The sequence below is a fragment of the Neltuma alba genome, unplaced genomic scaffold, assembly GCF_004799145.2.
Source record: "Neltuma alba isolate B1F8T4 unplaced genomic scaffold, ASM479914v2 tig00002374_pilon, whole genome shotgun sequence".
NCBI lineage: Eukaryota > Viridiplantae > Streptophyta > Magnoliopsida > Fabales > Fabaceae > Neltuma > Neltuma alba.
The window spans coordinates 312050-862725 of record NW_021632837.1 but is presented as its reverse complement, the minus strand read 5'-3'; the positions used below and the strand labels follow the sequence as shown (position 1 = coordinate 862725).

At 37.8% G+C, this 550676-nt stretch overlaps 75 protein-coding genes, 3 long non-coding RNA genes, 1 other non-coding gene and 5 pseudogenes across 118 annotated transcripts in view; 44 read left to right on the top strand and 40 right to left on the bottom strand.

The window, feature by feature from the left end:
- LOC114723278 (outer envelope pore protein 21, chloroplastic) overlaps positions 1-642 on the bottom strand; it is a 1972-nt gene extending 1330 nt beyond the window's left edge. Inside the window, exons 1-3 of the mRNA XM_028909463.1 lie at positions 462-642; positions 212-286; positions 1-78 (exon numbers count right to left, since the gene is read on the bottom strand). The exon at positions 1-78 is cut by the window's left edge and continues 75 nt beyond it. Coding sequence (XP_028765296.1) covers positions 1-78; positions 212-286; positions 462-554 — 246 coding nt within the window. The 5' untranslated portion in view covers positions 555-642. The remainder of the gene's footprint in view (positions 79-211; positions 287-461) is intronic.
- Positions 643-2186: 1544 nt separating this feature from the next.
- Positions 2187-3842, bottom strand: LOC114723256 (peptidyl-prolyl cis-trans isomerase FKBP18, chloroplastic). Its single transcript, XM_028909435.1, has 6 exons — positions 3573-3842; positions 3229-3299; positions 3053-3139; positions 2820-2969; positions 2675-2734; positions 2187-2569 (listed from the first exon to the last, which is right to left on the bottom strand). The coding sequence occupies exons 1-6, from the start codon at positions 3835-3837 to the stop codon at positions 2510-2512; spliced, it is 693 nt and encodes a 230-aa protein (XP_028765268.1). The 5' UTR covers positions 3838-3842; the 3' UTR covers positions 2187-2509.
- A 1377-nt stretch (positions 3843-5219) lies between these two features.
- Positions 5220-10343, top strand: LOC114723265 (uncharacterized). 2 transcript variants are annotated; one of them, XM_028909451.1, is made up of 5 exons: positions 5220-5355; positions 6397-6529; positions 8938-9031; positions 9450-9536; positions 9833-10343. In XM_028909451.1, the coding sequence occupies exons 1-5, from the start codon at positions 5295-5297 to the stop codon at positions 9962-9964; spliced, it is 507 nt and encodes a 168-aa protein (XP_028765284.1). In that variant the 5' UTR covers positions 5220-5294; the 3' UTR covers positions 9965-10343. The 2 variants fall into 2 exon arrangements, with proteins under 2 accessions (XP_028765284.1, XP_028765277.1); XM_028909444.1 differs by having other exon boundaries at positions 8935-9031.
- Positions 10344-11922: 1579 nt separating this feature from the next.
- Positions 11923-14203, top strand: LOC114723248 (glyceraldehyde-3-phosphate dehydrogenase B, chloroplastic). The gene is made up of 7 exons (XM_028909424.1): positions 11923-12088; positions 12171-12284; positions 12447-12608; positions 12696-12863; positions 12996-13156; positions 13240-13301; positions 13403-14203. Exons 1-7 carry the CDS (start codon positions 11987-11989, stop codon positions 13996-13998), a joined length of 1365 nt encoding a protein of 454 aa, XP_028765257.1. The 5' UTR covers positions 11923-11986; the 3' UTR covers positions 13999-14203.
- A 690-nt stretch (positions 14204-14893) lies between these two features.
- On the top strand, positions 14894-18168 carry LOC114723281 (F-box/kelch-repeat protein At5g42350-like). Its single transcript, XM_028909477.1, is given in 8 exon segments — positions 14894-15075; positions 15591-15946; positions 15948-16626; positions 17012-17451; positions 17454-17507; positions 17509-17628; positions 17630-17755; positions 17757-18168. Coding segments are annotated over 7 exon segments (1740 nt in total). The 5' UTR covers positions 14894-15075; positions 15591-15676; the 3' UTR covers positions 17808-18168.
- Positions 18169-21043: 2875 nt separating this feature from the next.
- LOC114723461 (U-box domain-containing protein 44-like) lies at positions 21044-25897 on the bottom strand (annotated as a pseudogene).
- Positions 25898-28922: 3025 nt separating this feature from the next.
- On the top strand, positions 28923-42354 carry LOC114723228 (Fanconi anemia group J protein homolog). 3 transcript variants are annotated; one of them, XM_028909398.1, is made up of 29 exons: positions 28923-29372; positions 29885-29966; positions 30652-30727; positions 31588-31652; positions 31740-31784; positions 31883-31983; positions 32107-32248; positions 33406-33467; positions 33544-33617; positions 33715-33785; positions 34530-34617; positions 34687-34759; positions 34844-34939; positions 35082-35190; positions 35529-35622; positions 35709-35792; positions 35872-36028; positions 36233-36429; positions 37128-37172; positions 37516-37544; positions 37648-37769; positions 37940-37987; positions 38516-38640; positions 38725-38966; positions 39735-40650; positions 40805-40876; positions 41294-41395; positions 41483-41587; positions 41709-42354. In XM_028909398.1, exons 1-28 carry the CDS (start codon positions 29024-29026, stop codon positions 41495-41497), a joined length of 3681 nt encoding a protein of 1226 aa, XP_028765231.1. In that variant the 5' UTR covers positions 28923-29023; the 3' UTR covers positions 41498-41587; positions 41709-42354. The 3 variants fall into 3 exon arrangements, with proteins under 3 accessions (XP_028765231.1, XP_028765238.1, XP_028765245.1); XM_028909405.1 differs by having other exon boundaries at positions 41680-42354; XM_028909412.1 differs by lacking the exons at positions 28923-29372; positions 29885-29966 and adding an exon at positions 30298-30361.
- A 3513-nt stretch (positions 42355-45867) lies between these two features.
- LOC114723100 (uncharacterized) lies at positions 45868-50159 on the top strand. 2 transcript variants are annotated; one of them, XM_028909262.1, is made up of 9 exons: positions 45868-46323; positions 46911-46947; positions 47035-47113; positions 47195-47240; positions 47319-47366; positions 47921-47989; positions 48086-48431; positions 48550-48698; positions 49025-50159. In XM_028909262.1, exons 1-9 carry the CDS (start codon positions 45904-45906, stop codon positions 49847-49849), a joined length of 2019 nt encoding a protein of 672 aa, XP_028765095.1. In that variant the 5' UTR covers positions 45868-45903; the 3' UTR covers positions 49850-50159. The 2 variants fall into 2 exon arrangements, with proteins under 2 accessions (XP_028765095.1, XP_028765087.1); XM_028909254.1 differs by having other exon boundaries at positions 47319-47417.
- A 3289-nt stretch (positions 50160-53448) lies between these two features.
- On the top strand, positions 53449-57207 carry LOC114722972 (probable serine/threonine-protein kinase PBL21). Of its 3 annotated transcripts, none has more exons than XM_028909112.1 (7): positions 53449-53532; positions 53627-53883; positions 53980-54015; positions 54086-54276; positions 54466-54655; positions 55590-55981; positions 56303-57207. In XM_028909112.1, the coding sequence occupies exons 2-7, from the start codon at positions 53796-53798 to the stop codon at positions 56606-56608; spliced, it is 1203 nt and encodes a 400-aa protein (XP_028764945.1). In that variant the 5' UTR covers positions 53449-53532; positions 53627-53795; the 3' UTR covers positions 56609-57207. The 3 variants fall into 3 exon arrangements, with proteins under 3 accessions (XP_028764945.1, XP_028764955.1, XP_028764936.1); XM_028909122.1 differs by lacking the exon at positions 53449-53532 and having other exon boundaries at positions 53551-53883; positions 56303-56630; positions 56715-57207; XM_028909103.1 differs by lacking the exon at positions 53449-53532 and having other exon boundaries at positions 53551-53883; positions 56303-56644; positions 56715-57207.
- A 10482-nt stretch (positions 57208-67689) lies between these two features.
- On the top strand, positions 67690-81842 carry LOC114723041 (NPC intracellular cholesterol transporter 1). 2 transcript variants are annotated; one of them, XM_028909187.1, is made up of 39 exons: positions 67690-67887; positions 68580-68659; positions 68932-69031; positions 69222-69329; positions 69460-69576; positions 69825-69975; positions 70183-70430; positions 70552-70740; positions 70879-70955; positions 71032-71149; positions 71896-71979; positions 72511-72606; positions 72682-72783; positions 72914-72982; positions 73636-73731; positions 73823-73930; positions 74377-74490; positions 74644-74727; positions 74859-74987; positions 75372-75570; positions 75674-75817; positions 75936-75979; positions 76413-76496; positions 76604-76672; positions 76753-76829; positions 77503-77572; positions 77823-77972; positions 78332-78397; positions 78509-78653; positions 78780-78844; positions 78921-78986; positions 79168-79261; positions 79429-79465; positions 79618-79675; positions 79777-79887; positions 80119-80186; positions 80385-80451; positions 80539-80607; positions 81286-81842. In XM_028909187.1, the coding sequence occupies exons 1-39, from the start codon at positions 67843-67845 to the stop codon at positions 81364-81366; spliced, it is 3879 nt and encodes a 1292-aa protein (XP_028765020.1). In that variant the 5' UTR covers positions 67690-67842; the 3' UTR covers positions 81367-81842. The 2 variants fall into 2 exon arrangements, with proteins under 2 accessions (XP_028765020.1, XP_028765015.1); XM_028909182.1 differs by having other exon boundaries at positions 70552-70743.
- A 2959-nt stretch (positions 81843-84801) lies between these two features.
- On the bottom strand, positions 84802-87860 carry LOC114723451 (catalase isozyme 1-like; annotated as a pseudogene).
- Positions 87861-90628: 2768 nt separating this feature from the next.
- Positions 90629-94641, bottom strand: LOC114723439 (U-box domain-containing protein 15). Its single transcript, XM_028909629.1, has 4 exons — positions 94324-94641; positions 94109-94225; positions 92014-92439; positions 90629-91818 (listed from the first exon to the last, which is right to left on the bottom strand). Exons 1-4 carry the CDS (start codon positions 94639-94641, stop codon positions 90766-90768), a joined length of 1914 nt encoding a protein of 637 aa, XP_028765462.1. The 3' UTR covers positions 90629-90765.
- Positions 94642-97120: 2479 nt separating this feature from the next.
- Positions 97121-104969, top strand: LOC114723084 (BTB/POZ domain-containing protein At2g30600). The gene is given in 14 exon segments (XM_028909231.1): positions 97121-97276; positions 97278-97363; positions 97365-97914; positions 98375-98698; positions 99288-99518; positions 99849-100010; positions 100505-100717; positions 100810-100857; positions 100958-101016; positions 101114-101246; positions 101356-101430; positions 101508-101588; positions 104306-104374; positions 104481-104969. Coding segments are annotated over 14 exon segments (2406 nt in total). The 3' UTR covers positions 104700-104969.
- Positions 104970-106281: 1312 nt separating this feature from the next.
- Positions 106282-114847, top strand: LOC114723054 (1,4-alpha-glucan-branching enzyme 1, chloroplastic/amyloplastic). 5 transcript variants are annotated; one of them, XM_028909198.1, is made up of 15 exons: positions 106284-106709; positions 106834-107060; positions 107879-107998; positions 108667-108877; positions 109359-109428; positions 109520-109789; positions 110067-110973; positions 111171-111287; positions 111668-111730; positions 111914-112021; positions 112304-112405; positions 113152-113219; positions 113310-113391; positions 113542-113658; positions 114163-114847. In XM_028909198.1, exons 2-15 carry the CDS (start codon positions 106983-106985, stop codon positions 114517-114519), a joined length of 2670 nt encoding a protein of 889 aa, XP_028765031.1. In that variant the 5' UTR covers positions 106284-106709; positions 106834-106982; the 3' UTR covers positions 114520-114847. The 5 variants fall into 5 exon arrangements, with proteins under 5 accessions (XP_028765046.1, XP_028765031.1, XP_028765034.1 ...); XM_028909201.1 differs by having other exon boundaries at positions 106284-107060; positions 108678-108877; XM_028909206.1 differs by lacking the exons at positions 106284-106709; positions 106834-107060 and adding an exon at positions 107666-107765 and having other exon boundaries at positions 108678-108877.
- LOC114723094 (uncharacterized) lies at positions 114568-116394 on the bottom strand. The gene is made up of 2 exons (XM_028909242.1): positions 116144-116394; positions 114568-116049 (listed from the first exon to the last, which is right to left on the bottom strand). Exons 1-2 carry the CDS (start codon positions 116262-116264, stop codon positions 115535-115537), a joined length of 636 nt encoding a protein of 211 aa, XP_028765075.1. The 5' UTR covers positions 116265-116394; the 3' UTR covers positions 114568-115534.
- A 1919-nt stretch (positions 116395-118313) lies between these two features.
- Positions 118314-125404, top strand: LOC114724333 (O-fucosyltransferase 16). Its single transcript, XM_028910677.1, has 10 exons — positions 118314-118715; positions 118818-118868; positions 118995-119085; positions 119255-119331; positions 120340-120428; positions 120556-120739; positions 122155-122336; positions 123695-123797; positions 124084-124415; positions 124507-125404. Exons 1-10 carry the CDS (start codon positions 118548-118550, stop codon positions 124931-124933), a joined length of 1704 nt encoding a protein of 567 aa, XP_028766510.1. The 5' UTR covers positions 118314-118547; the 3' UTR covers positions 124934-125404.
- A 385-nt stretch (positions 125405-125789) lies between these two features.
- On the bottom strand, positions 125790-132025 carry LOC114724355 (uncharacterized; annotated as a pseudogene).
- On the top strand, positions 130491-130732 carry LOC114724373 (uncharacterized). The gene is made up of 2 exons (XR_003738304.1): positions 130491-130566; positions 130653-130732. It is a non-coding gene; the product is annotated as an uncharacterized LOC114724373 (long non-coding RNA).
- Positions 132026-138878: 6853 nt separating the features above from the next.
- Positions 138879-139998, top strand: LOC114724363 (uncharacterized). Its single transcript, XM_028910706.1, has one exon. The coding sequence runs from the start codon at positions 138987-138989 to the stop codon at positions 139896-139898; it is 912 nt and encodes a 303-aa protein (XP_028766539.1). The 5' UTR covers positions 138879-138986; the 3' UTR covers positions 139899-139998.
- A 2483-nt stretch (positions 139999-142481) lies between these two features.
- Positions 142482-153790, top strand: LOC114724344 (serine/threonine-protein kinase BSK1). The gene is made up of 10 exons (XM_028910687.1): positions 142482-142493; positions 149031-149560; positions 149667-149802; positions 150662-150795; positions 150971-151076; positions 151848-151933; positions 152369-152557; positions 152829-152993; positions 153088-153201; positions 153291-153790. The coding sequence occupies exons 2-10, from the start codon at positions 149228-149230 to the stop codon at positions 153543-153545; spliced, it is 1518 nt and encodes a 505-aa protein (XP_028766520.1). The 5' UTR covers positions 142482-142493; positions 149031-149227; the 3' UTR covers positions 153546-153790.
- On the top strand, positions 144377-147536 carry LOC114724326 (nitrate regulatory gene2 protein). Its single transcript, XM_028910664.1, has 4 exons — positions 144377-145417; positions 145516-145709; positions 146199-146425; positions 146656-147536. Exons 1-4 carry the CDS (start codon positions 144508-144510, stop codon positions 147380-147382), a joined length of 2058 nt encoding a protein of 685 aa, XP_028766497.1. The 5' UTR covers positions 144377-144507; the 3' UTR covers positions 147383-147536.
- A 2028-nt stretch (positions 153791-155818) lies between the features above and the next one.
- On the top strand, positions 155819-158489 carry LOC114724480 (4-coumarate--CoA ligase-like 5). Its single transcript, XM_028910838.1, has 5 exons — positions 155819-157025; positions 157407-157552; positions 157746-157813; positions 157912-158014; positions 158094-158489. Exons 1-5 carry the CDS (start codon positions 155819-155821, stop codon positions 158205-158207), a joined length of 1638 nt encoding a protein of 545 aa, XP_028766671.1. The 3' UTR covers positions 158208-158489.
- Positions 158490-160500: 2011 nt separating this feature from the next.
- LOC114723481 (4-coumarate--CoA ligase-like 5) lies at positions 160501-171384 on the top strand. 2 transcript variants are annotated; one of them, XM_028909666.1, is made up of 6 exons: positions 160501-160508; positions 168268-169484; positions 169859-170004; positions 170204-170271; positions 170370-170472; positions 170552-171013. In XM_028909666.1, the coding sequence occupies exons 2-6, from the start codon at positions 168278-168280 to the stop codon at positions 170663-170665; spliced, it is 1638 nt and encodes a 545-aa protein (XP_028765499.1). In that variant the 5' UTR covers positions 160501-160508; positions 168268-168277; the 3' UTR covers positions 170666-171013. The 2 variants fall into 2 exon arrangements, with proteins under 2 accessions (XP_028765499.1, XP_028765505.1); XM_028909672.1 differs by lacking the exon at positions 160501-160508 and adding an exon at positions 171214-171384 and having other exon boundaries at positions 168202-169484; positions 170552-170703.
- Positions 160675-162682, top strand: LOC114723496 (lysine histidine transporter-like 8). Its single transcript, XM_028909683.1, has 4 exons — positions 160675-161131; positions 161213-161349; positions 161452-161864; positions 161945-162682. The coding sequence occupies exons 1-4, from the start codon at positions 160947-160949 to the stop codon at positions 162572-162574; spliced, it is 1365 nt and encodes a 454-aa protein (XP_028765516.1). The 5' UTR covers positions 160675-160946; the 3' UTR covers positions 162575-162682.
- A 1515-nt stretch (positions 171385-172899) lies between the features above and the next one.
- Positions 172900-175607, bottom strand: LOC114723518 (uncharacterized). The gene is made up of 2 exons (XM_028909699.1): positions 175276-175607; positions 172900-173605 (listed from the first exon to the last, which is right to left on the bottom strand). The coding sequence occupies exons 1-2, from the start codon at positions 175389-175391 to the stop codon at positions 173398-173400; spliced, it is 324 nt and encodes a 107-aa protein (XP_028765532.1). The 5' UTR covers positions 175392-175607; the 3' UTR covers positions 172900-173397.
- Positions 175608-178534: 2927 nt separating this feature from the next.
- LOC114723506 (phosphoprotein ECPP44-like) lies at positions 178535-179634 on the top strand (annotated as a pseudogene).
- Positions 179635-181323: 1689 nt separating this feature from the next.
- LOC114723216 (alcohol dehydrogenase-like 7) lies at positions 181324-184809 on the bottom strand. Its single transcript, XM_028909389.1, has 10 exons — positions 184734-184809; positions 184528-184664; positions 184387-184433; positions 183979-184304; positions 183356-183438; positions 182952-183027; positions 182760-182824; positions 182142-182237; positions 181789-181953; positions 181324-181576 (listed from the first exon to the last, which is right to left on the bottom strand). Exons 1-10 carry the CDS (start codon positions 184783-184785, stop codon positions 181460-181462), a joined length of 1164 nt encoding a protein of 387 aa, XP_028765222.1. The 5' UTR covers positions 184786-184809; the 3' UTR covers positions 181324-181459.
- Positions 184810-187458: 2649 nt separating this feature from the next.
- LOC114724072 (large proline-rich protein BAG6) lies at positions 187459-197705 on the top strand. 4 transcript variants are annotated; one of them, XM_028910366.1, is made up of 19 exons: positions 187461-187614; positions 188522-188579; positions 188762-188965; positions 189111-189228; positions 190020-190124; positions 190231-190343; positions 190431-190514; positions 191087-191272; positions 191360-191429; positions 191506-191660; positions 192683-192847; positions 192933-193004; positions 194178-194298; positions 194366-194686; positions 194766-194917; positions 195009-195236; positions 195935-196528; positions 196869-197024; positions 197139-197705. In XM_028910366.1, the coding sequence occupies exons 3-19, from the start codon at positions 188837-188839 to the stop codon at positions 197202-197204; spliced, it is 2835 nt and encodes a 944-aa protein (XP_028766199.1). In that variant the 5' UTR covers positions 187461-187614; positions 188522-188579; positions 188762-188836; the 3' UTR covers positions 197205-197705. The 4 variants fall into 4 exon arrangements, with proteins under 4 accessions (XP_028766183.1, XP_028766199.1, XP_028766207.1 ...); XM_028910350.1 differs by lacking the exon at positions 188522-188579 and having other exon boundaries at positions 187459-187614; positions 190020-190127; positions 190228-190343; XM_028910374.1 differs by lacking the exons at positions 187461-187614; positions 188522-188579 and adding an exon at positions 187624-187775 and having other exon boundaries at positions 191105-191272.
- Positions 197706-200884: 3179 nt separating this feature from the next.
- LOC114724095 (L-ascorbate oxidase homolog) lies at positions 200885-207175 on the top strand. The gene is made up of 8 exons (XM_028910387.1): positions 200885-201165; positions 201286-201395; positions 202169-202439; positions 204994-205096; positions 205335-205680; positions 205821-206186; positions 206398-206476; positions 206588-207175. Exons 1-8 carry the CDS (start codon positions 201031-201033, stop codon positions 206798-206800), a joined length of 1623 nt encoding a protein of 540 aa, XP_028766220.1. The 5' UTR covers positions 200885-201030; the 3' UTR covers positions 206801-207175.
- Positions 207176-209524: 2349 nt separating this feature from the next.
- LOC114724103 (T-complex protein 1 subunit beta) lies at positions 209525-215845 on the top strand. Its single transcript, XM_028910399.1, has 12 exons — positions 209525-209676; positions 209896-209924; positions 210014-210070; positions 210181-210246; positions 210347-210458; positions 210578-210706; positions 211479-211550; positions 212030-212145; positions 212822-212898; positions 213164-213649; positions 214184-214499; positions 215302-215845. The coding sequence occupies exons 2-12, from the start codon at positions 209919-209921 to the stop codon at positions 215446-215448; spliced, it is 1584 nt and encodes a 527-aa protein (XP_028766232.1). The 5' UTR covers positions 209525-209676; positions 209896-209918; the 3' UTR covers positions 215449-215845.
- A 1734-nt stretch (positions 215846-217579) lies between these two features.
- Positions 217580-221430, top strand: LOC114724441 (enoyl-CoA hydratase 2, peroxisomal). The gene is made up of 11 exons (XM_028910792.1): positions 217580-217776; positions 218087-218109; positions 218244-218349; positions 218571-218638; positions 218769-218841; positions 219134-219173; positions 219331-219403; positions 219472-219622; positions 220261-220331; positions 220730-220903; positions 220980-221430. Exons 1-11 carry the CDS (start codon positions 217720-217722, stop codon positions 221065-221067), a joined length of 924 nt encoding a protein of 307 aa, XP_028766625.1. The 5' UTR covers positions 217580-217719; the 3' UTR covers positions 221068-221430.
- A 1643-nt stretch (positions 221431-223073) lies between these two features.
- Positions 223074-230117, top strand: LOC114723156 (putative tRNA pseudouridine synthase Pus10). 2 transcript variants are annotated; one of them, XM_028909323.1, is made up of 15 exons: positions 223074-223297; positions 223753-224135; positions 224288-224408; positions 224585-224702; positions 225551-225708; positions 225983-226054; positions 226235-226303; positions 226383-226463; positions 226551-226670; positions 226756-226830; positions 226945-227025; positions 229121-229194; positions 229291-229351; positions 229612-229667; positions 229757-230117. In XM_028909323.1, exons 1-15 carry the CDS (start codon positions 223124-223126, stop codon positions 229839-229841), a joined length of 1728 nt encoding a protein of 575 aa, XP_028765156.1. In that variant the 5' UTR covers positions 223074-223123; the 3' UTR covers positions 229842-230117. The 2 variants fall into 2 exon arrangements, with proteins under 2 accessions (XP_028765156.1, XP_028765148.1); XM_028909315.1 differs by having other exon boundaries at positions 225512-225708.
- Positions 230118-230308: 191 nt separating this feature from the next.
- LOC114723605 (prolyl endopeptidase) lies at positions 230309-235080 on the bottom strand. The gene is made up of 12 exons (XM_028909803.1): positions 234737-235080; positions 234283-234502; positions 233971-234171; positions 233818-233888; positions 233325-233487; positions 232321-232914; positions 231769-232149; positions 231534-231609; positions 231392-231455; positions 231075-231210; positions 230844-230957; positions 230309-230757 (listed from the first exon to the last, which is right to left on the bottom strand). The coding sequence occupies exons 1-12, from the start codon at positions 235066-235068 to the stop codon at positions 230692-230694; spliced, it is 2418 nt and encodes an 805-aa protein (XP_028765636.1). The 5' UTR covers positions 235069-235080; the 3' UTR covers positions 230309-230691.
- Positions 235081-238040: 2960 nt separating this feature from the next.
- LOC114723613 (rop guanine nucleotide exchange factor 1-like) lies at positions 238041-241031 on the top strand. Its single transcript, XM_028909814.1, is given in 6 exon segments — positions 238041-238348; positions 238530-238646; positions 238763-239313; positions 239977-240330; positions 240634-240643; positions 240646-241031. Coding segments are annotated over 6 exon segments (1380 nt in total). The 5' UTR covers positions 238041-238182; the 3' UTR covers positions 240828-241031.
- Positions 241032-254188: 13157 nt separating this feature from the next.
- LOC114723429 (uncharacterized) lies at positions 254189-255012 on the bottom strand. The gene is made up of 2 exons (XM_028909619.1): positions 254549-255012; positions 254189-254378 (listed from the first exon to the last, which is right to left on the bottom strand). Exons 1-2 carry the CDS (start codon positions 255010-255012, stop codon positions 254189-254191), a joined length of 654 nt encoding a protein of 217 aa, XP_028765452.1.
- Positions 255013-258269: 3257 nt separating this feature from the next.
- LOC114723846 (high mobility group B protein 9) lies at positions 258270-260814 on the top strand. Its single transcript, XM_028910087.1, has 7 exons — positions 258270-258634; positions 258749-258925; positions 259126-259204; positions 259335-259500; positions 259693-259791; positions 260039-260409; positions 260491-260814. Exons 2-7 carry the CDS (start codon positions 258774-258776, stop codon positions 260596-260598), a joined length of 975 nt encoding a protein of 324 aa, XP_028765920.1. The 5' UTR covers positions 258270-258634; positions 258749-258773; the 3' UTR covers positions 260599-260814.
- A 3651-nt stretch (positions 260815-264465) lies between these two features.
- Positions 264466-268595, top strand: LOC114723821 (serine/threonine-protein kinase STY46-like). 2 transcript variants are annotated; one of them, XM_028910072.1, is made up of 13 exons: positions 264466-264573; positions 264750-264804; positions 265204-265330; positions 265597-265647; positions 265937-266106; positions 266181-266288; positions 266469-266542; positions 266777-266952; positions 267089-267184; positions 267676-267756; positions 267859-267912; positions 268065-268199; positions 268294-268595. In XM_028910072.1, exons 2-13 carry the CDS (start codon positions 264758-264760, stop codon positions 268336-268338), a joined length of 1164 nt encoding a protein of 387 aa, XP_028765905.1. In that variant the 5' UTR covers positions 264466-264573; positions 264750-264757; the 3' UTR covers positions 268339-268595. The 2 variants fall into 2 exon arrangements, with proteins under 2 accessions (XP_028765905.1, XP_028765899.1); XM_028910066.1 differs by lacking the exon at positions 264466-264573 and having other exon boundaries at positions 264704-264804.
- A 1814-nt stretch (positions 268596-270409) lies between these two features.
- LOC114723854 (glutathione S-transferase) lies at positions 270410-271586 on the top strand. The gene is made up of 3 exons (XM_028910097.1): positions 270410-270685; positions 270773-270821; positions 270903-271586. Exons 1-3 carry the CDS (start codon positions 270533-270535, stop codon positions 271355-271357), a joined length of 657 nt encoding a protein of 218 aa, XP_028765930.1. The 5' UTR covers positions 270410-270532; the 3' UTR covers positions 271358-271586.
- A 2150-nt stretch (positions 271587-273736) lies between these two features.
- On the bottom strand, positions 273737-274202 carry LOC114723864 (uncharacterized). The gene is made up of 2 exons (XR_003738276.1): positions 274039-274202; positions 273737-273930 (listed from the first exon to the last, which is right to left on the bottom strand). It is a non-coding gene; the product is annotated as an uncharacterized LOC114723864 (long non-coding RNA).
- A 528-nt stretch (positions 274203-274730) lies between these two features.
- Positions 274731-276239, top strand: LOC114723836 (24-methylenesterol C-methyltransferase 2). The gene has a single exon (XM_028910082.1). It carries the CDS (start codon positions 274921-274923, stop codon positions 276004-276006), a length of 1086 nt encoding a protein of 361 aa, XP_028765915.1. The 5' UTR covers positions 274731-274920; the 3' UTR covers positions 276007-276239.
- A 1789-nt stretch (positions 276240-278028) lies between these two features.
- LOC114722945 (thioredoxin-like protein CDSP32, chloroplastic) lies at positions 278029-279203 on the top strand. The gene has a single exon (XM_028909069.1). It carries the CDS (start codon positions 278149-278151, stop codon positions 279043-279045), a length of 897 nt encoding a protein of 298 aa, XP_028764902.1. The 5' UTR covers positions 278029-278148; the 3' UTR covers positions 279046-279203.
- A 1451-nt stretch (positions 279204-280654) lies between these two features.
- On the bottom strand, positions 280655-281729 carry LOC114724240 (uncharacterized protein At1g76070). Its single transcript, XM_028910562.1, has one exon. The coding sequence runs from the start codon at positions 281675-281677 to the stop codon at positions 280847-280849; it is 831 nt and encodes a 276-aa protein (XP_028766395.1). The 5' UTR covers positions 281678-281729; the 3' UTR covers positions 280655-280846.
- An 832-nt stretch (positions 281730-282561) lies between these two features.
- Positions 282562-285271, top strand: LOC114724232 (probable prolyl 4-hydroxylase 3). The gene is made up of 7 exons (XM_028910552.1): positions 282562-282937; positions 283047-283131; positions 284131-284228; positions 284348-284445; positions 284648-284777; positions 284896-285083; positions 285171-285271. The coding sequence occupies exons 1-7, from the start codon at positions 282747-282749 to the stop codon at positions 285242-285244; spliced, it is 864 nt and encodes a 287-aa protein (XP_028766385.1). The 5' UTR covers positions 282562-282746; the 3' UTR covers positions 285245-285271.
- A 2828-nt stretch (positions 285272-288099) lies between these two features.
- LOC114724198 (calcium-dependent protein kinase 29-like) lies at positions 288100-293472 on the bottom strand. Of its 2 annotated transcripts, XM_028910520.1 has the most exons (9): positions 292672-293472; positions 291294-291908; positions 289987-290130; positions 289689-289841; positions 289437-289552; positions 289015-289182; positions 288742-288869; positions 288475-288574; positions 288100-288392 (listed from the first exon to the last, which is right to left on the bottom strand). In XM_028910520.1, exons 1-9 carry the CDS (start codon positions 293438-293440, stop codon positions 288339-288341), a joined length of 2247 nt encoding a protein of 748 aa, XP_028766353.1. In that variant the 5' UTR covers positions 293441-293472; the 3' UTR covers positions 288100-288338. The 2 variants fall into 2 exon arrangements, with proteins under 2 accessions (XP_028766353.1, XP_028766347.1); XM_028910514.1 differs by lacking the exon at positions 291294-291908 and having other exon boundaries at positions 292777-293472.
- An 851-nt stretch (positions 293473-294323) lies between these two features.
- Positions 294324-298428, bottom strand: LOC114724213 (probable nucleoredoxin 2). Its single transcript, XM_028910530.1, has 4 exons — positions 298408-298428; positions 298147-298333; positions 295752-296246; positions 294324-295238 (listed from the first exon to the last, which is right to left on the bottom strand). The coding sequence occupies exons 1-4, from the start codon at positions 298422-298424 to the stop codon at positions 294630-294632; spliced, it is 1308 nt and encodes a 435-aa protein (XP_028766363.1). The 5' UTR covers positions 298425-298428; the 3' UTR covers positions 294324-294629.
- Positions 298429-301419: 2991 nt separating this feature from the next.
- Positions 301420-302895, top strand: LOC114724257 (uncharacterized). The gene is made up of 2 exons (XR_003738299.1): positions 301420-301540; positions 302666-302895. It is a non-coding gene; the product is annotated as an uncharacterized LOC114724257 (long non-coding RNA).
- Positions 302896-304672: 1777 nt separating this feature from the next.
- Positions 304673-310035, bottom strand: LOC114724251 (calcium-dependent protein kinase 29-like; annotated as a pseudogene).
- A 1154-nt stretch (positions 310036-311189) lies between these two features.
- LOC114724221 (probable nucleoredoxin 2) lies at positions 311190-312856 on the bottom strand. The gene is made up of 3 exons (XM_028910541.1): positions 312735-312856; positions 312143-312637; positions 311190-311820 (listed from the first exon to the last, which is right to left on the bottom strand). Exons 1-3 carry the CDS (start codon positions 312750-312752, stop codon positions 311212-311214), a joined length of 1122 nt encoding a protein of 373 aa, XP_028766374.1. The 5' UTR covers positions 312753-312856; the 3' UTR covers positions 311190-311211.
- Positions 312857-318678: 5822 nt separating this feature from the next.
- Positions 318679-319065, top strand: LOC114723300 (E3 ubiquitin-protein ligase ATL23-like). Its single transcript, XM_028909496.1, has one exon. It carries the CDS (start codon positions 318679-318681, stop codon positions 319063-319065), a length of 387 nt encoding a protein of 128 aa, XP_028765329.1.
- Positions 319066-322471: 3406 nt separating this feature from the next.
- On the top strand, positions 322472-326323 carry LOC114723200 (probable 26S proteasome non-ATPase regulatory subunit 3). Of its 3 annotated transcripts, none has more exons than XM_028909360.1 (9): positions 322472-322552; positions 322653-322799; positions 322919-323109; positions 323864-324001; positions 324086-324222; positions 324350-324404; positions 324476-324586; positions 324761-325000; positions 325638-326323. In XM_028909360.1, exons 2-9 carry the CDS (start codon positions 322721-322723, stop codon positions 326148-326150), a joined length of 1464 nt encoding a protein of 487 aa, XP_028765193.1. In that variant the 5' UTR covers positions 322472-322552; positions 322653-322720; the 3' UTR covers positions 326151-326323. The 3 variants fall into 3 exon arrangements, with proteins under 3 accessions (XP_028765193.1, XP_028765210.1, XP_028765201.1); XM_028909377.1 differs by having other exon boundaries at positions 322529-322548; XM_028909368.1 differs by having other exon boundaries at positions 322536-322557.
- Positions 326324-328617: 2294 nt separating this feature from the next.
- LOC114724418 (peroxidase 64-like) lies at positions 328618-330103 on the top strand. Of its 3 annotated transcripts, none has more exons than XM_028910776.1 (4): positions 328618-328831; positions 328937-329125; positions 329242-329404; positions 329519-330103. In XM_028910776.1, exons 1-4 carry the CDS (start codon positions 328634-328636, stop codon positions 329911-329913), a joined length of 945 nt encoding a protein of 314 aa, XP_028766609.1. In that variant the 5' UTR covers positions 328618-328633; the 3' UTR covers positions 329914-330103. The 3 variants fall into 3 exon arrangements, with proteins under 3 accessions (XP_028766609.1, XP_028766616.1, XP_028766603.1); XM_028910783.1 differs by having other exon boundaries at positions 329242-329412; XM_028910770.1 differs by having other exon boundaries at positions 329242-329457; positions 329560-330103.
- Positions 330104-331995: 1892 nt separating this feature from the next.
- On the bottom strand, positions 331996-333709 carry LOC114724050 (probable cinnamyl alcohol dehydrogenase 6). The gene is made up of 5 exons (XM_028910321.1): positions 333517-333709; positions 333305-333418; positions 332990-333217; positions 332445-332887; positions 331996-332351 (listed from the first exon to the last, which is right to left on the bottom strand). Exons 1-5 carry the CDS (start codon positions 333609-333611, stop codon positions 332149-332151), a joined length of 1083 nt encoding a protein of 360 aa, XP_028766154.1. The 5' UTR covers positions 333612-333709; the 3' UTR covers positions 331996-332148.
- A 1953-nt stretch (positions 333710-335662) lies between these two features.
- Positions 335663-340483, top strand: LOC114724032 (la-related protein 1C). Of its 3 annotated transcripts, none has more exons than XR_003738288.1 (6): positions 335663-336342; positions 336599-337166; positions 337244-337388; positions 337467-337557; positions 338834-339331; positions 339869-340132. XR_003738288.1 is itself a non-coding variant. In XM_028910308.1 (6 exons), exons 1-6 carry the CDS (start codon positions 335866-335868, stop codon positions 340127-340129), a joined length of 1614 nt encoding a protein of 537 aa, XP_028766141.1. In that variant the 5' UTR covers positions 335667-335865; the 3' UTR covers positions 340130-340483. The 3 variants fall into 3 exon arrangements, 1 of the variants encoding a protein (XP_028766141.1); XR_003738289.1 differs by lacking the exon at positions 339869-340132 and having other exon boundaries at positions 338834-338935; positions 339260-339327; XM_028910308.1 differs by having other exon boundaries at positions 335667-336342; positions 339260-339331; positions 339869-340483.
- A 7553-nt stretch (positions 340484-348036) lies between these two features.
- LOC114723143 (GDSL esterase/lipase EXL3-like) lies at positions 348037-350437 on the bottom strand. The gene is made up of 5 exons (XM_028909296.1): positions 350114-350437; positions 349182-349312; positions 348818-349051; positions 348463-348718; positions 348037-348367 (listed from the first exon to the last, which is right to left on the bottom strand). Exons 1-5 carry the CDS (start codon positions 350400-350402, stop codon positions 348177-348179), a joined length of 1101 nt encoding a protein of 366 aa, XP_028765129.1. The 5' UTR covers positions 350403-350437; the 3' UTR covers positions 348037-348176.
- A 5594-nt stretch (positions 350438-356031) lies between these two features.
- On the bottom strand, positions 356032-362807 carry LOC114723132 (protein FREE1-like). Its single transcript, XM_028909288.1, has 10 exons — positions 361745-362807; positions 360716-360802; positions 360486-360617; positions 358319-358450; positions 357882-357947; positions 357660-357770; positions 356892-356981; positions 356716-356746; positions 356466-356536; positions 356032-356350 (listed from the first exon to the last, which is right to left on the bottom strand). The coding sequence occupies exons 1-10, from the start codon at positions 362663-362665 to the stop codon at positions 356273-356275; spliced, it is 1719 nt and encodes a 572-aa protein (XP_028765121.1). The 5' UTR covers positions 362666-362807; the 3' UTR covers positions 356032-356272.
- Positions 362808-364358: 1551 nt separating this feature from the next.
- LOC114723418 (uncharacterized) lies at positions 364359-365362 on the bottom strand. Its single transcript, XM_028909613.1, has 3 exons — positions 365066-365362; positions 364496-364877; positions 364359-364405 (listed from the first exon to the last, which is right to left on the bottom strand). The coding sequence occupies exons 1-3, from the start codon at positions 365360-365362 to the stop codon at positions 364359-364361; spliced, it is 726 nt and encodes a 241-aa protein (XP_028765446.1).
- A 3186-nt stretch (positions 365363-368548) lies between these two features.
- On the bottom strand, positions 368549-371617 carry LOC114723151 (prostaglandin E synthase 2). Its single transcript, XM_028909302.1, has 5 exons — positions 371371-371617; positions 371183-371258; positions 370874-370968; positions 369312-369479; positions 368549-369224 (listed from the first exon to the last, which is right to left on the bottom strand). Exons 1-5 carry the CDS (start codon positions 371384-371386, stop codon positions 369058-369060), a joined length of 522 nt encoding a protein of 173 aa, XP_028765135.1. The 5' UTR covers positions 371387-371617; the 3' UTR covers positions 368549-369057.
- Positions 371618-372925: 1308 nt separating this feature from the next.
- LOC114723115 (vacuolar protein sorting-associated protein 35B) lies at positions 372926-380448 on the top strand. Of its 2 annotated transcripts, XM_028909273.1 has the most exons (22): positions 372927-373136; positions 373217-373313; positions 373403-373526; positions 373833-374018; positions 374365-374452; positions 374641-374697; positions 374780-374869; positions 374950-375072; positions 375785-375859; positions 375927-375986; positions 376480-376596; positions 376707-376946; positions 377019-377084; positions 377239-377328; positions 377650-377739; positions 378277-378366; positions 378541-378609; positions 378977-379057; positions 379155-379262; positions 379515-379618; positions 379796-379909; positions 379991-380448. In XM_028909273.1, exons 1-22 carry the CDS (start codon positions 373044-373046, stop codon positions 380196-380198), a joined length of 2370 nt encoding a protein of 789 aa, XP_028765106.1. In that variant the 5' UTR covers positions 372927-373043; the 3' UTR covers positions 380199-380448. The 2 variants fall into 2 exon arrangements, with proteins under 2 accessions (XP_028765114.1, XP_028765106.1); XM_028909281.1 differs by lacking the exon at positions 378977-379057 and having other exon boundaries at positions 372926-373136.
- A 569-nt stretch (positions 380449-381017) lies between these two features.
- Positions 381018-384871, bottom strand: LOC114724150 (uncharacterized). Of its 2 annotated transcripts, XM_028910467.1 has the most exons (3): positions 383721-384871; positions 382369-382410; positions 381018-382245 (listed from the first exon to the last, which is right to left on the bottom strand). In XM_028910467.1, exon 1 carries the CDS (start codon positions 384464-384466, stop codon positions 383807-383809), a length of 660 nt encoding a protein of 219 aa, XP_028766300.1. In that variant the 5' UTR covers positions 384467-384871; the 3' UTR covers positions 381018-382245; positions 382369-382410; positions 383721-383806. The 2 variants fall into 2 exon arrangements, with proteins under 2 accessions (XP_028766300.1, XP_028766293.1); XM_028910460.1 differs by lacking the exon at positions 382369-382410.
- Positions 381139-381672, bottom strand: LOC114723408 (uncharacterized). The gene has a single exon (XM_028909601.1). The coding sequence runs from the start codon at positions 381670-381672 to the stop codon at positions 381139-381141; it is 534 nt and encodes a 177-aa protein (XP_028765434.1).
- Positions 384872-390648: 5777 nt separating the features above from the next.
- LOC114724112 (kinesin-like protein KIN-6) lies at positions 390649-398644 on the top strand. Of its 5 annotated transcripts, none has more exons than XM_028910424.1 (21): positions 390649-391293; positions 391392-391591; positions 392037-392160; positions 392249-392343; positions 392715-392841; positions 393348-393413; positions 393507-393569; positions 393781-393831; positions 393967-394049; positions 394129-394264; positions 394851-394896; positions 395004-395155; positions 395306-395449; positions 396204-396283; positions 396396-396471; positions 396771-396932; positions 397152-397258; positions 397383-397452; positions 397748-397896; positions 398004-398082; positions 398277-398644. In XM_028910424.1, the coding sequence occupies exons 1-21, from the start codon at positions 390730-390732 to the stop codon at positions 398373-398375; spliced, it is 2673 nt and encodes an 890-aa protein (XP_028766257.1). In that variant the 5' UTR covers positions 390649-390729; the 3' UTR covers positions 398376-398644. The 5 variants fall into 5 exon arrangements, with proteins under 5 accessions (XP_028766257.1, XP_028766248.1, XP_028766241.1 ...); XM_028910415.1 differs by having other exon boundaries at positions 392031-392160; positions 396207-396283; XM_028910408.1 differs by having other exon boundaries at positions 392031-392160.
- A 4018-nt stretch (positions 398645-402662) lies between these two features.
- LOC114724166 (uncharacterized) lies at positions 402663-403598 on the bottom strand. The gene has a single exon (XM_028910476.1). It carries the CDS (start codon positions 403252-403254, stop codon positions 402907-402909), a length of 348 nt encoding a protein of 115 aa, XP_028766309.1. The 5' UTR covers positions 403255-403598; the 3' UTR covers positions 402663-402906.
- A 3717-nt stretch (positions 403599-407315) lies between these two features.
- Positions 407316-412771, top strand: LOC114724141 (endoplasmin homolog). Its single transcript, XM_028910449.1, has 15 exons — positions 407316-407443; positions 407644-407764; positions 407853-408006; positions 408106-408186; positions 408391-408502; positions 408588-408714; positions 408820-408958; positions 409480-409600; positions 409740-409942; positions 410062-410277; positions 410377-410542; positions 410976-411114; positions 411228-411378; positions 411514-411918; positions 412271-412771. The coding sequence occupies exons 1-15, from the start codon at positions 407377-407379 to the stop codon at positions 412535-412537; spliced, it is 2469 nt and encodes an 822-aa protein (XP_028766282.1). The 5' UTR covers positions 407316-407376; the 3' UTR covers positions 412538-412771.
- A 1045-nt stretch (positions 412772-413816) lies between these two features.
- LOC114723398 (thaumatin-like protein 1) lies at positions 413817-415745 on the bottom strand. The gene is made up of 3 exons (XM_028909595.1): positions 415577-415745; positions 414435-415164; positions 413817-414012 (listed from the first exon to the last, which is right to left on the bottom strand). The coding sequence occupies exons 1-3, from the start codon at positions 415743-415745 to the stop codon at positions 413817-413819; spliced, it is 1095 nt and encodes a 364-aa protein (XP_028765428.1).
- Positions 415746-416641: 896 nt separating this feature from the next.
- On the top strand, positions 416642-416725 carry TRNAL-CAA (transfer RNA leucine (anticodon CAA)). The gene has a single exon. It is a non-coding gene; the product is annotated as a tRNA-Leu (tRNA).
- Positions 416726-417684: 959 nt separating this feature from the next.
- LOC114724300 (thaumatin-like protein 1b) lies at positions 417685-419237 on the bottom strand. Its single transcript, XM_028910634.1, has 3 exons — positions 419163-419237; positions 418351-419044; positions 417685-418254 (listed from the first exon to the last, which is right to left on the bottom strand). Exons 1-3 carry the CDS (start codon positions 419218-419220, stop codon positions 418065-418067), a joined length of 942 nt encoding a protein of 313 aa, XP_028766467.1. The 5' UTR covers positions 419221-419237; the 3' UTR covers positions 417685-418064.
- A 4264-nt stretch (positions 419238-423501) lies between these two features.
- Positions 423502-428127, bottom strand: LOC114724284 (uncharacterized). 3 transcript variants are annotated; one of them, XM_028910605.1, is made up of 12 exons: positions 427866-428127; positions 426940-427253; positions 426712-426804; positions 426536-426626; positions 426172-426265; positions 425773-425870; positions 425488-425557; positions 424754-424857; positions 424541-424657; positions 424360-424436; positions 424173-424217; positions 423502-424094 (listed from the first exon to the last, which is right to left on the bottom strand). In XM_028910605.1, exons 1-12 carry the CDS (start codon positions 428106-428108, stop codon positions 423605-423607), a joined length of 1836 nt encoding a protein of 611 aa, XP_028766438.1. In that variant the 5' UTR covers positions 428109-428127; the 3' UTR covers positions 423502-423604. The 3 variants fall into 3 exon arrangements, with proteins under 3 accessions (XP_028766438.1, XP_028766447.1, XP_028766456.1); XM_028910614.1 differs by having other exon boundaries at positions 423502-424091; XM_028910623.1 differs by having other exon boundaries at positions 425821-425870.
- Positions 428128-431380: 3253 nt separating this feature from the next.
- Positions 431381-432011, bottom strand: LOC114723653 (peptidyl-prolyl cis-trans isomerase-like). Its single transcript, XM_028909871.1, has one exon. The coding sequence runs from the start codon at positions 431990-431992 to the stop codon at positions 431474-431476; it is 519 nt and encodes a 172-aa protein (XP_028765704.1). The 5' UTR covers positions 431993-432011; the 3' UTR covers positions 431381-431473.
- A 1632-nt stretch (positions 432012-433643) lies between these two features.
- LOC114723631 (uncharacterized) lies at positions 433644-435587 on the bottom strand. Its single transcript, XM_028909837.1, has 4 exons — positions 435040-435587; positions 434709-434771; positions 434510-434584; positions 433644-434297 (listed from the first exon to the last, which is right to left on the bottom strand). The coding sequence occupies exons 1-4, from the start codon at positions 435391-435393 to the stop codon at positions 433902-433904; spliced, it is 888 nt and encodes a 295-aa protein (XP_028765670.1). The 5' UTR covers positions 435394-435587; the 3' UTR covers positions 433644-433901.
- Positions 435588-439473: 3886 nt separating this feature from the next.
- LOC114723641 (protein IWS1 homolog A) lies at positions 439474-443091 on the bottom strand. 2 transcript variants are annotated; one of them, XM_028909847.1, is made up of 4 exons: positions 442693-443091; positions 442377-442577; positions 442208-442278; positions 439474-439908 (listed from the first exon to the last, which is right to left on the bottom strand). In XM_028909847.1, exons 1-4 carry the CDS (start codon positions 442990-442992, stop codon positions 439602-439604), a joined length of 879 nt encoding a protein of 292 aa, XP_028765680.1. In that variant the 5' UTR covers positions 442993-443091; the 3' UTR covers positions 439474-439601. The 2 variants fall into 2 exon arrangements, with proteins under 2 accessions (XP_028765680.1, XP_028765690.1); XM_028909857.1 differs by having other exon boundaries at positions 442377-442499.
- A 3972-nt stretch (positions 443092-447063) lies between these two features.
- LOC114723660 (snakin-2-like) lies at positions 447064-447803 on the top strand. The gene is made up of 2 exons (XM_028909883.1): positions 447064-447219; positions 447309-447803. The coding sequence occupies exons 1-2, from the start codon at positions 447090-447092 to the stop codon at positions 447488-447490; spliced, it is 312 nt and encodes a 103-aa protein (XP_028765716.1). The 5' UTR covers positions 447064-447089; the 3' UTR covers positions 447491-447803.
- Positions 447804-448980: 1177 nt separating this feature from the next.
- Positions 448981-451887, bottom strand: LOC114723620 (hexokinase-2, chloroplastic-like). Its single transcript, XM_028909825.1, has 9 exons — positions 451431-451887; positions 451171-451321; positions 450896-451078; positions 450372-450446; positions 450146-450301; positions 449971-450066; positions 449755-449885; positions 449520-449601; positions 448981-449435 (listed from the first exon to the last, which is right to left on the bottom strand). Exons 1-9 carry the CDS (start codon positions 451706-451708, stop codon positions 449097-449099), a joined length of 1491 nt encoding a protein of 496 aa, XP_028765658.1. The 5' UTR covers positions 451709-451887; the 3' UTR covers positions 448981-449096.
- Positions 451888-453453: 1566 nt separating this feature from the next.
- On the top strand, positions 453454-455426 carry LOC114722967 (WEB family protein At1g75720-like). The gene is made up of 2 exons (XM_028909091.1): positions 453454-453684; positions 454779-455426. Exons 1-2 carry the CDS (start codon positions 453544-453546, stop codon positions 455235-455237), a joined length of 600 nt encoding a protein of 199 aa, XP_028764924.1. The 5' UTR covers positions 453454-453543; the 3' UTR covers positions 455238-455426.
- A 3892-nt stretch (positions 455427-459318) lies between these two features.
- LOC114723880 (uncharacterized) lies at positions 459319-461963 on the bottom strand. The gene is made up of 3 exons (XM_028910121.1): positions 461388-461963; positions 461132-461232; positions 459319-460292 (listed from the first exon to the last, which is right to left on the bottom strand). The coding sequence occupies exons 1-3, from the start codon at positions 461855-461857 to the stop codon at positions 459634-459636; spliced, it is 1230 nt and encodes a 409-aa protein (XP_028765954.1). The 5' UTR covers positions 461858-461963; the 3' UTR covers positions 459319-459633.
- Positions 461964-466967: 5004 nt separating this feature from the next.
- On the top strand, positions 466968-470915 carry LOC114723871 (endoglucanase 10). The gene is given in 7 exon segments (XM_028910111.1): positions 466968-467553; positions 468118-468401; positions 468903-469281; positions 469284-469339; positions 469677-469824; positions 470027-470193; positions 470284-470915. Coding segments are annotated over 7 exon segments (1557 nt in total). The 5' UTR covers positions 466968-467363; the 3' UTR covers positions 470617-470915.
- Positions 470916-471948: 1033 nt separating this feature from the next.
- LOC114723885 (probable cytokinin riboside 5'-monophosphate phosphoribohydrolase LOGL10) lies at positions 471949-473939 on the bottom strand. Its single transcript, XM_028910132.1, has 7 exons — positions 473782-473939; positions 473529-473626; positions 473401-473431; positions 473174-473273; positions 472895-472965; positions 472574-472717; positions 471949-472359 (listed from the first exon to the last, which is right to left on the bottom strand). Exons 1-7 carry the CDS (start codon positions 473878-473880, stop codon positions 472264-472266), a joined length of 639 nt encoding a protein of 212 aa, XP_028765965.1. The 5' UTR covers positions 473881-473939; the 3' UTR covers positions 471949-472263.
- A 7450-nt stretch (positions 473940-481389) lies between these two features.
- On the top strand, positions 481390-481868 carry LOC114724470 (auxin-responsive protein SAUR50). Its single transcript, XM_028910829.1, has one exon. The coding sequence runs from the start codon at positions 481554-481556 to the stop codon at positions 481866-481868; it is 315 nt and encodes a 104-aa protein (XP_028766662.1). The 5' UTR covers positions 481390-481553.
- A 3510-nt stretch (positions 481869-485378) lies between these two features.
- LOC114724263 (filament-like plant protein 4) lies at positions 485379-491763 on the bottom strand. The gene is given in 16 exon segments (XM_028910585.1): positions 485379-485456; positions 485459-485548; positions 485551-485875; positions 486087-486129; positions 486347-486496; positions 487060-487112; positions 487115-487400; positions 487402-487540; positions 487543-487587; positions 487590-488780; positions 488783-488836; positions 488839-489348; positions 489473-489692; positions 490184-490288; positions 490504-490670; positions 491581-491763. Coding segments are annotated over 14 exon segments (3237 nt in total). The 5' UTR covers positions 490504-490670; positions 491581-491763; the 3' UTR covers positions 485379-485430.
- Positions 491764-502686: 10923 nt separating this feature from the next.
- Positions 502687-503665, bottom strand: LOC114724409 (auxin-induced protein 6B). The gene has a single exon (XM_028910758.1). The coding sequence runs from the start codon at positions 503595-503597 to the stop codon at positions 503145-503147; it is 453 nt and encodes a 150-aa protein (XP_028766591.1). The 5' UTR covers positions 503598-503665; the 3' UTR covers positions 502687-503144.
- A 16906-nt stretch (positions 503666-520571) lies between these two features.
- On the top strand, positions 520572-527331 carry LOC114724452 (auxin response factor 5). 3 transcript variants are annotated; one of them, XM_028910818.1, is made up of 16 exons: positions 520572-520954; positions 521173-521492; positions 521663-521824; positions 522032-522144; positions 522922-523020; positions 523115-523171; positions 523285-523437; positions 523516-523600; positions 523684-523774; positions 524057-524221; positions 524338-524460; positions 524871-524946; positions 525084-525219; positions 525295-526568; positions 526653-526843; positions 526967-527331. In XM_028910818.1, the coding sequence occupies exons 3-16, from the start codon at positions 521722-521724 to the stop codon at positions 527103-527105; spliced, it is 2805 nt and encodes a 934-aa protein (XP_028766651.1). In that variant the 5' UTR covers positions 520572-520954; positions 521173-521492; positions 521663-521721; the 3' UTR covers positions 527106-527331. The 3 variants fall into 3 exon arrangements, with proteins under 3 accessions (XP_028766651.1, XP_028766634.1, XP_028766643.1); XM_028910801.1 differs by having other exon boundaries at positions 520573-520954; positions 525289-526568; XM_028910810.1 differs by having other exon boundaries at positions 520573-520954; positions 521589-521824; positions 525289-526568.
- Positions 527332-528842: 1511 nt separating this feature from the next.
- On the bottom strand, positions 528843-529586 carry LOC114724273 (uncharacterized). The gene has a single exon (XM_028910598.1). The coding sequence runs from the start codon at positions 529458-529460 to the stop codon at positions 528903-528905; it is 558 nt and encodes a 185-aa protein (XP_028766431.1). The 5' UTR covers positions 529461-529586; the 3' UTR covers positions 528843-528902.
- Positions 529587-533667: 4081 nt separating this feature from the next.
- Positions 533668-535897, bottom strand: LOC114723031 (uncharacterized). The gene is made up of 2 exons (XM_028909175.1): positions 535449-535897; positions 533668-533940 (listed from the first exon to the last, which is right to left on the bottom strand). The coding sequence occupies exons 1-2, from the start codon at positions 535803-535805 to the stop codon at positions 533911-533913; spliced, it is 387 nt and encodes a 128-aa protein (XP_028765008.1). The 5' UTR covers positions 535806-535897; the 3' UTR covers positions 533668-533910.
- A 713-nt stretch (positions 535898-536610) lies between these two features.
- LOC114723024 (zinc finger CCCH domain-containing protein 6) lies at positions 536611-540349 on the bottom strand. The gene is made up of 4 exons (XM_028909168.1): positions 540045-540349; positions 538093-538302; positions 537812-537936; positions 536611-537716 (listed from the first exon to the last, which is right to left on the bottom strand). The coding sequence occupies exons 1-4, from the start codon at positions 540111-540113 to the stop codon at positions 536846-536848; spliced, it is 1275 nt and encodes a 424-aa protein (XP_028765001.1). The 5' UTR covers positions 540114-540349; the 3' UTR covers positions 536611-536845.
- Positions 540350-543292: 2943 nt separating this feature from the next.
- On the bottom strand, positions 543293-549663 carry LOC114722985 (protein IQ-DOMAIN 32). 5 transcript variants are annotated; one of them, XM_028909159.1, is made up of 6 exons: positions 549249-549662; positions 547494-547844; positions 547195-547392; positions 546394-546474; positions 544650-546309; positions 543293-543794 (listed from the first exon to the last, which is right to left on the bottom strand). In XM_028909159.1, the coding sequence occupies exons 1-6, from the start codon at positions 549330-549332 to the stop codon at positions 543775-543777; spliced, it is 2394 nt and encodes a 797-aa protein (XP_028764992.1). In that variant the 5' UTR covers positions 549333-549662; the 3' UTR covers positions 543293-543774. The 5 variants fall into 5 exon arrangements, with proteins under 5 accessions (XP_028764992.1, XP_028764986.1, XP_028764976.1 ...); XM_028909153.1 differs by having other exon boundaries at positions 544632-546309; positions 549249-549661; XM_028909143.1 differs by lacking the exon at positions 543293-543794 and having other exon boundaries at positions 544564-546309; positions 549249-549392; positions 549479-549663.
- Between the last annotated feature and the right edge of the window lie 1013 nt (positions 549664-550676).

Here is a 550676-nt window from a genome sequence, read left to right as displayed (position 1 = left end):
TGTTTTCTTTCCACGCACGCTGTACCATAACTTGTCATATTTATCGTACAGCAATCCTACACCAAGGGTTGCTGATAACTACAATTGATTGCCAAAAGTATCAGTGGGAAGAACAAAGCATCCACAAAAAGCGGGAAAGAATGACGAAGGGGGAAAATGAGGAGTAATATATACTAGTGTAAACATATAACCCAAAAAAATTCAGGCATACATCAGGGTAAATATGTTTTATCCAGGCACTAAAATAACATGGACGTCCGAATTTAGTATCCAGCCCTCCATGCACCTGACATAAAAAAGAATGCAAGCAACAGGGTAAGGCAGAGAATTCCATACACTTGGGAGCAGTCCTATTACAAGGAACTAAAAAGTGTTTTTTTTTTAAAAAAAAAAAATTCCATCCTCTATATTCGAGAACGCGTGCAAACGGGAAAGAAGTAGAGAGGAGACGAAAGCGAAACCTGCAAGTGGGTATTGGAGTCAATGGGGAAAGCTTGCTTGGCGTGGATTCTTAAGGTTTTGGAATCGGCCCCATATCTGAGAGAAGTCTCCATGGTCGAAGCGAAGGAAACGAACCCTTCAATTTACGCGACGGATGAATAGATAACCCTAAGTAGTCCCCCCTAGAAGAGGAGAAGAAGCACTTTTGTGGCTGTTGCTTGCGGTTGCTAGTACTTGCTTCGCTCCGCCTATCCACCGCTACCCAACGGCCTAGGCTCCCTCTGATGTATGGGCCGCCTCATCAGCCCAAGAATGATACCACGTTTTTTATTTATTTAATACTACCTCCCCTTTTTTTATATGAAAATTAGTTGATTAATTTAAATAGATTAAAAAAATTAGTTAAGTTAATTATTTATAATACTATTTCGGTATTTAATATAAGAGCTTGTTTAAATTTTATTTTGATTCTAAATATAGGACCCTAATTCACTTTGTGTCTCGTATTTATCAATTTTTTTCAATATAGTTCTTATAATAATTATAATTCTAGCCAGTATACTTGATTAGCAAAGATATTTTTAAAAAATATAATACATATTCATTACAAATAAATAACTTAATTAATTTCATTAATTTACTCAAATTAGTCAATTGGCTCTTACATTAATGACCAGAGATAGTAAATAAGTATTGTCTCTCTTAAAATATTCTTGCTAGAACTATCATTTGATGAAATATTTAATATATACAACTACTACAATAGCTATTTTAAATAAATAAATAAATATGAAAGACAAAATAGATTAGTTTCTTATATTTAAGATCAAATTGAGAGCCAACATAGCTCTTATATATATACTAATTATAAGACCCAATTGACTTATTTGAGGAGATTAAGGAAGTAAGTTAAGTTGGTTATTTATAATAAATAAGTGTTGTTATTCCTAAAATATCCTTGCTAATTAAGTATATTGGCTAAAACTATCATTATTAGAAGGATTATCTTGGAAAAAATACATAATATAAGAGAGAAAATGGATTGGGTCTTATAATTAGGACCAAATAAAAAGTCAAATTGTGTCTTATAATAAGGACCGGAGGAGTATTAAGGATTGAAGTAGTATTCATTTATAATTAAAGTATTTCTTATTATTCCGCCACACCCGTGAGAATCTTATTATTCATTGGAGAGAGATTTTTAAGTGCAAGATAGCATATGCTTAAAAAAAAATTAATACTAGTGCATGAAAAAACTATGAAAATAAAGCGATGAGATAAATTAACTCCAAAAATTCCTTGAAAGCAAAACTACACCAAAATTCATTTTAGGATATAAGTGTTACTGAAAAATATTTTAAAGTATGCATCATAAGCTTAAATTTGAAGGTCCAACTTAATCATCACTTCAAGAGCTCGGAAAAAGTTAAAAAATGCATTGTTTTTAAAAATATAAGGGTAAAATTTCTATTTAAAAAAATACAGTTCTTAAAAATTTAAGAGCAAAATTGCAGGGCAAGTTATTTTAGAATAACAAGTACTATTAAAAAAAATATATGCAACCCTGGTATGAAACATATAAAATTATATTATTAATATGACTCATAATAAATCAGACAATTATATATGGTATAGATATAATTAAAAGAAGGGCTACATATCGATCAGATTAAGCTCTTCAAATGCACGTATCCATATGTCATATTTTTAAAATATTAATATTTAGTAATATTTAATTATAAATCTTGAAACAAAACGTACAGCAACAAATAGCTGTTGGCTTGTTGCACATATTTCCGAAACCAAGATGATCCCGTAACAATCACAAAAGTAACAAAGCATGATGGCCCGCAGTTCTCTGACAGATGCATGGGCCTAAGGACAAATGTCAAACAACAATAGCAATCACAATTACAATCGTGATCCCCAGAGAATGGAGGCTCATGTTTTCAGACACTCTCTCCGATCAACTTCCCACGAGAAGGAGGGGGCAAAAGCGTCGGTGCATCACAAGGGCAGAGACTAATCAAGATGTCTATCAAAGTTATTTCGGGGAATCAAATCGATATCACTTTTCAGTCGGCACTACTTGCAAAAGTTCAATATTGAGTTGAAACGTAGCTCCGGGCTGCAATAACAGTAACGAATGTAATCAAAGGTTGATGCCGTGATAACAGCAGTCAATAATACACAATTAACAGAGTAGAGATGGACAAAGAAACGAGGGCTTCACCGGAATCTCATTCATTCCCTTTTGGCCGTATCCCTTGTCCGGAGTAACAATCACAGTTCGCTGCAAGCATTCAAACAGAACACGTTCAAATATAATTGACAGGTGTATCGGTGGCAACAAGATAATTAAGGATTGTCCGCAACACCTTTCCGCCCGTTCGCATCCCTTCCGTGACGGAATACAAAGCAGGTGGAGGCTTCGGTGCTGCTTGTGCCGAGAATAGACCATTTGGGTTGTCTACAAACTCGCGTTTCCGTTCCTTTCCGGGCGGAGATCCCACCGCAAACTCGTAAGGCTTTTAATAGCACAAATAATGCGTTAGCGCATTTGGCTCGCCCCACTGAAACCCCGCGCAACACCGAGTTAAAAGAACTGAACCTGAGCTATAATACGATTCCCAGCTAGAAGTTTAGATTCTCTGCTCGATACAGCTGTAATTCCACGATAAATGCAGTCAAAGTGTACCTGTCAGAAGAAGCCTATAGTCAATTAAGAGGCGGAAAAAAGAAGAAGAAAGAACACCAAAATTATTACAGCATGTTCCCCATCCTGACCCGAACAGTTGATCCTTTCTCAGCTATTGGACCCTTTCCCGCAATCAAATCATAGTATTTCAATCCATCAGCTGAATGAAACATCACAAACATCAAACATTAGCGGAAAAGATCGCAGTGACGAACGCACTTTCCAGATCTACAAAAATAAAAGCAGATTGAAACTCAGTCAACATAAAAAGGGAGGGGAAGGGACTGGTGATGAGTATTGAATTGCACATCAGGAACAGCCAATCCATCTCAATCATGTGGCCACCAGAAACATATAGAACCCTGGTCGGTGGGGAACTATCAAAGAATGACGAAAAAATGAAAAGAAAGAGAAATGAATGGCTGAACTTAACGGGAAGTCAGATAGTCTTGAATGGGGATGGTGGAGTTGAAACGTCTGTCACGGGCGAGGACAGGAGGAGGAGAGAGGCATGGGAAGGGGAAAGGGAGGGCAGAAATGAGAAGCGCGGTGGATGATCTTCTGGAGAATTGGCGAGAGTTGTCGGGGAGGAGTGGAAGCACGGGAGCCGCATATTCAGAGTAGGTGCGTTTTATGATGGAGAAGCTGCAACTGCAGGAGGAGCACCAAGTCGCCATCCTCATCCGCTCGCTTTTCATGGACGCCCACCGCCATCCGGCTTTTCAACCCCTCAAATCCCATCCATTTCTGTTTTGGGAAAATTATACTATAAGACCCAGATAAAATTAATATTTAGCCAAAAGGCAATAAAATTGTAATTATTTAAAAGGATTTTACTAAATTCCTCGCAGCCAAACTCCCCTACATTCTCTCTTTTCCGTTCTTTCTCGTCGGAGCATAAGCATCCTCCCTTCTAAATTCCATCCTTCTCTAACTATTACTATCTTCTTGTTATTTTTCTCAATTGATTGGTTATTGTCTTGGTTTGGTAGAGTATCATATGGTCTAATATCTAAAGTCGGGAAAATTATGAACACTTTCTTTATAGTCTTTCTGACCTCCATGGGGTGGCCCCGCAAATGTTTTCGAATGTTGAAGGGCAACATTAAACTATAGAAGTTTGAAATATCATGTGCTCATACGAGCTACCTGTCTAGGAAAACTACACATATAAAAGAATGGATCGACACAAAGTTGGATTCCACGCGTTAAATAAGCTGTGTCATCATGATTCGTGGAAGTATCTTTGCGATGCTGCATAGATGGATGCTTGCAGCTGATGCAGATCAATAGACATTTTTAATAAGTAATTACATGGGAGAAGATGGTTGCATCGTGTGCAATGGCCAACCTGAAAGCATGCCACAATAACTGGTCAAAACTTTTTGATAATCTCGTATATTGTGCAACCGCACACACGCCAAAGATATAAAATAGGAAAAATTGTAATGAGGTCCCAAGTAAGGAAAACAACTGAAAAACAAATTCTAGAGGTTGTCATTTACACTTTAGGACTTGTCATTATAGGCTGTTCAAGTTGTTATTGGGATTTTTTAATAATTATTTCTCTTCTATAAAACTTAATTGTAATTCTCCCTATAAAATACGGGATATTTGAATGGAATCAAAATCATAATTTTAAAAGTGTTTTTATGATATATGAAATAAATATACGAAGGATTTTATCTAAATTTACAGAAAAGTGCTTTTTAAAAACACTTCTGAGATGGTGTTTGGGTAAGAACAAATCCATGGTTTCAGAAGTGCTTTTACGATATACGAAGTAAATATGTGGAGGAATTTGTCTCGATTTGTAAAAAAAATACTTCTAAAAAGTACTTCTGGATTAACCAAAGACCTCGTGGTACTTCTCAAATACGGAATTTTTTTTCTAACCACAAGCGGCAGTCATGGGACAGAGCTGCTGATGTGTTTCAAACAAATAAAAAGTATGAGCTCAGCAATTAAGTCTATCCGCCACCTACCCGCTGTGACTGTTGCAATTGCCGCTTAGGTTTCATCCATACCCAAACGACAACCTTAAAAAAAAAAAAAAATCTGGGCCGCTCTTTACCCCCCCCCCCAGGCGCTAATCGTCTCTCAACCTATCCTAGTTTCTTTCCCCAGTTCCCCTTTATCTTTTCCGGTTTCGACAATGGCTTCTGTTTCGGGCTCCGTCCTTCTAAGAAAAAGTTCTCCAATTCATCATGCATTCGGTAACATCTCTCACCATTAGTTACTTGTTCGAGGATTTCATTTCCATATTCGGTCCCCATCTCCTGTCTGCTGTTTTCATGGCTTTATTGGATGATCAAAAATTTTATTTCGGGCACATTACCCTGATTTCGTTGCCACTTGAACCGTCTAAGAACATGGATGTTTTACTCCGCAAAATTACGAAAGAATTATGCATTTGAAACCGCTCCGCCATCCCTCTCTCGATGTATGCTGAGTTCGAGTTACTAGCATTAAAAGTTGCTCAATTTATTCCTTTTAGCGACATTGTTCAGATCGGAAAAGTGTTCTTCTCTCTTTTAGGACCATCTACTCTTTTTCTGTATATCAATGCCCTTGGGACCTCCCAGGGGTTGGTTTCTAAACATTCGGTTTAATACCGTCCGAGGCTGTGTGATAAGTGAATGTCATATTCCCGCTCAGTTGGGTTCATACACAAAGGGCCGAGGGAAAGAGGGGATGGGCGAAGACACTCAAGTCGACCTGATTATGGGCAAAACGTCCTGATTTTCGCCCTTTTTAACATCCCAAAGGCGCAGTTTAGCAAATTTCTATGCAAAATAAAATCGTGAGCCACAATTGAGTCTACAATCAAGTTCGTAGAGATGTTGACTACTACTAATACTGAGAAAACCGGTGGTAGTATTAAATACCAATATTTTTTCAGTATGTCACAAAGATAGACGACTAACAATAGTGGTTGATATCATCATCTGATTATAAATCTTTCAAGTCAGAGTATCTCGTTTCCTTCAAGTGATTCCATGTGTTTTAGATTGAATGGAGCACTACCCTCTGGACAAGTAAATATTTCCTACAAGACCAACTTAAAAAGTTTTCCTCCTGAAAAAAAAAAATCGGGGTCTGAGTGTTTGTTTAAATCAAAGCTAGCATATGAAATTACGAATAGCTCTTTGTCAATTTTTACGCCCTCCCTTTTTCAGTTTTCGCTTGTGCTTTCCTTTTATCGAGAAAGCTTGTTTTCTGCTAACTTATTCTAATATTGGCAAAACTTTTGCCAGAATCACGCTTAAATGAGCTGGATTACTGTCGAGCAAAGATAAAACCTTCCGGATTGTCTTTGAATTTAAATCATCCCGGGAGGCTGCAGCTATCGTTAACCAGAAGGCCTGTGAAAATTCAAGCTGCTTATAGGTATTCTTTCTGATTTGACTCATATGGTTCAGCACTTTGTAGTTTGTTTTTGAATGAATTAATAGTTGATAAGGGTTTAAAATCTTAATTATTTACTCCCTCAGTTCTTAGTACAAGACACCTTCTAAAATCCATCCATGCATTCAATACCGTGTCTCAACATTTGAAGTGTTGATATTTGAAAAGTGCGGAAATTGTGCCCTTTATTTGTCCAACGCTCATCAAAATGACCCTACTTCAAATTCCCTCAGGGCACTATATATATATATATCATGTAGGAAGTCTATGTGTCAGTATATGTGCTTCTTTGGTCTTAACACTCATTCTTTGATGCATAAGCATCAGAAGCTGGAATTGAGAAATAGGTAGTGCTTGTTAGTTGATTGGAGGGGCATAAAGACCGGAAAATTGCAAAGAAACTCCATAATGTGTTATCTGCCTAACAATGGCACCCATTGCATATTTGGCTTCCGATAGAGCCCTCTAGTCTAATGAGCTTGTTGCAAATCAGGAAAACCACAAATAGGCTACAAAAGACGTGCAACTGATATTATTCGTATTACTGAATAATAAAGTCAGATTACAAAGGAAATAAACAAGTAATAACACAAAATACACAGCATAAAACACAGAATATAAGCCACTGGACTTTCGAGAGGCCAGTACTCTCCCAAAGACACTTTCCCTCCCCAAAATATTGGACTCCCCTCTCTCTGGACCAAAGGGATGATTTAAAGACCCAAAAAGTGACTCTTACAGTCCCCAACTTAGCCCTCTCCTAGACTTTGACTACAGCAACCTGAATACTTGATAGCTGCCCTGCTCTATTTCTTTCTCCGAAGTAGCAGGAATCTCCAAGTCAAAGTTCTGACCAGCAGAAAGTGGTTTTCCTTTTTCATTCATCTCCTTAAGTTTCCTTTTGCATATCTGGCCAACAAAAGCAATTCTATCAGTTTTATTTTCTTACTTTTCTATATTGATTAGTAATAGTGAGTCCACAGCTTGCTTTCCTGTGCCCTTGTGGTTTCCGGCTATCCTTCTAAACCTTAAGGCGCGAGTTCGAGCGCTGGCATCCAAAAAAAAAAAAAAAAGTAATAGTGAGTCCACATTACATGCTCATCGAATCGATGAGCATGAGGTTCCCAACTACTAAATGTGTTTTTCTGATAAATGAGAAAAATCTTAACCATTGATCTCACTCTAATCTCAGCCGTAGGTTGTTCCAAATATTTTTATTCTCTAAAAGCTTGCACAGTTTGAGGGGTTCAGTGGGTTTTTATGTGCGAGCGGATGGAAGAGCTTAATGTAATAATAGAACGAAGCTGGATAGTGCTTCCATTTGAAACTATTGTTCTTTACTTCATTATTTTGCTGCTTCCATATTTTTTGATTGCTACCATTTGAACAATGAATGTATGATGAGGTATTTAAATCCGCGAATACCACTTCAAATAATATTTGCTCAAAAGCTGCCATTTTTTCTACTGTTGTCTGTTCTTTTTTCTTTGATCTGATTACGGATTAATTGATCCTATCTTATCAATTTATTCAAGTGCTACTCATTTTATAATCTTCATACTGCTTCTCTTCATTATACCCTTCCCTGAGATTCAATTGACTTGTAGCTAAATATTGTCTCGCCTTAGTTAGTTCTTTTACTTGGAAAACTAAATATGGAAAAGAAGCCACAATTGGGGCAAAGGGGCTGGAAGTGGCAGGAGATGAGGCTGGTTTTAGTGGCGAACCAGCAGCAAAAGAGACCATGCCGGAGCCATCAGCAGCGGCGGATGCATCTGGTGGGACTTGTGTTGCCATTATGTCAATTCCGTTTAGTGGTGACATGATGATGTCTGGAGGAGCGTCAGACTCAGACTTGGCCCATGCAGGTGGCCCTGGGGGAAGATGGTTGTTAGGAATCACTGGCGCTGGTCTTCCTTACAAACATGGGGCTTGACCTTGGTCTGAATTTGGCACATAAAAACAGGAAAACCCACTGAATCCCTCCCCAGCGCCCTTGTGCAATTTTTAGAAAGGAAGTACTTGGAACGACCGACAACTGAGATCAGATTGAGACCAACGGTTAAGATTCTTCTCAGTTATTGGAATGATGAGTTTAGTAGCTGAGCATCACGTGCTCATCGAATCGATGAGCATGCAATGTGGACTTGAGAATCGATCATGGTGTTTCATTATTTCAGCCACAACACATGCATGCTAGGTTTGAAAAGCATGCTGCATTCAAATTTTCAATATAAAATAATTATATTCTGAAGAACACAGGAAATAACACTCAGAACAACAACAAAATCCTTAATTTGAAAGAATAATCACTATGGTGGTTTCTAATGTTTTCAGCTTATTGTGTGGTATACTGTTAACCTGGGTCACTTCCGTTCTGTAATTAGTAGTGATGGAAGGCCGAGCAGTGCTAGCATTTTCGTTGGTGGATTTATCTTGGGAGGACTCATCGTTGGCACATTGGGCTGTGTGTATGCACCTCAGGTGGTATTCGTTGCTCCCTTTCGGGTCTCAATTTTCAGATTTGATTTATTCCTAAAGTCTCACTGTCTCAACACAGATTTCCAGGTGTAATTAGATAGATCATCATCCCTCTCTCGCATATTTAAAACATTATGACATTTAATTGAGGGTAGGAATGGAAAGAAAAATCAAGTGATCAACATAATGTCTGTATATTTGAATTGGAATTACTTATCCCCTCTTACTATCAAGTCAATAGAAATTAATAATCTGCAGTACAAACATAAGTTATTGGCTGTATTGACCTTTAAAATTTTTAACATAGCAGGATACTATCATTTTATTTTAAATATTTATGCTGTGGACGGATTTTTTTTTGGAGGAAAAAAAAAAAGATCTGCTTGATTGTTAGTTAATTTTTTTTTTCCCCTTTTCACAGATCAGCAAAGCACTAGCTGGTGCTGACCGAAAGGAATTAATGAGAAAATTGCCAAAATTCATATATGATGAAGAAAAGGCTTTAGAGGTAAGTCGTTAATAGGTTCTCTTGATTCCATTCCTCATGTTTGTCTGAACTCTGAAGACTGTTAAGGGCACATGTCGTAGTAGATCATGCAAGGATGCACAAGTATAGTTATTAAATTCTTATAGACTAGCATAATGCCTGTCATCTGAAAACTGGTATTTTATCTACATGTTGACTCTTATATTTGAATTTTGTTAGCAAATATTTGATGAAAATTTTCCAGTCATTGCTACTTTGAGGTTCATTATGTTATAAATATTTCATTTCACTCACAGTTTGCTTCTCTTGAGTTACAGAAAACTCGAAAAGTACTGGCTGAGAAAATTGCACAACTGAACGATGCCATTGATGATGTTTCTGCCCAGCTACGATCAGAGGAGGCCCCAAATGGGGTGGCTGTGAACTCTGAAATTGAAACTGCTACATGAGACGGTTGTTTTGCCCTGCTATGGTGCAATTGGCTATCACTCTCTTCACTAGAAGATATCTTGTTTCAAAAAATGTATCCGAATTTCTTGTGATATCTTTTAATTTCTTCTCAGTAATAAATTTAGCTGTTATTTTTAACATTTTATTGGCAGCTTGTGGCTCGGGTAAAACAGTCTTGCCCTTCACATGCCTGTGGCCGTTCTTCTGGAGATCAATGCATGCAGCATGACCGCTTTCAGGATCTCAGTTGTGTTATTTTGTTTAGAAGTTGACATGATGAGCTGATTGTATTATAAATATGAACCAGCAAATGTATTAGTAGACTGACTCTGGATTTCTATAAATAATGGATTGTATTTATCCTGGGATTATATTCAAGTTATCATACGTGCATCGAAAGGGAGCATCATAGAATCTTCAGGTTCCGAATGAAATAAACGAATAATCTTAATATGCACGAGGCACGAAACACAAATAATCCGAAGAAGCTGGAAGGACTTGAGACACAAAATAAAAATGAAACATGCGTATAATTCTTATAACTGTATTATTAGATCATTAAATTAAAACATAATAATTTTATTATTTTTTAATAATATTATGTGTTATTTATTTATAATAGATGGCTTGCCTATGATTTTACGGGTAAAAATTCCATTTATAGTAAAGTCTAGTTATTTTTAGGTTACATTAAACGCCGAAGATGTGCATTCTATTTTAGCCTAATACTACTTTCGGTAGCTAATTTAAATAGATTAAGAAAGTTAATTAAGTTATTTGTTTATAATAAATAAGTGTTATATTTCTTAAAATATTTTTACCAATCAAGTATATTAGCTACAACTAACATTATTACAAAGACTAGTTTAAAAATAAATAAATAAATATAAGAGACAATAAATTGGGGTCTTATACTTAGGATTCAAATAAAAGTTAAACTAATTTTTATATTAAGAAAAATATATAAAAAAAATCATTTGAGTTTTTAGATTTTTTATACCATACAATGATAGGTACCTTTGCCCCCCCGCCCCCCGGGTTCCTGTTCAATGTTCGTTGTCTGCTTGTTTCCTCCGCTCCAATATTCGGTTCTTAACCATACACTAACAACAAACTGTGAGAGGTAAAATTCAGGCAAACTCTTTCAACTATCAGCGATGCCCGTGCGATGAGTGCGCAGAACCCCTCGAAATTCACCAGATAATGCTTTCATCTATCAATCCAGACGAAGTGACTGTTTAGATTAGCAGTGAATAATTGTGATTTTAAATAATTATAAATTTTATAAGTAATATTGATATTGGTTAATCGTAATTCTGTTTGAATATGTTTCTTTTATAAATAACTTCTAAGAATTATGATTATTTTTGGTTTCATTTATTAAAATCACTTATTGATGAATAATTGCCAAAAAACATGAATTTAATAAATATTATCAAATATAATTATTTGGGGGGAGATTTTAGGAAGAGTGTGAGAGGATAAATTAAAAAAAATTCAGTTGATAAAAATTAATCAAAATTTTTCAAACACATAAATTGCTTCTTGGTATTTATTCTAAAAGTACAGTAAAAGAATAAATTTACGATTTGCAGAGATTTTATAAAAATAATCCAAATAAGATAAATATGCTTCATAATCACTTGTTTAGATTTAAACAAACTAATTTGATCACTCCTTACCTAACCAAACAGTCACGAATACAGAGTAAATACGTGGTGGATGGAACATTCGTAGGTCGCAATTTGTGGGTATGAGAGGAGGAGATTTTACTACTATTATTATTGGAGTATTTTGAATATAAAGCAGAGAGGGACAGTGTTTGAAAAATAAAAAAGAAAGGAGGGGTGGACAATCTGTGGCTCAAATTGTGAATTGGGACTTGTCTGTCCAAACGTGATCTTATCAGCTTATTCACCACTCATTCGCGCGAGCAGCAGCCATAGTTTTGATAAACGAAAGGAGAAAAAATAATGTGATATATTTACAGAGGAAGCCGTTGGGAAGGTATCGTTGCAGCCATGGCCACCAACGCAGCTCTTGCTTCTACCAGAATCCCCACCAACGCCAGGCTTCTTCCATCCAAGGCCTCTCACTTTTTCGCTTCTCAGTGTGCCCCCAAGGTGCTCCCACCTCCTGTACATGACTACGACTCATGCTCTTTATACGCACAGCCCTCTCACTGGGCTTCTTTTGTTTGTGCAGCGACTTGAAGTGGCTGAATTCTCTGGCCTTAGATCCACCTCATGCCTCGCCTTTGCTAGCAATGCCCCTTCCTCTTCCTTTTTTGATGTGGTTGCTGCTCAACTTACTCCCCAGGTGTTCTCGCCCTCCATTGTTCTTTCATTTCTTTGCGAAATCAGTTTTAGTTTTAGACAGAGGTTGCGGCAAGGGTTCCTCTCATGAATTTTTCATTTTCTTGGCTGGACGATAGTTCATATTGATTGATTATGGATTTGACTTGGGGAATTGGAAAAACAGAAGGGGGAACCGTGCGAGGGAAGGGCAGAAACAGTGGCGAAATTGAAGGTAGCAATCAATGGTTTTGGACGCATTGGGAGGAACTTCCTCCGCTGCTGGCATGGCCGGAAAGACTCGCCTCTCGATGTCGTCGTGGTCAACGACAGCGGGGGTGTGAAGAACGTAAGTTGTTGTTGGTTGGAATGAATTGGGTTCTGTGATACTGACCACGCAGCCACAACCTTGACGCATGTATGCCTATGTATGCAGGCTTCGCATTTGCTCAAGTATGATTCAATGCTGGGAACGTTCAAAGCTGATGTGAAAATACTTAACGATGAAACCATCACCGTGGATGGGAAGCCCATCAAGGTTGTGTCCAGCAGGGATCCTCTCAAGCTTCCTTGGGCTGAGCTTGGAATTGACATTGTCATTGAGGTATCACCTTTGCTGATGCTGGCTCCTCAACCTTGGGGGAGGCTGAGTGAGTTTTGTGTGTGTGTGTGTGTGTATGTGTAATAATAATAATAAACGCCTGGACCTGGAATATCTTCAATCTTGGGTTTGCAGGGAACGGGTGTGTTTGTGGATGGGCCTGGCGCTGGGAAACACATCCAAGCGGGGGCCAAGAAAGTGATCATCACGGCGCCTGCTAAAGGGGCTGATATTCCCACGTATGTCGTCGGGGTCAATGAACAGGATTACTCTCACGATGTCGCTGACATCATAAGGTTGGTCTCGCAATGCTCAACTTCGGGATGTACTCCTCATTTTTCACTCATCCACCGCCTTTCTTGTTTCTGATGTAATGCAGCAACGCATCCTGCACCACAAACTGTCTTGCTCCTTTCGTGAAGGTTTTGGACGAAGAGTTCGGTGAGCCTAATTAATTAGAAAGAGTAAAATTGTTGTTTGGAGGGGGGGGGGGATGAATTAGAAATGAAGACGTGATAGAGTACTTTGTGTTGGCAATGCAGGCATAGTGAAGGGAACCATGACAACGACACACTCGTACACAGGAGACCAGAGGCTATTGGATGCATCCCACAGGGACTTGAGAAGAGCAAGGGCGGCAGCACTGAACATAGTGCCGACGAGCACGGGAGCAGCGAAGGCGGTGTCGCTGGTGCTGCCAAAGCTGAAGGGGAAGCTGAACGGAATAGCACTGAGAGTGCCGACGCCGAATGTATCAGTGGTGGACCTGGTCATAAACGTAGAGAAGAAGGGCTTGTCAGCGGAAGACGTGAATGGGGCCTTCAGGAGAGCAGCGGAGGGGCCTCTGAAAGGCATATTGGAGGTGTGTGATGTACCGCTCGTGTCTGTGGACTTCCGCTGCACCGATGTTTCTTCCACCATTGACTCCTCCCTGACCATGGTCATGGGGGATGATATGGTCAAGGTGGTCGCTTGGTACGACAACGAGTGGGGCTACAGCCAGAGAGTTGTGGATTTGGCACATCTGGTGGCAGCCAAGTGGCCAGGCGCCGCCGCCTCTGCCGCTAGTGGAGACCCCTTGGAAGATTTCTGCAAGACAAGCCCCGCCGATGAGGAATGCAAGGTCTATGAAGCTTAAAACTATGTCAACAATAGCTGGATGCTGATTATTAGGGCATCCGACGCTCTTTTCTTTTGCGTTCTGTTGGTTTCTACGCATGTATCATGTCCGCGTACCCCCCCCCCCCACCACAAATGCCTATTTCTCAAGTCCAAACTACGTACACCCGCTTCTTCCTACTTCTCAGTCCGAACAAATATCATAAGGAGCTTTTCAATACGAAGCCAATAGCTTCAACGGCTCCGTGCTGCCGTTTGCCCATTTCCTTAATTCGGAAAGGCTAGGACCCACCCACCGCGACCCGACCCCACACTTGAAGCAACGGGGCTTCATTCGTCCATTACGGTTTAAACTCCTTTTCTACAAGCCCAAACTCCATGGGAAGTTCCTCAAAATTTTGCTTGTTTGCCAATTAAATTTAATAATTTATGTTTATAAATAGAGGGTAAAATTTAAAAAAAATTAAATTACTTATAAATTCTCTATATTTAATTTCTTTTATATGGTCAGGCGTAAAAACGAAGTTCTTTATATGGATCTATGTCGAATTTTCCTTTCCTTTAATACATAATAAATATGGTATTACTTTTTTTGAAAGGGCAATCTCATTGAACACTACTCCCTTGGGTTCGTAATGTAAAATGGTGCAGGATAATTATTGTAATTTTTTCACCTTCACTCCTACTCAATATAGGAGAGAGATGATAGATAATAAAAATACAACATTAAAGACAATTTTATATTTTTCAAGAGTAAAACAAAAAAATTCTATCATTTTAAAACACAATTAATAATAGTGACTAAACTTACCGGAGGAATATAAATGAACCTCAGCCATAAAGCCATTCGTATAAATACCAGTTAAATAAAGAAAATAATTACAAACGCTGGGTCGCTTTTTAGTCAGTGGTCTGACTCGCTTTACTAAATTCCAGCCCCGATCAACCAAACCACAGAATCGTTGTTTATTGGCACAGATTTTAAGCGAAGAAAACTTGTACGTCTGTTTATCAAAGATCTCTCCTTTGTTTCTCTCGTCTCAGATTCAATCGACCTTGATTTTGCGAGTACCGCTTCCGGATTCCTTAGTGCAATGTAAGTTTTTGTTTCTCCTACGTAGCTTTTCTTTTGCGTCTCAGTGAGAGGAGCGAAGTACATGATTGCGGGTTCAACAGGATATTGAGCACTTGTACGTTCATTCATTAACCGACAATTTAATCCAGAGACTCTCCATTTTTGTACGAAGCATCAATTGGAAAATTCTCCTCTGATTTGCGGATATGTGTGACTGTTCCCAGGTTTTTGCAATTAGTCTCTGTGAATTTCTTAAGCTTTATTTGAAGCATGAATGAGTTGTTTTCTTTTCTGTCTCAAAATCATGTTGATGAAATTTTGCAAGATGTCTTTATGTTCCCCGTTGAATTGCTGAGGGAATCCGAGTGATCTTTGGATCGCTAATTTGCTGTAACCTGAGTGTATTCTATCATGGCAATGGCTTCAAAACAAATGTCAATTGCTCCTTTTTTTCAAATCTGCTTCATGTTTATGTTTCTACTCTTTCGACGCTTCTCCAGTCTAACTTGTGTTTTCTTTCTCTTGATGAGTCACAGAAGGCGAGCTTGTGCACAAATCTAAATGCAAATAAAAACGTAATGATGGGGCTGTCGCATTTGCTTGTACATCATCTGTGAGCATAATGTTTTCTGAGAGATCGGCAGCTGATGAATCTCTTCGTCAAGATTTTGAGAGTTTGAGCGTTTCAAAACGTCTTGTGAGGAGTGTCAGCCAGAAGTTGAGGAAAAAGAGTAACAAAGGGGGAGGGGAAGAAGATGATACTGGAAAGGGAGTCTCTTTAAGATGTCTTACTCTGTATAGTCGAGGTGGGGGCTGCAAGGTAGGTGCAGATACGAGTGACGAATTTGGGGATTCAAACAGTAGAAGGAGGTCTAGTGCCAGTGAAGAAGGCAAAGGGATACAAACCAATTTGCGGTCCTGAAGAAACTACTGTGGATTGCTTCTCATATGGGGTGAAGGAGAAGTTTTGGAGGAAACACAACGGAAAGAATTCTGGACTTGAGGAGTCTGTCGGTAATAGTAGAATGCATATCTTTCTTCCAGATGACATTCTTGAAATGTGCTTGGTCCGGCTTCCTTTGATGAGTCTCATGAATGCCCGCCTTGTGTGCAAGAAATGGAGATCCTTGACAACCACTCCTAGGTTCCTTCAGATGAGACGGGAGGGTTCATACCAAAATCCATGGTTATTCCTTTTTGGCGCTGTTAAAGATGGCCTTTGCTCTGGTGAGATACATGCATTGGATGTGTCTCTGAATCAGTGGCATAGGATAGATGCTGATTTTCTCAAGGGAAGGTTCATGTTTTCTGTTGCCAGTATACAGGATGACATATTCATTGTTGGAGGATGTTCAAGTTTGACCAACTTTGGGAAGGTGGATAGGAGCTCATTTAAAACACACAAAGGGGTAGCAATGTTTAGTCCCTTGACAAGATCATGGCGTAAAATATCATCAATGAAATATGCTAGATCAATTCCTATACTAGGAGTGTCTGAGGTCAGTATAGATTTTTCTACTTGTCATGTTCATCAGAGTTGGCAGGATAGACGTATTCCAAGATCCCGGATAGGTGGGATTTCAGATGTCTATGAGGATCCTCATAAGCTTTCGTTGAGGCGTCAATGCAGAACTGCTGCCAATGAGAATGATGCTTTGCTTTTCTCAAGTCGAAAATCATACAAGGTCATTAGACAAAGAAATGATCATTCAAGTTCAAAAGGCAGTAAAAGATTTGTATTGATAGCTGTAGGAGGTCTGGGATCTTGGGATGAGCCTTTGGATTCTGGAGAAATCTATGATTCTGGGTCAAATAAATGGACTGAAATCCAGAGATTGCCTTCAGATTTTGGGTGTTGCTTTGTTCTGGAGTTGTTTGTGGGGGAATGTTTTAGATTTTTCTACTTGTCATGTTCATCAGAGTTGGCAGGATAGACGTATTCCAAGATCCCGGATAGGTGGGATTTCAGATGTCTATGAGGATCCTCATAAGCTTTCGTTGAGGCGTCAATGCAGAACTGCTGCCAATGAGAATGATGCTTTGCTTTTCTCAAGTCGAAAATCATACAAGGTCATTAGACAAAGAAATGATCATTCAAGTTCAAAAGGCAGTAAAAGATTTGTATTGATAGCTGTAGGAGGTCTGGGATCTTGGGATGAGCCTTTGGATTCTGGAGAAATCTATGATTCTGGGTCAAATAAATGGACTGAAATCCAGAGATTGCCTTCAGATTTTGGTGTTGCTTGTTCTGGAGTTGTTTTGTGGGGAATGTTTTATGTCTATTCTGAGACTGACAAACTTGCAGCATATAACATAGAACGTGGTTTCTGGATTGCAATTCAAACGTCTCCATTCCCACCTCGTGTACATGAATATTACCCTAAGCTCGTATCATGTAACGCGGCAGGCTTTTTGTGCTATCCGTGTCCTGGTGTGAAGGGGACGGTGAAATTTGGTCGGCGAAACAAGGCTGTTAGAAAATTATGGGAATTAGATCTCATGTATCTCACCTGGACGGAAATCTCAGTGCATCCAGATGGCCCAATGGACTGGAATGCGGTTTTTGTGGGAAGCAAAAAACCTGATTTTTGGGGTTGAAATGTTCAAAATATTTGGTCAGGTGTTGGATTTCCTTCACTGTATGCGATGTGGTCTGATAAGGCAAACTGGCCATATTTCGAGGAAGCATGTTACCCATGAAACTGGATGCTTCTTCATGCTTGACTAAATCACTGGCAGTGCTCCATCTTTGAAGTCATTTGTGGGCTTATGCGAAACAGTGGGACATTATTCTTCCCCTCAGATGTTTTTAGGATCCGATCTAATCAGTTCCTCCTACTTTTTATGTTCTGCATGAAATTGTATACGGTCAGGTCTTCAGCAAGTCTCGGTTTCAGTGTTGCTTATGTACTCTTTCTTTTTAATTCGTTTCACAGCACCACTCATAATGCTGCATCCCTGCCCAGCTTCTATTATTCCTGTTCTGGGAATAGTCATTGTGGATTGATTTTTGCCATTCTGCATGCCCTTATCTCTGTCGTGCTTACTCTGAATAATCTTGAATTTTGCAAATTAATACTACTTCCGGTCCTTAATATAAGACCTTATTTGATTTTTATTTTGATCCTAATTATAAGATCTTAATATACTTTGTTTCTCATATTTATCTTTTTTTTTAAAGATAGTTATTCTAATAATAGTAGTTCTAATCAATAGACTTGATTAGTAAGGATATTTTAGAAAAAAATAACACATATTTATTACAAATAATTAATTTAATTTATTTTTCTTAATCTACTCAAATTAATTAATTAGCTCTTATAATTATGACCGAAGTTAGTATATCAATATGTTAATGCATCTGTTAAGTGTTAGATTTACCCAAATGAGGGGTATAAACTTGATTTGTTAGATTTTGCACTAATTTGCAGAAGTTTATTGATCACCCGTGAAAACATGACAATGAATGATATACACACATACGTATGTGTATATACTAATTCGCACTAATTTGTTAGAGTTTAATTGTATATATATATATATATATATATTTATATGTATATAAGAGTCAAAGCTTAATTACATTGTAATAATTTTTGTTAGAGAAAATTAAAGTTTCACTTCATAACACAACCTCCAGATTTTAATGCAACACAATTTAGTTGCTATAATTTTGATTCAGTTCAAACTCATTTTTTGAATTTTAACTTTGTTACAACTTAGTACTATAGTTTAATCATTTAAAATATTTGTAGTTCTTAAGTTAAAAAAAAAGTTTACTTTGGCACTTATAATTTTTATTTTCTAAAATTTAGGGATCAATATTTTAACTGAGTCAAAATTATAAAAATTAAGTTGTATTAAAACAAAATTTAAGAATAGGAATTCAGCGGAATCGACCCTCCAAAGGCTTGGTGATGGTTCAAGTCCAAAACAAAAAAAAAAACTTGGGGATGGTTGATGCGGAGGCCTATTTCGAAGGGAGGATGGAAGCTGGATGAAGGGATTCACAAAAAAGTTAGGAAAATGCCCAGCAATTAGAGCAGAATTGTGGAGAGCTCTGACGGCTTTGCGAATTGTGAGTGAGAGCAATATAAGGTATTTAATCCTTGAAAGTGATTCGTCCTCAATGATCTGCATGTTGCAGCAATTGCAAGATGGAGAAGTTTTTGTTTTAATTCAGAAAGAGCTGAGTAATTTTTCTGGTTTACAGTTTAGAGGTTGTTTGGCAATCCTCAAAAGTGCTTCTTAAAATATTTTTTCCGCAAAACGAGACAAATTTTTTCATATATTTACTTCATGAATCGTAAAAACACTTTTAAAACCATAGTTTGGTTTCCATCCAAACACCCTCTTAATCATGCTTTTAGGGAGGGTAATATTTGTGTACATTCCCGTGTGGGCGTGCTAACTTGAGTACTGTATAGGATGAGGAGTTTGCTGTTTTTAATATGCATTTGGATAATGATACGGTGGGGAGTCTCTCCCACGAATGATAATGAAATAAGATGATGGCTTGTTGCCCCGTATTTCTCTAACGAAAAAAAGGTTGAATTAAAAAAGACAGGGATTAGATGATTTTTTTTCAATTGTTTGGGATAATTATGAATACGTTATTCTGGGAGCGATCAGTTTTAGTGTTAAATTATTATTATTCTCTGGTATTATTATGTGCCTGAGTCTGTGGAGAATTTGAAAGCAGTTATCACTCGTGGATTATTATTTATCAAACTCTAGTCTTATTTTTTCAGTTGACAGACCAGATTAGCGCTTAATTAATACTAAAACTGTTTTAGTTGTTATTAAAAAAATGTTAAATTTTTTTTTTAAAATTAATTTGTTTTAACCCCTTCGTCTGAGGACTTTGTCATAACACCCATTGAAAAATGACTTTTCAGAAGACCATAGCCCGTTCAGTATTTTGCATTCTTGAAATTTTGGAAGAAGCATAAAGGCAAATTTTTATAACCATTTTTTGACGAGGCTTTAAGAGAACGATGTTAATGGGTTGATAATCTTTCATCAACCGCCACCACTTTGCTGTAAAAAGGTGGTGGATGATGTGATGAAACTCACCGGTGTGTGTGTGTGTGTGTTCGACTTCAATCGTAATCTTTTTTAATGTACAAAAACATTCTCATTAGAAAAAACGGAAATAGAAGGTAGAAGTATGACAGAGAAGCTTTAAAAATGCTCCGTATATCAACATAAAAATATGAAACAACATATGGATTTGAAAATTTCAGATCAAAACCAACAATATACATATCGGGAACTGAATATAAAATTTTTTTTTTTTAAAAAAAACATTGGTATGTTGAAGGCATGCGCAAAGGATGGAGCTAAACGTCTGGATTTCATCTTTGCGAAGGTTAAGATATCTGAATTTAAGGTGGCAAGGGCAGAAACTGTGTACTAAATGGCTTGTCCAACCCCCCCCCCCCCCGCCCCCAAAAAAAAAAGGGAGAAAAAATGGAAAACACACGTTTGGCGAAAAGAAGAATGTTTTGGTCTGTGTGACATTGAAGTTCATGAAAACAGTAAAGCCAAACTAAGCAGCACCAGACCTGGGCAAAAAGAGTGGATGCTGTTGGAGAACTCGAATATAGGTACAGTGTTCAAGGATGACAGCAACACAGCCAAAGCACGATAACAGTGACGCGAGACTCCAAAATGGGAATGCTGTGGAAGGAGCTTGAGGTAGGGTTGAGAATGGCACGCGATAGTCTTTACATCTTGTTCCATAGAAGTCATTAGACTTCCACTTCCTTTCTTGTTCCATCATATCAGCCTTTGCAAATAAACCTTTAGGACATCAAACCCTCCAAGGAATGCAGTCCCTAGTATACAACAGGATCCTCCACTTATTATACAAAATTCAAGGAATGAGTCTCATAATTAGACTCGTGAATAGCGATACACACACAGTGTATTGATATTGATGTATTGATTTTTTTCCAGGAAAAAATAAAGCAAGAAGAGGTGTATGGCATCACAAACCCTTTATCTTTTCCACATGATTACACTCACAGTACATGTAACTAATTGAAAATAGCTATAGAAACACATAACCACAAACAAATAAACATCTTTTGGTACCTTCTAAAAGAATGGGTAATTCGTGTAAGACAACTTCAATTGCATTTAAAGGCAACGCCGATAATAATAACAACCAATAATACAATAGACTCAAAAAGTGCTCAGGCACAGATCCTCTCCCAAACTAAACCTTGTGCAGTCGTGAAGGGATGGTGGGAAGAGAGAGTGAGCGAGGAAGAAGGGCAAGTCCCACTTGAGAGGTAATCACCCTCATTTCTCTCTCTCCAACTGCATGTACATTGTCAAAGACAACCCTATCCCAACTTTAAAAGTAAAAGTTACATACAGATCTTTGAAGTGAGAGGCATAGGGAACTGGAATGGGTCCGTGCCTATCCCATGTTCGGAAAAATCCCTGAAAAGTTTGGAATCTTGTCCACATGCTTAAGAGCACGCTCAGCAATCTGTCGAGTTCGATAGTCACCATGCTGGAAAGCGTCAACAAGTGCAGTACCCACATTTTGATCACCAGAAACTTCATAGGCTATGTCATCAGTTCGCAACAATCTCTCAACTGCCCAAACTGCCCTCCTCCTCAGGTTTTCTGTCCGTTTCTCAAGTAACACTTCAAGTATAGGCTTAATTCCCTCTGCCTCAAAAAGCACCATCACCCCTTGTTCAATATCAACTCTCATCGTCTAACAAAGTAGATAAAGCTGCCAGTGCTGCTTCAACCACGTTCACATTTGTGTGGTCCAGGAGAGCTACTAACTTACGTACTGCCTGCCCTTCAATTAGACAAAATGTTTCTTTTAATGAACATAACCCTCGGTGGAGCCTACACAACCCTGTTATGACAGGCTGTATATAGCATCAGGCTCATCAGCCAATACATAGGTAAGCCTTGCAAGAATCTTCACAAGCCCTTCAAGAAATGGGTCACAAAGCGACTGCCTCTGATCTCTCCCTGCCTAATGGCAATCACTCTAGAGTAGACCAGCTGAAAGGCACCTTCATCTAGCATCTGTCTCGTGAGCCCCAAATCCCTCTCAGGCAGATCAGCTAGCAGGCCAACAGCTGCAGCCTGCTCTTCACTAATTCCTGTATTGTCTGATATGACTTTAATTAGACTGCCCAGTTGTCCAACTGAACCGCGTAATGCATCAGCTAACTCCTGGCCCATGAGGGGAGACAAATTCTGAAGGAGTTTTATAGACGCTAAACGAAGTGGATTAGGACCCACTGCAAAAAGGTCATTGACAAGAGGTGAAAGTATTCAGCCTCTATCAAAAACCTTCGCACTTGGGTCACAGGATGATATCTGATTAAGAGCTTTCAGCGAAGCTTCCCTAGACTGCATATTACCACTTTTCATTATATTGATCAGAGATGAACCCACGGTTTTGGCCACAAGGACCTTTACATCATTATTCAAAACCAGCTCACCAAGGTATCCAGCCATGGCCAGTTTGGTATCAGGTGGACCTGCAACATTCCAACAAGAAAGTCATATTATCTCTTGATACTTAACAGGGGCCTAAAGAATTATTCCGGCGCTTGACAATGCTACCCTCCAACATTTAAGGATGATAGAGCTAAAAATTAATTAAAACTAACTGGAACACACTTGAATATCCCCACAACACATTTTAATCATAATCACCATTCTGCAATATTTCCTAATTGGAAATAAACATTCTCCATAAGAATAATAAATGCTAATTATCATAAATCTTACAACAGATATGTTCATTTTGAGCAGTAAAATAGGCCACGGCTTGATTATGACGTTGGCACATAAACTTTAAATTTTAATAGTTCACCTTCCTAAGCTATCCTAAAAAATGAAAATGTTACATATTAGTCAAATCTGGCATCTAAAAGCTGCATGATTGTCTTACATTATGTTTCCGCCACCTTCCCAACTTCTCTCAAATACAATTTTTGGATCTGCATTTCCCCTGAATTCCCAATTTCTAAGATACTAGTTTTAACTAAAATATACAGTTTTTAATGTTATGATAGTGTGGGGGTAGACTGTCATGCTGTCATGTTAAAGTTTGCATATCAAATTGTATTTAGGCTATAATTCCCCTTGGTTAATTAAAACTAACTGGAACACACTTGAATATCCCCACAACACATTTTTAATCATAATCACCATTCTGCAATATTTCCTAATTGGAAATAAACATTCTCCATAAGAAAAATAAATGCTAATTATCATAAATCTTACAACAGATATGTTCATTTTGAGCAGTAAAATAGGCCACGGCTTGATTATGACGTTGGCACATAAACTTAAAATTTTAATAGTTCACCTTCCTAAGCTATCCTAAAAAATGAAAATGTTACATATTAGTCAAATCTGGCATCTAAAAGCTGCATGATTGTCTTACATTATGTTTCCGCCACCTTCCCAACTTCTCTCAAATACAATTTTTGGATCTGCATTTCCCCTGAATTCCCAATTTCTAAGATACTAGTTTTAACTAAAATATACAGTTTTTAATGTTATGATAGTGTGGGGGTAGACTGTCATGCTGTCATGTTAAAGTTTGCATATCAAATTGTATTTAGGCTATAATTCCCTTGGGAATGGGGGGAAAAATACCCATAACAAGGAAAAAAATATCCTTATCGATCCTCAATATGAGACTAACATGACATGCACCTCTCACAAAAAAAGTAACCATATACATATTAGGATACCCATTCTGAGAAAATCATTCAAGCCCATACCCATCAAAACAACTCTTACAAAGAAAAGAAAGCTCCAGCATACCACCTTTAAAATAATGCATGATAGATCAGCAGAAAAATAACAAGAATGATGCATAAGTGGGCCCCAGAATAAGGGTATAAGTTGAGAAAAAAAAAATCTTGGGGAACATGAGCACCTTCAAGCAGTTGTGTCAGAAGAGGCTGCAGTCTACCATTTTCAGCCATCTGTCGCACATTATTCTCACACTTTTCCAGATTCTCCAATGTTTTTTCAGCCTTCTCAACTGTCAAAATATCTTCTGATTTGCTGCTGGTCATTCCAACTAATATAAGAATAGCCCCATTGATTGAACCTATCTTCTCGCACAGAGTTTCTGATTTTGAAAGCTCATAAAGCAAAGAGACAGCTTCCTCTCTTTCTTTAGAGAGCTCATGAGAAAGGAATTTTACAATTGTACGCACAGTGTCCCCTTCAGCCAACAATTCCTTTGGAGCAAAGAAAAGACGTTACCAAGCAGCCTCAGCAATCACACTGATGATATCAAACTACAAATGAAAAAGAAAAGATAACCAGCAAACCTGTGACAACCTTATTCTCATTGTCTTCCTCCACGACAATTCTAAGGGCTCCCAAAGCTGTACAACGAACCTTACGGCTACTGCTCTTCAACATGTCAACAATCATAGGTATAAGCCCCGCACTGCGGACCATATGCTTATTAGACCGACTTCTTTGGCAGATGTGTTGGATATAATGTAAAGCCTGTAATGTATCATTTTCAGGGCTACCCATATTCAATGACCTCCGAGCCATGTCCAGCTGTGCTGCATCATTCCTTGCAGTCCACTCTTCAATGGGTGTTACGCAAAGCAATACTGGGATTTAGTTCTGTGCTTTTTAGTTCTCTCAGAGTCAAAGGGCAAACTAGTTTGCGCCCACTCACGGTGCAATGCTTGAACCATTTTTCAATTGCTTCACGTTCAAAAGTCTGTCCAGTTTCTAACGTGACAGGATCACGCATAACTTGCTTTGTTAGTGGACATACAAAAGCATCATAAATAGGCTCAATATGCAGCCTCTCAAAATGATAGCTCTCATCTGACTGGCTGCCAGGGTCATTACTTCCATCCCAGCTTGCAGCCATCATATCAAGCAGCCTATTGCAACAAGGAAGATCACATAAGACAATTTCTGGAAGTTATCATTAGTGATAGTTTATGAGCATCATAGTAGTAGCATCAATATCACGGAGAAACATTGATGTCAACAAAATCATGCAATAGCTAAGAAAAAAGTTTTGAAACTATGACCCCACCCATTGAAATGCTTAGAATACGGATGTCAATCTTGAGCTCGTTATAGAATAGAGCCAGACATCCGAATTAGAATTTCTGATAAATTAGTGTCAGAACTCAGAAGCTTTTTTTTTTGGGGGGGGGGGGGGGAATAAAAATCGTTGAATTGTTAACCAGATGAAGTCAGAGTCCATTTAAATGCCGTGAATTTTCCACTACGATGAAAAGTGAGACCATGACAAATGAGACAAAATTCGTCAATGCTTCAGTGTTAATATTTACGTATTGTAGTTTAGAAATCTCCCAGTGTTATAAACAAATCGATCCAACTTTTTTTTCAATTGAATTATCTTAATAACTGAGTGCTCTTCCAAGTAATTCAGACTAAATCCAAATTCATTTAGAGCAGGTACTGAGCTCCGTCTTAGTCAATAATATACTGAAATGATGATTACCGACCAAAGTAACGAATTAAGGAAGAGTCTCTTGGAGGAACTATAAAATTGACCACGAGTAGCAGAGAACGAGGAGAAGAAATAAAACCTTAATATTGATATTGAAAACAACACAGAGCTTACGAAGAAGTGTACCTTTCCCAACTTGTAAGAAACAGCAGGGGTCCTTTGGAAAACCCTACTTTTGATTTCACAATTAAACACAGATACCAAAATGGAATTCTGGAGGAAAGTTGATCACACTGCAAATATCTTCCTGTCCCATGGTAAACAGTGGTGATTAGAAGACAGGAGAAGGACGGGGAGATGGGGTTGAGGGCTTGCAACTGATAAAACGAGAAAGGACCAACGGAACAAGAAGTAGTCGCGAAAGCTTCCTTCAAAATAGATGAAAAATAAAATCCGCTAGAGAGAGGGTTGACTCATTGCTAATAGTCCTCGAGTTAGAGAGAGAGACGGTGGAACCACGTCATCACCCGCCATTGACCCCACCAGGCTTTCCAAATCCAGGTTGGCTGGACAGCTTCTAATCATGGCGGCAGAGCAAGGAAGCTATGAGAAAGTAAAGGAAAGTTTATAAAAAAATTCAAAATATTTGACGATATTATTTATTCATTTTTTTTATAGGCGACGAGATTATTTATTCATTGTCGTCTTTATTTTGGTATTTTTTGCTATAACAAAAACGATACCATTTGTCCTATTTTGCTTTTTATACTCCTTTTGATCTAGTTATTTATCGGAAAAGTTTTATTTTAAACATTTTCAAAGCAGAATCAAGTTTTGTTTTAAGTTTCAGCCAACTCTTCTTTGTTAAAAGGTTGGTATTTTTATAATATTGTTCATTCACAGAAAAAGATCATTTTTAAAATGCCACCTTATCCCCCTTGCCTCGCGGCCAGCTGTCAGGGTTTTCCCGGAGGCTGGTCATTGAAGCTAACGACTACTCCTACTTTTTTTTAGCCACAGTTAGCTTACGAAATGCAGGTGGTTTTTGGATTACCGAAAAACCTCTTTTAAAATTTTCTTTTAAATCGAGATAAATTCTTTCATATATTTATTTTATAAACGGTAAAAATATTTTTAAATCATAGTTTTGTTTTCACCCAAACACCCCGTGGTAGATTAATACTACTCCCAATTCTTAATACAAGAGTTAGTTGATTAATTTGAACAAATTAAAAAAAAATTAGTTAAGTTAATTATTTGTAATAAATAATTGTTGTATTTCCTAAAATAATCTTGTTAATCAAGTGTATTGGTTAAAACTATTATTATTATTAAGACTATTTTATGAAAAAATAGGTAAATATGAGAGACAAAGTGGATTGAGGTCTTTTATTTATTATTAAAATAAAAATAAAACAAGCTATATATTAAGGATTAGAGGTGGTAAAAAGTCGTACATGGCAATCTTGAAAAAATGAATTGTATTCTTCTAGTCCTTAATATTATTGAGCTGATTTTGATCCTAAATGAAAAAATTTATTTCACATGTTTATTAGGTTTTTTTTTCTAAATTATCACTATTTATATTTCCTCAACTATAGTCAGGTAAGATAGGGAGGAAAGACATTAAAAAAGATAATTATGATATTTTAAAAAAAAACATATCATATTTTTTATAATTAACTAACTTATCTAACTTTATTAATATAATCAAATTAGTTAAACAGGTTTTATATTAAATTGATTAAATATCTAGTAAATGAATGTCTACTACACTTCCTTGACTTTTTACAGCAATAATGCATTTTTTTTTCTAAAAACTATAATTGGATGTTTCGGGACATTTGCATTATTTCATTAACTATTCATTGTTTTCTGTGAGTTATTTAGTACGCTTCATAAGCCAAACTTGCTCAGAGAAATCACAGCTGTTAACAGAGATTGTTGGAGTTCCTGTGATCTACAGTGATGAGGTGACATCAATCATCAATCATCAATTTTAATAACTAATTTATTCAACATTCAACAAATTGGGTTACATTGGGTTAAGTATATCTTCAAGGTCATTGAGGTAGTCAGTCATTACAAAAAAGGAAAATAATTGAAATTAAATGCGTAATAATAATTTTTAATTGAAATATCGATACCCTAAACATACTGTACATATTCATAAAATCATATTGTCAAATATCATTATTTGAAAAAAAAAAATCACATTAGCAGAAACCATTGGGGAAAACGGAATAACCTCCATAAGCAACCAATAAAAAAAATTCATTATTTTTTAAATGTATTGGTGATTTTCAAAGTATACGATAGATTGTTTAATTGTGTTTCGTCTTAGTGTCTCATTTTCACCTCAGTTAAAGTTTTTCAGATAAGACGAAAGTAGAACGGAACAAAATTATTTTGGAACGGAATATATTATTTTTGTTTTAAATTGTCATAAATTTATTGTATTCATCATTATAATAGTATTTTGGTAATGATATTTATCATACATTATTTTTATTTGTTTATAAGTTGTTTTGTATGAGTTACATGATATTATTTGTAGTGAACACTTTAAATTTGTTTATCTTTTGTATTTTTTTCTTTACTATTGTTTCCTCATTTTTATTTATTCTCTTCATATAGTTTTTATGATAAAAAAAAGATGAGATGTCCATGTCACTTTCTATTTATGTCCTGATTGGGACAAGACGCTACTAAGATAAGATGGGAGGAAAAAGCTGTTTCGTCCCAATTATCAGAACGGGACAAGGGTAGTCCTGTTCTGTCTCATAAACACTAATAATATATGAATGAAACTTATTGGGATACTATTAATATTAATTTTGATATTAATACCCAATAATTTATATTATATATGCTAATGCCTAATACCGACTATGAGGATAGCATGACTTTATGTTATTTTTCATTATGATAACGTATGGGGACTTTTTGAATTCTTGGGCAGAATATTAAAGTAGCTTAGAAAGTTTGGGGAGTTTTTGTTTTAATATATTATATAGAATGATCTCAATCATTTTAAGACTAAATAATTGAAAATATTTTTCGTTAAATTTTATCAAAATTAAATTTTTTTATGAAGTTGTTCAAAGACTAAAACTAAAACTATACATTAACAAACTTAAAATTTATAAGTTGAATACACCACATTGATTTATAAATAATTTTTTAATTATAATTTAAAAAATAATAGATAAGTATCTCAGGAAAGTCTTCACTCGTGTAAACCATGTTTACAAGGCTGATTTCAGCACGATCCAAAATAGTGCGTTAAGTACTTAAGTTTATACGGAAATCTTGCCGCCTTCCTTTTTTTGAAAAAAAAAAAATCTTACCGCCTTCTGCAAATTCACCAAGCTCAGATTCCCTCCAAAAAAAATGCCCCGGGGTAACAGGGCACTTTGTCACGATTCACGAGTTAGCTTCCCAGGAATATCATATCTGATTCTGATACTCATGTACTCTGCCGAACTCCTCAGCTAAAGCCTAGAGATGGTCTCTGCAAAACCGATGAGTGCCAAGAACCCTAAAAATGTGTATCACATCGGAGGCCTTCAAGTGGAATTTCCTTACCAGCCATACGGTTCCCAGTTTGCATTCATGGGTAGAGTCATCTCTACCCTTAACCGGGCTCAGAGAGAAGGACATTGTCACGCATTGCTTGAGTCTCCAACTGGTACTGGGAAGTCTCTTTCGCTTCTCTGTTCGTCTCTCGCTTGGCAGCAGAACTACAAGTCAAATAAACATCACACAAATCTCTCTCACCTGAAGCCCGCTCCAGAAGCAACGACAGACCCTCTTGTTTACGGTGGTGGATTTGTTCCCGATGAGGTTTCTCCGAGTAAGGGGCTTCCTGCTGACTGTACTAAGAACTGATGCATAATCATCACCGTCATCATCATTTAAGTTTCTATAGGTCTTAAGAAGACAGAGGGAGATCAATTGTATAGCGTATCTCGGCATTTTTACTGATATCTATCAATATATCTCAGCCGTTCAACTTTGCAAGAAATAAGGAAAATTGTTTGATATCGTGGTAAAAAGATATAGTATAAAAAATTCTCTGGATTTTTTTTTTTCACGATGAATTTCCAAATGATGTTCATTGAAGCAAGATATTTCTTCCACGTTTTTGTACTGATATAGTCATGGGGGTTTCACAATCAGAGCATTGACCTGCCCCAAATTAACGTATTAGGGCTCGTCTGCTATGCCTATGAAGATCAAATTATTATATTAACGTTCAGGGTGCCACATGCTTGTGATTTACACACTTTATTCCTATATCTGTCAATCCGATGTTTTATTTCTTTGGTATACTATTGTCCTCAAGCAATGCTTACTTGATTTCAGCATCAGAAAATATGGAGCTACCAGAGACTGAGGCTAACAAGATGCAGAAGAAAAAGGCTGCTCCCACTATATATTATGCTTCGTAAGTTTAACTATTGTATTACCAATTGAATAATTTGCATAAGTAATTATTTGTAAATGTTTAAGAAAATTATGAATAGATGGTTATTTTAGACTTTGCTTCATTCATTTATGCTATCAGTAATTCTAAAACATTAGCAAACGGTTCACTCCTACGAAGCAATGGTACATGCACATGTAGCTTACAAAATTTTAAGATACTTGTGCATTACATGCCCGTAAAATTTTAGGACACTACTGTGTCATATAAAATACCTTAGAAAGTGTTCATACACACACGCACATTTATAACTGTGCCATGCTTGTTCACAGCGGAAGTCACAGTTATTTAGGACAATTAAGAGGATGACAAATCACTTGAAAGACATGAGAATACCAGAAAGCAACCAACATTAGGTACCGGTTATTCCTGAACTAAAGTTAGCCAATGGCAAAGCATATTAATATAAATTGGAAGATGCCAAAAGAGACAATTATTGCTACATGTTGGTGGCAATTGCTAGCCAATCTTCATGCTTTTCGAAAGTTCACTGGCACTAGATGACACCTGAGTTTTAACTTTGTAAGAAGTTTTGACTTTTGAGTAGAATTGGCATATATTTAATTGATATCTTACTTATTCTCCCGTCAACCATCATCGTCATCATCACTTGACTAAATCTTTCGATGTCTCTTGTCTATATAAGGAGGACACACTCACAAATTTCTCAAGTAATTCGTGAATTGCGGAAAACATCTTATAGGGTGCCTATGGCTGTGCTGGTAGGTGAAATCCACTGCTTTGTATCTTTGTTTCTTTTTCCTTTTTAATCTAAACTGCCCTCAAGGGTAAGGTTTTCTGATAATTTATGGTTCTTATGAGTAATTTACTTTTATTTACTTAATTTTAAGAAACCAATGTACATTTTTATGGTTTGCCCCAGCAGCATTTTTTTGCACGCAATTACTCTCCACGCATACACTTCTGCCTAACTCTTATTTTATAAGGTTATATTTTCTTGTGTTTGATAATATGTTTTATATCAATTTTAAATTGATATAATAAGCTTCCATTCAATTCCCAATTTGAATGAAACGTGATCATGAACTATATATTGAGGGTTCCATTGCAAGAAATTTTTTTTGAAATAATCACCCTACAAGGTCAGTACCCCAACTAGTCATCTTTGGATTATGCAACTATGTGATCTTTTTTAAGTAAGGTATTAGTATAGTCATTTGGGTTTCACTGTGTTTTGTAAGGGTTGGCGTTTAGGGATTACACTGTTAGTAATTGGCATCTGATGGCTATGTAAAGGGGTAAAGGGCCAAATAGAGGTGTAAAGGGCTAAATAGAGGTGTAAAGGGGTGCCTTGAAAGTCAGTAATAGATTTCCTTATTTCTTTATCCATTTTGAAGGGCTGTATTGTTATGAAATAAATGACTGTTAGGGATTTTCTTTTGCTAGCTAGTTATTTAGTTGAATCTTATGGATATATAAAGGGGTGGGAAGAAGGGTATCTTGTAAGTTGATTATAGTGTCCTCATTCCTTTCTCCCGTTCTCTCTTTTACACCTCTTCTTAATTCTTACCATTTCTTAATTCTTATCACTTTGATAATTTGTTTTTGCTTTCTTTGACAGGCATCGCGGAAACATTACTGTACCAATAAACATATATTAGCCAAAGACAACATTGATGAAGAATGGTTGTTTTTCCCCAAGAATTTTTTACTTTATGAATTGCTGTTGACTTACTGATTTTCATACTGATATGTTTTATTAAACGATGCCAGTAAACTGCTTTTGAAAGATCAGGCAATAGGATGCCCAGAATTCAAGTGAGTATGTGCTTACCTACACATCCTTCCTAGTATTAATATACCATATCTCAATCTATAATGAAAGTAGCCGAAATCAGAAACTTGTAATTAAACAGAAATGCACATAAAGTCAAAAGTCACCCATCCCTACAAAGAGGAGGATGTCATGAGGTACATGATATAGAAGATCTCGTGAAAGTTGGACAAGCAGTGAAAGGTTAGGCTTCTTCTTATTGTATTCTTTTTAATATTTGTCTTTTTGGGGAAGATTTCATCGTTTTGTCTACTATATCACCTGTGTTATCTTAATACATGTCTCAAAGACATTTTATACTTTCAGGTTGCTCCTATTATGCAGCTCGCTCTATGTCAGATGATGCGCAATTGGTATTTTGTCCTTATAGTTATATTATCAATCCAGTCATTCGGGGAGCAATGGATGTAGATATAAAAGGAGCCATTGTGATTCTGGATGAAGCCCAGTGAGTTGTTTATCTTTTTATCTTTGGTTTGTCTTAGTTTTTCTTTCTGCTGGTAATCAGCGTTATTCCCTTCTCTGTTACAGATTTTATTTTATTCTCTATCTTGTATTCTCTATACCTAGGATCTTGACATTATGGCATATGCCTCATAATGATTGAGTGCTTGTATCTTTTTAATCTTCCGCTGCCTATGAATAAAATATACTTTCTATGGCACACAAAATATTCACATCTCTAAAGCTTAAACTTGTTGACTGAAGGTAAAAGGTCCATGAATAATTTTGTTATATTTTCTAAAATGCCCTCTTTCACAAATGCTTCCTAAGTATAAATTACTGATTGACAAAGCACAGGCCCAACATATCTTGCACTAAAACTTAATCTTTAGTTGAAGAATGTTGGGGTCAAAATCTTGATGGCTTTGTCATACAGGTTTTGATCCTATGTCAAAGGGTATTTCAATTCAGAAGTTTTACTTTTTAAGTGGAGGTCCATGAGTAATTTTATTATCATTAATAACTGCTTCCTAGAAAATGGAGCAATTTAGGAATCTCATAAAATTGAATTTCTTTTCCTTGTTTTAAATGTATGTAGCTGTTCAGGATATCTTTTACATAGCATCAGGTTCATGCTAGTCCATCCAGATAGGGAGACTGCATTCCTTTAACCTGAATGAATGACTTGTTTAGTTGTTTTAAAAATGGGCCGTTTCTCTTGTTTTGTAACTAGCTGTTGGAAATCACTCTCCTCTCTTTGTAGCTGGTGTTCGTGACAGGGCATTAATGACCCCAGCTTCTTTCTCTCTGGTTCTGGATGATGAAATCACACATTAATTTCTTCAGATCTGGTTGATGATCACACATTACTATGTGATATTTTCCCTGTTAATGCCTAATGGCTCATTTCCTTATTCAAATTGGTCAACTACTTATTTCCGATTCTGTATTTTTGTTTTTCCTTGCATCTTTCCTTTCCTTTTTTTCCTTTCTCTCAAACGTCCCTTAACTTTTATGAATGAGTAGCAGACTTCTTGTCTTCACTCTACATATTAATGGTTTATTTCTATTAAAGTACAGGCAAAAATATTCAGAACATTCTTTGTTGCCTTTTCTTGTTTTATGTGGGAATTTTTCTTCACTAGCCTCAATTGTTTGCAGTAATATAGAGGATATCACTCGCGATGCTGGTAGTGTTGACATTGAAGAGGATGTTTTGGATAGTATGTTCTAAACCTTGCAGCTTTTGTTTTGATTCTTGGTTAATATGATTCTAAATGGTTGTTATTATCTTGAAAGAGCTGCAAATGGAGCTTCAACAACTTTGCCCTTTCAATGCTCTGATATACCAACCTTTGTATGAAATGGTGCTGGTAATGAATTATGATGCTGAATTTGAACCAGAAACGTTTGACTTCTAAACATGCCCCCATTAGTTGTACACTTTTTATGAGAGGTACAATTTTGCAGGGTCTTACAAGCTGGATAGAACGTAGGAAAAATAAACTAGAAAAGCGTGATTTTCAGCACTATGTATCTTGGTAAGTCAGGGTTTTCTTCCTTTTTCACATCTCTATCCATTGTTTTTATTCATGCACCATAGACTGTATCCCAAATCCAAATACATTATATTATGTTCAGTAAATATGATATGATCAGCAAGATAATAAGAATAAATAGTTGTATTCAATAGTCGTATTCAATCATATCGATATGCTAATGTGTACAGCATAAGATACTTCACTTTTGCATGTCACAGTATGATTAATATGAATCTTTCTAACAGGAAGATATTATTGCTAACTTTGAACATGTTGAATGTTATATCATTTCTATTCTTCATGAGTAATGTATGTCTTTCTTTGGCCCTATCTAATCTGAGATTTTTAATATGTTCAGAAAATTAGCAATTAAGTATTTTTATTATTGTTTTGAGGTCTGTGGGGGTATTTCAAAAGTTTTTAATCACTTCATTGTGGTATATACTTTTAGTAGATGCCATTTCATGGATGCTGAAACATTTATGGCTCAAACTTTTGTTTTTGTTTCCCTATTTGATCTTTTATTTTAACTGACTGGACCATTTAGATGTATACTTTCTCCTGTTGTTTACTGGGTGAAAAATGATGAATTGATTGGAGTTCATACCTTCTATTTGATTTTTCTTTCCTTTTTCTATCTTACCTGAATTAATACTTCGAAAACTAGTGTCTTTACATCTCTAGCGACTTCTAGTCTACAAATTGTGTATGAGTTTTAACAATTTAGGTTGTTTGTATGTATAGTTGGACTGGGTCAAATGCTTTAACAGAACTGCAAGAAGCAAATATTTCACTTCAGTGCTTCCCTATCTTGCTAGAATGTGCTACCAAGGTATCTCATTTGTATTTGGGCTAATTTCTTTGCTTGTCTGTCACTTATCGAGCTAGTCTTTTGTTTAAGGCAATCAAAGTTGCTTCAGATTTGGAGTCAGATTTACCACGCTTAAGTGGCATGTCAGTGATAACCCTGGAAGGTGTGGAATTATGGTTGTGTATGGCATTGTTTTATTTGTAGAACATTATATCATTGATGATGTTCTATGGCAATCTTGTTTCAGGCCTATTCTCTTCACTAGCTTATTTCTTCTCAAGAAATGGTTCTCACATGCTGGATTACCAGCTTGCACTGCAGCGAAGTGTGAAGAAAGAAGCTGGTAAGTAGTTGAAACAAGCAGAGCCCTAGATAGTAACTCTTGCTCCTGATTTGGCAATAAAATGAACGGATAAATTGATTAATTGCATTATGTTTGGTGCTGCTAGGACAGCCCTGTAATCAGTGTTATATTACCATGTCAGGAAGATCTTTGGGAACTTGGACCCACACTTTGAGTTTATGGTGCTTGAATCCAGCAGTTGTGTTCAGTGACATTGCCAATCTTTCTTTATCAGTCATTTTGACTTCTGGGTATGTTCCCTGGGCCAAGTTTATGCAAAATTCAGGCTATAGTTCTTTATGTATTCCTCAGTTCTGCCCATGAATGCTTGTGGCTAAATAAATTTATTGGAACAGTCAAATCTCATAAGCAGCCTGTTTTCTGTTGTGATGTCCCAAAAGAAAGCACTACTGCTGGACCACACATTTATTTGTGTAAGCATGTATCAATTTGTACAAGACCCAGAATATGGACCAGATGTTGTAGGGCAGCGGGATCAGTTTCGCCTTGCATGTCTTTTTTCATTAACCCCTCTAATTAAGTAATTATTCCACTAAGTATTCTCACGCGCATTGGTTTGGTACTTTAGGACATTGTCACCAATGAACTCCTTTTCATCTGAGCTAGGAGTTCAGTTTGAAAGTAGTCTGGAAGCTCCGCATGTAATTAATGTTGACTCTCAGGTTCTATCTTTGCACTTTGTCAGTTGTCTTTGACCTTTTACTCTTGTAAGTGCTGCTTCAAGCAATGTTTGACCTCTTCAATACAGGTCTGGCCTGCTATAATTTGTACCGGTCCAGGTAATTATCCTCTGAATGCAAGTTATAAAACGGCAGATGGATATGCATTTCAGGTACTTGTTACAACTTTTTCTGTCCCAGCAGTTTTTCTTTGCCTATGTGAACAGACTATTATTGTACGTGTCTCTATAGGATGCAGTTGGGAGATCTTTAGAGGAAATCTTCAAAACTGTTCCAGGTGGTTGTCTTGTTTTCTTTCCAAGTTATAAATTAATGGAGAAATTGTGCAATCGATGGTCCGAAACAGGTCAATGGTCTCGTCTAAATGCAGAAAAGTCACTTTTTGTTGGTCAGTTATTCTTCTGCCTTTCTTAATACTCGTTGGAATTTAGTGAATAAGCAATGGGTTTATCTTAATATTGACAGATTCCTTATTCTCATCCTTTTGTGCAAAGCCAACATTGAGTGAACTTACTTTGGTATTTGAAATTGATTTTGTCTTTTGACGATGCTCTTGTTTCATTTTGGTTTTATATCTTGTGTGGGTATGCAGAACCTCGAGGAGGAAGCCAGGATGATTTTGAACTTGCTTTAAAAGGGTATTATGACTCAATTCATCTTCACACTACGGCTACACTGGGGAGGAAAAGAAGGGTTAAGAATGGTGGCTTTAGTCACTTACATGCAGTCAATTCTCCGAAAAATTCTAAGAAAGGAGGAGCTGCTTTACTTGGTGTTTGTCGAGGAAAGGTTTATTGCCATTGTACCTATCTCATGCTTAATATTCCTGATTTCTTATTTAAAATCCAAATAATGAAAATTGATCTTTCATTATGCTTAAGTAGTACTGAAATCAATTCAAATGGTTTTAAAAAGTCAATATACCTGGAGGAAAAAGTGCCTGCATTTTGGTCTATAATCAGATTACTACTATCTTATTGTATGCCATGGGAGCCAAGGTGTATTGTAAATGAACATATCTATAATATTATCTGTGTTGGTTAATTGACATAAAGCATGACAAATATATTTTAGGACTTTCCACACAAGTTGCAGAGAAGATATCAAATTCCTTCTCACCCATTTTGCAAGATAATTTGACAGCTTTTGTTTAGGCTCATACATGGTTGTTGATTAAGGTCATTTGTCATACAATTATGGTTTCACAACTTTTAAATTTTTACCTTTCAATGATGCATGAGCATGTTTGATACTAATGCTATTATATTCACAATAAAAGGTCGATACAACATGTTCACCAAAGAAAGTTCAATGCAAAATGATTTTGGCATAGATTTACTTAAACTACTAGAATTTCAGATTGGCTGTATCTTGGTCCAAGACAAACGAAAACAGATTGAGTTCATTATACAATTGAAACATATGTACACATGATGAAATTGATCTTATTATGTAACTATGTTCGGTCATCATTTTGCCTCCTGCAGGTTTCTGAGGGCATTGATTTTTCTGATGATAATGCTCGAGTGGTTGTATCCTTATTTCTACTCTAAAATGTCATAATTCTCTGTCTTGGTCAATCTAGATCTCCCTTCTGGCTGTTGGTGTTTATTTTGTGAGAATTAGAGATGATCATTCTCAGATGATTAGAAGAAGGATTTATTATTACTGCTGAAATGATCACCAAAAAAAGTAGTGGCTGAGATACGGGATTAAATTGTAGCTCTTCTATCGTTTTTCTTTCTTTCTTTTTTCCCCCAAACAAATTGTAGCTCTTATGAACCTTAGTCATGTCAATGAATTACATACATTGCAAATGCCAATATTGATCTACATTAATGTTTACTAAATATTGAATGTTCTTGACAATCTCAGATTATAGTTGGCATTCCATTTCCCAACATGTAAGACGTTTTTAATTAATAACATTTAATTTTTGCCAATGAAATTCTATTATGTGTTTATATCTGTTTTCTCATTGATTGCTTTGTTTTGACTTCTCACAAGAAATGATATTCAAGTGGCACTAAAGAAGAAATACAACGATACATACAAATCTTCCAAAAATCTTTTGAGTGGAAACGAGTGGTATTGCCATCAAGCATTTCGAGCTTTGAATCAAGCAGCAGGTGCATCATGGTCATTGAGTTGTTCCCATATTATGACCCAAGTTTATTCCTTAGCTCTGTTTTTTTTCCTTTCCATATTACCTTTTTTTTTTTTTTTTGCCTTTTATGCACTTTAACTTGTAGATATGAAAGTTCTCATTTATCAGCATGTTGTCTCTTACTTTCTGTAGGTCGTTGTATACGGCATAGGCTTGATTATGGAGCTGTCATATTATTGGGTAATTATTTTCATTGCTTAGGCTTTCTTTCTTATCCGGCGTCTCTTATATTTCTCCTTCTCTTTCATTGCCTTAATAAGGCATAAGGCAACCCAGGAAAATGATTGAAAACTTTACTTCTTTTCTGTTAGCTTGATCAGGAATGGATTCTTTTAAGTATTGTTTCGATTTTTATGGACAACATGTTTTATTTGAGGAAAAATTCGTGGACAACATAGTTTACTACTTATAACTTGATGCAAGCAGTTACGTGATGGAACCATTGTAATATAGTGAGAATTCCAAATGGCTCAGTTAATTGACATGTTTCATTGAAAAAGCAATTAGTGCTGGCAATCTGCATTTTTAGTTTAGACTTTAAAAAAAAAAAAAAAATTCTGCCCTTTCTTTTAGTTTTCTTTTTTTTCCTCAATGTCTTTGCTGCTGGTTATTCTTGAATTGTAGTTTATTAGAGATCTGTAACCTTAGCATTACAACATTCAGCTTGCTTTGATTCATTCAGTAATGCAATTGTTCTTGTGGAATTAGATGAACGTTTTCAGGATGAAAGAAATAGAGCATTCATTTCAAAGTGGTTAAGAAAAACATTGAGGATATATGACAATTTTGACTTGTCTTTGAAGGGATTGAAATCATTCTTTGAGAATGCCAAGGTATTTGGTGTATTTCTGACCCCTCACCCCCACCCTCACAAACAAAAAGGTGTTTTGTTAATGTGATTGACTTGCTTACTGCAGGAGCAGTTTGGCACAAATGTCACTCAAAATTTGAGCTTAAACCAGGAATGTGACGAAGCCAAGGATCATAATATGGGATTTATAAGAAAGAAAAATAAGAAACTTTTAAAGTCTGATAATGGTGGTGAGAGAACAATAGAAATGATCAAGGACGAGAGTCAGCCATCTGAGCAAAAGAATAGTGACGCATACAACTGTAAAGACTGTTTTGACCCAAAGGACTGCAAACAGTCAGTATCATGGTAATTGTATGCTTGTAATGTCATCATTATATTTACTACTTAACGATGGAATTCAAGCTACCAAATGATAAAGTGTCAGATTTGAGCACTCTTATACGTGTTTTTGACTTTGGGCACATCACAAGTGTGAGGTATTAATCTTCTTTTTAATACCATCATACTGTGATTGACTAAGTCTTTGGCTTATTATATTTTAAGCTGATATTTCTGATATCATCCTAAAAGATGTTGAGCTAAATCTAGATGAGTAAAACTAACCTTCATAAACACTCTGCTAATTCTATTATGTTTGTGGAGACTGCTGCTCTCTGCTCTTGCTCCCATTCGGCTATTTTGTCTGGGGAAGGTGCATCCACTGGCACTGATATCAAGAACAGGGATCAATATTTTAAGCATTAGTAGCTTCTTTCCGGTGACCAAATAATGAACTAGGCCACAAGTATGAACTTTGTTCTTTAATTTTAAAGTCTGATACTTGAGAGAGCATGCCGTTTAAGGGGTAATTTCTTTTCTTTTCCCACTTTTTGGGGTGAAGGGGGAATTTAAGGGTTTTTGATGTCTTGCAATATAAAAACTGTTTTTTTTTTTTTAAAGGCTGCATTTGTACTTCAAATTTAATTTTTTCTGCATGAATTCTTAGAGTGTGGAAATTGGAATTTCTTGTGCCATCAGAAATCAATTTGAATCTCAATAAAATAATAACCATTCTAGATGGCCAAATAGTGACAATATCATTACTAGTTGAGAGATTCTTTTCCCCCCTTGCAGCTTCACAGGGGTATTATCTGCGGCAGTTATACATGAAGAAGTCTCCCTTGTGAAGGAAACCCCTTGCATGGATGGCAGCATCATCCCTGCTTGCCCTGGTTATGGTTGTAAGGATGAACACTCTAGCTCCACCTTAATTGAGGCATCTTCTGAATTAAATGATCAGTCAATCCTTCCAATTTCTTCAAGTATTGGGAGTAAAGCTTCTTCAACAGCTCAGTGTTTAATATCAGTTACTCCTGAAAAAAATGTAACTGCAAACAGCTGTCATACTGTGGAAATAGAATCATCTTTAAATAGGAGTGTTAATTCTCACACCCAGAAAAGGAGAAAGTCCATGGACATACCGTTTATAAGCCTTATTGAGGAAAAAAATTACACCACCCCCTGTGCCAGCATCCCTTCAAGGCACAATGTAAGCTTGGTGAATGTCAGCGAGTTGACAAATAGAAACGAATCTGATTTTCAAAAAAAAGTTAAGTCAAATTCACTTCAATCGCAGACAAGGAATCTGACCTGTTCGTTGTCATTAGCTGATCCTCTTATGGAGAAAATGTTACAGATATTTTGCTCACTTTGCAGAAGCCCGTTGGGTCGGCCTGAGAATAATCTATATATTACATGTTCTTTGACCTTATCATCAAAAGTTCACTTAAGATCTCTTTTGAAACAGAGATTGAAAGGTTATAATGATGATGATTTAAGAAGTGTACCAGTTATTATAACTTGCATTTCATATGTTGATCAACGCATCTGCAATAGAGTTAATGGAAGTGTTCCAGAGCAGGGAATTTGGTGCCCAGAAGATGGGTGTGTTTTCAGGTCTATGTTTTGCCCCTTCTGCAGTAAACCCAACAATTTGCTTGGGGTACAGATCATGGCAACTGATGCATCAAATAATCATTTACTTGACAAGGTGTGTTTGTGCATAAATAAGCGTCCTTGTTGCAGATGTGCCTAAATCATATTCATTTTTACTCATTTCTTCTTTTTCTGACGAAATTGATCCAGCCCTTCCAGCTTTTCCATTACTCATCATCTTTTTTTTCCTCCTTGCATTTCTTCGTCAGATGTTGTTTTACTTTGATTTTTTGGAAGTTAAGAATCTTGAGGAATCAAGGAGTGAGGCTTCAAAGAAAGCGGTAAGCCCGGTTAATATGGCCTTTTACTGTTTCCATGGCACTAAATAGCTATTGCTAGGCGGTTTGTATTGGGTAGGAAGGTTCCTAGACAGTTGCATTGGGCATGAATAGAAAAGAAGACGCAACAGAGAACTAAACTACGCACGGGACAAAATATTATTTGCCTAATTGGTGTGCACCTTGAAATGCTTAAGGAAAAGGCATTGAACTTAGAATGTAATTTGTGATCCCACTCCATAGTCACCCCATAAGAACTAAAAATCCTGTCTTTTAGAATGAAGGGACAACTAACCTTTTTCTCTCTACTTCATTTCGAGTTATTTTTCACATAGGCTTCTAAGTGTTGACTAAAAGGAGAAACATCACCAAGAAGCTTTTTGGGGAATATATATGATAACGCATTCAGCAATGCTGTAGGATTTGCTGCCAAATAGAGGCTCTGGTGTGGATGAAATTGCTATCTTGAATTCTTTTGACAAATTTGAGGAGTCAAGAGTCTTGAAGACTGGAAAATCAAAGGTCAGATTTCAAATAAATTTACTGGCATTCAAGTCATAGGCACTCTGTCGTGTCAAAATTGACATTTATATTTGTAACATGCCGCAGAGATTGCCAAGATGAGGATTACTCCCAATGCAGAAGGCCAAGGTAGGAGCAAAAAATGAAAATTGAGCTGTGAATAATCAGATAGGAATTATGTGGACAAATGAGGTAAAGATGCCTTTTAAAAATTAAAAAGAAAAAATTGAATAGTTTTTGCTTGCAATTGATTTTACGCCACTTGGTTGCCTTTCATTATGTAGATTTCAGAATTTTTTGGACTGAGATGTAGATTTCAGAATTTGGAAGGCACCAGTCTGGGACTTGATCATTCTGTACTGAGTTAGATTTTACCCTCAGCTTTTTGAGGAAGTTAGAAGTAATGTCGTCCTCTTTAAGGGGACTGCTTCCGGTAAATTATTTAATGGGATCATCAACTTGCAATCTTACTTTGGCTGTCAAAGGCACTTGTATTATGGCTGCTGGTTAGGTTCAAAGATATAGAACTGTTCCCCCCCCCCCCCTCAAATACAAGATATAAAACTGTTATTTCTCCTTATTGGCATCAAATAGCAGATCATACAACCCCGTCACGTTTGGCCTTCCGTACAGCAAGTTCTGCTAGTCCCTGTCGAAAGAAATGTGGGGACTGAGCGTTAGGGGTTAACTGGTAATGGTAATTACAATTTTACAGTAGTAGGAACTGACCGCTGAAGCTGTCATTAAGTAGGCCTTGATCATGATTTGCACGAGCGGTTATCAGAACACCTAAAAACATGGTGAGCTCTGAATGGAAAATAGGCTAGTCTGCTTGCTTGTTTTTTAAGTTGGTTTTATTTTATGATATCTGACTACAGGTATACAGGGTAATGTAGCATGAAATATAACACGACGCAATAAAATGACTAGTACTGCTCAATACTAGAAGCATTAATAGATGTTTGATTGTTTCAATCGTCTGTGGCACCTTAGAAGCATAAAGCCTATGTCCGACGCCTCACCGCCAAGAGTGCAATAGCAACAATGCAGAAGGTTGATTTTGGTATAGAAGACTTCGATACTTCAACCAGCCACTTCATTTATATATTTGTCCTTGAAAAATCCGCAGCTTGCATTTCTGTTTTGTTCATCACTTGCTCAAATCCCGCATCACCAAACCAATACGAATGGGCAAATTTACTTGGCGATTCATGGTTTTTTTTTTTTTTGGGGTACTGAAGGAGGGCTAAATGCCCAAATTATAATATTCCAGAGCTAATTCCCCTACAATCATTGTACGCCAGAGTTGTGAAATTCTTTGGGCAAGCATAAAAAGGCAGACACGGATGAGAAATAGTGTGATGGATAATGAAAGGCTTGCCGACCATCCCCTTTGGCACTTGGGCTCTAAACCAATTGTGGACATTGGGCCGAAGAAACTCTCCTGCACTTGGAGGGGTGTTGGAGTCCGCAGTCCAGTGCTGCCTTAACACTTTAAAAACATGTAAAATAAGATGACAACGGTATTTGTATAGACTTTTTAAAAGAGATTTCATGGGGTTCCAGATTGGTATGTGAGAGTATTTTATCTTGGTTTACATAAAATATTTTTTAAAAATGCTTTTTAGGGTTTTCAAACACTACATTCGTAAAAAAAAGATCACAATGCATCCTAAAGTTTGAAAATGCTAACCAAGATCAAGGTCTCAAAAAAATATGGGATAGAATGCCTCTATTTAGAGGGTATTTGGGTAAAACTAAAATTATAGTTTTAAAATTGTTTTTATAATATGTGAAGTAAATATATAAAAGAATTTGTTTTGATTTGTAAAAAAACGTTTTTTAAAAGTATTTGGTCCTATATGTAGAAATTTATAAGAATTGAAAAATCATTAGTTAACTAACAGGGGTTGATTTTAATATAAAAGGCTAGTTTCTTATAACGTAGTGAATTAATGCTTGTATTCTTTTTTAAAGAGGTACTCATATTTTGTAATGTATTTATATTTAGTGTCTAATAGTATTTCAAACAGATTTGTTTTAATAAGAAGATACGTATTAAAAAAAAAAACAAAAGAAAGATCATTAGTTAATATAAAACTGTACATGTTATTTTACCCCAAAAAAACCTATACATATTAATTTTAAGAGATAGAAACCCATCAAAGGAATATTTGACACGAAAATTGTTAGCTCCATATAAATATTTGATAATTAAACACTTTGCACCTATAGTTTATTAAATGAAATTGGAGTGTATAGTTTTGCTTCGAACTAACTTTTCATCTTTTACAATGAAGACTTGTGGGGTTTTTTTTTTTAATCGAACTCTCAAGTTTCTGAAAATCATTATATTCCTTTGTCAGGAATTTGTATCCATGACGTTGAAAAATGAATAAAGAGCCTTAATCTTCAATTAATCTTTTTAGTTCTTGAAGTTCTTAATTGTCATCATTTTTCTAAAATGCACCAATGTGTCATTTTTCCATTTTCTTTTCATTTTTTGTCTTAACCTTGATAATGTCTTGAACCATAGAGAGTTCTTTTAAAACATTTCACTAAAGGACCTAATTTAATATGAACTACGAGACTCGTTGATTAGTGTTATAGTGGATTAATTTTTTTTTAATGGTTATAGAGGATTAATAATAAGCAGTTGAGAGGTAATTTTCTGACACATGAGCAAGATGATTTTTTTTTTTTTGGTCAAGTAGGGAAAAGGTTTTGTAAATCGACATATATACGTGCCCGCGTGCATGAAAATATGAATAGAGACTAGAGAGTTTATCAGTTATCTTGCCATTAATCGTGTTTTAATTTTTGGCCAAAAAATTGTTTTAATTTTAAGTATTTTTCAGATCATTTATTTTTTATATTATTGTATAACGTGCATGAAAATTAATGTTTTATAATTTATATTTAGAGTTTATATTATCTGCTATTAATTCAATTTCCTTCCTTACAAAAATGTCTCTTTTAGAACTCGAACTCGAGATCCAAAGGGATCTAGCGGTGCAAGAACCAATTTTTCGTTAATATTTAATTTATTTTTATGCTATATAAATAGAAATGCATTTGTGGTGCATTAATTAATAAATGAGTTAAAATTAGTGTGAAACTATCCTATTATATATATGCCCATTGCATCATAACTTCTATTATATTAATTAATAATTAATATGCTCTATCAATCGAATGCGTGAAGAAAGATCCTTGAAAGTTATTTATCTACTAATCGTAGACACATTAAATATGACACCAAAAAAATTATAACAAATATTGTACTCGATATCTGATAAAATAAAAACATTACTAAAATACAATGACTTCCCTTCTATTTTATTAAAATTGTAGAGAACTCCCCTTTATTTTTAAAACACAGACTTTAATTCAATTTTTTAACACTGCTAAAAGTGTTTTGTTATAACTTCTAAAATACTTGATTTTATTTGCTGAAGCTATGGCTAAAAATTTAAAATTATTTATTTGGCCTCATAATCTAATGGTTTACCTCTTTTCCATTTGGGAAAAAAAAAGTAATCAAGTTTGATAATATAGAAGTGAATTTTTTATAAAATATTATAATTAATAAACATAAATTATCTTAAAATTACTAAAATCTAAATTAAAACTTATCCTCCATTATACAAAATTCCTAGTTCATTAAAATATTTTCCTTACATGCATGCTTATTTAGCCAACACACACATATATATAAATTAAAAAAAATACTAAACAAATAAATTTGTACAATTAAAAATTTAAAAGTATACTTTTCTGGCCTCATTTATAAGGCAGGGAGAGAATATATTTTTTGATCTTATTTATAAAAACTGAAAAAAAAAATTTGTATGAATTTATAATTTTATCTTTCACTTATTATTATGTTGATTTTGTTTACATGATATATAATATATATTAAAAATAAGAATAAAGTTGAAAAGTTATTGATTTTTAAATAAAAATTAATAAAATTTAAGGTTTTTTTTAATTTGTGTGAAATATGTTATAAGTGATTGATAAATAGGATTAGGGGATTATATATAAAAGTAGTTTTTTGGTAACCTAAATGATTTATGTTCAAAATTTATATTAAAGAGGGACATTTTGATTTAGGATATGATTTGACTGTTAATTAATAAATAAGTGGATAGAAATATAATCTTATATGGGGGAATTGTGTTATGTAGTTTTTAATTTTAAGTGAGATTTGTACGTAGTTTTTGCAAGATGACAATGTATTTAAGCAATTAAATGGGCGTCCCACATTAAAAATTTATGCTCCTATCTAGTTAGTTTGTACACTTTTAAGAAAGTATTTAATATTAGTTAATTTGTCTTCCTTTTATACTTTATAAATATAGGAAAATGAAATTCATTCCCGGATGGTCACGTGATTTTCACGCGCAAACTGCGATGTCCACATTTTATTTTAATTTCAATTTCAATTCGAGATGAAAAAGGGGAAAAAGGAGGGGGTGTTTGGAGTGCGAGAAAAGAGGAGGAAAATGGGCGAGGTATCTGAAACGATGACGAAGAGGAAGAAGAAGGGACGCCCATCTCTATTAGATCTTCAAAAGCGCACTCTTAAAAAACAACAGCAACATCAACAACAGCAATTGCAACTACAGAACCCGAAATTAATCAATTCACATTCTGACCTAAACCGTCGTCCCACCCGCCGAAACTCCGTTCTTGGTTTAAGGCATGCGACTGAAGAGGGGATTGCTGACGATGACGACGACGACGAGCGCAAAGAGAAAAAGCATAAGCTCTTGGTTGGTTTGAATTCTCATCATCATTATTCGGCATTATCACCGGTTAGTCCGGAGCCGTACGGCACTAACTGGAATGAGGACGGTCACGATCCCGAGGATCCTCGCAAGAGACGCAGGATCAATGTCACATATCAAGGATCAGATGAAACGGTGATCGTCTTGCATTCACCTCTTAAATTAATCCCCTTTAACACCGTCGATTTCGTTTCACGGGATTTTCCTGGAATGACTTTTACAATATGAGATTTGTTTCGTTCGGAATTTCGTGCTCTTATAAAATTTTTACGGTCTCCTCGTCGATTTGGGAGGGAGTGGATGTGTTTGACTGGTCAAGTTTCGGTATTATTTAAGGTGCTTTTGTTTTGGGAAAATTTGGGTGGGGCTCTCTCTCTCTCTCTCTCTCTTCTTTTCCCCTAATTTAAATCTTCATTATTTATGTATTCCTTATTGGTCGTACTAAATTGAGCAGTCGTCGACCCATGGAATGCACAGATATGCCCAAAAAGCTTCAGTTTGTCTTATCTATTGGTATACTCAGTATTTTTCTTTTTTAAATTCTCCTTTTTCTTCTGCCCACATGTACTCCAGCTGCTGCTTGGAGCTTTTTACTGTTGCTTTTCCCATTGAATTTCGATTCTCATCCCGAGAAACTTATAATAAGTTTTAAAGAAAATCGCGTACATCCATTGCCATTTTAAAGATATTTTCTGGTATTTGATAATGGACTAATTTTGCAGAGTGAAAAGGTTCCGAAAGCGACGGACAGTAAGCATGGTATGAGCCTATCAATCATTTCCCAATTGCTGCTGCAAAGGCTTGGTGGGGAATATTAATGGTGATTTTAATAATATGTGTTGACAGGTTCGCAGGGGGAGTCCGGCCCCACTACACCTTTGCCAGACAAAAAGCTCTTGGTGTTTATACTTGATAGGCTTCAAAAGTGCGTGTCTTGGTGTTTATTGTCTTGGCTTCTTCTCTCTGTCGCGATTGATTAATTCGACTATATCCTACTGTATTGCAGAAAAGATACCCACGGAGTGTTCTCAGAACCTGTGGATCCAGAAGAGGTGCATCTTTTGGAATAATATTTGAGTGCTTTAGTTTCCATTACTTACGCTTATAATGAAGCATCTTTATTGCTACAGCTTCCTGATTATCATGATATCATTGAACACCCGATGGATTTTGCAACGGTGAGGAAGAAATTGGATGGCGGAGTTTATAACAATTTAGATCAATTTGAGGTTGGTGGTATGGTGGAACGATTTTGTTTTCTTTTCCTCCCAGTGATTACTTTCTGGTTCCCTGAATGATGAATGATATTTTTTCCCCTCTATTTCTGTTTATGTCTTTATGACGTTTGTGCTGACTCAACGGGCATGATTAAAGAATTGCTGGTCACTCTTATGAAGCCTAATTAATTCATTGAATATGCTCTAACTGTGGCGTGCATTTTTCTACTTTCCGTTTTTGCTTGATCTTATATCAGATGCATTATTTCCTCTGATGAGAACATCATCATTAAAACAAAAGAACAATCGTTTAAGGATATAGGGGCAGAAAATATACATTTACTATTCTTCATGACTAGCTATTGCTTTTCCATCACACAGGTAGTTTGTCATTTATAAGCAAATGCTGTCTTCCATAAGTTAATTGTCACTTTTTGCCTTTACATTTTAGTATGTGGTGTAGATTCTATCTAGTCTTAGAGGAATTTGAACACGCTGCTTCTTCATTCTTGCAGAAAGATGTATTCTTGATATGTTCAAATGCAATGCAATATAATGCACCAGATACTATTTATCACCGGCAGGTTTGGGGAAGTCTGAAGCTGTAGTGTAGTATTTTCTTCCCTATCCGTATATTTGCCATTTGTTTGTTGTGACTTGAAGACTGAATCTTTTCTCAGGCCCGAGCAATGCAAGAGTTGGCCAGGAAGGACTTTGCTAATCTGAGGCAGGATAGTGATGATAGTGAACCACAGCCCAAAATTGTGAGAAGAGGTAGGCCGCCAGGCAAGAATTCAAGAAAGTCGTTGGGAATGTCTCCCTCTGAGTGCGTCGCTCCTGATTCTTCCTCAGATGTAACACTTGCTTCGGGAGGAGATAATGGCAGTGGCGGCCCTAACAGTTATAATTTGAGAAAAGGAACAGGTAAGTTCCAGCCTGCAGATTCATTAGCCAGGACTTCACATAACACCTTAAACAGTACGGGATATACTAATTGGTTGTCTGAATGGGAGAATGAATTTCCAGGTCAGGGTCTATTCCTTTAACTTTTGCCCCCTCCCTTTCAGTTTGGATACAGAAAATAAGAGCTGTACATGGCTCATTTATTGTAAATCTTGCTTCTTTTTCATTATTTTCCTTGCAGCTTCTGTTTTAAAAGCTGTTTTAAGATATGGAAAGAAGCAATTCATGGTTGACGAGACCAGGCGTGAAACGTACAAGCATCTAGTGGCTACTGAGGATGAACCTCCAGTACTGGCTACAATTGAAGAAGAATTCAAAAAACTAATCGCGGTACAAACTTATTTTATTTTTCATTTTTAAAAAAAAAAAAAATCATTTGCCCCAACCAGATGCTGGAAATCTGTAAACCATTGCTAAGTTTTCACAGATGCAGATAGTAGTGCTAGGTTACGCCTTTGTTCATAATTCTGTTTTACCATAGAAGGATGATACTTTAAATACCTTGTGTACCCTCCAATTGCTTTTACTTTTCAATTCATAACAACCATCTTTACTTGTTGAAATGGTTAAAGATTATTTACCATTTTATTTAGACGGCTTTTGTCTCGGTGATAAAGTTTAGCCCTTCTTTTTCTTGTCTTTGTAATTTAAATCAGGTGGGTTTAACTGTGAAGCATAGCTATACGAGAAGCCTGGCCCATTTTGCTGCTGATCTTGGTCCAGTTGTTTGGAAGATTGCTGCAAGGAAAATCAGCAGTGTTTTACCAGGAGGACAAGAATTTGGTCCTGGATGGGTAGGAGAAGATGAGGTGTCACAGAGCCAACAGTTTGCAATTTATGACCAGGATAGATCTTTAGACGCTTTTGTGCCAGACAATCGTTCAAGTAGATTTCTTCCTCCATCTGGCTCGTTTTCTGGTGGATATAAATCATGCTTACAAAGTGGAGACGTGAAATCAATTAGAGGATTGAATTTTCAAAATGAGCTTAATTCAGTTAACAGTGTTGATTCTGGCATTGAATATGTGGTTCCTTCATGGATTAAGCAGGATTCTGTTGTTCGCTCTGACGATGTAATAGGTTCAAATGACCGGCTAGGTCCTAATTTTTCACCTCAAATGAGGATGGTAAACCTTTCTGACTTAACCGGGCTGCCAAGTTCGGGTGATGGTTCTCGAATGATTGACAAGGGTATAACTGGCAACTTTGCTGCCTGCTTGATGCCTTCAGAGATGAGTTCACCCGCAAAGACCCAAATCTCAAACGACTTTGGTCAATCAGATTCCAGTAATATGTTGGCGGAGGAATCTGGCTCTGATTTTCAAAAAGGGCTCGCTGTCAAACCATTGATAATTCCTGTGAAACACAATTCTTTGTCAATTGCTGATGATTTAAATAGGAAGATTGGAGCAACAAATGCATCTAGTTCCAGTGTGGATACTGGTTCTCATCTGCAGCCCAATTTGGCACTCCAGCTTTGATGGTGGATTATTTATTCTCACTTGTTCCATCAAAGTTTTGGAGCTTAATGAAACAGAATGAAAGATTGGACCATTTTAAACATTTGACTTAGAATGGGGAGTGGCTTTGAGGCGGTGGTTGTAATTGGTGGTTGTACCGCAAATTCAGTTTCCTATTTGTATAGTTACGGCATTGAACACTAGAGCATCATTTTCACGCTATTGAAATGAATTTATGGTCTCCCAAGATTATCACGGAAGTTTCTTAGTTTTTGGTAGATGTAGTGTGAATTGTGGATCACTGAGCAATGCGAGTTCGCTTTGTGTAGCAGATCCTTGGGAGATGGGAATTTCTTTTGTAAAAAATATATAAGTTCACGTTCCTCATTATTATTATTCTATCTGGGGCATGATAGGAGAGAAAAATATGTAGTTGGAGAATATTAGATCAGAAAGCATTCAACATGAAATGGCATAATTAATGTTGTGGGTTCGATCTGTATGTTCACGCCAAGTGAAAGGGAAAAAAATGACGACGTGAGAACTATTTTCATGAGTTTTATGATAGTCAAATTTTGATTGACTTGTTGTAAACTGCCGAGGTGTTGCAAGGTTTTTTTTTGGTTACAAAGGAGGGCAGAGCCCGAAACACTAAAAGTTAGCCAACCAGGGGACTGAATCCCATACACTCAGTAGCAACTAACGAACGCAAACTAGGAGGACACGAATCTAAGAGCGAGGAGCTGGATAAGCCTTCTTTAGCTAGGAAATCTGCAACTCTGTTCACTTCCCTATTGATGAATCTAATTTCCAGCTCATCAGTCTTCCCAGGTGTTGCAAGTTTGAATGCTCTGATGGAGCCACCGCGACTAGCAACGGGCCTTACAGTGGACAGCTTCACCAATGTTGCATCACTGGGGAACGTTTTCTAAAAGCCAGACTATGAATCCTAAAGAACATCGCTTTCAATATGTGATAGCTCGGGACTTGATTTGTACAAGCATTTTTAATCTTCGTATACATCAAATGCCTCCGCGTACAACAACTCGCGTTTGTGATTGTCATGTTTAAATGGCATGCTCCACAAATCACCTAGAGAATGAAGGGGCGCAAACGTAGATCCACAGGTTATTATCAATTATAAATTTTATTAGTTAAAACTGCCTCTTAAACTGAAGAGAATTTTAAAAAAAAAGAAAAAAGAAAAAGGGCCATTATAGTCGTCTATTGGGAAAAAGCGGGTGAAAGTTTTTGTGTTGTCCAAAAATTTCTGGGAGTGATATTGTGTCCATTGACATCTCCACTTCTCCACATCGAAATTGGGATTGGCATGCTGCACGTCTAAGGAAATTTTGTAACAGGGAAAAATGACGCCTGACAACTTGAAAACACACACGTATTAACACTTTGACTATAAATTTTAAAAATGATTCCTTGTTTGATAAATAAGATATAATTTATGGACAGAGAACATAGTGACTTACTACTTCCGGTCCTAATTATAAGAGCCAGTTGACTAATTTGAGAAAATTAAGAAAAAAAATTAAGTTAGTTATTTGTAATAAATAGATGTTGTCTTTCCTAAAATATCCTTACTAATCAAGTATGTTGGTCAAAACTATAATTATCAGAAGGACTATTTGGAAAAAATTGAGTAAATATGAGAGACAAAATAGATTGGGGTCTTATATTTAGGACCAACACAAAAGTCAAACGGATCTTATATTAAGGACCAGAGGTAGTGTAAAATAAAGGACGTTCAAGTTTACAAGATTTTTTTCCTGGTGCTTTCATAATTTTACCCTTGCATCATTTGCAATTTTCAAGTTTCAACTAAACTTCCAGATTATGAAAATCATCACACGAGAACTGAAAAATGTTATTCTTCTAATTCTATTTATAAGTCACTTCCAACATATTTCATACAGACAAAAGAAAAATCTTAAATTTTATTAACTTTAATTTAAAATTTAATAACTTTTTAACTTTATTTCTATTTAATATACATTATACTTCATCTAAACAAAGTCAATGCAACAATAAATTAAGGGTAAAACTATACATTCATACAAAAAATTCTTTCAGTGAGAAGCAAGAGTGAATTGTTTGATCTGGGATGTAAATGGAGACATAGGGTGTGTTTGGTTGGAAAGAAGGGTAGGGGAGAGAAAATGAATCCCTCCCCTCATTTGGTTAGAAATTTTGAAGGGAAGGAAAACTGAAATCTCTCCTCCCCTCCCTTTCATATCCCCATTCTGGCTTCCTTCCAAATTGGGGTTTTTTGGAAGGGAGCCAAAATGTTAGACCATTTTGCCCTCATATTTTTGTGATATTTCATTGATGCCTATAAAATATTTATTATAATATTTATTTTAGACAAAAATATATTATCATAAGAAAAAATAAAATAAATATTATTATAATTAAAAATATATTATACTCCTCTGGTCTTTAATATAGGACCCAATTGCTGAGTTGGTTTTGGTCCTAAATATAAGACCCATTTATCATATTTATCAATTTTTTTAAATTACCCCATGGATACTCTATCAACCATAATCAAGTAGAAGATAGAGAGGGGTATTAAGAAAGATGATTATGGTATTTTAGGAAAAACGTGTCACAATTTTTATAATTAACTAACTTACCTAACTTTCTTAATCTAATCAAATTAGTTAAATGGGTCCTATATTAAAGACCGGAGGAGTAATAAAAATTAATTTAAAATAAAAAAATTATTGCAATGAAAAATTATATTATTACAAAGTGAATTAATTTTCACAAATATATTATGTTATTAATTAAAATATATTTTAAAGTTGGGAAAAAAATAGAGAGGGAAAATTTTCTTTTTTTCCTGAGCATATAAAATTTATTAATTTGATTATTTAAATTATATTATTATATTTATTAAAATAAAAAATTACTGTACTAATTTTGAAATACACATATTAATATGATAAGACTGAATATTTATTGAATTATATAATTTGAAATAAGATGTAAATGAAGTTATATAATATATAAATAAAAATATAAACTAATATATAAAGGTAAAATGATAAATTGATTGTTATTATCTCTCCCCTCCCTCTCTTGAGTCAGATAAGGGATCATTCAATATCCTTTTCTTTTTTTTTTTAATCAAATCAAATAAGATAACATTAAAACTTTTTTATCCTCCCTCATACCAAATAGGCCTGTAAAAAAAGAGAGAGGGTAGTGTCACGCTTATCACCCTTAAAAATAAAAATAAAAAATAAAAGTATGCACATTAGGAAAAGCCAGGCCAGCCCAAGCTAGGCATTTAGTGGGAATGTAAAGGGGCCCAAGCAGCCCGGGGGCAAAATGATAAAATGACAAAACCATCCTTTCTGATGCCGGGACCGTAACGTTTAAATACACAAAAGGGTTGGAAGATGGACAGCGACCCCCGATAATCATGCTCTCACATTGATTCCGTTCATTTTATTTTTATGATATCTTCTGGCTCTTTTTTAATGGTGAGATAATAAATTATTAAGCATCAATTAAATTTCCCACTGGTGTGTATTAGTCAGAACTAAGAACTCTCCTTGAGAAGCCGCAATCATCATCATCATTTATTATTATAGTCGAGTCTGTTCCGCTCAGCATGCCGCTAAATGGGTTTTGCGTCCAAATTTGGCGTTAGCCATTTACAAAATGCAGATTCGTCTTCACGCGTGAATTCCATTCCCCCGATTTTTATTACACCACAAATTAGGAAGCCGCCAGATTGGGTTGTTTGTGAATTGGGAAAAGATTTTTTTTTTGTAGGGAATTTTTGGACTAATTTTGGGAGGAGTGAGCCGTTGTTGATCTGGAGGTGCAAGACGGGAGAGCCAAAATCCTCTCTGAGTCTGTCTGAGAAGAGTTTCATCTCCGTCTTCATCTTCATCTTCTTTCAAATATTATTATTTGAAAGCAAGAGCCGTATGATTGGGAGATGAGCTGCTTCTCTTGCATTAGTCATCGCCGTTCAGATGCCAGCAGAATCCAAATTGATAATGCTCCTCGATCTACCTCTTCTTCCGGTCTCATTCATTTCCCCTCTCCTTTATTCTTCCATTTCCCAGACTTTTTTTTTTTTTTTTTTGCCTATTGTTTTAATAGGCATCCGGGTTTTGCAGGGACTGGGCGCTCCAAATCTCATGCCCATAGTGGCGGTAAGGGTTTTCTTTTATTTATAACCCACCCGTTGGCTTGTGGATCTTGTTGATTATGTAATGTCTGCAGACGATAGAAGCAAGGGAGGATCCTATGATGGGAAGGGGAAGAATGGCGTCGCCGGCAGCCCAAAAAGCAGTGCTGCCCGTAGTTTCACTTTCCGTGAACTTGCAGCGGCAACCAGGGGCTTCAAGCCAGTGAATTTGATTGGGGAAGGAGGTTTTGGAAGGGTTTACAAAGGTCGTCTTGATACAGGCCAGGCATGCCACGCTTCCATCTCTTTTTCCTTCATCACCTCCTCACAGGCCTCCTAGCAGTTTTCCTTTTCAAAACCCTTTTTTTTTTTTTTAACTTCTGATTTTCTAATGTGTCTGACTCCGATCTTTTGAATATTCCATGTTGTTGCTGGGGCTTGCAGATTATTTTTATGGCTTATTTTCTATTTGCAGCTTGTTGCTGTCAAACAGTTAAATCACGATGGTCATCAAGGTTTTCAGGAATTCATAGTGGAGGTTCTCATGTTAAGCCTGCTACACCATTCTAATCTTGTCACCTTGTTTGGTTACTGCACCGACGGAGATCAAAGGCTTTTGGTTTATGAATATATGCCTATGGGTAGCCTGGAAGATCATCTTTTTGGTAATCTTATTACTTTCTTTTCTTCTTTCTTTTGTTTCTGCACCTCTTGTCATTTGGAGGTTCTAATTCCAATCTTCTGTATGGCTACGTGATTGAATGTTTGACATGTCCTATGAAGGATTTTGTTAAAACTTAAGCACGTAGGGGTTGCTTTCCTTTGATATTTTGCCATACCTGGTTGGTACTTTCCTTTTTGCTGTTCATTAATTCAGCCGTTATGTTTAATATGTGTTGTTGTTAGTAATTTACGCAACTATGCTCCTTGATTACAAAAACCCAATATTTTCTGATGAAAATATTAGATCATTAGTTTATCCTCGCGAGGTCATTTTCATTTGAATTTGAGGATGTATAACATGTCCTTATGCCTTTGTTTGTGGGGAATGTGTTTCTTTTACGTGTAACTCTTGCCAATTTGACGTTCCGCGTGAAATTTCTTGTTATTTTAATACTAATAATAGGACTACAAATGTGAATGACAACCATATTTTGGGCCTATTCAAAGACAATGATGCCAGTACATCTAGACCAAGATAGAAAGAAACAACTGCATCGTTCATTTTCTAACTTGTGTCGTGTCAAATGGTTGCTGATTTGTTCACTGAAGGGAATGGTTTGAACTTTGATGTTTCTGCACCTCCGCAACAGAGTATCAAAATTTTTTCTATTCGGGTTTTTGCATCACTGAACTGATGATTCTAAATTTTTAGAAACTGAATTTCTCCACTTTGTTTTGAAGCAACTTTAAGATGTATGGTAACGTGAAAACATTCATCCTTTTTGCTTACCCTTTCTCCCTCTTTCTGCTGGTTTTGTTAGATATATCTTCTATAATGTTTATGGAAAACAGGCACATCAGTTTGAATAGTCTGCATACACTATTAGGAAATTATCAGATACTGCCCAGAATTAGTGTGCATTTCTGTTTTTTCAGATATAAAACCAAACCAAGAGCTGCTAAGTTGGAATGATCGGATGAAGATTGCTGTTGGAGCTGCACGAGGGCTTGAGTACCTTCATTGTAAAGCAAATCCTCCTGTTATCTATCGGGACTTGAAATCTGCAAACATATTATTAGACAATGACTTCAACCCAAAACTCTCAGATTTTGGGCTTGCTAAACTTGGTCCTGTTGGAGACAATACTCATGTTTCAACCAGAGTGATGGGAACATATGGCTACTGTGCCCCAGAATATGCCATGAGTGGCAAACTGACTCTTAAATCTGATATCTATAGCTTTGGTGTGGTTTTGATGGAGTTGATTACTGGACGAAGGGCAATAGATGTCAGTAAGAAGCCGGGGGAGCAAAACTTAGTTGCATGGGTAAATGTTTGGTCTTTTAAAAGATAGGTTCTCCCCTTCTTGGAGGAGACGTGGAAGTTTTAAATTAATTCTTTCTTCTGAAATCTTTTCTCTGGTATAGATAACGTGTTTTTGAATTGTAATCAATGTTAGTAGGTAGAAAATGGAGTGTTTTTCCTTTAAAATGCCTGCTATCTCCACGATTCCCTTTTTTCCACAGGGATTCTGTGGCATGGCAATACATGTTTTAAGCTTTCTGTATGGTTGTATCTATATTCCCCTTCCTTACGTGGAAAATTTCAATTTCTGAAACTTTTTTTTCCCAACTCTGGTTGCTTGCAGTCTCGACAGTTTCTCAGGGACCGGAGCAAGTTTGTACAGCTGGTTGATCCTCGTCTTGACGGACAATTCCCCTTGCGCTGTTTGCATCATGCGATTGCTATCACTGCAATGTGTCTGCAAGAGCAACCGAATTTCCGCCCACTTATTGGTGATATTGTTGTTGCACTGGAATACTTGCACTCGCAGAGTAAAGCCTCAGAAGTCCTTAAAGGTGGGGAGCAATGTCTGCCACGTCGATCGCCATCGCAACTGGACCAATATTGTTTGGAGGAATCAAATTCAAGACTGAGGTCAACTTCCGCCTAAGATTTTGAGTAGATATTTCCATGTCAGTCCAAAACTGTAAGCAGCCGTCTTCCATACTTTGAATTGTATTGATATTACTTCAAGTAGTGAAAAATTATTCTTGCAGATTGCTTAACCGTAATGGGCATGGAAGCTGTTCTTGTATAGGCTTAAAATTCATGAGGCAGCTATCACTTACATCGCGCCATTCCAACCAAGCCCCTATCTGATTTGTGCGTGTGAAAATGTCTGAGACGAGTTTGTGGATTATAGCGTACTACTTTCCCTCCCCAACCCTAACCATCGTCACTCTCGCATGCGATTATTTTCCGGACACTAAATTCAAGTCAGGCAGTCTTTAAGTGTCTTCTGGCAATTGTCAAAGCACTGATAAGAAGTGGAAGCTTAGTGGGCAAAAAAAAGGGGGGGGGGAGCTGATTATGTTTATCTTTTATTTAATGCGAGTAACCTTTGTCGAGATGCATAATGGTTCCCACTTCTTTTTTTTAATATTTTTTTTGCCAACGATGCTTCTGACAATCTATACATGGAGGTAAATTCTATTACTTTTTTGTAAAAATGAAATCTGAGATAAAAGTAAGAAAAGTGCTTAGCATGTACAAGGAGATGGTATGCTGTTTGTATCATCTGGTTCGATTCTGGGTGGGTTGGGAACATCTTGTAGGGGAGCTTGGATTAGTCATAGATCATGTAGGATGAGCAACGCTGCTGCATAATAGTTAATGATGGCGGAATAAAATTAAAATAAATCGGATCAATAGGTCGTCGGATCGCTTAGGACTAGTTTGTTTATTTCCTTTTTGGTCAAGTGTTTGGTTCAAATCTGTGAGGCTAAATTATTAGTAATCAGGACTTCATTCCCACGTATGATCTATTTGTCTTGGTCTAAATCTGCACTGCCATGGAAAGGTTATTAACCAGATTTCATAGAACGGGGGCTCCTTCGGAAAAGCCTAGTCATTTCCTATTCCTGCTCGCCCGGATCTTGATGTGGACGACCATACCCTTTTCCCTCCTGGAGTCAACTGCCACGAACGATGTTTGTTTCTGTCGTCCCCACTTGGTGCGTCAACATCGTCTTCTATAGCATTTTTTTCTTTTGCTTTGACCTCGCTGAACTCGACCTTGCTGTCTTCAACTTTTGTCGTCCTCTCCTCCGACATCCTTAGATGGCGGTATGATTTTGAACCTGTTTCTGCTTTTGGTTGGATTTTGGCTGTTGTTGGGCGGTGGGACCTGAGAGGTAGAAGCAGGAGAGGGTGACTGACGATGGGCTAGATGGCGGTGGTCGAGTATTTTTAGTCCATGTGTTTCCATGTTTGTGTGATTTAATACAATTACATAAAAATGAATTATTTTATTCTTTTTAGGGGGTGTTTGGCAATCTCCAAACCATGGTTTTAAAAGCAATTTTCCGCAAAACGAGGTAAATTCCTTCACATATTTATTTCGTAAACCGTAAAAGCACTTCTGAAACTATGGTTTGGTTTATATCTAAACACTCTCTTAATAGCAAGTCAAATAGATTTACAGTTATCAATACTTCATATGATTTCATTTTTATTACTTCTATAGACCATACAAGCCCTTCAAGAAAATTTTAGGCCATATTCTGAAAAATAATGAACAGAGGGGCATGGTTACCTCTGGCAGCTCAATTTTCATGATTACATATAGTTATATTCTGGGATTGATTAAGTGGTCTGGTTGTTTTCCAGATACACCCGTGGTTTTTCACTTTAAAATAATCAGGCAACATAAAGTCATGATAGCCACTGAATATACACTTTTCATGAAAAGGTTTTTAATATTTGGAAGAAGTATTCTTCAATGAAAGATGATCTTTCTGATTATGTTTGGATTAATGTTAATTTAAGTACATTTTATTCCAACCGGCTTTGTGTCAACTGGGTAAAAATTACTTAGTATAATTTGATTTGCTTTTGGTTCGGGTTTTTTGTTGGGGGAAAAAAAGTCATTGTAGAATTACTGCTATCCGTGGAAGTCTCCAAACTTGGTCCGTGAGAAAATTACTTGTAGTTTACTGGTTTTTCTTTTTCTTTTTTTTTTTCATTATAGAATTGCTGATAGTTTCTGAGTTTCATATTTACTAGTCTTCTGTTTCTTTATTGCTTCTTTGTTTTTCGGTTATATTTTGGGCACATATGGGAACCATCCGGTACGGATGAAGCTGAGTTAGGTGATGTTGATGTACAATACCTTAATGGAGAAGTTTTTGAGCTGAACAATGGTTTTGTAGTTTTCAGCACTCAACAAGGCGATGCATGTTCAAGTATAGTGGAAACGAGCAAACGTAGACTGTTACTTTGTTTGCCTCTGTTTTAGGTCCAAAAAAGATGGTGAGAGAGATAGAGCTAAAAAGCTGAGCGCTTATGATTCATAGCCCCTCTATCTGTATCGCTCCCTGTCTCATTCCTAAGAGAAAAAAGCACAGGAGTCTCTGAATCTAAGAGAATTGCGGCAAATGGAACAACACTTAACATTTACTCCTTCAATGTCTCGACATTCGCGCATGATATGAACTCTATAAAAACGCAGTGAAATGCGTAAAATATTCAAAGTTTTGCAAATAGCACTCCAGGTCCTTCTGTTTCACTGAAACATGGCAAAGATATAATAAGAGCCTATAACAGAAATCAATAACAATGTATGTTAAGATTTGGAGGCATGGGTGCTCACCTGGTATGAGTTTGAGAGAAAGGAACAACGATTTGACATGCAAATCCTTAACTAATGACAATGGGGAACAAGCAGAAAATCTTGACTGCTACATGCCCATTTGTAATCTGAACTTATAACAGAGATCATTTGTCATGCACCACATAATTTTTTTACTGAGCTCCCCTCCCCGAGAGGTAACGTCCTATCCATAACATGTGAAGAATACCGCCAAACATGTTATATATATAGATATATATATGTATGTGTGTATGTATAATATCTATAATATCTTGGACTTCAAATATATTTTACAATTTGACAATTTGAAATATTTCAAGAGGGAAAATATAAATACTACATTGCAAACATGTCATTCCATATTTTGACATAATTACACGGTCAAACACAAAACCCAACAGGTCATAACATAATATTCATGTTCAAACATGTCAAGGATTTGAGTGCTGAAATACGAGTACAAATGCAAAAGGGCAGCCAGGAGAACCACCTGTTCGGGAGTAGGTTTGAGATGGGTGTATCCTAATTATTAATTAAAGGCAGCGATGAAGAAGTAGCTAACATGACGCTCTATATATGTGCAGGAGCACCCGAGGCGCTTGCATGGGACACATGGCTTAAGATCAGACCGCCATAGGATGGGAGCAGCTCGAGGCCTGGCCTTCCGGCGCGCCTCCGAGAAGCCTGTTATATATCGGGACTTCAAGTCCTCCAACATATTGCTGGAGCCTGGAGGGGGTCTATTATACATCCCACTTCTCCACTTGTTGACTACTTTTCCTTCATTCATCCGTCTCCCGTCCATTCCTGTGTTTAATTAATCAGATGGGAATTGCCCCGTCATCGCACACAACCACCCCCAGGGTCATGGGCACTTACGGTTGTGCATATAGCCACGGGTAACACCACCACCATTCTCTGTCTCGTCAATTTATGAATATGCGGAGTTGTTAACAGGTCATCTGCACGTGAAAAGCGAGGTGCCGGGGAGTTTGAAATTGTGACTGTGAGCACAATTTCAAAGCCATGAACTGGGCCACGACTGTGAGTCCGATCCTAAAAAGCGACCCTCCCTTGTGAGCACTCCTGAGAAGGCCTATGGCCATGGCTCCCCGCATCATCCCAAGCCCATCAAGCCCGCTTCTGTTCACCAGCCCAACACCTGACCTGACTGCTGTGAGATGTGATCCCGCTACCGTGCTCCATTGCCACACCTACACTTGAAATGGAATTTTGGGCGAGCTGGGTTGTTGTGGCACTTGGTTCATTAATATCGAATGGGATGGGGTAGTTGGCGGGTGGCCATTATTGGGGTCGTCACTTCCATAATATGCTCACTAAATGACTAATGGATGCACTCTTTTACTGCCTTGTGCTGTAAAGTCAACTGGTTGCATTTATGTTTATGATCTTCTACCTATCACGCTTTCATTTTCGTTCTCCCTCTTCAGGACGAAACGTTACTTGCGGGGTCCCCGCCCCGTTATTGTTGTTGAGCTGAACGGTCACAGATTTGTTCAGCTTCTCTCTCGATTTTTGTCCCAAAAAAAAAAAAAGAGTTATCATGTGTAAGTGGGTTTTAGGGAGATGATCATTCCACATGGCGCACGCTTCGTTTGAAGGACTTCATGGTTTCGTCTGAAAAGACAAGTTTCGTTCCGCTGTCTAATTATTAGCGCCTCCCCTCACGCCAACCCACTGTCTTCAGTCCGCACTTGTTCCTCTTCTTTCTCGCTTTCATTAATTAATGTTTTACTCATTTTCTTCTTCTGCTTCGTTCCCTTCCCTTATTACTAGTATCATATTTCAAGGCTTTGTTAGGAACCAGATGCCTCGTTGCTTTTAGAAGTGCACACTAAATGCTCATAGCCGGTGGGTTCCCGAGAATACACGGTGCGCAACTTCACATTACTCACCTTCTTTGAAGTGCGCATGATCCTCCACAAAACCGTTCACTTTTATGGGCTGTTTTGTAATTGTCACCCAAAAATCCTCAACAAAGCTCAACTACTTTTAGTACGTTAAAATGGGAAAGCAAACCAAACTTTTTTCCTTTTGCCAGCAGAACCTAACCAGAAAACTTCCTTCGCCAACAAACCAAACCAAACCTCTCATCATCCGAATGAAGTATATGTTACTATGTTTTCCCGTTGTCTGAACACAGAATTAACGGATCACTTTATTGTGAATAAGTGGGAATTAAGAAAGAGTTAATTTTTCTGTTCGGAGAATTAAAAAAATTTCTCTCGCTTATTTCACCAAAAGTTTTAATTTATTAAGAAGTTAGGCCTCATACTTTCTATTTAGCTAGTGATGGTTGCAACTTACTAAGTAGAGCCTAACAAAATTATACTGTTATACTTCTTCGTTCTTAAATATAAAACCCACTTTTTAGTATAATTTATATTATAAAGTGAGTTTTATACTTAGAATTAAAAAATTAATATTTATTATATATTTGTAAACTCATACTTCATAATTAAAAAGATTTTTTTGTCGCTGGCATTGAAAAAATAATATTATATTTATTTTTAAAAAGTATTCATCTAATTTTAAATATGAGAGCTAATTAGAAAATTGATTTTGATTCTCAATTCCTCATATTTATTATTTTTTAACTAATTTATCCAGCTTATAAAACAATATATAGTTTAATGGTACATATGAATGTTTTAAAAAAAAATCATATCACATTTTTTGGAACTAAATAATTTATTTAAATTAATTAAGTACTTCTTTAGTCATCAATATAAGACCTATTTAACTAATTTAATTAGATTAAGAAAGTTAGGCAAGTTAGTTAATTATAAAAAATATGACATGTTTTTCTTAAAACACCATAATTATCTTTCTTAATATCTTCCCTCCCCCTTCTACTTGATTATGGTTGGAGAAGTATCCATAGAGATAAATTCAGGAAAAATTGATAAATATGAGAAATAGGTCTTATATTTAGGATCAAAATTAACTTAACAATTAGGTCTTATATTAAATATTGGACGAGTATGTCTCTTGTATTATCTCCAAATATAAATATAATATCTAATTTGCAGTGCAATTAACTACAAACTAGATCTGCGAAAAGAATAGTTTAGAGTTTAGACTTTCTTTGAAAAAATGGAACAAGGCATAAATTTTCTAGAATGCTTGGTAATTTGGGCAAAGCAAACGGGATGGAAGATCGACATTTGTCAGTAAACAAAATTATTGAGCTGTTTCTCTAATACCCTGTTAGATACTCACCTGTTAATTTAATAGCATTTATATTATGTGATAATGTAAATAAATTTAAAATGCATGGGGAGTTAAAATGCATGGGGAGTATAAAATCATAGAAAATTTAGAAAGAATTAAAAAATTGTATAGAACTCGATCTGGGTGTTAAAAAATATTTAAAAAATGAAAAGAATGACTGAAGCCCAACTATTTACATTATGAATAATGCATTTATCAAAAAATATTTAATAGGGATATTGATCGTATTGCTAAGTATTTCGATCTGGCAACCAGTATACTTCGATTATTGAATTCAATTGAAGTCACGGTTAAAACCAGAAATCAATTTCATTGGGTAACGTATAACTGCTGGTAATTTTTATTTTAGGTGTTTGGTTAATCCTAAAAGTACTTTTTGAAAATATTTTTTTTGTAAATTAAAGTAAACTTTTCTATATATTTATTTTTGTATATATGTTGAGAGTGGCAGAAACGGACGCATGAAAAAGCCAGCAGTGCATGCATGCACATACACACACGCATATATATATACAGGAAAGAGAGGCTGATGACGGAGAACGAAAGTGGGGAGGGGTGGGATGAGGAGCAACGCAATGATGGGGACGTATGGGCGGAGGTGTTTAAGTTCTAGATAATAAATAATATTATAACTTTTTAATTTATTTTTGAATATAAAATTCATTTAACTAATTTAATTATATTAAAAAAAACTAGACGAGTTAATTTATTATAAAAAATATAACACGTTTTTTAAAAATATTATAATCATCTTTTTTAATATCTTCCCTCCTTTTCTACGTGATTATGACTAAGAAGAGTATCAATAGAGGTAATTTAGAAAAAAATTAATAAATATAAAAAAATATGCCTTACTAATATTAACTCAATAATTAGGCTCTATATTAAATATAGGAAGAGTATCTGCACCACTCCCATGTTAGAATACTTAGACGCACACATATACGGGATATATATTATTTTATCAAGGCTGAAAAACAATTTGAATAGTCAAATTTATTAAATCTGTTATGAATTAATATTAAAAAGCATTAGAGATACATACAGTCATTATATTAATATTATCTAAACATTGGATGCATTATTACCAATTTTGCTTCTGGTTAATTGCATTATCTTTATTTTTTCATGACGATTTCTCTCAATTTTGTTCGCTCTCTCTCTCTCTCTCTCTTAACTACCCTCATATAAATAAAAACATGGTTAAAGCACATAATTGGGTTAGTTGAATGTTATAAAGAGGATGGGGGGTAGGAGTAGCATCCGGAAAACAAAACAGTAACAGGTTATAAATATTTAGACGGATGAGTTGATGGGATATAGTGGGATGACACTGCAATCGCAGATGCTGGATGGAGGGACCCAGCAGGCAGAATATTGTGTGTGAGATGGATGCCATCATGAACGCGGCACACGGCAACCCCGGCTCATCATTTCCGCCACCTCTTCATCATTTCATATTCATCATCACAATCATCATCTCCCTCCCTCCCATGGGTCCCGGCCGCATGCCTCTTCCTCCTCATTCTCATACGCTCCTCCTACTATTATCACACTCCCCTCCATCCATCCTTCCTCCCCCTCCCCAACTCTGCAGCGTAAAACCAACCAAACGGCGCGCTTTTCTCCTTTATTATCACCAGTGTAATTAATTGATACGACACTCAACACCCTCCCTCCCTATTCATGTTCCACGTTTCATCTCCTCTCTGGGCTCATTGATTTATTGTTTGGTAAATTGTTTTTCAAGTGTGTATATTAATGGGACAAACCTAATAAATTCGAAGCCGCATACAAGATGACGTGCGGGTCTCTTTCGTTTTCATAAAACATTTGGAAAGGAAAACGTACGCGTTAGGGGCTTGGGAGTCCCGTGTTACGTATGTAGTAGCACAGTGCATACCTATAAACGCATCCTGCAGCTTCTCGTTGCCCCCGCCCCCACTCAGCTGTATCCTCAATTATCAAAAAGGGCTGGTTGGTATTGCGTGAGGACTACATCTTCCTCTCATTATTTCTCACACGTTCCTACCTATCAACTTACTCCATCCAAACTTGGATTATTTAACTTTCACACCTGTTTTAATTAACTTGTTACTTATCTATCGTGCACGCAACGTTGATTATTAATATTTCTTCATTACCTCCCCAGTTAATTTACCCATGCATGCACGTAACATCCAGCCAATTCAATCAATACTTACCACGCGCGCTACCACTGCCGCTCCCGGTTGATGGGTTCATAAATTCAAATGCGTCCAGACCTGGGCTACTCCTTTTCAAATTTGTTACCGTGACTTACACATTACATGCATGGTTCCAGAATTCATATGCGTGTGTATATATATTTAAAACGTATGCAGTGCCTTGCTTAATTAGGCCTGTCCTGTCCTGTCCTGTTAGAGATGCAAATATTACTGAGGATTGCACATCCTGCTCCCACTCCCCTGAGCCTCACTCCTCATTCAGCTACATCGCATGCAAATGCCTCATAAATCGGATACCATTCATCGACTTAATACTATGGTCTATTTACCGACTTAATCAGGTGAGAGGAATTTTTTTCAGGGAAGGTATTTTAGAATTTCATCTCTTAATTATATATACATATTAAAAATAGTATATAAGTTTTTAGAGAAATGCTAAATACACTTTAAAATTCACTTTTTTTTCCGCTTCCTCTTCAACTCCAATTAAAAAAAAAACTTCCATCACACCAAATAGGGATATATATATATTCAGGAACGTGACATAAAATTTTTGTAATAATAAATAACCAAGTCGACCATTTTTTTAAAAAGTTGATTAGCTAATTTTTATATTTAAATTTAGAAGAAATACCTCCCGAGCCTCATTAGTCATTCCTCATTCAAGTACATCGCATACATGCACAAACTTAATTATGGGTCCCCTCTGCCATTTACCGGCTCGAATTCCGGTAGAGAAGACCGAGGGTGGACACGGTCAATAAATAATAACCGATTGATCTTCCTAGTTCCCACCACGGAGGCGCGCACACCCACGGAGAGGGAGGGAGGGAGGGAGAGGCTGGAATTCCCAAAAAGTAGGGTCGTGTGCGCTGTGCGACAGCCAGCCGTTTGGAGCGGAGTAAAATCTTTTTTTTTTTTTAAAAAAAACTTTTGGATTACTCCTCTGGTCTTTAATATAAGACTTATTTAATTAATTTAATTAGATTAAAAAGGTTAGATAAATTAGTTAATTATAAAAAATATGACATGTTTTTTTGTAAAATACCATAATCATCTTTTTTAATATCCTCCCTTCATGTCCTACTTGATTATGGTTGAGAAAGTATCCATATGAATAATTTAGAAAAAAATTAATAAATATGACAAATAGGTCTCATATTTAAAATCAAGATCAACTCAACAATTAAATCTTATATTAAGGATTAGAAAAGTACTCATTGTTTCCCATTATGAGACAAGGATGATGATTTTTTTTTCCCACCTACGTGATCATATTTATCCAAGAAAAGGCTCATGCGGGGTAAATTTATGTTAAAAAACTGCTCCTTATTTTAATGTGGATATTAAATATGCGACATAAAGAATTATTTATTGGGAGACTAATATGAGAATATACTCATTTTTGTTATTATTATAAATTTTAAATAAATAATTAAAATCAATTAGAAACAATAAATAACAAAAATATATTTTTGTTTTCAAATATACCTTTATAATAAATAAAAAAAGAGATAAAAAGAAAATACGTGAGAAAATATGACAAAAGAAAGTATGTCAAGTGAAAGAGAATACATAATTAAGTCCGATTAAAAAATCAAGAATAAAATAAATATATATTAAATATTAAGACAAATTTAAGTGAATTTTATAAAATGGACGCACCTCTTTTAAAATTTGAAATTTATAAATAAAACTGGAATGAGTATTAAATTAAAGAAACTGGTTGAATCAACATCATGTGTATAGGTTGGCAAGAAGATATTTAAATTTAAGTCACATCTATCGATTAGGTTTGATATTTAAAATAAGAGAAATGATATATATGAACATTATATCACATCTGTTAGGATTAATAATTTATTAAAATTTCTTCCTTTGTTCAAATAAATGAAGTAATTTTCACATTAAGGATGATGGAGTATAATATAGTGTGTTGACATCATGTCAATCAACAAACAAAAAAACAAGCCGGAACAACTAAAAACCAAACATATAGGAAGAATTCAGCCTGCTTTTATCTTAAACTACCTTTAATTCTTATTATAAGAATTTATTTAATTTTTAACTTGATTCTAAATATAATATTCCAATTTACTTTATTTTTCATAGTTATCCATTTTTTCTAAAGTAATTCTTATATTTTGTACATTTTAAAAGTTTCATCAAATAATAATTTTAAGTAATACGCTTAATTAGTAAAGATATTCTAAAAAAGACAATATATATTTATTACAAATAACTAACTTAATTAATTTTTTTAAATTAATTAATTAATTAAATCTTATATTAAAGGTTAGAAATTTTATTATTAAACTAACCGTTAATAATCAGTTTTTAAGATTCGCGCGTGAAAACGTGGGTGTCCATCCTCATGCCTGTGTTTGCCGCGGCTCGGTCCAGTCCCTTCCATTTTCCCCCTCCGCTCCCTCCTTTTCACGGATGCCGCGGAATCACATCGTCCCATCCCACCTTGTCAAAATAGAATGTGAACTCTGCTATGGTGGTCAACCCAATAATTGTGCTTGTCGCCCGTGACCTAAATTACTCCACCACCTTCCTTTCCCTAAAACGATTAAACATGTTAAAGCAATTCAAAATATGGAAAAGTTCAAATTCACTTTTTGCCGAAAAGAAAAATAATTCCAAATCAAATTCTTAAATCACTAATTTTTCTCGCCCTGATTCTTTTGTTATAAAATTGTAGTGTGATTAATAAAATTTTATAGTTCTATTGGTTTTTTTAATAAACATCCGAGTTCCGACCACAGACAGGGCTCCTAACTTGTTTGGCCAGAACTTACTATGTAGTAAGTAGTTAAAGAGAAGATGCGGGGTTTGACTCCTGTAGGAAGAGAGGGGTATACATTTTTTATTGTATAGCAGTAGTAGCAGTTAATCCGAGTGGGAGTGTATGTCTCCTTGCACTATCTGTTTCACACAACCGCAAACGGTTTCCTGGTGTCTCTGCTCTGGCGCACACTCACTCGGATAAGAAACCAACAAAGCACTTAGATTTTGGTGTTCATCCGCTCGCAGCGACGCTGAGAATCGCTCTCGAGCTCTACTACAATGGATCTTCGCCTACGCTTTCTTACTTTCATTTTTCTCTTCCAGGCAATGACTCTATCTCTCTCTCTCTCTTCTCTACTTTTCTTCTCCTCATTCTTTCCATATACTACACCATTCATTCTTTATGCTCTCCTCTGAAACGCTTGATGTTCAATTCTTTCCTTTTTGCTTCTTTACCCAGAAAATGGACCCAAACTCCAAATTGCTGTCATTACTTATATTATTTCTCAGAAAAACTGTGACTTTTTATTCGTTTTCGGTTGGGGGGGGGGGAGAGATTGTCTCCCTGCGAGGCGCGGAAACAATCCCAGATATTTTGATTTCCCAAGAGTGAAACCGGAGCATGTTTGAGAAACCACTCTGCCTCCGACTTCAAGCTTCAACATTTTGGAAAGTGATTTATTGATTTTATCCCGATATTGGAAACTACTAGCTGATTAAAAAGTTGTCTCATAGATCAGTGGCAGGCCATATATACCCGATTCTTGTTTTTAGGTGTAAGAGATGTATCACTGGCATCGCCCTGTTAGAAATGTACGGCGCTTTAATTTCTAAGTGGAGAGTGCAGATGGTGAGGGGGAGACCTATTTACGGAAGTAACCTGGTCCGTTTCAGCTGGCTCAGGCTACGTCTATGTCCCACTGTTGGCTTGCTGAATTCAAGTTCTTGAATGCGAGGGAACATAACCTTCCGTCCGCCTCTGGTTCGACTGCTAACTATTTTTCACTTACATGCAGGTTTTTTTAATTTTATCTGTCGCTGAAGCTGAAAGTGTGTCTGCTAGGCTTCTACTGACTTCCAATGAAACCAGACTTGGGTAAGGCTCATTTTTATGCTTGAGCGGAAAATATTTAGCATGAGTATTTCGTGTTTTGCAACATATTCCTCCGTCTGTGCTGGCTTTTAAGATTAATATGTCAGAAATCTGTAAATTCACATTTTAGGCCCATCATATTGCGGTAAATCAAACAACCGAGTGATTAGAAGATTCTTTGTCTGTGTTTGCACTGCATGCAGGAAGAAGTTGGATATCTTAACGTTGTTCGTTATCTGTAAAACAGAGATTTAGATTTTTATCTTTTCATACAGGGAAAGGCATTCAGAGGAATATTGTGCTATGTATGACATATGTGGACAACGTAGTGATGGAAAAGTATTGAACTGTCCATTTGGTTCCCCGGCTGTGAAGGTATATCTAACGGAATCGATCATCCTCCGGAACTAATAACCTTGTTCTTTGTTTCTAATTTCTGTCCCACCACATAATGTATGATTTTTAACCTTTATTACTGTTCTCATTATCATAATAGATGCATCCGTTGTCACAGCTCAAAAAAATTTCAAACTTATCTTGATATTTTGAATTTTATACTTCTCAGCCAGGTGATCTGCTTTCCTCCAAGATCCAAAGTTTGTGTCCAACAATTACTGGGAATGTTTGTTGTACAGAACATCAGTTTGACACTTTACGGACTCAAGTCCAACAGGTAAATCCTGTGATCAAGCTTTTATTATTATTGATGCAGATTGTATCCAAGGTTTCATTGTTATTATTTCATAATTAGCAGCCATGCTAAAATCTTTCACATATGCTGGATATACTGTACTCTCTGGCAGGCAATTCCTTTTCTTGTAGGCTGTCCATCGTGCTTAAGAAACTTTTTGAATTTATTCTGTGAGCTTACTTGTTCTCCAAATCAGAGTCTATTTATCAACGTGACTTCAGTTTCCAAGGTAAGACCATGCATTTCCTTTATTTCTGCTACCTTTTTATATAATTGCAACCTATGTATTGATCCCAATGGGGTTAGTTTGGATAAACAAGGGTAACAAAATGTATTGGAGTCTTATATTTAGAATCAAATTTAATCTCCTATTGGCCCTAATGTTGAGGACCGGAGGTGGTATCAAAGATGGCGGCACACTACTGAAATTATTTTAGAATGCAATTATTACTCTGACCCCACTCTTACAATTTTCAGGCTGGTGATAATTTGACAGTGGATGGGATTGATTATTATATAACTGATGCTTTTGGGGAGGGGTTGTATGAATCCTGCAAAGAAGTGAAATTTGGTACTATGAATTCTCGTGCTATACAATATATTGGGGCTGGTGCCAAAAATTTTAAAGGCAAGTACTATTGAAGTTCTAACCGAACAGTGTTCAGTTTTTCCCCATTCTTATAATCTTGAAACATAGAGATAAAACATTAGTTTTGTGATAATCTTTGTGACAATGATTATGGTGACGGTATTTTCATCCTTTTAGGGATTGCTTGGATAAAATTAGTCACTTTGCTGTAACCTGTAATGCTTATACTGAAATTGCTTTTGACAGAGTGGTTTGCATTTATTGGTAGAAAGGCACCTCTTGGTGTTCCGGGTTCACCGTATGCAATTACATTTCAGTCAAATGCTACTGCATCATCTGGCATGAGACTTATGAATGTATCAACTTATTCATGTGGTGATATTTCTCTTGGCTGTTCTTGTGGTGATTGTCCCTCATCTTCAGCATGCTCCAACATAGCTCCTCCTACCGTCCAGAAGACGGATTCATGCTCCATAAGAATTGGATCAATAACAGTGAGAGAGCATTTTGAATTTTTCTGCATGCATTTGTTTTCCGCTTTCTATGGAAGAAAAATACAGATTTAAGTCTATCTGTTGTTCTTCACTAACATGGTCCTCCTTTTGACACCTGTAGGTGAAGTGTGTTGACTTGATTTTAGCAATTTTATACATCATCCTGGTTTCTGTGTTCTTGGGTTGGGGATTATATTATCGGATAAGAGAAAGGAAGCCATCTCCTGCTACAAAATCTGCTTCTAATGTTGTTAGTGGCAGTATGCTGCATTCTCTTGATATGGAGAAGGACGAAAACCTTCCAATGCAGGTAGTTGTACCAGTTAAAATGATATTTATACAGTGAGGCATCTTTGAGAACTATCTTCCTAATTTTCATTTTGACTCCCTTTTTCTTGCATGATTTTCCAATCATTGAAACTTGTTGATTGATATTGATGATTACAAGATGCTTGAAAATGCTTCACAAATCAGACATGGTGTCCAACTCTCAGCTGTGCAAGGTTACATGTCAAATTTTTTCAGGTCATTGCCTATACTATCAATGTGCTTATCAGCTTATATTGAACATTTCTGACCTTGTTTTTACAAATGTGATCAGGAAATATGGATCATACGTTGCTAGAAATCCAATTATGGTTTTGTCTTCATCACTGGCTATAGTTTTTCTACTTTGTCTAGGTCTAATCCGGTTCAAGGTTGAGACACGACCTGAAAAAGTATGTATGACGTAAAGCTTTTAAGTTCTCTGCTTAATTGCATATAAGTTACGAACGTTCTTTCTGATATTCAATTCAAGTTTTAATCACTGCATGTCTGACATACATGTCGGGAGTGTGTGTCCAACTCATGTTAGACACAACAAAACTCTTTTTTGAAATGTCTTTGCCTCATAGTTATCATTCTATATATTCAGTTCAAAAAATTTTCCTGTTCTTTGTAATTTTTAACTAACTATTTTTTTTTTTTTTACCTAATCTGTTTCACTCTGATGATTTCCTTTCTGTTTTTGATTTATTGTTGTTTTTGGTTTCTGGAGACTCTTTAGATATGGTTTCTTTTGTGTGATAGCGTGGATGATTTTTGCCACATATTTTAAATTTGATGTCCACTTTTGTTTAGGATGCCTAATCGTTCTTTATGAATGGATTCGTGGTTAAAAAGGCTGTTGACACAAGAATCTACATGTTAGAACAGGGAAATATTTTTGGTTATAAAAAATCTAATTATTGTATGGAGAGGCAATGCTGCATTTACTTCTTTTACTAAAAAAGAACCATTGGAAATTTTGAAATCAAATGGAATGAAAATTATTTACACGAGAATGGTAAAATTATTGAGGTTTTATAGATTATTATTGACAAAAGTATGAGAATGACAAAGTTGTTACCCATTACTTGTCTCATTTTGATATGATATGTTATATTGATTTGGAGTTTTTCATTTAACTTTGTCCATTTTTCAGCTGTGGGTAGGACCTGGGAGTAAAGCTGCACAAGAGAAACAGTTTTTTGACAGCCATCTTGCTCCATTTTACAGAATTGAACAGGTTCTTACTATGGGCCATTTCTTTTTTCCCCTTTTTGATAGATCAGCTTATCTAGTGAATTAGCATGCTTGTGTTCAACACATGATATATTAAGTAGTTCAATGGCTAGATTATTGAGCAGTGCAACACTCAACATCTGATTGTGTTATGAATGTTTTTCATACTCTATTATTTGGTTAGTCCTTCCCTTGTATTATTATTATTCAGCTAATTTTTCCCTCCTCCTGTGTAAGAGACATACGTTTTAGATAAAATGCATCTAATGACAAAATTGATGGCATAAAATTACTTTCTTCGAAAAAGAATTTGACCCAGGATACCTTCCTTTTCAAAGTGGCATAAAGATATTTAGTCTTACAGATGTACTCCTCGAAGAATTTGTCATTTTCCTTTCAGCCTGGAGCTGATATTGTACGGCCTTCCTCACTTCTAGTCTGCATCTTACAAGATTTATAAAGATATAATCATATAATATATGATTAATTATTCTTTGTGGATTTAATGAATGACAATGGCCTACACCTTTTTCAGCTCATTCTGGCAACAGTTCCAGATCAAGAGAATGGTACATCATCAAGCATTGTCTCAGAGGACAACATTAAGTTCCTTTTTGAAATACAAAAAAAGGTATGCATTCTGCTTAATAATACTAGTGAAAACATAACCTTGATTGTCATATTGGATTGAAAATGTTGCTCTCAGGTTGATGCTGTCCATGCCAATTATTCTGGCATGACAGTGGCCCTGCAAGACATCTGCATGAAGCCACTGGACCAGAATTGTGCTACTCAAAGTGTCTTGCAGGTACATTCATTAGTTTACTGCCAGAAAACTCCGGGCTTTTGTGATTATTATTGTAGCAAATGCACATGGTATTAGTAACTTCTGATCAGAACGTTATACCATTTCTTTTCAATTTTCCTGCTGCTTGCAGTACTTCAAAATGGACCCAGGAAATTTTGATAAGTATGGGGGAGTTGAACATCTGTACTACTGCTTTGAGGTAACAATTGCCAAATTCTATCTTAAAGTTGATTATAGGCATTGATATTTTTTTAGCATTTTTCAAGTTAACATGCTGAACAGTTTCCAAAATATTTCTGCCCGGCAGTGCAATTTTGTTTCATGATAAATGAACTCACTTTCTGTGTGCTTATGCTCTTCATGGTTTGAAGAATGGAAAGTTGGAACCTTTCCTACTACTTAGAGAACCTTAATAAATGCATTTATTACAGCTAATATAATACACAGCAAAACTTTTCTCTTGAAACCTTGAATTTCTGGTTCACTAGTAATGGCGCATTGTCAAGGATACTATTTTTATTAAAAGCTTCCTCAGAGCTATATGGGGTTGATATCTATAGCCTGCAGGAGTTGGAGGAGAGATGCAGGTTCTGGAGTATTTCTTATAGTTATAATTAACATCACATTGCATCCAATCTCTCTTAAAAAGATTTTTAATTTGCTTTTTTTTTTTTTTAAGTATGTCGTGGAAATCTTTATGCCTCATTTTCTGTTTCCCATTATCCGGAGACACACACATCTGAAAGCAGCATCTCTCATATGCATAGCTACATTTATGTTAATAATTAAAATTACCTTGTTACCAAAAAGATTTTACCAGAGTGGCTGATTTTGTAAAATTGTATTCTTCAGCATTATTCCTCAGCAGACCAGTGTATGAGTGCATTTAAAGGTCCTCTTGATCCAAGCACTGTATTAGGAGGCTTCTCTGGGAACAATTATTCTGAGGTGCTTTCTCTACTTTCCTAGTTTATGAAATGTGAATGCAACTAAATTTTACAGAGCATGAATTAACTATGTTATGTTTTATTCAAGATAGGCATCTGCTTTTGTTATAACTTATCCGGTGAATAATGCTATTAATGAAGAAGGGAATGCAACTGCAAAGGCAGTCGCTTGGGAGAAGGCCTTTATACAGTTGGTCAAGGTTTGCACTTTATACTTGCTCGATCTTGCTGAGTAATCAGTTAGGTTATAGCTATTCTGACACCTATCTGGTTGTTACTTCTGATTTGGCTTGTGCATAAGTTTTGTGCTCCTTTTTCACTTGTCTTTTGGAGCTACTCAGGTCCTGATTTCTAGCTATAGTGGCCAACTTAAATCTAAAGCATGAAATGGGTCTAGACTAGAGCTATCTGACAATAACTAATTTGCATCTCCCAATGAAATCTGGGGTGCTTGGGATTTGCATAACTTTCTAATACTAATAAGCATAAGATGTTTTAGAAGTATTTTTTGCATTTTTTTTCTTGATGTGATTTATTTTTGCTTGTTATGCGGCTTTCTTTAATTGAGTTGCTGTGGTTAATTGCTTAGTTCCTGGTGGCCTATTTTTCTCCCTTATTTCATTACTTCATGTTTTGTTTTTGATAGGATGAGCTGCTGCCAATGGTTCAATCTAAAAACCTGACAATTGCTTTTTCATCTGAAAGCTCCATTGAGGCAGAATTAAAAAGAGAAAGCACTGCTGATGCCATAACTATACTGGTAAAGTCTCCCGAATCTTGTTTTTTGTGAATGGTTAATACTTGTTTACCCCATATCCTTAATGAGAAAATCTTCGAGTTTTTTATGATTATTTTGAGACTTGTAGTACTTTTATGTTAGTAAATGTAAACCTTGTCCCTCATTTTTTTGCAGATAAGCTATATTGTGATGTTTGCGTATATATCTCTTACTTTGGGGGATACACCACGTTCTTCTTCCTTCTACATTTCATCTAAGGTGCTGCCCCAACCTTAGTGTGAACCCTCTTCCTTTTTTACCCCTTCTCTAATATCTGATCTTGATGAGTTCGCTGTATCAAAATATCTTTTCTGTAATTCATGAATAATTGTATTAGTTATGGATTGCAGGTATTGCTTGGTCTTTCAGGAGTAATGGTTGTTATGCTGTCTGTCCTTGGATCAGTTGGATTTTTTAGTGCCATTGGTGTAAAATCGACACTGATCATCATGGAAGTTATCCCCTTTCTTGTTCTCGCTGTAAGTGTTCTGCTTCTGTAGCTATCAGATGCTGGTACTAATGATAAATTAATTTTCTTTTGAGTAAAATGATAAATTAATTCTGACTCGCTAGAACTTGGTAAACAACATTGAAGCAAGAGCATCTAGGCAGGAAGAGTTTTAGGATGAACTTTTTTATGGTAATTAGGGAAACTGACTGAGAAGGTGAGACAGACTTGATTAATAAGAACCTGTCCCCTCGCTTTTGTTCCCTTGCTGGTATATTTTTCTTAATTTAATGACAAAATAATGTAGTATAAGTAGTCCACTGCTTCTAATGAAGACAAATATAAGTAATCTACCTATGGATTATTAATTATGCTTACCATTCTTTGGCTTTTCAATATTTATCTTTTTTATTAGGTTGGGGTGGATAATATGTGCATACTAGTTCATGCTGTGAAAAGGCAACAACTGGAGTTGCCTTTAGAAGGACGAATAAGCAATGCCCTTGTGGAAGTTGGACCATCCATAACATTAGCTAGTCTATCTGAGGTTTTAGCATTTGCAGTTGGAACTTTTATTCCCATGCCTGCATGCCGGGTATTCTCCATGTTTGCTGGTAAACTCTTCGTTCTGTGTACTATCAAAATTTTGTGGTGGTCTCAGCCACTCCTTTTACGTTGATGCTGATTTTGAACTTTCCCTTGTTTTCTTTTTCGCAGCATTGGCTGTTCTTTTGGACTTCCTTCTACAAGTTACTGCCTTTGTTGCTCTGATAGTTCTTGACTTTTTACGAGCTGAGGATAGGAGAGTTGATTGTTTCCCATGCATTAAAGTATCTTCATTGCATGCTGATACTGATAAAGGTTGTTACTAAGATTTTAAAATTTAGGGCTCCTAGCGACACATCTATATTTTGTGGTCACATCTTTTTCATTTTATTTCAAGCTATTTTTGTTGACATATGTTAATTTGTAACTTTAGGCATTGAACAAAGAAAACCTGGCATATTGGCTCGATATATGAAGGTAATTGGCATTTGCTAAACCATTATCCTCTATATGTGTGTGAGAGAGAACTGTTATTATGTTTTACTTGCACTTCAAAGGAACATAACCAAAACGCTAAACTGCTGAATCACAATTTTGTCAAGCACCATGCCTGAAGTATTCAACCTAGAATACTGTAATTTGTTATGTTGTGAAAAGAAAGATTTGTAATTGGGATGCTAGATCTTGCTGTTGATAGGATTCTAATTCTAATTTTTTGGAAGTTTGCTTATCAAAAGGCTTTACCGTTTAAGTTTGTGTGGTCACTTTTGCATGTTTCTCATTGTAATTATCTCACATCCAACTACTAGTTCACTATGTGATTTTTTTTTTTGGAACTTTCCCTACTTTTACTGGCCTCCTGAGGTTTTTTCACATTTCTTAGCTCTATTTTTTGTTTTTGGCTTTTCAGGAGGTCCATGCTCCCATTCTGAGTATTTGGGGAGTAAAAATAGTAGTCATTGCTATTTTTTTGGCATTTGCATTGGCTAGCATTGTAAGTTTCTGGTTTTGTTTCTATTGTCTTATCTAAGATCAATTAAATTTTTCTTGTTCGTGTTCATAGTTATTATTTTCTAACTTGTCATGGTCCAAACCACGTAGGCATTATGCACCAGAATTCAACCTGGTTTGGAGCAGAAGATTGTTCTACCCCGAGACTCTTATCTTCAGGTTTAATATTGTCACTGCCTCATGCCTCATGCCCTCTATTTCATATTCAAGTGGTGAAGATCTATATTCTTCTCCTGCAGGGATATTTCAATAATGTTTCAGAATATCTCAGAATTGGACCACCTTTGTATTTTGTTGTAAAGAACTATAATTACAGGTATTTCTGAATCAAGCTTTTTTGTGGTCCCACCTGTGTTGTAAAGTATGTATATTTATCTATTTATATTGTAAAGTATGTACGTATCTATTTTATCTGTACGTCAGTTAGACGTACAAGCATGGGTAGATATCTTAAACTGATATATTATTTACTGAACTTCCCTATTTAGTCACGGTACAGTTTGCCATCACCTAAAGATACTGGCCATCATTGCAGTTTGATTCCACAAAAGTTAGTCCACATGACTCTGAAAATAGAAAATTTTCCCCATATTAGACATAAAAAGAGTTGGGTCCTACTTATCATGTGGGTCTCATGTGGGTTCCACTCTATATCCCTCTTCTCATTTGAACAATAGAGGAAATTCAGCCCAAAGGACTTCAGCAGGAATCATAATAGTTTTTAGTTTCCTACACCTGGCATAGGTCTTCCATTCTCAATCACGTCCTCCTTGGTTGTGAAGTTGGATGGATCCAGAGTTGTTTCACTTTATCATTGTTTGTAGACCTATTTGGATTGTTTATTGTGTTCTATGCATTGATCTGCTAATTTTTGTGCGTCTTAATTTCTTAAAATATGTTGTGCGCATGTTTCTGAAAGGAAATCTTACAGTTGCAACCCTTTTCTTATATATCTGATGTTAAAGATGATTCACTCTTTTTACTCACAGCTCAGAATCAAGGCATACGAATCAGTTGTGCTCCATTAGTCAGTGCGATTCAGACTCTCTTTTGAATGAGGTATACCATTAGTTTATCTGGCGCTGATTGATTTATTGTGGTTCAGCATTCGACTTTATGAATTAGCTCTTAACAATTAAACAAATATTTTACTTCTTATGTCAGTTCTGCTTAAATTGAACCTGCGAGCCTAGCTATCCAAATGCCTGTTTGTATTGATTGATTCTTTGGGTTGTTTTTATCCTCCCTTCTCTTTTCTTCTTTTGGGATCTTGAATACTCATTGGTAGCATTTTGTATTCACCTCATAGATTGCAAGGGCGTCCCTAATACCAGAATCAAGTTATATTGCCAAGCCAGCCGCTTCATGGCTTGATGATTTTCTTGTGTGGATATCTCCGGAAGCATTTGGATGCTGCAGGAAGTTTACAAATGGGAGTTATTGCCCTCCTGATGATCAGGTCAATTTTGTTATGAAAGAAATTTTCCTCAGTTACTTTATCTTATCTTTAGGTGCAGAATATGGGTACTGTCTTTCTATATGGTTCTGAAATGATCAGACTTTTGGTCTCACTATTGGAGTATTAATATGGATTTTCTTTATAACTTGGCAATCCATTCCTCTTCAATATTTCATGTATTGAAGAATGATTAATTGATTATTTTATTGTAACAATTTAAATAAATATCATGATATTCTTTATTGGTGGATATACGTACAAGAGTCAAGATAAATATGGAGAGTAAAGGTCAACTGAAATGGAGAAGCAGATAGAAATTTTTTTGTTAGCTGACTTGCGTAAATTAATTTTGTCTCCAGCCTCCTTGCTGTACTCCTGACGAAGGTTCTTGTCGGGCAGTTGGAGCATGCAAAGATTGCACTACGGTAATCAGCATGTTCTGCATTGGACAAAAGTCTGATGGTCTTATAGTATGAGCTAGAATGGTTTGTTGATTCCCTTGTGATCTTTTAATCACAACTATGTGAATCGTGCAGTGTTTTCGTCACTCAGAACTTCATAATGATCGCCCTTCTACGGCACAATTTAAAGAGAAACTACCATGGTTTCTTAGTGCTCTTCCATCTGCTGACTGTGCAAAAGGTGGTCATGGGGCTTATAGCAGCAGTGTTGACTTGAAAGGTTTGTTGGGTTATGCAAGTTTTTTTCTTTCAAATGCAGGCATGAATAGTATCTCTATCAGTGCATGTTCTAGTTTGTTTGGCTTTGCAGTGTTATCAATAAGTTGATAATGTTTTTGGTTGCTAGACTATGATGGTGGCATTATCCAAGCATCATCATTCCGTACATATCATACTCCACTCAGTAAACAGGTAGCAATACTATCTTATTTGGCCTGTGATTTCATAGCATAAGCCAGCCAAAGATTTAACAGTAAAAATGTTATAGGTTGACTACGTTAATTCCTTAAGAGCTGCTCGTGAGTTCAGTTCAAAAGTTTCTGATGCTTTAAAGGTAATTGTTCTTAGGAGTTCACTTTACCCCCTCCTATTAAAGGAATTTAATTCTTGCTCATCCCGTGGCATATGGGAATATTAATACCTTGAAATTGCTGCAATAAAAATGAAAGGTGTAGTAGTAGATTTAAGTGTATTTGATTTAAGTTTGCCCGGACTAACAACTTTTTCTGCTGCAGATTGAGATCTTCCCATATTCGGTGTTTTACATGTTTTTTGAGCAATACCTTGATATATGGAAGACTGCACTAATCAACCTTGCTATAGCTATTGGTTAGTATTGGCATTAAGAAACTAAGATATGTTCTCATTCTCTGATATCATTGATGGGGTCCAATTAAGATACAATGAATATTGCCAAACATGCGCAGAGTATTTGTTTGCAATTGAAATACAATGAATTTGCAAAATATTGATTGTGTGTTTTATCGATGTAACAGGTGCAGTATTTGTTGTATGCTTGGTTATCACTTGCAGGTGAATATTAATTTATTTTAGCCCTTGCTTTTAAATGTAGCTTTTGACTTTTTAAATTTGTCAAAGAAATTGTCGAGGATTATTTTTTTATTAACTAATGATATCTTCATCTTATTCACTTATTTTTGTCTGTGCTTTGAACTTTAATATAGTTTATGGAGTTCAGCAATCATTTTGTTGGTGTTGGCGATGATTGTTGTTGATCTTATGGTATGTTCCATTAATTTTAAGCGTCTTATGCTTCTTCTCTTCTCTTAAGAGGAAAATTCTCTCGGTCTGCAGTTCATTTACTTACAAGTTGTGCTTCGTAGGGTGTGATGGCAATATTGGACATCCAGTTGAATGCGGTCTCAGTTGTCAACCTTGTCATGTCAGTGGGCATTGCTGTCGAGTTTTGTGTGCATATTACTCACACCTTTGCTGTCAGTACCACTCTGCAATTCATTTTTGCAAATTTGATTTACCCACATGTTTTAATTTAAAATTTGAAGTCCATGATCTCTTCCTATTCCCTTCTTGATTTAGGTGCAAATAGTGAGCGATTGTTTTTCTTATCTTTCTGTTATAGTCTTTTCATCGAAGTGAGAATGACATGTTGCTCAGGTCCTCTCAAATTTAACGGTTTTCTGATGTTATTGCACGATCTTTTACAGGTAACAGGTGGAGACAGAGAAAAACGTGCTAAGGAGGCTCTGGGTACAATGGGAGCTTCAGTTTTCAGGTGACATACTGGCAGGAATCTGTTTTCATATTTCCTGACTTTTCTTCAAAACGCAAACAAATGCTGTTTTCAGCACCAATTTCACGTCCAGTGAAAAAGGAAATCCATGTGCTACATCAGAATCGCCATGCCTATCCAGTTTTACTCTGATCTGCACGTTATTTTCTCTTAATTCGGTTCATTTCTTTGCGATTGCAGTGGGATTACTCTGACAAAGCTGGTTGGAGTTCTTGTTCTTTGTTTCTCAAGGACTGAAGTTTTTGTGGTATTTTTGATAAAATCATCCTTTGTTTTTTGTCAGTAGGAAGTATATGTAAGAGCCCTTGTTATAATTCGCCTGTGTGTTTTGCAGGTATATTATTTTCAAATGTACCTGGCATTAGTACTACTTGGTTTCTTGCACGGACTAGTTTTCTTGCCGGTCAGTCATCCTTGTTGATTTGTTGTTTGTCTTGTTTTATATTTTAGTTAGTCAAAATGGACCAAGTTAAAGAACAAAAAGCATCAGAATACCAGCCGGTGAGCTCTGATGCTCTATAGATTTTCTGCAGTAACATGTGCCAGATGGGGTCTGGGTGATGTTCATTTTTCTAACTCGTGGGTAACAACCTCTTGGAGCAATTTACCCGCCAATAACCCTCATGCGTCGAAATAAAAACTGGAAGACAAATGTTCTGCTTTTCTTTTTCTTTTTGCTCTAGAAAATCTTGAGAATTTAAAAATGATGTGTACACTTCTTTTTGAATAAAAAAACTGTATACTTCCTTCAAAGAAGAACTACGAGAACAAGTTTACACCAGTCATTACAAGCTTTAGGCTCTTTTTCATCACCCCCACGTTTTGACAAGGAGGTGGGGGTTCATTGGGAAAGGAGTCTCATTCACTACTCTCAAATGTCCCTTGTAATGCCTTAACCTCACAAAGGTTTCTTTTCTTTTGTCTATTGGTCATTAGATTCTACGTAAAAATAGTAGTCCCCTACATCACAACATTATGAATGCTTTCCCATGCTTGTATACGTGTTGATTTCACTTATGAACTCTTGGAGCTGAAGCTAAAAACAATTCTCCATTGATTTTGTTTTGTTTGGGAATAATAGGTGGTATTGAGCATCTTTGGTCCACCGTCAAGAAGCGTGCAAATTGAACAGGGGGAAGATCGGTCATCAACTTCTTCATAACTTGTGGACATGAAGCCAAAAGCGTCATCGGGTCGCCCTCACTAATATACCAAATAGTTAGGAAGCATCCACAATGTATAGAATGACTTGAGGGAAAAATGAAACAGTGAAGTACAGGAAGAAATAGAGAAAAGAACACCAAATTTTGTGGCACTAGCATTAGTGTTGGATAATATTGATGAGAGAGAATCAGAATTCATGGGTTGTGGATTAGAGAACAAAAAGCATCTATTTGCTACTACGTGATATCTAACGATCGCACCAGGATGATCGCCAATGTTGATGATATTATTTGGCACCTGATCCATTGGCAACCAGAAGCCGAAAACACGATCCAGCTTTGATTCTAGTGGATCATTCCTATTCAAATGGTCTTGTAGCATCTTTTTTTTTTTTTTTTCAAGTGACTAGTCTTGTAGCATCTTTGATTCAAAAGAAAAATGTTCATTTCAAACGCATTGGCTTTCCTTTCTGTATTTGGCTTCTCTTTTGCCCATGTTAATATTACGTTAGGGAGCTGCCCTCGTTCAAAGGCTAGATACCACAACCGCCATTGTGCCTTGAATACTAAATTATTGTTTACACTTTGGTTGGATTTCAAGTAAGATTGCGTGTAATTCCCTGCAAAGTCTGTCTTCCTATTCTTTGTCATAACTATGAAAAGCTCATGTGACGTTCTCATTTTGTCACATGGCAAGTGGGGATTTCAACTTTGAAGGTATACAATAGGTTTACGACATATGAGAGAGAATCAGAAAGAAGACATCATTTGCCTTTATAGGCTAGTTATCAACCCAAAATCCAAAGCCTAGCCTCAGTTAGACTCCTCCCCAACACCGGCAACAAACTTGAATGAAGCTTTTTTATTTTTGGAAAATTAACCTTTTGTCCTTATAATTTTCACTCATTTATAACTCAATTCTTATATTTTGATTCGGTGTAACTAAGTCCCTATAGTTTTGATTTAATTGCAACCATATAAAATGGAGAAAACTATAGGGACTGAGTTGCAGTGAGTTAAACTTTAAAAATCAAGTTAAACCGAGTCAAAACTACAAGGGTCGAATTATATCAAGTCAAAGTATAAGAATTAAGTTACAAACATGTCAAAACTATAAGGATCAAAAGATTAATTTTCTCTTTATTTTTTTTAATGTGCGCGAAGAAGGAAAAAGAATATGTGACAGTTGGAATCTTTTTTCTTATTTAATAAAGTTATTTTGGCCAATCTTTACCCCCCAAAAAAAAGATATTTTGGTCAATATATACTAATTTATCTTTGATTAGATGTAAAAATTATATTGATATGAAGTTATCCTAAATATATTCAAATTAACTACCATTACATTCCATTCACTGTGGTTATTAAATTAAATTCTCACTCATTGGTGAATCAAAGAGTCCTTACTCTTAAAAATGTGGTATTCCAATTTCAAACACACAAAGATCACAGAAAGATTGGAAACATTTGTGAAGTATGCCGTCTTGTTTAGAGTCTAATAATTATGCACGCAGCAGCTATTGGTGATGCCATTGAAGCTCAAGCAGCCACAACAACAATATAACAAGTAAAACTAATACTATTTTCGGTCATCTATATAAGACATAGTTGACTAATTTGAGGAGATTAAAAAAGTTAAATAAATTATTTTGAAATATTATATTTATTATTTTTTTTCAAATTAATTCGTTCAACTTATGAACTAATATATAGTCTAATTATACATATAAATGATTTAGAGATATCATGTAACATATATTATAATTAAGTAATATTTTAACTTTTTTTATTTTCTCAAATTAGTTAATTGAATTTTATATTAAGAATCAGATGTGATAATGAGCCTGTTTGGCGACTAAAAGTTACTTGTTCAAGCCCATAAGAACGTTTAGTATGTCAACACCTCTTTGGTTGAGGTTTTAGCCCATCCTACTCATAGGCTAGAAGTTAGATTTAGAAGCACGATTGCCTTAAATTTAAAAAAAAAAAACTACTTATAGGCTCATCCTACTTATAACTTATTTTTATTCAATCATAATGCAAATGATTTTTTACCCTGTCTAACTTTTATAAAATCCAATCAAAATATAAATCACATTATTCAATTTAATTTTTACCTAAATTTTTTAAAAGTCAAATTAAAAATAAATTACTTTGCTGTTACAAATCCAAACGATTCAATATTATTCGGAGCGTCGGCATCAGCCAAAGCCTTCAAGGGCCTCCAATCCCCATGAGTGTTTCGTGCCGAGACCAGCACTTTGAGAAGCCCATCCGTTAAGTAAGCTGGCCATGCCAAACCTTGGATCAGGTTCCTGCTAACTTGGTCAAAGATAAAGTTCCTCGTGCGTCTCTCTCAGGACTGTCGAACTTATCTGAGTCCACTCCGGAACCATTTCTAGATAAATTTCCACATACATCGCGTGTCGACCTTAGTAAAGTCCTTTCACTCCTACTCGCCTGTGAACTCTTCTTACAGAGATTTCCGATCCTTTTGTGAGATATAGAGCGAGCAAGGGAGATTATTAGTCGTTGGATTCCTATCAATTGGAACGTACATTTGTAGCGCTTTGAACCTCGATATAAATAAGTGCGCTTCTCCATGATGGGAGATGGAGGACCTGGATTGGCAGTGGTCCGAACTACAATCTTACCACTTTAGAAGCTTTAGTTAATTGATTTTTGGAGAGCACGATTAATTGGACCCATTCTTATTGTTTGAATGCTCCCAAGACCTTCCTGAAATTCGATAAACAAAGATGATTGCCTTCCCTATTCATTCCCATTAGTGCACAAAGCAGGCCGTGAAGAGTCGAAGAGTATACGACTAGCACGAAATCAGATCCACAAAAACCAGAGGAGGGTAGAACTTTCAGCACGGCTGCGGGCGTCAAAACGCCATCTCTCATGAATCATTCACCGAAACAAAGGTCTACAATTCATGTCAGTGAGCTTCCAATTGTTATGACTCGGACTGTCCCACTTACTTGTATGTTATTTTTGGCCTTTCATATTCCAAGTATTCATGTCCAGTGGCTGCCAAATACCACGGTTTTAATTACAGCGTAGTTATTCGTTCCTTAGTCCAATATTTGCGGGGCATGCGCTTCTTATCTTCCCGTTGCTTGGCCAGAACAATCGAATTCCTAATCAATACAACCAACAGGGTCTAAAACCCACGCATCAATGCAGGAGCTTGGACAGAACTACCTACAACTTCCCAAGCTGAGAGTACAATTAAATGAAAAGTACAGGAAATGAAATAGAGAATCGGCACTTACAAACAATTTATTAAGTTGTCATACTAGTTTTGTACATATCAACATTACAACACGGCATTGCAATAAGGGGATCGATAATTAAACCCTTCAAATGACCTCGCGGCCACGTCCTTATCACATTCCTTACTCATCTACAAACCCACAAACATTGGGGTTTGGACCAAACTTAGATGCTTGGCTTCAAATTCAAATGAGATGTTATCTTTTAACCAAGGGGGCGATCGGCCTGTGTACCAACACCAGTGCAAACATCATTTCACAGATTTAACTCTGCGATTCTTACCTCAAAAATAATCATATGCAAAACGACTCACCTGAGGCCAGTATGATATCCGGATGCTGTGGATCTCATGGGTGACAAGTGGGTCTCATAAAGCTTCATACCATCTGTAGACAAATGTGTCTTGCCTGAAAAAAGGTCAGAAAATAGAAGACAGAATCAAATGTCGGATAATAGCAAACATATTTGTATGGATTATATATGCACTCTATAGCAGGAACCTATCAGGTGCCCAGGATCGGTATCTTTCCCTTGGTTGCTTGAAGTTGCTCTCCCTCACAATTATGCGCTGCATTAAACAATGAAGTCATTCACACATTCTTGCTTCCCAGGAATTAGAATTTTTCACCGCCTTACAAGCACAAACTTTAAACGCTTATGATTTTATCCTAAAATAAGTAGGTACAATGTAAATTGAAGCTCACAACTAGTTGATTCAATACCAACAATGTGGTCCACATTTACCCACTGCGAATGACCAAACCTAACCTTTTCACGCTTTCCTGTGCAAATAGTAGGAGGAATGGGGAACATTTTTGCATGATGAACAGGGTCATATCTTGATGGAAGTAATTGACCTATAAATCACCAGCATTGTGGTCATTATGATGAAATATGTGGGGAAAAAAAAGAGTAAGTTTCCTTTTTTACAAGAAAAGCTATGTCCTAATAAACATGAATATGAATAATAATCCAACGGCATCAAATGATTGATAAGGTTGCCGATATTTTATTCAGGATAAGAAAATAACAAAATGATGCCTTTTAGTTTACCTCCTCGTCCCTGTGCATGAAATTCATAAAACCCTCATGGTGATTGTTGTGAAGAGCAGCCTTGGGAGTATTTGCCGGAAGTTGCAGATAGTTTGGTCCAAGTCTCTGTCACTGAGTATCAACATAGGAGAAGATGCGAGTTTGGAGCAACTTATCACCTGAATAGCATATGCCAAGTACCACTATAGCACGACAAAACGCACGTTGCTCATTCTCAGCAAAGAAGTTATCAATGTTCTTGCCTGAAAAAAAGGTCAGAAAACAGAAGACAAAATCAAATGTCAGATAATAGCATATATATTTATATGGATTATATATGCAGTCTACAGCACAAACCTATCAGTTGCCCAGGATCAAGATTCAAGAGCAGCCTTGGGAGCATTTGCCGGAAGTTGCAATCGTTTGGTCCAAGTCTATGTCACTGAATATCAGCATAGGAGAAGATACGAGGTTGGAGCAACTTATCATCTGAATAGCATATGCCAGGTACTACTATAGCAGGGCAAAACGCAAGTTGCTCATTCTCAGCCAAAAAGTTATTAGTGTTCTTATTCAGGACCAAGCGACCAACTGGCTGTAGGGGCAAAATGTCCTCTGGCCAGGTCTTAGTTACGTCCAGTGGATCAAAATCAAATCTGTCTTCATGGTTAGGATCAATTGTCTGGATGTAGAGTTTCCACTCGGGATAGTTTCCACCTGCACTTGAATCATAGAGATCTTGAGTGGCATGACTATGGTTGGATCATCCAACCTTAATGGCCTCTTCCTCCAATAGGCACTTGACACCACATCCAGGTTTCCAGTGAAATTCCGCATAATGTGCTTTCCCAGCCTTGTTGATCAAAGTATATGTGTTGAAACCCGAACCTTTCATATGCCTGTAATCTTGTGGGACACCCACATCATCAAATCAGAAGGTAAACATGTGAAGACTTTCCAGATAATAGGAGAAGAAGTCAAGGATCCTCCAATTCTCCTAGATATGAGACTTGGGATTGGGTTTAAGAGCATGGACCATATCAGGAAACTTCATTCCATCACGGATAAAGAAGACGGGAAAGTTGTTTCCCACTAGATCAAAGTTACTCTAAGTTTATAAAATAAGAATAGGGATTATGTATATATGGAGAACTGGCAGTATTAATCAAAATGGGCAACTTCACTTTACATATATAACATAGTAATCATATTTAGTCACTGGATGATAATTTTAACTTCTATTGGACCCCCATATTCTTACCTTGTAATATTTCACAGCAAAACCTCAAGGATCGCTCAGAGTTTTTGGGCCAACACGCTCATGGATAACGGCTGAGAAACGGACAATGACAGGTGTCTAAACTCCAGGGGCTCGGAGAAAATCTGCACATGTCAGGTGAGAAATATCATGGGCGACTTAAAAAAAAAAAAAAAACCTTTGCTCAGCTCCCTTAGCATGGACAACACGTTCTGGGATCCGCTCCCTGTCAAAATTTGCAAGCTTCTCCACCAAGTGGTATTCCTCTAGGAAAATTGGACCCCAAAAGGGATTTTAAAATATCATTTCTAATTATAAGGTATAGTTAGCCAAAGATACTGCCTTTACTCCACAACCTCCCCTCACCCACTGCAAGTACCCTTATGCTATCATCAAGACATTCCTCCCCTAGGATTAATTTGGGAGAAAGTGACTTGAGGCATTTCTATTCTTTGCTTACAGTGACTATATTTGGCATAGATAAGAGTGAAAAGGAAGGCGAAACATTTTATAAATTAGAAGTAATCAAAAGCCCATGTATGCCTGATATTCCAGAACCACAAGACAATAGTCATTTATAATTTGCCATATCAACAATAAAATTCCTTCGATACCATTATCTATCACGATTGTTCTTGACTGGCAATAAATTTGAAGTCCTTCAAAAACGAATTCTTTCGAGGCAGAGCTTAAAAAAAGTTCAATTAAAAAGAACACATTCAAAAGAATTCTTGAAATTAAGGAGCAATTTATAGAAAACTTCTGTACCACGTCCCTATACCCACTTGATCATTGTTTCCCGTCATGCCGATAGTATTAATCACGCAAATATATTGATCCAACTGTTAGAGATGACTTGTTATTCCAAACTGGAGCACCGGAATTGGTAGTCCAGAAAGGAGAATTGAAGGCACTTGATGGTCAATACTACACGAAGTAGAACAAGAAACAAATCAGTAACATAGTATCCTGCATTTGCCAATTTTTACGCCAAAAACAGCAATACTCGCTTGATTAATGTGGCAAGGGAAACGTAGATTGACGTCACTGATTTCTCAATCAAAGGACAACCAAGATAAAGTAAACTTCGAAACATAAGAGATGGGTTAAATTGAAGAAGGATTTTATAACAAAAAAGAAGCAGTAAAGATTTGAGAATTACAAAGAAAAGGAAAAGGTAGATTGACGAAGGGTTGTTTGGAAATCTTGAAAAAGTTTTTACATAAACAAAGACAAAACTCCTTTCATCTTTTTAAAAATCCAAACACCCCAAAATCAAGTTAAAATCAATGTCAGAAAATAAAAGGAGAGCAATAGAGATTAACGATGTTGCATGAATCTATTCAAAGACAGAATAATGATCAATAAGAGAATTCAAGACGTCGTGTTGATTCACAGGGGTCCATGCCTCCATGGCGATGGCGCGATGGAGCTGTAGAGAGTAAGAAACAGCAGAGAAAAATGGTGATTTCGTGGTGTAATCAGGGACTAAGCGCTTCAGTTTCCGAATATTTAAAAAAAAAAAAGGCTTGCTCTTCCCTGTAATTTCTTCCATTTCCTTAATTTTCATCCCCATCTTCATCTCCCATTTTCTTTTGTTCTTATCATTTCCTCCTCTTTTTTGGGATGAAATCCCTATCTTAAACTCAAAAAATCTGAGAATCAGGCGACGGAAAGGTATAGAAGGCGTTTGTTTGATTGTTTGTTTCTTTTTAGGTTCTGTTGGCCAAAGACAAATCCCCTTCCATGGAACAGAAAGTAGACCATGTCTGGTTCGCTCGTTCGTTCAGTCGATTGATCAGGAAACAAAATTTATATCATTTCAATAAAAATGGCGACTCAGACTTTTTAACCGAGGCGCTTGTATTTCTTTCCAGCTCTTTTCCTCCCTCTAAATGTAGCAAAAGGCATCTTTGTTTGTTTGTGTCGTTTTATTTTGGGTTCACTTGTTGCCTGCCTTGTTTTTGCATGTCAAAGAAGCAGGGACAAACGTTGGAGGGTGGGACTCAAATCACAATCATTCAGTATAGGCCCCATGGAAGAGTGGGAAAAAAAGGCTGGTGTTGGATTAGGCGATTTCGACAAATTAGGCGAGTTCTCTTGTAGGTCGAAGTGATGGATTGTGTCACCCGTTCCAGAACATTCTTGGTCATGCTGAAAAAAATTGTACAGGGAGTTGGGACATTTCTTTAAATTTTCTCAAGCATAAACAAGGGAGAAGCATAAAATGTAAAAGAGAATGTAGCAGTAAATAATAATAATAATAATAAAAGAAAATAGAATATTAATTAGAAATAAAATTGGTAAAAACTCATTGAATAGCTCTTAAATATGATTTTATGAAAAAAAACAATTAAATCAATTCAAATTTCATGATGAGGGGATGTTTGATTAAAGAAGTGTGTGGAAACCCAAAAGCATTTTACATAAATTGAAATAAATTTTTTTTACATGGTCATTTTATATACTACTATTTCTGATCCTCAATATAAGACCTTATTTGACTATTTTTATCCTAAATATAAGACCTTAATTCACTTTGTCTCTCATATTTGTGTATTTTTTCCCAAAGTAATCCTTCTAATAATGGTAGTTCTAGTCAAAATACTTGATTAGTAAAGATATTTTAGGAAAAACAACATCTATTTGTTACAATAACTAACTTAACTTTCTTATTTAATCTTCTCAAATTAGTTAATTAACGTTTGTAATTAAGACCTAGTATAAAATTATTTTTAAAACTATGATTTACCACCATGGCAACACCTAATCTTGGATTCCACGGGGACATCCTACAACTCCGCCCTATCAGTATTGTGCTGGGGCCTGGCCTTGGTCCTGTTATCGTGAATTGGGCCGAGTTTAGTTTCCGCGATTGCTCATATTCCTTTATATCCTAATATTTGGTTCCATGGGGTCTCTTATGGGGAGTTGCGGTTTGGCATCTGTGGCTTTGGATGAATAGCTGTGTATTCAATGTTGATTTTCAAAAGCCTGTGCGAGCGAAACTAGATCTTTTATTCAATTGAATGATTTTAATTCAGCCAGTAATGAAAAAACCCCTATCAACCGAGGCCCATGGTTCCCTCCTCCTAATAAATGGTTCAAAGTTAATGTTGATGGTGCTATATCTTCTTGTAATGAGAAAGCAGGATGTGGGAAGTAAGTAGAGACCACGCTGGTATGTGGATTGTGGGTTTTTCTTACCAGATTGGATTGAGTTAAGCCTTTGCTGCTGAGGAATTTGCAATTTTAAAAGGGCTTAAGTTGGCTTGGGACTTTGGTTTCAAAAGAGTTATATTGGAAAAATCTTATTTGATTTATTGCACGGTAACCACCTGGACAACTCGTGCAGCTTACCTTTCTTGCAGATCACTGATATGATGAAGCTGAATTGGGACTTAAGTCTAACTTTTGTTCCAAGAGACCATAATAAGCTTGCGGATGCTCTGGCCACGTCTGGTTTATCAAAAACTGTTTTCATGGATTGCTGCCCTCCTCATCTAAGGGTGTTGTGTGACAAAGATATTATGGGACTCAGTCCCCATGTGATGTAATTTACTTTTTGGGATTCAGCCCTCTTTATAACCAAAAAAGAAAATTTAGTTCTTGATTGATGGGTGACGATTTTAATTAGTTCCTACCACAGCTGGGGTCTTGATTGAGAATTCTGAGAACCGCCTTGAGAAATATAAACGACATAATGTACTGTTCAACGAAGATAACCAAGAAGGAATTCGACTACACTCTTCAACTCTGCTTGTTATATTACAGTAAGTGAATGATATTTATCATGACGAATACAGGAGCATACCTAAAAGAAAAATCAAATATGCTCGCTCTTGCTCATGAGGTGTAAGAGCGCATCTACTTTTCTCTTGGCTCGAGCTGTTCCACTTTCTTTGATCTCAATCAAGTGCTCATATACACCAAACTGAAGGGCTGCAAGAATAAGGTTAGAATTATTGGAACCCAACTCAAGAAGAACAGACAATGCGCACTCCTTATTCCTGGGAGTTCCTTGTCTGATGAACTCAACCAGAGTTTGGATGAAGGGGAGCTGTCCCAGCTCTTGTCGTCCCTCTGGGTTGGATGCCAGAAGTAAGAGGATGGAGAGGGCCTCATCAATCATTCCCAAGTTTGTATCCTTGAGCAATTGCTGTAAAGGAGCCAGAATGCCTGCCTCAATGGCCCTTCCCTTGTTTGAGTGGTTCAGAGATAACCCAAACAGAGCTGTAATAGCATCCTTTTTCCCTCTAATTGTCCCATTCCTCAATAATTCTACCAGAGGGGGAATGCCATTTGATAGGCCCACAATTTCTTTATTCTCATCCAGCATTGACAAGCTAAATAGAGCTGCTGCAGAATTTTCTTTGGCCTCAATACTTCCACTACGCAATACTTCTATAATAGCTGGAATTGCCCCTTCTCTGCAAATCAGTATCTTGTTGCCCTCGTCAATTGATAGATTTAAAAGCGCCGTCACCGCATCCTCCTGTATTTTTGAATCTGGATAGGACAAGAGTTGCACCAACGGCGGTATTCCTCCATTCTCTGCCACCAAAACCCTGTTCTCAGAATTCTCCTTTGATATCATACGTATCTTTTTCACTGCTTTTCTCTGCACTTCTAAGTGGACAGATGATAGGTCCCCAACCAGAGCTGCTATTTCCCCTTTCGGATCCGCTACGCAACTTTCTTCGCTCGAACAAGGTTCTTTCTTTGGGAGTTTAAAGTTGTTTTCCTCACACCAAACGGAAATCAAATTTTTCAGAGCATAATTTGGTGCCAATGACAGGTGGGCCAAAGGTTCTCGAGTCTTGGGGCAAGTATCACGATTAGACTCGAACCACTTCTCTATGCTTTCCCTTTCATATGTCTTTAGCAAGAATTGGATAAAAGAAGGAAAAATTAGTTCTTAAAACAAGCATCAACTATCAGACACAAAAAAATTCTCACTTCCAGAAACTGAATAAAACAACTACGGCTCAAGAAGAATATCCGAATCTGCAAACTCAACTTTTTCCCTCAGCAAAATATCAAGAGTTATTTGAATAAACAATTGTCTGGTTACCTGGCCGCTGGCGATGATGACAGGATCTGTCATAATTTCTAGGGTGATTGGGCAGAGAAATTCATGAGGGATGACCAAAGATGTGCACTTGTCAAGCACTCTGGGCATGACAGGCTCATCAGGAATGTTGGGGTCTTCCATGCCGGCAACTTGTTTGAATTTCTTAAGAAGGTCAATGATTTGCTGGGTGCTGTCTGCATTTTTGCCTTTTCTTTCTCGGACAAGGTTCCTTACAGCAAGAGTTTCTATATTAAGTTCCTCAACGGTGTGAAGCTCGAGCTTTTGCCCAAGCCTCTCGATGATAGCGCTGTCAGCATTTCGGTGGTCGTCTTTGGAAAAAACCACAATCATGTCCATTGCGAGTTCTATGTCTTGCGTATCCGTTCGCCTCTTTGCCCGCCTGAGTTGCACGCACATTAGCTCAAGCTGAATCACAGTATCAACTTATCTCAACATTTCTGAGGAACATGAACATGAATCTTTTGCAAGCTAAGTAACGCAAGCTGTTTTGCCGATTAGTAAATACACATTTTATATATATACTCTTCTAGTTCCATTTAGAAGGCAATTCCAACATATTTTACACAGACTAAGAAAAACTTTAAATTGCATTAAATCTTCATTAAAATATACTACCTTTGGTTCTAATTATAAGAGTCAGTTGACTAATTTGAGAGATTAAGCAAGTAAGTTAAATTAGTTATTTCTAATAAATAGGTATTGTTTTTTCCTAAAATATCCTTACTAATCAATTTTATTGGTTAGAACTATCATTATTAAAGGGACTACTTTGGGAAAAAATGCATAAATATAAGAGATAATATGGATTGGGGTCTTATAATTAGGACCAAAATAAAAATCAAACAAGGTCTTATATTAAAGACCGGAGGTAGTAGTAATTTTTCAACTTTACCCCTGTTTAATATATACACCTTTCAAAAAAAAAAACTATCTACACTATAATAAATGAAGTACAATATAGTACATTCATAGTAAAAATTTAATAAAATGACTTAGAAATAGGACTAAAGAAGTATATATACACTCACGGCTTAGCTCATAATAATATTAAATATGTAAGGATTCCGAAAATTAAAATGTGACTTTACAAAATTGTTTTTGATAAAAATCAATATTTTCAAAAACATGAATTATAATTTTTATAAAATTCATTCATTATGAGTATTTTATATTTTTTTCAAAACAAAAATTATATTTAGCCTAAGACCAAACTTAAGACAATACTTAAGTCAAGTTCTTTGTTAAGTCACATGACCATTCGTATTACTTTTAAAATATTAGCATTTAATTGTAAAATCACATAACAAAAATTAAGACATATGACCATTTAGATTTCACCGGAAATGGAACTTTGGGACCTAACCTTTTTAGGTTAAGTGAATTTTGTTACATTTTATTTATGAAAAAATTTCTTATAAGTCTTAGCTAAGAAAATTAAATACAAGTGTGCTCTGTGAATATTTTTCTTTTTGTCTATGGCGGAAGAGGAAAAAGATAGGAGTTCCATTGAGATAATTCGGCAAGAGGTTAAACGATTTCTATATGAAACCTCTTGGACAGATTTCCTGATGAAGCCGGAGAAATAGGTGGTGAGGAATTTTTTAAGGAAAAATAATAACGCGGGTTCATGTATTTTATATTATATACTATCTTTGGTGTTAAATATAAGAACTAGTTAAATAATTTGAATATATTAAGAAAATAAGTTATGTTAGTTATTTGTAATAAATATATATTGCTTTTCGTAAAATATCCTTACCAATCAAATTTATTGGCTAAAACTACTATTATTAGAAGAATTATCTTGAAAAAAAAAGATTAATATGAGAGATAAAGTGAATTGAGATCTTATATTTAGAACAAAATAAAAATCAAACGAAATCTTATATTAAGAAGAGGAAGTAGTATTAGTGAATGTATATGGACGTCTGGACTGGATGGTTTGGATCTGTGCCATCCTATGGAATAGGAGAAATTAACAAGGCCAAGCATTTACGAGACTGCAGCAGAAATTCCTTCCAGTTTAACTCAGAATTCGTTCCAAGTAAAGATCAAGATGGAAAAAAGAAACTACCTGTTCTTTTAGTTCATCTGATATTTCTAATTCTGTTCCAGGAAAATCATCAAATACTCGACTTAATTTTTCATATGTTGATCGAAAATTGGACATAACTGCTTCGCTCTCCAGTACCTGAAAGGAGCATAGGTCAGAATAGATGAGAAGCGAAAACACCTTAGAACCCACTTGTGTTTCTTAAGAAAACCTCGAGAATTTTTGGGGACCCTAACCAGGTGAATCTTGCTCCCCTCGCTACACATTTTCAGCAATTTCTTCGCAAAAACGAGAGCATCCTTCAAATGTTTTAACCATGTTATGCCCTTCTCTGGAATGTGAGGGCCCAGATCCCGTATTTCTTCTATGAGTGGCAACAAAATTTTCATCCGCCTCGCAAGATTATGACATTCTTTCCTGTGAGTCTTCCGGTATTCTCCAAACTGAGCTACTGATTCAATAACTCTCTGAATTTCTTCCACCACATTGGACTTGTCCAACTCATTATCCCCCTCTAATGTTTCACCTCCTTCTTCTTCTCCACCCAGCGCCATGAAGCCGTGTCTTAATATATATATATATATATATATATATAAGGAAAAAAAAATCTAGGGGAATATACGATAGCTAGTTTCAAGCACTGGAACAATAATTCACGAGAAATTACCAGAGTCGATGTTCAAGAAATGAACCCTAGCCTTAGTTTGCATTGAGTCCGGCAATGTGTGTTGGGGAGGCCAATTTCACGGGCTTTGCGGGCTAGTTTCCGTTAAGTTCGTTTTAAAAGAAAGCATCTCGCGAATTGTGAGCCACGCCACTCTCTCTCTGTCTCTTATTGTCTCCACTCTAATTCTCATTAGTAATTATATGTCTCCTCAAATTCGTGTGGGGTGTGTATGCAACTTTCTCAAACTCGCGGCAATATGAAATATTGAATTTGATTCTAACAAACCTAATCGTACTTTTGGCCATTGTATACTTTAATTAAAAGCCAATCTCACACACTCCCACAAATCATTTAATTTGATTTTGAGTGAAATTGTACATGATGATTTTACAAACATCACAAATCGCCGACGTATGTGAAAAGGAAATGAGCCAGTAGCACTCACGAAAATCAGGGAGCTCCGTCAATATTAACGCTTAAAAATAAAATTTTGCATATTCAGTTGAATTTTATCACCCGGCTGATCAAAACACATTTAATTTTGTAAAATTTAGGTGTGTTTAACGTCAAATAAGAAATAATTAAATTAAATTTACTAATAAAAAGTTCTGAACGAGTTTGGGATTGATTGATTGATTAATAATAAAAATAATGAAATTTCATGTCATGTCTTGAGGGGCAATGGAAGGAGCTTGGTTCATAATTAGCAAAAATGTCTAATTGGATATTTAGTCCGTCACTCAAACGTGAAAGCAAGACTAAAGACGTCAATTACCGCTGATGGAGATTGCAGGCAGTAGGGAGAGTACAAGGTGAGATGTAATACTTGTGGAGGAGGAGGGGAGATTTTTTTTTTTTTTTTTTTGGGTACGGATGTGGAGGAGGGAGACGAGTGTGTGTGGTTTTGGTAAATCTACTATCGTTACCAGGGAATGGGCCTGTCTTACGTCGAGAGACATGCAAGCACATTTATTAATTCTATTTTTTTGTACCAAAAAAAAGATGCCATTTTTTCAATTTTTTAAATCCAACTTATTACAATTTTTCTTCCCTTCTAATAAGTCCTTATTTTATATGCATATTCATGGTTATTTTATGAGTTTTAAGGCAATTTTATGGCTTAAACCATGATTATTTTGTTTAACTGAGTGCTTATAACATTTTAAGAATTATAACTTAGTTGTTATTAATTGATAATAATTAAGTGATTTTAATTCCTCAATATTTTTTTTGTCCTTATGATATTTCATTAGTTGAATTATTTTCTTTCAGGTGATAATTATGCTAGAAAAGAAAAAAGAGTTTTCGAGATAACCAAAATTTCATGGATTTTTCATTACACAGGAGTTGCAACTTCTTTTTCATTTTACCTCCACTTATTCCTAAATACTCTTTCAACTAAAGAGAAATTATACGCAAGTCTCATAGAAGACAATTAATCTAAAAAATCTTTGAAAATCTCAAATGCTTTCTAAGCCCCCAGATCTCAGAGTAAAAAATTAAAATTGTGAATTACCTAATGCCCTCACCGAATGACAACATGCACAGTTACAGTTACAACCTACACAGCAGTCAATCACAACTTATATTTGAGCCATTCACAAGATGCACAGAAACCAATCACAACCCACACTCAACCGAATGACAACATATAATCACAATCCACGCAGCAGCAATCACACAACTTTTTCCATTAGTAAAGGTAAGTAGTTAAGGTAAGTAGGTAGTTTCACAATTTCAATTTTTGAAATGAAGTCTCCGGCGACTTGGAAAATATTTGAGAATTTTAAGAAATTTTTCAGAATTAATTGTCTTCTGTAGGATCTGTCTGTATTTTTCTCTTCAACTAACCCTAAATTAATCTCCTATTCCAAACGTCTTACTCGTGATAGATATTTAGCAGGTTTCACATCGTCCTATCGTTGCCAATTTTGCCCGGTGATTATCAGATTTTTTTTTTCCCGGTTCTGGCCAAGTTGGAGGACTTCCAGTGATCTCTGGTTAAACTGGGGATAGCGATGTGTCATTTGTCTCCATATGTTTTACCAAAAATGATTGTCTGATTTGGTACCGTATATATCGCATTAATATCACGTTGGAATGAATGCAAATTGAATTTCCTTATCTCCACTTGATGGATAATTGGGTCTATAGGCATATATTAGTCATCCAATTATTCCCACCGCCCCTTCCGTGTGTTTGAGTTTCGGTGGCCTGATCCAAAATTTGCTCATTTTCCACAGAATTTAGGAGGTGCGGTCCGTCTAAGCGAGCAAGTTATTCTGAACTTCTGAGACTTCCGGTTCCAGAGAGTTTTTCTTTTCTTTTCTTTTCTTTTTTTCTTGTCAAAATTTCTGCTCTTAGAGATGATTGAAAAGAAGGAGGATTTTCTCATTGTGGCGCCATTTGAGTGCGCATGGCGAAAGGATTTGAAATTCCGAGAACCAGGTCGGGGTTGCGTGGGTTTTCGAAGCTTTTGCGCCAACGATATCACATTGGTTTTCCGGGAGAATGTCGGAAGCCCGGCACTACCATTACAAAAGGGATAGCAGTCCTCACTATACCGTCATTTTGGGTAGCCATAGGAATAGAAGGCTGAGATTGAGGTTGATGGAAAAACCGTTGTGATGTGGCTGGTTCTGGACTTTGTTGCTCTTCATCGTTCCAGAGTTATTGGATCAGCATCTACGATGGGTTGATCAGCATCGGCAAAGGAAAATACCCTTTCCAGAATATTGTGTTTCAGTGGTTGGATTCTAATCCTAACTATAATGTTCAGTATATTGGGCTCTGCAGCTGGGATAAGCACGTTGGATATAGAAATGTTAATGTGTTGTCGTTAACACATAATCACATGTCCCAGTGGAAGCACGTGAGTTTTGGTGAATATGAAGTTGTGGAGGAGGGTGACGAGGAGTTGGGGGACAAACCGATGGATTATGACAATTGGGGGCTGAAAAATTTTCTGGAGAGCTGGGAATTGTCTGACGTTTTATTCATTGTTGGTGCAGAGGAAAGACCTGTACCTGCTCATAAAGCCATTTTATCAGCATGTGGGGATTTTCCTATAACCTCATCATTCTCTGTTATTTCGCTGTCCACGGTTACTTACCCAGTTTTTCATGCACTGCTTCAGTACATCTACGCTGGCTGGACTGAGGTACACAATTTTCCCTTTTAGTTATCTCTGTATTCCCTAATATTGAATATGGAGATTGTTTTTCTTGATTATCTAGCATGTAACTTCCGAAGCGCAGTTATCTATGCGTATTTTCCCCCTCGCTCTACTGATCTGTCTTCACCTCTAAGAACTAACATATGCAATATACCTAACTCCATTGCATGCCTAGTCAACCACTTGCTCAACGTGAAGAAATAAACCTCGAAAGCTTTTGCTAGTATTGAACATTCTTCCCTTAATTCCAGTAAATACAAAGGAGTAGTAGCATGTGGGAGAGATAGAAAGCACATATGGGTAACCAGACCTCCAAAATTAGCAGTACGCACGCGCGAACACACTTATAAGCAACAATTAGCTTTAACTGATAATTCTATTATTCATATGAAACTTGTCCTTCTATGTAATTTTATCGAGCTCATTCTGTCTTTGTATCGCGCAGATTCCTCCGGAACAACTTGTTTCCTTGAGGGCTCTAAGTTTACAGTTTGAAGTGATGCCACTGGTTAAACAATGTGAAGAGGCTATGGAGCGGTTTAGGCTAAACCAAAAGTTCGTCTCGGGGAAGAATGTGGAGCTATCATTTCCAAGTGCTAGGCCTCATTGTTGTTCAACTTTGCCCTCACTTCCTGTCAGTAGTCAGAGACTAAAGCAATTGCAATTAACTGGCCAGTACAGTGACGTAAACGTATATATTGAGGGTTATGGGCGTGTCGCCGAAGCACATAAAATTGTTCTCAGTTTATGGAGTATCCCATTTGCCAAGGTGAGCCAACTTCATTTGAAATGATTTATTTCCCTTTGAAAGCATATAGTTTGAGTTTTGGATTTAGTGTCTTTTCACCGTTAAGCTTCTACTTATTTTTAGGGAGTATATTCTTGGAGGAAATGAATTGTATGAAATGAATTCAGTTGTCAGCAGTAGTATATATCCAATGAAGATGAAAGTTCTCCTCTTGTTCATGACAAAAAATTACTTTTTGCAATGGATAACATCTAAAATAAGGGTATTTATTTTGTTTAAGTGAAATGTAACTGTCATCATGACATTGAGCTGAAGTTTCCGACATTATGGTTAATACTTCTTTTTTTTTTTAAATATCTTGTTAATTTCGTACAGTGAAGGTTTGCCTAGAAAAACCTCCATCTATGGCATTGACACCCAACATTCTGGCTTTATAGTTGCAATGTGATTTAGAACAGTGTCCATAGAAAAGTGTTTTTCATGTACAGTTGTAAATGATTTAAATTAAATTTATACGTATGCATAGAAAAATTAGTGTGTTTAGTTTTTGTACCTTTTGACTTTGGTGGTAGGAGCCATTTCTTAAAGATCTTGCTATGTATCTTTTTAGATGTTCACAAACGGAATGAGTGAAAGTATGTCATCAGAGATCACTTTCAGGGATGTGCCACCAGAAGCTTTTAAAGCTATGTTTGACTTCTTATACAGTGGGAAACTAAATGATGAAGTCAATATAGATTCTGGTTCTTTGTTGCTGGAGCTGCTTTTATTGGCTGACCAATTTGGAGTGACTCTTCTTCACCAGGATTGCTGTAAAATGCTTCTAGAATGCCTGTCAGAGGTAGTTTGGTAAACTTGACTTGTATGTCAGTCACTATTAGAATGTTCGAAACATAATTCTGACGATCTTATTATATTATGCCACTTGAATTTGGTCGGAGAAGAGAGTTGCGGTTTCGGACTTCTGAAAACAAAAGAAGAGATCCATTTTATAATGAATTATAAGATATTGATACTTCTCATCTACATATTATATGCAGGGATGGAGTCTCTTGGGTGAAGGTCATACAACAGTTTTTCTATTTTGCACACGTTTTATGGAGGAGGAAGCAGACAATTTTGGCAAAATAATTTTATAGCCTTAGAATCTAACTGTTGAACTTTGTTGCAGGACTCATTATGTCCACTCCTTCAAGTGGTTTCTTCGATCCCATCATGTAGACATATTAAAGAAACATGTCAGAGGAAATTCGCCATGAACTTTGACTACTGTAGTAGCGCGAGTGCCGACTTTGTCTTGTTAGATGATACAACTTTCAGCAATATAATTCAGGTAAGTTCACGTTAAGTAGCTCTATTTATTGAAGCACAAGGATTGAGATAGCTGCATATTAAGTATGATCTGAGGGTGTCTACACATCAATTATGAACAATTAAAGCTGGAAAATCCTCTGCAAGAGTAGTGTTACTTAGCCAAAGCAGTGGCTTGGAATGCTAGTCAAAATTAACAATTGTTGGACGAATGTGTTTCGTGGAAGCCATAAGTTACATGGATTTGGAATTAATGAAATGAATAAGGGTTCAGCGGATACCTGCAACTGCATTATGAATTGGACCATGTATTGTTTTGATATTAGAACCATAGGCATTATTTCCCACGTTTGTAAAGCTAATTTTTTCAAGTAATAGCTAAAACTTCAAATCCACCAGACAATACGTTGGACATGATTTACTTTGCGTCAACAAGTTTTTCAGCCCAGTAAGCTCTCCCTGTAATATACTGTCAACTTGATTTAACATTTCGTTGTTTATATCTGAGTTTTGCAGCATCCAGATTTGACTGTTACATCTGAAGAGAAAGTTCTCAATGCAATCCTAATGTTTGGCATGAAAACTCAAGAACTAGTTGCATGGGAAGTGGTGGATGAGTTAATGATTAATTCAAAACCTGAACTTCTTTTTGGTGAGAGGCTTCAGTTAGTTCATGACTTGTTGCCATTTGTGAGATTTCCGCTACTTCCATATTCGTTGCTTAAAAAGGTGAATAGACTTGGGATACAAACGTTTGTTTGGATGGTTTGCACAAATGGGATTTGCTTGCTCTAAACAATGCCATTGTATTTCTTGTGCAGTTGCAGAGTAGCAACATTAGCAGACACATTCTTGCGTTTCAAAATCTTGTAAGCTTGTTGTCTTCTCCCAGTGAATTGTTTCAGGCCATGTTTAACGGCCTTTTAGAATATAGTTTCTTAGTTATTTTTTCTACTCTTTTGTTTACAGGTTAATGAGGCTCTTAATTTTGCTGAAGATGGACTGGCAAGGCCCGAAGATAAAGAGAAGTAAGTTCATAAAAATTTATATGTAGATTGAATCCCCACTTTTTTATTATGAATATCATATGTAGGAGAAGTTAGCTTATATTTGGTCTCTTTTTAGTGTTAGATTCCTTCACAGACGATCTAGTTACAAGGAGCTTCAGTACATATGTGATGGGGACAGCAATGGAGTCTTGTATTTTGCAGGCACATCATATGGAGAACACCAGTGGGTTAATCCTGTTTTAGCCAAGGTAGATCATCGAAATCATTTTTCTTTTAATACTTTTCTCCTTTTGGGTCTTGGTCTTGGAATCTGCACACACTTATGCTAGCCCCTAAGTAACAAATTCCTTTTGGCAGACAATTACCATCGCAGCTAGCAGTCCCCACTCAAGATACACTGACCCCAAGGTTTTGGTATCGAGAACTTACCAGGTATGCAGAATTATTTTCTGCGATTGACTGTTGCGAAGTTTCTCCAAGTGTACTTGAACTTTGCTTGCCTGTCACAGGGAACATCATTTGCAGGCCCTCGGTTGGAAAATGGACATAATTGTGCCTGGTGGATGGTTGACCTTGGCCAAAATCATCAGGTATGACGATATGCTGATCCTATACTCTTAAAGGATTTTTTTTTTGGGTAGGTCAATAGGCGCATGGATTTTATTTTGACCATAATCGGTATACGTAAAATCTGGAGGTGTCTGAACTAATAATAGGATGGACTGTAGCTCTACTATAGCTATACCTTTTTGCTCTTTGGCCAAATCGCATACCTTATTAAGCAGATTAGAAAGGGTCGTTTAGGATACCTGGTAAGCTTGCATCTTTAAAGTGCTTTTTAATCCAGCTTGCAAAGTGAAAAATATTCATAATTTTATGTGACCTTGAAGATTTAACGGCCAGATCAGTCAAGATTATCACGTGTTCACTTGTGCAAAAGCACATGACATCCTTTCTAAAGGAATGCCCTTTGGTGGAGTTCGATGGTTGAGAGTCGGCCTACCAAGCCCGGTATTTAGTAGGTTGGCTGACATTGGAGAGACGCTGCAGCGTGCCAGCCCCTACGTTTCATGAATAACGTGTAATATGAATATAAGCATAGCATTGTTGATTTTAGCTGCTAGTAAACATCTTTTAAAAATCTATAATTTCTCGTGACTAAGCATGCGCCATCTGTGAATTTAACCGCAACAGCTCTTTATCAGTCCATTCTGATGCAATGGAAGATTACTTTTGATGCAGCTTATGTGCAACTACTACACCTTACGACAGGACGGGTCCATAAGTTACATGGATTTGGAATTAATGAAATGAATAAGGGTTCAGCGGATACCTGCAACTGCATTATGAATTGGACCATGTATTGTTTTGATATTAGAACCATAGGCATTATTTCCCACGTTTGTAAAGCTAATTTTTTCAAGTAATAGCTAAAACTTCAAATCCACCAGACAATACGTTGGACATGATTTACTTTGCGTCAACAAGTTGTTCAGCCCAGTAAGCTCTCCCTGTAATATACTGTCAACTTGATTTAACATTTCGTTGTTTATATCTGAGTTTTGCAGCATCCAGATTTGACTGTTACATCTGAAGAAAGTTCTCAATGCAATCCTAATGTTTGGCATGAAAACTCAAGAACTAGTTGCATGGGAAGTGGTGGATGAGTTAATGATTAATTCAAAACCTGAACTTCTTTTTGGTGAGAGGCTTCAGTTAGTTCATGACTTGTTGCCATTTGTGAGATTTCCGCTACTTCCATATTCGTTGCTTAAAAAGGTGAATAGACTTGGGATACAAACGTTTGTCTGGATGGTTTGCACAAATGGGATTTGTTTGCTCTAAACAATGCCATTGTATTTCTTGTGCAGTTGCGGAGTAGCAACATTAGCAGACACATTCTTGCGTTTCAAAATCTTGTAAGCGTGTTGTCTTCTCCCAGTGAATTGTTTCAGGCCATGTTTAACGGCCTTTTAGAATATAGTTTCTTAGTTATTTTTTCTACTCTTTTGTTTACAGGTTAATGAGGCTCTTAATTTTGCTGAAGATGGACTGGCAAGGCCCGAAGATAAAGAGAAGTAAGTTCATAAAAATTTATATGTAGATTGAATCCCCACTTTTTTATTATGAATATCATATGTAGGAGAAGTTAGCTTATATTTGGTCTCTTTTTAGTGTTAGATTCCTTCACAGACGATCTAGTTACAAGGAGCTTCAGTACATATGTGATGGGGACAGCAATGGAGTCTTGTATTTTGCAGGCACATCATATGGAGAACACCAGTGGGTTAATCCTGTTTTAGCCAAGGTAGATCATCGAAATCATTTTTCTTTTAATACTTTTCTCCTTTTTGGGTCTTGGTCTTGGAATCTGCACACACTTATGCTAGCCCCTAAGTAACAAATTCCTTTTGGCAGACAATTACCATCGCAGCTAGCAGTCCCCACTCAAGATACACTGACCCCAAGGTTTTGGTATCGAGAACTTACCAGGTATGCAGAATTATTTTCTGCGATTGACTGTTGCGAAGTTTCTCCAAGTGTACTTGAACTTTGCTTGCCTGTCACAGGGAACATCATTTGCAGGCCCTCGGTTGGAAAATGGACATAATTGTGCCTGGTGGATGGTTGACCTTGGCCAAAATCATCAGGTATGACGATATGCTGATCCTATACTCTTAAAGGATTTTTTTTTTTGGGTAGGTCAATAGGCGCATGGATTTTATTTTGACCATAATCGGTATACGTAAAATCTGGAGGTGTCTGAACTAATAATAGGATGGACTGTAGCTCTACTATAGCTATACCTTTTTGCTCTTTGGCCAAATCGCATACCTTATTAAGCAGATTAGAAAGGGTCGTTTAGGATACCTGGTAAGCTTGCATCTTTAAAGTGCTTTTTAATCCAGCTTGCAAAGTGAAAAATATTCATAATTTTATGTGACCTTGAAGATTTAACGGCCAGATCAGTCAAGATTATCACGTGTTCACTTGTGCAAAAGCACATGACATCCTTTCTAAAGGAATGCCCTTTGGTGGAGTTCGATGGTTGAGAGTCGGCCTACCAAGCCCGGTATTTAGTAGGTTGGCTGACATTGGAGAGACGCTGCAGCGTGCCAGCCCCTACGTTTCATGAATAACGTGTAATATGAATATAAGCATAGCATTGTTGATTTATTTAGCTGCTAGTAAACATCTTTTAAAAATCTATAATTTCTCGTGACTAAGCATGCGCCATCTGTGAATTTAACCGCAACAGCTCTTTATCAGTCCATTCTGATGCAATGGAAGATTACTTTTGATGCAGCTTATGTGCAACTACTACACCTTACGACAGGACGGGTCCAGGGCGTTCATGAGATTTTGGAATTTCCAGGTGGACTATCTTTAATTGAATCGGGGAAAACTAAATCGAACTTACTAATTAATTTAGCCGGCACAGGTTCTCTAATGTGTACGAGTGATCTACGTGATCATTTCAGGGCTCTCTCGATGGGAAGAGCTGGACGAATTTGAGAGTACACGAGAACGACGCGACAGTGAGCAAGCCTGGTCAGTTTTCATCTTGGCCCATAACTGGACCCAACGCTCTGCTTCCCTTCAAGTATTTCCGGGTTGTTCTAACGGCTCCCACCACTGATGCCACTAATCCCTGGAACCTGTGCATCTGTTACTTGGAACTATATGGCTATTTCCTTTAGAACTATTTGGCTTACTTGTGTGCTGTCCTCTGTAAAGAGCCTTGTGAGAAAAGTTTCGGTCCCTGTTACTCTAAGAACTTGCACTTGAAGTTAAAAATAATTTCTTTCTTTACATGAATGTGGAAGTTATAATTAAATTGTAGGGTAACACGCTCTTAGGAAGCATTTTATGGCGTCTGGACTCTAGCGCTCCGCATAGTGAAGTATCGTTGTTTCTTTTTACCAGCCTTGCTTGATGATTGGTATTTACTTGGCAAATCATACAGTTCATTTCTGGGTTCACGTAGATTCTTTTATTACTGCCTCCGACTGTCTTTTTTCCTTGATACAAAATTTTTTAAGTGAGTTGAGTTTTGAGGATTTATTAGGGCCAGACATGTCTTTAGGTACAAATGGTCTAGCAACAAATTCCTCAAATTAATAGTAAGATTTGAACTCATGAACTTGTAGTTTATGAGTTGACTTCTTACTAATTAGATCAACTCTTGTTGACATTATCTCTGACTCTTAAGATAAGAACTAGTTGAGAGTTGGATATGATATTAAATACTCCTCCGGTCCTTAATATAAGATCCATTTAACTAATTTGATTATATTACTGATGTTAGGTAAGTTAGTTAATTATAAGAAATGTTACATGTTTTTCCTAAAATACCATAATCATATTTCTTAATATCTCTTCTTCTTCTACTACTTGATTATAGTTGAGGGAGTCTCTATAGGGGTAATTTAGAGAAAATTGATAAATATGATAAATGGGTCTTATATTTAGGATCAAAATCAACTCAACAATTGGGTCCTATATTAAGGACCGGAGGAGTATAATACTATTTCCGATCCTTAATATAAGATCTCGTTTAATTTTTATTTTGGTCATAAATATAAGACTCTAATTCATTTTGTCTCTCATATTTATGTATTTTTTTTAGGGTTGTCCTTCTAACAATAGTAGTTTTAGCCAATACACTTGATTAGCAAGGATATTTTATGAAAGACAACACCTATGTATTACAAATAACTAACTTAACTTCTTTTTTTAATCTTTTCAAATTAGTTAACTAGCTCTTATTATTAGGACTGGAGGTAGTACTTCAATTTACTTTGTCATCTAAATTTATAGTTGTTTTTTCCCCCAAAAATGTCCTATTGATTGTAAGAAGTTCCTATCAAGTGGTGGTTTTAATAAGCATAATTGAATAGGATAGTTTAGAAAAATCAACATGTGTTTATTGCAAATAGTTAAATTAATTTTCTTAATATTTTTAAATTAGTCATTTAACTCTTGTATTAAGAGAAAAATTGAACTAGATACTTAGTACCAGCAAATTAATTGTAAAATAACATGTAAAAATTTGATCAGATTAATTAAAAATCATAAAATTTATATGCTTTTAAAAATTTGATTACTCTTTGCTTTTTATACATAAAAAATATGATAATATATGCTAAACTTGTTTAATACTTATTTATCGTCAACAGAAGGATTAGTTAAGCTGAAATAAATTAGTAAATAGTAGTACAAATAATTTAAAGATAAATTTGATCGATGAATAATATTTTGGATTTTTAAATATTCTTAATCGAAGTATAAATTAGAACTAAAATATAAATTTTAGTATATATATTATTCTCATAAATAGTCTATGACCAAAATTATGATGAATAATATAGAAGTGCGTATATGTATAATAAATTTGGACATAAATAAACTTTTGATATTTATATATTAATGCTCTTTTTTTAAGGGAAACCTATTTGTGTAATAATTATTAACATTGTGTATATATAATAAATCGAACATGATCCTTTTCTTTTTTGCCAACAATCGAATATGCTTCTTAAAGTTGTATTTTGTGAATACTATGATTTACGATAAAATTTATGTTCTACGTTGATATTGATTTATTGATGCCTTGCCCCCAGCCGATGAGAATTCAGTTTATTGGGGAAAATCCAGAAAGCTCACAAATGGACTCGTGTCATTGCCCGTAAAGAAAAGCACGGGCACAGGTTGATGCTATTGTATTTTCAGAATTTATAGTGACAAATTTTGACGGCCGTTGCTTCGTCACGTGGTAGAGGATATGCTTTACTTGCTTTACTTGCTTAGTGTCTAGCGATACTGACGTCCCAGGTTTAATCATAATGGGTCCCGGACAGTATCAACAGTGAGATGCCTGTGACTATGATTATCCGCATTTTACATGGATTTGCACATATTAGAGACTTTGGGGATGAGTTTGGAATCTGAAGGTTGGCGAGTTTGAAGCTGAGCTTGGCGAGATGATCGGCTGCTTGGGTCCTTATCCCATCGTTGCTACTGGCTCTTTATCACCTTCCTTAAGCAAGTCCTGCAACGAGGTACTACCAACTCGATTTCTTTCCGTTTTGACTGCAATGGCTTTTACATTTTAGGCATTCGGTACCGTTTCGCGGGAATACTGACGAGTATCTGTCTGCTTGTTTGTTTGAAAACCACAACCCGTGTATGTAGTCCGGCTTTCTGCTCGTGTGAACTGGTTTATGTTCGTTCGCTTTTCGTAAATTGCTTCCGTACCTTCTAGAACAACTAGTATGTAATTATCTGCCCCGTATACAAATGGATTTCCTCTTGATATTTTTATTCAACTATCTGAATTTTATTCGTCATCTACACTAGTGAGTTGGTTATTCTTCTTCTTCCCCCCCCCCCCAAAATGAAATTTGTTTTGCCTGTTATGGAACTTGTCATAGGCGTCGTTTGAATAACATCGAAGTAAAGTATTAGATCTACTTGATTAACAGCATGTTAAAACGTCGAGAATGTAGCTGTCATTTCGATTTTTCATTTATTGTAACGGAACTAATTCCTTTACGTCTATATTGCAGTCTTTTGATCTTTCTAAGTATTAGTTTGGTCGTGGATAATTTTCCGTATGACATATAGAGAAGGTAGTGAAAGTGAATTATGGCTGAAAGAATCACCAAAGGAAGATCACATTTTGGACTTCACTGTACCTTGACATGAATTATACATATTTTTCACAGTTTTAGAGACTTGCATTTTCCAGCTTTTGATCAGGATAGGTTATCTCTCTGCTTCCGCCCCCTTTCCAAGTATTGAGCAATATTGCTTAAGGCTTATCAGTACTGTGCATGATCTCTAATGTTTTGTGATTTTCTATCTCTTGTTTTCGCAGACCTTTAGAAATAAGCAGTTTCTTGCCAAACAACAGTCAGTTTGTCTGACATCCGTCTTCAAAAATCACCAAGGATGCAATGGATCCTACTTTCCGTCAAAAAGATCAATATCCAAGAGGGTATAGCATGAGTATTCGCCTCAATCGCGCTTTTATTCTTCCTGACATATTTTTCACTCTTTTTTCGTCATTTTGATAATTTAATGAAGTAATTTCATTCGTTCAGATTTGAAAATCTTACATTGTATAATTTATATATTAAAAAAATTCTTTAAATAAATGAATTGAGTTATCCATCTTGCCGTAACTGATATAAGGCAACTGCTAGACATGTGGTGCATGGTCTGAGGATATAATTAAAAATTATTCTTATATTTAGGACCAGAGGTAGTAATATTTATTGAGTAGTAAACTTAGGCTGGAATTGTATATAGCGTTTGGTTCAGTGATGGAGCCTCTGTTTGCCCCAACTCCGGTATTGTGGAAGCAACAACATTACAATATCTCATGTATTATATTTGTGCTAATCTTCTTCCAGTTTTGTACTTGTTTGTCCTGGATATTGGCATGGTGAATGAATGACTAGGAGTGGTGAAACTGAGATGCATCATTTGGACTTTGACCGGTTTGCTTTATACCTATGAAGAATTCATGTGATTATTTCTTTGATAAAGATCTCCTACTAAGAACAAGAAAATAAAATGGAAGCATGCATATCTCTCGTTAACGCATGTGAGTGTTTTTAAGGCGGATAAGTTGCTTGAATGAATATGTTTTCTTTCAACAAGGGGAGGTCCAGTTCCAAGATATCAACTGTTTTGACCGATGACAAGTCAACAATGTCATCCTTTGAGGATGACGCAGAGAATATTGGCATCTTTCGCATTGATCCAGGCCTAGAACCATATAAAGATCACTTCAGATATAGAGTGAAGAGATATGTAGAGCAGAAAAAGCTTATTGAAAAACACGAAGGAGGCCTTGAGGAATTTGCAAAAGGTAGTGATAGTTGTCTGCATTTCTACACTTGTGTTATCTGTTTCCAATCATAATTACTAAATGGGGATCACTGCTTAAATGCAATGCATTTGTTCCTACGGAGTGTGCATTGTAGTTGTCTGAGCTATTACACTTCTGTCTATACTGGAGAATCCATCGGGACTGTTAAATCGATCAGCTTCTGAAATATATATGTCGTTTGCCTGTTAACTGTATTGATGTTCTCTTCCCCATACTGGACTGCCTAGCTAATTTGTTGGATTGATTGGAGTTAATCTTCAAGACCTCAATATAATATAATTTTTTTTTTTTCCTACTTCCTTTACTCATCTCTCTGTTGATGCGTGTGCTTGCAACTTGGTTGATCTCCTTGTCCCCAAATTAATTTGTCTCATTGCTTTGTTTAATTGACTTCAGTCTCATCTTCAATATTCATTGTAACTTTTCATTCTCTTCTTTCTTCCTCCCTTCTCGCTATTAGGTTATTTGAAATTTGGGTTCAATAGAGAAGAGAATGGTATTATATACCGTGAGTGGGCACCTGCTGCTCAGTAAGTTACCTATGAGGATGTAAATAAGTCTACTTCATTTGGCATCATTCTTTTTTAGTTTCTTTTTAATGTTACGTATCTTACAATTTAGGGAAGCACAATTAATTGGGGACTTCAATGGATGGGATGGATCCAACCACAGGATGGAAAAAAATCAGTTTGGTGTTTGGAGTATAAAGATTCATGATTGCGATGGGAATCCAGCAATACCTCATAATTCAAGAGTCAAATTTCGATTCAAACATGGTGATGGAGTTTGGGTTGATCGCATCCCTGCCTGGATTAAATATGCTACTGTTGATCCTACAAGGTTTGCTGCCCCATATGATGGCGTCTATTGGGATCCAGCACCTTTAGAGAGGTCTTGTTCTTCTCATAGAATTTGTATGATATTGTGCTTTTCATTACAGCCAACAAAGCATGACATCTGAGGATTATTTCTTAAATGGACTGCAAATGCATGCAACATAACATTGTAACTATTTTGACAATTATATAACAGTCTAAGCTTCATTGCAGTGTGGCTTATCTTGAAACTTTATCTTGTTCTGGTGTTATTTGTAAGAAAAACGGAGAATGTCATTTTGTTAATTCATTCCTTATGTGTTTTCACCACTCTATTTATACTCCTATTGCAGGTATCAGTTCAAATATCCTCGGCCACCAAAGCCCAGTGCCCCACGGATATATGAAGCCCATGTAGGAATGAGCAGCTCCGAATCCCGAATAAATTCTTACCGAGAATTTGCAGATGATATTTTGCCCCGTATTCAAGCAAATAACTATAACACAGTCCAGTTGATGGCTGTGATGGAGCACTCCTATTATGCATCCTTTGGCTATCATGTAACAAATTTTTTTGCTGTAAGCAGTAGATCTGGAACCCCTGAAGATCTTAAATATCTAATAGATAAGGCCCATAGCCTAGGTTTACGGGTTTTGATGGATGTTGTCCATAGTCATGCCAGTATTAATGTTATTGATGGACTCAATGGCTTTGATGTTGGCCAAGGTTCCCAGGATTCTTACTTCCACAGTGGAGAAAGAGGCTATCATAAATTGTGGGATAGTAGACTCTTTAAGTATGACAATTGGGAAGTTCTTCGTTTTCTTTTATCTAATTTGCAGTGGTGGATTGAGGAGTTCAAATTTGATGGGTTTCGGTTTGATGGAGTAACATCGATGCTGTATCATCACCATGGAATCAATATGACTTTTACAGGGAATTACAGTGAATATTTTAGTGAGGCAACAGAAATGGATGCAGTTGTCTATTTGATGCTGGCTAATTGTTTGATCCATAATATTTTACCAGATGCAACTGTCATAGCTGAAGACGTTTCTGGCATGCCTGGACTTGGTCTACCTGTTTCAGAGGGAGGCATTGGTTTTGATTATCGTCTGGCTATGGCCATCCCAGACAAGTGGATTGACTACCTGAAGAACAAGAAAGATGATGAATGGTCTATGAAGGACATCTGTTGGAGTTTGACAAACAGGAGATACACTGAGAAATGTGTATCATATGCAGAAAGTCACGACCAGGTATGAGCTCAGCCAATAATCATTAAGTTCTATCTCATGCTAGTTATCACACTTAGAATTATCCTAAAATGTTGGCAAAATCAGTTTTGTACGTGGCTTAACAATGGAAACTCCTGAAGACAGCTAAGAATTTCTCATATTTCTTTGTCTTTTTGCATTCTGTTTCTATAAAAGAAAAAACAAAATTCCTTGTGCAGGCCATCGTGGGGGACAAGACTATGGCATTTTTGCTTATGGATAAAGAAATGTATTCTGGCATGTCTTGCTTGACAGATGCTTCTCATACAATTGAGCGAGGGATTGCTCTTCACAAGGTTATACCGCAGATCATAAAGTTTGGTTTTTACTAGTTGTTAAAGTTTTATTTTACCAATTTTAAGGCCCACCAAGATTTTTGGGAGAATTATAATCAAGTCCCAGGGAAGGGATTTAATTATCCTAAAGTCCATTAACAAGTGAAAAGCATGCAATGACAAGTTGTAGAGTAGGGAATGATAATAAGTTCAAGTTGGTCACTATGATTGGGATTTTTTGATAATTAAATTTCTTTTTTGAGACTTCTTGATAATTCTCCCAAGATCTTTCGTGTTTAAGAGCTGTAGCAATGATGTGATTAACAATCCCAAAACTGCTACTATGACACTGTGCTGCTTTATTATGTTCTTGTACTCATTGTTATTTTAATCCTTTTTAGATGATACACTTCTTAACCATGGCATTAGGTGGGGAAGGCTACCTTAATTTCATGGGCAATGAGGTATGTGCACTGGTCCATGCTTTTGCCTGCAGAACTGCAACCGCCAGTCATAGTGTAGTGCAGCCCACCCATGAGAGTTACATGTCTCTAGTCTAGAGACGTTCGTGCATATCACTCTTATTGCTATAGAAGGATAACATGTATTATTATCTATTCAGTAATATTCATGCCTACTTTTTTTAGTTTGGCCATCCGGAATGGATTGATTTCCCTAGAGAAGGCAATGGATGGAGTTATGAGAGATGTCGTCGACAGTGGAATTTGGTGGATACTGACCACTTGAGATATAAGGTAATTTAGGAGCAAGGAATATCTGCTCTTCTCTCTTTCTTTTCCTTTTTGGGGGGTCTCCTGTGTCCATATATATTCAACTTTTTATTATGAAGATTTGTCAAGAGGTTTGCAACCACACGTAATTTCCTATATTTATGTAAGAAATGTGCATTGTTGCACTACATGTTTTGGTGTCGTGCAGAAAGCCAATACGTGTGTAAAACTCCTTTATTCTTGCAGCTTATTATATATACACAAAATTATGCACCTTTTACATTTCTCCTTCTGGAAATTGTGCAGTTCATGAATGCATTCGACAGAGCTATGAACTTGCTGGATGACAAATTTTCATTCCTCTCATCAACAAAACAAATTGTGAGCAGCACAAATGAAGAAGAAAAGGTGTTACTTCTTATGATCGTTGATAATCTGATAAATTTTTCAAGTCAATTAAGATTTGGTATGATTCCATGACCTTTTTAAACTATGGAGTACTTTAAATCAGCAATGTCATGGGCTTTTTAAAAAACATAATTAAGGCGTCTCAGAAATTAGAGACTGTTATGAACCTCTACTATAGGAAGACTTAAATTAGAAATAGATAACAAAGACTGGGAATAATTGAAATTGATCACAATATCACTGCATAACTAAATTAGATTACAAGGGGTAGGATGACTCAAGACACACATCACTCTCTTATACTCAGAGACATGAACAACAGCAAACTCACAAGAAACAGAGCACAGACCACAACACAATGACACTGAAGACTCCCTAAAGCAGAATAGGGTTGCCAACCTTTCGAGAGCTTGGCAATCTCCCCTCCAAGGACCAAAACCACATTTCAAAATTTTCCACACCTCCTGCAGAACCAAAGGGATGATTTATAGACCCCAAAAGTGACTTTCAAACTCCCCAAAATAACCCTCTCAGAGCCTTTGACCATAGTCACCCTACAGCTACCCTATTTGTCTATTTCTTTCTCCAAAATAGGAATGCAAAGTTCTGACCCACAAAAGCATCTTTTCCCTATTCATGTATGTTCCTAATTTTCTAAAAGTAATCCTAACAGAGACAGCTATTAAATGCATTGAGCTGGTTTAACACATTGTTCCATCAAAATTTAATGGCCTTTTCTTTTACAGGTTATAGTCTTTGAGCGAGGTGATTTGGTATTTGTGTTCAATTTTCATCCGGAGAATACTTATGAAGGGTATGTATTAATGGGGTGTTTTGTTTGTATGTTTGGGGAATTTGTAAAAGCCTGAGCACAAATTATTTGACTGATATGTTGAGCCAATAGGTATAAAGTTGGATGTGACTTGCCCGGGAAATATAGAGTTGCTCTCGATAGTGATGCTTGGGAATTCGGAGGACATGGAAGAGTAAGGAATGCTACTCTCTGAAGCTGAAGTTAGTTATTAGCTGCAATGGACTCTCCCTCTCCCTGATCTTTAAAGCTCAAACCAACCGATAAAAAGCATACCAATCTTTTCCTTTTACTGATGGCAAAGTTCCATATTATTATCTGCTAGGTGGGGCATGATGTTGACCACTTTACATCCCCAGAAGGAATTCCAGGAGTTCCTGAAACAAATTTCAACAATCGTCCCAATTCTTTCAAAATCCTCTCCCCTTCTCGTGCTTGCGTGGTATGTTTGTATGTAAAATTTTAAGCTCTCTCTTGGACTTCCCTTTTCCTTTTTGGTCATGCTGGTTCCTATGATGATTATTCATGATTTTATGTTGGAAGGAACTCAAACATAACAGAGTAATATCAAATACTACCTCCTATTCTTAATATAAGAGCTAGTTGACTAATTTGAATAGACTAAAAAAATTAGTTAAGTTATTTGTAATAAATAAGTATTGTTTTTTCTAAAATATCCTTACTAATCAAGTGTATTGACTAGAACTATTTTATTATAAGTACTATCTTCGAAAAAAAAAGATAAATATAAGAGACAAATTAGATTGAGGTGTTATAGTTAGGACCAAAATAAAAATTAAACGAGTTCTTATACTAAGGATTGGAGGTAATAAAAAATAATTTGTATATCTTTCTTTCATGAAACAGCATGGCTTTTTGCCATGGGCTTCTTAAACATGTCAAAATGATGTGAATCCCTAATGCCAAGTCATTTTGTATTCCAAAGGTATATTATAGAGTGGAAGAGAGCCAAGAAGAAGACAATAACAGCACTTTGGTCGGTGTTAAAGACGCATATGCTGCATCAGACATTGCCAAAAATCCTGAAGGATACGTGGAAAGTGAAGTTAGTAATTTGACTGGGGTAGAAGAGACATTAGATGATGCGGCAACTGTTGTGGAGATTACTGAAGAACAAGCTTATACAGGAAGTGAGGGTTCTAAAGGCAAAACAGAAGACGCAAAAATTCCATCAGATGTTGCCAAAAATCTAGAAGGATCGGCTTTCGTGGAAAATGAAGTTAGTGGTTTGATTGAAGTGAAAGAGACGGCAGCTGGATCAGACATTAGAGAGATTCCTTAAGACCTGTCTTCAGTAGGTAGTGAGGTTGCTTCATGCAAAACAGAAGACGCAGGAGTAGGCAAAAAATGGTGAAGGAACGTTGCATAACTGAGAACCTATATCCGTTGTAAATATTAGCAGTGTTTGGCTTTCTACTAGTGCACATGAAGGATTGGCGGGTTTTTGGGTGGTTTAAAGGGAGCTAGATGTAGATCTGGAGAAACCTTTGCCTCTTTGACACTTGATGTGGAATTAGACAACTTATCGTTTAGAGATAGAGGGTGTATCTAATGAACGCAGATAGATTGTTGCTTCATTCAATAAAGGAGGCGCAGACTTGTTATTTTTTTTATTTTTCCTGAGAGGTGGGGTGGGAACAGATGGATGGCGAAGCAATATCACATAACTAAGAATCTATATCCGTTGCAAATAGCAGTGCTTCGCATACTATTTCTGCTTATGGACAGGCAGGCTTTTGGGTGTATGGAGGAGTCTAGTATAGATTTTGGAGAGATGATTCGCGCCTTCAACTTTCCGGTAAACGCAGATAGATGGATTATTCTGCCACACTTTCATTGCTCAACATATAAAGCTTCAGAGGAGAGAAAAACTGCGTAGTAAAGAAGCAAGAGGGGCTTATCTTTTCCAAAGTAATTACTAGTTAAGGGAAGTCGCTCTCCGGAAATTGAAAAAACCTACGGGGTATTTCAAAATTGAGTGAAATTGAGAACTCCCAAGTAATTACAGCAAACGATTCCGCTGATAAGGAAAGTAACAAATATCTCCAAACACCTAAGACATAGTACAGGATTATTCAAGAGCCAAGGATCATTTTCACCTAAGAAGTCATCCATCAGCTTACTCCGTTATACTTAAAAAAGATGAGGCTAAATTCAGTATGAAGTATCAATTGCTGGTTCATCTTGAAAAGTGATTCCAACGACAAGCATAAGACTCAAGAGCCATAGACCACAATAAAGCCGCTTCTCTTTTTCATTAATAAACAAGAATTATATAAAGGCAAGAAAAAAAAAAATCAAATCCTCCGAACCCTTGAAGCCCCAATTTTCTTGTCTAACCCACTAGTTAATTTCTCAAAGTTCGAAGGCAGGGGAGGAAGCTTTTTATTTCCTTTGGTCATGCTTCTGAGCATGTATCGGGGAGCCTCCGGTCGCTCCATCGAGCAAGTCGCCGAAACGGATTTCCGCAAGCTCTCAAGTTTCTTAGAACTGCTCTTCTTCGCCGACTCCACAGCTACGCCAAGATTATACGCAGGCGCTTTACTATAAGCTCCTGTCTTCTTTCTCTTCAACCGCTCGTTTCTTTTAGCAGAGTATTCATCATAAAACCTTCCCCGCTCAAACAGTGTCCCGGAATTCACACCGAATGAATTGGCAAATGCGATATTTTCGGAATCCGTCTTCCCCAGTTCTTCGCGAACCATCTTCGTCAGAGCCCGTAATTCACAGGAAATCGTGCGGTACTCGGGTCGAAGTTCAGATTCCTCGATGTTCTGGCAGCCAATTGGCTTTTTGGATTCGGTCAACGAACCTAATTCAACCACGGAAAATACATTAAATAAAAGAAAGTGAAACAAATGGCCGAGCCAACGATCGATATCATTGATCTAATTGTCCAGCCGAACCTGGTGGTGTTTGAAGCGAACAGGAGTTTGATGGACGGAGAACTCGGCGTGGTCGCAGACGCATCGGCGATTTAGCGAGAGGAGGCTTACGATCCGATTTCATCTTGGAAACAGAGTACATAGTTGAGGTCTTCAGGAAAGCGATGAGTAACTTTAAATTGAGCGAGTGCGGAGAAAAAGAAAAGATGATTGAGAAAGAATGTGGTTTGGAGTTTGGCACTTTTTTAATTAATGGGACTACAGACGCACCTCTATTTGAAAAATTTAAACCAAGACTCTGGGAGCAGTAGACGCTCGCCTCCAACGGTCAAATTTTGGATCAGACGGCTTAGATGCTCGGAGCGGGATGCATAACATGACTCCAAAGTCCAAGCTGGAGAGGGGGAATTTGAAGGCTACAGTGCGGGTCCCACAGGTTTTGGGCTCTATTTGGCACGAGGTATCAAGGAGTTGGCAAAGCCCACTTCGGTACAGTTAATTGGAAAATTAATTCAAGATTGAAACTTTCCTAACCAAAGTATGCTCTCCCTCCTCAGCAAGCATTGTTCTCCTTCTCCCTTGTCTCATCTTTGATCTGGAAATTTGTTGTTTCTATTCTCCGTGTTAGATAGATATATGAAATAAAAGCTACTCTTCCGGTCCTAAATGTAAGACCCTTATACTAGTGTATATAAGGGTCTTACATTTAGGACCGAGGAGTATTTATTCACTCCCATCGCATAACATAGAAGTACATGATTTTGGAACACTCATAAGAATACATGAGTGATGTAATTATGGAGGAGAAAAAGATGACACGTAATATTAATATGATGGGGGGTTATATGCCTTTGGGTCAGCGGTAATATTTGTTTGGGGGATGAGGTGGGCCAACCTATCTAGTTTTCCTTTGATAAAAACAACCTACAAATAGAAAAAAGATTGGGGCAGGAGACCCAATAAGATTTATATCCAACTATATTTATAAGTTAAGACTAAATGAAAAGGACTTGGATACTTTAAGCATTATGTTTCACATTTGATTTTGACGGTGATGTGTATGGAAAAAAATAATGTTGGGAGGAGTTCCTGTTACAGCGTCTAACAGTATTCTTACTGTTTGGATGGGAGAATATACTGGTTAACAAAAAAAAAATCTATATAAATGTGAATCCTATTAAAACAATTGATTTTTATTTAACTCTAGATTTTTTTTAAAAAAAAGAAGAAAAAGGTTAAGCTCTTACAATGCAAATGTTATCTAAACAAGTTATGCGTGTTCGCAAGTTCTCCTCGTCGTTCCAATCAAATATGATATTTACCATTCCCGCTGAACAGTCGCTGCAATTTCTTCAAGGTTACGCAAGGATGAGGATTGTTTTTGTGAGGAACATGGCGATAACGTTAGGAGATGAAGATGCTTCGAACTCCACAACACCGCAATAAAAGTCTTTGCGTATTCAGAGACATAAAGCAACAAACGTTGCAGATGCTGAGATTGTATATTGATGTAAGAATACAAATAAATTTCTCCAATAAAGGCGAATACAGTCAATATTATTGATGGAATACCGTATTTTAATTAAACAAATCAACACAATTGATGGGGGGGAAAATGAAAGCACATGTATATAGACTCTGCCCATGACATTATTTGTTGTCTTGACCCATGGGATGAGGTTGTGCTTTTGACTTCTCCCTGTTGAAGTCAACATTGAACTTTGGAGGGAATCAAGAGCCAACACTGGAATGTCACGAAGGAATAAGTTTTGAGAATCAGGCTCGTGTTAGTGGCAGCGAAAACATTTGATTAAATGAGCTGTAGCAGCCAGGACTCGGATCGGACACGGCTGTTGACCAAGCATCCAAAATGAAGTGTCGCAGAAATGCAAAATGGAAACAAACCAGCTGGCCAATTTACTCTACATGTCCGTTCTTTTTAATTAAACAAGCCACCTGATGAATTGTACTGCTGTTTACCCTGCATCTCATTTTCTACAACAGAAAGAATGCAATAAATTTGATGAAAAATAAAATAGCCGCCCATGAGTGCCGAACTCAAAACCGAGAAAAAAATATGGGAAGGCCGGGACAGAGGGAGGAAGCCGCCCCCAGTGTGTGGGTCTTTTTTATTTATTTATTATGTTTGTTTGTTTTACTAGACAAACTGGGCGAGGCGTTATCATAATATCTGTGTCTGAAAAGCTACAGATCTGGCCATCCCATTCCCTCCGCCCAGGCCTCAAGGCAATGCTGGAGTCATTCCTTGGAGGCCATTCTTTACGACGACTAATCATGATTTTATAAATATAACAGAAAATGTTACAATGAAATCCTTTTTCTGACCGCCCTTGTTCGCTTCCATTTTCTCCCTCTGCAATTTCGCTCTTCTTCTGAGCGGGGTGCGCTCCTCCGTTCTCCATCAATGGCATTTCACCGGCGCCGTCTCCACTATCACCAGCGCTTTCGCTGTCTGGTTCCTTTCATTTCTGCCATCGCTGCTGCTTTGCTCATTCTCTTCGCTCTTCTCTCCCTTTTAGCTCCTTCCCCCGTCGATACCGCTCATCTTCACCGGAGCCGCCGCCAATCCTCGGTACTTTTCCCGCCTCTTCCTCTCTTTCCCTCAAACTCACAAACGTAATTCATGATGATTCATATTTGGATTCCTGACCCTTTTACCCCAATTCTTGTCTAGTTCGAAGCCGAAGCAGATGACGCGATTGGAGTACTCTCGTTTAGCATTCCGGTTAGGGTTCATATGACTTGTTTAGCTGGCTGGCTTATACATGTGTTTGTGTTCCGTACTTGATGCTGGATTTCTTCTTGTATCTCAATTCGGTATTTGTGCTTTGTTTTAATTCCTGATAATCAGACCGATGGAGGAAAGTTAGATCGCGATGTCTGGAGCACTAGAAATTCCGAGTTTTTCTATGGCTGCAGCAATGCAAGCACCAAGTTTCCAAGTGCGTATCTCATTGCACCATGTCTGATCAGTTCCCTACTGAAGTGTTGCGATGTAAAACTACTAATTTCAGATTAGAGGGGCGTGCCTCTCTCTTCTGAGTCCTAAATGCTACCTTTATTTGATTCCATATATTTAAATATGACAAAAACTATGGTTTCATATGGCAGAAGCTGAAGTGATTACGCAACCTAATCGATATTTGATGATTGCAACTAGTGGAGGTTTGAATCAGCAAAGAACAGGGGTAACTTATATGAGCTCGTGTCATTAGTGTAATGAAGCAGTATTTCATATTTATTTCTTGTTTCTCTGAATGGTCTCTCGTGATGGTTCTGAAATTTATAATTCAGATATTCAAAAGCATAACGTGCTTTTTGTTAAAAGAAAGAGAAAAAGAATCAACAGAAACAATATGTTAATGTGATGAATCAATCAATTGATTATCTTTCTTGTGATAATTTTATAATGTTATCATTGAATGGAGATGAGTTATCGAACTTGGAGCATATTAACAAAATAAGCATGAAGAATTTTCATCTGCATTCAAACAAGGCTGCAGAAATGCACCGCACATTTTTGTCCATTCTGATGTTCATGGATGCTTTTTCATTTTCTTGAAACCTTGGAATTGTTAAATTCCTGGTTTGAGATGCAAGACTTAGAGATGATGAACCCTCTGAGGAACTTGTAAACTGTAAAGTATTATCTTCAAGATGATGACAGTTATCGAAAAACCATACTTGGCTTTTTCTTCCATTCCTTCTTGTAATGGAAAATCTTATGAATTCTATTGTTTGCTGCAAAGTCTGACCTATAGATGCAAACTTCCTGTCTAGAGATTTTTTCTGATTAGAACGAGGAAATTTATTGTATTTCTTGATCACTGGCTTTCCATGTTGATTACAAATAATTACGTATTGTTGGGCCCACAACTAATGAACCAGTCTTGTGGCTATGGGCTTTTGAGAGAGAGGAGGGAGGTGCTGGGCATATATTGTGTGTGTGGGGATCAGGAGGGCAGATGATGAGGAGTTTGTAAGTGAATTAATGTAGAGAACCTATGCCTCTTGAATGCCCAGGGACCTTGGTATGATATTTATGCCATGTTCTTATGTTCCAGAAACGTGTAGCTAATCTAGCTAAACCTACTCTCTGGCTGGATTTTATTAAATAGTACATTTGAGTTGTTGGGTTCCATCACATACCCCTCTGTCAATATCAACCTTTTCTTTTCTGCATCTGGCCCTGGCAGATAACAGATGCTGTTGTTGCTGCACGAATTTTGAATGCCACTCTTGTTGTTCCAAAGTTGGACCAAAAATCTTATTGGAAAGATTCTAGGTCAGTTATGAAAGGAACTATATTTTCCTACGCCCTGTTTAATTATGCCATTGCTGTTAAACTATTGTGCCATTATTGGTGATGAAATTTTTGAATGTAAAATATTGTCATGCTTTGCCTTTTGCAGTAACTTCTCACAGATCTTTGATGTTAATTGGTTTATCTCCTATCTGAAAAACGATGTCAAAATTATCAAGCAACTCCCTAGAAAGGGAGGGAAAACGTTAACTCCATACACCATGCGTGTTCCAAGGAAGTGTAATGAAAGATGCTATATAAACCGTATAGTACCTGTACTTCTGAAGAAGCGAGTAAGTTTTATATTTCCAAAAGCCTTTTCTATCGCCTATTTCTTGTATAACTTATTAGATGCTTTAACGTTATCTAGAGGACTTTGTTGTCATCTGTCTGTTTGATTGCTGCTTGTTGTGCGGAAGACATCAAATATTCAAGTTATATGATCCGTGATATATTATATGATTAACAAAACTTGACTTGGCATTTCCTTACTTATATTTCATTGATCTAGGCGATTTGTCTGTAAAAAATATGGTATTCAATGCTTTACATGGAATTTCTGAAGTCCTTTTTTTAATGCTAGAAGAAAAAACCAGGACTCAAGGATCAGTATGGTCAAATGTTAGTGTAACTTGTTGAGGCCAAACTAGGTTCCAAGTCATTAGTAGTGTTTGCGAGTTTCCCTCTTTGCTTTTCTCATATTTTCATTTTTAGGGTAATATGTAATTCTCATATCTTGCATTAATATGTGGACCTAAGTTGAACTCAATCACTTAAGCTTTCTGTTATATCAAGTGTTATCAAGTATTTTTTTATGATTTTAATAGAAAATTTAAGCTTATTATGCATGATTCTTATATGTTAAGGACTAGAGTCCAAGTGGGACGGATCTTATAGTAACTTTATTTAGACGAATTATATTATTCAATTGAGTGTGATCAACGCTTGAATTTTCATCAACTGGTTACTGTCTCTTATTTGTCTGATGCATTTGAACGGCAAGCGCTGATGTTTAAATCACCTGAATCTTTAATGTTGGCCAGGCGATCTCATCATAATGCTACTTGCACTATTCATCTTAATACTGCCTCAAACCTATATTGTTCACAGATACTGTTCATTGTAATTTAATATCCCCAGATTTTGTGATTGTTAATCATTTTTTAGCAAACAAAACTTTCTATATTAATTAAACTTTCAAATCATGAGTTCCCAAATTTAGCCTCCATAAATTTGTAGTTAATTTGCTTCTATTCTGAATTTCATCAGCCAAAAAGCTTTCAACTTTAGGGTTCTCTCCATGATTGATGAACTTTTCCATATTCCTTTAAAAAGTTTTTGGTTTTAGGAGTAACTTTTGCCAAACCAAAATGGCATGTTTTATGCATATGAAACTGTGAAAGGTGTTGAAGATTCTTGAGAACGAATGAAAGTACTAGTGAATTTCAACTGTTGCTTTGTTTCTGCAATCTTTATCCCCTTTGGATAGAGCACCTTTTATTTATTAAATTTTTACGATCGCATCATATATCTCCATCACTTTGTGTGTCAAATAATTTAGTAGTGGTTGAGACTTTGAGTTTAAGCTTTTATTGTCAGGTCATATTTTTCTGATTGATTTCGTGTAGGGGTCAATGCTTGAATGTTTGATTATCTCAAAAAGATATTATTATCATTGTTACTACTACTTTTCATTTTTTTGTGGCAGGCTGTCCAGCTCACCAAGTTTGACTATAGGCTTTCTAACAGGTTAAGTACAGATTATCAAAAGTTGAGATGTAGAGTTAATTACCATGCTTTAAGGTTTACTGACCCAATATCAGCAATGGGTAAAAAGTTGGTCAGTCGAATGAGGAGGAGAAGCAAGCATTATATTGCGCTGCACCTGAGGTAGTCTGATTGATTTTTGATATTTTATTATCTTGTTATTATCCATATTCAGTTCAAATGTTCAAGTCACCAGTAACAGATGGAGTGATCAGTAGATCACCATCAAAACTCTGTATATTAGCATTACATAAGTGTGCAGGGCCATGTTTTTCAGTAGATCACCTTGTGTAATTATAATTGCATACAGACATGAATCAATTCTTTGGCTCAAAAAAAGGTCCTAATTAATTCTTGGCTGCTGTGATACATGCCATTTTGCATCCATGTTCATATTCAATTCGTTGGGGTATGTGCTTGGAAATTGAATAATCAGTATCACGTAGTTTTTACATGTTTTCTGCCAATTTGAAATTCAAGAATGATCAGTTTATGGACTTGGACGGTTTTGGCTGAAGGATGGCGTTATGCAACAACTAATATGATTTAAGTTGGAACAGTGGCTTCAGGTGGCAGATTTAATCAGAGTTTTTTTTTTTCAGTCTTTTGAGTATCTAAGTAATATATCTAAAAAGTTAGTTGTTATTTTCAGTCTTTTGAGTATCTAAGTAATATATCTAAAAAGTTAGTTGTTAATAGATTACAATGGTCAGGTAAAAAAAAAAAAAGATTACAACGCCATCCTTCTTCTTCTTCTTCTTGTTTAAACCATCTAGCCAAGGGACAACAAGCTGATTAGCTTTGGTTAATGGGCAATTCCTGGAGTCATTTTTTTACTTTTCGTGGGTGACAACTCCTTGACTCATTTGAAAAACTTCTTTGGTTCAATGAAGGGGACCAACGATAATTATTTATTTAGATAGTCGCCTAGGGTTCTTTACCATGTTTGGCAGGTCTAGGAAAGGGGTAAATGATAAGGCAAGCAGAAGTGTGTCATACTCGCGGGTCTTGTGTTTGAAACAAGGCTTTCATATTTAGGAACATGATGGGAAACATAATTAGGATTATTTCATTGCTGTCCCAAGATGGTTGGGATCCTTTGTTTTATTTGAATTGGGATGTTTTATTGGGATGTCTGGATTATCTTTAGATTTGTTCAGTTTAAAAGTAGCCAATTGGGATTTATCTTTTATCTAGATTTAAATAATCTGAATGAAGTTTATCTCATCATTAGGATTATAGTAATTTAAGTAGGATTAGGAATGTGGTTCTATGAATAAGTCCTGGGACCATTTACTTTTTGCCCATTGAATAATAGTCAAATTATTGCAGTTCTCTCTCCCTGAATTTTTTTCTATTTTCTCCCGCTTTCTTCTCAAATACTCCCTCCTCTCCCCTTCTCCCTCCCCTTCCCTTCATTGTTTTACTTCAGAGTAACTTGTGAGGTTGTTTCTAGATCTGACTATAGTTTCCTGTTGCAGATTTGAACCTGATATGCTTGCATTTTCTGGATGTAACTATGGTGGAGGAGAGAAAGAGCAGAAGGAACTGGGGGCGATAAGGAGGAGGTGGAAGACATTACATGTAAGGTTTACATGTTTCGAAAATAATTGAATGTGAAAAACGATCGTATTTTGTTTAATTTCAGGAATCGTTTTGGTATGCTTGAGTGCACCTCATATCACCCGGTTTATGTGTGTTACGGTTACTGGAAGTTTTCTATGTTGTAAAATTGACATGAAGTTGTGAAAAATGCCTTCTATGATAGCTGATTCTAATTCCAAAAAGAGAAGAAACAAGACAAAACAAACCATAAAGTATGGACTTGGTGAGCATTAAAAGGGGCTTTTTTTTTTTAATTGAATTGCAGAGGAACAATCCTGACAAGGCAAGGAGGCAGGGAAGATGCCCATTAACCCCGGAAGAAGTTGGTCTCATGCTAAGAGCGTTGGGGTATGGTGCCGATGTTCACATATATGTAGCATCAGGGGAAGTCTATGGTGGGGAAGAAACATTGGCTACTCTCAGAGCGCTATTTCCTAACTTCCATACAAAAGAGACTATTGCCACCAAGGAAGAATTAGAACCATTTTCTTCATTTTCTTCTCGCATGGCTGCACTTGACTTCATTGTTTGTGACGAAAGCGATGTATTTGTGACAAACAACAATGGAAATATGGCAAAAATATTAGCTGGGCGAAGGTATATAATATTTCATTTGCTTTACATATCTCGTGCTTTCGCATGATCACTGTTACCTAAGCATGCTGGTTAACTTTGATATTTCCTGTAGGAGATACTTTGGGCACAAACCAACTATTCGTCCAAATGCTAAAAAACTCTATCGGTTGTTCCTGAGCAGAACTAACATGACTTGGGAAGCTTTTGCTTCCGGAGTTCGTACTTTCCAGAGAGGCTTCATGGGAGACCCAAAGGAAGTTAGACCGGGAAGGGGTGGGTTTCACGAGAATCCCTCTACCTGTATATGTGAAGATTCTGTGGCCAATAAAAATATAATTTCTGGACCAAGGAAGTTTGGGAAGGATGTGAGCAAGAGAAATTTTGTAAATGGAGACCCTAATGCTGACAATGAGCCTGATAATGACGATGATGAAGATCAGAATGATATCCAGGAGATGGGTATGTTCAATGAAACCATTTCGGATTATGAAGCTCTGAACTCTGATGATAATGAGCTCGAGGAAATTCTTTCTGATTAGTGAAGCTGGCCAGACTAAGCATTGCTGGACATGGACGCTTTCATTATGACTTTTTCCCGCTTCGCATCCCCTTGAATGGCTACTGCCTGAGCCAAAAATGCAATATCAAATCCAGGCATATCGGAAAATGAAAATGTGTGCATATCTTTCTTAACAACGCAGGAGCGTGTGAAAATATACCAGGAGCATGTTGTACGTCCAAAGGACATAATAGCGCCTCATTTTGAAGATGGACCGTGTTGGGACTTGGTATTTCCATTTGTGAAAATATGCCAGGATCAGAAGTGAGCATTGGGAATGGGAATGAACGTAAGTATAAGTTGAGAGCTTTACTGTATTGCGTTTGATATACTGTATATCTTCGTTCATAAAATTCATCTCAGTTGATACTGTATGTATATTCCTTCTCCCGGCCCCCTTTTTTAGAGCCTCTCGGGGGAGCCTTACCCTATGAGCTGACCTAGTTTTCTGGTTTCGCCTTTAGCTATGAGAGGAAGACATCTGCAGTTCTGTGCCAAAAGAGGAGGGTTGTGGCATAATTAAAAAGAAAGATACAAGGGAAAAAAAGAAGGGTTTAGGATGATTTTCCTATTGGACAACATATGCGCATTGACATTCGTTTTTCTAACATTCTTTTGTTCTTGATATTTAATCTCTAATCTGGTACGGCAGACTTAGCCTCCGCATGTTGAAACTATTTTCTTAATGAAAGTCACTTTTTTTTTTTGGGAAAAAATTTAACTTAATGAGATTTTCTGTTTGCTTAAGCTTTTTGGAAGTAATGAGAATCTCAAAATGGAAAGGGTAGGTTTCTAATTAATTTGAGAAGCTTTAATGAAAATAGTCAGATGCAGTAAGCATGCGAGAGCATCACAAGAATATTACAAAATTTGAAAAGTAGCAAACAAATAAATAGTTTTTTCATTTGGTTTAGCCCTTTAAAAAAATCCTTTATTAAAGCCCCGTTGGGCAGATATGGAGATTCACAAATGATTTATCGGATCTTCACTGCTTCTTCCGCATTGATTTGCGCTCGTTTTTCATTCATTGTTTGCTAGGGAGGGAGGGAATGAGAGGTAAAAGTAGGAATAGACCATCGCAATGGTGGTGGGGAAGGGCTAAAGGAGTCGAATCCCGGTTAACGGTGGTGAATGATCGAGGAACAAGAAGTAGGATTTTCCTTTGTTTATTGGGGATCTTAGATTAAAAAAAATAAAAAATAACATCATAGCAAATAGATCCACCGCGTGAGTGTTTCATTTCGTTAGTTGGGCCCTCAAGAATACGGCGTAAAGTCGGGAGATCAACAGCTTGACGCTTGCTGCAGAAAAGCTTGTTCCATCCAAACTGAAAATCACCCTATCTCGGGGGAATCCAAATTTTTATAGCATCTGGTCTATCACATAATCAAAGCGAAGTGAAGGAAAGGGAAAAAAATGATAGCCAAAAGAATGAATAAATGATTAATCCACAACATTCTTACAGGTAATGTTCCCCTCCTTATGATGAGACTCTTCGAGCTGGACTGGTAAAAGACGGCGACTGAAATCCAGTTCGTTGTGAAGAAGGCGGCTCTGATGGTGGGTTTAGGGTTTAGATGGTGGTGAACCAAAGTCCAAATTGGGAAAGACACCAGGTGGCCTCTCCTGGGGTTCGATGGAAAGTAAGTGGCTGGAATCGCCTACCACATCCGCCCATCCACAATGAGGTTCAGCCCTTCACAGATAGAGATTGTCAAAATCAAATCAAAACAGGACCAGACTACTAAGCTTAATCAAATACATTTTGGATTATATTCATTTCGCTATAATAAATAAATGCAAAAGGTAATCTTCTTTCGTTCCGTTGGTTCCTTTTTTGCCAATAATCATTTTTCTGTTTTTTTTTTTTGGGTGAAAAATCATTTTTCATTATTAGAAAAGTATGTTTGTACTCGTAATAGGTTTCCTCGCCCACAACGATATCCCAGCTTTCACCGGTTGTGCTATTGCCATATTTATGGACTTTCCTGATGCAGGGAAGCACCAAAATCAGTTAATTAGTGATCTAGCATGAAAACACAGCTCTTTAAAAAGCATTTCAAGGATGCATAGATTTTCAAATTTATTATAATACAAATCAACTTTTATATGCTCTGATTCCGTACCCGTTTCCGAAGTGTTCTTCCCCCCAAGTTCTTGACCAACCTGGTGAAAGGATGAAACTAGTTATATACAGTACTCTTCTTATCCTAAAGGAGTATAAAATGGATCTTACATTTAAGACAAAAAACAGTATAAAATTTGCAAGACAGTAAAACCAATTGAATAAAACACGAGACTAAGAAAAACCACCCAGCATGGTACATCTGTCAGCAACCAACCCTTTGAACGTGAACTGAGATAAGGTTCAGAGGGGAAGCAGGATCAATTAGAGAAAACCCATGGACGGATGTGTATATAATCAGCAGCTTGGAAGAACGATGTATTCCAGCTCTTGGGAGTCGACAAATGCAAATGATAATTCTTATGAGTTATAATGTTTTCCATATGAAGGAAATGGCCCAAGCCCCATCTTATCTAACCCAAAAACGGCAGAGATATACTCATGGCAAACTGGACCCAAGAATTTCAATCCTTCCCTACCCTATGAAGTGATTAAAACATTGGAGATTCGTATGTGCTAAACAGTACATGTAGAAATTGACACGGATAACTCAAGATCCAGACAAGTAACTTTATTCTTCAGTGAATTCCAAATTAGATCAAAAGATAAAAGATAATATGGAGTTTGATATGGTTTGGGTCCCTGGGGAAAGTCCAGCGTGACGATAAATCAGATGCAAGCTAAAGCTCTTAGAACTATTGAGAAATAAAAATAGCATGATGTAAACTGCAAGACTATCTCCAGGAGCCCAATGGAAATTTTCAATTGTATGAGCAATGGTTGCGGCTTGTGAACAAACATGTTAAAAGTCAAAGAAAAGAAAAGGAAAAGGAAGCGAATGAAGACATTACAAGTAAACCGAAATTATCACCAGAACAACATACGCTCATTGCTTGGAGATACATGCCACGTTTCTCCCTGTCGTGAACCTATGCCTTCGAAGAACCTCTCCTCCCACTTGTCTCCCCATTTTGTTCCAAGTTCAGTTTCAGCCCATTTATCTGTCCTGAGTAAGTAAAGGGGGAAAGGCAATTCAGAGCTATCATAAAAGTTAATTTTGGGCCGAAAATTTAGAGTGCTTACCCTGTAAAAATAATACTATCTCCAGTCCTAAATATAAAATCCAGTAAGATCCAGTACTAGATCTTATATTTAGGACCAGAAAAGGGGAATGGTAATAAATAATGTAATAGAAAACAGAACAAGAGTCCTAGCTAAATTGTCATAATGTAATGCTTATTGACACAGATTTTGGTCTTATCATCTTGCAGTAAGTATAATCCAAACTAAACATGTTCTCCATAACCGATTATCCATCAATTCAATCAACTCAACATTTGTTCAGACCCCAAAAGGAATTCTTAAAACAAAAATAAAGATTAAGTGCTACAAAAAAATTCAAAATTCAATTCCCTCAATCAACACAACTTTTGGCTCATATCATAGATAATAAAGCAATTCCAAAAAATTTACAGGACATCTTACAAAAGACTGCAGTAAAGGACATCAAAGCAAAAAAGTTTGAATGGATAATTTGAATGAACCATTTAAGAACAGAGCCTCTTCCATCGTAATGCTCCCCCCACTTTTCCCACCATGATTGTTCATTCAGTCTACCATACTTATGTGCCCCTTTCTCAGTCCAACCTTTAGCATCATATTTCTCCCACCTAACCAAATTGAACACAGTTAAAAATCGTAAATGAATTCAAGTCATAACCAATGTTTATACGATGACCACTACTGGATGTAAAGCCCTACATGAACTTACCATTTTTCATACCATCCAGCATTTTCCGTTCCTGATTTTGCTTGTTTTTGTGCACTCCTTTCGATTCTTGCAATGTTACTGTAATGTCAAACATGCAACACTTGTTAATGTCAAGAAGTCAAGGGGCTCAGTTAATTACAATAAGCAGAGAATAGCCAAATGAAAACTATGACCTCCATTCATCTTGATGAAGGTTTTCTTGCCACGTTTCCCACCATGAATCACCTTCAGCATTCCGACCAGATTTTTCCACGCCTGAAAAGAATTATAGACCCAATCAAATGGCCCTCTTGAGACAAAAATTTAGATTATCCAAGAGCTTGACAAATAATGACACTATATCTTATTGTTCTCAGCACAATAGAAAGAACTTGTTGAGTGTCCTAAAATAACAGGTAATTTTCTGAAATTGCAATCGATGATAACATTTGATTCCAAGCAAGGTTCAGCAGACGTCAGCAAATGTTAGCCATGTGTAACAAGACAAAACCTGTGCATGAGTGGCCAAATATATAAATCCAAGAACTTCCGATGACCTGCTATCTGCACAATCTTCTTGTCAGTTATCAGAATAGGTGGAATTCCGCATTGCATAACAGCTCTGTTCTCACATCATTTAGTAGAGTTATTTGATACCACTTTATACGTTCATTTAAGCTATCTAGACAGTTGATCCCATTTGTTTGACCTTCATACAGTCATTGCAATTGGAAAAGGCCTTTAATTGCTACAAATTTGCATATATGATATATGATCACAAATGCACATGAATTACATGGGTTCAAACATAGTGGAGATTAGTAGAGGTCGTCTGTTTTTCAGAGGAAGAGGGGGCTTTAGTAACAAAATCTTAACCTCCAATATTGAAGCTGGCTTATGTGGAAGTACGCTTCCATATGAAGGAAATCATAGACTTAATGTTTATTCTATCCAAGTACTGATACAATCAACATGTACTAATTATACAACAAATAACAAAAATTTCTAGAACAGAGTCAATATTACATAATTTCAAGCTGCTCTAGCAAGCCAAGATGAAGTAGCATACCTAACTCCTTATATCCAGTCCAATCACTCTTCTCCCACCACTGTAAATTAGATTAATAAAGCCAATTAAATGAATCCATCTGGGATGGGATATTGATAGGGTTATATAAAACTATCAACCTAACATACTTCAAATTCATTCACCTCGAAGCCTACTTGACAGAGAAACAAAAAAGCGTTAAAGCATGCTCACTATAAATAAAACAATATCTTGCGCAGATCATCTAGCTTCCATATCTACCAGAAGCTAAGTTGGGAGAAATGAGGTTTGTAATTCGGCAATGACTTGCAAAGAACAAATCACGAAACATGAAATAGAACCTTGAAGATTTCCATACAGTAATATTCCTACGGGTAAGCCTCCGAGAGAAAATAATGATAATTGAGTTCCCTCAAAAGCCTTTTGTATGAAAGTATAATAAACATTGAGGGATACCGTCACATTGAATTCATTCAAAATATTAATTTACGAAGAACTGCTCCCAAATATTTATTTCCTGACCACCAGTGCTTGTAAATTGTAAACTATAAATACCGTTTCTTTCCATTCCGAGGAACCATCATGGCATTGACCACCCATCCTAGTCCATCTACATCTATATCCGTTTCTGCCCAGTTCTTCCCCACTTTCCCTGTACCAGGTACTACCATCTTCATTAGTGCCCGACTCGTTCACTTTTCATTCAATAAGTTGATGTCCCAGTCCTTCTCATTTGCTATACCAGTGTCTGTAAAAGAACCAGCGATCATGGACAGGCATGCTCTTTTAGATTCCATTATTGGCCAAATTGAATAGCCTTCTAGCCGATCTTCAGGCCAAACAACCATCGTAATGTAAAAAATTGGTACAGATATCAATCACAAGATACCTCTTCTTGGCGGAGTATCACGTGATTGCGGACCGGAATATCTGGGGCTACAACGAGGATAGAATCTTTCTTGCTTCATATTGGAACTGTAACAATATCATGACATAGAGCAGCATAACCACTGAGAAAAATTTTCAGCAATTGTTGATTGCAGAAGGTATTAACAACAGCCAAGTAACAAGCACCACTATCATATATTCCACAAAACGAAGTGTAGTTTGTTTAATTGAGATAATAATGTAGAAGAACAAACGGCAAGAAAAATAAATTAAACAGTTAGTTAAGCATGAATAGCTTTGGTCCATGCACGAACTCTATAACTGGTTGAGGAATTATGGATGTTAAGATTTTCATTCAAACTTTCTTGACAAGTATGGAATGTGCTCCCGATTTGAAAGGGATTGCGAAGTTATAAAATGAGTTTTCAAAAGTTATAAAGAGCTATTTCATCTCCTACGAACCTTAAGGTCATCTGCCATCACCAGCATATCATAATGATTTGATTATGTACAATCAGAAAACCCTGGAGATATCCTAGGCGCCTAACTTAAATTGCCGTCAGACACCCCAGGAGGAAGTTAACTGGAGAAGTTGTTGTTGGCATTAGCTATATAAAAGAAATTGTTGAAACCAAAAACTATGTCAGTTTCATTGGAGGATCGTCGGCGGAGCCATGTTTGCAGAAACTTCATGCTACTTCTAAAAGAATGTTGACATTTCTATAGTTCGAGAGCGGACATAAATTAAAATTTGACACGTACTGAGGAGAAGCAAAAGGCATTGCAGGGGAAGCTTGAACTCGAACTCTGTGAGAGCTCTTCCTGTAATCAAACAGCCATTCTTCGCTCTTCTCGCAGCCTTCACTCCGAATAGGGGAAACTGGGTCGGAACAACAGCAAGTGATGTGAGTGACTCGCACTCGGTCATGCTTAAAACCCAGCTTTCGACGTTTTCGAGGATCGAATGCATGGCTATGCCGGGGAAGCTGACGTCGTCTGGGTTTGAAATCAAAATGCGCAGAGAAGCCTCTAGAACTCGCCGCCATCAGTACAGCATGGCATTGACAAGGAGGACGAAGAGCGCCAGTATTACATATAGTGAGGCGAGAAATGATAGAATGAGATCACGAGAAGATGGGTGTCTTGGGACATTTGCAGGCGGTCAAATACCCCCAGTTTGACCCTTGGAGGAAGAGAGGGAAGCGGGGCCGCGCAGGTGGAGGCGGAGGAGTGGGTGTGGGTGAGATCAGATCCGGCCTGGGTCTCCAATCCCCAGAGTTCAGTGATTTATACACGTCAGCGACAACAGGCCGACGGGAAGGTATAGGAGCGGTTCCGCTCCGTTCCTCCAATTCCTAACGCCATTTCAGTAACGCCACGTGTCAAGCATTCACATGCATCTATCTGCTGGCCTATTGGGTTGCACGAGCTTGATCTCGCCTCGCTGGAGTGAAAAATTTATTTACCGCCAATGATGAGGCATGAGTACAATTGGGACAAAAATACTTGCAAAGCACAATATAGGTAGGCGGGGGACGTGGCCAGCGGCCAAAATTACGGTCAGAGAAGCGGCATCCGCCATCGGTACTATCATCTGGATAGCTTCTAAATTTTTTAAAAAAATTATATAGTATACAAAATAAATACTATATTCGGTCTTATTTAGATAAGATATTGTTTGTAAATTATAAATGAGATCTTATAAATAGGACTGGAGGTAGTATATGAGAAAAATTTTGTTATAATTTATATGATTTTTAATTCCAAACACTCACTTAGTTCGGTTCAACTCCATCACAAAAAATTCGCAGCATTTAATTCGTTTTTTTAAATATTGATTTCTTTAACTTTAGTTTGAACTTTGAATATAATATTTTTATTTTAGTTTTTGTGCCACTTAGAGGGGGTTGAGTTTTAACCTTTACCCGCACACCGCCATGTTACTCCCTGCCATCCTAATGTATAAATCAAAATAGGAATATAATAACTAGGAAACAAGGATAGAAACGCGGGGGTCACGTCATCATTTACTGACCATGCTAGTGTCATTGTTGATACGTGGTACTGTTAAGCCACATCATCATTCTAGATTGGTTTTTTTTTTGGGGTCAAATTCTGGATTGATTTGCTAAATAGTGTAAAAATATACGGAGATTAACACAAGTAAACGGTGGAAACTGTAAGGATGAATTGTGCGGCGGGGGCCATCTATAAAGCTGATCCAAAATCGTTGGTGACCTTAGGTACGAACAAAACGGCAAAGCGGGCCAGGTGTAAAATAGCCTGGCAGCGGAACGTGTGGACTCAAGTGTTGACCATGAGAATAAAAATGTAACGGACCAGCTTGCACTTGGCGTGACTGGACGCTGCCGTGCACAAACTGACAGGCCCGCCGCACAATTCCTGCCGCCCTTTGCATGCGGGTGCGTGTGTGTGTTGGATAAACTTCTTCCTTCGACGTTCACCTCCAACGAAACTTCTGGAGCCTAGAAAGAGAACAGGAAAAAAGAAACGAAAAAGCCCCCAACATTTAACTGCCAGGGTTCAATATAAAAGGATGCTGTGATTACTTATTAAGCATTCTGAAATTCATAATTAGGCTGCTGTAAATATACTTCGCGCCTGCCTTCACGTTTGTGATACATTTGAAAGGAGTATGGGAGAATGACAAGCAGGGATAATGCGCCGATGCTAACTATTATATTTGATCTTAATAATTATAAGACCTCGTTTGTGAGGTATTATAATTAGAACTGAAAATAATATAAGATGTATTTTATATTCATATTACAAATTGGATTTTATATTAAAAACAAAAAGTAGTGTCAATTAAAACGCAGAGGAAGAAGAATTTGATCAGCATATTTATAACATTGCCCCATTTGGTGTGATCAAAGAGTTTTTTATGGAAGTAAAAGTAGAGGTGGAATTGGAAATGGAAGCAGAATTGGGTTTTAAAAATGTGTCTGGTATGCTGATGAATTCGGTATATTAATTTTATTTCATTTATATATTAATATTAAGAAAAGACTAGAATGCCCATCAAATTTAAGGAAGGAAAAAGAACGTGTGTTAGTGACGATTCCATATATCTGAATGAAGGAGAAGTTTAAGAGACCTCACGAATATCTTCAATCTCGACTTGTCCATCAAATTTCTCGTGGATCCATTTATGGAGATGAATGTGAAAGGGGCATTGAATCCTTGATTGACAGTAAGAGATTTTTATTTTAAAACTCTAGCAAACTCAAGAAAATCAATAAACCCAAGAAGAAGAATCATGGTATAAACCCATGAAATTCTTTGTTCATTAACGATAGAATCATAATAGATCATAAACCAGGACTAGGTCACTTGCAATAAAAAAAAAAAAATTGTCCAAAATTAAATCATAACTCCTCCGGGACCTTCAACCATCAGGACCTCTGAAACTCAGTCGAAACTCCCAAGGACCTTCAGATCTGAGTGAGTATTGGTTTGTGCTGTCACCGCCGCCATTGCTAGTGGAGGAGGGTAGTCAGAAAGACCCATCGCAGCAACCACGACATCCCGCCCTCCATCAGAATTTTGACAATGGGTTTCCAATTGGGCACCTCAACCTCCATTAGAGCTCCTTCCAACTTCGCATAGGTCCTGTAATCAGGATCGAGTCACTGCACAAGGGCGCGTTCGAGTAAGACGGTAAAGAGAGGAAGGCCGGAAGGGTCATATCGGGGGACAGGTAAAGTTGTTAATTAGAAAAACGCATGAGGGTATGACGATTCTGAAATCCTACTTTCATGGTACCCATCTCAGTTTCATGGTTTTTTTTTTTTGACCGGAATCTCAGTTTCATGGTTATACCTAAGAAACCCCACCTCCGTTATTTTTTATGGAAGTGAGTCCCACGTGAGAGAGGGTTGTGACACAATCCAATTTATGGATTTCCGTTTCACTTCCTCGGTTCCAGCCTACCAAATGAGGCATTAGAACTGAGATAACGTCCCCCCTTACTGGTCATGCACTGCCGCTGAATCTAATGCAGCCTGCTGATTTTACCGCTCCAGAGAAAGTAACTGCTGGCGTATATTTTTAATTTGCAGGCTTTTTTCAGCTGGATTCCCGGACCATTGGCAAAATGGATTGTATCGCGTCTATTATGAGTTTCATAGTGAGAAACTTTATAAGTGTCATGAGATTTATAAGTTTAAGGAGTTCTCTTTTTTAATAGGTTAGTTTTATAAGACTAAACTCTCTCTTTAGATTTATACTCATCACATTAATATTTTTATTGAGAGTCTATTAACTGGAGAAGACTACTTGCAAAGTCTTCGAACTACTAAGAAGACTAAGTAAAATACCATAAAGTAAAGCCAAGCCGTTGGGAGCGCCGGCTCATATGACCCAACTCATCCTAGTCTGTCTGACTGGTTGGGGATTTCTTTTTTCTAGATATTATTGGGCATTTTGCCTGCAATCTGTAATAATTAGTCTTGCCCACCCTGTGATGCCTGATTCCTGAGTTGACACTTGACACTACCAACCCAAGGAGGGTGGCTGTTTCAACTGGTTTTCCTCCAAACGAAACGGACATGGTGGAATCAAATAATTAATAGTGGATGAGTACGACAGAATGTCATGCATATATGCCGCGAGAATCATTTGATACGCAGACATTGTGAACTTCATTGGCTAGAATTCCGTTTTGATTTAGGTGAGAATAGTTCTGGCTTTGACATGTCCCTTTGCGTAGATTGATACGTGATCTGAACAATAATTACTAGTTTTGGTAGATACCGAATTACTGGAAATGTGAGCAAGGAAGCAGTTTCATTTGCATTACGTACCCTTGCAATCGAGCTCCAAGCCTCGCCTCGCCAAGCCAAGTTTATTCAACGTTTGAGCTTTAATGGCGTATCAGATAATCACAGCTCAGTGGTTTGAGAGCCCCCGTAATCGGACCCTCCACCACACACGAACAGCTTATTCATCAACCTAAGGGCCGCAGACGCATGGGCAGGGGAAGAGAAAAATACCTTTTTGGATTTTTCAATTGAAAAATAGTAACCCTCACTTTTATGAATGCCTTGAAGGAACTAATTGATAAATCATTATTTTCACTTCTTCAAGCACCTCTTTTTTTATCTTTTAATAAACAGCTTGTATGTCTTAAATGGGCTATTAATCAGTAACAGTTAATATAATAAGAGACAAAAAAAATCATATTTGTGTTTAGTTAATTTAAAAGTCTAGCAATCTTGTTTTTTATTTTTTATTTCCAATAACTTATGCTTGATTTATTCATTGTATTATTACCATGGGTGAGTTGGTCACTTATCATAAAGTCGGACTACTTAAATTTATTTGTAAATTATTTGACATTTGATCCATGATTTTTTATAAGCTCTATAAAATTATCTGCTTATTTTTGCTGTTCAGTGTCGGTTTTAAAACATTGATCTCGATGATACTGTGCGGGATCCTTGGTCTTCCTGAAAAATTTTAAACATCCCTTCCTCGACTTCCCATCATACTGCAAAGAGTTTCGAGTCCCAGGATGGAGATCCGTCTCACTACAACCCACACGCGCAAACAAATACTGCTCATGGAGGAGAGAGGGCAGCTGAATAGGATGGCAAACCCAAACACACCTGAGGGGGCGAGCTGGGTAAATAGCCATTTGACCGGAAACGCTGTATTCCAGGAAACCATCAAATGTCCATGGAAGAGCTCTTTTCGATTTTAAAAAAAATTAAAAAAAGTAGAGTTATAAAATTTTAACTAAAAGGATAGGTAAAGGATTAACATAATCTTTGATATCTTTAATTTTTTCTCATTTTGATTTTAATTCCTTAAATTTTAAATCATTTGTAAAATAGTTCAAGTTTTTAATAAATTATAGAGATTGATATTTTAAATGAAAAAAAAGACTTAATGAACAAAAACCCATGATTTTAAATTTGAGGGACAAAAATAAAAATGAGAGTAAATTTGAGGGACCAAATATTATATTAATCGACATGTAAAATGAAAAAATAAAAATAATTAATAGCTTTTAATTTATTTTTTTTAAAATCAAACTCATTAAATTTTTTTCTTTCCTCCCCTTCATTTTTTTGGTACCGAACGAACTACTAGGTCCTGTTTGATGCGAAACATTCAAAATAAGAGATAAAAAAATGTGATTGGGATTATATTTATTATGAGTAATTTCTTATTATATGAAATTGAACAATCCCATATATGTAGGATTGGAGAATATTATCTCTCTTTATAGTATTTTCCAATTCTATGTATATGGATTTGTCTAATTTCAAATAACAAGCAATCAATCGTACTAAACATTCATTTAATATATCTTTGCAATTGTTATTTTTCATTTTTAATGTTTTGTACCAAATAAAACTTTAAAGTATAAGGGCCTGTTTAGAATAATTTATGAGTAACTTTTTAATTGTGATTTATAGAATACGAAATATGTGAGAAAAATTTTATTTTGATTTACATAAAACATGTTTATAATTGATTTCTAATATGATGCCAAGCAGGCCTGAGCTGGCTTTCCTTTTCCTTTTAGCTTTCATGGCGTTCCTCCTAGCGCTTCCGACCGCTGGTCACTTCTTGCCTTCTCGATGACAATGATGTAACGACCCGCTCTTCAGTTATTTATGCGACAGACTTCTTAAATAAATACTGTCGTTTTTTATGATGAATTTTAAATAACTAATTCATAAATAATTAGTTAAAATAATAAATAAATCAGAAATATGCTTTTATTTTTAAATATGTCTCTATAATAAGTAAAAAATATGTGAAAAAATGTGATAAGAAAGATTGTGAAAAAAGAGAGAATAAATAATTAAGAGTAAATTTTTCAAGAATACATCAAAGGTTAAAAAAATTAAAACTAAAACTTAAAAAATAGATCACACTTCTTTTTAAATTTAAAGTTTATAAATACAAAGGGAGGGAATATTGTGCATGGCCTATCAATAGAAGAGATTAGACGAAGAGATTCATCTCATCGTTAATCATACTTGTTGTATATTTCTCACTTCTCATTGTAAAAATTAAAAAAAAAAAAAATTATCCGTTTCTATAATTGATATGAGAGTCAAATAAATTGTTTAATTACAATAAATATGATTTTTCTATCTTGTATAACATCAAGTTGTATATCGATTTATAATTTAAATAAATTAATCTAAAAAAGTTATCAATATAAAAGATAAAATAAATTAAAATATATTATTCAGAGTTAAATTCGACCCTGCGAATAACTCGCATGTTAGAGATAAAATAATTTGATATAATAGTTTGTGATATTACTTCTAGTCCTTAATATAAGATTCAAAGAAAATGCTAAACAAAATTTTCATCAAAAAAAAATGTTAAACAAAATATTTTAAAGTATTATATTTATTATTTTTCTCAAATTAATTTGATCGGCTTATAAAGTGATATATAATCTAATGATACATATAAATATTTTAGAAAGATCATGTAATATATATTATAAGCAAGTAATTTTTTTAGCTTCTTTAATTATTTTTAAATTAATAAATTATGTCTTATATTATTCAGCGGGTGCAGTAATAATTTGGCTGGTCATGGTAAGAATTCACGGAAAAACGGAGCCAGGCCAACTGCGCAAAGGCACATGTATCGGAGACAGCCGGCTAAAGAACCGGGCCTCACTGTCGATTAGGCAACGATAAGCCGGAAAAGAAATATAAAAGCAAAAATTCACAAGCTCGCGTGTAACTGACACCGGCTATACTGGCCCTTGAATTAAACAATTCTCAATTGGGGTTCAAATAAGACATGCTTCGTTGGGGGGAATCAAGTTCCCTGTGTTGGATTATTGGAGGGCTTGAGAAGAGAGAAATCACTGGGTGATAGCACGAAGAGCAGCAGTGGTTCCTGCGAGGGAGGAGGACAAAGAATAGAGGAGTGATAAGAGGAGTATTATTGCTTTAAGAAAAGCCAGCGTGGAAAATGAACAGGGGAGCGGCCCGTTATATCCACACCACATGACTCTTCAGTGTTCACAGCTGGACTTATTCGCCGATCCAGCTCCTTCGTCTCTCGCCCCTCTCCTCACGCGCGGTCTGTTCTTCATATCCATATTCCCCCTCCTCTTTATATACCTTCCAATCCCAACTGTATGTATCATAATCATACCCCTTTTCTAGTAGCCAAATCACCAACTGACGAGTATAAGCTCTCCTTTTCCTCCAGACATGGTCGGCGTTTTCAGTCGCTCTCTCAGTTTCCCAAACAAGATTCCCAGCCGCCCGTCGCCCAAACCACGCATTTCCCGCCACATCAGGTCCATCAGTCTGCCCTGCCGATCTCACCCTCTGATTTCCCAGATCAAAGATGACATCATCCGCCTCACCTCATGGTCTTCTACTTCCAAACTCCACCCGCAAACAACCACCAACCTTTGCCACTCTCTGAGCCTTCTGGCCCAACTCCACAGCACCCTCCAAGATATCTTCCAGCTTCCCCATACTCAGGAGTCCCTCCGCCGCCAGCCCCGCTGGGTCGAGCATCTTCTAGAAGATTTCCTCCTCTTCGTCGACGTCCACGGAATATTCCAATCCTCTGTTCTGGCTCTCAAAGAACAGCATTCGGCTGCTCAGATGGCCGTAAGGAAGAGAGACCACTCCAAGGTGATTCTGTACGTGAGGGCTAGGAAAAGGATGGCCCGGGAGATGGAGAAGCTGGCGTCCAAAATCCGATGTGTGGAGCACAATTATGGCGTGACGACAACGACAACGTTGGTGCCGGTTGGAGATGCCGAGCTGGCAGGGGTGATCGTGGATGTTATTCGTGTGACGGCGTGCGTTTCGGTTGCTCTGTTCAGCGGCATCGGATCATCGTTAGCGTCGAGGAAGTTGTCGTGGGGGCAGCTGGTGAAGCTGTCGAGGAAAGGCAGGAGTGAGAGAAGCGAGCAGGAAGGCATCAAAGAGCTGCGGGTGGAAAGCTTGTGCAGTCTGAAAAAGAAGGGCGACGAAGAGGTGAGATCTGCTCTGAAGAGAATGAGAGATTTGGAGGGTTCTATCAGCCTTATTGAAACTGTTAGCGACAGAGTTTTCAGGGCTTTGATCAACTCCCAGGTTGCTTTGCTAAACACTCGCGCGCACTAGGCAGCTCCACTGTGATTTTGAAACCAATGAGAATTCTTCTTAGCTGTATGCTAGGGCATATATATGCAAATATACGCAAAAAAGGAAAATTAAAGGGAGTTGTTCACCCAAACATAAATAAATAGATAAGCAAAGGCTCTCCACCTGTAAACAATAACATATGTCATTTATTGAATAGTGCAGAGTAGCATTTTTCCCCCTCTGTCAACGAAAATTCAAGTCAACCTCCGCAATAGTCTTCACAGACGAGTGTACTTATTCTGGCAGTTAATTTTGTCCGTTTTCTTTTTCTTATGACCTCCTCATATTTTTGCCTTCGTTCCCATTATATTCCTCCTGTCCCTGTACGTGCTGGTTGGAAAATTAGATTTCATCTCATTAATTCACTTTATTTGCTATATTTATTATTATTTTAAATTAATTTATTATATTTATAAACTAACTGATAGTGTATAATACAATGATATAATGTTGTGCGTGGTATTTTAAGAAAATTATGACACACCTATTAACTAATTTATTTATCTAAATTATATTAGTGAAATAGTAATAGTTCCTAAGAACCAGTATTATAACTTGTCGTTGTTATATAGGGCCACATCATATGTCTAGTACTTTTTTATTTTTTTGCCTGAATATGTCTAGTAGCAATATATACTACTTCCGGTCCTTAACATAAGAAGTAGGTGACTAATTTAAATAAATTAAAAAAATTAGTTAAGTTAGTTATTTGTAATAAATAGATATTATCTTTCCTAAAATATCCTTACTAATTATGTGTATACAATGACTATTTTAAAAAATAAATAAATATAAGAAACAAAATAGATTAGAGTCTTATATATAGGACCAAACTGAAAAACAAACAAATTCTTATATTAAAGATATGAGTATAAAGATGTCAGGTCAAAAAAAAGATACTCCTTCAGTCCTTAATATAGGACCCAATTATTGAGTTAGTTTTGATCCTAAATATAAGACCCATTTTTCATATTTATCAATAATCTCTAAATTACCCCTATGGATACTCCCTCAACCATAATTAAGTAGAAGAGGGAGAGGGGGTATTGAGAAAGATGATTATGGTGTTTTAGGAAAACCGTATCATATTTATTATAATTAACTAACTTACCTAACTTCCTTAATCTAATCAAATTAGTTAAATGGGTCTTATATTAAGGATCAGAGGAGTATTATAAAGATGCAAGGAATCAGATTGCACGAGACGAGACCATGCATTGTTGGAGAGAAGAGATACAGAGAGGCATGTAGTTTTAACCAGATCATTCAGTTTTAAGCAGGACTGACTGACGATGGGGATAGGATGCTCATAACTATTTCCATGATCGCCGTAACCTGTAACGCTGTTGGATGGATGCATGGTAAAACAAGATTGACGCTGCCTAAGCCTGTTATTGTGATTCGAGGGAGGACTTTGATTATGAAAATTATGTTGTCCTGTATTAGCATAATAAACAATTTAAAAACAATCGTTATTCCTGATTGGTGTGCAGACGAAGATGTGACTGACTCATCATTGTTTTATCTGGGGGGAAAATTGATGATGACGATGATTTTGAAGATCTGCTGAACATTATACGAGGGCGGTGATGAGAAAGTCCGATCCAAATGATTTATTATTTTTTAAAGGATGGCAATGATTGATTCATTAAAAAGAGCAAACAGAGGGGAGGACTACTTAAAAAGGAAACAGGAGAGGGTGGCAATAATGGTGGTAGCCTGGCACAGACAGCTGATGTTGGTTAGCAACAGGCTCACAATCAAAGTCGTCCATCGCATTCCAATAACTAATTAATAGCTCTTATCCTTTCTTAATTAATTTTATTAGATTCAAAAAATTAATTTAATTATTTATCATAAATGTAAGTTAATTTTTATAAAATATCATCTTTAATCATGATTATCCCTAGTCCTAACATGTATAATCAATAAGTATATTTTACAGGATAAACTACAAATTTATAAAACAAAATAAATTAAAATCTTATATTTGAATTAAAAATTAAGATCTTATATTTAAAATTAACTTAAATTTTTAAGTAGTTTTTATATTAAGTAACAGCTGTAGGCGTAGACTCGCAGGTAAAAGCATTATTTTGTGAAATCGGTGGACAGTCGGGAATGGGAGATCGATGTCAATCTGGACTTTGACGGGGAAACAGGTTGCAATGGATGGTTGACTACATAAAAAGGACATAATCATCTGGATCCTTCGTCTTTACTGGTTCCTTGACACAAACGGGCCTGCCTCTGGTTTTAACCTGGCATCCTCACAAAAGGCCCCAATTGGTATCTGCAGCACTTCGCTCATGCACGGCATCTTCCTCCTTTTGTCAGTAATCTTTGTACTCATCTAGGGCCTTGCAACCGCTCTTAAAACTGTCTTGATTTATGGTTCCGTATGATCAGATATTGGAGTCCGTCTCGGAACAACTCCTCTCGTTGTCTTCATCAATAGATTAATAATTGTTCCTGACGAATGTAAATGTATCAATCCATGTATATGATTATTAATATTACCAATATTATTAATTAAATATATAAGAATCCACATTTCGTTTCGCTTCAAACTTTGTGACGCACAAGTCCCACCATTTAGTCGGAAAAAGAAAAAGAAAACTAACGATACATTCTCAGTGACCGTTAACCTATCCATGGCGGAAAAATATTGATCCACGTTCCAAACACACTTGAATTCATGAGCGATGTTCGTGGAAAGTTAATTGGAGTCCCCCTCACGCACACTTTTTTTTTTTTTGGTCCAGATTTTACCTCTTTCTTCGTGGCTGTCATATCTATCCCTAACAAGTAATAACACTGCAGTTTCTTTCGGGCAATATAACATCACAGCGCTAGAAACAGATATAAAGCAGCCTCGAGTAGCTAAACGCTAGCGTGATGCGTGATAAAAGTTCTTTTAAATTTATGAAATTTGGAAGCGTTTTTCTGGTTTCTTGGCGTATCTTTTTAGAATTCTTTTAAATATCATTCCACATGCAAGGGAACTTAATAACGTAAAATTAAATTTAGTTAAAAATTGAATGTGAATTAAGAATATGATGACGGACAATATATGCCTTCATACGTACCGTTGGGCGCACGAGGCACTGTAGCGGGGTTGGAGTAAAGCAGGAAAGGATGAACGAGAGGATGATTGGGGAAATTAAAAGGCAAAGGAGGGCGAATTCAATTGAAAGGAGATAATGGCGTTAAGGTGCAAAGTCGTGGTTGTCTGTAAAATGCCTCAATCCTCAGCATGATCGTGACCAAGTACGAAGATTACACTTTAATGTCTTTATGCTACTACGTACCAACGACCCACGAGAAAAGCAATGCTCTTCGGCACTGCAGGTGTAAACAAGCATGGCTTCCCAAATAACGTTAACGTTGCTGTCTTTATCGGATTCCACGCCATGGGCTTTGGGTCACATGAAGGCTACTGTTGTTTTGGAGGTCTAATGCAGCAACAAACAAATTGCAGTGAGTTGGAACTCCACCCGGAAGGTGAAGGCAGATGAAAATCTTCTTTTAAGGCAGGAGACATGAATGCCAAACTTTTTCGTATAATAATGGCAAGCTCCGTTTTCCATCATTTTGCCTGCGCACCCACATCAACTATCCTCCAAATCCCCCAATCATAAATCACTTTGAATTTAATGTAACCCCAAATCATCGCAGTTGGATTCGTTCTTCTTCCTCATCATCGCTCCAAAAGTTACTTTGCCCCATCATCATCACTCCTACTAATGTCTCCTTTGAATTCCATCAGCCCACCGCTGCATGCGTTTTTGGATTTAAACTCAAATCGCCTCAACCTCCGGCTTTGCCCTGCACTTGCTTCTCTTTATGCACTCTTTCCCTGTTCCTGCTCTTCCATGACTCACTCATCATACCACATAACTTAAAAATTTTTTGGAATAAAATATCTACTTCCTCCGCTTTCATTTTTACAACGAATTTATACGGATTTTTTCCCAATATAACCACAATGAAATTATGAAATAACTTACCATAAATATTGCTCTTCCCATTAAAACTTAGGAAATAAAGTTGGTATTGAATAAGAGTAGGAAAAAACGAAAATATGTATAAAGCATATGCTAGCTAAACTAGTTTTTTTTATTTGATACATTAGTTAAACTAGTTTAATTGGTTGTGAGAATTAACCAGTGCTATTGTTTTGGGCCTCAGCGAGCGACAAGAATTACAGGAGGAAATATGTTTTAAAAAAAAACTAAAAAACAACATAAAAATAGCAGGGGGCAAAACTCCCAAAAAGCAACAAAAGAGACGTTATAACTCATGCCAGCACCCGTCACTTTTTCTGGGGTAAGAGAGAGACGCGCTAGATGTAGCGGTCCACTGAGAAGTTAATGATATTTCCTTCAGTAGGAAATCAAATTAGCCAATACCAACACCGTCCGTATATCAAGCTTCCCCTATTAATACAATTAATTCCGCCCAACAAAATCTCTTCATTTAATATCATGAGCCGGGCCTAGCTCCCGCGACTGCCACAGTCCTAGCTCATCCACTCCTGCATTTTTATTACTACGACATCTGTTTCTCGGACAAACTCGCCGGAATCATGGGTTGCAACTCCTCAAGACTGGATCGCCTCCCGGCGGTGGCTCTATGTCGTGACCGTTGCAAATTCCTCGATGAAGCACTCCGCCAAAGCTACTTTCTAGCCGATGCTCACCTGGCGCACATGCACTCCCTCAAAACACTGGGCCCTGCTCTCTACTCTTTCTTCCATCACCAGGAAGATTCCGGCGACCATGCCGACCACAGCATCAAATCCAATCTGCCCAGGTCGCCTCCGCTCGCCGCCTCTCCTGATCACGCCTTCTCCTCTTCCAGTTCTGATTCAGATTCACACGTCCACTCGCATTCTGAATCGTCAGAAACTGAGAATAATACAGATAAACATTTCCAATTTCTTAACCCAACTCGTTATGATTATCTCAACCGCGACTCTTCTCCTGATGACGTGGTTTTCATGAATTATATGCAGCCTCTGTACCCTCCTTTTTCTCCGGCTCCGTCAAACTCAAAGCCACCGTCACCCCCTCCCCCGAGCAGCTCAGCCTGGGATTTCTTGAACTTGTTTGAAACGTTCGAGAAATACGAAGTGCGGTACAGTCCGAGCGGTGACATAAAGGAAGAGAAGAGCAAAGAAAGTCAAAGGAGCACTCAACACTGCCCGAAGAGTGAAGCTACTGAAGCTGCAAATGGATCCGATAATGGAGGGGGTAAGGCGGAGAGGGCAGAAAATGGAGCAGCGAAAAAAATGAAGGCTGATTCGACGGAAAAGGAGCAGCAGGAGGCAAAAGACTTCAGCAACTCGGCGAAAGTGAAGTCACCGAAAGGAGTGAGTGAGATAATGAAAGAGATTCAGATTCTAATGGAGAGAGCATCGGATTCGGGGAGCCAAGTTTTGGAAATGCTTGACGTTGGCAAACTCCGTTACCATGAAAGAATAGCCGTTAATCCAGGTAGGCCCCTCATGTATGGCTTTGTCTGCTCGATTCAATTTTGAAATTCAGGAATTCTAGAGCCTTTGCAATGAATCTCTCATGGTTGTTGGTACCAGTTTCTTGCAAGATGATGCATGTTTTTACTCCGTTAGTATCCTCAAAGTCCCCGACCGTCAAAAGCATGGAATCCTCACTCATGTGTCAGAGAATGGGATCTGCGTATCAAAGAGTTGATGAAGATAGAGGGAATTTGTCTTCTACTTTGAAGAGGCTATCTGTGTGGGAGAAGAAGCTGTATGATGAAATTAAGGTATGCGTTAATTAACTTCTTTTTTCTGATTTTCGGTCTCCAATCACTCGGGCAGACACAGTCAATGTTCATATGCAAACGATAACAGTAAGCCCCTTTAAATCTTTTTGAAATTTTTGAATATATTCCTTTTTTTGGCAGAAGTTTTAATTTGGAGAACATCCGATCAATTTGGATTCAGTTATTAGTTGGAATTCAACATGCCACTTCCAAAATTTGGTATTTAATACAATATGCGTGTAGATATACAATTTGCATGGAATATAATTAACTAGCAAGATCCCCCTTATGCGTTCTGTGATGATCTTATGAAGCAATGCGACGAACTTAATTAGGCATGCATAAAATTATGAATATTTGACAAAAAGCAATTTAAATCATATTTTCTCATAATCTTATTAAAGAATTCATTAATTCTTGTTGATTTAGCAAATACCATTAAGTGTTTAATTTATATCTTGGGTTTGAAGAATTCATCTAATTTTTCAGGTCGAGGAGAAATTGCACGTGCTTTATAAAAAGAAATGCAGAGAGTTAAATCGAGCGATGAGTAAAAAATGTGTGGATGCTCAGAAAGTGGATGCACTTGAAACTTCTATCCAGATCATAGCTACAAAACTGAAGATATCCATCCATGTAGTTGACAAAATATCAAACACAATATGCAAGTTAAGGGAAGAAGAGCTGTGGCCGCTGGTCAACGAGTTTATTCTCAGGTACAACACGCCCATGACAAGAGGGGGCAAAAAATAATGGAATTGCATTCTACTGCACATCGCGCTCGCGCATGTTGCATCATGTCGGATTATGACAGAAAGTAAACTGAAACAGAATAACTAGTCAGGAGAACAAGGATTATAATTTCTCGCTTCTTTATGTAGTAAAAGTGATTTATTTAACCACACTGATTTATTTTCTTCCTCAACTTGTTTATCTGTGGAAAAAGGTTTGTTGGAATGTGGAAAGAGATGCTGGAGTGTTACAGATGCCAGAATCAGGGAATCGAAGAAGCCAAAAGTCTAGAGGCGTGCTCATTGGACAGAAAGCAAATCAGCAAAGAGCATGTGGATGCAGCAATAAGAGTAAAGTGTGAACTGCAAAAATGGAACTTGAGCTTTTCAGAGTGGGTTTACGCCCAAAAGTGTCAAGTCAAAGCTCTGAACGGGTGGCTCCTGAGATGGCTGCCGTATGAGGCGGGAGAAGAAATAGGCGAGGGCGAGGGCCCTTTGTCGCCAAGTAAAATTGGGGCGCCGTCCGTGTTCGTGATCTGCAACAAATGGTCGCAGGCAGTGGACAAAATGTGGGAGAAGAATGTGATAGAAGCGGTGAATGAGCTGATTTGTGGGGTGAATGGGGTGTTGGAGGCGTATATATCAGAGCTTGAGCAAAGATTAGCAGTGGACAAGGAAGTGGAGAGAAGAGTGAAGGAGGCGGAAAGGGAGGAGCACAAGATGCAGAGGGTGGTGCGAACTCGAGAGAAGAAGATGATATCGGCAGAATGGGAGGGGGGTGTGCATCATGCTCAGCTTTTTCAAAGTGGCAGTGGAAGCCTTCACTGCCGTCTCAAGCACATATTTGCTGCTCTGCAAAACTTCACTGCCGTCTCTGCTTCCGCATACGAACTGCTCTCCCAACACATTGAACAAGACAGCCACCGCGTTTTGGTTCATTAGCTCTTTTACTATTCCCATTCCTGTGTACGCCCAATCCATGTCTCTTTCCCCCTACCTCCTTCCACACTGAATTATCTGAACTTCTACTGTTGACTAGATATCCTATATATATATGGGCTAAATTCAAATTCAAATTCAAAATTCTTCAAACCAAGGATGTTTGCTTCCCTATTCCTTCAAGGCCAAAATAAGCGTTTGGAATACCGACACAAGTGATACAGCCTTTGTGGCGCCAAACCATCGCCCAGTCAATCAGATAAACTGGACTATTCATAATGCCTCCCCCCCCCCCCGGGGCCACAGATAAACTATCGTAATTTCATTCAACGTCATCATTGATTGGATTTGGTCTGATAAAAGGAATGTTATCAGCATATTATTGAAGTGTTGCTGGCAAAATTAGAAGATGCAAACTATCACAATTGATTCGGTGTTTACTTGGCCATATCATAGCACCAATACAAACTATCTTATTTTTTTAATATGTAGATATTCCCTCACATCATACATTATAAAATGCAAACGAATGTTATCATGCGGTTGCGGTCATAAATTCATTGGTGTTTATATTTTTAACATCAACAAGGCATTGACTGTATAATAAAATAACTTGTTGTTTGTATTTTTAATGTACAAATACATGAGTATATATACCACACATACATGACTAACGAACTAAAAAAATAAACAGTTGTTATGAAAATACTCCCTCCGTTCCTTATTATAAGAGACAAATAACCAAATTACGTTGATCAAAAAAACAGTTAAAATTAGTTGAGGACAATTAATGTGTAAAAAGTATAATATTTTTTCCAACAATGCCCCTATTAATAAGGAGAGAGAGTTATGAGAAGTGGGAGGAGAGAGAATATGAGTTGGAGACAAAATAAATAGGGGTAAAATAGGAAATCAATACACAAAACTAGAGACAACTTTTAAGTGTCTCTTATATATAGGAACATGCTATAAGTATCAAATGTCTCTTATAATAAGGAACGGAGGGAATAACATATACTACCTCCGGTCCTAATTATAAGAGCCAGTTGACTAATTTGAGGAGATTAAGAAAGTAAATTGAGTTAGTTATTTGTCCTAAATATGTGTTGTCTTTTCTAAAATATCTTTGCTAATCAACTCTATTGACTAGAACTATCATTGTTAGAAGAGCTACTTTGAAAAAAAAATATAAATATGAGAGACAAAATAGATTGGGGTATTATATTTAAGACCAAAATAAAAGGCAAATATGATCTTATATTAAGGATAGGAGGTAGTAATACATATGACACATTGTGTAAGGTGATAAATTATACAAATTATAAAGCACAAGAAGTTGTTATTGGGGTTTTAAATTGCACGGGATAATGCGTTTTTCTATTTTTTTTTAAATAAAGGATTTTGCTTTAAAAAATGAAATAAAGAATTAAATCTAGTTTTCCTTAAACAGTAAACAAAGAGAAAAGTAAAACTGCGGTACTATGAACGCGATTCAACTTATGCGGGAGAGGCATAGTGGAAAGACAAAAGTGGCCTTGTAGAGTATATAACGGACAAATTTCGCGAGAGAAGTGAGAGCGACAGCTAGGCTTTGTGAGTGCGAGGACGGAGGACGGGGACGGGGGGGAAGAGGATGACAAGAAAGTTGAAGCTCCTCATCACTCTTTTATAGATCTCGCTCCCTCTCTCAACCCCACAAGTTACAAGAGCGCGCACGAGTGTGTCTTGATAGTCAGACTGATTTGTTATCATCGTCTCGCCTTGGTGCCTCCCCCACAAGCCTTAGATGTTGCTTAGTTTCCGCTATTAGTTGGTGGAGTTGGGCGCACTTAGCTGATTGTCCCAGTAATGGGCTGTTGCGTATCTTCCTTTTCCAAGGATTCTATTCCCCATAACATCCCTCATTTGGATAATCACAAGAAAAACATCCTCAACCTTCCTTCTTCCTCCAACGGCGCCGATAATACCTTTGCTGCTGGTGACTTCCCGCCGTTCTTGGAGTTCTCCCTCGCCGACCTCAAAGCTGCCACCAACAACTTCAGCCCCGATCACATCGTCTCCGAGAGCGGCGAGAAAGCCCCCAATGTCGTTTACAAAGGTTGTCTCCTGAACCAGAACCGCCGTTCTATTGCCGTCAAAAAATTCACTAAATTGGCCTGGCCCGACCCTAAACAGTTCGCGGTACTCATTTCACTATTCGTATTGATTTTACAGCTTTTGCAAATCCTAACCTCTTTTGGGTTGGAACGCCTAGGTTTAATCGAGTTGTTGCAACTTGTTCATGCAGGATGAAGCTTTGGGTGTCGGAAAATTAAGACACAAGAGGCTTGCCAATTTGATTGGTTATTGTTGTGATGGGGACGAGAGACTTCTCGTTGCAGAGTACATGCCCCACGATACCCTCGCCAAACATCTATTTCACTGTATCTTTTTTCCTTTTTCCCCGTTTATTCTTGTCATTTTTTTTTGGCTGCGTTTCAACATTTTTATCATAACTATTACTAATAATTTTTTAGAAGGAGGCTTGAAATTTATTAACTAATCACTGCTCATTTATTCCTAAAATTCACGGGCTTCAGTTCTATTGACTTCGAATCCAATTTTATAACTGACACGGCAACGGTTTAAGCTGATTACCCCCGCTGCACTTTCTTCCTTGATATCCAGTGGTTGCACGGACTTGAAACATTGTTTCCCGTGCATGCTACTCTGAATTCTGATGGACATGAATTTTAGTGTAGAAAGGAAGTAGTCTTTTTCTCTGAATCTGATTAAAACGCCTTAGGCGAATCCTCGTTAACCATTCAGATATATCCCATGGAAGATTTCCACATAACACCTTTGTTCACAACGTCTCCGTTTTGCATCTGTATATGTCATCTTGCTCGAGTCTTCTCGCACCCTTGCCCACTGAATTTGTTCCTTTACCCTCGGATTTCAAAATTATAGTTATCTGTGTGTTAATATCCTGGCTTCCCATCACGCCTTTGTATGAAAAAGATTAGGATTGGGCTCTTTTTTCTAGTGGGAGTTGAGAGCGTTTATCTTCATATATGGTTTTGGCTTATGTAAGGCTCTTCTTGCAGCCAGAGCGTAATAGGTTATTCATTCTGTTTGATATGGAAGTTATATTCCCATTTTCATCGGAAATATTCATATTGCCTTGCGATGTTCTGCGCTTCACTCTTATAGATAGCAACCATCCATCGTTAATTCAACTTGATTAAGTTCAGTTTAACACTGCAATTATGTGTATAACTTTTCTTCCCGCATCTTCGATAGGGGAGAATCAGACAATTGAGTGGGCCATGCGGTTAAGAGTTGCCTTAAGCATTGCCGAAGCATTAGATTATTGTCATAGAGAAGGCCATCCATTGTATCATGACTTGAATGCTTACAGAGTTCTCTTTGACGAGGTGATTATGGACAGCTATTTTATAAGTAAATGTTTGGAATTCAGATTAATATCTTCAGCTTATTATAATCTTTGTATAGTTTGGATATTTTTAATTTGTAGGTAGTGTTGTGAACAGTCATGCGAGTCGGGCTGTACGTTTGTAAAACTATTGACAAATCTTACTGTTTTGACAGAATGGTGATCCTCGGCTTTCATGTTTTGGTTTGATGAAGAATAGCAGGGATGGGAAAAGTTATAGCACAAATCTCGCTTACACACCTCCTGAGTATCTGAGAAATGGTGTCTGAGTATTTTCTTTCAAATATTTTTTCCCCCAGTGCTCCTTGACAATATTTTACACATTTCATTCCATAATACTAACTTCGGTTCTTAGTATAAGAGCTAGTTTGACATTTAATTTGGTTCTAAATATAATATCTCAATTTAATTTGTCTCTCATATGTATCTATTTTTTTCAAAGTAGTCTTTGTAGTAATTGTACATGTTAAAGGTTCCTTCAAATAATAGTTCTAGTTAATACACATGATTAGTAATGGTATTTTAGGAAAAATAATACCTATTTATTACAAATAATTAACTTAACAATCTTCTTTAATTCACTCAAATTAGTCAAGTAATTTTTATATTAAGGATTGAAGGTAGTATTCATTGACCCTTTTGTGTCTATTTTTTACTAGAATTGAAGTGGAACCTTCATTGATCTAACAGGAGATAAGGTTGCACTACCAAGCTAGAGTATTTGTTGTCTAAAGTTGAGAAGTCTATAACAAATGACACACACACTTGCATACCGTTGGAGAGCTGTGAATGACATTATATTTAATTCATATATTCATTTTGTGAAATTGGATTTAGTATAGAAATTTGAGAGGTTTACCCCAGAGAGCATCTTTTTATCACAGATTTGTAAGTAGTCATCGAATTTTGCTGCTCAGGTATAGTCTTGTCATCATGCTGTCCATTTTTCAGGAAAGCTTCTTAAGCTGTATGTATGCTGATAGATGTTTTCACGACTTCTAGCAGCAGTAGTAATATATGTGTCTTTTGTAGGGAGGGTGACCCCGGAAAGTGTCATCTTTAGCTTTGGAACTGTGTTATTGGATCTTCTAAGTGGAAAGCATATCCCTCCAAGTCGTGTAAGTATTCTATGTAGCCATAATTAATTCCTTGATCCCATTTTTAGAGTGATTTGGGCATCCTACTGATTAAAAAAGGCCATTTTTGGTAAAGTGGCATTTAAGCCCATAGAGAACATCATGGATAACCAGGTATTTGATGCATTAGATGCTTTTGGAGAATACTTTATGGCATGGTTATCGAAAGTAATGAAGAATAACATTCTTTTCTTTCTTTAAAAGATCATAGTCTATGTTGAAAACACATAGCTCATGATTGGTTTATCTTGTAAAATGAATTCTAAATGGCTAGAATGCTTTCTGGTTCCCTGGAAGCTGTTTCGGGTGGTCATCAATTCTGTTTGGCTGATGAATCAACTTTATTATTTTTTTGTCCAAAATCCATTTAAAGGTTTTTTTTCTTTTAATTTAAAGAAGTACTCTTTTTACCTGCAGGCTCTCGATATGATAAGGGGCAAGAATTTACTTATCCTTATGGATTCACATTTGGAGGGAAACTTTTTAACTGATGAAGCAACTGTGGTTTTAGATCTAGCCTCACAATGTTTGCAGTCTGAACCTCGGGAACGGCCCAAGACCAGGGACCTTGTTATCACACTCTCCCCGCTACAAAATAAACCAGATGTGAGCAGCTTTGATGATTATGAAAGATAAGCTATGCATTACTAACTCAATGATATCTTTCGTCAAACAAGCTCTGGCTTGCATATCATGTATTTGCATATGTATTATCTCACCGGGGCCTATTATTTTTTTGGGTAAACGATTCACTTATTCTTTGTATCAATGAAACAACATGTTATCGAAGTTATGGCTAAGTGGTTTTACTAACAAGGATCATTGACCTATTAAGAGGGAGGAGTGGGGCAATAATTATTTTTATCTTTGCCATCAGGTTCCATCAAATGTGATGCTTGGAATTCCAAAGCAAGAGGAAGCACTTCCTAGTCCGCAGCATCCACTTTCTCCAATGGGCGATGCTTGTTCTCGAAGGGACCTTACTGCTATCCATCAAATTCTGTTAATGGCACACTACAGAGATGATGAAGGGACTAATGAGGTACTGCAAATCAAAGAGATAGAGTTATTTAATGATTATATTTTGGGATGTTGCACTAGTTAAGCATTTATTTGTCCGGCAATTACCTGGTTAGTTATCTTTCCAAGAGTGGACCCAGCAAATGAGGGATATGTTGGAGGCAAGAAAGCGTGGTGACTTGGCTTTTCGTGACAAGGATTTTAAGACTGCGATGGAGTGTTACTCCCAGGTATCTGTTGAATACATGGAAGAATTATTTTGAGTCGTATTAAATGGTTTTTGGGGTGTTTGCAACATTAATGGCAAATTCATATGTAGTTCATCGAGGTGGGAACAATGGTATCCCCAACAGTGTATGCTCGGAGGAGTCTTTGCCATTTGATGTGTGATCAACCAGATGCTGCTCTTAGAGATGCAATGCAAGCGCAATGTGTGTATCCTGAGTGGTCCACAGCATTTTACATGCAGGCCGTTGCTCTTTCCAAATTAAACATGGACAAGGATGCTGCTGACATGCTCAATGAGGCTTCTGCCCTCGAAGACAAAAGACGGGGCAAAAGCTCTTCCTCTTGATAAGCACTTTTCTGACACAGTATCCAAAGGGGTGTGTGTGTACTTTTTAAGTTTGGAATTTATTTCATTCAATGTAACATATTTTTCATAAATTCATATGCTGTTTTCTCCCCTGTATTTAACGAAACATTTAATTGATTCTTCCTTTGTACATGTCTCTGCTTATCTGTTGTTATAGTGCAAACAAACGTCTTCAGTCATATTTTAGTGCACATATAAAATATTTTTCATTAGAGCTATTGCCATATATATTTTCTAGTGTAGAAGTTTATTTTCCTTTATAAAACCTCTTGTATCGACCTAAACCTGATCTCTTGCCTGGCTGGAAGAATGTAGTTATTGATCAGGTTCTGCCATTCCGTAAATCGGCTTCTGCGAATTGCTGATTTTTGGGGTTTCTTGCATTTTTTTTTCTTGGATAGGTATCTCCTCGCTTTCATTTCTACAGCTGCGAATGCGATTCAATTTAGGTTTTAGCCCCACCTAGTCTCTTAGTTTACTTTCGTATACAACAAGTCTTGTTCTAATAGATGACTTATTCTATTAGGTGGAATCGGTTACATGAATCACACGATGTCATTATACTCTATCAGCAGCCAAATTCTTAGATATATATATTTAAAAAAAAATTGGCCATCTCCTGCACATTTTGAAGAATCCTCAATTGCATACGAATTAGCAGATGCTTGGCTTAAAATTACAAGTTAAAATAGAAGAAAACAAAACAAGAGGCCAGTGTGTAATGAGTCCTACACACAAATATGATGTGATTTAGGAGTTTAAAAGACCCTCTTTTCCTAATAAACTAGTTTTTTAGAATTGGATTTTTTTTTAAAAGCTTGTAATTATTATATTAGTGTTTTTATTTCTAACAAATGCAATAATTTTATATTAACAAAAGCATCTAAAGGAGCAAATTTTAAATAATAAAGTTTTGAAAAAATTAGCAATAGTTTTCCACTAAAAATTTAATTGGCGAGGATTTTATAAATTTTTATACCAAGCACCGGCACATTGCAAATTTTGGATACATTTGAGTATCAAATTTAACTCCTTTTACCAATTAAATTTTTCATAAAATTTCCACCAATTTTTTTTTCATAAAATTTAAGCATTTTAGTATTTTTAAAATTTAAAATTTTCTTATAACATTACGGTAGCTATTTTTATTTCTATAATTTTAGTTTTTATATTTCTCTTATAATTATCATATTATATATATGATATAAATATCTATTACTTCCAATTCTAAATATAACATCTAGTTAGAAATTCAAAATATAATATTCCAGTTCACTTGGTCTCTCTTCTTTGTTCATTTTTTTTTAAATGGTCCTCAATGCTATTACACATATTAAAAAGCTATCACTCTAAGTCATATGATTAACAAGAATATTTTAAAAAAAGTAATGCTTATTCATTATAAATAATTAATTTAACTAGTTTTCTTAATATTCACAGATTAGTTAACTAGTTCTTATATTAAAAGAAGAAGGTAGTTTTATATGTAAAGTTGTGTTTTTATTAGTCGTTCAACTAAGTTTCAATCAAACTGATTTTTTTTTTTAAAAAAATCAATCCAAACATAACTTTAAATCGCGTGGGTAAGAAAAACTAATAAATGCGAGGATGATAATTTTAAAAAGATTAAAATATACATTTCATTTTTTAATTTTGTATAAGGTTTTAATTTAGTCTCCTAGCTTTAAAAATGATACATTTAGTCCTTTAACTCTAAAATGATTAGGTTTTAATAATATTTTTTGTAAGAATCATAGATGTTTTGAAAATTAAATTTAATAATATTTTATCAACATTTAAAATCTTAATGTTATCATTTAAAAAAATTTAGAGTTATAAAACTAAAAATATACTTTTTAAAATTAAGAGACTAAATTAAAATTTTATATAAAATTAAAGAACTAAATATATAATTTAGTTTTTTAAAAATTTGGCAGTGAAATAATAAGAACAAAAAAAATCGCATTTCGGACTTTTGATAAACGTGGGAATTTTGAATTTTCCCCAAATGACAGCCTTGTTCCACGCGCCGCTTAAACAGTTTGACCAACAAAAGTGGACGGCGCATGAACCATGTGGGACCCCATTTTTGTAACCAGTCCGAACAGTCAAACGTGATGCCCCAGTTTGCTCCGCCGGTATAAAATCGATGATTATTCTTATTTTTAATTCGAGATGAGCCTGCTTGATTTTTATGCCGCGAGTGACTGACCGAGGCGACACCAGGAGTGAAAGTGAAAAGGATCGGAGAGATGGAGGAAATAGATGCAAGAAGCGGGTTCTGCAAATCCAACTCCGTCTTCTACAGTAAACGGAAGCCCCTGCCGCTTCCTCAAAACTATTCACTGGACGTCACCACTTTCATCTCCTCTCGCGCCCACCATGGCAAGCTTGCTTTCGTCGATGCCGCCACCGGTCGCCACTTCACCTTCCCCCAACTCTGGCGAGCCGTCCATTCCGTCGCCGCCTCCCTCTCTGACTTTGGTATTCGAAAGGGCCATGTTGTCCTCCTCCTCTCCCCCAACTCCATCTACTTTCCCGTCGTCTGCCTGGCCGTCATGTCCCTTGGGGCTATCATCACCACCACCAACCCTCTCAACACCACCCGCGAAATCGCCAAGCAAATCTCCGATTCCAAACCTGCCCTTGCCTTCACAATTCGCCCTCTACTTCCCAAGATCACCGCAACTTCAAACCTACCGATTGTTCTCATGGAGGAAGACTCCCCCGCCGCAATCACAGAGCCTAAAATCGTGACCACTCTGGGCAAGATGATGAAGACGGAGCCCCGTGCGAGCCAAGTCAGGGATCGAGTTTGCCAAGATGATACTGCAACTTTACTTTATTCATCGGGCACCACGGGTCCAAGTAAAGGCGTGGTCTCGTCGCACCGGAATTTGATGGCAATGGTGCAGATAGTTTTGGGTCGATTCAACATGGACAAGGAGGAGACCTTCATATGCACTGTCCCTATGTTCCATATATATGGTCTGGTTGCGTTCGCGACGGGCCTTCTGGCTTCGGGATCGACAATAGTGGTGCTGTCCAAGTTCGACATGGGCGATATGCTGTCGGCGATCCAGAAGTACCGGGCGACGTACCTGCCGCTGGTGCCGCCTATACTGGTGGCGATGATGAACGGTGCGGATGCGATCAAGGCGAAGTACGATTTGAGATCACTACATTCGGTTCTGTCGGGTGGGGCTCCTCTGAGTAAGGAGGTGATAGAGGGCTTTGTGGACAAGTTCCCGAATGTCACAATTCTCCAGGGTTACGGGTTGACCGAATCCACGGGAGTCGGGGCATCCACGGACTCACTGGAGGAGAGTCGGAGGTACGGCACGGCCGGGCTGTTGTCACCCGGCACCGAGGCCAAAGTGGTCGACCCTGTAACTGGAGAGGCTGTGCCGCCTAATCGGACCGGTGAACTCTGGCTCAGAGGTCCCACTATCATGAAAGGTGTGTCATTATTTTTTTATTATTATTATAAATTTTAAATTTCGTCCGTGTCTCAATGGTAGATGATTAAAACTTAGAAGTTATATGTGACACTGCAAGAAGAGCCCCAAAATAAAAACGTTGACATAATTCTTATTTCATTATCTTTGGCTCACAAGATGGGATAACTATATCATTTAATCGTTCATCCTTTTTTTTTTGGGGGGGGGGGGGGCGTCTTTAAACAGACTTGGATCTCTAGTCGTGATTCTGTAACATGCTATTATTTTTATAGGCAAATATCAAATATGTGATTTAGTTGGCTGACGACAAGCGAGATCAGAATTAGGGGATCGATGTTAAATTAGCGTTTGATTAACAGTGAGGGCATGGTCATGGCAGGTTATTTCAGTAACGAGGAAGCAACCAGCTCGACCCTTGATTCAGAGGGATGGTTGAGGACTGGAGATATTTGCTACATTGATGGCGATGGATATATTTTCATCGTTGATAGGTTGAAAGAGCTTATTAAATACAAGGGATATCAGGTACCAGGCAAAACTCAGAATTTTATGATTATATAACAAGGGAGGTGGAAAGTAAAATCTTACAAGAGTTAAAACGTAAATTTCACTCTAATGAACTAATTGGTTCGCCTCACTTCCGGCCTGATCTGAATAGATATAATCATATAGAATTGTACATGGTCTCTTAATGTTGTTTCAATTGTTTTTGTGGTAGGTGCCACCAGCGGAACTAGAGGCCTTGTTGCTTACTCATCATGCAATTTCAGATGCTGCTGTCATACCGTAAGCCTATCTCCTTATCCAACTCAACAGCTTACTGCTGTTTTTTCATATAAAGAAATTCGAAGGGCAAATAATGTGGGCATGCTGTACTTTTTCAGATTCCCGGATAAGGAGGTCGGGCAGTATCCCATGGCATACGTAGTGAGGAAAAGAGGAGGTGATGTGTCTGAAAAGGAAATCATGGATTTTGTGGCAGCACAGGTGAGCCTCCCTGCTTGATGGGCATATTCAGTGTCCTTGCAAATGGATAATGATTCTATTGAGCATGTGGATGAAACAGGTTGCTCCATATAAGAGAATTCGAAGAGTGGCATTTATTTCTTCAATACCCAAGAACCCATCTGGCAAGATCCTCAGGAAGGATCTCATCAAGCTCGCTACATCTAAACTTTGAATTCAACACTCGGGAGTTTTCCATGTTGATCATATATGGTCATTCTCTAGCTGCCTCCCAGTCTTTCGATGTTTATTATGTATAATTCTCTTGCCTTTTTATTTTTATTTTTTCGGTTTGATAATGGCCATCGTTTTTATCTTTATTTTATGCTGTCAGAAGTTGGCCCCGTCTTCCCCCCCCCCTTTCAAAAAACAAACTCAATGATATCCTCCCAGCTCAGTCTTGCATCTGTAAAGGACAGAAAGTGGTGCCACGTGTGGTTTTATCACCTCTTGTAAAGTGGAATGTTGGCTCTTAATTAATTAATTAATTAATTAATTTCTTTTTTATGTTGTTTATTTTGAAAAAATTCTCTTCACCTGTTTTTTCAAAAAAAAAATTCCAACAATATTGATTACTGTTTTGTCAATTGTATTCATATCTATACTAGTTTTTAAAGGTCTAAAATGGCATTAGTCACATAAAAAAATTAGAGCATATGAACAAAATTTCTTTTTTTAAAAAAGCAAGATATTTATTATATTTGTTTCACGTGTTAAAATTTTGAGATATGTGAATCTTAGAAGGCCTTAAAAAGAAAGGAGAGGAAATAGGGGAGAGTGGTGGGGACGATCTGGTATAGTGCTTGGTTCACATTCTCATTATTTATCACCAGATTGGCGTGTTGTTTTCTATTTTCGGCCAACAACTATCGTGCTGTGTTATACCGTCACAAGTTCATAACATATTAATACAATTTTTAATCTTTTAAACTTGTTTCAAATTTTAGATTATAGGTTTTGGTTCTCTAAGGGGTAAAATAGTCTGAGTTTTGCTTGAATTATAAGGATTAATATTTTAAATAAAAAATAATTTGAGAAACAAAAATGAAAATAAAGACAAAATTAAAAAACCAAAAAATTGCATTAACCCAATCAATGTTTCATATATCATTCCATCTTATCTCTTGACAATGCGCAGGCAAGAAAAATATTGACGAGGCATCCCGATTATTTCTTCTAATTTTTTAACACATCCACCAAACGGGAGGAGGGGCATTGTCCTGGTTACTTTTTCACTTCCAAAAAATTAAATTTAAAATAAAAAAATGTTTGCCCCTTTAAAAATACATCTCCTTGAAAAAGTAACGTTAGGAAAATTCTGAATACTTAATAATTATACATTATTCTTATATGATATTCATTTATCAAGTCAACTTAAATTTATAATAAAATTATAGTATTAAAATAATAGAAATTTTTCATGATAGTCATAACATCGATGTATTGCATGAGATGTATAGAAAAAGCCCTTTAAAAAATTATTCACACACACACACACACACTCTCTCTCTCTCTCTCTACACACACACACACACACACACACACACACACAGGGCAGGCAATACGTCGCCCGGTGCCCAAAATATAGACAAAGGGCAACCATTACTTCTTTGCAACTTCTTCTCTTTCGGCCCGGTTGAGCCTAGGCTATTGGGCCGCCTGTTAATCTGTCACTACTTGACTACCCCTAACCTCAATCTTCACTTTTTTTTTGAATAAAACTTAATGGTTACTCCGACTTTAACTTTAAAGAAAAAAAGAGCATAATTGATTGTGTAATCTATCAACCCCATTACGGCAAACGCCCAGACCTTTACCTCGATGCGCATTTTTGCGGAGCTAAACCTTACAATTATCGATTATTATTTTATCTAGGGAAAGCGGATTGGTTTTTTAAGGCTAAGATGAAGAATTAGTTAAAAGTAATTCATAGATTGTTCTGAATTATTGGTCGAAGGTTATGTTCAAATCAAATTGAGAAACAGGGCCATCCAATCTTTAGCAAAAGATAAGGAAAAGAGGGTGATGACAGGAAAGATTTGTGAAGATAAATAAAAGTTGTGCAGAAAAGAAGAATTCAAAGCAACTTTGACAAAAGAAGGTGGCATTCCAAGCATGCCCATATACAAAGAATCCATTGTTTAATGGAATCAGAGGGAGAATTATTGGCAGTATGCATGGCCTGATGGTTTTGTGCTGTGTCTACACCCACAACCACAAGCCCTAAAGATACATGTTTTTGTGCGGCTTTCTCGAGTCTTCGTTCTGGGTCAACCCAGAAAGGGCAAAAAATTTAAGTTGGGGCTGGAACCAAAATCAGGCATTCGAAGTTTAGGGAAAAGGTGTGGGAAAAAGATGGAGCGAGAGAAACAAGAAGGAAAAAGCGAAGCTGGAGAGGCTTTGAAGAAAAGTAGCAACGGAGATCATCGTCGTGCCACCATCTTCCCAATAAACAAATTGATATCTGCTTGTGTGTGTGTATTTTACTAATACATCTCCATAGGCTTTAATTTGTAGGGTCACGGGTCACATATCATCTCAGTGATGTGATTCTGAGTGGAGGCTTGTTTTTTTTTCGTTTCAGTGACTTCAGGCCATGATAGATTAGCTAATTGTAAATATTATTATAAAGGGGGGGGGGAGTAAAAGGGGACACATGGTCAATTGACCAACACATAAATATACACCTGCAATGAAATAAAGAGCACGAGCAGATACGACAAGTAGAGAGTAGTTTAATGAAAGAGGGCAGTAAGGAGGAAGACGAAGGGGATAAAAAGGGGCAGAGGGGAGTGAACCGCAAAAGCGAAAAGCTCAGGGAAGTGATAGAAAGCGGGAGAGCAGGCAGAGAAGCAGAGGGCAAAGGAGTGAAAACCCATATAGAGATAGCAGGCGCTCTATCTAGAGCAGCGCAATGAAGGGAATAGGAGGGCACAAGGAGGAAGCTGGCCACTCGAACAAGCTTGACCCACAAGACGCCTGGCTTCCCATCACTGAGTCCAGACACGGCAACGCTTACTGCTCTGCTTTCCATGCCCTCAGTTCCGGCATCGGCGTTCAAGCTCTTGTCCTCCCTCTGGCTTTCCCTACTCTCGGCTGGTTAATTACTTCCCTCCTTCTCATCATTCCTTTGTGAATATTCCTTCTCATAATTTGGTTAATGCATGCATGGGGGTGCAGGACTTGGGGAATCACATGCCTCTGCATCGCTTTCTCGTGGCAGCTCTACACCCTTTGGTTGCTGATCCACCTCCACGAATCCCACCCCGCAGGAGCGCGTCACAGCAGATATCTCCGACTAGCCACGGCCGCATTTGGTAATTGCTTTTCTTCTTCTTGCGTGATTACCGCAATATAATAGAATCATAGTGAGAAGAAGGCGGATATGAGTGAGTTAAATGGATGGATGATGATGACAGGAGAGAAGGTAGGGAAAGCAGTGGCATTGTTGCCAATCATGTACCTGTCGGGGGGCACGTGTGTGACGCTGATCATGATCGGAGGAGGCGCCATGAAGGCATTCTTCCAAACAGTGGGAGAGAAGGGGCATGCGCTCACCACCACGGAGTGGTATTTCCTATTTACAGCAATTGCCACTCTGCTTGCTCAGCTTCCCAACCTCAACTCAATGGCGGCGGTTTCCCTCCTCGGAGCCCTCACCGGCGTCGCCTACTGCACCCTCATCTGGGCGGTCTCCGTTGTTCAGGGCAAGCTCCTCCCTCTTCCTCCGTCGCCCCATCAATCACTGCCTGCCAGGGTTTTTGGCGTCTTCAATGCTCTTGGCGTCATTGCTTTCACCTTCAGGGGTCACAACCTTGTGCTCGAAATTCAGGTCATTCACAACCCCACAAACCTCCCCACCTCCTTCTCGCTTAACGATTCTGGAAAAGTTTATTGATCTTGCGTTTATAGGGAACATTGCCTTCGGATACGGACCGACCCTCGCACTTGGCCATGTGGAGAGGTGTTAAGTTTGCGTATCTAATAATCGCCTCCTGTGTGTTGCCCCTGGCCATTGGAGGTTATTGGGCCTATGGAAATTTGGTGACAATGCTTCCTGGCAACGGAGGCATGTTAAGCGCATTACACAAGTACCACGAGCACGACACAACCAAGACGATGCTGGCATGCGCGAGCCTGCTTGTAGTGATAAACAGTGTGAGCTCATTTCAAATATACGCAATGCCGGTGTTCGACAATCTGGAGGTGAGATACACAAGCAGGAAGAAAAGAGCTTGTCCGAGGCGGCTGAGGGCGGCCTTGAGGGTATTCTTCGGATGCCTGGCTTATTTCATTGCCGTGGCACTGCCCTTCTTGCCAAGCCTGGCGGGTCTGCTTGGAGGCTTTGCTCTGCCGGTCACCCTGGCGTATCCCTGCTTCATGTGGTTAAAGATGAAGAAGCCAAGCAAGTACAGCACGAATTGGTGGCTCAGCTGGATGCTCGGCGTCTGCGGCGTGGTTCTCAGCGTTCTGGTCATCGCCGGCGCCATCTGGGGAATAGCCGCACACGGCATCAACACCAACTTCTTTGACCCCCACTGATGATTGATGAATCCTGATGGATAATCAGCTTCTATTACCTGTCCGCTCTCCAGTAACTCATCTCGCCACATATTTCTGTCTAATTTAATTTCATGTCTTCAGAGTTCAGAGCCAGGCCCCTTGAACGTCAAAGAAATAGAGTCACTAATAAATACTATTTCTAATGAATGTAATATTAAAATATTATGCAATTTTCTTCTCTTTTTTTTAATTAAAAAAACAACATTGTTAATCAAATTCATAGCGTAGTATTTAAAATTAAATAAGGTAATGCTCACCCAAGAAATGTAAATATGTTAACCTATAATCACACATTCGGCTCAGAATAACCAACTAGCAATTCGTCATTTTAATATCAAGTTAATTAATTAATAATTATATACAGGAATAGTCATTATGGAATACTAGACTATTGAACAAAAACTATCCATAAAATGATGTTATTTTGTACCCACAACCAAATTTGTGTTTGTGCCTATGAAACAAATTAAAAAAGAGCGAAACAAATAAATCACGACTAGTTTTAAATTACTTATAAATAGCTTTTTAATTATTATTTATGTAACATGAACTAAATATGTTATAAAAATTTTGTCTCATGAAATAATTTTTCAAGTTTATTTTTAAATCTCACAATTTAATATTAGGTAATTATGAGAAATAAAATCCATTAAAACAATCGAGACCTTGTAATATAACTTTTATTATGGAGTTTCTATATTGATTAATTCATCATAAAAAAGATACGTGAATAGAGATTCTCTGACTTTATTTTATATATTAATATAAGATAGATATTTTCATATTACATTTCAACAATTAATAATTATTCATTGAAGCATTATGGTATTAGATTATTATACTTGATAGACTGAGAAGAAAAAAGATTAATTTAATAGCAAATCATATTAAAACATTGGTTATATAATCCCCCTCCACCAAAAAAAGTCTACAATTTATTTGTCGGATAGGCATGATTAAGTTGTGCTGCGAATATCACAACCCTGAACATTAGTTTTTTGCAGAGAAATGGAAGGCCAGCGGCCCCACACGCATTGAACCCAAACAGGAGCAAATAAGAAACGTAAGTAACCACCTTCACTGCCTCCCAAAAAAGTAAATGCCAAACAACAAAACATGAATTCTGACCCCCAAACTTTTGAGAAAAATTTTGACAAAAACAAAGACTAAAATTGTTATTGTTACACCATCTGAAATTTGAGTTAAATAAATATTCTTTTAGTTCTATTAATGAGACATTTCTAACATATTTTACATAGACCAAGCAAAATCTTAAACTACAATAACTCTCCATTAAAATATAACAACTTGTCAACTTTACTTCTATTTAATATATACACTTTTAAAAAAAATAACTATCTATGTTATAATAAATAAAGATAAAATAGTACATTCATGTTAAAAATTTAACGAAATGACTTATAAATAGAAAAAAAAATATTTCTCTCTGTCTTATAAATAGAACCAGATGAGTAAGTGGTTAGATTCTTAATATATTAATAACGGCTGAAAACTAATAAAAAATTCAAAAAAAAAGAAGTAAACAAAATTGTAATTAAGATACACCTGGCTGTATGTTTAATTTCGATATGCGTATAGGGGCTATCAGTAATTTTTTGTTATCTCTGTATGTAGCTTTTAATTTTGAAGGAAGGAAACAAAAGGCTTAATAAATGCTAATAACATTTCTGATTAATAAAGTTTATTAAAAACCTCTATTACAATTTTCACAACAAGAAGTTGCGAGATGTGGCATCTTGATATATACTACCTCTAGTCCTTAATATAAGATTATGTTTGACTTTTATTTTAGTTCTAAATATAAGACCTCAATCCATTTTGTCTCTCATATTTATACATTTTTTTTTCCTAAAGTAGCACTTCTAACAATGATAATTCTAATTAATACACTTGATTAGCAAGGATATTTTAGAAAAAACAACACCTATTTAGGACAGATAACTAACTCAACTTATTTTCTTAATATCTTCAAATTAGTCAATGAACTCTTATAATTAAGATCGGAGGTAGTATATCCTTTAGATATTTCTTAAAATATTATTCAAAAATGCACTATAAAGTTATGATATTCAGTACACTTAGTTCGCCAACGATACCTCAGTTATTACTTAAAATAATTTTTCTCCACCAAGCATTTTTTTATTTCTTTCCACTTATTTCATATTAAATATACAATATATTGATTGTAAAACATAATTTATTTTCCTTCTATGCATTTATTATCTCTTCTATTAATGACTCAGTTATAAAAAAAATTTCATTATTTACTGTTAGACGATCAATATGGGGGGACTATGAAAAGTCAAAAACTCATTTATCATTTAACATTCACATCTTCCAAAATGCCACTTGAATACTTTGAAAATTCCAAGAGAAGGATATTATCTGTAGATTAAACTAACAAGTCATTCCAACCAAGAAAATAATTTATCTGGTTAGACTTAATCTAAACAGTATTTAATATATTTTACCACGAATATCTTATTTAATATATTTTGTTATAAATTAGTTTAGAGTGAAATCTATAACCAAGAAAAAAAAAGTGTGAAGTCAAAATAGTTGTTCTGATATTTTTGCCTCTCATGCGGATGGTTTGTTAAGGAGTATTTTGTGGTTTCATTTATTTATTCTTATCTTTGCTTGATCATTTCTTTATGTTATGTTTTCTTTTAAAAATCTTAAGAAGATTCTACTTCAATCCTTTTTGTTCATTTTGCGTCCACCTATCTAATAGACAATAGCAAAAATTTGAAAAATGATTCTCTCAGAAAAAATAATTGTTTTTGGAGAAACAAACTGTTGACCAAGAATATCTTTAGAAATAAAAAAAATGGATTTCTTTTAATTCTATGCAATAAAATTAGAGAATATCTATTTCGATTTTTTTTAAAAAAAAGTTTTCCTGAATTATATGATTATGAGACACATTAAAATGGAGTACAAATCCCAAAAATTCAAATAAAAAAAACTGAAAAAAATTATAATTATAGGGAGGGGTCAAACATCTGAAAACATCTTATACCTTACATTGTAAAACTGAAAAGTATTAAGTATCCTGGCGTGCACCATTCCCCGTTGCTCGCCTTAAAGCGATGATAACAGCACCGCCTCACTGATACGGTCTAAAGCTACTGAGCTCCACCAGCTTGGATCAGAGGCTTGAGCCATTCAAATACTAGAAAATGTGAAATTATGCTGCTAATTCGCTCTGTCATGAAACTCCACAGTGCGGCAATGCTAGCCTGGCCGCACGTATTCCATGACTCTGACAACAATGGCATCGACGCCAGGAACATTACCAACATCTTGCTGGTTTCAAACCTGCTACAAGAAAATTAATCCGTCTTAAAAACAAAAACTATTTAACATGCTTTTGAAGAACACAAGCAAACACCTAAAAGTGAAAGAACTCATTACCTACCTGCCACCACAATGATGAAACTCAAAGACCTCAACCGCCTTCCACAAAGCCAAATAGTGTCATCATACACACGCGCAAGAAATACGAGCACAGAGATATGTATCACGATATCTTGACCTCATGGGAGCCAAAGAAATCTCTATAAAGCAATCTATTCTTATGGACAACTCTCTATGGCAAAGAAAAAAGATAACAACCAACACTAAACAACTAAAACAAAAAAAGAAAAAACAAAAACAATGGCACAAAAGCCCCCCCAACAATTCCATATTTATAAGATCACCAACCCAAGAAAGATCCCACTCTCCCAAAACATAAGGAAACAAAAAGACCGACAATAAATGAAGATAAACCAATAACATGCAAAAGAAAATATTGCCCAAGATCACCACGTGGACCAATCACAAAACCGCCATAGAGTTTATGGGATATATAGGAGAAGTTCTTGTGTGAATCCGGCACATGACATCATTTGCGGTCTATGCGATAAAAGAGAGCCAGCTCATATAACTTCACTCTTACGTGGCATCACAATCAGAGAAATAATAACCAGTGGGTCGCAAAAATTTTTATATTTAACAACCTCTCTCCATCAAATAATTTCTCTCTCTTCATCCGACTTTCACTTCCAACAATGCCCATCTTTCAATTTTTATATTTTTATATTTAACAAAGCTTAGCAGTTAAAAAGTAAGTTAATTTGCTTAGTTTAACGGAATTTTAAAATTTTATTCCTATCAATTTTTAATATTAGAAAACCCATGCACTTCAATTTTAATAGAAAAATAGATCTAATGAATATAAGTATAGACCTGAATTTTGTCTTTTAAAATACATTCAACATTCTAAAATATATTTAGATACATTTAGTATATTAAAATATTTTTTTGTGCAATTTTATACTTAGTATAATAGAGAAGTTGTTACTAAAGATCAAATGTAGTATTTCGTCTATTAAATTTGTTTTCCTTTATTTGTTATATCAATTGAAATAAATAATATACGTATGATGTATTGCAACTAAATTCAATCCCAATCCCAATCACATGTTTATTATTTTAATTATATCTAGCAAAATTATAATTTTATATAATAACTTTTATATTAGATTAAAGTATACATTTGGTCTTTTATTTTTACATAAGATTTTGGCATGATCCTTAACTTTAAAAAATATATTTTTAGTCTTTTAACTCTAAAATTATTAATCTTAAACAAGAGACATAGTAAATTAAAATTTTATATTTAAAATTAAATTAAATATCAAACTAGTTATTATATTAAATATGAAAGATAGTATTCCTTCCGTTCCTTATTATAAGAGACATTTGATGCTTATGGCATGTTCATATATATAAGAGACACTTAAAAGTTGTCTTTATTTTTTGTTGTTGATATCTTATTTTACCCATATTTATTGTCTCCTACTTATATTCTCTCTCCTTCCCACTTTTCTTTCTTTGAATAATTTAGCATTGTTCTCTCTCATGCTCTCTCCTTATTAATGAGGGTTTTTTTGAAAAAAAATTATACTTTTTACACATTGATTGTTCTTAACTAATTTTAACTGTTTCTTTTATTAACATAATTCGATTATTCGTCTCTTATAATAAGAAACAGAGGGAGCAGCGTATTAAGAAACCCCAAGTCTACAGTGGCCCAAAACCAGCGGTAGATATAATTAAAATTAATTGGACAGCTTTGTTTAAAAAACAAAACTGCAGAGCTTTTAAGTTGAACGAAAACGTGTCATGCTTCGATGGAAAATAAAAAGTGCATAATTGGAAGCGAAAATGGGGGGAAGGGAGAGAAATTAATTGATGGAAAGAGAAATTGCTAAATAAAAATTGGTGAGGCCCACAGGGATTATTTCACGGGAAAATAGTAAAAAACCATGGAAAAATTGCACACAGGACTAGTTTTGAAAATAATATTTTCAAAACCCATACTACATGAGTCATTATTTATAATTTTTTTATTTCAACAGTTTTTTTTAACCATTTTTTCTTATTTCTTCAACTATGATGCCATGTATGACTGAATATATGTAAGTTGGCTGCATAGACCATCCGCATAAGATTATTCTGAACCGTTGGCGCAATTGCATTATGATTAAGTGGTGCGCCGGGTTCACGCAAGAATTTCTCGATATATAGATTCGAAACGAGCCTGCATGACTTTTATGCCGCGAGTGACTGACCGAGGCGACACCGGGAGTGAAAGTGAAAAGGATCGGAGAGATGGAGGAAATAGATGCAAGAAGCGGGTTCTGCAAATCCAACTCCGTCTTCTACAGTAAACGGAAGCCCCTGCCGCTTCCTCAAAACTATTCACTGGACGTCACCACTTTCATCTCCTCTCGCGCCCACCATGGCAAGCTTGCTCTCGTCGATGCCGCCACCGGTCGCCACTTCACCTTCCCCCAACTCTGGCGAGCCGTCCATTCCGTCGCCGCCTCCCTCTCTGACTTTGGTATTCGAAAGGGCCATGTTGTCCTCCTCCTTTCCCCCAACTCCATCTACTTTCCCGTCGTCTGCCTCGCCGTCATGTCCCTTGGGGCTATCATCACCACCACCAACCCTCTCAACACCACCCGCGAAATCGCCAAGCAAATCTCCGATTCCAAACCTGCCCTGGCCTTCACAATTCGCCCTCTACTTCCCCAGATCACCGCAACTTCAAACCTACCGATTGTTCTCATTGAGGAAGACTCCGCCGCCGCAATCACAGAGCCTAAAATCGTGACCACGCTGGGCAAGATGATGAAGACGGAGCCCCGTGCGAGCCAAGTCAGGGATCGAGTTTGCCAAGATGATACTGCAACTTTACTTTATTCATCGGGCACCACGGGTCCAAGTAAAGGCGTGATCTCGTCGCACCGGAATTTGATGGCAATGGTGCAGATAATTTCGGGTCGATTCAACATGGACAAGGAGGAGACCTTCATATGCACTGTCCCTATGTTCCATATATATGGTCTGGTTGCGTTCGCGACGGGCCTTCTGGCTTCGGGATCGACAACAGTGGTGCTGTCCACGTTCGACATGGGCGATATGCTGTCGGCGATCCAGAAGTACCGGGCGACGTACCTGCCGCTGGTGCCGCCTATACTGGTGGCGATGATGAACGGTGCGGATGCGATCAAGACGAAGTACGATTTGAGGTCGCTACATTCGGTTATGTCGGGTGGGGCTCCTCTGAGTAAGGAGGTGGTAGAGGGCTTTGTGGACAAGTTCCCGAACGTTACAATTCTCCAGGGTTACGGGTTGACCGAATCCACGGGAGTCGGGGCATCCACGGACTCACTGGAGGAGAGTCGGAGGTACGGCACGGCCGGGCTGTTGACACCCGGCACCGAGGCCAAAGTGGTCGACCCTGAAACCGGAGAGGCTTTGCCGCCTAATCGGACCGGTGAACTCTGGCTCAGAGGTCCCACTATCATGAAAGGCGCGTCATTATTTTATTATTATGATTATAAATTTTAAATTCCGTCCATGTCTCAATGGTAGATGATTAAAACTTAGAAGTTATATATGACACTGCAAGAAGAGCCCCGAAGAAAACGTTGACATAATTCTTATTTCATTATCTTTGGCTCACAAGGTGGGATAACTATAACTATATTATTTAATCGTTCATCTGGGGGGGGAAAAACATCTTTACATAGACTTGGATCTCTAGTCGTGATTCTGTAACATGCTATTATTTTTATAGGCAAATATCAAATATGTGATTTAGTTGACTGACGACAAGCGAGATCAGAATTAGTGGATCGATGTTAAATTAGCGTTTGATTAACAGTGAGGGCATGGTCATGGCAGGTTATTTCAGTAACGAGGAAGCAACCAGCTCGACCCTTGATTCAGAGGGATGGTTGAGGACTGGAGATATTTGCTACATTGATGGCGATGGATATATTTTCATCGTTGATAGGTTGAAAGAGCTTATTAAATACAAGGGATATCAGGTACCAGGCAAAACACAGAATTTTATGATTATATAACAAGGGAGGTGGAAAGTAAACTCTTATACGAGTTAAAACGCAAATTTCACTCTAATGAACTAATTGGTTCGCCTCACTTCCAGCCTGATCTGAATAGATACTCGTATAATCATATAGAATTAGACATGGTCTCTTAATGTTGTTTCAATTGTTTTTGTGGTAGGTGCCACCAGCGGAACTAGAGGCCCTGTTGCTTACTCATCATGCAATTTCAGATGCTGCTGTCATACCGTAAGCCTATCTCCTTATCCAACTCAACAGCTTACTGCTGTTTTTTCATATAAAGAAATTCGAAGGACAAATAATGTGGGCATGCTGTACTTTTTCAGATTCCCGGATAAGGAGGTCGGGCAGTATCCCATGGCATACGTAGTGAGGAAAAGAGGAGGTGATGTGTCTGAAAAGGAAATCATGGATTTTGTGGCAGCACAGGTGAGCCTCCCTGCTTGATGGGCATATTCAGTGTCCTTGCAAATGGATAATGATTCTATTGAGCATGTGGATGAAACAGGTTGCTCCATATAAGAGAATTCGAAGAGTGGCATTTATTTCTTCAATACCCAAGAACCCATCTGGCAAGATCCTCAGGAAGGATCTCATCAAGCTCGCTACATCTAAACTTTGAATTCAACACTCGGGAGTTTTCCATGTTGATCATATATGGTCATTCTCTAGCTGCCTCCCAGTCTTTCGATGTTTATTATGTATAATTCTCTTGCCTTTTTATTTTTATTTTTTCGGTTTGATAATGGCCATCGTTTTTATCTTTATTTTATGCTGTCAGTAGTTGGCCCCGTCTTCCCCCCCCCCCTTCAAAAAACAAACTCAATGATATCCTCCCAGCTCAGTCTTGCATCTGTAAAAGACAGAAAGTGGTGCCACATGTGGTTTTATGACCTCTTGTAAAGTGGAATGTCGGCTCTTAATTAATTAATTAATTAATTTCTTTTTTATGTTGTTTATTTTTAAAAAATTCTCTTCATCTGTTTTTTCCAAAATTTTTTTCCAACAATATTGATTACTGTTTTGTCAATTGTATTCATATCTATACTAATTTTCAAATGTCAAAATGGCATTGGTCACATAAAAAAATTAGAGCATATGAACAAAATTTCTTTTTCAAAAAAAGCAAGATATTTATTATATTTGTTTCATGTGTTAAAATTTTGACAGATCTGAATCTTAAAAAGGCCTTAAAAAGAAAGGAGAGGAAGTAGAGGACAGTGGCGGGGATGATCTGGTATAGTTCTCTGTTCACATTCTCATTATTTATCATTAGATTGGTGTGTTGTTTTCTTTTTTCGGCCAACAACTATCGTGCTGTGTTATACCATCACAAGTTCATAGCATATCAATATAATTTTGATCTTTTAAACTTGTCTTTATTTTGACTCTAGTCTTTTAAATTTTAAATTATAAGTTTTGATTATTTAAGGAGAGACAAAAATTAAAAAACCAAAAATTATATTAACTTAATGAATGTTTCATATATCATTCCATCTTATCTCTTGACAATGCGCAGGCAAGAAAAATATTGATGAGGCATCTCGCTTATTTTATTGTAAATAAAACGTAATGGTTATTCCGATTTAACTTTAAAGAAAAAAGAGCATAATTGATTGTGTAATCTATCAACCCGTTACGGCAAACGCCCAGATCTTCACCTCGGTGCGCATTTTTGCGGAGCTAAACCTTACCATTATCGATTATTATTTTATCTAGGAAAAGCGGACTGATTTTTAAGGCTAAGATGAAGAATTAGTTAAAAGTAATTCATAGATTGTTCTGAATTATTGGTCAAAGGTTATGTTCAAATCAAATTGAGAAACAGGGCCATCCAATTCGTGTTTGTCCTTAGCGAAAGATGAGGAAAAAAGGTTGAGGGCAAGAAAGATTTGTCAAGGTAAATAAAAAGTTGTGCAGAGAAGAAGAATTCAAAGCAACTTTGACAAAAGAACCAGGCCCCTTGAACATTAAAGAAATAGAGCCACTAATAAATACTATTTCTAATGAATATAATATTATAATATTAGGCAATTTTCTTTTTTTTTTAAAACAACATTGTTAATCAAATTCATAATGTAGTATTTAAATTTAAATGGAAAAATCTAAAAAAAAAACTCTTGGAATATAAAAAATTTCAGATTGGGTTCTGGAATTTTAAAAATGACAGATTGAGTCATTAAATCTTACTGTTATTTTCAAAATTGCAGGACCCAATCTGAAATTTTTCATATTCCAAGAGCTTTTTCTGGAATTTTTCTAATTTAAATAAGGTAATGCTCACCCAAGAAATGTAAAATGTTAACCTATAAGCACACATTGAGCTCAAAATAACCAACTAGCAATTCGTTATTTTAATATCAAATTAATTAATTAATTAATAATTATATACAAGAATAGTTATGGAATACTAGATTATTGAACAAAAACTACCATAAAATGATGTTATTTTGTAACCACAACCAACTTGTAAAACAAATTAAAAAAGAACGAAACAAAGAATCACGACTAGTTTCAAATAATTTATAAACAATTTTTTAATTGTTATTTATATAACATGAACTAAATATATTATAAAAGTCTTGTCTCATGAAACGTGTTTGTGTCTATAAACACTTCAATATGTAAATCCAAACAGACCGGCTATGAATAACTCAAACAGCATTCTAATTTTTAGTTGGTTCTCTCTTTTTATTCATTCTATAGAGTATACAGTTTCGGATCAGTCTCGATGCCATTTCACATTTTTTCACAAGTTAAACAGGCTAGGACGGTCCCATTCTTAAAATTTTGGTGAAACATGCAACCACCCAACAAATATATTTTCATATGGTGCCAAAACTCGGAGGAAGCAGAAACAAATGAAATTTCTGTGCATTATAGTCCGAAGAATTTCTTGCGGTTCAACCTCTTTATATAATGAACGGACCTCCAGTCTTCAGCAGTTATCATTAAAGCACCTTACCCAAAATTTCAGCTCTCGGACCACTTGAAGCTGTCATGCATATATTATCTTTCCACATGCATTCTTCCGATATTGTTTGAAAACTTCCAAACGTGCGTGCTGTTAACCTGCTTTACATACAGAATAACTAATGACAAAAAGAAGCACATCTATCCATACGACTATAATCCCAACACCTTTAAACGCCCCATCTTCAAAACTGAGTTGTCTTCCCGAACCAATTCGAGGTGTCAGTCTTGATGCCAAAACATCGCTAACAGACTTCGATCAACTAGCATGGGGCAAAATCAGGATGAAAGAGAGGCTCGACCAATGACAAAGGTCATCTGTAATGCATGCCCGGAACCTCCGCACCAGAAACACGCCAAAGACCAAGGCTTGCTATCAGTTTACATTGACAATGGAAGAAGCATCCTTCGTTTCTTTTTCCTTGCCACTCTTATTTGCTTTGTAATTTTCATACACAGTATCAACAGCACTGTAACGCAGACTAATATAAAAGCAAGCCGGATGTGCCTAAAGTACAAAGAGACTGCTGAAAAAACCAGGAAAGCCAGAATGACAAGTTCCCATATCACAAAGACAACAACATCCACCCTGCACCAAGAGAATAAATAAGCAAAAGGCATTGATATTTTTAATCACCGATTGTTCTAAAAGCTTCGACATGCAAACAGGTATTAACCCAACCAAAAAAAACTCATCACAGAAGTCAAAAAATAAAACATTTGAAAGCGAAAAACAGAACATGTCAGTGTACACAAATTATGGTTGCTAAAGCTAAGCAAAGACGATCGTCCATCTCCGTTTAAACCAAGATGCAACTTTCCGCTCTATCATGATTAGTCGCCCAAAAGAGTCATTGGTGAAAACAATTAGGAATATCCATCTTCTGCATGGGGAACAATGGACGAGGCGGCACTATAACTGGTCAGTCAGCATTTATTTACCCTCCGCATCCCAGATTCGGTAAAGGTATTGGTAAAATGGCTGTAACTTTTCAAGCTTACTGAACGTTCAACGATAATGGCACGTAATTCCATCAGATCGGAAATCTACTACACAGACAGTAGATATACGCCCCATGAATCCAAGTATTATGAGTTATTAGCGTGGGGGGAAAATGCAATCCAGTGCCCTTATAGTAAAAACAATTGCCTTCTTCAAAAGCAACAGGACCGCTGAAATCCGAATCAAAGTCAATGAGAGATCATCTAAGTTGTCAACTCAAAGCTGGCATTCGTGTTATAAAATAGTAAGGGCTTCAGAAGTAACCAACTAAGCTAGGTAAGAACTCAACTCCAGATAAGTCATCTAGTATGTATCCCTTCCAGATCAAGTCAGATGACACTTCAATATTCACCAAAAATTTACAATCCAACAACTATTGTTGACACTTGACCTTATCTTAAGAAACTTCGAATCTAATAACTGCCCAAAGCAACCCCACGTCTTTTTATTACCACACAGCTTAATCATTTTGGCCATCATTTGATGGATGAACCAGAAATGCACTGTAAAGGATTATCAAATATCAAATTATCAATCAAAACCTTGTTTCTTATGGTTAAAAAAATCAAGACCTTGCTTTCTTTCCGTAAGAGATCAGTCTGAATTTGATACCTAATGTGCAACCTGATCTAAACATTCTACCTTATTTTCAAGAAAAATTTGATAGCCAGGGGATGGCAACCATGATCTGAGATGTTCAGAAGCAGAACCTGACGAGGCATGGTCTCATGATACTCTAATCAAAATGTTGCTTCCACTGTTCCGCTTAATAACAGGGCAAAAGACATGAGCTAAAAAATGGCCACGTTCTGCATACCAGGGCATGGTCTCACGAATTTTTAGAGAAACGACGAAAGATTTTTTGCGTTATTATTATTACCCAGGCGCATACCTGCGAATAATCTGAATCCCAATTCAGACAACCAAGCCGAAATGAATTGATTTGCGAAAGAAGAACGACTAAATCGAATGTTCGAACAAGAGATCCAAAACAGACCAGAACACTGCCGACTTAGCCGAATTTGAGGTTGAAAAGGTAAATGACAATTTCAATCATAATTCTAAATCATATAACTGCCCATGTGAACGAACAAATAACAGGTGAAACAAAAAAGCTAGGCCCAATTATACCAAGACTAAAGAAAATAACTGGATAAAAGAGTAAAAGAAATGAATGGGGGAAGAAAGCTTTTGAATAAAGATTAAAAAGAAACGAGATAGAATTTAACATGACTCGAGTTAAATGCTAGACGCACCTCGAGGTCGTAACATTAGAAGAGGTAGAGGACAAAAAGGAGATAGAAGCCCAGTCGTGTTTGGATCGAATCTGATACTCCCGCAGCTGTTCGGCCAGATTCGATCGCGTTATCATCGTGGCCTCTCTCCCTCTCTCGTCCTCTGTCTCAAGGCGGAAACCCTCTTATTCACTTTATCTGCAGGAAACGTCGATTTGTGGAGAACCTGAAAACTGGACGACGAAATTTTATCAGATGACTGGGGGGAGGGATCAACCAGCGCTCGCTTCGTCTCGGCTCTATTTCTTCGCTGATCGTTTCCTCCCCGTAATTAAGTTTCGTTCCCCTTTCAAATTTCAATTCGTTCAAAATTCCATAATCCATCATCCCTTTCCTTTATTATGGATCTGTATGTTTCCCCAACATAACCCAATAATGAACCCAGCCCATAAGTCCAGGCCCTTTAAAACATCATCAGAACCCGAAGGTGTTCGATTCATAAATATACATCTTTGGATCAGCCAGCCCAACCCAAATATGGCAAGAAAATAGAGCAGCCCAAATTCCTTTTCTTTTGAGTTATAAAACACAGTTTTGCACTGTACCGCTTTTCCCTTTTTGGGCTCACAGTCCAGAGAGAATGTCATTAGGGTCCTCATAAATAAGAATTTTTCGATTGACAAGGAGATGTCGACGAGTCAATGTGTGATCAGTCTGGCTGTTACCTATAATACAATACATATCACATTAACTCGTACAATTTTAAATTTTGATAAGCGAGTGTCTAGTTGTCGCATCGCATTTTTACTGTGATATAATCAGTTTGCTTTAAAAATTCAAAAATTTTTATATTTAATATATTACTTCTCTAGTCCTAAATATAAGACTTATTTTGTAATATTTTTATTTTATAATTGATCTTATATTTAGAACCGGATGGGTATTATCTTATTTATGGGCTATGTCATGCTTTTTATAATCTGTGGCGCTTTAAAAACAAATAAGTATGGATAATATAAGACAATATTATCTCCTGTAAAAACAAATGACATCACATGAGTAAATATTGAGTCGTCAATATATCGATATAAATAGCCGAGACAACGAGCATCATGATTAGCCATTTATTTAAGTAGATTATTGTCCCTGCAACAATTTAGTATTTTTTTTCAAGACTGATAAAAATGATTAGGTTGATTCTAATTCAGTTGAAAGCTATTAAAGTTGAATTAAGGGATAGAGGCAACGACAGAATGTGAGCTTCAAAAATTACCTTCGACACACTTTGGTCGACAAAAAACTTGGGTACAATAAAGGTCAAGGGTGTTAAAATCAATGACTGTTTGTTTTTTAATTAAATATTAAGGAAAAAAATGCAGTCTTTGAAAAGATTGAATTAAAAGAACTAGAATAATTTTTGAAGCCGGGGAAAAACCAGCCAAGCCGACCACTTGTCAAAGAGCAAGGTATGGACTTTAAAAAATGGAGTGGCACCTGCCTTAAGAAAGAGGGTGGGGGCCTGAGACAGGATCACTCACCGACCAGCAACACTCTGGAAAAGCCCACTTCCTTCTCCCAGACGGCCTATTTATTCATTCGACACCGACATTTCGGGTCCCACATTAAAGCCTACCACTCATTCTTTCTACACGTGTCCTCTCTTTCATTGGCCCGACATCTTTTATTTCCGCTCCCACCTCTTGGCCCTCGCTTTTCCCCCACTACCTTCCATCCTCGAAGGCATCATCACGTACTCGTTTAGTTTTATTTATAAAATGAAGAAAAAAAATTTTAATGTTATTTATAGGATACTGAGAGAATTTTTTTTATATAAATATATAGTTTTACTCTTAATTTATTATTGTGCTAATTTCGTTTACATGAAGTATAATATATACTATCACTGGTCCTTAATATAAGACCTTGTTTGACTTTTATTTTGATAATAAATATAAGACCCCAATCTACTTTATCTTTCATATTTATATATTTTTTCTCAAAATAGTCCTTCTAACAATAATAGTTCTGGCCAATACACTTGATTAGTAATGATATTTTAAGAAAGACAATACCTATTTATTACAAATAAATAATTTAACTTCCTTTTTTAATTTTCTCAAATCAGTCAACTAGTTCTTATAAATAGGACCAGAGATAGTACTCCTCCGGTCCTTAATATAAGACCCAATTCTTGAGTTTATTTTGGTCCTAAATATAAGACTCATTTCTCATATTTATCAATTTTCTCTAAATTACCCCTATAGATACTCTCTCAACCATAATCAAGTAGAAGAAGGAGATGGGGTATTAAGAAAGATGATTATGGTGTTTTAGGAAAAATGTGTCATTTTTCTTGTAATTAGCTAACTTATCTAACTTCCTTAATCTAATCAAATTAATTAAATGTGTCTTATATTAAGGACCGGAAGAGTATTAAATAGGGATAAAATTAAAAATTTATTAAATTTTAAATGAGAATTAATTAATTTTAAAATTTTTTTAATCTATATAAAATATATTAAAAATAACTTGTAAATAGAATCGGAAGAGCATATGTTTCCTCTCTAACCACATGTTGGACCTGCATTCCCAGGTGTCTTTCAGAGCTGGCGCGTACGGTTTTCGTCGTGTAAGGTCACACTTCCGTTTCTCCTACGAACTTATTGCCCACGTCGGCCTTGCAAACAGTATTTTGTTTGGCTTTTACTGGTTTTTCTGATGAAGCTAATTAGTTAATCTAAATATATTAAAAAATTAATTAAATTAATTATTTATAACAAATAGATGTTGTCTTCTTTAAAATGATACTATTATAAAGACTATCTTAAAAAATTAAATAAATATAAAAAAGTAAATTAAGATTTTATATATAAGAGAAAATTAAAAATTAAACAAAAACCGGAGGTAGCGTAATTGCCATCATTCACACTCATAGTCAAGGATCCATTGGTTATAATATTAAATTTAAAATTATGATAAAAGCAACATGAGCATTTTAATATTATTTCTTAGTTCTATCTCATTTTACTTTTATTTATAACGTAGTTGAATCACTTTTTTATTTACAATCTACTTATCATCCTAAACCATACATAAGAGGTTACTGAGTGAAATTAAAAAATATTATAAAAAATATTAGATCTACTACTTTAACCAATAATTTAGTATGATTAATTGATCGCGGGGGATGCGCGTCCTCCACCCTATAAAGGCTCGTGCGCTCACGTATCGCTTCCTCAGTTCAGCGCACACTTCCAAAGTACACTGTATCCTCACGGCTACCTATTGATCCGTCTGCTTTCTTATTCATCCATATCTTTGATTTGATCAGCTTCCTCTGTGCAAGTTAATCACTTGTCAATTGTGAATATGGCGGAGAAGAACCAGAGCAAGATCCATGAGCAGGAGGCCACCGAGACAGAGATCAAGGACCGCGGCGTTTTGATGTCACTGGGAAGAAAAAGAAGAAGAGAAGGCTCAGGAGGAGGCAGTCGCCACCGAGTTCGAGAAGGTGAAGGTTTCTGATAAACACGAGAGTAAGGCGGAGGAGAAGAAAGAAGAGGAGGGATCAGAGAAGAAGCACACCCTCTTGGAAGAGCTTCACCGATCCGACAGCAGCTCTGGCTCTGTAAGTATCCCGGTTATTTTTGTCTTTCACAGTGGATTAAAAGTCTAAAGTACTGTTTACACGTCTTGGTCATGGATTCTGGGAAGCTTAATTCTGTTGTGCTTGACATATATATTGCAGTCGAGCGATGAGGAGGGGGAAGGCGGGGAGGAGAAGAAGAAGAAGAAGGAAAAGAAAGGACTGAAAGGGAAGATGGGGGAAAAGATAGGAGGTGATCACAAGGAAGAAGAAAAGCACGAGGACACAGCGGTTCCGGTTGAGAAAGTGGAGGTGGATCCATCCCACCCTGAGGAGAAGAAAGGCTTCCTCGACAAGATCAAGGAGAAGCTGCCAGGCCAGCACAAGAAGACAGAGGAGGTCACTTCTCCACCACCGTCGGCTTCAGCGGAGCACCCGGTCACTGACGCTGACGTGGCTCCGGAAGGGGAAGCCAAGGAGAAGAAGGGCATACTTGAGAAGATCAAAGAGAAGCTTCCTGGTTATCACTCAAGACAGAGGAAGAGAAGGAAAAGGAGGAGAGAGTGGCTGGTGATCATTGAGTTCAGGACCATGCTTTGCAGACATGAGTGATCGTTGTTGGTGTGCTTTGTTCATTTTGATTTCCTTTGTATGTCCATACTCCATGCATGTGTAAAAATTGTGAGCTGTTTCAATTTCCTATGCATCGCATGTTTAAAGCGGAAAGAAAAGATTGGAAAAAAAAAAAAAAAACAATGTATTGAACGGGAATGAAAGTACCTTATTTGTGTGTACAACGGCTGTCATCCGAATGTCAATGTTTATTTACTTGGTTTAGAGGGAGGAGCGATTGCAGGCGGAGAAATTGCTGCAATATGATAATTACTTCATTAATTTAAATAGATTAAAAAAATAAATTAAATTAGTTATTTGTAATAAATATATATTATATTTTCTAAAATATCTTTGTTAATCTATTAAAAGGACAATTTTAAGAAAAAAATATGTAAATGTGAGAGATAAAATAGATTGAGATTTTATATTTATAATCAAAATAAAAATTAAATAAGGTGTTATATTAAGAATAGGATGTAGTATTTAATAATCTTGAGCGCAATCCAGCCAGGTCAGGAAACCGATGGGTAAACGAAATTGTCCCTTGGTGGCGCTCTAGTTGTGGTAATTAAAAAAAGGAACAAGTTAAATAGCCCGGCTCCAAATGCCAAAAAATGGCCGATCCTTCTCATGCTTTGGAATGGATTAAGCACAGACCTGCAACCATTAAAGAAAATGTTAATTGGTGAACGTAAAGGCCAACCGAAGAATGAGGAAGAGTGAGGGGAAAACGAAACTGATGATGATGACTACATTAAAATGTTTGAGCATAACTGAGCAGCTGATAGATTGGCTGTGGCTAACTATGGTTAACTGTCGTGTAGCTTTGCACTTCTAGAATCGTACGTGACCCGCCGAATGGATAGGCACAAAACGATGAATGTCGACAAGATATGATGATAAGTCCAATTAAACATTATTCGGGGTGGGGTCACGGGCGATCAATGAAGCTCTCGACGCTCCGAGGAGGCACGCATGCATACGACTAATTTGGGATGCAACTTTTGACGACGCACGCTCACTAATGCATAGTACCAGTACAAGGCATGGTTTAATGTCAGAAAGCAAGTTAACACACCCGTGAAAATTAAGCACGCACCCAGAGATCTATAATCCGTTCATGACGCGAAGTCACCGGCACCCTGGCTTCGCCTCAAGCTTATTAATTAAGCAACTATGAATCATTAACGATGCAGAGAAACCACGAGCTATTAGCTTTAAAGCAGTCTAATCTGATCAACCCGAAAGATTAACGGTTCCAACGTTCTCATTATTTTACAGGCATGATCATTATCTAAATGTGCCCCGGCCCGCCGTAGATCACGGCATGACACGCGCCTGCCAAGGTAACTCTCGTATGTTTGCTTTTCTTCTCTTTCCGCTCTCCTTCCTTCCTGCCTTCCTTCCTTTTCTTGTCAACACAAATCAGACCTGAATCACTGCTACTTTAGTCTTGAACGAAGTTTGCACTTTGCAGGCTGCCTGATTTTTTTTCCCCTGCAAAATGTACCGTCTTCTCTTTCTGATAATGGGCCCTAGCCCAGTGTTCAGTCCTCATATGAATGAGGTTTTGGTTTTGACCGAATAAGAAAAGCTGGAAATAAACTAGTAGTAAATGAGAGGTCTTGATCAGGCGGTGAGTTAGTATATATGTGTATGCGTTAAAGCACTGACAGAGGGGGAAGATTTAAGAAAAATAAGCATATAAAAGTTATTTCCGACTCCTTCCTCGGCTCAGTGATTAAAGAATAAGAATGGAGATCACAAAGGATGCTATTACATCCTAAAAGATATTAGACCGAGAAACTTGAGATAAGCAAATACTTTAGGGGAGCATCGAGTGCAATACAATCAAAAGAGTAATATCGTGCAATACAATCAATCAAGAGCGGGTGTTTTATTGAATGCAACAGGAAGATAAAAGAGTAATATCCCGAATTCTTTCCTTTGTTTTTTTGGTGACAAGAATTCTTTTAGTTCACATGGGATGATTCGATGTCACATTTATTTGTTCATCCAAATCACGCATCGAAGGCACTGTCCTTCCAGCAATAAATCAAAAGCTCTGTTTATGTCCTTGAAGTCAATCTCGTGGGTCACAAAATCATCCAGCCGCAGCTCCTGTCAATTATTGTGGCCAAGCTTAATTAATCGTCAGGAAATAGTTCTAAAACTCTGGGACTTTCGGTAGAATCATTATTTTAACACTATGCTCTGCTCTGTAAAAGTTTCTATCACACACACCCCCACACAGATAGATGCATAAAGAGGGGATGGAAATAAAGAATAGATAAAAGAAAAGACGGAATAGAAGGTCAAGCATAAATGATCACCTTGTCGAGATAACGCTTAACGAGAATGGGAATATGAGTCTTGGGCTTGAGTCCCCCGAATAAGGATCCCATGAGGACTTTTCCACTGTGAAGGACTTCAGCAGAACTAAGGGTTAACTTGGATCCTGGTTTGTCAACTCCCACCACTACTGTTTTTCCCCATCCCTGTAGTCAAAAACATCACTTCTCCGACCAACCTTCCATTATTTTATTAATTGAAAACTCACATCTACAGAATGCTAATCCATTCTCCCCAGCTATGGTTATGGATTATTTGTTAGTTAATGGTAACAGCACTTAGCAGAACCGAAATTTAAACTATTTCAAGTGAATTAGCAAGCAGAGAGGAAAACCTTTCGACAAGAAGCATATGCTTCTTGCACCAACGATGCCATCCCCACGCACTCGAAGCAATAATCAGCCCCTCCGCCAGTCATGTCTTTGATCACCTGTGCCACAACCACATTCATTTCACTCTTCTCATTTTTCACGTTTGAAAAAACAACTCTTACTTGTCTATTCTTCTGCTTCACTGTTTAGACTTATCAACTCTCTCCCCCCCCCCCCTCTCGGTGCGTATAACATCTAACAATGCTATCCTGACAGAGATCGTTTTTAAGTCATGACCCTTTCCATGACGAAAGCAGTTTTTCTTTTTCCTTCTTTCTTTTTGCTAACATACGTATATTTGATCTTTTCACTTATCCATTGTGGCAGACCAAAAGACTAATTTATCTGTAGCTATTTCTAAGAAAATAAATCAGGTCCTTAATATTTATGTCATTATATCAAGACTAGTGAATTTTAAATTTTGAAAAAGTTAAAAGATATTAACAGCGAAAGTTCTTTATTGGAAAGTAAACCACGAACAAAAAGAACACACGTTCAAATTCACTTAAAAAGCAGTGACACTACTCAAACATATATACACTCGTTATATAACACAAGGGGAAACAGTTTCAGTGTTGGACCTGGCTAACAGGTTTGTCCCCACATTCTGCAGAATTGACGAAGTCAGTGACTCCAAACTTTTTACCTGAGCAAAAGAGAAGAGTGAAATCGTGAAATCAGATGTATAGCCTGTCCGTGACACGACATCGATCACAACGATGTTAATGATGACGTTGTCGGTATTAGCAAATCATATCACACAACATACTTACCAATTTCAAATTTTCGTGGGTTCAAATCCACCCCGATGATCCTCGAAGCCCCACAAAGTCTAGCCCCCTCCGCTACCTGGGCATCAGTGAAAAGCGAACGATTTCAGTGGCGGCCTCCATATAAGCACGAGTGGAACCCAGGTAAGATGGAAAAAGAATAGTTCTGGCCTCTGATGCTTTAAACTGACACTCTAATTTCAATTTCAAAATCTTTTCCCTCTGGCCCCAAAAAGTAATCTATGCTTTTAGTTTTGCTATCAGAGTTAATGAAAATAACATTACAACCCCGCTATGACTGAGAAAACAAATTTAAATAAAACATCATAACTGCAGCAGGTCCATAATTGGGGGCGGGGCGGGCCGATGAAAAGGGGCATGTGGAGCGAGGAAGTTAGGTTACGTACAGCTAATCCAATGGAACCCAGCCCAAATATAGCAACCGTAGAGCCTGCCTCCACGCCCGCTGTCAACCAAGCAGCACCTACTCCTGAAAAGTGAAAGTCATAGTCGATAATCCAATTCCATAATAAGGTTGCGCTAATAACACGGCTCTACGTGACATCTGGACTATTTGCTTTTTTGAGATAAATAACACTGAGTAGTTACGCGTATGTTTCAGAGGATTGTTTGGATAAGGATCGGTGCTCTCTTGGCCTCACCAGTAAGTTTTTGAACTGTACGTAATCCGGGAAGATGAGAGTTTTCAACCGTCATCAGTCTGGATATGTATGAGGGCTGAACCGACAATTAGTCTCATGACTAATTTAATTAACTCATTCGAGCTCTAAATTCATCTGACGTGTGATTAAAATAAACCAGTGATTTGACATTCAACCCTCAGATGTTACTTGTTATTTTTCCATTGCTTCGAATAAAATATAATTTAGCATAGCATGCATGGTCAAGATTGGTAGTTCTTGTTCAAATATAATCCACTTAGTATGCGACAGGCGTGTTAGATTAATTGTAGCTGTTCTATATAGATAGGCGGCGTGTGCGAGAAGATAATATAAATATAAATGGCCACCCGTAGAAACACCGCAGCTGAGGAGGCAAGCCCTGTTGGGAGGGAGAGATGGATGAATCTTGGTGAGATTGGCAACGTCGACGACGGTGTATTGGCTGAAGCTGGAGACAAAGAGGAAGTGATATATGGGCTGCCCTTTCATGTCTGTGAATCTGCTGCTCTCCTGCCTGGGCATCCACGGCGACACCCTGAACCCCACCGTCGAGCACAGGTTGCTCTTCTTTGACTTGCAGTCCTCACACTCGCCGCACTCCGGCAGGAACACCGGCACCACCACGTCTCCTTTCTCTACTTCCCTCACATCTTCTCCTACGCTCTCCACAATCCTGTCCATTCCATTCTCATCAATTTCTCTACTTCTCTGAGAATGCCATAAATCTAAGTCAAACCAAAAAATCTAAAGCTTACCCCACGGCCTCGTGGCCCAGAATTCTTGGGCAAATTCCGGGAGCATCCTTCAACACAAATCCCAAAAAGAAGAAGCAATAAACAAACGAGGATCATGGTTGAAATAGCAAAGTATTCACTAATTTGACTAGATCAGGGAACCTTCATCCTCCAGAATGTGATGTCACTGTGACACAGAGAGGTGCATATGATGCGAATCCGAGCTTCACGAGACATGGGCGGCGCTACCATGACATCCTCGATCACCAGTGGCTCGCCGGCTTTCCGGCACACGGCGGCTACAGTTTCAAGGGTAACAAGTGAACGTTTCATCACGACATCGAAAGATCCTAAATAATCAGTCATACCTTTGCATTGGATGGGCTGCCCTTCGCTGCTGATGCATGAAGCTGCTTCCATGGCGACTCGAGAAGATGAGAAACTCTGGGGTTGACCGTCCCAAGGCGCTGGTTAACTTAGCGATATGGCCGTATTTAACGTCCCCGTCTCCTGGCCGCTGAGTTGACGTCACTAAGGGGGACCCAGCCATCAACTTATACTCTTATAGACACGACTCAAATTATTTATCGATGCCAAACCCGGCCCACATGAGATGAGATCTCAACGCTCCATCATCAAATCCTAGACAGCTCATTGGCTATTTGGCAGCAATTTAGGAATAACCTCAAAAATTATTGGGACCTCCCCCTCTTATTCCTCTCTGCCTAGTTAATTAATTAATTAATAATGACTATGTGAAAAAACAAATATAAAGTAATTATGGGTATTTTTTTGAAAAAAATTACTGCGGCATGCAACTTGGATGTCGTTGCCAAAGAGTTTGTATAGAGAGAAGAGATGGAGCAGATTACACTCAACATCAGGTCACCCTTTTGATGACCCACGGATGGCCGCAGTAAATACAATGTTTATGGCGTTTTATGCTGATTAATGTGTCTGAAACTCACAGTGACGATCTTGCAAGCACCCCTGCAATAGAGCGATTTCGATTTTTGAAAACGTTAGGAGAAGGGCTATACATGTGCATGCGGCGACATCAGCCAGAATCACCGTTCCTCTTGCTTCCGCGATCACGGTTGTATTTCAGCACGTGCTTTCTTTTTTCTTTTTCGGACCTTATAAGCTTATACGGGTTTCATAAGTTCACATGGCGCCATTCATGAATTCACTATTCTTCTCAGAATTATTATACCGGTTCTTAATATTACCTCCTATATTAAATATAAGAGTTAGTTAACTAATTTGAGTATATTAAAAAAAAGTTAGGCGGGTTATTTATAATAAATATATGTTGTCTTTTTTAAAATATCCTTGTTAATCAAGTTTAAAATATGATCTCCAATTCTTATTATACAAATTTTGTTTGACTTTTATTTTGATCATAAATATAAAACCCTAGTGAATTTTGTCTTTCGTATTTATTTAACTTTTCTTAATATAGTTCTTCTAGTAATGGTGGTTCTAACTAATAAATTTGATCAGTAAGGATATTTTAAAAAAGATAATATATATTTATTACAAAGAACTCACTTAATTTATTTTTTTATTTTTTTAAATTAGTCAACTAACTCTTATATTTAAAATCGGAGATAATATTTATATATAGATACGTGTGTTGGTCTGGTAAAACAAATTATAACGGTCTACACATGAGATTTCATGTCTGAGAATATATTTATTCATGCAACTCTTCTCCTGTACTGTAAACGTTCTTGTTTGCGATCTAATTGATCATTTTACCCAAAAAAACAAATTGAATATATATGAATGTTAAGAAAACAAAGCTTCTTCAAAAAATCAACTATCTCTTATTTTTAATATAAGATCTCATTTGACTTTTATTTGAATCATAAATATAAGACTTCAATCTATCCTGTCTCTTATATTTATATATATTTTCAAAATAATCTCTCTAATAAAAATAGTTCTAGTCAAGAGATTTGATTAGTAAGAATATTTAAAAAAAATAATATATATTTATTATAAATAATTAACTTAACTTTTTTTAATCTATTTAAATTAATCAATTAATTTGTATATTTCATTTAAGGGACTCACAAGACTAAAATCCGTTTTTTGATAATATCAAGTAGCATTAAAAAAGTACTGTCACATACAAATGACAATCGCCGTTTAGCCGTGCAGTCCTGTCATCTGTCCCCCTGCTTCACTGCAATATGTGTGGCTATGAGCTGCTCAACAAAAACAGAGCCGGGTCGAGCTCAGAAATCGGGTCGAGCTCAGAAGTCGGGCCAGCTATATCTTATTTTGCGTGGCATAATCTGACTTGGCTATTACTTGTTAGTTTTTTCTTTTTTCATATCGTACTTTCATTGAAAATATTAACGAGTATAACATTGAGAAAGTTCTAATTAAAATCAGCTGGAATGCTTAAATTTATATTCTGCTATATATTTTTTTAACAAATTCGTCTTTCATCTAAGAGGACTAATTGGGGGTTTCAAAGTTTTACTAAATGACCACACTGCTCCTTAATTTTTCAAAATCACCTGTTTTTTTTTTCCCCTTTTAAAGTCATCTCTGTCAGCGACTAACCGCCACCCAACTGTCGATTGGTCCTCTGAGATTACCATTAGGCATAAATGGATCGGCCGCCGGCAAAGGTTAATTTGGAAGGAAAAAGGAAGTTGCTTTAAAAAAAGTGAGGCAGTGTAGTTATTTATCAATATCATGAGCTTTTTAATTAGTTCTCTTGACTTTATTAGGAATTTTTCAAAAATTTAGGCTTGAAATTTGATTTTGATATTTTAATGGAATTTAATTAATTATTTTAAAAAAATCCAAACATCCATTTTTGAAATGATTTATGGGGACGGGACCACGCTGCGTCAGGGGAGCACTTCAATACCGTTGGCCAAGAAAGGAGAAGGGGGAAAAGCGGAGAACTCCAGCGCACATGTACTCTTCGGCACACCCGGGACCAGGATCCCGCGTTTTTTCCGTACATCTAGTACACGTAAAAATCAAATGATCAAAAATCAAATCCCAAATGAGCCCAACTCATTTTCACCCTGCATTTCATGCGAGCAGAGCCAACTGGGCCGCGAATGTTGGGCCAGACCGGGGTCCGGTGTCCGGTGGCTCGTGGACAGCGCAAATTGATGCACGGGGTGCTGACAGCTTGTAGATGTTTTGCCCCAACTTCACGTATTCTTTCCTCCCTGCTTTGTGAATTGGAGTCTGCAAAGATCATCGCCTGCATCTCCGGTGAGCGCTATTTTCCAATTAAACCAACCTGTTATATTTTACCGAAAACTCCAGAAGCTTCGAAACGCTGCGACACTTAGATCTCAGCAGCTTAAACCTTTCTTGTTGTTTCTCTCCCTCCGTCCTGTTGCTCCCTTCTACCCCTCTCCCTGCTTTGTTAGGTAGTCTTCCATGCCAATATGACTGCCTTCTTCGATCATTTTTGTATTATTATAATTCTTCTCCATGTTCCATAATTTATGATGCTGTTGCTATTACCCTGCTGTCGAATATTTCAGTTTCTTTCTGATGTTTGTATTTTTTTTTCTTTAATGCGTTTATTAACTAGGCTGTCGAAATCTGACCAGTTTTGAAGCATTCATACATTTTAAAGGGTTTAAGAAATCTCATCTTCCATGTTTTCGATTGTATTGATAGAAACTAGCGTAGATATGTTGCCTGAAAGCATCTGCTGATTCATGTTTCGAATAGACGCCAATGACAATATCCATTTAATGACATGGTTATCAAGGCTGCTGTTTTACTTAACGGTGGCTCTTTATATGTGCTTATGGTGGGGACATGGCATCAAAATCTCCATTCCCAATTTTTTTCTCCCCCCGGGATGAGTGCATTCTACTGATGCCTCCAAAAGAAATAGCTGTTATCATAATTTTACGTTTGATGGAGTGATGGAGATTTATGGGACTAAATTGGAAATTTGGAAGTCCCCAATATTTTTTTTTTTTCTGGGGCGGGGCGTGTAGCTTTGCAATCTATTTCATTGTTAGGAGATAATGTAATAAAACTTTCTTTGATCCTATATGTGCATTCTTTCTCTGCACAATTAAATTCATGTTTTGCAAAGTAGAGTAGAAAGCCTAGCCGTATTTGACTGGGAACTAAGCACTTTGCTTTTCTATTTCAGCTGATATTTTACGGTTGAGGGAAAGAATCTTACTGTTGTTAAATCACTGCTCACACAAGTATGGTGTTATTATTATTTTTTTTGGGCCTTTTTTGCGTGGACATTGTTTATATTCACAGTTGAACATGATATACTATATTGCTTCATCTACATGGTTAGGAAGTTTTGCCTTGGGTTATCTGTTTAACTGAACAAAGCATCTTCTAATTAACATGGTTTTGCATCTGGATTTTGGTGCAGCTACTGTGAAATTGTTTTGGCGGCACTTGTTCTTTGGAATTCCCTGGTTCAATAGTCTGCATCTGACCTTATAGAATGGCAGGCCAGAGCTCTAACGATGGTCCCAGTGCCAGTAATGTTTCAGTTGAATTGTCTGATTCAACTGTTCAGCTCAATATCAAGACTTTAGATTCCCAAATTTACACTTTTCAAGTGGACAAAAACGTTAGTAATAGCTAACAAACTTCTCAATTTCTGTCATTTTACATTTTTCAAGAGATATTATACTACAGTAATATTTATAGGTTAGAGTTTAGCACTATAACCTCAGTTTTTTGAATTTGTAATCTTTCTTGAAATATCATTTCAGATGCTAGTTTCATTGTTGAAGGAGAAAATAGCCAATGAAGTGGGTGTTCCAGTGGGTCAGCAGCGGTTAATATTCAGGGGGAAGGTCTTGAATGATAATCATGTTCTTTCTGAGTATCGTATCCTTCAGTTCAATTATTATTTTTCCTCTCAGGTTCATGTTAGTGGATATTACTGTTTATCACATATTAGCGACTTCTTAAATGACATGTGGAGCAGATTAGTCTGAGTAAGGATGATTTAGTATTTATAAATTTTAATTATTGTTGCAATGCTTTTGTGGAGTAATTTAGCTGATTATTGATGTGAATGGCATCTTCTGTCCATTTTATTGTATGGTATATGTATGTTGAATGAAGCAATTTGTAATGGAAATTGATTGTTAAAGAGAGAGAAAGGAGAGTAGAATAAGGGAGTAGTCAGGAAAAGTATGGAATTTAGATGGGAAAGAGAGAAGAGAGACCAAGAGAATAATTTGAATAACTTCAGTCTTGTTGAATCACAAATCAAATCAAGTATCCTGCCCTTATTTATAGACACAAGTCCTTATAAATATAAATCTTGATAGACATCCTAATCTTTTCTACAGATTCTCTAGATATCCCAATCCATCCAAATCCTACTAATGTAATTTAAATCCTATTTATCCTATTCAAATCTCTTCTTTTTTTATAATTATAGTTACACAAGACGGTCTGATATGAACATTCGGCTACCACACTTTATTTGGATCATTTATGCCCCTTTTTTGCACCATTCTCCCTTTAGGAGTCAGGACATTGTGATACTTATTCTTCGTTGGTTTAACTCTATTACTGGCTGTATTATATTTTGAAGGATCTGTATCTACCAAAGCATGATTTATATTGTTCATGTGTTTTATACATGATCCTTAGCCAATTTTACTTAGACATTGAGAATGGGGATACACTGCATTTAGTTCAAAGGCAACTGAACCAGTCACAGGCTCCTGGTACCAGTTCTGGTGAGACAACTGGTACAAGTGGAAACCGAGGTAAAGATGAAGGATGCCTTCCCAGTGCTTTTTTCCAGTTATTGAGAAATTCTGTAGATCATGTTTCTTTTGGAGTAACTAATCACTAATTTTGTATGTATGGAAGATGCAAGCTCTGGAGCGCTTCATAATCGTGTTGGGCAAATTTCACACAGTGTTGTTCTGGGAACCTTTAATGTGGGGGAGCAAGGTGAAGGAATTGTTCCTGATCTTAGTCGGGTGTGTTCTTCAACACTATATTTGAGTAGTTAGCCTGTATATGCATTGTTGCATCAAGTTTTCAGATATCTGAAAATATGGTTCCAGGTCATTGGGGCGGTCTTGAACTCTATTGGAATTGGTGGGCAGAGCACTGGCGGTGTTGCAAATGGTACACAGTCTTCTTCTTCAGTAAGTATCACTTCTTGCTTGGAAAAGTAACCGTGGATGGATATATTTTATTCTCGGTCTGTTTTTCTTGGAAAAAACTAAGAGTTAGCGAATAATTATTTGAGTGGTAAGTGCCCTGGGTCATGGAATGTAAATCGTTAATAATGTAATCCTCTAATTACTCTGAAGTAAGCTCAGCAGTTGACCTTCCCTTTATGTTACTTAAGCTTATTTCTTTTAGAACATTGTTGGGTATTTCTGTCTTGTTTTCTTTCCGGACTTCTCTCCATTTTTCGTGTTCATTGACTGATCATGTGTTGTAGCACCTACATTTTTTGGCTGGTGCTTCGTTGTGAACATTTTATCATCCACTCAATCTTAAGTATCTTATGAGTTCTTCCAACATTGTAACCTTGGGATTTACCTTTTTATGCTGTTGTATTTGCGTCTTTAGTTCCTCTGGTTTGCTAGCATTTGTTAAGTAGAACCGTTTTAGATCATAGGATTATCTTTTGTGTTATCATTTGCTGAATGCCACAGGCATCCTTTGTTATACTTTTTTAAAACTCACTGGGTATATTTCTGACCTGGAGTCAAATCCATCTGCTCAGGGTCCTTCTGGGAATGAAGCTGGAGGGACGCATCTTGAAAGTCAGAACCAATCAGGAAATCAAGCTCAGACTGGACAGACATTTCCTAACCAACCATTCCAATCTTTACCTCAAGCATTTCAGATTCCTCTGGCTGCGGGATCATTAACTGTGCCATCACTTAGTGCTGTGAGAACATAAGCTTTTCTTATTTATAGCCCTCTAAATTGTCTTCATATTTATTAACATTATGTTTACTCTTTCCCTTAATATCAGCCAATTCCTCATTCGCTGGATACTCTTTCTGAGTTTATAAATCGCATGGAGCAGGCACTATCACAAAATGGTAATGATAGACGTCATTGCTGTGACATTTCTGTTGAAAAGATTATATATTTAATAGCTTAGAGTTGCTTAAGCAGGTTATCAAACAAATTCATCTTCAATGAGTGGAGGAGAGCAAACACGTGTGGAATTACCCTCCAACCCGCAAGGGTTGCCAACAGTTGAAGCATTAAGTGTTGTCCTGCATCGTGCTGAACAGCTGCTCAGTGGTCATGCCATTGCTGCACTATCTGTAATCAACTCATCTCTCTCTCGGAAATATGGAACAACCCCCCTTCCCCCCCCCCCCCCCCAAAAAAAAAAAGACATAAGCACGTATTTGCTGTATGCAAATCTTGGGGATTTGTTGTGAGTGAGAGCATAGCATAAATTTTACTGGTAGGAAGGAATAAATGTAGGAGTTTATAAGAATGCAAGTATTGGAGTTGGAAAGAATTTTGCTGGAAGAAGTTCAGATCATCGATTAAATAGTTTATTTTCGTTTTCTCAGTCATTGTTACCTTTGGAGAACATATGTGCTTTGGGGGCTAAAAGATGCCAAGATGATTTAGATGTTGAGCCTACTGTAAGAGGTGGGTGGTAAAAAATTGATTTATGTGAGGCTGAAAAGAAAAGAATAATTTCTGTGTGAAGTTTTTCTTGACTCTGTTGAAGTACTAGTTAAATCCACTAAAAATCATGTTTTTAATCAGTCCTAATCCTTACATCCTTCTCTGCAATTTTGCAAATATGCTAATTCTAGCAGAGATTGGTCTTCTATTCGTGTCCATGAGACCCTTGATGTCACAACACCTTTATTACAGAACTCTGGGTTTGGGATGCATTTTATTTTATTGTGCCATTTAGGCATTGGTATCGACTACTGGATGCCATGTCTTATCGATTCTAATTGGACTGTTTGGACTGGCAAACAATCTGATATTTGAGAAATGAATTTAATGCACATTCACAAACAAAATCTGCTCATGTTGGTCCTCACACACAATTAGTTTGTGTGTGATTATTTAATCCTGCAGTTCTGTCTCTAGCCTGTATTTACCTAGGTGTGTGCCTTTTTGAGTTCATCCTTAGCAAGTTGTTTCCATCCTTCTTCCCCTCGTGTTGATTTCATAGAGAGACATTATGTTTTTAAAGGTCGATGTCACTGCTGAATACAAAATATATTTTATCATCACAAGATACATTATTAGCCTTGCTATATTTAACTTATATCTTATCATCTGATTGTTGTTAATTTGTAATTTGTAAATCTAGCATATTGCAGGACGCTTGGAGAGAGAGGGAACTACTTCTGATCCCAATATAAGGGGTCAAATACAGTCTGAGTCTATGCAACTAGGACTTGCCATGCAGCATTTGGGTGCATTTCTACTTGAGCTTGGCCGTACAATCCTGACGCTGCGTATGGGACAGTCTTCTGTATGTTTCCTTCCTATTCTATATTGGTTTGCTTTAGTTTATGCTGTAAGGCATGTGATTCATTGAGATCATGCTCTTTTTTCAGGCAGAGTCTGCTATCAATGCTGGGCCTGCGGTTTATATTTCTCCATCAGGACCTAATCCTATAATGGTGCAGGTTCGCCTTTTTTTTGTCCTTTTAATTTTCTGGATGCGGGAACCTTTTTTCATGCATGGTTGATTGTGGAACCTGAAGTTGGTTAACATGCAATGAATGCTTCGAATATAAGCACTTTGAAGGTTGAAAGGAAGACATTTATTTGTGTAGAATCAAATTTCAAATTTTAAAACTGTCATAGTTATGTGGGTATGAGGCAATATTAATTTCACATTAAACGTGATAACTGTTTCTGGTTTTGACTCTTCCTGAGTACTTATTGGGGAAATCTTTTTATATTGGACTTTGTTCGTTACTTGTAGCAACCAATACTAGAGTATAGATATAGATAATAAGCTTTCATTTAATTAGAAATTACAAATTAATGATACAACTTTTCTGTCTGATATCTTTGGAAGTAGTTTATATGAAATTCTGATAAATATCTTTAGTCGTGTAAGCTGTGAATGAGGAGTTTATAAGAATGTGGAATTGATGATAAATTATTGTGAAGCTGAATATGGTTGCATCCGATTTAAATAACAGTCATGGCATCAAAGTGATTTCTCCCTAGTGAAGCCAAGGGGGGGGGGGGAGCCCGCATGCAGGGATAGTTAGATTCAGAATTTTTGTTTTAATATGATTATCGTTTAAATTTAATTTGGATTGAGATTTCAGTTTTTAACCTTCGTACTGTTCTCCCTTGCCTATTCCCTCTCTCCCCCTCCCTTCCCATTCTACATCACTGCCTACAATAAAATTTCTCTGCTGAGCATAGAAATCAGAGTGCTGGTTGGAACGTAGAATATGGTGTACTTTGATTTCAATATGCAGCTTGTTGGTACCAAATTCTTTTGCCCTCATGGACAGTGGTTTGTATGGTATATCCCATTGACGTTACCACTGGGGATAGCAGTGCTGTTGAATTTAGTGTTGGAATATCCATTGCTTAGTGTCTTGTTATTCTACCTCGTTTGGAACCTTTTAAAAGAGGCTGTCATTCTGCCTTTCTGGTACACTCTGATCACAGCACTGTAAATTACGTTTTAACATGTTATAGCTGCATGGAGGTTCCAGATCATTTGATGTTCCACAATGGGTCAAGTTAATTCTTGAAGTCAGTAGCATATTTGATGGTCACTTTCCGAATCAATTAAGCTAGCACTTAGAATGATATTTTTTCTGGTGTTTCAGCCTTTCCCACTTCAAACAAGCTCCCTGTTTGGTAGTTCTGTTCCTTCTTCATCTCCGGCAACATTTGGTACAGTTGGTGTTGGAAGTGCACCTCGGAATGTAAACATCCATATACATGCAGGTAAATAAAATTGGTAGTTTCATTAACTTTAAAAGTCAAACCCTGCATTAACACCACTTTCTACCAGGTACTCCTCTTGCACCGATTGTTTCGGCAATTGGTTCTAGGGCAAATAATGGGGAAGGGGCACCACCAAATGAACGTCGTAATGCTCCTGGCTCTGGTGATTTAGGTTCAATGCGTGCTTTACCCGTGAGAAACATCATTGCAGCAGCTGTACCAGCATACCCTGCTGGTACTGGGACCAGTAGTGGCACGCAATCCAGTGGTGTTTCTACTTCACAACTGCCTTCTGATTCAATTGCATTATCATCTGTTATTGCTGATATCAATTCTCGTGCTAGAAACATTTTAGGAAATATGCAAGGGGATAGTACAGTTCTGTCAGGTGGCTATCTATTTACTGCTCCTGTATAAGCTATCTCAACGGCAGTTGATGTTTACTATTGTTTTTTGTATCTAAACAGGTCGAGTGGAGTCAACTAATCGGGACTTGCCTGTCAGAAGGGAATCACGACCTACTCCTGGTAATGAACAGCTAGATGCCGTGGAGGTAAACGCTGTTGAAGCTTCCAGTGTGTCTTCATTTGCTTGCTCATCTGAAAGTGGAATACGTCAGGTATTGATTCCACCAAAACCTCTGAATCCATTCTACCCCAAGCAGTCATCATTCTGAATTGGCAAACGTTTAACCTTTCAATCACTTTCAACCCCAGCCTGAGGCCGCCCAAACTTCTAACAATGAGGAGAGAGATATTTTGAGCAACACATTTGGTTCAACTTCTTCCAATCAAGATTCATTAAGTTGGTCAAGGGGAGAAAAAATAGGAAAGCCGGAAAATGTACAAGAAAATGCTCAATCTGCTGGTGAAAAACGTGCAACTGAAAGCACCAAAGCTGTTCCTCTTGGACTGGGTATGAGTGGCTTGGAGCGTAAGGTAAGCTTGTAGGTTACTCTTTATGTGAGATTTGGATGAACCCAGCAAAAATATTATTTCCAAAGGCATTTTATTGTTGATAACACAGTTCCAAAGACAATATAATAACAGTTTCTTTTTGCTTTTCTGAATAGTCTGGATACGCAATTCAATAGTTTGGTAATATATTGTTTCAATAATTTTGCAAAATACGAAAGAACACACAAGGATAAAAAAATTACGTATATTAGGCACACATATGGGCAAGGAACAAGTAAATTTTATCTGCAGATTTTTGAATGCTGGAATGGACGTGGGAAGGTCCTTGAATGGTCTTATTATTTTCTTTGATGTCTCCCTTCTCCTGAAAGCCCACACAAGCCCCCCGTACGCGGCATAACTCTGCCAAGGGCCATTTCATCCCCAAACTCTGAAAGAGAATATCCATAATTGCTTTTATTAATATATCTCAAATGTAATGATTTTTCTGTGCGAGAGAGAAATTTGATGCCCCCCCCCGGGGGTAAGTAAAACAAGATATCAAGAAAACAGAATCAGAATAAGCTAAAGATGAAACGTCCTCATGAAGGCTTTGTCCTTGGCATCCTCCGTCTTTTATCTAAAGATGTATATGACTATTCTCTTACTTGTCTTGATACAACAACATTCATTTCATGTCACACATTATTATTAATAAGTAAATGTGTGATCCAAAACAGAGGAGAACGGGACCGCAACAACCTGTAAGTGGAGGTGCTGATGATGGATCAGCCAGTTCTTCAGGTAATCAAAATCAGGAATCCAGGACAAGTGGTCTTAATATTTTGCAAGCTCTTGCAAGTCATGGAACTTCTAGGAACCAGGGAAATGCTAATGGTCCTTCCCAAGTGCCCGCTTCCTCTGGTGATGGCCAGATTGATATGGCAGGTGTTATGTCTCAGGTCTTGCATAGCCCTGCTTTGAATGGTTTGTTGACGGGGGTTTCACAGCAGACTGGAGTCGGCTCACCCGATGTCTTTAGGAACATGTTGCAGCAGTTCACACAGAGCCCACAGATGAGGAACACTGTCAATCAAATTGCCCAACAGGTTGGCAGTCAGGATATGGGGAATGTGTTTGCTGGAATGGAAAGAGGGCAAGGTAGTGGCATCGACTTCTCAAGGATGCTTCAACAGATGATGCCCATTGTGTCTCAAGCTCTTGGAGGTGGAACTCCTTCTCAGTCACTCTCTGCTGAAAGGAGAGATCCCCAGGCACTCTATGGAGATGGAACGCATAGCAGAGATGAAAATATTGATGATCAAAGTTTACAGGTTTGTATAAATGTGCCAACAAAAAGGCATTGTCTGCAGCATTGCAATCCCTAGTTTCGAATTCTCTGGGATGAGAAGGAAAATAGTTTTTCTGCAATCACACGTGCGAGCCCTTGAAAGCTATCTGACTCCACAGGAGAGAAGTGTTGAATAACCCCATCCTTTGACCGTTCCTCACTTTTTGTTAAAAGTAAATGACATAGTGCCAACGGGTTTAAACCATAGGGAACGGTGATTTTGGGCTCTCGATGCTTGTATTCAATTTTCTAAGCTTAAGGTTGTTTTTTTCTTTAAGTTTGCTTTTCATTCTGATTGTTTCTTAACCTCTTGCAAATTCCAGATCAATCTTCAACCAGTGGTAGAGACAATGGAGCACCTGAGTACACAGTCAGATGTTTTCCGTGGGCTGGTTGAAAATGCTATCCAGCTATCCACAAGGGGAAGTTCTTATGATGGTCTTCTGGATGAGTTGTGCGGTGATGAATGTCTTGCCAGTGTGAGTTGCCCTTCCTATGTCATTTGCTCGCTGTAAGGTGCTTCTTGCAGTGCCAAGTTACTTTCATGCAGACAGCATGATATTAATTGAGTTCCTATTCGTTTGGTTGTCTAGGACTATATGGAGATGTTACGACATGATGTGAATCAGCGGCTAAACGGGGATTCTGGGCGAGACTAGTTTAAACTCCAACTACGAAGATTATTTGTTTTCTTGTTTGCTGATGCATATTGATTCAAGAGCTGTTGGCCGATCTGAACGTCCTTGTAAAAAATGGGTTTGGGCGTCCATTGGTGTCCCACAAATTATTTGTTGGTCTGGATCAGTTTGAGTGATTTCCGGATCGCTTCTTGCGGAAGTTCGAAAGTACACCACCCGCCTGACGCTTGTCATATATATGTTGAACATTAGGGATTTGATGGCTTATTTTATTATATTGACTTATATGATCGTTTGGGTTCTGATGGATGCTTTTATCGAAGGCCTTTTGGTCATGAACACCGGGCCTCCAAAAGTGCTTTTTCTTATGGTTTCTTCCTGTCTCGAGGTTTTATAAATTTGGACATGTACATAGCGCATCCTCGAAAAGTATTTGCTGTATAGTTGAAGCGTGAAGGCTATAAACTTCTGGTAAAAAAAAAAAAAAGAAAAGAAAAAAAAAGCTATAAACTTCGCTTTTCATTATGAAATATGATTTGTGTATGCCAGTGTTCCGTTAGAATTTAGGTTCGTTTGGAAGTTTGTGAACTTTTTTTGGTGTTTTGTTTGGCAGTTAGACCTTTTCGATGTTGGCTCAGAAGTTTAGGAGTGCATATCTAATGTTACATTGATTTCCCGTGGGTACCTTTAAACATTTTAGATGGTGTTTTTTTTTTTTGTGTGTTTTTGGTGGGGTTTTTTTTTTTGGGGGGGGGGCTTTTTAACTCTAGTCAGTTTGTCTCGTGACGCCGCGTATGATGCTTGCAGGTCCCCAAATAAAAAATGATATTGTGCGCTGCTTAGTAAACATATGATATACTGTATTTTACTTTCTCATAAATTGAGCATTATTTTCTTTTGCAGCTGTTTCCCGGATGGTTGATATTTTCTAAGGTGTCTTTTCTCCGCAAGGTTCCCTCACAACATGAATGCCTAATGAATTAGGCCCCCCGGCGGTGGGAAATGGGAAAGTCCGAAAACCTGCTTCCGTTCCATTTTTCACCTGCTGCCCTAGGTTTCATATAAAGCTTAAGAAATCAGTCATATTATTAATTATTTATAGATAATGAGGCTTTTATAAATTATATGTGTATTGATATTGATTCAGTTTTGTACAATTAAATGGCCCACCTTCATTAATTAACTTGAAGAAAATAAAAGAACAGCCGTCATAGCTGGAAGACACCATAAAAAAGAGGACAACGACTGAAAAAGGGGATCTCTTAGCCGGGAGATTTCAGGTGCGACCTGGCTTGGTTTGAGCGTGACGTGCCCAATGATCGCGGGAGAAATTAGAATTGGAGCAATACCAGACCGGATCTGGATGCTTAAAATCTCAAATGCTTTTTAGTTCCCTTCTAATTCCATTTCCTTGTGCTGCGGTCCTCTGGCTCTGAGATCCACCGCCCTTGTTTTGCTCTTTATAAGCTGTAAATAATATAACGTGAATAATTTTTAAATTCTGACTTCGGCGTATGTGTTTTAGTCAGAGATTATGTCTAATGTAATCAAGAACGTATTTTTATATCAAAAATGGCAACTTATCATTTCAATAATTATAATTATAATGCAGTTAATTATGTAGATTATATGCGACAGAAAAGGACCCACACTAATTAACAATAAAAATATAATTATGTACATTTTTTTATAATTGCAGGGTTGATACCGTCTAAATACTTTATAGAGGTTTTATGTTTAGGGTTAAAATAAATGTTTTTACTTTTTTTCTTTATGAAAAAATAAATGTCTTTAATAATTCTTATATTCAGAACCGAACGAAGCATTTGACATGTTTTTGTTACTGGGTCACTGGTATTAGTTCATTGAGAATTATAATAAGGTTCCAAATAATAAAAATAATTATTAAAAAATCTCAATAACAACTTAAGTAATTTGTAATGACAAGTTTCAAAATAAAAAATGACAACTTCTGAAATCTGTTTTTTATATATATATTTTAGAATCTCATTGTAATTCTCCCTAATTTATTTTACTTCACAAAAAATAGCCCTGACACTGTTCATTATGCGTAAACAGTGAGGCTTTTTTATAAATTTATTGGATATACGTTTTTTTTTAATTTATATATTTAGACGGAAATGTTAGTTTTGTTGGATTAATTAGATCTGTCCAGGAAAATAACATGTGAAAAAAAGATGAAAACATGCAGGCTGCCGGGTGGATATGCAGTTAAAGAGTTCTGTTCGTGGCTATTTCTCCCTCCAACAAAATCACAACTCGCCAAAAATAAATACGTGTTGACTTTTGATTTCCATATCTTCGTGCTATCTTATGCAAGATTCTAATTTTTAAAACGCACCGATCTCAGGTGACCTCGATCCCCTCGATCTCAATTTTTTCGTAATGGAGAAGTTGTGGGCTAAGGTTAACCCTTTGGCACTTTTTTACTTTGATACCGGACCTCTCCCTCTCGTCCTGGGTGCGTAGAAAGAAAAGAAAAGGAATACACCTTTTAGCTCTTTCCCTTTTCCATATTTGATATGAGCCGGATACAAGCTTGCATAAAATTTTAGATATAAATTGCATTATTCATGGATCATGAGTAGCAAGCAAGACATACCTATCGACTATATGCTACCTGTGCTTCTTAATATAAGAGGTTATTTAATTTTTATTTTAGTTCTAGTTATAAGACCGTAATCTACTTTATCTTTTATATTTATTTATTTTTTCTCAACGTAGTCTTTGCAATAATGATATATCTAACCAATATATTTAATTAGAAAAGATATTTTAAGAAAGACAATACCTATTTATTACAAAATAACTAATTTAACTAGTTTCCTTAATCTACTCAAATTAATCAATTAGCTCTTATATTAAGGATCAGAATCAGTGGACTGGGTCAGAAAGTGAGTCAATACACGCGGCTTATGTGCTGGTCTTCTCATTGATCATTGTTCTCTAAATTGACTCAATACAAGTCCTTGAATTTAGGCGCTATTGAAGCGAGGCTCTTTTAAATTGCGTCAAAAACCTTACAACCTTCCTTTTCCTTTCTTATTAATCTCTGCCAAATGGCTGTTGCGCCACACCTTTACAAGTCCAGCATGTTGTTTCCTCATCCACACAACGAGACAAACGTTAATTTATTTATTTTTTTAAAAAGTGTTCTCATTAACATGGCTTGATTCGCAAAAACAATAGTATAAAATTGTGCCACATGCAATGAGTCAAGTAGTATGAACGAGAACCAATGGAGAGTACCGGCCCCCAGAAATGAAAGGGCGGAGACAAGTACAGCAAAACAAGTAGGCACTCGGTTATAATAATTTAAAAGAGGAAAGGGCATGGGACCATGTATGGATCTGCAACTCTGCATTGCATTGGGAGTTGGAGGGAAGATGCCTAAGCAGGGAATTTGCCCAAACTGCTCACATGTCACGTGTGTGCCCTTCCTCGCTGCACCCAAACAAAATACACAAACCCATGTGCCCCACTGCCCCTGCCCACTTCAAATTCCTCATTTTTCAGCACCGACACTCTTTTCCCTCCTTCTCACATCACATCCCTTTACTTCTTAAAATACAAAGGAAAAAAAACTATTTTCGTCTTTTTCAGACCCCCCTTCGCCTGTCACGGCTAAATAGTAAATACACACCACCACATCACTCGCTGTACCGCACTTTTAATGTGTGCCATACCTAATCATTTCTTCTGCTCATTTCTTCTCCTTTTCGTTCCCTTTTTAAATTCCCTCCCCCTCTTCACACCACTTATATACTGTAACTAACATTGCTAATTAGAGACGCGCGCCGTCTCGTCTTGATTAAGTGGCGGCGACATGCGGCTTCACTTGCCCTCCCTCTTTTCCCTCACTCTCGCCCTCTTCGCCATTGTTGGCGCCGAGGATCCTTACAGGTTCTTCAACTGGAATGTCACTTATGGAGACATCTATCCCCTCGGTGTTCGCCAAACGGTATGTTTGAATTTTACTGCATACATTCCGAACTCAGCCTTTAATCGATCTTGTACATGAATATGCCTCCTTAGTGGATCTGAATCTGTCTGGCTCAAGTGATCTCTGTTTTCCTTGCAGGGAATACTTATCAATGGGCAGTTCCCAGGTCCAGATATTCACTCTGTCACCAATGACAATCTCATTATCAACGTCTTCAACAGTTTGGACGAGCCCTTTCTTCTCTCCTGGTACTTTTCTCTCATCCTCTTTTTGCTTCGCTCGGTAATTTGCGCGATCCTCTCATCTGAGGCCGTTTCAATTGCTCATATGCGCACACGCGCACACACGCGCACACGCACACATTTCGCAAGCTGTAATGAGGCATGTGATGCCTGATACTAAATTTAACTAGTTTCGGACATGGGATGTCATTGAACTTCCCTGGGGCGTTGAGCGTTCGTGAGGAGAATGTCTGAATGCTTTGGTTGGCTTCTCACTACTTTTTCCCCCATAGAGCTTCTGGATTTTGGATGTTTGTTGATCGCATGACAGTGACGAGAAATTTCGAAATGACCATGTGCGGACATGGATCTAGATCTGGCTTTGCTTAGTGCTACACAATTATAGCATTTTATACTTTTGACATTATTTACGCTAGAGGTAGATGCATTTCATTATGTGGAAACTGTTGCTATCACAGCCCCGAACGTCATTATACTTATATGGAACAATAATTAACCTGCATATTTAATTGGTTCCGTTGGGGAAAGAGAGATCATGGAAAGCAACTAATTGCTCGTGGTAAATAATAAAAAAGCAACAGATTGATTTTTGCTATATAGACTAGGCGGCTGCTTAACGCATTACTCCTTCATCTTGGTCTGCGTGTAGGCTAAGATATAATGAGGGGAATGGTCTGGATTTAATGATGTTTGGGAAGTCGACAGCCATGACTATATTTAGTTGAAGCTCCACACTGGACATGATGATATCTGAATTTGTGGTTATGAAAAATATGTAGGAGCGGGGTTCAACAGAGAAGGAATTCATACGAAGATGGAGTATTGGGAACAACGTGTCCCATACCACCGGGGAAGAACTTCACATATATTCTTCAAGTGAAGGATCAGATTGGGAGCTTTTATTACTTCCCATCTCTTGCATTCCACAAAGCGGCTGGTGGTTTTGGAGGCCTTAGGATCCTGAGCAGGCCAAGAATTCCAGTCCCATTCCCTGATCCGGCCGGGGATTACACTGTCCTCATTGGAGATTGGCACAAGTCCAACCACACGGTAATCATTGATTCCTCATTATATTTCCTTCGCCTTATTATCATTTGCATACACTGCATGTGCTCTGCCCATGCAGATATAAATACTACGGATGGCCACTGATTTATCCCATTGCCTGTTCTGCAACCAATAACTTGCCTTGGGACAGCTGGGTTTCCGGTTCACCAAGAGGCTCCAACTTTCAACTAATTCTCCCCTATACCCTCATTGCTAATTGCTATACGGCAATGGATGAAGTGACCCCTAACGAAAAACACGCACACTCACAGTCTGACGCCGTACGTCAGAAAACGAATAATCTGGCTTCACTTCACTGTAGCTGAAAAAAAAAACTAATTACTAAAAATTTTAGGGGAAAATGACATAAAAAAGAAAGTAAAAATTATAATATTCCAATTCAAGCACCTGAGAATTTGATTCAAAATCTGAGAAAAAAATGATGCTTGATTTTGCATTTTATAAATGTAGTCAAATGACTAAAATGCTCTTATATTGGATTTTTTTAAAAAAATAAATTTGTCATCATTATTAGTATATTTTTTTGTCATTATCAATTCACAATTTATTAATAAATAATCTGTTATTGTCAATAAATTTTTAGTCATTTGCTATTCAACATTTATTATTATCAGTTTACAATTTGTTAATAAACATTTTAATGTAAAGGTATTTTTGTCATTTAATTACATTTGTAAAATACCCGATCAGGCAGTATTTTCTTTCCTGAAATTTTATGCTATGTTTGGATGGAGAGAAAAGGAGGGAGAAAGGAAAACTAGGAAGGAAAGGAGGGGAGAAGTGGTTTTTTTCGTTTGCATGAGAGAAGAAAAGTGGGAGGAAAGAAAAGTTAGGGAGAAGATAAGATGGGTCTCACAACCCATTTTCCTTCGAAGTTAAATGGAGAGAAAATGAGAAGAAAACATATTTTGCCTCTCTACCCTTACATATGTTTTTTCAACAAAATAATATTTTTTTTCATTTTTTTACTTTATTTATTATTATTAAGTTTTTCTTCTGTATTTGCTTGATTGAAAAATAAAATAACTAAAATTGTAAAAATCTTTCTAAAATGAATTGAAAGGAAAAACAAATAGAGTTGTTGTTTTGGTTTTTTTAGCATTACATTATCCAAAATGTTATTATTTTTTCTTTTTTACAAAATTATTTGATATTAAAATAATATGATAATGTATCATCAAATAATTTGATTTTAAATCATATGATTTTGTTAATGTAAATATGGTTTTTCATTATGATATTTAATTTGATTTTAATCAGGATATATTTTGATATAACAGAAAGGGTATTTTAGTTATTCACATATTTACTTATTTTCTTTCCTTTCTGTTTTTTTTTATTCATCCAAACATGAAAGGTGATAATATTTTCTCTCCAATTTTTTCTTTTCGCCATTTTCTCTCTTCTCATTTTCTTTTTTCTCAACTTTTTTTTTCAATCCAAACATAGAGTTAAAGTCTTATGTGTCTGAATTGGAATATTATAATTTCTAACATTTTTTGTGTCATTTTCCCAAATTTTAATAACGGAATGGATTTTGTTATGACTTTCTGTACTCTAATTTGTCATATGATTTTTTTCTTTTCCAAAATAATCTATATCCATTTTCCCTATAAAGAATCAAGTACTCCACATTAAATCGTCTCTTTCCATCAATTATAGTAAATCTCTACGGAACTCTCCTGTTTTAATTAAATACTTTGGCAGCAACCGAGGAACCTACCAGTTTTCCACACTGCGAAATGAATCATGACGAAATCCAACTTAGATGTGTAGCTTGCATCTCAAGGAATGTCTTTTTCTTTTTCCGCGACCCCACATTAAATCGTCTCTTTCCATCAACTATGTCACGGTCCGTGTTTGCCAACGAGTAGCCGAGTAGCTCTTCCTCCGCTTAATGTTCTAATTTTTAGCTTCTCCCCTTTAGTTATTATAAGTCTTAACATGTTACCAAAAAAAGGAGTCTTAACATAGTTTTCTAGAGATGATAAATGTATATTTCTGAAAATATCCCTTGTAAAAGAGCTAAATTACTTATCCCATCTTTTATATTTAAAAATACTCTTTAATTGAGAGTAAGAATAAAAAAAAAAAGATTTTATATATGACATTGAATTTTATTATTTTCTAGATTTGTGTGTTTTTTAAAATTGAAATGTGAGCACAATCCTCAATGAATATGTATATGCCTTCTTTTTTATTTGTTTGTCAATTTTGGTATTCACACCAGATTATTACCCATATACACGTAAGTTACATATTTAAATAAAAATTATTAGATAGTCTTGTAAGTTCTGTATCTGATTTTTTATTAAGAAAACTGACTAGAGAGAGAAATCGAAACTTTCCACTTCGTTCTTACTCATAATTACAAGTTATCATAACATCCTATTCCTCGACTCGGGAAAAAAAAAACGGTTGGCAAGATTGGGGGCTTGTATGAATTACAGGCCATTCTCTTTTGTCTTTTTATTGATATTTTATGACTCGTGATGACATTCCTCCTCGATGCATCATAAGAAATTTTTATGCATAGGCATTGAAGGACCATCTCGACACTGGCAAGAAGCTGCCTTTTCCTGACGGAATTCTCATCAACGGGCGTGGACCTAACGGAGCTTCCTTCAACGTGGAACAAGGCATGTGCTCCCTCCTAATCTCCAGATGTAAATTGTTATTTCTTTGGGCCCTATTAATAACTACAAGGAAGCATTTTACTTTTTCTTTTTATCTTCCTGTCTTAAAATTATTACTATTTTATGAATTAAAGGGGAAAAGGGCTGTATTTGTACCCATTGAAATCCGAGCGATGTTGATTCAAACTATCTCTGCACACTTGCTTTGCACTGATCATACGCTGGATCATTTATACTACAGGAAAGACTTACAGACTTAGAATATCAAACGTGGGGTTGGAAAATTCGCTCAACTTTCGCATACAGAATCACAAAATGAAGTTGGTTGAAGTGGAAGGGACACACACCCTTCAAACAACATACTCCTCTCTCGACGTTCACGTGGGCCAATCTTACTCAGTTCTAGTTACGGCGGATCAACCGGCTCGGGACTACTACATTGTGGTTTCCACTCGATTTACCTCTCAAGTCCTCACCACCACCGGAGTTCTTCGATACAGCAACTCTGCAGGCCCAGTATCTGGCCCAATTCCCGGTGGACCTACCATCCAAGTTGACTGGTCCTTGAACCAGGCTCGTTCCATCAGGTTTTTTCTATAATCAACTACTGCAATATTTCATGTCACCTCGTACACACTAGGTGACAGGAAGAATTGTTTTGACCGGAAGGGACGGACTGTTATTTTCACTGTACAGTCCTGTTAAATTTGACATCACATGGTTGCAGGACTAACCTGACAGCTAGCGGTCCAAGGCCAAACCCACAAGGATCCTACCATTACGGTCTAATAAACACAACCAGAACCATCATACTTTCGAGTTCAGCTGGTCAAGTGAACGGCAAACAAAGATACGCAATTAACAGTGTATCTTATGTTGCCCCGGACACCCCTCTGAAACTCGCCGATTACTTCAAAATCCCAGGCGTTTTCCGTGTGGGGAGTATATCTGACAGACCCACTGGTGGTGGCATATACCTTGATGCATCTGTTATGCAAGCTGACTACAGAGCATTCATCGAGATCGTCTTCCAAAACGGCGAGGACATCATTCAGAGCTATCATCTTGATGGCTACTCTTTCTTCGTGGTTGGGTGAGCATTTAGTATTATATGTGCTAATCAAGTAATCATCTTATAACTGGTATTTTAATGGTGAAAGTGGTCAATAATTTGTTGGCCCTGCCCCCCCACCCCGGCTGGGAGAAAAACCCTTTGCTTTCAAATTTCAATCTTCGGGTTTCTCCCTCTCTTTCTGCGCACGCGAATATTTTGATTGAGGTGCTGAAATATTTCAATTCTGTAGTATGGACGGAGGACAATGGACCTCTGCTAGCAGAAACGAATACAATCTCCGAGATGCAGTTGCACGTTGCACAGCTCAGGTGAGAATAATAAGCCATGCTATGGTCATCCAGGCCTTTTATCAAACCTGTCTGCTAATGATAGTTGTTTAATGGTAATTCAATTTTGTTTTCATTTATTGGGTGGGACAGGTATATCCCAAGTCTTGGACTGCTATATATGTTGCGCTTGACAATGTCGGAATGTGGAACTTGAGGTCTGAGTTTTGGGCAAGGCAATACCTTGGCCAACAGTTCTATTTGCGCGTTTATACAGCATCAACCTCTCTCAGGGACGAGTTTCCTATTCCAAAGAATGCTCTGCTCTGTGGTAAGGCGAGTGGGAGACATACGCGCCCCCTTTGAGGTAACCAATTCTCATAAAAGGATCCACATGCCACGTTGGGCCAGATAAGCGGTTCTAGTTTTGGCATCTCAAGTTACGTATTCGCTTATAATTTTTTTTTTTTTTTTGCTGCTTATCCTAATTTATTATGCTCGGGTTCAAATGACGAGTTATGTATAATTAGCTTAAATGACCCCAGCTCGAGGTCGCCAATTCTTTCCATGAAGAACATTCTATTCCCTTTGTAATTGCTCGAGTTTTGCTGTTATGAACTTCGCAGAATCTCAAGCTGTCGTTCGGCAATTGCGCTCTGCGTGCTAAATTTTGTTTCATATGGGCTTCAGTGAGTCTCGTGTCGCATTAATCAAGGACAAATTTTTTCAACGTCTTCTGAAGTTTGGAGAAATATTTTTGAACAACCTGTAACTTGAAAATCACTTTACCATTTGTTGTTTTTATTTGTTTATTTCTCAAGGTCGAGACGTGGTTAAACAACTTACAGTAAAAATGAAACTCGGGGACGATGCGCTGAGGCATTTCAGTATCCCACAATATGCTCGTATTTGGAGAATGTCTTCTTAAATCTTTAAACCTCTGTCAACCCATGAAAACGTGCCAGAAAAAACACCGTAGAGGGGATAAAATATTCTAAAAGCTATGGCATCTCCAGAAGGAGCAAATCACGTGAAGAACTCAGCTAATCATGCGTGCTCGTCCCAATTTTGTCCTTGATTTGAGTTGTTTGGTATAAACATTTTCCAGTAAATTACTTCTGAAGGTTCTGTTTTTGATGAGTTTTTTTGTTTTTATGAATGTTTTTAAGGTTCTAATTTTCATTTCAAACAAACTCTCCAGCTGCGTTGTTATTTCTTCTGTGTACATTTTATTTTTTCCTGAATGGATGATTAGATGGGAAGGCTTGAGCATGGGTGATTAGATGTGGCGCACTCAAAATACATGGAAATGTTATACTGTGCTTAATGTGGAGCAATTTAATTTTAAATATAAGCCCATAATTTACTTTATTTTTTATATTTATCTATTTTTTAAATAGTTTTATAATAGTTGCATATTCTGAAGGTTTTATTAAATAGTAGTTCGAACTAATACACGTGATTAAAAAAAGTATTTTAGGAAAAATAATATCTTTTTATTACAAACAATTAATTTAACAAAATTTTTTAATTTACTTAAATTAATCAACTAACTCTTTTATTAGGAACCAGCGTTAACATAAAAAAAAAGCATGAAAATAAAATCCCAACGGTCTTCAACAACAAAATAAGAGCGGGAATATAAGGTAATTTCTCATAACCCATTTAGAATCACATTTGTGCATTCATAAACATATTTATGTGAGTTGATACAAAACTCCTCCTACATACTTATTTTGTGCTTTCTAAATTATGATTGAAAAACTATTTATAAACCATTTCAAATGGGTCTCACTCCGTGATCATTTTATTGCAACACAAAGGGCTCCGTTTGCTTAGATGCGAATTAAAAAAAATAAGGAAAGCCTGCGCTTTTATAAGCTGGGAGGGAGCATTTCTCAAAGTATTTTTATTAAATTTTATATAAACATAAATATCTGTTTAATTATAAATATAAATGTTGTAATATTAAGTGTCCATGTCCATATCATTTCAAGAGTTGTCTTTTAAGATTACACATTTAAAAGCCATTTAATCTGCAACATAAATGACTTATCGGGAGTTTTTTTATGATTAATACTCATAACATCTAAATGTTATAATATTGGTTTATTCTTTGTTGTAACTGTTAAGGATTTGTAGCCTATAAATAATAAGTATGTACCAAGTGATTGCAAGCTTGAAATGAATAAAAAATTACTCTTTATTTTTCCTCTAATTTTCTTTTGTCTTCAATCTCTTGCATTTCCTTTATTTTGCAACAAAATATGGTTACATAGATATATGGAAGTCGATTGTTTAATTAATCATACCGATAGAATGGTTTGTTTGTTTATATTTTTTACTCTTTAAAAACCTGAAATCATTTTTAAATAAACATATTAATTTTTAACAGACATAATTATCCCTTCACTTGCAATTTCACAAGCGAATTCGGATTGGAAAATGAGGAGATCCAATACAGTTAAATTTCGGAAAATATAAAAAGCTATTAAAGTAGAACTTACTCAGTAGATTACTTGTTTAGTTGATGTTTAGTTGATAACTTCTTAAAAAGTCATACTCCTCCGGTCCTTATTATAAGACCCCATTTGACTTTTTATTTGGTCCTAATTATAAGACTCCAATCCATTTTGTCTCTTATATTTATGCATTTTTTCCAAGATAATCCTTCTAATATGATAGTTTTAGCCAATATACTTAATTAGCAAGGATATTTTAGGAATGATAACACTTATTTATTATAAATAACCAACTTAACTTACTTCCTTAATCTCCTCAAATAAGTCAATTGGGTCTTATAATTAGGACCGGAGGAGTACTAATTTTTTAATTTAATGAATAATTAATACCTTCTTTTTTTTGATGAAATGAATAATTAATGCTAATTTCATTATTTTTGGGCTGTTTAAGATCTTCACCCTAGGATGAATCAAACGACACCACAAGTCCGCATTCGCGAGACCTCGCTGCTGTGCTGGATGCTAGGTAAATTTATGAATTGCAAAGGCAATGAGTCGCTACGCTAAGCACTTGTTACACGCGTCCTTCCAAACCTATCACCTCTCATAACACCCGGTTAAAAGGGCTAGGGTTCGTTGGAGAGTATAATACCTGACCCACTGCAAGCTTCTGGAAGTGGTAATTCTCACTCTCTGGTAGTGAAAGCCCTACACTGCAACTTGGCAAGGCCCTTTCGGCGGGATCCGGAGATTCGCGTACTTCAGTTTCTTTCGTTCAAGGTACATGTTTCCTGTTATATGGCCTGAGCTTTCTGAAATCAAGGAGTATTGTTCATTTCCGGCTTGCATTTGCCTTATGCACTTCCTCATCTACCCATTGCTGTCTGATTGAGGCGCCGTGAAAAAACTGTGCTGTTGGATTTCCATGCTTGGTTTGTTTTCCCTCCCTCTTCTGCTCTGTCTTCACCTTTATTTGACGGAGTTTTATTGTCCATTCAGGTGACCTGATTCGAGTCCCCGTGATGGCGGTATGTTGCTTACTCCCAACTGTTTCATTATTTTCTGATTACTCATGTTATATTTCCTTTCTTAATCATTCATGCGGTAATTGATATAGGTCGAGAAAATTTTCAAAGATGAAGCCAGTGAAGAAAAAGGAGAGCGGGCCAGGATGGTAGGCTTTTTAAGTTTGCAGCAGTGGCTTCTAAATTGAATTAGCAACTTCTGTTAACTTAATTACCATTTATTTTGCGGTTTTTTTTTTTTTTTGCTTATTTTTGATAGGCATCCTTTGTTGGTGCCATGGCAATAGCTGACTTGGTCAAGACAACTCTAGGGCCGAAGGGAATGGTAAAACATCTCTTGTTTATTTCACTGGTTGAATATCCTGTTTCGTAAATAAATATTTTTTTCTCTAACAATTAATGTATCTTGAACTTCATGATTGTAGGATAAAATTTTACAGTCAACAGGCAGAGGACGTGAAGTCACTGTCACTAATGATGGCGCAACTATCCTGAAATCCCTCCATATTGATAACCCAGCCGCTAAAGTTCTCGTGGGTATCCTTGTATTTATATGTTGTTTTATTCTGATGGCCAGTGATGCAGTTGGTTTTGGGGCTTTTTCATTGCTATCCAAGCATATTGTCATAAGATAATAATCCTTAATGAGGGCCTAGACATATCAAAAGTACAAGATGATGAAGTTGGTGATGGAACAACTTCTGTTGTTGTGTTGGCTGGGGAGCTTTTGAGGGAGGCAGAGAAGTTGGTCGCAGCAAAAATTCATCCGATGACAATAATATCAGGTTCATTTATTTGATTCACTCTGTTGATCTTGTTGCCCTTATGATGCTAATCTTGATTTTGTGTTTTCAATTGGACAACCATTTGGTTGTACCTTCATTGGCTTGCATTCTATCAGAATGTTAGGCTGTATTCCATTATTAAGTAAAAGTGTTTCGTAAAGTACTTTAGTAAGTTACTACACTCATAAGGAAATCAATTTTTCTTTTGTCCATCGTTAATTTTCATTTGACATATTAGACCTCTATTGGGTGTCTAATGCACTTCAATTTACCTTTGAGTGTGACGTATTGGTATGCATGACAAAGTTTCCCCTTGTCCTGCATCTTCCGTTAAGATCTTTGCTTCATTTAAAACTATTGCGATGACATGCATATTTTCTTTTTGGTATTTTGCCGTTTGCGCGTTACATTGGCCTGTTCACTGTTAATGAAGGCTTCCTGTCACCATTCATGGTGCTTGCTCTTAATTGTTTTTCCATTTTACATCAGAACTATGGATTAGTCGATTACTAGACGTCTACAAGTAGCCCTTGGTGCATGCAATTTATCAACTACTTTGATCTGTGTAGTTGTTCTGTCTCCCTGCTCTTTTTAAACTCCACTATTTATTCTGAGGGGTTCAGCATGAGTGCTTTTATCTTTCCCCTTGGTATTCTGTGTTTTACTTTGACTTCATGAAATTATTGTGAGTTTTTTATCAGTTATTCTGTAGTGATGTTTTTGTGATTGGTTATGACTTATGACAGCCTGTGGTGTCATTGGTTGTGTTCAGGTTTCCGAATGGCAGCTGAATGTGCTTGCAATGCTTTGTTGCAGAAGGTTGTGGATAACAAAGCTGATGCTGGTACATGTCTTTAGCTGTAACACTTTGTTTCAACTTATCGTCTTATAAGAATTTATTGCTATCCACCATTGGTGGAGCTAATAGTTAGAAGTATGATATTTAGCCAATCTGTTAGTGTTGTTCAGAAGTTAAAGAAGTCGGAGTTGCACCTCTGGTGGTATGAAAGGAAATATATAGATGTGATCGGCATACTTGAATTGTTATGATTTTCTCTATCACACTTCTTTTCAGTCTGTGATTTTTCTGTTAGCATATTTAAAGAATCCATTATCACTTATCATAGCATAAGCAATTCATGGCTGATGTTAATGGACTTGACATCCTCTATTTATGTTCATCCTGTGAGCTCGGGAAGAACAATTTGGAGGCATTGATTCACTACTATGCTTGTGATGCTGTGCCAAGTCCCCGAATCCAAATTCTGAGAAGATTTTCTTGGATTTTTAATGGCTAACTCGTATAATTGTTGGATTGTGCAGAAAAATTCAGGTCAGACTTGATGAATATTGCAATGACTACTTTGAGTTCCAAAATTCTCTCGCAGGACAAAGAACACTTTGCCAATCTTGCCGTGGATGCAGTAATGAGACTAAAGGTGAAATATGGATTTGTTTTCATTTTGTAACTTGTTTCTAGGTGCTTAGATAAAAGTAACTCTTAATTTCCAGGTCTCAGAGATTGTCTTTGTAGTTGAGTGTATTGCTAGCTCTGCCCAGAGATGCATCTAGGGCTCTAGGCACTTGTAGGAAACAAGGGGATTTTTTTTTGGAATCTGTGGTAAATAGTCATATTCTTTCATGTAAGACATGGGACATCCTGTTATGTTGCACGTGACTTTGAAATGCGTTTTGCTTAGTTAGAAGGAAAAATCTGTTTGTCTTTAGCTATAGGCGCTGAAGGGTGCTGGTGTATTTTGACACGATATTCCCATCCGATTAATTTCTTGCTTCAACCAAGCCTACACCAGCAGATCATGAATAACTCATACAACATGATTTATTTTTACTTAGCATGCATTAAGTGTATTTCTTGGTTCTAAACGCAAGGAAGATTTTCATTTATTTTTGTAATTATGCATTTGTGTACACTATGCATGATGCGGTCATATGGTTGTGCTTCAAGAATGTTAGATAAGCTGTGTTATGAACAGTGGTTCTCCTGTGTTTGAAGGAGTTCTTACAATGACATATATGTCTTACCATGTTTCATTTTGCTCATTCGCGTTTTTATTTCTCTGTGTCTCATTTTCATTTTATTGTTCTAAAATGCAGGGAAGTACTAATTTGGAAGCTATCCAGATTATAAAGAAACCTGGAGGATCACTAAAGGATTCGTTTTTAGATGAAGGGTAGGGTTACGAGTTACAAGTCATTAGTGAGAGAAATTGTAACGTATTGTTTCACTCGGTGTGTTTAGATTGCTATCCCTTTTGGGGACATCGCATCTCTATGATGTTGCATTACAAAATGATTAACTTTAGTACTTTCTGTCAAAATGAAACATAAGTATCATTACTTTTGTATATTATTTATTAATTAGTAATATTAATTTTCCTTGCAGCATTGTAGGTCAAAATTATTCTTATCCAAAATTGATGTTCTTTGCCTGTACAGGTTTATTCTTGACAAGAAAATTGGTATTGGACAACCTAAACGCATAGAAAATGCGAATATATTGGTGGCAAATACTGCCATGGACACTGACAAAGTGAAGATTTATGGAGCTCGTGTTCGTGTTGATTCAATGGCTAGGGTTGCTGAGATTGAAGGCGCTGAGAAGGAGAAGATGAGAGAAAAGGTGCAGAAGATTATAGCTCATGGTATCAATTGTTTTGTCAACAGACAGTTGATTTACAATTTTCCAGAGGAACTCTTTGCCGATGCTGGAATATTGGCAATTGAGCATGCTGATTTTGATGGTATTGAGCGCCTGGCTTTGGTAACTGGTGGTGAAATTGCGTCAACCTTTGACAATCCGGAGTCTGTTAAGCTTGGACACTGCAAGCTTATTGAGGAGATTATGATTGGTGAGGATAAGCTGATTCACTTTTCTGGTGTTGCAATGGGGCAAGCATGTACAATAGTCTTGAGAGGTGCTAGGTACTTATCTCCTATTAATTTTTTAAAGTTTACAGTTCTACCTGCATTTTTATCTGATCAGTTGTTTATTGTAGTTTTTTGAGTTTATCTGAGTTTGAGTATTTGAATATTGAGTGTTTTGTTTACTAGTTTGGCAACTTGGGAACTTCATGAATCTTTGTATGTTATATTACATAATATGAATTTCGTGGTCATGATGATCTTTTAGGTACTTGCTGTGCTGTTTCATGAAAGTTTCTCCTCTATGAGCCTATGCACTTTTTTATTATGTTCCGATGGTTTGTGATAAGCTACGTATTGCTGATGCATCTCACCCTTATATTTATACATAGCTTTCTTTGGTATTATCAAGATTAATAATGAAGATTGGATCTTATGATTGATTTGATCAATGCACTGTGAGCTGGAATGTGTAACTGTATTTTAAGATGGAGTTTTCATTATACATTTCACTATCTTTTCTAAGATTTGATTGAATATTCTGTTTTTTGGCATATTATTCTAGGTTTGAATTCTTTTTTTAATTTGTGGCAGCCACCATGTACTGGATGAAGCTGAAAGGTCATTGCATGATGCCTTATGTGTGCTATCCCAGACTGTTAATGACAGCAGAGTTTTGCTTGGTGGGGGATGGCCTGAGATGGTGATGGCAAAAGAGGTAGATGAATTAGCCAGGAGAACTCCTGGAAAGAAGTCTCTAGCAATCGAGGCGTTCTCCAGGGCACTTTTGGCTATCCCAACAATCATTGCTGATAATGCTGGTTTGGACAGTGCTGAGTTGATTTCTCAGCTGCGAGCAGAGCACCACAAGGAAGAATGTAATGCTGGAATTGATGTCATCTCTGGCTCTGTAAGTACTAAAATTGTGAGCTGGGTTGCTATGTGAGATATATATAAGCATTTTTATTTACATGGTGGTAAAGTAAATCAGCCTTTTTTCTTGCATCCATTTCCTGTTTCTTTCTCTATGATACCTGAAGGATGTCTTGAAAATCGTTTTTGGCATCCTGCATCGCATGCCAAATTTTGATGGTCTGATTTGTAAGTTGTGCTATTTTCTGTTTTTAGAATATCATATTTTATTTGCCTTCAAGAAATACCAGTTTCTTCAGACAGTGGGGAGAGGCCATATATGCGTACAAGGGAATGTACGTTATGGGGGTCCTCTCTCCTGTTTTTCTACCCTCTCTTTTCTCTCTCTCTTCACAATCACTTTAGAGCTTTTTTAATACTCTCTTTTCTTCCAGTCTTAACAATCGCTTTAGAGGCCGTCTCTAGTGGATAGAGCTTTATGTTTTATTGTTGGCATTTTGATCTTTAGTTGGAACAGTAGGTGACCGTAGTTCTGCTTCTAAAGGCATGCTTTTGTCATAAGCTTAATATGCATAATGTGTATTTTTATAGTTTTATTTTCCTTCTTGAATTATTGTTTATAGATGAGAATGAAAATAAAAGGCTCTTTAGTCCACTTGCATGTGGCTTCTTGTGACATTCAAATATGTTTTAATTAGCTCTAGAGATATCTAGTATTTGTATTGTTTCAGAGTGTGAAAATGGTACACGGGATTGTTTTACATATTCATCCAATGGGCTGCAAGTTTGACGTCTGTTTTTGTTTGAACTGCTTTGATTTGTTTTGCATTTCTGCAAAGGTCGGTGACATGGCTCAGCTGGGGATATCTGAATCATTCAAAGTCAAGCAGGCGGTATTGCTATCGGCAACTGAGGCAGCTGAGATGATCCTTAGAGTTGATGAGATCATCACCTGTGCTCCAAGGAGGAGGGAAGACAGAATGTGAAAATCTATTTAGCATGTACGAAGAGTTGGTTGTAACATTTTTATCTGGCATATTCTAAGGAGTTATTGTAATGTTTTGTTTTGGACTATGGGCATTGCGATACTGATATGGTGGTTAAGCTAAATCCGAAGAACTGACAAGCAATGCCATGTGATGTCGAAAGTTGTTAGGTGGGGCCGAGTACTGTCTTTTTCCCCCTGGCCTTTCAGCAGAACTTGCTCCTGCCTATGCAAAATATTGAGTTAGAGTGAAGTCGAGGATTTATTCTTGATTGTTATAGCTGGGATTTGAAAAGCCCTCCAAGCTCCGGTGATATGCTAAGATTGCGTGATTTCTTGGAAGGCGATGGATTTGAAACTCATGATAGTCAGTCAATTCATTTCAAACTTGTTTTTCCCTCTTATATTTTGCAATTAGTTTGATTTGTTGTGAATTCCACCGATAACATGATTCCATCGAAACGTACTTGTAAGCCGCCACTATTAAGATCGGAGAACAGAGATTAATGAAGAGAAATTTTCGCAAAAAATCAATGTATTTCGATGATCTAGTATTTAGCACTGAATTAAACTGATTAGCCTTGCAAGGCGAGGAAGTAACTCATTTTTTTAAAATAAATATTAAAACATGCAAAGCAAAGTATATTAAGGGTCCATGAGAGGAGGGGGGAGGAAGAATTTTAATAAGCTTGATTTAATAAGTTAAAAAAGTAGGGTTAAAATTTTTTAATTAATCTTTATTTCTTTTTTATATTACTTTATTTTAATTAAAATTTTAAAACTTTATTTCTTCAATATTTTAAATGAAGTTCATTAGAAGTTTCCTTCCCCTCCCCTCTCTTTTATTTCCCTCATACCAAATAGTACCTAACTAGAACTTGATGGGACTTTCTTTTAGGGAGCCTCATGTCTGTGAGGGAGCATCTTTATCTCTAACGGGATGAGTTTCCCTCTCTCAGATGGTCTTAGCTAACGTATTGAGTGTTATCACCTTCTCTTTAGAGCCTGTTTGGCTTGAAGGGAGGATGGGGGAGAAGGGAGGGGTGGGGGAGGTTTTATTCTCATCTTATTTGGTTTGATTAAAAACAAAGAAAGGAAAGGATATTTAATGATCTCTTATTTGGTTTAAGAGAGGGAAGTAAGAGATAATAATAATCAATTTATTATTTTATCTTTACATATTAGTTTATATCTTTCATTGATATATTGTATAAATTAATTTACATCTTAATTTAAATTATATAATTTAATGAAAATTCAGTCTTATCGTATTAATATGTGCATTAAAAAATTGGCACAGTAATTTTTTATTCTAATTAATGTAATAATATATTTGAAATAATCAAATTAACAAATTTTATATGCTCTAAAAAAAATTGAAATTTTATTCTCTTTAGGCTATACTTTTTTCAGCTTTAAAATATATTTAATAAATAATATATTTATAAAAATTAATTTTATAATATTATAATTTTTTATTTAAAATTTTATAAATTATAAGATATATATTATATAAAAATATTTCTCTCTTTCAAATACTGTATAATTTTATATTTTGCATGCAATACGGGTTTTTTCAAACACACACGATTAATGGATCATATTAATTTACAACCTGTGGAATTATCTATTCCTTCAAATCTTAGGAAACATATTTGTTGGGAGAAAATTTTTTTGCTTTAAGCTTTCAAGGGAATATCCGAAGAGGGATACATGAAACTCCGAAATTTGAACTAGAGGCTAGAGCGGCTCTGGGATCTCAAATCTCAATACCCACTTTGTATTAGCTAAGTAATTTGGGCTTAAGCCCACATTTGTCAGGATGCCAAACAAATATGTCTCATTTCTTTTCCCTCTTTCTTCAATTAGAAGTATTTGAATGGAAACTAAATTATGATGTTAAAATTTAAAATAAGTATGTAAAAAGAATTTTGTTTTAAACTTACATAAAAATATTTTTTTAAAATGCTTTTGATCTCTTCTCCTTTCTTTTTTTTTTTGTACAGCTTTTGATTTCTTTCAAACACTCTTTAAGACGGTGTTTGGGTAGTTTTAAAAAGCATATGAAATAAGTAATATGAGAGATCGTGAAAGCATTTTTATGGCAAACACCCGCTATTGTCTTTTTCCCGTCACGGCATACCAACACGCCTGTGAGGAATTCCTGGCCTGTCCTGATTCATATCCTTCTTGTCGCACGGCAACTAATCCGATAATAGCAGTTCTTCGTAAATTAAAGCCAAAGGTTCCAGCCTTGCTCAAGCAGCTTTAGATGGCGGGTGGATCGGAGTTTAATCCTGCTCTTGTTTTCTCTCATAAGTTTCCTGAGGTCTCTGGTCTCTCCTTATTCTTGTCCCCTTCAGTTTTGTGCTGTTTCTTTTCGGCGTAACACATGGGCCCTTGTGCCTCCCCTCTTCTCTTTCCCACTTTTTTTTTTGGCACACCACCTGATTGTTCAAGAAAAAAAAAAAAGACGATATATTCAAGCTCACTGCGGTCCATTAGAATAGAAATGTTGACGGGTACTGCCTGAAATATTTATGTGCGGAATTTCTTTTACTGTTGGTTTTTGGTTTTCCTTCACGCCTAATTCTAGAGTTTTATTGGCATCTTGATTCTGCGAACGGATTGGACCACAGACTACATACTCCTATACTGAAAGGTAAACCTGCTGTGAATTAAGTTTTGCATACTAATTTGTTGAAGTTATCTTTACTTCATGAGTTTAATGCGCTAGAAACTATAAAACGTATCAACCCTTTTGAAGTAGATGTTTGCTTTGCATACTTTGAACAGAGATGCGGCACTTTATGCGTTAGGCGTCGGAGCATGTGCATGGGATGCCGTGGATGCGGATGAGCTTAAATATGTTTACCATAAAGATGGTCAGAAGTATATTAAGGTATTGTTATTTTATAAGGTAATGTTGATCAATGTTGAAGTTATTAAAGTATATTAAGGTATTGTTATTTTCACCTTTAACATTTGCAGGTATTGTGAACAACTCATTTCTATTTGGGCAGTCTCAATTGCCATAGACTAGCAAAATATTTTGATAAAAAGATTGCGAGATGGTCTTCAAATTTATGGATACCACTTGACCCTGCATTTCCTTCTTCCTAGGTATTGCCTACTTTTGCCGCTCTTTTTTCACTTGGAACAGTGCCAAGTGCTGGTCTCCCTGGCCTGCAGTGAGTTCCTGTTTTTAATATATTGCTGCTACCCTTTGAATGTGTAATCCCTTCTCAATTGTATACTCTAATCATACTGCTATTGGTGACCCCTTCTAGTTTACTGACAGAAAAACTTAATTCCTGACAGATATGATCCGCGTCTTCTGCTGCACGGACAACAGCACATAGAATTGTACAAGCCATTTCCTTCCAGCGGTCATGTAAAGCTTCTGATGAAAATTTGTATTTTATACATCTATATATGCCATCCTTATGTTCTCTTATGACTACGAACGATGTGTTTGGTATCTTACTAATTGGTATCTGATTATTTATATAATAAAATCCCACTAATTTCACCCCTTCCAAACGAGCCTATAATTTGATAATCTACGGCAGTATTTCTTTTTCTTTCTTTCTTTTTTTTTTTCACCATGCAAAGGTTGATTTTTTAATGACATTTTCTGTCTTGTTCTGTTTAGATAGAATAATGATATTGCGTAATCGTTGCAGATACTCAATAAACCCAGTCTTGCTGGACTACATGATAAAGGTTCAATTACGATAGACAGGCTTTTATATATATTTGTTTCTTGTGAAATTTCAGATCCTCGTAAAACGTGTATTCTATGCCAACGATTTTCCTGTCACTCTTGCATAATTGCTTCATAAAAAGAAAAAAGAAAACAATCTTACGGCTTCAATTTCAGGCAAAGCAGCCATATTGGAGATTGAAACAAAAAGTTATGACAAAGAGTCTGGTGATTTATTATGCATGAACAGGTAAAACATTCTAAAACATCTAATTTGATATTTCTTGCCATCATACTCAATTAGCATACTGCTTGCAGGATGACTGCTTTCCTGCGTGGTGCTGGGGGCTTCTCAAAGTCGTCTAATTTATTTTCTTACTCCAATTACCCTGCCGACCAGGTTTCAGTTGTGGAATTTCCAGAAAGTCAACCTTTTTCAGTATTTGAAGATCGCACCAACCCATCTCAGGCATAGAAATCATTCTTTTCATATTGTTTGAACTGAATTGGCTTATTCTTTACCCCTATTTTGGCTACAACCTTCCTTCACTGATTGTGCTCTCGTCCTCTTTATGACATATTTGGAATGAAACTTATGATCTGCTCAACTTTTGGACAAACATGCATTATATTAAACCAATCATATTACACCATTAGGTGATCTGGTGCTCCCACTTCAGTATTTATGCTTTTTGTTCGTACAGTCTCCATTATCGTGACAGCTTTTTTAGGCATTCACGTTGCTTAGGGTGCATTTAATAAACTGAGAGTCCAGTGCTGAAAATTGCTAGGTTAGATTTGTGTTTTTGATTCCTTTTTTGTCCTTTTGTCAAAAAGTCACGAGCTATAGCTATAAAATTGTCAGGGTTCATCCCTAACGTGGAAGACAGTTGAGGCTTTGCAAAGAGCCATTTTTCTTTGGGCAGCTTTTAAAGAATTCATTGAGTAAAGTGGCGATGTGCTTTAAGTTATGCATTATGCCCGTCAGCAGGGTGTTAATGTGTTTACCTTAACCATTGCTGCTTGGGTCTAATTGATACGTTTACATACTAGGTCTTATTCTTTAATGTCAATTCCTTCAAGTTATCTGCTACCTGCTTTCTGCAGGCATTGCTTTACAGACTATCTGGTGATTACAATCCGCTTCATTCAGATCCCATGATTGCAAAGGTTGCAGGGTTAGTACTGCCATCCTGTTCTCTAAATGCCTGTGAAATATTAAATACTAGAATTTCCAATTAGACTGTAGGTGGGTTTGTTGAACTTGGCGTATGTTTCCTTTCTTTAGCCATGGAATATGATTGGACATTCTTTGCAAAAGCAGTGTGGCATCTTATTTCAGCCAAATAGAGTTTATCCTTGTCTGAAGCCAGGAAAGAGGAATGCTTATATGGAATTTTATTAAACTGATGGGGTCTTTTAAGGATATAACAAATGAGGGTTACTTAGCAAATTAGCTTTGTATGACATGCATCTGTTTCTTACTATGTTTTCTCTATATTTACATTCTACATATGGATTCAGTTATATCGAGGTTGGCTTGCTTCTAATTTTTCCCCTTTTCTTGTTGCCAAAGATTCTCACAGCCAATATTGCATGGGCTGTGCACACTGGGCTTTGCTGTTAGGGCAATCATCAAATGCATATGTAGAGGAGATTCGGAGAGGATAAAAAGGATATCAGGCCGTTTTCTTCTGCATGTGTACCCTGGCGAAACTTTATATACTGAAATGTGGCTTGAAGGTTTGAGGTAGGCTCAGTAATTTCCACATTAATAGAGGGATCTATCTGGAGGTAGATCTGAGGTGGTATTTGAAAAATTGCAGGGTTTTATATCGGACAAAGGTGAAAGAGCGAAAGCGTACAGTCCTTTCTGGCTACGTTGATCTGAATGGTTTGACTCCGTCGCTGTAAAGGACTCTCGTTGCGTGTAAGCAAGAAGGTACTCGTAATTATTATTCCCGGAAGATGTATTAAATATTTCAATTATCAATAAGTCCTTGCTATGACTATCACCTGCAAAAAGGGATCGAGCTAGTGGGACCACTTTATTTCCAGTTTTCGAGTGATCTGGTATTTCTCACCTTTTAGTCACAGTAACTTAATTGGAATACACGGGCTTGTCCTCGCTGGTTAGGATTATGACAGTATGTCATTTTTTATCTGATTGAATAGGCTAAAACCAAAATAGCTGACGAGCGACAATATGATTTGAGCATACTTTGCTCTTGAGTCTTGTGGATTGAAAAAAATAATGTTGGAAGTGCTTTCTCTTGAGTAGTGCTTGATTTGGCTAAAATTTATCGAGTCTTGTGTATTAATTCAATAGCAATAGAGGATGGGATGCGTAAATTCCTAATCCCGTTATAATCCATATTTTTTTACTGTTAAATTTACACACACAGAACGTCTCCTTTCAAAAGTGAGTTATTAGAATTCAGACGTTCTAGTGTTTTAATCTCTTCCATGGTTCAAAACTATTGTAATTAATATATTTAAAAAACAACATACTAATTCAGATAAAATAACACCTATCTATGTTAATTGTGAAGATAATTTGTTGGGGATTATAACCTCTAAGTAACATCACACCTCAGGTTATTTCCTTACTTTTGCCACTTGAGTTTTGGGTGACAATTTTGAAGACTATTTGAGAATTATTTTAAATCAAATGATGCTATCAAATATAATTTTTTAAATTTATATATTATCATAATTGATGTATAATATTTTGTCAACATATTGAATATTAATTAAATCAAATCTATATAGTTAGTATGATTGTTCTAAAAATAAATGGATTTAGATGACTACTAAGACAGATAGATATGATAAGAGATAGAATTTTGGGAGAATTAGAATGAGGTTCTGAAAATAATTACAAAATAAGTTTTAAAAATTTATTTTTTTATTTTGGAATTTGTTATTACAGAATATTTAGATTGTTATTAGGATTTTTTAGTAATTATTTTTCTTTCTTGAGATCTCATTATAATTCTCCTAAAAAAATTTTGCTAACTACATTATAATATGTTAAATTTTCATTATTCGAAGCTGTTATGATAAAATAAAATTAAAAACTAATAAATTGGTGACATGAATCGCGTTATGAATTAATGTACTAATTTTAAACAAAATACATATAAGATATTGACAAAATAACATATATTAATTAATATTATTTTCAGTTCTAATTATAAAATCTTGTTTGTAAACCGAAGATAGTATTAACGGTTCTGTCTTTTTTTTTTTTTGGTCTAAGATATTTATGGATTCTAAAACTGACTAGTGACTGTATTAGAGGGTTCCCATAACAATTAAATTACGCAAGTGATAACATACTTCAGAATTATTTCAGTTTCGCAGCACAGATGACAGAACTATTGTAATACTGCACAGATGACAGAACTATTGTAATACTATCTCTAGTTCTAATTATAAGATTTGATTTATAGTTTACAACTGGAAATTAGCAAACGAAATTAAAATCACCAATTCATTTTTACAAGCGAAATCATGTTAAATTAGATATAATTTGAATAAAATTTGCTATTTATAGTTGCCGGCTTAATTCCACTCTTGACCATATCAATTTTTTTTTTTTTACTATGTTGAATTTAAATACACATCCGAACGTGCCATCGTTTTAATTTTATTTTGAATTTAAGTAAAACATTTCCCTATATGGAAGGATTTAAACTATAATTTTTACCTCCACGCACCATATTTTTACTACTTTAAGTTGGACTTAATTGACCATTTTGTACACGTTGAAGATCGAAGAGTATGGTATGAAGAGATAACCGTCCCGATTGGCCGGAAAAAAAAAGAAAAAGGAAAAGAAGACAACTCTCCTCGCTTGATGCGGGTCAAAATACCATTTAAACATATTAATTCATCCCCATACGATTTATTAAACCATTAACCACGTCACGAAAGTTGAGAGTTGAGAGGGGATTGCTTTTTCAAAATGTTGGACGAGAGCGAAGCTGCGAGTACAGTGGAGGGACCTCGGTTGAAGCACGTTATGCCTACCGCCGCTCATCACCTGCTCTCGGATGTCCCCGAGGTTGCTCCTTCCGAGTTGTACGATACTGTCCAGAGTTTGCCTACGAACGCCGTCAAGGACTTGTTGTCCCAAGAGGTGCATTCGAAGTCGAGTTCTATTATCGATATTGTTCACTCTAATTTTGTGTAATTTTTGTGTTTGTGGAGGAATTTAAAGTTGATCCAGTATGTTAGGCAGCGCTAGACGGTTCCGAGCTTTCTATAGTTTTCAAGGAATAATGAAGGAATTTGTGGTGGTGGTCGTATATTGCTAATAAATTTCCTATCATTATGTATGTTTATATGGCAGTCAGATTGCTTCACAGAGTTCTATTAATGCCATGTGGTTTTTCGTACATTCTGGAGCCTGGGTTATTTGTTCAGAATATCAAACCTGTTGATAATAGACGTGATTCAGTTGATCATATCAAGTATTTTGCTGATCATATCAATGGTGCTTAAGAATGGAAATCGCTCATGGCATCATGAAACTTGAGTTCCAGATGCTTGTAAAATATTGTCACGCCTTTCTTGTAATGTATAATGTTGCAGATATGTGCTCGCTGCATCTTTCGGCTGTTTGGGGTCCAAGGGCGCATCTATTCATGCTCCCTGCTTTCATCTTCAACCATGAGTTGTATTATTGGAGGATCAACTGATTTAGACAGAGATACGATGGATAGTTGTTTTAGAAAATGTGAAAACCTAAGTAGTTCCAAAGAACCCAAATGTGATGCTACGCTTTGCAGCCTTTGTTTAGGGATCCTGCAGTTCAGATTTTCCCGTGACACAAGGCCTCTATTGAAAAAGAATACTCCTGATGCTATGGCTGTCTTAATTGCTGACACGGTTAGGAAAGATGGCCATCAGATTGATAGCTTTTCCCTTGAAGTTTCTGTACCACCTGTTATCCTTGAAAATGAGAATGGAATTCAGTAAGAATCTATTCATGCTGATGAGCACTATGCACGAGAAAAGAAATAATCATTCTTTCCTCTCCCAAAGCAAACTCTACATTTGGTTAAACTGCTATCTTCTTATCTGTTGAACATGAATGGAAATAAGTTCTCTTCTTAAACTTTCGTAGGTCATACATGAGAACGAAATATGGAGCTGAGCCTTGGTTCCAAGAAAAGTTACATTTTGGACGTGTGTCTACAAAGGACGCATTAAAGTTTTCAATAGTTTATCCTCTTGAAAATCTTCTTGTAAGTGAATTATTTTATCTATTCTATTTTCTAATTTGAAGTCCCAGAATTAGATTTTATGCATTAATTTTTTGAACATCTATATCTTTAGTATTAGCAAGGAAATGATTACCTTCTTTTTTCGTATAGGATTTATGTTTCTTCCAATAATCCTTTACAGAATTGAAGTTTTGTAGGGCTATAAATCAAGTATGAACTCCTTCCGTATCCGTTTGACATATGGCCACTCTAACTCATCAAAAGAGGCTAGAAAGTGTTCAGATGGTGATAAGAGTTGCAAGAGAATAAGAACAGGCATGTCTAAATTTCTGCCATCCTTTATCAATTTGTTTGTCGTTTGTGCTGATGATTTTTTTCATTGAGATAATGGAATTTTCTCCAGGGCTTTTTTAATTATTGATTTTCTTTTGTGTATTCTCCTGCTATCCCAAAGAGTCCTTTGTTGAGGTGGGCTACTGTGAACACTTCATTGGATTTCTAATTCCAGTTTATTGACACAATTGAAGCCACTGGCACATTCACTCATAGGCCTCAACTAGTAGCACTTTTAGGGATTAAGGGTGGAAATCTTGGTGCTGAGAATCATGAGTAGTCTGTGTTAATCATTTTTATTTGTTAGTTATAGCATATTAGCATTATGTAAGATATACTGTTGAGAAACAGAACAAGACTAAGACATTTTAGTAATATAAGATGCCCTGTACTGTTTAAGCAGGTTGGTCTCTTCACCTCAATAGCTAGCTTTTAGAAGAAGGTCCTTCATCCCATTGAGTGCCCATCAATTGATATTAGAACCTAGTAGTCAACAGTTTTGGTGAAGGCTACCTATGATGGTTTCTAGCTGGCAAGAAAATTGAGTGAAGGATCACCTGGTGAAGAGTTGGGACCATTAGGAAAGTTGAGTAGAAGTGTCACTAATTAATGAGTCAGACGATGTAGGTATTGCGACATGGACTCTCCAAAGGGGTCAAACGATGGAACTAAGGCAGGGTTCTCCATCCTACTTAGATGCCCATCAATTTTCATAGCTCTATTTGACTTCATTTATGGTTTCATGATCGTGTCTAAAGTTCATAAGAATTCTCAATTTTGTTTCCTTTTAGCTATTCTCCAAGACCAACATGTGCCGGAATTATTTGTAGGTGTGGACAACAGAGTGGGTGTTGCCTATGATTCCATGGTTTCTCACAGTGAATGCTCAGATTCTTTCAAAGTTGAATCCAATCCAGTTGGAGAAAAGCCTTACAATAGTATGCTAGAAAATGAGTCCTCTGAGTCCTGCGGCATGGTTCTAGAAAAGGTATGTCAAATTTATTCCTTTGTTATGGCCAAATCTTTGTGAATTTGGTTTACTGTGTGTTCATGATAATTTTTAGTTTCATTATTTCCCATTAAATTTAGTTTTACCATATCACTTGCTGGCTCATATGGTGAGTCCCTTGTGAGATTATTGAGGGAATTGTGTTTGTGCTGTTGTTCATGGTAAAAGGAGGTTCAGAGCCTTTGATGGCTGCCCTTATTCATCTATGTCTAAAATTGTATAGTATTTGTTACTAACTTTTCTTGCTTTCTAGGTAATTGAACCTTGCCATTTTACAGTCTGTTGCTACAGAGCACCCATCTATTTTGGTGGAAGATACCTGAAGGTAATCAAGTAGTTGGTACTCTCCTTTTCCCTTTCTAGGACTTGCTGCGTATCATCTGTGGATGATATATATTTTAAAATAATCGTGTGGATGAATTGGGCCTTTTTAAAGCTAAGGATAGGCCAAGGCTGGACTTATTGCTTTTGCAACTTGAAATTGATGCTGTTATTTCCATGGCAGTATTCGCGGAATGTGAGTCAAACACGCTGGATCATTGATGATGAAAGAATGGGGGAAGCATCTGTCGAGGTACTGCCTAGCCTCACAAATTGTTGTTGTGATCCTTCCTTTTGATTGGGGAAGCTCATGACGTATACCTATTTTGTAGGAAATCATTGGGGGAAACATCCTTCAAAAGTGCCATGGTGATAGCTATAAGTTTCATGCTGCTGGCAGAGAAGATATTGACGTACTAGAGATCTGTTGCACATGCTATCCTTTCTAACTCTTATGGTGAATGAACTTCCATGTCTCTGACCTGTAACTATTCATCCAGGTCCGAATGTTGGGTCCAGGCAGGCCATTTCTTGTTGAGGTGCAAAATGCACGACTCGTCCCATCTGATCTTCTTGTAAAGAATATAGAGAAATTGATAAATAACTTGGAAAATAAACTGGTAATATTGTAGCTCTATTTTTGGTGTATGCTAATATGCCAATTGTCTTAGTTGTCACCGAGTATTATAACAAATGCTTCTGTAGGTTAGCGTGAAAAATCTGAAGTTGGTTGGCAGCCATGGTTGGAATCTTATGCGTGAAGGAGAGGCAGAGAAACAGGTCTTGCAGTGTTCTTCTAACTGGATATTAGTTATAGTCCATGTTTTATGGTTTTCATCATTTCATGTATCATGCCTTTGACTTTAATTATTACAATATTTGTTAATTACACAGAAGCAATATGCTGCTTTAGTGTGGATTTCTCGTCCTCTGAATGATGAAGATTTGCAATCTGTGTCTTCACTCAAGGATTTGGTGAGTTTTTATGCTGGTTCTGTTTTGTGTACTGGCAAACATCACATCATTGCAGTTCTTGTTTCTGGTTTGCTTGTGATCAATATTCTAGTGGGTGATGACCAATTTGTCTTAGGGGTTCAATATTAGCGTGATGGAGAATCATGACTGTCCAACTTTGTTGGCTCTGGAATTTGTGGTTTGTTATGGTGGCTGACTGTACTGCCATAACCAAGGTCCTACTTGGAGGCATTACCTAAAAGTAGTGTGTGAATTTTGAAGTTGTAGTCGGATTTCTCTTCTGATATTAGATTTTGCGCAAATGCTAGGGTATCTATCAATGTTATGATAGTCAAACTGGTCACTGAACCTGTCAAAATAGTGGTTCAAGGTTCATTGATTGGATTATGGCCAAACCATGCTCAAACTGGTCGTAATTAAATTGATATGTTTTGCATATTAAAATATTAATTAGGGAACAAAACAATCAATAATAAGTAATATCTTTTACGGCTTAATATTTAAATTTAAAAAGATTCATATAACCAAAGAAATAGAGATCCATATTTATATATAATCGCAAAATTAATTTATTATATATATATATATAACAAATAAATAATTATCATAATATTTATCTTATTAGTTATTAAGCTGAGGTTCTTTGAGCCCCAAACGAAACCAGATTCATTAAAATAGTTCTCTAGTCGACCTATGCAGATATATGGAATGATGACTAGTGGAGAGACTTCTTCCTCTTGGCTTCTTTTAACTAATTTAGGCGTCTTCTACCAAGACAGATAGGGCCACGGCAAAGAACCATGCCAGGTCAGTAAGAGGCAATCTTGTCACCAAGGAGGCTAGTAGAGTTGCTTGCCATCAAACATACTGGCAAGGCAAAGAAAGGATCTAAACAAGGCGTTTCAGCTAATGAAGGATGAAATGGAGGAGATGGTGATGAGAGCACGGAGGAGGAGGCAGAGGAGGGTGGGGTGGATGATGACGGAGGAAGGGGAGGAGGAAGATGACAGAGAGAGCAGGGAAGTCACAAGAGTCTGTGTAATAAGTGACACATTTTTCTTCTGCGAGGACATCCTAGAGGTTGAGGGGTGGTCCATGTAGTGGCTTTGACATGGCTGATGATGGCTCTTTGTGGCTGACGAGAGAGACAGAGAGAGTTGCTAACTTGTAGAGTCGAGGAAGAACTCCCAAATGTGCTAACATGGATGAAGAAAATACACCATTTAAAGCCTCAAAAGTGCCAAAAATTATCTGTTGGAACAACAAAGGCCCACATTGATCAAAGAGACGAAAGCAAAGACGAGTGTGGTCTCTGTAGAGGAAAAGTAGAGACGGTATAAGTTGCATTCACAGCCTAGGCTTCTAATCAGCTCAAGGTCCATAAGTTTATTTAGAATGGTTCGCTGTGACTGGCCCCTTTTTTTTTTTTTTTTGGGTCTTTGATTCAGTTTTCTTTTAGTCTTGTTTTCTTTTGTCTTGTTCCAGATCAGACTAAGTTCTGGTTTGCCAGTTTTCTGATTGGACCAGCTGGTTTTAATAGCATTGGTATCTGTTGGCTTTCCCATATGTCTTTTGCTAGTTGAATGAAATCTGGGATTCGATAGGTTGTTGCTATGGAAGGTTTTAAGATATTCTGTGAGAATTTCACTGTCTCTAACATTACTGAGAATAGCAGCACTTCATCAAAGTTTTGTAACTGGAGCTTCTTATCTAGTCATGAGGATTGATTATGGTACAACTTTGAAGAGAATCTTGTTTCTTTTCTTTTTTTTCCCACTTTGAGTGAAAGAGAATTATGTTTCTTAAATGGCTTTTGCTTGTTATTAAATGAAATAGCATGAACACCGAGTCATGATTCTATTACACATTCGTCAATTGAATTCTGCGAAGTTGTTATTAGAATAACAGTAAGAATGTCATCCAAGATAGAGGGGATAACATGAGCACCCTGTCCTGTTCTGGGTGTGCTGTTTTCAAGCAGAAATTGCAGAGTGACTAGCACATGAGAAATTCGAACATACTAGATTGAACTTTCTCAGCTCTTTTTGATGATTTGGTGGAGCTTTGGCTAAGGGATATGTCTCTTTCTGTGCAGAAAATATTGCAGAGGACACCAATAAGAGTGTTACATCGTCGCAGTCCTTTAGAGCGTGAAAAGATTATTCACTGGTATAATCCTTTTATATTTAATTTTTGCATGTCATCAACATAATCAAAGCTATATTGCAATTACTAACTAGAATGTCCCATATTCTCAAATTTTAGGATGACAATAGAAACGGTCGCTGGAAGTTCCCAGTATTTTCTTTTGCATTTGTGCACACAGGTATTCTCTTCATGGAGTAAAACATTGTTCTACTAAGTCGAATTGAAGTTAATCTCTATGCCGTTTTTACTGGCTATACCCACAAGTCCATGCTGTGAAAAATGGAGGAGACTTCCTTTTTTGAAATTAGAGCACTTCATTTGGTTGAAAAGAATGGTCTGAAGAGAGGGTCCAAGCTTTTTTTCCTAGTTTATTTAATATTTTCTATTTCTGTGGAGGGAAAATAATCATAATAAAGCGTAACTGATGTTTGATTGCAGGCTGGAACCTACATCAAAGAATTTGTTCATGGAGATCTTGGACGCACACAACCGAGGTAAGTCTTTATCCATTTCTCCTCTGTACTTGTTTATAAAGACTTGGGACAGAAGATCCCGTACAGCCATTGTTTGCTTTGCTTTGCAGTATTGGATCGATTTTGGGCTGTAGAGCTGAAATTTTACAGCTTGATGTCACAAATGTCAAAATGGACTGTTTCCTTCCTTCATAAGGCTCTGTGCCTGCCTTCTGGTTAAAGGGACGAATCTAGCGCAGTGGTAATTTGAACAGCATTCAAGTAACACGTCCACAAACCGTACCCTCTGGTTTCATCCATCAAACCAGGGTTCCGATTGATAAGATTGAAATTGTGTTTATTATGCCATTGTAGTTTATATTTAATCATTATTATCTTTTTGAAAAAATTACAAGTTATTTCCGTTTGATAAGATTGACTTTTGTATTTTGATCGGTTATTCACAATAGAGAATCTAGCAGACTTTTTTTTCGTTTTTTCTTTTTGGGAAAAAAGTAGCTGATGTTCAAGTCATGCGAAAATAACCGTGGCTCCGTTTTGCTCTGTTCGCAGCCGATTTTCACTGTTGGTTCATGATTTACATTGAAAAATCTCATGGTTTTGAAGACAAGGTCCGAACTATTTAACCTGTAACTGAAAATAACTTGGCCTGTATGTCGAAAGATGTCTACACGGCAAAAGAAATAAATTTTTATTACAAGCTGAAGTAGAACGATTTGGAATCAAATTCATGTTTATGATATAATGGGCAATAAAACTTTAAAAGCCACATGTTTGACTAGAAACTTATCCGAAACTACAACACGTCCCTGAAATATTTTTCCCCCTCGAGTGATATTAAAAAAAAAATTTACATATGAATAAAAACTTTAGTGAGCACTATCCTACGGGGTGTGGTTAGGAAAATACAAACATCTAGAAAATAAATCCCCAGAACGGGGTGTGTTTGTTTCCTTGTACGGCTAAAAGAGGAGGAACGAGATACTCTGGAGCATGTATTCAAAGGAAATTATGTCTTAATTTATAATTCTCGTCTGGTTGGCCGCTACTCAGTCCAATGCGCGTCTAACATTTTTGCCATGAAAGCGTAGCGGTCAGCAGCCTCATCAATCTGAGGATAACAAATTCAGCTTGTCAGCTTAAAATATAACTAAACGGGAGAGAAAGCGAAGCCAACCTCGAATCATAATTTATTACCATTTTCTGCGTTGGTCGGCCTGCCCCATGTCCAGCCTTGCATTCAATGCGACCTATTATAGGGTTTACCTGGGGGCTTCTTTCTATGCTCGTACAGAGAACATGCTGCATGGTCTGTATGATAACACGACGTATTAAGAAAATCGTGAATTTGAGGAAGAGTTTGTTATAACTTCTTTGAAGCTTGCAACATGACTTCAATAAAAGGACAAGGGGCTGATGAAGACTTACCGCCAGTAGCTTCAAAGAGTGCAATGGGACAACACGATCATCATGATCAGCTGTCAACAGCATGGTTGATGGGTACTGAATTGACTTATCAGGATTCTCTTCCCATGGTCTCCGCACATTATGCAATGGCGAGTACCTGAAATGCAGGGTTAAAGGTTAAATACATTATATGCATCAAGGTAAACAATAATAATTCATTTTTCATGATTTGGCTAAATGTAATAAGTTCAGGTATGGCAGCAACAGCAGCCGACTAAATGGATATCAGCTCAGCCATGCAACAAGATCAAGATATATCATGTTAGAATAAACCTTACTTGATGAGCCAGTGAAACTCTTCCTCCTTGTCCGAGCAGCCATAATCTGAGGTCCAAGCATGACCTGTATCAACCATACATCAATATGTGACATGTGCTAAAAAGAACTAAAAACTACCAGGGACAGCAGATCCAAACCAACCTATGGTGAACTTGTGAAATCGCAGCATATCCATAACTCCCACATGTGCCAGTGCGCAGCCAAAAAGATCAGGTCTCTGGATGTAGGGGGAAGAAACAAAATTAACGTGAATGGAGGGCTCAATAAAAGAGGCCTGCATGGGCTGAATGGCAAGATCCAAACCTAAAGGTCCTAGGTGCAAATCCCCATGAATAGGACAACCGGGAAAAAGAGGAGAAAACAAGGCGAGTTAGACCTGATTTATGCAAGCCCCTACTAGAAGTCCACCATTGCTTCCACCTTCAATGCATAACTTACTGGGTTTGGTATAACCAGCAGATACAAGGTATTCAGCTGCAGAAATAAAATCATTAAAGCAATTTTGCTTTTTAGCAAGGGAGCCTGCTTTATGCCATTCCTCCCCATATTCTCCACCACCACGTATATTTGCTATGCAGAAAACAGCACCTAGATGTCTCGTGAGCACAATGCGACTGACACTAAAAGATGGAGTAAGACTGATGTTAAAACCGCCATATCCATACAATAAACAAGGATGTGAGCCATCCAAAACAATATTTTCTCTGGCAACAATGAAAATTGGGATCTTGGTACCATCCTTGCTGGGCACAAAAACCTGAAATGTGGGCATGTCACGTCAGAAATTTTAAGTGACAGCAAGTAACAAATTTCATGGGATAACCATGCCTCTATACATACAGAATACTGAGATATTCAAGAACTTAATTTATTCGAAACTGTATATAACAGCATATATATAAGCACCAGTTGGGGACAATTTTTTTACCTGGTTGACATGAAACTCAGAGCGGTCAAACCCAGGGACAATAATTTCACGAAATATCTTCATATGAGGAACCTCATTTTCCAAATTGCACTGATATATGATACCAGGAGTTAAGAAGCTTGTGAAGCCTATGAAAACCACAGTATCTTCTCGCCGTGCAGAAATTCCAAAAACTGTGCCAATGTCAATTGGCAGTTGATGGAGCAAGGAACCTGTTTTTAAGTCTCTCACTTGCAGAACATACTTCACATCACTCAAGTAGCTCACAATCATTTGGTTACCATTTACAGCACATGCTGACTCGAGTACATCATTTTCAGACTCTGGGAGAACATCAGTCCATACAGTCGGTTCTTTCGAATCAACTTGAACTAGTTTATATTTTGAAGCATCTTTATTTGTCAGAAAAGTAAATACACTGTCATCATTTGCAATGGCTTGATACTGTGCATCAAAATTATCAATAAGCTTGACAAAGGGGAGTAGAGCATTTTCATTCCTAAGACTTGCCAGCCCATTGGGAAGAGCAGTCATGTCGCAGTAGTAAAATTTGTTAACTGGATCACACCCTTCTTCAATATAAAGAAGTACGTACTGAAGTGCCAACAAAGAAGAGTGCTTCAGTGTCACATAAAATTTGAGAATATATGCATCTAATATCCATTGTGAGCTTTGTTCCACTATTCTACATGACGAAGGAAAATATTACACCTATCATCATGCCTTCATTTCCGAAGCCATAAAACTAACCAAGTAATCATACATTCAAATTACAGCTTTTAAATCATAATGGACAAAATAGTTGTTTTCCTAAAAGTACGTAGATTAGAACATAAATAGTGGAGCAACAACGTACAATGCATAATTTCTATGCAATGAATTACATGAGTTTAGTAAACATCACAAGAGCATAAGAAAATGGCAGTCAATTTTACTATTTCAAGTAATATAGAAAAATATAGAATATGTCACATATGTCTAGAGCAATGGCAAACATAGAGCACCTTTCCATCATCAGTAACACTTGCTCCGAACATATATTTAGGGTTTTCAGGATCTCTCCAGCAAAGGATATCTTCTGATTGATCAGTACCCAAAAAATGATAATAGAGCTCATGATAAAGGTTAGAATTTGTCTCAGTCCCAGCATCTACCACTTCTCCATCTCTACAGTGTAAATTAAACATTGTCATCAATTTGATTTTTCAATGAAGAAAGCACGCAGTAAATCCTACCAGCATCATAATGGATGAGTTAGTTAAAAGGTATTTATAAAACAATAAAAATTACATTATTCAAGACAAAGCAAATTCATCGCTCTGATTGGCAATCAGATGGCAAGCAGTTAGGATGACGAGTTCCCCTGTTTTACCTTCTCTAGTTTTTATTTGCTAAATTCTCCCACATTTTAACAGGCAGAAGTGACAATCAGAAGTTTCAAGCCTACATCCAGTTTCCTACTTTTCGGAAAAAATGCGAGGATAGGACATCACTTACTTGGGAGCTGGATAGCGACTGTAAAAGAAACCTTTGCTATCATGCGTCCAGCTTATAGAAGAAAACTTGACCTGAAAACATGGTATTAATAGCTGTAAATGGTTCATTTCTGTACTCATCTATCTTTCTACAGCGACAAACTGTGACACTCACCCATGATAAAATATCAGGCTCGGTATTCTTGTCCTCAATACGCATTACCTTTATCGTCACCCAATCACTACCACTTGAACTAAGGCCATAAGCCAAATATTTTGCATCCTCGCTCGCCGAAAGTGTGCTTAACGAGACAGTTCCATCTTCACTGAGGACATTGGGATCAAGCAAAACCACTGGTTCTCCCTCCAAAGTATCCTGAAAAGTTACAGAAGACCACGACCATGAAATGAAGAAGCTTAGAGTTACACAGGGAGGCCCAAAAAAGGCCTTAATGACCAAGCCAGATGCACAAATAGGCCATTATACCTGCACATAAAGGACGTCTTGTGGCTGAAGACCGGAATTATGGAAATAGAAGTACTTATTTGCCCGCCTAAAGGGAGGATGATATCGAGGATGGTCAAAGAGTTTTGTGATATTTTCACGAAGCTTCTCCCTAGCATCGCATAGCTGAAGCACGGAATCCGTCAATTTAACCTGCTTCTGTACAAACTCTTTGACTTCTTCCGCATCAGGATCCTCAAGCCTGTGCAAAGAATATATGACTTGACGATATTTACCTTAATCATTTTCAAACAAATGTACATAAATCACAAATACTACCGAGCTCACTATCTACCGAAACTAAACAAATGAACATACACAGCATTCATAACGCATCTTAGATAGTTTATGCGAAACGTTGACAGACGTAGAAGGATCCTTCATAAACCGATCAACGAATTGAGCAAAGAGACATAAGTAAATATGACGTAGGTACCATCTATAAGGATCGGCAATCTTAACGCCGTGGAAGTCATCGACGACAGACTCGTCTCTACGAGCAACAGGATAATGCAGAGGCTCGTCTAGGGCAAGAAGGGAGCCCATCCTTGGGGCTGACGACGACGAAGTGGGAGCAGAGAAAAACAGAGGAAGATTAGATTTGAATAAGAGGGAACGCTGACTGGGCAAGCGTTTGCGGGGCGTCCAAGAATGAAAGCCGCAGAAGCTTAATAGAGCGGGTTTATAAGTGCGCCGAGCAATTCGGGGAATCACGAAAAAGGTAGGTGAACTCACAACCTCGCGCGCGTGGCGACCGTATGAGAGCATAGTTACATGGTTTGTGTGCTGCTTTGCCCTCCCAAGCCCCTCAATGGGGGCGTTCCCTGAACAACGTCATCCTTGGATGTCGCCATTTTGAGTCCATCATGGCCCATACTATCTTGACTATGAATGAGCAGATAACGTTGTAAGCACCATCAGACAACTAATCCTGCCTGGAATATGCTCGCTTGGCTGCCAAAAAAATCACAGCTATGTGGAAGGAGGAATGGAAGACGACATGATTCCACCATCTTTTTATATTGGCGCACATTTAATAAAAAAAGAATTACAATGAGATCCAAGCAAAAAAAAAAAAAAATAAAAAACAAGGCTCAGAAGTTGTCATTCTCACTATTATTGGGACCTTTTAGTAATTATGTCTTTTCTGTGAGACTTGATTATAATTCTCCCTTTAATAAATTATTTTTTTATATTCTTATTTTAAAAAAGGGAAAATTGGTAAAAAAAAAATCTCTGTTTGAAAATTTAATTGGCTAAAAAGACTTGAATTTGAGCACGTGCAAGTAGGATTCGTGAGTGCAACATATCTTCCGTTGTGTGTAAATAACTTCCGTATTGATCATTGTTGCATATCATTGAAGATATGTTGCACACAGCAGAAGATATATCATAGTCATATCTATTCAAATTCAAATCTTTTTAACTAATTAAATTTTCATTCTGGGATTTTTTACCAATTTTTTCTTTAAAAAAGCCTACAGCTTCTATCTTGTTTATTACGCAAATCTCATGCTTTATTATTTTACTGTAGAATCTCATTCTGAAAGTTACGTCAATTTAAATAATAAAAATACGTTTTATGTGACAGAAAATGACACCAATGATTCAGCGAGCAATGGCCACGGCGGCAAGATGGAGGCTGGACCCTTGATGCACATAGAACAGGTAGAGTGATGACAATGAGCAGCAAAAGTACTCGAGATTTTACAGTTTTAACTAAAATAGTGGAACTAATACTCCTCCGGTCCTAAATATTAGGGGTGGATAAATTGTATTTCACTTGCTAATATATTAATATAAGAGTTGATTAACTAACTTGAATAGATTAAAAATTAGTTAAGTTAGTTATTTATAATAAATAGGTATTATTTTTTCTAAAATATAATTGTTAATCATATGTATTAGTTAGCCTTCAACATATGCAATCACTACAAGAACTACATTGAAAAAAATAAATAAATATAAAAGATAAAATGAATTAAGATATTATATTTATGACTAAATTAAATATTAAATTACCTCATATATGAAATATTGAAAGTAGTATTTGATATAAAATCACTTTTATAAATAGGAGGTCACAGGTTTTTGGAGAAGCACTTGGAAAAAAGTACTTTCACAAATTAAAACAATTTTTTTTAACACACTTATCTCGCACCTGTAAAATTACTTTAAAAAGCCAATGCAAATACTTTCATCTCACATAAAATACCAAACTGTCAGCATCTGGCTTTCTGATGTAAGGAAAAAGTGGCATTGGGCTATAAACATTGGAATCTGTATTAGGCCTTTTTGTACAGATGAAGCCCATTGTTGCAGTCGGGGCGAATAGGTCCAAAGCGTTGGGTGAACGGCAGATCTGTGATGGATCATCTGAACCTGGTTGAAGAAAATTCTTGGCCATAGTCCATAGTCCTGTAATTTGATCATTGTCAAAATAGACCACCTCTCCTCCAGATTCCCCCGCCTTGGGGAGGGGAAAAAAGATTGGGGGAGTCTAATAAAATTTTTCATGTGAGGAGAGGAGGATCCTCTGCTTCAAATCTCCTGGGACATCTTTGTCGCAAGCAAAGTGTGCTTAATCATTATGTAAGTATGAGAAATTTAACAATGGCCACTCCTTCCAAACATAGGTTAAGGAACAATCGTTCTTCACCATTTTCCACGCATTGCATCTAGAGATCGCCTCCACCTTCAACTTTCCACACCCGCTTCCTCTTCTACCCTTTTGATCCATTCATCTCCCCTTCGAGCTTTTTGGCCGGGAGCTATCGCTTGCTTTGCCGAACCAGCTCTGGCACGATCCCCTTTATCGCGTAAACGGCACTTGTTTCTTTTGTTCGCTTTTTTTTTTTTTTGGGGCCAAATTTGTTCACTCATTAATAAGTTTCTGTTCTTCTGCCGCAGTCCTAAAAATTAAATAACTAATTTATGAAAATTTAAAATAATTTATTTATTGGTTATAAAAAAGATATGCATGGGTTATCGTAATATATATCTCTCTTTTAAATCATAATACTAACCATGATTAGATTATTCCTGCTATTACAGCGGGAAAATTGGCTTCAGATTGGATTGTTGTAAATTTATTGTAATTTTTAACAGGAAAAGATTCTTTTGCACCAGGGGCACCAACATATTCATTGATGCGCGCGTAATTAAATAAACGTCAAATGCATAAACTCCAAATTCTCAAGGTTAATCACCTCCTGAGTAAGGAAGAAATCGACGCAGAAGGAGTAGACGTAACAAGGGGAAGACTCTCAGTTACTACCTCCTGTTGTTAATACTCCGTCCGCTATAAATATAAGATTTTTTTTTATAAAGTAAATTACATTACAAAAAGGTTCTTATATTTAAAATCTGAGGAGTATAACCTTATTTGATTTTTATTTTGGTTCTAAATATAAGACTTTGATTTATTTTTTCTTTCATATTTATACATTTTTTCAAAATAATCCTTCTAATAATTATAGTTCTAACTTCTAACCAATACACTTGATTAATAAGGATATTTTAAGAAAGACAACACCTATTTATTTTAAATAACTAATTTAATTTTTTAATCTTTTTAAATTAATCAACTAACTCTTATAATTATAATTAGAATCCAGGTGGTATATTATTTTTTTCCAGAAAAAAAAAGCAGAGAGAGAAAAGCGGAAGAGTGAGGTAGAAAGCAGGAAGATGAGGCAGTAAAGACAGTAGCGGGGACTAGCCCTCAAGTACAGGCAAAGGCCAATAATGCAAACCCCATTCAGCTACTTTATCCCCTTCCTGTCTTTTGGTTTCCCACTGACCATGGTCTTGGAAAGCATGGACAGTTGAGGTCTCCGATTCTGAACAGAGTTTTGCGTAGTATACTCCAGATCACGAGCAATGGCAAGTGTTTCGTCTCCAGATCAACTGAATGAGCAATTTCAACGTCACAGACTGAGTGCTTATGCAAGCAGTTCCGAAAGCTTAAGCAGTTATGATCATAACAATTCAATTTCTTTGCCTATCACCCCCACTCATTATTCCAGTTTCCCAGCGCCGAAGCTCGGTAATCTCTCAACTCTCAGCTTTGTACATTTTCTCCCATTTTCCCTGTTCTTTGCCTTACCCCAGTCCCCTTTAGACTTTCTTTTACTTTCACTTCTTGATTTTCCATGAGAATGATTTTGGTGTAAAATAGGCCTTTTTCTTTCTTTCTTTTTCCCTTAATCCCTGGTTGTGTGATGTAGAAGTTGAAATGATGAAAGAGCGGTTTGCAAAGCTTCTGCTAGGAGAGGACATGTCAGGAGGAGGGAAGGGAGTTTGTTCGGCTCTCGCTATTTCCAATGCGATAACCAATCTCTCGGGTTGGTGGTCTAGTCACCTTTGCTTGCGGTTCTTGATTTTTTAATTACTTTCATTTATTAACTCGGGTGAGTATGGTTAGTTTGGCATTTGAGTAATATCATCTGAAATTTGGTAGCTGGTGTGTTTGGAGAGTTGTGGAGATTAGAGCCTTTGGTGCCACAAAAGAGATCCATGTGGGAGCGGGAAATGGCTTGGCTGTTATGTGTGAGTGATTCAATTGTCGAGCTAGTTCCTTCAACACAAGATTTCCCAGGCGGTGGGACCTTTGAGACTATGGTACCCCGGCTCCGACCTGATATACACCTGAATCTTCCAGCACTTAAGAAGCTTGATTCCATGCTGCTAGGCATTCTTGATGGATTCAGGGATTCAGAGTTTTATTATGTTGATCGTGGAGTTATAGTTGATGTTGACGTAGCTCTTGAAATTGAGACTAACATGTTACCTCTCTCTGCATCTTCTGCACGGCCATCAATATGGCAGGAAGAGAAGTGGTGGCTTCCATTTCCCAAGGTGGGGCAAAGTGGTCTCTCTTCAGACATGAGGAAGAGACTGCAACAGTCCAGGAAATGCACGCACCAGATTCTCAAGGCTGCTATGGCTATTAATAGCAATGTGCTTTTTGAGATGAAAATCCCACATGTTTACTTGGATAACTTGCCCAAGGTATGATATCTACTTGCTCTATCATGCGAAGATATACGAATCAATGAAAAAATAAAATACATAAACAAAGAAAGTTTGGGTGAGGTTATGGAGTAATTTCAGTTTTATCTTCAATTATCATTGCACTTCAAAACTGCTTGATACAGAGCATGAAAGAAACATCGTGACTTTTTGTTTATACTTCCCATTGTGTATCATGTGCCCAAGATATATACAAAAGGCTCACACATGATGATAGCATACCTTTACAACTTTAACCACAAGGATAAGATGAGCGTCAGTTCATTCGTGATTTGATCTGCGAGGAATCTGTGTCATGGTAGTGAATCTTTAGGGGTCCTGGAGCTTCTATAGAACAATAGTATATTCACATTAGGTTCGAACTCAAAACTATTTGTCACAACTCTACAGGAGAGACTCTTGCGGCAATGTGAAAATGGTTATATAGTGTATACAGCCATTTAAGTCCTAAATGGTTGTATTTTCACTTTTAGAGCCTTTAGTAGTATACCCTACGTCACAGCTAACCATCTAAATCCTTACGCAAAGATGAAAAACATCGAATCGACACCATTCAAAAGCTGCTTGTGTAACCTTTCCTCTTTCTTTGTTCATCTTATCTGTTGTAATAACATGAATCAACATTTTGTGGTTTACTTTCAGAGTGGGAGAGCTTTAGTGGGGGACATCGTATATAACTTGTTATGTGCTGATAAGTTCTCCCCTGAGTGTGTTCTGGATTACTTAGACCTATCATCTGAATATTCAACTCTGGAAATAGCAAACAGAGTAGAGGCGACCATGCACATCTGGAGGCAAAAACACCTAAAAGGGCATGTAATTAGTCGGAAGGGTGGAAAATCTTCGTGGAGTGGCAAGGTCAAAGGCATGGTGGGTCACACGAAAAAGCATAAGCTTCTAGCACAGCGTGCTGAATCCCTGCTGCAGAATTTGAAGCAAAAGTTCCCCAGCCTCCCCCAAACTGCTTTGGACATGAGCAAGATACAGTACAATAAGGTATGTCTCTCAAAATACACCACTATCAAGGTACTAATACTGCACTTCATTTTCATTTGGATATGCTAATAACTTGAAAAAAAATTGTAAATGTCACTAAAACACACACACACACACACACACAATGCATGCCCTCTTATGTACTCACAGTTACACTCAACTTTGCTGGTCAAGTCATGGTAGAACAAGCAAACATGTAGGGTAAGAATAGAAAAGGAGGTTTTTTTTTTTTTTTTTTGGGGGGGGGGGGGGATGGACTAGAAGTATGGAAGTATTGAATGAATATTTGATGTAATGTGACAGGATGTAGGGAAGCAATCCTCGAGAGCTACTCGAGAGTGATGGAAAGCTTGGCCTACAATGTATTAGCAAGGATAGATGATCTTATTTACATAGATGATGCCGCCAAGCAACATGCATCAGCGCAATCAAAATATTTATTTGATGAAGAGAGGTTCAGTGTGTTGTACCATTACAGAGACAAAAGCACAAAGTAGCTCCCACCACAATGTTTGTGCTCGTCTATAATTCAAGCATCGCATGTCTGGGATGGATTATAACTGACTTCCTTGCCTTATCCGTCGGTCGTCTCTTCTTTTGGCTTAGTATGTAACTACTAGCTAGGTGTTTAAAGCAATCATTCATATGTGAATCTCTCAAATCTCAATATGGTGATATACTAATGGAGGGTTCTTGAGACACTTGATTGCTATAGATGCATAAAAGCATCGTACACTAGAAGGCAGCGCTTAGGTAGGTTCGTTATTCCGCGCCATGTCCTTGCTGGTTAATCATATCATTCTTGTTACTCCTGACGGCCCAACCAAAGCAGCATGCAAGGACACAGGACAAAAAACAGACGTCAAAACCAGTTGAAACTATAACACGTTTCTAAGGAAAAATCAAATAGAATTTAATTACTTTTTAGTAAAGCTTAACTCTGCTCTTCCATCCCCAAATTATGTAGTTCTTGAAATTAAACAACAAACGAAAGTGGACTAAAAATCAGCTGAGCATGACTAGTTACAAGTTTGGGCGGCTCATATCGTTGGGCGTTTGAAAAAAAAATACTTATCAATATCATGCACAATAAATTAATGAATGATCCAATCAATTGTCCATCAGTCAAACATTAATTAATAAGTAACAAAATACGGAGCACTTTACACCTTTTTAAAGACTTGACACATCTGAGCTTTGTTGATCGAAATCAATATTTTTGTGGCACAAATGGCACGGAGCTTCTTTTCTTGACCAACTTCTATTGAGAGAGGTCAAGAAAAGAAGTTTCATTATATAGATTTTCTCTCTCTAAAATATAGGTATCTTTTTATTCGAGGTATTATCGGATACTAAATATGAGTACCTTCAAATTTTAGTTCATCACATTGTGAGGGACTAACCCCTTCCGCTAAATCTAATCCCTGTTAGTTATATGGACCTGTTAATCATATGTAAATATTTATATTGACGAGAAGCAATTCTGACCTGGTTTGATTAGATAAATCGTACTCTAAAAAATTGTAATAATGAAAGCTTGTATTGGTTTGATTAGATAATTAATGTGGCATATTTGCTTACGTTGGTGATTCGTGATGGAAGAGAAATAGGTTTATTATAGTGTTGGTATGATTAACTACAAATTTAACACGTATGAATTGTCTAAGATATTTTTGTTTTCATAGATATTCCTTAAATATTTTCTTCAAAAATATTAGTTTTATTTTAAAAAAATTATAAATATTAGTGTTAGTTTTTCTATAAAAAAATAAAATAAGGTGAGTTGAATTCTAAGAATTTATTAGAACTAAGACTTGCTTCGAGGCTAAAAAAAGATCTCAGCCTCATGAGTTATTTGTGAGCCAACCAAGCTTTGTTGTTGGCATAGTGTTTTTTTTCCCTATGTATTTATCAAAATGTTTTCAAATTTTGATGGATCCTGAAGCTATTTCCTTGATCAATCATAAGAAATTATATCAAGATATCTCTAGAAAAACAGGGAGAGAAATTAAATGTTCAGTGCTCAGTGCTCACCACCTCAAAAAAACTCAGGGATACAAATGTGCTGCTCAAACATCCTTGGACTCGCCTCTATATTTTCATGCCGGGAGAAAAACTCCAGACTCTTCCCCCTCTCGAATCTTCCGGATCTGCTGGCACAGCTCTTTCATTGCACGGTAGAATTTCTGGCGCATGAAAAAGAGAAATGCTCGCAAAGAAGGTTTGATATTTCTACTGCTATACTTTAAGCCACTTCCCCACCCCCAGGGGCCTAAGAAGATTTGGGTCTTGGGTTGAAGAAGCCGGAAAAGTTGTGTTTATTTTAAGTGTAATGGCATTATCATCAGGTGGATGGGGAATGCATGCACTCGTCTTTACAGTGCATGCTATGGGACTGTGTGAAAGGGCCGTTTAAAGCGCTCAACACTCATCATTGCCATCATCAACCCTCCCATTGCTCCTCCTCTCAAAAGGGCCGTCGATAATAATAACATCACTGCCAGGCTGCTCATAAACAATAATATTTTCTCCTCCTGGATACATGCGTATACCACTCCTATTCTTCCTTTAATCAACCCTGCTCGTGTGCGTCCATGACTCCATGCATCCTCCCTAATAACCATATGTATAGATCATCTCCGTTCATGCTTATTTCGTTGGAATATGCTACTTCCGGTACTCTTTTGTAAACCATGAAAGAGGTTATAATTAGGACACACACATACATATACCTATATATATATATATATATAAGCGGCTGCAAACAAGGCATTCATTCATCGTCTTGGGGGAAAACAATTTGGTTGCACACAGTCACACACAGAAGTGGTCAAAGTCAAATGGAACGGTAGGCGGGCGGTGGAAGACTGAGGCCACAAGACGTAAAAAGCGGTTGACTTGGTCATTATTTGTCCGTCATGGATTATACGCGGCCCAATAACAGGGAGGGGCCGTAAGGGTCCCTAACTCCCTATTGCTTCGAGGAACCGGGATTCTCGGCCAGGCCAGATGAGATCTCATCATATTCACACCTGGAAAAAAATATTGGGGCGAACGCTAATGACAGGGAAGCGTAGTAGTGACTAGTGTCTAGTGAGTGATCCGTAGGGATGGAGAGTTAGGGTCACGCGCCAGGAAGAAGCGTGGAGGTTGATGTCAGTAGTCAATCATGAGGCTACGTAGAAGGCATTGGGCAGTAGGGTCAGGCATTAATTCTGCATTTGAATGCCAAGTCCCATCCCTTGCCATCCTCCTTCATCCCAACCCAATCATCCAAATATAATAAATACTGCTACTCTCCTTCTGTCTCCAGTGGCGAACGCCCTTGGACTCCCTCCGCACCCGCAGCATCAACTTGGCCTCCGATGCATGAAATGAAAACAGCTTCCCGTTAAACTCATAAGTAAATATATATAAAAAAAAAAAAGACAAAAAGCAGGGAGGCTTGCTCTCCCTCTTCCCGGTACCATCTCCAGATAAACTTTTGCTAGTTATCTATTATCGATTAGAATATCAAAAGGACTAGGGTGAGTAGATTATTAAAGCTCCATGTAGAGAGTGGGGAAGAAACCCTAGCTAGGTGCTAAACCCGAATCTAAACGCAAAAGAATAGTAGAATACACATCCACCCAAACGGAAGAGCTTTCAGGATCGTCATCAACAAGACTGGCAGTGGAACGACCTAAGAAAAGCAACTCAAAGAGAAGGAAAGTAGCTAGGGTTCCCAAAAGCAGCGGCAGCAAGTATTCCCAATTCCCATACAAACAGACCGATCACCCGGCAGCAGCGGGAACCTGCAGAATAGAGAAGGGAGAGCATCCACAAGATATGCAGTTGTTGTTAGTTAAGAATATTCTTGTTTTACTTTATTTCAAAGGAAATAGTGGGTAGCATGAGAGGGAGAGCTTGGAAGTAAAAATGGGAGAGAATATATGAGATGTGTGAGAAAAGATCAGGAGGGCTTCACAAAGGGAAGCGAGCAGAGCTCAGTTGGCAGTATGCCCACCTCCTTTGTGGACGGACGGACGGACGGACATGAAGAGAGAATGAGGAGGTGGACAGAATGCCAACAAACTCTGTAAGCATCCCTTCGTCAAACCAACTTGAACACAAACGCCGCGAGGCAGAGCCGGAAGAGATCGCCGTTTAAGATTATAGCAGAGAGCGGTGGATGCATATGCTGCTATTTAAAACAGCGAAGGGAAGGGAGCTTCACAGTAAATATGAGAGAGAATGGGGAGGAGGTGGGTGTCATTAATAAATGTGAATAATAATATCTTTATTAATTAATAATTTAATTACTCGGTAGAAAAGAGAAGTGAAGGAGACGTAGTTGCAGACTCAAGAGATTGACAAGCAACCAGATTGGATGGTTCATTCCTGAGACTGAGAAGGGCATATTTAGAAGGATGAAAGGATCATCATACTTATTCTTTGGCCCTCGTTCCTGATGAAACTGAACCCCTCACTCTCTGCTCCTAGTCTTCTCTCCCTCTCATTGCCACTTTCCCTAGCTAATCCCTTTGCCCTTTTCACACCCTCGATTCTGGCGCTTCCTCTGCTGGCTTATGGCGTCCATAAAAGTATATATAAATTGACAAATATCTCTGTCCAGCCAAAATCAGTTCTAGCCCACAAGCAAATTCATTCGGCAATTTCCCTGGTGTGACGGTACTGCGCGGTAATTATTCAGTGGGATATACATTAAATTTAGGTAAACCAAAATAACAGTCTTTCTCTCCTTCACTGCTGCAGATCAGCAGGTGGCCCGTCCCCTTAGCTAGCACGTTATATAGTCTCTTCCTTTCTTTATTTCTTTCTTTGAATGACTACGTTGTATTTGACGTATATAATAGTCATTCCTTATCCTTGCCTTATCATTATTAGAAGGATTATCTTTCTGGATTTCTTATAATTGACCTAGTCTTATAATGTATTTTATATTGAGCATTTTAAACTGTATTATAACGAACATACCATTTTCTCCCTAAAAATTTCAAACCTCAATTTTATAAAAATATTACATTGTTTTCATTCGATGTAATCATCAATCATAGCTCCCTCAATCCTGAGTTGAATGATTGGTAGTAATCTTTTTATATTGTCCATTTCATTTTCTCTCTTCAACTGAAAATTAAAGGTAATAAACATAAGAGTGTAATTGATAAAATAATAATACTTGCTGGGACAGTTTTTCCACCCTTTGTAATCTTTACTCGCATTAGTTGAAGTGGAGCAAGCATGCTTAAAATAACGGGTGATTCAATTTACTAAAAGAAAAAAAATGGTAATAAATGATGTTTTAATATTTAAAATGTCAGTTGAAAATAAATACACAGATACCATCAAACGTGAAATTTCAAAAGAAATAGATAGAATGCAGAAAAAATTAACGTTTCATTAAAATTCTAAACCTAGCTATGATCGAACAAAATAAAATTCCAGAATAACAAGTATATTATTAACACAAGTTTTAATAGGTTTACTTATTCTTCCGGAAGGTAGTGAATTATTAGTTCCAAATTGAAGAAATGGATTTCAATGTATTTTATAAACACATATGAGAGTGGTTGGCGAAAATAAATAAATAAATAAACACATGCGAGTTTGCACAAAGCTCAGAATATATTCCCATCATTTTAGTGCACTACAAAAAAACAGACTTTAGGCGACGACTTTCGGCGGCGACAAAAAAAGTCGCCGCTGAAACCAAGACTTTCAGCGGCGACTGTCGCCGCTGAAAGTGGACCTTCAGCGGCGACTTTTTTGTCGCCGCTGAAAGTTCGCCGTTGAAACCAAGACCTTCAGCGGCGACTTTTCTTGTCGCCGCTGAAAGTTCGCCGTTGAAACCAAGACCTTCAGCGGCGACTTTTCTTGTCGCCGCTGAAAGTTCGCCGTTGAAACCAAGACCTTCAGCGGCGACTTTTCTTGTCGCCGCTGAAAGTTCGCCATTGAAACCAAGACTTTCAGCGGCGACAAAAGTGTCGCCGTCGAAAGTGGACTTTCAACGGCGATTTTTTTTGTCGCCACGAAAGTTCGCCATTGAAACCAAGACCTTCAGCGACAATAAAAGTGTCGCCGTTGAAAGTGGACCTTCAGCGGCGACTTTTTTTGTCACCGCTGAAAGTATAATATAATAATATATATTTTATTTTACAATATTAATAAACAAATTCAATCTGGCTCAGCGGCAATAAGGTTGAACACGAAAAGAGGCAGTCACGAGTTCGAACCTGGAAGAAGACACATTTAAGGTGAAAAAATTTAGACGATGACGTGGCGAGGAGGAGTGACGTGGCAATGACGTGGAGGTTGACGGTGATGACGTGGCAGCCGGAGACGATGATGTGGCACCGGCAGTGATGACGTGGCATTGGTAAAGCCAATTCTTCTTAGGCATTACTTTCAATGACGACAAAAAAGTCGCCGCAGAAAACACTTTCGGCGGCGACAAGAGTGTCGCCGCCGAAAGTGTTTTCTGCGGCTGAAACTTCTAAAAGTCGCCGCTGAAAGTATCTTTTAACGGCGACCTTTTTAGTCGCTACTGAAAATTTTCAGCCACGGCTGCTACGGCAACGACTTTTTAGCGGCGACTTGTCCCCGCAAAAAACTTTCGGCGGTGACTTTTTTGTCGCCGCTGAAAGTCAATTTTTTTTTGTAGTGGTGTGCTCTAGAGAAGACTGTTATTAATATGGCACTTTCGATTATTTGTAGGATTTACGTGGTCGTTTTTCAAATCATAAGTCCCGGTTGTTCTCCGCAGATGGGGAGTTTAATTTGTGGAGTTTCTCACGAGAATGAGAGTGAGAATGGGAATGAAAAATGATAAAGAAATTGGAAATAAGGTTTCATGAAATGGAACAAGTATCCTTAATGTCTAGATAAAGGAATGAATATTTGAGTTTGACTGGACAATAAATTTAACAAAAGAATGCAGATCACTAATTGAAATTTAAAAAAAAAAAAAAAAAGTTACTGCTATGTTAAAACGGAGTGATGATTTTTGAATGGCAACCTGCCAAACATACAAGGAGTCCCATTAACAGTAAATATTCCGACAAGCTAAGCAAGGCTTAAATTATTGAAATCCGTTGGGGTAAAAAAAGCTTCAGGATGCAAATCAGAGTATACATATCAAAACGCAATAGTAAATATGCCTCTCAGAAGTTAAATGTGCAGATCCAAGTCCGTTAAATTACAAATTTATATATAATAGACTGTGACGAGAAAAATTATAACAACACCAAATAACACCTCTGAAATTAGTCCCTACTCACACTCCTGTTGGAAATGCGCGAGTAGGAGAACATAAATATGGGGTCTAAAAATAAAGGATATATAGGGGGACGGAATATACGCAGCAGACAGATATAAAGCCCCACAATCTATCAATTCTATCTTCGACGTTAAACTCTGTTCTTTAATAATGAACAAACAAAGGAAAAACATCTAATTCACGTCCATGTACAAAAATATGGAGTACTACTAGCCACTAGCCAGTTGACTTTTAGAACTATATTATTCGAAGACAGTCTCAAAAATCAAGGCAAAAGCTGCGTCAATGCATAAGGCCGGGGACCATATATACGGCAGAGTCCGGTGGTTTTAAAACTCCAAATCCTGTTTACATCCTGGCATATCATCCCAAACACAGAAGGCGATCGTTTTCCATTCAATGCATATATATTGTACCGGACATCTTTAGTCCTGTCCACTTATTAGATGCTAGCATTCCACCGATAGATTAGTTGTTTTAAACAAAACAACCATGCGTGCAAATATATTTTCACTGGGGCAGATGGCTTTTTAACTGAAATTACATTGTTCATAGAATAATTATCTTTCAAATAAAAATTACATTGCTCGCACAAAAGAAGATTAATTTTGTAGACACCGCCATAATGCATCCCCCGGAGGCTCTAGAACGGTGTTGTAGTAATGAGGAAGTGATTATTTCTGCATAAGATCTCCTCCAGAAGAAAAATACACAAGTCAGTAATAAAATATACTCTTCCGATCCTAAATATAAGACCCTTATACACACTTGTATGAGGGTCTTATATTTAAGACCGGGAGAGTACTAACTAAATGTGAAACCTGTCGAGGGTGAGTCAGTAATTTCATGTCGCACATCCCTTGGGTGAAAAATAAAAAAGTGAGCCAGTTTAGCTACAGGAGAAATGGATGACATGCACTGTTAAAAAGGGGAGAAGAGAAGAGAGAAAATATGTGAAAGGCCTGCCTCTTCACTGAGGGGTCCTACCGCCCCACTAAGTTCAGATTCCAAGGCATCCTTCTGTTCAACATACAAGAAACTTGAAGCAATATTATTCGCAGTAAAATAATATGCTTTAACATAGACGCGCTATATATTTACCCTATAGATTGGAGACACAACTTTACTTTTACTATCAATATTAATATTAATATCAACATAGAAAAGGTAGTATAGCAATACAATAAAACACGATTACTTAAAAAATAAAAAGAAAAGCAAGGAAGCAAAACATAGGTCAATCCCTTCAATTATGATATTGATTGCGCACGGAAGAGATATGAAATCTTCCCTTTTGTCCACCGATACGTCGCACTCATAACCCCCACATGCACAAACCCACGCTCCCTTAGAAACGCTCACCTCCAACTTCAATATACTTGTGAGCATGATCACGAGAACAAATTCCCACAAATAATTATGTACGCTCTCTATCCCCATTTATGACACCAACCCCTTGCTTTCCCCCTTATTTATTGCTCCAAATCTAACCCCTCCAACTATTCTCACCACTCATTTACTTTTCCTTTCTTTTTAATTCCCCGCACGTTGCAAGTTCAAACGAAAGGGTCGGCGAAGCCGGATTAGTTGATTCCACACAAACATAGACTGCATCACTTTTTCAAGGTCTAAGTAGTATCCGTTTAATGCTCTGCCAGGTGCACACCAGTTGGTTTAACGAATTACTGGAGCATCTGTTTTTTTTTTGGGGGGGGGGGGAGAATAACTGGAGCCATCATGAAGTGTTGGGACAAAGGAAAATCGAAAGCACTTGCACAGTTGTATTTACCCTGTGGGTGATTTCATAGAGGAAAAGGGGGGGTTCCTTCCAAAAGTGCCTAATTTATTTGAATTCTAGATGAATGAAACTGAAGCACTGAATGCATGGGTGGTTATTACTCATCTGAAACTGAAGGTACAAGCTCATATCTATAGCACATAGGCTGCAAATGATTCAAGTCTACTGGTATTGTTTATAACTATCACGCAAAGCAATACAGCACCAATTGTCATACAGACTAGGATTGAAGACAAATATAATGTAAATAGCGTATGTGCTGGATTTTCAGTTTGCTTCTGTGAAATAATAAGGCTCGTTCAATTCTGACATGGTTTGACCCGCCGAAGGGTTAGACAAAAAGTTGTTTAATTTCAACAAAAATAAAATTGACTTGAGTGAGATTCAGAGAAATAAACTTTTGTGCTTTCTCCCTACTCAGGCTTTGGAAAAAGTATATGCGCTTTGTTCCCTGTGCTCGATGCAGCATAAGCGTCAACTTTTATTCTTCTTTTGCTCCCTTTATGAAAAAGGCCTCAGGGTGGTGCAATGGTGGGGACTAGGTTTTCTATCGCCAACTATGTAAGCAATGAGTGGGGCTGGCTGTTCAAGAACCACAAAAGAACGAAAAGAGGACAAAAGTATTTTTACTTTTTGCCTTTATTTTTACTACTGCACCGAGTTGTACACTCTCAAACATGAAAGACTCACAATGAATGGAAGTTGGTTTAATAAAGTTGTGATTAGCCCACTGAATATGCAGATATGATAAACTAGTAATGGTTGAATTATGAAAGCACTTGACATAAACTATAGTTGGAACTGGGGACTACGGAGGAATAGTTTTAGTCAATTCGCAGAACTCGATGCAGAGGAATCAATCCACCATCGTTCATGATTATGAGCCATTCCTGGCCGAGTGGGAGCTGCGCTGCTCACATAGCTCCAAACAAAACGGCATTTTGCATTTTTCTGCTTTTAGAATAAAGGGAGTGTCCATCATGCTTGCTGGTTGGTGGCGCAGGGTCAGTGATTCGATTCCAGCACAATCACTCCTACTTTGGACTTCGGACTCCATTTTCCATTTATGTGTCTCTTTACCTCGGACTCGGGTATCCATCAGACAAAGCCTAATCATGTTTATGGTATATGGATGGAACGGAACCACAGAACCGAAGGCACAAAACGGTTTTGGATTAATTAAGTATATATATTGTGCTCCATGCACGCAGCGTGTACCAAAGCTATAAGATGTGAACCCTAATTAACCTTAAATGAATCGTCCACCCATCAGTTCTCATGTTCTCCCAATTCTTTAACAGAAATATTACTTCCGGTTCTTAACATAAAAGTTCATTTGACTTTTATTTTGGTCTTAAATATAAAACACCGATGTACTTTGTCTCATATATATTCATTTTTTTTAAAATAGTCCTTCTAATAATAGTAATTCTAACGAATAAGATACTTGATTAGCAAGGATACTTTAGAAAAAACAACATATATTTATTACAAATAAATAGCTTAACAAATTTTCTTAATCTATTCAAATTAGTCAATTAGCTCTTATATTAAGAATTAGAGATAGTATTAAGTATAATCATCACAGTCATATATTCCTATACATGCAAATCCTCATTACAAGCATTTTTGGAATTTGTTAGTTACTAGTACTATCTTATATCCTTAATATAAGAGTTAGTTTGACTTTTATTTTGGTCATGAATATAAAATCTCGATCCGCTTTATCTCTCACATTTATCTATTTTCCTCCAATGTAGCTTTTATAGTGATAATTCTTGCTAATATATACTTATTTAGTAAAAATATTTTCAAAAAGATAATACCTATTTATTACAAATAACTAACTTAACTAATTTTTTTAATTTATTTAAATTAAATAATTAGTTCTTATATTAGGAATTGAAGGTAATATTTACTGTCCAATGGCGCCCGGTCTGCTGGCTAATATATGGTGAGGCGAGGGCCCGAGGTAATATGATTTTACTTAGTTCTTAATTATCTGCTTGATTGGCTTTGGAAGAACCAAAAAAAGACCGAAATCATCAGAGCACGCGTAAAAAGTTCGGTGTAAATTTACCGAGCATTATTGTCAAATGCCGCTGACGGAGGCAAGGTGGGAATAATTTGGGGTTAGAAGAGGGGTTTTTTCTTTAGAAAAAAAATATTCTTTATCAATTTCTTTTCAAAATATCTATTATCAATCATTTTTTCAAAAAATAATTTTACAATGAGAGAACGGACAAATAATAATAAATCATGTATATTTTTTTTTTAACGAAACATCAGGGTATCCGCCAGCGGACCCAGTGACTAATCTCTTTACTGGTTTGTAGACACTTTGATAGGTGGTATAGCTGGCTCGAGGTTTTAAAACTTTTCCATACCCAATGTGAGAATCGAACCTTCGACACTTGGTTAAGGGAGGATGAGCTCCCACTGCTCAACCATACCCCGGGTTAATAAATCATGTATACTGAAAAAAGACAAAATTATTCAAAAAAACTCGGGATGCTTTGGATCTTATATATTATTGCATCCCTTCATTCTGTCAATTATGCAGGTCTTGACAATGAATCTAACAAATCAGGACTAACAATAGCACGTGGCGCGCGCGAATTAAACCAGAGTATAGACGGTTCAAGGAAGTTCCGATTAAAGAATCCCACATTAAGTGGCTGTGATATAGTCTCAAAATCGTGAGCTCCACTTCATCAACCCATCGCTGTGCCTGTGAATATTTTACTTCTTCCTCGAGTCTGAGGCATTTATACAGCTGACCTCTAGATATAGATATTATCCATTCAATTAACAAGAAACGTAGGGTGAAAAACCGTATTCCCCAGCGCTTACTTAGCCAATGATTTTCTGTCCCCTGCAATTAGCCATTTTAGTTCTAGGCACAAACCTTTTAGCAAGTGACTTGCAAAACCTCTTCTTTCTGCTGACCAAGAAAGTCTTTGATTCAGGTGTCAGATAATAGAATAAACCCAAGAGAAATTATTTGTGAAAACAGATCAGGAATATACTCCGTTGTCATAACTGATTTATTGAGCAGGATAAATATGTCACCAAGAACGTAGTAGCTGCACAGAACTAAGATTCAACCTCTACTCTAGAAGCAATAAGCTATATACATACTATACACATGACTCTCGCCCCCCTTAAAAGTAAATAACAAATAGATGTTTGGGGCGAACTTATGTCGCATTGTGAGATAAGCCACTCAAATTCTAAACGACCTTCAAAATTCTTTTCATGCAATATTGCAGCAAGAAGCGACTCGCAATTGGAATTACTACGTATATGACAGATCAGATCATGCTGTAATAAACAGGGGGCTACGGAGATGGACCCAAAACTGCTGTCGTTAGATCATGCTCCCCAAGATCAAAGCTTGCACATCCTCACAGTTGAAACCTCGCAGCTGCTGGCTTGAGCACCTCCGACATGCCGTAGATGACGACGCCCGGACGTGATCTCCAGTATGAGAGAGTTCGAACGAACTGGGGCTTGCGAAATTGCAGGAGTTAGGATGAGAAAACGCGCGGGCGAGTGAAATTGCATTTGCCCTTGAGGCTCTGACGTGTGAAATTAGCCTTTGATAACAAAAAATACGCTTAATCCATCAATCTTGGGCCGCAACTGGCCCAATCTTTAACGCCCAATCCCTCACTCGTGGGGAAAATGCGATATGTAAATATAATAGCTATAAATGCTGGGACCAGCAGGAGTTTGACGTAATAAACGAGGTTAGTACATCATAACCTGGCAAGGCTGCTAGGTCAAACTCAGGCCGATGTTGAATGATTTTTTTTGTCAGAATTTATTTTAAAATCTATTATTTTAAGGGAGTGTTTGGAAACTATAAGATGCATTCAGGGGGTGTTTGGATAGAAATCAAATCATGGTTTCAGAAGTGTTTTTACGGATTACGAAGTAAATATGTGGATGAAGTTACCTCGTTTTACGGAAAAGTGATTCTGAAACCTAGGTTTTGGTTTTGCCAAACACCCCCTTAAAAAAAAAGTGCTTTCACTTAAAAATAGAATTCCTCTTACTTTTAAAAAACTAATTCAAACTCTCTTTAAATTACCTTTTTTTCTCTCCAAAATCTAATCCAAAAAAGTAATCCAGTAAGTTCCGGGAATGGGCTCCTCGCACTTTTCTCTACATCAAACCCCATCACATTAGGACTGATTAAAAATGAACAGAATTATTGGAGGCAATGATAGCAAGAGCGCAAACACGGCAGAAAGAAGCCAACCAAAGCCACAAATCGAGGCATAGCCTTCTCTGGGGGCGACTGGTTGAGGGTTTTCTTGATCGGCCTCATGTTGAGATTGAGAACCTGAAAATTAAGAATATTAAATATATTTGCAGTTCCGGTACATTTCGTCTAGCTCTTAGATATGATTTGTTCCTTTCTATTTGGAGATGAGACTCCTTTCTCTTCCCAATGCGTCTGTTAGTCTCGTCAGGGTAAGCATTTCCGTTCATTATAACGCACAGCCACAAATTTTTCGTTTTCTCTGCTTTTTTGGTCCTCTTCATTCTAAATCAATATAAGTCAATAAACTGGTGTGTTTAGTTATATAAAAATAGCACATATAATTGAAACGACATGAAATGCTCATCCGCAAAATATGGGACATCATCTGCAGCAGAAAAGGCCAGGAGAGACTAGCTAGGTCAACCGGAACAATAAACAGAAACAAACACAAAGATCCCACTCGGACGTCAAATATGCGTTTATTTACATATTCCAATTAATTAATGTGTGCCTAAGGCATAAACCTCATAGAGTAGAAGGGGAGGGAGGTTTGCATGAAAGGAGAAGCATAATAGAGAGTGGGATCCCTGTCGACGTCGAAGTGCAACCAGGGAGGGTATTCAAGTTCTTTGTCGTGATCATGCACGAACTCCGGAATCTTCATCTCCCCCCTTCTCACGTGCTCCCACAGCAACTCCACTCTATCCACATACTTCAGTTTTCAGTACAACCTGTTATTCGCCCACTCAGTTAGTAGCGCGCGCACACACACACATATATATGATGTATTCGCAGGAGAAGCTGGAGAGGGCATTGGGAACATATACAGCCGGCGCTTAAAAGGAACCGGCCGAACGCAGCGAAGAAGAACCTGGCGGGGAGATCAGGGTGCAGGAAATAAAGGGCCTGCAAATTGAGTTTGATGCGGAGCGGGATGGCATCGCACACGGATTTGAGAGGCCACACTCCAAGCAAGTTGTGGCCTCTTTGAACTCCAGTGTGTATGTACAGCACCGACCATGCTCTCTCTCCTACCTCTGGGAATACATTCTCCTCCAAATACTTGTTCACTCCCTCCCTGCTCACCAACCCCCCTGCAATTGGTTTGTTAATTACTAGCAAGTTTATTGATTCAACAGCAGTAGTCAACGAATGAATGGATGGAAGCGGAATATATATAAATACAAGTACCGGCGCGGGGAAGAGTTTGCCCACTACAGTGAGAACAGGGTGACCTCGGCTGTCGTGGCCTTGAAATTGAACAGCGTCAAGTTTATGGAGCAGCTTCACTTGGTCCAACACTGAGACCATTGGCATCGAAGGAGAGTTGCGCATGGTAACAGACGAGAGTGGCTGTGTTATTTATTTTCGAACTCGTCCGATGGAGTGTGCACCGGAGAGCATTGGGTGCTCATCAGTTTTGATGAACACCAAGTGCTCATCAGATCTGGACCGTCCAGATCAGATCTGGACCGTCCAGATCAGATCTGGACGGTCCAGATTTAATTTTATTTTTATTTTAATTTTTTTAAAAATAATTATTTTAATAGGTATAAGATAAAAAATAAAGATAATCTCCTAACTATCATTCTGTAAAAATATATATTTTTTATTTTAAAATAATTATTTTAAAACATTAAATCTGGACGGCCCGAATGGCTCATCAGGTGATAAGCACGGTATACGGACCCGTGCCGGTGTGCACAGCACAGGGCATCTATTTATGGTACTTTTTTTGGGGCTTGGCGAGGCTGACACGGTTTGACTCGAGAGGCAATGAAAAGCATGTGAGGAATTTGAGCCGGGAGGAGTTAAAATTTTGCCTCCCCTCCCCCTCCGTTTCTATTTTGATCAGGCAAGAAAATTTTATTAAATTTTTATTTATCTTTTCCCCTCCCGGCCAACTCAGAGACTAGCAAGGACGCTTTGGAAGAAGGGACAAAATACCCGGACTTGGATGGAGGCAAGGTTCTTTTTGTTTCCATGGGAAATATGTAATCGATCATATGCTTTTTATTTTTTCCTACAAACTGTGCGCGTGTATTATTAACTACGTACGATTGATATGGTTTAATTTGAGATAATTTTCGACCAAATTTTCACACCTATTATTTCATCGGTACTTATTCTGAAATAATCTTGTATTCATCAGCATTATTCTTCCTCTCATGTATGTTCCTCATGTACTGAATTGAGAAGTGCGCTCAATTGCATCTTCTCACCTAGGGCTAGTAAAACGGGCCAACCCGCAACGGGTTGTGGGTTATTTGGGTCGGATTTAAAAGGTTTGTTTTTTGGCAGGTTGGTATTCTGTCAACCCAACCCACCAAGGTGGTTTGGCGGGTCAACCCATAAACCCGCCAGATTTTTTTTTTAGAAAAAAAATTCTTATAAATAATCAAAAATTAAAAAAATAAAAAATGATTTAAAATATTTCAAGCATTCATACAAAATTACAACACATTAAAACACAAAATATACAATTGTTCAAAGTTCAAACTCCAAACATGATAAAACACAAGTTCAAATATAAATTTTTCCTACCTTTCCAGCCCATCTCCTAATATTTTAATATATATAAAAATTTAAAAAAATTTGGCGGGTTGGCGGGTTCAGCCCACCAACCCGCGAGCTGACCCATGGCGGGCTCGGGTTGTGACGGTGCGGGCTTATATTTTTCAGGTGGTGGCAAGTTGACCAAAGGCCAACCCTAACCCGTCTCTTTTGGCAGGTTGGCGGGTTCAACCTGCGGGTCCAACCCATATTACCGGCTCTATTAATCTCACCCCTTGCTATCTTATCTTTCGTGTTTTTTTCCCCCTTTGCCAGTAGTTTTATTTATTTCCCGGTTACTCTGCCGTATACTTTTTGATTTTCAATCCCCCAGGAACGGTCAGATCTTAAAAGTTCTCATTTTTTGCCGGCACCTTCTCTTTATCGTGACAGTATTTATTTGTTTTAGATATGTCCTTTTTATTTAGTTCAAGATCGCTCTAAATGATCAAATCATGTGCATTATAGTTAACACATATATGTTTATATACTCCACGGACTGTATTCACTAGATAATGTACACGAAAGAAACAGCAAAACACCATCTATATATCTATATATAATTAATTGTTGGACCGTATCTTCAATTTCTAGCAATAATATACTACGAAGAAACTCCAAGCAAATTAACAAAAAAAGAGTTAGCATTGCCTTGAAGAACTAAGGTGACTGTCGAGTTGAGGTTGTCCGGAGTGTTGATATTAAGACGTGGATATGCTTGTGGATGGGTTAGATAAATAATGATACCGATGGGAGGGGTGAAGGATAAAAGGAGAATAAAATCGTGTTGCTTAGAATGGATATACGGTAACGGAAGCTCTGGTGTAGGAGCTGGATCATTCCGAAAGCATAGCTTGTTTTGTGCTGGGTAAAAGGGGATGGAAAGCTGAGTGTGGCAGAACAATGAGACGCATTGCGTTGCGTGGATCCAAAGAGAAAGCGAAGTTGGGTGTCTTTGAGCACCGTACATTAATTTATGCTGGACTTAGTGGCCAGCTAGTCGACACTCCCGGGGAATGGGAAGCCAGCGACTTGAATGGCTCCTTCGCTTCCCCCAGGCCCGCCTTATCCCTTCTCTCATCCTCTTGAATCGGCACAACTATTATCTCTCTCGCATTCCCTGCTTTCAACTTCTCTCTTCATCTTCTCTCCTGTCAGCAAAGATATTTGTGGATTGTCTGAGTGATGCCACGTGGATCTCTATCCTTTCAACTAAATTTCACTGTCGTCATGTCATGCTCTTGTTTTGAAGTTAATCTTTCAATCCTAATAAATTTTCTGCTGTAAAATTTTCATACCAACATGTACCCCTGCTCCCTTCTTGTACAACTTTTTTGTTGGTACACTTAGAGAGTGTTTGGATAAGAATAAAACTATAGTTTCAGAAGTATTTTTTTTAATATACGAAGTAAATATGTAGAGGAATTTATTTCGATTTATAAAAAAGTACTTCTAAACAGTGATTATGAGGTTATCCAAACACCCCTTTAGTCAGCTCTCCAATGAAAGTTGTAATTTGTACGCGTGAGGAGAAATCTATAAAATCTTCTCGTTAGAGGCAGAGGACCGGCCAGTGGGTTTTCTCTTTATCCGGACTTTTGATTTAAGATCCATTATAAAGCTGGGCCTCACGAGCATGAATGGTGATCTGAATGTGGGCCCAAAGCGCCATAAGTCCAGGATCTTAGCTCCGTAGGCTTACGCTAAGTCCGAACCGGCCGAAAGGAGACAATTGCCAGGTCAGCAATGTCAGACCACCCAGTCCAGGTTATACATGAACGGCCGAAACATTTTTCGATGGATAGACGTGGCCCACAAACACGAGAATCGTTACTCGAGCTCTGCAGGGACCCACTTACCAATGTTCTCCAAGGCTTCTCTGTTTTTCATTACTCAAAAGAAATCATATTACATCGCCATCGATGTTTAATAACTAATATATTGAGAGAGAAAAATAATGTACGGATCACAGTATTAGTGATTAATTAAAAAAATAAACATAACGTAAGGCTAGAAGGTGGTGTTGGACTTGGGAGGGATAGGATTTGGTGCTGGAGAGTGATGGAAGCTAGAAATGGGAGTACAAATAGGGATAGGGTTGCCTTTGAGGTACGCTAAGATACGGTTGAGAGAATCAACCCAAGTGCATGTCAACGTTTGGACGCTGGGCATTGAGAGGAGGGAGCAGGGAGGTGTCAGAAGAGAAGAAAGCAGATGGAGAGAGAAGAGGGAGGCGTGTAATTATGAACATAGCCTGCAATCAAATTAATAAGACTCGGGACTTTTTGCCAGAAAATGCCAATTCTGCGTAACCGTTAACCCCACGCGGCAAACCATTTCATGCCCTCCTTTAATTCCTGCTCCTCCCCCTCACTTGCCTTTCCTTAATTGCCATCTCTTCTCGGTATTATCATCCCTTCTTACACTCTTCTCTTCACATTTGCTTTTCTGAATTTCTCTTCCTCTGCTCCTTCCCCACCTTTCTTTATTATTATTTATTACTATTCATTTTCATTAGGCCTGTGCTTGGCGTTTCGCCGGATATGTCGCCGGTGGAGACCAGCAAGGGATGGAGTGGGGAGGAAGGCAAGCATTACCCTTCCCCACTCGCGACGCACGAGGATGTGGTCAAGGACCCCACCCTATTCTGGGACACTCTCAGGCGTTTCCACTTCCTCATGGGTACCAAGTTCATGTAAGCTCTTTTCCTTCTTTTCTTTTGGATTTGTCGCATTACTAGATTAGAACCCAACTCAGAATGCGATTTTTAATCCCATGGTTCGCCTCTTTCCCCCATATCATTTTAACGCGAATACTGAAACATATAGTTAAGTAAGTAAACTCCACATTTCTGTTGGTGGTGCTGAATCTTTTTGGCCACATCTTTGTCCCAAGGATTCCTGTGATTGGAGGGAAGGAACTGGATTTGCACGTTCTTTACGTGGAGGTTACGAGGAGGAGTGGCTATGAAAAGGTGGGCTCCCCATAATCCATCCACCGCCAGATATATTATTTCTCCTTTTTTTTTTGGGGGTAAATATTGAAATGAAAATGATGAAAACATGTTTGAGTAACTCCCAACCGGGAGGGATTTCAAAGTGCAGGTGGTGGCAGAGAAGAAATGGAGAGAAGTGGGGAATGTGTTCAGGTTCTCTCCCACCACAACGAGTGCTTCTTTCGTACTCAGGAAACACTACTCGACTCTTCTTTACCATTACGAACAAGTCCACTTCTTTAAGGCTCGGGGTCCTCTGTACACTCCATCTGCTGGTAGTTCACTGTCTGTTCCTCATTTTTGTTCTTTTTCTTCTTCTTTGGGTATCGATGTTCGTGTTGGGTTTTCCATCCTTCCCATACCAGTACCGGATGATCAGGATCCTGCTTCTGCTTGCTTCTACTATTATTTTCATTTCATTGGCTCACGAATCGCACATGTATGAACCCGAGCTTACTGTCCTGCAGCTGCATTTTCTGTCAGCAACCAGTCATGGAGACCTGAATTAGCTATTGTGGAATACTCACCCCAGCGGATAAACGAGTGTCCTGAATCCCACAGCGAAGGTATGTGACCTACTGGATAATTAACCTGCTTCGTAATGCTTTCGCGGGTTCCGAGCTGTGCTAAAATAATGAACTTGGTACACATATATATACATATGGTCATGTAGTATGTACATTGGATGTGCTGCATGCGGGAACCTGATTTTTTCTGGAGATGGGAGCAGAGTCCAAACTCTAGCCACCATCAAGCTTGATAGGTAAATGATTAATGAGGTAAGTAATTGGAGCAATGATTGTTTGGGTGCAGATAATTCGGGCAGCGAAGTGAAGGGAATGATAGAGGGGAAATTCGACTGTGGGTATTTGGTGTCAGTGAAAGTGGGGACAGAGGTGCTGAGAGGGGTGCTTTACCACCCAGAGCAATCGGAAACCTGCGCATCGGCTTCGCAGAATAGGAATGCGATGGTGGCCTACAATGGAAAAGGCGGAGGCGTGGGCAGGAGGAGGAGGAACAGAAGGAGGTGGGACCCAAACTACCCGAAGCCCAACAGAAGCGGCTATAACTTCTTTTTTGCAGAGAAGCATTACAAGCTCAAAGCGCAGTATCCCAACAGAGAGAGGGAGTTCACCAAGATGATCGGCCAGTCGTGGAGCAGTCTGAGCGCGGAGGAGAGAATGGTAACAAAGTCGTTGCTTGAGCTCTGTTTTTCTGTTTTGGTTGCAGAAGCGTAACGAGTTGGTGACTGATGCGGTGCGCAGGTATACCAGAACATTGGGTTGAGAGACAAGGAAAGGTACAAGAGAGAATTGAGGGAGTACAAGGAGAAAATGAAGGTCGCTCCCGCCGCGGAGCTTTCCGGTGTTTAATTTCAGACTTGGCAGGCATGGAAGCTGCAGTATTATTAGCGCATTGCCATCATATTGAATGAATATTGTGGTTCGCTAATACTGGCTCCCGTGGACTGCTCCCCCTTATGCCTTACCATGCAATTTCTTTTTTTCATTCACTCCCAATGCTCTGAGGATTCACTTTTGTTGCCGAATCTTGATTGATCAAATCAAAATTCAGTGATTTAGATTTCATGACACCCTATGTTTTTTGACTTTTGAGAGATGCGAAATCTAAAATCAAAATAGTTAAAGAGTGAGTAGTCACTTAGAAATTTTCTTTAAAAAAATTGAATTTAAAGTACTTAAATCTAGTTTGGATCGGTAACCCAAAAAAAGGGTCAATTTTTATGCGGATGAGAGCCTAGGCTGGTTATTCCTGGTCCTAGGAGCGCATATTGAAATATTTTAGTCCTATGCACAATGTAAACAACTGGAAATGTTGTAAAGGATCATGAAATCAAGACGCCAAAACTCGGAATTTTGATCTCATAGTCATGCACATATCAGGATCGATGCTACTCAAAACCATCGGTACCTTAGTTTTTGATATCTGATAGTGTGTTCTTTTGGGGCCCGAAACATCAGAAAGGGGCCTCAAATGCCACCACTTGATGGGTCATAAATAATACAAGAAGTAAAAATTCAATTTGATTGTATAAAGTCTCACAAAAAAAAAAATAGTGATAAGTTTTAGTTATAGGTCAATTTCCCCGTCATCTCGTGATATTTTTACATTAGGTCAATTCTTTCATCTCGTGAGACATTTCTATCTATTAATGGCGGGCATATTGCAAATCGTGAAAAATCTAGTTGAGAATTTGAAAAGATACTGAATCTTTTAGAAGCCTGAGATGGAATTCTTATTAGTTAGCAATTTCGTTTTGGTTGAAAAAAAACGATTTTGTATTTACTCTTCAGGTTTAAAAATATCAAAGGCCTTATTGAAAAAAATAATGCATGCACACACAGATTGAAAATGCGAAAAAAATCTGAAGAGAAAAATCTGATGGGCTTGGAACTCCCTCGCAGCTTGGGCAAGACAAGATGAAGGACTGTAGGGCCTTGTGGAATGTCCAAGCCTCTTGGAGATTGATTTGTGGGCACGTGAACTTCATTATGCAATGGGACATGAAAGCAAGGTGATGGAGGAAGAGTGACAAATTAACGTAGTTGGTGGAGTATTTACTGGGTGAGTGAGGAGTTATGGTACCCACCAGATAATTCAGATGACGCTGGGGTACATGGCATTGTGATTTTGCTGCCATCTCAACAGCAGATTTGAAGGCTTACCTGGCACTAAGTGAGTTCTGGTTTTATAATCACGTGATTTTGTGTTGTTATATATACTGGCTAAGAAAATATATTATGGTACATCATGCGCTGACCAGCAGATAGATCATGTGTTCATGGAATCGTGGTTGACAGAGACAAGAGCGGCAACTCTCAAAAACATTGATGTTCAATGAATGTGATACTGTCTCGCAACTCAAAACAATATAATGGGCTTCCTTATCAGTCTCTTTTGTATTAACATATTAATAGCATCAGCCTCATCAGCCTGCAGTCTGCAGAAGGAAGCGATCGGAAATGCTTTGTTGCATCGCGAAACATGCGTCCGCAATCACCACTCTCTTTGGACAATGGATAAGAATATCAGCAATGCATTAAAATAATTCCATTATAAGGTCATTTATTAGTCACCCCAGCAAACCAGAATGTGTATGACGGCCCCGGCAAATGGGATAGTGATGCCGTCATTTCAGAATAAATTAATTAATTGGAGGCAGCATTAAGGTATCTTCTGACTCCTCCATCACAAGCAAGCAATAATTGCTCTCCCAAACCTATATTCAATTTCTAATAAGCTGATGCCTCTATCCTATTTTTAATTATATTTGCATCTAATTGATAAAGATATGTTTGTTACCTATAATCACTGAAGAAAAGTCACACCTACTAAAAACATATTCCACTGGTTCAAAGAACAAAGTATTTTAAGAGGCTTGGAGCAATAAATTTTATAATGAATGGTTTTTCAACCATTTTATTCTATTATTATTCAAGACTTGATTGTATCTCACCACGAAATATCCAATGATGTGTATACTATTGCGGGAAATGACACAAACCAGGTACGCCCACAGCCTGGTGTCGGATTTATGGTTTGGTGGGTGATGCTATCGAAGTGACTATATAAATACATATATATATAAAGATTAAGACTTCTTGCGTTTATCATCCTCAATCATCACTACTTATAAAAATGGCCGACGCTACTGATTATAACAAAAGAGGTGACACAAGCAAAGCAAAATCGCATTGTTCAAAGTCCACGTCGACGTGTGTTCCTCGCGATGCGCATTGCGCCTGCCCATGGACCTTCATTTTAAGCTTAATTCACTGCAAGATGAGAACAAAGGCCCAAATACGAGCAATCAAAGAATTTTCTTTCTTCCCCTCTCTGCCCCCAGCTAATAGCATATAGAGCTTGTTATATTTTCAAACCCAATGAAGTGCTGTATGATTCGTGCTCGGTGAGTATGGGAGACACAGGGAGTTGCAGCGACAACGGTCAGAATTTATGGTGGAATACTAGTCGAAAGCAGAGTCAAAAGGTTGAAGTTTACAACGAGGTTCTTAGTAGACTCAAGGAATTGAATGTCCCGGAGGCTGCGATTCCTGGCTTTGAAGATGAGCTCTGGACGCATTTCTATCGACTTCCAGCCGGGTACTTCTAACTGTTTTTTTTGTCGCTCACTCTGTTTCAGAGACCAGAAACAAGTATTGATCCTTTGATGTAAGACTCAGAATTCTGATTTCCTTTCTTTGTTTCTTTTTGGGTTTTCAAGCTCTTTATATCTTCCCGGGATACATGGGAATGGTTATTACTTGTTCATCTTTGCTTTATGATTGCTTTCTTAAATCAACCAAGACATGCATGTCTGTTGAATTCTATCGTCGGTGCAAGGAGCCTTTTGTAATTGCAAGTACACATGCGATAGGTATGCTGTGGATGTGAACGTGGAGAGAGCTCAAGATGTCATTATGCATAAAAGGTTGCTGCATATGGCACATGATCCTGCTACCAGACCTGCTGTTGAAGTCCGTCTAGTTCAGGTAATTTATATTTATATGAAAAATCGTAGCAGGTGAAGTTTAGCCCTCGATACTTGTACCGTTTTCTGTTTCATCTACGCCTCGCTGTGCTAGCAACTAATCATCTCGTCGCAGCATCTTTGATAGAGACATAGAGTTGTCTATACCGTGTTTTCAATTTCAATCGGTTCTATTCTCTTGAGCTTAGACCTTCCCTACTAATAAAGAGTAGATTAGTCGGGAAAGAAAGAAAAAGAAAACTAGCAGCCTGCTTCTTGTGTGGATAGATTGTGACATTTTTTTAAACTGACAAATCAGTTTCCCTTCTGCAACTCTGTTTTGGTTACTTATGATTAGTACGAGTCACACATTTCCGTTTATGGGGATTGCCATTTTCTGAACTTTGTAGAATAGTGGTAGTATCTAGACAAGTAATTTCTTCATTTGACCAGGATATGGGAACTTTGCCGGTACCTGCATTAGCAAACTGATTTGCTAGATCTTGGCAACATATCTGTTATGCAGGTTCGGTTTGCTTCTGGTATGAATTCTAGTGATTCTCTTCATTCAAACGCACAAAGAAAAGTCAGTCATCAAGAGTTTCATATCACAGGCAACACGAGGCATGGTTCTTTGAATATATTTACTGAATCGCTAAATATGTTTGCTTGGCCTTGTCCTTTTCCTCCTATACTTTCCTGCATTATTCATACTCACTCTCGTTTTCATGGTTTTCAGCATTCATCCTGCTCCGGCCTTTGGTTCCTCAGCTAACTTTGAACTTGCTCTTGAAGTAAGCCAGTTAAAAGTTCAATCTAGTAGTGGCAATTCGAAATCCTATACACAATATTCCCGGTAAAACTTTGATGATGAATGTATCCTTCGAAATTCTTTTACCTATTCGTTCGATGAACATCACAAGTTCTGCTCCTTTCTAATATTTATTTTAGAGTCTTCATATTATTATTTTGATTGCTTGCAACACTTATGGCTGTTTACCAGTTTCTTAAAATTATTGAATGAAATGGCAGACCAATGCATGAGATCACTATATCAACAAATGACAAGCCAAAACTTCTCAGTCAGGTAGCTGAGCTCAACTGCTCTGCAAATATTTCTTAGCTTGCATGTGAAATCGGTATTTTCTATTCATGCAGTGTCCTAACAATTACCTGCTAGTTTCTTAATTTTTGGAGCGTGTTCAAAGTTTTAGATCGTTGATATGATTAAGATTTAAAATTCTCATTTTTAATTATCTTCCGATGTTTCGTGTTATGCATCTTTCTGTATCAGCATATGTATGTGTGCATTCATTATAGGTTTCTGAGACGATTAAAATAATTTCAGCAATATCATTACATGGCTATGATATTATACTTTTCAACAAGAGAATAAATAAGGTAGATGTAATATCACTCAATTAGTAGAATAAGATGTGAGTGATAAATTCTCGAGTTTAACTTTCATTCCTTCCCACCATGCAAGCAATTATGCCTTGCAGTTGACTTCCCTGCTGTCTGAAACTGGGCTGAATATCCAAGAAGCACATGCCTTTTCAACATCGGACGGTTATTCATTGGATGTTTTTGTTGTTGATGGTTGGCCTGTTGAGGTACTTCCCTTCTTTTTCTTGTCTGTATCGTATTAGCTTAATCTATTGAAAACTGACTGGGAAGAAATTTAGCTCGTCTTGCTAAACTGAGACTCTAAGAGCGTCCTTTTCTACAATCATAGCCATTCATTTTAAATCAAATGTATTTATCAGTCTTCCAGTTTTTCAATTTACTAGAACTTGATCACAATTTACTATTGAACTCATTTTCATTCCTTTCTATTTATTAAAAGCTACTTGAATAGTTTACATCCTTAAACTTGTAGGATACTGAGAAGCTTAAACATATGCTGACAAAAAAAATTCAGAAACTTGAGGTAGGCTCTTCAAGTCCCACTTGTTACTGCATGAATCTCAACAAAGACGTGATCAATTTTTTCGACACGTTTGATTATAAGGAGAAATTTTTCTTCTTCTTATTTTCACATAAATTGGGTGGAACTATTGGGAAATATATATTTATATATATAAAACTTTTCGAATCAATTTCAGCCTTTCTGTACTTAATTGGAAATTGATTGTTACCTGCATGTCTTCCCCCACCATTTTTCTTTTATTAGAGGAGCGCCCTTACTAAGTTGGATGTTTTGGGTGAAAATCCAGCAGCAGCCTTCCTTCAAGAAAATTGGCAGTCAAACTGCACAGCAAGAACAAATGAGGATCAATTTTATCTCTAATGATGTGAATCTACCTTTTTGTGGAAGTGTTGCCTGGGAAATTGATGCAAGCTGTTTGAAATATGAAAGCAAAATTGCATCTGGACCTTTCTTTGATATGTGAGTAATGTTCTATCATTTGGATGATGTGTTTCAGAGTCAATACATGTTGAATGACCCGTTAGTTGACACAGGTATAAAGGTGTTTTCTGTAACCAAGAAGTAGCTATCAAAGTTCTCAAGACTGAGAATCTGAATGAAAATATACAAAGGGAGTTTTCTCAAGAGATCAATATTCTGAGGTTTGTTACATCACAACTCTCCCACCAGAGATGCACAAACAAAGACGCGTCTGTTATCTTCTATTAAAATTATTATAGGTCACCTTTTCCTTGGGCTGCCTTTCTGCGAAGTGAAAATATGTAATCAGTAGCTTATTCATGGGAATGTTAATGGTTCTCTTTTCAAATTGTGCCTTGCAGTAAATTGTGTCACAAGAATGTTGTCAAATTTGTGGGGGCTAGTACAAAACTTCCAGACCTATTCATTGTCACGGGTAAAAGTTTGTGTTAATGGATTAATTTGACAGTATATAATTATAACTGATGTGGATCAAATGCATTGCATGAAATTTGAAAAATGAAGTGTATTATTCATAATTTATGAACAATGATACTCGTTAGAGCTATTATGTGATATGTAGATTAAATTGATCGAAGGGCCAATTTAATAGGTGAAGTATTGTCAAATTCAGTACAATAACTACATAAAACTCTTTCTTTTCCTTTAGAATACATGTTCGGTGGAAGTCTGTATGAGTTTCTGCATACACAGAAGGCTGTGCTTACTCTTCCATCTTTGCTCAGAGTAGCAACCGATGTTTGTGAAGGAATGAAATATTTGCATCAGAATGACATCATACACAGGGACCTCAAAACTGCGAATCTTTTGATGGATGAGAATAGGGTAATTGATTATATTTTGTGCCATCTGCTTTGGAATTTGATTAGGCTTTTTTTTTTTGGGGGGGTTCTAATAGTGATTACTTAAACATCCTAGCAAGGATTCCACTGTTTTACTTCTCTGGGATGCTGTCAAACAGGTAGTGAAGGTTGCTGATTTTGGTGTGGCAAGGGTGGAAGATCAGTCAGGCATTATGACTGCGGAAACTGGAACTTATAGATGGATGGCTCCGGAGGTGTGCCTCAAACATAAGTAGAATGTATAGTGCTTCCTGATTGTTTCTTTAGTGTTATCAGATGCCACTATCATCATCATCATCATCATCATTATTTTGCTTTAAGGGAACTATGCCTCTTTGTTTAATCTAAGGATAGTGAAGTGAGACTTGAGAATTGAGAGCACTGAAGGTGGCGGTGTGTGTTCCTGAGACAACGTTGACTGAACATAACAGCGCTTTGGTGGAAAGCTAGTTTAGTTTTCGTGACTGTTTACTTGTTTGGGCTGCTTTTGCATATTGCAAAAGGGTAATAAAAATGTTGAAGTGTTTTAAATAGAAGACAAGAGCGGACTGCAAGGGTATGCCCTTCCTCTCACAATTTATTCTCTTATGCCGGCTGAACCCAAAAAAACTTGCATGGCTTTTAGAGGAAGTAGGAAGTGATATACCGGTGCTTTAACCGCACGATAAATTGATTATAATAACGTGATTTGCTTGATATATGGAAGGTTATTGAGCACAAACCCTATAATCACAAAGCCGATGTGTTCAGCTTCGGAATTACGCTGTGGGAACTGCTCACAGGAAAGGTAATGATGATCTTTGCATTACTTCTCCCATAATAGATTCTCCAATAATTGGGGTTGGACTTGCTTTGACTCCTATTATCCATGCTTTTGTGACTGAAGCAGCTTCCACATGAGCATCTGTCCCCATTGCAAGCAGCAGTTGGAGTGGTCCACAAGGTATTTTATTCTTTGACAACATCTGCACCTATCCCTTATCCGTTTCTTTTCTGCGTGGACCGGTGGGGATGCTCTGACATGCGAATACGCATGTCTGTGATTTAATAAAGCTTCCAAGACATAAAGATATTTTCTGGTATTGTGAATTGCAGGGGTTGAGACCCAACATTCCGAGGCACACGCATCCAGTGTTGATAGAGTTGATGAGCCGTTGCTGGCACCAAGACCCTTCCTTGAGACCCGAATTCTCAGAAATTCTGGAATTTCTGCACCATTTTTCCCATAATGTATGTAGGGACATTAATTGTACACCTCCGTTTATTTATTTTATTTCAAGACGTTCAATTTGTTTGCGTCTAAACAAGAATTATGTGCGAACAGGTTGGAGGCGAAGTTGCCACTGACGCCATAAGAGACAACGTATAAATGTGTCTACTCTGTCGGTTACGAAATGATGCCAGGCGGCAGGCACGGTGTACGGATACTGTATGGTACTAGTATACTGCTTGAATTGCCCCAAGCCCCAGTGGACCTTTTTTTTCCAAACACTTTCTCTGTTTTCTTTTCCTTTTTTGTTTTTTGGCCTTTTTTGGGGTTGAACCATGTGGATCCGAAAGGGCGGCAATGCTGTAATTTTCTGTGATCAATCGACGAGGATCGTGGCCCCAAAAACCTGCCAGAATCGTTCATTAATTCGGACTTGGATTCTCCCCACTTCCTTCCCATCCTCTTCCCCTCCATTACCCTTCTTTTCTCTTCACAACCATTAGATTAAAATTCCAATAGTCCAGATTTAACATCTTATAAAAATAATATTATTAAAAAAATAAATAAATAAATTTAAACTGTTAAAATCTGGTCTGAACAGTTTACAATTGTAATAAAAAAATTAAAAAAAATTTGCTCTATAATAACAGTATGTAGTTATGAACTGTTCAGATTAGATTTTAACAGTTTAAATTTATTTATCTATTTTTTATCATAATATTTATCTTTATAAAATGTTATAAAATATTAAATCTGGACCATTGGAGTTTTGATCCAATGGTTGTGAAGAGAAAAGGATGGTAGTGGAGGGGAAGAGGATGGGAAGGGTAGTGGAGAGAATCTGATTCCCATTAATTCAGTCTTGAAGATCGAGGGATGAAATGGAATGCGGTAACAGTGATCAACTCTAGTCCGTTGATGGTTTTACAGAGCTGACCGATGCACTTTTTTTTTGGCAATAATTAACTAATATGTGTGTCTGTGTTTTCACAAAATTTGATAAATGTTTAATGAAATAAACACAATTGTTTATTAAAATTATATACCTCTGATAGTATTTAAAACTTATAAATTTCTATATTTGTATTTTAGGACAAAAATATTAATTTTATAGTTATTCTAATTCAAAAGAAGTATGCATTTCTTCCGTTTAAAAAGAATAATCCTATTGGTCATTCTCTTTAATTCTCCCTTTAAATTACTCCTCCCGTGCTTAATTAATGTAGGATCTAATTAAAAAGTTTATGTTAGTTCTATATGTAAGATCCATTTTCTATGCTTATCAATTTTTTCCTAAATTAACTCTATTGATATTCTCTCAATAATAATCACGTAAGAGAGGAAGAGAGGAAGAGAGAAAATTTAAAAAAATGCTTATAGTATTTTAAAAAAATATAATTGTGGCCTCTTGGGAGAATTGATGAGTGCATCAAAGATGCACTTGCTAGTACTAGTACGTTGGAGAATTCTTAATTGGTTAGTTTAAATAGCTCCGGATTGTGGAACAAAGGAGTATCTCGGACCTACACCGACTAGACATATATCTATCTTATCTATTTGTTTTTCTAAATTATACTATTCTACTCTTGGCAGAGTAAGTAAAGTACTAGTAGCATAGCAAAAATACCTTCCATCTTCAAAAGATCTCAATATATATATATATACACGAAACCCTTTTTTGAAATTAGACTATTCTTTGAGTCCAACTAATTCAGATTATTCCAATATTTGTAGTTTGTGGCTCTCGAATATCCAACTGATTAATTAATTTTTTATAACGTATTCCATTTTTCTGGGTCAAATGATATGACCAAATTACCGGTGAAAAATCCACTTTAGAGCTCGTTTCAAAACAGGATGACTAATCAACCAATTTTGGAGTAAACGTTTTCTCCTTTTTGTTTTGCACATTAAAAAAAAGAAGAATAGGAACGAAAAAAAACAAAAGAATAGAATACAATTTTCCTCGATTCATTCTTCCATGAATTGCTTAAAACAAAACTTTATATTATATTAACTAATTTAATTAATATTTTTAACTTACTCAAATTAGTTAATTAGGTGTGGTGTTTTTTTTTTTTGAACACAGTTGAAGTATAGAAAACTCAAAATTACCGAATTGGTAACGAAAATGAAATGGACCGGACAAGCAGCTAGAGAGCCAATAAATCAGACCCTTTAAGAGCGAGACCCAACCAACCAGACCCTTTTAAGGGCGCAAGGGATAGGATAAAGCCCGAGGATCAGGTTCTGCTGGTTCACTTTTATGGTGGAAAATTTCACAAATACGCTTACAGGAGAAGGAAAGAAGCAAGACTCATAGCAATAGAGGCGTTCTGCTTCGAGGTTAGAAATGGCGACGCCAGCGAAAGTGTACGGACCAACATTATCCACTGCTGTGTCAAGGGTCTTGGCGTGTCTCGTTGAGAAGGACGTCCAATTCCAGCTTATTCCTCTGAACATGTCCAAAGGGGAGCATAAGAAGCCCGATTTCCTCAAGATTCATGTATTTTCTTTGGCATTTCTTTGATCTTGCATTTTTGCTTGCCTTTTCACTGATTTTGCCGTCTCAATTGATTGATGATGCCCCCAGCCCTTTGGTCAAGTACCGGCATTTGAAGATGAGAGCATTTCCCTCTTCGGTAAGTGCATCGAGTTCTTTTATCTTCTCTGTATTCTCTAATTCGTTGCCTGCGTAGTTATTTCGAGTCCCATAAATTCAGAGTCGAGAGCGATATGCCGGTACATTTGCGAGAAACATCCGGAGAAGGGAAACAAGGCACTGTACGGCACGAACCCGTTGGCGAAGGCGTCCATAGATCAGTGGTTAGAGGCGGAAGGACAGAGTTTCAACCCACCCTCCTCAGTTCTGGTGTTTCAGCTCGCATTTGCTCCTCGAATGAAGATCAAACAAGACGAGGGAGCCATCAATCTCAACGGAGAAAAACTAGCCAAAGTGCTCGATGTGTACGATAGGAGGCTAGGGGAGAGTCGTTTCTTGGCCGGCGACGAATTTTCTCTGGCGGACCTCTCTCACCTTCCCAACACACAATACTTGATGAGCACTGAGAAAGGCGAGCTGTTCACTTCCAGGAAGAACGTATCCAGGTGGTGGTCTGAGATTTCCACTCGAGATTCCTGGAAACAAGTGGTTGATATGCAGAAAAATAAAAATTGATGGTGATCTGAGGTGCGTTCTGTTTATTTCCCTTGTCCAGCAACGGGGACTGGCTTCGCCTGAATTCTCAATCAAGTTGTTTGCTTGGTAAGATGACCAATAAATTTCATCCTGCATATGTGGATTGTGGGGTAACATGTTGTGGCGTCTGTTTGCTGTGGTGTTAAGATGCATGGCTTCTAAATCTATCGAATCTTCTAATAAAAAGTGTTATCTATGTGCCGTCTCACCACAGGAGTCTCGTCTTTTTCTTTTTTCTGGTTTTCTTCCACCAGATGGATTCCATTGTCCAGACGATTCACTTCACGAACGCTCCGCCCAGCAAGGCAATAACGCAACCAATTTGCTTCGCATTGCATTTCTGATTATCTAATAACTATACTCCGCTTTATTCGGTTTCATCTATTCATTTTCAGTGAACTGTTTTCTTGAATTCCAGTCAACTTCCAGCCGGTAGATCAATTCAAATATAATTGAAGTCTACCAGAAAGCCAAACTATTTTAAGTGATGACTGATGCGCCGTGAGCCGTGCTTCTTCCTTTTTGTCGTTTTTTTTTTTTTTGAAATAATACTGAATAGCAATACTTAACAAAAACAATCACTAATACAAATACAAAGGAACTAAACTTGATCAAGATCTACCCTTTTGATTTAAGATAGAAATTAATCAAAGATACAAAAAAAAATTTCTAACCTATGAGTAGCTTTTGTTAAACTATCAACATCAAATATATGACACCTATTCACATCTAATTAAGACTTGCCAGTTCATACTGAATACAGCCCCAGTATGACATATAATATCTAAACGGGTGTGCTGCGTTACAACCACGAATACAAAAATTAATGCGGTGCCTTCAACTCCTATAAAGTGTGGACCCATGTAGTGTTTTAGTAAATTTGGTGAGGGAAAAAAAACGGCTTTTCAAAAGAATATAAAGTTGATATGAATGATCAAATTTTGAATGTGCTAAAAAATACCATGGTATTAAAAAGTGCGAATAGATAACGCTTCAAAACCTTCTGATGAACATGCACATCCTTTTTTTTTTGTGAGTAAATGTTAAATAATCAATCTCGTAAATATTGCGATGGTGTTGTGTTAAAATAGATGTGACGGTGCCTTTGAAGACATTCGATAAAAATTACTTATACAGATAAAAAAAATTAAAAAAAATGTAAACATAACAAATAAATTACATATATCATAATTTCCCAATTTAAATAATTTAAATTTGTTTAACTTGACCTATAAGATTTAGATAAAGCATGCTGCTTGAAAGTTTTCTCTTAAAAATCACTTCTCAATATCTGGTAAAAAAAATATATATATATATCAATCTATCGACTAAAATAAATCAGGGTTTTTTTTTCCTTTTTTTGCCAAAGCAAGTATATTTCATTAGTTAAAAATAGCTAATAAGATGTGAATTTCAAACGTATAATTAAACAAATGCTTATACAAAAACAATTTATTTAATCGGAATAACAAAGAATAGGAAGTAAACAATACTACATCCGGTCCTTAATATAAAATCTTGCTTAGCTTTTATTTTGGTCTTAAATATAAGACCCCAATCCACTTTGTCTCTCATATTTATACATTTTTTTTCCAAAGTAGCTTTTTTAATAATGATAGTTCTAGTCAATACACCTGATTAGTAAGGATATTTTAGAAAAAACAACACCTATTTAGGACAAATAACTAACTCAAGTTATTTTCTTAATCTCCTCAAATTAATTAACTAACTCTTATAATTAGGACCGGAGGTAGTATATGGCAATAAAAAATAAATGAAAACTGAATACTCTTCTGGTTCTTAACATAAGACTTATTTAACTAATTTGATTAGATTAAAAAAGTTAGGTAAGTTAGTTAATTATAAAAATGTGACATGTTTTTCCCAAAATACCATAATCATCTTTCTTAATACCCCCTTCCTCTTTTACTTGATTATAGTTGAAAGAATATCCATAGGAGTAATTTAGAGAAAACTAATAATAAATATGAGAAATGGGTCTTATATTTAAAATGAAAACTAACTCAATAATTGAGTCTTATATTAAGGACCGGAAGAGTACATGTTTTTGTTTTTGGTTGATACAAAGTGGGCTAAGCCCAAAATAAGCAATTAAAGACACGTCTTGGTACTCCCACTCCCTCCGGGATCTCTCACACAGCGCACGGAGGCGTAATAAGTTTTCAAACAATTTATAATCACATATATTAATGATTTAAATTTTGAAATATATAATTCTGTCATATATAAGTATTACTGTGTGTATATATATATTAAATATAATTACATATATAAATTCTGGATAGGGCTAAATGCACAGAGCAGCATATCCCGCATGATACCCGACATTTGGCTCTGTTCTAAAATGCCCACTTATGTTTGGGCTGCTTTTTCAAAACTGGGTCAGGCATAATTTTACCGGATTCGAGTGAATATTATGAGCTTTTGGGCATCACAAACACTCCTAATGTGAGGCTTAACAAGTGATTTAAATTATTGACGTTTGGAGATGAACTTGCCCTCCGCGAGTTGGTGACCTCGATAAAAGTTCTCTGAAATCCAATAATTATAAAAGCAATGAGCGAACCTTGTGACAAGTAAAAGAAAACAGGGACGCACATTGCGTGAGGTGCAAAAAATAAAAAAGAGAGAGAGCACACCTAGTCATGTGGCGAGGCTCGTAGGCAAATGGGAACAAATCAAAGCCAGCAAATTGCAACTGGACTCTATATCTCATGTACTTTCCCGACAGCTACAAACTATGTTTCAAAACTATTAATAACATACATAGGCCTTCATATTGGGCTCATCCTATCACCCTTCTTATTCAACCTGCAACAATCCATAGATTCAAATTATAGCGCTATTCGAAACTTCAAGTCGTTTTTTTTTTTAAAAAAAAAAAAGATTCAAAACGCAAGATAAGAATCCGCGAAAAGTAGAACCCAAAACTCGTTTGTTTTTTTTCCAATAATAAGAAAATAAAACTAGTTTATAAGCCTGAAATCTTCTAATTTATATCCACGTATAATGTAAAATTTCTAATCTGTATTATCAGTAAATCAATTTCATAGATGCTGGTCTCCAACGATCCGCTCTAAATACTGCATCAAGCAATGTATCATCCTAATTATTACTACTATTTTGCTGTTAGCTCGATCGGTCTTTCCATACTCGCTTCTGTTGTTATCCTGACGTACTTATTTTCACAAACGTCGGGATTTGACATATCACAGCATGTGATAATTATCTTCTATAACTGTAATCGTAATCAGGAAAGTAGGATACCTAATCAAGCGAGGTAAATAATAATATTGCGGAGGAAAAAGTAAATACGTGAATAACGGGTGGGTGGTGCCGTAACGCAGGGAAGCAGTAAATTAGGGTGTGTTCGTGAGAACTGAGAAGGGATCAAGGGTGGGCCGATTCACGCGGGATGCACGTGCACTCATCACCCCGTACTTCTACTACTAACCCTCCCTCCCCACACCAACACACATTCTAACCCCAAATTCTCTGCCTTCTCTGCTCCTCTTCCCTACATGGACTCCCTCGCTCTCTTCTGTACCGGCGCTCTCCTCGCCGGCGGCCTCTACTGGTTCGTCTGCATTCTCGGCCCTGCCGAACAAAAGGGTAAACGCGCCGTCGATCTATCTGGTGGCTCCATCTCCGCCGAGAAAGTCCAAGATAAATATAAACAGTACTGGTCCTTCTTCCGCCGCCCAAAGGAGATCGAAACCGCCGAGAAAGTCCCCGACTTTGTTGATACTTTCTACAATTTAGTCACCGATATTTACGAGTGGGGCTGGGGCCAGTCCTTCCACTTCTCTCCCTCCATCCCCGGTAAATCCCATCGCGATGCCACGCGGCTCCACGAGCAGATGGCCGTTGATCTCATCGATGTCAAACCCGGCGATCGAATTCTGGACGTTGGATGCGGTGTGGGTGGGCCCATGCGAGCTATCGCCGCCCACTCGCGTGCCAAAGTCGTTGGCATCACCATCAACGAGTACCAAGTGAATCGCGCCCGGTTGCATAACAAGAAGGCGGGACTGGACTCTCTATGCGAGGTTGTGTGCGGCAATTTCCTGGAGATGCCCTTCGACGATAACAGCTTCGACGGCGCGTACTCTATCGAGGCAACATGTCACGCGCCGAAGCTGGAGGAGGTATACGCAGAAATCTATCGGGTGCTGAAGCCGGGGGCTCTCTATGTTTCCTACGAATGGGTGACGACGGACAAGTACAGAGCGGAGAACCCCGAGCACGTCGAGATAATACAAGGGATTGAGAGAGGGGATGCTCTGCCGGGGCTGAGAGGCCACGCGGACATCGCAGAGACGGCGCGTAAGGTGGGGTTCGAGGTGGTGAAGGAGCGGGATCTAGCGAAGCCACCGGCCCAGCCGTGGTGGGCGAGGCTGAAGATGGGGAGGATTGCGTACTGGCGAAACCACATTGTCATCACGCTGCTGGCCGCATTGGGAATAGCACCCCAAGGAACTGTGGACGTTCATGAGATGCTATTCAAGACGGCCGACTATTTGACCAGAGGGGGCGAGACCGGAATTTTCTCCCCTATGCACATGGTCCTCTGCAGAAAGCCCCGCTCCCCCGGTTCCCAGTCCTGATGAGGTAAACCCATCATTCGCCCAGCCCTATTCTAGCTTTTCGCCCTTTTTTTTTTTTTTTTCATTTTAAATTATTACTATGACGAACTCGGTGTAATTTTGTTCTTGGAATTTGTACTTTAGATTCCGAAATTTTCTGCTCAAGCGGTATAGTGTTAATTGCAATGTCTGTTATTGGATCCTAGTTAGCAGAAAGAAAGGATGATAAGGAGAGTTTGGAATTTGTTTTAAAAGCGCCCATCTATGTTGTTGGCTGATTGATTCTCAGGCATGAGGAAATTTTTTTTTTGGTGGGGTTTTTTTTTGGGGGGGGGGATTCCTGTTTTAATTAATATTGACTGATGTTGATGGAGAGAATAAGGGGGGTGGGGGGATTTAGTGGGAATCGAATTGAATGTACAGTGAGGGGAATGGCGATGGGGGGAATTGGATCTGGCGACGGCGAGGGAAGGGAGAGGAGTGGGAGGAGGAGCGCACATGAGTGACAGACGTGATGGATCTTAGCGCGAGAGAGGGCTTAGGTGGCAGCCACTAGCACACCACTTTATGCTGCTTACGTTCAGATTGTGGATTGGGGATATTTATTATTCCAGCCTCCTGAGTCCTGCCTCCATCTCCGTCGTCTTATTATTTTTAAAAGAGAAAAAAAGAGTTAAGATTCACGGCATTATTCGTTGATATAAAAATATTAGGGGCATAAATGGGACGCCCCCTATGTCCCCACCCCGTCCTGCTTGCTTTGGATCTGTCAATGCTGGTGTCCCTTGTCATGTTTCCCGTGACCTGTCCTCGGCTAATGGTATCTTTCCCCCCCAAATAATCCTTAGCCACCCGCTTTGTTCTCCTTCCACGGATCCCTCTCAAAGATCTTTTCGTTTCTTCTGTGTGGATTAAGCGGATCCCTTCCCGAAAGATCTCCTTCTTTTGTGCTCTAACATCACATGTTCCCCCACATTTTTTCCTTTCAATGGGATATTATTATAGTCTAGTAGGCGGTGGCCAAACCCTACACGGGCTCCTTCGCCATTCTATAAGCTGCCAAGCTTGCGGCTGTCCATCGCCAATATATCCTTAATTCCCTCACTCCCCCCTCCAACCTCGCATTCACCGCCCCCCCCCCCCTTCCTTCCGGTGGCCTCTCGTGCCTTGTCTTACTTGTGCTTACAACCTCCGTTTATGTCCTTTGGGGTTTTCTTTTACCCAAATACAATGTTATAAATAAATAAATAAAAAATTAATGCGACCACCGAATGGACAAATGTGAAAAATTGGAATCGTCTCATTTATTCCTTTAGTCTTGCTACGTCCAACAAATTTTAACCCTCAATCACTGATTTGAATGCATGTTTCAAACGTTAGTAGCGAAATTACAAATGAAAAGGCAGGAGGGGGCTGTAATTTTTTGCCCCGTCATATGCTTTGGAATGTTTTGAATCTTAGTGCGAACAGTCAGTCAGTCACAGAAACAACCTTTCTACGGACAAATGCATATGCAACAAAAGGGAATTCGCTCCGTTGTTACGTTACAAACCGCGAAGAGATATCGAATATTCTGGCACTGAAGTTAACTTGCTTGACCATGAATGTCACTGAGAAGTGGGAATCCGTATTAATTATATTATTTCTTGCGATTGCTTTTGGAGAATGGTATGAGTCAATCAACACTTCGGCATCTTATTGAACGAAAACGGTCATCATATCCAATTTCTGTTGTTATTAAATGGAGGAAAACAAAGGATTTCGAGCCAGGGTCCTCAACCGAAAAAAAAAAAAAAAAAACGAATTGTGGGCGCAGTGGTAAAGTATCTCGGGGAAAAGAGGGCTGTTCCCGATCACCGAGTTCCACGCTTTGAGAAATCAGGTCGGAGCTACGGCCCAAAGAAGTCAGCAATCTTATAGCCCAACTTCAGATATGATTTGCGGGAAAAAATCTGCGAAAATTGCCAAGAAAAAAAAAAATCCAAGCAGCAGCGGGGCGCGTGAACAATATGAACCACACGCCTGGACAGCGGATGTGATTTTTGAGCCGGGGCGAGGCAAGACGGCAGTAGTCGTGCTTCTTCCATTGCTGTTCCTGAACGTGGCTTGTACTCGGAGGGCCAAGTAATTAGCCGCCGCCACCGCATCTCGAACCATTCTTCTATGGCTTCCATCACCAATTTCGCGGTTAAATCACCCTTGTCCCTCTCCACCCACCACTCCAAGCTCGTCCCCCTCCATTCCCGTTCTTCTTTACCTTCTCTGACGTCTCGTGCTGCTCCACCGGCTGGACTCAGAACCCCTCACTACAGCCGCTTAATCACAAGAGCCACAGCCGCCCCCGGTGCCAAGAAAGTTCAAAGCGACGAGAGAGTTCAAAAAGTTCATAGCATCGAAGAATTCGACAAAGCCCTGCGATCGGCCAAGGACAGACTGGTGGTGGTAGAATACGCCAGCAGGACCAGCTATGAGAGCAGCAAAATATACCCTTTCATGGTGGAACTGAGCCGATCGTGCAGCGATGTGGACTTCCTTCTGGTGATGAGCGACGAATCAGAGAAGACAAGAGAGCTATGCAGGAGAGAAAAGGTGGAGAAAGTACCTCACTTTAGCTTCTACAAGAGCATGGAGAAGATACACGAAGAGGAAGGGATCGGTCCGGATCAGCTGATGGGAGACGTGTTGTACTACGGAGACAGCCATTCGGAAGTGGTACAGCTGCACAGCAGAGAGGATGTGGAGAAGCTGATGGAGGATCACAAGGCCGACCACAAGCTGATCGTTCTGGACGTGGGGCTCAAGCACTGCGGGCCCTGCGTGAAGGTGTATCCCACGGTGCTGAAGCTGTCCAGGCAAATGTCTGACTCGGTGGTGTTTGCCAGGATGAACGGCGACGAGAACGACAGCTGCATGCGCTTCTTGAGGGACATGGACGTGGTGGAGGTGCCTACGTTTCTGTTCATCAGAGACGGCAAGATTAGCGGAAGGTATGTGGGTTCTGGAAAAGGCGAACTCATCGGCGAGATTCTGAGGTACCAAGGGGTTCGTGTCACTTATTAATTTGATACATGTTTGGCTTCGCTTCTCAATATATCTATCTCCTCATTATTCTCATCATACATGCCTTCATAAATTGCACGAACCATCGCGTCTACTGTCCTGGGGGAACACTCCTATCTAGGAACCCAATATACTAGTGCAATTTTTTTTCCTTCTAATTGTGGATGCCTTCGTTTCTCTCTGGCTTCTTTTAATTTCGAGCGGGTGATATAACAACTGTTTCTACAATATTGGAATAAAAAGTGTTTTGAAATTCACTTATAAAATTATCTTAAAAATTATAATTTATATTTTGTATACTACGTTCCTTATTATAGAGACATTGATGCTTTAGTATGTTCCTATATAAGAGACACTTACAAGTTGTCTCTATTGTGTTGATTTACTATTTACCCATATTTATTATCTCCAACTCACACTCTCTCTCCTTTCACTTCTCTTCAATATTTCATGCTCCTCTCCTTATTAATGAGGGTATTTTTGGAAAAAAATATACTTTTTACACATTATTGTATTAACTAATTTAACTATTTTTGATCAACGTACTTCGGTTATTTGTCTCTTATAATAAGGAATTTTTCAAGTTTCGTTCCCCAAAACACTCCCTTCCTACAGCCCAACTAGCAAAACTTGTCACGAGGAATCACCCAACCTGTACAATATAGAAATCTGAAGATAATCCGACAAATACCAATAGAGTACAGGTAATTCTCTGGTATGGCGGTTGATGGAGGCGGTTGGTTCGGGAATGAGATTATTAGATGCTGTAGCAAAACTCATTAGATCGTTAGCGAAACTCAATCTGCTACCGTAATAATGGATAACTTTGGGGAATATGACGAATGTGCATTACGCGTTGGCTGCGAGGGTTTTTTGTAAGAAGTCCTATGTAATTGAGAAGGATACACTTTCGGTCGGGAGGGGGAAAAAAAAGGGAAAGGCTGCACTGGATTGCTCCGCACGGCAGCATTAACCATTGGCCGGGACCCTCCTTTGTCAAAGACGTTCACGTCTATCCATAGTCTTGACGTAGCTGTTAACACGTACTGAATGAAATTGGTGAGCATGTTCATGTATAGGGTTAAAAAAAAAAAAAACAGAGAAAGAGCGGGTGATGCTGAAAAATAGTAAATTCCACATGAGCGTATAGACTATATGCTTACGCTGGTGAAACTGGTGTCTCTCTTGGTTTGCTTAGCTTTAGCAGTTAGCAGTTATAGCACTTTGAGGGGAAAGTGATGCCGCGGTAATTGCATGGAGGATTCATTTATTCATTCACACGGCCACAAAGCCACTGACTCTGCAACAAACTTGGCAACTGATGGCTGGGAAACCGGCCGCTCCAATGTCTCAGCGCACTTGATTTCCATTGCAACAGCACCCAGTTATAATCGTTTGTTGCGGCTGCCTTCATAACGACTGCTTATCTTATCAAAAATCACATTCGATCCTCTCGGCTGTGTGTATGCGCAGTAACCCCGATGAATCGTTTTTTAATTTACTATAATTATAGTTATATGTATATTTCACGTGCCATGGAAAATTGAAAATGAATCTGGAAATAAATGGCTGGTGATTGACCTGTTCGTATATGGCTGGCTAATATGGAGGCGATTTTTTATTTAGCCGAAGAAGGCTCAATTTTTGTCCCGTCGAAATCCCTAATTATACCTAGAAAAATGCACGGCCATCGCCTGGGGTGAAATTTACATCATATTGAACATATCTACAACCACATGAAGCCCCAGAAAGCGCAATTAAAATTCGATGGCAAAAAAAAAAGCGTGATTAAAAGAAAAAATCAACTTGCTCTGAGCCCCGGTTTCAATTGGAGAGGCCTGGGCGGTGTCATCGTCCTTCTCTTCCACAGATTAATTTCCTTCCTTGGCTGTAAAGGCACTCCTCCACCGTGACAACCAACACCTACCATAATAGGTGCAGAGAAGGGAATTATGACCTCTTCTTCTTCTGCGTCACTCTTCTCTCTGTCTTGATCTGAAAAATAACCGTTGTGTTCCATGTCTACTGCCGGCGCATGAGCCTTCCAATCAAACTCAGTCAAAGCATTCCGCCCGCTGGCAAAACGCTTCATCCCACCCAGAGCCGGTGGCGCATGAGCCGGGGCGGTTGCTGCAGCAGGAGCAGGATGCCTGGCGCCGTGGAATATCCTTGGGAAAGCGGAAGAATGCTGCTCGACCTCTCTGACGTCCTTGGGCAGCGACATGCTCTTGGCCTTGGCTTTCTTGATCTGTTTCTTCTTGTGCTTGATCTGTCCCATGCACGACACTTTAGGAGAAGTAGGTTCTCGGGAATCAATATTGCTTCCTCCATGGTCCTTTGGTTTAGTTCTGGCTTCATCCGGAATCATTGATACCGTGGGACCGCCGCGCTGCTTGAACCACCTGGATGCATTCTCAGGTCTTTTGGTGTGATCCCTGCCCGGACTGAAGGGCGGATTTTGAAACGTGACTCTGACTGCGGCTGCCGCTTTTGGCAGTATCTTCAACATCCTGTTCTTCAGCTTATGCCGTTTCTCCATCATTCGAAGGCCAAATAATTGTGTTGGAATGGGTTCTGCTCTCCCATCTTTAAATATAATTATGAACAAGATCAACAGGCCCAACCAGAACATCGTAGGGGTGTGCACTGGACTTTGTCAAGAAAGGCGGGAGACGGTGATGGGGTTTGGTCAAATAAAATCGGTGTGACTGGGCAAACACTCTTCCATCTATTAAACAAATCCCTCAAGAAATGAAACAGCCTGGGTCCTGTTCTCTGGTGATAAAAGACAAAAATTAAAAAAAAGGTCTATTTGCGCGTGCGTATATATTCTTAAAATTCGGCTTATTTATTCATGGAGATCATCACACGCTTGGGCTTCAGTCGATCGATACCCTTTGCGCCACTGGCTCTGCCCCGTGTCCGGCTAGTCAACTTTTGATCTAATCACTAAGGAGCCACGTGACTCCCACAATAAAATAAGATGACTCTGAAAGATGGTCCATTGTCCGGCGAGGCGCAAGTCTTGCTAATTAGATTAAAACATTTAAGTATGCTTCTTGGGCTGGGGAAAAAGAGTGATTATGAAAGTAGTGTGCTTTTATGAAAAGCAAATGCTGTAGTTGTAATAAAGCGAGGAGAATCCAATCCGGTGAAATGTGTTATGATGCTTTTAAGTTTTGAATCCACCAGGGGCAACTTCGGAAGCTCGCAGGCGGAGGTTAGCCAAGAAATGAATCCAATGGGCAAAAACAGGGCGCGCAGCTCAAATCACCGATTTCTCGGTCCAAGAAAATAGAAGCTCAAATTACCAACTTGCCCATTCAATTGGCTATTTCATTATATATTTTTTTTTCGCCCGAAGGGCTATTTTATTATATTTACGTCCGTAAAAGAAGGGGAGAAGCGGAGAACTGAATGGGGAAGCCGGGGTATTTATGTCATTAAAGAGCTACGTACTGTTTTTAATTTTGCAGGACAAAAGTCGCGCCAGAAAGCTACCATTCGTATTCGTACACTGATTATATGAATTTAGGAGAGGGATAAGTGCCTACCTCTCCCAAACCTCAGAATAACAAGCTATAATTGCATCCCCACCTCTCATTGTATGATTCGAACGGATTATTGAGAGTGGACTGGTTTCTTGTATGGCTTGCTTGAGTTAATCGTTCTTTGTTTTAGGGTTTTGGGTCGATTCAGTAATGGCGAGGGGAAAGTTTGCAAGGTCACAGGGCAAGAAATGGTCTACCTTGACCTTGGCTTTCTTCATGCTTTTTATGCTCTCCATTGTCCTTCTCATGCTACTCGCTCTCGGAATCGTTTCTCTTCCGATCACCACCGACGATTCTCCGCCTACTGACCTCAGTGCCTTCAGGCGCAAGATCTCTGACAGGTATCATCCTATATCCGTCTTACTTTTATATCATCACCTGGAACTTGTTTCTATTCACTCTCGTGCTTTCTCTGACTAAAAATGCATCTATATATATTGCTTGCTGAAGAGGTGACGGCTTGGGAGAAAGGGGGCAGCAGTGGACCGAAGTTCTCTCATGGGAGCCTAGAGCTTTCATTTATCACAATTTCCTGGTCCGTTTTTCAGTACTCGATCACAACCTCTGGTTTCTGTGTTTTGCTTTTCCGTCACCTGGTACTTTTTTAATTTTGGACTTATCAACATATGATGCATCTTTGGATTTGTCATTTTGGACATTAGTTCTTGTAATGTGGTGTTTTTAGTCGGTGAGATTCTTATCTTTTAGTATTCAGCCATTTTTGTTGGGATTTCTTCCTGAGTAATTTATTGACGGAGACGGGTTAAGTTTGTAACATAACGAGCACTTTATCACTTTCACGCGCATGTCAGGGAATACTTTGTAGTTTATATAGAGTAGCATTAATCCAATTCAAATTTTTCTTGTCGATTGTCTAATATACCGATTGCAGACCTGCCAATTCAAGGCCTTAAATGTCTGAGCTCAATTAAGTTGCCATAAGCTAGGCTTGTCCAAACCGCTAGCATTAATGTATTTTATATGCAGTGCTTCACAATCTTAATAAAGACAACGTTGCGTCGTTTACTTTAAGGATATATATATATATATATATATATATATATATCACCAGGAAATGTAACCTTCTGGCAGTTGTAGGCCAGTCTCCCTGGGGTAAAGCATCAAGCAAGGTAGGAAATTATGCTAGGAAGCAGAAAAGGGAATGAAATCTGAAGATATTTAGGCAGTATACTATCAAACATGGAAACTGTTGGTGGGCCAATTAAAAAAAAAAAGTGTCGGTAGGCATGTGGCAGGTTGGGGCGGCAGGTGTGTGATAGAGGAATATGTATTACCTCACTTGCTTAATTTCATGCAGCATTCTTTGACATGTTCTTGGCCCCCTGGTCTTCCCCTTTATAATCCTCATCTCCTTTTTTCAGCCCCTTTAACGTTCTAATCTTTGTTCTGCGTCAATAAGAGGTTGAGTAGGTGGTCATCTTTAGTTTCTTAAATTCTACTTATGTTTTCATGGTTGTAAGCTGTTGAAATTTGTATTTTTGAGAATCTTAATTCTGATTATCATGTGGAACAGTCAAAAGAAGAATGTGAATACCTCATTAGTCTTGCCAAACCTTTGATGGCAAAATCGACCGTTGTTGATAGCAAAACTGGACAGAGTAAAGACAGCAGGTTAACGCTTGCTTCTCTTTTATAAAGTTCCCAAAAATTGTGGATTGTATTTTTGTTTCTATACGTGCTGTATGAGACATCAGTACTTCAGTGGTAATGCTAGATTCCCCTGCTTGCAGAGTGCGGACTAGTTCAGGAATGTTTCTGAAGAGAGGACGGGATAGAATCATCCGGAATATTGAAAAAAGAATAGCTGACTTTACCTTCATACCCGTAGGTATGAGTTTATGTATGCTACCTGTGTAAAACTGCTTAGAACACTCTCCTGAGGAACTTATTTCCTTCTTTATTGGTGTATTCTACTGCTTAAGTAACTTTAATGCCTGTTTGATTGGTTGAAAGATTTTATGTTCTCTAGTATGGTAGTACCTACTACGCTTGGGATAGATATAACTGCTCATTAACCAAAAAATATTCAGAGAACGGAGAAGGGCTTCAGGTTCTTCACTATGAAGTTGGGCAGAAATATGAGCCTCACTATGATTACTTTCTCGATGAGTTCAACACTAAGAATGGTGGTCAACGTGTCGCTACTGTTCTTATGTATCTGTGAGTTCTTCTGCTCTTTCCTAGTCACAATTTTGCATTTTGCTTTCTGATGGGCGTGTGGGCACTCTTAATTGTCCGCTTCTCCTACTCTATCATTTTCTTTCTGCTTCTGGCTCAGGTCAGATGTTGAAGAAGGTGGGGAGACTGTCTTTCCTGCTGCCAAGGCAAATTTTAGTTCTGTCCCTTGGTGGGATGATTTGTCTGAATGCGGTAAAAAGGGTCTCTCTGTGAAACCCAAAATGGGTGATGCTCTGCTCTTCTGGAGCATGAGACCAGATGCCTCACTAGATCCTTCAAGTTTACATGGTTAGCAGCTGCCCAAAATATTGTTGTGTAAACAATTTTAACTAAGCGAGGATTTGTAAATTTTAGATAATTGATCTATGCTTCCAGGTGGTTGTCCCGTTATTAGGGGAAACAAATGGTCTTCAACGAAATGGATGCATCTTGAGGAGTACAAGGTCTAAGACACTACCTGTACGGGTACATCTTGAGATCAACAGGAAAATAGGTATGCAATCAATGCACGCGTCTCCATTCCTGTTCTTTACTCTTAATCAAGTGGGGAGTATGGTGGTTTCAAAAGCTGAAGGATTAAGTCGCATGCTTTACATTGATATTGATGTCTAATCGATAAATCAATGATCAGTAAATAGTAAATAGATTATAGGAAATAAGTACTGGCAGATTATTTTAATTTTATGTAATATACTTAACGATATGTATTGCTTTCAAAACTTTACATGAAAGATGAAAACCTAACCAGCAGGGTAGGGGTTCAGTAGTTTGGACATTGTACAGTTAATAATATACTCCCTTTGGTCCTTTTTATAGTTAGAGAAATCCTACATGTTGCAATTAGTTATTTCTGGTAAAATGTTTAAAGAACCCTTAATAAATATCTCTAGTTAAAGGAATTTAGTTGCTTAAGGGGGGGTTTTGGATTAGTTTTTTTTAGAAGTGATTTTATGATGTTTAAGGTATGTATGTGAAAGGAGTTTTGTCTCGATTTATATGAAAGTGGTTTTTTTTTTTTTTGTTTAAATGCTTTTAAGGGGTTATAAAGAAGTTTCATAGTTAGGAATATTAGATGAAAAAAATACTTACGACAAAATATGCATGCAACAGTTCTTTAATAAGGACCGAAGGGAGTATTGATATGATTAAATTAGGTCTCATGCGTTTGCAGGTGGTGCAAAATAGATTAGACGGCATTATTCATAGTTAATGAACAAAGAAGCTCGTCACACTTTTTATATCTAGTATTGAGACATTATAAGTCTTCCGTGGCAGTTCCCCTTTTCTTTTTCTCACTTGGTAATTTCTTATTGCAGGATTCACGTATATTCCTTGCTAGACTGCCTAGTGACATTTTTGTCTTCTGAGGTGCCTCCGTATTCTTTTTCCCCTGTACAGAACAATAATGCTTGGTGATTTGTGTGGCGAGCATGATCTTAGCGTTGCTTTTTTCAGCACCAGGTTTGCCAGGTGTATTTGATTGTTGAACAAACTGAAAAGTAATGCATTGTTGTCATTTTCCTTTCTATCGCACGGTATTTTTATCTTTGAACATAAGATATTCTCTTTCGGTCCTAAATATAAAACCCATTTTGTAATGAGTCTTATATTTAGGACCGGAGGAGTAATTACACTTAAATGCGAACAAGCATGTTAAATGAATTATAAAATCCAAAACTAACCGGTCAACGGTTTTTTTTTCTTCAAATTTTTGTGCATACCTAAAATATAAATATCTTATGAGTTTGTAGGAACTGGGAAAGGAAGAAGGAAGATTGTCACAAGTCTAATTTTAAAAAAACCGGAATGATATTAGAGGATAGAGAAAGGAAAATTAATTAAAAACTTTCAATCTCATTGCTTTATTTTTTTTTTCCAAATAGTACTTGTTAAAATTTCTAATCCCTTCCTTTTATTACACTCAAACGGTCAAACAAAACAATAGGTCAATTAGTATTTTTTTTATCTGTGGGGTAGAAGTTATTTTAAGAACTTGTTATATTTTATAATTTGTTGCTTTATGCATGCTAAAAAATAAACAATAATTTAATTTTTGCTGCAATTTATTATTTTATGCATATTGAAAATATAAGCAATAAATTATTTTATTCACAATTTATTATTCTGTAAAAATTGAAATTTAAAACAATAAAAATTGTTTACCTTACAACTCAGAGAGAATGACAAAAAAAGAAAGCTAAAAATTACTAAATCTTAAATCAGATTTGTTAACAATTTATTTGGTGTTGACAATATAAAATTTACAAATAATAATAAATTTTTGTTGACATTTTTCATTTGGTATTTACAAATTTTTGGCTTCTTTTTTTATTATTTTTCTACAATTTATATAAATTAAATTTGTAATTTCAGTGCGAGGCCATATCCGCTGTTTTATTACAGGCCTCGTTAATTATACAATTGTCAATTGTAAAACTCATGCAGTTTTTCCCCGTCAAACGGCCTCATATTTTCCCAACTTGATTTAAATCTTTTGGAAGGCAATTAGTAAAGACCTCTTCCCGTAAAAATAGATATTCCTTCCCCTTTAAAAAAAAAAAAAAGAAAGATACTCCCTTAATTAGCAGGCAGCGCTGAAGAAGACGCTATAGATAGCAGGCCTAAATGCTAATCAATCAATCTGTTGATGGTTTATTGAGCCTAAACCCTAAATCGTCTTATGATGATTTAACTCAAAGCAGTCAGTAATACGATCAACGGATGCAAGGGATCAGGGAGATCATAACCCACTATAGAGGAAAGTACAATTAAAATCATGTCATTATTAATTACGTTATACAATAAAGGCAACCTTTCGCTGAGTTTGAGGCAACATCAGTATGGTCAAAAAACAAAGGCCAAAACGTGTTAGATTTCTTCCAACGAAACGGATGCTAGAAAGTTCACAGGTGACATCAGAGTAAGGTGATAATTCCCTAATCCCTTTTCTTTATAAACATAATTGCAATTAAAACTCTGCAATTGCATTATACATTGTTTTTATTAGTTTTATTACTATATTTAAACACTAATAAGATTTAATTTTATTTTTTGAATTAAATCAAAACACTTTAATTTGAGAGATTATGACAGGAAATGAGATTTATTCACCCCTTTTTTAAATCTTTCCCCAGGCTTAAAAGAAATTTACAAATTTCTAATTTCAAAACATCAGGATCTGAAAAAATCCCACCCAAGTTTTTATTATTTGCTTCCTCTTAAATTTTGTCGATGGCCCTCAACATTTGCTCTGACAGTCTGACTAGAGGGAAATCAGGCTTATTTACCAATAACTAATGTTAAGTGAATGTGTCCCATTAATGCAGGGGGTGGATATTAAACAGAGAGATAAATATAAATTGGCAGCGTAACAAATTGCTAAGCATACAAGAAAGCAGTGACGCCGTTAAGTTTATTCAAAGCACGAGAGAATAGTGATAGAAGCAATTGAGAGTGGAAATGGCAGCACATAGCAATCAAAATCCATAATGCCTTTGGCTTATTATCACGTTGGATACATTATTTCATTCTCACACACTCGTCTCATCCCGCGTTCTTCATCATAGCCACAAACTCCTCGTAATTGATCCTGCCATCCTGCACCCAGAAATGGGGACTCGTCATCAATCAAATCTTGCAACATATAATATAATTCACAAACCAACACCATTCAACTTACTTTATCAGTGTCCACATCGTCGATCACTTCATCTATCGTGGCTTCATCCCCCATTCCGTATTCAGTCAATGCCTGCCTAAGCTCCTCTCTCGTGATATATCTGATCAATATCCACCCAAGTAAGAAACAACTTCACTCAGCAACAGACTAACATAATAACTTGTTTATTTATGATTCTGATTCAAGTTACAGTCTTGCACTATAATTTCCCAGAATAAACAGTTTCGGGTGATCAATTTCATTATATGCATTCCCATGTATACTAACCCACTGTTATCCTTGTCGAAGTATTGGAAAGCCTTGAACAAGTTCTCTTCCTTCTCAAGTCTGTGCCGATGCATGGTGGCAGTTATGAATTCATAATAATCAATAGTTCCATTCTTGTCAACATCAGCCTGAAGACACCACAACCACCCACAATATTCATCATTCAATTTTTCTGTTCTTACGGCATTCGAAGAGGCTCAAAATTCTCATCAATTAAATAACTTGGTTCACAACACCCCCCCCCAAAAAAAAATCCACTGGTATTGAACTTACAGCATCCATCAACTGCCGTATTTCAGATTCGTTAAGTTTGGATCCCAATTTGGACAATCCAGCTCTGAGTTCTTCAAGTGTGATCGTGCCACTGTTATCTGTATCCATATTGCGGAACATTTGTTTCAAGCCCTTGATTTCTTCCTCTGATAGGTTTTGTGCTATTACCTTCCAAAAATCCAACCTTCGGTCACTAAGGGTAAAAGAGGGAAGTACCAAGTAAAATAAAATGACTTTGCATGACACGATGTCCAAATGTTCCACGAATCAAACAGAAATTCTGTGGAACATGGACATGCATTCTTTCCAGTGGCATTGAATTCAGGCCTTTTTCTTAAACACTAACAGGAATTAGACCATAACTTCAAATCCAGAAAGAAACTAACTATAATTCACTGACAAAACAAAAGGCTAGAAGTTACCTTTAGGGCAAGTTTCTTCATTTTGTTCATTGCTCTGAACTGTTTCATCCTAATTAAAACGGCACTGTCTATAGGCTTATCAGATGCTTGACCACCCACTTTCATCCATGGATGTTCTGTTTCAAATGCATAACAATATTTATAATTTTTCTGTAATGAAAAACCGGTTTACATACTAAACATGACAAGTTATTTGTTGGAATCTACATAATAACGGAAGAATTATGCGTTTAAACTCAACTACATACTCACCAAGGGCATCAGCGGCTGTGATGCGTTTCTTGGGATCATATGCCAACATTTTTCTGATCAAATCCTTGGCAGAAGCTGAAATAGAAGGCCATGGTTGGCTTTCAAGATCCGGTTTGCCTTCCAGAATAGCATCAAATATGCCTTTCTCGTTCTCTGGAAAATTTTGACTCATTATGTCAATAAAACGAAGATATAAATATGGACACAACAAATGTGGAGGGAACAAGAGAGTGGAAGAGATATCGCATAATTGCAGAGTACAGTTGAACAAGAACAGAGGCAGGCATTATATCCTTACCAGCCCAAAATGGAGGCACCCCACTAAGGAGGATGTATAAAATGACTCCTGCACTCCACACATCTATCTCTTTTCCATAATTCCGTCTTAGAACCTCCGGGGCCACATAGTACGCACTTCCCACGACTTCCTTATACTCTTTACCTGCATCAAATCTTATTATTATTGTTACTACACTTCATAAGAATGTATTGATAAAAACTTGCTGGGAAAGAAACGAATTGAAATTGATAACGATAACGATGCTTGCTCTATCGAACGCTTTTCTGAGGCATTTTGCTGCTGGTGGCACCATCAAAGTGCAGAAATCGCTCATCCCAGAACGTCCTAGATAACATGCTAACCTTGCTTGTTTCCCAAGGTTATTGATCGTGTTGCATATTTCCCAATAGTCATATTGTGGGTATGGCCCCAGAAAATAACCAGTGAGCATGATGGTCCCACTAATCTGTGGGCCTCAGATCTGCCTCTGCTTTCCCCACTAAATATGAACCAGTTTACTCCGTTTACTTGTCACTGTCCGACTTTCGCACAGAAGATCGTTTACTCGGTTGACTTCTCGTTTCACTTTTTAATCGACGACTTGGTCAATCACTCATCCTGTCGCCCAGTCCTTGAAATTCATTCGGTTAAATTCCACTCTATTATGCCTAACTCATATTATCTTCTCTTTATGTTCTAAAGACATGCACTTTGTACACAGACTTTGTTTAAAAATATAACAGCAGCAGTCTTATAATTATTGTATCATTATTCATATAAATAGAGTATAGCATAACTATCTACTATGTACATACTCACTCTCCGCTTATGAAAATAACTAATTTTATAAATCCACTATCAAAATAGAAGATTAAAAAAAATATAATTTTTCAAAATAACACGTCTTTTTTATAAAGAATCATATTATATAAATTCAAGACTCAAGAGATTGTTATGCTCCATGCATGCGGAAGGAAGACGGAGATGGATCATGGAAACAAAAAATATATCCAGAAAATCCTCCAAACAGCCCCGCCCTTTTTTAAGTTGGGAAAAAAAAAATTCCCCTTCTCCAGAAATATTGTTCATCAGCGGAGAGTATAAAGGCTGTCTCAGTCAATGTTGTTATTGCTTGACACTTCGCGTAAATCACACTTCAAGGAAGTAGAAAAGTAGTTGGAATTTAAAAAAAAAAACTTTTATAGAATGGAAAAGGAATCAAAAGGAATATGGAATCGAAATTTTTTTTTTGGGGGGGGCGAAAATGGAAAAGAGAGGGAAGAAGAGAAATGGCAGAAATTGGGAAAACGCATGGAGGAACAAACCTGGCTCAATGAAGACAGAGGCGCCAAAATCCATGGCTTTCAAGGGAGAATTGGGTTGCCTTGTGGCCAACAAGAAATTTTCAGGCTTAAGGTCCCGATGCATCACCCCCATGAAATGACAAACGTGAACCACGTTGACGACTTGCCTGAATATGACGGCACCTTCGTCCTCGTAGTAAACCCCTCTAGCAATAATGCGATCAAAAAGCTCCCCGCCGGAACACAACTCCATAACCAAATGCACGTGATGCCAGTCCTCGTAAGCTCCCTTGAATTCCACTATGTTGGGCTGCCCCGTCAGGTGCTGCAGGATCATAATTTCCTTCTTCACATCGTCGATTCCCCTCCGGCTGCTCATCTTTCTCCTTGATATGGACTTACAAGCGTACTTGAGTCCGGTGAGCTTTTCGGTGCAGAGATAAGTGGTGCCGAATTGGCCCCTTCCTAACTCTTTGTCCAGAGTGTAGTGTGTTTTGATGTCAAAATACGGTTTGCCCAGAACGGGACTGAGTTGAGGGTGGGAGGAAGAGGGGGAGGGGGAGGGGGAGGCGGAGGGCGGGGCGGGATGAGGAGCATGTTGGTTTCTCTTTGGCAGCTGTTGGTAGTGACGATGGGCTGGCGAATCAGGGGAGGATTTGCTGAAGCATAACCCCATTTTTTAAAGAGATCGGGGGTGATGAAGAAGTTGGGAATGGAGGAGCATCTTGGGAAAGGCCGGGCCAATAGATTTACATGTTGGGGTTGAAAGTGCTGTGATCCTCTGCTCCTTTCAAGGGATGCCCTGCTTTGTCCCCCGCCACGCTTCTCCTCAGCATCATTCCCTTTTTGTTAGCATTACGCTTTGCTTTGCTTTGATGCTTTCGTTACTCCACCATGCGTTTCGCTCCCCTAAACGTGTTCTACTTCTCTCGTTTTATTCTACCCTCCTTGACGGTTACACAACCCAATGCCCTTTGGCCGGGCCCCACCAAAGAATATTCTATCCCATTTCTACCCGCCCCAAAGACTATGCCAATTAAGGGTCCGTTTGGATCGGGTGGAGAAGGCAGCTTATTTTTAATATGACTTTTAAAAAAGTAAGATCGGGTAAAAGTTAAATTAGATGAGGTAAATTGTATTTGGATTGGGGTTTAAAAAATTAATTTTAAAAATGAGATTGGTAGAAATTGTTTGAATTATAATTAAGTAAAAATAAATTTATTTGAGTAAAAGAAATGGGACTCACGCTTTGTCTTTCTCTCTTCACTTTTCCAACTCCATAAGCTGCAATTTTTAGTTTTTGGCTTAAGTGAATGATTTTGACATAAGCTCTTAATTTTTTTAAACTCTTTCAAATACGCTCAAACATATTAAAAGTTAAAAGCTACTTAAATGTGACTCCAAACAGGCACTAAGTATGTACTCAAACTCAATTTGACGTAATTTGGGCCTGGGCTCATCCATGCTACTGAAGTGAAAAATGAGAAGAAGGGGGAGCACAAACCGGGCTCGATGAAGACGGAGAGTCCAAAATCGGTGGCCTTCATGGGGGCGTCATCGTCCTGGCTGGTCATCAAGAAATTCTCGGGCTTCACGTCCCGATGCATCACTCCCATGAAATGGCACACGTGAACCACCGTCACGATCTGCCGGATCAGCGCCGCCGCTTCCTTCTCGGAATAATTCCCTTTGGCGATGATGCGATCAAACAGCTCCCCGCCGGTGCACAGTTCCATGACCAAGTACACGTTCTGCCTGTCCTCGTATGCGCCCCTGAATTCCACTATGTTTGGCTGCCCCGACAGATGCTGCAGTATCAGTATCTCTCTCCGCACGTCCTCTATCTCCTCCTTCCTCGTCAGCTTCCCCCTCGCTATGCTTTTGCACGCATACTTTCTCCCCGTCCTCTTCTCTGCGCACAGATAAGTCACCCCGCACTGCCCTCTCCCCAGTTCCTTCTCCAGCTCGTACATCATCCTTACGTCTACGTAGGGCCTTCCCAGCACCGGCCCGACCTGCGCTTGCGAAGTAGGTGCTGGTTTGACGTCGTGCAGATGATCCTCGTACGTCTGCTTGCGAGGGCGGCCGGGAGAGAAGTCCGAGGAGTCAATGGGAATTTCATGCTGAGAGTTGTTACAACAAAGCGCCTTGAAGAAACCAAGTCCCATGGCTCTCCCTCGACCTCTCGTAATTTGTTCACCTTAATATAGCTTGCTCATGACTTTCATTAATGGAGCTTATATATACAAACACACACACATTCATATTTAGGCAAATAAGGTGCATTTCTCGTTGGCTTTGATGAGAGGGTAGGGAGAACAACTTGGTGGCTTTGCGCTGAAGAAGAGATCCGATTCCATGAGTCCTCGCTGGGGATTGGTATGTGTGGCATGAGCAGCAAGACATGCATCTGATTCAAAATCGTCTGCACGCTTTGCATCTTCGCCATTTCTTATACAAAACCCCTCCATATCTCCTTTTCTTTTGGCTTTTTTCCTTGTACTTTCCTAATAAATAACCATAATGCCGTTGAGTCACATATATAATACATAATAATCGTTTTGATTTTACTGATGAGAGATAAAACTTCTCAAGATAAAAGTAAGTTATCACGTAATTCTCACCTAATTAAATGCATTAGTTAGCTATCATGCCATATTACTCTAATTGGAGCTTTGGAGTGACCTCAGTCAAGTTGAAAAAATTAGCAGAAAATGCCCCACTCATGACACGTGGGCCTCGCCTCTGAGGGACTTACTTTATTCCATAGTTGATATATCACTTTAACCCGCCTTGATTTTAAAATTAACTTATTAAATATGCTTTTTTTAATTACTTTTTTTTTCTTTTTGTAATAACATGGTTATATATTTAGTGAAAGAACGACATAAAAAAAAATGATATATATACATATACATATATGTTACATTCGTATTTTTCTCTATCTTCGTATGATTATTCAAATTCTTATGGCTAGACATGAACTGTATAACCGTGAATAATATATTTTATCTTTTGAAACAGCACAATGCATAAAAGAAATCATACACGTTCTAGATTTAAAAATCATTTTATAACTTCTTCATTCAATCACACACTCATTAATTAATAGCAAAAGTAGATAGCTGAGACTGATCGAGAAGTTTACATGACGCGCATGCACGCACTGAACAGAAACTCTCGCTAATTAATTAGTGAATAGCACATGCGTAGCCTTACAAGTTTGATCCCCCTAAATTCATCTATGTGGGAAAGTAAGTACATTCAGACGAGGCTAGAAAACTAAAGGATGGCACTCCGGTCAAGCAAACACTAGAGGAGAGACGTTAAACTGAGGTGACTGGGCTGAGGAGGAGGCTAGCGATCCACAGGCGTGACGCACTTTGGGTGCACTTCGTAGCCACATTGGAGGCACTGGTAGGCCCAGCTGGAGCCCTGTTCGTCGCAGACACAGCAAATGAAGGGGCCTCCGCCGTTGCCGTCGGATACGAGATTGAGATGGTGGCGATGGCCCTCGTGAGCGACCAACGTGGGAAGCCCCCTGGCCTCTTCCTCCATCTGTTTCTCCAGCGACTCCACCCGGGCACGGGTGAAGGGGTATGCATTCTCGCGGTACAAGTTGATGAGGCTCCTGCCGTGCCTGGTTATGGTCTTGCCATCAGGACCTATTATCACCAGGCATGGTATTCCCTGCACATCGAAGTGCCTCGCCAGCTTCTTCATCTCCGCATCCCCGTATGGCAGCGCCAACCACGGCATGCTTCCGAAATACGACTGGAAAGACGCCTCGTCTCTGTCGTTGGATATCAGCACGATCTCAAAGTCCTCCTCTCCTTTCTCCGCCAACACCTGCTTTATCTTTTCGTATATCCCTATGAGCTTGGGAGTGAACTTCTGCTCCGGCACGCACCACTGCGCTGAGAAGTACAGCCCTATTGTTTTACCCACCAACGATGCAACCGGTACCTGCATGTCCACGTACGCTACCTCACACCCATCAGCCTCCCGATTAAGCACCATGCCAATTGTGCTTGCCATCTAAACCTTACCACCAGTACTACCCAATTATGCTACTTATTTTTATTTTCATGTATGTACTATTTGTTTTGTTTGTTTAAGGTGAAATTACGTAGATAACATGCGGGCACGCTTTACACACACCCGTGCATATTCAATCCCGAGTCATCATTTCCATATATACATACATACATACATATATATCTGTAAATCAATCCAACGTCACGACAAGTATTTCTCAATACTAATTCAACTAATAAGTTCAAAAATAGTAAGGGTTGAAACTTTACTGTTCCTTGATCAATAAAATAATATTTGTGGCGAAATTAAACAATAACACGCAAATAACGAGCGCGCGCGCGCACACACATGTATATACACACACACATAGACAAATATCTGCGATATGATATGGGCAAGGTATGTATGCATAAATATGCATATGAATGATGAGATGTATACCTGCCGGGATCCTGGGTGGCCCAAAACATAGTCCCTATCGGGGCCGGTCAGTAAATTAGTCAAAGTCTGGTTTTCGTGCTTGTCCCTCTCTTCCTGATGAAGCTGCTCTAACCTTTCCTCAGTAAACGGATAGGCCTGCGCTCCAAATCGATAAATGACATTAACTCCATCACGCAAAGTTGCTTCCTCTTTAGCGTCGTGGGGTTGCAATATCACTAAACAAGGAACGCCTTCGACGTCGTACTTCCTATTCAACGCTTTCTTCGTTTCCAAATCAGAAAACGGAATTGCCAGCCATGGCATTTGGCCGTAAAAGATATCAAAGGCGTCCGTGTCTTCGTCAGAGGACACGTAGATAATCTCAAAGTCTGACGCATTCTTCTTCAGCTCCTCGTAAACGCCGACCAGCATTTGGGTGAATCTCCGGCACGGCGGATACCAGTTAGCGGCGAATAAGAGCCCCAGTACTTTTCCTTCAACATCAGAAACTTTCACCTGCGCACGCAATTTCCAACTAACCAGCAATCACGACGTACAATTCTTGTGTGTGTACTATACATATGTATATATATACCATATTCCATATACCTCAATTAGCTGATTCATCAATAAGATGCGTGTTACGAGATGTACGTTCTCCACTTTGGTATGTTAAAAGCGGAAGCACGCACGCACTCATAAGAGCATCGATACTTTTATGTTAGCTAGGTAGTTTCGTGTGAGTAGAGGGAAGGGGGGAATTGAGGTAGGACCACCCAAACTGGGTACAATTTTGTGGATTTTATAACAGTTAGAAATGTAACAAATTAATGAGCATTGTCATAGAATATATAAACCAAATGGAAATAGTACTCGAGGCTCAAATTAATCACACCGACAAAGGAGTAGTGCGAAAGGCTATAAAAGTACGAGTCCTAACAAGGAACCAAAATCATGAAAGGGATGGGGTCCCGAAGTGGAACACGTGTAACGCTAAAGGAATGATTTTAGGGACACTTGTCCCTTGGCTAGAGATATGCTCAGCTGTCTGCATATTATAAGTATATATTCCACGTTTTATAATATATAAGTTTACTTTAACCACCTTTCACCCCAAAATATTAGTTAAAAACTAGTTATAATATTAAACATGTAAAAAATTTGTAAAACTTTTTAAATATATATCTGCTTGGCAAAAAGTCGCCATTACATTAATTATAATATATTTAGTATTTATAAAATTATACAGAAGACAAAACAGGAAAACAAAAATTAAATGTCTTGGATCTATGAAACAAAATTTCGAAATCAAGTTAAACGAAAATAATTTATATAGCGAACAAAAGTGGGGGGGGGGGGAGGAAGAAGAAGCTACAAATATTGATTGGGCATGTGAATAGCTCGTGAGTGGTTAAACCACTCCGAAATCATCAAATCAAGCTAACACCACTACATATCACACCCCTACCTATGTATCTGCATCTCTTAAATACTTGATCGCCCTCTCTATCAGAAGAGGAAAATATAATGCTATGAACACCCTAAAAGACTATGTGCGAGCTTTAATTATTTATATAGGATATCCCCGTGATTCACTCTGATCATATGTAAACTCCTTTGACTGATCGCCGGGTAGCAGCCCCCATCTCAGTAAGAAAAAGATTTTGCACATAAATATAATACATAAAATATGGATATAATCCATATGATTATGAAGCTTATGGGTAGACCAATATCGTCAGCCTTTTGAGTTGAGCACCTAAATTCGCTGGAAGATATCAAGCCCATCATATATTGTTTCAAACCCTAGAAATCTCGAGTGGCCGGGAAGGAGCAATAAGAGACCTTGCCTCTTCTCCTAGAGCTACCTGTAATTCCAGACTCGGGTTGCGTGTAGTTAAAGAAGAGAAGGCGGCGAACGAACCATTTTCATAGAAAATATATGATGAAGTTCCGGTTTTCTCGATTATGATCAACGCTAAAGTACGAATAACTAGAGTTTCTCCAGCACAGAAATTGCAGATCCATGTATATAATAAGATTAACGCTAGTTGTGAGTGATCACAGCAGAACTCGATATCAAATACGGGGCAACGCAATAACCATCCACCACAGGACAAAATACCAAGAAAGGTAAAGGCTTTGGTTAAATTCCCAGCGAAAGTCGTGTGGTTTGTCAGCAAAATAGAAAAAGGCTGGGAGGGCCATTGGCGGGAGAAAGTTTTGGGAAAAGAGAAAGCCTCTGTGGGTGTGTGTGGGTGTGTGTGTGCTGCATCCATGTTGACCCATACAATCTGAATCAGGGATAGAGCCCAGACACCCCCTTGTACAGAAGAAGCTGAACCAAATGATAGAGACAGGAATATAAATTAAAAGATTCCATATTTTAACAGGCAGATGGAGAGAGAGAGCGCACCTGAGCGCGAGAGGGAGCGAGCAGAAAATCACGATGGTTGGAAGCAAGGAGGGAAGAGAATTGAGCGGAAGAACCATTAGTGAGCAGAGAAGGTTGAGATGATGCGTCCTTCATCTCCGTGGGGCTCATGAAGAGGGCAGAGGGCCGTGGCGTGGCTTTACCCTTCGTCTCCTTCCCTCGCACCATCCTGTCCTCGCAACCACATATTATTATGCATTCATTCATTCCGCAAATCATACCTCACTTTAAGGGTATAATTACCTGCTCCTCATCCACATGGAACATGATGCTGCCGCGCCCCTATCTTGTTGCCACGATACCGTCTTCCCTCAGGGGTCGCATAATGCCGGGTAAGAATAAGGAGAGCGATGGGGCCGCCTGTATGGCCCCAGGCCAACTCTCGCTGGCCTGTGCTCCACCAGAGTCCCACCCGATTAAGGTCCGTGCTGCTCTCGAACGCTTTGACATTTGATGTCACCTACGCAAATGCCGCTTCCTCGACACCTGTCCTCTTCTTGCTTCCTTGCTTTTATTATTTTATTTCCGTGCCACATCCTTTAGTTCCCCAACCCCAATTATTATTTTTGGGGCAATTCACAGTTTCACGCAAACGTGGTGCGCGACTGCTCTGCCTTTTTGGTAGAGAAATTATTGCATGTTAACTATGGTCCAAGTGTCAGGAAAGCAATACTCCATGAATAAGAAGAGAGAATGCATGCGCATTGAAAATATGAAACATGATTGTCCTCGTGTATAACATCTAATTAATTAATTTAATTAGATTAAAAATATTATTTAAATTAATTAATATGATATATTTTTTAAAATATCCTAAATATTTTTTAATTCTATTTCTCTTTTAACTGCTTAATTATTATTAAAACAATAGTAATAGAATTAATTTTAAAAAGTTAATAACTATATAAAATAAATCTTACATGTAAGATTAATATCGGTTTCGAGTACTATTTCATATATCTGGAGTATTCCCGTTCGTGATTGTCTCACTGTTTCCAATAATCTTTTCCTACAGCTGTACTTTAGCCAATAAAAGCATTCCGCATATAAAGAATGGTTGGGAAGTTAAGATAGTTTATTGGAGCGAAGCGAGTGTCCGTAGGTTAAAAAATCGTTAAAAAATATGAATTTAATTATATCATTGCCATGTTTAATACTGTTTCGGTTATTAATAAAGAACTTAATATATTTTATCTCTTATAATTATCTTTTCTTTAAGATAGTCTTTCTAATAATTATAATTTGAACTAATACATTTTAAAAAATATAATACTTGTTTATTATAAATAACTAACTTAACTCATTTTCTTAACATATTTAATTTAGTTAACTAACTTTTATATTTATCACAAAAGGTAATACTACTTTCTCTTTCCTCTCGTATCAAAATGTGCACGATGTCTGCTCCTTGTTAAAAACTCCCTGCATGTTTAATAAAAATATAAATAATTATGAAATTTCCCAACTAATTATCTCCCATACACGACAACTTCTTATTGAGGGTAATTTTGAGACTTCGTAAGAAAATACTACCTCTAGTCCTTAATACAAGACCTTGTTTGATTTTTATTTTGGTCCTAAATATAAGACCCCAGTCCATTTTATATCTTATATTTATATATATTTTTTCAAAGTAGCCCTTCTAATAATGATAATTCTAGTCAATACACTTGATTAGTAAGGATATTTTAGGAAAGACAACACCTATTTAGGACAAATAATCAACTCAACTTACTTCATTAATCTCCTCAAATTAGTCAACTAACTCTTATAATTAGGACCGGAGGTAGTAACTAATTTTGACTAATCTTATTTACTCGCGTAGATTAGTTAATTGGATTCTGAAGGGAGTACCGTGAATGGTCACCATGCTATTTCTCAATGGATATTTTGAAGTTATGAGTATCAAACTAATATATTTAATTAATTAGTAAGAATATTTTAAAAAAGATAATACATGTTTATTATAAAAAACAAACTTAACTCATTTTCTTAACCTATTTAAATTAATTAACCAGTTTTTATATTTAAAACAAGAGCTAATATTACTTTCCCTTTCCTCTCATATCAAAACGTGCTCGAGGTCTGCTCCTTATTAAAAACTCCCTGCATGTTTAATAAAAATATAAATAATTATGAAATTTCCCAACTAATTAATCAATCTCCCGTACACGACAACTTCTTATTGGGGGTAATTTTGAGACTTCGTAAGAAGATAGCCAGTTTTGACTCATCTTATTTACTCGCGTAGATTAGGTAATTGGAGTCTGAAGGGAGTGCCGTGAATGGTCACCATACTATTTCTCAGTGGATATTTTGAAGTTATGAGTATCACGTCATTCAGAGATAAATTATTAAATTAAAACGAGAGAGTAAAATTGAAAATTTTAAGTGAACGATCCATTAAAAAATGCTCTATTCAACATATATGATTGTCTTGATATTATGAATTACTCATAATACTATTTATAAAACAGAGAGAAGACTTTTTTTCTAGTAAGGTAGTAAGAGAAATTTTTTATATGGATGTATAATTTTATCCTTAATTTATTACTATGTTGGTTTTGTTTATAAGATGTATAATATGCATTAAATAAGAATAACTTTTGAATGTTGTTGGATTTTAAAGAAAGATCAATGAAGTTTAAAATTTTTTTTATCTATATAAAATATATTAGAAGTGGCTTAGTATTATTAAATATGAAGTGAATATTTAAATTTTGATGTAAGGACTGATATATATTAAATAATTATATTTAGGTGGCAATACGTATGGCGTCCATATACGCATGGTTTGCCATCTTTGCATGACATTCACTAATCCAGACAAGATGTGAATGGATTGGAGCTGCATATCGACGGTAACGACGTGCAGAAGCTTACATGATCAATTTAATCTTTAATATAATCACTATATAAAGAAAATACACGCTCAGTAAAAGAACAGGAATGAATCCTATTTTTAATTAGATCAACATAAACGTTCTAACTAAATGAATTAAAACTCTTTTTTCTTCGAAAATATTTAATATTCTATTGATTTTTTTAAGTCATATGCAATGCGATTATTTAATTAAGTGACATCTCGTAAAATTTAATTGTGAAAATACTTAGTTTATTGTATATATGTTATTCAATGGGGAAAAAAATGATTCATGAAATTAAACCTAAGGGAACATTTATCGGATGCGGATCTATTGACGAGCGGAGGGAAACGGAGAGGATTCGGAATTTTAGATAATTGATCTATGCTTCCAGGTGGTTGTCCCGTTATTAGGGGAAACAAATGGTCTTCAACGAAATGGATGCATCTTGAGGAGTACAAGGTCTAAGACACTACCTGTACGGGTACATCTTGAGATCAATAGGAAAATAGGTATGCAATCAATGCACGCGTCTCCATTCCTGTTCTTTACTCTTAATCAAGTGGGGAGTATGGTGGTTTCAAAAGCTGAAGGATTAAGTCGCATGCTTTACATTGATATTGATGTCCAATCGATAAATCAATAATCAGTAAATAGTAAATACTCCTCCGGTCCTAATTATAAGATCCAATTGACTTATTTGAGGAGATTAAGGAAGTAAGTTAAGTTGGTTATTTATAATAAATAAGTGTTGTCATTCCTAAAATATCCTTGCTAATTAAGTATATTGGCTAAAACTATCATTATTAGAAGGATTATCTTGAAAAAAAATGCATAAATATAAGAGACAAAATGGATTGGGGTCTTATAATTAGGACCAAATAAAAAGTCAAATAGGGTCTTATAATAAGGACTGGAGGAGGAGATTATAGGAAATAAGTACTGGCAGATTATTTTAATTTTATGTAATATACTTAACGATATGTATTGCTTTCAAAACTTTACATGAAAGATGAAAACCTAACCAGCAGGGTAGGGGGTCAGTAGTTTGGACATTGCACAGTTAATAATATACTCCCTCTGGTCCTTTTTATAGTTAGAGAAATCCTACATGTTACAATTAGTTATTTCTGGTAAAATGTTAAAAACATCCTTAATAAATATCTTTAGTTAAAGGAATTTAGTTGCTTAAGGGGGGGTTTTGGATTAGTTTTTTTTAGAAATGATTTTACGGTGTTTAAAGTATGTATGTGAAAAGAGTTTTGTCTCGACTTATATGAAAGTAGTTTTTTTTTTTAATGCTTTTAAGGGGTTATAAAGAAGTTTCATAGTTAGGAATATTAGATGAAAAAAATACTTACGACAAAATATGCATGCAACAGTTCTTTAATAGGTACCGAAGGGAGTATTGATATGATTAAATTAGGTCTCATGCGTTTGCAAGTGGTGCAAAATAGATTAGACGGCATTATACATAGTTAATGAACAAAGAATCTCGTCACACTTTTTTTGGGGGGGGGGGGTTTGAAAAGCTCGTCACACTTTTTATATCTAGTATTGAGACATTAATTATGTGACATAAGTCTTCCGTGTTAGTTCCCCTTTTCTTTTTCTCACTTGGTAATTTCTTATTGCAGGATTCACGTATATTCCTTGCTAGACTGCCTAGTGACATTTTTGTCTTCTGAGGTGCCTCCGTATTCTTTTTCCCCTGTACAGAACAATAATGCTTGGTGATTTGTGTGGCGAGCATGATCTTAGCGTTGCTTTTTTCAGCACCAGGTTTGCCAGGTGTTTTTGATTGTTGAACAAACTGAAAAGCAATACATTGTTGTCATTTTCCTTTCTATCGCACGTTATTTTTATCTTTGAACATAAGATATACTCTTCCGGTCCTAAATATAAGATCCATTTTGTAGTACAATTTACATTACAAAGTGGGTCATATATTTAGGATCGGAGGAGTAATTACATTTAAATGCCAACAAGCATGCTAAATGAATTATAAAATCCAAAACTAACCAGTCAACGTTTTTTTTTTAAATTTTTGTGCATACCTAGAATATAAATATCTTATGAGTTTGTAGGAACTGGGAAAGGAAGAAGGAAGATTGTCACACAAGTCTAATTTTTAAAAAACCGGAATGATATTAGAGGATAGAGAAAGGAAAATTAATTAAAAACTTTCAATCTCATTGCTTTTTTTTTTTTTCCCAAATAGTACTTGTTAAAATTTCTAATCCCCTCCTTTTATTACACTCAAACGGTCAAACAAAACAATAGGTCAATTAATATATTTTTTTTCTGTGGGGTAGAAGTTATTTTAAGAACTTATTATATTTTATAATTTGCTGCTTTATGCATGCTAAAAAATAAACAATAATTTAATTTTTGCTGCAATTTATTATTATATGCATATTGAAAATATAAGCAATAAATTATTTTATTCAGAATTTATTATTCTGTAAAAATTAAAATTTAAAACAATAAAAATTGTTTACCTTTACAACTCAGAGAGAATGATAAACAAGAAAACTAAAAATTACTAAATCTTAAATCAGATTTATTAACAATTTATTTGGTGTTGACAATATAAAATTTACAAATAATAGTAAATTTTTGTTAACATTTCTCATTTGGTATTTACTAATTTTTAGCTTTTTTTATTATTATTATTTTTCTACAATTTATATAAATTAAATTTGTAATTTCAGCGCGAGGCCATATCCGCTGTTTTATTACAGGCCTCATTAATTATACATTTGTCAATTGTGAAACTCATGCAGTTTTTCCCCGTCAAACGGCCTCATATTTTCCCAACCTGATTTAAATCTTTTGGAAAGCAAGTAGTAAAGACCTCTTCCCGTAAAAATAGATATTCCTTCCCCTTAAAATAAAAAGAAAGAAAGATATTCCCTTAATTAGCAGGCAGCGCTGAAGAAGACGCTATAGATAGCTGGCCTAAATGCTAATCAATCAATCTGTTGATGGTTTATTGAGCCTAAACCCTAAATCGTCTTATGATGATTTAACTCAAAGCAGTCAGTAATACGATCAACGGATGCAAGGGATCAGGGAGATCATAACCCACTATAGAGGAAAGTACAATTAAAATCATGTCATTATTAATTACGTTATACAATAAAGGCAACCTTTCGCTGAGTTTGAGGCAACATCAGTATGGTCAAAAAACAAAGGCCAAAACGTGTTAGATTTCTTCCAACGAAACGGATGCTAGAAAGTTCACAGGTGACATCAGAGTAAGGTGATAATTCCCTAATCCCTTTTCTTTATAAACATAATTGCAATTAAAATTCTGCAATTGCATTATACATTATTTTAATTAGTTTTATTACTATATTTAAACACTAATAAGATTTAATTTTATTTTTTGAATTAAATCAAAACACTTTAATTTGAGAGATTATGACAGGAAATGAGATTTGTTCACCCCTTTTTTAAATCTTTCCCCAGGCTTAAAAGAAATTTACAAATTTCTAATTTCAAAACATCAGGATCTGAAAAAATCCCACCCAAGTTTTTATTATTTGCTTCCTCTTAAATTTTGTCGATGGCCCTCAACATTTGCTCTGACAGTCTGACTAGAGGGAAATCAGGCTTATTTACCAATAACTAATGTTAAGTGAATGTGTCCCATTAATGCAGGGGGTGGATATTAAACAGAGAGATAAATATAAATTGGCAGCGTAACAAATTGCTAAGCATACAAGAAAGCAGTGACGCCGTTAAGTTTATTCAAAGCACGAGAGAATAGTGATAGAAGCAATTGAGAGTGGAAATGGCAGCACATAGCAATCAAAATCCATAATGCCTTTGGCTTATTATCACGTTGGATACATTATTTCATTCTCACACACTCGTCTCATCCCGCGTTCTTCATCATAGCCACAAACTCCTCGTAATTGATCCTGCCATCCTGCACCCAGAAATGGGGACTCGTCATCAATCAAATCTTGCAACATATAATATAATTCACAAACCAACACCATTCAACTTACTTTATCAGTGTCCACATCGTCGATCACTTCATCTATCGTGGCTTCATCCCCCATTCCGTATTCAGTCAATGCCTGCCTAAGCTCCTCTCTCGTGATATATCTGATCAATATCCACCCAAGTAAGAAACAACTTCACTCAGCAACAGACTAACATAATAACTTGTTTATTTATGATTCTGATTCAAGTTACAGTCTTGCACTATAATTTCCCAGAATAAACAGTTTCGGGTGATCAATTTCATTATATGCATTCCCATGTATACTAACCCACTGTTATCCTTGTCGAAGTATTGGAAAGCCTTGAACAAGTTCTCTTCCTTCTCAGTCTGTGCCGATGCATGGTGGCAGTTATGAATTCATAATAATCAATAGTTCCATTCTTGTCAACATCAGCCTGAAGACACCCAACCACCAACAATATTCATCATTCAATTTTTCTGTTCTTACGGCATTCGAAGAGGCTCAAAATTCTCATCAATTAAATAACTTGGTTCACAACCCCCCCCAAAAAAAAAATCCACTGGTATTGAACTTACAGCATCCATCAACTGCCGTATTTCAGATTCGTTAAGTTTGGATCCCAATTTGGACAATCCAGCTCTGAGTTCTTCAAGTGTGATCGTGCCACTGTTATCTGTATCCATATTGTGGAACATTTGTTTCAAGCCCTTGATTTCTTCCTCTGATAGGTTTTGTGCTATTACCTTCCAAAAATCCAACCTTCGGTTACTAAGGGTAAAAGAGGCAAGTACCAAGTAAAATAAAATGACTTTGCATGACACGATGTCCAAATGTTCCACGAATCAAACAGAAATTCTGTGGAACATGGACATGCATTCTTTCCGGTAGCATTGAAATTCAGGCCTTTTTCTTAAGCACTAACAGGAATTAGACCATAACTTCAAATCCAGAAAGAAACTCCCTATAATTCACAGACAAACAAAAGGCTGGAGCCTGGAAGTTACCTTCAGGGCAAGTTTCTTCATTTTGTTCATTGCTCTGAACTGTTTCATCCTAATTAAAACGGCACTGTCTATAGGCTTATCAGATGCTTGACCACCCACTTTCATCCATGGATGTTCTGTTTCAAATGCATAACAATATTTATAATTTTTCTGTAATGAAAAACCGGTTTACATACTAAACATGACAAGTTATTTGTTGGAATCTACATAATAACGGAAGAGTTATGCGTTTAAACTCAACTACATACTCACCAAGGGCATCAGCGGCTGTGATGCGTTTCTTGGGATCATATGCCAACATTTTTCTGATCAAATCCTTGGCAGAAGCTGAAATAGAAGGCCATGGTTGGCTTTCAAGATCCGGTTTGCCTTCCAGAATAGCATTAAATATGCCTTTCTCGTTCTCTGGAAATTTTTGACCCATTATGTCAATAAAACGAAGATATAAATATGGACACAACAAATGTGGAGGGAACAAGAGAGTGGAAGAGATATTGCATAATTGCAGAGTACAGTTGAACAAGAACAGAGGCAGGCATTATATCCTTACCAGCCCAAAACGGAGGCACCCCACTAAGGAGGATGTATAAAATGACTCCTGCACTCCACACATCTATCTCTTTTCCATAATTCCGTCTTAGAACCTCCGGGGCCACATAGTACGAACTTCCCACGACTTCCTTATACTCTTTACCTGCATCAAATCTTATTATTATTGTTACTACACTTCATAAGAATGTATTGATAAAAACTTGCTGGGAAAGAAACGAATTGAAATTGATAACGATAACGATGCTTGCTCTATCGAACGCTTTTCTGAGGCATTTTGCATCAAGTGCAGAAATCGCTCATCCCAGAACGTCCTAGATAACATGCTAACCTTGCTTGTTTCCCAAGGTTATTGATCGTGTTGCATATTTCCCAATAGTCATATTGTGGGTATGGCCCCAGAAAATAACCAGTGAGCATGATGGTCCCACTAATCTGTGGGCTTCAGATCTGCCCTCTGCTTTCCCCACTAAATGTGAACCAGTTTACTCCGTTTACTTGTCACTGTCCGACTTTCGCACAGAAGATCGTTTACTCGGTTGACTTCTCGTTTCACTTTTTAATCGACGACTTGGTCAATCACTCATCCTGTCGCCCGGTCCTTGAAATTTACTCGGTTAAATTCCACTCTATTATGCCTGACTCATATTATCTTCTCTTTATGTTCTAAAGACATGCACTTTATACACAGACTTTGTTTAAAAATATAAGAGCAGCAGTCTTATAATTATTGTATCATTATTCATATAAATAGAGTATAGCATAACTATCTACTATGTACATATTCACTCTCCGCTTATGAAAATAACTAATTTTATAAATCCACTATCAAAATAGAAGATTAAAAAAAATATAATTTTTCAAAAGAACACGTCTTTTTTATAAAGAAAAATTAACATTATTCTTAATATTATTTTCATCATATTATATAAATTCAAGACTCAAGAGATTGTTATGCTCCATGCATGCGGAAGGAAGATGGAGATGGATCATGGAAACAAAAAATATATCCAGAAAATCCTCCAAACAGCCCCGCCCTTTTTTAAGTTGGGAAAAAAAAAATTCCCCTTCTCCGGAAATATTGTTCATCAGCGGACAGTATAAAGGCTGCCTCAGTCAATGTTGTTATTGCTTGACACTTTGCGTAAATCACACTTCAAGGAAGTAGAAAAGTAGTTGGAATTTAAAAAAAAAAACTTTTATAGAATGGAAAAGGAATCAAAAGGAATATGGAATCGAAAATTTTTTTGGGGGGCGAAAATGGAAAAGAGAGGGAAGAAGAGAAATGGCAGAAATTGGGAAAACGCATGGAGGAACAAACCTGGCTCAATGAAGACAGAGGCGCCAAAATTCATGGCTTTCAAGGGAGAATTGGGTTGCCTTGTGGCCAACAAGAAATTTTCGGGCTTAAGGTCCCGATGCATCACCCCCATGAAATGACAAACGTGAACCACGTTGACGACTTGCCTGAATATGACGGCAGCTTCGTCCTCGCAGTAAACCCCTCTGGCAATAATGCGATCAAAAAGCTCCCCGCCGGAACACAACTCCATAACCAAATGCACGTGATGCCAGTCCTCGTAAGCTCCCTTGAATTCCACTATGTTAGGCTGCCCCGTCAGGTGCTGCAGGATCATAATTTCCTTCTTCACATCGTCGATTCCCCTCCGGCTGCTCATCTTTCTCCTTGATATGGACTTACAAGCGTACTTGAGTCCGGTGAGCTTTTCGGTGCAGAGATAAGTGGTGCCGAATTGGCCCCTTCCTAACTCTTTGTCCAGAGTGTAGTGTGTTTTGATGTCAAAATACGGTTTGCCCAGAACGGGACCGAGTTGAGGGTGGGAGGAAGAGGAAGAGGGGGAGGGGGAGGCGGAGGGCGGGGCGGGATGAGGAGGATGTTGGTTTCTCTTTGGCAGTTGTTGGTAGTGACGATGGGCTGGCGAATCAGGGGAGGATTTGCTGAAGCATAACCCCATTTTTTAAAGAGATCGGGGGTGATGAAGAAGTTGGGAATGGAGGAGCATCTCGGTAAAGGCCGGGCCAATAGATTTACATGTGGGGATGAAAGTGCTGTGATCCTCTGCTCCTTTCAAGGGATGCCCTGCTTTGTCCCCCGCCACGCTTCTCCTCAGCATCATTCCCTTTTTGTTAGCACTACGCTTTGCTTTGCTTTGATGCTTTCGTTACTCCACCATGCGTTTCGCTCCCCTAAACGTGTTCTACTTCTCTCGTTTTATTCTACCCTCCTTGACGGTTACACAACCCAATGCCCTTCGGCCGGGCCCCACCGAAGAATATTCTATCCCATTTCTACCCGCCCCAAAGACTATGCCAATTAAGGGTCCGTTTGGATTGGGTGGAAAAGGCAGCTTATTTTTAATATGACTTTTAGAAAAGTAAGATCAAGTAAAAGTTAAATTAGATGAGGTAGATTGTATTTAGATTGGGGTTTAAAAAAGTTAATTTATAAAAATGAAATTGGTAGAAAGTTGTTTGAATTATAATTAAGTAAAAGTAAGTTTGTTTGAGTAAAAGAAATGGGACTCACGCTTTGTCTTTTTCTCTTCACTTTTTCAACTCTATAAGCTGTAATTTTTAGTTTTTGGCTTAAGTGTATGATTTTGACATAAGCTCTTAATTTTTTTAAACTCTATACACTCAAACATATTAAAAGTTAAAAGCGACGTAAAAGCTACTTAAATGTGACTCCAAACAGGCACTAAGTATGTACTCAAACTCAATTTGACGTAATTTGGGCCTGGGCTCATCCATACTACGGAAGTGAAAAATGAGAAGAAGGGGGAGCACAAACCGGGCTCGATGAAGACGGAGAGTCCAAAACCGGTGGCCTTCATGGGGGCGTGATCGTCCTGGCTGGTCATCAAGAAATTCTCGGGCTTCAAGTCCCGATGCATCACTCCCATGAAATGGCACACGTGAACCACCGTCACGATCTGCCGGATCAGCGCCGCCGCTTCCTTCTCGGAATAATTCCCTTTGGCGATGATGCGATCAAACAGGTCCCCGCCGGTGCACAGTTCCATGACCAAGTACACGTTCTGCCTGTCCTCGTATGCGCCCCTGAATTCCACTATGTTTGGCTGCCCCGACAGATGCTGCAGTATCAGTATTCTCTCTCCGCACGTCCTCTATCTTCCTCCTTCCTCGTCAGCTTCCCCTCGCTATGCTTTTGCACGCATACTTTCTCCCCGTCCTCTTCTCTGTGCACAGATAAGTCACCCCGGACTGCCCTCTCCCCAGTTCCTTCTCCAGCTCGTACATCATCCTTACGTCTACGTAGGGCCTTCCCAGCACCGGCCCGACCTGCGCTTGCGAAGTAGGTGCTGGTTTGACGTCGTGCAGATGATCCTCGTACGTCTGCTTGCGAGGGCGGCCAGGAGAGAAGTCCGAGGAGTCAATGGGAATTTCATGCTGAGAGTTACAACAAAGCGCCTTGAAGAAACCAAGTCCCATGGCTCTCCCTCGACCTCTCGTAATTTGTTCACCTTAATATAGCTTGCTTGACTTTCATCAATGGAGCTTATATATAAACACACACACACATGCATATTTAGGCAAATAAGGTGCATTTCTCGTTGGCTTTGATGAGAGGGTAGGGAGAACAACTTGGTGGCTTTGCGCTGAAGAAGAGATCCGATTCCATGAGTCCTCGCTGGGGATTGGTATGTGTGGCATGAGCAGCAAGACATGTATCTGATTCAAAATCGTCTGCACGCTTTGCATCTTCGCCATTTCTTATACAAAACCCCTCCATATCTCCTTTTCTTTTGGCTTTTTTCCTTGTACTTTCCTAATAAATAACCATAATGCCGTTGAGTCACATATATAATACATAATAATCGTTTTGATTTTACTGATGAGAGATAAAACTTCTCAAGATAAAAGTAAGTTATCACGTAATTCTCACCTAATTAAATGCATTAGTTAGCTATCATGCCATATTACTCTAATTGGAGCTTTGGAGTGACCTCAGTCAAGTTGAAAAAATTAGCAGAAAATGCCCCACTCATGACACGTGGGCCTCGCCTCTGAGGGACTTACTTTATTCCATAGTTGATATATCACTTTAACCCGCCTTGATTTTAAAATTAACTTATTAAATATGCTTTTTTTAATTTTTTTTTTCTTTTTGTAATAACATGGTTATATATTTAGTGAAAGAACGACATAAAAAAAATGATATATATACATATACATATGTTACATTCGTATTTTTCTCTATCTTCGTATGATTATTCAAATTCTTATGGCTAGACATGAACTGTATAACCGTGAATAATATATTTTATCTTTTGAAACAGCACAATGCATAAAAGAAATCATACACGTTCTAGATTTAAAAATCATTTTATAACTTCTTCATTCAATCACACACTCATTAATTAATAGCAAAAGTAGATAGCTGAGACTGATCGAGAAGTTTACATGACGCGCATGCACTGAACAGAAACTCTCGCTAATTAATTAGTGAATAGCACATGCGTAGCCTTACAGTTTGATCCCCCTAAATTCATCTATGTGGGAAAGTAAGTACATTCAGACGAGGCTAGAAAACTAAAGGATGGCACTCCGGTCAAGCAAACACTAGAGGAGAGACGTTAAACTGAGGTGACTGGGCTGAGGAGGAGGCTAGCGATCCACAGGCGTGACGCACTTTGGGTGCACTTCGTAGCCACATTGGAGGCACTGGTAGGCCCAGCTGGAGCCCTGTTCGTCGCAGACACAGCAAATGAAGGGGCCTCCGCCGTTGCCGTCGGATACGAGATTGAGATGGTGGCGATGGCCCTCGTGAGCGACCAACGTGGGAAGCCCCCTGGCCTCTTCCTCCATCTGTTTCTCCAGCGACTCCACCCGGGCACGGGTGAAGGGGTATGCATTCTCGCGGTACAAGTTGATGAGGCTCCTGCCGTGTCTGGTTATGGTCTTGCCATCAGGACCTATTATCACCAGGCATGGTATTCCCTGCACATCGAAGTGCCTCGCCAGCTTCTTCATCTCCGCATCCCCGTATGGCAGCGCCAACCACGGCATGCTTCCGAAATACGACTGGAAAGACGCCTCGTCTCTGTCGTTGGATATCAGCACGATCTCAAAGTCCTCCTCTCCTTTCTCCGCCAACACCTGCTTTATCTTTTCGTATATCCCTATGAGTTTGGGAGTGAACTTCTGCTCCGGCACGCACCACTGCGCTGAGAAGTACAGCCCTGTTGTTTTACCCACCAACGATGCAACCGGTACCTGCATGTCCACGTACGCTACCTCACACCCATCAGCCTCACAATTAAGCACCATGCCAATTGTGCTTGCCATCTAAACCTTACCACGTAGATAACATGCAGGCACGCTTTACACACACCCGTGCATGTTCAATCCCGAGTCATCATTCCCCCCCCCCCCCCCACACACACACACACACATATCTGTAAATCAGTCCAACATCATGACAAGTATTTCTTAATACTGATTCAACGTATAATTTCTGCGATATGATATGGGCACACACATGTACACACACACACAGATAAATATCTGCGATATGATATGGGCAAGATATGTATACCTGCCGGGATCCTGGGTGGCCCAAAACACAGTCCCTACCGGGGCCGGTCAGTAAATTAGTCAAAGTCTGGTTTTCGTGCTTGTCCCTCTCTTCCTGATGAAGCTGCTCTAGCCTTTCCTTGGTAAACGGATAGGCCTGCGCTCCAAATCGATAAATGACATTAACTCCATCACGCAAAGTTGCTTCCTCTTTAGCGTCGTGGGGTTGCAATATCACTAAACAAGGAACGCCTTCGACGTCGTACTTCCTATTCAGCGCTTTCTTTGTTTCCAAATCAGAAAACGGAATTGCCAGCCATGGCATTTGGCCGTAAAAGATATCAAAGGCGTCCGTGTCTTCGTCAGAGGACACGTAGATAATCTCAAACTCTGACGCATTCTTCTTCAGCTCCTCGTAAACGCCGACCAGCATTTGGGTGAATCTCCGGCACGGCGGATACCAGTTAGCGGCGAATAAGAGCCCCAGTATTTTTCCTTCAACATCAGAAACTTTCACCTGCGCACGCAATTTCCAACTAATCAGCAATCACGACGTACAATTCTTGTGTGTGTACTATACATATGTATATATATATATACCATATTCCATATACCTCAATTAGCTGATTCATCAATAAGATGCGTGTTACGAGATGTACGTTCTCCACTTTGGTATGTTAAAAGCGGAAGCACGCACGCACTCATAAGAGCATCGATACTTTTATGTTAGCTAGGTAGTTTCGTGTGAGTAGAGGGAAGGGGGGAATGAGGTAGGACCACCCAAACTGGGTACAATTTTGTGGATTTTATAACAGTTAGAAATGTAACAAATTAATGAGCATTGTCATAGAATATATAAACCAAATGGAAATAGTACTCGAGGCTCAAATTAATCACACCGACAAAGGAGTAGTGCGAAAGGCTATAAAAGTACGAGTCCTAACAAGGAACCAAAATCATGAAAGGGATGGGGTCCCGAAGTGGAACACGTGTAACGCTCAAGGAATGATTTTAGGGACACTTGTCCCTTGGCTAGAGATATGCTCAGCTGTCTACATATTATATATTCCCCGTTTTATAATATACAAGTTTACTTTAACCACCTTTCATCCCAAAATATCAGTTAAAAACTAGTTATAATATTAAACATGTAAAAAATTTGTAAAACTTTTTAAATATATATCTGCTTGGCAAAAAGTCGCCATTACATTAATTATAATATATTTAGTATTTATAAAATTATACAGAAGACAAAACAGGAAAACAAAATTAAATGTCTTGGATCTATGAAACAAAATTTCGAAATCAAGTAAACGAAAATAATTTATATAGCGAACAAAGGGGGGGGGGGGAGGAAGAAGAAGCTACAAATATTGATTGGGCATGTGAATAGCTCGTGAGTGGTTAAACCACTCCGAAATCATCAAATCAAGCTAACACCACTACATATCACACTCCTACCTATGTATCTGCATCTCTTAAATACTTGATCGCCCTCTCTATCAGAAGAGGAAAATATAATGCTATGAACACCCTAAAAGACTATGTGCGAGCTTTAATTATTTATATAGGATATCCCCGTGGTTCTGGATGGTCGCCCGGGTAGCAGCCCCCATGTCGATCAGTAAGAAAAAGACTTTGCACATAAATATAATACATAAAATATGGATATAATCCGTATGATTATGAAGCTTATGGGTAGACCATCCAATATCGTCAGCCTTTTGAGTTGAGCACCTAAATTCGCCGGAAAATATCAAGCCCATCATATATTGTTTCGAACCCTAGAAATCTCGAGTGGCCGGGAAGTAGCGATAAGAGACCTTGCCTCTTCTCCTAGAGCTACCTGTAATTCCAGACTCGGGTTGCGTGTCGTTAAAGAAGAGAAGGCGGCAGACGAACCATTTTCATGAAAATATATGATGAAGTTCCGGTTTTCTCGATTATGATCAACGCTAAAAGTACGAATAACTAGAGTTTCTCCAGCACAGAAATTGCAGATCCATGTATATAATAAGATTAACGCTAGTTGTAAGTGATCACAGCAGAACTCGATATCAAATACGGGGCAACGCAATAACCATCCCCCACAGGACAAAATACCAAGAAAGGTAAAGGCTTTGGTTAAATTCCCAGCGAAAGTCGTGTGGTTTATGCATTCATTCATTCCGCAAATCATACCTCACTTTAAGGGTATAATTACCTGCTCCTCATCCACATGGAACATGATGCTGCCGCGCCCCTATCTTGTTGCCACGATACCGTCTTCCCTCAGGGGTCGCATAATGCCGGGTAAGAATAAGGAGAGCGATGGGGCCGCCTGTATGGCCCCAGGCCAACTCTCGCTGGCCTGTGCTCCACCAGAGTCCCACCCGATTAAGGTCCGTGCTGCTCTCGAACGCTTTGACATTTGATGTCACCTACGCAAATGCCGCTTCCTCGACACCTGTCCTCTTCTTGCTTCCTTGCTTTTATTATTTTATTTCCGTGCCACATCCTTTAGTTCCCCAACCCCAATTATTATTTTTGGGGCAATTCACAGTTTCACGCAAACGTGGTGCGCGACTGCTCTGCCTTTTTGGTAGAGAAATTATTGCATGTTAACTATGGTCCAAGTGTCAGGAAAGCAATACTCCATGAATAAGAAGAGAGAATGCATGCGCATTGAAAATATGAAACATGATTGTCCTCGTGTATAACATCTAATTAATTAATTTAATTAGATTAAAAATATTATTTAAATTAATTAATATGATATTTTTTAAAATATCCTAAATATTTTTTAATTCTATTTCTCTTTTAACTGCTTAATTATTATTAAAACAATAGTAATAGAATTAATTTTAAAAAGTTAATAACTATATAAAATAAATCTTACATGTAAGATTAATATCGGTTTCGAGTACTATTTCATATATCTGGAGTATTCCCGTTCGTGATTGTCTCACTGTTTCCAATAATCTTTTCCTACAGCTGTACTTTAGCCAATAAAAGCATTCCGCATATAAAGAATGGTTGGGAAGTTAAGATAGTTTATTGGAGCGAAGCGAGTGTCCGTAGGTTAAAAAATCGTTAAAAAATATGAATTAATTATATCATTGCCATGTTTAATACTGTTTCGGTTATTAATAAAGAACTTAATATATTTTATCTCTTATAATTATCTTTTCTTTAAGATAGTCTTTCTAATAATTATAATTTGAACTAATATATTTAATTAATTAGTAAGGATATTTAAAAAGATAATACTCCTCCGGTCCTTATTATAAGATCCAATTTGACTTTTTATTTGGTCCTAATTATAAGACCCAATCCATTTTTCTCTTATATTTATGTATTTTTTTCCAAGATAATCCTTCTAATAATGATAGTTTTAGCCAATATACTTAATTAGCAAGGATATTTTAGGAATAACAACACTTATTTATTTATTATAAATAACCAACTTAACTTACTTCCTTAATCTCCTCAAATAAATCAATTGGGTCTTATAATTAGGACCGGAGAGTACCTGTTTATTATAAATAAACTAACTTAATTCATTTTCTTAACATATTTAATTTAGTTAACTAACTTCTATATTTATCACAAAAGGTAGTACTACTTTCTCTTTCCTCTCGTATCAAAATGTGCACGATGTCTGCTCCTTATTAAAAACTCCCTGCATGTTTAATAAAAATATAAATAATTATGAAATTTCCCAACTAATTAACCAATCTCCCATACACGACAACTTCTTATTGAGGGTAATTTTGAGACTTCGTAAGAAAATACTACCTCTAGTCTTTAATATAAGATCTTGTTTGACTTTTATTTTGGTCCTAAATATAAGACCCTAGTCTACTTTGTCTCATATATTTATTTTTTTTTCAAAGTAGCCCTTCTAATAATGAAAATTCTAGTCAATACACTTGATTAGTAAGGATATTTTAGGAAAGACAACACCTATTTAGGACAAATAACTAACTCAACTTACTTCATTAATCTCCTCAAATTAGTCAACTAACTCTTATAATTAGGACCGGAGGTAGTAACTAATTTTGACTAATCTTATTTACTCGCGTAGATTAGTTAATTGGATTCTGAAGGGAGTACCGTGAATGGTCACCATGCTATTTCTCAATGGATATTTTGAAGTTATGAGTATCAAACTAATATATTTAATTAATTAGTAAGGATATTTTAAAAAAGATAATACCTGTTTATTATAAAAAAACAAACTTAACTCGTTTTCTTAACTTATTTAAATTAATTAACTAGTTCTTATATTTAAAACAGGAGCTAATATTACTTTCTCTTTCCTCTCATATCAAAATGTGCTCGAGGTCTGCTCCTTATTAAAAACTCCCTGCATGTTTAATAAAAATATAAATAATTATGAAATTTCCCAACTAATTAATCAATCTCCCATACACGACAACTTCTTATTGGGGGTAATTTTGAGACTTCGTAAGAAGATAACTAGTTTTGACTCATCTTATTTACTCGCGTAGATTAGGTAATTGGAGTCTGAAGGGAGTGCCGTGAATGGTCACCATACTATTTCTCAGTGGATATTTTGAAGTTATGAGTATCACGTCATTCAAAGATAAATTATTAAATTAAAACGAGAGAGTAAAATTGAAAATTTTAAGTGAACGATCCATTAAAAAATGCTCTATTCAACATATATGATTGTCTTGATATTATGAATTACTCATGATACTATTTATAAAAGAGAGAGAAGACTTTTTTTCTAGTAGGATAGTAAGAGAAATTTTTTATATGGATGTATAATTTTATCCTTAATTTATTATTATGTTGGTTTTGTTTACAAAATGTATAATATGTATTAAATAAGAATAACTTTTGAATGTTGTTGAATTTTAAAGAAAGATCAATGAAGTTTAAAATTTTTTTTATCTATATGAAATATGTTGAAAGTGGCTTAGTATTATTAAATATGAAGTCAATATTTAAATTTTGATGTAAGGACTGATATATATTAAATAATTATATTCAGGTGGCAATACGTATGGCGTCCATATACACATGGTTTGCCATCTTTGCATGACATTCACTAATCTAGACAAGATGTGAATGGATTGGAGCTGCATATCGACGGTAACGACGTGCAGAAGCTTACACGATCAATTTAATCTTCAATATAATCACTATATAAAGAAAATACACGCTCAGTAAAAGAACAGGAATGAATTCTATTTTTAATTAGATCAACATAAACGTTCTAACTAAATGAAAAATCGGAATTAAAACTCTTTGTTCTTCAAAAATATTTAATATTCTATTGATTTTTTTTAAGTCATATGCAATGCGATTATTTAATTAAGTGACATCTCGTAAAATTTAATTGTGAAAATACTTAGTTTATTGGATATGTTATTCAATGGGAAAAAAATGATTCATGAAATTAAACCTAGGGTGTGTTTGGTTGGGGGGAGGGGAGGGGAGGGAAAATGAGCCCCTCCCCTCATTTGGTTAAAAATTTTGGAGGGGAGGGGAGCTAAAATGTCCCCTCTCCTCCCTCCTCCCATTTTGGCTCCCCTCCAAATTGGGGGTTTTTGGAGGGGAGCCAAAATTTTGGACAATTATGCCTTTATGATTTTTTTAATATTCCACTTCTACCCATAAAATATATTATTATAATATTTATTTTAAATAAAAAATATATTATCCTAAGTAAAAAAATAAAAAATATATACATTATTATAATTAAAAATATATTATAAAAATTATTTAAAAATAAAAAATTATTTAAATAAAAAATTATAATATTATAAAATTAATTGTTTTTTATAAATATATTATTTATTAAATATATTTTAAAGCTGGAAAAAAAGATAGCCTAAAGAAAATAAAATTTCATTTTTCTTAGAGCATATAAAATTTGTTAATTTGATTATTTTAAATATATTATTATATTAATTAGAATAAAAAATTACTATACCAATTTTTTAATACACATATTAACATGATAAGACTGAATTTTTATTAAATTATATAATTTAAATTAAGATGTAAATTAATTTATATAATATATCAATAAAAAACATAAACTAATATGTAAGGGTAAAATGGTAAATTGATTATTACTACCCTCCCCTCCCCTCCTTGAACCAAACAATGGATCATTAAATACCCTCCCCTCCCCTCCTTTTTAATCAAACCAAACAAGGTGAGCATGAAACCTCCCCTCCCCTCAAACCAAACAGGCCCTAAGGGAACATTTATCGGATGCGGATCTATTGACGAGCGGAGGGAAACGGAGAGGATTCGGAAATCCAAAGCAACGGCCAATAATCCACGGCACCGCCTGTCCCAGTCACGGCAAGGCGATCTGCGGACGCTGAAGGAGTCCAACTTTGTAGAGAATTGAATAAATAGTACCAAGCAGGAACATGAGCTGGCAATTAACGTCATAACCAGGCCCCATCCCCGCCACTCTCCTGCTTGACGTTATCCCAGTCCACAACCGATCCACGTCATCCTCTGCACATAAGGCTTAATCTTACTTTCCCATCTAGCTACCCTCCACCCAAAAAAAAAAACAAACAAACAATGCTCAGCTCTCCTCTCCTTGCTCTCTTCCTGCCCTGCTTCGGCATGGCCGCTCTTTTCCTCGTCTACTTCTGCCTTCTCCGGTGCGCCATTTCCGGCCACCCCGATCGCCCGCTTCCCCTCAATTCCCTTTCCCCGGACGGCCTCTCTGCTTCCGAGCTTCATCAATTGCCCACAATCACCGGCCAAGACCTGCTCACTCCCACTGAGTGCGCCGTCTGCCTCGGCGACATCGACGAGGACCACCCCGTTCGCCTCATTCCCGCCTGCAATCACGCTTTCCATTTGGAATGCGCCGATACCTGGCTCTCCCACCATCGTCTCTGCCCTCTTTGTAAAGCCAACCTTCATCCTCAACTCTTCACTCCTTCACAAAACTCCTGTTGATTGGGACAGTCGAATTAATTAACAGCCAGTTTGTTGATACAGAAGCCATCGTTGCTTTTTGGATTGAATATGTGTGCCTCTTGCTTACTCGGGAGGAGCTCGCATGGATCACTGGGAGGGTGCGTGCGTGATTAATCTGGTTTTCATGGCTTGTAAAACTTATTTTTTGTGACTGAAAATTTACTATCTTTTATAAAATAACATCACTGAGTTTTCTTTTTTCAAAATCAAAACGACCTTCCCATTATTTGAGGCTTTTCTGTTCAATTATGCTGCTGGGGGTTTGGATTTTCCGACAGAAGGGGACGGTTCGATCGGATGAGAAAATCCATGAGTTCTGGATGGATAGATTTGGGTCTCGTCGACTTTATCAGTGACTCTGATCAGTAGAACAGAGTTCTGCTGGAAACAAGAAGAGAGGCACAAGGAACAAAGAGCTGCGTACCATGTTAAATAAAATAATAAATATACATGCGACTCGAATATCGAATACAGATCAAAGCCTATAATGTATATTAGATATTGGAGAAAAAGAATGATAACTAACAACACTATCTGGAAAAAAAAAATCAATGTAAGATAAGAACCTCTAATTTAAACTGTACATGTAGACATTTGTACGGTCAATTTTAAAGCTTCAATTGTTTTCTTTTTTAACTCCGGCTCATGGATTTTACCGGGTTCTCCCGAGTCTCAGCAGAACAGAGTCATGTTGGAAACGAGAAGAAAGAGCGAATTCTGGGTGAAAGCCGGTCATTAAAAGGAAAAAGGCGCATCAGTACCAGAAGGCGGGAAACAAAGATGCTGCTTTATCCTCGTGCGAATCAAATATTGAATATGAAGTTTCAGGTGGAATTGATCTAATAAATTTGAATAAATTAAAAAATTAGTTAATTTAATTCTTTGTAATAAATATATATTTTTAATCTTCTTGCTAATTATATATATCGGCTAAGATTATCATTAAATAAAATTTTTAACATATATAACTATTATAAGAACTGTTTAAAAAAAAAAATTACCTCCGACCTAATTACAAGATCTTATTTGTAAGGCATTAAAAGATCTTGTTTGTATGACATCTTTTAATGTCTTACAAATAAAATCTTGTAATTAAGACCGGAGATAACAATTAAATATAAAAAAACTAAATTGTAATCTAAATCAAATTAAAATTAATTTTTATATTAAAGACTGAATTAGTATATTACGCACTGAGAGGGAAAAAATTAAACTTTGATGTTAAAATTTTAGGGGCACGCGGGCAAGGAAGAAGACACTGTGTGTATGGTGGCGACACGTCACGGGGTCATTGTGATTACGTGGCTCCATGAATGACGAAAGACAAGCTTAACAGTCTGGTTCCAGTGGGCCTCACATAGTCACATGTCTGATCTCTTAAAAAGGGCTGTGTGCGCATGGGTACCTGGGAAGAAAAATGGTAGAGTATGATGCTGCTCCGTGCCAGCCAATTTATGGTAGGGTCCGCCCCGGAATGTATTATGTGTGTTTGTTTTGCTTATATTCAAGGCAAATACTTCAATATTTTTCATCTTTTCATGGTAGGGTCCGCCCTGGGCCTCACGTGGTCACGTCTCTGATCTCTCAAAAATTTTATTTATTTGTTAATCATTAAATTTTGATTTTTTCCATCTTTTTTTTGCCAGATTAATATTTTTCATCTTAAATATACTGCTCCATCCTATCTAATTTACAGTAAAAAATTAATTCTCTAGCAAAAAATTAAAAAGTTAATTAAAAAAATCCATTATAGACTGCTTTTATTTAACCACGTGTTTTGGTCATTAACAACACAACACAGCTTCTTAATTTCTATTCTTTAATACTCTTTAAGGACATTTTTGGAAAAATACTAATTAAGCATACATCAAAAACGCTTCATAGTTGTAATTTAATTCAATGTCACGTTGCTGTAAAAAATTAAAAGGGTGTCTGGATATTTTCTAAAATGCTTTTTAAAATACTTTTCTGTAAATCGAGATAAACTCTCCTATGTATTTATTTTGTATGCTATAAAATTGTTTCTAAAATTATAATTTGGTGTTTATCAAAACACTCTAACCTTTTTAACATAGCAGCAAACAGATAGACTCGATTTTGAAAAGCAATCTGCCAATCTCACATATCATCTTTAGAGGAAGAGTAAGCAGGGGCAGGGTGAGTGAGAGAAGCGGAGGTTTGTGCTTTAAAAGTTGTTCATGTTTTATCAGGTATATTTACTTTTGTTTTTTATTGCTTATTCGAGAATTATAATCTTTAACTCCAGAACTAAATCATTTTCCTGTATATGAGTAATGAGAAGAACATTTAGATTCCTAAAAATGAAATTTAATTAATCAGGATGAATCGCGATTTTTCTTGAACGATTGATCAGTGTAGAGGTCAACAATTTCAAATTGGATTAGTTTACTATAAAAAAACATTACAAGTCATGCTATTTATAAATAATCATTATGTTCTTATTAAATATCACGACTCTAGTTCTTAATATAAATTACTTTTAATTATTCTATTAGATTAAAAAAGTGAGTTAAATTTTAAAGTAACCTGACTCTTTAATCATAAAAAATAATGCCTTCTCATATACTTTTTGACACATTATTGATTTTTTTCTTCTATAACTTAAAGTATTTTTGAGTTGCTATGAATTTAAAATTAATTTTAATTGCGTTGAGAATATTAAAATTAAAACTCTCTAATTGAATTCTGGCTCATGTTGTTTTCTTATGAAGATGAGACGGTTCACCTAAATAACAGTTTTTGATTATATTTAAAATCACAAATTCCTTTAACAACCCAGAGGAGGAGGGAGCATTCGATTGATATGACTAGGGTACAACGGAAATAATGAAGGGTGAGGGCAAGGAAACAAAGAACTACTGCGCCCTGACGCCCCGAAAACCTACAAGCGTTGTCCCTATACTGTTTGTTGAATTAACCTCAAAACTAAGGGAGTGTTTGGATAAAAACCAAACCATGGTTTCAGAAGTGTTTTTACGGATTACGAAGTAAATATGTGGAAGAGATTACCTCGTTTTGTAAAAAAATGCTTCTGAAACCACGGTTTTGAAGCACTCAAACAGAGCCTAAACCTCATACGAGGGAAGTGGAACGGAAGAGAGGTGTGAACAAATTTTAATAAGCTTAATTTAAAAAATAAAAAAACAAGGTTATAAAACTTGGATGAAGAAAAGATAAAAGATGAAAAAAAAACACTTTTAACTTTTTAAATTAAGCTTATTAAAATTTGTTCACATTTCTCTCATCGAGGCAACAGCAAAACACTTTGCTCAGAGTAATAAAATAATTTAAAATTTAAAATATTTTTTGGGCAAAAAAATGTTTTTTAGGTAATAGATAATCATTTTTCCGTTTGCGTTGGCAGGCCAAGTTCAACTCTGCAGAGAAAGGACTGAGGTAGCTGAAAACCCTACGAGCGTCTCAATAGCGGACTCGATCCGCGTTCGTGAGTTGCATTTGCAAAACTTTGGTTTCTCAATTTGATTTGTAATGCTCACCTAGTTTGCTAGTTCTTGAACTTGAATTTTATTCGATGCTTTGCTTAGGGTTTAGTGCTCGATAAACTCTAGGGCTAAAAAGTGGAAGGAGGCGATTGTTGTAGAATATCTCCAAAATGACTCAAGACGTGGAAATGAAAGATCATGCTACTCCTTCGCATTCTGTTTCCTCAGCTGTTCCATCCACTTTGCAGCGTAAGGATCGGGTCGCAAAATTACTCCAGCGGCGATTTCATATCGTCTATATTTCTTAACTTCAAGAATTCAAAAGTAAATCAGTTAGATTTTGCTGTTGTTGGTAATTGACCTTGCAGATTTGAAGGAAATAGCATCCCTTATCGAGACCGGTTCCTATTCAAAGGAAGTTCGTAGAATTGCTCGTGCTATTCGCCTTACAATTGCTTTGAGACGGAAATTGACAGCATCGGTGCTCTCATCTTTTCTCGACCACGTTCTTACTCCAGGTTCTGAAGCTCATTCCAGATTGTCTGCCTATGTTCCCAAGGTATTTTTCTGATCTTCTAGTTATTTTGAAGCTTACTCATAAATTCAGCGATTGTGCCTGTTGAAATTTTTTTTTTCCTAGTTAACTATGTTTTGCTCTCTGTTCAGGGTGTTATGTTTTGATTCTGGGCCTTTTTTTTTTTTGCCTCTCTCTTAAACTATATTAGGATTTGGTACATAATTTTGAGTCATATAAAATGCAGCTCTGTTAAAAACCTCAAATACCGAAGGCGTTAACGGATTGTGAGGAAGTTAGGTGTTCTGCATCTGCATGGTCATTTGTTTAGCAGCATTTCTCCTTTTATTTCTGAGAAACGCTCCAAGTCAGCGTCTTTGACTTCAGTCATTTTGAAGGTTGAATTTAAGGGGCATCATCTCCATGATATCTCTCTCGAGATGGATGCTGATTATCTGCTTAATTCTTCTTACATGCCCCGTTCCAATCACATGCAGTACTTGGTTCATAGCTGATTGAAATATTTAGTTGCATTGAATAATATGTTCAATTTCTTTCTGAAAGTCGGTTTTCATGCAGTAGGTTATCTGTAATCTGTTTCAGTATAGGGAGAGTCATTATATCCATGTTTACCCTCTGGTCAGTTACTCATGGCTGAAATTTGAAATTTCAAATGACTTTGATTTGTTTTATTGATTGACAAGAGAACTGTGTGAAGAAATTTTTAACCATTTATTGCTATCTTTTTAACGGATGCCATGGTTTGAATCCTATTTGTTGTTGCTGGCTTTATCTATAGGAGGACGAGCATGAGATGGAAGTGGATACTGCAACATCTGCTGTTCAAGTCCCATCTAAACACCTACTGCCTGAGCTAGAGATCTACTGCTACTTGCTCGTCCTACTGTTTCTTATTGATCAGAAAAGATACAATGAGGTCGGTGCTGTCTTCTTAAAATTCAATGTGTGGAGCATTTGACAGCTGATTATATGCTAAAGGTGATTGGATTCTTCATTTTAGGCCAAGACCTGTTCCTCAGTGAGTATTGGTCGACTGAAGAATCTGAACAGAAGAACTGTTGATGTCATTGCTTCCAGACTATACTTCTATTACTCTTATAGCTATGAACTGACGGGAGACCTTGCTGAAATTCGGGGGTGAGTTAGGTGTTAATCTGTGTAATGTATGCATAGAAGTTCTGATGTTATGGCTTGCTTTATGTTAGATACTTTTCTGTAAAGGAAAAAGATGAATTTGATCTAACTCTTAATTGAATGGTCTCAGCAACCTCCTTGCATTGCACCGTATTGCCACTCTCCGCCACGATGAGCTGGGTCAGGTTTGTTTCATCTGAATTAATTATTTTTCACATGTGCTTGGAACATGCACTAACATCATGATGGGGTGCAGGAAACACTTCTTAATCTGTTACTTCGTAATTACCTCCACTACAACCTATATGACCAAGCAGAGAAGTTAAGGTCTAAGGCACCACGATTTGGAGCACATTCAAACCAGCAGGTATGGTGGTTTTGTTATTCTGGGCATCGAATAAGGAGTTTTCTAGTCAATAAATGTAATGTTCTACATGGCCATGCCATTTTGAACCCTCAATTAATTTGCATCTAAACCTTGGTGAAATTTAATTGTTTTTCTTACCTTTTCCTTGGCATGTTCTGTTGTATTTTTATCCAGTTCTGTCGTTATCTCTTCTACCTTGGGAAGATTCGAACCATACAGTTGGAGTATACCGATGCAAAAGAGTCACTCCTGCAGGCTGCCCGAAAGGCTCCAGCATCAGCACGAGGCTTTCGAATTCAATGTAATAAGTGGGCTGTAATTGTGCGCCTGCTGTTGGGAGAAACACCTGAAAGGACTATCTTTATGCAGAGAGGAGCGGAGAAAGCCTTGAAGCCTTACTTTGAGCTTACAAACGTAAGTTAATATGGTTAACTGAAGCTAGTTATAATATTATTTTTGGCTTAGGTTCTCTAGGTATAACTTTGTCCCTACAATCTAGCTTTTTTAGCATGGAAAGTGTAACTTATTAGACGAAAAAGTGGTCCTAGTGTCGTAACTTAGTGTGTCTTTCTTCATTCATCTTTTAAGTCTCATCCTTCTGTGCTCATTATTGTTAGCGCTAGCGTGCTACTTCATTGACTTCTTTCATTTTTGCGCTTGCTTGGTTTGTTCATTGGCCAATTCTAGTTATTCTCTTTCTAGCCTTTTTTTTTTTTTAATTTTTTTTTTAAGTGAGGGAGACACTGAAGGCCTAAGGTTGCAAGTGGGATTAAACTTACAGCTTCCCACTTACAAGGAAGCATTTATGCCATTGGGCTATAAGGCCATTGACTCTCTTCCTAGCTTTAATCATTCATAAGCACATATACATCTCTACTTCCTTCAAGATTTCTAATCCATTGTCATTACTCTTTCGGAACTTTTTTTATACGCAAACTGATTTTGAGGACTTCCTTCCCATTGCAAGTACAATTTAAATTTTTTATTACCAGAGTGACCTGTCTCCTTTGTCCTAGATCATGTAGTATTTGTTTTTGTTGTGGGATTTCAGGCAGTGCGCATTGGTGATCTGGAGCTGTTTAGGAATGTTGCAGAAAAGTTTGCTACCACTTTCAGTACGGATGGGACTCATAATTTGATTGTTCGGCTGCGACATAATGTTATCCGAACTGGCTTGCGCAACATCAGCGTGTCTTATTCTCGCATCTCACTTGCTGATGTAGCTCAAAAATTGAGGTTGAACTCTGCTAACCCTGTTGCAGATGCTGAGAGCATTGTAGCCAAGGCCATCCGCGATGGGGCAATTGATGCTACATTGGATCATGCTAACGGGTGGATGGTATCCAAGGAAACTGGAGATATTTACTCCACTAACGAACCTCAATTGGCTTTTAATTCTCGAATTGCCTTCTGTCTTAACATGCACAATGAAGCCATTAGGGCACTGCGTTTCCCACCTAACACACACAAGGAAAAGGAAAGTGCTGAGAAAAGGAGAGAGAGGCAACAACAAGAGCAAGAACTGGCCAAGCACATAGCGGAAGAGGACGATGACGATTTCTGAAAGCAATTTTTTTTTTTTTTGGTTCTCAGTTGCAGTCAGAATTTCTATTATTTTGCTCTTTATTTCCCTTTGAAGAACTTGTATAATTATGTCTGTTTCATGAAAGTGGAATTATTTTGTACGTGGAAAATCTCATGATTCCATTAAGCCCTTTATCATATTGATATCATCACTATTTCTTTCCTTTATTTATCATTATCCGAATGCTCTTTGTATTAGTAGTTTGGAGCTCGGGGAATTTTCTTACACACTGGGATGGTAAGCATTGATTTCTTCCCCAACTTGGAACCTAGGTGTAATATGGATGGCCTTGCCCTTTAAGATGTTAGTTTGTAGGTAGTGGGTCTTTTCCCCCTTCAATATTACTTTTATCATCAGCACTATTTTCGCCTGAGACTTGGTCCACTTGGAGTAGTTCGAGGAGCATCGGGCGCAACTTCGTCGCTTTGCTTGTCATGCTGTCGTAGCACAGAATAAATACCACGGGTCCATGAGATATCTCATTCTTATAGAAGTCATTCCAAATCAAAGATGATACTAAATGGATGTCCAGCATCTTCTGTGATCTAATTAGAGAGCCTTGAGATCCGTCCTGCTCAGTGAAAAAATACAATGAATCAGCCGGTTATTATTTGATAAGATAGATCGCGGTTCGCCACGGCTTTTCGCAAGATTGATTGATGATGATAATTGAACTCGCGCTCGTGCATCTTGATTTGTTCTTTAATAAAAATTTAGTTGAACCTGCTGTAAGGATCAGAGGCATGGAGAAGAAACACGAAAATTGATTTCTGGAGATGGAGAAGGACCACGCCGGAGGTCACTGGGATGGAGGTGAAAACGGGAGCGGCGGAGGGGACGACGGTGGATGGACAAATCTAGAGAGGCAGCACAGAGAAGAAATATTGAGGACAAATATCTGAAAAGTTGTGACATGGGGCAAAAATGGCATACACCGACTTCGCGGAAGCCCAGCCGGTTCCAGTTTCCCAGGGATGGAACCGTTTCGTGGAGTTCGGTGGAAGCCCTTTGAGAGGCGGATTCTTGCATACCAAATAAGCAATTCTCAGATTTCTGTTTCGCTTCCTAAGCTCCCTTTTTTTTTTTGTGTGTGTGTGTAATCCAAAGACCTAAGCTCCAAGTGTAGGTCCTCTGGGGTGCCAAATGGGTTATTACTTTCGGGCTTTGAATATTTATGAGCAACTTTGCTCTCTGATATGAACAACTCTGCTATATTTATTTGTATTAGACGTCTGTTATTCTATGACAGCAAGATGGTAGTTGGAGTTCACCATCTTCACCCGACTAGAAAATATTCTAAAGCCGGATGCTTACAGCTCACCGAGTATTGGTATTTTGCTTTAGATCATTCTCACCAATAAAATTTGGAAACTTTTGTCCAATTTTTCCAAAAAATTATCATATCACACTAGTAGAAGGAGCAATAAATAAAAAAGAAGTAAAAGCCACGAAATTGACAGACAATATGCTAAGCCGAAGGCGTTGCTGGCCCATATGAGCCGGGGTCCCGTATGCCATGGCAATTTTAACATGCAGATGCTAGCAAATAGTAATGTCTGACAAGAAGTGAAGGTAAAAACGATGGTGATATTAAACCAGAATGATAAAGCCACTTTAAGATTACCAAGAGTTCTGTATTGGTTGAACCCGGATAGCTAACCTTTCCGTTGATTTATATTTTATAGCTGGGTTTCGGACTTCAGTAATCAGAGTTGTTTTGTTGTGTCTATCAATCAAATCATTCTAACAGATCTCAAATTGTAGTGGATTTTTTGGCCAAAAAAAAATTGTAGTGGATTCAGTAACAAGTACAATAAGCCATCTGCAACAACAAGAACCACATGAATTTGGGTCAGCCAATCGTTTCTGCTTGATCAATGTTTTATATCTTACTTCTGGTCCTGCTTTCCTCTCACAATCCAATCAAATTTTGGGCTCCATTTTGGTACGAAGAAAATGGATGGAAGGAAAGAGAAGGAAAAATATTAAAGAACTCGATTTAAAAAATTAAAAAAATAAGATTAAAAACTTTTAATTAATTTTTGTTACTTTTTTGCTTTGTCAAATTTTTAATACCTCAGTTCTTTAATTTTCTAGACTGAGCTCATTCAAAAATTTTTTTATTCCCTTCATTTCATTTCTCACGTGCCAAACAGTACCTAACTCTTTGCTTCACTAAGGTCCCAAAACAAAAAACTTTCACTTCAGAAATGTACCATATATTACTTATAATGGAAGGGGGTTGGCTTTTAAAAGGAGAGTACCAAATGCAAATTTCACAGGATATGCTTCAAATACACTACTCCACTCTGGGTCGCTGACGATTACCAAATATATTAACAACCATGTCCTCCTAACGACTCCATATCGACGCCAGCCAAGGCCTACTACACTAAGCTGTATAAATACCGTTCTCCTGTTGCATCGTCTCACAACACAGACGCATTCGTGAAGCAAGCAGTATGGCAGCCATTGCAATAGTGATGCTCACAATGTTGTCAGTGGCCAGTATTGGGAATGCGCTTAGTGTAGACTACTACAAGCACACATGTCCTCAGGCGGAGTACATAGTGGCAGGTGCCGTACATAAAGCAACCATGAACGATAAAACAGTCCCAGCTGCTCTGCTTCGCATGCATTTTCATGATTGCTTCATAAGGGTATGTATGGATCACATGTGTAAACGCCACTTGTGATTCCCGAAACTCCAATTACGTGGCGAATAATATGATGTTAACTGTTATTAGTTGTTACTGCTTTGTAAGGGCTGTGATGCGTCGGTTCTACTGGAATCAAAGGGAAAGAAGAAAGCAGAAAAAGATGGGCCTGCCAACATATCTTTGCATGCATTCTACGTCATCGACAATGCCAAGAAAGCACTGGAAGCCGCATGCCCCGGGGTGGTCTCCTGTGCAGACATTGTCGCACTTGCTGCTAGGGATGCTGTTTTTTTGGTCGGTCCCAAATATTAGTTGTTCCCGTCATTTTGGTCTGCATAAATCATTTATTAATGGAAACACTCACCCAAATTTATTTTGTTGTTGGTTGGTTGTGATGGGAATGGTATTAGTCGGGAGGACCCATGTGGGAAGTACCGCAAGGAAGACGAGATGGAAGAATATCAAGAGCAGATGAAACCAGACAACTGCCAGCTCCAGTCTTCAATATTTCCCAACTCGAGCAAAGCTTCTCTCAGAGAGGCCTTTCCTTGGAAGATCTTGTGGCCCTCTCAGGTATGCGGGTGTGTGCGTGCGCGCATGAATTCCCACATCATCTTCATTCTGCAGTAACTGTAAATAACGCCATTTGTGTGTGTGTGTGTGTGTGTTGACAAATGGTGCATGCAGGAGGCCACACCCTTGGGTTCGCTCATTGTTCGTCTTTCCAGAACAGAATCCACAACTTCAGCCCCAAACAAGACATTGACCCTTCAATGGACCCCTCCTTCGCCGCCAGTCTTCGACGCATTTGTCCCTTTCACAACAAGGTCAGAAACGCCGGTTCTCCATTGGATTCCAGCTCCACCGCTTTTGACAACGCTTATTACAAGCTGCTTCTTCAAGGTAAAAGCGTCTTCACTTCCGACCAGGCTCTGCTCACTCATCCCAAAACCAAAGCATTGGTTTCCAAGTTTGCTCATTCCCAAAAGGAGTTTGAATACGCCTTCGTCAAGTCCATGATCAAAATGGGCAGCATCACCGGCGGCCAAGAAATCAGGCTTGACTGTAAAGTTGTTAATTAGACGATTCTATATATTTTTCCAGAAAAGGAAAACAAAAGAGAAAAAATAATTAGAACAGCAAGGGGTTCTATCTGCGAGGATTTAACTGTGACATTCGAGGCTTAAGCTGAGCCTCTCGTCCAGTACAGTGGTTGTGAGTTGTTTTCCCATTGATGTCAGTTAGTGTCGAGATAGGGTGGCGTCTGTGTGCATGTTAACATTATCAATTAAATTCTTACTAAAATGAAAATTATTGGTTTAGAAATGCTCTGTTTGGTCGTTGGGCTTTCCCATTGAGATCCCTTTTAACTTTAACAGTTTATAATGCAAGAATATAATCTCTCAAGATAAGGTATTCTTAAAATTATAATTATTAATTCCTTCCAAAATTCCTTTCACATAATTAAAATTCTTGCATCTAAAATTCAAATGCAAATCCCATTTATCTTGGGTCATAAACTTAATTATCCTTTTTTTGGGGGGAATTTTTTATCATTAAGAAAAATTCCCATCCTCCTTACGGATGCCAGGGGTTATTCTAGTTTCCAATTTCCGAAAGAAAAATCTGTGGGTTGATTCAGTTTCAGTGAATCCAGACTGTAGATATTGTAGAATAAAAAAAACGAAGAAATCGTTACAAACCGTTGGCATGTCTCTATTTTGTGTCTTCAACCGTTGGTATATCATATAACCGACTAACTTTTCGATGGGGAAAAAGTGGAAGCAACGAAAAACCAATCGGCAAAGGCCTAAATCAAGACCCACTTGACAAAGCCTTTCTTTGTGATGTACAATAAACGCCGTTTGAGGAGCACGAAAGGGATTAATGTGCACACAGGAGAATCCACCTATTTATCATTGTTTGTCCATAATTTCTCCAATAACGAATCTCCTGGATCTATTTATTATGGTAAGAAGCACAAGTAGGTATGTTGCTCAAGCTCTTGCAGCTGATCCAGAAAGCTACACTCGTGTTCATGAAATTCTATGACTAGCTACCTGCCCCAAAATCCTCTTAACCATCTGACTCGAAGTATCCACGTCGTAATTCATCAGAATATCTGGATTTTGTTCTGAAGGCTTCAAGGCATTCTTCATTCACGCTTGTCTCTTCTTCCTCAAATTTTTTCTGCTTTTTACCTGGGTAACAAACGAGCAGCTTCAGGAGCTTATCAGATAACCAACAATTGATTAGAAAAAAGTATTGAGAAGGTGAAAGATGAAGAGAATGAGGAGCAAGATCTGTTGGAGAAGTTGTTCACAAAATATAGGGCACAGCAGTTGAGGATAGAATGGAGAGAATTAAGTAGTGACAGGCTCCTAGCCAGGGGGTTTCTTGAGCCGTGCAGTCATGCGATGAATCGGTTTCTCTGGATGGATGAGATTGAATGCTTGAATGGTGTTTGGGAAGATGTCGAGCAGAAGAGAAGAAATTCATTTGGCAGTTTGTTAACCCGTTAACTGTTGAGATCATCACCGATTGTGATCGTTTCTCTCGATTTTGATTTACTTCTGTGTAACTTGTTCCAATTAACCAATTATCCTTACTCAAATACATATATGCTCCTCTTTCCTTTTCAGGAAAGCAAAAGAACACTTGCATAATAATACTCTGCTTTCTGTTTCTGAAAAGTAGGGTCTCACACTCCAATGTCCTACATATTTATAAATCAGGGAAGATTTTCGGGGTCTTTTCTTTGCTCTGAATTGTTGATTGTGTGTCACGTACGAGGTGAAAAGATAAAGAGTCATTAGAGTGGGTCCCGCAGTCCTCCTAAATGATTGGAGATGTGCCGTACATAATTTGAGCTACGCCTCTTGTGCGGACCTTGAAATGACGTGAAATTTCCAGCAACTACCGCTTTGGAAAAAAATCCTCTCAAACTCTAACCCAGTCATCCCAAACTATGTTCTTTTTTTCCTTCGCATCGCCGGGCTAGTTGTATGAGTCCGTTTTGCATATTGCTCATGAAGAGACGTTGAAGAGATGGGAATTAAGCACAGTGACACCGGGTACATCAATGTATAAAACCATCAATATTAATACACATGGACGGAGACAATATAAGAAACAGCGTCATCTCAGGAATCTATTACTGGCTGGTGGTTTGATTTGCAATTTGCCAATATTTCATCCGTCGTTTACATATTTTATTCAAAAGGTACTGGGGTGGATACAAATCAGGAAGAACAGGGGGGACGTGTGTGTGTGTTTGTGTGTTTTATTGTTGAAGAAGAATTGAGAGGGAAAAAGAATTAAGGAGCAGGAGAGGCAGAAGCAATGTCAATGACAAAACGGTGAGGGACATGGTCGTGGGCGAGGCGGTGCATGGCGTGGTTGATTTGATCGGGCCTTATCAACTCTGTGTCGCACGTGATGTTGTGCTTCCCACAAAGCTCCAGCATTTCCTGCGTCTCCTTCATGCTTCCGATGATGCCTCCTTTCACCGCCCTTTTCCCTGCACGTACGCAAAACACTCCCATCATTAATTACTTCACAGGAAAGAACCAGAGAGCTGAGACATGATATGATCAGATGAGGCAGGGAATACCGAAGATCAAAGGAAAAGCGGGCAGCTGAAGGGGCTCGTTGGGAGCACCCACGATGAACAGGGTGCCATTGACCTTGAGCAGTTCCAGGAGAGGCAGCAGAGAATGCTGCCCCGACACCGTATCCAGTATGAAATCCAACGTCCTCTTCCCTCCCTCCATCTGCTTTTGGTCGCTGCTCACTATAAACTCATCAGCTCCTAGTCTCTGCTTCGCCTCCCGCTCCTTGCCCGCCGTCCTGCTGACCACCGTCACGTGGTGCCCGAACGCCTTCCCAAATTTCACCGCCATGTGCCCCAGCCCTCCCAGGCCCACCACGCCTATCCTCTTCCCCCCGCACTCCACCAGTCCGTGATCTTTCATCGGACTGAACACCGTTATCCCCGCACACAGCAGCGGCGCCGCTCCTTCCATCCTCAGGTTCTCCGGTATGCGCACTACATATCTGCACATTCTCGACACAAACACCCCCACTGTTATATCAATGATCCCTTCGAACGATATATACTCTGCTCGCAAGAACTAAGATTCAGTGGGGAAGAGAAACCTGTAGTCCGCCACTATCATGTTGGAGTAGCCACCGTAGGTGATGCTGCCGTCCCAGAAGATGCCGTTGTATGTGAACTGTAGTTGTTGGCAGTAGTTCTCCTGATCACTGTTGCAGTATTCGCAGTCCAAGCAGGTGGCTGCCAAGCACCCAACCCCTGCTCTGTCTCCTTCCTTGAACCCCTTCACGTTGCTTCCCACCTTCGTTATCAACCCCACGATCTCGTGCCTGTCAACACATATCATTATATATTCCTGTGCCTGCCTGTCTGTGAGCGAGAGATTCGCACATAAATTGCAATACTAATGGAATTACCCGGGAACTACGGGATACATGGTGATGCCCCAGTCATTGCTAACATAGTGGAGGTCAGTGTGGCAGATCCCACAATACAAGATCTGTATAGTAACGTCGTTAGGCCCGTTCTCGCTGCACGTATTTAGGCGGAGACAGCAATGAATGGTATGTTCAATAAAAGGAAGGGCAATAATAGCATCACAGAGGGGGAGGAAAGAAGAAGAGAGTACCGTCGTTTGAAAGTGTAAGGGGTGATTTCGCCAGAAGAATCGTGAGCAGCCCATCCAGAAACGGTCTGTGTGTGATTGGGCGTGGTCTCGGCCATTGCAACGAGTTTCTGAAGCACGAGCCCACTGTCTTGTCTCTGTCGCTCCAATGCTTCGGAATGGTGATGCGCGGCGGATAGGCTGTTGATCAGGTTTTTATAGAGGAATCCCTCCACATAGCTACAGGAACCGCGCAAAAACTACATATATTAAATCTTATCGGCTGGTGACTTGGCGTGGCTCGCGCGAAATTACCCGGCGGGCAAATGGCAGATTCCCTCGCATTTTTTAGTGTATATAATAAATAAATAAATAAATAAATTAGCAGTAAACGACAAGTCAATGGTAGGCAATGGCGCAGTATGAACAGAAACTAGCATAGTGATGAAATAGTGTGGTAGCATCTGATTACTACGTAATGGGACCCTAAAACCACCTTGAGAGAGACTTGAGTTGAGTTGAATATAACGAACAAGAGGTACTATTGAGATTTCAGAGTAGCATCGGATAACGAGTGGCTAAAATTGTCCGCCATTGGGTTGTTGAGATTGGGATTCCCAGTCAAGTCAATCAAAATGTGAAAAGCATTAGGAAGCGCTGACTGCCTGATTCCTCGTTGCTTCTTGTGAACTTGCCACCATATTGCTGAGTTAGAAAATCGAAAGAAATTTTTTTAGGTTTAATTTCAAATAAACTGCCTTTTTTTTTTTTAATCAAATCACCCATAACCACTTGCTGTTTTTTAATGGGATAAAGATAATGTGATGCTTCCTTTACTTCTTAATAAAAGTTTGGCATCTAATTTGTGAACAATAAACAAATTAGTTAAGTTAATTATAAATAATAAATAAATATTGATTTTTTTAAAATTTTGGAGGTGTACTTAGCACTCTAAACTATTTAATGGTGTAATTTTGGCCCCTCCCAGTGTAATAGAAATGGTGCAATTTCAATCGAAGTTAACTTTCCTTTTAATTCCGTTGGATGCAATTGACTTTTGCGCATTTCTTTTTTTTTTTTTCTTTTAATCAATGGCACGTATTTATAAACTGATACCAATTGCACTAACAGAGTTAAAAGAACAGCTAACTTTGGATGAGATTGCACTGTTTTTATTATGTCAAAGGCAAAACGACACCACTAAATTATTTAAAGTGCCGAGTGCACCATCGAAGATAGATTAGGATGTTAAGTACACCTTTATCCAAACAATATTGGTAATCATATGTATTAAAACTAACATTTGTTGCAAACACTTTAACACTGACAATCATGCAGATAAATATAATAAATGATTGAAGTTTTATATTGAAGATGAAACTAAATGTCTTTGACTAAACAAAAAGATGAAATTAAATTTCACTTTGTGTTATATTATCACAAGACAAGAAGAAAACACGGGTTACGATACACCCGTCTCCCACTTAGCTGACGAGGAATGTGATTAATCTCCCACTTAGCTGTTACTTGGGCTTATAATGACTCTGGGCCTCAACTTATGTTTGGGATTCGAGAAAATTTTGGACGAGAAGCCCAAGTAAACATAGTGGGTTGAGACAAGTAAAATTTTAGTACATGTAATTACAACTTAATGATTGATAATTGATATCCTTCTATCCAGGCCCAATTGACAAACTCAATTAAGAGGGTTTAAGTCTTTTGAAAGAGGTGACCAAAAGTTTCGCGACTAAAAATAAAGTGATCAGAAAAGTTAAGTGAAAATCTAATAATGATAATACTTCAAAAAAATTATCCTAACATAGCCTCAATTAATTTGCAACAAATCTAATTGACCTATTTCGCCAAAAACAAAAATTAAAAAAGTTATTTAAATATACATACCGTCTACTCATCTAGGCTAGCTCCGAAAATTTCAAATGATCCGAGATGTAACAAAAAAAATTGACCTAGAAACGTAACATTAACATAAATCAAATCATTTTAAGCCAACTCAAAATTAATATAGCAAAAATCAATGAAAAATTTGCCGCTTCACAAAACTAACCAATTCTAAACTTTATTTATTTATTTATTTATTTTTTTTTGGGGGTATGTGTGGGTTGCTATAACTTGCACTGAGTCCGAAAACAAACAGAGGGGACTGCTCCAAAGGGTTCTTTTCCCAAGCAAGATCCGTCCCTGAGTCGCCACAGCTTGTCATCCTACACAAAGAAATCCTTGCCTATTCCTTTTTCCCTTCATTCTTCAATGGCAGTATCCAATTTTTATCTGGTCATTTGATGGCTTCGTTTATATTCTAATTTTCCTTTGCAGTTTCTTTTTCTGTACAAAGCTAGAAAACCCTAATTGAAAATGGTCACTGCAACTGATTCTTCATCTGATCATCGCTCGCCGACTAGTGCTGGGGATACCAATAGCCCTAAATTCCCGCGAAAAAACCTGCCATCTCCGTGGGCTCAAGTTGTACGGGGTGGGGAGTGCGAATCTCATCCATCGCCGCCTTCATCATCTTCCTCTTCGTCATCACTCACAGCCTCCGTGCCCGACCAACCGCCATTCTCTGATTTTCCTCCGAAGGAAGCACCTTTAACGCAGCTGCCGGATAATTCTAATGTTGCTGCGGTAGATAACTCCGACGCTTCCGACGCCAATGCGGGTCATTCTAAGAGGCCCGCTTGGAGCAAACCTTCGAACGGCGTTGTCGAGGCTGGTCCAGTAATGGGTGCTGTTACTTGGCCCGCATTATCTAAATCCACGAAGGTTTCGTCCAAAATGTCAGCTGACTCCTCCTCTAAGACTGCCTTTGACGGATCACTTTCCCCCTCTCAGGTTTGGTTACAATACTTGCCCTAGTTTTTATGTCCATTTTACTAGTTGATTGGAAAAGATAGAAGGGAATGGTTGCAAGAAGATTCACCTTTTTCCGGCAACGAAGTTATAGACGTGTAGGTTCATCGGTTACTAAAACCAGCCGCTTAAGTTGTGGCCTCCTTTTTTTCTGCGTTTGTCCGGCAATCGGTTAGTATGTATGTTTGGGAAAAGATGTCGAATCTGTATATTCATGTATGTTGCCATATTTTTGTAGGGCTCTGGCACTTTACAATCCCCTCAAAAGCAACCTACTAATAATGCAAAGCCTAACTCTGCAACAAACTATGCTGTGCATCATAGACAAAGGTCAATGAAGCGTGGAGGTAGCAACAGCCCTGGGGTTGGTCATGCTCAGAGCAGCTTTTCTAATCCTCCCCCACCTCCCCCACCACCGCCCTTTCCTGTATTTCCTATACCGGCAAATACCTATGGTAATGTGGTGCCAGGGGTTTCAGATCATTCTCCAAGGGAAATCCCTTACAGGAACAATAGCTGGGATACAAGACCACCAGTTGGGGGTTTTGTGCCTGCTGTGAATGATCATTGGAATCCCCCCCGCAGAGGCAATTTCGGGCCCCATCAACGTGGGGATGGATCCTATCATAATAACCACGGGGGTAGGCGTGACCATGATCGTGGAAATCATGCAAACTCTAGAGATGCTCAAGTACACCAACAGAGGATGTCTCCTAGGGGATTAGTGAGGCACCCCCCTCCTAATACTCCTGCATTTGTTGCCCCTCCGCCCATGGGACCCTTTGCAAACCCCATGGGTTTTCCAGGTGGAATTCTTTTGCCCCTTTAGAATTTTGTTTCTATAAAATAAAGTGGGGCTAATGTACTTTCTCTTCTTTTCCAGAATTTTATTATTTCCCAACTCTACCACTAGAGCCGTTCAGGGGCATGCCATTCATTACTCATGGTCCTCCTCCTGCCATGTTTCTCCCTGTTGCAGAACCTCCTCTGACAAATATGCTAATGAACCAAATTGATTATTACTTTAGGTAACTTAATTGTGCTTTGTGATGTTTGTTTCTTTTTTGTAAAAGCTGAAATTTGAATCTTTTATTTGTTTTTGACAGTGATGCTAATCTAGTGAAAGATGATTTTTTAAGATCCAACATGGATGAACAGGGTTGGGTTCCCATTGCTTTGATAGCAAACTTCCGTCGGGTAAGTTTATTGTCTTCAATTAGGCAATACTTCCAACGAATTTACCTTGGATCCTTTGAACATAGTTTATCGCATAACTGAAAAAATTAGAATGGGTTATTTTCACTGGTGCATTTATTGAATAGTTCTTATATTGAGTTGCCTAATCTTCAGAGATTTCTTTTGACATCCCTTTTGCTGTTACTTGGCCATGCAATTAAGAGGAGCAACCCCCCCCCCCCCCAAAAAAAAAATCCGGATGATGAATAACCCACCTTCAATGATGTCCAACGGGGATGTGCGAACCTGATTTTGTTACGTATCTCCTGTGTATAAAGACTGATATCTCGGTTTTTCTTTTCTTTTTTTCCAATGCATGCTATACATCTGTCAGTTCTCACCAGTTGTTGCGCAATATATTTTTAAGTGCAGAAAATAAGTTACATAGAAGGGAAGATACACTAGGGCATGAGGATAGTAATCTGCATATCTTTTTTAAATATAATTTATGTAAATATATTCTTTTAATTATGTGTTACGTTTTCATTATCCTGTTCCTTGAAATATTTTTATTGAATGTATACAATGCCTTTAATATTAAATGATGGAAGAAGAATAGTCGTGTGCTTTAGCGCACTCTTGATAGGGTGTTCATATTTGCAGTAGTTGACACCTGGGAAAGACGTTGACCCTGACATTCTAGGAAGATTTCTAAAAGCTGAATGATCATCCTTGCCTTTCAACTATTTTTTTACTGTTAAGTATTTTGAAACGTGGATAGTTTTCTTTTGTGAAACGAGTAAAAACAACTCAACGAAGGTATATTAAAAAAAAAAAAAAAAGAACTAGCTCTTGGATGCATAGGTGGTAGTTGGTTCGTAGGTATTTTGGTTTCCCAAGTACTTGGATGTGGAAACTTAGTTATGAGATTTGAGTGTAAAGTCTGTAAAAAATTAATCGTCCGAGCATTTGGCGGGTCATACTTATGGTTGACTTGACTTAGGGACATTGATTCCTTTATACACTCAAAGGGCGATGAACGACTTATGCACCTTTAAGTGTGTGGATTTTCCAGTCCTGTTTCAATGTAAAGCATATCTCAAAGTTTTATATGATTGAAATCGTGTGCCACCGCACAAAGGAGGATGAAACTCTGATGTTTCTGTAATCATCAGTCTTCTATTATGTCAATCTTTCATTTGTGTAACTATCCATTTCTAGTGGTAAAATGTTTGAATAATTAACGCTATTCAATAACGAACTTTAATGATTTTTACTTGTTTATGTATGCATACAGGCAATTGGTTCTTTGTTTAACAGAGATAACAGGGAAAGATACACAGTGTGATTGAAGAGGGATGAAAATTCTCTGGCAGTTCTCTTAATGTAGATGCCAAACCTAACTATCAATCCTGACTAAGATTTCTTTGTTTCAGGAAGCAGCTGTGTGCTAAAATATTAGGATATTATTTATTTGTGTCCTTAATCTTGAACGCACCCCCTCCCAGTGGCGGGAAAAAAGTCCTGGGGCAAAATTTCACTAGAAGAAATCAAATCATATCATATCAAAACACCTCTAAAGAACAGCTTATATCCAGTCCATTATTGTGATAAAAGTATCTTTCAGGAGTCCGTTTGTGTATTGATCTCACTGTAAAATCTTAGTAGTCTTAATTCCTTCTTGCACAGTTTGTTTTTTTCTTCACTTGGATCTGTTTTGTAGGTTAAAAGTTTGACAAACAACATTCAGGTGATACTGGATTCATTGAGAAATTCTGCGGTTGTGGAAGTACAGGTAAATAGTATGTCTGAGTTTATGGTTTTATCTATGTGATTAGCTTCTCGTTCGATGCACAATCAGCACACTCTTTACATGCAATGTACTCCCTTTGGTCCTAAAAGTACGAGTTAGATAATTAATACACAGATTAAGGAAATTAATTAAGTTACTTATTTGTTAAAAATGTATTGGTTTTCTAAAGTACCCCTCCTTTTAGTTGTTTACATTGGAAACTACCCTTGTTGATTTCACACGTTTATGTATGTGAGTGTATGCAATCAGTAAGGGTAGTTTGAGAAAAAAGTAATAAATATTAGAAATAAAAGAGGACTGAGGTCTTAAATTTAAGATCAAAATAAATTTTTCAACTAACTCTTATATTTAGAATCATAGGGAGTATTATCTATTGCTTGCGTGGGGTGGTGAGTTGGGCAATGGTGTAAATTTGGCTTTTAATTTGAATCTTTAAGTGATGATTATGCTTTTAATTTAACAAAAGAAGGTACTTATTTTGTTGGTGGTGCTGTGACCTCACCCAACTATTTGCCTTAGGGTGACAAGATGCGGAGGCGTAATGAATGGACAAAGTGGCTGCCCTCATCTCAGCTTCGAGCTGATTCTGGTTCATCATCTCCTGTTGGATCAAGCTGCAATAACGTAGCAACTGATTTTCAAAAGATTGCTCTGGGTGAAGCTGCTACAGATAGAGGTAATTCAGACCCTACGTCAGAAGCTCTAGAAGAAAGATCTCCAACAGATTCTTCCTGTCATCCTCTGCTTCCAACCGATGATACTTCAGGGAACACCAATTAAGACTGCGCCTAAATAATATACTTGAGCCACAAATTATTCCAGCTGATTATCCAGTATCCGTACTGGGTACTACCGTTGATTTTTTTTGTTCTCCCTAATTTTATTAGATTTTTTTTTTTCTTATCTTGGGAATGGGAAGAGAGGCTGTTTTGGAGTCTGATTTCTTCCAGTCACGGAGCTCGATTTTGGTAGTGATTGAGTCACGTAGAAGGTGAAATAAGGATTTATTCATAATTACATCTTAAGGTAAGGAAGGTTGACCAGACATAGAACAAATTAAGAATTTTGGTCCGGACGGATTTAATGAACAGATTTGTATAGTTTATATTTGCTTCGGATGATTTTCTTGTCGTTTGTGGTTAGCCTGTGTTGGGAGATGGATTCATACCAGAGAGAGATGAGGAGAGACTCTCCGATGGGATGATTTGGGCCCAGGTGCTGCACTGCTGAGTTTCATATACCCGCATAAGCGTGACAGATAAAAGAAATCTCTCAAGGCCTATTTATTTTATTTTTTTATAATGTTATTTTATTAAAGGATTTCCTCATTTATTATTCTTCCTGCATTTCAATGTAGATATTTTATTTTGACTCTGATGGATCTTCCATCCCTCGCCTCCAATCAGTATGTTTTACATTTGTCCGGCCATATAATTTGGTGGTAGTCGTATTCTTCCTTTAAGATAAATGATAATCAGGGGAGGTTGTACGTTTCAGTGCTAGTTGTTATGCTGACGAATAATTTGATTGTTATGAGTCACTCTTAACAATGGCAAAGCAAAATCAGATGGATTCGTAATTCCAAGCGTGAGAGGTGATGGGCGAACTCGAATGCCCAGAGAATTTGCTCAATATTAAGGGGGAGTCTGAAATTTCTCATAGTTATTTAAAAAAAAGTGTCTTCACGACCGTTGAGGGATCCTTCCAAAAAAGTTTAACATTAACTAAAAATCTCCTCCTTGATTTTGCATGTTTCTTTGTGTTTCCGAAGGAGTTTTACTCATTTCCTTAAAAAAAAAACCAAAAAGGGTAAAGGTGCGCAGCACCTCATTTATTTTCAGAGGCGTTTAGTAGCACAATTTTATCCCCCAAACTAATAAAAATGGAGCAATCCCACCAACTTAACAATCCTTCTTAACTCTTGTTTGCTGACCAATAGATGGGTATTTCCGATTTTTTTTTTAAATTTAATAATGATAAATACTGCGTTGTGGCCACACCTTGTGCATCACCGTGAAATGCACTGCACTCACTTCGTTGGTGCTTAATCCTCTCCATTCTCACATTCCGTTTCTTAGTGAGTACTTTCATCAGATTCAAATGGGTTTACAATCAGAGATAGAGTATCTCGTAACTCTTTCACTCTTTGCTTTGCCACTTTCTAGATTTCCTCTACAATCTTGATCCTCCTCTTTCCTCTCTGCAACTTTCTCTCTCTCTCCTCTCTCCCCTTCTCTCTCCTAACTCTCCATCTCTAACCTTTATAGAAACATAATCTTATGATGAAAACCTTCACCCGCCATTTTCCCTCCCAATTCTGGGTTTTCAGCTTCCGATGGACAAGTTGTGGCTGCCACAATGCATGACTATCATTATTTGGGAAAAAAAAAAAAGCCCATATGTCAATTAGCAAATGGTGTTAAGAGGAACCTGTTATGTTGGGTGGAATTACTCTATTTTTATTAGTTTAAAGATAAAATTGTACCTCTGGTCAAAAAAAAAAAAGAAGATAAAATTGTACCACTAAATAGTTTATGATGTTAAAAAATAAATGAGAGTGCTAGCTGCATTTTTACCCCAAAAAAAAAAAGAAACAAGAGGAAAGGGAAGAAAAGAAGACAACCTACAGGGCCAAATCAGTCGGATCGAACTGGAGACTGAGCCGACTAGACCAAAAGGGTGCGAAGCTAGCAGGGTATGTCCGGCGCCCAGCTAGCAATGACAGCTCGTGAGGGGCTGAGGAATTTTTTATTTATCTATTTATTTTTTTTGGTGAGGCCTGAAGAGGCGCTTTACTAATAAATTACGCTCCCAGATTTTCTTTGTTGAGTGGATGCTCCATAGCCTCAACCCGCTGAACAGTAGTCAAGTCTGAATGATCAAATTTGACCTGCTCTGCTGGAAGCTATGAGGCAGTCGGAAGGAACAAACGAATCTTTCAGGCTTCCTCCACCTTCTCAAACTTTTTAGCTCATTCGGTTAACGTACTTACTAAACACACTCTTAGAATTAAGAATATTTTGGACTTATCAGAGAGAACAGGTGATGTTTTTTGGTAGTTTCCTGTCCCTTTACTTCCAAAAAAAGAAAATGTTGCATGTTGATGACGTCATCCTCCCCAAGAGATTGACCGAAAGAGGAGCTGTGAATGTCTAGGGTGGAATTGCAAAGTGAGAGAGGGGCATGGCAGGCGACGGCAGCAGCACAGTTACAAAAACCATGGATGAGGTGCGGAGCGACATCAAACTTTTTTCTCTCTGCCATTACCCCATCTCCCACCCTTCCTTACTTCATCACTTCTTCTCTCCTCCCTCTTCCTCTGCTTTTCATTCTTCTTCCTCTCGCATCCCCAGCAACAAGAGAACCCGCCATCAAATCCACGGCTCCTCTGATCCCCGCCATCAGAGTATGATCTAGAACAGAGAGTCCTCCGCTCGCTCTAGAGCCCCTATACAGGAGTCTCTCTCTCTCTCATTTCCCGCCACCTTTATTGTTGTTGCCCATCACTATTCAGTCCCTTCAGCATTCTCTGTTTCATTTGTGAGTCGTGACACTCAGACCTTAATATCCCCAGGCTTATACGAACGAGTTAGAACGCGAACTTGCAAGTCTACGAGAGGAGAATGCCAGACTCAGAAGACAGCAAGAGAAGGTCCGCTCTTTCTGTTTCCTTTATCTTTTTTTATTTTGGGTCATAATCTCATTACCCTCCATTTTGGAATGTGTTTAAAGTTTCCATAGAGCTTAAAAGTTTTTTTTTTTTTTTCAATGACTCTTGGGAAAAGCTAGAGTGGAGTGGAGTTTGGTCTATGTATTTGACTCAATCTCCACTGTGTGTCAAACAAAGAAACCGAAGTACCCCTTTATTCGCAGTGCAAGACAGTACTCAGAGCTTTTGGCGATGTTAGTGAATCCAATATTCATTATTGATGACGTTCCATCGGTTGCAGCTCCGCCAGAGGTCCTTGGATCGGCATCTCAAAAGGTGTACTTTGCTTAGAACCTCGACAGCTCCATTTTGAGGATTAAGAAAGAGCTTTCACATCGCCCCCTGCTTCTTCTCTTGTCGCTTCCTACTCTGGCTCACCAATTAACACTAGGTTTGCTACATCTCCATTAGGGGTCCGCAAAGCGTTGAAGAGATAAGAAAAAAGAAAAAGAAATATGAGGTCGGTCCAGATTCCAGAGCATGTTTTTGTATTCTAGCTTCAGAACTTCATATATTTCGTCACTAGTTCCTTTTATATTTGTAAATATTTTCTTTTTGAGGGAAAAGAATCAAATTCTCGAAACTTGTCTTCTGCTCGTATGAGCAGCCACCTTTTTTGGGTCCAATGAGGATGCAATTTTGGGGGGAATGGGGTTTTGCATATCACGTCTGGAAAAGAAAAGGGGGGAGGCGTAAATGAAAGTCTTCAGACATGTTTGGTTAAAAATACCATCCTTTTTATCCCGCCTCGTCTGTATGGGGACATCTTGTGCGTGTGCTGAGCTAACGACATAAATTGATCAAACTGCAGTGAAGCTGATTTGAAACGAGATGACATGAATGATGGGGAGAGGCATTAATATTGGGTGCCTGGGGTAGAGGCAGGCGTGTGTGACAGGAACGAAGAGGAAGGAGAAGAAACACCTTGCTTTGAAAACCAGGTGGAATGCGTTACCGGGTTATGTGTCGGAGAAGGCTGTTTAAAGGAATGGGGTGTTATTCGGTGGTTTTAAAGCATACAAATTGGAGAAGGCTGTTTAAAGCATGGTGAGCACTCTGATTGATTACCATTGCCTCAACATTTCCCTCTTACCCAACACAGCTCATATGGCGATTGGCGCCCCAACCATCTGAAAAATTCAAGTGCGGTGAAGAAAACCTGTCCTATCCGGCAGGCGCGCAGAGAGAGAGAGAGGCGTAAAGGAGGACATTCGGGATGAGTCAAGTCAAAGGACGAGGGGATGGAATTGCAGTATGCAGAAACGTTGGTTCGGTGACGGCAGTTCTGAAAATAGGAAATTGACTTTGTCGTGATATGCGAGTGAGAGGGTGGGGAGGGAACGGCGGTACAGAGAGGGAGAGGGATTCATTCGATTTCGGTGAGTCTGATACATGCGTGTTTCCCAGTAAGAGCAAATTGCTGGCCCAAAAAAAGAACTTGCTGAGGTCGGGGATCTTTTTTTTTTTTTTGAATTGAAAAGTGATGTCATTACAGAACCAACAAATTAAAACAGAAACAAGTAAACTCTCGTCATCCTTCCTTACTTAGAAAGGGTGGGGGGTGATCGAAAACACAAAACGGGATGTCCAAACTATGAGTAGCTTTAGCTAGGAGGTTTGCACTAGAGTCTAGAGAGGTCTTCCTTGTAGATGAAGAACGGCAAGACCTGCCAATCTCTATTCAGAAGCAGTCATGCATCATTTATAATGTCATAAAAAGGGTGATCCGCATTGCAACCTCGCGAAACCAAATTTATGGCTTCAATATAGTTTGAGTAAAGCATAACTCGCCTAAATCCTTTTGGCCAGCTAATTTGTAATCCCTGCATAATGGCTAGTGTTTCTGCAATGGCTGAAGGTACTGTTGTGAGCTTACAACTGAAGCCGCAGATCCATCCGCCTTTTTCATCCTTTAAAATTCCTCTGCATCCACTACGTCCATCCTGTAGAACTGACCCATCTACTTCTAGAGTGACATAGTGTCCCTGCAATGGTTGATGTTCTTTACCTCTACTACTATCCTATTTATAGAAAGAGTAGTTGGCGATCATATCCTGGTCACAGTAAGCTTTAAAGAAACTTGGAAAGGCACTAGGTTCTTCATTAGTAATATTTGGATCAAAAAGTTTGTTACATCTTGTGACCCAAATGTCCCAACAAATGTAAGGAAATAAAGATGCCCCGGTGAGTTTCTTTGTGAAAACCTTGCCCGCTTCCTTATGAAGATTCCATTTGATCCAGTCTGCTCCTTCAAGGGAGTTAAACTGGGTCCAGTACAATGGGTCAAGCACTGATCTCCATCTGTTAATGGCATTCTTGCAGTCACAAATCAAGTGCATATCGTCTTCCAAATCCTCACAGCCAAAAGGACAGTTTGTTCTCACCTCCAAATCCCTCCTTAGCCTGAGTTTTGTTGTATGAGCTCATCCATGTGAGGTCGAGGATCTAAGCTGCGAGACACAGACTCTCCCATTTCCTTCTTCTGTCAAGGGCCATCATCCCCTTATAATTTTCTTCTTGCTGCGAAATGTTTTTGCTCCATTTTTTTTCCGTTAATTTTTTTTAAATTTTTTGCCGAAGGCATCATTCTTTCAATTATAAGGACAGATATTAACACAATAAAAATATAAATAGAAATTTCCACATTTGTTAAACGAAATTTAAATGAATTTGTCTTTTTAATTTGCTTATATATTCAAAGTAATAGACTTTATATTTAGAACTAAGAATTAGATTTCGTTAATATGTTACCCAAAAGAAATTTTCTGATCAAATGACATAATAAATTGAACAGATTTTTAGGTAAAAATTTCAACAAATTTTTTTTTTAAACTAGGAAATACTTCTATACGTATATAAATTAGTGCCTAAATTTTTTTCTTATAAGTAGTGCAATTTGAACTTGATTTTAATATAAACAATGTGTAGGTAATTTTGTTGGCTACAAATGTATAAGTAATTTTAACGCTCATTGATTGCGAAGAAATTGAAATGAACAATAACAATGTAGAATGTCAAAACCTTAAGAAAGTTATAGAATTCAGTGAATGATGCAACTTATTTTCAATTTTGTTGGAAAACCCAGACTCACTCTCTAATTATATCCAATTACATATAGACCATGTATTTTAGCATTACGAAACAAAATTCAATTCTCTTATACTGTGATTTCCAGGTAAAATATTGGGTTTGGTGTTTTTTTTCTTTCTAAAAAAAACATGGTGCAAATTGGACGGCGGGAGTACATTCCAAACAAATAGAATGATACAAGACAACATAAATTTAAGCCTTGACAACACAAGAAGAATATCTAACAAGCCCAGGAAACTGCCGGTCAAAACCACCACTAAAGAAAAATGCATAAATTTGACAGAAACACATGAAAACTGCACATAAAGGAGGCGAGAGTTCTATAGGGCCTGTTTGAAATGATATATGAAATTTTTTTTAATCATGATTAACAAAAATAAGATAAGTACGTGAAACAAATTTTTAGCTTGACTAATATAGAACTAGTTCATTAAGCTGTAAATAGGGCCTGTTGAGGGAAACTTTGGTCTATGGGACTCAAAGGTTCAATTTGGTTGAGTCCTCAACTTTTTGGGCGAGTTACCGAATCAAGTGAGTTTGTAAATATGGCCTGTGCGAGCTCACAGGGGAAGCAAGAGCAACAGTAGTTGTCAAATAATAGCACCAACAGGATCAGTCGACCACAAGGCTTCACTTTGCACTTTTGACCCTGAAGTGAAAGCCAATGAGGATTTGAAAGGATGAATTTTGATAGACCAACGTCAACAGATAGCATTTTTCTGGCTGCGTTTCCAGTAATGAGGCTACATCCTAATAACATGGTTAAAATTATGCATAATGATCCTTTTTGTGTTTTTCACTCGCCTATCCTAACCCTCCCTCACACACCCAAATACAACACATACTTCCTTTAAGCCACGTACGTAGAGATTTGATGCCATTGACCCAAGGCTCATTGATCCAATAATCTCATAACCTGGTGATATAAAAGAGTTTGACTTCAACCGTAAGTGTTTGGCTCTTGGCTCTCTAAACTCTCTCTCTCTCTACACACACACACACACACACACACATGTAAACACGTCTCCGTGATAGCCGTTTCTGCTGAAAGACGTGTCTTCAAACGCTGTGATGAGTTCTCAGACAAAGAGGAAGGGAATTGAGAGGCAATAATAGGAACAATAAGAGATGAGAGAAGGAGGCCAAGCGCATGCATATCCCGAGTTTCCTAATTGTGCGATCCATAAATATGATGTGAGGAGCCCCAAGCATCAAATTACTTTCATGTCACACTGTTTTTAACATTTATATCTTCTGCACAACTACCTTCTCCTCAAACGTTAATCCATCACAATGCCACTTGTACTCCAAATGGATCACAGTCATGCTTCCGGACCCCAGCCGCTAATTAAAAGTAGCAATAACTACATTTTAAACTTAATTCGACGGAGGATGCCTTTGGCATTAAATTTCACAGCTGAAATGCATCTCCCATGAATAGGATAAGCATCTGCTCTGCATTCGCTAATTACTGTATCCAATTTTTAAATATGCTCATTTTTTGCATTGAACTAAACCTCACTCTCAACTGCGTCTATGGCGAAAAAGAGGAGGAAAGAAATGCTGTTCCAGCAGATAAGCACCGATTTACCTCCCAAATTTCAAGACGCATCTCTGTTTTTCATGTTCCGCTGCTTGTTGATATTTTTGAGTAACAGGCACGCACTCTTGTCTTAGTAATATATTTGTTTAATTGTTTTTTATTTATCTGTCATTTTTAATATAACATATTAATTGTATTTCTGAAATTGTAGCGTCAAACCCTTAAAAAGCATGTTTGTGCGGGGAGATGACTCGAAGTTGCATACATGAACCAAGAAGGAAAGGAAATGAATGAAAAGAGAGGTAATTATGACAAGGATGCCCGTCCCCGTCCCCGTCCCGTGTATTAATTGAACATACACATGGTGCTTGATTAATCACGAACTGCACTTACTATGGAAATTAAGAAGCTGCTAGAAAGAAAAAGAAAACGAGCAGAGGAAGATAAGAGTAAAATTTAAATGGGGGATGGGCGCAGGGGCTGGCTCAGAAGAATTTGGGAACATAAGTTTGAAGAAGAGGACCAATGAGCTTTTTATAGGCAGCTTCAGTGGGATGATAACTGTCCCAAAACACATAATTGGAAACATCTGCACAAGTCGGCTCCAAAGGGTTGCACAACACCGCCACCTCTATTTTCCCTGTTCCGCAGCATCCTCTGTTCACCACCTGGAACCCTGCATATAGACGCACTTCCCACCTTCCTTAACATACTCTATAATTATTAATAATGTTGGAGAGCGAATTGTAAGAATCATCAACATAGTATTACCGTATCTTCTGTAGTTTTGAATGATATCCTGCAAAGGGCTGTAAACATCAATATACACAATGCTGCTGTTTGGTAAATCCCTGTTCAGGGAATCCAGCTTCTCTGATAGCTTCGAGTTAAATAACCTTGCTGCTTCGTTTTGCTTTCCCGCACACTCTCTTAATATTCCTCCTCCAAGAGTTCTCTGTGATGGCACGCACCCGATCGGCGGGGCACCGAACACCCCAATCCTCCGCAGCCCTAGTTCATGTATTTCCTAGTTTCCAATTCAACATGCTCTCGTTCATCAGACACTAATTCCCAGCAGAGTGATTAAACTGTACGTGATGGTTCACTTTTTTTTTTTTTTGGGTACCTTGATAAAATCAGAGGCTGAATTGGCCATAAGATCAGTGTAAGCAGGAACGTCGTACTGGAGCTGTCTAAAGCGAGCGGTAAAATATGTGTTGGCAATGTCGTCGCTGCCAGAAACCACGAGAGCAACGGCGTTGGCTAGGATGAAGTTTGTTCTCTCCTCTCCTACATTCTCTTTCAGCTTCCTTTTGTATTCTTTGAACATCTCTACTTGGGCCGATAGCGGTATCGCTGACTGATTCGCATGCATTGTTCAATCTCAAGTAAGAAAACAAAACCACCCAAAAAGATTGGACGCCTGAATATATTAATTACGTGAATATTACGCAGGTGTGTTACTGTGTGTGCGCGCGCATGTTACATACCACAATTTTGGGGGTCAAAGGATCATAACCCGAGGCACCGGAAGCAAAGCAGACGCCGGTAGGAAGATCACTAGGTTTCAGATTTGGGTCCAAATAAGCAGGCAAGAACTCCTTAATACCCAACTCCTCAACTGACATATGCCAATCAAATTGCAATTCATTAGAATTTAGAAAAATGAGAGCTCAACAGTTCCTCGACCGGCCCCGAGTATTATCACGTCACAGACGACTGTGTAAAACACACACACACGCTATTACCTCCGGTACTTAATATAAACCTCGTTTGATTTTTATTTTGGTTCTAAATATAAGATTTTAATTCACTTTGTTTTCCATATTTATTTATTTTTTTCCAAGATAGTCTTTCTAATAATGGTAGTTATAGTTAATGCACTTGATGATTAAGGATATTTTAAGAAAGACAATACCTATTTATCACAAATAATTAACTTAACTTATTTTTTTAATCTAGTCAAACTAGTCAACTAGCTCTTATATTTAGAATCGGGAGTAATATTATGCTGCTAGCTAGTAAAAATTAACAGGATAAAAATGATCCTAATTATAGAATGCAGTGGATATATATAGTGTGCATATCTTTTACGTAAAGCAACTCACCTACTTTGGACTGATTTTTCCTTTCTATTAATTGACCAAGCAACAGGTGGCTCATTCTATCAAAACATTTGTATGTTTATTTGGGGGGTGATACGGACGGTTACGTCACGTCGCATGAGCACATTAAATAAGTTCCCTTGGATATACTGGACATATTGCATTATTCAACTGATCAAATATATATCCTCCCTCTTCTTGCCGTGAAAATGAAAAGGAAAAGTTAGTAATACCAGTACACTCAGGAATTGCAATACCAGACCCAGACTAATTAAAAAGGGAGAAAGCAAAGAGAAGGAATACGAGGGAATTAGTACCTATGATGTCTGAAGGAACCTTCCCGTTGGAAAACCTGCCAGTTGGTATGCCTCCCTCAAAATCCTGACCATAAGGAGGGAAGTTGCACTTAACTACTGTTTTGAGGTGGTTGTTGTTGCCGGTGTCCACGATGGAATCTCCAAATGCAAAGATTGCTGGAACTGAGACATTGGGTGGCAATTTCACCGCACCCTTGGCTTTGCACGAAACCATCAATAACAACACCAAACGGAGCACTGAGCTCCAAGTGAAACAAGAAGACCAACCCAACTTCATCAGCACAACCATTGTGGCTGCTTCCCTTCCCCACGAACTTATTCCTCATGTACGCTCTATTTATATATATCACTCACTTGTGTCCATTTCGTTCATTTCTATCTGCCGCACGCAAGCAGCAATTCCACCAACCGTTGATTTATGCACTATTTTCAGAGATATACCCAAATAAATCAATCATCAAGTTACAATGATATGACGGCTAGCAAAATTTTATTTATTAACGACACACGCTGATTGGGCGTCCTTGGGCGCGGCTATATATAATTGTGAATAGGATTGCACGTTTTATCCTGCTGCACATATATTTAGCTGTCCTCATCAACTTGGACACTCGATTTTATTTATTTGCCTTTCCTTCCATCTGTTATAAAAAATAGTTTACTGGTTTATCGTGAGTGACGGAGTCTGTATCATAAATCGCGAGCTATTCCCGAGTAAATTCCTTCAAGAACACCGACATGAATGCAACGTAACGTGCACTGCTCATTGAGATATGGACTCAACATTCAACTATATAAATATATATATCCCATCTCTTCATCAGTTCGCCACATGAGGCTGAACGATTGACCCCATGTCAAGTAATAAAGTTTTAGCTCTCTATTTGATTCTTTTCATGTCTCGAATTATATATATCTGCAGAAAACAAAGTTCTGTGTATATGGAGCTGCGCAGGCCCCGGCGTATTCGCATCGTTCATTCAATCACTTCTGTAGGAAATTCAATAAATTGGAGATTATTATTATTATTGGTATTACTATGTTACTACTAGTTTAAGACGAAGGATTTGTTTGACTTCCCGCATTTGTCGTTTTCTCTTGAGCGAGTGCAGTCATCACGTCAAGGGGGCCCCGATGAATGGCTTTTAGGTATCCCAATTTATAGTTTGATAGGCACTCCGATATTTCTGCATTTCTGCTTCTATTCTTGCGACGTGGATTATTTGTGCGTAGGGGCCTGTCCCTTTTCATGAAACTTGTAGTTCACAATGGGCTTTCTTTTTATTGGGACTTCACAAACTATTATCTTCAGTTACGCTCTCTTCCCGTGGCGAAGTTATGCCAACTTCATAACAAAAAAAACAAAAAAAAAATCATTCCATGCATTACGGTTTTGAGGACCGCCCATATTAATTCCATCACAGTAGTTTTAATAGAGTTTAATAAGTGGGAGATTTTTATTACTATAGTAGTACTTTTATAGGCACACCAGTGCTGCTGCTGCTACTTCTATTTGTGTTGCCCGAACATAGTGGGCATTTTGGTTTTGTTGGTTGGCGGTTGAAGTTGTACGACCACTACCAACTACACTGCATCTACGTACATATAAATATATATATAAATACGCACACTACTCTGATCTTAAATATAAGATATAATTTGTAATGCAAATGAAAAGAACATTAAAGAAGGGCGCCAACTATAACGACCTTGATTTAAGAAGGGAGATGATTTTAAGAGGTGCAAATTGGATATTGCAGGCATCTCTTCCAAAAACTGGAAACTATTTTATATTTCGTGCTGGTTGATGCATAATTTAAAGCTTCTACTGCTCAAACTGGAACACAGCTCAGATAGAAGAAGAAGAGTCGCACCTATTAAGTTTCGTGGTTCTCTAAATTTTTTTGCTTCATGTATTTTCTGCACCGATTTAAAAGTTTTATTTCCTTTGATACGCTTCCATTGCCTCCATGTGTTTACCCTAGCCAGCAAGCCTGCTCATCAGACAGCGCGCGGCACAGCTTCAAGGGAACCCATTATTAGTCATCCATTTGAATAGCAGGATATATATATATATATATATATATATATATGTCAATGGAAAGAGTAGGCTTAAAATACACGTATCAATTAATGTCTTGGCCCTTCTGGGTTAATTACGTTACAAGATATTAAACACAAAAATGAGGACCCAACAAATCATTTGCGTGAGACGCTGCACAAAAACAACACATAACGTGTACCTACGGACCACGTTGATTATTAATAATATTTCATAATAAGATCTTTCGTGATACTTGCCACTTTTCTTACGGAGTGTCGTCAGTAAAGAGTATGCAGAAGACATGAAGGATTAGCTGGCTGTGTGTCTTGCTTGTCTGTGAAACTATATAATAATAATAATCTTGTCTCCTGCATTGATGCAATGGGTTTTAACCCCAGCTGCTGTCAAAGTGTTAATTAATGGAATTTAGATTCTTGGCGGAATATATCTCTAAATCTTTGTATGATTTAATCACTAATTGTTACTACTACTAGTCTGCTGCTGTCAGTCTTGCTAATTATGCGGGGGAAACTTGCCATAAAATCTTAGGGTCATACAGGAAGGTCGAATCAGTAAAGGGACATCAGAACTACCAACTGAAACAAGGTGGTGCATGGGAGAGTATACTTTTAGACTTGAGAGCTGAGACAATTCCGCATTTTGCATTAATTATGTATATATTTATATATGCATGTATAGCAGTATATTTTAATAACAGCAATAATTAACAACAACAATAAATAATGCGTATCATCTCAACTACTATATATAATTTACAATCAAAGTCTGCAAGATTGACTAGGTCATACGCATTCATTTGATTGTACCGATTAGTTACCGCGTCTTTCCCGACCAGCTGGCTGCCTCGGTGCCCTTTAATTCGCTGCTCATCGCAAGTCTCCCACGGCTACGTCTCGATCACGATCTGTCCTGCCCTTTTTTTCTTAAATTAGTTCTTTAATAATTTTGTCACGTCTCCAAAGATTCTCTTTCAAGAAAACCGTGGACATTAGCAGATTCCCACAGGTTTAATGCTTATTCTTTTTCTTCAGCCACACAGGCTGACTTGAAACTCATTCAGTTTCATTTTACAGTGAGAATCATAACAAGAAAAAAAGACAGGAAACTTATTCATCTTATTAATTTCAAAAGAAACATATATATGCAAGCATTAATATCTTTTCTGGTGGTGATGATAACTAGAATTGGAAAGGAGGCAAGGCCAATGTATACGTATATAAATCAAGTCTTTTTTTGATTTTATTTTGTGTAATTGGCTTTTATTTATACACTATTTAATTTTGTAACTCACATTCACTTACATTCATAAAATTAATTATCTACTATTTGTCATTTAAAGACAAATATAACCTATGTGTAAAACTACACTTACAAATAGGGCACGTCATTTATATTGCGGAACAAATCAAAAAATATAATAGTTCTCTCATTTTCAAAATAAATAAATAAATAAATCACACAAACACTTGAAAAGACAAGCAATGATGTGTCTCATGTTTAGTATAAGTAAGGGAGAAAAAAGACCATCAAATGGTATTGAAATCGGGAGATGTTCCCACGCAGACGCAGTAATAAACTGATTTTTTAAGAAAAATTCTCATGATGATCGAAATTCCATCGGCTGGTTGGCCCAAAAAAAGAAAAACCATCGTCTGATGCAAGGTGGTAGTAAGGTGGGTGGGTCCAACAGATATTGGGACGATCGATATTTGCTATTTAGGGACAATGCGTGTGAGGTATCAATTTGGAAGAAACAGTCTGGTGGTTGGGCGGGGGAGTTATGCAACCACCGGGTTAGATTAAATGAAGAGTTCATGACATTTTTGTCTTTGAGCTATCCTCACATATTCACATGTAACTAATAAAAAATAAAATAGAAGAGGCCTGGGTACCTAAAAGTAAAAAAAAAAAAAAACAATAAATTATGTTACCAAAAGAAAAATGGAACCTAAAAGTTTGATTTCTTGACAATAATTTTGATAATAATATTATATTATTAAATGAGAATCTTGTACACAAATAAATCATGAACTTGCGTAGAAATTACGGACTTGTAATTGAGATACCGCAATAAGTAAGAAAATTAAAGGAAAATATTTTGAAAATAATAACCATGCATCATGCATGGTTTAACCAAAACTAAGATATTCTTAGAAAAGTATTTGGCAACAATCAAATTTAAGAAATTTGCATATACAATTTTCAAGCACAATAATTTTAAGAGTGATGCTGTTATTAGGGAAGTAAATATGTATCGTACTCCTATTTTCCTAGCTAGGGTTTTGTTCTATTTATGTTTTTCTGATAAGGTTATGATAAGGCAACATTGGGAAGCATATCAATAATTGATATACCCTGTTTTTTTTTTTTTAAACATTTTTTGTTCTACAGAATTCTTTCAAGTTGAAATATTTTAATAAAATATATATTCTTAATTAATAGGCATATAAGAGGAAGTATTATGAATATGCAGAGTTGTGATATTCATCTTCTCATCACCTTTAGCACTTCATGTTTATGATCAAGTAATTCCCATTATTCCACTTTCAAATTCATGGTATTTATTTCTCATTACTTTACGTTTAATATGGATGAGATCTTTGAGGTGTGCGACTATAACTAAGAATAAGGTATTGCATTATGAGATGAGATAAAGAAAAATCCTTCTATTGTCTCTATTGGTCTCTCTTTACTGTTGATTTCTCTTATCTATTTTTCTTTTCTTGGCCGAACTCTTATCTATTTTTATCGCGAAATCCCAAAGGACTCTAGTATGGTCAAAAGGGCTGGGACAAGGTGTTAAACATTTTGTATACGTTAGAAATCACATTCAAATCTCAAGGGATTTCAAAGTAATTTCTCAAGCCGGTGGGGATTTATTTGTAAATAAATCTCTTCGTTGAAATCTATCTGTAAATCTTTTGGGGAAAGAAGTTTCAAGACCAACACATCCGTTAAAAAAAAAAAAGTTCTAATTTTTATACAGAGATATTTTTAACAAGTCAAATTATATCATTTATTGGTCACATGATAGATGGATACATGAAAACGATATCTTTGAAAAGGTATATTTCACTCTGAAGACTGAAATTAAATTCATTATATGGATATCAATGCTATTGATTTTTTTCCCAACGATATCAATTAATGATCACTGTTAATTAATAATTATTACTGTATAAAACTTGTCTATCTCGGAGCCGCACCGCTCACCTTTTCTTTTTTGGTAATTTTACAAATGCTAATTTTCCCTTTTCTCTTCTTTTTTCTTTTTCTAAGGAAATTTTATTAAGGGAGAATTAGAATTACGCGACAAGTTTCAAAATTAGGAATGATATTATTGGGATTTTTTAATAATTAAATTTATTTCTTAAGACCTCTTAATAATCCTGCTACTTATTAACATGCCCTTTTTCTATTATTTAATACTCCCTCTGATTTATAATATTAGATACGTTAAAAAAAAATTTTAAATATCAACTCTTAAAATATTAATCTAATAGTTAAAAAAAAAGATAAAAGAGTTAAAAAAGAAGTTCCGAACCGAGATGCGGTTTTGATTATTCAATTTTAGTTAAGTTTTCTCAGTATTAGACTATTAGTTAAGTTACTAAATGTATTTTAAATTGACAAAATCACCTCTTTTATTTTTGTTAAGGGATGTCATTGAAAAATTCTCCCCTCTCCTGCCTTTAGAACACCTTCTTCTCCTCGTTATGAGATTAAAGTAGAAAACTATCATCAATTATTCTGTCAACTTTTTATACTTTCAGCTTTTTTTGGGGAAAACTTCTGATATCATGGATAGAAGGCGTAGAGGGAATGCGCAACGGAAAGGAAGGCCCCACAAAAATCCATTGAACGACCCTGCCCTTTCCCTGACCACAAAATTCAATGGATTTGGTACAAATATACAGGCATGCATGACGCCTAATTTTACAAAAGCACAACCGAATGAGAGATGTTTCTCCTTTCATACAATCTTATAGGCATATTCACACGGTAATCCCAAACAATCATTGTTGATCAGCAAGAGACTGATCTATAAAATTAAATTGAATTTCAAACTGACGCATATAGACAATCTGCCGAAGTCAGCGCGCACTCACAAGAAAGGGGCGCTGGCAAACCCCACACTCGATTGTCTCAGAACCAGTGTCAGGGACCGCGACCTACATTTAACCCACACAACAAAGGCGAGGATGAAGATTACAAATACAAATGATGTGTGTGTTTGCATGAGATAGAAACATAACGAGATTGCCAAGTAGATTCCAAATTTCCAACCTGTAGATGGACAGTGCATGTAGGACATTCAACTTCTTTCATCCGCCTTCCAGATCCATCAGACTCTAACCCTGAGAATTATATCACTTGACTAAGCTACAGCCGCTAATTTCAGCATATCAATTCAAAATTCCCTTAATACCAACTGAAACCTAAGCTACAGATTAATTAAAGCCCGGTTACTCTGCCTGACAAGTAATCAGCCACAATTATTAACAATTTACAAACCAGGCTGACAAACTAGAATTACCTGATGTCTTCCGATTCCTCTCCAGCTCCTCCTATCAAAAGCAATCATTGGGGGAAAAAAAGAATCAACGCCACACAAAAACATACAATGTGACCGAAAACAACGCAGAGGCATACAACATGCGTCAAGTAAAACAGCACAGAAGCGTTTGGTATTAGGCATGCACGGTTATATACCTGCAGTTTCCTGGCAAGATCTTCATGACTCTGCAGCACAGGTCTACTGGCTGCTTCTTTTGCATAACTGAGCCTGCGAGTCACTTCTGCCTATACAACAAATTGATATAAGATCTCCGTTTTCCTAAGCATATAAACGACAGCTTGAAAACATAATGCATCACAAATGCAGAGAAAGACACTGATAGCACGGCACATCCTATTTTGACATGTAGTAGGAGGAAAAGTGATAGGCCACAGCAAATGGGGACAATACAGGACAGCTCAGCAAGAAGGTGGTTAATGAGAAAACTGCCCATGAAATCCCGATGATAACACCACCAGTGACATTATGCTTACTACTTATAAGTCAGTTATCATGTTTATGCGCTGTTATTTTGTTTGTACTGTACTTATATTCAGATATTCTTTTACTGCTTAAGTTATTGTGTTTCTATCAGCATAAATAGTAGAGTTAGGGCTGGGTAAGAGATAGCATATGCGATCTGTTTGTTATCTTGGGGAGATTCTCCTGGCTTTAAAAGAACTATGAGTTAAAGATTTATTTCTCATCCTTTAAAAGATTTTACCTTGCCTTAGTTCCCCTGTTCTCGGCAGGAACTCGAGAAGGAAAGCAAGGCATGACAAATATTAAATTCTTCAGTTGTATCCCCAAAAAAAAAAAAAAATGAAAGACACAATAATCTCATAACAATTGAGAAAGCCAATTCATAACATCATTTTCATTTTATCACTTCAGAGGGAAAAGTCAGCAACTATGGAACATACCATGCATCGATCACACACACGTACTGGCAGAGCATTCTCATCTGCAGTTAGAGCAATTCTACCTTGTGTACATTTGTCACAAAATATATCCCCACAGTTCCTACAGTGGTGCTGTTTGAAGCACGGATGATTGCAAATTAGCAATTAAACGTATTAAAACATTCAATCAGGCACAGAAAACACTTAAAAGCTTGGAAACAGACAAGAAAGGTATGGATCAACCTTACGAACAAAAGCATTAAAATCAGTACCACATGCTGTACATTTCGAGGCTGCTTCATCAGGGACCTGGATGGAGTGATAGAGCCTAATAAGAAGCAAGATACAGGAACAACTAAATCCTACATTGATATAGAGTCACCAAAGTTGACCAGTTCATTTTCTTCGAGATCATGTGGCATTTTCAACTTTATAAGTACAAGACGTGAGAGGAATATACAATCATGGTCATATGGAACTAACTGAAAAAATTGCAACTGCACACTTCTAACCATCATATTCAACCAACAACAAATAAGCACAAGCATCCTAGAAATAAAACTGGTTCTAAGAAAGACTTGTTCCAGCTAAAACCACAGAAGCATTACTTGGGAGAAGGGGAGGGCTGGTTGGGAATAGGAAAGAAGAGAAAGAAATTAAATTTGCATCTCCAACGTTACCCAATGATCTTTCTCCTCATTGGGAGGTTTGATCAAATTCATCCAATCAACAAGACCTTTCTTCTTTTCTGTAGCTTGTTCATTTGTTTTCAACGCTTCAGCAGGCCTGCTGCTTCCACCCATTTCCTTGAACTGCAACAACAAACAGATGGCAGATAAAGATTGCCACATATAAACAATTCTCAATGTTTGGAAGGAAAAAATAAGACAACTAAACAAGTAATCAGGATCCTGGAAATCAAGACTAGAGGGCATTTAACTACAAGACCTACAAGAAATATAAGTGACCGGTTCAGATTTCAGAAGCCGTTGCAAGAGACAAGGTGATAACACGACACTGTTATAGAGAAATTGAATAGACGTTGTGAAACCTTTTAGTTTCATCTTCTCCACATTGAGGTCCAAAAAAAAAAAAATTCCTCACATTAATTCTTGCAGGAAACTCCAAGATATCAGTATTAATGCACAGTGGTGCTGCTGTTTCAACAGCAACATCTGGACTGTCTGGATTCAATTTTTACGGTCCAAATTTTATATTTTCCCCCTGATGTTTTAATGGTTAATTATCACTTTTTCCCAACAAAAAAAAAAAGAATGAAAAATGATAGTTAGAAGACTACACTCATTATGTATAATATTTCTTATAAATTGAGAAAAAAATTCAAAACACACACACACACAAAAATCCTGAAGCACCTTTGTGCTGTTTTTGCAGCAAGGGATCCGGATCCAACTTTCCTATTTACTACATACTAAAAGATACATTTCTGAAAAGATGTTTCTGGCATTAGAGCATACTGAACACAAATCTCACATGCCAACACTCACAAAAGCCAAAATCATGATCCGAAGGTCATTCACTAATAACACCAGTTAAATTTGACGCCCATTGCAGAAGGCACAGATGATAGAGGAAATGTGACCAAGACTCAAATGGTTTAAATGTTTATCTAGCCCATGTTCATTGATGTTTCATAGATCTAAGCATACACATCCATTCAAGCAGCCTTTGAACATGTTTTTTTTAAAATACATATATGTGTGTGTGTGTATATATATATATATATATATATATATAAAACAAGCACGAATAAAAATTCTTATGAATGAAAAGCATACACATCATTTCAATTACAAAAAATGAAAAAAGAACGGCACAAGTAACATAAGGCACACACCTAGAGCAGTAATACTGGAAATCTCAGCAATAAAAATGAATAGCAAATCGGATCTTCACTTTTTTGTTGCAAAAGTTACAAAAATCTCCTCATCTAGTTTGAGGGAATTTGTCAATTTGAAAAAAAAGAAAAAGGTAAGGAAGGCTATCAAAGTAAATCTATCACTAACTCCCAAATTTTCATTTCCGCCATTTCAATTAACCACAACCATTCATACATTTATAAATTGACACTAAACATTTTAAATCTTTGACATAGAGCAGGTTGTGATATCATTTAAGGGAGTACTAAACTAAGACAGATAACTACCCACAAATACAGTTTATGACATCATATTTCGGAAACTACAAAAGAGGATGCTTCATGAGAAAAGGAATTGACAGAGAAGCATTATATAAAACACTTCAGCCCAATCAGGTCAAAAGCGCTCACAGCCAGCCCATAGATTATTCCTTTTATCTTTGTGCCTTTTTGTTTTAGTTGTCACGTCTTGTCCAGAAGTAGCCTTGGGTTTCTTGTTCTACTGCTATTCAAGCTAAGCATTAGACCTTTTGAAGAGCTTGAATGATCATGATTTTATCAAACTCATCTTTTGAAGGGTCAGAATTAGCATTTCCCATAATATGCAGAAAGCTCAAAATAAGCCAAGTACCATTTCAAAGCCCAATGGCGGCTTCCTGCGACTTTTATAGGAATACAGATATTGACATAGATTCTTTTGTTAGAACATCCAGAGAAAAAGGGTTCTCGAGCTATTTTTATCAGTTTTCATGATTCTGAAGAAACATAATAGCTGCTTGATAGAGAACCCACAATCTCTACACTTCTTGGCTAATTTCTACTGTTAACCCTGGTTTATTCTCTCAGTCTCTCCTTAAGCATCAGAGATGATGCAGAAACTGGGAGTCAATTATAAGTGGCCACTTACATTGTGGTTCATACAAGCATGCAAATATAACAAGATCACCAGAAATTCTATGAAGCCCCACCTGTATGGTTGCAGCAGTCACAGTATCCAAAAGTGTGTTGGTAGTGTAACTATTGGATTGCAGTCTGATTCGTTTTGGCTCGATGTCTACTGAGCTCTTGGACCAAAATGCCAATGTAGATGAATCAAATCTCTGTATTATGCAGTGAAAAATTATAAACTAAACCAATATTTTTAAAAAGATAAATCTCATACTGTTTTCAAATTTTCATAGAGTAAATCCATACTCACCTCACATCTCGTAATATTTTCAAGAGGATATATTCTCAAGATTCGACTGGTGCTTGGATCAAGCATTCTGACTCCATCTAAACCAATCTGGACAAAAAACAAAAATACTAATTCAGATCATCAGCCCTGATAGGGATGAACAAGAAACGGGTGAAAATAATGCATGTTAGACATGCTGAACTCCATAGAACAAGGGTTTCTAGAGGGTTGAAAGAATTTATACACACAACACACATCCAAGTTTAGTCAAACGAAATTTGCAGAAAAGGGATAAGTAAATGAAGAATCAACTAATAGCTTTTGATATTCACCATAATCACGGCCACACTCTCCATGTGCGCGCGCGCGCGTCTCAAATACCAACGAAAAGGAAGACATGAAGAGGAAGATATCAGGACTTCAGACTTAGGAATCCTATCAGATTGGGCGTGTAACCAAAGAGGAGAGAGGAATGTCATAAAAAGCCAAATGTCACAAGGAAGATGGAGGTAGGGAATCGCTAGCATCAATAAAGCATTGAAAAGGAAGGAAATGATCGACCTACAAGGAAACGTCGTTGCTGCTGTATACACACATACAGAAACATTTAGTAGAATACCATAAGAAGGAATAAGATGCAGGGTATCCACCTTCCATATAACAGACACTGAAATGAAATAGCAAGGGAACACAACCCCGGGCTATGCTGTTAATTTATGTACATTGACATCTCGTTCTTGAATATTAAACCTTATATTTGATTAATTTTATGCCATTACTATACAATAAATCAGAAATCACTTTAGTATTATTTCCAAAACCATATTTAGAATTTGGAAATGTGGAAAAAATAATGAGAATATCTCGAATCAAAAGACATTTTCTGTACTACTAGTGATTTACAATGAGAATTTTTCACTAAGAACAACAGTGCTTATCCAACAATTGAAGACACGATACAAGTACTCATCTTATCGCTTATCACAGTGATTAATAAATTGTACTAGTTCTCCTCAAATCAGAAATATTAAGCAGCTACAGCATTCATACCTGCAAGAGAACATCCATAGTGTTTTGACCACTACTTTCCGCCAACAGCTTTACCCTAAATTTTTGCACTCCGCTTCTTACACCTTCTTGAGCATCAGCCTTCGGCACTGCTTTGGAAACCTTGTTTGATATGGAGGTTTCTTTCGGAGAGGGAAAATTGATTGGCCTCCCATAATCATCAAAGCCCGACCAAGGAGATTTAGGAGCCGTGCCGCGCGCTCCATAGGGTTCTACTTTGCCCCCTTCATAAGCATAGACGCCTTCTCCGTAAACTTCATCGAGAGCACGATCATACGTGGATATCCCGCCATCCTGTCGATTCCCGTAAAAATCTGATCCCAAACCAGACGGGCTCTGATTGAAACCTCCATACCTATCATCCAAGTAAGCGCCACCATGATCAAACTTTGCGGGATCCACACAAGGAATTTCGTTCGTGGAAGGCATGGAAGAACCGGGTTGCCCGTAAGGAGACGCGTGCGAGAATGAAAATGATGAATTCAGACTCAGGTTTTGAGAAGCAGAGGAGGAGTGAGCATAACTTGGAGCTGTTTGGTGTCGATCATAGGGCGGATAGTATGATTGCTGCGTGGACAGTTGCTGGTACGAAAGATGAGAATCAAACGGAGGGAAAGAGGACGGTTGCGGAGAAGAACTGACGGGCTGCGAACTGAAGGTGGAAGGTGGAGAGTATGATGGAGCAGAGGGAGTGGCCGGTGTCGGGGCAGAGATAGTTTCGGGATTCGGAGGGTTTGGGGGGCAAGTGGGGGTGTAAGATGTATAATCGGGAGTGTAACCGGAGGAGAACGGAGGAGCAGAAGCGTACGTGTTCGGGATTGCATCGGCAGAAGCATAAGGATTAGGTTTTTGAGCGGGGGGGAACTGATAATAGGGAGCGGAGCTGTAATCTCCTTGTTGCATCGTTGTTGTCTGCAAAATTGGCTCTTCCAATCGGACCTTTGGAGGCAGCAGGAGGAGGAGGAGGAGGGGACGGTTGGCAGAGGGAATCTCAGGAACTGTCCCGGGTGCTGTTGCCGCGTCCGCAAGTTTTGGTGCTTGTTCCACGTGGCAGAAGTTATACCGGTTTAGTTCGAATCCTGAGTCGTTGCCTGAACAACTGGTATCATGGTGATTGCAGACAAGACAAAAACAAAACTATAATTTAAAAAATATTTTTATCATATATAAAATAAATATAAATAAAAATATTTTTATTTATAAAAAAATATTTTTTAAAAGTATTTTTCAAGCAATCCAAACACCTCTCACGATGAAACCAAGCACGAGAATTTATTTAATAATAATATGGTATTTAATTAAATGAAATTATAAATAAAAAGATCAAAATATCTTCACAAAGAATCCTGCTGTCTAACTCAAGTCCCACCATGGCATTGGACGACCACGACCTGCATCAACAACCTACAATGGGAAAATCTGCTCCATCAAAAATTAGAAACAACAAACCACCCAGGTTCAAACTCCAGACAGATTTGAAGGCCTCGTTGATGAAATTCGGTTCTCCTACCATCTCCTATGAACACATGTGAATAAATGACGTTGATGGGGACTAATGCGACAGCGGTTTGTGAGAAGGCATCGTGCTGCGCGTTGTTGAGAGGTTATTGATGAACAAAGCTGAAACGCCGTATTGATGCTCCAGTGAAGATGGCATTGGCAGGCCAGGAGGAGAAAGAGAGGGCAGAGGGGCAGCGAGGGCCTTTCCTTTTCCCTTTTTAATCTTTTTGGCGTGCACCTTTTTTCAGTATAAATTTACTTTGCAGAGCTATATCATGTCTTTTTCTTTTGAGAAATTGGTAATAATGATCCTTCTAATCGCTTGAGCCTTTACTCTAGTCAATTATCAAACCATTTTTATAAAATATATCATAAAATTTAAAAGAGCCACGCTAGCTGTAAATTATGTATAATGTAGTTTTTTTTTCTTTCAAATTTTACAAAAAGCACATAAAATTCACATATAATTTATAATAAATTTTAAAAGAAGCATAAATATCCATGTCAACAAGTGAAATCCTTGTGCAAAAGCAAAACAGTGTAGCCAGAATGGGCTTTATATCCGGACTTGCAATTCGCAAAGCTGGGCGCCAGTTCAGATGTCAGCGGAAGCAGTAACAAGCCTCGATAAAGGGCAGTTCCAGATATCCTTTATTCTGTCAGTAAAAAGGCGGAGTTATAAAGTTTATGAAGAAACAAAACCCTGTCCCCGATACGGCTGAGACTGAGATAGAGATAAGATAGACAGATGTCATTTATTGTCAAGCCAAAAGAAGATGGACGAATCAAGCAAAACAAGTCAAATTCAGATATTAGGAGGAAACCCCAATGAAGGAAAAGTGAGAGAAGATTCTTTCTACCATTAATTACCGAGCAGCATATTCCTAAACACGGGCCAATATGCAGGACAAAATCAAAATACGGCCAACTCCAGTCCCCAAAAAAGGCCGAGCAGGACAAAAGGAATTGAAAACCGGAAGCCCCACAATGACACCCTAATCTATATCTAATCTCAAGTATTAATTTGATCCACAAGAAAAATATGTTTTTACGCTTCAAATGAGCTTCTCTTTCCTCAACCGTCGCTCCTGGTGCGCTAGGCCAAAAGCACTTCCATGCAGCCTTCTTTGGCAGAATTACACACTGGACAAAAATCAAGCAAGGCTTCACAGAAATAACAAGAGCAGAGGTGTCTGCAAGGTAGGAACAGTACACACGAGCTCCGAGAGTTACAGCTTTTACAAGCCATTCTCTTTCTCTGTTTTTCCTCCTTTTCGTCCTCTTCTTTGTTTTGACTTTCCTCACAGGGACCGCAGCAAGACTCTGTGTCTTCAGCCCTGTTACCGTCCCAGACCTTCCTCTCTCTTACCTGTTCCAACGTGTTCGTCAGGCTTACTATCATGGCCTCCTTTTGCTTGGCTACTCTCTGCCACGCTTCGCTTTCCATCTCTGCTTTTCTCAAGCAATCCTCCAGCTCTGTACTTTTCCTTTTTGCCTGTGTCAAGTCATTCTCTTTCTGCCTGACCAGACTCAGCGATTTGGATTCAAGAGCACTCAATAGGAATGCCACCTGCTCCTTTCTTTGATGTTGCAGAGCCTGCCTTAATCTCTCGTTCTGTTTCAAAGTATAGGCAAATAATTTAGTCACTAAAATGACTCGCAACAGGATGATGCAGCCTAAAATCGAAAGTTGAATATTTCTCAGTTCACACACTTGATTTTAGCCCCAAAAAAGGAAGGAAATAAAGCATCTTCACACAACATATTTAAAAAACAGAGATAGTTTCATCCTAATGTGATAACCTGTGATAGGAGCATGCGATCAATCTCATGTCTCTGTAACTCCAGCTGCGCACTTAAAGCGTCAGAGAAGGAGGTGGGTGGAAAACTATTGCATACGAAGGAAAACGGAGGCCCCTGATTGCAATCAAAACCAGAGCTTTGGTAGGTCTGGTGCTGTTGGCACTGAGGCTTTGAAGGGTGTGGAAGACTGAGAAGAAGGCCATCATCCATTCCCAGCACCTGACTAGTCCCTGCCCAATCCGGAAGACGTATGGGCAATCCGGAATTTTCTGAATAAAACTGAGCTTGAAGTGCCATCTTAGCTCAATGGAGGAGGAGGAGGAGGAGGGGCAGAAGCACCCAGGAGTGCTATTTTCTGTGGACATATATCAAGGCCATTTATTAGGAAGCCAGAACGGAAACGAAATCATGGGTAGGTTTAAAGCCAGAAGGTTCATGTTCTCGCCATATCAGAAAAGATGCATGATCTTTCTGTCTCTTCTCGGCATAAACTTTGCCTTCTTTGTTGCTACAATTTCTGGTCTAACTGAAACTCACCATTAAGAAGGAAACCCGTGGGATGTTTATTTATAGTGGGAAAACTGACAATCTTATTATTGTGTGATTAAAAGCGGGTAATGGAACTTTCATGTGTGACTTAATTGTATTGACTAATTAAAGAGCTAAAAGAGCGGGAAGAATATGTATAACTCAATAATTATAAATAAATAAATAAATAAAAAGGAAAGGGGAAGCGAGGTTGTCTTTTAACTTTTTCAAGGCTTTTGGGTGGATATAGGTATAAATCTCGATTCGGGCTTTGCCCATCAACCGGGTGTTTGTAGAATCTCAAAAGGCTATATGCCAAAACCAATAGCAGCATTAGTGAGTAATGAGGGAGATTTAAGAGGGGAGGCGGAAAACGACGACGTACATGCAGATTTTGTGACAGAAGAGTCACCGGAGTATCGGGTCAGACGGGATCAGGAGGAGAAGAGAGAGGAGGAGGTGGTGGCGAGGGGGAAATCCACTAAATTGGGATGTGAAAGGGTCAGAGCCTCAGAGGGGTATGGGAGGAAATCAGAGATGGGGGGGATTGTCAGTTTGGTCATTGGGAAAGGAAAGGCTAAAGAATAGCGTTTCTATACGTCCACTTTTTTTGGTTATTTGGGTATTTAAGCCAGAAATTGAAATCTGTCCGTTCAGATAGGACAAAGGAGCGCACGTAGAACACTTGGTTGGTTGATATGTTTGGGGGCCCAAGAAGAGTAAACAGTTCTGAAACTTCCGGCGCCGGTATGGACGAAGCGGGGTCTACGTGAGGCCGCTCTCCTCTCAGCAAGCGCATTACGCAAGCATATCTGTACTAAAGCCATTGGAATTGGATGAGCATCACGCGGTTCTCACCCACTTTCTTCGCCCCCTCACTTTCAAAACAGCTTTTTAACTCACAAGGAAATTCAATTAATTACGCTCTCCCAGTCCCCATCAAATCACATAATATCTCCCCTTCTCTCGCTCATTTTATACGTTAATCTATGTTTCATGAACAACAGAGAAGAACACAGCTCACATAAATTACTGGCCAACGAAAAAACTCCCATAATTTTAAAGCAAAACCTAACCCTATTTTAACCTCTCGATAGGGAAGAGTTATGTGTTCTAGCCATTGAAAATAAAAGTGTATTAAAAACATCTCGACGAGTACGGTACGGTTGTGCTTGCGCATCTAAACTCCAAATGGAGAAAGGGGCACCATGAAATTAACTTGAGCTGGGCATTGGCTACAGAAGGGTGGGCGGGAAAAAGATAGATGTTACGAATTCAATCTATGCTGAATTGAGAGTTTTTTCCTCTTTTGCCAACCTACTAAATTGCATATTTTTTCTACGAACATTATATGCATATATTTCAAAGTTTAAACGCGAAAGAAAATCATCATTACCATCATCATGATAATTGTAATATAAAAATCAGATCAATTCCCGGTACAAATCAGGTTGCCCAGAAAATTCGTGCCTTTTAAAATTCATATTAAATACTTTTACTTTGCTTCCTTTCTTTTATTTAGGAAGTGATTGGGTAAGAATAAAATCATGGTTTTAGAAGTATTTTTACGGTGTACAAAGTAAATATGTGGATGAGTTTGTCTCGATTTACGAAAAAACACTTCTGAAAAGCACTTCTGGGATTAACCAAATACCCCTCAATATTAGAGTACAATAAAACCGTGCAAAGGAAAATAGAAAATTTTAGTTCAGACAAGAGGTCTCTGCATCCCAACGGGGTTTGTCAAGTGTAACCAAGGTATTCACATAAATGCCCGAAAAGCTAATTAATCTGCACATTTGTTAAGAGTATGATCAACGGGAACAATCCAAATCCCTCATGATAACGTTTTCAACAGTTTTAATGATATTAATAAGCGGATGATTCACATAATATTCATTTTATACAAGTCCTGAAGGCTGCAATTGCTTATCATGTCATATTCTAAATTTCAACAGAGCCTTAAACCTTCTAGTAGACTCAAACCCAACCGCAGTGTTGGGGAGACAACCAAGTTCTCTCTCTGTCCTTTTTTTCTTTTCTGGGTTTATTTTATTTTCTTTCCACAAAATCCAGTTGCTGTCCTGGTCCCGAATAAGCTCACCCAAGTGCACGTCCCCTTTGATTGACGAAACTAATAGAGCCTGGTACAACCTAACTAACCCTGAGATGATGCCCATCTAAAGTGTACGTCTTTTTTAGCAGTTGCCAATAAGCTTATTTTAGCTTCTAGCTTGAGAACATCAATAACTCTTCGAATATCTTATTCAGCGCAGAGTGTCTTGCATCTAGCTCCCCATATAATAGACTAACAAGCTTGAGCGAATGGTCTTCGCCTTGGCATTTTCATGAGCAGGCATTTCCACATTTTTAGGCCAGACTGGCGAGCTAATGAGCTTGCATTTTCGTTTTTCTTTTTCAGTGTCCTATGGGCGGCTTTGATAGTGAACTGCTCGTCATTAAAGGATTTCAAACACTCTAGCACCAATTGAAAAAAAAAAAAAAAGTCTCAAAAAGATGAAATCCGCCCCCACGTTATAATCCAGTGGTTAAACCAGGATAATTTGTCCAGCTTATAAATAGTTTTTTTAATCATAATTTATAAAATAAGACAAATATATATAAAAATTTTTTTATCTCAATTCATGTAAAACTTGCTTATAAATAATTCTAAACGTGATTCCAACTAAAACCTACATCAGACAGAACGAAAGGCAAGGGCTAGTTAATTCTGCGAGACCCTTTAAAATTACATTTTACTGACATATCTCAGTTGGTGGGATTATGCTGCAGTAAATTCCTCACCAATATACAGGAAAAACACTGCAAGCTCAACATAAATTTGATGCAGCACGCCCAGAAGCATCTAGAACTCGTGCATTTAAAAATTAAATACGAGACTCGCGAATTTCATACATTACCGAAATATTAAACAAAAAGTAGCTACTCCGAATATTTAATGTCTCAAATAGTTAATTATAGTTTTTATATTATATATACAATTACCATAGATTAGTATTACAAGAAACCTGACAAACTTAAAAGAGTAAATTGAATTCTTCAAAAATGAGTAAATAGCACTTTACCAAAAAAAAAGAGGAGTAAATAGCACCAATCGAAAGAGCCTAACAATAACGTAGCTACTCCAGTCCTGTCCAAAGCCACCCTATAAACTGATTGCCTACCAAAGGCCCTTATTCAATACCTGTGTAATCAGATTGGGGCAAGAAAGAGATTTGCTACCCATCCCAAAACGAGATGAATACTATTACAATGCGCTATTTTAGGACGCAGGTACCATCGCACAACAAACTTATGTCCAGAAACCGAGGACGTAAGCAAAACACCAAACTCAGTAGACTGCTCATTCACATTTCCCCAAATCTATAGCATTCCCTCAAATCCCCACAACAACCCCCCCTCTCAAGGGGACCCCCCAACCAAGGGGGGAAAAACCCCCTGCTCTATCTCATTGCATCAACACAAGAGGATTGTCCCACTGCTTCTTCCATATCAGAGTACCACTTCCCGATCTGTGTGTGCTCTACCATATCTCTACCAGACTTGAGGTGGCGGATAGGCCTCAGGACGCCAAAGACTGCAAGATCGGCCAAATTAGGTTTTGATCCGCCTGTCAGAATAAGTAACATGCTAAGTTAACAAGTTCAAATAGGTGTGTGTGTGTGTTTACAGCTATAACGAAAGTAGTTCAACAGACCAAGAAACTTCCGGCCTTTCAAAGCGTCTAACCATTCTTCAGCAGCACCGTATAATGCCGCTCGTTCATCAGCAATGTTGTGCCTCTTCTTCAATTTCTTTGACACAAAATACATAGCCGCAGCCCCACCATACTTCGCAGTTAGCCTCTCAAAGAAGCTAAAATTGCCTGCAAATATAGAGGACAGCTTTTCAGATTATATACAGATCATAATTTGCTTGCCTAAATTAAGCTTAACAATTTGATCAGTGGAACTCATGTATCCAGGAAAAATGATTTTAACCATGAGGGTTGGGTTAGCTACTATCCATTCCGTCACACATAATATAGGGTCATTGGTGATAACCATCATGGTTGGGTTATTTAATTTTTCAAACAAAATGGGAAATTGTTACAGGGAACCGGGAAACGGAACATATCACAATTGAGATAACCACAAAAACCAACCGCCAGTCATTTAACTTAGACAACCTCACCATCATTCAATCAATCGAGTATAACAAAAACACCAAAAGAAATGAGCTCATGGTTCTTACCCTTCTATTGCTTGTATTACGTGTCATCATATCAAGGATGCTTGGTTCATCTCACAACTATTGAACAATGAACCTTTAGATCTAACAATCCCTTGCCTTTCAGTAACTTGTTCATATAAATCACAGCAAACAATAGATATCGTAAACAACTATTAATATAATTCAAGAGTCAAAACTCAAAGTCCATGTAATATTTCTATAATGGATTATATTGATCACACACGGGCAAACTATGGATCCGAGGCGGCAGGCTCTGCACCATCCAGATTTAAATCCTTAAAATACCATAAAAATCTCACACCCAGATCCAAGGGGCTGAGTTTTATAAATGCCCATTGGATCAGGGTATTTTGTCAATATAGGAGTAATGTACTTCTGCCTCACTGGACCTCTAAGATGTCAGATGAAGCTTCCCGCTTTTAATTTTTAAAATAAAAACTGAAGGGAGGTCTAAACAGTGTTTATTAAGATTTCAAAGGATTTTCCGGATCGATATTTTAATAATTGCAATGGTCATTAAACCAATTGAGGCAAAATTTAATAAAACTGATATATATTATTTTATATATTAGAAGATTATGAGAAAATCAAAAGAAACTCCTATTAATAAATTTCATAACTTAATATTAAATATAAATAAGTTAATCCATAATTACATTTTGAACTCAAAAAAGTCAGCCAACAGTCATCACCATAGTATTCATTAAATAAATCTATAAATATAATCTATAATTATTAATAACTAACAATTATTATATAAAAGAATAAATCTTATATAATATTAGAATTAGAACATATGAAAAATCATCTGAAAATGATGTTATTATGTGCTAACAACAAAAAAATTAGAAAGTAAAAGAGAAAAAAGAGCTGATCAAACTAGTAATCCGGCTAGTTTCCCACTCTTTTTCCCCAACTTTTTTATCTTTGAACCAGTTTTAGCACTGATTCACTGGTTGAGTTTCCTTGAGGTACATTAGATCATAGTTTAGATTAGACAAACCTATGGCTTGGCTGAAATCTTACCTCGAGCAGTGATATAGTCAAATGACTCAAGGGCCTCAGGAACAGAGCGATATATGTTTGGTGATAATATATGCACCAAGTGGTTATCCACCCACCTATACCACAAGAAACAACATCATGTTAATGCAATTTGTCAGAGGCTAAACCCACACCCGCTCAATTCAACAAGTGAAAAAATTGATGGCAGCAGGTTTCCTAAATTCCAATGACACTAGCCTATTTCACTAGAGTGAGAAAAGACAAGTAAAATGGCACGAACGTATCCAATAAGTAAAAAAGAAATGGGTAAGGAGAAGAAGAAAAACATACCCACGCCACCTCTTTTCTTCATCAGCATTTAGGTCATAATCAGGATGCATCCTTTTAAGTAACTTGTCAATTATGTCTGCAAGAGAGGGAAAGATTACAAACGCATTCAACATATATTAAATCCAGGGTTTCTAACATTCTTTACATTTTTTCATGGATGGAAGTATTATTTTGAAACAAAGTCGCACCTGATGAATCAACCATTTGTTCACTATCAGCTGTCACGATAGGGACCTTCTTGTAATCAGACCACTTGATCTCCTTTTTGTTGATTGGGTTTACTTCCACTATTTTGTATGAAATATCATAATAGTCTAAGAATGCTGGAAAAAGTAATGCAAGGAATTACATTACGACGGTGATCATTATGCATATTAATTTAAAGTACACCTGTAAACATATTCTATACGCCACTGAGAAAGACATGATAACACAACCCTACTATTTTACTTCAATCTTATAATTCCCTTCTGTCGCAGTGAAATCGTTTAAATTATCCAGGTAAAACCTGTAGAAGGATATCTGAAATTATGACAATCATCATCGAAGAATAAAAGTATCATACTATAAATGGCCAATCTTTCCCCATCTAGACCAAAGAAATCTCAAAGAATCAGAATTAGAAGTCAGAAATTAAAAAGCTCTGCAAAAATCTGCGACGGCCAATGAGGGTTGGAATTGGAGCACGTGCCATAGAAGACCAGTTGAGGGGGAGGGTGATACGTTGTGCCATTGGCAATCCCGGAGACGGTGGCGAAATCATTTCTGATGGCTCTGCCTAGGAACACCGCTCGGTTAAACCCTCTCATGATCACTGAAAATTTTATCGAATTGCAGGCTGGGGTTTTAGGCGGAGAAATGCTCCAGCGGGTTTGTAAGGATTTTTTTTTTATTATTAAAAAAGTTCATAATTTCACTTCCTCCACGTCCGCTATGGCACGCCAGCTGCTAGCCGAAGTAAAGCCCAGTTTGTGTTGGGCCTCTATATATTCGTTTATCGTTTTTAGAAAATTTTATTTCTTCGATATGAAAATTTAATTTTAATTTAATTTCAAACATAAATTTTTTAACAATAATTTCATCCTTGAGTTAAATCCCTGTAGGTGCCTTTTCGTGAAAATAGCGAGAAATTACTTATAAAAATGAAAGAGTGAAAAATTAATACTCCCTCCGTTCCTTTATTATAAGAGACGAATAACGAATTACGTTAATAAAAAACAGTTAAAATTAGTTAAGAACAATCAATGTGTAAAAAATATAATTTTTTCTCCAAAAATGCCCTCATTAATAAGGAGAGAGCATGAGAGAGAACAATTAAATTATTGAAAGAAAGAGAAGTGAGAGGGAGAGAGTGTGTGAATTTGAGACAATAAATATGGGTAAAATAGGAAATCAACACAAAAAAGTAGAGACAACTTTTAAAGTGTCTCTTATATATAGGAACATGCCATAAACACTAAATGTCTCTTATAATAAGGAATGGAAGGAGTAATATTTTATCTTTATACTTTTCATCAATTTTAAAATAGCTTGTAACTAGCACCAAAAACCCCTTTAAAAAAGCCTACAGTATAGAAGGATTAATAAATTTTTTTTTTAAAAAATAGAAGATTGGAGGCATTCGGTTAACGGCGTTGATGCAGAGTGCATACCCCTTGACCCTCGGTTCCAAGCTCTAACATCGGAATAAAAAATTTACTCGGCTTGATCGCGTTTCGACTACTTTCGAGTCATCAACGATATAGGTACGTAAGACTCACTGAACTCGACATTGCCTTGGTAGTTCCGACTTCAGCTGATCTGCTTGCATCCGGGTGATCAAAATCAAGCCCTCTCCTATAAAAACATAAATATCACAAAAATGATAGTAGACGGAATAGAAGACGAAGAGAAATGGCTCGCCGAGGGGATAGCAGGCATTCAACAGAATGCCTTTTACATCCATCGCGCCCTGGTATCTTAACTTGATGCAAACCCCTATCGATTCTTCACTTCATCCTTCTGATTTGCTTTAATGCTTTTCTCTTCTCTCAGGATGCCAACAATCTCAGGGAAGCCCTAAAATTCTCGGCTCACATGCTATCGGAGCTTCGAACTTCCAAACTTTCTCCTCACAAATATTATGAACTATGTAAAATTCCCCTTGGCTTCCTAATTTATAATTGTGAGCTCAAGTCCTCTTGCAATATTTATATAGATGCTTTTGGTTTGATTCCATAGATATGAGAGCCTTCGACGAGCTCAGGAGACTGGAGATTTTTTTTAAAGATGAAAGCAGACACGGCGTTTCAGTTGTTGATTTATATGAGCTTGTCCAACATGCTGGAAATATACTGCCTAGACTGTAACTAGTTTTACATCCTCATCTACCTTTGCTGTTATTCTATTTTCTAGTTTCTGGTTGACTTCACACGTTTCTCTAAATTGAATAACCTTGTATATGATTTTGATTTCACCTGCACCCTTCTCTTCACTTGTTGCTTCATAGCGGAGCTTCATATCTGAACTGAATAACTTAGTTATGCTCTTTCGTTTCTTGTGAAATAAGCAGTTGAAAATTTCGATCTCTCCTTGCTCCGGTGTCTTCCCTTGCTGGAAATTCTTGTGCATGTTCATCCCTTATCTTTTCATATGTTTGTTGACTTACCAGGTATCTACTATGCACGGTGGGATCTGTTTACATCAGATCTAAGGATGCTCCTGTCAGGGAAGTTCTTAAAGATCTAGTGGAAATGTGTCTCGGTGTTCAACATCCAATTCGTGGTCTGTTTTTGAGGAGTTACCTTTCTCAAGTCAGTAGAGATAAGTTACCGGACATTGGTTCCGGTGATGAAGGGTAAGGCAATCACTTGTTTGGATTCCTTGCTGCTTCATTCTTAAAGTGCAGTCATTCATATATACATTCATCGTATCTCCCTAATTCTTGGTGCTCATATTAAAGTAATTATTAATGCCAGTCACCAGGATAACTGAGTCTATGGCTCCATGGTCTCTGGCACATGCAACTTTGTGAATGTCCCAACTCCCAAGCCTGTAGATTTGTGCGCACATGGATTTTTAGTATTTCTGCATGCGATCATGTTTGTGATTTCAATTTTGAAAATACAAACCTTATCTTATGTTATTATGCTGAACAAGTACCAACAGCGTACTTATTGAAGGGAGACACTGTTTTCCTGCAGGGATGCTGACAGTGTGATGGATTCTGTCGAATTTGTTCTGCAGAACTTCACAGAAATGAATAAGCTTTGGGTTCGCTTGCAGTATCAGGTTCCCTGACCTTCAACTCTTATTTGTCTTAGTTGATGCATAGCACCACGGTACTTGCATGCCATAAAAGTAAAAATGAATCACAAGAGGATGCTTTTTGGCCATGCAGGTGTTATGGTGCTTGTGAATCATGCATAATCTTTGGCGATCCTGAGCTGAGGCCTTCAATTGGGATTTCTGGTCTGCAGGGGCCCAGTCAGATAAGGGAGAAGAGGGAAAAAGAAAGGAACGAACTTCGTGATCTTGTAAGAAATTATCACCTGGTGAAACTATATGCTATTCATATTAATGTTATATATTTAATTTTTCTTTTCTCAATCATTATAGGTTGGAAAGAATCTCCATGTACTGAGTCAAATAGAGGGCGTGGACCTTGACATGTACAAAGATACTGTTCTTCCAAGGGTCTTAGAGCAGGTCTCATGATTATTTTCTTATCATCGGAAGCATTGGTATCATAATAGGCATTCGCCTTATCTTAAAATTGGCTTGCCCAGGTTGTCAACTGCAAAGATGAGCTTGCCCAGTTTTATCTGATGGAATGCATAATTCAGGTTTTTCCTGATGAATACCATTTGCAGACTCTTGAGACACTTTTGGGTGCTTGTCCCCAACTACAGGTGGGTATGATGATCAAGATTGAAATATGAGATTCTTAATATGCTTGAAGGTCAAATCTATACATATACAAGCAGAATCAAAGTCACACTCAAAGTACTTATCATTGTTGAGATTGTAGAAAACTTCATTTATCCATTCTTCTGCTATATCTGTGGTTTCTCCCCCATGTTCAACACCAAGTTTTGATCTCCTGCAGCCTGTCTACTACCTTCTTTACTTCAAGTATGTCTTATTAAAAGGTTTTAATTAAAAAGCTTTATAATATTTTGATCATAACTTTGCCTATGATGGTTAAAAAGTATACGAAGCATGGTGCCTTTTCAATAGTTGCTTAAAGATGTGATTTTCTGAACCTAGGCAGTTTAGCCTGGTAATTGCTAACCTCTTGAGTTGGATCTAATCACTCCTCATATTATTTGGCTTGAAATTTGAATATGAAATTAAAAATATCAACGTGGTCAATTTATAAAAATGTTTTACCTTGTATATTCAACCTTTTTTTCCTACACCATTAATCTGCATTGCCATTGTATGGAATAGAATCATTCGTGGGTCTTCAGAATCTATTTAAAGCGATTCTCTTGCAGGGGAAGAATGAAACAATGCAGAAGCTATTCATAAATAAAATCTACAAGCATTATTTCAATTTTCGAGAAGTTGAAGACCAATTTTCTTCCTTTTGACTGGCATTATTCTGTAATTAACATGCAGCCGACAGTAGACATCAAGGCAATATTATCTCAGTTAATGGAGAGATTGTCAAATTATGCTGCCTCAAGTACTGATGTAAGTCACATGCTCTTCTCATTATTAATTAATTTTCCATATGTTGATAATATTGTATCTACATCAGGTTTTGCCAGAATTTCTGCAAGTGGAAGCATTTGCCAAATTAAGTGGTGCAATAGGCAGGGTAAGGTGACTTTTTCCTGTGGTTACAATTTTGACTTTATGCTCGTTCTTATAGCATCCTTTTAAAAGAAACTTGTTGTTTCGTTTTACTGTACTTCCAGAGATTTTTATCTTAATGTTTTCAAAAGCTGTGATTATTCCTATTCTTTAGCATCGGTCTTTGTGTTATGCTAGTTCTGTTACTGGTGATTGTCATGTTTCTTTCTCTTATAACTCACTCGAGACTAGTTAGCCTTCCCGGTTCTAGGTTTTGGTGGTTACATTATTGTTAGTCTCTGAGTATAACATCTGTATAACCTACTTCCAGGCTTTTTTGTGGTAAAAAAAAGTGTCAATGATAGTCAATGAGTCGCTTGAGTCAGGACCTGACCTTATTACCTCACTCCCCAAGAAGTGGAGAGAAGAAGGACTCCACTTCCTTGTGGTTACTGATTATAATTATTATTGAAATCGTAATTCTAGACCATAAGTCCATAACCTGCACTTCACTGCAGGTTATTGAAGCACAGGCCGACATGCCTATTGTGGGAGCCATTGCATTGCAAGTCTCTCTTCTTACATTTACTCTCTATGTTCATCCTGATCGGCTTGATTATGTGGATCAAGTACTGGTATGTTTCTTCTCAAAAGTTCATTTTCTTGAAATTCTGCTTTCATAGGGCACTATTTTGATAGAATTAGCATTTTATGGTAGCTGCATTTTGATGGAGACTTTTTGCAGGGAGCCTGTGTCAAGAAACTTTCTGGAATGCCAAAACTTGATGACAACAGAGCAACAAAACAAGTTGTTGCACTTTTAAGTGCTCCATTGGATAAATACAATGATATTGTGACCGCCTTAACACTATCTAATTATCCCCGTGTTATGGATCATCTTGATAATGAAACAAATAAAGTTATGGCCATGGTTATTATCCAAAGCATAATGAAAAATAACACTTGCATCTCCACTGCTGATAAGGTATGCTAACGTGCTATTGGTTTTGCATTATGAATTTACCTTTATTCAAACATAAAATGTGTGCCTTTGTAGGTTGAGGTGTTGTTTGAGTTAATAAAAGGGCTTATCAAGGATTTGGACGGAACAGCCTTGGATGAGGTTGCTTTCAACTCCATAATCTTTCAGCTGTTACTTTAAAATTATCTTTCTCTTTTTTTCGCCCCATTTTATTGCATATTTCAATTTTTTTTTTTTTTATTATGCTTGATTTGATTAAATCCTAGTCTAAATATCTCTTACAACTCATGAATAGTATGATGAAGAAGATTTCAATGAAGAACAAAATTCTGTTGCCCGCCTCATACACATGTTTCATAATGATGATCCTGAAGAAATGGTAAAGGTATGTTCTACTATGTTCAGAATCAATCGCATTAATCTTTTATTCTATTGAATGTTTTTGAGATAAACATTGCTGTAATAGAGTTGTGTAAATTGGATTCCTTTTTTAGTATTTAGGTAGGTATATGTTGAACTCATGTTGTTGGAATGCTAAAATGTTTATATTTATAACACTTGCCCTTTTTATCTCACTACAAATATAAATCAAAATCGCATGTTTCCATTTAGTAATTGATCCTTAAACTGAATTCAGATTGGTTTTGTATATGGTGTATTTATATTGTATTCTACTTCATATAACTTGTGATTTTCTGGCCTTCAGATTATATGTACTGTGAAGAAACATATTATGAATGGAGGACCAAGGCGCTTACCCTTCACAGTTCCTTCCCTTGTATTTTCCGCACTTAGGGTATCTTTCTTCCTTGATTGCACACTTGTTTTTTATGTGTTAAAAACATCTTAGCGAGGCGTCTCTTTTAAGTTGAATGTGCATTTCTGCAAAAATGCATTTACTTGATCCTGTTTGTCCTTTATTCAACCCCTTAAAGTGACGTGTGAAGTAACTTATTTGTGCTGGGACAATGCAGAGGTAACTCTTATCCTTAAAAGGTTAACCTTTGTATTGAAGGTTCCATGTTTTTCGAATATTACAATTCTCATCCACTTCTAACAAGATATCCTGAAGGCAGCAAGGCATAAGAATTTGTACTTCTGATGCCGTCTGATGCCAACTATTTCTGCCAACTCCTAGTATATATTTAAATTACCCGCTAGCTATGCATTAAATAATGCATCTGTCAACTCCTAAACTTTCTTTTGCAATGGGAATCAATCTACCTGTAATACAATGGTGGGTTTTAATTCACAATAATGTTATCTGGGACGGAACAATTTCTTCTTCATTTTTGTTTTCCTGTTGCTCTTCTGATTTATGATTTCATTTCAGTTAGTTAGGCAACTACAAGGGCAGGATGGAGATGTTGTGGGAGAAGATATTCCTACAACACCCAAAAAAATATTTCAACTCTTAAATGAGGTAAATTTTAAGAATTAAACTCTAGAAGAATATAAAACCTATGCACCACAACATTGAAGTATTGTTTGCGGCGTTGAATGACAAGTCTCTTTTGATATTTATATAAAAACAATAGGAACTATGCATTGCTATTATATTATTTGATGGAAAAAGCATAATTTTTTTTGGTTGTAGACCATTGAAGCTCTTTCTTCTGTTCCATCTCCGGAGCTGGCGCTTAGGCTGTATCTCCAATGTGCTGAGGTATCCCTTTCAAAAAGTGACGGGAAATAAATGTTATGTTTCTGCCCATGTTATTCCCACACATAAGGACTCATAAAGAGGGAAGTAAGGGGCTAGGGCTTCATTCTGCACTGTGAATTATGCATGGTTTATATATTTCCAGGTTGAAGATCGTGCATGTCTGAATAATGAAATAGTTTCTAAGGACTTGAATAATAATCGCAAGCCTCTTACATATAGTGGTTTTTTTAATTGTTATTGTAACATGTTCACTGTTTGATCAAAAGTCACTACGCCTATTATCTTGAATTAATGGCCCTCTTAAAACCAGGCAACATTTTCAGTAACTGATTTTATTCTGGCTTTTTTTTTTTCTTGTGACAATCAGGCTGCTAATGATTGTGACCTTGAGCCTGTTGCTTATGAATTTTTCACTCAGGCATTTGTATTATATGAGGAAGAAATTGCGGTAATCATTAACAAAGCTGTCCATTTTAAGATTTCCCTAATGTGACCGTAGATATAGTGTTTTTGAAAAAAGAAATGTTTTGTTACAATGCTTTTAGGACTCCAAAGCTCAGGTAACCGCAATTCATCTAATTATTGGGATGCTTCAGAGGATGAACGTCTTTGGTGTTGAGAATAGGGATACTTTGACACACAAGGCTACCGGGGTAAGCATCTGATGAGTTTGCCAGTAGTGTGTCTTTCAGAACAATATATACTGGCATCTCTTTTTTGTCCCCCCCCCCCCGGGGGTAAGCAAGCTCTGCGAGCTTGCAGGCAGGGATTGAACCCTGATTCCTAGTGCCACAAGGGCACCATCCGTGCCACCAGGCCAACAGGCCTCAGGCATATACTGGCGTCTCTTATTGAGCACAACGTGGTCATGGCAATACCTGAATTGATAATCTTGCTTCCCACAGTATTCTGCAAAGCTCTTGAAGAAGCCTGATCAGTGCCGGGCAGTCTATGCATGCTCACATCTTTTTTGGGTTGATGATCAAGATGGTCTTAAAGATGGTGAACGGTAAGCTGGCGAGGCTAACTTTGTTTTATGAATTGATGCCCGGCAGTATTGATTGGCAAGGTTCCTTGTATTTTAAATTCATGTGTTAACCATTGTTAAGCATTGCTTTATACTGTGTAATGAAGAAAGTCCAAATGATGTTTTTCACTTTGTCATTTTGGTGTGTGGCGTGTTAAGGGTATTGCTTTGCCTTAAGCGTGCCTTGAGGATTGCAAATGCTGCTCAGCAAATGGCCAATGTGACCAGGGGTAGCAGTGGTCCAGTAACTCTGTTTGTTGAAATACTGAACAAGTCAGTCACGTCAAACTACCTCTGGTGTTTTTAATAATATTTTCGGTAATGAATGTTAAAATTGTGATTGAATTGCTCCAGGTACTTGTACTATTTTGAGAAAGAAAATCCACAGATTACAAGTTCTGCAATTCAGGGGCTGATAGAATTAATCGCCACTGAGATTCAGAATCCAGCTTCGGATGTTTTCTTTGTCAGCACATTGCGGTACATACAATTCCAGAAACAGAAGGGTGGACTACTGGCCGAGAAATATGATTCTATCAAGATTCGATTCCCGTTTGTGTAACAGCGATGGAATTTCTCTACTAAACCCTAAATATCATCGTTGAGTCTGTCAGTTTCTTTTTCTTTTCCCAATTCCATGCATCGTATTCTTTGCGGTTTTTAGGGAATGTGATCTGAGGAACAATCTTGATAGTTTAATGTTCATAAATTCATATGTGCAATGGTTTTTGCTGGATGCAATTTGTAGGACAAGGATAAAGAGTTTAGTATCTTCGAATTTGTGTTGTCCGCTGATTGATCATTTCTTTTTGCGCCCGTCTCTTTATATGTTTGCCCCTTTTCATATCGATTTCTGTGCCAACACCCCAATAACTCGTCTAGTCAACTAATAAGGGCTCGTTTGAATTGATTTATAAGTAATTTTTCAAATGTAATTTATAAAATATGAGGTAAGTATGTGAGAAAAGTTTTGTCTCGGTTTATGTGAACTTGCTTAAAAGTTTGTTTTGAACGGAGCTCTAAACAAGCTCTAAATGTAACTTGGCAAATTTCATCCCAACCAGCCTCTTGCATTGCCGGCAATATTGCGCGTCATGTAATGCTAAAATCTATACTAAAAGGGTGTTTGAATAGAAACCAAACTATGGTTTCAAAAGTGTTTTTACAGTTTACGAAATAAATGTATGAAGTAATTTATCTCGTTTGACAGAAACCAAACACTCTCTAAGTAGCACGGGTTGTAAATGAAGTACAGGCAATGAATAGCCGACCACGTTAGGAAATATGTAGGCTGGCAAGACGAAGGTAATTACAAAGAATCGGATAAGTGACCCTACTTGTCAGGCCAAACTATATTCACAGTTTCCTGCTCTGTGGAACGTGGAGAAAATGAGATTGGCCGTTTGAGAGGCTTCAACCTCCTATCAATTTCTTATTCTTGATCACAATTTTTTTTTTTTGAATAACAAGGCAAGCTACGCTTGAAGACAAAACAAACAAAATTACATCTGGTCAAAGGCCCCCATATTGGCCTTCAAGACATCCTGAGCAACTTGCGCCACACAATATTGTCTATGGCCTGTTGAAAGTGGCCTCATTTCCCTACTCGACCCATGAGTTGACTTTGTAAGATAATCTACACACTTCAGTGCTTCTCTGCATGTATGACGGATTTCAATATCCCAGGTGGAAAAAATGAGCATCCTGGTCTCTTGTGTCTCGCTACTCAAAGGGTGTCCATCTCCACTATCCATCAACAAAAGTTGAATAGCTTCCAAGGAGTCCGCAGACAGCTGAACCTGTGAAAAGTTCATGTCTTTGTACATCCTCAATCCCGATCTGATAGCCAGTAATTCTGCTGCAGTGGACGGGGCATAGCCTAGATCTTGTTGAAGTCCCCTGAGCCAATTTCCTTGATCGTCTCTCGCAACTCCTCCACAAACAGCTTGGTTTTGGTGAAAGACTGAACCATCAACATCCACTCGAACATATCCAGCTCGACGTAATTTCCATTTGATGTTTTCTCTGCCTTCCATCTGGAAGATTGAATCTTGCCATTTTCAACTCCTTCCATCAGGTGATATAAGGAAAGATGAATCGAGTTGCATGGCTGAGCGCTCGATCCCTCGAAGCTTTTTCAACACCTGTTCTTCCAAATCAGCCAGCACAGAGTTCCAAAAACTTTTATTCAGGGCCACCTTGCAACCCTTCTCGTGCCATCTTGATCACAATATTGAAGAGGTCTTTTGTGCCGCCTTCTTTTGCTTTGTCGGTTGAAGAACCACTTTGGTGGCAGCGTCAGATTCAGCTTTCGCATTCCGCAATCAGAGACATGAAAGCCCATATTAGTAGTGTCATTAAACGCCCAGTGCATGCTTGATAACAACGTTTTTGAAACTGCTCTCGATTTATGCAGGAGCAACAATAAGCTTTATCAATTTTTCTCGCTTGAGCCTGAGCAAGAACAAACGCAAGTGCGTAGAGCACAACAGAACATGATAATAGCAACCTCTGCCTTCAAAATTGAGCGTTAGGATGGTCTGTTTGGGCTGCAGTAATAGGCTTTGCATTTGGATGTTCTCTGAAAAACTGCCCATCTTCCCGAAGATCTGCACATCAATTTTGAATATTTATGATTGTTAGCAAGGTGATGCTATAATCACTGGGAGGGAAAATCGAAGTCAGTAGGAAATTTAAGCACGTGACACCTATAAAATACAAATCCATAATACCTTGTTATACCATGTAACATTCATCTTTGTAACCCAATAATCCTGTGTGTTTCAACATTATCAAACGATTATGATCTTAACAGAGGTCGGCATCCTCTTCATATAATTAAAATCCACTTCTAATCAACCATGTTGACCCATATCATCTTGCTCGCTCAATCGCCAAATCCACGACCTTTTGACGTTTGGAGTAACTTGGCTGGGATCATGCTCAAACGATGATTTTCCCCGTTTATGGTTTTATAAAAATGTAATGTTAAAAAAAATTAAGTTTTATTTAATAATATGTTACTGTGAATTTAAATGTTAACAACGAGGTAATTTAACTTTTTAATGTTTAAATTATTTGAGTAAAATTACTATCAAGCATCAAAAAAATGGCAGTGAGGAAGGTTGGTGAGACTTTGATCGTCTAACAATGAGGCTAAGGGGAGAGGGAGGGATGGCACACTTTGAACGTTAAGGAGTGTGGAGCGATGGCTCCCATGTGAGAAAGATGAAGGAGGAAGAATGAATGATGGGCAACAGTAATGGTTGAGTACTGTGTCCACTGATGAGAAAGAGGCAGGAAGCGATAAATCAAATAAAAATTTATCTGATTAGGGACTTTTTTGTCATTTTGATTTTATTTGTATTTAATTAAACATAGGTAATAAATTTAATTTTATCATTCTTAATATTGTACTCCTCCGGTCCTAATTATAAGACCCAATTAACTTATTTGAGGAGATTAAGGAAGTAAGTTAAGTTGGTTATTTATAATAAATAAGTATTGTCATTCCTAAAATATCATTGCTAATTAAGTATATTGGCTAAAACTATCATTATTAGAAGAATTATCTTGGAAAAAAATACATAAATATAAGAGACAAAATGGATTGGGGTCTTATAATTAGGACCAAATAAAAAGTCAAATAGGGTCTTATAATAAGGACCGGAGGAGTATCAAACAACTTCATTGTAACCATAATTGCATTACATTCCATTTCTAATCATTCCATTCCATTACATCCCCAATGATTCCATTAACCAAACGGGCTATAACCCATAAGCTCAGAACAATACGCATAAAAACACTAAAACTTCCTGATATTTGCCAGTTTCAAATATATATATATATATATATATATATATATTTAATTTAAGCTTAAAGCTCTCAACCGAACCAACCGAGCCTGGTAAGCTTTAGAGGACAAAAAGACTAAAGCAGACCGTATTTTTAATCCATAACAGCTTGGGCTCGGCTTCGGCGAAACAGATTTAAATCTGCTTCAGAACAGAGTTAGTGAACACACACTTCTCCCTGAAAAAACACGGGAAAAATCACGATCAGCTGTTGATCACTTGCTGACCTTTTATTTACGCAATACTACTGAACAGCGGAAGCCATCACCGGCGCACCCACTAAACATTCCACCACCAAATCGCGGATGCAACTTCAGCGGAGTCGCAGAAGTCGCCGGAGATCGTCGGTTGCGCCCGCGTCAACGCCGGCGGCCCCAGCGTTGCAACTAAGTTTCTGTCTCAGAGAAAACTTGGGTAGCGGCAAGCTGCTGGGTGGCGGAGACAGACTAAACACCGAACCCGGAAATGTTTCGAATTTTCCCTCTCCTGACGCCGTGGTTAAAACGATAGGAAGGTACCTGGGAAGGTAAGCCGGGTCGGGTCCCAACCGATTGCTCTGATGGACGTGGAGAAGCTCCGATATGGATCGAGATGCTGATTTCAGATCTCTTTTCACTTCTTCTCGCTTGGCTTGTTTTGATATCTTGGGCGTGAGGGACGCGTCTCTGATTCTGTTCCTTCGAGTGGGGGGAGGAGGGCAAGAGAAACCTTGACTGACGCTTCTAGAAATCAGAGGCTGCTGAAGCGCAGAAATCGGTAGAGGAAGCAGAGGTGGCTGTTGGTTTTGTCGACAATGGTGACTGCCGACAGATGAAGACAGAGGATGCGAATGAGGGTGTAAGATAACCCCATAGACGCCCGAATTCTCCGACGATGGGCTGGAAATGAAAGCTCCCCCCCCGTTTTTCTTCGGGGTTTTGATTTTGATCTGCTGACAAGGAACGATTGATCGCTCAGTTCTGGAAGCTGCCATGACAGAGGCCAATGAGTAGAAGTTAGCGAGGGATTAAGTTAGATCAGAATATATCAGACAGTATAAATGAATTATTGAGACTGGGATTGTCGATGATCTTCTTCAGAACAAGCTGATCGTCGGGAGACTGTAAATCTGCAGATATCTGATTTTGGAAAAAATTGCCAGCTAAAACTGAGAAACTCAGCGGATGATAGCGCAGAAAAGGCCCCGTTTCTTTCCTGGAGACTAAACAAAAATCTATACTTTGATCAAGTAAAAATGAGAATAAGGCGACTCAATTGATCTGGAGCGAAACAAAAAGAGTGTGTAATCTGGAGTTGTCGACCCCCCAAGGATCTCAGAAACCCTGACTTTCCAGGGGTTTGTCTATATTTTCTATACCGTGCAATTCTATGAACCCATATGCCGGTTCCACCTTTTTATGCAGTGCAAGCTCAACGGCTATATTATTATTAATATATAAAGAGGAAAACCATGCATTATGCGTCACGTTATCTGTATTTTAATAAAAAATAAATTAAGTAAATTATATATGTGTCACGATTACTCCGAGATTACCGACAACCACAGCGGTCTAAGTCCAAAACCGGGATGCAGTAGGGCGGCAACCGCCGAAGCGTTGCTGGCCGTACGATTGTCTATTTTTGAAATGGCCGTTGAGAAGACTGTGACCGTTGATGAATTCCTCCAAGTGGATCGAGTCGGACGAAATATTGAGGAGTCTAGTCTTGGACCATTCGCGTCTCTTGCATCGCAGGCCCCGCAATTTCGAATAGCCTTCCACTACTGACTACACAACTTTCGTTCCCTTCCCTCTGCCAATAATGATGGGGTCCTCCTCCCGTTCCACTATTCGTGCCTGCTCGGAAATTAGTTAGATTCGGTTGGGGAAAAAAATGTTTCTTTTATTAAAACCTTTTTTTTATTTATAAAATACAACGTTATTAAAATTAGGTAAAACGATACATAAAAATTAAAACCTGTTACAAAACTAATAGAAATATAAATGATTTGATAGGAGGTTAGAGGAGAAGTTGGGGAGGTTTATGTCCACTTTACATTCGCTCATTATGTATAAAATTTTGATGCAAGACTTTATTTTTATGCCTCCAGTTATTAAAGTTGGGAAGAAATAATACACGAGTTATATTGCACTCGTTTCGTAATGCTTTATAAATCTTTTTTGCCCCCCCGGGTATTTTTGTGTTTCGCGGTAAAAAATGTCGTCTTGAAGAGTTTTGCGCTTCCTTTTTTAGACCAGCAGTTTTGCGCTTCACAGTGTAAAATGTCGCTAGAAGAAGACAATGATTCGTTAACAATCCTGTTTCAAAAATATTGTTAGATTAAGGGGATATTTGGACGGAATCAAAACTATAGCTTTAAAAGTGCTTTTACGTTAATAATCTTGTTTCAAAAATATTATTGGAAGAGTTTATCTCGATTTGCGGAAAAATGTTTTTCAAAAGCACTTCTGATACTTTCCAAACACTTCTTAAGTCTGAGTTAATTAGGAACCGGTGTTAAAAGAAAGGCATTTTTAAAAGTTCATGCTTTTCTAAAAATTGGCGGGCCAATTGTAAATTATTACCTCTGATCTTTAATATGAGAATTAGTTTGACTTTTAATTTAATCCTAAATATAAGATCCCAATCAATTTTTGTCTCTCATATTTATTCATTTTTTTAAATAGATCCTGTAGCAGCTATATATGTTAAAGATTTTATCAAATAGTAGTTCTAATTAATACACATGATTAATAAAAATATTTTAGGAAAGATGACACTTAATTGTTACAAATAACTAAATACATATGATTAATAAGGGTATTTTTAAGAAAAGCGATACTTAATTATTACAAATAACTAACTTAACTACTCAAGTTAGTTAATAAACTTTTATACTAGCTCTGATCCTAATTATAAGAGCTAGTTGACTAATTTGAGGAGATTAAGGAAAGAGGTTAAGTTAGTTATTTGTAATAAATATATATTGTCTTTCCTAAAATATCCTTATTAATCAAGTGTATTGGCTAGAACTACTATTGTTAGAAGAACTACATTGAGAAAAATGCATAAATATGAGAGATAAAATGGATCGGGATCTTATATTTATGATTAAAATAAAAATCAAATAATGTCTTATTATTAAGGATTAAAGATAGTATTACTTTCTCTGTGTTGAATTTTTTAGAAATGGCGTGTTTCTATTTATAAGAAGCAATAATAATTTGTTTAAAATTTCGAGTATCTCTTTTATTTTTGCCTTCATTAGTCATTAGTCAACCTCATTACACTGATTATTCGCTCGTCCACTCACCCTCTACTAGTACTTTTTTTGGAAAAAAAGTCATGCTACCTCCGATCATTAATATGAGAGTTATTTTAACTTTTAATTAGGTCATAAATATAAAACTTCAATTTATTTTTTATCTCATATTTATCTATTTTCTCCAAAACAATACTTATAGTAGTTATGCGCATTAAATATTTCACTGTACAGTAGCTCTAGCTAATACATGTTATTAGGAAGAATATTTTAGAAAAGACAATACCTATTTATTATAAATAACTAACTTAACTAATTTTTTAATTCATTGAAATTAGTTAACGAGCTCTTATATTAAAAATCGAAGGTAATATTTTTTTTTTGGCTTTAACTGATTTTAATCAAATTTTTTATTTACCTAATTCATTTTTTTAATAACTGAGAGTATATTTCAGTAGTTATGATTCTATAAGAAGAATAAAAAGATTTATTTAAAAAGAGGCAGGAAGGAGTATGTGGTAGATTGTGGGAAAAAAATGTCAGATCCCTGTAACCACACATCATCAAAGAAGTTTTTCCGAACGTCCGAAAGTCGATGTTGAAATATGAAATTTGGACGGCAGGTGTTCCAATTTCTAATACAAAACGTTGAAAAACGTTGTTTGACTAATAACCAAGGATGCAAGAACATGATGCTCCCATGAGGCGAAAAAAATCTGCAATCAATGCTCTAGCCCTTCATTTTTTCTGACAAAAATGCTCTAGCTGTTGATGCTGATGATTGAAAGCAACTGTTTGTCTGGTCCATTTTCAACATTTTGCTATTGATGAGATTTTTTCATTTTCACTGAGCCTTTCCATTCTAAATGTAATACCTATTCTCAATATAATAGGTTTTATATTTATGATAGGAGAGAATAACTTTTTACACACCAAATTACAGAAAATGGATAAGTATATGTCATTTTCAATCATCAATATAAGAGCTAGATAGTTGATCTAAAAGGATTAAAAAAATTAGTTAAGTTAGTCATGTATAACAAATATATATTGATTTTCTTAAATTATTCTTATTCAATCATATAAATTGAAACCATACTTGGTCGAAAATACCTTATAATCAATAAGAATATTTTTCATAACACATTCTAAATTTGAAAAACAAAATGAATTAATGTCTTATATTTAGAACTATCAACTAGTTTTTGTATTTAGGATCGAATGTAGTATAATATATTGAAACCAAACAAGCCCTAGCATCTCATTATTTAAGAATTTTTAATCTTTTATGGTAATTTTCGCCCTTTATGTTAAATGGTTGAAGCATACGTAGATAATTAGGCTGGACCACCAGATTTATGCGCCGACCAAGGACTAGAGATTGTCAAATCCCCCTCATTGTCATTTTTAGTTAGTATGGTCGGTTCCTTGTCCAATGGTATCACTGTCAGGCGCTTGCACCACCTTACCCTATCATGAATTCGTAATATTAAAGGCAGAGCCAGGCTTTAGTTGCAAGTCATTCCAAATCACATGTAGCAAACCCGTGCAAATTGCCTGCACAGGGAATTAAAAACGTAAATCTTTAAAGGTTATATATCACGTTTGCATGCGTCCCAGACCCAGAGCCTGAAGAAGGTGGGATTCAACTGGGCCCAAGGATGGGGCAAAAATGGAAGTGGATGGATTGGAATGTTCATCCCCGTAACTTTGTTTTGTTAAAATGCAACAAGACTAATATGATTAGGTTTAACAGAAGTGATTAGTTTTTTTTTTAATATAATGAATCAATATTCAAATTCTAATTAAAAAACACGCCCACATCCAATGCCAAATAGTACCTCAAACAAAATAGTCTGTTTAAAATATTCAGTTAAACAGTAATAAAATATCAATGACCTCATGGCCTAATAATATGAAAGACATTGTATAAACTAAAAACCGTGGATTTAATCTCAGTGCCTGCAAAGCAGGTTGGAAGCAACAAATTAAATTGGAAAATCGAAAGAAAATTTGAAGCAACAAGCTGGCAAATAAGATGTGTTGACCAAAAAATCCAAATAAACGATGACGGTGCTCTGAAAACTTAGGGATTTAAAATTAAGATCAGATCAAGGCATGATTGCGAAGCACGACGATCAAGGAACATGCACGAAGAAGGCGGTTGTTTATTAGTGGCTGCTGCTGGTGTTAGTCGACGGAGACAGTGGAGATACCTCGATTTATGAGGATAGAGGAAGGAGATGATGATTGTTGAGGCCTGAAAGGGGCCCCCCGGGGGGGAGGTAGTCTAGTGGGTGTCTTTTCGCATTTTATATTGAGGGTATAACGGCCTTTTCACACGAAGGCAGTGACCATGAACAGTTATAAGATAGCTTCCTCGATGGCTTGGCCTGCAAAGAGTATGAATCTTCTTGTGGCTAGCCACCCAGAATAGATTACTGGCTAATACCGAAAGGCATTTGCCAGGTATGACCAATGATATTTTTTGCGACGCTTGTAGAACAGTTCCAGAAGACTTGCACCATGTCTTAAGGCACTGCACTCTGGCCATATCCTGTTGGAGTAGAGTGATCCCCAGAAGTCAATTATAGGAATTCTGTAACCTCGCTCTCAAGGAATGGCTTCTCAGGAACCTCAAACCAACCACCAACAGCATCTCCTGGAGACTCTTCTTTAGTTATCTTGTTTGGAAACTCTGGGATAGTACAAACAAACGCATTTTTTGTAATGACACTCAGTCTACTAAGAATATTGCTTCTTTTGTCTGTAACTTAGTTAACCACACAGCAAGGACTGAGTCCATAGTTAGCCTCACAGACAAAAGTCCTTAGCTGCTCCTGATCTGTCGTGCATATTTGTTTAATACATTCTCACTTCAAAAAATAAGATAGCTTCCTCGTTTCAGAACTCGCATGCACATGCTGCCATGCTGGTTAAGGGCTTAAGGGAAACAAAAGCAAAAGAAAAGAAAAGAAACAACTCACCCAGAGACCTTTTTTTCTTAATCACCAAAAAGATATCAAGCCCAACGCCCAGTCTCGATCAAACCCAAGCTCGTTTTGACCTCTGATGGATCCCCCCCCCCCCAAAAAAAAATTCAGTTGAATTTTTCGAAGTGCTCTCTTTTAGAAACGAGATTTATTGGGGTTTTCTTTTATTTCTGGGAATTTATCCGCTCTTTATTTAATAGAAGAAGACGAGGAAAATGTTTAATGAGTTTGATTTAAAAAAATAAAAAAAATATTGTAAAATTTTTTATAAAAGGGGATTAAAACTTTTAATTAATTTTTTACTATTTTATTTAACATATTCTTTTCATTAAAATCTTATAATCCCATTTTTTCAATATTTTAAATAGAACTCATTAAAATTTTTTCCACTCTCAATTTTATTTTCCTCGTACTAATCATAGGTTACTAGTTACTATATTTATTTGAAAGTTATGATTTTTGAAAGAAAAAATTTAGGAACTCGCAGCTTCATTCATTTTCATAATATGCACCTGAAAAAGAGGGAGAACGGGGTAAAGGCGGAGGACGAAGAGGAAGGGATGATCTTTCCCTCGCCAGAGCATTTTAAATTTCGCGCCAAACTTTTTTTCTTTTTTATTTTCTCGAGTACAAAAGAGAACCAGGAGACCATGGAGATTACATATAAAAGGAGCAGAGAAGAGGCTTCCTTCCTCCTCCCTAGTCGCAGATCATTGAAGGAGTGAACAAAAACAAAAAAGGGAACTTCTCAGCTGAAGCTCAACTTAGCCAGCTTGTCAGCCAGCGGATCGCGTCTGTAGAGACATTAGTAAAAGATACAATCGAAGACTCAGGCAGGAGATCCTTAGCATGAGAAATGAGGTCAGTGTAGGGGTGCCCCCCTGGAGTTATCTCTTGTTAACAGAGTAAAAACCTCAGCTCAGACCGCATCTTGTTTTATGCGTCTTGGTAACGTCGCTGTTTCTTTCACGCCCGCGCCCTGTTTATCTATCTTTACTTCAGATGGAGGGAAAGGAAAGAGACCCGGAGGCAGAGACGGTGGACATCGGCAGTCCACTGCCATGCCCTAACACTGTGACTATTCGTAGAAACCCTTATCGGAGAGCTCGTGCCACTCCTATCAACGCCCCACAATGCTATAATTCATCCATTTCGAAGTTACGGGAAGTTCCGCCATTCCCTCATGAAGAAATTTTGTCCGCGCAAAATCTGGATAATGCTCCGTCGCAACTGTCGTCTACGTCTCATGGAAAATCAGGCAGCGAAAACATCAAAGTTTTCCTTAGAATTCGACCTCTCCTGAACCCCAAGGGTCCTGGAAAAGTAGGCTCTCTTGCTGATAAGAATCAGCGGTTAAGAGCTAAGAATGCGTGGCCTCAGAACTCAACCAAAAAGACTATATTCGGACGGGAAAAGAATGTCAAGAAGAGCTCCATAGTTTGTATAATGGTTAATGACTCTCATTCAGTGACACTATCAACCCCTATAGATTTGCAAGAGTCTAAGAAAATTAAATCTGAGACTTACGGAGGTTTCTCTCATGTTTTTCCTACCGATTCATCTCAGGTACTCTTCCCTTGTCAACTTTTCTTCCTCCGCTCAGTAGTTTGTATCCTTTCTCAACGAGCAATGGCATATTCACAAATTTACATTTGAAATTTTAGCTTGCAGTGTATGAGAGAATGGTGAAACCTATGGTGGATGACTTCCTTAGCGGTAAAAGCGGAATGTTGGCTGCACTGGGGCCCAGTGGCTCAGGCAAATCTCATACTGTTTTTGGGTGTCCAAGGGAGCCTGGAATGGTACCTCTTGCCCTTCAACACATTTTCAAGGAGACTGAGACGAGGGCCAATCAGGCATTGAGGTATTCTGTGATCCTTTTATGCATTTGGGGCTTCTCTGGGATGTATGCTAAAATTACGTTATTGCTATTCAATCTCGTTGTTTGGTCACTAAGCGTCATACTCGAAAACATGAGGATGATTCAACTTAAAATTTGGATGAGGAACTGTCTTTTTGTAATTGGTGTAACATATCAATATCCTTATTTGATATGGATCCTCATTTATATACACAAGTGGTTTCGTTTTCAATTGAAAGCAGCCAGGCACCGAGAAGTCACGATTCTCAGGGAAGTCAATATTAGTTTAGTTGTTCTCATTATGAACACAAACAAGATTATACATTAACTAGCTCAGGAGAAAACTATCACCTGGTCTCAAACTTTTCTATTGTTTTTCTTGGTCAATCCAACATTTCCCTGGTTAATTGAATGAAATGTTAAATTAGTCCTTTGGTGCCAGTGGCAGGTCCTTTTACATATCAATATTTGAGATTTATTCTGAACGAGGTAAAGCAGAGAAGCTGTTTGATTTATTGCGAGATGGTTGTGAGCTAAGCATGCAACAATCAACTGTAAAAGGCCTGCAAGAGGTTTTGGCTACATCTGCCTAATGTAATGTCAGTACATGTGTATAAGATGATAGATAATGATCACTTGTTCTCGGATTTCTCTGAACAGGTTCTCATCTCTAGTGCCGGACAGGCAGAATCCTTAATAGCACAAGCAGTGCTAAAACGTGCCACTGCAATGACAAACACTAACAGTCAATCAAGGTAAAATGCAAACAGAAATTTAAGAAGTTCCTTTACTGTTGGGTGGTTAGTTCTCAGCGGCAAGCTTAAAGCACTTTGATACAGGGAAAAGTTAGCGAGTTCTTTCTTATAACGATATAACTAGGGATACTCTTCAATGCATTCTATCGTCCTGTGGCTGATCTTCTGTAGTTAGTTTACTATTAACTATGACTTGTATGAGCTCATGATTTACCTGCAACAAGCTTGGATGAAGTGGTTCTTAGTTCAGTGATCTTATAGAACAGATTATTATTTTTTCTAATTGGATTCTGAACGTTGGTAGCAGTTTATGAGTTTATTCATACGATGTTTTATTCTTGTTGGGTTTTGATTTTGTCTTCTTGTTGCAGCCGATCACAATGCATAATTAACTTTTGCCAAAAGTGTGAAGGGGCGGTCAGCACGCCATCAAATAGTGCTGTTTTGACTATTATTGACCTTGCTGGAGCAGAAAGAGAAAAGAAAACAGGGAATCAGGTCTTTATATAGTCGTCTTGTCGTGAAATATAGGGGTTGATTTTGAATACTCTGCAGTTTGGCAACTTTAGGATAGAAGCTGCATGGCTAGTCTCGAAAGTCAAACCATATGTCGCTTTTGCGGTTTTTGCTAAAAACAAGGACGTACATTTTGTGGCCTGTAAAACGTAGCAAACATGTTTACGTGCATAAGCAAATCTGGCCACCATGATAATGTTGATGTTAGTAGTTTACAACTTTAATTTATGAAATTATTCATAAAGTAACCATGATACCATCAAGTTGTAGATAGTGTAAAAACATGAGCCTTCACCTCAAATTCAACATCTGGTTTTAAAGAAACCTTTCAAAAATGTCAGAGAGTTAGCAAATGTAGAATTTCTGATGATCTTGTTGTGACTTGTAATTATTATTTGAAATCTCGTAAGCCAGATTGACTACATTTCACAACATTATGGAATAGATATTTCCCTATTACCTTCAGCTCAAGTTTTCTTATGCTGTAGGGGACAAGATTGCTTGAAAGCAATTTCATCAACAACACTTTAATGGTGTTTGGCTTGTGCTTAAGAGTATGTATCATGCACACAGGTTTTCTTTCCTTTTTATTTTTCACCTATCCGCTACTTTTGTGTATGGTTATGTTGATTGTATTTTACTTCCAGTCCTTACTGGAGCACCAAAAAAATCCTAAGAAGCCACTGCAAAAGCACTTCCAAAACTCATTGGTAAGTTTTTCAGATAATTATTTGACGCGTTGCTGGCCTTTGATGAATTTCAATAGCTCTTGTTGCTATAATCTCTTCCTTGATACTGTATGTCATATCCCCAAAATATACGCTGACGCTCTCAGCCGATCCCTGATTAGTAATATTTTTTAAGACAATAACTAAAATAATGAAGACTGAAGAGATACAAATATCACCGTTTCTATTACAGTTAACTAGGTTCCTTCGAGATTATTTGGAAGGCAAGAAGCGCATGGCCCTGGTATGCAGATTCTGCTTTGTATTTATTTTCCTCCAGATAATTTAATTGTGTTTTGAAAATTGCGAGTCTTTCTCATGAAATTGGGATTCAATATCTCTCCAAAGTCCACTAATCTGGGTAACCTTTTCCTCTCAGCTTTTAACAGCAAAGCCAGGAGAAGAAGATTATCTTGACACATCTTACCTACTAAGACAAGCTTCCCCTTTCATGAAAATCAAGTGACACTATTTTCATCTCTTGGTTTCAATCGCATTTCATATCTACCCCAATTTATATAAGAATGTATATGCTTGTCAGGTATAATGAAATTGAACAATCAAATATTGTTCCTGGCAAAAGGCAGTACCAAGTATCATCTACAGTTGAGCAAGCAAAACCATCATCTACTTTAGGGCAAGCAAAGCGAATGAGACTTATCAGCAGTGAAGATAGTGTGCGTGTTCTTTGTTGACTTTCCTAGCTTGTCCCTGCCAACCCCCCCCCCAATGTATTTCGTTTTAAAATAAGATTAGGAGAGGTTTATTAGATAATCATTAAATATTTAAGAAATTTTCTTACAATTTTATAATAGATATTTCCAAGTATAATCATCTGAATAGCACGTAGATAGATATAACAAAATTTGACTGCTTAGTTCATCTCTGCAGTATGTGGAGAACTTCTAGATCCCACTTAAAGCACACAGTGTCCACGAATACAGAAGGCAAAACAGAAATTCTGTGTGTAAAATAAGCTATTTTATATGAACTCTAGATATAGAAGAAAGTGGATCAATGATATGAACATATGATACATGAAACTCGCTTCACTCCAAGAGTTCATGTCTGCAATTATATTAAATTACTTGGAATTTGATATATGTTCAACATGTTCATTCTTTCTTTGTTAGCTATTTGTTTGAGAATAATTTTTTATGTTTGACTTGCCAGGAAGTGTTGTTCATAACTTCAAGAACTTGATTGAAATTTTTCTACTTATATTAAACTTTGAAGTTTGAACAATTTTTTGTTTACTTCCAGCATGAAGAGGAGCGCAATGTCAAAGAATTGCACGTTTCGAAGGGAGGTTGTGAGACTTTCCAAATTGAGCTGAATTTATCAATTCTGATACTTGGCTGTTGATATCTTCTCTCGCATTTAAACTTTCTTGCCGTAATTTTTTTGTTGTTACAGATGCTCCAAGAGTTTGCAAATCAGAAGCTAATTGTTGTCCCTCAAAGTCAGAGTGTGATAGCCAGGCTCAGAGTGATAGAAGCCACATTATTATGCAGAATTTTGCTAAAGCTTTATGGAATATTTTGAAGCAATATAATGCCAAGCTAAAGGTAAAAATTATTTAAAATAACACTTATTATAACTAGCTGTTAAACCCGAGTTTTAATCTTTCCCGTCATGTTATTAAGAAGTGCTTTCACTGCAAGTTTTGCGCTCAAGCTGACTATGAAGGTATACTTCGTACCAATATTTATAATCAGGTTGCAGAAATGGAAATACTAAGTCTCAGAGCAAGTGTTGGGCATGAAAAGGAAAAATATCAAGAGCTGGAAACAGAGATGAATGAGTTCAAGGCCTTCTGTACTTGCCGCAGAGGGAGCAAAGGATGCAATATTTATAATCAGGTATGGAGATTTTGTGGTTGTGGGTTCCAATTATCACTAAAAGATTTTCAGTTTATGTCTAGACTTAATCCTTATGGAAGTTGGACAGCTACGTATCTCAGTTCAATTGATGGTTAACTCCTCTATTCATTTGGAAGCAAGAACTAGTTCAGCCATATATGCTCTGGTGCATCATGACTCCCATCCCCCTTCTTTTTTCCAACCCTCTCTTTTGGTAGAAGTTAACTAATGGGAGAGAGAAAGAGAAAACCCTTTGTGGCAAATGTAGGCTGTGAGTTCTCATCAGCATGAAACCTTGCATCTATAGGTCGATAAACTACTAATTACGGAAATACTACAGCCCAAGATACAACAAGCATATGGTTGTCATGCAGATACAGCTAGTTATGTTATATATCTCAAGATTTGTTTGTGTTACATGTTAATCATTTGGTTCCTTTTCTCTAAATATATAGGTGCTCTTATTCTGCATAGAAACTCAGCACGCTAGTAGCTCTAAGAATCTGGTCAGACTAGAAGCACACCAGATGCCCTTTCTACTGAAAGCTCTGTATGAGCTTTCACCATCGATGTGACATACTAACAGGCTAAAACATAAGTGATGAGTTCACCATGCATGTGTAATCATTTCAAGTTTTTGAGTAGATAGTGATTTTGAGAAAGCTTTACTCATCAGTATTATTTTTATGTTAGTTTTTTGTGAGCTTCAGATTATGAGAATATTGCATATGCTATTTATACCTGTTTCTTCTAGGAGACACTTGATGCTCAGGCATCATCTGTGCCTACACTTGGTACTTCCTGCACGCTTTTGAATGCTGAAAAACCAGACAGGTTAGTCATTTGACAAATAATCTTCACTGCCTATCTTTCTTTGTCCTTGAAGCATTCTGGTTCATTTATTCTAGAGCATCACTCCTGACTTTGCGCTTGCTGTAATTATTAGGGAAGTTGAGGTCTGCTCATCAAGACCAAGTTATCATAATGCTTTGGAGGTTGAGGGGGAAAGGGATATAGTAACTGTGAGTTGATTTATTGCCATCAATTTGTATGTGTATTCATGTTGCTTATTTGAATTTTTTTTCACAAAGTGAGTTTACATGACTTAAAAAGCCTTCAATGATGGATATGTATTAGATTGAAATTGAGTTTATGTAGGAATCATTCAAGGTGATGAATTAATTTTATCCTCTAATCCTTTCAATGTTTTCATATGAGTGATTGTCTGCGAGGAATGTGACATTAAATATATCCTTAAATATATCGATATCCTTTCTTTGACAAGCTCTTATAAAACCTTTTTCTGTAATCAACTTTGCAGGAGTTCAACGATTCTTTATCATTGCCCAACGTTGAAAAGTTGGGCCCTTCATCACCCATGAATGTCTCATCTGCCAAAGCATATGACAATGCTGGTTATCAACCTGATTACAGAGATCCTTCTGACCAATCTGATGATAAATTAATCCTTCTGAATTGTCAGGCAAGATATTAGCCTACTTCATCTAGCCCCCAGACTTTTGTGTGTGTGTGTGTGTGTGTGTATTAGAGATTTAGAGGTTAGAATGGAAATGTAATTATGCTGAAAGCTTTCGGGTAAATGAACACTATACTCATCATATTATCAAGTTCGAATGGGACATTTATATTTGTGAGATTCAGACTAAGAACTGTGCATGATATTTCTATCTATTCTATCCAGGAAACATTTGATGCAGAAGCATCATCTGAGCCTAGACTTGATCATTCGTATGGTGAGTCTCTACCTGGTACTTCATGCACACCGTTGGACGTCGAAAAATCAAATAGGTCAGTGTTGTGACAAGCAACCTTTTACCCGCGGTTCCTACCAGTCTTTCTAGCCCTTCCTTAAGTAGGCGGTTTGTTTATTCCGAAGTGTCATTTCTTACTTCCTTCTCGCTTTAATTATTAGGAAAGGTTCGGCCGACTCATCAAAACCGGGGAAGCTTAATGCTTTGGCGGTAGAGAGGAAGACACTGACTGTGAGTTCATTCTTAGGCCATCAACATTGAACAAGTGTATCAATATTGAAAAGGTGGTTTTGTTAATACCGGGAATTGTGTTGTGGTTTTGAATTTGCCTTCATTGAGTAGAATGTCATGAAAATTTACACCACAGAATAACAGGACAATACTGTATCTCTTTCAACGTTTTATCGCGAGAACTGTTGGCCCAAGAGTTAAAATATCCTCATATATATACCCTCTGTTAAAAGCTTTTACACAAAATCAATTTCTGCCTTCCTCTTCCCTTCCTCATGCTCAATCAGCTTTTCAGGAGTTTAACAACTCACCACTGCCTACTGATGAAACGCTGGAACCTTCGTCACCTAAAGCTGTCTCGTCTACTAAAGGATGTGACCAGTTGGGTAGTGGACATTCCGAGAGAAGGTTCAATAACTCCTGCAACCCTCAGAAGCCAAAGAGGTCCGTGATGTAATTTATGATAGAATATTCGAGTGTATTTGTATTGTTTTCAGATTATAATGTTATGTTATCCCTTTTCATAACAGTTTATAATCATAATGATGCAGGAGACTTATGCCTTCCACGTCCGTGTTATTAAGGGATTTGAGTAACGTCGATCTTGTAGACGAGACAACGGCATCGAAGGTAATATAATTAATGGTGATCTTCGGCTCACGCACGCTGCAGGGGCTTCTGGTTTCTGGCTAGGGCACATTCATTGGAAAGTTGAGGTTTCTGGAGAGTAACTAAAGTTTCTCTCTAAAAATAAGAGAATAAGTGGGTTGTGAATAATAGTACAACACATTTTGATATGTATTGACATTTCAACTGATTTGCAGGGTAGAAAAGGCACGCGGAAGTCAGCTGTAGATGATGTAAAACGAACAGATGGCAGCATCTCTCTTATCCGAATGCTTAAGAGCAATCTTCATCTCTAGTTGACCTTGATCTTGCCTAAAGTCTAAACTTTTGTTTTTGGCTAATGTGCAGTCTGAGCTCCATACTTTACATATTCACTGATGTTTTGTGTACTCTGCCACAGGCTTAGCGGAAGACATACATGTAAACCGTTGGTTATGATTTATTGGTTTTATTCCCACATTTGTTTCGCGAGTATAGGGACAGAATTTCCTATGGGCTTGAAGCCTTTTTTCCTTTCCTTTTTTTTCAAGAAAAGTAAAAGGGGGATTTTTCTGGGGTTAGAAGTAAAATGAGGATATTGGTCCACAGTATTCATTAATCACGTGAACACGTTGCATTAAAGATTCTCCGTCAACAGGGACGTATTTGGAAATTTGAGAGGAGGGTTCTCTTGGTTCAAGAAAATAAATAGGAGGGCTGTGATGTTATCTTATTTTCGCCATAACTTTTTTCTCTTGCCATCTTTTTCACCACAACACGTTATTCCCTGCTTGGAGTCAAAGTAATTCCGATTCTTCCCGCAACCCTTTTCCCGTGCCAATTTCGCCCCATAATTTATGCACTCGCGATAATTCCCAGGCAGCTCCCAAATCCAACGCCTCACGTGTCTCTCATTTCTAATTGCACACCGCATGATGAATTCCACTGCAGGGGTGTTTGGGTTGATATAAAATCATAGTTTTAAAAATATTTTTACAATATGCGAAGTAAATATGTAAAGGAATTTGTTTTAATTTATGAAAAAATACTTTTCAAAAATATTTTTGAGGTTAGATAAATGGGTGTTTGGCAATCATTAAAAGTAGTTTTAAAAAGTATTTTTTTGCAAAATAAGACATGTTTTTTTATATATTTATTTTGTAAACTGTAAAAATATTTTTAAAGTTATAGTTTAATTTCATCCAAACACTTCTTACATTTTAGTTGTTTTGAGGTTAGATTACTTTCGAACATTAGTGTTTAAAAAGGGATATGTTGTGGGAATTTAAATGAGCTTTGCATAAAGTCTAATGAGTAATCATATTCATAACTTATTTAGTTCATATAAATAGATTAATATTTCATTGTATAATGTTTGATTAAAATAAATTAATTTTTTATAAAAAAATATTTTGATTTTGTCTTAATTACGTTTTTTTATTTATTAATGATAATAAATATCTTTTTTCATATCAGGTTCGAACACCTAACTTCAACCCGGGTTTCGAGCTAGTGAAGTGTTCAATGATGCAGACTTCCTAGCCCACATCACACGGCTAACAATGCTACGGAAGCTATCTTCCGCACCACTGATGTGGTCTCTCTCTGTTGCTGTGTTTTTTCATTTAAATACTGAAACTCGGGAAAAGAAAATTCCAATGACAATTAAAATAATAAGATGGGCAGAGAATGTCCATTTCACAACTCTCGAGCTGGGGAGTTCGTGTAAAAAGAAAAGAACCAGACGTTGGATTGGACACATCCGCAACATCCATGGATGTAGATTCTAATTTATGCTTCTCTCTCTTCTTGTCTGTTCGTAAGTATATGCAGCCTTTCAATTAATCATGCATGAGCTAATATGATCCTCAACAGTCAAAAGTAGGTCATCATTAACTACGAGTACACTGAATTCAATAAAAGCCGGACCATAACTGAATGTCATCTGATTCATCAGTTTGATGGCAAAGGGCGATGTCAGTTTTTTTCCCGCCTTTCTTACACATTTTAGATGATTATAGTGAGGCTTTCCATGTCTGCCGACCCAGCCGTTGCAGAAGCCTTTTCAGTCATGGTGTTAGGAACTGCAAAATTTGATCAGCTCAGCCTCTTAGCTCTTTGGACAATCTTTAATGGCCATTGACATTGCTGCCGGATATTATTATAGTCCCGTTTGGATGTGACTATTGAGGGGGTGTTTGGCAATCTCTAAATCATGGTTTCAGAAGTACTTTTTCATAAAATGAGACAGACTCCTCCATATATTTATTTCGTAAATCGTAAAAACACTTATAAAACCATGGTTTAGTTTCTATCCAAACACACCCTCAAACTCCTGTTCCTTCACCTAATTTGCAAATTGTCACCTCAACGCTTGTTGACTTTTTCTTGACTTCCCCAGCCCCACGCCTTGCCAGATTAAGCTGATATGTTCGAAGTGTGCAGGGAAAGTTACATTGACTGTGTGTTTGCTTTTGGATTTTGATAGAAGCTAGCGTGGGATGTTCGTCTCTCGTTATATCATGGTCAATCTCGTCCTTTTGTGCTGCTTGTGTGACCAAAGGCTGAGTCTGAAATGCACATTCAGTTTTGGGTTCGAACCCGATATAAATTGAGACAAATTTTTTTTCATATATTTAAATACTGTGAATTATTTTCAAAAAGTTAATTTAGACACCTGGTCATTCAATGATCTTGAAACCCTTATTGAGTCGGGATGAAATGAAAGCAAATTGTTGCTAGTATATACATCTAATTGCACTATTCTTTACTTATAAACAGTAGCTTGTATTTTAAATTTTTAGTAATTTATGAAAACATATGTATTATCTTTTATCATTGATATAAGAGCTAGTTGATTAATTTAAGTAAATTAATAAAATTTGTTAAGTTAATTATTTGTAATAAATAGATATTGTCTTCTCTAAAATACCCTTACTAATCATGTGTATTAGTTATAACTACTGTTTGATAAAATCTTTGACATGTTCAATTATTACAAGAATTATTTTAGAAAAAAAATAGTTAAATATAATAGGCAAAGTAGATTGAGGTCTTATATTTAGACTCAAATTAAAAGTTAAAATAACTCTTATATTAAGGATCTGAGGTAACATTATGGGAAAAACATAGGGAAAAAAAAACGAAAGGAAAAAATATTTAGTATGAATACAACAAAAAATAACTAGTAAAGGATTATGAATTGAATGTCGGAAAAATGACAATTGTAGAACTTGTGAAGGTATTAATGTCAATTGACGATTTTTTTAATTATTGGAATGCTATGGATGGATCATGGGTCTCCATTTGCAATTAAAAAAATAAATGACTTTATAAACTTGTTCTTATCTCTCTAACCGTAGAAAATAACTCATGGAAGGTCACTCTCATGAATTTAAGAAAAAAAAAGGTAATCAGCTGTAAATTTAAGAATAGACACTTACGAATATATAGAGTCAATTTTAAATGGATAAATAATTTCACAAATTTATAAACATGCCAACTGTAAATGGATTTTCAGAAACAGCAGGAAAACATTAAATCATATATGTGTGTGTGTGTGATCAAGACTATTTATAAATTTACAAGAGGGTGGCCCTAAAAACCATTCATGTGTAGATAGCAGGCTGGTTGTTATTCACGTTATATGAAAATGACTCTGTTAACTACGACCACCGGAGGCATAAGCTCGCCGTCGCCGAAAGGCAGCAAGAGCGTGAAATTCGAGAGATAGTATATGACGATGATAAACAACTAAATTGGCAGAAGAAAAACTTTATGAAAATAAGATGCGGGGAACAAATTTAGCTGACAATTGAACTTTTTCTACATATTATGAGATGATGCACACATGAAATGGCACCGTTGTAATTTTAAATTATTACATTGAATTAGATTATTTAAATTTAATAACTTTTTAAGAAAATCAATCAAGTGGCAACATTAAAATCTAATCTGAATAGTTTAAAACTGCAATAAAAACGCATAGAAAATAAATTCAGTTGAGAGAAACTTCTATTTTGAATATATAGGTAGGTCAATGAAATTAATAATTTAAAACGACAAAATTAAATATACATGAATGTGATCTGATGCTCCTCACAATGTTCTTCTAGATCGCCCAACCTGTTTTGATGAGAAGAAAATTGATGATCATCCTTTACAGTTCTTTTTCTGAATAATTAATTTGTTTATGGTTTTAAAATTTAAATTCTCCTTCGAAGATTGATGATGTGCTCCGCCGAGAAGGTAATGAAAACTCTTTCCCATGAAAAATACAGCGCTGGTGAGATCTGAAAATTAGGGTTGCGGAGCTGAAAACCAAATCGGACTATGAATAACATCCTGTCCTGGGTGGGTGTCTCACTCTCTGTTTCGGCAAAGCAAATGCCGTGCCCTGTGGACTTCCAAATTACTGAAGGAAATAACCCCAATTATTAATAATCCCAAAACCTACAAGACTTAGCTACACTTCCATGTCTACCATTTCAACCCACAAGCACAACTAACCTTCCCAGCTTCACCATATTATAACCTCCACATCGCACAGTAAAAAGCCTCCCTCGTCAAAATAATGCACTTTTCTCGTTGACCCTCTGCTCATAATGTCTATGCACATAATTTAACATTCCGGTTTCCATTATCAATACATATATTACAATAATCTAATTTAAGCTCTGAACCCTCGAATCAAAACCACCATATACATCTCGAGCCCCTTTCACTGGATGATTACCCTTTACAACAGCATCCGCAATTCAAGACAAAATTATACATATGCTTTTTACATGAGGGAAGAAACCAAAAACCATGTTATTGTTCTTGTACCTACCTAATTATGAACTTGTTTTACAGAGTCGCGTAGGGAATCTGACGGGGAAGTCTGAAGCGGACCTGAGAGGCGGTGGATCGCACTGCCACGCCGTGCCAACAGATGCCGCCCTTGCACATCTCATGGGCGTGACTGTGAGAATGATGATGACCGCCGTGACAGCGCGTGAAGGCGTACGTGACCTTACGGGATACGTCCCACGTCAGCGTTGCCACCAGCACGAGGCCCACCACGGTGCTCGAAGCGATCACAACAAACCCACCGCTGAAGCTCCGCCCGCACACGAGCCCGTAGGCTTTGATGCCGGCGATCACCGCCACGTAGATCGTCGTCAGGTTCCCGACGACCGTGTCGGATACAGCCATAAAGAAAGGAGAAGACCGGGGAGAGCCGTACAAAGTAGGGGGAGGTGCGAAGGATCTGAGAATGAATATAGCGGTCGCTTTAATGCGCGGTGTTGGGAATGTTCATGGCTTTAATTATGATTACGTGGGAGCCCCAATTTCTCGAATTGACGAAAGTGGGTTTCTCTCTCATCCGCTTCTGCCCGCCGAGCTTATCTCCATGATCCTCCTTGCCTTGGATTGGAAATTGGGGAAAGCGAGGGAGAGCAATCACTTGTGCTTCCCAGCACCCCCTGATTTTGCCATCTCATCCCGATAGATTACACGTGTCTCCCAATGCTTTCGGATCTGGCGCCTTTACTACGTGGCGCATCCTCACTCGGGCAATACCTGTTCCTATTTATTACTAAACCTAAAAGCATTCATTCTGTCCTTTAAAATTTAAAAATGAGAGCGTAAACCGGGGGCCGCCGGCTGGTATGATTGAGGATAAAAATGGCGGGACATTGATTAATGGCTCTCCATTCCTGATGCGGGCATGGCGACGGACACAGGGGCCTTCTACTCATTTTGGATTACGAGGCAAGGATACCTCTTTAGGACAGAGCAAAGGGGCCGGACAAGATTCAAATCTTGTATCACACTTCTTTCAAACCTAAGGTTTAGGTTGGGGAACGTTCAGCTTGCTTCGACCGAAGCTTCTGGACTACTCATTCAATTTTCACCTGCACATCACGGGAGCCTCCTTTGCCATCTACCATACTTTTCTGATTTCCATAATCATGCGACATTAATCATAATGATCAAATCAGTCGTTATAGCCTTCATCAACTTCTAAATTGGTTTAGATTGTCTCTGTATAATATATCATGGTTACAGAGTGAATACTTATAATTGAACACAATTATAATGCCGGACGCCTCTGCTTAGTTTTCCCCGAATGCCAAGATAGTTTCTTTTTGTCCCGAAAGAAAATTCAAGAACTGGATGATGGGGCAGAGGTCAGGCAGTTTGGAGGGAGCCAAAGGGAAGCGGAGAGCAAAGGCAGGTCGGTCTGAAAAGCGACTCCTGCCCCCAAGTTGGAAGCTGAGCCTGCAGCAATGCCTTGCAAGTCTTCAACCCTGTCCACTTTTCCCGCCTCCTTGTGTCGCGTTTGTTTCCGGAAATTCATTGGCTTATTGGAGACGGCAAAAGGCAAATAAATCTGACAGGGTAAAATTTATTTTTAATTTAATTTTTAAAAAAGCTAGATTTAATAAAAGTTAAACTAGTTTGTAAAATAAAAAAATTATTTGGATTATAGTTGGATAAGTAAGTTTAGTTTATAAAATGATAAAAATGAGTATGACTTTTATTAAATAATAAATTTTTTTATAAAATATAATAATTTTAAATCATTATAATAGGAAGAAGTTATATTTAATGAATAAAATATATTTAAATTAAAAATTATAGTAATGAGAAATTTTTTCAACCAAATAATATTACATAAATAATTGGATTATCTGCACAATTTATGTAAATATAAAATGAAATATAATATTAAAAATTATGTTAAAAAATATTTCTACTTAAGAGAATATTAAAAATAAATAAATAAATAAACTGATTGAGAAGTATAAAGAATATGCAGATGGAAGCATAAAAACAATATAAATATAAGGACAAAAATATCTTCTAATTCTAAAAAATTGTTTTTGCATAAGTTATATGTAAGTTTTAAATGTTTTTATAACCGTACTTAAAAAAGTAGTTTTTGACCGATGAGTCATTAGCCAAGAACTATTGTAAACAAGTTTTAAATTTATAAACTGACTTATCAAATTTACAAACTAATTTTTGACTCCTTAAATGCCCCACCAAACAGGCATTATATCACTTGAAAGATTTTTTTTAAAAAAAAAATTATAGGTTATTTATCTGAAAAAGAAGCGAGGTGGAAGTTTATAAAGATCTTTAATCTTTTATCACACATTATTTAGTAATATTACACATAAAAAAAATACACATGGAAATATTTAGCCTGGGCGTAGTTATTGGATTGTTTTAACATCTATTCATGTATGCTCTTATCATTTTCTTGGTCCAAAAAACAAAATGCTCTTGTCATTTCCTGCCAAAAGCCCATCCTTGAATCTAATGGCACCAGTCTCCTTTCTTTGCCCCCCACAGCCACGATGTCAATATACTTACAGCGTTAAAATCGCCATCTACCCTTTTTGTTTTTTGTTTTTTTTCATTTTTTGACACCCCCACTGTTCAAATAGCAATGAAACAGTCTAGAAAACTGTCTATCAAAAAGTTTAACAGAAGCAGCGTTTTGCAGACTTTTCAGGGTTCACTGGGACATGTTTTATTACCTGATAATATTACATAATTCTGATCCATTGATATGTTTTATCTTGATGGCAATCTAATTCCAGTGCAAGGTGTAAATCGTGCTCATGCCGATAGAATCACCCTTCACTGTAACCTAAATATTAATATGAACATCCTCGCACATATATTGTTGAAATAAAATTTCACCCCCATTCTTACATGTAAATGAATGAATAAAGAGCCGTTCGTTCAAGAAACGAAACGAGTAACGTGTTAAAAAAAAAAAAATCGCGTCACAATCATAAGAATATTTATTATCCAGTGATTTTCAAATTTCATGATATATATGCGAAATTTTGTATTTTCATGAATATTCTTTCTTTTCCATCCCATCTATCTAATAACTTCTTAAGATAATAAAAATATTTTTTTTAGATTCCAATTATTTTCAAAAGGTCCAACCGATATCATAAAAATTCTTATTTTTTTCTTTCAGAAAATAAGTCATCTTTAATTTAACAAGAAAAAAAAAAGGGTGCTAGGAATTTGGATAGAATGGCATATTCAATTAAAAAAAAGATCAAACTTAAATATGAAGAAATATTTTTGAAGAAGAAATATTTTCGAGGTTAAAAGGATTTAACTGAAAAATTGCATGAAATGAGAATTTACATAGCGAAATTCGAGTTGAGGCAATGCCAGACTCCAAGATGCAATTTAAACCTTGACTAAAGGAGCATTTAGCACATGATATTATTTTTTTTTTACACAGAACATTATAATATTATTTTTAAGTTACTTACAACACTAAGATTACGGTGTTTGAAGCACACAAAAAATAACATACCTCAAAAATAAAATCATGGCTTTGAATTCTATTTTACCATTTAAATATTTTCCTAATAACTGGGTGAAAAATATATCAAAATTTCAAGTTTTTATAGTTACTGAGGTCCACAGAGGGAAAAACATTTTGTAAAATTAGGATATAAAATATAGAGAAAATGGTATTTATTATAAAATATTTTTACAATTCTAATTATTCAAAAATATTAAATATCAAAATATTAACATGTAAATATTGAAATTTTTTGGCCAACGAATGTGAATTTTTTTCTAGAAAATCCCAAAAAATACTTTTAAATTTCAAAATTTTAAATAAGTCTTGTGTACTAAATTTTAATGACAACTCATGACATTTAGAAAATAAATGATAACATATTTTTATACTCATTTCTGGTTTTAAATTTTTACAATTTTTGAAAATACTTTATTTTTTTTTCACTTGTCCTAATTTTTCCAAAAGTACTCTTAGTTTTCCATGGGGTTCGTGCTATTCGGGCCCGAAGACTTGGCATGGTTTTTACACGTCAAAAAGAGAATGTGAGACCAATAATAATGTGCCACGTTCTGTTTTAAGCGAAGACTTTGGTTTTAAGCAGAGCAAGGAAAACAAGCCTAGCTCGGTGGGCCAGGCCGTTTACCTGTCAAAATTAGCTGGGTCGTCTGGTGGGACCGTCTACAATACCGAGCTCCAAGTCTTTGCCACGTAAAATGAAACAGAACAAACCAATAAAATAAGGCCACGTCTTCACAAGGCAATCGTATCCGTTCGATCATCCATGCTGGCAAAATTCAACCAATCGGAACCCCATACATCCTCAGACGGAAGTTCCCGTGGCAATCACGGTCCCAAGCATTTCCTATGGTTAAGTGTGTTATATATATATGGATGCATGCTTATATGTATAAATCAGCTGTGGATCGAAACGGATCATTTTTCAGTTCAGTGGAGAAAGATACTAGAAGCTTCGTTTCTCTGCCATGAGGAAGTGGACTGTTCCTTCCGCTCTCCTTCTACTCTGTTTCCTCTTTCTGTTTGCAGATCAAGGTGCGCCACGCTTACATTACTCCGATGCCTATTGTTTTTCCCCTTCTATTGCGAGTTGTGCGTTGTTTTTTTTTTTTGGCCAAAAAAACAAACGAATTGTGCATTGCTTTTACAAGCTACTTCATTTCTTATCACAGACCTATATCTGATCTTCTTCAAGCTTGAAACTGTAGTTTAATTATTCATCTGTGGTTGGATAGGTCGGAAGTTTCAGGCAAATGCCGATGGTAATTCGGAAGAGCTTGTAGATCCCCCGAAGGTTGAGGAGAAGATTGGTGCTGTTCCAAATGGTCTTTCCACCGACTCAGATGTGGCCAAGAGGTTTCTGAACGGACTGAGCCTGTTGCGAGTAATAAGCTACTCATGTTTTGTTTATTTGTTTCTGAAATTTGTTGGAATGTGATTGAAGGGAGGCGGAGTCGATATCCAAGAGATCGCTGCGAAGCGACGCCGAGAAGTTTGAGTTCCAGGCCGAAGTGTCTCGGCTCATGGATATTATTATCAACTCCCTATACAGCAACAAGGACATTTTCCTCAGGGAGCTGATCTCCAATGCTTCTGATGTAAGCTGGTTTCCTTTTTGTTTCCTTGGTAGAAAGTAAAAACCTTGTGTTAATTATTTTATTGCTCAATGTTAATGAAATTTACTTTCCCTATGCTAGGCGTTGGACAAGATTAGGTTCCTCTCCCTCACCGATAAAGAGATTTTGGGCGAAGGTGATAATGCCAAGCTAGAAATTCAGGTTAGTTATGCTGAATGACTCTGTTAAGAAAGGAACATCTGATCACAGAAATTGGAATTATAGTTTACACTTTTAGCTATATAATGATGGAAAATATATATATTTTTTACAATGGATTGTTGATCGTGGCATTCAAATGTTTTAGTCAGCATACTGTGTGCTTTTTTTTTTGGGCCTAAAAGCGTTATGATTGATGAAATGCAGATAAAGTTAGACAAGGAAAAGAAAATCCTTTCCATTCGGGACAGAGGTATAGGTATGACAAAGGAAGATTTAGTAAAGAATTTGGGGACAATAGCGAAATCTGGAACTTCAGGTATATATTTTGTAGTTGATGCATTATGACTTGTCATTCATAATAAGCCATGAAAGATGTTAATTGGAACCATTTATCCATGCAGCGTTCGTTGAAAAAGTTCAGACAAGTGGAGATCTCAATCTTATTGGGCAGTTTGGGGTTGGTTTCTACTCTGTGTATCTCGTTGCTGACTATGTTGAAGTCATTAGCAAACATAATGATGATAAGCAGTAAGCCTTCTGACCTTCTGTTCATTATTAGATCATCGTTTTCAAGGATATTTTGTATTCCTGTGCCTCATCCCCATTGTGATAAGATAACTATTTGTCTTTCAGGTATGTATGGGAATCAAAAGCTGATGGAGCATTTGCTATATCGGAAGATACGTGGAATGAACCTCTAGGACGTGGGACTGAGATTAGGTTACATCTCAGAGATGAGGCTGGGGAGTACTTAGAGGAGTACAAGTTGAAAGTATGTATATATTAGATTGCTGAATTTTTATTAAGCCAGCACATCATGATGTTTTTAAGTTTTCCGTGAACAAGAATACCCTGCTAGTTTTTAACTTAAATAGAAATAACTGTTGTGCATTTACAGCTAGGTGATAATACATACCTTAATGCTCTGCCCTTAGTTGAAAATCGTAAATAGAGGTGCTAAATTTGTTTCATTCTCTAGCTTCTTCTCAATATATATGTTCTTCTTTTGACCTGGACATCTCAAGTGCTCCATCTGCTGCAAACTTCCAGTTCATTATTTCTTTATCTTCCAAACTTTCAGATGGTTCCTTCCTCAATTTTTATGGTCGTCATAACTAGCAGTTTCCATTTTATGCTTGCACTTTCTTATCCGTCCTATTTCACTTTTTCGTAGCAGTATATCATATATCACAATTTTAATCTAGGCATAGTTACCTGCATTTTTCACCTATTGATATTTAAGGTTTCTTAGAGTAACTGGCTTAAATTGTTTTGGTTCTTTTTCCCCTGTAGGAATTGGTTAAGAAGTACTCTGAATTTATCAACTTCCCTATCTATATTTGGGCAAGCAAGGAAACTGAGACTGAGGTTCCCGCTGATGAGGCTGAGTCTAGTGATGAAGATGAATCAACGTGTAAGTTATGGACTTGGTTGGTAACTTGTCTATGTTACACTCGACACATCAAGAAACTGTTTAGCGAACATCCATTAAGATGTTATTTGTAGTTGCACAATTTATGCTTATTTCTTATCCTATATTTCTCCATTTTCAGCTGAAAGCAGCTCTTCTGAGGAAGAAAGTGAAGTTGAAGATGCTGAGAAAAGTGAAGATGAAGAAGAAAAGCGCAAGACAAAGAAGGTCAAGGAAACTACTTATGAGTGGGAACTCTTGAATGATGTCAAAGCCATATGGCTGCGGAGTCCTAAGGATGTTACAGATGAGGAGTACAATCAATTCTACCACTCTTTGGCTAAGGTGCATACATGCATACTTGCCTCTTCATTAATTATGGGAGCCTTTAGATTTTATATGGGCAATTTTTTCCCCTGGCAGTGACATCTGCTTATATTCATGTGAATTTTTGCATTTTGCAGGATTTCAGTGATGAAAAACCTTTAGCTTGGAGTCACTTTACTGCTGAAGGTGATGTTGAGTTCAAGGCGGTCCTGTTTGTGCCACCTAAGGCTCCTCAGGATCTATATGAGAGTTATTATAATGCAAACAAATCCAACTTGAAGTTGTATGTTAGACGAGTATTTATTTCAGATGAATTTGATGAGCTGTTGCCTAAATACCTGAACTTTTTGAAGGTGCTTACTGCTTTTCCCCATTTCTTTTGTGATATATCGTGAGGATCATAATTTTTTACGATTTTGGGTAATTCTTGTATGTTTTGACATTGGGAGTAGGGTCTTGTTGATTCGGACACATTGCCACTTAATGTGTCACGAGAGATGCTTCAACAACACAGTAGTCTAAAGACAATTAAGAAGAAACTCATCAGGAAAGCCCTTGATATGATCCGTAGGATTGCTGATGAGGATCCTGATGAGTCAGCCAATGAAGACAAGAAAGGTATCGTGTGATAAGTAATAAATATTACTCTTTTGATCTTTAACATATGACCTAACAGTTAATATTGATCTTATATATAAGACTTATTGAATATTTATTGATTTTTTTTTTTTCAAATTATCTTTATCGATATTCCCTTGACAATGATCAATATCAAGTAGGAAAGGAAGGGGGGAATTAATGAAGATACTTAAGAGTTTTTTAGAAAGAAATGTCATATTAACTAATTTAACTAATATTCTTAATCTATTCAAATTAGTTAATTAGTTCCTATGTTAGGAACCGAATGAGTACTTCTGAGCCTAATGGGCTTCTTGAAGGAGAAAAAAATTCGGCAGTTGGTTAGATATCTTTCTCTAATGATCTAAAGTGGCACACTGATGATGAATGGTTTCATTAACTTCAGTATCATTAATTCTGAATTTTGATGCAGACGAGAAGTCCCCTGACAATGATGATAAAAGAGGTCAATATGCTAAGTTCTGGAATGAGTTTGGAAAGTCCATTAAACTTGGTATTATTGAGGATGCTACCAACAGAAATCGTTTGGCAAAACTTCTTAGGTTTGAGAGGTAACTTTCCTCACTGGAATTAAATTCCGTTGCAGCGTGCCTCTTTCAATACTAGATATTGTTTCTTCTCTTTCATGACCTGACATCGTAAGTTATACTTGGACTATTTACAGCACAAAGTCCGATGGTAAACTGACTTCTCTAGATCAGTACATCTCTAGAATGAAACCTGGGCAGAAAGATATCTTTTACCTAACTGGAACTAGCAAAGAACAATTGGAAAAATCTCCATTCCTTGAGCGGCTAAAGAAGAAAAATTATGAGGTGCAATTAAAAATCTGTTTCTGTTGATGTTATGTTATTTTGATGATATACTTGATCCCGTCAACTCTTTGATCTCTGTTGGGTTGGTGAACAAGCCGATGCTATCTCTTCTAATTTCCCCCAAAACGACTACAGGTTATTTTCTTCACAGATCCAGTTGATGAATACTTGATGCAATACTTGATGGATTACGAAGACAAGAAGTTTCAGAATGTGTCCAAGGAGGGTTTGAAGATTGGGAAGGATTCAAAAGATAAGGAGCTGAAGGAATCTTTCAAGGATCTTACCAAGTGGTGGAAGAATGCCCTTTCCAGTGAGAAGGTTGATGATGTGAAGATTTCCAGCCGATTGGACAACACACCTTGTGTGGTAGTGACATCAAAATACGGTTGGAGTGCTAACATGGAGAAGATCATGCAATCTCAGACTTTGTCAGATGCTAGCAAGCAGGCATACATGCGGGGAAAGAGGGTTCTTGAGATCAATCCTAGACACCCTATTATCAAGGAACTCCGGGAGAGAGTAGTGAATAACGCCGAGGTACATTTCGGAATAGAATATTTCCTGTTTGCTTTTACTTTGTGTGTGAAGAGATGTCAGCATTTTATTTGTGGTTTGGTTTGTTGTGTTTGGTGTTGTTTTGGGTGGTGGTGGGGTGTATACTGCTGCTTCATCATTGTGGCATTAAGGTGTTAAGTTCAAGTACATGTTCCTTCGTTGATGCTTCTAAAATTCTTTACATCGTTTCTTAATAGGATTCTTGGTTATTTGTCTTTTTCATTGTTGATCATTTATTAAGAAGCCTGGCTCGCCATGTGTTTATACATCTTGAGAATTAAATCGTCTGGATTTGCACGAAGTGGTTGCTGACACAATTGGCTTGCCTTCACAGGATGAGAGTGTGAAGCAAACGGCAAAGCTGATGTACCAGACTGCACTCTTTGAAAGTGGCTTCTTGCTAGATGACCCCAAGGATTTTGCTTCCCGTGTTTATAGCTCAGTCAAGTCGAGCTTGAACATCAGCCCTGAAGCTGGAGTTGAAGAGGAAGATGACGCTGAAGAAGTTGAGGCCGATAGCGAAGTAAAAGAAGATGCGTCTACTCCGAAGGTTGAAGCTGAGGCTACCAACGATAATGCTGATGTTAAGGACGAGTTGTAGATTTGAAAGGATTTTGTATTTCCATTTTCTTGGTTATATTTAGGATTTAGCCTCTCGAGGAAAAAGCTTTTTAGGCTTCTGCGTTTAACTTCGATGCCTACGAAGTTAGAGAAGGAATGCTATGGCTGTAGCCTGTAGCTTACTGTGATCATACTAATGTAATCCATGGAAATTTGCTCTGGCGTTTAGTCTACTATACCAGGAATTGAGATTTTGTCTTCTATCTACTGCAAATGTGGCTCCTTTCTTTTTCCTTTTTTTGGCTTTTTAATTTTTCATGATCAGGGAATTAATATTTGAAAAGCCATCATTTTCCGGGTTGATGGGGAAGAGCCGTCGGGGAGAGAAATGGAAAGTAGGCCGCCTCCTGGGGGCGCATTGTCATGGGCAATGACAATAAGAAGAGCCCTTAAAAGGAGAGTTGGGTTTAATTTATTTTGTTTTTCACATTTATTATTTTTTAAATTATTTTTAAAAGAGATAGTATTAATGCAACTAATTTAAAAAATATTTTATAAATAAATAATTTAATTATTTTTAATCTACTTAAATTATAAAGTAAAGCTTAAGATATAGTATATTCATTTGAGCATATTCATATATTTATACAGGTATCTCATTCAATATGGATAATTGTGTCATTCCATTGCACATATTTATATATTTGTTTGTATTGGTTGATTTAAGTAAATTTTTGTTTATTTATCTATCTTGTATTATATAAGTCATAATTAAAAAGTTGTTTATATATTTCAACCGAGGGTTATATCCCCTACGCGGGCGCCTACCATGACGAGGCCCGAGGGGCTTGCCTCCCTTAATATTTTGTGGGCCTGTTTAAAATGAAGCCGTTGAGCCTAAAACAAAGTCCACGCTGCTCAAATAGTGGATTTAGACGAGAGTTGATGAGCAAATGGCTTTCAAAGTCTGCTGTCAAGGACGAGAGAAACTAGGCATTGGATCATCTGGTGCAGTTGGAACGGGAATGAAGTCAACCTTGTGACTTTGACGCAGACCCCCGCATGATTTACACTTCCCAAGTTGCACAGGTACCAACCTTCACATTCCGGCGAAGTTGGGTGGGACGGCCATTTCGACTTACTTGTACTCACCATATTACTCGAATTCTAAATCCAGAAAAGCCAATAGTCTCTCTTGCCTACGGTAAAAACTCCTTACATATACAGACGCACGCACGCACGCACACCAGGGGCATGAGATTGCAACTTCCTCAAAAGTAATGAAGCAACAAAGAATGAATTGCATGGAAAGCTGGGCTTTAACATAATTCCTCAAGCCTCAAATACTGCATCGTTTGGAAGATGAGTAAAATGAGAGTGACAATTGAGGCGGATGAGCAGGACACTGAATTTGGCGAAAGTGAAATGAAAAAGTCTGGAAGCCATGCACTGTCGCTCCCCGTTGGCACTTCCCCACTCCCATTTTCTGGAGCTGAATCTCTTGCCGATTTCTGACTGCATTTGTATATACATTTATAATGAACGTAAAAATTAATTTTCAAATGAGAAAATTAACAAGAAATTAAGAAATGATTGAAATTGAAAACATCAATCACACAATGGGATTATAACTGAGATATTGCATTGTATATTTATTTCCATGCAGAGCAGATTGGCATCGGCGATATCTTTATGTGTCTGCCACGCAAATATGATTCAGGCATTAACTTGTGCCACACATAAAGTACGCCTAGGGGAGAAAGACCATAACAGAGCGAACAATAAAACTCCAATGAAAGTTCATTAGATTAAATTAATAAAATAAATAATTAGGTCCACCAAAAAAATAATTGGACGAACACATCGGACCACTTTACGAATTCACGTAGCTAGAATATTTTAATGACGAAATCATAAAAAGGAATAGAATCGGGTACCTTGCGGTGGCAGGGCAGAATGTGATTGTGTAATCCGCACCACTGCACGTAAATGTGCTCGTGGAATCGTCGTAGGCATAGCTGTATGATTTGGGACATGCCGATTTGAATATCTGGGAATAAACCGACGGCTTACAAGTGGCGGGTGAAGCATACGCGCCGCTGCAGCAGTACTCGGGACTCCGAAATGCCTCACAGGCACTCTTGCAAGCCGCATGCTCCCCGACCCGCAACTCATTCGGGCACCGCCGATTCAGATCCGTCACGCAACCTGTGGAGGCGCAGGACCCCGAACCTCCAGCCGCATCAATCTGCACAGGCAAGTTGTAGCCGTCCACGAGGCTGACGTCGTAATAGTCTTGGCTACCCGACCCGATGGTGAACTCCGCCAGTGTTGCGGGTGGGGCTGCTCCGGCCCCATTGCACTCGACCTGGTTGGAGCCACAGTCCCCGGTGACGCAGCTACCCTGCCCGCTGTTCGGGTCGAAAGTACAGTCGGTTCGGCCCCAGAGCCTTCCAGACCAGCTGGGCGGGACCTGGAAACTCCGAGATCCACCCGGTTGAAGCTCAAATCCGGTGGTGCTCAGCGCGGAGGTGCCTGCATTGGCCAGAATGCCAGGCCACACAGTGTAGTCACACTTGTTGGTGACAGTGAAGGTAGCAGCCGATGCACCTATATATATATATATATCCGATGAATCAAACGCGAACAGCCAAATATAAAAACTAGCTAACAGAGTAGGAATCGTGTTATGCAAATCGCAAGATATAATGATGAAGCAGAATTACGACGGACCCCTCAGAAGCAGAAGAGAAATGAGATGAATGCACAGGGAGTAACGAGGAAGAAAGAAGAAGTGCATTGAAAGACTGAGATGGAGTAGGAGGCGAGGGTGAGAAATAATGTAATAAGAATATATGGAGGAGGAGGGTAATGAGTGATGATATGTAGCAGGTTTATTACAATTTTATATGGCGGACGTGACAGTTAGAGCTGCAGAAGAGAGGTGGAAAGAAGGGGAGGAGAATAGAAAGAGTGGAAGGAGAAAGAGGATGAGGTCGTAAAGAGAGGTCGGGTAAGACGAAACGATGAAAATGCGAGCGAATGAGTGATGTATAAACGTGGAGGCAGGCTCACCAACTGCCCAACGGCAACACAACAGGGGGCGGGCGCTTCATTCTAAAGCAAACTTGGGCGGATCTACTTCCTCTGGCATGTTCCCATTGGGTTTCCATTTCAAGTCTCGCGCCCTTGCATTTCTGACCTGGCTTTCTTCTTTTCTTAATGCAAAAAGAATTCTTAGATTCCATTGTACCAAGCCAGTCTTAATGATGCGTGGGTGATGGGAAGACCACTGAAGCGAGGCATGCCATGAGTTTCATCATCATATTAGGGGTCATAATGACTTTTGGGGCACACCTTCATTTGCTCTGAGTGAGTGAGAGCGCTAAAACAACAGAATCAAATGAATATCGCCAACGAAAACTGGGTATCTTCAAACTCCATACCAAGCCCAGGCATGCGCAGTCAACATTGACATGACGGAAACTTTACTTTGAATGTTACTATGATTGTGAGTTGCATAACTTAATTTTTTTTTTTGTTAACCAGTTATATAACTTAATTAGCGCAAGCAAAAGCAATTTTTCTTCAAAAATCCTGCTCTCCTCTTTTTCATTTTTTATTTTTCTCTGATTCGCATATACAGCTTCCATGCTGATTAAGATTATTATAATTGTAGGAGTAGATTTATCAAACACGGGACAGTGCGTCTCACATTTTCAACATGGAATCTACGTTGGTTATATTCCGAGTTACTTTGCCTAACAAGGATACAACGAGAAGTCAGAATCTCTCTCATTTTTCTTATTAAATATCTGTTTAGTAAAAGAATTTTTTCCTATACGGAATCACATTCCCAACTGTGTCCCAAACAGAAAATATCCATGTTCAATCAATCAGGCGCATCTCATGGCTTCACTTTGATGGGTATGAAATCCAAAGAAGCTCATATATTCATGCGAGATTCTACCATAAAACTTAATCCTACAAATGGAAGACCCCGGTCTAAAACCAGCTCTTCCCAGCCGCGGCAGTTTTTTTATTCTGTTTGGTCTCATAACGAAAGGACGTGGTTTCAATCAAACGCGGCCGGCCGCGCTTGCGTGGAACATTCGAAGTTAGAGTTTGCCCAGAGGAACGTCCAGTCAGGATGGCCGAGTGGTCTAAGGCGCCAGACTCAAGTTCTGGTCCTCGTGAGAGGGCGTGGGTTCAAATCCCACTTCTGACAGTTTTGCCATTTCTTTGGTTAGTGGGCTCCCCTTATGCATTGTGCCAGCTCCCAGGCCCAGCTACAAATCATAACAGATCCACTTTAATACTCCGCATGAGGGGCCCATGATGCATTTGGATTTTAGACATCTATGCAGAAGAGTGGGTAAACAGTAAACACACACGTGCCAAAAGATTTCCGGTTAAACTGACCGCTGTTTCTTTTCTCGTTGTTCACTCAAACACGAAAACGTTTTCGTAGATCTGCGAGAGATCAAGAGGGGCTAATTAGTCTTTGACAGAGTTTTTATTTTATTTTTTCATACCAAACTAATTAACCCTGCATTTATTCGGTCAGGTAAAACATAGAATTAGGATATTCACAGCAGAAATCATTAACGGGTAAAAGATGTAGTTTTATCTTTAATCTTATCTCTCATATGCATTTAATACCTCAATCTTTTTAGGGATGTAATTTCACCAATGATCTTTTTATTTTAGTGCAATATTAAGTCTATGTATATGTTTAGTAATGGGTAGGATTGCATTAAAATGACAAAAAATAATGGGTGGAATTGATTCCTCAGCCAATTATAATCGCAGATGACTTTTTTCCCCCTTAATTATCTCAAACTGTGAAGCATGAGCATCTGACTTGGAGGGGGCGGCGGAGGCAGCTTCACTATTGCAAAGGCGGCCAAATTATATTATGCATTAATATTGAAGGCGGGTGAAGTGAATGCTGCCTGGTTTGGTGTCGACTGTCATGTCATGCATATATATGTGGCGGCTTTTGTTGATTGCTCACCTTCGCTCTTCGCATCCCGCCACAACGTTCATACTACATGCCACGTGCTAACACTCGCATCATTTTTTCCCCTCCTTTGGCACGAGGGCGCATTTATTTTATATTATCCCCTCTGCATCTCCAATACTTTCTTTTTGATTGCCCAAAAAGTAAAAATATAACCCCAAAACAAGAGTGTAAACTGGTAGCACTGATGGACTGAAATGCGAGTCCATTCCGTTCGTAAATTATAATTATTCAAGTAGTACTAAGGTCCTCCTACACTGTTATAAACTACTATAAAGGAATCCCATCGTCCCCAATCCAAAATAATTCTAAACCATATAATAGGGAGGGAAAAAAAAAAAAACCGGTTCATTAGCCTCTCTGCCTACATCGCCTACTTTCTTTTGTCGTTCTTTTTCAACTGGCCAACTGCCGCCACCGAAGTCCGCCTTCACGTTGTCGGGCCAATGAGAGTCGGAGGGTGGGAACGGATGTGTCACGTCCTCGTCAGCTGCGGGCCAGCGCTGGGCCCGACAACTGGGGAGGGTCATGGAAGACGTGGAAGTCAGTGCAGTAGGAGGAGGAGGCTGAAAAGCCAAACGGTCATTGCCACGCGAGCAATAGGCCCGAATTTCGACAAGTGGGTCCCCCCTGATATTTCGCTCTGACCAGCAGCTCCTTCATACACAATCGTGCTGTTCCTTGGTGATGCGGGTGTGCTCTTCGCGTCTTCCCCTCCTTCCAATGCTTTCTGACTGCAAAACAACGACCCCCGTTATGATTTGTTTTGACCCTCCCCCCCCCCCCCCAACAAACCACATCAAAAATCAGCCGTCCTAATAAAATCAAACCTGGTGTTAGGTGTCGGACAAAAAGTTATGGTATAATCTGCGGAGGCGCACGTAAATGTACTCGTCTTATCGTCATACGCGTAGCTATAGGCGCGTGGGCAGGCGCTTTTGAATATCTCCGAATAGGCGGATGGCCTGCAGGTATCTGGCGTCGCATACGCCCCGCTGCAGCAGTACTGGGGGGAGCCAAATGCCTCGCAAGCGCTCCTGCACGCCACCCCTTCTTTCCCATCCACGCTCGCAACCTTGAGCTCTGACGGACACGCGCCATTCAGATCCCCCACGCAGCCCGTGCTGGAGCAGTTGTCGCCCGAACCCCCTTGAGGGACCACCAGCATAGGCACGTTGTAACCGTCTACCAGGCTGACGTCGAAGAAATCCAGGCCGCCATAACCGTTCAGAGTGAATTCTGCCAGCGTGGCCGGCGGTGCGGCCCCATTGCCGGCGCACTCCAGCATGCCCGAGCCGCAATCCCCGGTTACGCACGAGAACTTGCCGCTCGTGTCCTGGGAGCAGAGAGTCCGACCCCAGAAGCGGCCTCCCCAAGAGGTTGGTGCAGAGATCGTCTTAGACTCTCCCGTCTGCAGAACGAAACCGGTGATTGAAAGAGGCGTAACTCCAGCGTTGGATAGAATGCCTGGCCACACCGTGTAGTCGCATTTGTTAACTATTGTGAATGTAGTTGAAATTACTCCTGCAAGTAAGCATACCACGAATACATTAGACCCCGACAATTTTAGAACTCGGGCCAGCACAGCTATGACTATAATTTGATCTCGCATCATGATTCTTCGGAGTTGAAGCTCGATTACCTGATGCCGATATATGAAGTGTTAATAAAAATGAAAACAATAACGTAAGGCGGTCCATCCACAAATCCACGGAGGCGACGGGCAGTGGCCAGTGAGAAAATTAAGAAGAATGAAAGAAGAAGAAAATACGTAAAGTAGGGGTTTGTTTATTACAAGGCAGAGCAACTGACTGAGTTGGAAGGCGTATTTATAGACGAGTGTGGATCCCTTTGCTAATTTTTAATTTTTTTGCCAAAACTGTACAGTGACCGCATTTGATGAGAATGGATATGGATATTTAACGAAGACCTCTTTTACTATTTGTTATTTTACTTGTCTCTTCTGACTCTGAGAGCTGAGATGAAGAGAACGATTAAGGTGGCTGGGAATTGTTAGAACAGTTGGTGGGCCCATTCTAAACCTAAATGAGTCTGGACGTGTACGGTTGAAGCCTGCCAGGCGCTAGCTGGGTCGAGTAACGGTCTTCTCTTATTGTGGCTTTTGTTTTTGCTTAAAATAATGTTCGGTCTTTTTAAAAAACTGTCGGGTCTAATTGAACAAGTGACTAATAATAAGTGCGATAAAATTCTTCTATAATATCTGGGTGGGGATTTCTTACCCACGTATTGTCTTGAGTTAGCAAGAAACGGGTTGAAGGCCCCCTATTATTCACCTGAAAATATAAGTGTGATAAAATCCATATCCTCTCTCCTGATGCGCTAAAATGCAGGAGAAAAAGGAACGCTGGCAATAAAAGATGAAAAGGAACCGTAGCCTATCGGAGGGGCAGTTGCGCAGTTAGAAATAAAGAGATTTTTTTTTTAATCTAAAATACCGTATGGTCTTCTAGATATGTGAGCTCATTCATTTGTATGGATCAGTATGGCAACGAGTAAAACATAAAAGAATGAAATTGACAACTGCTCGCACTCGGAGGCACAGGAGAACCACAGCTCCAATGATGAGAGTTTACATGTACATGGAAGGCACAGGACAGGCAACGGTCGTTTCCATGGAACCAATAATGGAAGTAAATTGGAAAGGGCTTTGCACCGGACTCCAAAAACCTCACGATCCTTAATATAAGTTACCAGGGCTTCCAGGTTCGCAACTCTTTTCCCAACCTTCCAAATCCCCCCTTTTGTTGCCTCACTGGGCACTGCATTCCCTCACCGCGCTAATTCGTACTTTCATTTAAATCAACTCCGATTAATTTTCTTTACTCAGAAAAATTGCCCAATATAGCACTGCATTGTATGGATATGATTCAGGAGTATTGCAAAAAAGAGTACTACTAGTAATTAATAATATTGTGATTGAGGGGAACAGGGGAAGCATGGAGCCCATATGGCTGAATCTGGTAATTAATTAAGAAGCAATTGGGTGATTGGGTCTAAATTGGCAAGCTTTTCAATTCGCACACGTTCTATTTATTTTATGCACTCCTCTCCTGACCAGTGGATCCCGGCATGCTCCGTTTTACTGCGCAGCCGGTTCCTTCATCCGTGGGGTCCCGTCCGCCAAACCTCACAATCCAAATTAACTTCCACTCCCTGCAAACAAGTCTGGTTGCGAAATTCGTTGGACCAACTGCTTCTGCATATTTAATTTCAAACATTATCCGAACTCACAGGCGTTGAAAAGTAGGCGAGTCAAATATGGGGATTAATAGCTGATTAAAATATCTTTCTTGTAGGGATTGGATTGGGCAAGTGAATGGGTGCATATTTCTGTGTTTCTCAATCCTGTCGCTCTCCTTTCGCTTGATGCTGTCAGCCTTTAATTTATCGACTCTTCAAACCCCCCCGCTCCTTGTCTTGCCACTATATTCCCCCTTTTTAAGCCGCGTAATTGGTGGTGAATCTTTCATACTTACATGCGTGCACGCAATCGTTTGCATCAGTTTTAATTCATGTTTGCGAAAATCGGATGTGAAGAACAGGAGATCCCTATTTAATTTCTGTGGTGCTACGAGCATAAAGAATATATCCCCCTGCAATTAACACCAGCCAGCAAGGGTGGTGGTTACCAAAACCCACCATTATGGGTCAATCCTCTTCCAAGCCATGGTTTCCAATGGATTTGCAGCTCTTTTCCTTCCCACTCATACGCTAAGAAAAATAAAGAGTTATGCGCGCCATCTTTAAATTAAGCATCTTTAATTTCCTGAATAAATAGGAAATCAGTGTGTTTGAAACAGAGCATGCTCGTAGATGTAATTAACTTAAACGTCAGTTTCAATAGGTTTGAAACTAAGAATCAGGAAATATCTTCATAAGCAGCATAAGAGGGAGGTAAACCATGTATCGTGAAATAAATATCATTGAACAAAAGGGGCCCGAGAGAGAGAGAGCACTCTACCTTGATGTCGTAAGGCACAATTGAATTACACAAAGATGAACAGCTGCCCTGATTAATAAGAAAGTGACTTCAAAATATCTTATTCGCCGTCCTAATAGTGTGCGGAGTTAGTATTATTCTTGAGTTCTGTAATCCTGGTGGATAATTCATTGGCATTGTTTGAAGTTATGTTCAAAAGGAAAGAGCCACTCTATTTAATAAGAAAAAGAACAGTAGTTTCGGCTTACGAGGGAATTTGGGAACTGACTAGCTCGTTCATGAAATCCAAGAACAGCAGCCTCGTACTCCAAGCGAGCACGAAAGCTTCCCCTAATAAGTAATTGAACCTCTCTCCGACATCATTATCCCATTCACACGATGCACAGAATGACGAATTCGTTACTATCCACAACAGGTTTTGGTCAGGTATTGAGCCATGGTTGAACATGGTGCAAAGGGAAGACCAATCTCAAGTTGTTACCCAAATGATTGTATTTTATTGCTTCCAATCTTCACAACCAATTGGTCCTTACGTCTTTGAATCGGCCTAAAGTTTCTCACTGGATTCCCATAATTTTTTCGGAGGTCCTTTTGTCTTTTACACAGGACTCCTTTTTGATCTCTCACAGGTTTCTCAATTTTGTCTTTTGTAGGATCGTATTTTTCAGTCGGATTCTTCGTAAATAAATAAATATCTCTCAATTAAATTTCTGCGTAAACAAATGAACACTACCTCTGATCCTTAATATTAAAATTAGTTGACTAATTTGAGTAAATTAAACAAACTAATTAAGTTAGTTCTCTGTAATAAGTATTGTATTTTCTAAAATATCCTTACTAATTAAATATATTGGTTAGAACTACTATTATTACAAGGATTGTTTTGAAAAAAAAAAAGATAAATATGAGAGACAAAATATATTAGGATCTTATATTTATGATCAAAATAAAAATTAAACGAACTCTTATATTAAAAACTAGAGATAATATTACTGATGATTTTCTGCATCAGCTGTCTTAATCTGAACGTCGGCAAAACGAAAGCAACTTTTTAGGTTTTGGAATGAAGGGATGCGCGGAAACGCACAAGGACTCATTAAAGGAGACTCATGCTTGAAACCATCAGAGAGAGTGATTCTATACATCACGAGAGAAATATTCATAATGACAGATTTCATCAAACAAGCAACTTTTCGGTTTTAATCATACGAGAAACATGTCATCTCATCTCGATCGGCAACTAGTTTTGCAGCGTATATTTTCACTAGGACGTGACAACTTCCGTTTGATACTTCTCTCTAAAAGACTAACAAGAAATCCATGATAAACGAACCAGCATTATAAGAATGTTGGTCCACAGTCACAAGTAGCATATCTCGCCTGCACAGCCAGAAACTAGGAGGGTTCTCCGTTTGAGTCAGACTTCCATTTGACTCGTTCAAAATTTATTTAACCATTTCCAAGCGGGCAAAAGCTGCTGTGTCTGTGAAAGAGAAGGACAACCAGTCTTTGAAAAGAGAGAATGTTCCAACCTCTTTGGAATTTGAATTTCAAGTTTCCATTCAATCCAGTTAATTTTTCTTAATCAAAGAACCTGTTTTATCTTTCCCTAATACAGTGCTCTCTAGCAAAACAACTAATTTAATTTATATATATTAAAAAATTAATTAAATTAGTTATTTGTAATAAATACGTAATGGTTTTTTAAAATATATTTTTTCATCATTATCTTAGCTGTTAATAGAAACTCTCTTTTTATACACGCAACTAATAGATATAATTTAAGAGAAAAACTATAAATTTAAAAAAGAAAGTGAATTAAAATATTATATTTAAGATTAAAACCAACACTCAAATTGGCTTTCACATTTAAGATTAAAGGAAGTATCAACTAATAAATAAAAAAAAAATCATATATCATATTGAGAACTAGCATATTTAGGGGGGGGGGAATCATGTATAACTTCAGTATCAACAAATCAACTGTTCTCCGGGAAAAAAATTTGTGGACATTGATAAATACCTCTATAAAGATATATACAGAAATAAACAATATTAGCTAGAAAGAATTTCGTTAAAGGCTGGAAGAAAGCGGACTACAAAAGAGGTGAAGAGGAAAGCCTTCAATATTTTAAACCATCCAAAATATCCAAACGGGTGGGGCTCTCATGGTCCCAGCGCGGTCTGGCATCCAACTCGTTATTGGGCGAGCTTCCAACACTCCTGCTGGAGCGCCAATCTCTGCCCAAACCTTCTTTTTTCTTGGCAAACGCTAAATCCTCACTTCTGCTAACTCCTGGAGTCCTCTTCCTCGCCATCACCTCCTCCAGCAAACTCCTATCCTCTTCAGATAGTTTTATTCCCACCGTTTTCCTACTACCTTCTATAGATATCCAGTGCTGTATTTTTGACTGAAAATCAAGCCCCTTCGAAGGAGATCGACTGGCCATTGGCTTCATGGCATCGTGTCTATATCTTCCAATGCTCATCAACTGGTGCAACAGGGTTAATAATTCAAGAAGGTGAACATCTATCTTCTGTTTATCCGCATAGTGAAGCGTCAGGAGGCGGATTATGTTGCTTTCTCTGGCTGGATCATCTCCAAAGTCACTACTGTACACAATAACGCAATAATCTCAATTTCATTGTCCACACAATCTTACATTCATAGGTCAAGGACTCATAACCAACCTTTTATTCGCCCATTCGCCAACCCATCCAAAACCTTGATGTGCTCTGAACCGATACCAATCCAATAAAATATCAATTGCCAGAACATTCAATTGTTTCTCACCAAATAAATTAGACCAAGCGTAGGACCCCAAAGTAAACAATTAAAAAAGTGGATTTTTTAAAACAACAATCTTCCATGTCTTACTTGGTCGTATTTGTGGCAAGTGGAACAAGCCATTGAAGAGTTTTGTCAATTTCAGCTTTGACCTGAGTAATGGAGACCTACGGGTAATAGCCATTTAGCATATTCCAACCAGGAAAGGAGGAATCCACAATGAAGCATGTAAGACAGAGAAACAAATTAATCAAACTTAGGGAGGACATACCTCCTTCTTGGTATCAATAATTTGCAAGCGGGATGGAAGAGAAGCCTTGATATTATTGGGTAACGCGTGATATAATGTGTCCCTCATATTAGGCTGAACAAACATCGGACGAGATGCCTAATAGAAATCAACTTTTTGATTAAGATTTCTACCAACTATATTAGCATCACACTACACAGTAAAAGTACATATTTTCCTCCATCCAAAACTTACAATCATATTTATCTGACTGGTAATATTAGCATAGTGCAGCGCAAGGCCAGCATCGCCTAGTCTTTGAGGGCCCTTACCATTATTGACAACTGCAACAGATATACCTGCCATAAATTCACATTTTCAAGGAAAATTTCAGAGTATGATAACAAGATGAACCTATCTTCGAAAGATTAATCTGTAGACTCTCTTGATCTGCTAACGAGATGTAGATGGTAGTTAATGGATTGATGGAAACAGAATTTTCATACAAGTTTGCATGGACAGGAACAGAGCATGGGTTATTTATGTCGGACCACAGAAGATATTTAGCAAAGAGCATTACGCAGTGTAAACATGGCTCTAGTAAAAAAATGAGAGGTCATAAAGACATTCCATTGTGAGCCTCCAGGAAGAAATATTGCAGAATTAGGAGGTAGCAAGTTTATTTTTTTTCCTACCAAGGAGTTTCCTCCAGCGAATGCACAGATGGTGTCCCTCACTTCATGCAAGCTCACACAGGAAAATGTTGCTTTATTCTAAATAGCATGAAAAGCATTTTATATGGCCAAATATACATGAGTTCTCTTTACGGAGAATCTTGCCATGCCAAGAGGATGAGTTAATTAATAAAGCAAGTTCGAACTGCATGGTTTAATCTAAACTAGATTACTAGACCCTTCCGTACAGGGAGATGGGAAATGTTGTTAATTTCACATTATAAATGGAGATGCATATGAGATGTGATCTGATACCATAATTTCCAAGTGACTCAGAAATTGCTTGATGCATATAGATCACAATATCAACGAGCTTTTCAACTATCTGAGAACAGAAAACCCAATAGAATAAGACAATAAACCTAATAAAGCGAAATACTAATAAAAATTTCAATTCTAAAACAGATATAAAATATCCATGAATATTTCATTAAGGCAGGGAAATGCCAGGAATTACTTTATTCAAGAAACAATAGAATTAAAATTAGGAAATATTATTTCCTACAGATTCCCAAAATTTATATATGATTTAAAATATACCCCCTCCAAATTTTGAGACCACAGAGACTTGTTTTTCAAGCTTCTTACAATCTTTTTTTGATGCTTCAGCTCACTCTGAAAAATTGTGAGGCTCTCCCCTGCAATTACATAGAAGGTGACCCTCAATCAGCAGTGTTATATAAATTATTCTCCCCTACAACATTAGTTTTTTTGGGTCCACAGGGATAGTATATTTTTTTAAGATTAACAAACAGCAGTGATTATCTGAAACCATTTCTTGATTTCAAGATAGCATGGTCACGGCAAATTTTGTCAACTTAATGTTAAACATGAATAGAAAGTCATAATCCAAAAGCATGATTAAATCTAAAATCATCATTGGCAAAGATATAGAAAATCAAGGAAACAAATTGAGCAAACAATATTGCTGTTTCTGACCTTTCAGAGGAAGATTTAGGGACTCCATTTCCTTAATCTTTTGCTGATAATCTTGTTCAAACCGGTCAAAAGCATTTAATTCATGATATAATTCCTATCGAGAATGGAGGGAGTTAGTTCTTTCAAATAGGAACTACTAGTTGATTAGCAAAAGCATAAAAGAATCAAATGGCCAAATTCTTCAAGAAACATAATTACAGCTGCATCTTATTAATTGCAGATATATAATCTCAAAACATCTGAGAAACAACATTGCACAGCATAAATGTAGGAAACCAAAATTACAAAATTGGGGGTGCTCAATCAGTTCTCCAAGGAGATAAAAGGTCACGTGAAGCTTTATTTAAGACTAAAATGAGCTTACAGCAGTATACTGAGCTAGAGTGGTCAACTCCTGCATTGTCTTTTCTGCCTCTGCCCTAGGTTGCTTGTCACCGAAGGCATCCAATTCTAATCTGATATAATTGAAGTCATTTAAGAATTAAATCAAAGCAAGTGAGCAAATAATTGTCGTAAGTTGTCATATAAAAGTAATCTCACCTTGAGAAATATCGATCTAGGTTGTGCCACTGGGGGTCCTTACATGCATCCCCAAATCTAGCTACTTCCCGCGAGAAGACATTAAATTCTTCCCTACGAATTGCCCCCCAAAAAAAAAAAAAAAAATCAGAGAAATAGAACACGGAAGGGAGAACAAAATTGCACATAAGGCCTATAAGCAAATTAAGCCCCTACGGGAAAAATGCTATTCTCTGAACAAGGAATAACCTTTTGTCAGCTTCAGCAAGACTTAGTAACTCCTTCATATCAGTTGAAACTAGGTGTTGCAACCCTTCAGATTGTAAAACCTCCTTTTTGAGGGTCTGAATGTTCTCTTCTGAAAGTGATTGGAACAAAATTGATCCTTTGGTTATTGTGTTAGCTACTTCAAACGCCAATATAGATATTTTATTTCCTCTAGAAGCAATGCCAGAGGAAAAACCGGTACTGGTGTTCAATTTTGGCATGCTACTTCCAAGTGAGTCAAGAACTTCTACTGCCCTCTCGCCCGCTTTTCCCAAGAAGGAGCCTCTCTGGGTGACCTATCAAATGAAGAAGCTTCATTCATTAAGAAGTTTAAAAAATGATATATGAAGGCTGGGCGTTCGTCTAAATAATCCGATGGACCACCACAGGAACTTATTTCTTAAAGAAGGCAAAAAATCGAAAGACGAGAAAAAAATCAAATTATCTCTCTCCGTAATTTGATAAATTCAGTTAGCCACCACTTCCCGAGTCTGAGAAATAAACAGACTGTTGCTGGAATAGGGTAAGGATCTGAAATAAGCAGACTGTTGCTGGAATCGGGTAAGAGTAATACAAATTCAGTAAGCCACCAAAGCATAGATGTAAATGAATTATTTCCGGGGTATTCAATCAGCTCCCAAATTCAATCACCTATCCACAGGATGGAAGGATGGTTTGTATTGGATAAGATTACACCCCAACAAGTGAAATAAATTAATAAACTAGATTGGAAAAAACAATTAAGTGCACAAATTTTCTAACCGTAATAATCCAAATTAAGCCAGTCACATAGTTAAACATTATTAGATTTTTCCAAACTCCAGAAAAAACATTGACTAGCAGTGATGATAAGCATTTCGTAACTACATGTCACAGACCGCTCATGATGACCACTAAGTGAAACGTACCCTCCATGCCCCTGCTCGAGTTGGAGTCGACGACTTCAGTTCACTGGAAAACGACAACTGGAGCTCATCAGAGTCTCTCTTCTTTTGCCTTTTTCCATGATCTTTCTTGCTGGAAGCCGGAGAGGAATCCCCTTCCCAATTAGTAAAACTCTTTTCCTTCTTTAGCTTTCCGGAGAACCCGAAATTCTTCCTTCCAAATTCTTCGTTTCTCTCAACAGTCCCCGCCGAGCAAACAGCTCCCATTATGCTGTATCTGAGCCGATGAAAATCCAATGCCTGCACAAATTCAGTATATATACTAATTGACAAGAGGGTGGAAATTTTGTAGCGAGAGCTATGGCTCCAGGAAAATGGAAAAGCAGAACTGAAATAATATTATAAATTAATTAACTGTATCTAAATGCAAAACGTTCGGTTTTGCCGGGCTGGGTTCAAATAATGGCATCTAATGCTTCTTCCTTTTCTCCCCAGAGAATCCTGATGAGCCGCCAAAGAAAACCCTACCTACTAGGATTGAAGAATTCAGTTATCACAAGTGTCCACGAAGGTTTGGAATATACCTAATTACGGAGAGTATCCAGGTCGAATACCAAAGCCAGAGTAGAAGAACAGAAAACAAAGATCTTGAGTGAGAAAGAATAGGAACACAGGAATTGACCAGCTAAAAAAAAAGGAGAATAGTACGATTTTCGGGTTTGACTGGGGGGATGGGTGGATAGATGACATTCATAAGAATGCATTTGTGGGCAAATAAAGAAGGCAAAAAGAAAAAGAAATAGAAGGGAAACAAATTAAAAAGGAACGCGCAAATGGGAAGGAGAGGAAATTTCGTGGCAGGGGTATTGACTCGAATGAAAGAGAAATGTGCCAACCGACGACTCTGAGCTTCCTTCTCCGTCAGGGACTGCGTATGAAAGAGAAAAACGTGAAAGCGCAGCCGAAACCAAGTCCTACCAACCTATGCCTTGGATTTTCTGTGTCCACTTTTTACTCATTTACCACGTTTTTCTTCCGCGCTCAGTTCTTTTCTTTTTTTTTTTAATGTCAAACGGAGAATTATTCAGAGGATAATTACTTTTGTTTTGTAGGTAAAACAATAGTTTGTTTTTTGTATTACAAAAAAATAGTTTGGTTTTAAGAAAGTGTATAGTGGATCATTTTTACAATTTTAGTTGACTAAGCTTATCTTTGGTACGGGGAGAGGGAAAGAAAGGGAAGTTTTAATGGGTTGGACTTAAAAAAAACATTAAAAGTGTGATTATAAAATTTTAATTAAAAAAATGTAAGATAAAAGAACAAGAACAAATATAATTAAAATCTTTTAATGAAAATTCTATAAATTTTTAGATTGAACTAATAACAAATTTTTCTTTCTCTTCTTTTCATTTTTCTCATACCAAATAGATTTTTGTATAAAATCAAACAGACGCTTTTTTAATGAAAAACGACTAAGTTGGGCCTGAAGATTTGCAAAGCCTTATTTGAAAGTATACGTTGATTTCAAATATATTCAATAAGTACATTTATTTTGATATATTTATTGTTAACTAGCTTTTTTATTAATATGATCTGACAAATTGTTTCTCATAAAAAATAATCAATAATGGAATGAGACGATCGCGGTCGAGTGCCGATTGAATAATACGTTTCACGAATGTAATACGTAAACATGCACACTTGTTCAAGCTCTACGCAGCTCGGGTACTTACTTTGTTCATCCTCAATATGATGGCCCCCGGGAAAGCTAATATTTAATCCCCCAAGCTAAGTCAACCTGTTATGAGAATTTTTTGTTCTTGTTTAATCACTGGGTTAGTTCCTATATATATACGCTGTAATATAGAATTCAGCACATGCATATAATAGATAATACGTGGATGAACGTTGGCCCAAAAAAAAAAAATACGCGGATGAAATAGACATTATGACGCGGAAATTAAACCTTCTGAAAGACGTGGACGTGGTTGAGCGATAAATTTCTGGCCTGATCATTGACAGCACAAAATAGCAGTAGTAGTTAATATGACACTTTTTTAAAAAAATAATTCTAATTATTGCAAAATAATATATATCTCTCTCCTATGAACTTTGGCCAAAGAAAAACTCATATGAACCAAAATAATATACGTGTTATCAGGATTAGTTTTCTTTTCTTTAAATAAATTAAATTTAAACGTATCAGAGTTTACATCTCACAATTAATGCTATATAGTTGGGAAAAAATTAATGTTATGTATATAATTTACAGAAAGTTAGATTATTATACTCATGACTCATGAATGACTTGTTTTCACACACACACACATACTGACTCCTACATTATAATTGTAAATAACGATTCTCGTGTCAACGAGTTTTAATTTGAAGATCTTACAGTATACTAGAACCTATCTAGGTATGCCTCCTCGAGTGTATAACTAGTGACGTTGCAGAGCAAATGACATTTTTAAAATAATTCCGCCACACACACACATATATATTGTGCACGTTGTTTAACAAGAATAGCTCCTGAATATTTTGTATGCACGGTGCAGCTAATACGCACACATGCAGTAATAATTATTTAACATTTCAAACTGCATGTTGCTTTTTTTTTTCAGTGTTGTGTTCCGTCAAAAGAATTAAATCAAATTATCGAATAAAACAATAAATAGCATAATAATGTGCTGCGCGTGAACTAACACACATCCGTAAGAGCCACTTAAGGGAGAGTTTCCTTTTTTTCTAAAATACTTTTTAAAAGTATTTTTATGTAAGTCGAAATAAAACTCTTCTTACATACATACTTTATATATCATAAAATTATTTTTAAAATTATAATTTGGCTTCCATTTAAATATCCCTTTATAGTCAAAAATCCCCATAGCGAGTCTCTGCAATTGAGTTCCCATGCTCTTAAACAACTGATAAAAGGCCAAAGTATTCGGAATAATCATATATACATTTGTTGGTATATGCCGCTGTATTGTTAGAAGGGCATAAGGGTTCAGCTTAACCATCCAACAAAGCAATGGCCGCTCAAGCGTGCATTTAAAAAGGCCTATACTCATGGCTGGATCAGATAATTTCCAAGTATGAGAATATTTATTAATTACATGCTTTCACATTTTGTTTTCCATCTGACTAGCTAAAACCTACGTATGCGCCCATTTGATTTGAGGGGAAGATGGCAGCCCATACACACACACACACACACACATATATATATAGACATAGACGTCCTAATTTAATTTTGCGATAAAACTAGACGAAGCTGCTGGTCTGTTTCATTTTATTTCTAATGGCTCTGCCTTGACGTCTCCATGCACGCTGCAAGGTATCCGAAGTAGGAATAGCAATTCACCTCAGAATGAAGGTAACTAACGAGCCAACGTTCATTAAACATTAGCATGAACCCAAACCATCTCTGATGCTGATGCCTAAAACATTAATGATGATCAATGACAATAATTAAATATTCTAGTCTTATGATTCGCTGCGTTAACCACCAACTACGAAGCAGGAAGCGCCGGCCACTTACCTTTGCCTCACAATCCTAAACCCTAATCTAGAATGGAGAGATTTATTTGATCTTGAATGGAGAAGACGGAGGGATGGCAGTGTGAGGCTTAAGAGATCTGACCGCAGTCGGCAATGACGACGGGCTTGGAGGTTTTGCCGGAGGAAGATCCAACGGTCTCGATCGCCTTGACCACCTCCATGCCCTCCACGACCTGCCCAAACACCACATGCTTGCCATCGAGCCAATCCGTCTTGGCCGTACAAATGAAGAACTGCGATCCATTGGTGCCGGGGCCGGCATTGGCCATGGATAGAACTCCGGGACCGGTGTGCTTCTTGATGAAATTCTCATCTTCGAACTTGGATCCATAGATGGACTCGCCACCGGTGCCGTTGCAAGCGGTGAAATCGCCTCCCTGACACATGAAGCCGGGGATGACGCGGTGGAAAATGGAGCCCTTGTAATGGAGGGACTTGCCGCTGCGACCGGTGCCCTTCTCGCCGGTGCAAAGGGCACGAAAGTTCTCAGCGGTGCGGGGGGTAGTGTCGGCGTAGAGTTCCATGACGATGCGACCAGCGGGGGATCCGCCGACGGAGATGTCAAAGAAGACACGAGGGTTAGCCATGGGAGAAGAGGGTGGGAGATAAGGAGAAAGAGGAGTAGAGTGAGCAAGTGAAGAAGGGAATTAATAGGGAGCGGAGAGAAAGGGGGTTTGGTCGGTTGAGAAGAACGGGGAGGATCCCAATGTTAATGTTAGCATGCTCTGGCAGTCACGGCCTGGGATGAGCAAAAGCGGATCTACTGGCTACAGCCTACAACCATGCGCCTTCTCACAAGTGGATTTTGATTTGATGAGCTGAGCTGAGCCTATTCCCAGGCCACAATGGGCCTGGTGAAGTCATGTTGGGCTCTGACCCAAACTCCACTTCTCCTGCTTCACATGGTTTGGATTCTCTGTTAATCATATGTTATACTCTTCCAATCACTATAAAATAAATCTTATATTTAGAATCAAAAAGTATATTGATATAGTAACGTGTCAATAATTTGATGCCGGATTCTTCTTTATATGTGTGTGTGTTGAGCATCGTGACATGAATCATAGATGTATATGGTTTCAATGCGGACAATTTTACACTGTATAAGAAAAAGTGCCCTCAGTGTCGGTAAACAACACCTGACAAATTTATTGGCAGGAAAATTCTGGTCAGCGAAAGTAGAACAAATTTAATCTATTAGTCCATGCCGCTTTAAAGAAAAGTATACTCGTTAGTGTAGATAATATATCTCATAATTTATTAATTTGTTCCAGCAGAATAGAAATTACAATTTAACTAGAGACAACAGAGTGTGAAATGATTCACTTCAAGATTTAATTATATATATTTCTTGTTCATAATTACGTGTGAATGTACACTCAGGACGTTATTTTTAAGAATTATATACTTGCCATGGTTTTAATTGTAATTTGATGATATGATATAAGTTAGTTTTGAATGAATAATATTTTATAGGTTGATTTTGCATATGATTCGTAGCCACTCAACAGATGCAACAGGGCCATAACAACAACGTTTCATTGTGTGAAGGACGATGACCTGGAGATATGTTTGTCTTAACCTGGCCATTTAACTAACTCTGGTTGTTAAATATATAAGCTTAAGTAGGTAAATGACATGCCTTGATCTTTCATGTGCTGATGTGGTAAATGGAAGCGCGGGGATCTGAATCTGATATTGGCGTGAAGAGCCAGTGCAAATCCGGGTCCCGCAATCATTGCCTCGGAGCGGGATAAACAGTGCCGGATCAGGGAGTCGGCGCATGCCTATTTTGCTGATCTGCCCTCCCATTAAATTGACACACCACGAATTTCTCCGCGGGGGATTACTGCTTTCCGGGAAGAGTCGGCTTCGTTGGAGGAGAGACGGGGCTGCTTCACCCCTGTGGAATTCAATCCACCAAAGTCTCACAATTCAAGTCTGCCCACGTGGCCAATTAGTGCCCAGGATGTTGACCCCTTATTCTATTAACGGTTTTTTCTCCTATGGGCGAATACACTTATACACCTTTGTTGACAAAGATAATCATTGATCAGGGCCAAATCCTTCTACTTTTAAACACAGAGGCCCTCTTTTTTTTTCTAACTCAATCCGTGGCATCCGACAATTTTTTTTTTGGCACCCTTCTGCTTACACATTTTTCTGTTCCTTTTTTTTTTTCCTTATAACAAATAGGTACTATAGCTAATAATTACCGTGAACTTTAAGCTCAAAGAAGATTTAAAATATTAACATACTATTTTTAAATAGATCATTTATCACCAGCACATCACGTATCCAACAAAATATTCCGCAGATAACTCTATTCTACAATTTTTGCGAGTCGCGATCCTATCAAATATATCAGTATCACGAGAATGAGAACAATTTCTTCCGCATCAAGCCATATACCACTTAAGGGCAAAACTGTAAAACCCACAAATGGGATAAGGAAATAATAATAATTTTAATAATAGAAAGGGAAAACTCATCTACTCATCTACTAGAGGAACGTGGTTTACTGGTTCCCATGAAATTCTTAACCCTTTTAATCATGATCCTCTTCTGCCTCGCCTGAGCTGCCATGAACCTAGAGAGTTGCTTGTTAGCCAAACTTAGCTCAAAGGGTTGAGAAGAATCAACTGGGATTGTGTCGTCGGGGTAGACGTTCAGATCAGGAATTCCAAACGGAACGATGCCTGATCCACTAGTTGACGGCAACGACGTCGTTGGTTGACAAGACTCGCCCGCTTGGCAGGCGATTCGCTGCCCATCGTGATGACGCTGATCAGGATCTCTATTTTCAGCCATGGAAGGCGAGTTCCCCGAGGCATTGGCTCCTTGCAAGCCCATGTTCATAGAGGAATTCTCCTTTTGACGACCAACACTCAACTGTTTGGGAAAAAACAATTCAACATGGTTTAGACGTACATCAGATAGAGCCAGCGATAAAGTAACATAAAACTCAGGGATTAAAAAAAAAAACAAAAGAAAAGGAAAGAAACTCAAACTAAAGGAGCAGAAAAAAGAAGGATAAGCATTATGGAAGGGGAGGAAAAGGAATAATATGGAGGGGCAAAAAAGAAAGGAAAAGAATTGACTACCTCTTCTTGCCGTGCTTTCAGCTTCAAATTGTGGGCTTTCAGATCGTCGTGATAACGTTTCACATTATCTATCTCCTATTTGAATTTCACAGATCAAACAGTAAGCAAGAAAACCAGATACGGCACCTATCTTTTAGAACTAAAACTAAACGCTACGTCTGTCACTCCGGGCAGAGTAAATGACGGGGAAAAAACTTACCCCTAGAAGTAATTGTTTGCTTTTCGTCAATTCTTCTATCGTCCTCAAAAGGTCGTCTCTCTTCTACAGATTTTAATAACAACAAAAGTTCAAAAATTGGATAACGAAGAGATGAATAAGCATAAGTAAATTATTATACATAATTATATAAAACAGAGTTTTTTTGTTTTAAAAAAAAAAAAAGGCATTCGAAGAATCGAAAGCACAGGATCGGCAAAATCCCGTTACATCAGAGCAAATAGAGGAGGAAAAACTCACGAAGAAGCCATAAGAGAGCAGAGTGAGATAATTAATGAAGGTGAAAAGACGAGAGCAAGGCAGCAAAACATACCCTTTTCCGGGATTGTTTCTTTTTCAAGACGACGGGCTTCTCGTCAGATTCGCTGGGAGAAAACGAAAGAGGGGTAGCAGGACTAGGAGCATTAGCCTTGACCACCGGTAAACTATCGGTGTCGGATGTCTGAGCAACACCATCTTTAGTAGCGGGATGCGACGGCGACGGCGTTTTAGACACTCGAAGACGGAGACGGAGAGAATGGGACTGATAAGAGGGAAGGTCAATTGCAGATCTCCTCCTCCTACAGCCCCAGGCGGATGGTAACAAAGAAGGGACCTCAGATTCAAAGACTAGTTGCGGCAGGCGAGCAAGGATTTCAAGAACTTGAATCTCCTCGGGAGTTAACATGGTAGAGGCAGAGTTGGGAATCGAGGGGAATTGCCAATGCGTTGTTTTGCTCTGTCGCTCGCAATCCAGAGCTGGTCCAAGTATCCGCAGAAACAGAGGAGCTTCAGAGCACTCTGGGATAGATAATACGGAGAGAGGGGAAGGGAGGGGGAGGGGATTGGATGAGAGGGTTGAGATGAGAGAGAAAAAGGGGAGTGATGTGTTGGGGGTAGGGTGAGGGAGGGAAGGAGACGAAGAGAGTCGCAAAACTAAAAATAAAAAAGGAAAGGGCAAAACAGGGCGAGGCGGAATCATCTGACACGTGTCAAGGAGGGAAAGATTGAGGCTCACTAGGGTTTATATAGAGCTTTATATGGTAAAGCCTCTTCTGCGTCCACTTGGATCCTTGGACTCTCAGACCCCGAATTCTTTTTCTTCCATTCTCAAATCAATCCTCATTCCTTCTGTTGCTAACCAAGTACCGCATCTTTCACTTCTTCTTTCTTTTTAACTTTTCTTTTACCACACGTGTATATTTAAAAAAATTAATAAATATAAAAATAATTCTTATATTTAAGATTAAAATTAACTTAACAATTAGATCGACTGATGAGTATATATATATATTCACTCAGTGTGTAAATATCCGCAAGTAACACATTTACCTTTTTATATTCGATCGAGCCCTTGAGGCCTCACTCGAACTCTTCTTCCCATTCTGTTTTATCCGTGCTTCCATGGTTTAATGGTTTTTATTCAACATCTATATAACTTTTTTTGTTTATTTATTTTAATAATAATTAGTCTGGTTGTTAGGATATTTTATTTGCTCATTTATCGTCTTCATGAACCACAGATTGTCCAGAGAAGGAGGTAAAGCGTGGTGACATGGGAAGCTATCATCAGCGTTAAACTGAAATTTCATCAGTTCAACAAAAATAATTACCCAGTAATATTCGCTGGTCAAACAAAAGAAGAAAGGAAATTAGGGAAGTGATTTATGTGATTGGAATGATGAGCTGCCTAAAATCGATATCAACTTTGAAATCGAGCGAAAATATAGGGAAATTGCTTGTGGTGGATAAGAGGAAGAGTGCGCGCTCAATTTTGGTCACCGAGGCCAAATAAAATACTCCTCCGGTCCTTATTATAAGACCCAATTTGACTTTTTATTTGGTCCTAATTATAAGACTCAATCCATTTTGTCTCTTATATTTATGTATTTTTTTCCAGATAATCCTTCTAATAATGATAGTTTAGCCAATATACTTAATTAGTAAGGATATTTTAGGAATGACAACACTTATTTATTATAAATAACCAACTTAACTTACTTCCTTAATCTCATCAAATAAGTCAATTGGGTCTTATAATTAGGACCGGAGGAGTAATGATTAGTGATAAAAACTACTCTAGCGGATCACAGGATTAAAATTTCAAAAGTGGTTTTGTTAGAAAGACACGAGTTTGTTCAAATATTCCTGTCTTAGGTTTTATGCGCCCAGAATTTTTAGTTAGCGTGATATCTTTTGTAATCCCAATTCCTACACCGATGATCTCATGCCACCCATACGAGCCCAATCTTTGTGCTGATTTCTCGGCAATTTTGCACGTTTGGACCCCTTAACAAACAAAATGCCGTATGGACGCCAAATCTCATGTATTGATGATCATTGATTGTATAAATAAAATAATACCTTTTTCTTATTTCTTTTTTTAAAAAAAGGCATCAGAGGGGTCTTTTTAAGAATTGAAATATCAATAAATGATTTCCCCTTCATAATATAGCGGGGAAAAAGCTACAATGCACTACACTTGAGGAAAAATAGACTATGTACGCATTGACTAAATGATACGATATGACGACCATACATACCGTACAAAGGATATGCACCCATCTCGTTACTTTGTATTTGTCTTTGTCGTTCGAATTTGCAAAGCAGAATTGCATATATTCTTGTACTCATGTGATGCTCTCGCACTCAAGAAAAGAGTGCAAATATTCAACTCGTAAATTGTCGCAACAATATACTCCTCTGGTTCTTAATGTAGGACCTAATTATTGAGTTGGTTTTGGTCCTAAATATAAAACCTATTTCTCATACTTATCAATACTTTCTAAATTACCTTTATGGATACTTCCTCAGCCATAATCAAGTAGAAGATGAAGGGGAGGTATTGAAAAGATGATTATGGTGTTTTAGGAAAAACATGTCATATTTATTATAATTTACCAGCTTACCTAACTTTCTTAATCTAATCAAATTAGTTAAATAGGTCTTATATTAAGGACCGGAAGAGTATAATTTATGACTTGTTATATATTCATACACGTGGCTCGTCTTCACACTTATGCTTAAAATGTTTAAAGGATTCATTACTTTTTTTTAATTTTGTAATGAACTGATTTTTTGATTAACTAACTTGTCTTATGCCATCATACTATACCACGTGATAGTGATAAACTAACAACTAGTATATATTCAAACTGGTGTTGCGTTTTATTGGACATGTGAAAATTTAGCTGAACTAAAACTTGAAAGCTCATCAATATTTACGTCGATGTTTATAAATCGTACATTTAAAAATTCTCACATTTGCGGCGGCATTTAAATTTATAACTTCTTGAATTAATGACGAAATTCTTACTGGCTGAAATAATCTTCGTGAAATTGGTACTCGCTTGACAGAGAAGTATAGATACACATCTTAAGGTTTCGTAGGTCACATAAATTTCGAAGAAGTTGATAAATTGATGAACACAACTAAAAAGAAGCAGCTATATTTTACATTAATTAAAAAAATTATATATGAATCCATCAGAGGAGATTAGGAGAACCTCGAACAAAAGTTTAAAACACCACAAAATTTTTCCTTTAAATTAATATTTAGCTTTGAAAAATATTTTTATTTCATTTTAAATTTTCAAAACCATCATACGTTTCAAAATATACATATTAACCTGGTAATCAGAAATTATGAAATTTAAGTTTCCCAAACTAAAACTTCAAATCAACAAATAACAAAGAATGCTTTATTTATTAGTAAGTCAAATTAAATTATATACCAAACCAAACAAAGAAAGACAGAAAACAAACGTATTGACTTAATGACTTCCAAGAAAACGAGAGAATGCAGATGCCGCGCAATCCCCATACAGCACCCTCTTAAAGCCCTAACGGCGGCTGTTGAAGCAGCAGGACATTGAAATCCAAGAAACAAAATACTACTAGATAGACATTAAATCGCTTGAGATGGTAATTCAGGAGTCAGACCAGGTCAAACCAGTCATATTAAAATATAATAATTTAATTAAAAATAATGAAAAATAACAACATTAATAATCACTACTAACAAAATATAAAAAAATATAACAATAGTTTGATTGTAACAATAACAAAATATAATAATATTAAAAATTTTGATCTTTACAATTCATTAATAATTAAAATTAATAATCATTGGTATCAAGATTATTACTAAAATTCATTAAAATTTATAGTGATTGAAATATTAGAAGCTAAATGGAAAAAAAAAAGACCAATAACAACATAATCATTTAAACCGGCTCACAACAATTTCTACCAATTCAATACCGGTACAACTCTTGACTGGTTTAATGCCTAGACCGAACCTACCACTAGCCGGTTCAATTCTTGGAACTCTAATGTTACTTATTTAGTTTAACATCACAAAATCCATCATATATGATTAAAACCAATTATAAATTACATTATCTATAAGTACTACCTCCAGTCTTTAATACAATATCTTATTTGACTTTTATTTTGCTCTTAAATATAAAATCTTAATCTACTTTATCTCTCATATTTACCTATTTTTTTCAAAAATAATGCTTATAATAATAATTATTTTAGCCAATAATATATTTGATTAATAAAGATATTTTAAAAAAGATAATACCTATTTATTACAAATAATTATATTAACTAATTTTCTTATTCTCTTTAAATTACCCAACTAATTATTATATTAAACCCAAAGTTAGTACTTTACTTAACATTTAGGTTAGATAATTAATTAATTAAAAAGAATCATATTTTATTTCTTTTAAAATTTTCCTGACTGCCGCATGGAGAGATTTATCTAAGAAAGTGGTCAACCCCATTCGCAGATATAAAACCATAGTGTCAATCACATTACAATTGTCTAAGATTTAAATCGAATGTAAGAGAAAAGTTTCGTCAACATGCCAATTACCGGAACAACTAGGCCTCTTTCCTTTTCTTGGCTTTGGGTAATATAAGCTCGTCGCCGGAGTCAGAGTCAGTGTCAGAGTCATCCTTCACTTTCCGCTTCTTGGATTGCTTCTGTGTGGAGGCCGCTTTCTTATTTACTACACAAGGCACAGGGGTGGATCGTGTTTTCTTCTTCACTGTTACGGATTGGCTGCGGCTCTTCACTGAAGTTGCTGCCTTCAATGGCGAACTCAACTTGCTCTGCAAACCTTTCTTTTGCTTCTTTTCATACACTTTCATTGCCAATTCCTCAGGAAGCAAACCAGATTCCATCATCCTGCAGTTACACTCTATTATTATGGTCCTTTTTCCTCTCCCACAATAGTAGCAACTATACCATAAGATAGATATCAAAAGTTTCAACAAGAAACCGTTCAGATCAACTACACTGAGCAACAGCACCGATACATATCCATTAAGGGCACTGTTCATTCCAAGCGTTATACCGGCAAAACAAATTAATTATCCAGAAGCTAGTAAAGGATAACCTTGTGGACTACTCTCCCTAAAAACAAAGAAAAGAAACGATAAAAGAAGCACACTTGCGGGAGATATCTTGCATTACTAGCTAGGGTAACAGTCAAACAGCGTCTTCCCCTTCATCCAATTTCAAACGCGCATTAAGGAACCATTCGCATATAATCATCTTACATTCCTTAATATCTATGGTAGATAAGATCTACAACTTTGGTATAATAATTGAAATTTCAAACAAAAATTGCAGAAGTAACTGAAGCTGAAGATTCAAAGACGTAAAATTGCAGCAAACTTGGTCTACGGGTAATATTAGTCATTTTTTATGCCATCAGGTAATGAGAATATCTACAAATTTCTTCTGAAGTTCAGAATGCATTACTTCAATAATTCTTTAATGAATAACTCTAGACAAATTTAAAACAAATATATTAAATAAATACAACAAGAAACCCCACAAAACCCCAAAAAAAAAAAGAAAAAGAAAAAAGAAAACTTATAAAGAACGTGAAACTTGAAAACTTAAACATTCGGTCTCATATATTAAGGGCTCGTGTCTAACCAGACTATTTTTAACTATCAAATTGGGCCAGTTGAATCGCTAGCGATGAGTCCAGATGGATGTAAACTCAGCATATCACAACTCCAATGCCATGAACTCACCTAATTACTTAATCAGATAGGAACAACAACACAAGAATCATGGTTCCCATACTAGCAATGAAGAAGAGATAGATCTGATCTCTGAATTTTAAATCAATCCATTGCAAGGCTAAGAATTGAAATATTAAGGGTATCATATTACACATGCAAATCCAACATGATTGGCAAGAAAATATGAAAAGTTAGACCAATGCTTTTACCTCATGAGATCACACTGCCCATTTAACCCTTGATTTGAAAGTCACTAAGACAATCAACATGGTCAAAACATTGATATAGGTAGAACACTTGTAGCACAAAACCCTCCCAAATGCTGTAGTGTATAGTGCAAAGTGTTGTGCCAGCTATATTAAAGCACAGCACTAAAATATATAAACAACACAGTTTCCGATAAATAAAATGTGTATTGAAAACCAAACTCACATTAAAAAAATAATTAAGAAAATAACAACACAATATCAGCTAAGAATCCTAACAAGGACTTAGATAATCAAAGCCATCAATGTCTATTGAATCTGAGCTTTATCTTGAGATATCTACATCAATTCCTCTTCATCACATATAAACATCCTAACATCATCAATGTTTATCATTCTAGGCAATCTCAATTTCCTCTTCATCTTGAGTTTTTCATTGTTCATCAACTATATCAAGAGTTTCGTATTTTAGCTTGCTGTCCGCCTTGCCAATTGATCACTCATTGCTTAAGTCAATATCTTTCAATGAGATGGGGCCAGTGGCATCAGAAGATTCAAATTTTTCTAGTCAAATCCCTGCTAAGCTATACTGAATCATAAACTATCAATCACTCAAGGTCAGGGATGGGTTGAGTGAATCTCCGACGACAGCCTATGCAAAGTATAGGACTGTCGTTACCATATAGTCCTGTAGCTCAAGAGCTACAACTATAGAGGAGCTACAACAGAGTTGCAAGACCATGTAGCATAGCACCAAGAACCATGCTGTAGAGCCTCAAGCTATGGCGGCCTATTAATATCTGTGAACACCTTGTTACAATGAAATTTAGCTCACAAATGCTGATATGTGCTTTGAAAGTTGCAATGATACTTTATTCCAGGCATATGCTTAATGATGGTCAAACATATCACCAAATTACACGAAGCATGATAATCCTTCTGTCAAAGTTTGTTAGTCATTCATCTAAATGCCTACTCCTCACTCACAGACGCAAGCGTTTCAAAGGCTCTTAATCTCTTATCATACTGACTCTATAGTGTTATTCTCCGCGGACCCAAGGCCAATCATAAAGGCTACCCCTTTATCCCACATAGTCGAAAGACAAATCATTAGTCTTTTCAACTGATGAAGAAAATAGAAGAAACAAAGCATTCAAAATAGCTTCCTCCAACCTCCAACACAACAGTTAAATTTTTATTTTTCAACATGCTGTAAAAATGGAGATGGGCAGAAAAGCTCACCACAGCTGTGCCATTTCGCTATCGGGAGCTTGCTTGTACAGAGTTTCGTAAAAAATCCTCAGGGGGTCTTTCTGAAATATTTGTAATTAAAAAAAAAAAAAAGTAATCATCACTCAAGCCTCTGCGCGACAAAGTTGGAATGAGCTAAAACATGAAAGCAACGGCACACCTCTTCCGGCGGATCCCGTTTCTGCCCAGGTAAATCGTAGACCTTCCTTTGTTTCTTCTGCTCGCTAGCAGGCTCACCTTTCTTCTTCCCTTCCTCTTTTATCTTATTCTTCTTCTTCGGTTCCTTTTGCCCCAAACAGTCACATCCATTAATTTTAATTTGGCTTGGTGATACAAACCTTTGATGAACCAGAACATAGAACTCCATCCATTATACAGAGCAAATATTTTACACTTAGCGGGGGCACGGAAGATGAACAATTAAGAGGATGATTAAGGCCCCTTTTTTGCGTTTTAAAAGAGAAAGGTCGACAAACCTTTTTGAGGCTCACTGTGGAGCTCCGTTTGGCAAGTGGAATGTCATCGTCGTCGGCGCTGTCTTCAGGCTCTTCCTTTTTGACTTTAGGTTGCTTGGAGCGAGACGCGGAACTAGCAGCCTTAACGGGTATTGGAGAATCATCTGCTTCAGGTTCCTCCTTCTTCACTTTTGCAGTCTTGGTGTGGGGCTTCGCATTTGCAATCGTGGCCTTGATGGCCTTTTTGGAACCCAAACTCTTCTTGTCCTCTTCCTCTTCTTGATTCTCAACCTTCACGGCCGTTGAATCTTCTGGAGGCATTTCTCAGGAAAATCAAACGAGGATAAAAGGCGCAAAGGGAGGAGGGAGAAGCAGAGGGTTTTGCAAGTGAATCCGAAATCCGAATTCAGAACCCCGGGATTTCACCACTCAACTCTCAGGTTTTTAAAGTTTGAAATGGCTTGGGCTGGTTCGATGTAGTGCGAGACTTGGGTTTTAATCAGTTCAGCGTTACGAGTTAGCCCAAAACAATGTCCTATCACCATCACTCTATCAGGCTTCAAGTACACCGCCGTCGGGTTTTAGTCTGTTGCAAAAATTGTCGCGAAATGTATAAACATGTGCGGCTCTCTCTGGAGACCGAAAAATGATGACACACTTTCAAGCATCAAGAGTGAGATTAAATCATTTTTGTCGTTTTTTTTTTGCCAAATTTTTTTCCTTTTTAAAAACACTTATTTTAATATTATGTGTGTCCTATTAAAATTTACAAGTTTAATCTGCTCTAACGTTTAATAGAAGTAATTACTTAGTGTTCAGAAAAATGTTTACTTGTTATATCAGAAGTATCATAAATATGGTAATATTGCCGCAGAAAGCATAAAACATAAAAGAATAGTATAAATTTGAGTATACCGGACGATCATAAACTAATAATCTGCCTTTCTCTTCCAAAGAAATTCCCGCCAACGAACGTAAAATGAAAAAGGAACGTAATTTTTCAACCATGAACACAGAACATTACTGATTCGCAGTTGTCAAAGGGATTGAGCACCAAATTATAAAGTTTTTTGCTACAACCAAATTATTTAGTAATACCGGTTAGCTCCGCCTAGCCTGAAGCAACGAATAAGTGAGTTGGGCTGCTAAAAATCAGCCCCACTGGTCCACATATTCAGTGGGCTGAAACGTGGGGCCCTTTTTTTTAACATCTCCGCCTCCCCACCCCTTTCTCTCCGTTTTTTTTTTTTTTTTTTGTGGTGGCTTTTGCAAAACACTTCTCCGTGATCCTAATTTCGTCACGACCGACCCATCGTCCGTGGGTTCAACCGGTGAAGGGGTGAGACATATGACCAAGTTGGCATGTGTTCGATCCCTGGGGAGTACCACTTTGTTGTGGTTCCAGTCGCGGCACTTGGAGAGGCATCCTAGCTCCTAGGTGCCTAGGTAAACACCTGAGGGTAATTGACGGCTCGCCATGCCCAACATTAGTATGACCTAGGAGGAAGGGAGATTTTTGCTCTGCCCTTGGATCGTGGGTGAGCCCAACCCCTTTCCAAAAATTCTATACCAAAAAAAAAAAAATCGTCACCGACCGCTTTTTCATAATTGATCTCTCTCCCTCCCTCCCTCCTCGTTTAGAAAAACATGTGAATTATGAAGTTGTGATTGTCAATTCTGAGGAGAATTCGGAATGGTATTCTGATTATTAGTTATGACCGTAGTGAATTGTGATTTATGTTAACGTTTTGACAATATGCTTTTCTGAAGTGCGATCGTGGATTATCTTAGCCTAATTTTCTATTTTTGGAAAAAATGGAATGGCTAGCTTGGCTTGTCTGCTTGTCCTTAATGAAAACTGCTAAAATTAGAAGTAAAAAGTTTTTAATGTGAAACCGAGCATATATTTTCTTTTTTTGGTTACCTGGTATCCATTGAGCGTTCAAAAAAGAGCATGTGCATGTATACACATTTTCTTCTGGTCCTATTTATATGATAGGAAAAAAAAGAAGACATTTTTTAATCCTATTTATAGGATATTTAGGAAAAAAATTTATATACATATATAATTTTATCCTTCATTTATTATTATGTCAACTTTATTTATATGAGGTATAATATATATTAAATATAAATAAAATTAAAAAATTGTTGAATTTTAAATTAGAGTTAATAAAATTTAAGATTTTTTTTTGTTGATTTATGTAAAATACATTGAAAGTTACCATGTAAATCATATTCCAGACTGAATATCTTACCAGACTTAACGTTATTTTATTGAAAATCAGCTTGGTGTTCGCAATGATTATGATTGTGATTAATGATTCCGCCGGTCTGGCGAATCAGCGTTTTTAACGACGATTCTCTGCAAGCTCATATATGTTGACTCGCAACGCAAATTGTTGCACTCTCGCTAGCTTTTCTCTCATTCTCGTACGTGGTTTCGACTCCCAAACATTTAGACGAGTTTCCTATTTCTTGTAGACGAGCCAACTGTTGATTACAGAGTAATGTGGGAGATTTCGGAACTGGAAAAAAAAAAAATCATTTCTTCACCTCACGTTATCTGCATTATTTTAAATTTTAAATTTTGTGAGAGTCTTTTTTTTTCCACTCATTTTGTACGAATATATTTGTATCATACTGCCGTGGATAGTTTTTTTTTTAAACAAAGTTTAATTAAATGTGTTATTGTATATTATTAATATACAGAAGATTTAATCCTGATTCTTAAAATCAAGGAGTGCACGAACTCAACTTTGAATATAATGATCTCCAACATTATTTATAAAATAAAAGTTAATACTATTTTTAGTCTTTAAAATTTTACATCATTTTAGTCCTTCTCTTTAAAATTTAAAACCAATAATTTTTTAAATTTGACTTTGTTTTTATTTTAATTCTTAAGATTGAAAACTATTAGTCTTTTTCTTGAAATTTAATCTTATTCTGATCTGATTAAAATTTTTTATTCTTAAAACAAGGTTAAACCCAAAATAAGATTAAATTTTAAGAATTGAAATTATTTGTTTGAAATTTCAAGGGCTAAAATTATTGGTTTTAATTTTTAAACAGTAAAATTAAATTTTAGAGAGTTAGTGACGGGCCGAGCTTGCATTGTACCACCAATATAACAGGGAGGGGGATGCTTTTGGCACATCAGCCTCGGCCAAGCATTGATTGAAGGAATTCACTGACACCGCGAGAACCCACTTGGTTTTCCATTATTGGTTGTTTTCGAGGTGAGCGTGACGGCCAATCACAGACAAACACGGACCCCCACTCTGATCCCGATTCCAGGAGCCAGTAACCTTTCCCCTTAATCCCAATGGCTTCTCGGCAAACCAACACAATTTTTAATTTTTTTGGATCGGAAACTAACACACAATTATTTGCGCCTTTAGCACCAATGTTAATTGCAGGACATGATGACGTGGAACTGGATTGACACGCTTTCATTTTCAAGTAATATGAATATGATTAGGATCTAACACTCTAGGAAAGCCTAGGTTGCATTCTTAATGTGGTTGGCTGATGAGTCGTCCTCTAAGTCCAGCTCGGCCTGCTCTGTCCTGGAATATTTGGTATGTATGAGCAAATGACAGCTGTGGCAGCGCCATGGTGGGCTTCCTCCTCCACAAAAACGCATTATTCTCAACACAGTCCTCCTCCATTGCATCCGTCTGATCCATTCGCTTTCAGCAGCTCTTGCAAAGCCTATCTCGCCGCAAGATGTCTGTCTTCCTGTCTCATCATATTCATTTACACTTTTGAGCATTAGCTTCAAGCCGAAGCACCGCCCTCATTTGGCATGCTCATCCCCACCTGCTCCGGCCATGTCATCTTTAACTTCTCCGTACGTGTGTTATTAGTAAGTGCCACATAATTTGTTAATAATCAACAACAATAATATGCCATGGCTTGCCCCGATCAAAGGGCCAAGGCAGCCAAAGGCAATCATCAGTACCGTGCCTGCCTAACTTCTTGAGTTGTAGGCAGTTGGTTGGTTCAAAATCGATGATAACGTTTTTAAGAGTAGAGTCTAATGATTGATACGGATGCAAGGTGTCGCATTGTTCAAAACAGAAACTGAGAGATACTGTGAGAAGGAGCAAATGGGAAGACGTTCTAGATACTTGATGGCATCCACCACGTAAAGAAAAGTATATCAGTTATTATCAGCTTTGCCTCTGGATGCTTCCAAAGCCGATTTTGGCTACCAAATGTTCCCTCACCAGTCACTGCCACCTCTTTCCAATTTCATTTTTCTTCCGCCTACACTCCATCCCAGTGGTTCTTGTCCCACAGTAACAAAGCGAATAGTGATGTACCCGCACTCCCTCCTCCGCTGCTCCTATAAATAGCCAACCCGCTTCCCTCATTCTCCGCACACTCAACCATAAACGAGCATTTCACCCATGGCTCTCTCAAAGCTTCTACTGGCATCTCTTCTCCTCTCTCTTCTCCTTCTCCATGACCTCGTCGACGCCGATCAAGCAGTACAGGAAAGCGTTATGCAGACGCCGGGATCCGTGCTTCAGCAGATAGGTAAGTGCTTCTGTGAGTTTGGTTGAAGAGAATAATAGCAGTGTAGGATGATGGCATGATATATGTTGTGGTGTGGGAATCAATTTCAGACTGCAAAGGAGCATGCAGTGCGAGGTGTCGTTTAGCGTCTCGGCAGAGGATGTGCAAGAGGGCGTGCGGGACTTGCTGCCGGCGATGCAACTGCGTCCCACCGGGCACTGCCGGCAACCAAGAAGTGTGTCCCTGCTATTACAACATGACCACCCACGGCGGCAGGCGCAAGTGCCCTTGATTATTATATACGCGACTCCCTCAGCTTCATCGTTACCTGCTCCGAGCTTCTATATATAATAGAACTCTCTTGTCTTCAATAAATATTCGAGCTCAAGCGCTCTCTTTCCACTGTGTGTACCGTGCGCCTGTCCTTCTCCGTTCTCCCACAGTACTTCTACCCTACAAAATCAATAACCATGCACGATGCGAGTGTGTGTGTGTGTGTGTTTTCGTAATTAATTTCAGTTGTTCTTGTTGTATTTGATCGTGTGTTGTGCTACAAATGACATGGATTAATATTTTGTGTGTGTATTGAAACTTCAAGTTGCCCATCATCATCATCATCAGAAAACGGAGGGGGTCCCGACACCAGTATTGCCTCTGAATTATAAATTATAAACATCACCGTCCTCAATACCTACGCTGACAAAAACATCATTTCGCTGTTCTTTCTTGACCCCACTCTTCAAGAATATCTTGAATAATGCGGCAATTATTATTAATAATTATGATTACAACATAAATATTTGGTGAGACTTAATTTTAGCCCATTCATCCACATGTACATGGCTGCGTTCAGTTTCAATAGTGATAAATGTCAATATATCAATTTAAAATGTAAAAGTTATATCAAGTTATGCTATCATGTGGCGTGATTCGTTCAATTTGAATCAATATACAAAAAAAATATTAAATCCATGTATAAACATCAGTGCATAGTTTCTCAAGTTTTCATATTAAATCTTCAATGAAAATCCAAGGGGGCAAGAACTTCTTTTAATAATCTTTAACAAACAACATTTTTAAATACACACATTTGATCATCTAACTTTATATGAGATTCTATTTTTTTAAAAATGTTTTTTCAATCATTTAACCCCAATACTGTTAGCTTTTTTAAATGGTAGTTTTCTGCACCTATTATTATTATTTTAAAAATAAGACTTAATTTGTTGTCACTATGCAAGATTTTTTTAATATTTAAAATTTTAATGTTACAATTTTTGTAATTAAAACTAATGATAATATGAAAGTACTGAAAGTATGTCTTATAAAATTAAGATATCAAAATAAAACTTTATATATTGCCATATTTTCATTGTTTGGGAAAAATACAAAAGCAAAACATCTAAATTTAATTAATTTTAACAAAAATTTAATACTACCTCCGGCCCTATTTATATGATCTCATTTGTAAATTACAAATGAGATTTTATAATTAAAACCGAAGGTAGTAATTAAATTTTAATTCAGAATTAAGAATTTTATCATGTTAGAGCGTACATGATAATCTTGTCGCCGGTGCATTGATTTTTTTTTTTTTTCCTGGATGATTACTATTTTACTTATTCAACGTTTCAATGTTGAATGTCTTCCGTTTTCGTAACATTTAAATGACTAGATACGAGAAAGATCACACTCCTCCTAGGCTTCTTCACGTCAGTGGGATCGTATAGAAGCTTCATTTTCATGCTAGTAGAGAACCTCAGGCGCATGGGAGAAGCAGCAAGATGCAAAGTTTTATCTAAAATATTAAATTAGACTAGAATTCAAAAATAATACACTGATTTATTGCTCTGTACTATATGTTCCCTGCTGACGATAGATTAGCGAAATCCATTTTCCTAAGAATCGTGCTTGTACATGGAATTTGAAGCAGCCAGAAGAGCAGCCCCTATGCCAGATCCATCTTTGGAATGTTCTATTACCAAATTGTTAGAGTTCTCAATTCCTAGAAGCTCCATGACAGAGTCTCTTAAGTATGCTCTGTATTGAGGATAATTTTCGTATAAGCCCCCATCCACAGCCACAACTGCTCTCTTCCCAAAGACGATGCCTTTGGAATCCTGTTCCATTTTAGACAGAATCCCCACAATTCCAGCACCAGCTAAGCGCCCACCACGCTCTGTAATAGTGTCACAAACCTCTACAACGGTCTTCATTGCATATAAATCGGACTCAATCTGAAAAAAGGGAAGAAGGTTATGGAAATTGAGAACATCCAATAACAATTGCTATTGTCACTTGTCAGCAAGACTGCGAGTTACCCCTGCTATGTCGTAGAGGATCGATCCAACAGCTTGTAGATCATCGGATTGGTCCCGCTGCATTGCACATAGATCTGGGGTCCTATTGGATTCATTCAAATACATAGAGTGTAACCCAAACAAGACAGAGATGCAAAGAAAAGGTAAAAACTATGAATGCAGAATAACCAAAAAAAAAACTTTATCAATCTATGATCTAACTCTAAATCTTAACTGCAGCAAATTCAATCGTTACCCAATTATAAAAGGCTTGGATAGTTTTTGTGGCACAGAATTTCCAAACAAACCGCCCACTTGAGCCATTTTCAACAGCACTCTTCTTGCAATTTCACCTAGATACATTCCTGAGATTGTCTTCTCGAAAATCTGTTCATTAAGTATGAAGAGATAACGTTCTCATTGCTGCTCTGCCAACACTGAGGTTAAACCGGAAGATCGTTGTATGATTTACCTGCTCACCAGGATTGATGCTAGCTGCATCCATATCTCGATCGTATTCAGTTAAAGGGAGACCATTTGAGAAAGCCCCCCATTCAGTACTGATGATCTGGATTAAGGTATGTTTTTGTCAGATTAAAATATATTGGAAAAGCATATAAAGAATGTAATGTAATTAAGGTACTAACCATTCGGCCAGAGGGAGAGTGATAGCCCTTTAACTTAGGAATGGCATCGATCCGCTCAATGTAGCAAGCATTGGTTCCAGTACCCAAAATGACAGCAGCTGTGACATCATTGTCCCAGTACACTGCTCCAGCTAATGTTCCCACAGCATCATTCACCTATTTGATATCAACTAGAATCTCATATCATTGCAACTGTTTACATAAGATAAGCACAAGAATAACGTACCAAAGCAGAAACTCGCATGTCTAGTCCTTGCCTTTCCATAGCCTCGTTTAGACAAGCAACCACGTCTCTTCCTGCCTGTAAAGAGTTCAAGCTTTTCTCCATCATGCTAGTATTGGATAAATATATTTCTGCAACCATTACATAAAGCCAATTACAATATTAATTGCTCCTATTAGGCCACGTTCTTCATAGTCTGAAATCAGGTTCAACTTTTACCACTAGTTTTCAGTTCACATCTTGTCCGCCCAGGAATCCCTTTACTCCCCCTATATCTCCAGCAAGCAACGTTGGAATCCATCATGGAGTCAGCGTACTCACACACATCCGTTGGTGTTTTCAAGACCATGGCATTATAATTTTACTCAAAAAACTTATGCTCAAGCATTGTTGAGTACTAATGAGCATTCAAAAGAAAAATCCTCAAGCATATTGACAAATTAAGGTCAGGAACTGACCTAATAAACAATGCACCGCCAAATTACAGACAATAATTAACATTGGTGGTTTACAAAAGAAATGCATACTGTTCCAGAGACTGCGAAACCCTTGGTCCACTTGATCAAAATGCCAGAATCAATGGATGTCTGCTTCACAGGAAATGAAAAGGTGAATCCAACTTCCCTCTTTCTTCCCGGTGTGACGTGAAACTCATCACCCTGCTTCTGCGCAAATTTTGCCAACCCTAAAGCAATGAAGTCGAAAAGCTCCTGCAGCAGCAGGTGCTCTCAGATATTTCCATTACGGAAAGGCACAAAACAAATAAGCAAACATTTACGCAGGAACAGCGTCAAAGGCCGACCTCAGAGGTACAAGACATGAGCTTCTGAGGTATGGATACTTGATCAAATTCTGTGGAAATCACTCGATCTTCCTTTCCACCCAATTGCAATCTCAGCACACGGAAGTTTGATCCACCGACATCCAAAGCATAAAACAATCCTTTCTCAGTCCTTTCAGAATAAGCAACATTTTAATTAACAATTGAAGGAGATAAAGAGATAAAGAAATAAAGACTATGGGGGCACTGAAATATAGGGAGAGGCTTAGAGAGGAAGATACCCAGTGGGAAGATTGTGAACATAGGTGGGTATCATGGGGAGGCCAGAGGCACCATCGGCGGCAAGGCCGGTCCGTATAGCAAGTGACATAGCGTCGGCCACGCGCTGAAGAACAGGCAAAGGAGTGGCACAATCATGTCTGAGTTTGGTCAGGAGGCGAGCAACAGAGACCGCATCAGATCGAAGGGCCATGGAGAATCGAGGCCCAGTTCGCCACGGAGATCGTGGAAGAAAGGATCCAACAGCCAGGGGAGGGGAAGAGATGGCAGCGACAGACATTGTAGCGGATGCTTTGTATGATGAATGTAAGGTTTAACGAAGAAGAAGAAGAGCATAGTAGTAGTTACTGGTTAGGGAGAGTGAAGGCGAATGTTATCGAACTTTTAAGGGGTCGGTAGCGGACCGTTCAATTTTTTTAGTTTTCTTCTTCTTTTTTTTTTTTTGGTCGCAGCACTGCCCAGGTAATGAAGCCGAAGCTCCCGTCAAGTTGGAGTTTGGGGTTTGGGGCGGACAACACTGTCCCCCCAACATCTCTGCTTTGTCTGGATGTGATCAGATGCTCTGACCGACACCCGTGGGTGAAATGGGATGATGAGCCATTTATGGGGGAAAAAAAGAAAAAACAAATGTAAATGGAAATTTTTGTAGTTTAAGATCGTACGTTGACTCTTAACTAGTCACTGAGTAATAAAATAATATTAACAAGTTGAAATATGCTCTGTAATAGAAATTCCTTTTGTTCTACGCCAATGACCAATCAAGCACATCTCCAACCCACGTTTCTTTTTTCATTGTTTGGTAACTACTACTGATGATCCGTCATTAGAATGAAAGAGCATGTATCGTTATTTTGGATGTATTGATGCTTTTCAATGAGATGAAGTGTTGTGATTATGAGATTAACATGTTTATAATGTATATTGAATACATATTCATTCAATTCTACAAGAATAACATTCTGTCTGCTTTTAAAAATCTTATATACGTATATGCTGCTCTTTACATCAGACTAGTGGAGAGCTATATGATTGGGGTGCATTTCAAGAGAAAATATAGGTGTCTTTTGAACTTTGCGCGGAGCTTGAAAAGAAAATAAACTGCTAAAGTTATCACAAAGGATAGAGCTTGGTGTTACTACTTTTATATTTTATGGGAGTAAAGAGGATGGTGGAATATATAGATTGAGACGGCGGTATTGGAACGTTGATGATGATGGCAAGGGGTGAAAATGAAAGGCAGATGTGAGTTTCCAAAGCTGACCAAGCGAGGACTGAGCAGGAACGGAATGAAGCGAAGGCCCAGATTAAAGAAGTGCGGCTCACTCCATAATCCATTCCCGAATATAAAATAAGAGACGAACGATGACATGGCCGTATCTTATTAGCTTATGTCAGTAATCAATCTCCCTCCACGCAAAGTATCCCTCTTCAAATCCTTTTTTTTGTTCTCACTCTGTTTAATTACCCACACTCCGCACTTATTCCTTTCTCCCGGTCATATCCTACACCCCAACTCCACCCGTCCCAAATGCTGCACCATCTCTGATTTTAGCCTCCACTCTACCATCATCCTAAAATGTCTCCATTCTGCCCTTCATCATATTGTACATTCTCATGATTGGTTCCCCACATAGCCGGTCCATCTACCACCTTACATTTCATGCAATAACTCGTTAATTATTTGTTACTTTTCCAGTCAAAGTTGGGAATTAATCCGCTGTGTAAATCAGCAGCACCCGACAGCAGAGGCATTTTCACTCTTAGAAGCAACGGAAACTAAAAAGTTCCATCCCTATGCAACTTTTGCAATTTTTAGGACTCGCGTCCTGCTGAGGAATTACATGCCCGGGTCCAATTAGGTTTAACTGAAAGTCCATTTCATTTAAGTCCGACAATGACTACCACAGCATCAGGCATCAGCATCTACCCACCGCCTTTTTATTCAACAGAATTCTAGTGAAGTGGACGCCAAGAAACGAAGCTCTTCTTTCATATTAATCTCTCAAACCTCGGTATTTCTTTTTTCAATCCCAGGAACTCACGCTTGTCACCAACCTTTCTCTGTCTCACACCAACACCGAGAAAAGGACATTCACACGAGCAGTAGCATCGACAATGAACAAGGAAGACGGAGTGATGTTGATGAAGAAGGCGGAGATTGATACGAGAGCCCCATTCCGTTCCGTCAAAGAGGCTGTTTCGCTGTTCGGTGAGAAAGTCCTAGCGCAAGAACTTTATGCCACCCAGCTCAAAGAGGTCCTCACTTCTCTCTTTCTCTCTTTGTATCCATCTCCTGGTACATCACACACACACACACACACACTCATACATATTTTAATTTATGAATGTTTTTATAGCACGGTTTTCGTCTTTCTCTTCTTCCGACAACCCATTAGCCCTCCCAGTAGCTTCAAGTATCCCTGCATGCTGGATTGCCCCAGTAGTTCTTTTTATCAACAAGTGACCTGTAACCTTTGGCTCTCATTTTAATTCATTCTCTATATATAATTTCACATGAATTACTTCTAATCAACAGAGAGTTATATTAGTTCGAGACAGTCCTTCCTGTGCTAATATGCTGGTGCAGCCCACCAAATTCTTTGCTAATCAGCGTCATGAATAAAAAACAGAGCAAGTACATTGGGTGCTCATAGACAAGTCTGACTTTCCGAGGGTTGATGTTTGTTGTTGTTTCCATCTATTTGCCCCCAGAATTCGTATGGGGGAAAAATTCTCCAGTGTTGTGCTTGCTTCATGGTGGTGCAATCTTCAAGTGGTTAAAGCTGTTAACAGTCCAAGGATACGCTTGCTTGTGTTAGAATGTTCCTGCTTCCTTTTGTCATGTCGGGTGACAGAATAAAGACAGGGACACTGAACAAATAATAAATCACAGCTTAGGAATTTTTATACAATACTTAATTCCATTTTCTTTTTTAATTCTTTTGACATAACATACTGTATCTCAATTGCCTAGCTTTCGTGACTGTATCAATTCAACATTCTGATTCTGTTTTTTAATGAAGGACGGGGCGAGTGATGAGGAGTAGCTTTATCATCACTTCTTTAGGAATATGTAATTGCAAAATCGATCTATACGTATCATTAAAAATGAGATAGTCCTGCATAAAAATTGTCGGTGCAGGGGTAGGTGCTAGTTAAACTAAAAATTGAAACAACTCTGACACTTCACTTCACCCCCATAATCATTGTCTTACATTGTCAGTTTATCTATCAATGACATCACGTAGCAGGAAGCCCTGAGAGGCTGTCAAAATATCTGGTTTGTTGCTGTGCTGGTTATTGAAAATAGAACCAGTATGAGAATCTGATTATGATGCACATAAATGCAGTTCCAGAGGGGAGGGAATGAAAATGGGATGGAAGAGTCATCGAGGCTGGGAAGAGTGGCAGTAGAGCTAGAGGAGACGAGGCAGAATCTGGAGAGGGCGAGAGAGGAAAGCATGTTAATGGCGCATTGCCTGGCGTCTCTGCAGGAAGAGCTGGAACGTACGAAGCAAGAACTCCGACAGTTGAAGCAACGGGAGAACGAGGAGAAGCATGCAGTGGAATGCGAGATCGAAGACGTCAAGTTTGTTGAAAACATGAGCAAGTCGGAGCAGGAGAGGGTGGAGTTTCAAAAGAAAAGGTACGTCACATTTGCGAATCCTCCCTCTGTAGCTCATGTCATTCACCCACAGGGACCTGAGAAGCTGGAGAGGCATCCTTCTCTCAGGAGGAAGAAGAAGAACCCTTTGATTCCCCTCATTAGCATCTTCTCCAGGAAAAAGGCTCACCCTCAAGTTGCCTGAGCTTACTTTCAATACTTTTTACGTACTATGTTTTCACCTGTGCTCTACATTCTTTTCTTCATTTACTTTTTGTATCATACTAGCCGCTACCCTTTAACATATTCCGCCCAAGTGAGAGGACCGTGTCAGCGGAGACGCACATTAAGAGTCTTGTATTAATAACGCACCATTATTACATGCAAATTAAATTTCGTTGCCTTTTCAATTGTTTTTGTTATATTCTTACATAACATAGGTACTGACAATTAATTACGCCTCCTTATTCTGTAAATCAAAATGAGTGTAAACACGCTCAATATGGTATGAGGCTGAAGGCGTATATTCAGGATGCTTTATCACAAACAGTGAACCAACTCACGGATTATATGGACATAGCTAGAGAAGAACATTTACACTTGCAAGAGCCCATTAAAGTGATATAGATGCGCATAATTTCCAGGTACGAAGTTCCAAGTGGTTGTTCAAACTTATTGAAGGATTTCGTTCTCTTTTCAGTTGCTGAATCCTTTCGTTACTTCTCTTCCTCTCTTTTACTCATTTGACCCTGGAATTATAAATGGCTGCTCGGTTGGATCTGGTCCTTCATCATCATCTAACAAGCGCGAATAATAGTGAATAAACGGTTTTACCGAACCAGCGATCATTGACCTTATGGCAACCACAGGTTCTTTTTCGCTATTTCTGCTTGCGTAAATTAAGCTGCAAGCTTTTTGGATGAAAATAAAACGAGATAAGCAGACCATTGATCAGGGATTTTTTTTATACAAAAAATGGAAACCGGAAAGTTAGCGGTGGTAGCGTTATAGATAGGAGGGAGGAAAATCAAAAGAAGCACAATGAAATAGGGGAGCCGAATTGATATTGAGACTCGTATACAATGAATAAATGAGAATAAATCAAAAGGAACGAACCACGTGGCAGCCTTATCTGAGAAGGTCAGACGACATCGGAGTGACGAGGCTGGAGGTAGCCGTCTTGGGCTGACTTGTTGAAGAACTCAATGCAGTCGGAAATGGCCTCGTTGTAATGGGAGTAAGAGGAGTAATAGGAGCTGCAGGAGGTCTTTGGAGGGTCAAAACGGTCGTTGTGTTCGTGCTTATGAGCAGAAGAAGCCTTTCCGGAGAGGAGGAGGAGACGCGCGAGGATCTTGCGGAAGCGGGTGAAGAGCTTCATGGTCGAAAAGGTGAGGTTGAAGCTGAGAGGAGGAAGGTTGCAGTGAGGGTGAGGGCTCGTGTGGCCGTGAAGCGGCTCTTGTGCGTCTATGATGACTGGTATGACGAAGCTCTCCGTTTGAGGATTGCGCTGCATGGTCACCAGCTTCGCCCTGGGAAGTGAAATGCCATGATGAGTGCCGTTCATCTTTTAAAGGGCCAGCCTTTGAGAGAGCCTGCGATTATATTCCATTCTGGAGGGCCTTAAAGTTAAAGCAGCGCCCATGTGGCCACATCATTGGCATGGGCTTCTCCTGTTTTCCCAAACGGGGTTGGTTACAGCAGCTTTCTGGATTACGATCTAATTAAAATGGAAATCAGGAGCACAACATCTCGGCTTGGTCCTCCTAATTTGAGTTGTTCGGGTGGAGCTTTTGACAGGCCACCCATTGATTAGTGGAAAGGAGTTAATGATGATGGACCCCGGCGTTTGATATATAAAACCTTGACGAATCTCCGGAAAATCCTTATTCTGGGACATGAGTGGAAGTGGAACCCATCCGACATGTCCAACGTTATCGCGAATGATTTGGCTACGCCTACCTAATTCCTTAGCTGTTTCTAATTCAATCCTCTCGGCTTTCACGTCAGTTTTCCAAAAGCATAATGCTAGAGTCAGCTCCCTGTCACGCTTTTTCTCAACTATCACTCTTTTCGGTTTGGCATGTTTAGAGTTGACCGCCCTTTTTCCTTCTGATGATTAACTTTTTTTAGTAGAAAATTTTTTTTTTAAAAGAAAATTTTTCCCTTTTTCGCAAACCGCAGTGTAGGACCAAGGATGGCTAGGCTTTCCGCCAGGGTATGCTCTTTCACCGTTAACAGTTTTAAGATAATTATATATATATATATATATATATATATATTGAACCAGATTGCAATTCCTCATGTTAAGTTGGATGGAGCACGAAGGCCCTACCTGTCAACCATCATTTCTTGCCGCCACGTGGCTTGATTTCGTGGGGCTTAGGCCTGGCTTTTCCTCCAAAATCAGAAGCACGCACGCTTCCACTACTTCAAATTCTATCCCAACGCACAGCATGCATATTGGGCTCAGCCCAGTATTGAGACCTAATTAGGCCGAAATTACAATCCTAGGACATTTCACGGTTCACAAAGTTACTTCTCATGCACCTACAGGGATAGGTCAAGTAGAAGTCTAGAAGAGATTAGTTCCTCACAATATAAGAAACCAAGGTTTGAGTCTCTGTTTAAAAAAGGGTCTACATTTAGTTTCCGATAATGTTTCGAATAGAATTACTTCTAATAAGAGGATATCTATGTTTTAGCAAAAAAAATTGCTTGTCATGCTTGCCTCTGGGTTTATTATATTACTAACTGTTTTTTCAAAGTTGTCACTCGGACTTGTTATTACAATATCTAAACACTTTTACAGTATCCAAGGACTAATTAAGTCATAGGAGTAGTTTTTAAAGGAAATAATAGTAATAATTTTGAAACTTTTTCCCAATCGTAATATTACTTCTTCATTCAATTATTGTTTTCTTAGATCTTTAAATATCATTAATCTATCTGATAGGTCCTTGAATCAACTTCTGTTTCTATTTTCCCCATATTCCGCTCAACGAATCCTTGCTCAGTTACACCCAAAAAAAAAAAAAGTACCGTGGTAAAAAGGGGGGCTTAAATTGGTCGGGTGTGCAAAACAAATATGGTTCGCACACCGGAACTAGACGAGTGGGCTTTGAAAGAAAAATAAGATAACCCGTAGGTGAAGCCAAGAATAATTCTCCTGCAGCCTTCGATTCATTTTTATTTGTAGATTAGGAAATCCATTAGAGGGACTTCGTTTCTTCGTCTTGTTTAACACCTGCAAACTCGAACCATTTAAAAGTTCGCGCGCTCAGAAAATTACTTCCTAGCTACTTTACGTGCCGGTAAGAAAGAATCTTGAAATGTATGCCAGGAGGCTTCCGTTCCGCAATGATGGTAGATACCTCGATTTCACGGTAGCTCCACTGTGAAGCAAAGTCGCGCGATACCCCGAATTAAAGTTATTCTAACACGTGCATCCTCCACAAAACGGTTCTATTTGCAATATATTATTCTGTGATCCCGAGTTCAAACTGAACGTTGCTGTTAATTTATGATTTTGAAACGAGACCAACCACTGCACGTCCAGTGTCCCTAGTGTAGTGGGATATTTTCTCAAAAAATCAGTTGTTGGCCAAACAACACATATACGGTGGGATATTGGATTCGCTGAAACTGTTTATATATGAGTATAGCTGTATATCGGTGTCCCCTAAAGTCCAAATGCCAGGGACGCTAAGAAAAAAACAGCGAACCTGCATGTGATGGCCCATATGTATGCAATCATAATCTTCGTGTTCTCCAAGACTCCACTCAAAAAGAAATAAAACAAGAGGGGCAAAAGCCATATTCTTCTTGTTATGAAAAGCGCCGTTCGGTCAAAATACTTCAACTCCTCTCCTGCCTTTCAATTATTACAGATTATGCAGCCACTTTGACCGTATAATTACGTTTCCATCTATACATTCTTTACGTTCATACCCACAAGCAGCTGGACAATAATAATAACCAGCTCTCACATCGGCCTTGATAAGTTGATGTTACACCTCAGATAGGAGTATTTTAGGTAATTTTATTCAACACTAATTTATTTCAGATTGGCATTTTTCAAGAATCCAAACACGCGCCCTTTTCTAACAGAGCAACAGGGTTGAGACTTGAGAGGGCTCCAACTGCTTCCAGGGAAGAGCGAGTTGCCGAATGAACATTTAAGCCTCGCAATTGCGTTGCGTGAGTCTGCAGTGGCAAGCCCCACTTATTTATGGGATTGCTGTTTCTATCACGTGAACAATCCAAGTTTTCAGTGCCCACAATTAATGCCCGGAAGAAAAATCCAGTTTCACAGTTTCACTCAACCTAAATAAATTAAGTGAAGCCATGAAACTGGCACGTACTACTATATATTGAAAAGCACGCGCCAGCGTGCAGTTAAACAGTTGGCCAAAACTCATTAAAAAAGAAAAACGGGGGAGATTTTGTTACAGCGTACATCCTACAGCAAGAGATAGCACTGTACACATTAGACAAACAGTAGGGTCCACTGTCCACCCCGGCTTTATGCGGGAGCAGAGGAGGCGGGTGTAGCAGACCAGAAAGTACATCCGATCTCTGATTCTCAATAACGGTGACCTTCCTCAACATGGCATCACTTTGTAAATCACGACGAAACAAGGAAGGATAGCTTTCGGATTGAACACCACCAACTCCTCGAGATTCGAGTAGACCCCGGCGCTCCCGGCTACCGAGTCATAAGACCCAGCCGATACGGTCTCCTCCTCCGCCGGAGTCTCCTCCGCCACGCGCTTCACCCTCCCGGCAATGACACGGCACACCAGCATCGCCCTCCTAGTATCGTTACACTGCAAGGCGTCGTGGGCCCTACCGCTGCTGGCCGTGGTCCGCACTCCTTTGCAGTGTGGCTGCTCAGCCGCACCGGCACTATCAGACTTGCCCTGGAAGCCGTGGCGGATGATGGTGCACACACCGCAGCCGGGGAGCGAGCCGCACAAGGAGGAGGAGCCACGTGCACCCAAGGAGCATGAGAGGCTGATGCAGTGGAATCGCAGTAGCTCGTTGCCGTCGGCGGCGCACCTGGGGTTCTTCTTGACGCTGTACTGAGCACGGCTCTTCACTGCGTCTCGGCACTCCTCGAACCGTTGGATGGTGCGCTGGGTGTTGTGGACTTTGAGTATCCGCTCGATCTTACAGATGGGGCTGCCCTTCTTCAGCCAGCTTGACTTGAATATTATCTCCACAATATTTCGACCCGAATCCTCCGGCCCCAGCTCTGAAACTGTTGACCAAATGACAATTGCAGCATAGTAAGCTTCAGTTTATTATTCCCACTAACCTAAGAAAAAAATTAAAAATTAAAAATAGGTATAGAAGACGGGTAGCAGTCTACTACATTTTTTACGGGGCTATCGGTGGCCTTTCTAACTGTAGTATTTTTGAGGGCCAGTCACGAAGTTCCGCCACCTCATGGACTCAGATCATTTATTTCCTCACAGCACAGACAGCTGTGATCTGGCGCGAAGACCTTGAAGCTCCCACTAATGCGACTGGCGAATATATTGCCTCTGTTGTGATTGCTGGTGGAGTGGTGGTTATATTTGGTAAATGATGAGCTCTCAGGAAAATAAAATAAAATCTTCCAGTCTTTATATTTATTGATTTTTTGTATACTTTGGTGAGAGAATTAGGGAAATATGTTTATCATTATCCGTAGAAATGGAATGGATTTGCGCAAGATTGCCAGGATAAAGTTCCCAGGCAACCCACTTTCATGATGACATGCATGGGATGGTGGAGTCCTTTTTGTCTCCAAGTTTCCATTTTCATTGCGCAGTGCAAATTTTCTTTTCCTCAAAAGCTAAACCACGCCCCATCATGACAACGGATTAAGGGGAAACAAGCAACACTTTGTTTAGGAACGAGAACTTGAGTAATTATTAGAGGGTCCTGCTTGTCGAGGAGCGCTTTATGGAATATCGACCACAAAACTAAGTAACGAACATGCAAACATGTCGGGTGAAAGTGGAAGTAGTGGTTTAATATTAAAAGAAATGACTGATGCATGTAATGGTCAAAAAGAAAAGGGAAAATAAAGAAGGATAAAGAGTGATGATATACCGGCATGGCGAGTAGCTTGATGAAGCTCCAAGCTTTCCATCTTAGGGAAGAACTCTCCACAGTGAGGGCAAGAACATAGAGTGCTTCTCGGCATCGGGAGCCTGATATTTCAATCCAATGTTGATATTAATTTCTTTCCACAATTTGCAATTTTTCTCATGACATCATGAATAGCATTCCAATTGAAACGAACTGGAGACATGGAAATTAAATGAAAATCTTAACATTAACATTGGGTCTCGCATATATTAACTACCTGGAAGGGTCAACAATCATGCGACATTCATAACAGCCGGAGAGTTTCCTGAATTGCATCCCTCTAGAACATGTAGTGCCGTTTGGAGCGCCGTTGGATTTGGCCGACCGAGATGACGAGTTATTCGGAGGCTTCCGGCTCAGTAACCCGGCTTGCTGACCCAGAGCACTGCTCTCCGGCGAGGAGTTATCAGGCCTGTGAACAACGCGTGTGTTGCCGTGAACAACGTCTTTGAAACTACAGATGGAGCTGCAAGAAGATCCTAGTTTGGAGTAGCCCACTGGGGTGGGGTTTTTGGAGGGGTCGTGAACTCTCGACCCTTGGATCTGTTTGCAGGTGAGGAGATTCTTGATTTGGTCCCATGAAGACGGTGGTTTCTGCTTCTTCTGCGGCTTATTTCGCTTGCGCTTTGGGACTTGTGAGTCGGGACCTGAATCTGACTGTTCGGGCAAGGAAGTAAGGAGAGCCATCTCGAAAGCTAATTAAATCGAAGCAATTAAAAGAATGGAAGACAATGGAAGGAAACCAGAACAACTTCTCCCTGTCATGTAAATAGATACGAGAGAGGTCGAGGAGGGGGCGGGTTTTATATTTGTGAGCGAACGAATTGAAGGCGTCCCCGGAAAGGAGAGGCCTGATGGGATGAATGGGTAATAAAGGCAGGGCCCCCCTGCAGTGGGGCTATTTGCCTATTTCTATATTGATATACATAGCACTAGTACATCTCATTAACTGTCCCGGCTTTGAACTTTGTATTTAACATATATATAATGGGAATTACTTTGTCTCGTTCGCCCAACTCGACCCACCTTTGAGGCCTTCAGCTGCTATCAATCTTCCCAGAGTGAAAACCGCCATAATACCATAATGTTATTCTGTGACCTTTTGGTGTGCTGCGTCCACTGGTCCATATATTTCATATTCTGGTTCTTTACTGTGCTACATTTTGTTTGGAAAGAGTGGTCTTGCCTCAATGGCAGGATCAGAAATTCTTGCCCCCTGTATCGCATCGCCTCATTTATCCAATATTTAAGGTAACTCACTTATAGGGAAAAAAATAGCATACTTTGCGTTTTGAATTATTGCCAGTTTAACACACGATGTTTTGTCTCCTTAATTCACATCATATTTTCGTCGTGTAAAGAGAGATGTGTTTCACATATGAATACACGCGAAAATTGAGCGCACCATTAAATAATCACGCCAAAGTTCCCATCTATATTGTTAATCAAATGAATGAACAGCTCATTTATAAGGTTTTTTTCATAATTTTAGGTCATTAAAAAATAATCCCCTGTGTTTGACAAAAAAACAAATAATCCCTTGGGTGTTTAATGTAGACGAATTTTCTTGTTATTTTTCAGTTGTCTGATCTGGAGCTCCGTATGTACTTCTAGCCTATTAATACAATGCAGTAACGCACGTCCTCTCGTTCATTGTGGGGAGACTGGCGCGCTCTTCTTTCTCATGCATGGAAAAATTTTTAGCATCTACTACTTTGTTTTTATGTCTTACAATGAATATAGTTATTTTCTTAAAATGTGTAGTATATATATCAAACAGGAATATAACTAAAAAATTGTCATATTTTAAGAAGGAGTTAATACAGTTTAATTTTTATTTTTTCTTACTTTGAACATATATACATGCCCTGCAAATAAAACCAGCAGAGTAGAACATAATAATTCTTACACTTAAGATAGTTGACACTTTAGTATTTTAATTTTGTTTAAAAGTAGTGATCACTTCAAAATTGTAATGAAATAGTAGAGTATTAATTATATTTATAGAACTATTATACGAATTACTGGTAAAAAAAATACCAAACAAGGAGGAGAGAGTAGAAAATGATGATTGCTGTGGATGGACTGTGTTAATTGGCCAATTAGGACAGCTGTTATATGAATCATATTCTATAGATCATTTACAAGTGAAATAAAAAATTCTGTTTGTTTTGTGATGAATTCAAAACTAATTAAAATATTAGTCTGTATACGTATATCGGAAGTTAGGGACAGACACACTGACTTGTGGATCGGATTATGTGTTTTGTAAAATAAAGCAAGCCAATTCAAACGAAAATTCGAGGGGAATTCGTTTTTAATAGTTGATATATGGGGACTTGTATTTTATTTGGAAGCTAAGGTCAAACAAATTGGATGTTGAAGCAGAGAGCGTGGAAATAGAGAGGCGGAGCATCGGAACATGTGAGACCTCGGCAGTAAGTGACACGCAGTGGCGGCGGAGAAATAGGCAGTTGACCAGGATAATGCAGTTTCTCATGAGCCTTCCTCACCCTCTTCCCATCTAGAATCGTCTGGCTAATTATGGTTGACTCAACTCCATCGCCTCATTAATTGGTTTTCGAAAGCTTCCCGCGCTCCCCACGTTAACCAAAATAATAATACTTTCAGTCTTAATTATAAGGCTTTGTTTTGTTTATAATGTCCACAAATAAAGTCTTTTAATCAGAATTAGAGGCAGTATCTATCAAACAAAACTGTCAAAGAATTCAATAATTTACCGTACCAATCTCCGTAGCTTAAAATATTTTCCCTCGCCGCCTTCACTGTTTTCAGGTTGTTGAAGGGTTTGCCCCTTTCGTTCTGGTTTATTTACTTATCTTTGTTGGGAAGTTGGATTTCTGGGAAGCTCATGAATCATGGCAACAAGAGTAAATAAAAAAACAGTGACACGAGATCCGAGAAAGAAGATAGGGTAGGGAGGAGGGGCAAGTGAGGATGACGAGATGAGATGCAGCAGGAGCGGGTGGGAGATGATTCTAAGGCTCCGAAAAAGGCAAGGCACAAAGAGCCAACAGAGCATCCCATAAAGCACGCACTAGAGAATAAACACTCATACATACTCCAACGTGTTCGGTGGAATCTCGTTTTCCTATCACTTTTCCCTCCCCAAAACATATATCACACGCTTCCATTATTTCACCCTCCGCAGGACCCAACATTATCTTTGCCCCTTTTTTGATTCTTGCATATATCTGAACTCGGACATGTAGTTTTGTTGAACATTAATCCTGCATGCATGCAATGATGTGGTTGGTCTCCAAGCAGTCAAATTTAATCAATCGGTTGAGAGGCCCCTCGATCCTTACGGAATATTGTTGGAGAGGGCGTAGTTAAAACTCAAAAGGGAGGCACAGATTTGGCCAACCACAATCCATCCATAAACATTTGTTATAATAAAATAATGAGGCGGCACAGTTACACCCAACACATCACTCTTAATACGTGGGCTCCTTAGCTTCCACCACAAAACCTTCATTAAAAAAAATGGAAGGACAAGAATATTGTTCTCCCAGCTCCTCCTTCCGCAAGTTATTATCACCATCAAAACTGCACATTACCTAATCATCCGGAGCATAATTTAATGCACGACATGTGCATGTCATGTTTTAATTTGCTTGGATCTACCTCGTTGATTATAACTGATTCGCCCAGCCAAGCTCCCTGTACTTACAGGATCTGATTTGCCAATTCCTCTTTTCACGCTAACAATCAACCTTGATCAGAGAACTAATGTTTCATCTAGCTATTAGTCTGATTCTTAAGAAAAGAAAAGAAAGAGTATAGGTGTAAGTAATATATTCGAGGTATCTAGATGACTGTTTCTAATTATACTGATACATTAGACTGTCGGCTCGACATTTTGATGAGAATTTCAATTTTCAAATGTGAAGATAAATACTTTTGTCCACGGGTATCCAAGACACCGAACGTATTATCGATATGGACTGAATTATTGATGTGAGTGTCACTGTCAATACCCGAGGACACCGGGCATGTCAAAATCAATAATCACGGTATTTATCGGGGCATTCGAAATCTTATATTGGGCCTATATGTTGATTTTGAGCTTCCGCGGTTGCAATTTCCTTTACGACAATGGGACCAAGCAAGGGCTAGGATGTGTGAGGCGTATCCTTCTGCTCGTTGTTTTTACCTTTTTAGGATAAAGGGCTCAAAGACCCACCAAAGAAACTGCGGCCCGGATTACTGCAGAGCATGAGAAGCCCAATGAATCGCAACCCTGAAGGATCGGACTTACCCATTCTCTTGATTAGGTGGGCCAGAAACAGGGAAAATTGCAAAGAAATCGTGATCCTAAATTCGTAATATCATTCCTTCTTCCGAGTGACTCTCGTCATTTTATGTCATTCTCAAAGCAAAGGTGGACTTCAGGCTTTCACAAATCACAGGCAAGAACATGGTCTTCATGGATTTGAGGTTGTCCATTCTGACCCACCGCGGTTGAATTAAATGTTGATCACATGAGATTGAGAAAGAAATCCCAATATTTTTAGAATTACTGTGTCTGATGATATCATCTGAGACGCTATAACGCAGTCCAGCTGGGAAGTCCTTTCACTGTTAAATTTGTTGACAATGAACTGGTCAGTAGATTTGTTGCGATAGTCTCACGATGTAAGATCCAGCATCCGTGATGCATCCAACGAAGGATCACTACACATCCACGCGCTACGAACTGCTAAAAACAAAATTCGATTTACCACTACCAGATTGCCATATTCTAAGTTCTCAGCAATCTGCCAACTGTTTACATGTGTTTTTCTCATAGCAATGGGGTGGGAGTGGACTTGCTAATCAAACAACAGAGGTAAATTTCACGTGAGAACGCCACATGGACTCTCCCACAGGCATCATGATGAAGGGGTAATACAAGAATAGGATCATTATATTCCAGACTTAAATATATGTATATGTGCATATCCACGTATAAAGGCATGCAGACGTGTGGAGGTTCCCCAGAGGAGGAGAGAGAAAGAGGGTTGGGTGGAGGGGTGAGAGCCTGAGAGGGTTGGTTTCTATGTTTCTCCAGCACATGATTGTTTCCATCTGGTTGGGAAGTGCAAGGTCACGTCCCTCGTAAATAGAATGATGACAGCCGTTTGCTAAACTAGGTTTGAAACTAAAGTTTCTCCCGCTTTACAAGGAAGACTCATGGGCCTAGATTTGGGTGTTTGCGTAACATCTCCGCTATCTTTGACATTTATCCTATCACTAAATAGTCTTGATTAACTTTTATAATTAAAATTGGATGTAGTATTATTTATGGGAATTCACCACTTAAATGAATTCATAACAAGATTTTAATTTGCTATGTGATAAATGTCAAATTGTCAATAAGCTGCATTTTCAAGGAAAATTGCATTTGTATCTTACAAACATGCGTGATATTTTATTCCGAAATATTTGCATTTCGATCCTTGAATTTTTTAAATTGAGAGAAATAATGATCTGATTATAATTTAATAAACATATTGACAGAGGAGTTACAAATTAACCTTTTCGAGAATAATTTTTTTTTATCTTAAACATTATTAAATTATAATCTTAGGTTCGTTATGTTGAAGGGTCCATGTCACTCAAGTTTCTGGTCCCGATCATCACCAGCCCACCGACAAACGGAAACGGCTCATCTCTTGACTTGTGTCTTTTACACATGTCACCCCCCATTCCTTCCTCACCTTCCCGGTCTCATTCTTTACCAAATGAGCAGGGTCATTTGCGTCATTCACCTGATACCTAAAGAAGGGATGCCTCGAGTATAACTTCTCGTCGGTGATCCTCGGAGCCCGCCATTTTCAGTTTCCACTCTCCCCCACCTTGCGTTCGGGTCGGGTCATATGTACCCCTGGTTAGTTTAGATCCATCTTTTCCACTATTCTGTTGCTGGCGCTTGCTTCCTTGCTTAAGGTTTTCCAATTTTAATTCCATGCATCTCAAGTCAATGTTCAAGCCTGTATAATAACTGCATTCCAAACGTAGCTGTCGTCCAAAGCTAGATCTCTCTTCTTTCTCGCTGTCAGGCATCTATCAATTTCTCTCCCACGTTGCGCTTCACGGGCACTTTGGAAGTCGCCCTTGTTTTTTAACAATGTGTTGAGTTTGGCATAGATCCGGGGGCTGACGCGGTAATCAAAGCGCATTTTCTGAAATGGCTGAAAAGTCGAGGTCCGGGGGATCTTGTTGTGGCTGGTTTGTGGCGTTTGTCGTTCTCGCTATCGTCGTCGGCGCCGTTGCATATGCGTTAGTAAAGAAATTTGGTCACCACCATAAGAGCGCCCACGACGAAGATTATGCCTCCGCTCTCAAACTCTCAATGCAGTTCTTCGATATACAAAAATGTAACGTTTCTCCCTTTTTTCCCCCATCAAAAATGCATCACTCATTTGTATAGATCATTTTTCGTTTTCCTTTTTATCTGTTACTTTTCTATGTGATTGATTAGTTTCTATCCCTTTTCTTCATTATGTTCCACCTTCCCAGGAGGGAGTTTCATTTTCTCGGTTCCTGACTGCCTCGTTGTGCGTATGACATAGTTGGGATCTGAAATTATATGGGCTTCTTATTTCGTTTTTGTTCCAAGTATTCGTGTTTGTTCTGAAGCATACTAATTGAGCCAACAAACCAAGTCTCAACATCTGTATTCTTTTGCCTGGCGTTTCTTAATTTTCATCTTTATTTTTATTTATTAAAATAGTGGTATTCTGCCCCTTTGATTTGTAGGTCACAACACTAATCTCTTTAAGAGATCGTATATGTTTCTTTCAATAAAAATTCCATAGATTTGTTGGTCTTTCGAATTTCCTTGATTACTTCAATCATGGTCTGCTATGCTATTGCTTAGATTTCATAATTTTTTTATCCCTACTTTATGTACTAGTTAAGTCCATAATTCCTCAATGCAGCTGGTAAGTTGGCTGACAACAAAATATCCTGGAGAGGGGACTCTGCTCTTAAAGATGGAAGTCAAGCAAAGTTGGATTTATCAAAAGGGATGTACGATGCTGGGGATCACATGAAGTTTGGTTTTCCAATGGCATTTACTGCCACCGTGTTATCTTGGGCCATCTTGGAATATGGAAATAATATGGATAAAGTTTCGCAGTTGCAACCTGCTAAGGAATCACTCAAGTGGATCACTGACTATCTCATCAAGGCTCATCCTTCTGAGAATGTGCTTTACGTTCAGGTACTGTAGCTTTAACTCAATTTTTTTTTCTTGGGTGGGTTGTCAGAGCTTTCAACTTCCATTTGATGCCAGCATTATGTGCAAGTTAGCTATTGTGTGGGCATAAATTTCAAATGCTCCATGACTCTCGGATAGTCTTAGACAGATGCATTCTCTAATTTTGTGTTTGTGGTATTAATGCCATGGCATGCTGTGAGATTAGAAAATGATTGTTTTTATATTGTCTTTTTTTTTTTTTAAATTTTAATACTGTTCCTTTATCTTTCTATTATTCTTATTCATGCTTTTCAGACTTCACTGCATTGTGGTGATTATTGTACAGGACTGATCAAGGGATAGTGTTCATATAAATATGAATTATTCTTTGCCTTCATGTGCCAGCTGCTTTCAGCCTTTCTCTTTTGGTGTTAGAACTTTCTCAGCAGCCCACTCCTTTAGCAAGCTGGATTCATGATGACCTAATCTGATCTATTTCATTTCTTAAAATTTATTGTTTGGCAGGTGGGTGATCCTGAGGCAGATCATGCATGCTGGGATAGGCCTGAAGACATGACTGAGGCACGACCACTTATACAGGTCAACACATCTAGTCCTGGAACAGATGTAGCAGCTGAAACTGCAGCAGCCATGGCCTCAGCATCTTTGGTCTTTAAGAAAACTGATTCTACATATTCAAGCACGCTCCTCAAGCATGCAAAAGAGTTGTTTAATTTTGCGGAAAAGAACAGGGAATTATATAGTAAGAGCATTCCTGAAGTCCAGACGTATTATAATTCAACAGGATATGGTGATGAACTCTTGTGGGCAGCTAGCTGGCTCTATCATGCTACAAATGATCATTCATATCTTCAGTATGTGACCGGCCAAAAGGGAGAAGACTATGCTCAATGGGGACTCCAACCTGGTTTAGTTGGGACAACAAGCTTGCCGGAACCCAGGTAGATTTCTCCTTTATTGTTGGTGAATTCCAATCTTTGCCCTGTTTTAATGCGTATCTTTTAGCCAGAGATCATCATAAATTACATGAATGCGTCAGTTGAAAATGGGCTTTGGATGCTGATTAGAACCCACGGATCACATTCCCAGATGGGACATAAAGAAGGCTAGGGGAAACTAGTGGCTTGAAATTAAAATTGTGTTCATAACAGGGTTTAGCTTAATTGCGAGCACTGTTTCCTTCACCTTAGATGATGCTTTGCTTTCAGCAGTAATGAAGAATTGGTTTTTCTTTGGATTTTTTTTTTAATCTTTAATACTAGTCTTTTCTGGGAGCAGGTTTTGTTATCCAGATTAAGCTTCTTTAGGGCCAATGATATTTCCGACTCATATGGCTCTGGTCTCCAAAGTTACAGGAAAACGGCTGAGGCTGTAATGTGCGGCCTTCTGCCAGATTCTCCGACTGCCACAAAAAGCAGAACTGATAGTAATGCTCTCCAATAAAAGCTATTTCTGCATAGTCATGTTAAAAATGTTTTTGTCTTTGCACTACACATTCTTAACATCAGCTTAACATTCCATGATCGTCCGATAGGCATGTTGTCAATGATTAATATCAAATTTCATTATCGTGCTGATAATTTTACCGTTGTGTCTTCAGTAATTAGTTTTCTTCATCTATGATACAGATGGTCTCATATGGGTCAGCCAATGGAACTCTCTGCAACAACCTGTTGCTTCAGCATTCTTAGCTACTCTTTACAGTGATTATATGCTTACTTCGAAGACTCACAAATTAAGTTGTGATTCGGGTTCTTTCAGCCCAGAAGATCTCCGGGACTTTGCCAAATCTCAGGTAACCTTCCATTATCATTTTCACGGAACTTCAACTATTCTGTAACACGTGATCCCTCTCCAAATTGAAAACTTCTTGCTACTTGTGCAGGCTAATTATGTCCTGGGCAATAATCCTATGCGTATGAGTTATCTCGTGGGATATGGGGATAAATTCCCCAAATTCGTGCATCACAGGGGAGCTTCGATTCCTGCTGATGAAAAGCCTAGTTGCAAAGACGGTTTCAAATGGCTCGAATCATCTGCTCCTAATCCCAATGTAGCCACTGGTGCGCTTGTTGGTGGACCCTTCTTAAATGAGACTTTTATTGACTCGAGGAACAATTCCATGCAAGCCGAACCAAGCACCTATAACACTGCCCTTGCAGTGGGCCTCTTCTCTAGTTTAGTCTCCACATCCTCCGCAGTTCAATCCTTTTCCTGAAAGTTATAGCTTCTCCTGGCCGCAACCTGAGTTCCGTGCAACCGAAGGTAAACTGGATGTTTGAGTGCGAGTGTCAATTGTCAACCATATTTCGCTGTAGCTTTATTCATTTTGTAGCTAATTAGAAGGGGGCGAAGTAATGGTGCACCAATATGCTTGATTGTATGTATTGTAGTGTATGATGTGGTGTTTGCTAGTTCGGGATACATTGCCACGCACGGGAAAATTTGATTTGTCGTTGTCAGCTCACCATCTTTGAGCAGCTGTGTTGAAAATATATATTAATTGTTTTTTTTTTTTGAAATGATTATGTTATGATAAGGAATTGCATTGCGTTCTCAGATCTGTATACAAAGATGGTTGGGAGCTCTCTTTGCCTGAGCAGAAAATGGTTTTTGGAGGGACATTAAGCTCACGAATAATAAAATGGGAGTGAGAAGTTTAATGAGTTTGAGGGCATCATGCTGTAGTTGAGCAGTATAAAAGGGGAGGCTAATCGACTCATCTAAGTACGAGCGAAGAGTCAGAATTGAGAGAGGGCACTATATGGCACATATAGAGCTGATGAATTTGATATGCAGAGAGTGCTGATCGGAATCCGGGAAAAAGAGAAGGCATCACGTTGATTAGTAGCGATCTGGAGATTTGGAGACGAGCTTTCAGTAGCTTTTGTTCTCAGAAATCAAGAAATAAATACTGACGGTTTGGGATTATAATTAGGGTCAAACCTTCGATTTCTCATCTATATTAAAAAAAAAAGAAATGTTGATCTCACCAGCCGACTCGTCACTGGTAGATAAAAGAGTAGAGGAGATAACGACGGAGGGAGAGTTGCGATAGGAAAAGGCCAAACCCACGTGGGTACTCGCCGGTCCAATGTCCGCAGGCCCTTTTCATCTGGAAGACATCAATGCCTCCTGGTTCATCGGTAGGCTCCTCCCCATCTCCCTTTCTTCCCCAGTCTTCCATCCCCATACTCTGTACGGTTAAGGACAGGTGTCCTTCTGCAGTTTATTGCCTTCAACTTTTATTCCCCTGCGCATCACCATTCACCACCATCTTTCATGAAATCACTTAATTACAAACAACCCCCCCCCCCAAAAAAACCAATTGCTGTCAAACTCAGACTCTTCGCATTATTCATTTCTACGATCCCTTTCCCCCTATGTGTTTGTGACTCGATGGCAGTAGGTGCGCTGCATAATGTCCTCCGATGTATTCATCCCCTGCGTACTCTTTGGTTCCTTTTTAATTTCATCAGATGTCCCCGAAGGGGCGGTTCCTTTTTAATTTCGAAATGTCATAATCGTTACCCATTTCCACCACTCTTTTTTAATTAAGAGCCTTATTCAACTTCATTTATTATAACAGTCATGCACCATATCATGAAAAATTCCTCCACTATTGATTGATTTTATTCATGTGGCAGATTCCAGCGCACAGTGAATCATCCCCTTCTGATTCTGCTTCATCGGTCCCAAATCACAGCAGGAAAAAAGAGAACAGAGGACATTACACACACACACACACACATTTAATCTTGTATCTTAAAAGCGGCAAGGAATCCACAGCTAATCAACAGAAGAAGAACTGTGGGGACTACTGCGTGGAGTTGACGTCTAGGATGCTGCATGTTTGTGTGTTTGGTCAACGCGAGATGTCTGACTTTGCAGTGTAAACCAAGTGTTGCTCCGTCTCCCAGCCAAGCCTAGGGGCCACCCCGTGGTGCTGGGGAGTGTATTCCTGCCCAAAGTAAAGGAATGAAGTGCTCAGATCATTGCTGACTGCGTAGTATCCATGATGTGTCATGGGAGCCACGTGTAGAGAGATATGCATGTATCATTGAAACGTGATCACATCCATAAAAACATCTTATCCCAGTATATTAATTGTAGAAAGCAGCAGTGTGTGTTTTAGGAGAGTTATTGTGATATGATCTAAGCGGTGTGATGAGTACCTCGAGCTTGGACATTAGGTCGTGGGCAGTTTGGGCAGACACAATAATGTGACGGGCAGCGGGTGCGACGAAGCCTTCTTCCACGGCTTTGTCAACGAATGACAGCAACGAGTTGTAGTAGCCGTCTACGTTCAACAAGCCCACCTGCACCCATTGTTTTCATTTTCTTTTTGGTTAATCATTCTCCTTCTTTTATTTACCACGTCATCATTATTTCTTTGACAACTCACATCTCTCCTAATCATCATAAACCCCTCGCATTCCTATTTGGAATTAACAATAGATAGATAAATAGGTGTTGCGTTTTTCTTCCAATCTTACTGGTTTGTCGTGAATTCCCAGTTGAGCCCAGGTGATGATTTCCAATAGTTCTTCCAGGGTGCCATACCCACCTGCACATATGATTTCCCAAACAATGAGTCATTTATCAGAAAGCGATCGAGATTCCGAGGAATGACAAGGGAAAAAAAAGTGACATGCGATGATGCAAGGAAGAGAAAGTGACGAGCAGTGGGTCAATTATTGGGGGATGAATCAAAATGGGAAAGTATGGGGAGTGGTGTTTTATTTTAATTTTGCTTCTGGCAAGAGGGAAAGAACCTGGCAAGGCGATGCATGCGTCGGCTTGTCGAGCCATCTCGGCTTTGCGTTGGTGCATTCCCGATACAGCTCGCACCTCCCCCACCGTTTCTCCCGTTATCTGTATTCATTCCCCAAAAACCAATCTCATTTCTCAATTCCTACTCCTACTCTGCTTTATATTAACCATTACATTCATGTGATTATGACTGCAAATACACACACACACACACACACACAAAACCCACCTCTCTTGGCGTAAGTGTCCTGGGAATGACTCTGCAAACAAGAGAACAAAGCGTGCGGGTGCGATAATTAACAACAGTGAGCTGAGTTCATAAAGAATTGGGGGAGGCAGGGGGAAAATGAGAGGTACCCTAATACGTGGCGACCTCCGTCACGGACGGCCTGTGACACCAAACCCATCAGCCCAATGCTGCCTCCTCCATACACCAAGTCCACGCTCCTTTCCACCTGCATATTTAAAGGAAAAAGCAAAGAAATTACCCAATAGTGTCGCTCTCTGCCACTGCGACAACACAACGCAAGTTCAATGGAATTTTAAATGCAGAGGCAGGGGCTGTATGGGATGGGAGGAAGAATGAGAGTTGATGACGAGTAAGGAATACCAGTTGGTGAGCGAGCTGAAGAGCAGCTCGCTGGTAGCTGGGGTTCTTGCCAGGGCTGCTGCCACAGAACACGCAGATACGTTTGAACCTGCAATTCATTTGAGGGTAAAGTGTGCTCGCCACTGCCAAGTGCCCAGGGAGGGAATGCCAAGATTGTTTCAAACTCATTACCATTCCCTCTCTCTCTCTTATACAATGCCACTCCCCCTCCCTCTGAGCGCCGGCATCAATCATCCATCCCCCCGACCCCACACATGACGTCAACCCCTCCCTCTCTTCCCCCAGTCACTTCATTCATTGTGCACATGGCCTCCATTTTGTCGGTAATTATATCACTCGACGTCTCCTTAGATTCTAGATTCATCTGATCAGGTGCAGCGTAGGCCCTTTCAAATGACCAGCCCTCCTCAATTAAACCATATGCTCTATCGTCACATGACCTCCTTTTCTTATTTGTTGTTGCCCGCAAATCCTGTTCACAGCTCGCCTCACTTCCCATCCCTCCCTCTCCTCTCGACTCAGTATTTCTTATTTAGTTCCAATGAGAATGCGTCCGACTCCAAGTACTTCTTTTTAATGAAAAAGTCCTGAATTCGGAGAATCATTTTTAATCTGCCACTCTCCTCTGTTCTTCTCGGAATTTTCCGATAGTGAGATTTCATTTGAGTAAAGGTGCTCACTTGCAGCCTCCACAATTATTAAATAACAGAATTGTGTGTGGGCCTTGCAAACATAAATAGAGCAGTACGTAATTCAGAAGCAATATATAAATTAGCTAAAACGAGGTCGTGCCATTCTACGAAAGAACAGGGTGGGGAAGGAATATTCCATGATGATTGTTTTTGTCATTGGATGGATGGATTGGAAGTTGCCCGGGGGTGCGTCCCTTAATTGGTTGGCTCGCACGGGACTTGAGAAGCTCCGAGAAAACCCAATGCCCAAGGCAATTAGTTTCATAATCGAATACCGCGTCCTAATTTCTCCGTTACTATTACATCTAATTAATTTACATATTGCTCTCGTTTTTCACAGGTTTTGCTACGAATAGGTTGGTTGCAAATACACCGTTTGTTTTCACACGCGTACGTTTGACTCTGAGGGTTCTTCGCGATCGGCCTCTTGCGCAGCGAGTCAAGGGAAGCTCCCCTCTTAGCGAGTGAAATTTTGAATACATAATTTCGTTATATTATATTTCCAACATTCACGGGACAAACAATTACAGCGACATTTCATCCGATGAGTCCCGAATAATCATCAGTGTCTGTATCAATCTGAAACAGCGCAGATACGCTCCATTTATCGAACAGCATTTGGTGGCGAGGATAGAGGGGGGAGGGGGAGAGAGAGAGAGGCGCTATCAAACCCATCAACAAAGGAGCGCTCCAAATCCAATCGCCACTGAGCGCTCTCTCTCTCTCTCTGTTTTTTTTAAATAATCGTATTCTGAGATTTTTTTTCTCATGTAATAGATTGGGAACTAGGGTGTGTTTGGATGAAACCAAACCGTGGTTTAGAAAAGTGATTCTGAAAAATAGATTTTGGGGAGAATAGATTCTGTGAAGAATAGATTTTGTAAAAAAGTGATTCTGAGAAATAAGAGTGTTTGGATAGTTGTTATCAGAAGCACTTTTTATATATACAAATTACTAAAAAAAAGACATAAGTTAATATGATAATTACAAAAAAAATAGATTTTATGATATATTTTAATTTGAAGGAATAAAATTGTTAATAATATATTTTTTACCAACATAATTAATAATACATAAGATAATATAATTAATAAATAATTAATATGTATATATATTTATAAAATATTATATTAAATATGTTTATAAAAAAAATAACAAGATACATATCCTATAGGCTCTCACACTCTCCCTCTTTTCTCCAAAAACAAAAAAAATTTGCTTTTTCCAAAACCATGGCTTTGGTTTTTGGGTGGGTGTTTGGGTGACTTAATCTCCAAACTATGGTTTGGGGTGTGACCCAAACACACCCCTAGTGTTGTTAGTATGTTGATATTTCTTTTAACTTTTTTAATATGTTTAATTTGTTTTTTTGTCTGTTTTTCCTTCTTCAGAAATTTTACCAGCCAAAATTAAGAGTAAAAAAAATAATTAATGCTATATTAAATTAACACACACATATATAATTGATTGATATCAGGCACAATTATACAAAAAGATTTTTTTTTTGGGGAAAAATCAGATTATAACGATCATTTGCAAGGGCAAAGCATATGAGATCTAAATTGTTTAATCTATATTTAAATATCTAGTTTATAATTTTTAAACAATAAATTATTTTTATTTAAAACATGCAGATAAATAGAATTAAATTCCAATTGTGCAGGCATTATTCGAGAGGCTCTTCAGATGTCCGTCGATGGTCAACTGTCACGGCCTTTTTCTCTCCAACTCGAAGTTACGTCCCATCAGCCATCTAATCCCCCGGACTCATTCACGGGAGGATGTGATGTTCGCCGACGCCCTTCGCACATATCTTAATGCCAACAAATATATGTATATATATATATATATGCGTGTGTGTGTGCGTGTGATGACGAAATCAGCACTATGTTCAGGTCAGCCATGTAAAAGTCGGAATGCAAACTTGAAAATCTGCCTATTGCACTAATTTTCTTTTCTTCTCTTTTTTTTTTTCCCAAGGTGGTAACTTTTATTGTCTGGCACGTAGCAAATTGCTCAGGGAAATCACTCCAAGCATTTGAGAATATCCAAGACAATCAGTTTTAGAAGATCTCTCACGGAACCAGTTACAGCTTTGGCTATGGTCTCATACAGAATTCTCACCCGGGGGGGAAAAAAACTCAAAATAGATGGATGTGGTGTCTCGATATTCCTTTCCTGATTTAGTGCTATACAGGATACAGCCTTTCAAGGCACTCCTACGGATGACCCATCATGTTTTAATCTACACGCATTTCTCATCATAAACACAACGCTTTAATTTTAATCGAACTGCATCAGCATATCCTTTCATGTCCAACGTTATTAGAATGCTGTGTTCTTTACCTCCAGTGATTGAGCAGGAGTAACTTTCAATAAGATGACTGCGATTGTAAGGGCCATTTTTCTAACGTACAAAATAAACTTTCAAAACAATCTTTTTTAAAAAATATATAAAAATGTCTAAAAATTATACCATATTCTCAAAAAATTGTCAATAAATTTGTACAAAAAGTTTCTTGCTTTTAAACTCACCCTCCCTCTTGGAATTCTTGGGTTTGCGTCTTAGCTGGCCCATTACATCACGTAAGTCAGACAACGCTCCCTAAAGTCTGGGCTTATTGGGCACCAATGACCGATCTTACTGGACTCAATTTACTCTCTCTCTCTCTATGTGTGTGTGTGTGTGTATATATATATATATTTAAATTCCAAAATCATGGACTCAATTTGTTCCGCCCTTTTTTTGTTGCTCCGGCTTCATAAATCAACAGAGAAGAATTTGATCTTATTCTGTAGATAAAGAGGTGACCATAAAAGTACAAATAAAATTACATATTTCATAGTTTTCGTATTTGGGATTTACATCACATTTTCATGTTGTTTTATACTTATTTTGAAATATGTACCTTATTAAATAGATGTTTCAGATCTAGATCCCTGTGTAATTCATGATGCATATTAAATATATTCGACTTCAACATGATTAACGGTAATTTTTATTAACTGAATAATGACTTCAAAATAATACTCTTCCGGTCCTAGATATAAGACATTTATACAAGTGTGTATAAGGGTCTTACATTTAGGACTGGAGGAGTACGAAGCAACAACTTTCTTTGGAATAATTATAGCAGTTTTTTAGAGCTATCAGTGAAGTTCGGATTCGCGGGGGGCCATCCGTGATGTGTACGACAATCCCATGAATATTGATGAACAAGAGAAGACTTGCACTTACCCGCATCTTGAAGAGGAGTTGTAGTTCAAGCCTTCGCGAAGAATCTGTACAAAATCCAAAGCAGGTACTCTCCTTTTTACACTGTTCATACTGTTATTTCGCTTTGCATGAAGTAAGCTAGATCGGCATTTTTGTTCATGAAGATGCTGCAATCTTCCTTGCCTATACCCGCTTCTGCCTCGGCTCTTTTTCAAGATCACGCATCTTTGATAGGGACCCCTTTCTTAGGGCCGAAGAACTCTTACGGTGACCATAATCTGTTGTATTATCGTTGAAAGGTCACATTGAACTTGAAGTTACAACTAATATATCCACATACATCCCAATAAGTCGGACCTTCCGGGTAAAGTCGTGTTTCCCCTGTAGGGTTCAGTGCCTAAGTTTGTAAACAAGCTTGTTTGATATTATCTCCGGTCCTATTTATAATATCTCATTTGTCGACTATAAACAAGGTCTTATAATTAGGAAGTAGGTAATATTTAATTGTGTGTGGATGCCGGATGCTGGGGCAGAGAGGTACGTCCATAAGATGGCACGTGGTTTTCAGTTGAGCTGTAATGGGCTTCCCCTTCGTCGCTGATAGTACAGCACTTTACTAGCTATATATACATGGTTTTATTTTACAGAAGTTGATCACCGGGCAAGTTAAATTCATTAATAACACGCAGGCATATTCTTTATAGACATCACAATTCGAGTTCTTCACCGTCATTCTTTACAAAGCAAAACGGAGCACACAACGCCCACATGTAGAACAGTTGCTTAGGGGAGTAATATCATTGGGTGGCCTGATCTGTTGTCCATATTTATTAGGGAAAGCGTGGCCTCTGGTAGAACACAAGGCCAACAGAGAAAAATTGATGGTGCTGAGTGCTGACAGTCAGCGGTCGCTGTCTATTCAGCCTTAAGAGTGCAAAAGTAACATGCATGCCTGCTCCAGCCTCCATCTACTGCACCAAACGCTTCTTCTTCCCTTCTACCCTTTAATTATTGTGTTACTAGATTGGCAATATATGGTCGTTGGATTTTCTTCCCGTGACAGGCCATCACCATTTCTTTTCTTCTTCTTTTTTTCCAGGAAAAGGGGCATTTTTGTTTGTCGATCACGTTCCCAGAAAATGGTTAGCTTCTTTTGAAGACTTGAGCCTCCTAAGTATGCCTCATCATAGCTGCATCTTAACCATCCTTCATCTTGACTAAGGGAGGCGGATAAATGTAAAAGAAGCTTGCAAGTTGTAAGCAGTACTTCTTTGTAATTCTCGTTTTGAATTTATGAGTCTGCTTTTATTCTTTGAAAAAAAGAAAAAACAGAGAGAGAGAGAGAGAGACTGGGAGCCTCTTCCGCATACAGGATGGTCCACCACTTTGTTTTTTTTTTTTTTTACGCGTTCACTCATCATTTATTGTCAAACAAGTTTTTCCCGGTTCTCCTTTGCTTCTTTGCGAAAAAGGAGATGGCAAGATGGGTAGGGTGAGGCTAATGAGGTTGAGATGTAGCATTGTCATAACAATATCAGATTAGAAGGGCGCACCCATCCATCACCGCGTTATATATATATATATATATATATAGCATTATCGTGTAGCTACGTGTATTTCTTATCTCATACATATACACTGTTATCCCCGATTGTTTAGCCACGGGGTTGTATGCACATTCATACAAATTTTCATAACATAAAATTAAACAGCATAAGATGCATGGCAAGAAACTTCCACACATCCAGTCAGCATTTTCTTTTCCCTATTGATAAAACAACCACTCATTATTAAAAATGACAGAAGAAGAAGCTAGAAAGAGGAGCGGCGTGAATTGATCCACACCATTTTCACAGCCACTCTGGACACTATATATGTATTTTTGGAGTGAAAGGTGTACATGTGATGCAGCCGGCATAGGAATAGGATGACATAAAACATGCAATTAATGCTGGTCAGCCATAGACGAATCCTGACGTATTTACTTGAGACACTCACAAGGCATTCGTCAAGTAATGCGTTTGCATGGGGATTTTTTCTCCAGTACAAAATAGATCCTATTATGTTCAGTTCAATTCAAATAATAAAGGCGAAGGCGAAGGAGCGGTAAGAGTACGGTGTCGTATTAGTCGGTGGCACTTTGTTGGCCTTGGAACATGGGGAATGGGATGGCAAAGTGCGTTTGTACGTAGGTCTTTCCTTCTCAGTAGACATTTGGGTCATCAGTTGGTAATGGTTTGGTTGTCATCATTTAATGGTCAGAACCAATTAATTATGACAGCGAACTTGTGTTTCTGTAGCTGCATTGCTGGCTAGTGGCGTGTGTGATTATGAAAGGGGACGTACAGGACCACGTTATCCTCCACTCTACAATCCATCCCCCGTGTCTATACAGAGGCAACAAAATGAGCATGTGGCGCTTCCATTCTCAACTGGTCTCAATTTTCGTGTTTCTCTTCCCCTATTTACTAAAACCCTCATAATATATTCATATATTTGTCCATCAAATATCTTCTCTTAACAATAACGGCAGACGTTCTTTTGGATTTAACGCCCATACCCTTCTGAATGGTTGCATATTCTAATTCTACTTCTGGTCGTGGCTTTAACTGCATTTCAATTTGCGTCGCTAGCCCCTCTTGGTCCTGGGCGAGAGAAATGAAGTCACATACATAAAGGGGAACATCGCAATCAATGCGATCTGTGTGAAGTAACAATATGGCAATGCGGCGATCACAGGCCGCTCTCTGCAAACAATTCAATTGTGGCAAAAGTTTAAAAGATAGATGACCATGTTAATTGCTTTAAGACTATAAATGTGCACAGAGGTAGGTTATTACTGCAACGGAGCAGTCACATAGGTAGGCCTCCCATGTCTCAGAGGAAGCTAGCTAGAAAAGAAGGGGACGGAAGGACAGTACTATAACGTAGACCGCTGCTGTTTGCAAGACATGAATGCATGTGAATTTGTCATATGACCACCACTCTCGATCTCGTGCAACTTGATTGGCCATGGGGATTAGGTTTCTCGAATTTTCTTCTTTTTGGGCGTAAAATGACAGGACTAATAAGGATTTATTTATGTAGTTGCGAAGGTTTGCGTCGAGTTTTTTTTTTTTTTTTTGACCTCCAGGTCTGTATCAAGTTGAAACCATCAAATTCGGACGTTCTGTCATCGCCAATAGCAATTGGAACCAGGGCCATGAGGAGTCACCGTCCCCGTACGACCCGGGGGAAGGAACCTCAGCCGAAACAGGAAAATAGAAAACTCCGCCAGGGGCAATTCTGTAATTTCGGTACTCGGAACGATGCGGACTGGTGCCATTAAAAAGAAGGGGGCAAGGACAACGTCCTTTTTACATATAGTATTAGTTAAAGGTGATGGGGCTGAAGCTGAATATTACAATTGCAATGCTTTGTGAGAAAAAGGGTTGGGGACGGTTTCAAGTTTCAACATTTGGTTTCATCTTTACTGCGTAAAAATGCCTTGGGAGAGAACCGGTAAAAGGCAACATTGGAAATTGCAGGGATGTTACATTTTAGTACCGTACGCTTTGACAAAAATATCATTTGAAGACTAAAGAAGGGACCGGGCTGTCCTCTAGAAGGGCAACATCATGTCCTTCAGCTCACGATAAACCCCAAAACACCCATCTCGACATTGTCTTGGGAAAACCCCATACTTGTCCTTTGCGGCACCCCAGCTTCACATAACTGGTAACTCTGTTCTTCTCTTTCCTTCCCTCCTCTGAATCTCACCATAAAAACCTACAGATCCTCTCGTTCTCTCCCACCATCTCTGCAATTTTACGGAGCTCTCTCCAGATTCACCAGACACATCAGATCAGCATTCTGAATCCATAATGGCTCTGAAGAAGCCCAGCAGACTCCCTCAGACCGCAGTTCTGAAGCAAATTCTAAAGAGATGCTCGAGCTTGGGGAGGAAACGAGGGTATGTTGAAGAAGGCTTGCCTATGGACGTGCCCAAGGGTCACTTTGTTATATATGTCGGAGAAAACAGAAGTAGATACGTTGTCCCAATTTCATTTCTAAGCCGCCCTGAGTTCCAAAGCCTTCTCCTTCAAGCCGAAGAAGAGTTCGGGTTTGATCACGACAGGGGACTCACAATCCCTTGTGAGGAAGACGCCTTTGAGTCCCTCGCCTCCACTCTTGGATGAAAATGTACATCAAACTAAGGAGACACGGGCTATACATGGAGCTGCCTCACTGCTCTCTCACTTTATTTTCTCTGCTTCTTTTGTTTTATATTGTAAGAGGTTGTTCTTTTAAAGTAGCAACTCTCACCTCAACAGATTAACCCCATGAAATCTTGTTATGGGATTAGACTGTCTGTAGATCTAGAAATTAGCTTACCAATTTTCATGCAGTGGTGGAGGCAGAAGCTGGCTAGTGTAATGCCAATGCACCCTATGGAGAACTAATAGTAGTCCTTTGTTTTCTGGGAAATAAATTATTAAATTAAAGTCGTTCTGTCATATACGATATTGCATCACACAAACAACTGAATCAACTTTTGAGAAATCAGTTGTTTCAACTTTCGAGGGTTTTGTTTGTTTTCGAATATTCAATGCCGAGGTTGTCTTTTTGGGGCACTGCATGTTTCACCGTTATCGTTGTTAGATCTGTGATGAAATCACTCCCAACGGGAACATGAAAACGGAATGTCTGGACAGGAGCAGCGAAATTCAACTTGGCAGCGACGTCTTCAATTTCTTTTCTTTTTCCTTTCGCAGTTTGTTGCTTTGTATTTTCAAGATTCTGCACAATTCTTCTATGTCTCTGTAATTCTGTAGTGTTACTGAATGTAGGCGAAATAAGTATAGGGTTCACTGTTGTTATATTTTTCTCACTTGCGTGTCACCCTCACACTGCATGCAGGGCAGATGGTTAAGATTTGAAGACCACTGCCATGTTAGTGCGTAGTTTTAAGTTTTGACTTCTTATCATACTTCGGCTCCTATCCTTGGAAAAAATTCAACGGAGAACCACTCAATAATACCTGACATTGAAGCTCGCTTTTGTTTTCTGGGTCTCCCTGAATGGTGGGTTTGTGTGAAAAGTCACCTGTATTATTCCACTCGGTAGCTACGATCAGTTCGACTCCAACAAAATTGTACTGGCTTATGAGATGGCCCGCCGACTTGAGACCCACAGGGGAAAAAAAAAACAAAAAGAGGAAAGAACGAGTAGTTGTAGTTCCGGCATCTAGCTAATTATATGTGTGTGTGATGTTGAATATTGATTTTTTTAAGAAAAATTGTGCTGACCGTGTCCGTGACCCTATATATGAATATATGATCCAGTGAACATGACATTATAGGTTTCGTGTACTTCTGCGTTATTTGACTTCTCACCATAAAAAGTGACTACTCAGTAATGTTCATTAAAAAAAAAAAATTCCTAAAGTATAGGTATGTTGTTGGAGACAATTCTATTTGAAGTACTATTGAATACTAAATGTGTGTACCTCTCCTAGTGGGAATTCAAACATTGATTGATGGTTTGCTACATTGTGAGAGATTAGTCCCTTCTGTTAAACCCAATCCTTGTTGGTTTTTTTTTTTTTAAATTTTGGAAAAAGATCAAAATGATAATACTACCTCCGGTCTTAACTGTAAAACCTAGTTTGTAGACTAAAATTAGGTCTTATAATTAAGACCAGAAGTGGCATGTGAAAAATGAAAGAGTTGTAAATAAGACCTAAGAGAAAGATAAGAGAAAGTTCAACCATACAAACAGAAAAACTCTACTAAAACCTATTCTAACAAACAAAAGAATGAAAGAAATAGGCAAGATCCTGCCAAACACACTATGGATTCGGGACTACTCACTACTCGGTAACGTCTTTTAAGAATTAGGTTTAGGAGGTAATCAGGAGAAGACGACAACATTGGCATCACAAAATCCGAGGCTAGCCAAACAAATTACACCGTTGAGGTTTAATACACTGAACCAAGTGAGCGCGGCCAATCCTTTGAATGGCTTACAATTACTGTCCAAGGGTCAAATAAATATTTGACGCTAGCCTTAATTAATTATACAACAATGCTTGATTTCCAAGGAGTGCTAGTCTTGACCGAAACCAATTTCAGTATTCATCAACTTGATAAGCACATTAAATTTATCATATTTGAACCATTTATATCTTATTTGAACGGTTAATTTAAATTTTTTAATTATTTATTTTTAAATAAAAATTATTTTTTGAAAAAATAATAGTTAAGAGATTATCTCTATTTTAAATTATATACATTAAAATAATCATTTTGAATAAATAAAAAAAATCAAATTCAAACCATCCAAATAAAATATGAACAATCCAGATATGATGAGTTTAGAGTGTACCAAAACTGCTTCCCAATCTGCTTTAGTGCTTTTAATGAATGGGACAAAAATAGTCAAACTATGATTATAGATACAGAAAACTAACATGCATATGCATTTGAAGATTATATGTGTGTGTATAGGCCACCATAAGAGGTGCAAATAGCCTAGCTAATTGTTGCGTTGATGTTGGAAATCATACAATCGTGACGTATCTTTTATATATATTAATTTCATCTGATCCTTTTTTCTTTTTTCTTTTGAAATATGGTCGCGAATTGCAACCGCGGGACGCACCATGCTTTATTCTAATTATTGCCATTCAATTCAAAGTGCAATCGGTTTGATGATTAGACAAATTAAGGTTACATACTTAATTCGGGTGACCTGTAATAGGCAATAGATGGTTTTATTATTTATTATAATGTTAACGTTATTATAAATTAGGAGAATACCAATCAAATTCGGTCAAAATACCTAAATTTGGATTTAAACTTACACTTTTAACAAATTTTTAATTAGACCATGAGACTTAATTAGAAATTTCTGAATATTGTTAAATATCAGAATGTACTTATTTAATTCAAAAGGAAAATTATTATTGGACCTCTCTCAAGTGACCCTCATCTCTTAGAAATTTTCTAGACCAAAAAATATATAATTGATTTTACAACGTTTGAAATTTGTAATACAACTTACACTATTAAAAATATTTTAATAAAACATGTTAAATTACAAATATAAGTAAACTTTAAATAAATATTTTTTATTTTCAGTTTTTATAATTTCAGTAGTTAATTTTATTTATTTAAGTAATGTTGGATCCAACTGAAAACATAAATTATTACAACTTAATACTAAATATTTATTATAATTAAAATATTTTAAAATCTTAAAATAAATATTTAAAACTTAAAAGAAAAAAAAATATTTATTTAAAGACTACTTATATTATAATTTGAATGTTTTATGAAAATATTTTGAAGGTTTTAGTTATACATAAATTTCAAACATTGAAAATTATTTACATTTTTTTGTCTAAATATTAATAATAAGAGATGGTGAATCCCTTAGAGAGATAAATAATCAATTTTTATTTTTAAACCTAAAGAAAGGCATTATGATCACTTAACAGTTAACATTCTGTAATCCCTAATAGGTCTCATTCTGATTAGAAATTATTAAAAGTATACACCTCGATTTGAGTTTAAATATTTTGGTTGGATTTAATTGGATTTTTCCTTATAAATCTGGGAATCAGTTTGAACGACGTTCTTCCCTAATACACAAACAATCCAAAAGTCCTCGAAAAGGGCCGACGAGACTTATCAATTGTGAATCTGTGGTCACCTTATGGTCTTAAATCTGAATTATCACAGCCTGCGAGCTGCATGCTTAGTGACCGTTCCTTCCCTTCGATGAAAGAATCTACTAAAGCCTCGTGCGTGCTTCTCTGGTGTAGGAGTGGAGGAGGCAGATGAGGAGGTTGACATCGTTGGCCTATGTTTCGAGGCCTCACCGGCGATCTATCTGGACGGCTTGCTTCATTGTCCGATGGATTGTAGACGGTGCTGGAGAAGTGCAGAGGCGATCCCCCGCCCAACTTCTGCAAATATGCAGAAGTAGCATTCTCCAACTCGACCTGACCTAATTCTTGCAAATTTGGGCTGCTAGTTGTAGGTTCATACTCCGGGAAGCCTTCGACCTTTGCATTTCTTTCATTGTATGGAGATCCATTTTGCTCTGTTTGAGGATGCAAAGCTTTCAACTGCTTGCCAAGAAGATAAATGGTTTCCTGACACTCAGCTAGCTTTTCAGCAGCAGCCGCCAAATCCCTCTCCTGCAGTGAACAAAAGATTTCAATCAGATTTTTCGACTCGTCTAACATTCATTCAGGACACCTGGATTGAGAATGAAATGCATATTATCGTATTTTTAACTATCACTGGATATTAAATGTCACCCGTTTTCATATTTTCTTTCATATATGGCTATATTAGATGCTACATCCAACATCGCAATCCATTTTCACAAGGGAACTACAATGTTACCTGCTTGCTCTTTTGGTCACTATCAGCTGCTGAACTCTCATTCCTGACAGAAAAAGAACAAAACATTAGTAATGACAATTGTTACAGGTTATGATACAAGGAAAAAGGTGTGTGCACAATTAACCCTGTCAATCAAATTAAAGATATGAAGCCCAACACCAACTAAAACTGCCATCAACACCGGGCACATATTCCTGCAGTTAGAACACAAAATAACTCAGAATAATGATAACCAATATCATAATGGACGGGCTTCCAACCTTGGTAATTGCTCTTCTAGCTCCTTACACTTGGCCAAAGCATCTTCATGACCGCGCTTTTCATCTTGAAGTTCATTCTCCAGAGTTTCAGTCTTAGCTCGCAAATGAATTATCTCAGTTTCTAACTCATGGGCACGTGTTTCAAGTGACCTGTATGACTTGGATTGAGAATGAAATGCATATTATCGTATTTTTAACTATCACTGGATATTAAATGTCACCCGTTTTCATATTTTCTTTCATATATGGCTATATTAGATGTACATCCACATCGCAATCCATTTTCACAAGGGAACTACAATGTTACCTGCTTGCTTTTGGTCACTATCAGCTGCTGAACTCTCATTCCTGACAGAAAAAGAAGACAAAACATTAGTAATGACAATTGTTACAGGTTATGATACAAGGAAAAAGGTGTGCACAATTAACCCTGTCAATCAAATTAAAGATATGAAGCCCAACACCAACTAAAACGCCATCAACACCGGGCACATATTCCTGCAGTTAGAACACAAAATAACTCAGAATAATGATAACCAATATCATAATGGACGGGCTTCCAACCTTGGTAATTGCTCTTCTAGCTCCTTACACTTGGCCAAAGCATCTTCATGACCGCGCTTTCATCTTGAAGTTCATTCTCCAGAGTTTCAGTCTTAGCTCGCAAATGAATTATATCAGTTTCTAACTCATGGGCACGTGTTTCAAGTGACCTGTATGACTCTGCCATACACTTCAGCTGTGTCTCAGCCAAGCTATTTGATTTTTTTCCGTAGAAGCCAATTGTGATTTAGCTTCCGCCAGAAGTTGCTCAGTTTCCAGTAATTGAGACTTCGTCATTTCAAGACTTTCAGTGCATCTTGACAGATCCATTGCTGCCTTCTCTTTCTGTAACTTCAATTCTTCAAACTCCTCCACTGAGAATTTTTTGAATGTAGCACTTGGTTCATAGGCTGAGAGAAGATTTCCATCATCAGGAACCTCAGGATCAGAACGAGGATTTAGAATATGAGAACAATCATTTTGAGATCTCTCTCCCGGTGAACCCTCGAGGTAACTTATTTTCTGGCAAGGCAATCTTGTCAATGCAATCAGGACTGTTAGTTTCAGCTTCTGTACACTTGTAGCCAAGGACATTAAATCTGAACTCACTCACTTTGGCTAAAACACAAGACAAGTCAAGAACAAATGCGACAAACTTGCTTCACTGCATAGAACTTTATTGAAAGTGACAGAGAATTCTCAATCTTTTGGCTCATGCCATCTACATTACACGATGTGTCACGAACTGCCATAGCTTCTCTGCCTAAGAACAATACAAAGTCATGAATCTGAGAAATTGCAGCTTCTATATTTGAAGTTATCTGCACACATTCTGTTGCTTGCTGGGATGAAGTGGAATCCTCTTCAACACTTAGGCCAGCATCTTCAGGATTAACATGCCTATCACATGGAGAATCAGAAGGCTGGAGCTGCGGAACAGCCTGAGAAATGCAACCTGAAGGGTGCTGGACATAAGTGTCTCGTGCATCCTCCAAAATATGTTTAATATCCTCCAGGACCCTTCCTTTATCAGCATCCTTAGGCATGGACTTGAATACTGATAATATTCTTGATTGAAGCTCTGTAAATGAAAACCCATCATCAGATCCAGAATGAGGTACTGATAACTCTGGAGCAGAAGTCTCCGGATTTGACAATGAATTTGAAACAATCTGTTTATCAGAAGAATCATCCCTGCCATTATTGATATGTGATACATCATTGGTCACAACTTCAGATGTCTTGTTCGAAGAAACTGAGGCAGAGGTATCTCCATTTGACTTGTTTGATAGATGAGCCAACTTTTCCACCTCCAGGAAATCATCCATTAATTCCAACGTATTAGTGGATTCAGGTTTGCTTGATTTCTCAGTCTTCTTTTCCTTTCGAAATTGGGAGAGCTCAGAGATTAATGCTGTAGCCCAAGACTCGGGACAGCTTAACGCATCATCGTTTCCATCTTCAGATATGGAGGTTATACTTGGTGCATAGCTTGCACTGTGACTATATATACTTTCATGGGTAATCGGGGTTATGGATTTTGGAGATCCGTTTTGCTGGTTACATGTTTGATGTTGAGCTTCCAAGCTTTGAAGCTTCCGTAAGGTTTTTGCGCACATGCTTCTTGAGGCCTGCAATTCACTGTTACGTTTAGCCAAAGCTTCCTTGAGCATCTTAGTTTCTTCTTCCATTACCAATAAACGCTCCGCAAGAAATTCATTCTCTTTCTGGAATTTCTGTGCATTCTCTAAGGAGAAGTCAGGCAGAGGAGACATGTGAGGACTGGCAGGCTTGGCAGGAGACTTCCTTAGTCGATTTTCTCCATAATCTCGGCCAAGACTCTCAACTTCTAGCTTCATCTGTGCAAGTGCTGCAGGACCGGGCAACTTTTCCGCACCAGACCACGTAATCTCTGGCATTCTGCCTCTAATTTTGCAATTTTTTTGACCCCTCCGTATGCTGCTTGTTAGCAGCTTCTGCAGATCTCATGCTCATGTTCTTTTCTTCATTGCGAATTTCAAGCTCTTTGGAAACAAGATGAAGTTCATATTTAAGCGAATTGATTTCTCTTTCGCATGATTCTATGTTGCTCTTCAGAAGCTCAATCTCAGCCTCAGCTTGAGCCTTTTCTTCACTTATATTTATCAGCATGTTGGAGCGCTCCTGCAAGGACTTTGAAAGCGCCCCATTTTCAGCAGCTGACCTTAGGAGTTCCTGTTCTAAGTTATCAATCTTTGCCTCAAGGTCCCCCTTAATCTTGTCCAACTGCTTGGTTTTAGAGAGAGCAACTTCTTGTATTTTCTCTTCATGTTCTTCCTTCAGGTTTCTTATCTGTCGCATGCACTCTTTAAGAGCACCATCTAGATGCGACGCACGATCCTCTGCAGTGAGTTTTGCAAGAGTAACAGATTCTAAATGATTCTTCAATGACAAAGCTTCTGCTTCAGCCTTTTCCCATCCTGCGCCAGTAGGATATCATTAAACTCTAAATTCAAGAACAATAACAAGCCCTCAGAATTGACGCAAAATTGAAGTTTGAAAATCTTCCAGGTAGTACGTAGTTCCATCATTAAAAAAGCATACCAGAGACAGCTTCTTCAGCTACTTTTGCATGTTGTTTTACAAGGTTTTCCTTGGTTGTCATCTCTGAATTTGCTGCTGACAGCTTTTCATCCAGCTCCTTGATCTCATCCTCCAGAGTCTGAACTTTTTCCTCATACGTCTTCACTTGATCCTCCAAACCAGTCAGATGTGTATATGACTCCACAGAAATTTGAACATAGTTTGGCTTTTTGTAATTATCCTGCTTGAACAAGACAGGAACACGTGAGAAAAGAAGAAAAATACACGCAATTAGCATTGTTAAGCCGAGGAAACCAGAAAAGCATTCAAGTAATCAAAACTTCTAACGAAAGAGCCGCAAGTCATGTAAATTTACAGGTGCTAAAGAGAGAAAAGACCACACGCATAGTTTATGCGAGGAAGCTAAAACAAACATCAAGCTATAGCACTCCAAATGTTCATTCAAATATTTAGGAGAGAAATATGGTTGAAGATGTTATAAAGAAAAATAAGATTCATAAAAGCCGAATGCGGGCAAACAAACAGGAGACTTGCGGAAGGAAAATTTGAACATTTAAAATATCTTGCTGTAACAAATTAGTGAGACAAAATGCAAGAGATGTTAAAAACTAGTAACATTAATACGTTAATACGAATAATTCTATATGAAAATTTTCTCGACGCAGGCCATCGACTCTGTTTTTTCTTTTGAGGAAATGCTAATAAAGTCACCTGATTGCCCTGGGAAGGAGCACTAACAGAGTCCAATGCAGCAGCAGCTTTCTCAAGCACTGCCTTATCAGATGATTTTTTCTTCCAGGGCCACCGCCGGTCCATCTGAAACATCGAAGTTTAGAGGCGGATTATTCCCACAGTGCTAGATTCTCATGGCGGGAAAGTACAGAATACAGTGTCATAATGCCATCGTTACACAAAATGCTATCATATTACCGCCTTCACAGATACTAGATGGAATGATGTTGATAAAACAGCCCGCAAAAGAACATTCATGAGAAACTGAATTGACTCTTCATCCACGAATGAAAACATACCTCAAAATTCGCAACGGTATCAGTAAAGCAACACAGGACGGGACAGCCTCAATTTTCGACGGCTACGGAGTTTGCTTGATGAGCATTATCCTGAGCAGTGAAATTCTCGCAAGAATACGGCAGCTAGGAGGGCCCAATAATGTCTTCCAGGTTTTACGCGCAACACCCTGAAATGTAAATGATCATCATTTTCTGTTGTCAGTAAAACTTCGGTGCTGACAGCACATTGAATCCAATATTCTTGCCCAGGAAGCAAAAAGGAAAGTACAACGCGTTGCTTGAATTCAAAAACTCGTCACCGATTGACTCCGACTATTATATTCACGCAATGCTCCGACGTAGGGTGCAGTGTGGCAGAGCAACAAACGTAGGCAATGAACCAAGTTTCCCCCTCTTTTTGCGCCACTGGGATCTTGAAGATATGATTACTGAGCAGTTCTGCTATTAATGGCCTAAGACGAATCTCGAAAGTCTACGAATATAACACATGCTGTAACCAGCCGTACGCGAAAACACGAGAAATACTTTCAGTGCAAAAACTCGGGAGAAAATGAAGTGACGTGAGGCAAAGAGGGTGGGTGTGGTAAATAGTCTTCAGTGAATATTTATAGCTCGCAATCCCAGTTGCTCAAATTAGATCCAAATTATGCAGTCAGATTTTACAGAAGTGAAAAATAAGATATGGGCCAGAGCAGGCGATTCTAGGACATCTCCAAACATTGAAATTGCCGGTAAGAGATCTTGTGGAAAATTTTAAAATCCGATGAGGAAAAAACCGCCGACAGATAAATGGCTGAATTGGAATTCACACGATTCCATTCCAACTAACCCGAAAAAACGGAAATAGGAACAGAGCATCACCGACAAAGAAAAAATATCCAGTTCGGTAAAAAAAATACATATATGTAACGAAACCGGAAGCAAGAAGGAACAATCAGGAGCTGGATATTTAACGAGAATGTGCGAGGCAAAAAACCATAACTGACGAAGAAAAAACAGGGAGAGAGAAGAATAAGAAAGAGCATGGCGCGGTAAAGCGAAAAAGTAAAGGACGAAGGGTGAGTGAAATGGGCTTACCGGAAAGAATGAGAAGGCACAAAAACGACTCGGATAATGCTGTTGAAGCAGCGGCTGCAGCAGCAGACAGAATCGGCAAATGAGGATGTTCCGGAGATGAACTTGGTGGGTAAGCTCAGAATTAGGTGTCACTTAAAAAGCAGGACGTTGGTAAAGCTCCAAAAACTCGTCACCTTTAAATTGATGTGTACATTTTTGCTTGAGGCAAGATATGGGATGGAGACAGAGAGAGGAATGATACGAATAAAGGAGGAGACCGGGGTGGATGAGCGCTGGAAATGAAGGAGGGGGGGGGGGAGTCGATGGAGAAAGTTGAGAAGCGAAGTGGAAGTTACCGAGGTGGGAAGGGGACAGGTTGAGATTTGGACAAGGGATCGGAAATCATCAGAATAATAAAATGAGAATAAATGTGAGATTATTAGTAGTATAAAAATGGGAGAAAAGTGTGACTAATACGACTATGGACCACCGTCACTGGCCTTCAATCCTGTACAGCTCACTAATTTGTTATGTAGCCAAGCTGCCTTCGTTCCCCTTCTCCATGACCTGGCGGCTTTCTTCTCACACCTCCCAACCAAATTTACGCATTACCCCTGCCCGCCTTTTTACTTAAGGCTTCCCTTTTATTTTCTGTCAATAAATCCCTAAAAAGAAAATCCGCGACTTCATCGGGCAGATATTTTGGGCCAAATTTCGTACTCGTATGCTCGCCAAATGACAAATCTGAAGAGGCTGTTCCTTGTGCATTGATTGTTTTCTTGTGAGTCAACGTCAAGTGAACATTCCCCGAACTCCAAAAAACAAAACAGAGAGAAAATTGCTCCTATTAATAAGAGCTTATAATATAATCATGGGGGGATCCAATATATAAAAGGGTTGTGTTCCTGGTCGCCGAAACTAATGTCTAAGGCTTCTGATTTGTTAAGATGGATTAGATGACGACATGATCGGTTGGCAGAGGAAGGGGAGATGGAATATTGTATTTGGGCTGTAAGGGAAAACGACGCGCGACACGTAGGTTTGGAGCTGCAGGTTCTGAATTGAAAGTGCATGCCGTATGTATTCGTTCCGTCTGGGAGGATTTCTTCGACGTTTTTTCTTTTCTTTTCTTTTCTTTTTTTTTTTTCCCTTGCTGCCGCACATGGAACAGAATCTCAGAAAAGAAAAGCCAGAGCGTCCACGTGGAAAAGCGGAGCCTCCCGCTGCACCCGTATGCTTACCAGCTGAGAAAAGCATTTATAAGGACCTGACTTTTTTTGTGAATTTTATATGAACAAATTGCTAGTACGTTGAATTAGTACCAAAAAGGTGTTTGGATGGAAATTAAATCATGGTTTCAGAAATAATTTTACGATATGCGAAGCAAATATATAGAAGAGTTTATCTCGATTTATAAAAAAATACTTTCAGAAAAGTACTTCTTAAACCATCCAAACACCCTCTAAATGTAAAGTGGTTTTGTCATTAGGTTTTATGAGAAGGAATTAAATGCCGTAGAGTGTAAGCGAATTGATTTGGTGGTGAGACGGTGTAGTTTGAACCGGGGGGAGTGAAGTTTTGTGGCGGTAAGCAGAGATTTTAGAGACATTATATGGGTACATGGTGGGGAGCCTGGAAGTATACATGAGGAACCGAACAAATAACGCCGATGTTAAATGAACAGAGAAGTTATTTTATTCTTGGTGGGAATACGGGGTCAATTAGGGTGATTATCAATGATGCAGATGCAGGGAATGATAGGATGCAAGAAAGAGAGGGAAGAATAGTGAGGGGTTAGGGTGGAATGGAAGGAAGAGGAAAAAGGAGGAGCATAAATGGGGCAGGTGTATTGAAGAGTGTTTATGATGACTCCACTGACAGCTTCGATACCTGTGAGCTTCATTCTCAAGTCAACCCCCCCCCCCAAAAAAAAAAAAAAACAAAGAAAGAAATCCCCTTCTCCTCTTTTCCCTTCCCTTCTCAATTTCTCTTCCCCTCTTGACGGTTAGTGCTAGTAAATTCCCATGCACCTGTTCGATTACATAACAGGGCCTCTCCTCTCAAGTCCCATCTCAAATACTTTGCTTATACAATAATTTGTGAATAATTCGTCCTAAAACGAAAATAACAAAACAGTAACAAAAACCCGGTTCTGTGGTTAACAAGGCAATAACAAAACCTTCTAGGAGCATGACAAACAAGAGGGGTGGTCCCACCCGAATTGGTGACGGTGGGGCAGTCTTCCGAGCACACGCGTCGCCCCAAGCCCCTGTTTTCGGGTTTTCAGTTCATCGGAACCATACTCGCCCCACCGAAAAAAGCAACCAAAAAAAAAAAAAACCTGGCGTCGGCAACTACTAGCATTATTTTTTCATACATAACTACATTTCCTAGTAACTTAAGCCCTCCGTGACACGATCAGTTCAACACCATCATTTTTCATCTTTTGTTCTTTTCATCAATAATGACGACGCTACTTCTTTATTCCTCATCGGGATGATCTGTTTTCCTCATGCATTTCCTAATATACTACCTAATGTTTTTAATATAAAAATTAATTTGATATTCAATTTGGTTTTAAATCTAAAATCTCAATCCGTTTTCTCTCTCATATCTAATCCATGTAGTGTTGCATATGTTAAATATTTCATCAAATGATAATTCTTGCGAATACATATAACTAGTAAGGATATTTTAGGAAAGACAACAATTATTTATTGTAAATAACTAACTTAAATAATTTTCTTAATATATTAAAATTAGTTAACCAATTCTTATATTAAGAACCGAATGTATTATAATGCTCTTTTAACTTTCCAAATATTATTCATGATCGTAATTTTATATGTCCCTCAAATTGATTCCCAGCTAATGCATCCATAATACGCACGCACAATCAAGAGTTGGTTGGAGAGTTTCGTATTTTCAAGCATCCATAAACGACAAAATTAAACTCTTGCATTGAATTCGACGGACATAAAATTATTAAAGTGGGTCTGGTTCTCACGCACATACAAATGTGAAAATACTTACCGCCATATACACAGGGTTTAGGGCAAACTCCTGTATTATATTATTGAATTTTGTAGTATTTTGCCAGTCTGTCATTTGACGTCATGCGCGAAAAAATAAAATGGTGGCTGAATAAGAAGCCGGGGAAAGCTGAAGGGCGGGAGTGGCAATGAGAAAGTCCTTCAAGCCTCAATGTTGCGTCCCAATTGAAAAACACCTTAATCCCCCACATTAATTATGCATCACACACGTAACACTGTCTTTTTCTTGTAGCGGCATGTGTCCAGCAGGCCTGAGAACAAACTAAACATAAACCACATCGCAGCTGGGGAAGGCGTCTTGCTGAGTAAACAATGACCCCTGCCTGCATTTTCATGCAAAGACAACACATCTCCCTTCTCTTCATGCATGACATTGCCCGGCCACTTTTGGTTATTCCGGCGAGTCTAATTAATGGAATGAAACGCCGATATATCAGGAGGACAGTGCTCCGTTGCATAAGAATGATACACATTCACAGTGACGGTGACTGGTGAAGCGGACTGCGCAACAGCCCGCTTACAAGTAGTATATATTATGACCATAAAACACAATTATTTGAAGCCGCCGTTAAATTAAAGACCAAATGGAATGAGCAGCCTGACTTCTGGGCTATCCTATGGTGCTGCCGCGTTTTGTCTGCATTGCGGGGATGGGTCCCCGCAGGAGTTATTGTGGTGTCCACTCTTAGAATTCGGAAGCCAAATAACAAACCAAAAAACGACGCTGCACACTGGGGAGCCTTGGCTGTTTCCCCTGGCTTACTTTACCATTCTGTCTTCTACAGCGATTTGTATTCCTCCCTTTCTTTTTCTACGAAAATATAATTTTTTTTCATTATACAAAAAAATTTACTTCTTCTAAAAAAATAGTAAATATTTTATTCGGGTCCGCATTAAATAAGAGACAAATGTTCTCCCATTAATACATAATTTAGAGCTAGTTTTGTTGAGGATATCATAGAGAAGTTGTCCTGCCTTATTTTATAAAAGTAGGTACTTAATTTGCACTGGTTACAGAAATGGAAGGAGTATTAAATAAGCAACGTAAGATGATAGTCTAACGCACAGTAGCAAAACATCAACGTCAACGGCGGCTTAATCATCATATAATTATACATTCTGGCAATCATTAAAATTGCGATTGGATGATGCCCCGCCCCTGACACTCCATTTAAGAAGTCGTCCCAGCTGTCTCTCCTTTCCACTCGCTCCTCAATATCTTAATTAATCATCTATATAGGAGTATATCTATATAGGATTATTTTAGCTTCCTAACACTTCCCATCCCATTTCTGGAACTGCTCAATTATCTGATTATCTGATTAATTGATTCTTAACTCGCCTGCATGTTTTCCTAATTTTTAAAATTATGATTCCACCACTTATTCCTTAACAAACTTATTCCCTGTTAATAGCTCCCTAGCTCTGTTTTCTTTTCTCGTCGTCGCATGCTTACACGTACTTTCCTCATTTTTCCAGACACTTCAAGTTCGTTTAACCCGATAACTACTTTTCAATAGTAATGAAATCATTGTATGAAATAGTATTATATACGTATTTCGGTTCTTGGCTTTATGTGCGAATTTATATATACTCGCTCGTCCCAAACCGAAGCATCGTATTTAGTGATTAAAGCGGAAGTAATTCCATGCCGGTCGCTCGTCCGTCCCGCCCTCTCTGTAATTGTCTCTTGGCTATAGCCTGAGGGTAAAAAAATAGAAGTTTAAAAAAAAACAGAGAGAGAGACAGAGAGATCAAATTTGCGTGAGAATTGAAGTATAAATAAAACTAGCTAAAGTGTTACTCAAAAAAAGAAAAAAAAAAGAACTAGCTAAAGTGAAGGAGAAAAGGAGGAATAAGATGGTTCGTGGCGCGGGAGCTCGTGAGAATTGACAAAGAAAAACTCAATCTGCCAGCTGGAAGGATAGCGAGGCGGAATAAAGCGTGGAATAATGAAACAAACGACAACAGGGGTGTTGCCGATATTTAATTGGTTTGGTGTGGAGAGGGATGGGTTTTGGTCTAAAATGTTGTCGTCACATATTAAGTTTACCGTATATTCCAGCAGTTCCAGACTACATGTGTGTGTGTGTGTGTGTTAACCAATATTCGTCAGCCTTCAACCAACAAACAATGGGGGGGAAAAATGGCGCGGTGGATGAGAAGTCAGTAGAGGGGAAGAAGAAAGAAAAGAGAGGGCAAAGGCGCACGGCATGAAATATACATGCTGTGAAAAGATGTGTAAAATTGTGAAGCACAACGCTTGAGATTTGAGAATGGTTGTCGTTGTCTCCAAGGTTAGGCACGCACATGCGCGTCCCATTAACATAAATTAATACGAACCCCTACCTGGCAAGCTATTTTGGGTACAATCATTTTTGTGTGTGTAGTGAAAAAGTTGAAGACACACATCGGTTTTAAACTGCGTACCGGTCAGCGGAAGGGAGGGCAAGTAAATATAGGGGAGAAAAATGCACCTTCACAGGCTAAACAAGAGAAGAGACAGCTAGGTAGGTGACAATCATTCATTATTATATTGGACCAATATGTGAATGATGGACGCAACATAATGACTCCGATTGCTATGAAAAAAGGAAAAAAAAAAAAACCAGGGAGAGAGAGACGCACACATGCATGTTGCAGATAAAAAGATGAAAGAAATGATGCGTGTGTGTGTGTCTGTGTAAGTTCAGGCAAAAAAAAAAAAAAAAAAAGCGTGTGGGTAAGTATCGAAGGGTTTGCTTTGGAGGGAGGGAAGGATATTGAAAGGTGAGGGGTTTGGCGTGGTAGATTTTGGAGGCGTCAAAGGACTATACCCCGACTGGGACCCATCCCCCGAATATGATTCTATTTTCCCAAGTTTCCCTTTTTTCTCTCTTTTTCATCCCCCCTTTTTCCTCCCTTTCTTTGGATTCGTCCTTCGTCTCGCTCTCACCCCAGTGTGTCGCTACAGTAGCAGTACTTGTATCATTTGTTGGCTCCAATTCGTCCTTTTTTCTAATAAGATGTTTCGACCATTCTACATGTGCCAATAAAGGTGGGTTAACTAAACTTTTTATTTTCACTCTTAATCAATTAACAAATACACGCTTCAGAATCATATTCATGAATGTTTTTTCACAAGTTTTAAAGTGTTAAGAGAATAATGGTGTGATTTTTTTTTTTTTGCTTAAAAAAAAAAAAGAGGATACAATAATCCTCCATAGGCTGGGCAAAAAGATGTTCAAAAAGAGCTGTGACTTTTAAAAAGGAGGGAAGGGAGTATTGTGCAGTCGTATTGGGGAAGCAGAGTTAAAAGTGTAGGGATAAGAGGTTAAAGAGAAGAGTAAACGTGCATTGTGAGGAATGGAACAAACTAAATCTGGTGAAGGAGCGTCGAAACAAAGAGACGGAGGGGAGGCCACCGTGTGTTTCTCGGCATCTGCTCCTTCCTTTTCAATCTGAATTTAATATTGATCCTTCATAAACAGGCCACGCCCACGCACCCGCTTTTCTTTCTTTCATTCATTCATTCACTAACCTCTACTATTCCTCAACGCATGCATCATGCTCCTCGGATCACAAATAACGCAATTGCTTTTAATTAAACCCAATAAAAACATGCCTCATCAAACCAATAAGATAAATAAAGCCTGCGGCTGCTGAGAAGAACGGACATGGAAAGAAATTAAGCAAGGGGTCTGGGCACGGGGCAGACATAAGAAATCGTCCGAATAACGAACTCGTGGCCCCCACGTGCTGGGGATCTCGTTTCTGCATTTGACGCGCACGTCCATTCACCGTGGTACAGCCAAACCACGGGCCTAGCCAGGGTGTGAGTTGTTAAGCGTGGTTTCTTTTGCTCTGCTATATTTATAATCAATTTTTTATTCCCAAAAAAATAAAAAGTAAATAAAATTAGGGGATCCTTCATCCGACTTTCGACCAAAGTTACATAAGACCATTTCAGATAAATGAAATAAGACAATTAAAGCAATCAATCACAGAATAATAAATAATATGTATTTGTGATTAGGGGAACAATTTCAGCAAAAATAAAATTTTGGGGGGGGGGGATGAGAAGAGGAGGTTCAAGTGGGCGGGGGATGCTCATGCCTTGCTTGGCTGCTGCAACAGCAACAACATTTCGGGAATTTCCTACCCGCCAGGCAACGGCACTCTGATCCCCCTCTTCTCACTTCGCATCTCATCTCACCTGTGACTCATTGAGTTGCGTGCTCTACCCTATGCTCATTGCTCACTCTCCCTAGAGATGGACTCAGACGGACTAGGAGACAAAAATTCGCCACAGCAATGGTCGGCCACATTTATTATTAACAGTCACTGCGATTTAGGACCCACGCACGCCATGGAAACACCTTTGACGTGGCTCGCCGCTGAGCTTTTAGCGGCCCACTTTTCATTGTTGTCAATAATGCATCTTTATCTCTTTGCATATTTCCATCACGACATGTCAGTGTCGTGAAATATCGGAGTTGTGTTGCTGGATATGACTTTATTCGTTGGTTCTTCGCCTGTTCACAGCTTTTTCATAAAGCTAGGGCCGCAGCTAAGAAAAAAGAACAATAACATATACTACTGTTTATTGTCCGCGCACGGAGCTGAAGAACCAAAAGAACAAGGGGTGGGGGTGCGTCTTTAATGGAGACAAAATAGAGAGGCCTGACAATGCTGGAGGCTCAACTTTCACATCCATGCCGCAATGGGCTTCTCCGGCCCATCCTTAGCTGCTGGATTCGCACTTAAAACATCATCCATTGTGTGGTATGGGCCCACTTCGCCCACCACCACGCTCTGTGGGTAATCCAACAATATTTCTCACTGGGCTATGCTGGTCAGCTCTCTTCAAATATGTCCACACTAGACTCATTGACAGGGACGTAAAATTTGAGAAGCTCCTCGCCTCTTGCAGAATGCGAAGCATGCCTGACTGAACACACACAGCGGGGTGAGACTCGTCAACAAAAATACATTTGGGTACGGTCGCCTGGTCAGCGCCGTCCAACCAATCACCTCTTCGCTTTGTGGTGCGGTACGTCGACAACGTTGAGCTGATGCGGCGCCGTGTTGTTTTGAGCACAACGGATCAGCGTCTAATATTCATTCCGTCGTTCACGGCACTTGCTGCCGAAGCGTTTCCTCACTCCGACGAGTGGTGGAGTGGAGTCAGCAGACATTTGACTGGCTTTAGCGCCGCTTCGACGGTCGCATGAGAAGATCACAGCCTCCTTCAGTCTAATCTAATTTTGGGAAATGGTTTTACTTCCTACCCCTTAACGCTCGCAGTAAAGCCCAAGAGCAGCTTTCAACATGCACCTTCAAACAGCAGCGTTTGGTTATCAGATCTCACATGTGATAACACACCCCACCCCACCCCCAAAAAAGAAAAGAAAAGAAAAGTAAACAACAAAAAACACAAGTACACCTTTCCTGACAACAGCATGTGCTCCCTCATCTGGAAAAAAAGAAATATCATCGCTTTCAGGAAGTGATGGAGATTCGTGGTTAATTATAATACGGACTCTGCATTTTAAATTTGGAGGGAGAAAAATGCCCATTTTAGATATGGACAACTCCGCGCACGGTAAAAATAATTTCGAATTTACGAGATGAGAGGTTTTTCTTGAACCAAGTGACGATTTGAAGGATAGGCGCAGTCAATTATAGGTTACGAAAGGAAGGGTAAACCTTCCCACCCTCGTCCCTAGCTACTCCAAAATATTAATTGAAGGTTATACGCTGGCTGCCTAATTAATTTACTAACTTGCTGTGCCATAATTTCTTTCTTTGTCGGGCTTTAATGATCTCTGATGTGGTTGGAAATTTGGGATGCTGATTTTTCTGATTAATGGGTAAAAAAAAACACGGGAATGCTGTTCTGGGATGCCTCTTGTTTTCCTTCTTTTATAATATTTTCTGCGAGTGCAGTATTGCATCCTGAGCACCACGCAATTCCCGCACGGCCAAATCCATAATAAAACTTGCTCTCTGCCCAAAAACAGGCATGCAAATTGGTGAAAACGATGTTTCCATATGTTGCACGCATATTTAAAATCCAAGAACATAAAAAAAAATAAAGTTAAGAAAGTTGTGTATGTGAAAAAATAAATAAAAGATAAGAAAGAGATCAGAAAAATTAAAAATAAGGGAGGCCTGCCGGAATAGGTTTGAGATTTATTTTGTAGGAGAGAAAAATAAAAATAATAATAAATAGAATCAAATGCTTTCTCATGTTTGGAGTGATTAAATTTAAATGTAAATAAGAGGGAGTGCAAAAATGTTCCCAAGTCCAGAAAGCCCCGGTTAAGACCGTAACGACCAATCCTCTTTTTTTTTTTTTTTCACCAACTCTTATTTTTATATTTTTGAACTTCATGGGGAAAAAAAGGACGTGCCCAGGTGTGAGAATATTGTAGAATAAACTACTACTATGTAAGAATTCTATCAAATTCGTAATAATAATAATAATAATAATAATAATAATAATAATAATAAGAACGTCTCTCGTCAACACCCTTTCTTATTTTATCATTTTAATTACGTTAATTTGTGAGCTAAAGCTTTTGAATGTAAGCTGGGTTATGGTGGCGTTCATGATTCGAACTCCCTAAAATACACTTTACCAGTTTATCTAGAGGGCAGCGAGATTAGAAATACAAAGATACGTTGCCTGCATTGTCAAAAATAGGGCTTTTTTTTAATTATTTAAATGAATATCTCTTACTCTGTGTTAAGTGACGTGCATTCCAGGCGACATCAATCCTTGAAATTTACCTCACTTTCTGTATTTCGAATATTTTGTTTCTATGCGCGTACGTTACTTACAGGCCGATCCCTCCCCCATCCTTAAACCTCGTTTCTTCATCTGCCGGGCCTGTCAAAGAAGGAGTAAGTTTCGGTGCTCATCGTTTTGATGACCATCATAAACTCATCAAATTTAAATGTTTATATCTGATTTGAACAGTTTAGATTTAAACGGTTTAAATTTAAAATATTTAATTAATTATTTTAAAAAAGAAAACTATTTTTTGAAAGAATGATAGTTAAAAGATCATCACTATTTTAGATTCTATACATATTAAAATAATTATTTTGAATAAATAAAAATAAAAAAGAAATCAAATTTGAACCATATAAATGAGATATAGATGATTCAGATCTGATGAGCTTATGTGCTTATCAAATGGATGAGCATCGAAACTGATTCGTCAAAGAATGCTTCCTTAGTCTTGGACCAATCACTGGTCATTGACTACTCAATGTATTCGTCAATAATAGAATTTAGAATCAGAATCCTGCACTCTTCTCCCCCCCCCCTTCTTTGCCCCTGTTGGTCTGCCTGGATACAACTTCGCCAAGATAAAGTGGAAATATAGAAGAAATGAGGTCCTCGAAATGAAAATCGCCGTGTTTTGCACCCAAAAAAAAAAAACCTATGGTTGCAAATGGGAACATTTGCTTTGAAGGTAAGGAGGGGACTGATTCGTTGAAATGGGAAGAAAAGAACGGTTGACCAGCCTGAAATATTATTATGTCATAGAATTACAGGTACTTCATCAGTGGATCGAGTGGGAAGACGGGTAGCATAAAGGAGATTGTTCCTTTTACTTTGTCTGGTGTCTCCGTATATTATATTCCCCGGAACAGCCTAGCCCAGTGCTACAGGTTGTTGTGCTAACAAATTAAAACAGATTCCAATCTTGGGCTTCGAATTGAGACCGCAGACGAAGGAAAGGATCCGGAGCACGCCGGTTGATAAATCAATCAGGGAAGAGTGCATAATTGCCAAGTGGAGGAGGGAATAAAATTGGGGGGTGAGTGGAGACAAACTGGAATCAAGTGTAAACAGAAGAAATAAGAGAACTTTGCTTTGCTTTCACGTGGGCTGGTGTCATTATAACTCCCACAACGGCTTCCATCATTGCTACCTCCATCCACCCAAACCATCATTTTCCAATATTTTATACACCGCAGCATAAATATTAATATTATTTCGTACATATTCCATCAATATGGTTCTCTGTGTATGTTTGTGTATATATATTTATACAACAATAATAATGGACATGAGACATTTTAATTTCAAATTTCTCTACAATTTCATTAATTTCCAAAACGCCACCAATCAAATAAAGTCACTAATTTACAAAAGTCACCCCCTTCATCGGCGCTAATCCCACAGTTACATCAACATAAGCGGTCACCTTTTCTCAATTAGGGAAAGCAATGTCTCAGTGTACACAGCCTCCAGTCTTCGCTCCGATTCCAAGCCGGGACGACTCCGTGTGCTCCACGTATCTGCCATCTCCTCAGCTTCCTCCGCAGCATCATGTATAAGCTTCACTCCCCTCTGCTCCCCCGCCCGAGGGACCGACTCAGTCATTACCAAAACAATGACCCGGCCCAAGACAAAGGTCCTAAGGTATATTTACTGCTACTTGCCAAATCCTACGGCCTATCACTCGGCCGCGAAGACTACCACCGGTACTGGGGCTTGATCCGGCCTCGTAGTGGCTTTCTCCAGTTTCCGACCTACCAGATCGTTTTTTCGGCGAAACCATGAAGTAACGGTCGAGATTCGGCCCAAACCTCCAGATTGCTCCTCATTCCCACGAGGCAGTGCCTATGAAGTTCCTCCGTATTCGCAAATCGGGCTGACCTCCCTGACTCCGACCGCGAAATATACCCAAGAACCTCTTCGAACACGGCTTCGTCGCAAGGAATCGCCAGGGGCCCATGATTAGAGAAACCGTACTCCTCCTCGGCTTGAACCAGAAGCTTCTTGAACACAGGATGGTTCAGGTAGGAAGCGCGCACCACAAATCTCCTGGAGTTGTTGCCCACGCACACGGCCACGTGTCCGGCAGGCACATCAGAGGGTATGCGTCTGGCCGACATGCGGGCCTTGTTGCGCCACTGTCGCAGCATCTGGCGCAGCCTAACAATGTGGCGGATTTTGCTGCATTTTCCGAGTCCGGCAGACATTTTCCCTAGAAAGTGATCGTCAGCAGCAGCTAGCAGCGCTTTGGTGTCTCGGGCTGCTCTGCGTATGGGAGAAGGAAATAAAAAAAATTGGGGGGATTGGAAGAAGTGAAAGACCCGCGGCTTTATAGGGGCAAAGCCTCGAAAGTACCCGTGAACTTTCCCATAATTACAAGACGCCGCTTACCGCTTCTGTCATATTCAAGGGCTGTGATTTGTAGATCATGGCCTCTTGGGACAAGTACTGTTCTAGTGGACCCACCTTCTTTGTGAAATTACGGGCTCTTTTTTTCTTTTTTGAAAAAAAAAATATTTAGCCTGATTTGCTGACCCTAGAACTGATATTTTAGTAAGCAGACAGCAAGTTATTTTAATAGAAAGACTGGTTTTTTATTATAAATTTATTGTTCATCATCTCAAATAATAACATTCTATCTGGTTCAAAAAAAATGCAAGCTCAAATCAATTGAAAAAAAGTCTACGCATTTTATAAATATTATTTTAATGCCAATAAGATGGTTATAAGATCGTTGTGAGAAACGTGAGAAGTGGCGTTAAAATTTACATGATGACATTATGGTCTTTTGATGTCCTGAAAACTTTATCACATAGCTAAAATACGCACATACATAGTATTTGGTGAGATTTTGCGAGCATGCCGGACATCCTAAGAATCTCGCATGTTGCAAAATAAGCTGACTTTAGACGATTAATTCACCTTGACTTGAGGTTCTTTACCCCAAAATTTCATGAGCTATATAGAGGGGGAAAAATATAGAATTTGACATAAATTGAGGAACTAAGAACTGAATTGAAATAAACTTTAATTAAAAAATGGGTATATGATGTGGGAATTGAAAATAAAGAAAGTGATCTGCCATAATTTGAAGGGAAGTATTGCATTTTTTATCACCCTCATCTTTCTCCTGATTTGAGATGAATGGTTATGAAGGGGAGCTTTTCTTGTTTGTTGTAATTTTTATTTTGTTTTCCCCTTATTGAGGTAACAATATTCTTTGTTTTTTTTGTCAAAGAGGTAATGATATTCAGTTTTCACTAAAAAAAAAAATAGAAAGGCCGGTGAAATGGAGAATATGCCGAACGGTTAAATACAGCTGATTGAAAAAATAAAGAAAATGGCAGGGTACCTGAGCTGAATGTAAGTAAGGGCCACGTAGGAAGTCTGAAGAAGAACAGGATGTTGGGCAGCGTAACAAGTTGAGCAGGTGAGGGTAGCGGATGATAGAGAAGGGGGTTCTTTGTTTTATGTTTTATGGTGATGCATACAAGTTAAGTTATTTATAAATATGTTCTAAGTAAATTAAAATAAAATTATATTCACATATTTATCTCGTATTTTGTAAATTATGATCGAAATACTACTTATGAGTTATTCTAAATAGGTCGGGAAATACTGTGAAGCATGAATTCCCAAATTCACAATACTTCACCAATTGAATGATTGAAAACCAATCAACAATCAACATCTTCGTGTCATATTGCCAATATTATCAATCAATCAATCAACTTTATTTTTAAAATATTATAATATCCTATTTGGTCTGAAAATGGACCGAGTATAAAATTATGGGATCCAAATATATCCAATTAATGAGATTTAAATAATACCTCGACTGAAATTTGAATAGATTGAATTAAATGAAAAACATTATAAATAAATGCAATTTCAAATGGCAGCTTAAATAAATAAGTTAATAATTAATTTTGACTTTGAATAATATCTTAACTAAAATTTGAATATATTAAAATAAATGGAGTATCATAATTAACTAGTATGTCAATTGGAGGCTTAAATAGAGAAATAAATAAATAATTTCAAAATTTCATCTATTCCCTATAAATTATGCATCCCTGATTCAAATTTCATTAAAATGAATTAAAAAATATACTCATATCAAAAGTAAATCTTCAGCTATCTTAAATAATACAATTTATTAAAATTTTAAATCTAATTAAATACACTAATCCGTCTGTAGGCAGAAAATTTGCTAGTTAATTACCAAAACACAAATATAGTAAGCACGTATTCTTTGAAAATTGACTTTCTAGGCGCCTCTCCCGTGGACCAATGAAACTTTTGGGGTGATTGATATTTGATACTCCTCCGGCCTTTAATATAGGACCCATTTATCATATTTATTAATTTTCTTTAAATTATCTCTATAAATACTTCCTTAACCATAATCAGGTAGAAGAGAAAGAAGGGGTATTAAGAAAGATGATCATGGTGTTTTGAGAAAAGTATGTCATTTTTCTTATAATTAACTAACTTACCTAATTTCCTTAATTTAATCAAATTAGTTAAATGGGTCTTATATTAAGGATCGGAGGAGTATTATATAAAAATGAATGTCGTTTACCTTGTCATCATTTAATCTATAACTACTGCGATTCAATATGCAACAATAAGCAGTGCCGCGTAACAAGGAACGGTGAGTGAACGTAGAAAAGGGTGAAGAGCGGCAACTGGATGCAGACTCACATCACCACCTGCCTCCCCTCTACGTTGGCAAGGAAGCATCGAATTTGATTTTAAATATAAAATTTTAGTTAACTTCATCTTTTTATGTTTCTTAATTTTTAAAACTAATTTGTATATACAATAAGTAATCTATTTAATCCCTCTAGTAGATTTAAATTACACTTGATCTTAGCTAAAAGGCTGAGAAAGGTATTCTAGTACATTTAAATTAAGCAGTGGTTATGTTAAAAATAGGACGGATTAATTAAAAAAAAATTTAAAAAAGGAGAAGAAAAGCAAAGCCGTTTCCAACTAACCCCCATGTGCCTGCCCGGCCCCTCACTGCCTCCTTTCCCTAAACGACAAACCGGCGAAACCTCTCACGCACGCGGCACTCATGTGACGGTTCAGATCATTGATCAATCCTCCTCAACATTTCCTCTTCACAGCAGCAGGTTTGAAGTACTCGTACTCTGCATGTGTGCGCATCACTGCTGAATCAGGAGGGATGGAGGGTGGATTGGGAACGGAGGGGTCCACATTCCATGTTGTTGGGATTTAGGGCGGATCACGCTTATTTTCCCTAATCGTCACCCAGTGGAGGCATATCCGGAGCAACTCTCCTATTCACATTAATTAATGTAATCCACTAGTTAAAAACAAGACTTCAATGATCTCATGTCCCTGGAACCATGAATGTAACCATAAATTGGTTTATGCTTGGCTTCAATCCGGGGCTTTAATTAAACTGAATTATTGCATATCGTTTGTTGGGAGTTGGGACACAAATTTTAATTTGTAGCAACATACGAAGAATGTATGGTGCATCTCTGTCCATCAGTTTTGTTGCGTCATCTCAAATCAGTTTTCCCTCTCCCTGCTTAGATTATGTGAAAGTCTAATTATTATTATATAAGTTTTATACACAGCTCCAGAATTTTCTCGTGCTGACAAAATTATGGAAGCCAGTCACCAAAAAAACAAAATTACGGAGGCCTTGTTCTGGGTAGACTATAATTCTAACGGCTGAGAAATGAGAACGATGCTCTTCCCCTTTTTCAGGAAAGAAGAACGAAAGTTGGCACAACTTCATGGGGGTAGGCTTAGGTCAAAAGAAGTTACCATGGGGAGGCATGGAAGGGTAATTAAGGAATCAGAGAGAATTCCCATCTTGCGGTGGTGCGGGTGGTGGCCACCCCGTCCCGCGTCCACGTTGATGTTGTTGCTGGCCAACACTAGAGGACAATCGACGTCACCCCCCTCCCCGGCTGACATGGCACCGCCCACACATCCTGCTTTTCCTTTACACGCATCCCCCACTCACACTTTCCCATGTGTTTTTTTATAACTCGTTTAAAACTTTTCTTGCCTACTTTTTTTGTTTTAAAACTAATGCATTTAAGTTGTATTGTTCATCATGCAATCAATGGCCTTTAGGAACTGTATATACTATTTTTATAAAAATTAGTTAGCTAATTTAAATAGATTAATAAAATCTATTAAATTAGTTATTGGTAATAAATAAGTGTTTTTTTTAAATATTCTTACTAATTATGTGCATTAGTTATAACTACCATTTCACAGGACATTTAAAATATATAACTATTATAAAAATTACTTTAAAAAATAAATTAAAAAACAATAAATTATAACATCATATTTAAAATTAAATTAATTTTTATATTAAAAATCAGAGTTAGTATTAATCTGCATAAATGAAATATACATCATACGTGGGGGCAAATGAAATTAAAAAAAAGACTGCGGTGGGTCTGAGGGGCCCGGTCAAAGGGGAAAAGGCCAAAGAGAGTGGCGCTTTTGGGGCAAAAGTCGTTCGCCTTGGGGTTCGCTTCGTTGTACTCGCAGCGTCACGGACGGACACCGCCATCCTCCTTCTACTTTTTTGTACGGCCCAGCTCCATGCTGTAACTTTTTTTATTCTCATGACATATAATCATCGTATTAATTTGAATTTTTGTGGTTTAACGCAGATCTCACGAGTCATAATGCTCTTTTGATTTCTGTGGGCCCCTTAAGATTAACCACAAAGACGGGGCTCCGCGTGGGGAATAAAGGCGGGAGCAGATGAAATTTCGGCACGGGAGCGAGAGAACGAAAATGGAGGCTGTGGGGCCCACTAGGAGGTGGATGGTCGGGTTAATTTCGGTGGGCCCCCTGAGATTAAAAGGAGGAACAAAGGAAGAGCGGGGCAAAATTTTAGAAATGGGGCACATCAAATTAATAAATTCCCGTCCCCTAGCGTTAAGTTTCAGTGTTTACATCTTTAATATGGCGAGCCATAATCAAATCACCTCCTTTTATTTGTTTCCATTTTACTCTCCCCTGATCTTCTTACCTGCATGTTGTGTGAAGTCCGACACAGGGGGTAAGAAATATAATCAACGTGTGAATTTTTTTAACTTCTCTAATACATACGTTTTTCATTTCTTTTCAAACTGGCGGATAATATACGGATGATTTTTCCGGAAGCGATATTGTAAGAGAAACGGATGTATACAGATCAGGAAGGGACCAGATAACCAGGTGACGGTTTAACTAACTATATAAATTCTCTACCGGACATATATTTCTCTGCAGCACACGGTACCTTGATAATGTGAAGAGCAAATATATATGCAAGTAAAAGATAAGTTTTGTACATATCATAAGCTACCCCTATTTATGTGACGAATCCTTCCTTGTTGTACTGCACATGCCTCGGAGAGTATATGTTCAAAAAATATTTGTACGTAAACTCTAATTAATTTGTACCCCCATATATCATCTCTTCCACCCTATATATACTGGTAAATTCAATTGGACGTCGTCCAGGACAGAGCCTTTTTTCCTTTGTTGGGGGAAATTACCATGTTAGAATGGTAAGACCATGATGTTTCGGTGGTCTGAGTTGCATAGGATTGAAGAAGAGGAAGGATGGTGTCCTTAGACAGATCAGTTTGACAAGGAATTAATGTGGAAAGACGACGTGTGTTATAAAGCAGCTTGCTCATGGATCATAGAGACGCACACTGACCAATGATTAAGTAATGTTGACAGTTGAAATGTCTCAATGCGGAGAACATAAATATATATGCTGAAGTGATGAGGGAATAAGCTTTAATAAAGCAGTGGATGATCAAAATTAGAGGAGAGGAGGGCCAGCCCCACGCAGAGTTGCTGCTAATTAAATACCAAAATTATATCGCTATTGCTAGTATCCTCAGATTAAGCTGGCACATGCCGGACCAACTCGAGGGGTGACTATACTATTATAAAAGCAGCGATTGTTATGTGCAGGAATATAAGATGGTGGATTGATGGGCTGGGTTTAGTTAGAGAGGACAAACTTTCGGTGCGTTGCAAGAAGACCGTGCTCGAGAGAGCGCCACGTCTATGCTTCCACTCATCATGCAGCATTTATTAAAACTGCTTGTCATTAAGGTGCCTAAAACATTAACTCAGTAACCCTCCACATGCACTGGCAATGGAGTAGCTCCCGTCTCACCCACATCCCTCCAACCTGGCTAGCCATCTCACGCATCAAAATCAGAGAGCAGTGATTAAATTGATTCAAAAATAAAATATTTTTATAAACCTTTCCCTGCTTAAAAATATAAATTGAAAAATTACAATTAATAGTGGTTCTGAAGAAACGCTAGTTAATACTCCGACTTTTTATGCAAAATAATTGATATGTGCAGAATCATAAATTTGTTTTAAAAATTCCTAATTCATAAGACAGGATGGGGGATCAATTTGAAGAATAAATAATTAAATAATGAAACAAATGATAATGAGGCGAGGATAGGTTGATAGGGTTTCTCACACACACAAACAATCTCGTGTCAGACGGTCAGAACTCGTGGGTCAGCATTAATCTATCTTCGCCGCCTGCATATATCCATACATGCATATGCGTGCATGCACCTAGATCATGGGGCGGAAAAAAGAAGCCGTGGCAGATAAAAAATGTTGAATTCTTGGTTGTCAGATATATATACATATATATAAAATAAATGGTCACGGATAAATAAAAATAAGGACACAGGGAGGCGGGGATGATAAATCGTACGTGGAAATGAATGAAGGGGACTTCATGTGAAGAGATGATGCCTTCTGCCTAGCTTCCAAGTTGGACGCCGGATAAGTTAAGCTATATACATGTTGGCAACTGGGTGAAAGATTTGACGAGCTTTATTTATCATCTAAGGTGCTAAAAAGAAGGCAATTGCTTTCTTTGATTGGATATGGAAGCAGCTTTGGCAGGTTTTCCTTTGAAAAAAAAAAAATTGATAGAGAGCTTTAACAGATACTAGGGACACAGGGATTGGGGAAGCAACTGGTACGAGTAGGACGGTGGAGACCTGGCTTGTTTGTTTACTACACTGCGTTCGTATCCCCTTCATTTTTTGCCCTTCTTTTATTTTTATATTTTTCTCCCATGAGCCCCTTCCCCTCGCAAAATTTGACTCCTCCTTTATTTCGGCTTTTTCGTTACTTAATTAAACATTTATTTGGGGCGTCCGTTGACATTCACTCCTTAATTTGTTCCCAACTCACACCCGCATTAGTTAATTAGCCTAATAAGCAGATTCTGATGATGATGTGACATTGAATCATGTAAATACCGGTCGTCGCTGTCAAAACAGCGTTTTCCAACTAGTTAGGCAGCGCAAAAACGGGGAAGGTTTCAAACCAAAACTATATTAATTTTCTTTTTGTCTTTTCGTAGATCGTATTGTATTTTAAGTTTATTCTACATCTTTGTTTCAAATTTTACTTCATTCTTTTTTTTAACAACAGGCTCTGAACTTCTAATGACAATAATGGGATGCATATGGGATGCTTCGTTTCTCTAGGCAAAACTACTCTACTGCAGTGCTGCTAACCCCCGCCATATACCACCACCAACCCCTCCCCACCCCCCCCCCCCCAAAAAAAAATTGTTTAAGCGAAAGGAAGGGCCATTGTGTTTTCACGTCCAATGACAATAATGACATGGCATTTTGTGGTCCCAAAGTCTTAAAATGACAATTGACAAAATGCCAATGTTTACTTAGAAGTCACAGAATTAAAGTTATGAACTCTAATTGAAATCGTCTTCAATAAAACGTTTCAGGCGGATCTTGCAAAACCATTGATTACTCTTTAGAATCACAAATTTCTCAACAAATTCGATTGGAATATATTAGTCAAATCTCTAGCCTAATTTCGTGATTGCTGAGATTAGAAGTTAGATGGGGAACACCTTTGCAATTTTTACTCGGAAGGAACTCGTTTCCAAGTGGCTTATCTCGTATTTCTAAATGAAATATTATCAACGGAGCTTGAGCTTCCATTTTATATATTAGTCTTGAAATAATATGAAGACGATGGCTGGGCTCAGCGATAGCTCCGGCGATGAAGATATGCGAAATCACGCCTGCCTCAACCGCATCGATGTGTCTCCGCCATGACGACGTTGCTTAATTAATCAGTTCCATGATGGACCCTCCAAAACAAAAGCTTCGTCAGATTGAAGCTGCTTTTCAGCGATAACAAGATTCTGACCCGTTTCATAATTAATGGCTTTAATGCAAAAGGCCCACTGCTGATCTCATGCTTGGCGATCACTCCATTATTATTATTTCTTGGGAAAACCGTCGATGACCTCTCTCTAATCCATCCCTCTCATCAAATTTTATATCCGTACCCAAAAGCCCCCACCAGCGCAGTACCGCCTTTTCTCACCTAGCACTCCCGCTTTCACTCCCACCTCATATCTAACCGCACCCCCGTCTTCTCTTTGTTCATTTTTTCATCATTTCCGTGCCTCCTTTGCCGCTGTAATTCCTACATCTGGTATCCATATAACATTAATTGCGCCGAGCTTCATATATGCAGTGTAGCTGGGTTTCTTTCCGGCCTTATCATGCCGCGTTAGATTGTTTCATTTGATTTGTTTTGTAAGAGGAGCTTTGTTCACGAAAAAACGAAAAAGGATTAACAAGCATTGTTCGGCGTTCTTTTACCTGTGCCCGGCCTTCTAACAATTCCCAGGGATTTAGCCCTTATGACCAATCCTCCACTTTTTACGAGTGAGAAGAGCGACAACTTCACCATCTATCCATCACACACATATACATGCACTTGTAAACGAACACATGCAAGCAGCTCTGCTAGTTGTCCAAGCACTAAATTAATTAAATTATATATAAATTGACAAATAAGGAGTTGACGTTACTAAATTATGGTTGACCGGAATTACGGGCAATATGATGGGATACAGAACAATCCACTGGCCCGCCAGGTCCGTGCGATGTTGATGGGGATAACTTTTGGTGGGTGGGAGGTTTCCCCTCTTAATTCTTCATTTCACTTCCCTAATCATAACTATTAACTCCTTATTTGTTTATTTTTATTGTTTCAAATGATTGGCACCCATTAGTAACTAGTAATTACTAATTAACGAGCCGTTTCATATCCAGCTGCCTCGCTTCTCTGACGTTAACTCGTCAATAGTAAAGATGTGGGAGCACCTGGAGATAGAAAACTGAGAGTTTATATATCTGCACCCGAACGGGTGGCGGAATCGGGTGGGGCCTCCGCCGAAAGCAAGCCAAGAATCCTCAAGTCGAAATTACCATGGGTAATTTATGAGCAATTGTTTTGTTTTAACTGGGAGCACAGAACAATGTAATTAAATAATATATTCCTTGAATTACTCCAAGGCACCGGCTAAACAAGTGACATGCTGTGCTTGCATTCATAATCACTTCAGTTCCGTATCATGGCTTCCACGGAAGGGAAGAAACGAGAGGCGCATAATGACGAGACCACACATCTTAATTTGAGCCTTAATTTCTAAATCCAAAGGCTCATGATGATGCCCCATCGTGAGTTGTTGTTGAATGGATACAAATTGAAACTGGCTTCAAACGCAGGCAATGGAAAAACGAACAAGTGATAGGCGAACCAAACAAAGACTGAGAATGGACAGGTTTTCTTCCCTCGTGTGTGTACGTGAAAAGCAAAGGGGTTAGTAACTTAGTGAAAAGGAAAGGGCGGGAGTTTGTAGTGGGAAATCCTGTTGGAGTGCCGGATTATGCGGGAGAGACTTTTGTCATCAAACAAAGGACCTCACATGGGCGTTGGGTGCGTATGCGAATATTTCACCAACCTCGAATCTCCCATCTCCTCCCACATTTTAACTTACCATGCACTATTATTATTATTATTATAAAACTCCTTACTTTTCTCTCTCTTTTTTTAATGTTAAAAATATCAATACTTGTTATACGTCTGGAGGAGGCAAGATAACGATACAAGTTATTCACACGAGCTGTCCCCGAACGCCCATCATACCTATCTTTCCCTCCTGCCATTATATTCCATATCTTTTCAGTGCAAATGTTTAACGGACAGCGTCGCATAAGCTGGGGAACATGGATGGATGCCGGAGTGAACATCTTTCTATCCAAGCTTAACAAGTAGCCCGTGGAAGATTAACTTCTCGGCGTTTTTATTTTTCACTGCTACGAAGCATGCGCATACGTAACATTGGAATCAATCACTATCATCGTGCGTGGATGTTAATTCAATGGCTGTGGAGAGGGAATACGGCAGAATTGGGCTTTGCTTTAAATCATGGCCCATAGTGATGGTCAATTCAGTTGGGTTGGAGCAAGACCATATTGTAGGAAAATCTTTATCAGCCAGGCGCCGTAAATGAGATGCGCCAACATGTAATGGCGCCGACTTGGTGAGGCCTTCGTTAACTAGAGCGTCAGCCAGACCACTCTGGATTCTTGGAACATGCTTCAATTTCACATCCCAGCAATACCCCTTCATCTTTTGTATCTGGAGAAAATCAAGCTGGAACTGCTGCAGTTGACTCTAAGCAACAACATGGCAACTGGATTGTATAGGATTAAATTCCTCCTCTGTCTAGTCCTTTTTCTATACTTTTTTTTGTCTCATTTGCACCCAAAAAAAAAAGGAAAAAACACCTCATGTTGCGAGTACAACTAGTGATGGTGCTCCAGAAAGCACCAAGGATTTAGGTTGAGGTGCTGAAAAATGAAAGTAGCTTGTTGTGCGGGGCATCCAGAAACAAGCTCAGAGAGTTACTCAGTCAAATCTAACCCTTTATCTGTTGGCGGCAGCACCTGCAAAATAAATAGTTAATCCGAGTCAAATCCTAAGGACGTTGTCCTTAAGAGCTATTCCGCAACCACCGGTAGATAAGGATGCGGCACTCCCCAGGATTAAACGGATCTTTCCTATATAACAGGGTAAACAAAACAGCAGAAAATAATAGTAAACTCAGCTGGTAAGAGAACACACAAGAGGGGGAAGAGAGGAGCTCGAAAACTCTAGAGCTGTATATATTGAACCTCAGACCAGAGCACCCTTTTATAGGTCTCCATGATCTGAATATTGCTTGCCTCTTAAAGCTAATCAAAGTTCAGTCTTGAACGTTGCACATTAAATGATTTAATTTGGATAATGTGAACGGTTGGAGGCAAAGAGATAAAGCTTCCGTTTTGTATTTCATAATCATTGTTTAATATATCAAAAGGAATAAAACCGCACCAACACTTCAAACATTTCAGACGTTACTCCATTTTTGAAATTCATGGCCATCATTTAATACATTAAAACATGTTTAAAGCACCTGGATATCAAGCGTTTCAAGGCGTTGGATAATCATAGAAAATTTCCGTTGAATAATTTAAATGCTTCAATGCAATAAAGGATTTTAATGGGCCACTTTTAAATCTTTAAATGCATTGGAAATCCATTTAAAACTCTTCTACATTTGATTTTCCTATTCATAATAATAATAAGAAAATCTGTCCATGATTAATGCTCAATTTATTTTTGTCTTCCCACATTCCCAATTAATGTAGGATCATTTCTTTGACACACCCAAAAAATATGACAACATTATCTGCCCTCGAGATAATTGAAAACGCCAGAGCAGTGGAGCACAGAAGTGGAGTCTGGAGTCTCATTACGCGGATGGCTCAATTAGTACTGGAATCAGTGGGGCTTGCATGAATGCATGGTCTCCACTTAACACTGACACGGCTCTTCGTGTTAGTACGGCAACTCTGAGTATCTTGAGTGCCCAACAACATCCCCCCTGCCTTGCCACACAACACTAACTGCAGTTTGAAGGGATGGCAATTTACGCTGAGCCTAATAAAACGTGAGAGAGATAAAAGAACCAGTACCCATCGTAGTAATAAGTAAAATCTAAACTATTTAAAATTAGTTTTAATGATCTGGATTTTCAACTAGTGATTTTTAAATAAAAATTTACAGTTAATAGGTTACATTTTTTTTTTTGGATTATTTACCTATTGAAAGGAAAATATTTTTAACAAAACAAAAGTATTACATATTAAATTTAGACCATTCATATTAAATTTGAATGGTTGAGATTTGATGAGTATCATGGAATTGATTTCAGAGAAAAATCATTTTAGAAAACTGCATTGAATTTTGATGCGAGAATGATAATTTAGAACACGATTAGAAAATTAATGGCAAATCAAAACCTGAATACTGCTGAAATTTCCAAATTTTTCATGCTCACAACTGGAATTTTTCGATGAGTCCTGATTTTAGGAGGAAAAAAAAGTGGTGGCTATAGTTGGACTGTTGTCAATAATCCTGGAGGCTGAGTTCTCCGAGTTAGAGCACTCCTCCTAGTGTTTGCAATGCACTGAAAACTATACCTATTTTCCAACTCGTTGAGACAATAAGTTAAGATTTAGTGAATTAAATCAGAGTTAACTTGAGATCAAACTAGTGAAATTTTTTTTAAAAAAATAGAAATTGATTTAGATTCTCAATATGCCACCCAAAACGTTAAATATTAATTTAATACCTTGAATCTCTGACAAAATAACCATATACTTATATTTTCTTTCCAATTTTTCCTACAATTCTCTTGACAAAATTGACATCATAATATCATATTATTAAAATCATTAAATATTCATTCTAGCAAAATACCAAAATAGATTTGTGGTAACAAAATATTCCCATCTACAATCCTTTAGTCACTAAACTGATCCCTCTAATCTTTTTTTTTATAAGAGCTTGATGATTAAATTATGCGGTTTTAAAAATTAGTTAAAAGTAATAAATATATAAAAAATGAATTTTGTTTACCAAGTATGCCCTTATTCAAAAGGGAACAAGTAAAAGAGAGAAATAGAGTAACAGTGGGAGAAAAGATGAAAGAGAGTGTAATATGACAAGTTGCCAACCATGCAATTAATGCAATATAAAAAATTAATTACGGATAAACCTGGTAAAAATATATTAAATGATTAGATAAAACCCAGCAGGATGTTATAAAAAGGATCAGGGTAATCCAAATTTCGGGCTCTTATGAAAAGGACTGAAAGGAGTAATATTTTTGCATCAAAACAAACTTTTGTTTTTTTTTTTTAAATGATGCACACACAACTGGGTTAACCTGCTAAATTAGTCAGGCTAACGGGTTTTTTCCTGGTTGACTTTCAATGGGTCGCCCGTTTTTCGTCGACGATCAAACCAGCCGGGTGACCGGTTTTTGGTCTGATTTAGTTTTTAACAATGTAAGCATTTGCAATCACGTCTGCTCTCTTGGCGTCTCGCCTGCGCAAGTCATCCCTCGTCCTGGAACACAACTCTGCTGCTGGCAAAACCATCTACCATTGTAATGCTAGCATGTTCCTTCTCTATTTACTCCTTTTTTTATTTAAATAATTTATCGTGCATGCTTCTCAAACTGCTTTCCTAACGCGCAGTTGCACGGTCCTCTGCAATTTGTATAAATTGATGAACGCTACTCTATTATTATATAACACTAGTTACGAAATCTCAAGCAAGAGATTAAGAATTCATAAAGTTATAGTTTTTTTGGAAGAAATATGTGGTGGGTAACAATCAGAACAAAGCGCGTCATTTTTGCGCATGCGTGATTTAAATTTGGGGATTAAAAGCCTCGCTGTGGAGCGCCGAGAATGAAACGGGCTTGCACATCGGCCCATCGGTTTACGCGAACAAAAAGGGAAAGGTGATCGGAAATTTATAATGAATAATAAATGAACACACTTGGGCATTGGCCCTCCTATGTCTTTTTTTTGGTACAAATGGCCCTCCTATGTCATGCGTGATTGACAGGGGCTTTGTCCTCTTTTTTATCAAAACAAAGGAAAAAAAAAAGAGAGTGCACTTGGGCATTTGCCCTCGTATGCGCCAAAGGTTTAAAAAAAAAAAAACGGAAGAAGAAGAAGAACGGCGAACGCACTAGGTAGAGACTTACAAGAAATAGATTGTTGTTGTTTATGGTTTGGGTTGGGTGGAAGACAAAATGAAGATAGGCATGATCAGAAGGAACAGAAGGCAGTGTCCCCCAACATGCCCACATCATCCACTGTTTCCAGGCCCTTCTCTCCCCACGCCTCCCCCCCCTCTATGGACCACCCCTACATTCTCCCTCCCCTCTTTTTTCCCCTTTCATCATTCCCTTCCCTTTCTGCCTTTCTTTCTCCCTCCTTTCCCATTTATTTCTCTTGTTGCCCAAATCCTGAAAAGAAAATTGTCAAACTCGATAATAATTTCAATCATTTGCATGCTTTGTAAAGCTCCTACAATCTAGTTTTGTGTTTCATTAAATAATGTTATTGTTATCTCCACTCCCGCCACCAGGCATCGCCCCAGGGGCAGCATCTTGAAATCATTATTTTTATATAATTATCCGCAGTACCCGAGATTTTCATAGTGTGAGCTGACGGGACATCAAAGTGAGACGGACAAAAGTTCGCAACGCATTTACGGCGACGGGGCTACACCTTACAGCTGATGCATCATGGACGACCACATCTTTTCTTCTTAATCACCGTCAACTGTATCTGTTGTCTTAACAGTTACTACATTAAAAAAAGGTTTGAGGAAAGTGGAAAGCAGTGGTTGCATGTGCGAATACGAAAAATACTGGAGCAGGGCAAGAAAACAAAAGGGGTGTTTGGATTCCCCATAAGTGTTTTTTAAAAATACCTTTTTGTAAATCGAAACGAATTTATTCACATATTTATTTCATATATCATAAAATCATTTGTAAAATTATGATTTAGTTTTCATCCAAACACCTTCAAAAACGATCTGCTGAACTCAGATGGTAAAGCTTATTACTAAGACCAGGCAGGCTGGGGGTTAGTTCTCAAATTCCGAAAAAAATAATTAGGATGCGGCATGGATGAATGAAAGCAAAGGCTAATTGACAGTCATGATTAGGAATGAGGCGCGTGACACCCTCTGCATCAAATAAAAATGTAGTGAACACTGGGACCTAGTCAATGTGTGGATCCCTTGCTTCTGAATTCATCATATGATAAATCTTGACCGAAATGCTTCTTCTTTTCTTTCTTTTTTTGGGGGGGGGGGAGGGGTGTTCCTCCTCGGGCTCACTTTGTAATTTGTGATTTTCCAAAATTCTGTCAACTTTACTCTTTTGGTGCCGCTACCACACTAGCAGTACATAACCCGGGAGGTCTACCATTTGGTCACGCGACGTCCGAAGGACTGGGCCTAAAATCTCATGTCTGTTCGCGCACTCTTACTATCACAGTCAGCGTGCCCAATAATAAATGCAGAAGGAATGGGTTGGAGAATTTGGAAGAGGGCACCGGAGCCCTTGCTTGATGGATGGTTGTGATTAAGTGAGGCTCCTACCCGTTGCTTTGCCATTGCCGTGGATGGGTTGCGGGCCCCGCATGGCTCCCCTTTTTGTGTGTTGAGATTGCGCATATCCGCAGTGCGCATGCTCCTGCCCCCAACCACTCACCAGGACCCACCCCCCTCTCTTATTCGCCCTCCACAGTCCACACCTTTGACTTGATCAACCCTCTTGTCTTTTTCCCATGAATTCTGCTTGCCTTCATGATCATCATATCCACCTCGTCCCGTTTGGTTTTTGACTTTTTTCTGAGAGGATTGTAACGAGGGAAGACTACTGTTGTTGTTTTTTACATGTTTATCTTATTTTATAAATTAGGATTAAAAAGATGTTTATAAACTATTCTATTGGGTGAAATTATTGCATGACCACCTTACCCAAGTCCCTGCCCTCATCTACCAGTCGAGCGCCCTGCTAGTGGCTCTCTCTCTCTCTCTCTCAATTCTACTTGATACTTTGCAGTTTCATTCAATCTGGTAACCAAGTAATCCTGACAATTGATCACCGGATTTATTAAACAAAATATTACACGCATAATTCACTTTGTCAGAAGTTCACATGGCCCCATGCGCATGCTCACAACTATGCGTGTTTGACCCAAGTATGTCTCTGCGTGTCATGCATTTTCCTTCTTTTTATTCTTATCCGCGTAGCACGCATTAGTTATGATTCTCAACGAATGCAAGACAAATAATACAAAAAAAATTGTCTAGTGTGTGTATTTAATTTGAGTACTATAATCTAGTAAGGTCGTTGATGAATACGTTTTATTATTATGATATCCGTGAAAAGTCATTGCTGCTAAAAGTATTGTCATTTTATTGGGCCAAAAAAAAAAAGGAGGGCGTGTATAGGAAATGATTGTAAATAATGATGAGCCCTGCATGAGTCGTGTAATCACAGAAAAGTGGTGGCCTCCCACGCCAAAACCCGGCCTTTCCATCCCGAATCTCTCATAGTGTGTATATATAAACCAAACACGGCACCGAACATTGCTATTGCTACCATGCTACGTAGAATTGTAAGATGACCCCAACTCCAAATACAAGTGCGCATTAGTGGCATGCAAAACAGTACATCACCTTTTAGTTTGATTAGCATGCTTCAAAAAGTAAAAAGGTCACGACCCTCCATGCAATTTACCGCATCCCTTCCCTTTCTTTAAATAACGTGAGGAGTTCAATTCCGAGTGAAGAGGTGTGCACCGTAATAAAGTTTGGATTGCCGTAAGGGACTGGCATTGATCATTGTACATTTCAAGATAATCCACACATTCCTTGGTGCACAAGTCACTCCACCACTAAATTAAATTAACAAACTAATATAGGCCAGTAAGTACGAGGTCCTTTTCACAATCCCCATAAAGAAAGCTACCCTCTCCCTCCTCTCCTGCGTTTTCTATTACTGGCTTTCATGTTGGCTCAACCCTGCATCCTATCCTTCGTCGCTGATTCTTCTTGTGGGGTTTTTTCTTCCCCTGGTGCTCTTTAAATGAGAAACGCAACCGGTGCAAGAAATGTTAAAAGCGGAAAACGGCGCCGTGATGTGCAGACTCCTTGTCGACACGTGTCAGCCTGCTTTTCGGGGCTTTAACCCGTTGGTTTTTGTCGTGAACCGCACGCGTGAGGAACGGTCAAACATCATCGAGCTCAGAAGCTGGGAAAGCAGTCTTCATTTTCCTATTTCCTTTTGTTTTCCAAAAGCAAACTTTCATTGAAACGCTGCCGCCATGCCATTTTCCGAGAGGGGGAACCTACGAAATATGGGTCTCGAGCTTTCAGAATTTTTGTTTCTGGCATTTTGCATCAGCAAAATAAAAATGTTAAATTTCCGTTACTCGCCAGCTAACATTATTTTCGTGCTTTCAAACTAAAGCTCCCGAATACGTGTATTTGCTCTATATTACGCCACAAATCTTGCTGTCGCTTTCAGCCATGCTGACAATTTATACTATCAATGACAAAGGAAAAAAAAAGTATATACTGATGAAAACGCAAAAAAAAAAAAAATATATATATATATATGCACCATGCAACGTTAATTGAAGCGGGTGAAGATGCGAGAAGGAGCAAAGAATGAATCGACACAAGCACAACCAGAGAGACGAACTGGTGAATTATGCAAATGCATATCCTCGTAATCCACGCGACACTTTAAAAGGTCAAAAGCTGGAGTTTTTTTCCACCCACGTATCTTCTCCCTCCTTTTGTGAATAAGAAAACAAAATATAAATATAAAAAAAATCACGTCTTTAGAATTCCTGCTCTCCCTCTCTCTGTACCGAACTGTTTTCGTGCTCATACAGTCTAGCTCTGCTTTTTCCCGTTTTCATTTTTTAATGGAAAATTTATTGTTCGAGTCTGATTCTTTGCTCACAGTTTAAAGCTGCAAAGGAATCCGGTGTGTACGAAAGTGTGTAGGGCGGGATAGGAGCATGCACACTATTTGCTGTTGGAAGCAAAGAGAAGAGAGAGAACAAGGGTGAGAGGGCTTTGGTAATGGTGCTTTTGCTCGACAGGAAAGAAGGATGGGATGAGAGGTTTCACTGAGTGAAAGGTCAGTTTCTTGTCGAGATGGAAACAAGTACTCAACTCTATAATACGCCCCATTCGTGCTTCGGTCCTCGTGCGTTGATGCAAAACCATGGTTTTTGGTTTTGCCGAGCCCCACTCTAAGATTTTCAGACCTCCTTTTGCAGGTTTTGTTCCTCCATTTTGTGCTCTGCTTTTTGGCTTTTGCTTGTATTCTTTTGTTTTCTCCAACAACCAATGTGATTCTTGCTTCTTTATTCCAGCAAGAAACGTGGGATCACTCGATGTGCTATTTTCCAACCGGGATTGAAAAATTGTTGTTTGGTGGACTACACAGGTTTTGAATCCAAGACGTAGAAACATGGGCTCTTCTGGTTTACGTTGAAGCGGAGAGCGATGGCTTTCGTCGAAGACAAGGTTAAAACCGGAGGATTGATTGTTGGGGGTCAATCTCTAGCTGCTGAGATGAAGATGTTGAAAGAAATGCAGGATCAATCTGGTATGTTACATTGCCATGATTTTCTCTTCCAATTCCGTTTTTATATATTTTAGCTCTGAATCGCCTTGAACCAACCAAGAAACATTTTCAAGTTAAATATAGCTTTATCTATAAACATAGCGTGGTGAGGTCTCTTGCACATCTCTGGTCTTCCTCAAGAGTAAATATTCAATGCTCGCATCTTGAGTTTGATTCTGCTGATTTCAGGGGGCCGAAAGAGTATAAATTCCGAGTTATGGCATGCTTGCGCTGGCCCACTTGTAGGCTTGCCTCAGGTGGGGAGTCTGGTTTATTATTTCCCTCAGGGACACAGTGAACAGGTAAATCTAGTACACATTCCGATTCTTAGTCTTGTCCGCAGGTTTGATTTACATTTGAGTATTGTGCTGTCAGCACTAAATGTCGCACGTTAGAACACCACAGTTACCAGTTACAATTTTTTCATCCAGAAAGATAAACATTGATAATTGAAGCTGTTTTCAAAGGTGCGGAGAAGTTGTTAGTTTTATATGCTAGTATACATTCGACATGGATAGTCTTCCAGAATACTTGGGTTCTATCTGTCAACCGATCTCCCGCACTGATAGATAACTTGTTCATTTCTAGATAAGAACATTCCAGTGAAAAAAGGGTAGTTCGGTTCGAGTATTATTAGATCTAAAATTGTTCAACCTTCTGCAACTCATCCTACTTAACGGATGAATTGGAATTAATGTTTGCTGGTCAATGTTTTCATTTGCATATTTCTGATGCAACTTCATATCGCCGAACATTCTTTGGATTCTGGATACAGTATGTGGTGCTTTTTGCATGCAATAGCCATTAGATTATTCCTGAGTTCACCTTGTTTTAAAGTGGAGAGTTGCCCCATTTTTCCATTTCAAGTAGCGTACAAGTTTTGCATGCCCAGCTTGTTTCTGAGGCTGATAAATACAGAGAAAGCCACAATGTAACTAAAAAAACTCGTTTTTTGCGGTGATTGTTGGAAAGCTTCTGGGCCGAGTTATCTCTAAATGCTCAATTAGCATTGATCTACTAAAGCATGGTGCGTTGGTGACCTCTATTTTCTTTAAAAAAATTAATTTCAATCTGAACAGGTGGCGGCTTCCACTAGAAGAACAGCAACCTCACAGATTCCAAACTATCCGAATCTTCAGTCTCAGTTGCTTTGCCAAGTTCAAAATGTTGCACTTCATGTGAGTGTCCGGGCTAATTGACGACATCTTATATTTGTCATATTATGCGTAATCTTTAGAAAAATTTTCACCGTTCTGCTGTATTTTAAAATAGGCAGATAAAGACACGGACGAAATATACGCTCAAATGAGTCTCCAACCATTGAATTCTGTAAGCTTTCATACCCACGAAGTCTCAGATTTCCAAGTTGTTGCTGTTAGCGATGGAAGGATAAAATTTTGATATTGGACGTTTTTCTTAGTTTGAAATTCACTGTTTGTCAGGAAAAAGATGTATTTCCTATATCTGATTTTGGGATGAGGCCTAGTAAACATCCGAGTGAATTTTTCTGCAAAACTTTGACTGCTAGTGATACAAGCACGCACGGTGGCTTTTCTGTACCTCGCAGGGCCGCAGAAAAGCTCTTCCCTACATTGGTACGCCTGTAACAAGTTTTTCGTCGGAAGTTGTCTTTGCGGATAATATACCTTTTAACGGATATATCTATTTTTCAGGACTATACCATTCAACCCCCAACCCAAGAGCTCGTTGTCCGAGACTTACATGATAACACTTGGACATTCCGACATATATACCGAGGTGAGAATGCTTTTGATCTTCAAGTCCCCATCTCTTAAATGGGATATGTGGACGAGTTACGTAGTTTTGTACTCTTAATGTAGGTCAGCCGAAGAGACATCTTCTCACAACAGGTTGGAGTTTGTTTGTCGGCTCAAAGAGGCTTAAAGCTGGTGATGCTGTTCTTTTTATCAGGTAAGTAATGGTCACAAACTGTACATAGTTACTCACAAAAAAAAAAAGTCAGTGTAGTTTCCCAAAAAAAAAGAGTCAGTGTAGTATGCTGGGTAAATGTCCCATAGCAATTCATTGAGTTTCTTTTCAGTCAAGTAATTGCATGAATGACCATTATCGTATCCAGATAGGTAGAATGATGTTCGTGCAAAAGCTAAAACTGCAATAATGATGGATGACCCCTAAAGCCGAAATGTCTAAAGGACAATGAAGCAAATTATTCTTTTGTGTCATTGTTAACAGGGACGAGAAATCACAATTGCTAGTTGGTGTTAGGCGCGCAAATCGTCAACAGACAACATTGCCGTCATCAGTCCTCTCTGCGGATAGCATGCATATTGGTGTGCTAGCCGCCGCAGCTCATGCTGCTGCTAATCAGAGCCCGTTTACTGTTTTCTACAACCCAAGGTATGTTTATATTTAGCATTAGCATGCTTGTAGGGTTATCTAGCTTTTAATATTTAGTTCAATGACGGAGTCTTGGATAATTTCGTTTGAGTGTAGCGTCTCCTCCTTATATGTAGGGCATGCACTTCAGAATTTGTTATTCCACTGGCTAAATACAGAAAAGCTGTATATGGTACCCAACTCTCAGTTGGCATGAGATTCGGTATGATGTTTGAGACAGAGGAATCGGGTAAGCGCAGGTAATTTCTTGACCGACCGAAGAATATCATGGCACGTAGAATATTCTCTGCTCTTGTTAGATAATACTACATCTGGTCTTTAATATAAAACCTTATTTGATTTTTATTTTGGTTCTAAATGTAAGACCCTAATTCATTTTGTTTCTCATATTTATACTTTTTTTCTTTCAAGATAGTCCCTTTAACAATAGTAGTTCTAATCAATAATATTTTAGGAAAGACAATACTTATTTATTTCAATTAACTAACTTAACTTATTTTCTTAATCTCTTCAAATTAGTCAACTAGTTCTTATAATTAGAACCAAGGTAGTATTAACCAACGCACCAAGCTTATTACCGCCTACTTTTGATATGGTTATGAGGCATAGGATGCAGAAAGATGTTGAGTTTTACTCATTCCTTCTATAGGTATATGGGCACTATAGTTGGTATCAGTGACTTGGATCCTTTGAGGTGGCCTGGTTCAAAGTGGAGAAATATTCAGGTGAATTTGGCTGCTCGTTACTTGTTGAAAAGCATATCCTCCGGCACTTATTTTATGTTTAAAAATTATATTCTGAAGAATCTTTTTCCTGCTTTACTTGGTCGGTGATAAATCTTTCACAATTTTTAACTAAACAGGTGGAGTGGGATGAGCCAGGGTGTGGTGATAAGCAAAATAGAGTTAGTGCTTGGGAAATTGAGACTCCTGAGAGTCTTTTTATCTTCCCTTCTTTGACTTCGAGTCTGAAACGACCATTTCATTCTGGATCTTTTGGTAAGTTTGTGAACTCTTCCTTTCATCTATAAGTAAGGCTTCTGTTTATTGACAAAAATATGTTGTTAGGTGCAGAGAATGAGTGGGGAACTTTGTTAAGAAGGCCTTTTATACAAGTTCCTGAAAATGCAAATTTGGAGCTCCCAAACTCTTTACAAAATCTATACATGGAACATCTGATGAAAGTTCTTTTTAAACCTCAACTGGTGAACAATCCCGGAGCCTTTTCATCAGTCATGCAGCAAGAATCTGCTGCCAAGAGTGATGTCTCACAAGATTTGAAGAAGACAATAGCGACAGATAACCAAAAAGCACGTATCATGTGTTCAGGGAGCGTACTGCCAAAAAATCGAGATCATTCTCAATCTCTCCCTGACCAATCTAATGCCTTCAACTTGCATTCTCTGTTGAAAAGTGATGAAGCTGGCAAACAGCATCCGCTGCCAAAAATTGAGAATGCTCAATCGTCTGGAGCAGTTTCTGATAAGGCGCCGTTAGAGTCTGTGGACTTAACTGATCATATCATCGACTGCCCTTCAATAGAAGGTAAAGCAGCGGTGAACCCTATGAACCCACCAGGCCATGCGAGCCAAATGGCATTGCTTAATCAAAACCAGAGTCCGTGGCCCGGGCAGCCTCAGTTAGAATCAACAATATCTCATTCTCAAATGGTTGATATTCCTCAATCTGATTATGCTCTTTTAAATGGCCTGCTTCCTCAGGCGGATGTTGATGAATGGATGTTGTATTGCTCCTCGCAATCTTTTCCTGGATTGAGTAGATCAGCCGGGCCTTTGCAAGAACAGTCTCCGCTTCTCCCACAAGCAGTTAATACTCCTTTGCCCTCCGTGAGTCCAGAAATGTGGGATCATTATCTCAAAAATTTCAAGTCGTCACCTCAAGCAGACCAGTTAACAACCATCTCACAGCAAGGGTTGCAGAATTTTAACTGTGTATCTAATTCAAACAATCTGAGGGATCTATCAGCTGAGAGCAATAACCAAAGCGGGGTGTATAGTGGTGTCAATGTTGATGCTAGTTACAGTGTAAGTACTATGGTTGATCCTTCTACTTCGAGTACCATTTTGGATGATTTTTGCGTGTTGAAGGAGGATGGGGACTTCCAGAACCCATCAGATTGCATGGTTGGCAACTTAAGCTCGAGCCAGGACGTCCAGTCTCAGATAACCTCCGCGAGCCTAGCTGAGTCACATGTTTTCTCTCTGCAAGACATACCTGACAACTCAGGTGGTGGTGCATCTTCAAGCCGTGTTGATTTCGATGAAAGCAGCTTCTTGCAGAATAACTCATGGCCGCAAGTTGCTGCGCCCGTGCGAACCTACACCAAGGTTTGTGGTGGATAACTTCTAATTTGGATTTAATGTACAAGGTCATACCTAGCATATAATGTTTTTGGTATTCTGGGCTTACAGGTTCAAAAGGCAGGGTCAGTTGGAAGATCATTAGATGTAACCACTTTTAAGAACTACGAGGAACTGATCTCCGCAATTGAACGGATGTTTGGACTTGAGGGTCTGTTGAACGACACCAAAGGTTCAGGATGGAAATTGGTATATGTAGATTATGAAAACGACGTTCTGCTTGTTGGGGATGATCCTTGGGAGTAAGTTCCTTAGCCTCTTTACAATGCAGCGTGTGATCTTTTGGGTTTGATTAGTTGCCATGTCCTCCATAGCTTCTGCGAAGGAAGTAATGTTTTAAATTTGGGTGATTAAATGTGGTACAGGGAATTCGTGGGATGTGTCCGCTGCATCAGGATTTTATCTCCCGTGGAAGTAAAACAGATGAGCGAGGAGGGAATGCAGCTTCTAAACAGTGCTGCGGTGCAGCAGTTCAATGGGCCCATGTCAGGCGGCTGCCCTTAGGACCACTAAACCGAATTTTGCGGATTTCCATCTAGCTGACTTTGTCAGAAGTTTCTGGGCTTGTTCTTATGAGTTTTTCTCATTTATGAAGGCGACAAGCAATGTCTTCAAGGATATTATTGTGTAGCTTGTGACGATTGCAACGATGAAGTATTATATACTTGGACTGATACATTCTTAGAGACAATTGTAAGAGCTTTAAGAATCCAAGATTCCAAAGAACTCACTTGTTGGGATCCAATGAAATAGGTAATTATAGGGGGTTGATTAGTTGCCATGTCCTCCATAGCTTCTGCGAAGGAAGTAATGTTTTAAATTTGGGTGATTAAATGTGGTACAGACGACCGAATTCGTGGGATGTGTCGCCTGATCAGGATTTTATCTACCCGTGGAAGTTAAACAGATGAGGAGAGAGAGGGAATGCAGCTTCTAAACAGTGCTGCGGTGCAGCAGTTCAATGGGCCCATGTCAGGCGGCTGCCCTTAGGACCACTAACCGATTTTGCGGATTTCCATCTAGCTGACTTTGTTCAGAAGTTTCTGGGCTTGTTCTTATGAGTTTTTCTCATTTATGAAGGCGACAAGCAATGTCTCTCAAGGATATTATTGTTGCTCTGTGACGATTGCAACGATGAAGTATTATATACTTGGACTGATACATTCTTAGAGACAATTGTAAGAGCTTTAAGAATCCAAGATTCCAAGAACTCACTTGTTGGGATCCAATGAAATAGGTAATTATAGGGCGTGTTGTGGTTTCAACTTTCAAGGGGCCTTTTCCTAGCATTTGATGGATTTTGGGTGAAAAATAATAACACTTCTACAGATGGATTTGCTAAGAAAAATCCCTCCGCTTTAAATTTCTCAGCTCTCAAACTAAATGCACCGTTAATTTTACCCCAGCAAAATGCGCTGTTAAGCAATCTATTCCAATTGCTAGTCTAAAGATATGATATTTAGAATTATCGCAAAGATTGAAATATCGGCCTATTCGTCCCATCTCCCGTTGGGCACCCGCTAAATTCTGCTCCCGGGAAATTCGTGCAGAATGATCGTGCGATACGCTCATAATTTTTGCTATCCAGAAGTGACAAAGTAAGAATCCAGTAAATTTTACAACATCTAAATAAATTAATATAGGATATATAATCTATACCGCTATCCTCGCCATTCAAGTTGGGATGTGGACATTTGCAAGGAGACGCTCCAATGAAAAGGGTAAAAATTAAGGCATGAGAGAAGCCGGAGCGGGCAAATTCTTATCCTGCGGCTACAAGTACAATGCCATACTCATCACCCATATAGGAAACAATTCATTGGTTGATCTTTGCAATTCAAGAGACTTAGAGCAACAAGATCAGCCCAAAAAATGCAATTCATTTCCATTTCATAACAAATAAATTTAACTAGAAAGTAGCCAAGTACCCAAATACAGAATAAAGATGTAAAACGGAACTGAAAATACAGGAACCTTGGGTTAATGCTAACACATCGTCAATGATAAAATCATTCTTACCCCTAGCCTTCACATATCTCTGATTCTCGTAGCCATTAACCAAATCAAAGCAACCAGTGCAATCTCTACCCAATTTCTTACCATTCAAACATTCAAAATTCTTGCAACCCAGGCCACTCCAGTTAACAGTCTTATTACCCACAGGTTTCCAAACCAAATCAAAGCAACCAGGCAATCTCTAAAGGATACCATTCAAACATTCAAAATTCTTGCAAAACTCCAGTTAACAGTCTTTTACCCACAGGTTTCCAAAGGGAAATAGGAAAAGGATAAAGACCTACCTTAGAAACATTTAGCAAAGCACCTCCTCCTCGGTAAAGGCTCACATCCGCGCAAGATCAGTTTCTGCGCTGAACTCCAGTCATCGGGGCAAGGTCCAGCAATCTTGTAATTCATGTATTGAGACAATAAATCCGCTGATTTCTCACAGGAGTGACCAACGGAGGCGACCATTTCAGTGATCCCAGTTCTCGAATCTTTGCCCAGAGGGAGCTGGTGATGCTGGAGATAGAGTTTAAGTTCGCCAGCGATATTAGGCCTGGAAAGGTCAACATTTTCATAGCCAAGAAGCTCCTTTTCCATCTGGGTCAATTTTTTCTGAGACGTATCGATCTCTCTCAGTATCAGAGAGACCTGTTCAGAAATGAGAGAGAAGTTCTTTTGAGTGTGGAGAAGCAGGTGGTTGCTATGGTGTTTTGGGGAAGCAGTGAAAGCATAGAGGGCAAAAAGATTGGTAGTGATAACACAGAAGATCATGAGAATGTTGACTGCCGAAGAACACAAAGTGGCTCTTTTAAATCTGGCAGTGCCATCCCCTATTTTAAGAGAAACAGAACCCATCTTGAGGCGAGTCCTATACCCACTCACACACAGACTGGAGAAGGAGAAGGCCGCGAGATTGAAATTTGTAGTTGAAGCAGATCGGCTCTTTCCGGAATTAAATGCTTCTTACTCGTTGAGTGCGAACTGTGAAGCGCAGGGAGAGTAAAGAGACTGTCTCCCTGCCGCTTGCCAATAGCCGTTCAGATCTTAATCTTCACGGTTCGGATTCAATATTTATTTTATTAACGTCTTCTTCTGTTCTTTGCTTAATAATATCAAATCTAACCAGTATTATTACGGGAAAATAACAAATAAAGAAAGTATATGATATTTTATCTTGGGAAGATAAAGATTTTAAATGATAAAGGGAAAAGTCATCCCCAAATTTGAAATTTTAAAATTTAGCAAAATAACAATATTTTTTATTATTTTTTTTTCAAAAAAAAGGTTTAACGTCTCATCGGTGGCCTTCCACAAACGGCAGCTAATCGCCGGCACTTGCCACCGGTGAAATTTTTTTGTACCACAGATTTTTTTGGGCCATGTGAGAATATTTCAAGAAAATAATAGGGGTAATATTTGATCCCACTACCTATTGGTCATTTAGACCAACAAAAAAGAAGATGACAACTGGGCCATCAAAAATTTGTTAACTTTATAATGCAAACAAAAATATAATTCGACTCTTTTACTATGACTCCAGCTCGTGACAATAATTTATCTAGGGATGACAAGTCTTAATTGAGAAATAATCTAAATTTGATATCAACAGAGTAACTTTTCTTAATACATAACAAGAAATAACATGTACATTAATTAAAATAACAATAATTTATTTGGAAATGACATGTCTTGATTGGAAAATGACAAGTTTAAATTTAAGATTAATAATGTGTTTTTTCCTGATACATAACAGGAAATAACATGTGTGTTAATTAAAAATGATAATAATTTATATTAGAAATGACAAGTGTTGATTATGAAATAACAAGTCTTGACTATAATTAGACTTACAGGTGCTCATGGGACAGGATGGGACAGGGACGACCCCGTCCTAGTCCTGTCCCGATAATTAGGAAGGGAAGGCTTTTCTGTCTCGTGTCCCATCCCGTCCCAATAGCATCTCGTCCTAATTGGGACAGTACATAACTGGGACGGGATAGGAACGTCCCATCTCTTTTTTTTTTTAATTTTTTATCTTTTTAATTTGAAAACTAACTATGCAAGAAATGTATAAACTTATAATAAAAATAATGTGAGGAAAATAGATAAAAATGAGGAAACAATGACAAAGAAAATTTTTTTTTGTAATCATGAGAGACAAAAAAAACTAAACAAACCTAAAATATTCATTACAACGAATATCATGTAACCCGTACAAAAATAACTTACAAACAAATCAAAAATAACAATTGATAAATATCATTACCAAAACACTATTATAGTGATAAATAAAATAAATTTATAACAACTAAAATAAAGATGATATGTTGGAATGGGACCGGGATGGGACACTCCCGTCCTTTGTCCTGAAACAATTTTGTCCTATCTTGCTTTCATCTCATCCAGAAAACTTTTGGAATGGGGTTGTCCCGTCCCAAAATGACAGGGATAAGGATGGGATGCTCGGACGGGATACAATTAAACACCCCTAATTAGACTAGCTATGCCTATCACAAACATTAATAGGATCTTCAGTGTTTACAACTAAATGATTATGAGGGAAATGACGCATCAAAATAAAGTCAGATACAGTCTTTTGTATATAATTAAATAAATTTGATACATACAAATCATTTAGGGAAGAAAAAAGAAATAGCACAAATTCAAAACAAAAATTATAATCAAGCAATCAAAACTTGTCATTCCCAATTAAGATATGTCATTTCCAAATAAATTGTTATCATTTTTAATTAATACACATGTTATTTCCTGTTATGTATAAGTAAAAAACACATTGTTAATCTCAAGTTTATACTTGTTATTTTTCAATCAAGACATGTCATTTCCAAATAAATTATTATCATTTTTAATTAATGTACATGCTATTTCTTGTTATGTATAAGGAAAAGTTACTTTTGTTAATATCAAATTTAGACTTGTCATCTGATAATTAAGATTTGTCATTCTCAAATAAATTGTTGTCATTTTTAATTAATACATGTATTATTTCCTATTATGTATCCAAAAAAACACATTGCTAATATTAAGTTTAGACTTGTCATTTTCTAATCAAGACATGTCATTTTCAAATAAATTATTGTCATTTTAATTAATGTACATGTTATTTTCTGTTATATATTAGAAAAAGTTACTTTGTCAATATCAAATTTAAATTTATTCTTTCTTAATCAAGACTTGTCATCCCTAGATAAATTGTTGTCACAAATTAAAGCCATAGTAAAAGAGTCAACTTATATTTTTTGTTTGCATCATCAAGTTAACAAATTATGGGTAATCTAATGGTCATGTTCTTTTTTGTTGGCCTAAATGACCAAGAGGTAGTGAGATCAAATCCTACCTCCACTACTTTCTTGAAATATTCTCACATGGCAAAAAAAAAAAAACCAGTGACAAAAAAAATCACCGGCAGCCACCACACTGGTAGCCAACAGCGAGGGGTCAAGTCTTTTTTTTTTTGAAAGACATTTTTATCATGTCACTGAATTTCAAAATTTCAATTTGGGAATGACTTCCCTCTTTGTCATTTAAAATCCTTAGCTTCCTAAATTGGGATATCATATATTCAACCTTTTTTATTTGTCATTTTTCCTATTATTATCCTGCAGGCCAAATAAAAAACAGGAAAATTCTTCCAGCTGAAAAGGTTAGTTATTTTAATTACTGTATTAATATCATTTCATCATTATATATCTATTTATACATAATTTAGTATTTTCTAAAAATTATAATTATCAATAATATAATCTATTACAAATTATGTATATTGATATCTTTGAGACTTCCTTTCTCTCTATAGGGAGATTCTTATATATATTTTTTATTACAAGTAATGAGTAATAGTAAACAGCATCAACCGGCCATTTAGCTCTAGCAAAGGCAAATAACAATTGTTTTCAACTAAACCACTATTTAATTAATTAATTCTAGCTGTTTAACCACTTGCATCGCTCTTTTTTTTTTTTTTTTTAAATATAGAAGTTAAAGAAAAGAAATTTATAAAAATATCACTATCCAATTTAGCAGTTTTTTTTTTTTTTGGCTACGACCCTTTGACTCTGGGTTATAAACCAATAGTTTGATCTTCCATCTAATTTAAGATGTGTTTATAAGAAAATTTGGTGAAACCTATACAAATTTTACTTCTTTTAACAATAAGTTTTGGTAAAAAAAAAAACAATGACCAAATTATGAAGAAAATCTCTCTAAAACCAGATTTATCATTACTTTAATCTGTTTTACTAATAATAAAAGAATATTTCTATGAAGTCATACCATAAAAAGTATGGTCTCAGATAAAACAGTTACTACAATTAAAATTTGATAATTAAATTTGGCTTTCATGAAAAATTGAAATTACCAGATTTAAATCTACATGAATTTTAAAAACATTTTAATTTATACAATTTTTTACTTATTTGTATCTTATAAAATGAGAAGATGTAAGAGTGATCATAAGCATGTTTAATATAAGTCAAAATAAAACTACTCTTACATATTTATTTCGTATTTCATAAATTATAATTAAAAAATTACTTATAAGTTATACAAATTATTCCAAACCGCACTATTTCTCTGCGGCAAAGTTTACCATAAAATGGAACGGTATCTATTCAACCAACCAATGGTTTTAACTCTTACAAAGCAGTAGCCAAATTTGAGGTGGGGGATTCCAAAGGAACACAAAAGTAAGGATAAATAATGGGGTAATCATGGAGTAAGAAGGCAGTCAACGGCCATGAAGGTGGAAAGCTATAGGTGCCGCTGGAAACCTGTCCGTACTTACAAGAAGCAGGCTGAGTGGCTGACAAAATACTCGCGATAAAAATCTCGGATCACGTACCCTTCAGGTGATCCAATGGCAGTCGCGAGAAAAACGAAATAGGCTGCTAGTTCTTCCTGGTCTCGTACTCTAATCAGAGAAGGACAGATTCACTTTCACTAATAACATATAAACCAAGTAAAAGCGTACAATCTTTTCCGTCCCTGTCGCAAGAAAAACGGTGAGCATGCCTTTCCTTTCGAAAGGCACGGAGTGGCTGGGTACATAGAACGCGTCATTCAATCTGATATGAAGATGAATGAAATCTTAGATGCATTGGCTGTCAAAGGTTAGAAAAGTTTCTAAATAAAATTCCATCAAAGCATAAATGAGAATTTGCATGGGAACAATCAAATCCATGTTTGGGCTCGGTGGCTCCAGTTGAAATTTCCACTACAAATCTCAATCTCGGTTGTTCAAACTTCTGCTAGCTCATCTTTGTCCAGTCCCCTTGGAGGAATTTTGCTACTGCTTTTTCTCTTCCGCTTTCCTCGGCTGCAAGAAGTGCCATTAGTAACGTCAACCATCCCAACATTATCAAAGCTGCTTTAGTACTTAATGTACGACAGATCAAATTCACACACGGGATGATAGTCACGCAAAAATAGTAATTAAAAGCTATCCTCGCAACTTGAAACCACAATACCATATTGTCAAAAAAGACGAGATAAAAATTAAAAACATGCTAATACAAAGGTATAAAGAACAGGCATTCTGCTGAATCCAACTTGTAACCACGCAGCCACAACAGAAATGTTCCATTACACAACTAAACTGCGACTTGGTTGTGAAACATGCATCAAAACAAAGTACAGCTGCAAGACCATTTAGCTGAGTCTCTATGGCTGGTTCTTTGCAGCATCCAGCAACATAGAAACATGTTCGTTCGTTAACATGTTTTTCATAAATGAAAATGGCCAACAAAGTAAAAATATCATGGATCCACAATCACGAAACCACCATACCTGCTTTTAGATGTGCAGATATAATTTGGAATATTATTGCTTGCTACGCTCCAAAAGATGCAAAGATTCAAAAACCACATATACTATTTACATAGTTTCCCTTTGAATGGCAGTTATGCATAGATTCGGTAGATTTAGAGTCTTGCTTTCAGCTATGCTTCACAAGAAAGGGAAAGTGAAGTTCCTTTTAACAAGGTACTTTATTCAATATATAAACGCTAGGTGCACATATCTTCTAGCTATAGCTACTACAGGCAGAGTTGGTGGCAGCAACAGGAAATCAAGGTAGCTGTCAGCCTTGATATTCTATCATAAGCTGGAAGAAGGATCCCAGAAATTCTTAATTTCGATACTCTCCTATTCACCGCATCATTACAGGGAAAAATGACAATATACTAAGAATGCATGAGGTCTATGGTCTGTTTCCTCTCCTGTCACTTACTATCTTTGTCCCCGGTTTCTCTCCAACGACATGATGTCCAGCTTGGTACAATGTTTTCCAACTGAAAATTATCCCCCACATTTGCAGAAGGGGACAAGGACAGTATGTACAGAAACTTTGACCTTAGATTGCATTAGCAGAAACCAAGACATGATCAAAAGTGGTGAAAACTTCTTCACCTCCTTCCTCCTTCAACTCACTCACTCCAATTAGATATGCCTATCTATTTGCACATACTGTAGAATTCACTCATCACCATCAATAGTTTCACGAAGGCACGAAAAACAAAATGAAAGTTCAACGATATATCTAATAAAAGAGATATTAGATAGGACTGCTCAATTTAAAGCAGGATTCAGGTGACAGCTTAACATTAAACGGATTAAACAAAGCGCTCAACCACAGAAAGTAATTCACAAGAAACGTTATGCCAATAACCATATATTGACTGCCAGAAAAAAAAAATACTTTGGACAAAATCCGTGTCGCCGTTCAACTTCAACCAAACTTCTCAAGCAGGGAAAAAAAATCATTTTAATCACTAAGAATTAATTAATTGATCTAGGTCGATAAAGGAAGGGGGAGTCAGTACGCACTTTGACACCTGGTGCAGGTTGGCGAAGCTCTTCCTCGGGTATAATGACAGGCCAGGCTTCACCCGCCTCGCGGAACATTTGCTCGGTCTCCAGGTGCTGACCTTTTTCGAGAATCATATTCCTAATGGTCTGTGCAGGGGTGGATGTTGCATCGAACACTTCCTCAACCCCATTGACGAAAGTGACAGTAATCTGCGGTGGGTGGTCATCAGTTCGGCGCTTCACCACCACTTGACACCCAGGGTTTGATTCCTTGGCCTTCCGTGCGTTGCACTGTGCCAAAAACTCCATACAGGATGCAGTTCGCGGGTCCAAGGCATTGAACTCGATTCTCACCCTCGATAGGAACTTCAACATTTTATACGATGTCTCTCTGCCACTCCTACTTCACTTCAATGAACCCGATGAGGAAGCTAATAAGAGGTATCCGGAACGAATGCGGAGGGTTTCTATGGTATTGTTGCTGTAATCTTCTTCGCTTTTTTTTTTTTTTGACCTTGCTTCTTCGCGATTAACGTTGGCCAAAAAAGAAAAATTCGTGAAGGTAAAGCTCCATTGTTTTTTTTTTTTTTCCGGCCTGACTCACTCACATATTCATCACGTTTTTGTCAACAAAAAAAAAAATCTTAAATTTACTCTTAATAAAAATCTGAATAGCAAGAAAAACTTCGGCCTTATTTGATTTATTACTGGCATTATCGGTGCTGTGTTAAAATATTTTGTAGTTCAATCAATATACTGAAATATATTTTAATAACAATTTCTCAAATCACATTCTACTTTTAAAATATTAATATTTAATATCATTTAATTATAAAAAGCTGTAAGTATTCTTCTTTTAAGATCATACATTCAGCACTTTAATATACTTTCAGAATAGTGAGCATACCACAATATCTTAGATGTCATCTGCACTGGAAATACTTCTTGTAACACTTTCTTATTTCCAAAATCTTTTAATCTTTAAGCATACAGGTTCCTTTTTCCTTGCTCTTGGCCTCTCACGTCTTGATTATTGTAAGTCTGTGACTTCTTATCTCAAAATGAACTCGTTCCTGAGGAACGACAGATTAGAAGATCATGGGCAAATTCCTTTCGCTTCCTTGAGGCGTGAGGTATCCAACATATTCGCACTTACAAAGACCTGAGTCAACACTCATCATACTACCAAAAGAAATAAATATGTAAATATATTTCCGGATGATTGATACGCGCAATCAGTTGCAGCATAAATAAAACAGAAGAAAAAACAATAATTCCTGCATATTCTCACTCAAGGAGAGGGCAACGGAGCTTTTCAATTATAAGATGGCAAAATCGGAAAAAAAAGCTGAACACCGCGGTCTCAAAAGACCAGCTGACCACTCATCAAAAGCAAAGCTCGGCAACCTGCCAAATCAAGAGTCTAACCAACTGCTAATCTCGTTATCCATTTTGGTTCTCTTTGAACTTTGTACACCTGGCACAGCACTACTACGGGGCTGAAATGCCACATCATGCTGATATGCACAGTTAGCTCCATTCCGACATCCTTTTGAACTGTTGAAATAGATACAAGGCTTCATTATCTTGGGTTTTGGTTCCCTTAATCTAGAATTGTGCGTTGTCTCCTGGTTTCCAACGGGCTGCCTAATGTTATTCAGATAAGGTAGAGTCTCTTGTTTTTCTCCACCATGTTGCTGAATTAGGCTTTTATAGTAGTTCACATCCTTTGCTGGAGGAGCTCCAAGACTCACTACAGGAGGAGGGACCTGTTGAGGAGGAACGGGTCCCACTCCAACCCCCATCTGAGCGGTATAGGAAGGGCTGGCTGATAAGGCACCAAATGAAGGCGTACTGGCTTCAGCTTGATTCAGAGGAATGGGTAGACGTGAAGTCACCAAAGATGAGCTAGCATTGAATGTATGTCGTGAGTTATTTGTATTTCCATAATCTCTAACCAACTTTTCAATCACCTCTGGGTTGCTGAGAACTTTATTCAGTAATTCGTGGTCAATCGTAATTCCATGTTCATTATTCTTCATGATGTGGCTTAAAGCTATAGATGCTTCAGCAGCCTCAGATTCTACTACATGAGGTAATTGCGCAATTGAAGGAGGGTTAGAACCCTTGGGTACTCCAGCAACGAACAAGAGAGGCTGTGAACTAAGCGGCGCTCCATATGATGCCTCTACTGTGGAATCCTCATCTTCAATTGGTGTAATTGGTATCAAAGCAGTATGATCATCATTGCAAAGGGAGTCTTCTGCATCCATTGAGACAGAGGGGCTGCATGGAGGGAAACAGAAGGGAAGAAAGTAAGTATTTAAATGACCAGAGGTATCTATGAGGAATTATCGTACAGAGCAAGAGAAGAATCAAACTTTGGAGGAATGGAAGACGGGCGGGGATAAATAGCTTCGAGTACTTTCATCTCTCTCTGATTCTGATCCTCTACCTCTTTGCTTTCTTCCCCAGCCACCACTTGCCATGTGAGATCAAGCACAATCTGTTTAAACATGTTAAAACAATTATACAAGAATGAAAACAAAATTTGAGATTTTTTTTGCATCCCCCCCTTTCCTTATTTGAAAGCCATCCGCTCAAATAAGGAAACCATTCAACAAGGAAACTGGAATACACACAAACCCCTATGAGTGCGCACCTTAAGCGGATTGGTCCATTTAATCACTGGAATCTGGGAGAGCTTTATCTGCGTCTGACTTGAGGATTCAGTTCCATCAAAGCCAGGAGGTAGAATGTCATCAGAACCTGCCCCTCCTGGATGCGACAGTAACGATGTCTTTGCTTGGAGGTGATCTTGAGCATTTAACCCAACTTGTGAAGGACATTCCTCTGATAAAAATAATCTAACCTGTTTGATGAAGAGATTTTAGTCCCTTATGTTGTAACCTCTTTCACCATTTTGTTCGGCGCCATTTATGATTATGTAAACAGGATTATGTTAAATGACATTATTGATTCAATCTTATATTAAATCGAAACAGATAAGTTATTCAGATGCAAAAACTCTAAAACAGAGTAGTCAATCCTATTTCATACAATAAAAAATCCATTAAAAAGAATAGACAGTCAGATTCAAATTCTACTACAATGACAAGTGGCCAGCAAATTATGTACAAAATAAATGGACAAACTCATACACTTCTATCACAATGAGTTTCACTCAACACAACAAGTGAAATGAAAATATGAATATTACCCAAGACACCAAACACCAAAACAATCTTAACAGATTTCATCATATTTTCAAATCCAATCTGCAAGATATTTCGCAATGTCCCAATCAGACACTGTCACCCTCAACCTCTCCAACATACAATCAAACAAAAATGACCCCAGACAAATTACTTTCAGTAACACTCTGAAAAGTGTTATTTGTGCTCATTGGGTGGCCAACTAAGGGCTTCCATCACCTTTTCATCCCATTATTTTGCATTCACCCTCAGTAGGTCTCCAGAATTTATCACTATGACTTGGCCCTCCCATGTTGGAAGTGGCTGAGATCTTGCGTTTAGTCTCCTTTCAAACAGAAAAAGAATAAAATTTTAGAATTAAAGGCAACAAATTCTTCTAAGCAGAAGAGTTCTACCGTATCAGCATGGACCCAAAAAGAAAAAAGCACTTCGTAATACTGGAGAAAAATGAGATGTCACCAAATCTTGCAATTCTCACAAGGACATAGACACAAGCAAGTTGAAGGAACCAAGGGCAATGCAACTAATTAAACAAGAGGCGTGCAAAAATGAGAGGAAAAAGCATGGAATCTAAAATTTCTTAAAGAGAAAACTGGCATCGTGCCAAGGGAAACAAGAAGTTATTGTAATCACTTTTACATATTAACCACAAAATTCATGCTAATGAACTAAAAATTACACCTACTATATCTTCCCTCTTGAAGAATTTAGTAAACATTTACTCCACAATCCACATCCATTATCATTTTCACAATTCTTTTATACTTCTTCATGTGAGATTCATTGATACAATAGTACTTATTTTCTCTCACATCTCATTCAGGTGTCCTTGCTATCAATTAGGGTCAACAATTTTGAATCCAAGCTCCGGCGCGCCGCATTTCTTCATGTAAAACCAGCTCTCCGTAGTAAAATCGATGGAATTTTTTGACATCACAGGAATTTATTATTACTTTGAATATAGCTATCCCAGAACCATATCATTCTCTGTACTAATTTCCTACTTACGCTGACTTTAGTTTCCTACCCCCAAGCACGCAATAATCCTTCAGAGAAACTAGTCAATCAGCCCTTAAACACAGAAGGCTTCTCATGGGCCAAAAGACTTCACTTTACGGGGCAAAGCAAGGGGGGTCCTAGATAGAATCCATACATATCAATGTATTCCAGAGCAAGATATGGCCCTGACATTAACGTCACCCCAAGATGATATTTCTGAGGCATCAAATTGTACGCGAACTAGTGATAGGGATAAAACGTGCAAAATGATCAATCGAAGATAGTAGACAACAAATCATAATTTAGGGCTTAGAAAGCTGATTCTTCAATGTTAATCATTCGAGTTATTTATACGCCATTAATCGATCGATGTCGAATTTAGTTGCTGAAATATAATTACCTGACAAAGATCTAAATCTGAGGCCCACGAAACTCTTTTCGATTTGTGTAAACAACGCATATTTAGCATAAGAATCGTTCTTCTGCTTCAGTGTGGCAATCTATGAAAAGATTTAAGAGATATGGTGAGGTACCAAAGCTCAAGAGTAAAGCCTAGTCAGACACCACATATGAGTTATCCACCCTAACACCGTATCTATAGCTCTTTAAGTCCTCCCTGGTGAACTACGGGGTGTCCCAGGACGACCTTGGGAGAGAACCCTGACTTGTTATTGCCGCCATTGAACCGCCCTCTACTAAGTACCAGGTGAGCAAAAGCAGACAGATTGGTTTTTTTTTTTTTTTTTTGAAAAAATTGAAGATCATCATTCTCCCATAAGAGGAGCTGGGAATGCACCTGCCATGGGCCCATATTTGAGCGGTGAAGGCCGAGCTGGCCCAAACAAAATGTTGAATTTGCTGAGCTCATATGCCGGTTAGCAGGCTGGCGAGCTAACCCACAAAATAAGGAAGAGCCGAATTTGACTGTTTTAAAGGTGAAAATAGAGCAGGTTTCAAAATCTATTGTCATCCTACCAAAAAAAAATCTGTTGTCATAATTCAAAAATAAGTAAATAGAATTTACCGAGACACTGACAGATAACAATACATCTCGAAAATTAAGGCCCCGCGGCTGAACCCGTTTTTACAACTCTAACCGCAATTATATTTATAAATCTCAATTCTTTAATTTACAATCTTTTATTTTTATTTCTTTACATTATGTGGTTTTAATTCATTCTCACAATTTTCTTATAGTATATTTTATCCTTTCAGATGATGGGGCCATATACTGTATGAGATCTATACAAACCGTAGCATTTATGTTTTGTGAATTATATGCATTTCATGTATAACTCCCAATTTTTTGGAGCTCTGCTAATACGAGTAAGATATATAATATTTTCTCGTCATTTATTTGTTCTTCATTGTATCTGAAACGAATAGGCCACATGAATAATATCCATATTTGTGACACGTTTTCTTTATTTTTAGGTGTGTTTATATATAAATAAATCTTTGAAAAAAATCGTATTTTGGTTTCTTGCCAATGTTTTTGTTTCTACTTTCTGTCCATATTATATTTCGTGTATTGATTATCCCGGTACGTATTAATTGATTATAATTTTTTTTTTTTGGGCCGACAATCACAATTATAATTTTGGAAAAAAAAGAGGGGGGTGGCATAGCATTATGCACGTCTCATCGTGTAAACGCAACGCAGTGTCGTCCCGGCTTCGAGTAGTCTTTTGGCCAAGGCAACAAGTTTTTTTATCTGCTCTGATTATCAGAATTTTAGTTTGTGCCCCCCTACAACAAATCTAATCCCAACTTAACCTCTTGTTTGGATTGAGGGAAAATTAGGGAAGAAAGAAAACTAGAGAAGAAAAGATAAAAAGAAACAAGTTTTTCTTTACTTGGATAGGAAAGAAAATATGGGAAGAAAAAAAAGTGGAAGAGAATAAAATAGGCTCGATGCCTTATTTTTTTTCCAAATTTTTTCTTTATATATGGAGAGATTTGAAAAGAAAATAAGATTTTCATGATTACCCTTCTTCTCTTTTCCTCTCCGCATTTATTTTCTTTTATTATATTTAAAAAGTTGTTCACTTTTTACTTTTTTTATCTTAAAACAATGTTTTTATTAAATAATTGGCTTTTAAACATAATAATATGAAAAAATATATAAATCAAATAACTTGATTTTAAATTATTTGATTATCAGTGTTTTTAAAACCGGACCGGACCGGACGGTCGAACCGGTCCAGCCGGTGACCGGGACACTTCTCGGCTCGTTTCACATGGTTCGGCCGCTTTATCATTTGAGCCGCCTTGGACCGCTTCAAGCCGGCCATTTAACCGAAAATCGGAGCGGTTTTTGAAAAACCGGCCGGCTCAAATTTGTGAGCAGGGATGGAAAAGAAGAAAGAAGACGCATAAAAGCTTTTTTGGATATGAATCTTATCCCCATCCTTTGTCCCTTCAAGAACAGCCATGGAGTCGGTTGCTAGGCTAGAAGAAGATAAGAAGCTTACCTTGGGTGCCCGACGATTCGCAAATCTGGACTGTAAATAAAACCTCCCTAGTCCATAATGAAGAAAAGAAGACGACGTGCAAGTGATGAAATGGAAGTAGGGGAGAAAAGAAAGTAAAACCTCGAGAGTGGAGATAGAGAAGCGTGTTTCGTACGCAGACGCAGTTCTTTTTCGGGCCAACACGCAAAGGTAGATTGACCAAGGATGACATGTACTATAAATGAGTATTAATTAAACCTTTTTTTAATGTTATTTTTCAAGGGAAAAAATTAAATTAATTGTGAGATAAAGTTATTTCTATTGGTACAAATTGCAAAAGTTAAAGATTTGCTATACTATATATTAAAAAGACTATAAAAAATATTTGGTTTTTTGACCAGCGGCTATAAAAAAATATTTACGTTATAATATTGTAATTATTAATGATTATTATATGATTAATATATATAAAATATGTAATTTATCCTCTAAAATCATTCTTATTTAAGGGATAAAGTGAGCATACCAATAATTAACAGAGACAAAAATAAAAATATATATAAAAAATTTCAAATAGGGTATTAGTGTCAATGTATCATGGACCTTCATCCCCAAAAAAAATTTCTTATATATAAGATTTAAGAAAGTATAATATTATTTTTATTTAATTATTATGTTCCGGTCCGACCGCCGGTCCGACCGGTTGAACCATAAGAACCGTGAACCGCTCGTCTTTCCGGTTCAATTTCCGGTCCAGCTTTTAAAACATTGTTGATGATGCTAATGTTAGTATAATTTTTTTATTACAATATTTAATTTAATTTAATTTTAAATATGATATATTTTGATAAGGACATTTTAGTCACTTAAATATCTATTAATTTTCTTTCCTCTCTCTCTTTATTTTCTCTCCTCTTATTTTTTTTCTCTCAATTTTTCTTCCCATCCAAGCAGAGCATAAGAGTTTCTGCAACCTGTTTTAGCAGTGAAAAGATTATAGGCGATTTCACTAATCACCCACCCGATGCATGCTGGGAAGACTACTTCGTTGAGTTTATTAATGCTACCAGCCACAGCCGAGTCGTTCCCTGAGCTAGTTTACCAGCAACCAGACTAAGATTTACGCAAGCCATGACGATACCCATCAAATCCAGAACGTGAGCTTTAGAAAAGAAACCAAATCCAGAACGTGAGCTTTAGAAAAGAAATCAAGAACATTGGTCGGGTCAATTCATTCCAACTTATTCCAACAAACCAGGTAACACCCATCGTAACTCTCAGCCAACAGGCAAAGCAATCTAATACAAACATAATTATATCACAAACAGTTGTGGCCTGAAACTTACAAATCGCACCCCACTCACTGAGTATGAAAAAAAGAAATAATCTAGCAGCAACGCGAGCAATAATGTACAAATAATCCTCACCCACTTGTATTTATGTATGTTCCCAGACGAATCCTACAGTCCAACTGGTTACCTTCAAATTTGGGGAGGAGCAGGGAGGGGAGGCAAAGAATAATGAAAAAGTCAACAAATTCAAGGGTATAAAAAAGTTCCCGGCAAGTAAAACTGAGCAGCTATCCCTCGGAGAATGAACAAAGTGAAATCAGAAACTCCAAATTGGTCCTTCATGATAACTACTGTAGAGGCACGTCGGCACACTTCAGCTTCCGATTCACCTCTGCCACTTCCTCTCTGTGAAGCATAATTCAAGTGGTTCGTCAGTAGATTACTTCATAAAGCAAAATCATTATACTTTGCCATGCTGAATCTTGCAAGATGGACAATGCATATTAAAAACAGGCAATGTATTTTTCAAAGGTAAAAGCCATTTCCAATCAACAAGCAGGCGCATATCACTCACATTCTGGAGGGCAATCCTTTGGCAACTATAGAATGGTAACAAAGTTGTCGTGATAATCAATACCTCATTCAGAATATGGTGAATAAGCAGGCTTACTACTAGAAATAAAAGGTGAGCGAGCATCGCAGCAAAAGAAATGCTTTGGAAATCCCAGTTGGAATGTGGCATGTTAATCTTACATCAGTTGGGAAAAAAGGGGGGAGAAAATTCAGGTTCACTGTAAAAGTTTCACGTGCCAACCAGCCACATATGTGATAGCAAATCCATATATGCAAGCCCATAAAAATCAAAATCGTATATTGAATTATCTTCATAACAAGAACATGAAGTACTCCTCCGGTCCTTAATATAGGACTCAATTGTTGAGTTGGTTTTAGTCCTAAATATAAGATCCACTTCTCATATTTATCAATTTTCTCTAAATTACCTCTATGGATACTCTCTCAATCATAATCAAGTAGAAGAGGGAAAGGAGGTATTAAAAAAGATAATTATGGTATTTTAGGAAAAACGTGTTACATTTCTTATAATCAACTAATTTACCTAACTTCCTTAATCTAATCAAATTAGCTAAATGGGTCTCATATTAAAGACCGGAGGAGTATGTATATTTTATCAGGGAGAAATAAAAAACAGAACCAAAGAAAATTCTTTAGGATTCAGAATACCATGAGGAGGATGTAAACCTTGTCCTTTCGTACCCTGCTGTGCCTGAGAAATTGAGCGCTGGATGCGTGGAGAAACCTGTCTATCAGTTGCACTTGCACCAGGCAAGGAGTGTCTCTTCTTAACATGTACATCTCGATCATGCAGATCTGGACTTGATCGTGGAGAATTATTAGCATTAATCTTGGCCCTTGCAGATTCTGTGGCTTGCATGAAATGAGGAAGAGAACTATTGTTACTATTATCTCTTGATTCTTGATCACTGTGATCAGGTTTCGCAGAGCCAGAGGAATTGCGCCTCTTCCCATTCCCCTGATCTTTAGGCAGTTGTTCCCTGCTACCTCTAGATCCTGAATCAGGAGTTGCATTTGCAGGTGATTTATTACCAGCTGACAGAAGCCTTCGTCTATTTGTCGATCCAGATCCAGTCTTCTCAGGTTTTCTCTCTTTTGGTTTCACTGATACCTGACTTGAAGGTGTTCCTTGAGATTCAGGGACGGTTACATGGCTCCTGGGTGAAGCTTCAGGAGATGCTCTGAGATCTTGCACAGCAGACTCCACTTGTTCTCTTTGCAGTTCAGACATGTTTTTCTCACACTTAAGAGCTGGTGGCTCTTTGGAATCAACAACTACTGCTGAATGAAGTGATTTGCCATTCACATCTTCATTATTGGCAGTCTCAGGTTGACCCAGTGCAGAGCCGGGTAACTCACCAGCGAGAGTGGTACAAAAGACATTAGCCTCAACCTCATGATTTATCACACTGTCAGGATTACATATCCCTTCTGATAAATCTTTGGCTTCAGGTTCATTTTCAGTAGCCCCAGTCTCAGATATTTCTGGTGAATCAAGCGTGGAAGAAATAGAGAGTTCAGTACCACATTCAGAGCCACCAATCTTGGAAGGAAAGGGAGCAGAACTCTCCAATAAGAGCTCTTTGGACCTAAATGCACTGTCTGTGCCAACAGAAATGGGATCCTCATGCGCTTCAACAGTTGCATCATTATTGGACAAACTGCTTGACCTTCCTGAACTTGCCATTGTACTCAGCTCTTCAAATTTTGACTGTGCAGCAATGAATGTTGGGTTGCTGGCCTTTCTTGATCCATACCCAAATTTGGTTCCCTCAGTCTCTAGTTGCTCAGAGGCAAATCTTTTCATGGATCTTTTGGGCTGTTCACTGTCAATTTCAGGTTTCTCCGGTAGAGAACTAAGCTCCTGAGGAGGAATTGCATCTGATGTCACAATTTTATTTTGCTGAGAATCAATTTCTTCTAAGGTTACTTTAGCATCAAAAGTAATTGTCATGTCAGGCTGTGCCTCTTCCAAATCATCTTTGGCAAGAGACGTAGAATGGGTTTCTTCGAAGCTTAAGTTTCCTGTATCATGAGTAGTCACTTTCTCTTCAACCTCAGAAGGCACAACAGAGTCCTCAACAGCGAGCCTTGAGTCATCTGACTGACACAAAACTTCAGACTGAAGCCCAGTTTCCAATTGAGACGGAGAAGGACTAGATTCATTGTTGTCTGATTGCTCCACCAATGAACTTGTTATTTTAGACTCGGCAGAATCCAAGGAGGAAACCGACATCCATCTCTCCAACCATTTCCAACCAGAATCAGCTTTGGAAGGATCACATGTGATACGGATTGGTTTGTTTTTTGGGGTGGATTTCAACAGCTTTGAGGTGGAAAAAGAGAAGTTTTTAGTATGATCAACAAAGGTGAGACAACAAACATAATGCAATTGAACTGAGACAAATACCTGATGAGCAAATCGATTGCTAAGCAGTTTCTCTATGGAAGTGGACTTCATACTTGACTTGCTCACCTGATTTCCATTACCCTAAACCATAAAAAATAGCGGTTGCACTTGGGGAAGGGTTTGCAGCATACAAATAGCCCAGAATACAAATCTAATAAAGGATATCCTTGATTATGAAAATACAGTAACCTCAAGCAATAAGAGCTTAATGTCAATACGACCTAACAATCAAGCAAGAGCAGAGGCGCATGACTATGGCAAGAAAACACAACAAACTTTTTATGACTACTTCAGTTCCCAGGCTTTAAATTTGTTTTTTAGCTTGATGAAACAAAATTTAAAAGTTGAAATAACAGCTTTGTACTTGAGGGGTTGCACTGTTTTGGACCTTCAGTAGTTTTATGACTCTCCTTTCACCTGATAACTTCGTCTATCACCACATTATCAACTCCTATAACAGGATTGTAGACTTAAAGCATGACCCATAACATATATCATTATTCTGCATAGGAACAATGAATTCATCTTAAATTGCTCGTGGTAAAGAGATGGAGATTCAAGGCGAACATTAAAAAGTACTAAGACATTAGCAATGCTTTAATGTTTGAACATTCAAGAAAAATCCTCATCCCCCAAGCTGAATTATGAAATCTAATGATACAACGATCAATAAAAATACAAAACCAGCACCATAAACTTCCACACAGAATGATAACATGAAATTACTAGCCATTAAGCACGTAATTGGAATTGATTGGACCACCAGAAAAGGCATATTGTGAGCTATTTTAAATAGCTTACCAAAATTTCAGAGCCATTAATTTTGCCATGCTTATCTTGACGCAAATGCTGAGCATGACGAGCGCGCACGAGGAGCTGCAATTTAACTATGGCTTGAACACAACGCAGAGATCCTACTGCATGCCTTCGAACCAAATGCCCACGAACAGCAGCTTGCAACTTCACTACGTTCTTAAGCTTTAGCAAGGCTCCCTGAGCCTGAAAGAAACCCAAAAAGAAATACGCATATGAAATACAGCAGTTTCAGCTGTAGCTTGCTAGTGAGATTTTGGAATTGTAGATTTAAAATGAAAACACACCATGAACCCTCTGATGGCAGCTTGAATGGTGATAACCACAGACTCCGGTGGATTGACATCCACCCTACTCTCTGTTTCAGTAACAACTGTTTCAGATAATTGTGAGCTTGCCACAGATAATTGTGAGCTTGCCACAGATAATGGAGGGGGTTTCTCATCAGGGCAATTTGTTGTGTTTCTCTTTTCAGCAATATTTGTCTCAGTTGATGGTTGGAAATTGATACTAGTACATTCTGAGCTCTCCTTGTTTGCTGAAGATGGGGTATCTGTTATTACAGCATTGCTAAGAACACGATGCCTTGCAGACTTTTTTCGGAAACTCCAACCTCGTTTGTCACTTGAATCTTTGATCTGGAAAAATTAAGTAACTAAATCATTGGTGAAAAGACAACTTGATTCCCTACAAATCAGCAAGCTAGAGAGTTTATAAAACTTCAATCTCTTCCTACAGAAAATATGTTCACATGAGCACAATTCATTGTGAACAATGGGCCATTGACTGTCTTCCTAGTTCCATTTTCAAGGAATGAGAATTCCTAGGTTTGACACAAAATTAAGCATTGGACTGATGTTCCAGTTCCAAGCCCTTGATTTCTTAGTGCATAATCGACATTCCTTGCAATGGGGAGAACGTGATGAATTTAGGCAAGCTAAAATTAGCAATGATTTGTTTTTGCTCCCTCAATTAATTTTGATCTCAAAACTACCCTTCATGTCTGTACTGAGAACATGTTTCAAAAAAAAGAATGGAATGGGATACAATTCGATTTCTAATACGACCATACACTAAAATGAGAATGGTCGCTCCATTCCCCCAGTTTCCCAAAAATCAATTTCATGCAACAGCCATGCTCTAAAATTTTATTCATATAATCCACTTTAAAGTTATGCTGATCCCTATATCATAAATGGTTAAGTCTTGTGTCCTTTCATACCATTCAAACTTCCACTTATCCGATAAAATTTCCCCGGGTGCAAGACACAATTATTTGATCCACACGAAAAATGCGCTGCGAAATTTTCTCAAAATCTTGTAAATAATTTATATCCCGCCGGTCCAAAAATAAAAATAAAAATCACCGGGTCCTAAAGATAGGCAACTAATATCAAATGCCTCGAGAAGTTCTAAGATTTTGCGGGCCTATAAATTACGTTGAAACAATAAGATTTGATTTAGGTTTCGGGTCCTCAAGTGGCATTGGAAATAATAGCTTCGATACCCAAACAATCAAATCGCAAATTTTTTTAAAATACATAAAAATGACCTAGACAAATTGAAAGCCAAAATTACCACCAGGTGGAGTCAACAGCTTCCCAACATCAACTTTTAATTTTTAAGTAAGAAAAACCAAGTAAAAAATCATTGATCACCAGTAAGAAAATGAAAAAGAACAAGCCCTTCGTAAATTTCATTTCGTCAAAAACTCGACACAATTCTGGAACTGTAGACTTGGTTGAATTCATATACACAAGAATGGAAATTTCCGTTACTTTTCTTTACTGGTAATTAGGCTGCCCAAACAACGACATTGATGATTCAAGATGCAAGATGGATGGCATGTCATGCAGCAAAATGAGTTAAACACATGAATCCGAAAACACAAACCGAATCCCCCCAGAAACTACTAATTGATCAACGCGGGAAGCAGGAAAGAGGCAAGTTCCGTAATTTACCGCAAGCAACCTCGGATCAGAAGAAGTCAAAGCTAGTAGTTTAAAATAATGAAAGAGCCCAGATTCAATCAGAAAGCTCACCTCAGACGCTTGGTAATTGCCGTTGCCGTCCGCCTCAGTACTGCCGCATGTGATTAATTTGAAGCAGGAAATAGATTTTCCCATGTTTCTCTCTCTATCTCCCTCGCTGTTGGCGTCTCAGTCTTCACACTTCGCACTCTCTTTCTGTGAGAGACAACACTCTCCGTGAGGTCATGGCATTGGAAAATGGCGAGAGCGTCACATACTAACGCAAGCTTCAAAACACGGACCTCAACACACTCCTTAAATCTAGCTAAGCAAGTTACGCTGGTGTCCGCGCTGTGTGTGTTGTGAGTCGGACTGAACGAGGAGTGGTGTGTCGAGTAATCCGTTGAGACTTTTGAGTTTTGACAGTGGAAAGAAAAAGCTATCTTATTTTATTTTAATCTATTTTGCTTAATGCTCCCGCCGTCCTGCCAAATCGATCTGTGTATACATATTATCCTCAAATATTTACATATAATATAGGGCTTGTTTGGAGCTCCGTTCAAAACGGGTTTTTAAGCAAGTTCACGTAAGCTGAGATAAAACTCTTTTCACATACTTACCTCGTATTCCGTAAATCACGTTTGAAAAGCTACTTATAAGTCAATCCAAACAAGCCCATAATAACAAGACAAGAAGTGGGATCATTTATAGAATATAAATGATGTGATTTATCTCGAATTTGTTGAATGGGAAAAACAACCTGAATGCTTGTCCGCATTAACATTTATAAAACTGAAATTTGTACAAACCACATTTTGTAAGGTAAGGTTGGGATAAAAATTACCAAAAAAAATTGTTTTAAATTTGGAGTCACGTTGAAAGAGAGAAACGGCATGTGAAAATTACGCATATATGGATCTAAGAAAAATAGCTCAACAAACTTTTTCATCCAAACAAGAAACGAGCACTCGAGTCTCGCAGATTAGTTGGATTGAAGATCACAATATCGTATCCGCGCACGAGCAATAGCAGATCATCCATCCTGTTTTTATCATCAGCCGTCTATTCAATTCGCCTGTTCCTTTCTTTCTTTCTTTCTTTATTTATTTATTTACCACAGTCATGTTCTCTTCAATTCGTCTTCGGTTGCAGTAAAGGTTGCGTATCAGATTGAGGGTTCCCCTTGCATTGTAATTAAGACTGGGTTGGGCTAGGTGTTTAAAATATGCTTCGATGTCGGGTAACAGTGGTGTTGTTATTTTCTGAGATTTCAATTGATGATGGCGGTAAATCAATGAATGATTAACTGCATGGGGACAAGGACAAAATAAGCGCTGGTAATATTGTAGCCGGCGAGGTCATTGTAAAGTACAACATTAATTGATTGCGTTGGAGATAGGAGTAAGGAGGACCAATGAGGATAAGATGACAATCGCATGATAAAAAGAAATGATTACTCGTAGACAAGTAAATTGTGGCAGCGATTATTTGGGGGGGGGG

What these genes read in the sequence shown, in the direction of transcription:
- LOC114723439 (XM_028909629.1), bottom strand. Translation starts at nt 94,641, where the DNA reads ATGGCGCTGGGTGGAGAAGAAGAAGGAGGTGAAACATTAGAGGGGGAT. An exon ending in AGGGGAGCAAGATTCACCTG is followed by an intron (nt 94,226 to 94,323) that starts GTTAGGGTCCCC and finishes TGCTCCTTTCAG; the next exon opens with GTACTGGAGAGCGAAGCAGT. An exon ending in TCATCATCGCCAGCGGCCAG is followed by an intron (nt 91,819 to 92,013) that starts GTAACCAGACAA and finishes TTCTTGCTAAAG; the next exon opens with ACATATGAAAGGGAAAGCAT.
- LOC114723216 (XM_028909389.1), bottom strand. Translation starts at nt 184,785, where the DNA reads ATGGAAGCAGCTTCATGCATCAGCAGCGAAGGGCAGCCCATCCAATGC. An exon ending in CTGGGCCACGAGGCCGTGGG is followed by an intron (nt 184,305 to 184,386) that starts GTAAGCTTTAGA and finishes TGGAATGGACAG; the next exon opens with GATTGTGGAGAGCGTAGGAG. An exon ending in CATATGCTTCTTGTCGAAAG is followed by an intron (nt 181,954 to 182,141) that starts GTTTTCCTCTCT and finishes TTTTGACTACAG; the next exon opens with GGATGGGGAAAAACAGTAGT.
- LOC114723821 (XM_028910066.1), top strand. Translation starts at nt 264,743, where the DNA reads ATGGCAGACCAATGCATGAGATCACTATATCAACAAATGACAAGCCAA. An exon ending in ATAGATGGATGGCTCCGGAG is followed by an intron (nt 267,185 to 267,675) that starts GTGTGCCTCAAA and finishes GATATATGGAAG; the next exon opens with GTTATTGAGCACAAACCCTA. An exon ending in TGCACCATTTTTCCCATAAT is followed by an intron (nt 268,200 to 268,293) that starts GTATGTAGGGAC and finishes ATGTGCGAACAG; the next exon opens with GTTGGAGGCGAAGTTGCCAC.
- LOC114723115 (XM_028909273.1), top strand. Translation starts at nt 373,044, where the DNA reads ATGATAGTAGACGGAATAGAAGACGAAGAGAAATGGCTCGCCGAGGGG. An exon ending in ATTGGTTCCGGTGATGAAGG is followed by an intron (nt 374,019 to 374,364) that starts GTAAGGCAATCA and finishes GTTTTCCTGCAG; the next exon opens with GGATGCTGACAGTGTGATGG. An exon ending in TTCCAAGGGTCTTAGAGCAG is followed by an intron (nt 374,870 to 374,949) that starts GTCTCATGATTA and finishes TGGCTTGCCCAG; the next exon opens with GTTGTCAACTGCAAAGATGA.
- LOC114723041 (XM_028909182.1), top strand. Translation starts at nt 67,843, where the DNA reads ATGGATCTTCGCCTACGCTTTCTTACTTTCATTTTTCTCTTCCAG. An exon ending in GTAAAGAACTATAATTACAG is followed by an intron (nt 76,830 to 77,502) that starts GTATTTCTGAAT and finishes TTTTACTCACAG; the next exon opens with CTCAGAATCAAGGCATACGA. An exon ending in ATATTACTCACACCTTTGCT is followed by an intron (nt 79,888 to 80,118) that starts GTCAGTACCACT and finishes GATCTTTTACAG; the next exon opens with GTAACAGGTGGAGACAGAGA.
- LOC114724240 (XM_028910562.1), bottom strand. Translation starts at nt 281,677, where the DNA reads ATGTTCTGGTTGGGCCTGTTGATCTTGTTCATAATTATATTTAAAGAT.
- LOC114722945 (XM_028909069.1), top strand. Translation starts at nt 278,149, where the DNA reads ATGGCTTCCATCACCAATTTCGCGGTTAAATCACCCTTGTCCCTCTCC.
- LOC114723418 (XM_028909613.1), bottom strand. Translation starts at nt 365,362, where the DNA reads ATGGCACTTCAAGCTCAGTTTTATTCAGAAAATTCCGGATTGCCCATA. An exon ending in ATCGCATGCTCCTATCACAG is followed by an intron (nt 364,878 to 365,065) that starts GTTATCACATTA and finishes ACTTTGAAACAG; the next exon opens with AACGAGAGATTAAGGCAGGC. An exon ending in GAGAATGGCTTGTAAAAGCT is followed by an intron (nt 364,406 to 364,495) that starts GTAACTCTCGGA and finishes ATTTTTGTCCAG; the next exon opens with TGTGTAATTCTGCCAAAGAA.
- LOC114724284 (XM_028910605.1), bottom strand. Translation starts at nt 428,108, where the DNA reads ATGGGAGCTGTTTGCTCGGCGGGGACTGTTGAGAGAAACGAAGAATTT. An exon ending in CTCGAGCAGGGGCATGGAGG is followed by an intron (nt 427,254 to 427,865) that starts GTACGTTTCACT and finishes TTCATTTGATAG; the next exon opens with GTCACCCAGAGAGGCTCCTT. An exon ending in CCTAAATCTTCCTCTGAAAG is followed by an intron (nt 425,871 to 426,171) that starts GTCAGAAACAGC and finishes ATGTAATTGCAG; the next exon opens with GGGAGAGCCTCACAATTTTT.
- LOC114724333 (XM_028910677.1), top strand. Translation starts at nt 118,548, where the DNA reads ATGGCATTTCACCGGCGCCGTCTCCACTATCACCAGCGCTTTCGCTGT. An exon ending in TGAATCAGCAAAGAACAGGG is followed by an intron (nt 119,332 to 120,339) that starts GTAACTTATATG and finishes TGGCCCTGGCAG; the next exon opens with ATAACAGATGCTGTTGTTGC. An exon ending in AAAATATTAGCTGGGCGAAG is followed by an intron (nt 124,416 to 124,506) that starts GTATATAATATT and finishes TATTTCCTGTAG; the next exon opens with GAGATACTTTGGGCACAAAC.
- LOC114724300 (XM_028910634.1), bottom strand. Translation starts at nt 419,220, where the DNA reads ATGGACCGCCTTACGTTATTGTTTTCATTTTTATTAACACTTCATATA. An exon ending in ACTTCATATATCGGCATCAG is followed by an intron (nt 419,045 to 419,162) that starts GTAATCGAGCTT and finishes GCTTACTTGCAG; the next exon opens with GAGTAATTTCAACTACATTC. An exon ending in TGTCCGACACCTAACACCAG is followed by an intron (nt 418,255 to 418,350) that starts GTTTGATTTTAT and finishes GTTGTTTTGCAG; the next exon opens with TCAGAAAGCATTGGAAGGAG.
- LOC114723248 (XM_028909424.1), top strand. Translation starts at nt 11,987, where the DNA reads ATGGCCACCAACGCAGCTCTTGCTTCTACCAGAATCCCCACCAACGCC. An exon ending in CTTCTCAGTGTGCCCCCAAG is followed by an intron (nt 12,089 to 12,170) that starts GTGCTCCCACCT and finishes TTGTTTGTGCAG; the next exon opens with CGACTTGAAGTGGCTGAATT. An exon ending in ACAGCGGGGGTGTGAAGAAC is followed by an intron (nt 12,609 to 12,695) that starts GTAAGTTGTTGT and finishes CTATGTATGCAG; the next exon opens with GCTTCGCATTTGCTCAAGTA.
- LOC114724344 (XM_028910687.1), top strand. Translation starts at nt 149,228, where the DNA reads ATGGGCTGTTGCGTATCTTCCTTTTCCAAGGATTCTATTCCCCATAAC. An exon ending in ATGATGAAGGGACTAATGAG is followed by an intron (nt 152,994 to 153,087) that starts GTACTGCAAATC and finishes TTACCTGGTTAG; the next exon opens with TTATCTTTCCAAGAGTGGAC. An exon ending in CGATGGAGTGTTACTCCCAG is followed by an intron (nt 153,202 to 153,290) that starts GTATCTGTTGAA and finishes ATTCATATGTAG; the next exon opens with TTCATCGAGGTGGGAACAAT.
- LOC114723156 (XM_028909315.1), top strand. Translation starts at nt 223,124, where the DNA reads ATGTTGGACGAGAGCGAAGCTGCGAGTACAGTGGAGGGACCTCGGTTG. An exon ending in GAAAATGAGAATGGAATTCA is followed by an intron (nt 224,136 to 224,287) that starts GTAAGAATCTAT and finishes AAACTTTCGTAG; the next exon opens with GTCATACATGAGAACGAAAT. An exon ending in ATCCTCTTGAAAATCTTCTT is followed by an intron (nt 224,409 to 224,584) that starts GTAAGTGAATTA and finishes GAAGTTTTGTAG; the next exon opens with GGCTATAAATCAAGTATGAA.
- LOC114724150 (XM_028910467.1), bottom strand. Translation starts at nt 384,466, where the DNA reads ATGGCAGCTTCCAGAACTGAGCGATCAATCGTTCCTTGTCAGCAGATC.
- LOC114724326 (XM_028910664.1), top strand. Translation starts at nt 144,508, where the DNA reads ATGGGTTGCAACTCCTCAAGACTGGATCGCCTCCCGGCGGTGGCTCTA. An exon ending in AAGAATAGCCGTTAATCCAG is followed by an intron (nt 145,418 to 145,515) that starts GTAGGCCCCTCA and finishes TGTTGGTACCAG; the next exon opens with TTTCTTGCAAGATGATGCAT. An exon ending in AGCTGTATGATGAAATTAAG is followed by an intron (nt 145,710 to 146,198) that starts GTATGCGTTAAT and finishes CTAATTTTTCAG; the next exon opens with GTCGAGGAGAAATTGCACGT.
- LOC114724409 (XM_028910758.1), bottom strand. Translation starts at nt 503,597, where the DNA reads ATGTCTGCCGGACTCGGAAAATGCAGCAAAATCCGCCACATTGTTAGG.
- LOC114723660 (XM_028909883.1), top strand. Translation starts at nt 447,090, where the DNA reads ATGGCTCTCTCAAAGCTTCTACTGGCATCTCTTCTCCTCTCTCTTCTC. An exon ending in ATCCGTGCTTCAGCAGATAG is followed by an intron (nt 447,220 to 447,308) that starts GTAAGTGCTTCT and finishes AATCAATTTCAG; the next exon opens with ACTGCAAAGGAGCATGCAGT.
- LOC114723481 (XM_028909672.1), top strand. Translation starts at nt 168,278, where the DNA reads ATGGAGGAAATAGATGCAAGAAGCGGGTTCTGCAAATCCAACTCCGTC. An exon ending in TCAGATGCTGCTGTCATACC is followed by an intron (nt 170,272 to 170,369) that starts GTAAGCCTATCT and finishes GTACTTTTTCAG; the next exon opens with ATTCCCGGATAAGGAGGTCG. An exon ending in TGGATTTTGTGGCAGCACAG is followed by an intron (nt 170,473 to 170,551) that starts GTGAGCCTCCCT and finishes TGGATGAAACAG; the next exon opens with GTTGCTCCATATAAGAGAAT.
- LOC114722972 (XM_028909112.1), top strand. Translation starts at nt 53,796, where the DNA reads ATGAGCTGCTTCTCTTGCATTAGTCATCGCCGTTCAGATGCCAGCAGA. An exon ending in CCTGGAAGATCATCTTTTTG is followed by an intron (nt 54,656 to 55,589) that starts GTAATCTTATTA and finishes CTGTTTTTTCAG; the next exon opens with ATATAAAACCAAACCAAGAG. An exon ending in AGCAAAACTTAGTTGCATGG is followed by an intron (nt 55,982 to 56,302) that starts GTAAATGTTTGG and finishes GGTTGCTTGCAG; the next exon opens with TCTCGACAGTTTCTCAGGGA.
- LOC114722967 (XM_028909091.1), top strand. Translation starts at nt 453,544, where the DNA reads ATGAACAAGGAAGACGGAGTGATGTTGATGAAGAAGGCGGAGATTGAT. An exon ending in ATGCCACCCAGCTCAAAGAG is followed by an intron (nt 453,685 to 454,778) that starts GTCCTCACTTCT and finishes ACATAAATGCAG; the next exon opens with TTCCAGAGGGGAGGGAATGA.
- LOC114723054 (XM_028909198.1), top strand. Translation starts at nt 106,983, where the DNA reads ATGATCGGCTGCTTGGGTCCTTATCCCATCGTTGCTACTGGCTCTTTA. An exon ending in TAAGCAAGTCCTGCAACGAG is followed by an intron (nt 107,061 to 107,878) that starts GTACTACCAACT and finishes TTGTTTTCGCAG; the next exon opens with ACCTTTAGAAATAAGCAGTT. An exon ending in CTGACCACTTGAGATATAAG is followed by an intron (nt 112,022 to 112,303) that starts GTAATTTAGGAG and finishes GAAATTGTGCAG; the next exon opens with TTCATGAATGCATTCGACAG.
- LOC114723885 (XM_028910132.1), bottom strand. Translation starts at nt 473,880, where the DNA reads ATGAATTGCAGGTTCAAACGTATCTGCGTGTTCTGTGGCAGCAGCCCT. An exon ending in TTCAGCTCGCTCACCAACTG is followed by an intron (nt 473,627 to 473,781) that starts GTATTCCTTACT and finishes TTAAATATGCAG; the next exon opens with GTGGAAAGGAGCGTGGACTT. An exon ending in GGAGGTCGCCACGTATTAGG is followed by an intron (nt 473,432 to 473,528) that starts GTACCTCTCATT and finishes TCTTGTTTGCAG; the next exon opens with AGTCATTCCCAGGACACTTA.
- LOC114724221 (XM_028910541.1), bottom strand. An exon ending in GCCACCCAGGATCCCGGCAG is followed by an intron (nt 311,821 to 312,142) that starts GTATACATATCT and finishes GTGGACATGCAG; the next exon opens with GTACCGGTTGCATCGTTGGT.
- LOC114724141 (XM_028910449.1), top strand. Translation starts at nt 407,377, where the DNA reads ATGAGGAAGTGGACTGTTCCTTCCGCTCTCCTTCTACTCTGTTTCCTC. An exon ending in CTTTCTGTTTGCAGATCAAG is followed by an intron (nt 407,444 to 407,643) that starts GTGCGCCACGCT and finishes GTGGTTGGATAG; the next exon opens with GTCGGAAGTTTCAGGCAAAT. An exon ending in AGCCAATGAAGACAAGAAAG is followed by an intron (nt 410,543 to 410,975) that starts GTATCGTGTGAT and finishes ATTTTGATGCAG; the next exon opens with ACGAGAAGTCCCCTGACAAT.
- LOC114723408 (XM_028909601.1), bottom strand. Translation starts at nt 381,672, where the DNA reads ATGGAAGGCAGAGAAAACATCAAATGGAAATTACGTCGAGCTGGATAT.
- LOC114723836 (XM_028910082.1), top strand. Translation starts at nt 274,921, where the DNA reads ATGGACTCCCTCGCTCTCTTCTGTACCGGCGCTCTCCTCGCCGGCGGC.
- LOC114723200 (XM_028909360.1), top strand. Translation starts at nt 322,721, where the DNA reads ATGACTCAAGACGTGGAAATGAAAGATCATGCTACTCCTTCGCATTCT. An exon ending in GACCTTGCTGAAATTCGGGG is followed by an intron (nt 324,223 to 324,349) that starts GTGAGTTAGGTG and finishes GAATGGTCTCAG; the next exon opens with CAACCTCCTTGCATTGCACC. An exon ending in GAGCACATTCAAACCAGCAG is followed by an intron (nt 324,587 to 324,760) that starts GTATGGTGGTTT and finishes ATTTTTATCCAG; the next exon opens with TTCTGTCGTTATCTCTTCTA.
- LOC114724072 (XM_028910350.1), top strand. Translation starts at nt 188,837, where the DNA reads ATGGCAGGCCAGAGCTCTAACGATGGTCCCAGTGCCAGTAATGTTTCA. An exon ending in CTTTTCAAGTGGACAAAAAC is followed by an intron (nt 188,966 to 189,110) that starts GTTAGTAATAGC and finishes ATATCATTTCAG; the next exon opens with ATGCTAGTTTCATTGTTGAA. An exon ending in TTGATGATCAAAGTTTACAG is followed by an intron (nt 196,529 to 196,868) that starts GTTTGTATAAAT and finishes TGCAAATTCCAG; the next exon opens with ATCAATCTTCAACCAGTGGT.
- LOC114723854 (XM_028910097.1), top strand. Translation starts at nt 270,533, where the DNA reads ATGGCGACGCCAGCGAAAGTGTACGGACCAACATTATCCACTGCTGTG. An exon ending in CCGATTTCCTCAAGATTCAT is followed by an intron (nt 270,686 to 270,772) that starts GTATTTTCTTTG and finishes TGATGCCCCCAG; the next exon opens with CCCTTTGGTCAAGTACCGGC. An exon ending in TGAGAGCATTTCCCTCTTCG is followed by an intron (nt 270,822 to 270,902) that starts GTAAGTGCATCG and finishes CCATAAATTCAG; the next exon opens with AGTCGAGAGCGATATGCCGG.
- LOC114723605 (XM_028909803.1), bottom strand. Translation starts at nt 235,068, where the DNA reads ATGCTCTCATACGGTCGCCACGCGCGCGAGGTTGTGAGTTCACCTACC. An exon ending in ATTGCCGATCCTTATAGATG is followed by an intron (nt 234,503 to 234,736) that starts GTACCTACGTCA and finishes TTCTTTGCACAG; the next exon opens with GCTTGAGGATCCTGATGCGG. An exon ending in ATTTCACAAGTTCACCATAG is followed by an intron (nt 231,456 to 231,533) that starts GTTGGTTTGGAT and finishes TGGTTGATACAG; the next exon opens with GTCATGCTTGGACCTCAGAT.
- LOC114724103 (XM_028910399.1), top strand. An exon ending in CTCTAGGGCCGAAGGGAATG is followed by an intron (nt 210,247 to 210,346) that starts GTAAAACATCTC and finishes TCATGATTGTAG; the next exon opens with GATAAAATTTTACAGTCAAC. An exon ending in ATAGTCTTGAGAGGTGCTAG is followed by an intron (nt 213,650 to 214,183) that starts GTACTTATCTCC and finishes AATTTGTGGCAG; the next exon opens with CCACCATGTACTGGATGAAG.
- LOC114723143 (XM_028909296.1), bottom strand. Translation starts at nt 350,402, where the DNA reads ATGGTTGTGCTGATGAAGTTGGGTTGGTCTTCTTGTTTCACTTGGAGC. An exon ending in GGTTCCTTCAGACATCATAG is followed by an intron (nt 349,313 to 350,113) that starts GTACTAATTCCC and finishes GGCATATGTCAG; the next exon opens with TTGAGGAGTTGGGTATTAAG. An exon ending in CTTTGACCCCCAAAATTGTG is followed by an intron (nt 349,052 to 349,181) that starts GTATGTAACATG and finishes CATGCGAATCAG; the next exon opens with TCAGCGATACCGCTATCGGC.
- LOC114724441 (XM_028910792.1), top strand. Translation starts at nt 217,720, where the DNA reads ATGGCGGGTGGATCGGAGTTTAATCCTGCTCTTGTTTTCTCTCATAAG. An exon ending in TCTCTCATAAGTTTCCTGAG is followed by an intron (nt 217,777 to 218,086) that starts GTCTCTGGTCTC and finishes ATTGGACCACAG; the next exon opens with ACTACATACTCCTATACTGA. An exon ending in GCTGGTCTCCCTGGCCTGCA is followed by an intron (nt 218,639 to 218,768) that starts GTGAGTTCCTGT and finishes AATTCCTGACAG; the next exon opens with ATATGATCCGCGTCTTCTGC.
- LOC114724452 (XM_028910801.1), top strand. Translation starts at nt 521,722, where the DNA reads ATGGCTTTCGTCGAAGACAAGGTTAAAACCGGAGGATTGATTGTTGGG. An exon ending in AGAAATGCAGGATCAATCTG is followed by an intron (nt 521,825 to 522,031) that starts GTATGTTACATT and finishes TGCTGATTTCAG; the next exon opens with GGGGCCGAAAGAGTATAAAT. An exon ending in ATTCCGACATATATACCGAG is followed by an intron (nt 523,601 to 523,683) that starts GTGAGAATGCTT and finishes CTCTTAATGTAG; the next exon opens with GTCAGCCGAAGAGACATCTT.
- LOC114723398 (XM_028909595.1), bottom strand. Translation starts at nt 415,745, where the DNA reads ATGGAATCTAAGAATTCTTTTTGCATTAAGAAAAGAAGAAAGCCAGGT. An exon ending in TGTTGTGTTGCCGTTGGGCA is followed by an intron (nt 415,165 to 415,576) that starts GTTGGTGAGCCT and finishes CTACTCTGTTAG; the next exon opens with CTAGTTTTTATATTTGGCTG. An exon ending in TTCTGCCCTGCCACCGCAAG is followed by an intron (nt 414,013 to 414,434) that starts GTACCCGATTCT and finishes ATACAAATGCAG; the next exon opens with TCAGAAATCGGCAAGAGATT.
- LOC114724213 (XM_028910530.1), bottom strand. An exon ending in TCGCTCCCTCTCGCGCTCAG is followed by an intron (nt 296,247 to 298,146) that starts GTGCGCTCTCTC and finishes TTGCGTGCGCAG; the next exon opens with GTGAAAGTTTCTGATGTTGA. An exon ending in GCCACCCAGGATCCCGGCAG is followed by an intron (nt 295,239 to 295,751) that starts GTATACATCTCA and finishes GTGGACATGCAG; the next exon opens with GTACCGGTTGCATCGTTGGT.
- LOC114723620 (XM_028909825.1), bottom strand. Translation starts at nt 451,708, where the DNA reads ATGTCTGTCGCTGCCATCTCTTCCCCTCCCCTGGCTGTTGGATCCTTT. An exon ending in GCATCAATCCTGGTGAGCAG is followed by an intron (nt 449,886 to 449,970) that starts GTAAATCATACA and finishes CTTAATGAACAG; the next exon opens with ATTTTCGAGAAGACAATCTC. An exon ending in TCCAAGCCTTTTATAATTGG is followed by an intron (nt 449,602 to 449,754) that starts GTAACGATTGAA and finishes TGAATCCAATAG; the next exon opens with GACCCCAGATCTATGTGCAA.
- LOC114723132 (XM_028909288.1), bottom strand. Translation starts at nt 362,665, where the DNA reads ATGCAACAAGGAGATTACAGCTCCGCTCCCTATTATCAGTTCCCCCCC. An exon ending in AAAATATTACGAGATGTGAG is followed by an intron (nt 360,618 to 360,715) that starts GTGAGTATGGAT and finishes TGCATAATACAG; the next exon opens with AGATTTGATTCATCTACATT. An exon ending in GAGGAATCGGAAGACATCAG is followed by an intron (nt 356,537 to 356,715) that starts GTAATTCTAGTT and finishes TATAATTCTCAG; the next exon opens with GGTTAGAGTCTGATGGATCT.
- LOC114724480 (XM_028910838.1), top strand. Translation starts at nt 155,819, where the DNA reads ATGGAGGAAATAGATGCAAGAAGCGGGTTCTGCAAATCCAACTCCGTC. An exon ending in TTAAATACAAGGGATATCAG is followed by an intron (nt 157,553 to 157,745) that starts GTACCAGGCAAA and finishes TTTTTGTGGTAG; the next exon opens with GTGCCACCAGCGGAACTAGA. An exon ending in TCAGATGCTGCTGTCATACC is followed by an intron (nt 157,814 to 157,911) that starts GTAAGCCTATCT and finishes GTACTTTTTCAG; the next exon opens with ATTCCCGGATAAGGAGGTCG.
- LOC114724232 (XM_028910552.1), top strand. Translation starts at nt 282,747, where the DNA reads ATGGCGAGGGGAAAGTTTGCAAGGTCACAGGGCAAGAAATGGTCTACC. An exon ending in GGACAGAGTAAAGACAGCAG is followed by an intron (nt 284,229 to 284,347) that starts GTTAACGCTTGC and finishes CCCTGCTTGCAG; the next exon opens with AGTGCGGACTAGTTCAGGAA. An exon ending in CTTTACCTTCATACCCGTAG is followed by an intron (nt 284,446 to 284,647) that starts GTATGAGTTTAT and finishes AAAAATATTCAG; the next exon opens with AGAACGGAGAAGGGCTTCAG.
- LOC114723151 (XM_028909302.1), bottom strand. An exon ending in GAAGAAAAGAGGTGGCGTGG is followed by an intron (nt 370,969 to 371,182) that starts GTATGTTTTTCT and finishes CTTGTGGTATAG; the next exon opens with GTGGGTGGATAACCACTTGG. An exon ending in TGACTATATCACTGCTCGAG is followed by an intron (nt 369,480 to 370,873) that starts GTAAGATTTCAG and finishes CTATATTTGCAG; the next exon opens with GCAATTTTAGCTTCTTTGAG.
- LOC114724418 (XM_028910770.1), top strand. Translation starts at nt 328,634, where the DNA reads ATGGCAGCCATTGCAATAGTGATGCTCACAATGTTGTCAGTGGCCAGT. An exon ending in TTCATGATTGCTTCATAAGG is followed by an intron (nt 328,832 to 328,936) that starts GTATGTATGGAT and finishes CTGCTTTGTAAG; the next exon opens with GGCTGTGATGCGTCGGTTCT. An exon ending in CACATCATCTTCATTCTGCA is followed by an intron (nt 329,458 to 329,559) that starts GTAACTGTAAAT and finishes TCGTCTTTCCAG; the next exon opens with AACAGAATCCACAACTTCAG.
- LOC114723429 (XM_028909619.1), bottom strand. Translation starts at nt 255,012, where the DNA reads ATGCGCAACTCTCCTTCGATGCCAATGGTCTCAGTGTTGGACCAAGTG. An exon ending in CACCCTGATCTCCCCGCCAG is followed by an intron (nt 254,379 to 254,548) that starts GTTCTTCTTCGC and finishes GTATGTGGATAG; the next exon opens with AGTGGAGTTGCTGTGGGAGC.
- LOC114723631 (XM_028909837.1), bottom strand. Translation starts at nt 435,393, where the DNA reads ATGTTAACTCCCGAGGAGATTCAAGTTCTTGAAATCCTTGCTCGCCTG. An exon ending in GCAAACAATTACTTCTAGGG is followed by an intron (nt 434,585 to 434,708) that starts GTAAGTTTTTTC and finishes AAATTCAAATAG; the next exon opens with GAGATAGATAATGTGAAACG. An exon ending in TGAAAGCACGGCAAGAAGAG is followed by an intron (nt 434,298 to 434,509) that starts GTAGTCAATTCT and finishes TTTCCCAAACAG; the next exon opens with TTGAGTGTTGGTCGTCAAAA.
- LOC114724470 (XM_028910829.1), top strand. Translation starts at nt 481,554, where the DNA reads ATGGCTCTGAAGAAGCCCAGCAGACTCCCTCAGACCGCAGTTCTGAAG.
- LOC114723228 (XM_028909398.1), top strand. Translation starts at nt 29,024, where the DNA reads ATGGTCTCTGCAAAACCGATGAGTGCCAAGAACCCTAAAAATGTGTAT. An exon ending in AGAAAAGTCACTTTTTGTTG is followed by an intron (nt 36,029 to 36,232) that starts GTCAGTTATTCT and finishes GTGGGTATGCAG; the next exon opens with AACCTCGAGGAGGAAGCCAG. An exon ending in GGCATTCCATTTCCCAACAT is followed by an intron (nt 37,545 to 37,647) that starts GTAAGACGTTTT and finishes ACTTCTCACAAG; the next exon opens with AAATGATATTCAAGTGGCAC.
- LOC114724032 (XM_028910308.1), top strand. Translation starts at nt 335,866, where the DNA reads ATGGTCACTGCAACTGATTCTTCATCTGATCATCGCTCGCCGACTAGT. An exon ending in GATCACTTTCCCCCTCTCAG is followed by an intron (nt 336,343 to 336,598) that starts GTTTGGTTACAA and finishes ATATTTTTGTAG; the next exon opens with GGCTCTGGCACTTTACAATC. An exon ending in CAAATTGATTATTACTTTAG is followed by an intron (nt 337,389 to 337,466) that starts GTAACTTAATTG and finishes TGTTTTTGACAG; the next exon opens with TGATGCTAATCTAGTGAAAG.
- LOC114723300 (XM_028909496.1), top strand. Translation starts at nt 318,679, where the DNA reads ATGCTCAGCTCTCCTCTCCTTGCTCTCTTCCTGCCCTGCTTCGGCATG.
- LOC114724198 (XM_028910520.1), bottom strand. Translation starts at nt 293,440, where the DNA reads ATGGGACTTGGTTTCTTCAAGGCGCTTTGTTGTAACAACTCTCAGCAT. An exon ending in CTCTGTCTTCATTGAGCCAG is followed by an intron (nt 290,131 to 291,293) that starts GTTTGTTCCTCC and finishes GATTTGATGCAG; the next exon opens with GTAAAGAGTATAAGGAAGTC. An exon ending in ACGATGTGGACACTGATAAA is followed by an intron (nt 288,393 to 288,474) that starts GTAAGTTGAATG and finishes TTCTGGGTGCAG; the next exon opens with GATGGCAGGATCAATTACGA.
- LOC114723024 (XM_028909168.1), bottom strand. Translation starts at nt 540,113, where the DNA reads ATGCTAAATATGCGTTGTTTACACAAATCGAAAAGAGTTTCGTGGGCC. An exon ending in CAGATTTAGATCTTTGTCAG is followed by an intron (nt 538,303 to 540,044) that starts GTAATTATATTT and finishes TTCATCAAACAG; the next exon opens with GTTAGATTATTTTTATCAGA. An exon ending in AATGGACCAATCCGCTTAAG is followed by an intron (nt 537,937 to 538,092) that starts GTGCGCACTCAT and finishes ATGTTTAAACAG; the next exon opens with ATTGTGCTTGATCTCACATG.
- LOC114724273 (XM_028910598.1), bottom strand. Translation starts at nt 529,460, where the DNA reads ATGGGTTCTGTTTCTCTTAAAATAGGGGATGGCACTGCCAGATTTAAA.
- LOC114723094 (XM_028909242.1), bottom strand. Translation starts at nt 116,264, where the DNA reads ATGTACTCTGTTTCCAAGATGAAATCGGATCGTAAGCCTCCTCTCGCT. An exon ending in TTCGCTTCAAACACCACCAG is followed by an intron (nt 116,050 to 116,143) that starts GTTCGGCTGGAC and finishes TGGTTGAATTAG; the next exon opens with GTTCGTTGACCGAATCCAAA.
- LOC114724112 (XM_028910408.1), top strand. Translation starts at nt 390,730, where the DNA reads ATGGAGGGAAAGGAAAGAGACCCGGAGGCAGAGACGGTGGACATCGGC. An exon ending in AACACTAACAGTCAATCAAG is followed by an intron (nt 392,344 to 392,714) that starts GTAAAATGCAAA and finishes TTCTTGTTGCAG; the next exon opens with CCGATCACAATGCATAATTA. An exon ending in GGGAAAGGGATATAGTAACT is followed by an intron (nt 396,472 to 396,770) that starts GTGAGTTGATTT and finishes TCAACTTTGCAG; the next exon opens with GAGTTCAACGATTCTTTATC.
- LOC114724050 (XM_028910321.1), bottom strand. Translation starts at nt 333,611, where the DNA reads ATGGCCGAGACCACGCCCAATCACACACAGACCGTTTCTGGATGGGCT. An exon ending in ATGATAGTGGCGGACTACAG is followed by an intron (nt 332,888 to 332,989) that starts GTTTCTCTTCCC and finishes GAGAATGTGCAG; the next exon opens with ATATGTAGTGCGCATACCGG. An exon ending in CGCTTTTCCTTTGATCTTCG is followed by an intron (nt 332,352 to 332,444) that starts GTATTCCCTGCC and finishes GCGTACGTGCAG; the next exon opens with GGAAAAGGGCGGTGAAAGGA.
- LOC114724363 (XM_028910706.1), top strand. Translation starts at nt 138,987, where the DNA reads ATGGTCGGCGTTTTCAGTCGCTCTCTCAGTTTCCCAAACAAGATTCCC.
- LOC114723880 (XM_028910121.1), bottom strand. Translation starts at nt 461,857, where the DNA reads ATGGCTCTCCTTACTTCCTTGCCCGAACAGTCAGATTCAGGTCCCGAC. An exon ending in ATGATTGTTGACCCTTCCAG is followed by an intron (nt 461,233 to 461,387) that starts GTAGTTAATATA and finishes TTGAAATATCAG; the next exon opens with GCTCCCGATGCCGAGAAGCA. An exon ending in TCAAGCTACTCGCCATGCCG is followed by an intron (nt 460,293 to 461,131) that starts GTATATCATCAC and finishes TTTGGTCAACAG; the next exon opens with TTTCAGAGCTGGGGCCGGAG.
- LOC114724095 (XM_028910387.1), top strand. Translation starts at nt 201,031, where the DNA reads ATGCGGCTTCACTTGCCCTCCCTCTTTTCCCTCACTCTCGCCCTCTTC. An exon ending in GAGCCCTTTCTTCTCTCCTG is followed by an intron (nt 201,396 to 202,168) that starts GTACTTTTCTCT and finishes AAAAATATGTAG; the next exon opens with GAGCGGGGTTCAACAGAGAA. An exon ending in TACTCTTTCTTCGTGGTTGG is followed by an intron (nt 206,187 to 206,397) that starts GTGAGCATTTAG and finishes TCAATTCTGTAG; the next exon opens with TATGGACGGAGGACAATGGA.
- LOC114723653 (XM_028909871.1), bottom strand. Translation starts at nt 431,992, where the DNA reads ATGGCTAACCCTCGTGTCTTCTTTGACATCTCCGTCGGCGGATCCCCC.
- LOC114723265 (XM_028909444.1), top strand. Translation starts at nt 5,295, where the DNA reads ATGGCTTCTGTTTCGGGCTCCGTCCTTCTAAGAAAAAGTTCTCCAATT. An exon ending in GCTGTGTGTATGCACCTCAG is followed by an intron (nt 9,032 to 9,449) that starts GTGGTATTCGTT and finishes CCCTTTTCACAG; the next exon opens with ATCAGCAAAGCACTAGCTGG. An exon ending in ATGAAGAAAAGGCTTTAGAG is followed by an intron (nt 9,537 to 9,832) that starts GTAAGTCGTTAA and finishes CTTGAGTTACAG; the next exon opens with AAAACTCGAAAAGTACTGGC.
- LOC114723641 (XM_028909847.1), bottom strand. Translation starts at nt 442,992, where the DNA reads ATGCCTCCAGAAGATTCAACGGCCGTGAAGGTTGAGAATCAAGAAGAG. An exon ending in CCACAGTGAGCCTCAAAAAG is followed by an intron (nt 442,578 to 442,692) that starts GTTTGTCGACCT and finishes TAATGGATGGAG; the next exon opens with TTCTATGTTCTGGTTCATCA. An exon ending in AACGGGATCCGCCGGAAGAG is followed by an intron (nt 442,279 to 442,376) that starts GTGTGCCGTTGC and finishes CAAATATTTCAG; the next exon opens with AAAGACCCCCTGAGGATTTT.
- LOC114723518 (XM_028909699.1), bottom strand. Translation starts at nt 175,391, where the DNA reads ATGATAACGCGATCGAATCTGGCCGAACAGCTGCGGGAGTATCAGATT. An exon ending in TCTAATGTTACGACCTCGAG is followed by an intron (nt 173,606 to 175,275) that starts GTGCGTCTAGCA and finishes CTCTTGGTGCAG; the next exon opens with GGTGGATGTTGTTGTCTTTG.
- LOC114723031 (XM_028909175.1), bottom strand. Translation starts at nt 535,805, where the DNA reads ATGTTGAAGTTCCTATCGAGGGTGAGAATCGAGTTCAATGCCTTGGAC. An exon ending in AACCTGCACCAGGTGTCAAA is followed by an intron (nt 533,941 to 535,448) that starts GTGCGTACTGAC and finishes CACTTCTTGCAG; the next exon opens with CCGAGGAAAGCGGAAGAGAA.
- LOC114724166 (XM_028910476.1), bottom strand. Translation starts at nt 403,254, where the DNA reads ATGGCTGTATCCGACACGGTCGTCGGGAACCTGACGACGATCTACGTG.
- LOC114723846 (XM_028910087.1), top strand. Translation starts at nt 258,774, where the DNA reads ATGTCGCCGGTGGAGACCAGCAAGGGATGGAGTGGGGAGGAAGGCAAG. An exon ending in CTCATGGGTACCAAGTTCAT is followed by an intron (nt 258,926 to 259,125) that starts GTAAGCTCTTTT and finishes CTTTGTCCCAAG; the next exon opens with GATTCCTGTGATTGGAGGGA. An exon ending in TGAGCGCGGAGGAGAGAATG is followed by an intron (nt 260,410 to 260,490) that starts GTAACAAAGTCG and finishes TGCGGTGCGCAG; the next exon opens with GTATACCAGAACATTGGGTT.
- LOC114722985 (XM_028909135.1), bottom strand. Translation starts at nt 549,332, where the DNA reads ATGGGAAAATCTATTTCCTGCTTCAAATTAATCACATGCGGCAGTACT. An exon ending in GCAATTACCAAGCGTCTGAG is followed by an intron (nt 547,845 to 549,248) that starts GTGAGCTTTCTG and finishes TAATTTTTCCAG; the next exon opens with ATCAAAGATTCAAGTGACAA. An exon ending in GCAATCGATTTGCTCATCAG is followed by an intron (nt 546,310 to 546,393) that starts GTATTTGTCTCA and finishes TCCACCTCAAAG; the next exon opens with CTGTTGAAATCCACCCCAAA.
- LOC114723256 (XM_028909435.1), bottom strand. Translation starts at nt 3,837, where the DNA reads ATGAAAAGCGAGCGGATGAGGATGGCGACTTGGTGCTCCTCCTGCAGT. An exon ending in AGAAAGGATCAACTGTTCGG is followed by an intron (nt 3,140 to 3,228) that starts GTCAGGATGGGG and finishes TTCTTCTGACAG; the next exon opens with GTACACTTTGACTGCATTTA. An exon ending in GGATGCGAACGGGCGGAAAG is followed by an intron (nt 2,735 to 2,819) that starts GTGTTGCGGACA and finishes GAATGCTTGCAG; the next exon opens with CGAACTGTGATTGTTACTCC.
- LOC114723496 (XM_028909683.1), top strand. Translation starts at nt 160,947, where the DNA reads ATGAAGGGAATAGGAGGGCACAAGGAGGAAGCTGGCCACTCGAACAAG. An exon ending in ACTAGCCACGGCCGCATTTG is followed by an intron (nt 161,350 to 161,451) that starts GTAATTGCTTTT and finishes TGATGATGACAG; the next exon opens with GAGAGAAGGTAGGGAAAGCA. An exon ending in ACCTTGTGCTCGAAATTCAG is followed by an intron (nt 161,865 to 161,944) that starts GTCATTCACAAC and finishes TTGCGTTTATAG; the next exon opens with GGAACATTGCCTTCGGATAC.
- LOC114723100 (XM_028909254.1), top strand. Translation starts at nt 45,904, where the DNA reads ATGGGCGAGGTATCTGAAACGATGACGAAGAGGAAGAAGAAGGGACGC. An exon ending in ACAATTTAGATCAATTTGAG is followed by an intron (nt 47,418 to 47,920) that starts GTTGGTGGTATG and finishes TCATTCTTGCAG; the next exon opens with AAAGATGTATTCTTGATATG. An exon ending in ATACTATTTATCACCGGCAG is followed by an intron (nt 47,990 to 48,085) that starts GTTTGGGGAAGT and finishes ATCTTTTCTCAG; the next exon opens with GCCCGAGCAATGCAAGAGTT.